At 44.2% G+C, this 426,332-nt stretch overlaps 1 protein-coding gene and 1 long non-coding RNA gene across 8 annotated transcripts; both read right to left on the bottom strand.

The window, feature by feature from the left end:
- Positions 1 to 41,567: 41,567 nt before the first annotated feature.
- On the bottom strand, positions 41,568 to 76,342 carry LOC115096265. Of its 2 annotated transcripts, XR_003858008.1 has the most exons (4): positions 76,225 to 76,342; positions 49,529 to 49,651; positions 43,109 to 43,209; positions 41,568 to 42,097 (listed from the first exon to the last, which is right to left on the bottom strand). It is a non-coding gene; the product is annotated as an uncharacterized LOC115096265 (long non-coding RNA). The 2 variants fall into 2 exon arrangements; XR_003858007.1 differs by lacking the exon at positions 76,225 to 76,342 and having other exon boundaries at positions 49,529 to 50,231.
- Positions 76,343 to 104,504: 28,162 nt separating this feature from the next.
- On the bottom strand, positions 104,505 to 399,613 carry PCGF5 (polycomb group ring finger 5). Of its 6 annotated transcripts, XM_029609855.1 has the most exons (12): positions 399,447 to 399,613; positions 366,859 to 366,962; positions 342,807 to 342,956; positions 326,260 to 326,580; positions 298,049 to 298,145; positions 207,059 to 207,114; positions 206,767 to 206,826; positions 171,168 to 171,313; positions 162,827 to 162,925; positions 139,277 to 139,366; positions 122,472 to 122,561; positions 104,505 to 110,528 (listed from the first exon to the last, which is right to left on the bottom strand). In XM_029609855.1, exons 4-12 carry the CDS (start codon positions 326,369 to 326,371, stop codon positions 110,481 to 110,483), a joined length of 798 nt encoding a protein of 265 aa, XP_029465715.1. In that variant the 5' UTR covers positions 326,372 to 326,580; positions 342,807 to 342,956; positions 366,859 to 366,962; positions 399,447 to 399,613; the 3' UTR covers positions 104,505 to 110,480. The 6 variants fall into 6 exon arrangements, with proteins under 6 accessions (XP_029465715.1, XP_029465714.1, XP_029465716.1 ...); XM_029609854.1 differs by lacking the exon at positions 366,859 to 366,962; XM_029609856.1 differs by lacking the exons at positions 366,859 to 366,962; positions 399,447 to 399,613 and adding an exon at positions 399,218 to 399,238.
- Between the last annotated feature and the right edge of the window lie 26,719 nt (positions 399,614 to 426,332).

The following is a 426,332-nucleotide window of genomic DNA, read 5'->3' as shown; positions in this document are numbered from 1 at the left end:
TAAGTAAATGAAATTATATGCAGTAAAAATAAATAAAACGAACTTAATCACAAAACAGACATATGTCATTCAAACATGGTCTAAAGTTTTGTGTATAATGATTATTATATGTCCCCATATAAAACCATGCTTAAAAAAATGTGCAGTCTATCAAAAACATTGGTGCAATCTATAGGATCAACAAATTTTTACCTATTCATTCTATTGCTGATAATTTGTGTCCATACGTCTGGTGACCTCAGTGTACTGAAAAGCCAGACATAATTAAACATAAGACACATTCCACTTGTATAGAAACAAAGTAACAAGTCATTTAACAAAATAGCAATTCATGGTCTGATTGAAACAGTATCTGCTCTGATCTAAGAGACAATTTTACAAAAGTTATGACTTCTCTTAGCTGGAAAAAGAGAGCCCTGGATGCACAAATCACAATATCAGCACTACTCAAAGGAATCACAATTAAGAACGTGTCTGCTTGGTTTAAAGAAAAATTGTTTTTATTGCTGCGGACCGGCTGATTATTAATTTGACAGCCCATGCATATCAAAGGAAGGAAAAACGTTTTTTCAAAACTTGCCGCCATGACTAAGTCAGCATTCCGCATTGGCTGATGGCTCAGTCAAATCACAATAGGTGGTGCTGCACTGTGCTCTAGTATATACTCAAAAATTTTGCCAAACATTTAAAAATGAATCAAAAGAGTAAAACAAATTTTTAAAACTTACCGCCACGACTAAGTCAGCGTTTCGCATCGGCTGATGGCTCAAACAAAAATAAATCACCAACCACCGTGCCGACCATAACAACAATTTACAGTCAGTCAGCGTTCCACCGGAAATGCTGGGCTGCGCATCATCCCATCATCTTATTCCTTCCTTTTCGCGCCATTTAAAAAATTAAAAAATGTTTAAAATTTGGTATTAAATGAATTGAAAGTATGCCACTGTGTTATAATCATAATTATGCTTCTTATACATGCTTTTTTATGAAAAAATGACAATCCAAATAAAAAACTGAAATTCGGTCCTCCATAGTAAGTATGGAACATAGCACCAATTATATTACCTTTACATGCTGTTTTTTTTATTATGTTCTGTGCTCAATAAAGATCTCCTGGTGTTCATTGATCCTGTTTTTTCTTTGGTTGCTACTGCAATATTGGATCAATTTCCGAGCTGTTTCTTTGGACCTTCCCTGGAAGGTACTTTACAGGTAAAAAATCTAATTTCCTGTGTTTTATTATTACCTTCGTTGTGTGCTAAATTTGTTAAAATATTGTAATACACATTTTTGAGAATATTGCTGTGTGCCATGCTCTTCTGTTTATTCCAGTATATTTTCTATTCTCTGGTCTCTTTATAAAAGGCTTGTTTAAAAAGCTATGGGGCTGATTTTAAAAGCCCTGCACGCGTAAATCCTTCCGGATTTACGCACGCAGGGCACTCGCGTGCTGGCGCACCTATTTTGCATAGGCTGCCGGCGCGCATAAGTCCCGGGGCTTCGTAAAAGGGGTGGGAGGGGCATGTCCGGGGGCGTGTCCTGGGGGTGTGCCCAGGGTCAGGGGGCAGTCCGAGGCAGGTCCGGGGGCGTGGCAAGGCTTCAAGGGCGGGCAGGGAGGGCAGATCCAAGTCCCCCGACACTGCGGCCTGTACCGGGAGCTGACGAGGCGGCACACACAAGTTCCGCCTGCTTCAAGCAGGCGTAACTTGTACAGCAAAGGTAGGGGGGGATTTAGGTGGGGCTGGGAGTGGGTTAGATAGGGGAAGGGAGGAGAAGGTGGGGGGATGCGGAAAGAAAGTTCCCTCCGAGGCCGCTCCGATTTCGGAGCGGCCTCAGAGGGAACAGCGGCAGGCTGTGTGGCTCGGCGTGCGCAGGCTGCCAATTTTGCGCAGCCTTGCGCGCGCCGACCCCGGATTTTAAAAGATACGTGCGGCAACGTGCGTATCTTTTAAAATCTGGCTTACTTTTGTTCGCGCTGGTTGCGCGAACAAAAGTACGCGCGCATGTATTTTTTTAAGATCTACCCCTATGTCTTTAGACTTCTCTTGAATGTTTTGGGGTCTCTCTGTAATCTGGTCTCTAAGGGCATTGTGTTCCAGAGTGTGGGTCCTGCTAAAGATAATGCCCTTTCTCTTACCTGGGTTAGTCATGCTGTCTTGTCTGAGGGAATGGTTAAGAGAGCTTTGTTTGCTGAACGAAGGTTCCTGTGTGGTACGTGTACCCATAGTGCAGTGTTTAGCCAGTCTGCTTTTTCATCATGTATTAGTTTATGTATGGTGCATAGTGCTTTGTATTGTATCCTTTGTTCTATGGGTTGCCAGTGAAGTTCGGCCAGAGTTTCAGTTATATGGTCTCTTCTTCTTTTTCCAGTTAGTATTCTAGCTGCTGTGTTTTGTAGAATTTGAAGTGGTCTTATTGTTGTATTTGGGAGTCCTAGTAAAAGTGCATTACAGTAATCTGTACTAATGAAAACTAGCTCCTGAAGCACTGTTCTGAAATCTGCAGGAGTTAGTAGTGGTTTAAGTTTTCTGAGGATCATGAGTTTAGCGTAGCATTCTTTTACTCTTAGCAATATGTGTTTTAGATTAATTTCAGGGTCCATTATTATTCCAAGGTTCCGTACTTTTTTCACTAGTTCTATTTTCTGGTTGTTTTTGAGTATTATTGGGGTTTGAATGATTTCGATATTTTTTCTAAGTGTAGAAATTCTGTTTTTTCAATGTTAATCATGAGTTCCATTCGGTTTAATAGTTGTTTTATGATGTCTAGGTACATGTTAGCTAGGTTTAATGTTTTTTTCTATTGTGTCATCGATTGGTAGAATTAATTGAATATCATCTGCATAGATGTAATATATGATTCCTAATCCTGCTATAGATGGCATAATGGTAGCATGTATATGTTAAAAAGGGTTGCGGACAAGGCTGATCCCTGCGGTACTCCTGTTTCAAGATTGAATTTGTCTGACAGTGTGCTGTTGATCTGAACTTGAAAGAACCTATTATTTAGATATGAGCTGAACCAGTTTATTGTTTCGTTGTGTAGTCTAATTTCTTCTAGTCTTTTTAGTAGAATTTTATATTTTACTGTGTCAAAAGCTGCAGATAGGTCTAACATTATTAGAATGTATTGTTTTCCACTGTTAAAACCTCTTAGGATGTTGTCTGTAAGTGAGAGGAGTAGTGTCTCGGTACTATAGTGTTTGCGAAATCCATCTTGTGACAGATATAGTATGTTATTGTTATCAAGGTGTTTCGCTAGTTGTTTCTGCACAGTTTTTTCTATTAAATTGGCTAATAAGGGAAGATTTGAGACTGGGCGGTAGTTATTCAGGATCAGGGGGTCACTGTTTTTTTCTTCTTTATGATTGGTTTTATAATTGCTCCTTTTAGTATGTCTGGAATTGTTCCTTCCTTTAGGGATAGGTTTATAATCTTAGCTAAGGTTGGGGAGACTGTGTTGGCTGCCTTTTTTTTTTTTATGTCAAATGTTGGTATTGTATCGATTTTGTGTGGAGCCAGGTTTAGATTTTTTAGTATGGATTCTACTTCTAGCTCTGATATTTCAATGAATGAAGACCATTGAGTAACATCTCTTTTTTGCAATTTAATTTCTTGTTTGGTGTTGTTTGGATCTTAAGTTTGTAATTTTGTCACTGAAGAATTTAGCTATTTTGTTGCATATTGATTCTGGTAGACTTTGGGGTGATTCTTGTTTGTCATTGATGAGATTTGTTACTATGGAGAATAAGGTTCTTGGGTTGTTAGTGAACTTTTCAATTTTGTTGCTGTCGTATTCTTTTTTAATGGTCAGGATTAAATGTTTGTAAAAGGCAAGATGTTTTCTGAATTTGGTTAGGGTTTCGGTTGTTTTGAGCTTTCTCCAATTTTTCTCTATTTTCCTGAGTTCTTTTTGCATCTTTTACTTTTTCGTTGTGCCAGGGATTATCTTATTTTGCTTCTTTTTTACACATTAGTTTGATGAGGTTTATTTCATCTGCTATCTTTTTGGTTGAGTCGAACCATGCTTCCGTTGCAGAGGTGCAGTTTTTGTAGTCAATATTTGTAAGATTTTCCTCTAGTTTGTCTTTTAGTTTTTCAATATTATATGGTGGACGGTACTTGAATTCTATCGGTTTATGATTTAGTTTCATTTGTGGTTTAAGGCATTTAACTTTGGAATGAATCAAAAAATGGTCTGACCAAGATATTTGAGTGTAATCAGTTACCATGTTCTAAACATTTGTGGTTTAGCCTTCCTTCTTCTGGAGTGTTAGATTAAATATATATATATATCATATGAACAATTCCTTTTATTTCATATATAGCTGACCAACTGGATCTTTTGAAAAGGAAAACATTTTTTTTCCAATCTGTCACTGCTAGGGTTAAATTTTATTTAAATATTTTGTCTGGAAAAATTGTATGAGATGCTCCCTCTTCAAATGCACATTCTATTCAATTTGGATATTCCTTAAAATTAAAAAAAAAAGTTATTTAAATAATCTACATATCACCTGTCCTAGCATACTGAGATCTGAAATAATGCATGGTTACCCCAAAATTTAAACTATCTACAGGACAAAGTATTGTGCAATTAAATTTAATCATGCAAAGTGTTCTGAAAGAGCAATATAAGATTTTTGCTCAAGACTTAAATCTGGCTTTACACATGCTTTTTTCTGCCAACACAAATCTTTTTTCTAGGATTCAGCTCTCTCTTAGTACTTTCCTATTGGGTTACAGCTGGCAAAACATCATTTCCCTGTAACATTCAGTAATTAGAAGCTATCTTCAGCAAAACTGCTATTTGAGTCAGCCCAGCCTTATTTCCTGTATTGTCCTGGTTCAGAATGTCCTCTAGAGGGAGTTTGGAGCCTTTCTAGCACAAGCTGCTCATACTTACAGTTTTGACTATAGAAGCACAAATCGGCTCTAATAGCACTTCCTTTATTATTTACAGACCTAGCAATCTTTCTAGGACACTAACATTTTTAGATTGAACTGCAGAATGCATAACAGTTAAATATTTCTGTAATGAGCAGCAAATCCAAGCCTTGGTACTGGCACTTTTAGGCATCTATTTACTAAGCTGCATTAACAAGTTTGTGTGTGGTAAATCTATGGTAAAACCCAGTCGTGCAGCAAAAATGGAAACATGGAATTTGCAAGTTCAATGAGTTATTTACTGGTCCCTAAACTGGGCACAACTCAGATATGCAAATGAGCTGCATCACATGCAAACAGAATAATGCAGCTTGCAAACTTCATAAACCATACTATTCTTGGAAAGTTAATTACACCTCAAGAGATATAGTTAACTTTTCCCTGGGAACATTGCCAGGTTTATACACCTGGCAATGCTTCCTGTATTGGCATTTAAAGGGGCCAAATGCCCCAAGAAACTATCCCCTTGTCCAAAAATATCTGGGAGTCTCGTGCAACACCTTCCCCCCAGCTCAGGGCTTAAATGTAAAAATGAAGTACCCGCTGTGTTTAAGGCCTGTCTCTATTTTACTAAACATCCCTCATTCTCCAGACTCCCAGGCTTACCAAAACATGCTTCCAGAAGCATCCTTTTTTAATGTGACTAAAAGTACATCTGTGGTGAGCCCAGCATGTAATTTGTAGCTGCTCTGAGAACGACAATTTTCAGATAAGCAAGTGATCTAGGCAACTGGCTTTGAATAATGGCCTCCCAGGACGCAGGGCAGCACTGGAAGTTGTTTCTTTGAGTAAAATCCTCAATTCCTTCATTTGGAACAGTCTGCTTCTTCCATTAAAGAAGCAGAGCAATAGGCCTTATGATTTGTAAAGACTGATTTACTGATACTTTGATGCAAACATTTTATTTTCTTACTACTGTTTCATGTATCTTTTTTTTACCTTTATTGTTTAATGGAAAACTGTTACCTCCGAAGCAGCAAATAAAACCCATTGGAAACCACACTGCATTTAGGACAAAACAGTTGTTTAACTTAAGTGTGTCAGATCTGCTCCCAGAGGTTCTGTTATATGGTTCTGGAAAGAGCACAAAATTCAGGACCAGCTTAACTTTTAGATGAACTAGGCTGTTGTCCAGAGTAATAACGTGGGGGGAAACTCTGTGTACATGTGAGGGGGGGGGGGGGGAGTGTGAGTGTGTGTGTGTGTTGATAGCCAGCTCCTGTGTTGTGTTATGAACACGATCCAAGAGTGCCATGAGTCCAAGTCCGTATAGGGAGATAGTGACAGACTGTGCCCCAAAAGATTATCACTGGATCACTTGCTACCTTTAAGACCTTCACCTGGTGCAATGATATCCCAAAAGAGAGCAAGAGAAATGCAAGATACAGCCAATACTCACACCAGAGTCCACCCATTCAACCACAACACTGGGAGTAACAGGCAAAAATCTAACTAGTGTTCAGTACTTGCAATTAATCCACTTTGAAGCACTTGAAAAGCGGAATATAACATCAATCTTTACTGCAATTTAAATAAAATAATCCAAGCCAGTATTCAAAAAATCAGAAACATAAAAAAAATGATAGCAATAAAAATAATAGATAGTTCGTCCATACTCCCTTCTAAGCTCTCTTGCACCATTATCCATGTGGAAAATCTCCTCTGCTTGGAAGTCTAGGTGTCTAGCATGGGGATCTAGCATGTAGCAAAGGAAAAGATCAAAAAAGATCCCCAAGCACAAAAATTGGAGGGAAACAATTCCCAAGTACAAAAACATCAGAAAAATCCCAACATGGGTCAAACAAATCTCAGTTTGTAATCCAAATGCAAAATCTTTAAGTCTCTTGAGTTCTTGACTCAAAAGTCTTAGTCCTTCTCTTCATCCACGCTGATCACCTGGGCAAAAAGATCTTTGGATACTGGGGGGTATATGCCCTTCCCTTTGGCACTGGCTAATTAATCCAAAAATCTTCTCAAATCTCTTTCCTCAAAAACCCTGCTTAAATATTTGAATTGCCTTTTTGAGATGCTGGGGGAATCTCCAGCTACTCTGCTTCTCTAAAGTCTCTCTCTCTCTCTCTCTCTAACCCGCTTGCTTGAGATCCAGGGATGACCTTTAGCTGCCTTCCTCCTTAGCTCCTATCCCATTAAAATACTGAGCATGCTCCAAGGGATGCTCCCCTAGAAGCCTTTTCCCCAAAAAAGTGGGATTTGGGTTATGGTAGGGTTCAAAAATCTGCAAACCTTTAACCACTACCTTCATGATGGAAAATTATAGGGGCCGATTTTAAAAGCCCGGCACACGCATGGCCAGGCCACGCGCACACCGAGCACATTTTCAGAGCGGCCTGGCCACGTGCATATCTCCTGGTACACGTGGAAGTGCCAGGTTGTTTAAAAGGGGCAGGGCAGTGCCATTTTGCGCTGTCCTGGTGAATCGCGCTCTGGCAGCCGACCGGTACGCGCAACTTACTCCACCTCCGAAGAGGAAGTAAGTTTAAAAACAAAAACAAAAAATTAGAATAGGTGGAAATTAAGAGTTGGGGCAAAAGGGGAAAAGGGAGGAATGGTAGTTAAGGGGTTAGGGAAGTTCCCTCCCAGTCCATTTCTTTATTGGAGCAGACTGGGCAAAGGCCCGATTGTGTCACTGCGTGATATCATTCTTCTCCACCAAGCAGTACCACTCTCTCTCCCCTGCCCCCCTCCAAGCCAGATGCCACCACTCTCTCTCTTCCTCCCCCCCAAACCAGACCACCATTTTCTCTCTCCATCTACAAGCTGGATGTTACCACTCTCATTCTCACTGCCCTCAAACTGAATCCTACAGATCTCTATCTCCAGCCTCCTCCGAGCCATTTTTCCCTCTCCTCACTCCAAACAAAATCCAATTTTTCTCTCTCCCCCCACAAGCCAAATCCTACCACTTTCTGCTTTTTAACACACCCCCTAGACCACAGTCCACCATGCGCTGTCTCTCTGTCCCCTTTCCATCTCCCCCACATCTTTAACCTTCCCACCGGCCTTGGCTCCAGAATGTTCCTTTCTCCTTCCCACTGAAGTAGGCTGCTGCTTCCACGTTCAACTGAATCTATGCAGGCTGTCAACAATTATTGCTTCTGACCCAGCTTGTTGAGGTCACCTCCTGTTTCTGACCCCAAGAACCACTGCTACCTCTTCTCCATCCAGCCATCAGAAGCCAACACTGCTTCCCTCTAGCTATACACGTAAGCTGATGCTTCCTTCTCCTTACCACCTGCACGCTGGGGATTTATGCAAATTAGCATGATTATGCATCCTATGATCAATACATAATTATTTGGACACATGATTGTACAATTAACAGGGGTACATTAACTCAGTGGTTACTTAAGAGATTATTCTGATAGTAAAAATTATTTGTTCCTAAGAGCCAGCTTTAATTGTTGAAGTATCTAATTTGAAATTAATAAAAAAAAGAATTCTTTAAGAAGTTAGTTAACTTTATGTCAGAAGATTAAGAGATAAAGTGTCACAGTCAGGCGGACTGGGTCTGGGATTTCTCCCAGCAGGAGCAGGACCAGACTCTGGTGCAAGGTTGGACTGGATCTTCTGCCTGACCATCCACCTCTCCCCCTCAGGTTGAACCCTGGGGGCAGATTTTCAAAAAGTACGCGCGCTACCTGGTGTGCACACATGGATGCGCGATTTTATAACATACACACTGGCACGCACATGTTAAAAAATTTTGGGTCGGTGCACGCAAGCCAGGGGGGGGGGTCTAATTTTGCAAAATCGCACAGCAATACATTGGGGCCTTCCCCAGTTTCCTCCCAGTCCGCTCCAATTATAACGTGGACTGGGAGGGAACTTTCCAACCCCCTACCCTAACCTTCCTTCTCCTACCCTCCCCCTATCCTAACTACCCCAATTGTTTTTGTTTTACCTTTTGCTCCTGCAAAGGAGCAGGTTGCCGGTGCGCGATTCCCTGGCACAGCAGCAAATAGCCGCTGTGCCGGGCACCTGTAGCTCTGCCCCCTTTTAAAGCCCCGGCACTTACACGCGTCCTGGGGTTTATGCGCACGGCTGGGCCCGTTTAAAAATTGGCTCGGTGCGCGTAAACCCCGGGATTTACGCGGGCCGGGGTTTTAAAATCTACCCCTTAGGCTCTGGTAACTGGCAGGACTTAGCTGGAAAAGGAGATTTGGCCTGAAACTGGAAAAACAGCTGATACTGGAGGCACCGCCTGGAGCTGGAGACATGGCTGGTACTGAAGGCAGGCAGGGCTGGAAACAGGCAGGGACTGGAGGCAAAGCCTAGAGCAGGAGACAAGGTGGATACTGAAGGGAGACAAAGGCTAGAACTGAAGACAGGGCTATAACTGGAGACAAGGCCTGGGACAAAAAAAAGGTCTGGACAAGATAAGACTGGACTACAGGAACAGAGCAAGGAACACAAACACATGCAACAAGGAACTAAAGCACAGTAAGTAACATAAGATAAAACAAGGTAGCACGGAGTAGAGACCAAAGCAGGCCACAAAGCAGGGCAATGTAATACTAGAAGGCACAAAGGTCACAAGAAAGGGCAAGATGGCCAAAGAGGCTGTAGGACCAAAGAAGAAGGCTGAAGAGGCCACAAGGCAAGGCAGGGTCAAGAAGGCCACACAGTAGCAAGGTGACTCAGTGAAGAGGCACGGAGTTCTGGGAGAGGCTGGACTAAATAGAGAAAGTCCCACTGTGTCATGGGAGAGGCTAGAGCATGGCTCTATGAGGACCTCTGCTGGCAGGAAAGCTGCCTAACAGGCAGAATTGTGACAAAGAAAAACATGTCAGTCATTTCAGAGTAAGTCCTTTTGTTGCCTGTTACAAGGCTATTATTTGTATTTTATTAGAAATATTTTATTAAGGATATATTTTGTTTTAATTTTATGTATATTTATTTATTATTTTTATATATAGACATTCGATCTGAGATATCACATCGGCTTACGTTCAGGTACTGTAGGTATTTCCCTATCCCCAGAGGGCTTACAATCTAAGGGGGTCATTTATCAAAATGCGATAAGGTGTTTTCGTATGCGTTAAGGGCTTATTGCATGCGAAAAGCCCCATTAACGCATGCGAAAACGTGTTTAATGCATGCGATCGCACCATATTGTATGGTGCGATGCAAATTCAGAAAATAGGAGGAGTTAAGGGCGGAGAGTGGGCTGGGTTAGCCTGTCTGCGAAGAGCTATCGCACAGCTGTAACGCCAATTTTAACTACACCTCTTTGAATTGTATTAGGCTGTGTGATAGCTGCCGTGACCGTGCGGTAAGGTTTCATCGCCCTTTGCGATGTCTCCCATAAGGCCTATTTCAGGTGAATTGAAGTGTCTCTCTCTCTCTCGGGGTTAGGAGCCACTTTGACATTGTACATGACACCTACGAACAGAACAGTGGTCTCATGAAGATTTGATGACCTTTGGAGTGAGGAAACTCAAGATGAGATTTGGGCAAGGTTCTCTCAACCTAGCTTGATGGACACATCAAGCTAGGTTGAGAGAACCTTGCCCAAATCTCATCTTGGAGTGAGTTTCCTCACTCCGAAGGCCATCAAATATTCACAAGAGACCACTGTTCTGTTCGTAGGTGTCACGTAGAATGTCAAAATGGCCCCTAACCCCCTACACTCTTACCCTGTTTCCCCGAAAATAAGACAGTGTCTTATATTAATTTTTGCTACCAAAGATGCACTAGGCCTTATTTTCAGGGGATGTCTTATTTTTCCATGAAGAAGAATTCACATATATTGTTGAACAAAAAAATGAACATTTATTATATTCTGAATAGTTGTCTGGTTATGCTGGTTTGTGATGACAACTGTGAATCCTGCAGGGTAAAAAAAATCACAGCTGCATGCTCTGGTGTTCTGTGCGACGGGCATGCTCCCAAATAAAAACTTTGCTAGGTCTTACTTTCGGGGGAGGTCTTATATTTAGCAATTCAGCAAAACCTCTACTAGGTCTTATTTTCGGGGAAACAGGGTACCTAAACCCCACCTCGAGTTACTAGGTGGGCCTACAATAGGGATACAAATACCTACCTATGGGCAATGACATTATGGCCAGTCAGTCTCTCTCTCTCTCATCTGGGACCATTAACAATGGTCCCCCAGTGGTTGAATACAGGAAAAACAACAGGTCGGCACTTATTGCAGCATCTGAATAGGGTATCACAATTTGCGCTAACTTAGCTCTTCGCACAGGTAATTAGTGCAAATTGCGATAAATGCTATATTAGCATAAAATACGCCCCTTTGCTATCGCATGCGGTACTTACCGCATTTTGATAAATCCAGGCCTAATTTTTGTACCTGAGGCAATGGAGGGTAAAGTGACTTGCCCAAGGTCACTTTATATTGGAATGTGGTTACTTGTTGTTATTTATATTTATATAAGATTGGTAATTTTTTTTAACATTGTACCATACTCAGATCTGGATAATAGCATGTAGAAAATACCTTAATTTTATGTTCATTCTGTTTTTAATATAGTGTCTTTAGTAAACTTTCTCATATTTAAATTAAACTCAATAACTTTAGAATTTAACTGAAGCAGAGACATGAACACCAGAGGATCAGAATTCATAATTTAATTTGGGTGGAATGCTATAACACTGTGGTGAGGTAAGTCCTAGAAAAAAAATGAAGTTCAAAATGTTATTTCTAGAAAAATCAAATTCAGGTTGTTATAAAAATTAGAGCATAAATTAAAGATCTGAAATAATTTCAGTGCCTATAAGTACAATTGAGGAAGGACAGAAAAGGGGTAGGGACTGGGAGTAGCTCTTTATGTCAAATATAATATCCAAGTAATTAAAATGTAGGATACATGGAGAAAGGAGAAAGCTCTGTGGGCTGTCTTTTTTTTTTTTTAAGACAATGGCACTTCCATTTACACTGGTGTGGTCTACAGGCCTCTGACTCAGACAGAAGAACTGGACAGAGATCTGGCTGAAGACATCTGAAGGAAGGGAAAAGTTTTGCTTTTTGGAGGGGTTTTGTTTTTTGTTTTTTACTTTTCATTTATAAGAATTATTTATATGAATTTCAAAATAAATCAAGATAAAACTTGAAGAAAAGTTTTATACATAGAAAGCAATACTATGAAGAATTAACATCTCAAAAGAATAATACATCCAGTGCAACACTCCAGTCCACTATGTTTGGTGGGGCCCTCAAATGTCCAGGAAATAAAACAGAAAGCAAAGAATATTAGTAAGAAACAGAGTTGTAGATACACTCTAACTAATGCATGAAAGGAGACTTAATTAACAGGGGAAGTCACCTCCAGCGAAGAGAGCAAAAGAGGTCAAGACAAATCTTGATGAACCTGGCCAGTTGAGCAGGATCATAAGCTTACTTCACTCCCACTAATTTAACGATTCACTTACATGGAAAATGTAGACTACCTATTTACTCAGCTAATTTTAGTTGTGTTTTGAAGTGGTTATATTGGAGTTCCCCAGGGAATGCCTAAAAGAACATCAGAGCACCATGGCAAAGCCTCGATTCAGTGATGCCAAGATGTCGACAAAACATGAAGGGTTGATTTTTTATTTAATAGATGAACTTGTGAAATATCCTGCAGTGTTTTGGCAGTGCTCAATAAAATAAAGGAAGGCATCAAGAAGCATGTATTTCAGACATGGATCAGAGAATATTAGCACAAGAAATGGTGTCCGACCAATTTTCTATCAAGCTGCAGTCCCTAAAGAAAGAAAATGCAGTGCTGATAGAATGGATTGAAGACCAAGAAAACAGAAACTGCCGGAACAATGTAAGGCTTATCGGATTACCTGAATACATCAAGAAGCAGGAACCACTGTAAATAGTACAGGTGTGACTTCCAGAGACTATGCCTCTCTTTAGAAACAAAACCTATTGCAGTCAAATGAGTACATTGGGTGGACCCTGTGGAGAAGTTAGGAGCCAAATCGAGACCATTGGTGGCATGAATCCTTAATTATACAGATAAAGAAAAGATTATGACTGCATACAGGAAAATACATTCTTTATTTTATAATAATCACATTTTGTTATTTAATGATTTCTCAGTAAAAGTGATGGAAAGCAAATGGGCTTTGACTCTGATGTGTTCAGAGCTGCACTGGAGAGGCATAAACTTTGCTTTTAAAGTTAAAAATATTCCATGGTGGGATGGACATTATAGTCCAGATATGTGAGTGAGCAGGCTGATTGCTTTTTAGAATTCCTGCTTCATGAGTGAAAGTTGGCTTCAATGTTGTTCTGATTATTGCGATGGTGGGATTTTACTAAGGAATATTTTATAGTTTGTGTTATTCCCAATCTGCAAAAAGAAAAAAAAGCCAAGATTAGGCACAACTGCTATTAGGAATGTTTTTCTATTTTAATGACATCATCTGTAGGAAGGAGCTCTATGAAAAGCCTGAACTGAAATGTTTTATTATTTTGATTAAGGGGGGAGGGGGGGTCAGTTCTCTGAACTGTGTTTTTCCACAGTGGTTATTTTGACATGTGCTGTTTTATCTTGTTGGGCATTGACAGTTTTTTCTGAATGCAAATTGGCTTCTTGGGCCACAAAGGCTTGGCTTGTGGATGCCTACTATTTACTTACTGGGATGGGCAAAATGACCACATTTAGAAAGCAGAGGGTTTTTTTGTTTTTTTATTTTTTTATTTTTCCAAGGCATTTTGCTATGTTCAGTATGATTACAAAGTATGGCTTTTCAGTTGGAGTTATACATGACTCACTAAGTTTCCAGGCCATTTTCAACATTTTAAGCAGAATTGGCTTCTTTTTTTTTTTATAACTGCTCTGCGCCAGCATCTATGACTAAATCATGTGCTTTGTTGGTTACCACGATGTTAGACATTCATTAAGTAGTAACTATATTTTTTAGTTTGCCGTTCGTGAAGGTTATTAGGGTTACACAAGATTGTTCTCAGATTTATCTGCAAGTTATAGCAAGATACTGTTTGGAAGAGAGAGCTTCTTTAAATAAATATATGGACTTCGGCCAACATTCAGTTTTTCCACTTTACTAATGTAATCTTCACAAGTGGTGTCTTCCATATGTTCTGCTGATAGTAAGCCCTCTCAGGACTTCAACTGAATTGCCAAAAGGATCAGGAACTTGTTGTCCATTAATGGTGAATGATGACACGCTCGAGTTCCAAAACTATTCGATTTTTACCATCAGGAGAATCTGTTACATTTTCTTTTGCTTAGGCCTATGGCTTTTTAGTTGGCATTGTTTACTACTTATTGATTTCTACTTTTTCAGTCTATATACTGTTTAGCTAGATATAAATGCTGTATGCCAATGTGCTTGACTTTTTTTTTTTATTTTGGCCTCTGGGTGCATCTTAAAGAAGAGAAGATAATAATATGAAGATGCAGTCCCTAGGAGTTTACAGGAGTATTTGTGGTTGTTTTTTTGGCTTTGGCTATTTTTGTATTGAATGAATGGTGTGTGAATGGTTTGGTGAGAATTAATGCCAGAGTAAGTAACTGGAAGATTGTCTTTCTTTCGATTGGCTTGAGATGTTCAGGATGGGGGACATCTAATGGCTTTCAAAAATATAATTTTGTAGATTAGTATATAGATTGGATATTATGGCTGACATAAAATTGCTTTCCCTTAATATGGATGGTATTCACTTTTCCATTAAGAGAATAAAATTGATTATATTTAAGTACTCTATGGTGCAAATAGTGTTTCTTCAGGAAACACATCTCACTGAAGCTGAACATAAAAATTAAAACAAGATTGGATATTCAAGTAAGCAATGTGAACAGCTATTCTGCTGCATAAAAATCTACCTTTTGTTATGGACAACAAATTGCAGAGAGTGTTGCTATTTAATTAGTGGTACTGTTTGTCATCAGAACTTTTTTTTTTTTTATTACTTACTTATTTCACCTTTTCTATTTTCTAAGAGAAGAGATGCAACGATTGGAACTTTTACCATATCAGATCATGCAGCACCCATTTCTATCACCTTGAAATTAGGGGTATTGCAATCATTTAGTGCATTTAAATGGTATTTCCATCCCTCTCTTTATCATGATAATGACTTTCAAGCTTATTTTAAACTTAAATGGAAATAATATACCGAGTTAAATAAATCACAGGAAATTTCTCCTGATATTCTCTGGGCTGCTGGAAAAACGAAATTATGAAGTGATATAATTCTAATGTTTCTCACAAGGCTAAAGGGATGCTGAAATTTTAAAGTTATATACAAAATTGAAGAGTCTAAAAACAACTCACATGCATCCTGATGGAAAGTTAGAGATGGCTAGCATTAGAAGTACTCTTAAACAACTTTTATGTCAAAGAGAGGTTCATCAGATTTTAAATTTTCATAGCCATCTTTTTTGATTTGTTAAAGCAAGTAAACTACTAGCGAGACTGGCCAGAAATGCTAAGCCCAAACACTTTGGGGTGGATTTTAAGAGCGCTGCTCGCGTAAATACGCCCGGATTTACGCAAGCAGGGCCTTGCGCGCTGGTGCGCCTATTTTACATAGGCCTACCGGCGCGCGCAGAGCCCCGGGACTCGCGTAAGTCCCGGGGTTTTTCGAGGAGGGCGTGTCGGGGGCGGGGCCGATCGGCGCGGTGTTTTCGGGGCGGGACGCGGCGTTTCGGGGGCGGGCCTGGGGGCATGGTTTCGGGCCGGGGCAGTCCGGGGGCGTGGCCGCACCCTCCGGAACCGCCCCCAGGTCCCGTCTCAGCGCGCTAGAGGCCCGCTGGCATGCGGGGATTTACTTCTCCCTCCGGGAGGCGTAAATCCCCCGACAACGGTAAGGGGGGGGGTCTAGATAGGGCCGGGGGGGTGGGTTAGATAGAGGAAGGGAGGGGAAGGTGAGGGGAGGGCGAAAGCAAGTTCCCTCCGAGGCCGCTCCGATTTCGGAGTGGCCTCGGAGGGAACGGCGGCAGGCTGCACGGCTCGGCGCACGCCGGCTACTCGAAATCGGCAGCCTTGCGCGCGCCGATCCAGGATTTTAGCGGCTACGCGCGTATCTACTAAAATCCAGCGTACTTTTGTTTGCGCCTGATGCGCCAACAAAAGTACGCTAAGGCGCGCTTTTTGAAAATCTACCCCAATAAGTATTAATTATGAAAGATGAACAAGAAATTATACATCATACAAAGATTAAAAATATTCTATCAGATATGTATCAGAAAAGGACTTTGATAATTTTTTTCAAGCTATTTATACATTTTCTAACATACAATGTATGTAATACATGTAATGTATACAAAACATTACAAAACATTTTGGGATTCTGCATAAGGTAAAAAATGGTCAATAACGATCCAGCAACATACAATTTATGTATGGTAGATCCCACACACTGTATCATACTTAAAATTTTCATTTTTCAAAGAGTATCGCAAGCATTCAATGTCCATTGATTCTCTAACTTGAGCATGCAAATAGTCCAACCACAGATTGCATTTCCATAATTTGGCAATGGTAAATCTGGCAGCCAACAAAAACTGGGCCATTAATGCTCTATGTTTCATAGGAACTAGGAAACCCTTCTATCTGCCAAGCAACCCTGTTAATGGCATAAGATGTATAGGTACACTTAAAATATCAGCAATTTCCTGTGTAATCTGGGACCAAAATTATCAGACTCCTGGCAGTGCCACCACATATGTATGTAAGTGCCTGTATCACTTCTCCTCCAACAAGTAATATTAGATTCAGGAAATAAATTAAAAATTGGTACATGATAAGTCCTGTGTAATAATTTTACCATGAGCTCAAGCTGTCTTAATATATATTGAAATGTGATGGGTGTCAGTCCAGATTTTTTTCCACGTTTTATTGTCCAAGTTGTACCTAAGTCCGCATTCCATGCATCTATTGACAGTCATCCCAAATTTACTAAGCAATATACCCCAGTGTATAGCAGAAGGTCCAATCCCTGGATCTTGCCCCTGTCATGTGATAGGAGCAAGGTCATGTTAACATCATTTTTCAAAATGGTGCTGATGGGCCCTGAGCTAGGGGGCACTCTGGGTTCCCACTGAGCTACCAATGCTTGTGATTTGAGGAACAGGGGGGTTTGGGGGTGGGGATCTGGAAGTCCCCCCAGACCACCATGTATCTATTTTTGGATTGGGGGAATCCCTAGACACCAAGGCAGAGACGGCATGGTTTGAGGGGGTGGGGGAGGTCATTTATTGTAATTAGGGGGGGCTTTTCCCATTGAAAAGGGGAGGCGGCTGTCGCCGCCTGGTTGGAATCGCTAAAATTTAATTTAAGAAGGGCCAGTGCCTCCTCAAAGGCGGTGGAGGGGGTCTCTGAAGACCCCCAGGAAGACTATTGGTGCCTGTGAGAGGGAGGTGTATCGGGCACCTTGGCCCTTTAATTATCCTGCAGGGGGCCTCAGGGACCTGCATTTGCAGCCCGATACTCCCTCAGGAAAATAACTACAGCTCCCTCAAACACACTAAAATAATAGGGCTGGCTTTTTCCAAAGTTAGCTGTTTATTTTTTTTTTTCCATAGGATTGCCTGTGCATAAGCTGTTTTGCATTTATTAGGCAATTTTATGCATACAAATGCATGCAAAGCAGCTTATTTCTGTAGAGGGAAGAAATCTGCTATATCATGCAATATCAAGTTAGTGATGTGATATGATGATATAGCATGATGAACAGCATTTAACATGCATTACATGCTGTTTAACTTACGATATTGCCTTTTCACAGCTTAGTGAATCGAGGCCTAAGTTTGTAGCTGAGGAAATGGAGGATGAAGTGACTTGCCCAAGAGTATGTCAAATTTACTAGAATAGCCATCTTTTTTTTATTTTAACTCTATATTTTCCATTTTACAAATTTAAGTCAAACTGATAATATATCGGACAACAAATAGGAAAAAAAATAAATATATTCCTTTAAATATAATAAGAAAGTATTAAGACAAAATTTGTCATCCATATGAGACCTCAATAAGGAGACTGAATACATTTAACAATGAAAAGATAATAAAGAAAAAGTGAGCTCTCAAGTAATAATATAATCTGCTGTACCATAGCCCCAATGCTGATCTATGAAGGTACAGGCAAGGGTCTCTCTCTATTCCATAAGAATCCTTCCAACTAGTCAGGATTGAAGAACAAATATCTAAGTGAACCTAATTTAACAATACATTTACAAGGAAATTGAAAACGAAATGTTGCACCTATGTCAATTGCACATTGCTTTTTAATCAAAAAGGCTTTCCATCTCGGGTCGCCTTAGCAACATCAGGAAATAATGCCAAGAAAACTTATCAAGAGCACAGAAAAACATTTTCATAGTCCATATATGATCAAGCTCTAAAGCATATATGACAAGCAAAAGTAGCAGAACCTTGTATTTCAGTTTGAGCATCTTGAAGCATAGCTGTTAAATTAGACTACTAGTTGATGGATCAGTCTGTCTTGATGGTATATAAAAGGCCTTAGTAATTGGTGGAATTGAAGCCTGAGGTACTACTTTAAGAATCTCTACATAGAATTTTCTAAGCTATTCAATTGAGGAAACACTAACAGACTTAGGAAAATTAAGTATTCTCAAATTTAATTTCCTAGAACTATTTTCTAAAGCTTCTAATCTTCGTTGAACAATTCTGACCCTTAATCAAAGCCACATCGCATTTCCCCAATGACTCACACTGCTTCTCCATAACATTAATACATTCTGTATTCCCTTTTATTACTTGATCCTGTCCCGTAACCTGGTTTTGAATTTGCCCAACAACAGTGCTCACATTTTTAAATTTGGACTCTAAAGATTGTTCCAGTCCCTGAATAGCAGTTCATAGTGTCTCCAATGTAATCTGTGCCGGCCTCTCAGGAAAATTGGCTGATGGAACATTGCTTAGAGCTGCAGCCAGCAAAGACTCATTAGTGATCCCAGCAAGTACCTAAGACTCTATCAAAGCAGGCTCCCCCACCAGAGAAGAAACATTCGGAACACCTTGAGGCTGCGACAGAATCTCCTGAGAACGTGCTGAAAGCACAGAGTCCAACCCAGGTGGTGAGCAAGAATCAAGGGTTAGAGAGATGGCATTCCCAGAGGTAGCGGCAAGGGAACCCATGCCAAGCTGAATCAGCCCTGATGGAGTACCAGAGCTCAATGGTTGCATTAACCCCTCTATGGACAGTTGTGACGAAGGAGGAACTGGAAGATTTAGAGGGGGGAAAAAACAGTTCTCTTTCTCTTCTTCTCCATAAGACCTAAAAGGAGGGTGCAAACAAGAAAAGTTCCAGAGAAAGAGAGGCGCTTACTTCCCAAGATCTTCTATAGACAAACAACAAAGAAACATCAAGAAATTCCACAGCTGCATGCAGATTCGGCTGCGCACCACTGCAGGTCAGATCTTATAGGCCCCTCCTGGCGTCCCAGGTTGATGACGTCAGACATCAGAGTCAGCCAGAGATCAAGGAATCACCATGGGGCAAGAAGGAGAAAAACTCCCCGGCAGTTCAGGGATCTCCCAATAGGCAAGTCAGCTGGCTCTCTTCTCTACAGTTCCCTGTTCAGCCTTCTCATCCTTCCTCGATGCTCTGGTTTCAACAAATGGCAGATTGGAGGCAGTGGAATGGTTGGATATTAAATTTACTCAAAGATATGTACCTATGTATTATGTTAAAACTTGGGAAGCTTTTTACCATGTTCTGCCACTGCCAATTTAAAGAGAAATTAAAGACAGTAGGGTTTTCTTATTCTCATAATGGTGTGAATGTTGGTATGAATGGATGGTAATTATGCATGACAAGCTAGTAACTGCTTCGGCAACGTTTTGCTTCTTGTTTAAAAATTGTAATGTGATACAATTTATGTGACGTTATATAGTCTTGTTTAACTATTATGGTTATCTATCATTGATTGTATTGGCTTATAGCTAATAAACAGGCTGATACAGTAAAGTCCGCGGGATTCAGTATTTAAATTAGGCCCGGTGGTAAAAACGGGCAAAAGGAGCGGCGGCTGTCAGCGGGTTTGACACCCGACACTCAATTTTGCTGGCGTTGGTTCTTGAGCCCGCTGACAGCCACAGGCTCGGAAACCGGACGCTGGCAAAATTGAGCGTCCGGTTTTTGGCCCGACCGCCATGGGCCGAATTTACATTTTTTTTTTTTAACTTTTTTTTTACTCTTCGGGACCTCTGACTTAATATCGCCATGATATTAAGTTGGAGGGTGCACAGAAAAGCAGTTTTTACTGCTTTTCTGTGCACTTTCCCAGTGCCGGAAGAAATTAGCGCCGATCTTTCGGTCGGCGCTAATTTCTGAAAGTAAAATGTGCGGCTTGGCTGCACATTTTACTTTCTGTATCCCACGCGCATGCCTAATAGGGCCATCAGCATGCATTTGCATGTTGAGGGCGCTATTAGATGCCGCTGGTTGGACGTGCGTTTTCCTCCCCTTACTGAATAAGGGGTAAGGGAAAACGTGCATCCAAGAGCAGGCTAACAGTGCGCTCAGTCAGAGCTGTATAGGCCTGTTAATTTGGCTTTGTATCACATTATCAATAAATAATATTTAAAAAAAATAGAATGTTGTGATATAATACAATGAGAAACCACTGGAACCTGAAGTTTGTGTATTAATGCAGCTCCGGTGTTCTCAGACTCTGCTCCACACCATCCTCTTTGTCTTCCTGGATAGCATAAACCACAAAACAAGATTCTTACCCTCACATGAAAGATGGCTAGAAACAAATTGTCATATATTGCTGACATATCTGGTTATTAAGGTGTGTATGTGGGCAAACTGTGCTAAATCACCATATATGGTGTTGCTGAGTAGGGATGTGAATCGTTTTTGAATGATTAAAATTATCGTCAGATAATTTTAAAATCGTTCTAAATCATTAGAGTGCACGATACAATACAAATGCCCCCGATTTATTGTCAAGGGCATTTGTATTGTATCGTTAAATAGGGCACGGGAATTATTTGGGGGAGGGCGGGAAAACCGGCACACCAAAACAACCCCTAAACCCACCCCGACCCTTTAAAACCAATTCCTTACCCTCCCCCACCCTCCTGAACCCCCCCAAAATGTGAAGTTACCTGGTGGTCCAGTGGGGGGGGGGGGGGGGGGTCCCGGTGCGATCTCCCGCTCTCGGGCCATCAACGCCATTTTGGCTGCCACTAATTAAAATGGCGCCGATGGCCCGATAAAAAAAAAAAAACAAAACCCCACCCGACCCTTTAAATCGACCCCCTCCTTAGCCTCCCCCACCCTCCTGACCCTTTTTTTTTTTTAGGGAGGCCCTTTTTTTTTTTAGGGAGGCCCTATAATAGGGGCTGATGAGTAAAGATGGCCGGCGCCATCTTTAAAGATGGCGCCGGCCATCCAGTGCTCCTACCATGTGACAGGGGCCGGCCAATGGCACGGATACCCTGTCACATGGTAGGAGCAAAGGGGCATCGGCGCCATTTTGTTTTAGAACAGCTGATGCCTGGGAATGGGAAATCTTTCCCCGAGGCCCCCTGGATCTCTCCTCTCCCCGAGGCCCCCCGAGGCCCCCCTGCACCACCAGGTAATTTTAAAAGGTTTTGGGGGGGGTCGGGAGGGAGGGTCGATTTAAAGGGTTGGGTGGGTTGTTTTTTTTTTTTAGCGGCGCGGGCCTCCCTAAAAAAAAAAAAATTAGCGATGTGAATTGGAATCGGAAATGATTCCAATTCACATATCTTAACGATCAGATTCCCCACCCCCCAGCCGAATCTGATCGTTAAGACGATCTGGCACACGATTCACATCTCTATTGCTGAGACCTGCACCTCTACACCTCTCTTCACCAGAATCAATCAGTGTGAACCTTCCAAAGATCTGCAGGATCAGATACTGATCACCTGCAGTCAGGGCCGGTGCAAGGGTATTAGGCACCCTAGGCAAACCTTAGTCTGGCGCCCCCTCCCCATACACAATTTTAAATTATGCATTTATAACATTTTACATGAAAAATGACATTCTGAGGTAAAATTAATATACAAGTTATTGTGATAATTTCATGTACTGTTGTGATGCCAACAAGAAAACTTTGCATCTTGGAATTCATATGGCATCATACCTATTGTGATATATTTTGGCGTGGTCCTCCCGTATCAACACAGTACTATTTGCCAACACTCAAAGAATAACAACCCCATCTATGAAAAAGAATACCACAAATATTACACCAGAATCTAAAATATCAATATACCTCTTATCAGGAAAACAGAAAAGGCCAAGCTATTACAGATCCCTACAGAGAAACCACATGCTAAAAGAATGCTTCATCTCAGTCTTTGCATGCAGAACACAAACCCTCACCAAATACAGAATAAAGCCACATAAAGTATAAATAGAAATGTGCAGACAAAAACTGAACTGTAAAACACATCACGCCAGACTCTATACAGTGTAACAATGGAAAAACTAAAATTTCACCATTCCTCATGAAACAAATCCATAAAATCAAGATATATAAATAATTAATCATAATTATAAAATCATACAAATAAAATAATTTCAAAACAGCTGATGAATAGAATATCCAAAAATTAAAGACTCGTGCAAATTTTGAAAGCTTTACCAAACACCAATGCAATATTTCAAACAGCAGACACATCACATACTACCCAATAATTAGAATGGTAGTCAGTCAAGAAAAATGAATTTAAAAAGTCACTTTTACTTACCCTCGCCAGTAGTTCTCCTATTCCTTTCCCTTGCAAGCCATACCAGAAGCAGCAGTAGCTGCTGAAGCTGTCCTCACAGTCCTCTTCCTTAGGGACCACAACCAGTCTCTTCTCTCTCTCTCTCACACACACACACGTCACACCCTCAGGACCAGTTTCTGTCTCTCACACACCAATCATCTCCCCAACCAGTCTCTCTCTCTCTCTCAAACACACAAGCACACACATACCAGTCATCTCCCTGATCAGTCTCTCACACATACACATGTCACCTCTCTGGCCAGTCTCTCTCAATCACACAATGCTCTCGCTCTCTCTTACTTACACACAGGCTTTCAATCACACACATGTCCTCTCTCACAGCCACAAGCCAGCCAAAAACATGCTCCATCTCTCTCACACACACACAAGTACCCTCCCTGACTCACATATACACCACACACATACAGAAGCACTCTCCCTGTCTCAGATACACACAACACACATACAGAAGCACCCTCCCTGTCTCAGATACACATTACACTCTCACAGAAGCACCTTGCTTTCAGACTTGCATGATTTTTCACTTTTACTAAAAGTGAAAGTGATGCTCCCAACCCTTAAATAAGAAATCCACATTCCTATTAGAAGGTGAAATGACACCTTTCCTTCAGGTTCTGTCCTCCCAAGGGACAGCCACACACACTGTATAGCTTCTCTTGTTTTATGCTTTCAGGCAATAAAGCAAGTGTCTTTCTTCAAACTATCAGTCGTATGATTATTCATATGGGAGATATGGAACAGAAAGACATCCTTAGTCAGCCTCCCTTTTAAATGGGAAGATTCCAATCTTAGTAATTTAAAAATAAACATTTTCTAAAGGCTTAAAAAAAAAAAAAAAAAAAAAAAAGGCAAAACCGTTTCAGATTGGAACTATTCTAGTCTTCATGCTTAAATTATGCTTCAAAAATAAAAAAAAACAAACCCCGCCTGGCATCAGTATCTTAAATTTGTGATTTTGCTGAGATGAACATTTTAAATACTTTAATTTTTTTTTTTTTTTTGCTTTAGTATTTGTTTCTACCCACTTTAAGTTAAATTTTATTTTTCAGAAGAGGGATGCTTAAAATTCAGTAATTTCATCTTTCATCCAACTTTTCAAAAGTTGCGCTACCAGCACAAAAGTTGAAGTACATGTATTATCACATTTCATGTTTTTAAACTGGCAGATTCCTTTCTCACGTACACACAGAAGCTCCATTCCTTTCTCACATCACATACACACCACATAAACCCACACAGAAATGCACACACAGAGAAGGAAGATCGGCGCAGCCGAAGACTTCGGCCACGTGATCAGCTAGACCAGCCCACCGGGGGAAGCCCGATCCCCCGACCGACCAATCCGCCCCTGGCGCCAGTGGGCTTCAGCCCCTACCATGTGACAGAGGCACCAGTGCCATTGGTTGGCCCCTGTCACATGGTAGGGGCTAAAGGTCACCGGCGCCATTTTGGTTAGTGGCAGCCGAGGCCCCGAGAGCGGCAGATCACTCCTGGGCCCTCTGCTGGACCACCAGGGGGTCGTCAGGAGGGTGGCACTGGGGGAGGGGGGGGGGAGGCAGGGCGAGTTGGGGGCTGACAGAATTTTGAAAGGGCACTTTTTGCCTTTTCAAAATTCTGCCGCCTGCCACGGTGCCCCCTAAGTCTCGGCGCCCTAGGTACAGAACTAGCTCACCTAGTGGCTCCTCCGGCCCTGCCTGCAGTGTGAGTTGAAACATCTAGCTTTAATCAGTCTCCAGAGGTAAAATCTTAACTCCAGACTATGCTTATCCTGAGAGAGCCAGTAAACTGAGTGCTGGAAATATTACTTTATTGAACGAACATTTTAGAGTTCATTTTGATTTAGCTCAAATTTATTGTGGAAATGCACCCAATCGGAGGGTGAGCCCAATCCTTAGAATTAAGGGATCAGAGAGAGCAAGAGCTATTTATTCTTTGGCATATCTAGCACCAAGGAGAAAAAGTGACCTACTGAGCCTTTCACCTTTAGTCCTAATATGCCATCTAGTGAACATTGGATAACTAGCACCGGCTTGCTTCTAAATACCAGAGGTACAGGGTGGCTACTCTTTAAGATAGCAGCTTCATTAGTATTATTTGGTTTGCATTGCAGCTGACCTCTAGTGCTCAGAATAAAATATTGCAATTTCTATTTTTTTTGTCATAAATGGAAAGTGAAACTGATTTGCCTACTTGTGTATATTACTACTTACATGTTTTTTATATACTGTAAATATTTTGGTTTACCTTTACATTGCATAATATTGTATTCACATCTGTGGTCTGCAGGTAACAAATCTGTGTAACTTTGTCAAATATTCAGGGGGTTATATATCTAATACATTTTCCTCCAGTACTCTTGTTGGGAAGGAGAGAGAGGTGTGGAGATATTGTTGGCACTAATTATGAAGAACAGACATTATCCTCGGTTGCGAAACAGAACCCAGGACCTGCTGCACTACCGAGAGAATTGGGGGGGAGTGTAGTAAGAGAAAGCAGGAGTGCCCTGGGGCTATACATAATATACGTGTACTGTTCAACATTTCAAAGCCATGAATAACAGGTGGTACCAAAAATCTAAATATTCACAATTCATCAAAAAAAAAAAAAAATCAATTAACAAAAGATTTTTATTGATTTCACTTAAAATGAAATAAATTAGACACTAAGAGGTCGATATTCAGTGCCATTGAGCTGGATAAGTAAGGACTTATCCTGTTAAGGCAGTGGCTGTATATGTGGCTACGTTTAGTGGTGGCCACTTATTTGAATAAGTGGTAAGCAGGAAATGGGTGTTTCGGGGGGGGGGGGGGGGGGGAGTTACTTGTCAGGCTAACTTAGCCAGATAACCCCCGTTATTCAGACTTACCCAGTTGAGTAAACCAGATAAGTTAGATCTGCTTAAAATATTAGGTCTAAAGTTAGTCGGATGTAACTTATCTGGATAACTAGTGATTTTTTTTCAGCGGTATTGAGCAGCAAAGCCGTGCTGCTGAATATCCCTTGCAAGTTAGCCAGATAAATCTTATCCTGCTAACTTACCTAAATGTTCATCTTTGACTTTCTCCCTCATGGAGGTTGATATTCAGTGTCACTTAGCTGGATAAGTTTGGACTTTTTCCAGTTAAGTGGCACTATTTAAATATCTAGCTGCATTAAGCAGCCACCATTTATCCTAATAACTATCTGACTAAATAATTACCTGGCTAAATGGGGGGCAGGATGGGGGCCATTCCAAGGTAGGGCTACTATTCAGCCAACTTAGGGCCTGATTTTCAAAAGCATTTACACTCTTAAAACTAAGTTTTACACATGTAAATGGGCTTTTGAAAATTGCTAAAATATATGCCATTGAATTGTCCACACATTTTACTCATATTAAATGCATTTAGCATGGGTAAATGTTTTATAAAAACTGCTCAGAGGAAGAGTGGAGTGATATAATCAGACATAAATACAATGTATCCGGAAAGAAATGTGTGACAAAATGTGTGACAAAATTGAGAGCAATGTTCAGTGTAGAAGTTTCCAAAAAGCTGCTTATTCATAAAGCTTCATAAGAAAGAGAGGCAGTTCATCAAATAGTACAGTTCTCCGACACAAGTCATGTTTCACTGAAGGGAATGCATCTGGATAGACAAAAAGGTACCATTTTGATTAGTGACAGCCGACGGCCCGGGAGCGGGAGGACGGCCCGGAGCAGGAGATCGCTCCCGGGACCCCCCACTGGACCACCAGGTACCTGTAAAACGTTTTTTTTTTGGGGGGGGGGGGTCAGGAGGGTGGGGGAAGCTAAGAGGTTACTTTTAAAGGGTCAGGGTGGGTTTTTTGTTTATCAGCTCGGGCGCAGCCGATAAACAAAACCACGATCGGGCCTGATTGAAAAAACCCCACATGTGAATCGGAACCGGAATCCGAACCGATTCTGGTTCCGATTCACATCTCTACTTTTCCATCGATTCTGCGAACACTCAAAACTATTCATAAAGTTCTCAAGGATCCAGCCAATAGCTCCCATATGGCCCAGACAGGTTTAGTGTTAGTCCACAAATCTGATACAGATATATAGCAAGCCTCTAATTTTTCTGGGATTGGATCCATCCTTATTAACTCAAGAAGGAAGTCTATTTCATCCAAATCTATCATCCTTCAATTTAACAGCTCGGATGTCAGATGCTCAATAATTGCCAGATTCACTCCACTTACACAGACTGGAAATTTTCTACTCTCCACTAGAAAACCATAAACTGAAATAGCCTATTTTGAATATAAAAGATTTCTCAACATGATGTTCTGATGACCATACCTTAGATTTGTTCATATGCAAACTCATGGAGTTAATAAACTTCTTACTCACTCTTTCTGCTTCGGGTCTTGCTACCTTAACTATGGGAGTGCATATTAGTGTTATAGCAACTCACCATACCAAATTAAATATAAATCAATCTCTCTACTTATCTCTTAGTATCCAAGCTCATAAAATATTTATATATCCTAAATCTCCAGTTCTAAACCACCTGTACTGAGGCACCTAAACATGATTTTCGCACAACTTATCAAGCTGCCATTAGAACCATGAGAGTCAGCTTCACTAAGGTTTTTCTAATTTGGAAAGTTATATTCTTTCTACCTGTCTTGTCAACCAGAAGTCTCAGTGAACTTCAGACTTTGGTTCATTATCCTCCTTATATGCAATTCTTCCACAACAGGGTCATATAGTTTTTCCTATTAAATACGTCGTCCTGTTATCTATACTCTTCCCGTGGCCACACACTCATGAAGGTAAAAAAGCCATTCATGCTTAGATCATAAAAGGACACTGAACCTCATTATCAGTTCTTTATTTCCTATGAATCTGACAGACTAGACATAGCAGTAGCCAAATGTGCATTGCATACTGTTATGTTCTAGCAGACTTACAGATCCTCAAAGCACACAATGTCAACCAGGGCTGTTTCAGTAGCTCTTTTATGGGGACTTGAAGATATCTGCAAAGCTACAACATGGTTGTCAATGCACACCTATACTGTCTACTGTGCGTTCCGTTATGGTCTACTGTCTTGCAGAGTAAATGAGGACAAGCAGTTTAATGTAGGTAGTCTACTCTTCACCATAGGGTCTGGGTTGCTTACTCAGTAAATGCTCTGCTGCAACCCTCAGCTTGGAACTCTTCACATGTCATGGCTGATTCAGCCCTGATTATCAATGAATAAATCAAGTTTGCATACTGTAAACAGTGTTTTCTGTAAATAGTACAATGGATTAGCCATGTTAAATACCCACCCACCTCCATGAAGAATCAACTATCTAGCTATATTAGCTCTGAAATCAATTGAGGATGTTCAGGAGGTAAAACCCATGCAGGTATTCCTGCACATGCTCAGTAGAGCAAAAAGCTCTACTAGCTGAGAGAGGGGGCTGTTCAATGCCACCGAATAGCATCACCCAGATGTCATAGCTAATTAATCCTGCTACCTAGGGAAAACACTGTTTATGGTAAGCAAATATGCTAACAAAAAAACCACATTATTTTGTAGAGATGTGAATCGTGTCCTCGATCGTCTTAACGATCGATTTCGGCTGGGAGGGGGAGGGAATCGTATCGTTGCCGTTTGGGTGTTTAGAATATCGTGAAAATCGTTAAAATCGTGAACCGAACCGGCAGACTAAAACCCCCTAAAACCCACCCCCGACCCTTTAAATTAAATCCCCCACCCCCAAATGCCTTAAATTACCCTGGGATCCAGCGGCGGTCCATAGCTAAATTGGGGGAAGGGGGAGGGCAGGAAAACCAGCACACTAAATCCCCCTAAAACCCACCCCCGACCCTTTAAATTAAATCCCCCCCTCCCGAACCCCCCCCCCAATGCCTTAAAGTACTCTGGGGTCCAGCGGCGGTCCGAAACGGGCTCCTGCTGTTGAAGCGTGTTGTCTTCAGCCGGCGCCATTTTGCAAAATGGCCGCCGCAAAATGGTGGCAGCCATAGACCAACATGATTCGACCGCAGGAGGTCGCTTCCGGACCCCCGCTGGACTTTTGGCAAGTCTTGTGGGGGTCAGGAGGCCCCCCCAAGCTGGCCAAACGTCTCTGGGGGTCCAGCGGGCGTCCGGGAGTGATCTCCTGCCGCGAATCGTTTTCCGTACGGAAAATGGCACCGGCAGGAGATCGACTGCAGGAGGTCGTTCAGCGAGGGTTCCGGACCTCCGCTGAACGACCTCCTGCAGTCGATCTCCTGCCGGCGCCATTTTCCGTACGGAAAATGGCGCCGGCCATACGCGTATGGCCGGCGCCATTATCCGTACGGAAAACGATTCGCGGCAGGAGATCGCTCCCGGACGCCCGCTGGACCCCCAGAGACTTTTGGCCAGCTTGGGAGGGCCTTCTGACCCCCACAAGACTTGCCAAAAGTCCAGCGGGAGTCCGGAAGCGACCTCCTGCGGTCGAATCATGTTGGTCTATGGCTGCCACCATTTTGCGGCGGCCATTTTGCAAAATGGCGCCGGCTGAAGACAACACGCTTCAACAGCAGGAGCCCGTTTCGGACCGCCGCTGGACCCCAGGGTACTTTAAGGCATTTGGGGGGATTTAATTTAAAGGGTCGGGGGTGGGTTTTAGGGGGATTTAGTGTGTCGGTTTTCCTGCCCTCCCCCTTCCCCCGATTTCATTTAAAGGGTCGGGGGTGGGTTTTAGGGGGATTTAGTGTGCCGGTTTTCCTGCCCTCCCCCTTCCCCCGATTTAGCTATGGACCGCTGCTGGACCCCAGGGTAATTTAAGGCATTTGGGGGGGGGGGTTCGGGAGGGTGGGGGATTTAATTTAAAGGGTCGGGGGTGGGTTTTAGGGGGTTTTAGTGTGCCGGTTTTCCTGCCCTCCCCCTTCCCCCGATTTACGATTTTTTGACGATAAATCGGGGGAATTGGTATTGTATCGTGGCCCTAACGATTTTTGATGATTTAAAATATATCGGACGATATTTTAAATCGTCAAAAAACGATTCACATCCCTATTATTTTGTTCAATTTGTGGTCCTTTATTGCAATGACTCATCAATGCAATACTGTGCAGATGAGATGTATATATATTGCACAGTTTTCAGAGATTCTACTAAAGATCATTTGTATAACAGACAAAAAAATATAATTTTGTTGGATTTAGTAAAAAATACTGGTTAAAACTAGAAGTAGGGATTCTACTTAAACAGCAGTAATCAAGTTACAGCCAAAAATCTTTTATTTTTGTACTAAAGTAGAAATGACTATGTCTCCTTTGGTAATGTGACTATTAAAATGATCTTTTCTGTGATTTTTTTTCCCCACTATTTTGCTACTCTGGAATATATCTCAAAGAAAGGAGACCAGCCAAAATTCACTAAAATCAGGAAATTCATTTTAACTGGATTTTACTGCATCTGCAGATGTGCTTATACAGCTGATCTAGTAGCTTTGTTAGGAGCAATGAAAGTTAACAATGGCAAAAAATATCATGGATAGAAAAATCCATTAACTGATTCCAGCTGTACTGCAGAATTCGGGTAGCTATGTTAGCTCTGGAGAAAACTGGGATCTTTATTGGTTGTGATAATTTTTATTGGTCCAAACATTTAAGGCATCCTAACCTACAATAACTTCTGATTCCAGCTGGAATCAGTGGTTAGTTTCTGTTAATTATACCTGGGCTTTTAAGCAAGCGCCTGAAGACAGTTTGTCGCAGTGCAAACGAACAAATCAATATGAATGATAAGGTAAGACACTATTTTTATCTCCTACAGCACAGAAGAAACTGACGTAAGTCTTGGCAGATGGTGCACCGGAAAACACAGAGTAATTAGCACCTATTTTATATACCATCAGGTTACTTTAAAAGCCAGTGCCTCCTGAACAAAACCAATCCAGAGAGAAATAATGTGAATGAATTCCTGAATTCCATGCCAGCACTGATATCTGTTTACGTTGCTCTGCCTTAGAGTAAATTTGTTCTATAAACTTAAATTATCATGAGTGGTGCTGAGCTGCATAGTCAGACTGCTCAAATAGGAGTAGGTCTATTTAGAAGCAAGTAAGTGGACCTCTTAAGCATCCCTGAACAAAAGTGCCCATAGGCCTTAACCATTTACGCCTCTTAATTTTTAGGTAGTTCACATGAGCACCATACATTCAATACAATGCTGTACATCAGCATTCATAAAGGTCTTGAATAGTGTAAATATCAAAATCAAGCAAGCCAGGTTTAAGTGACTTAGAATCATTTGGTTTCCTATGGTAGTATTGGGGTGGGGTTCTCATTCTCACATAAATTGGTATAAACGCCAACAAAGTTTTTAAAATGCAGAAATCATTTTGGGACAATTGGATATCCACAGATGTGTGAGAGGCTCGGGTGGCCAGTTTGCCGTTCTGAGGACTTGCTGGAAATTTATCTTTACATTTTATTTGGTTTATTTCAGAAAAAGAAAATAATTTGTAGATGAAATGCTTAAGCACAAAAGTCAAAACAAAAACAGAAAGTAAACTAAAGCATAGCTCAGTGGCAGTCAAACTTACCAGAAAACTGATTAAGTTAGAAAGTAGAACACATTGTTCCCCAAAAGAAAATATTTTGTGTTCTCTTTCCTGGGAGTCAGAGACATGGAATGACCTCTCCCAAATCTGAAATCAAACTGATTTGCCCAGGCTTTAAACTTCTTTCTTTTCAAAGTAGACTCAGATGGTCCTTGTTCCCGCCTAATTAATTCTTTGGACAATTTGAAATCCTGTCTCACCAACGATTGAGAACTTCACCCCAGGGACTCTGTTACATTGTTGCTGTTACAGAAACATGGTTTACAGAGTCACATGACTGGGATATAGCCATCCTGGGCTATAACTTATTACGGAAGAACAGAGAGGACAGGAAAGGGGGAGGAGTAGCGCTTTATGTCAAAAGCAATATCCAAGCAATTGAAACGCATGGAACATGGGGTAGGGAAGAAGCATTATGGGCTAGCCTAAAAAAAAAGATGTTGAAATTTCTGTCTACATTGGTGTGGTCTAAAGGTCTCCAATTCAGACAGAAGAGCTGGACAGAGATCTGATCAAAGACATCGAAAAGATGGGAAAGAAGGGAGAAGTGGTGTTCAATGGAGATTTTAATCTGCTGGTTGTGGACTGGTCTATCCCTTCTGTAGAATCTACGAGAAGTAGAGAGATAGTGGATGCACTCCAAGGGGTTATACTCAAACAAATGTTAATGGATCCCACGAGGGACGGTGTAATCCTGGACCTAGTGCTCACAAATGGGGAAAATGTCTCTAATGTCCAGACAGGTGCCCACCTGAGTACAAGTGATCATCAGACGGTATGGTTTGATATTGTGAATAAGATATCAAGTCATCACATGAAGACCTGAGTTTTGAATTTCAAATATGCGGACTTTGACAAAATGGGGATGTACCTAGAGAAAGGACTAGAAGACTGGGAGAAAATGGATGAGGTGGAACAACAGTGGGCTAAATTAAAAGGAGCTAGTACAAAGGCAACAAAGCTATATGTTAGAAAAGTAAGTAAAAGTTAAAGGAAAAAGAAACCAATTTGGTTCTCAAAGGAGGTGGCTGCAAAAATAAAGGCAAAAACATCAACGTTCAGGAAGTATAAAGGATCCCAAAAAGAGGAACATAGGGAAGAATACCTGGTGAAACTGAGGGAGACGAAGAAAGAAATCAAAAAGGCAAAAAGTCAAGTGTAAGTAAGAATTGCCAAAGAGGTAAAGCAAGGTCACAAAACATTTTTCAGAATATATCAGAGAAAGAAGGAAAGCCCAAAGTGGTATAGTGAAATTGAAAGGGGACAAGGAGCAATGTGTGGAGAGAGATGAAGAAATATTAAACAAATACTTCAGTTCAGTGTTCACTAAAGAAGGACCGTTGCTGGTTGACAAGACCATAGAAGGGAATGGGCTTGACACAACTCCCTTTACAGAACAATATGTCTGGGAAGAGTTAAGAAAACTGAATTTGGACAAGTCCATAAGGCCAGATGAGGTACATCCCAGGATACTTCGAGAACTCGGAGATGTCCTGGCGGGTACGCTGAGAGACCGGATAATAGATCCCTGGAAACAGGAGTGGTGCTGCGAGATTGAAGAAGAGCGGTGGTGGTCCCGCTTCATAAGAGTGGTAGCAGAGAGGAGGCTGGAAACTACAGGCTGCTTAGCCTCACATTCAGGCCGATTCAGTAAAGTCCGCGGGAGAGCGGGTGAACGCCCGCTCTCCCAGCGCGCACACAGGCCACTCGCCTGTGCATGCGATGTAGTATTTAAATTAGGTCCGGCGGTAGATACACTAGGAGGTCCCTAGCGCCTCCTTTTGGCCCGGAGCGGGGGCTGTCAGTGGGTTTGACAGCAGACGCTTAATTTTGCCGGCGTCGGTTCTCGAGCCCACTGACAGCTACAGGCTGTCAGTGGGCTTGAGACGCCGGCAAAATTGAGCGTCCGGTTTTCGACCCGACAGCCGCTGGCAGACTTCAAATTTTTTTTTCACCCTTCGGGACGTTCGACTTAATATCACCATGATATTAAGTCAGAGAGTGCACAGAAAAGCAGTTTTTACTGCTTTTCTGTGCACTTTCCCGGTACCCGAAGAAATTAAGGTAGGCGCTAATTTCTGAAAGTAAAATGTGCGGCTTGGCTGCACATTTTACTTACTGAATCGCGCGGGCATACCTAATAGGGCCATCAACATGCATTTGCATGTTGAGGGCACTATTAGGTTCGGTGGGTTGGACACGCGTTTTCTGCCCCTTACTGAATAAGGGGTAAGGAAAAATGGGCATCCAATGACAGGATAACAGTGCGCTCCATCGGCGCGCACTGTACTGTATCGGCCTGAGTAGTAGTGGGAAAATTAACAAAGAAGCTATTGAAAGAAAAGATATTGAACTATCTACAATCCGGTAAATTGCTGGACCCAAGGCAGCATGGATTCACCAGAGGAAGGTTCTGTCAGACAAACCTGATTTTTTTTTGATTGGGTGACTAGAGAATTGGATCGAGGAAGAGCGCTCAGTGTCATCTATTTGGATTTCAGCAAAGCTTTTGATACTGTCCCACATATGAGGCTTGTGAACAAATTGAGAAGCTTCGGAGTGAGCGCCAAGGTGGTGGAGTGGATTACAAACTGGTTGACTGAAAGGAGACAGCGTGTAATGGTAAATGGATCCTACTCTGAAGAGAGTGCCATGATATGTGGCGTGCCATAGGGATTGATATTGGGACAAGTTCTGTTCAATATCTTTGTCAGCGATATTGCAGAAGAGTTAGTAGGTAAAATTTGTCTATTTGCGAATGATACCAAGATCTGCAACAGAGTGGACATGCTGGAAGGAGTAGAGAGAATGAAAAGTGACTTATGAAGGCTTGAAGAGTGGTCTAAGGTTTGGCAGCTGGGATTCCATGCCAAAAAGTGCAGAGTCATGCATCTGGGACACAATAATCCATAAGAGCGGTATGAGATTGGGGGGGGGGGGGGGGGTGGGAGGAGGCTGATGTGCATGGACCAAAAGTGGGATCTTGGGATGATAGTTTCTGGTGATCTGAAAATGGCGATGCAATCTGACAAGGTGATAGCTAAAGCCAGAAGAATGTTGGGCTGCATAGAAAGAGGATTAACCAGTAAGAAAAGGGAGGTGGTAATGCCCTTCTACAGGTCCTTGGTGAGGCCTTACCTGAAGTACTGTGTTCAATTCTGGAGCCCTTATTTCAAAAAGGTTAGAGACAGGATGGAGGTGGTCCAGAGAAGGGCTACCAAAATGGTATGAGGTCAGAATCAGAAAACCTTTGAGGAGAGACGAAGGATATGAATATATATATACACTAGAAGAGAGGAGGCACAGGGGTGATGTGCAAACATCAAACCTTTCCCATTGGAATGAAATTAGTAGAACTAGGGGTCACAAAATTAAACTCCAAGGACGCTGCCTCAAACCAACGTAAGAAAATATTTCTTCATGGAGAGGGTGGTGAATACTTGGAATGCCCTTCCGGAGCAAGTGGTGAAAACCAAAACAGTGAAGGAATTCAAAAGGGCATGGGTTAAATACTGTGGAACCCTAAAGGCTAAAGGATGGAATTGAAGAAAAGAGTGAATGGAGTAACTTGTAGGGATGTGCAGACGGAAAGTATCCGTTGGATTCGGTATTCGTTGGGACCCAAATATGTTGCATTCGATCAATGGGGGGGAAAACCCGATCCATCCATTAGTTGAATTCGGTATTCATTTCCTATTAAAGTTGTAAAAACAACAAAAAAAAACAAACCCCACCCCAACCCTTTAAATTTAATTAACTTCAACCCCCCACCCTCCTGACCCCCCAAGACTTGCCAAAAGTCCCTGGTGGTCCAGCGGGGGTCCTGGAGCGATCTCCTGCACTCGGGCCGTCGGCTGCTGGTATTCATAATGGCGCCAATAGCCTTTGCCCTTACTATGTCAAAGGGGCTACTGGTGCCATTATTTGGCCCCTGTCACATGGTAGGAGCACAAGATGGCACCAGCCGTCCATTGCTCCTACAATGTGACAGGGGCCGACCAATGGCATAGGTAGCCCCTGTGACATAGTAAGGGCAAAGGCTATCGGTGCCATTTTGAATACCGGCAGCGCGAGTGCAGGAGATCGCGCCAGGACCCCCACTGGACCAACAGGGACTTTTGGCAAGTCTTGGGGGGGGGGGGGGTGTCAGGCGGGTGGGGTTTTAGTTAGTTTTGTTTAAATTCGCTCCTTAAGACGGGAAAAAATTTGGTAATGATACCTTGCATTCGTGGGGGTTCGCCATGCATTTTACGGACCCACGAATGCGATGAATAGGGACCTATACTTTGCGGAATGCGCATTCGTTCAAAACGAATGCACACCCCTAGTAATGTGATGGTGCAGCAGTTATTACCCTTAACCAATAAGCCTTGATACTGTTGATGCAACTACATCATTGTTCTGCTTCAATGGCAGGGGGAAAAGGGGAATTGGATTAGTTCAGTAACCAAAGGCCCGACTTTATGGACTGGGGAAACAAGTATGGGAGAAATTTGCTGATGCAGCAGTACAACCATTAAATAAGACTGTTACTGTGATGCAACTCAAACATTGCTCTCTACTTCAACAGCAAGGCATAACAGGGAATTGGATTCAACAGGAATCAACAAGGGCTAGTGTGGGAAACTGATAAGCACGGGGGAGGGAGGGTAACAGGGAACTGGATTCAAATAGCAACCAAGAGGGCCTTGACTTTTATGGTCTGGGAAACATATATCATGGGGTAACTTACACAGCACAGGCTTACTGGGCAGACCGGATGGGCCATTTCTGCTGTCATTTCTATGTTTAATGTGAACTACTGGCAGAGGGACTGATGTAATATGGCTCGCGGCAAAACAGGCATTAGTTATGAGTGCGGGCTTTCATCACCATGCGCGGCTGAAGATGCTGCTTCTAATCTGTGGGATATAAAAAACAAATTATGCAAATGATTTGTGCACAGAAATCTGTGCACATACGGAGAAATGCATGTACCTAAGCGTGGTAAGGGCTTATGTAAAGTATTTTTAATATTTCAAATAACTGTGCTGCAGAAAACATGGCAAATATTTTCATGGATGCTAATTCACACTGGCATAGCAGCAAGATAGGTGCTCAGTTGGATGCTTGGGAGCCGACATAGGCACTCAGCCGTGAGCGAATATGGAAGCTCTGGTGCCCAGAAAGGCGCCTAGCTAATCTTGCCATTCAGGCGCTGAGCTCGGCACTTACTTAGTCGCGAATCTATACTATCATGCACCCAGAAAAGCACCTCAGTAATCACGAATCTGGACACGAACACGTCTCTCTGTTCACTAAAAGTATTTCCCTGTAACTTATTTCTATTAATGTGACTAAGTGTGTTTTACAGAAAATTTGGCAAGTTATTTTCATAGGTTATAATTCATACCGCATGACAGCTATAATGGTGGGTCTTTTAAGAGTGGGAAAAGCAGTGCTGCTCTATTGGCCGCATCGGTAAGAGCAGGAAATGTAGCATTGGCTGTACAGAGGAGAGCGGGAAATTATAGCACATGTTTTATTGGTTCTGTACAGTGGCATGATCTTCAATGAATTATGATTGGTATACATACATATCACTAGTTACAGGATATGCCTCTTTCCTTCTAAAAAGCACATCCTTACATTAGCCTAGCGTGGGTGTAGTTTGAAGTTGGTGGGAGTAGGAAGTGTTCAGGTTAGGAGTTACTTTTGCAATTGCTGTGTTTATTGAGCCAATTGTTTATTCATTGTTCTTTCCTTTGCCATCATCTATTGTCTGTGATTGCAGTTTGGCAGAACATTGTTTTGTTATTTTCTTGCTATCTGTGTTTTTGTCCTTTAGGCAAGAAAGAGCAGAGTGGGATTTTTTGAGAATGTAGTGTGACAGAGGGAGGCTTGTCTGAGGACGAAGATGTGCACGACAGGCAGAAGAATGGGGGAAGGATGGATAGGAGGAGTGTGTGGAGTCTGTCTCAAGTGAGTGTACTGAGGGAGGGCAGATGGGGCAGGAGAAGAGGGGTGTGCAAGTATTTGAAGGTGCAGCTGGGGGTGGGAGTGCAGGGAAAAGAAGGCAGGTGGAGGATATAGAGTACGGGGTGAGGGAGGGGGGGGAGGGGGGGAGCCACAGCAGTTTGTCCCAGTAATGTGGAGGAGAAAAGGCGGCAGAGGGAGGCATGCTTCACAGAGGAAGGAAAGGATCTGCTTGCCAGGAAGGTCTGTGACAACTACCATGCACACTCTGGACAGAAAACTTCCACCAGGGCAAAGAGAAAAATATGGGAGAGTATAGCCAAAGACGTCAGCAGCCTGTCTGTAGCAAACAGGTCAATGGAACAATTAAAGCATTGCTGGCGTGACACCAGATTAGCTGTAAAAGCCAAGGTGGCCCAGATAGAAAGGTCACAGTGCCAGATAGGAGGTGGGCTACCATGCGAACCATGCGAACTTCACCTTATGGAAGCAGAACATCTGATAAAGTCTCTTTGTAGAGGGGCCCTTATCAGAGGGGTCCATACAGGAGGGACAGACACAGACGCTGCAGATTGAGGCTGTGGACGTAGCACAGAGGTTGAGGAGACTGCTGTAGAGGACACTGGAGCAGAGCAAGAAAATAACACCATTGCATCAGAGGGGTTTGCAGGAGGAATCTATAATGTTATTTAGCGAGCCCATGGGTTACTTGCAAGAGGACAATGAGAATGTGCAGCTAAATTTAACATTTATTGAGACATCATCCAATTCTGGGGGTGGAGGGTCCCTATAGTTGAAGAGACTTCTGCTGCCAATCAGGAGGGGTCATCATGTGAACCTCCAGGGACATCCATGGATGCCTTTGCTGAGAACCTGGCAGCTGAACTTATCACTAGGCAGGAACAAATTCATGCCAAAATGACATCAAGATGGAAGACTATCCTTTCAGAATGAACTTCAGCACTTGAGCAAACAAATTAAAAAATTGCGAAAGCAGGCTAGACATTCAACACAGAATCTGTGTGATGCAATCAGGGAGTTGAATGCAACTTTACAAGCTCAGCAAAACCCTGCATGTGAATGTTCAGCCACCCAAAGTACTACCTCTCCCAGAGGTAGAGGTGGGGTTCAGGATAGCACAAAGTAAGAAAAGAGTGCATGGTAAAAAAAATCAAAGAGAATACCATAAAGAACGTTCATTTCATTGCTCATCCATGCTGTACATGGAAAAGGACAAACGGCTTCTGCACTTCCTTCTGGTTCTGACGGATCTCACGCCAGCAATAATCATCTCTTTGCTGACAGCTCTCCCTCCATGCCTCTGCCTTTCTCTGGCCTGTCTTCACTCATCACTGCTGTACACTGTTTTGGACACTGAGCTACTGCACATCCAGCTGGTGGAAATGCTTCTCTCACATGCAATTCTAGTCTCCTCTCACATGCCTCCATCCTTATGAATCTTCGTATATTTGAACATCTCTCCTATATCGCTCATCACTTCTAAACATGCAAGTAGTGTCACTTTAAAAATTACAGTTGCATCATCACCTCTTGGGTTCCTAGAGCTGTAAGTATATTGTGCAGAAGGTTGTGACTAATATTTTTTCTCTCTCTCTTTTTTTTTTTTTTTTTTTTTATGTTGTAGGTTATAAGAAACCTCATTGCTTATCCATGCTATACACGGAAAGGGACAAACAGCTTCTGCACTTTCTTCTGTTGCTGACAGATTTCACGCCTGCAAGAATCATCTCTTTGCTGACAGCTCTCCCTCCATCCCTCTGCTCTGTCTTTGCTCATCACTGCTGTACACGGTTTTGGACACTGTGTTACTGTACATCCAGCCGGTGCAAATGCTTCTCTCACACTCAAGTGCCTGGTCTGTCTTTGTTCATCACTGCTGCATGAGTAGTAGTAGTAACAAACCTCCTCCCACCCCTCCCTTTTCTCTTAATGTTCATTCTCCCATCCACCCTTCTTTTGACTCCTCCCTCTTCCCCCCCCCCCCCCCCCCCTCACTTTTCTCTTGTGCAAGACTTGCTCAGGACAATTTTTAAATTTTTTCATTTTTTTATTAACCTTTTTTCAGGTGGATTTCATTGTCTCTGCTCATCGCTTTTTAACGTGTAGATGGCAATTTTGGCTCCTTCACTTTCTTCTGGTGCCAATGCTTCTGATTATTGCAAGCCTCGTCTGTTTGCAGAGACCTCGCCATCCACATATGAATTTGCTGTATTGTGTCAGACCGAGGTTCCATCAAGCCCAGCATCCTGTTTCTAACAGTGGCTAAACTAGGTTATATGTACCTGGCAAGTACCCAAACATTAAATCCATCCCATACTACTTGACCATCATCATTAGGGATGTGAATCGTTTTTGAACGATTAAAATTATCGTCAGATAATTTTAAAATCGTCCAAAATCGTTAGAGTGCACGATACAATACAAATGCCCACGATTTATCGTCAGGGGCATTTGTATTGTATCGTTAAACAGGGGGCGGGAAAACCGGCACACCAAAAAAACCCTAACACCCACCCCGAACCTTTAAAACAAACCCCCACCCTCCCGAACCCCCCAAAATGTTTTAAATGACCTGGGGTCCCGGCGCGATGATCCCGGCGCGATGTCCCGCTCTCTGCCCACGGCTGCTGTGAAGAGAAATGGCGCCGGTGGCCCTTTGCCCTTATCATGTGACAGGGCAAAGGTAGCGCCGGCGCCATTTTGATTCCAAGCTCTCGACGTCACGCGTCCAGGAGATCGCTCCCGGACCCCCGCTGGACCCCCAGGGACTTTTGGCCAGCTTGGGGGGGCCTCCTGACCCCCACAAGACTTGCCAAAAGTCCAGCGGGGGTCCAGGAATTACCTCTTGCACTCGAGCCATATTGCAAAATGGCGCCGGCCGTATGGCCGTATTGCAAAATGGCGCCGGACCCCCAGGGACGTTTGGCCAGCTTGGGGGGGGCCTCCTGACCCCCACAAGACTTGCCAAAAGTCCAGCGGGGGTCCGGGAACGACCTCTTGCACTCGAGCCATATTGCAAAATGGCGCCGGCCGTATAACCGTATTGCTGTATTGCAAAATGGCGCCGGCCATATGGCCGGCGCCATTTTGCAATACGGCTCGAGTGCAAGAGGTCATTCCCGGACCCCCGCTGGACTTTTGGCAAGTCTTGTGGGGGTCAGGAGGCCCCCCCAAGCTGGCCAAAAGTCCCTGGGGGTTCGGGAGCGATCTCCTGTACGCGTGACGTCGGGAGCTTGGAATCAAAATGGTGCCGGCGCTACCTTTGCCCTGTCACATGATAAGGGCAAAGAGCCACCGGCGCCATTTCTCTTCACAGCAGTCGTGGCCAGAGAGTGGGACATCGCGCCGGGATCATCACACCGGGACCCCAGGTCATTTAAAACATTTTGGGGGGTTCGGGAGGGTTAGGGTTTGTTTTAAAGGTTTGGGGTGGGTGTTAGGGGGTTTTTTTTTGTTGTGGCCAGAGTGTGGGACATCGCGCCGGGATCGCGCCGGGACCCTCCCACTGGACCCTAGGTCATTTAAAACATTTTGGGGGGGTTCGGGGGTGGGGGTTTGTTTTAAAGGTTCGGGTGGGTGTTAGGGTTTTTTTGGTGTGGCCAGAGAGCGGGACATCATGCCGGGATCGCGCCGGGACCCTCCCACTGGACCCCAGGTCATTTAAAACATTTTGGGGGGGTTCGGGAGGGTGGGGGTTTGTTTTAAAGGTTTGGGGTGGGCGTTAGGGTTTTTTTGGTGTGCCGGTTTTCCCACCCTCCCCCGATTTACGATTTTTAACGATTTCAAAACAAAACAAAACACGACGATCCGATTTCCCTCCCCCCCAGCCAAAATCGATCGTTAAGACGACACGATTCACACCTCTAATCATCATTGTATTTTTATGTTAAATAAACCATTTGAACAGAAAGCACTTTGTTTAATGTATTTAAAGGTAGTGACCTTCTCAACATTCTAATAGCTGAAGTCTAAGAAAATGAAGGATACACTCACCATTTCTATTAAAATTTTTATTTATTTATTTACCGACATTTGATCTGAGATATCACACTGGTTTACATTCAGGTACTGTAGGTATTTCCCTATCCCCAGAAGGCTTACAATCTAAGTTTTGTACCTGAGGCAATGGAGGGTAAAATGACTTGCCCAAGGTCATAAGGAGCAACAGCAGGAATCAAACCCTGGTCTCCTGGTTCATAGCCCACTGCTCTAACCCACTAGGCTATTCCTCCTCCTTGGCTATTATCAAAATTTTTTTAAAGTCTTTACAATATTTATTTAAAATAAATAAACAAAAGGGTGGGTTAATCGAAGGAGAAAAAATATTTACATTAAAAAAAAAAAAAGAGGCTGGGACAGTAGGGAGAGAAGAGGCAACAGATTTATGGGTTTTGCCGAGGCGGAAACATATCCATGCGCCTAGCCAAGGCCAGCAGAAGTCTGCTGTGATTCTCCTGGACCTCAACTAGGCACATGACAGCCTCAGCAACAACCCCAAGGGCTGCCTGATTCGTCTTCATCTCCTCCCCCAATCTCTGGACGGCTCATGCAAATTGCTGCTGAGATACCTGCCACAGTTGCTCCAGGTGATGAGCCGGCTCCTCCAGCCGAGCCATTAGAGGTTGAGGGAGGAGTTGCCTGGTGAGAAGGGCTTTCCTTGGGCAGCAAAGACTGCCCAGTCTGTGTCCCTGCCTCCCTACTGCCCCGGTGAGAATGGGGAGGAGGTCCCTGAGGGTGGGGGAGAAGGCGCTCTCTGATGGAGGAGAAATTTCTTGCTCCTCCCCAGGAGCGGATGCAGCTACTTGGGGAAGGGCCTGGTTCGTCGCCGGCCTCCATCTCTATCTTCCTCCTCTTCCGGCAATGAGATGTTATCACCTGTGAAGGCAGAACAATATTGTGTCATGTAATGTTCACTCATTGTTTATGGGCAAAGTTTTACCAGTTGAGATGTAGGGAAAGGGTCATGAGTATGTGAGTGAGAGTGTGAGTACTCAAACAAAAAAAAGACAGAAAAATATTTACATAAATAGTCCCCACCCAATACAGGAATATATATTACTACTAATGAGGGAACAAATATAACAAAAATTCTATTATAAAAGAAAATGATTTTTTATTATAACAAATTAAAATCATTTCAAATCAAAAAAGAACTAACATGGAGGCCTCCATGTCAGTTCTTTTTGCCATCTTAAGAATAAGGAAGGCTTGAATATATGAATTGATTTGAATTTTGATAAAGATCATTAAAAATGTAAATGTTTCATTGAGCGACTAATGGTGCAGTCATAATCATTTGAACCGTTACTATTCTCCCTCTGATGAAGCCGCTATGCAGTGAAACATCAAGGCCTTTGTGTCGGGGATAGAAGCTAAAGCTGAAGGTCCTTTGCTACTACAAAATTTATTTCATGAACGCCAATACAATTCTTCAATCAATAAAAAGACTGATGTGCATGGAAGCACTATTTGTCACTGATCATGTACAGGAGTACATTTTGTCATTGACATACGTGAAAGGACACTGTCACTGACTCTATGATCTTATGAGATTTATAAGGACATTAACTTTGTGAGAAGCTTTGTATTAAGGGATTTTTGTACGTATATTTTAGAATGCAAATATTGATTTTATCAATTTTGTGAAATTTGTTATAATAAAAACATTTTCCTTTATAATAGAATTTGTGTTCCCTCATGCACACACATACATACGTTCAATAATGGCATGCAACAAGTAATATTTGAAAAAACATACTATGGGATTTATAGGATAATGCAGAGTTAAAATGATTTTTTTTTAGCAGCGAGCCGATGTGTGAATTCCTTTGGAAACAGGATATATACAGATAAATGATGACCTACATGGCTAGACATAAAACTTACCACCGGTCCTGGCCTGCTGAGCTTGCATCCACTCCAGCTAACTCCTCTTTTTTTTTTTTTATTAATCAAAGCCATCTGACCTTCTTCTTGAGGTCCTCAATCTATTAAATGAAAATGCACAAACCTAAATTTAACACTGCTTCACAATTTATGCATGGATAATTTAATAGAAATAAACCTATGGGTTTTTTTTTTTTTTACATAAAGTTCACAACTGAAACTAATGGCCCACCCCATGTATAATATTCCAACTCACACCCCATGTAGTATAAATCAAATACCGGCCCCTAGAACCTCACTCAAGGCAGTAAGTACCCACCCCATGCACAGCATTCAAACTCCCAACCCCTAGACATCCCATCCCAGACATTAAGCACCCAGTCCAAGCACCTGTAATCCCTAACCCTTCCTACTGGAAGGGTTAGGGATTACAGGTGCTTGGACTGGGTGCTTAATGTCTGGTTTAATACAGGTGTAATCCCTAACCCTTCCTACTGTAATCCCTAAGCCTTCCTACTGATCCTACTGGACCTTTCGTCAGCCTTTGACACCGTTAACCATTCCCTGCTCATCAACCAGCTAGCCTCCTTGGGTATCACAGGCACAGCACTCTCCTGGTTCATATCATTTCTCAGCAACAGAAGATACAAGGTCAAATTACAGAACAAAGAATCCTCACAACACACTTCATCAGTAGGAGTCCCACAGGGCTCTTCCCTGTCTCCTACTCTATTCAATATTTACCTCATACCATTATGCCAACTTCTTACCGACCTCAACCTCAAACATTTCCTGTACGCTGATGATATCCAGGTCCTGATCCCCATTAAGGATTCCCTTGCAAAAACGCTGACTTTCTGGAACACATGCCTTCAAAAAATTCAACTCCTCCTCACCAGCCTAAACCTGGTACTAAATTCCGGCAAAACTGAACTCCTGCTCATCACCTCTGAGAACAGCACCTTTTCACCAACACAAGACACACCAACAATCACACAAGTGAGAGACCTAGGAGTCCTAATTGACAATCGCCTGAATTTCAAAGCCACCATTAACAAAACAACCAAAGACTGTTTCTACCAACTACAGGTGCTGAAAAGAATTAGACCTCTTTTCCATGCCCAAGATTTCAGAACCATCCTGCAAGCAATCATTTTTTCAAAATTAGACTATTGTAACACCATCCTACTTGGTCTTCCCGCTTCTTATACTAAACCGCTTCAGATGGTACAAAATACAGCTGCACGAATACTGACAAACTCCAGGAGAAGGGATCACATAACCCCCATCCTAAAGAGCCTCCATTGGTTACCTATACACTTTAGAATTATTTACAAGGCCATCCTTACCACATACAAAAATATCCACCTACTGGCTCCCATCGACATACAGATCCCTCTCCAACTACATAATTCAACAAGACCAACAAGAGATGCATACAAAGGATCGCTACAGGTACCACCGTCCAAATCTACCAGACACATCACACTAAGAGATCGGGCATTCTCTACAGCCATTCCACCGTTATGGAACTCTATCCCTTCAAGCCTCAGACTTGAAACATGCATCTCAACCTTCAAAAAAAGACTAAAGACATGGATATTCACACAAGCATTCCCGGACTCAAACTGATCTACCTTCCACGCCAATCCTTACCTTCACATACACCATGACAAACCTTCTTGTTTGAATTTTATATTATTTTACACTATCGTTACATGTTTGAATTAAAAACCTGTCCTTTCTCTTCTCTCTCTGCCAAGTTCTAATCTCCCTGTTATTTGTAACTGCCTTTTTCCGCACCATTGTTTTAGTTTTGTTTACGATGCACACTTGTTTTAATGTGAACCAGCATGATGGGACTGCGTTCTCGAATGCCGGTATATAAAAACCCTAAATAAATAAATAAATAAATATAACCCAGGCACAACTTACTCCACATGGGTGTGAGGATCCTCTATTAAACTCAATCTTGAGTTCTTCCCAGGCTCTAGACATCCTCTTCAGGTTGCACCTCTCACCAGCACACCTATAAAAATTGGCTTCATTAGCCACCACCAGGGACCCCAAAAGGGAGATGTTGCTGGTAGTAAAATTTGACTGGTGCGCTGGTGGAGGCATTGTGGCGACACCTCAAAAAACAGGAAGTTCCACCCTCGCAGAAGTTAGTAATACTATGCGCATTCAACCTGAAAAGCGCCTAGCTGAGCACCTATCTCGGCCTCAGAGTGGCCACTTTAACTGTGCGCTTTTCTGTGCGACCAAGCACCTAAACGCACCTAGCTGAGTGCCTATCTTGGTTCCCGACCAGCCAGCTTAGCTAGATGCTTTTCTGGGTGCCCGAGTGCCCTGAAAATCATTTAGCTGAGCACCTTTCTTGGCATCCGAGTGCCCAGAAAGATGCCTAGCTAAGCTGGCTACTCAGATGCCGAGATAGGCGCTCAGTTAGGTGCTTTTTGGGGTGATCGGGCACCCAGAAAAGCATCTAGCTAAGCTGGCTGGTCGGGAACCAAGATAGGCACTCAGCTAGGTGCCTTTAGGTGCTCGGTCGCACAGAAAAGTGCACAGTTAAAGTGGCTGCTCTGAAGCAAAGATAGGTGCTCATCTAGGCACTTTTCTTGGCACCCGAGTGCCCTGAAGAGCACCTAACTTAGTATCCAAGAGAGAGAGAGAGAGAGAGAGAGAGAGAGAGAGCACCTCTGGGGAGGGGCCTCACAGTGTGCAACTATTTATATCACTATAGGAGGGCCATCTAATAGGTCAAGGTGAGGTGTGGTGGTGATGGTTTAGGGGTCAGTTTCTCATGCAGAGTGAGACGTACGAACAGCACAGTGCATCTTGGTGAAGATTTGATGTAATTTGGAGCGAAGAAAGTCTCACAAAGATGAAATTTTGTACTATGTTCTCTCACCCTAGCTTGATAGTGCCCTGTTATAGAGTTTGAAAAAGCGCCTAGCTAAGCTGGCCACTCGGATGCAGAGATAGGTGCTCAGCTAGGTGCTTTTTCAGGGTGCTTGGATGCCAACATAGGCACCCCTGCCCCCCCCCCCCCAAGTCGGCGCTGACACATAACTCGTTTTCTGACCATAGCTTTAAAAACCCGCATTAAAAAAAACCCTGACTAGTATTAGAATGGCTCCCTGCATTGCCTATAATTAGCTAATCGCCTCCTTTGCCTGCCGTTAGCATGCATTCGTGCAGGAAACACCGTGGGTCTGTAAGCACGTTTGTAATAACACACACATTGTATAACCTTAGCTGTTATGGAATGTTTTATGATCAATGAGTCCTTGTGGTAAAAAGCCCAATTGGAAAATAGGATGGTGGGCAATGTGTGCGTACCACAGGCAGCAGACATTCACTCTGGCACTTTTCACCCTTTCTAGCACAAATTCAAAGACTCTGAGATAATGTATATAATGTAATTCATTGCTGATTTGTATAGGTAAATATGTATTTTATTATATGCTCAATTCCCCATATGGTATGATATGCAAATAGTGCTTTCTATCTACCCAATTTCCTCCTCCTTACCACTCCGAAGTGAAGTGTCTTGTAACAATGCCAGAAGTGCATGATGCTTCTGCATGTCTAGTCTGCCTGAACCCTGAAGGATGGCCAAAAGAATACCAATTTTTAAAATGTGTTCAATGGATGAGCTAGGAAACTATATATCAGTGAGCTCGATTATTGGGCTGGACAAAATAATAGGAGCTATTCTTAAGAAAGAATTATCATATGGATAGATATGAGAATGGGGAAGAGTCAACCAAGATTCAGCAAAGGTAAATCTTGCCTTACCAATGTATATGGATCTTTGTGTTCAGTTGGCATTGTGTTTTTCATTGGAATTTATCAGAGTTTATTAAATTAATAAAAACAGAAGAAAAATCTGTGAAATAAAATGACTTTTTCCACTGACGTTCTCCTGTTTTTGTTCGTGATAATGAACACTAATAAATTCCAAGGACAAATAAAATTAAAACTGAAAATGAAGGTCCCTACAAATGTATTAGAATTTTTGAAGGTGTAAACACATATGTAGATAAGGGCAAGTCAGTCCATATAGTGAATATACATTTTCAGAAGGCACTTGAGAAAGTCCATCCTGAGAAACTCAGCAAATTAAAAAAACAAAAACAAGGGACAGGAGATAATGTCATACTGAGGAATTGGTTAATAGATAGGCATCAAATAGTTGGACTTTATGGTCAATTTCCCCACTGAAGAGAGGTGAATAATAGAGAGCCCCAGGGATCTGTACCAGGAGCGCTGCTGTTTAACATTCACATAAATGATCTGGAAAAGGGAACTGTGAGTGAGGTGGTCCAATTTTCAGATGATACAAAATTATTCAAAGTTGTTAAAACATGAGCAGAGTGTGAGGGACTGCAGAAAGACCTTGTCAGACTGGGGAACTGGGCATCTAAGTGTCAAAAGGAAATTTAGTGTGGACAAGTGATGCACATAGGGAAATATAATACTAAATATACTTAAGTTACACCATGCTGGTTTCTGGATTTGGAGTGAGCACCCATGAAAAGGATCTTTGAATTATTGTGGACAATACATCGAAAGCCTTAGAACAGTGTGCGGCAGCGGGCAAATAGAATGTTAGGAATTATATGGAAAGGAATGAAGAATAAAACTGGGAATATCATTTTCAGGGCCTGTGCTAGCTTTTTTACTGCCCTGTGCAAACAATTACTGTGCTGCCTCCACCCTCATCTCCCCCCCCCCCCCCAGTTCATTTATCCCCCTTCAGTAATCTCAATTTGAAAATCTGACATTCCTCCCTACCTGGGTTCACCTCCACTCACCTGGTCCCCCTGCCCATTGCAAAGAGTATTAGATACCCTAGGCAAACTTTAAAGCCCCCTCCCCCCCGGCTCTCTAAACACACAGACACACAATTAAAAGCTATTAATTTTTAATTATAGATTTTACATTAAAAATCATTCAGAGTACAGTCTTCTGAGGTAAAATTATCACTTACAACCTGTATATTATATTTACATGCATTGCTGTGGTACCAACCAGAAAGCCCAAATGGTATTAGATCTATGCATGTTGGATGTAGGCTTGCCCCTCAAAAAGCCATCAGTAAACAATTACAATATAGTAAATCTCCCATACTAAAACAGCACTAACTGCCAGCTCTCAACAACAATCTTATCTATGAAAAAAGTAACACTGCAAATATAACACCAGTTCCTAAAATACCAATACACCTCCTATTAGGAAAACAGAACAAGCATCACCAAGCACAAAATAAAAAAAGACCATAAAGTATAAATAGAAATGTGCAGACAAAAACTGCAAACTCTGTATATAGTGCAACAATGGAAAAATAGAATCACCACCATTCAACATAAAACAAGAAATCAAGAAATATCAAACATCATAATAGTAAAATTGTAGTAATAACACAAATAAATATTACAAGACAGCTTAAGAATAAACATTCAATAATTAAAAACTCAAATTGTTTTAAATTTCCCAAAGATCAGTAAAATATTTCAAAACAGCAGACATCAAATAAAACCCATTAATTCAAACTAATAAGGATTACAAAAAAATAATCTCACTTTCCATATCTGGGTATTTGTGAATTTCTGATTTCCAGTCATCCTGAGATTGTTGCAGATTAGTGGGTGTGGAGGGCATATAAACTTTCTCCTCTCTCTCTCTCATATATGCACACACACTTTCTTTCTCTTATATATACTCATGCTCACACACTCATGCTTCCTCTCTCAGATGCACAACAGTTCCTCTCTTCCACATGCACATGTTCTCTCTCTCTCTCTTACATATATGCTCACACACAGACACACACTCTCTCTCACACTCCCACATACTCATGCTACCTCTCTCACATGTTCCTTCTGTCTGTTTGTCTCTCTCTCTGTCACACATATACACACACAAACCCACATGTTCCCTCTCTGATACACACACACGTGCTCTCTCACATACATGGACTTCACTTTTTTTTTTTTTCTCCACTTGCTTCCCCAGCAGTCCTGGGCCTATAAGGATTTATAAGAGTATACTGTCAGATACTGCCCATTTCCCCCTCCCACATAGGGACTGGTAGTGCTACAGAAAATTACCACTTATTTTACCTTTATATACAATCTGAGAAGCCCAGGAATTCACAACCATTTATCTCAGAAAAAAAAAGTTGTTATTGTAAGGCATTCAGATTTACCATTAGGAATAATACAAATTACTTTAGCACTCAAGAAAAAATGTATACTATAATCCTTAACACAGCATGCATTTATAATGGTTAAAGCTTGGCAAATTAAGGATGAACACAGAGAAATACACATCATAATAGCCTGGACTTGCTTAGAATGTTACTAAGAAGTTTAGCTAATACCCCAACACACTCAGGAGATTACTCTGTCTCACCACTGAAGATGGTTTCTGGCGCTGAGCCATGACAGAAGCTGGAGCTCATGAAGGTTGTCTGTTGTGGGAAGCACATGTTGGTATCTTGGCTCACCTGCTGAGCTGAGAAGACTTGTCTAATCCCTGAAGAGGAAAGAGATAAGAGTCTGGACATTAGTAGCAGGCAAGAGATTTGTCTTACATATAGTGCCCTCCAGAATGCTGGATCCCGGCTGTCAGCCTGGTGGAAGGGAGGGGCAGATTGACACTGTGTCATGTTCTTAGTCTGTTAATTGATCTCCATTGCCGCTACCTCCTGAGTTCCTCTCCCATGCTGTTTTTAAGAGAAAGGATATGCATATTCAGGAGCTCATGCATATTAAAACATGGACATGAAATTGGGTTTCTTCTTCACTTTGAACTACTGGAACCCCCAGCTTAGACACCCCCTCCCCCCCTTTGGAGGGTCATCCATCTACTGCGTGACAGAGTTGACAAGTGATTGGCTTTCATCGGGTCAGGATTCAAAGTGGCTTCCACACCACGTCAGCTGCTGGCAGCATGAGGTCCCACTGGCAGTCCACAGCCTCTTCTCTACTTAGGCCACTTATGGATGGGATCTACTGGGCAGCCCATGGCCTCACTATCTCAGCTCTTTTCCTCCCTTCTCATCCTCTTCTCTCACTATCTCAGCTCTTTCTCTCCTTTCCCTCACTATCTTGGTTCTTTCCCCACTTTTTAGCCCTTTCCCTCAAGAGATGCTTCCCTCCCTCCCTCTAAATATTCCCTCCTTTTCATACTTCAGTTCTTCCCCATCCCTTCTCACTCCTTTCTGAATTACTATCTCAGCTTTTTTTTCCCTTTCCCCCTCTCCTTTCCATTAGAGGCTCTTCTCACCCTCTCCTGCTCTTTCCTCCCCTCTTCTTACCCCTTCCTTTTCTTTCCCCACTTTCTTCCTTCCCCCACCTTATCACGCTCTTCCCTCTCCCCAGGCTCTTCCTCCTCCCATTCCAAATGTTGGAACTTTTTGGGTACAGCTTATTAGAGTTGGGATTCTCCCTCCCCATGCAAGCCAGCACAGGAGCAACATTTGACTGAAGTTATCTCCTAACTAATATGGGGCCAGTCTTGCAGTAGGCGCTGCAAATTCTCTGCACTTATTGCAAAGTCTGTCTCCATGACAGCTGGAGATAATGTCACTCAAATGCTGATGCCGCCACCACCACCACCACAAGGACCAGCTCGCATAAGGAATCTATATGTTGCTACATCAGATCAGGCAAGAGTTTGGGTTGACCCTGCCCAATTTGATACCTAAATCTGAGATGGTATGTCTCCTTTAGCAACTCCTATGTCTCGGGTAGCTTGCTGCCTTTTTTTTTTACTTTGGCTGGTGGCAGGGTGGAGTCTGCTGGGCAGCCCTGCAGCCTCAATTCCATTTTGGCCACTGGCAGCCCCAGCCCACTGCCCTCAGAGCTTCTGCCCTGTGCAAGTACATGGCTTATACAGTGGGTTGCGCCGGCCCTGACCATAATACCTCTAATGATCCATGGTGTGAGTGCACCTTGAGTATTGTGTGCAGTTTTGGCTGCTCCATCTCAAAAAATAGTGGAACCAGAACAGGTACAGAGAAAGACAACAAGAATGATAAAGGGGATGGAATGGCTTCCTGGAGAAGAAATGACAGAAGGGTTATAGAAATTAATAAAATCATGAGTGGGGGTGAAACAGGTAAATAGGGAATTGTTTACCCTTTCAATACTAAGACCTGTGAAACTATCAATTAACAAATTTAAAACAAATTGGAAGTAGTAGTATATTTTCACTCAATGAGCAATCAAGCTGTGGAATTTATTGCGAGAGAACGTAGTTAGGACATCCAGCATAGCTGGTTTTAAAAGGGGTTTGGACAAGTTCCTATAGAATAAGTCCATAAACAATTATTAACCAAACAGACTTTGGAAAGTCAACGCTTATCCCTGGGGTGAGCAACAAGGAATGGATCTGCTCTTTGGATTTGCCAGGTATTTCCAAGTAACCCAGATTAGCCACTATTTGAAAAAGGATACGGAACTCGATAGACCTTTGGTCTGATGCAACATGGCACTTCTTATGTTATTTTGTAATTTGATGAGAAGGAAAAAATGACTAAAAATGTGGGATTGTCATTTCATTTTTCCTAAATATGTCCAGAGTTTGGCTGTTACAAAATTAATGGAGATTTTTTGTAACTTTTTGGAAAAAGTAATATAAAATCAATGAATCATTAATACCTTTATTTGAATTTAGCCCAAAACTTAAGATGAAAAGTGATATTTAAAGCTAGTAAATTTGGAGACGTGAAAATTCTAGTTTCTGCAAATTTTTCTGAGCACAAAAAAATCATCACATATCTCTAAATAAGAAAAACTAAAAAGGCATAGCTTTCTTCAGAAAATTTCAGGATGCATATACATTAGGGAATATTATGAAATTCATAACATTTAATATTCAGCTGCTAATGTTTTCATTATAATGGAATGCATGTACTACTGAGCCAGAATGGAAAAGAGCTAAAAGACCTTCTCTTCAGCCACCAGATTGCCGTTGCCAAGAGCAGTACATTCGTTATAGCTAGCACTTCTTGTAAGAGGATGATGACATTGCTACAGTGTCAACTGTTTTGGTTTCTTAATTTTACATATGTATTTGGTCTCCAAATTCTAAACCTGTGGTGCTACCATGACAGCATGATGAATACGACTTTTGCTGATACTGATCGCTATTTCATATATTGTTAGATCATCTAGATATTGTACTACCTGTATTGCCTTACTATATGTCAGATCTAATGCAAAACATCAACATATAGCTGAGAATAAGTAAATGTATACACTGCAACAATGTAGCCTTATATCATTTTAATAGTGCAATAGAGAGAACTAGGAGCCCTAAGAGTACGAACTTTGGAAGATGGAGCAGCATCACTGAAATCTAACAAAGCAAATAATTCAGCTGAAAATCCAAACTGCTATTTAATTATTATTTTGAAGTTTACACAGTGCTTAACAATTAATTAAATACAATTAAAATGAGTCCCTGCCCTGGCTGTCTAGAAGCAGGATTTGAATCCAGAGCTCCTGATTCCCACTCTATTTTTCAAAAAACTAAGCTACCCACTCTCAGTTAAATCCACTCAAATCACCACTTTAAAGGATTTGCAACCTGAAACCACGATGGTTAAAAAAAAAAGTTTATGCCATACATTTCAATCATCACTTAACCGGGATATTTTCCAACTGATGATCTCACTTACTCTAAATAACCCTCTGTTCTACATTTTTGGCCATGAGAAACTCAGAAACACCCAGAGTGCATAGTTATTTTATTGCTAAATTAGCAAGATTTATGGATTCCACAAAAAAAAGGGAAACATAAAAAGATAATGATTGAAACAAAACTGAAGAAAAACAATCCTTTGTGTAAAAAACATTATTCTACCAGGAAATCCATTAGACTACAATATCTCTCTTTGTATTATTAGTACAATTTAAATTCAGTCTGAGTAAGAAAAAAAAAAAATAAGCTGGATAAAGGAGCATTCTATTGCATAAAGACATTTGGTTGTTACAATAACATAAACCATATCTACAGTATTGACCAGTACTGGCTGCAAGCAGAAGAAAGCCTTGTGCCTTTGTTTTTCCTAACAGTTTTATTTTATACCAAAAAAAGTAAACTTGGTTCTTACCTGCTAATTTTCGTTCCTGTAATACCACAGATCAGTCCAGACAAGTGGGTTTTATTCATCCCTACCAGCAGATGGAGGTAGAGAACAAAATGTTTGGCACTAACACATATATGAGAGTGCCACCTGCAGTCGCTCAGTATTAATTGATACCCAAGCCAAGATAAGTAAAATAAAGAGCGAATGAGGCTTCCAACATGGATACCCCTGACCAACTAGATAACAATGCAGAAAACATTAAACTGAGAAATCAAAGCCAAAAATGGCAAATCTGCTTTGCAAATAAATACAGTAGTAGACCAAGCAGTCTTTCGGCAGAGATCCTCAGGGCAGGCCTCTCGACTGATCTGTGGTATTACAGGAATGAAAATTAGCAGGTAAGAACCAATTTTCCTTTCCTGAACATACCCAGATCAGTCCAGACAAGCGGGATGTATCAAAACCCTCATACTGGGCGGGAACCCGAAAGACCCACTCTAAGAACACTCTCCCCCCAAAAGGAGCCCCCTCTGGGGCCCGCACATCCAAACATGCTTGGTAAAAGTGTGCAATGAGGATCACACTGCAGCTCTATAGATCTCCTGTGGAGACACCAGCTGACACTCAGCCCAAGACGTTGCCTGAGCTCGAGTCGAATGTGCTCTAAGCCCCACTGGAACCGTTCTTCCTTCGAATACATAAGCTGCAGAGATAGTCTCTTTCAACCAACGAGACAAAGACACCATAGACGACTTTTCGCCCTTCTTTGCTCCCCCGAGCAGGACGAACAAATGATCCGAACTACGGAAAGCGTTAGTGACTTTCAAGTAACGCAATACCACTCGTCTCACATCCAAAAAATGAAGCTCCCGACCCATCGAGGGATCCCTGTCCCAATCCGGAAACCCGGGCAACTCCACTGATTGGTTCACATGAAAAACCAATACCACCTTAGGTAAAAACGAAGGCACCGTTCACAAGGACACCTTATCCGACAATATCCGGAGAAACGGATCACGGCACGAAAGTGCCTGCAATTCCGAAATCCTTCTAGCTGAACAGATAGCTACCAAAAAGACCATCGTCAGAGTAAGGATCTTCAAAGATGTCCAGCTCAGAGGCTCAAAAGGCTCCTCACAAAGGGCCCACAACATGAGTTTGTGGTTCCATTCTGGACAAATGCGATGCAGAGGTGGACGGAGATGTTTGACTCCCCGTAGAAAATGCACCACATCCAGATGGGAAGCCAAGGCCTTCTCCTGTATTCTCCCTCTGAGACAGCCCAAACGGAAACCTGGCCTCGAAGGGAACTATGGGCTAATCCTTTGGATAAACCCTCCTGCAAAAAGGACAAAATATGGGACACCGAAACTTGAAGAGGGTCCAATCCCTGTTGTCCACACCAGGCCTCAAACACCTTCCATACCCTGGAGTAGGCTAATGAGGTAGAAGGGCGTCGTGCTAGGAGAAGCGTGGCAATTACAGGTTCCGAATACCCTCTCACATGCAATCGCCTCCTCTCAAAAGCCAAGCCACGAGACAGAAGTGATCCTCCCGATCGGAAAATATAAGACCCTGACGAAGGAGATCCGGTAGGTGGGTCAGGCGTAGCGGACCGTCCACTGCCACAGGCCTACAGGTCTCCCTGAGCTGCTTGTCCATCATAGCAAGCACAAAAAAATAAATAAATGCAAAAAGAAAAAACCAACAGGCAAATCATATGCTTGCCATGCTTCCATGCAGCAGCTGTCAAACCCTGAAGAGGGCGTACTGCCCCAAGAATTTCCCGCCAGCACACTGAACAGGCCGCTGCCATGTGGCTCAATCGGGAGTGCAGCCAGCCCCCACCGGGACCACTCTCCTCCTAATAATCCCCTGATCTGCCCACTTACTGCCCGGCCTGCACCAGATGATCCTGCCGAGGTGTCTGCTTGCTAGGCCGCTCAGACTGCTCACTCGTATCTGCTGTTTCAAAAGCAGACAGCTGCCGGTAACTTTTTAAAATTTTTTTTATTTAAAACAAAAATGTAAAACTTAAAGGCCCAAATATATAGGAAAGCACAAAACAAAAGGAAGGGTACTTCCCTGCTCCTGTGTCGGCAGAGGGGATTCGGGCCCACCAAGGGAACCAGAATACTGGCTTTCAGTGGTCCCGGAGTCACGGGCTGAAGTTGACCAGGGGCTCAACCCGAGGGACGACCCTTCTGCAGGAGCCTGTCACCTCGGGGAGCAATTTTCCTTAATATATCCAGTCAGTCAGGACTGCAGGGTTAGCACCTCTACCATCTGCTGGAGGTAGAGAAATACTGAGGGACTGCAGGTGGCACTCTCGTATATGTGGCAATGCCCAAAGTTTTGTTCTCTACCTCCATCTGCTGGTAGGGATGAATAAAAGCTGCTTGTCTGGACTGATCTGGATATGTTCAGGAAATATATATATATATATATATATATATATATATATACCCTGCAATGGGTTACTGTAATTTGTTAGGGATGAACTTTCATTTGAAATGGCAGATAATGTCAACGACATTTTTAATAAAACGATAAAAACCAACATTTTGTTTTTTGTATTTTCTATTTTTTTAGTGCGTACTATTTGCTGAAATAAAATAAATGGAAAAAAAACCCCAACAAAATGAAATTTGGGTGATAACTTCTAGCCCCCCCCCCCCCCCCCCCGATGCAAAATGAAACAAAATAATATTTTTTGGCTTGCACCCGCCTATAATTTATTAAGTGGTCCCATTCACCCATTTAGAAGCCAGAAAGGAGACAAATATCTTATACACTGTTCTGAGTTTGAAACTAAGCTTCTTAAGAGCTCAAACATTGAATAGGTCAATAAAGAGTATATAATGAGAGATTTTAGGCAAACCACCTTCCACGCTGCAAAGAGCATCATCTGCCTCATTACAATATGCATAATAGTCATTATCTCTTTTTGGACATGCAAATCATGACAGCAATTTCTGGAATTGGGTAGAGGACATGCGGAGAACACGTTTAAGCAAGGCAGCCATGCGATCTTAGATTAAGAAGCCAAAAACCTTTGCCCATACTTCAGTCACAACTTGGCCTCATTGACATATATTCTGAAACATTTGTGCACCCTGGCACCACAGCAAGTAATGAAATAAAAAACAGTGACCAGACACTTAGAAAGTGTCTTGTTAGAGTCCATACAAACATCTACAACCACTTAGCAAAGTACAAAACATCAGGAACTGCTGGGCATGGAACATCAACAAGTATCAAAATAGTACAAAAAAATGTTTTCAAAATTTATAATTTATTTATTAAAATTTTATATACCACTTGTAAATCATGTTAACCAAGCATTGATACATTAAAAACAAAAAAGGATTAAATAGATATAAAACAAACCAGGGGAATATAATAAAACCAAATTAAAATCGCAATCAAAAAACAGTTCTAATAATACAATTACCAATTACAGATTCCAAGATAAAAGCTATGGTATCATATATATGCACTTTCATACAGAGTATTGCATATTAGAGTATAATCAGATATATAAAAAAAATGTAAAACTATATTAAAAAAAATAAAATTGTTGTCTCAAAGCTCGTTAACCACCAAAAAGGGAATTCAATGTAGTATAAATCATTTGACATACTGCTTGTAAAACAAAGTTTTAATATAGCATTAATTGTGCACATCAGACTCCATAAGGACTTCACATTTATAACGGAGAAGTATATGTATATTTGATTGTAAACACTTGGATTTGTTCTTTACAAAGGTTATACTAAATCTAATAAATAATAATAATAATAATAAATGCATCCTTTATTAAGAATGTAAACCCAACACTAATGTTTAATCGATAAATGCCTGCTTTGGGTATATTCTTGTCAAGTTTGGCGTTCCACAGGCTAACCCTGCGAACCGCCGCCCTCACCTCTCAGCCGGGCCCTCGCTGGCTTCAGATGCCACTGACGTCACCCTCCAACGAGATGGAATGCCGCCAGTCTGATCAGCTATGCCTGTACGGACACCGTCAGCACATGCAGCTGGATGCTGCCAGCTTTAAGCGTCGCACCTCTTGTCACTAATTAAAGGGAACCCGGCCGGAAACACCCACCCCCCCCCATGGCCCCTATTGATGATGTCAGCCTAAGGCCTTAGAAAAGGGCAGTGCTATAGTCACAACTCACCTCTGCAACAGATCCATCTACTCTTCAGTAGTGCAAGTTGCTCCTGCAGATGTCTTCAGTTCCGGCGTCTCCATTATTTCAGCCCGGCTCTGTCTTCAGTGTCACCCTCGTTGTTCACCTGATCTTCTCGTCTTCTTGCCCTCCCTGTGTGTCCCACCTTCCTTTCAAATAGATACCTTATTTGAACACGGCCTGATATCGGACATGCTTGACCTTTGCCTGCCACTGATACTGCCTAACGTCTGGATACTCTTGACCGCTGTCTGCCACTGCCTTCCTGCCTCAGGAGATTCTTGACTGCCGCCTACTACTGACCACAGCTTGCCTCCGGATACCCCTGGCCTCCATCTAGGTCGACCCAGCTATCCTCGACAAATCTCTCCGCCATCAGCAGAGGCCACACCTAAGACCTGCCAGCCCCAGTACCCAAAGGCTCGACATGAGGGGAACGTGGGCTGGTAAAGGCGAAGCTCCAGCTGGGCCTCTGCTTCGTCTGGGTCTGCCTGCCAACGCTAGGGACATGCAGGGCCCCTCCCTGCAGGTTGCGTCAACCCTGCCTTAGCACAAGGGTCCATGAATGCAACAATACGCATTTGAAAAATGCTGCGACATCAGCTCAGATTTCCAGCTGCCTGCTACATGTATTTCTTCCACATTGACTATCATCTCCAAAATACTATTTAAATATTGGGAACATACTCTGAAGTTACCAATCATATGTAATACTGTACTATAATGCTGAGTGTTGATTTGAAGGCAGAAGGAAGCAAGAACCAATTGCATCCTTTTGCACCTGTAGGTATACATATTCAGTAATAAACATCGTGTACAATCATTTCTTGGAAAAGCTGTAAGCCAATAGGTCTATTAAAAAAATATAAAACGCCTATAAGAACGTTTGATATAAAAATTATAAACTAGGTTCAATGTCATAATCTGAGATTTCTGGCTCTCTCCACCTTCCAATGTTCTCAGTGATAAGTCAAATAAAGCCTGCACACTTAAGCTAATTCAATTCAAATGTGTTTGTTACAAATCAAAGGAGTGAATTTACAAAGCAATTACATGTATAAAAGTAGTATATATCATAGCAATTTTCAAAAGCCCATTTTACAAACATAAAACCTTTTGAGAATTAAGCCCTATGGACTGAATTTTCAAAGGAGTTAGGCACATAAAAGTAGCAATTTTCAAAAGCCCATTTACACTCACATACATTTTTGAAAATTACCTCCAAAGTATTTACCCTTAGATCCAGTGGCATATAACATTCCAAACAGAATGATTTTTAAACTTGATGCAGACAAAATACAACTTTTGGAGGTAATTTTCAAAAGGATTTATACATGTAAAACTCAGTTTTACACATTTGAATCGATTTGAAAATTACTACTTTTACGCACGCAACGCCTTTGAAAATTTACTCCATAGGACTGAATTTTCAGAAGACTGTACTCATATAAATGGGCTTTTGAAAATTGCAATGATATATGCTATTTTTACACAATATCGCCTTTGAACATTCACTCATTTGTTATTATTTATCAGTTTATTCATTCTAGGTGAGCGTGGGATAACAATATAAACAATTATATTTTCCAGTCAAAATTATCCTACGCTCACCTAGGACAAAAGGAGTTACAGCATGATTCCTGTAACTCTTTGAGGTTGCTGGTTAGGTGAGAGACCAACAGCTTGCCTGGCTCCTGCTCTGAGATCTGCTACCTCTACTTTCAGGGTCTCAACAGGACTGAAGTAACCCCCATCTCTTAACCAAGCATGTGCAATGCCCTTTAGCATAGCTTCCACAACTTTATATTGAATAAGTATTTTACCCCTCAAGTTTGTTTCTCTTAAAGAGGAATTCACTACCACTGACAAGTCGACAGGCATTACAAAGCACCAAGGAAAATTACACTACAGTTGGTGGAAGATTACAATTCAATTCATTCAAGGCATGGCCAACCTTATCCAGTGTATAAATGCAATCATACCAAGCCAGGCATACCCTCAACCTCATGTTTCTGCTCTCAACCTCCCTCCTCCTCTACACCAATGATAATCCCCACATCACCAGTATCATGGTCAGACTACTACATAGCAATGCTAATCCATTGTAGCACCACTGTCCACCTTCAGCCACTATAAAAACCCACATCATCAAGAAGGTTACCCTGGAACTCCTCTTACAGAACCTCCACCTCAAACTCGCTACATCACAACCCACATTAGATGACATGGTGTATCATTAGAACATAGAATTATCGAGAGCTAGCCCCAAGAAGAACCCGTGTTCCCAAGCAACACAAATCTCTGCCCTAGTTCACCATTGATCTACATAACCTATGACAAGAAAGACAACTTCTAGAAAGACTCTGGCTGAAAACTGGTTCCACATCTAACAAACTGAAATGTTATGAACAAAGATTTGTTGTTCTTGCATTAAAAAGACATAATGAGGCCAAGATTCAGTAGGTTATTTAATGGACATGTTATCCAGCTAAAGTTATCCAGATAACTTATCTGGGATTTTCAATGAGATAAACATCTCACTGAATATTCCCATTTAAAGTTATCTTTCTCACCCACACAAACTCAACCAAGGCACGCTTCCATTCTCACACACAGATACACAATCTAGGTCAGTTCCTTCTTTTTACTAGTAGCCCCACAGGGGCCTGTCTTACTCCTTCGCCATTGCTGCTGCTGCTTGTAATTCATTGGGAAAGATGCAGGAGCCTATTCTTCTCTTCTGCCTCGTGTGCTGGTCCCTCAGTATTCAAAACTCATGGGGCTGGCACTACTTCTATTCTGATCTCGTGAATTTGTGAGATCAGCATAGAGGAAGTGCCAGCACACGAGAAGGAGCAGAACAGTGTCCGTGGTCTTATGCACCTGGTGGTGTTCAATAGCAGGAAATTGTTGACATTTTGTACACCACAGTTAGTTCCATCTACTCACCATCAATTTTGGACCTTGGGCATTTTCATGTGGATGGCTGTCATGTTTATTAAGCTAAGTACCATCTGTTGGTTTGGACCATTTAATGAAGTTTTTAAATGCATTTAAAAAACCCTTTAAGAATCATATAGTGAAACTAGAGGAGATATTTTATGTACCAGTCTGATTTGATGGTTGGCTGCTCTCTCATCGGTAGATGATTAGAGCATCATGCCCAAGTTTATATGAACTAAAGGTGACTTGAGCAACTCTTATGATAACAATGGGTCAGTGAGATATTGAGTGAGCAGCTCTTTTGTCTTTGGCTCTATCTAGAAGAAAGGTAGGAAAGGAGTGGTATAATACAAATATTCAAAAACTCAAAGTATGAGAAAGAAGTATTTTGCATAGAATAAAAAGCTTAAGGACAAGGCATCATCATATGCTCATAAGGAATGTGAATGTAGCCCCTCTTATGGTTTTATCCATGAAAGCAGGTCACACTTGGTTGTGGGCTACATCCTTTCATACAGTCACAGTCCATTCAGCCCCTGGGCATGAATTCTCCAAAAGAGAGGATGGATAGACCTCCAAGGCCCAAGGCACAGAATGGATAGTTCTCTGGCTATAGTTAAGTATGTGTGAGAGCAGAATAACCAAGTTGGACACACTGGCTGGGTGCTCCAAACAAACTTTTCTGCAGATCATCCAATTTAATTAATTGGCACCAGACAACCTTGGTTACATCCATGGCCAACCATTATACTGATCCTCTGTCTGTGAATGTGTCCCTCAGAACTGCTTCATTAGATGTTGGAATGATAAATATCCCAGATGGGTGGGTATATAGTAGGTGTGGTGGGATCCCTTCCCAAGAATACCTTGAAATTCTCTAAAAAAACCAATTCATTTCTTTTCTCAGAGTGGAGACTCCAATTGAGGTCTCCAGATCACACCAAAATTCTTACTTCTGGTTCTCCTCTCAAAATGGCAACTTTAGACCTTTCAAACTGAAAGGTTTTGCAGCCAAGAAATAAAGGTCAGCTCTTCGCCTTTTCTCAACTACTGGGCAGGAAGGGTGATGTCAAAACTGAAACAAAAGGCAAAATCTTCAAAATACCATAACCCAGGCTGTGATGAGTCACCCCTATCCCTCCACGGGTTGTGAGAAGGGAACAGTTCTTCTCTACCCTTGTCCTTCCCAAGGCAGGGCTTCTCCCTCCTTGAGCCAGAATCAGAGATTCACAAAAGAAAACTACAAAAATTAATCTTCATAAAGAATGACTTGTTTACTCAGAACTTGAGACAAATCCTACCAGACAGGTTGTGTCCTGGAAAGAGATATGTTTCTCTGTTCACTATATCTCCAGCCACATGGCTTGGTAAAAAGACAAGGGAATGTAAAAATAACAGATCCTACTCCTTCAAAATCTAACTCAAACTATCAAACTGTTCTCTATTCCTGTCTGCTGTTATGCAAACAGGAGCTCACCATTCCAGCAGTTTCGCAGGAGGTGCTAGGTCTTTACGTACAAAATTGGGGCCATCCTGCAGTGAGGCACCATGATATATCCACAGGGTATGAGATGGGGGTCAGCCATACCTGGGAACCTTTGAGTTGTATTCACCCTGAGATAAATGGAATAATATGTATCTGCATTCTCTCTTCTACAACCTCCCAATTAATCCATACTTTCTCTCTTTCTCTCACCCATCACATCATCTGTCCCTCCTCCAGAGATGACCCCCAGCACACTTCCCCTTCTCTCTCTGACCCCAGCACACTTCCCTAAGCTAAGTCCCAGAATCCCAGCTGCACACTGTATTGCAGCCCCTCCCCAGTTTCTTCCCACATACTGCTTGCAGTGTCTGTTCCATTCTCCCCCCCACTGCTCCATTCTCTGCAGGCTTACTGAGGAAAGGGACTGGCTGAGCTGTGTAGAGAGAGGCCCTGAGATTTCTAGTGTTTCCCCTGAGACTCTGCAATGGATGCAAATTCCCTGAGTCTCAGGGTGAAATCCTGAGAGTTCCCAGGTATGGGGTCAGCAGGCTTTTTCTACTCCTGTCCTTCCCAAGGTAGGGCCTTCTCTTTCCCTGAGCCAAGACTTAAGGATTCAGAAGAAAACTTTACAAATGAATTCCAAAAATCTCTTAACTCAAAAACGGAGACAAGCCTACCAAATTGGTTATGTTTTGGAAAGGTATCTGTTCCCTTCCCATTCTGTGTTACCAGGACAGTGAGGCTTAGCCCCCAGAAATAGGAAACACACAGAAAAAGAATAGCTGCTTCTGCTCCAAACTCTAATTCAGAATGCCACATTGATCTCGATCCTACCATTTCAGCCAACATACAAGAGGTGTGGAGGTAAAGTGGGATGCTCCCTTCCTACACTCTTTACCCAAGTTCTTGACTAGGACTGAAAATCCCAAAGGGTCGCTACATATACACAGGGAGGGTAATTTTAAAAGGCATTATCTCAGATAAAGCAGTGCTTTACATGTGGAAAGATCCTTTTATAAAATTGTCCCCCTGATACGCAGGTAAAGGGTGTGCATAAGACCTAGATGTGCACACTTTTACCCATATTCAGAAGAGGCATTCCTAGGGAGCAGGGTTTTCATTTACACACATATATGTTTATTTCAAAATACATGTGCTTAAATGTTCCTGGCAAAACTGCATGCACCAAAATAGGTGTAATTAGCTTGAGGATAGTTTTGCCAGAGTAATTTTCAAAGTGAATTTACATGTGTAAGTTTGGTTAGAAAATTGGTGTAACTTGCATATGCAACAGCCCACAAATCTATGTGAACTGTTCTAAAACTGCCCCCTGGTGCAGAAGTACTTTCTTCTGATTATGTTCAGCCTGACACCCAATAGTTTCATGGGATGCCTCCTATTTCTTGTATTATCATATAGGAAGCTCATTTCACCTCTGGAAGTTTGGGCCTCCTGTTGGTGAACAGCAGTCCAATATCAGGTGTTTCTCAAAATGTCTACTCTTATAAAAGGGTTTATTCTAGGGGAAATTTGAGGTTATTCGGGATTAAACAAAATGCATTGAGGAAAAAAGAATGTTGTGGTCCCCAGGAGGCAGAGCCATCACATATGACCCACTAATGCCCTCTGCTCCATCTCTAACCTGGTCCACCAGGGGAGTTATTCACCCACATACTTAAGCAGCACTTAATCACCTCCCAGTTTCCTTTGCCATAAGAATATTTACTCCTCATTAGGACAAGCGTAACTTTATGTGACTCCCTTTTCCATGCATAGCTTCTATGATTTACTATAGGAAAAATCATCAACTTTTTGTTTCCATATTTTCTCATGCAAAATCCTAGAAGCCATGCCATCTTGCTTCCTAGGTATGCGAACTGGTAAATCATTCTTAAGACAAGGCTAAATTAAGGAGAGAGCCAGAGAGAAATCGGGCAATTATCCTGGGGCACTGAGACTCCATCAATATTGCCTCATCAGTATGACCATTTTTAAAGATATCATTATCATCTTCCTAGCCACACTAGTTTGAACTCATTTCGATTCAAATGTATTCATCTGGGCCTGTTGAAAGAAGTAATTTCTATCTTATTTCCTTGATTTTTGTTCTTTAATAAGGATTAAAAGGCTGTTGTGGTGGTAGAATAGGGGACATTTGTTTAAAGATACATTTGCCAAAAAGAAACAAAAGCATAGGGCCGGATTTTAAAAGGGTTACGCGCATAAGTTATGCGTGTAACCCTCTTAAAAGGCCCCTGCGCACGCCAAGCCTATTTTGCATAGGCTCGGCGGCGCGCGCAAGCCCCGGGGCTTTGCAAGGGGGGCGTGTCGGGTGGGCGGCGCAAATTTTGGGGCGGGGCGGGAGGTGTGTCGTGGGCATGACACCGGCCCAGGGGCGTGGTCGAGGCCTCCGGTCCAGCCCCTGGGGTCGGGTGATGGCGTGCGCACATTTACGCCTGCCAGAGGCAGGCGTAAATCTGCCAACAATGGTAGGGGGGGGGTGGGTTAGGTAGGGGAAGGTGAAGGGAGGCGGAGGGAACAGGCAGCGCGCACCGCGCTCAGCGCGCGCAGGTTGCACAAATGTGCACCTCCTTGCGCGTGCCGACCCCAGATTTTATAAGATACGCAGGGCTACGCGCGTATCTTATAAAATCCAGCGTACTTTTGTTTGCGTGCGTGCTTGTTTTTGAAAATGTACCCCAGCGATTCTAAGCTCCAAGGAGTAGGGACTGTCCATTACAGGCAGAATTTAAAAAATAAAAAAGTCCTGTATCAAGAAAGAAGAATTATACTACCAAAAAAGAAAGAATTCCTTTTTATAGTACTTCAAGTAACAATCAAGGCCACATAAACCCAATTATGGGCGTGAAATGAACCATTAAACAATAATATATAACAATTTTACTACATAGACTTTAGAACTATCAATAGTTATAGCAGTGAGGGTCCCTGTGTGATGGTCTGCCTATCGACATTCTGTCTCAGTTGCAACTGTCGTCCAATATAATCATCTGGTCTCTATAGTGATTTTTTTTTTTTTTTTAACATACCTTTGCTCAAATTTGAAGAACTTCACAAACCCAAAGGGGCAGATTTTTAAAAAGTACACGCACGTACCTTTGTTCGCGCAACCGGCGCAAATAAAACTATGCCAGATTTTAAAAGATACCCGCGTAACCACACAGCCTGCGTCCATTCTCTCCGAGGCCAAAATCTAAGCGGCCTTGGAGGTAACTTTCTTTCCAGCGCCCCCCACCTTCCCTTTCCTTCCCCTAACTAACCCACCCCCCGGCCCTAACTAATTCCCCCCCCCCCCCCCACATACACACCTTTATTTCAAAAGTTACACCTGCCCGAGGCAGGCGTAACTTGCGCACGCCGGCGTGCCATGTTCCGGTCCGGGAGCTGGTCCAGAGGCCATGTCCACGCCCCCGGAAAGCCCCCGATGACATGCCCCCAACACGCCCCTCCCCCCCGGGAAAGCCCCGGGGCATGCGCAAGGGGTGGAAGGGGCAGCTTTTCGGGGGTTATGCACATATCTTACACGCATACCCCTTTGAAAATCTGCCCCAAAGTGTAGAAAAACTACTAATCAGCAAGATGAATGTGCATATAGATGGTCACCCAAAATTAAAGTTCAGACTGACATTGTACTGTATTTCGAGCAGTTCTCTGCCTCAGGGAAGATTTCTGTCACTTCGGTGCAACATTACTGAACTCATTTCAATTCAAATATGTTGGACCCAAGTGACGGAAAATTTCCCCGAGGCAGAGAATTACTCAAAACATGGTATACTGGTGGGTTGAACGTAATGAGGCCATCTATATTCATGCTCATCCTGGAGATAAGTAATTTTTCTGCACTTTTGGGTTTGTAAAGTTCATCAAGTTTGAACAAAGATATATTAGTAAAAAGGCACTGTAGAGACCAGATGATAATATTGGAGGACAGTTAAAACTGAAACAGAACACTGATATAGCAACTAGGGTCCCTGTATGATGATCTAACTGTTGATGGCTATAAAGTCAGTATAGTATAATTGATTTATATATACTGTAAACTGCATTTGTTGTAATTTTGCTATTTGGCTCCAACTTACATGGTTATTGTACTCACAGAACGATCATATGATGAACTATAGACACTTTAATAATGGTTTCTTCTTTTAATCATCAGTCCATAAGGATGTCACTGCACTGGCAGAGTTCAGTGTTAATCCTGCTTTTTTTTTTTTTTTTTTTTTTAAATAAGTTTTTTTGTGAAAATAAAATACCACTTAAATAATCTTTATCCTGTTACGACTGTGTTTTGATTAAATCTTTATCAGGGGGTACATAGCACACATTCATGCTCTGTAGCAAGTCGGTATTCATTTTGTGCTTTATTATATGCAGGGATTCACTGAACAAAAGGAAGAGACAACATGCAACGTTTTAACAAAAATTAGCCACAAACTCCTCACGAGATCTTTTCATTGGACAAGAGCAGTGTCAGTACTTGCTACATGAGGTGACTCCTATAGAAACAGAAGTGTGTATATATCCTCCATTTTGAGGGCTGTAGTGCGGCTCAATTTCCATTTTTAAACTTATGGATTCAACAGCACAGAATGAAAATCTGAAATTGTTCATAGTGCTTAAGGAAGACTATGATGACCCCCTACTCCTCCAGGATGGCATCATTAAGTATGCCATTCAGTTTCTTCAGTTAAACCTGAAGGCTGAATGGCACCAAGCGTGAAAATCCAGAATTGTTCCTGACAGTTAAGACTGGTCACGACATCCCCACCTCTACAAGAGGGTGTGATTTAAGTACTGTCCATCTGAGTTCTTGAGAACCGTGTCCTTGAACAATATGGAGGGAAATCATAGGAGCCTGATGTTTTTAAGTGCCTAGACAACTAGATTTTTAAACTCATTTACATGCATAAAACATGATATTATGCGCATAAATAGAAGTTATAAATTGCCTGGGGGTTCAGTGCACATAAAAGAATACGTATAACACAATTTCATGCATACTTTTGTTTTTATTTGCACTGGGGAGAGGCATTCTAGGGGCAGAGTTCAGACTTTCATGCATAATTTTATATTCTTTTTTAGGGTTAAAAGTGCTGCAAGCAGTCTTGAACTGGGTTCTGTTTAGTTTGGGTCTGGTGCACTGTATGTACAGCCACAGAAAAGCTCTGAGAAATCCAAGATCAGACTACTGATAACTTAGTCTATGATCCAAATTGGCCCTCAGAGGAGTCACAAGGTATGCTGGGATACCAGGCAGGTGCTCCCAGCATTTAAAAGGCTCAGAGAATGTGAGATCCGAGTGAAAGACCCGTGAGCTCTTTTACCTGTGTGTATACTGATATTCTGTGTTGTGAAGGTATTAGTCTTGTAAATTGAAGTTTAGACTCAAGTAGTCACGGTGTTTGTCCATGGAAAGGAATTACTGTGGGAACTGACCTCTACTGGATAAGTGGGCTGGATTTAAGCTTTGCCCAACTGTGAGCGTTTGCACTCTCAAAGTTACCTTCTTATTTATACCTGCAGTTCATTATAAGTCATGGAAAGCTTATGTCATCAGCTTATCTATTAATAAACCAGCACTGTGATACTATCCCCAGGGTGGTTTGTACAGCAGGAGCTTTCAGCCTGACAATATTTTAAAAGCATGCACGTAAGTGAACCCATAAGCTGTGCCTTTGGTAGAGCAGGTATGGGTGATTTTAAGTACATACCAACCCATTTATACAGAAATTATTAAAACAAACCTGTGCACATAAATTCACTTTGAAAAATACCTACAGTTATAAAATTACCCTCCTTTTGTCTCAGTACAGCACTGAAAGCATCCGGTATGCGTTATACTTTTATTTTTATTTATTTATTTAGCATTTTTTATATACCGAGGTATAGCAGAGTTGCCTTCACTCCGGTTTATACAAGACATGATCATGATAATACTACTAATAAAAGCAGAATGAATACTTCAGATTGGTTGAAAGGAATTAGGCAGTAAGCACCTACAAGCAGGTCTCTCCTTTATGCCATAGTGGCTGATCCTATTTATCTGTGCAGGAATCAAAACTGAATGGGTAATTTTCAAAAGCATTTCTGCTTGTAAAACAGCTTTTTGAAAATGACCTCGAAGTCTGTACGCATAAAAGTACACACAGAAGCAATTTGGTACGAACATTTAAGCATACTGAAAAGAAGCGTTCCAGGGGTGGAGATGAGGGAGGGGGAAGTCATTTATGTGCATACTCTCAACATTCAGAGGTATGCAAAGTAAATGTTCACCTGGACATTTATACCTTCTTTAGCACCTTTACTGCTCTCTAGGGGTGTGCATCCGTTTTCGACGTATTGGCGATCCGCAACGTATTTTGTCCTATCCGTTAAATACGTGGGGAGGTGAAACGCATCACATCTCCTCACATATTTAACTTATTATCCGTGTAATTCAGTGCACCCCGCGGCGCGCGCTTTTCTTCGCCCCCATTAGCTACTAGCTACCTATGATTTTCACAAAATGGCAGCGCCCATGCCCTACATTCCGGTATCCATGCCGACCTGTCTGACCCTTTCCTGTGAGTCACAGTGACTCACAGGAAAGGGTCAGACAGGTCAGCATGGATACCGGTATGCAGCGTATCCGCGCTGACATTTTGTGACCTGCACTGAATGCAGCCAATCGCGCTGTCATTCAGTGCTTTCTGTCGATTTTACTGATGAGCCAGCACTATATAAATATCAGCACGAGGAGCCTTGCACTTATTTCCAGGGATGCTGTGGGGAGGTGGGCTGGGTGTAAGAGAAGGCTGCACTGAGAGATAGGCTGACGAATCTTCAGTAGGATCAGTTAGTCCTGTCTTAACCTCCACAAATGTGCAGCAGGGGAGAGATGAAAGTGATAAGGAGGAGGAGGAAGAGCAGTCAGCACAGCACAGAGGGTGACTGAGGCCCCCCCCCCCCCCCCCGGCATTGCTTCTCAGGGTGCACCCACTACCTCAGCTCCAGTGCCAGCATCCACCCCCAAGGTGTTAGAGAGGGGAGGATCACAAAAGACATCTGCGATCTGGAGACACTTTAAAGTGACGGAAGACCCGCGTTATGCTCGATGTAATTACTGTGCCAGGGATATTAGCAGAGGCAAGCAAATGGGACATCTATCTAATTTTGGCATGAACCATCATATGAAGAGGCAACACCCAACAAGATTACTGCCATCTGGGGATGGTGGCAGTACCAGTCGGGGGACCCCTTCCAACCAGTGTGCAGTGGTAGAAAAGCAGCAGAGTCAGCCCACACCCTCATCCCCTTCTAGCAGTCAGGTGGGCAGGCCAGCAACCCCCTGACATTTGGCAGAAGTGACAATCCACCATGGAGGAAATGGGGTGGAGTACGGTAACGCTATCCTGGGGTAGGAGGCAGGCAGCCTCAAAAGTTGTAACCAGGACCATTGGGGAAATGATAGGCTAGTTAAGCTAGTTAAGGAAAGAAAAAGCTAATTATTCTTTGTTTTGCTGCAGTGCCAGGACCAGCTAGTCCTGTTTCTTTCAAGCTGTTTATTTTGGTGATCTCTGACTGAGAAGAGACGCTGTGCTAGGTCAGCTAGCACTGTCCACCATTTAGGGTGTTGGGCTGGCTTGAAGAGATATATTATTTTCAATTTCATCCATTTTTCTGGAGTGACAAAAATTCCAGCTTTTTTAAACTGATTTTTTTTAATTCAAATTACTTAGACTCACTGTGCACTGGGCTTCACTGGGCAGTTTAACAGACTGAACCTAACTATTGGGTGGGTCTGTGCAGTCAAGTTCCCAGGAGTGTGCCTCTTTTGTGCTTACAAGCAAGCAGCGTCTCTGTGTACACACCACACACATTAGTGCACAGCCAGGCACCTTGATCGTGGACAGTGGGCATTTTTAACAGACTGAACCTAACTATTGAGTGGGTCTGTGCAGTCAAGTGCCCAGGGAGTGTGCCTCTTTTGTGCTTACAAGCAAGCAGCGTCTGTGTGCACACCACACACATTAGTGCATAGCCAGGTACCGTGACAGTGGGCAGTGTTACTACTCAGTGACATTAAATCCATGATGTCAGGGAAAGAGAGATGTAGTCAAGTGATTGGGACTGGCAGAGGAGGCACCTCAAAAGACACTAGTGCAACACCACCAGTACAGCTAAAAAGGCAACTGTCACAATCTAAACTTTTTGTAGGGGATGGCAGTTCCATGCCGAAAAAAATGAAATCTGACCATGATGCATCAGCACCACTTGTTTCTGGCCCTGTAGTTTTGGAGGTGAGGGAAGGGGAGGCAGAGTCATGCCAGACAAAATGTAGACACCCAAATGCAGCAGGGGGACAGAAGTCTCTACTAACACTTAGCGTTGACAAGGTAGCGCAGTCACAGTTTGCTTCTGATTCAGATGAAGAATCTTCTTATGTGGGATTCTCATCAGAAATGGAAGAAGTAATAGCTGACGAATCTTCTGATTTGGATATGCCTCACAAGTGTCCCATTCAAGACATTGCCACCCAGTGGAATTCCACCTTTATGATGCTGGAGAGGTTACTGGAGCTGCAGAGACCCCCTTCATGAACTTTCTGGTACAATGGACACAGGTGTGCAGAATCCCCTAGGGCATCATGATTGGTTAGTCATGAGTCAGCTGGTAAAAATCCTGCAGCCCTTCAAGGATGTCACGGAGCAGCTGAGTTCCAGAAGTGCCACCTTGGCTGACATCATCCCTATAGTTAATTTCCTGGATGAACATTTGGAGGCCTTTAAATGGGAAGAAGGAATGACAGTTGAGGTGCTGAAGTGTCTGGACGTTTTACAGCAGCAGGTGAAAGACAGATTAAGGCCTTTAACAGACGACCGCACATACATGCTCGCCTCAGTCTGTGATCCCCTTGTGAAAGGGAAACTCGCCCTACAGTCCAATTGTCTGTCATTTGCGAAGGAGCTGCCGTTAGCAAAAGTCCGTGAACAGGAGCGCCATAGGCGGAGACAGATTAGGCTTGAAACAGAGGTGGAAACAGCAGGCACTTCAGAGAGTTGTGCTGCTAGCCCAAGCAGGAGCAGCACTGTATCAGCAACAGATAGTACTTCCTCCTCCACGTCAGAACGCCCAAGGCATGTCACCCATAAAGATTCATCAATTGTGCAACGGGCGAGAGAGAAAGCAGCTGGCATGAGTGACTCCGAGCCCGCCCAAGCAAAGGAGGCACCAGCATAGCTGTCAGTGACATGATATCTCTCAGAGTCAATAGAGAACATGCAGACAGATCCGCTGGCATATTGGGCACACAAGTCCACTGTCTGGCCACACCTAGCCAAAGTGGCTCAGCGATATCTGTCATGTTCACCAACCAGTGTGCTCAGTGAACGTGTCTTTTCAATGACAGGGGATATCATGAGCCCTCACCACTCAAGGCTGGCTCCAGAGTTGATGGAACTGCTAGTGTTTTTGAAAGTAAACATACCTTTGCTTGGTTTTCCAAATTTTCCCTGTGAATGGCAAGATGAATAAAAGCAATTCAAAGCCTTGCAGCACCTTTAACTGCCTCCTATGCTCCAGATAATATAAGCACTGCAGCACATTTACCTGACCTCAAACACTGTGCCTGACCATCCACTGCCCAGTCCGTACGTCCCTACAAGGGCCTGACCTCAAACACTGTGCCTGACCGTCAACTGTCCAGGCCTTATGTTCCTACAAATGTTTGACCTCGATTGCTGTGCCTATCAGTCCAGGCCTTATGTCCCTAAGTGGGATTGACTTCTGTCCTCGACTGCTTTGCCTGTCAGTCCAGGCCTTGTGTCCCTAGGTGGGATTAACTTCTGTCCTTGACTGCTTTGCCTGTCAGTCCAGGCCTTATGTTCCTACAAGTGTTTGACCTTGATTGCTGTGCCTGTCAGTCCAGACCTTATGTCCCTAGGTGGGATTGACTTCTGTCCTTGACTGCTTTGCCTGTCAGTCCAGGCCTTATGTCCCTAGGTGGGATTGACTTCTGTCCTCGACTGCTTTGCCTGTCAGTCCAGGCCTTATGCTCCTACAAGTGTTTGACCTCGATTACTGTGCCTGACCGTCCAGACCTTATGTTCCTACAAGTGTTTGACCTCAATTGCTGTGCCTGTCAGTCCAGGCCTTATGTTCCTACAAGTGTTTGACCTCAATTGCTGTGCCTGTCAGTCCAGACCTTATGTCCCTAGGTGGGATTGACTTCTGTCCTCGACTGCTTTGCCTGTCAGTCCAGGCCTTATGTTCCTACAAGTTTTTGACCTTGATTGCTCTGCCTGTCAGTCCAGGCCTTATGTCCCTAGGTGGGATTAACTTCTGTCCTCGACTGCTATGCCTGTTCGTCCAGGCCTTATGTCCAGTCCTAATGGCTGAACCCTCGTTGCAAAGGGAAACCTCAGTCTCTGGCAATTAAAACTAGTTCTCCTTCACAGCATTGATCCTTAAATAAAACAAAGAGTTTTCTTTAGTTTCAGGGCAGAGAAGATAACTTCTTTCATCTTGCTTATGAAGTCATGATCTGTTTGCAAATGATTAAATCCAAACAATTTGTACCATTATACACTCTAGTAGCCAATCCATTCCAAGGAAGCCCTTTCCTGCTCTTAGGAAAGGTAACTCTCCCCGGTGTTGCAGCCTCTCTCTTAGGACCTGTTGACCCATGTTTAACCACTGTTCACATGGCATCCTGCTCCCTGTCGCCACACTTTGAAGGCTCGTGCTCCACTCCAGGGCCCAACCCATTCCAAGGAAGTCCTTTCCTGCTCTTAGGAAAGGGAACTCTCCACGGTGTTGCAGCCCATCTCTTAGGACCTGTTGACCCATGTTGAACTGCTGTTTAGGGGCAAACCCATTCTAGGGAGACCTTTCCTGCTCATAGGAAAGGGAACTCTCCCCGGGTGTAGCCTGCCTGTTTCTACCCTCTGACCCATGTTGAACCGCTGTTTGTTTACATGGTAACCTCCTCCGCCTCGGCATTGACAATTGTCATATGTATATTCAAGTTTCATAAGACCAAAATGCCAGGAAGAGTGCAGATGATAGCACATATCAAATCTTGATTCTTCTAAAGTATACTTCATCTGTATGTACTCTGCTCTCTTCTATCTGTGTTGCTAGGTGCCAAGCACACTTTACTATTCTGAAGCTAAGAAGAAGTACTAATAAAGTTCTTCAAAGCCTCTGTTTCTACTAAAACAACAGCTGGCATTTGGGATTTTACTTCACTTGATGAAGTCCTTTTTATTAGTTTTTTACCTCCAGTCATTTCTTCCATTTTGAAATCAACCTCTTTCTATGCCAAGTTGTAATCTGACTGCTTTCTAGCCTACCTGTCTTTTGTCAAGGATATTCTCACACTACAGTCCCTCGGGGTCCCGTGTGTAGCCTGCCTGTATCTGCCCTCTGTCCCATGTTGAACCGTTGTTTAGGGGTGAACCCATTCTAGGGAGCCCTTTCCTGCTCATAGGAAAGGGAACTCTCCCCGGGTGTAGCCTGCCTGTTTCTCCCCTCGGACCCATGTTGAACCGCTGTTTAGGGGCGAACCCATTCTAGGGAGCCCTTTCCTGCTCGTAGGCAAGGAAACTCTCCCCGGGTGTAGCCTGGCTGTTTCTACCCTCTGACCCATGTTCAACCGCTGTTCCATTTTGAAATCAGCCTCTTTCTTTGCCAAGCTGTACTCTGACTGCTTTCCGGCCTACCTGTCTTTTGTCAAGGATATTCTCACACTACAGTCCCTGGGAATCCCGGGTGCAGCCAGCCTGATTTTAAAAGACCAGCGAGAGCCCACTGGACCCCAATGGAAACCCCCCATTTTAGGGGTGAACCCATTCTAGGGAGCCCTTTCCTGCTCATAGGAAAGGGAACTTTCCCCGGGTGTAGCCTGCCTGTTTCTACCCTCTGACCCATGTTGCACCACTGTTCACATTCACCCTCCTCTGTCTCGGCCTTGAAAACTCTCGTTTGTATATCAGCTACATCCACCGGATTTTAAAAGACCAGCGAGAGCTCACTGGACATCAATGGAAACACCCCACTCTAGGGGCGAACCCATTCTAGGGAGCCCTTTCCTGCTCATAGGAAAGGGAACTCTCCCCAGGGCTCTTGTTTGAATATTTGCTACTACCACCAAAATCGGCACCCGCAGATGCTCCACTCCACCCAGGCATAGTTCATCATGTTTCAGGTCCTAGAACTCGTGTTAGACTCCCTAGTCCCTGTTTCAAGACGGGTTGGGTGCACTGTATGCACAGTTGACAGTCCCACCACATGCTGAGCCTCGTCTGTCTTGCCTCCTTGTCTTTCCCTTATCAAACCACAGGGAACTGACTACCTCGGCTCTGCCAGCCTGTCTTGCCCCTATCAACTTTCTGCCACTCTGCCTTGCTGCCAATCACCAGATGACTCACTCAACTCCTTGTGGTGTTATTGCCACTATCATGGTTCCTCAGTGTGTTGGTGCTAGTCTTTCTGCTGCTTTGTCACTTTATCAGCACGTTGTGGTTTTTTCTTATACCCATTCTGCTTGCTGTGTTCCCCCTTCATTGTGCTGTAGGATGTCAATGCCACTTGTTTTACCGCTTTGCCTGTCATGCTGCCTTCGAGGGTTCATGCATCTGTTATCGGTGCTCTCTATTGAAGCTGTGGTGTGTTTTTGACACTCTTGCTGCACTCTTGCCACTTCTGGTACCCCTTTGCACCTTTACAGTGCCTTAGGCTATTCATGCCACTTTGGTGCCACTTTGCCACAGTCTAAGTACCTTGGAGCTCTTTTGTTGTTGTGATGATTGCTCCCCAGAAGTTTCATCAAAATTGATAATAAAACCCCAATTCTGCAGCCAAAAATAGGCTGGAAATCCTTCCCCCATTGCCTTTAATGGGAACCGGAAAACGAATTCATATATCAACGTATCGGGGGCGCCATACGTCCGAATGCAACGGAAATGACCCCCGAATACGTATCACGAATGCAACGAAAATCTTTTGGCTGCACATCTCTACTGCTCTCTAAGGTATGCGTGGTCCTGCTAATTTTCAAAATGACACGTGTAAGTACATTTTGAAAGTTAGGCTTGAAGTCTACTTGCATTTTGTACATAGGAATTTCAGCCCTTCACAAGCTGCTACAAAATTAGCCTCCGAGTTAATACCCAGATGGCTATGAATATACATTAATTTTTCCAAATCAAAGATAACTATTATATACTCTAGTAACTGGTACTGAATATCACAATGAAATGGATAAGCACAGCAATAATAAAACCAGCAGGATAATCTGATCTTGGTTTGGAATGCTAATCATCCATTAGCCCCACAGCAACATGTTCAGATGCATTCTCCATGAAAAGGATACAGTTTTCTCCTAATAAGGCAGAGTTGCTGGCTAGCATAGCACGAATGCCATATATATGAACTAATACACATCAGAGGGAGAACTACTTCACTGTAGCTGAGGAAGCAGATCATGTGTCTACCAGCAGGGAAGAACTACTATCTTTGTGTGACGCTTCATGCTGAATCATACACAAAATCTTTAGCACACAGCTCATAGCGATATAAACATCAGCCAGCACGTGTGTTCATCTACAACACTCAGAGTCTGTCTGCAGGGCTAAAAGTTGCCATTTTTTTTTTAATAATAATCAGGTTTTGCAGCACTAATACTTAGTTGTAATAATTGCATTATAAAGAGGCAGCAAAAACATGATTTCTTGCTCATAAGGAATGTAAAATTAACAAAAAATACATGGAGTGTTCCACTATTCTTGGCATGGGATTCTCAGCATCTAACTATGCAGACTGAAGAAAAGTGTGATGCCCTTACAAACTCTTATCTTTGTGTTATTGTACCTTCTAATAGGAAACTTTTTTGCACCAGATAGTATAAGCACTAACATCAGTCAGGAGATCTTTTTACTAATTAAATTAAAATTTATTCAAATATTGCCATAATTGATAGGTAAGTTATGACTATTTGTTTTTTGATTATAATGAAAATATATAGAAATAAATTCAGGAAAATAAATACTAGGTAGTAGGTACAGGCAATCCATTCCCTAATAGCCTACCCCAGTCCAAATGCAGTGGAGACTGGTCAGTGTATATCCAGCTGTTCTGTCAGCTGTATGCAAACTTTTAAGTTTTTTAACCACTCCTTTTAGTGTTATTCTAATGTCCTCATTTTATCATAGACTCCCCTTTTAAAGCTTAGTGCTACTGTAGTAATTTTCCTTAATTTTTTTCCTTTTATAGTTAAATTTGATTACATTTATGATCATTATTCCCAAGTTATCCTGTCACTGTAACCTCTTACACCAAATCTTGTGTTGCAGTTAGGATTAGATCTAGATTAGTGTTCCCCTACCTTCAGTTTCTGTGGTCTGCTGACGTTGTCTCCGTTCCTTCTGCCCATGTAGGCTGCTCATTCGACCTCCTTCTCTTTGGACCACGTAGGCTGTTGACACTGTTGCCGCTGCCACCTCCTTTTGGCCTGCACATGAAAACTGCAAACTTGGCAACAAATTTCAACAGTGTCTCACAGCCAAAAATGTTCCAGATTGGTAACCAGGCACAAAATCATCATTAAATGGTGTTGCTGAAGGAAGCAAACTAAAGTGCTGCAGTAGCATCAGTTTCATTGAGTTTCCAGGTCCTGTCAGACAATTTTGGGTCCCGGGTCATCAGTGATGCTCAGGAACACCAGTGATAATTAAAAGAAAAAAAAAAAAAAAAAAGGTACCAAATCAGCAGCAATAGAGAAATGGAAGCAATTTAAAAAAAATATTCCTACAGGGGAAGTAAGATGGTCACGTGATTGGAGACGCTGAAAACTGCTCCCCCGTACATTTTATCTTTCTTATGGTTTCTTCAATCGCATGGTGCCTTAACGCAAAGGAAAGGTTAGGGTTTATCCCCCTGAAACCCTATACCTTGAAGGGCAGCAGCTAATTACCTCATTTGCCTAATGTTCCAGGTAGCTTAGTCCCCCATTAACGGGCCGATACAATAAAAATCACGGGAGAGCGGGCGTGCGCCCGATTCAGTAAGTTAAATTATTTTTTTTTAACTTTTGGGACCTCCGACTTAATATCGCCATGATATTAAGTCAGAGGGTGCACAGAAAAGCAGTTTTTACTGCTTTTCTGTGCACTTCCCCGGCGCCTGCAGAAATTAACGCCTACCTTTGGGTAGGCGCTAATTTCTTAAAGTAAAATGTGCGGCTTGGCTGCACATTTTACTTACTGTATCGCGCAGGAATGTCTAATAAGGCCATCAACATGCATTTGCATGTTGCGGGCGCTATTAGTCTCAGGGGGTTTGGATGCATGTTTTCGACGTGCTAGTACCCCTTACTGAATAAGGGGTAAAGCTAGTGCGTCGAAAACGCGCGTCCAAATGCCGGTTAACAGTGTGCTCCACCGGAGCGCACTGTACTGTATCGGCCTGTAAGAGTGCCAGTCTCTCCGGGGGAAGAGGTTTCTCTCAGCCCCTGTGCTCAAGCCTTCCTGCCGGCACTCAGACACGACTCTTCCTTGTCGATCGTAGCGGCACACAGTGATGATCTGTTTGCCGCATGGGAGGGGGCCGGCAAGGAGTCGGCGTAAGCTATACCATCAGTGAAGGGGCCGATTTTGTCTCCCCCAGCGGCTACTTCCTCGGATGACCCTACTCTGGATTCGAGAGCAGGGACAATTTCTTCAGTCCTTGATTTGGGTTTTCCTGTTTTATCAGCATCGGGCGAGTCTTTGAAACCCCACATGACACTGACAGAAGTAACACTGGACTCAATAAGGAAGCTTATTTCTGGTTTTGGTCAGGATTTGACTACAGTTTCTCAAAAGTTGGATTCCTTTGCTTCCAAATTGGACCCACTGGTCTCTTTTCATGAACTTAAGGTATGTGAGCATGACACAATTGTTTTCTTTTCAGCAGGATTTGGATAAAATGGTTGCAATTCAATCCAATTTGCTTCAAGAACACAGAATGCTTTCTAGAAAGGTTGAATTCTTAGAAAATTCATGATGTCTGAATTTACATTTCCTGAATTTTCCCAAAATTATGGATGAACTTCCTAATATGACTTTAAAGAGAAATTTTTTGGACTTCTTGAAATTTCCAGCTGTTTTACCATCTAAGTATTAATTTTAGGCAGTTTTTACGCCTGTTTCTCCTCGTTCTAACCCGTCTTCTTTTAATGTATCTCAATTTCTTACAACATCTGGATATGAAATAATTGAGGTAGCTACTCTGCTTGTTTCTTTTGCTACAGATTGTGATTTAAGTAAGATCATGTCTCTTTGCTTTCGTAATTCTGAATTTCATGGCCAGAAAGTCCATATTTTTCCGAATTTATCTAGAATTACTCAGGAAGGAGGAGAGCGGTTTTTTGTGCTTAGACTGGAGGTACTAGCATTAGGGGCTTCCTTCATGCTACGATATCCTTGTAAATGTCATATTAAATTTCATTCTGATAATTATATCTTCTTCTCTCCTGAGCAGCTCAGATCATTTATTGATGCTAGGAATAATTTGCCATCATCTCTGGTTCCCTCAGTAGCACAACAGGCTTCATTTGTTATTTACAGGGGTGAATTGATCACTGCTATTGTCCTTACATCATTTCTCTTCTTTTAGGAATACTCCTCTGTTTTCTTTGCTTCCCCTTTAATTTCCTTTGTTAAAAATGGTATTAGTATCAATAAGATGTCGCTATATATAAATGCTTAATAAATAAAAAGTAAAAAAAAAAAAAAAATCCTACATCAGTGATCTGGTAGAAAATTACCACTTGCTGAATAAACCAACATTCCAAAACGCCAGGGCTAGTGCTTCAATTAGGCAAACTAGGCAGTCATTTAGAGCACCAAAATTTTGGGGGCAGCAAAATCTCACCAGCAAAAGACCCAGAGAGGGAAAGCCAGTGCTGGACCTATCAATAGGTAAGTTGGGGGTGTGGGATGCATGACCGAAAGTTCACCTAAGGTGCCAAACACTCTTGCACCGGCCCTGTAAAACACAATAATCTGTTCACAAAATGTTAGAAAAGGAAAGGGGTATATTTCATACTTGATAGCCTCCTAATATATATTTATAAAGTGCCTAAATATAATCATTAAAACCGCCTTATGCTCCTGATAGTTCCATTTTTTTTAAAAATTTTGTTTATGCATCTGCAATTTAAAAACACTTAGCTGTAAGAACTGCAGCCGTGAATCCACCTGATATTCACATTTTCAAAGGCCCAACCTGGCCTTGTTTCAAAGGCATTTCTTCCTCAGGGGTTGGGTGAAAACTGTATGGCTGCTAGACTCAAGCAGAACCCGCTGACATGGTTTCACGCTACCATCTTGATCTTGCATTATAAACTTGTGGCACGCAAACTGGGAAGTAAAAAAGAAAAAAAAAAAGGGACGGGTGTGGGCATTCCGGGACCGTAATCCGAAGTTTGCGCATAAGTATTTACACACACAAGTGCGCGCCAGGATCCCCCACTACAAAACTTTACTTCTCCTACAGATGGTGTGCAAGTTTTATAATTAAAAAATCAGGGCCAGTCAGCGTGGTTTGAAGGGTCGGGGCTAATAGGATAAAAGGGAAAAAGGTTCATTAGGGGAGTTAGGAAGTCAAAGCCTTTGGGCGAACTGGGAACCGACTGGGAGAAACTGGTAATTGTGGCGGCGTGCATATCTAAAAAAATTCCCCCACTTACACGGTAAAGCCGGCATTTGCTCGCGCAAGTATGCATCCATACAATATTACACGCACATGTAGAGATTATATATCATACACGCATATATGCGCAAATGTTATAAAACGGGCGTGCCCATTCATACGAGCCACCATACGCGTGTACATGTACGTTCATGCGACTGTTTAGAAGTTACAGTCATGGGAAATAGCAAATAGAGAAGAAAAAAAGGAAATACATCAAGAAAGAAAGACAGCTTTCACATGATTCCAATCCTGCAAATGTTTTATTAGTCATTCTTATTAACTGACAGTGTTAAGGGACTTGAAACCATAATAGCTTTACTAAAATGTACAACAATACCCATAGCACTTATGGGCTAGTGTGAAACAATTATTGATTTTAAAAAAAGTGATTGTTTTACATTTTCAAAAGTTTAGTTTTAGGCTAGTTTTGAAGAGATTTTGGACTATAAAATTAGCTGACACCCGGCAATAATGAAACCCAGGAAAGATCGGCATCCAGCTAATTTATCAATTGGTCTCTTAGTTTATGGGTGAAAAATTTCAAAGCTAATGTGCATTTTAAGTGATTTTATTTAGTATATTAAATTTTGTAAATGTTTATATCCTATTAATGTTAAACTGTAATCTATATTGAACAAGCTCATTTTAAATAAATGCCAGCAAGTACCTACTTGATTTATTAGTGCTCTATGAACATGGAAAGTGCCCTGGACCAGTGGCGTAGCCAGAATTGATTTTTTGGGTGGGCACAAGGTTAACATGGGTGGGCTGTAGGCATGCAGGTCTACTAGTTGTTTTTTTACTGATAAATAATGCCAAATTATGCAGCATAGCATTCACATCTACGCCTAAGTATGAGGTTTACTTAATGATACAAACATAATTCACGGTGATTTGTGGTACTTTAGCCTTCTTATTATTACGATTTTATACACGGCTCCTACCTGTCCATAAATTTTGAGAGAGCGGTTGTGTTGCTTATATTTAAATTGCTAACATCTCAAAATATAGATATATATTTTTACCTTTGTTGTCTGATCTTTGTATTTTTCTAATCAGTTGGTCCTGGTCTCTTTTTCCCATTTTTTCCCTTATAGCTCATTTCCTAATTCCTTTTCAGTGTCTTTCTTCTATTACTGTCTTCTTCCCTTCCACACACACACACACACATACACGCTTTCTCTCACAGACTCCCTCTCACACACTCAAGCTCTCACTCTCATATGCTCTCTCCCCCCCCCCCCCACAAGCTCACATTCAAGTTCTCACTTTCTCACCCCTCCCCAGGCTTATATTCTTATGCACACATAGACGCACATCCAGGCACCCATTCTCACCCACACACATAAACCCAGACTCCCATTCTCACCCACAAACCCATGCTCCCAGTCTCACCCACACATATTCAAGCTCCCATTCTCATCCATACATATACACATTTAAAGTACTATTCTCACCCACACATACACACATTCAAGCACCCATTCTTATCCACATATTCAAGCTTCCATTCTCACCCACCCACACAAACCCAGGCTCTCATTCTCACCCATATATACACACATTCAAGCTCCCATTCTCACCCACCCACAAACCCAGGCTCCCATTCTCAACCACACATACACACATTCGAGCTCCCATTCACCCACATATTCAAGCTTCCATTCTCACCCACATACACACCCAGGCTCCAGTTTTCACCTACACACACTCCCATTCTCATCCACACATACACATTCAAGCACGTGCACAGCTTCCGCTTTCTCCCCCAGAGCAGGAAGATCAGCTGCCTCTCCTGCTGCCACCGGACTCCTGCTATCTTCGGGCCCGCCGAACTTCCTGTTTGGGGGTGGGGAGTGGAAGCGCAGCGCACAACGTCCGCTTCCTCCCTCCCCCCCCCCCCCCCCCAAGCAGGAAGATCGGCGGGCAGTACGGCCCGACGCCCGAAGATAGCAGGAGGCCGGTGGCAGCAGGAGAGGCAGCTGATCTTCCTGCTTTGGGGGAGAAAGCGGAAGCTGTGCGCGGCGCTTCCGCTCCCCCAAACAGGAAGTTCGGCGGGCCGTTTGGTCCGAAGATAGCAGGAGAACGGGTGGCAGCAGGAGAAGCAGCTGATCTTCCTGCATTGGGGGAGGAAGCGGAAGCTGCGCGCGGCGCTTCCGCCCCCCCCCCCCCCCCCCCCGAACAGGAAGACCAGTTGGCCATACGGCCGCAGCAGCGCTTCCCCATGTGTGCCGTGATGGCGCGCGAGGCGTGGGTTCTCTTGTTCGCTGTCGCGGGGATGGGATCCCGCGACAGCCTTGCAGTTCCGGTGCCAGTTGGGTGGGCCTGGGTCTAAGTTGGGTGGGCACCTGCCCACCTAGGCCCACCCGTGGCTACGCCACTGCCCTGGACATTCACAATAGGCCCTTTTGACTGTTTCAATGTAGCGGTTGCTAAATTGATGATTATGTGGCACACAGCTTTTAGTCTTTTTGCACCAACCTTATGGAATGTCAGTCCCTCAGAGATAAGTTGGAGTCTAAATATATTATCTTTTATTAAAAAAAAAAAAAAAAAAAAGCTGAAATCTTGGGTATTCAGCATCAGCGTGATTTTTTTTTTTAATGAGTAATTATTTATTGAACCAGAATTCTGTTCAAGCTATCATATTATTGTGTGTTATTTATCAATATTTATATCTAAAAGGCTTCTGTTGGTCACAGTTTCGGCAAAGCCCTTGTCTCTCACATTTCCACAAACAGGAACAAGCAGGAATAGGTACCAACACATTAGGGGGTAGATTTTAAAATCCCTGCGCGCGTAAATCCTCCTGGATTTACGCACGCCAGTGCGCCTATTTTGCAAAGGTACGCACGCGCGTATGTTTTGAAGATCTACCTCTAGGTGTACGCAAGCTCGCAGAAGCACACACAAGCAAAAGCACACCTAGGATCCCACAAGCATATAAACATACACACAGGAATACGCATACACAAACAGGCTCCCCCAAACACACACACAGATGCAGTCACAGGCACCTCCACACACAGGCTGTTATAAGACCAGATTACCCAAGCAATGCTGGGCCTTTTTTGCTAGTACTGTATCTATTTGATTTTTAATTGTAACCCACTTTGGGTTTTGTTATATAAAGGCAGAATATAAAGCATAATAAATAAATATACAGATGAGTGCAAAATGCTCCCCAGAAAAAAAAAAAATCATGGAAGTAAGTCACCTTGGAATACTTCTCTGAACGTGTTCAATTTTAAGTTCGACAGTACATTCTCTACAAGATTTTGCTGGCATATTTTTTTCTGTGATATTTTGGCTTTTCAGAAGTTGCCAGAAATTAAATCCTTGGGCAAAAGTTGCATTATGTCAAAACTGCACAAGCAAACGGATTTGCAGACTTTCATGCAGTTTCTTTGCCTTCTTGTTGTTCAATTTTTAAATCTAGTTCCGAGCGTTTTGTTTCCTGGTCAATAACTACCATCAACTCTTCCAAACTGGTTAGTCAACATTTTTTTAAAAAATGTACCTTTTTTCTTTTTTTTTTTTTCAAACATATGATGTAAATTTACATGTCTTCACCCTTGGTTATATCTTGTAGATGTTCAGCAATATTGATAGAGGATTGGGCAATAATAAAAGTTTCTACATCAGATCTTAGGATCACCATATCAATTTCTCTCTTACTTCACACAGACTTACAAAATAGCAAGAAATGGTAGGATTTCCTTTTGAAAATGTATACCTTTGAAGGATCTTATTATGCAGAAGACAATAATTCTATTCTCATCATTCAAATTAAGTTGCAACTGATCAAATGGAATGGATGGAACAGCTCCCTTATGAGGAAAGGCTGAAGAGGTTAGGGCTGTTCAGTTTGGAGAAGAGACGGCTGAGAGGGGATATGATAGAGGTCTTTAAGATCATGAGAGGTCTTGAACGAGTAGATGTGATTCGGTTATTTACACTTTCGAATAATAGAAGGACTAGGGGGCATTCCATGAAGTTAGCAAGTAGCACATTTAAGACTAATCGGAGAAAATTATTTTTCACTCAATGCACAATAAAGCTCTGGAATTTGTTGCCAGCGGATGTGGTTAGTGCAGTTAGAGAGCTGGGTTCAAAAAAGGTTTGGATAAGTTCTTGGAGGAGAAGTCCATTAACTGCTATTAATCAAGTTTACTTAGGGAATAACCATTAGGGATGTGAATCGTGTGCCCGATCGTCTTAACGATCGAAATTGTCTGGCAGGAGAAGAAAATCGTGTTTGGCACGATTTTTTAGTTAAAAAATCGTTTTTTCCGATTAGTGCGCACTAACGGGAGTTAGTGCGCGCTAACAGAAAATGATACAATTTGACACTTTTCAGGTCAGTTAAGGTCAGTTTAGGAATGAATATGTATTCCTATTGGCTGCCCTCTTATTTATTCATGTTTCCAAGGTTCCCACTGACAATATATGGGGGATGGGAAATGGAAACAGTTGGTAGCTTGACAAAAAAAGTAATGTGATCAGTCAATGTGACTAGAACTTGTGCCCTATCCCTGATACCGGGAGTGTTGTGATCTTCCTGCATGCAGTGCCGTATCCCTGATACTGGGAGTGTTGTGATCTTCCTGCACGCAGTGCCCTATCCCTGATACCAGGGGTGTTGTGATCTTCCTGCACACAGTGCCCTATCCCTGATACCGGGAGTGTTGTGATCTTCCTGCACTCAGTGCCATATCCCTGATACTGGGAGTGTTGTGATCTTCCTGCACACAGTCCCCTATCCCTGATACTGGGAGTGTTGTGATCTTCCTGCATGCAGGAACTGGAGAAAAATCTTTCACTCAATGCTCAATTAATCTCTAAAATTCATTGCCAGAGGATTTGATTAAGGCAGTTATGTCAGCTGGATTTAAAAAAGGACAAGTTCCTAAAGGAGAAATTCATAAATTGCTATAATGCAAGTTGACTTAGGGAATTCCTGGCGATGTGAACGGAGGAGATGTCCTGGAGATTCGCTTCCGCCCAAGTCATCAGGGGGGCTATTTCTAGGGATACCTGTTGGCTTCTGGTTCCGCCCTGTCGGTTGATGTATGCCAATGTGGTGGCGTTGTCTGACATCACTCTGACCGCTCTGTTGCGAAGTCTGTGGGCAAATCGCAGGCATGCTAGCCTGACTGCCCGTGCCTCTAGTCGGTTGATGTTCCACCTTGACTCTTCTCTATTCCACCGCCCTTGGGCGGTGAGTTCTTCGCAGTGTGCTCCCCATCCGTTCAGGCTGGCATCTGTAGTGAGCAGGGTCCAGATTGGGGAGGACATTCTTGGCCACTGGCTCATGTGGCCGGGCTGCAACCACCACCGTAGCTGATTCCACACTCTGGCTGGTAGAGGTAGGTATACGGTGTAGTTCTGTGATTGTGGGCTCCACCGGGATAGGAGGGCGCGTTGTAATGGTCTCATATGAGCCCGCGCCCATGGTACCACCTCCAGAGTGGATGCCATGAGGCCGAGGACCTGTAGATAATCCCGAGCTGTGGGCCGGCTGGTGCTCAGCAGGGCCTGCAGATGATTCCGGAGTTTCGACTTCCTTTTGGAGGTCAGGCTGACCTCGTCTTCCTGGGTGTCGAATTGAACCCCTAGGTATTCCAGCGACTGGGACGGCTGTAGGGAACTCTTGTTTATGTTGACTACCCATCCTAGGCTTTCCAGAAGAGCTATAACTCGGTTGGTTGCCCGGTGGCTCTCCTCCGGTGACTTTGCCCTGATCAGCCAATCGTCCAGGTAGGGATGGACGAGAACTCCTTCCTTCCTGAGTGCTGCCGCCACTACTACTATGACCTTGGTAAAGATCTGCGGCGCGGTAGCTAACCCGAAGGGTAAAGCTCGGAACTGGAAGTGCTGATTCAGGACTTTGAAGCGTAAATAGAGCTGGTGATCGCGATGGATTGGGATATGCAAATAGGCTTCTGACAGATCTAGGGAGGTGAGAAACTCCCCTGGCTGTACTGCATTCTTGACAGACCGTAGAGTTTCCATACGAAAGCTGGGGACCCGTAGGTGTCGGTTGACTGACTTGAGGTCCAGGACGGACCTGAAAGTGCCCTCCTTCTTGGGTACTATGAAATAAATGGAATAATGCCCAGAATTTATCTCCCCTGCAGGTACTGGGATTATGGCTTTTAGGGTTGAAGCGCTGAGAGTTTCTACCTCTGGATGGTCTAGAAAAATAACGCTGGCTCCTCCTCGACCTGTCTCCTGGTAGACGGGGTAATGGAGAGGCACCCCATTTATTAGCCAATTTCTCGAGATCGCTGCCGAACAGTAGGGATCCCATAAAGGGCATTCTTGTGAGGCGTGTCTTGGAGGAAGAGTCGGCAGCCCAATTACGTAGCCAGAGCTGTCTCCTGGCTGCCACTGAGGATGACACTCCCTTGGCTGCCGTACGGACGAGGTCGGAGGCTGCGTCAGTGAGAAATGTGAGAGCTGATTCCATGTCTTCTCCCGGGGTGTTGTTTCTAGCTTGCGATAAACAGGAACGCATCACCACGGTGCAGCAGGTCACGATTCGTAGGGACATGGCTGCTACCTCAAAGGCTTGTTTCAGAATGGTGTCCATGCGCCGGTCATGTGCATCCTTGAGGGCCACTCCCCCCTCAACCGGAATGGTGGTGCGCTTCACAATTGCGTTAACTATGGCGTCTACCTTGGGGCACGCCAGCAGCTCCTTGGACGCCGGGTCCAGAGGGTACATGCCTGACAAGGCCAGACCCCCTTTGAATGAGGCCTCCGGCGCAGTCCATTCCAGATCTATTAGCTGCTGTGCTGCTTGTAGGAGGGGAAAATGGTGAGCCGTTTGACGCAGGCCCTCTAACAGGGGGTTCATTTTAGGGTCCCCTGAGGTGTCCTGGCCCAGAATAGCCAGTTCTGATAGGCATTGTGAGACCAGGCCTGGAAGATCCTCTTTCCGAAAGAAGCGTCTCATGGTCCGATAGGGTTCTATCTCCGAGGGAAGTTCTCCCTCCTCGGGGGGCTCCTCATCTTCATCGGAGCAATCCGAATCCCCATAAGTGGAGCTTCTGGGTGGCGAATGGCCGTGCCTAGGTCTCGAGGGTCCAGGGGCCGGATCATCCGGAACAGAAAAGCCCATACGAGGAGCAGACTGCATCTGGACAAAGGTGTGGATCCCCTTGAATAATTCCACCCAGGAGAGTGAAGCCGGATCTGGCCTTAGGGGCACCAGGTCCCTCGGGTTCCCTGGCTGCGCACCGCGGCCTACTAAGTCCGGAGTGTTCCCTGAGGAACCGCTGGGCTGGGACCGGTCCTGTCCTGGAACTCCCATGGCCTCCTCACATTGGGCACAGTGAGTCTGCTTCCTCACTCTGAGTGGCTCTGAGGTTGCATGCTGAGCAGAGGCTTAGAGCTCTTATGCCTGATTCTGGAGGTGCCGGCTCTGCGGACGTATGGGCTCTCTTATGCTCCATACGCTTTGCAATATGTATCGCCTACTAATATGCGCTTATGAGTGTGCACTTATCAACCTGCGCTTAGCTGTATGTGCCTATGAACGGGCGTCTTATGAACATGCGCCTACCAACAGGCGTCTTATGAGCGTGCGCCTATAAACGTGCACCTACCAACAGCGTCTTATGAACGTGCGCCTATGAACGTGCGCCGACCAACGGCGTCTTATGAACGTGCGCCTATGAGCGTGTGCCTACCAACGGCGTCTTATGAACGTGCGCCTACCAACGGCGTCTTATGGACGTGCGGCTATGAACATGCGCCTACCAACGGCGTTTTATGAACGTGCGCCTATGAACGTGCGCCTATGAACGGGCGTCTTATGAACGTGCGCCTATGAATGTGCGCCTATTAGCGCGCCTATCCGCATGCGCTTAGCAACGGGCGCCTAACTCAGCGTGCGTACAGCAACGTGTGTCTAGGTGGCAAAGGCGAGTAGGCAGTAAAAATGGCGACCTCCTTGGTGGGCCACCCCGTAGGCAGGCCCCGCAAATCCTCACTTCCTCGGAGACCACAGTAAAGATGTACGCCTTACCTGGTCTCCGGCTGCGGGGGGGAGAGGGTGAGTACCTTCACCACCGCGCTCAAGGAAGTGCACCCGCTGCCTCTAGGCCGCGCCCGAACTAGTCTCGCTCGGGGGCCAAGTCCTCGCCAGGACCGAGGCTGCCTCTATGCCGCGCTCGAGCCCTTCTCACTCGGGGGCTAGGTCCCTGCCGCGAGTCGGCCATGGGACCGAGGCTCTTACCTCCGAGGGACCACGGAAGTCAGCTCTGGAAACTCAACTGGGGGAGGGACCGAATGGTATCACGCAGGAGTGCGGGGCTCGTCTTCAGTAGGTTTCTTCTAGGAATTTAGTCGTTGTAGAATTTGGAAACACGCTCAGCGAGCGTGAGGTAGCTCCAAACTGCTTTGGAGACGGAAATTACTGAATTGTTACACTTCCTGTGTGGGTATATGTACCCGTGCTGACATCAGATCCGTCTCCAACTGCTAGCACGAGCACACTATACCCACTTTTTTTGAGTCCATCTGCTACACGCTAGGAAAATAGAGTTGGATCTTTGTGAAGGACAGGCCTCTGCTGCAACAGATTCTTGTGTGGGGTCTCTACCATGAGTCTTCACAGATCCACATACCACGGTCTTCTGGGCCAATCTGGTGCCACTAGGAGCACCATCCTCCTCTAGCCTTCGAACCTGCGAACTATTTTGCCCAATAGGGGCCATGGGGGAAAGACATACAGCAGCTTCTTTCAGCCAGATTTGTATGAGAGCATCGATACCCAAGGATTTCGAATCTCTTCTGCGACTGAAGAAGCGAGGAACTTTCGCATTGCGAGAAACTACCAACAGATCTAGGAATGGAAGGCCCCAGTGATCCACTATCAGCTAAAACGCCTGGTCCAACACCACCCATTCTCCTGGGTCCAGATTATTCCACTGAGAAAGTCTGTCTTTACGTTGTCTTTTCCTGCAATGTGAGAGGTCGCGATCACCTGAGATGCCCTTCCACCCATTCCATTAGTTGGTCTATTTCCAGCAAAACTTGATGGCTCTTGGTTCCTCCCTGTTGATTGATGCAAGCCACTGTTGTTGCGTTGTATGACATTATTCAGATTGCTTGACCCTGCAGTCTATCGCTGAACTGCAAGCATGCCAACCGAACTGCCCAGGCTTCCAGGCAATTGATGTTCCAGAAAGACTCTTCTGCATTCTAGTGCCTTTAGCTCCTGACAGTGAGCTCCCCAACCCTGGAAACTTGCACCTTTTGTGAGTATCAATCAGTCCGGCGTCGTCAAAGGAACTCCTTTTCTCAGATGATCCTCCTGCAACCACCACTGCAGGTAAGAGCAGATTTCCATCGGCCAGTGGAGCCAAACCAAATAGCCCTGAGACTTTGGTTTCCAATGAGACAGCATGGAGCATTGAAGAGACATATATGCGCTCTTGCTCACGGCACCACTTCCAGGGTTGCCTCCCTCAAGCCGAGTACTTGGAAGATAGGACCACACTGTCGGACGTATAGTGCTCACCAAAAGACACACCTGCGACATCAACTTCTGAATCTGAGCTGCTGGCAGGAAAACTTTGCCTTGCCTCGTGTCGAAGCAAACACCCAGGTAACTCCAATGACTGAGAAGGCCAAAGACTGCACTTGGCCAGGTTCATTACACAACCAAACTCCTGCAACAAGGAGATTAACTTGCGGGTCACCAGGCAGCTCTTTTCCAGAGATTTGGCTCGAAGCAGCCAGTCATTCAAACACAGGTGTACTAGGATCCCATCCTCTCTCAACTCTGTCACCACCACCACCATAACCTTGGAAAAAGTTCTGGGACCAAAAGGCATCACCCAAAAGTGATAATGGCAAAATGCAGAAAACGTGGGTGCTCCAACCAGATGGGAACATGGATGTAGACCTCAGACAGATCCAGAGAGGTCAGACATTCCCCCGACTGCACGGCCATTATCCCTGAGTGCAAGGTTTCCATTTGAAAATGTGTCACCTGCAAATGATGTTTGACTCCTTTGAGATCCAAGATGGGACGAAAGGAGCCCTCCTTCTTGGGCACAAGAAAATAAATGGAATATCGCCCCATACTTTTCTGAGATGTAGGCACTGGAATCACAGCCCTCAGACTGAGCAGCTTTGACAAGGTAGATTCCACTGCCTGCTTGTGCTGCGGGGAGTGGCAAGAAGACACCATGAACATGGCCTGATGAACACTGTGAAATTACAACACATATCCTTCTCGTATCACCTCCAAGACCCACTGATCCAATGTGATCTCGACCCACCTCTGATAAAAGAGAGAGAGAGGTACCCCCCTATCTCTTCTCACGGGTGGGCTGGCAAACCTTCCTTGTAAGGCTCAGGAGGATCCGCCACTTGAGCCCGCACCTCTCTTATTTATTTAAAAATTTTGTATACCGTCATTCGCAAGAAACATCACAACGGTTCACATCATAGAATCATAAAATCATAAAAACAACAATAATTATGGGGGTTAAAATACAGTAAGATATTCAATATAAAATAAAATTATTAATAAAAGGACAGGTAAAAAAAAACCCATGATAATAATCGCTTTTTCATTCTAGCTACTTCTTTACACTAAATGGTCTGGGTTGTTTTTATGAAGAGACTGAGGCTTGCCGAAAGCAGAGTCCTCTGAAAGGTCAACCCTCTGTAAGGATGAAACTGCTTGGAACCCCTCATACCAAAGGGGAACTGCAACAGCTTCTTAGCCTACAGCAACTGAGGGACCAGGAATTCGCCCCACTTACTGGCCAGTTTCTCCAAGTTGCTCCCAAAAAAGAGGCAACCTTTAAAGGGCAACTTCATAAGGTTAATTTTGGAGGTTGTGTTGACCGACCAAGTATGCAACCATAATTGACATTTGGCTGCTATTACAGAAGCCACTCCCCTAGACGAGATACAGACCAAATCACAGCCCACAGCTGCTAAAAAGGCAGCAGCGGGTTCCATAACTGCTCTGGAATTCACCCCAGAATCATCAACCTCCTGAGAGAGAAGCAGACAAGAGCAAGTCACCAAGGCACAACAGGAAACTTTCTGCAATATCATTGCCACTGCTTCAAATGCTTGTTTGAAGATGGCCTCAATCCTATCATCATGCACATTCTTCAAGGCTGGCTGAATACAGAGATGGTCTCTGGCTGCAGGGTGGAGGGCATCTGCCATCACCACCACACTCAGTTTCCTGAACCCGCTGCCTTTAAGCTGTATAATCAGCTAAGTCTACGCTGGGTAAACCAGCGACAGGACCAAGGCACACATCTGTGGGACAATGGAAATCACCTCATTAATTCTCAACCTGGGGGAGGGACCATCTGGTATCATCACAGGAAAGCAGGGCTTTTTTTTTTTTTTTTTTTTAATAAAATTCTCCTTCTAAAATCTGAAGCAGTCCCCACAAGGACATGCACATCCATCTGCTGGAGACTGTTGGTGTTTGAGGCAGTTGTGGGTGGATCCTTGGGCAGGTGGCAGATGACCACCCCCCAGGGAAAGATCCCGAGAGGGACCACCGGTCAGGCTCAGACACACACTAGTTCTTTTATTAGACAGTATATGGAACCACCAGGGGTGGCAGTAGTGAGCTGCAATGCCTGGCTGGGCTGTAGTCCCTCAGATACTGGAACAGCGATCCTGGATGACTGATCTGTAGAGAAACTGAACATAGTGAGTAGGCAGGGTATGCAGAGTTCAGGAACAGAACCTTGATGGTAACACTCACACAATAGTCTCTTAGAAGCAGCCCAGGAGCTGGAAAGAAGTAGGCCCTCGAGGGAACGCTCTGAGAGAGAGATGGCAACTCACTGGTAACTCACTGGTGTAGTAGACAGCGATGACTTCCTGGCAGAAGTGGAATTCAGTAGCAAGTTCGGGTACGTGGGCCCTCAAGGAGCGAGTACCAGTTCCAGACTGCGATCTGAAAAGCAAAGAGAAACGAGGCCCCCCGAGGAGCAGGTACTCCTGGTAAGTCCGAGGAGGCAGAGTAGCTAGGAGTGTAAGAAAACCATTCCGATCCAACTCCAATCCGTTGGAATCCAACTCCTTGCTAACTCCATTAGTTAGCGATTTCAGAGACCTTAAATATCCGGTGGAGATGATGTCACCTCAGGGGGACGCCCCTGAGGTTCACGCCACTGCTGGTACTTAGGCTGCTGGGCAACATGGCGGAGTGCGGCATCTAGCCGGTCCGAGGACGCCGGAGAACGGCACGATGATGCCACAGCAGCCAAACTTCCAACAGGCAAAGAGGGGATCACCAAAGAGGTAAGGTGGGCGTAGTGGAGCCGTCAGGCAGCGACAGTCGCAACAGAGACTGAGAATTCTGGTGAGCTGATGTTGCTGCAGGAGTATACTACTATACATTCTAACTCTTCCATCTTACTTTAGACTTCTGGTATTAGCATACAAACATTTCAAAGTGTGTTTTTTGTTTGTATTAACATTCTGCTTTTCTGTTGACAGGGATAAATTGTACAGAGTCCCGAACTGCTATGGAGACGGAGAAATACTGAAGTGCAGAGCTTCCTGCACGGGTATATGCACTAGTGCTGATGTCAGATTGAAATCTGACTCAGTCTCCAACTGCTATCAGGTGCACACTATATCCATTGGTCCTGAGTCCATCTGCTACATGCTAGGAAATTGGAATCTTTTAGCTCAGGTGAGTAATTATAGGTACTTGGACTACTTTTCTTATTATTGGAACCTCTCTATTAGGATGCCATAACTCTAATGCTTCACTAGTATCCTTTGAAGATACCTCCCTCCGAACCATACGCTGCTGAGCGACTGTCTGCTTTCCCCTTTGCTCTAGTTTAAAAGCTGCTCTATCTCCTTTTTAAAGGTTAGTGCCAGCAGCCTGGTTCTACCCTAGTTATGGTGGAGCCCATGCCTTCAGAAAAGACTCCCCCTTCCACAAAAGGTTCCTCAGTTCCTTACAAAACTGAATCCCTCTTCCTTTGACCATCATTTCATCCACGCATTGAGACTCCAGAGCTCTGCCTGCCTCTGAGGACATGTGCATGGAACAGGGAACATTTCAGAGAATGCTACCCTGGAGGTTCTGGATTTCAGCTTTCTACTTAAGAGCCTAAATTTGGCTTTCAGAACCTCCCTCCTGTCGTTGGTGCCCACAGCTGGCTCCTCCCCAGAACTGTCTAAAATCCTATCTAGGCGATGTGTGAAGTCTGCCACCTTTGCACCAGGTAGGCATGTTACCAGGCAATCCTCACACCCACCAGCCACCCAGCTGTCTTCATTCCTAATAATCGAATCACCAACTATGACAGCCAACCTAACCTTTCCCTCCACGGCAGTAGCCCTGGGAGAGACATCCTCGGTGCAAGAGGACAATGCACCACCTGGAGAGCAGGTCCTTGCTACAGGATCTTTTTCTTGCTGCACCAGATTGATGATTTCCAATCAAGAGAACTTCCTCCTCCAAGGCAACACCAGGGCTGCTAGACTGGTCTTAGGACTTGGCTACTATGTCCCTGAAGGTCTCATTTATATACTTCTGTCTGCCTTAGCTCCTCCAGGTCTGCCACTCTAGCCTCCAGGGATTGGACTCTGTCTCTGAGACAGGAGCTCTTTGCTCCGGGTGCACACGTATTTCTCACCAGTGGGTAAAAATGTCATACATGTGACACTCGATGCAAAAGTCTGGGAGGCCCCCATCTTGCTGTTGGGACTACTGCCTTCTTAAATTTGTTCAGTTCCTAGTTAAGTTTAGGTTGCTATGGGAGTAGGATTGCATATAGGTAGGATCCTTTAAATGTATTCATGTATTCACTATTTATCTGGTAGTGACCTACAAGGGAATGATTAAACTTTTGATAAAGCATGGGGAATTTCTGAATCTAAGTTAAAAGGCTGATTTTTTTTTTTTAGTGTGAAAGTGTCACCTGCCTGTAGACTAAAGGATGAGATTGGGGGGGGGGGGGAGCAGCGATGGGAGAGAGGGAAAGATAAATACACAAGCTTCTGTTTTTTGTTTGCCTTCTAACTAGCTTTTTAATACAAACACGCAAAACTTCCAGTTATTTTGCTTGCTTTCTGACTAGCTATTTAATACAGACACACTAAAGAATATACACCAATAGTTTACTTCTCCCCAAAACTTTTAAGTTCTAAAATTTCCCCAAGCAGTACTTACAGATTCTTTTCAGTCACTAGCAAGGTGATTCCCACTGGATAATACCTTCAAAAAAATTATTATAGATTAGTAAAGCAAGAACTCCTTTGCTGAATCTTAGCTCTTCCTTAATAAGCCATGTCTAGCCATATAACCAATAGTTTTAAGAATAGCATCTACTAGTTTACCTGGCACAGACATCAGGTTCACTGATCTACAGATTTGATTTCAGGTTACCATTGGAGCCCTTTTTGAAAATTGGCATTACTTTGGCCACTCTCTCCCTAGCTCTCTTAAGCTCTTATCCCATCATCCTATTTCCTAGTTTTTGCCTCCATTCCCCAGCCATTTTTGCTCCAATTTCTTCCTACCAATTTTTTCAGCGGTTGGGAGATGTAACTTTGTGCTGCAGGAGTTGCAATATTTTTTTAAGACTATAAAGTAGTAAAAAAGTGGCATACACCAACATAAAGCTGTACACACCATGGACTGAAAAACCAGGTGTAACCTCTATGCCTAAATTTCTAGGTTCAGCAATTCACCAATACACCATCTCTGTCCCTGTAAAGACATTTCAGCTTTCTGTGAGAAAATGATTGAATATATGGAAAATGCAGAGATTAAATATTGAGAAATTCATATTTAGTTTAATACTAAACTTAAAAACAAAATATTCCTTGGTTTTTGTTTGTAAATAAATGCATTCTACTCAAAAGGATGAAAATATAGTTGACTTTAGATCTATATCTATATATAAAAAAGGCTTGTGTCAGTTGGTCTGTGGCCACCAAGTGGTGCACTGAACAGTGGAAAGTGCACTGTGCAAAGGAAATATACCCTGCAAAGCCCTGTCACACACATACAGGCTTCCAAACACACATGCACCAGAACACAGGCATAACCTGCCATGCACAGACCCTGGCATAGAGCCATGCACAGACACAAACAGGCTGTTATAGATTAGAAGCCCCAAGCAACACTGAGAATTACTACTTATCTAATAATTTCTTTTTCTTTAGGACAGTCAGATGAATCCAGAACAAGTAGGTTATGCACCTCTACCAGCATATAGAGACAGAGCAAACTGATGTCATAGTATATATGTACACTGTTAATAGCTCTTTGTAAATATTGTATATAGCCCTTTGTAATTAATTTCCCTGTTTACCTCTCTCAAAGTTGTTTACCTCAAAGTTGATGTTCCCTTTCATTTCATCTTACTGCGTAAGACGGAGGGAGTAAATACTGTGTATTTACTCCCTCCGTCTTCCCCTCCCTGTTAATTGTATTTTCTATCTTTCAGTTACAATGTAAACCGGTATGTTGTTTGCATACTAATACCGGTATATAAAAGCTTTAAATAAATAAAAATAAATATATACCCCTGAAGTGAAATTAGCTTACTAGTATTCTCTTCAAAAGCAACTTTGGACAGACTAGCAAAACTTGATTAAACAGATAACCATTTCAATACTCAACCAACAGGAAACACTGAGCTCAGACAAGAATGAACACTAATTAGGGACTGGACAAACACTTACCAGTAATCTCTGTAAAACACAGTTTGGAGGAGGATCATAATACAACCATTCAGCAGCCAAGGGAGGGAAGCTGGATTCATCTGACTGTCCTAAAGAAAAGGAAATTATCAGTTAAGTAGAAATTTCTCATTTCTTAGTGTCCAGTCAGATGAATCCAGAACAATTGGGATGTACCCAAGCTACTCCCGAATAGGGTGGGAGGCTGCCCACAATCCAGTCAAAACGGCACGTGCAAAAGACTGCATCCTACCGGGCTTGCACATCCAGACGATAATACCTGGGAAAACCACGTTGCAGCTCTGCAAATGTCGATGGGAGACAACAATTTCACTTCTGCCCATGACATTCCCTGAGCTCTAGTGGAGTAAACCGTGACTTGACTACCGTATTTCCACGACAATAACCCGCCCACGTATATAACCCGCCCACACACATAACCCGCAGGTTTTCAAGATTTATGAAAAAAAGTTTTAATATACCCCGCCTCCTCATATAACCCGCAATTCAAAAAAAAAATAAATTTTTAAATACCTGTCGGAGGGCCGCGTGGGTCCAGGCGGGCGGCGGGAGCCGGGTGGTCGCGTGTTAAATCTAGGCCGCGGGCGGGTGGGCGCTTGTTCCAGGCGGCGGCGGCGGGGGCGGGTGGACGCGCGTTAGTTCGAGACGGCCGGCGGGTGGTCGCGTGTTAAATCTAGGCCGGGTCGCACAGGCGCGCATTCATTCACTGCCGGTGGGGGCAGCCCCCACCGGCAGTGAATGAATGCGCGCCGAAAGCAGCTTGTTCCAGGCGGCGGTGGCGGGTGGACGCGCGTTAGTTCGAGGCGGGTGGTCGCGTGTTAAATCTAGGCCGGGTCGCTCAAGGCAATCTAGGCCGGGTCGCTCAAGGCAGTCACATGCCGTGACGTCACGGCATGTGACTGCCTTGAGCATCGAATCGCAGGGGTCGCATTCATTCATCCAGGCGGAGGAGCCGGCTGCTTTCGCCGCTACTGCCTTGAGCGCCGAAAGCAGCCGGCAGCGGCAGCTGAAAGCAGCCGGCTCCTCCGCCTGGATGAATGAATTCATTCACTGCCGGTGGGGGCTGCCCCAGCCCCCACCGGCAGTGAATGAATGCGACCCCTGCGATTCGATGCTCAAGGCAGTCACATGCCGTGACGTCACGGCATGTGACTGCCTTGAGCGACCCGGCCTAGATTGCCTTGAGCGACCCGGCCTAGATTTAACACGCGACCACCCGCCTCGAACTAACGCGCGTCCACCCGCCACCGCCGCCTGGAACAAGCTGCTTTCGGCGCGCATTCATTCACTGCCGGTGGGGGCTGCCCCCACCGGCAGTGAATGAATGCGCGCCTGTGCGACCCGGCCTAGATTTAACACGCGACCACCCGCCGGCCGTCTCGAACTAACGCGCGTCCACCCGCCCCCGCCGCCGCCGCCTGGAACAAGCGCCCACCCGCCTGCGGCCTAGATTTAACACGCGACCAATCAGGAAGCGGCCGGGCGCAGGGATAGGACGGACTCCTCTCAGCTGCAGCCTATTCAGAGTCGGGAAACTTTATTGGTTGTAAAATTTTTTCTGGATAACCCGCCCACGTTTATACCCCGCGGGGGGCATGCGGGGTAGGTAAAAACGCACATTACCCGCGGGTTATATGCGTGGAAATACGGTAGGTATCGGTTTCCCAGCATCAATGTATGCAGCCATGACTATCTCCCTAATCCAGCGAGCTATGGTAGCCCGCAAGGCCGCTCTCCCTGCCTAGTACCACCGTGAAGGACCAACAGGCGATCCGTCTTCCGTAAAGGCTTAGTAACCTCCAGATACTGGACAATGTGTCTCTTGACATCCAAGGGTTGCAACAGACGATACTCCTCTTTCTTGGTTCAGAGATGGCAGGGAGAAGGATTGATTCAAGTAAAAGTTAGTGACTATCTTCGGTAGAAAAGAAGGAACAGTATGCAACTGCACTGCCCCTCGAGTCACCCAGAGGAATGGCTCCTGGCAAGACAAGGCCTGCAGTTTGGAAACCCTACACACAGAACAAATTGCCACAAGAAACACTGTTTTCAAGGTTAGTAACCACAAGGTCAGGTTACGCATCGGTCTAAACCTAGGGCCCGCTAAGAAATCCAATACCAAATTAAGATTCCATAAGGGCACTGGAAACTGCAAAGGATGACGAAGATGTTTCACTCCTTTCAGGAAACGGGCCACATCAAGATGAGATGACAAAGATCTAACACTCACCTAACTTCTGAAACAGGCGAGAGTTGCTACTTATACCTTTAAGGAATTAAGTGCCAAGCCTTTACTCAAGAAATCCTGCAAAAATTCCAAAATGAGCGGTATCTTGACTGAATAAGGAAATGCACCTCAATCCTCACACCAGGTCTCAAACACTCATCAAACCCGCACATATGCCAAGGAAGTGGAGAACGTTCTAGCTCTTAGCAAGGTGGAAATCACTGCCACAGAGTATTCACGTTTCAGCAAGTGAGCCCTTTCAAGGGCCATACCATAAGACAAAATCAAGTCGGATCTTCGTGAAGAATAGGACTCTGCCGCAAAAGATCCCTAAGCGCAGTAAGTCAAAGGGGGGATTCTTCTAGGAGCTACTGCAGATCCGCATATCATTGTCTCCTGGGCCAATCTGGAGCAACCAAGAGCACCATCCCTCTGTGGCGCTTGATCCTTTGGACTAATCTGCCCAACATGGGCCATGGAGGAAAGGCTTAAAGCAACTTGTCTTCCGGCCACTCCTGCACTAAGGCATCGATCCCCAATAACTTCAGATCTTTCCTGCGACTGAAGAATTGCGGAGCTTTTGCACTGCAAGAAGTTTCTAGAAAGTCTAGAAACGGGAGAACCCAGGAATCCAGAATCAGCTGAAATGCTTCGTTTGATAGCACCCATTCTCCTGGTTCCAGACTCTCCTTGCTGAGAAAATCTGCTCTTACATTGTCCTTTCCTGCTTATGCAAGGCTGAGATCATCTGCAGATATAGTTCGGCCCATTCCATAAATTGATCTATCTCCTGCGACACTCGTTGGCTCTTGGCTCCTCCCTGCCAATTTATGTAAGCAACAGTCATTGCGTTGTCTGACCTTATCCAGACTGCTCGACCCTGCAGCCTATTGTCAAACTGCAAACATGCCAGTCGGACAGCCCTGGCTTCCAAATGATTGATGTTCCAGACTCTTTTGCATCCCAGCACCTTTGCGCTGTCAGCTCCTGACAGCGAGCTTCCCAACCCTGTAGGCTCGCATCTGTTGTCAGTACTAGCAAGTTCGGTGGTGCTAGGGAATTTCCCTTCCTTAGATGATCCAGCTGCAGCCACCACTGCAATCCAGAGGAGACCTCAATTGGCAGGTGAGTCCGAATCGAATAGTCAATAGACTGTGGATTCCACTGAGATAACAGGGAACGCTGAGGAGGACGCATAGGCGCTCTCACCCACGGTACCAGGGTTGCCTCCATTAAACCAAGTACCTGCAGGTAGGACCATATGGTCAAGCGCAGAGTGTTCATCAATAGACGTATCCGTGCCATCAACTTCTGAATACGAGCTTCCGGCAAGAAAACCTTGCCCTGCTTTGTATCGAACTGAACCCCAAGGTACTCCAATGACTGAGTAGGCTGAAGACTGCTTTTGACCAGGTTCACCACCCAGCCGAGCTCCTGCAACAGAGAGATCACCTTGTGGGTCACCAGATGGCTCTCTTCCAGCGACTTGTCTTGAATCAGTCAGTCATTCAAATATGGTGTACTAGGAACCCATCCTCTCTCAGTTCTGCTGCAATTACCACCATTACTTCGGAAAAGGTCCTGGGAGCAGTGGCCAGATCAAAAGGCAGTGCCCAAAACTGATAATGGCATCCCAGAACAGTGAACCTCAGAAAGCGTTGATGCTCTAGTTGAATGAGAATGTGAAGATACACTTTAGACAGGTTCAAAGAGGTCAGAAATTCCGACTGCATGGCCATTATCACCGAGCGCAAGGTCTTCATGTGAAAATGCGTCACCCACAAATGACGGTTGAGATCTTTGAGGTCCAGGATGGGACAAAAGGATTCCACTTTCTTGGGCACAATGAAATAAACTGATTATCGCCCCATATTTTCTTGAGATGCGGGCAACGGAATCACAGCCCTCAGACTGAGGAGTCTTGGCAATGTATCCTCCACTGCCAGCTTCTTCTGCGGGGAGTGGCAGGGAGAGACTATAAACATGTCCCAAGGAATACTGTGAAACTCCAGCGCATAGCCTTCTCATATCACCTACAGGACCCATTGATGCAATGTGATCTCAACCCACCTCTGATAGAAGAGAGGCGTCCCCCTATCTCCTGTTCCTAGGGTAGGTCAGCAAACCTTCATTGGGAGGCTCCACTACCTGAGCCTGTGCCCCCTTCTGGGCTTCCTGGGATGAAAGGACTGAGACCTACCAAAAGATAAGTCTTCTGAAAGGTTGTTCCTCTATAGGGTCGAAAATGCTTGGATCCCCTAGCATGACCTTTCATGCTAAAGGAGCGTAGTATCTGCTTATCATCCTCCGGTAATTAAGGAGCCAGTAATTCACCCCACTTACTGGGCAGTTTCTCCAACTTGCTCCCAAACAAGAGTGAACCTTTAAAAGGCAATTTCATGACGTTAGCCTTGGAGGTTGCATTGGCCGACCAATTTCTTAGCCATAACTGACACCTGGACGCTATTACCGAAGCCACCCCTCTGATTGAAGTGCGGATCAAATCGCAGCCTGCATCTGTCAAGAAGGCTGTCGCTGGCTCCATAACTGCCCTGGAATTCACCCTAGAGTCATCAACCTCTTGAGAGAGAAGTAAACAAGAGCGAGCTACCAGGGAACATCAAGAAGCTATTTGCAAAATCATTGCCACTGCTTCAAATGCCTGCTTAAGGATAGTTTCAATCTTCCTATCGTGTACATCTTTCAAGGCAGCTTCTCCCTCTATGGGGATAGTCGTCCATTTGGAGACTGCACATACAAGTGCATCCACCTTCAGAAAACATAAACACTCTCTCACCACCAGATCCAGAGGGTACAGGCCTTCCAAAACCCGACCTTCTTTGAAATTAGCCTCTGGGGCTAATCAAGACAATCAAGTCTTGAATGGCCTCCATCACAGGGAAAAGACAAGAGGCATTACGCAGAGAAACCAAAAGGGGATTTTTCTTTGGCTCAGACATGGAATCTGCCTCAGGTACTCCCAGCATTTTCAAGATCTGGGAAATCAGGGCCGGCAGTTCATCTCTATGGAAGAACTGTAGTATAGTCCTATACGGTTCTAATTCTGGAGTAATTTCACCATCCTCAAGAGTCAGGATCAGTCATCATCTGTGCCATCTGGATCTCTATCGGGCGTCCTGCTGCCACTCTAGGAGTATCCCAGCACTTAACAGTAGGTCCAGGCAAGGTTTGTACCTGCGACTCTGCCCTAAGAGCATTGGACAGGGCTGAGGACTGTGTCTGAAGAAAGGATTGAAACCCCTGGAAAATTCTACCCATGAAAATGTAGAAGTATCCAGACCAGGAGGTACCTTAGGTGTATTCATCTGAGCTCAGCCTTACCTGGCTGAGTACAGAGATGGTCTCCGGCTGCAGGGGGAGAGGGCATATGCCATCACCGCTGTGCTCGGCTTCCTGCACCCGTTGTTTTTCAGCTGCTTAGCAGCTAAGTCCACACCAGCTTAAAAACCAGCTACTGGACCAAGGCACTCATTTGAGGGACCAAGAAAATCCCCTCAGGAATTCTCAACTGGGAGAGAGACCTTTTGTTTCACTGCAGGAAAGTGGGGCAAATTTATTTTCCTTAACTCTCCTTTTTCAAATCAAAGCAATCCCCAGTAAGGAGATGCTCGTCCATCATCTGCTGGAGAAGGAGAATAACGACAGGCAGTCACTGCAGGGGTATACACACACACACACACACACACATACTGTAACATCAGTTTGCTCCATCTCCATCTGCCTGTAGAGGTGCATAACCCACTTGTTCTGAATTCATCTGACTGGATGCTAAGAAATGGGCACTTTTCACAATTGGTTCTATAATATTAAAATGAGAGATGGAGTATGACTACTGGAGAGAGTTTATTAAGTCAGCAGGGAGACAGGAACGCTATAAGGGTAGTGTTCACAACTCCTAATGGTGAGGAAGGAGTAGGTCCATGCCATAGAGAAAAAAGAGTTACATTTTGTATGCCAATTTTCTGGGTGGCATTAATGCAGGAATGAAAAAACTAAAGGAATGAATGCATTTATATACTCTTTATGCAAGTTTGCCTACAAGAAGTCTTGTGAGTTGAACTCCCATGTAGGCTGTCTGTATCTAAATGATCTCCTAGGCAGATGACATACATACATGTGCATATTATATATATATATATATATTTTTTTTTTTTTTTAAAGCCATCACCAAAGGTATGGTTTGAGCCCATCATATTTAACACTGTAGGATCTAATTACTCTTAATTATAATACTCTAGCATAACAACCATGTGCCACTATCAAAATTAAACCACAATATCAAAACATGCAATGAAAACGCTGGGAAAAAATAAAAATTTAGCATTAGAAGAAAACGTCTATTTTATTGCACAAAATAAATTATATAAAAAAACAAAAAGCACAAAAATATTTATAACTGTGGGCTGAATAACAAATGTTACTATATTATTACATTTATTGCTTTCAAAAAGGAAGAATTCAGTGCTAATAAAGAGATTATTAGTTTTATTTCTTGCTTATTTAAATCTGCAACAGGGTTAATCCAACTGGGCTAAATGCATCTTGCAGCATATGGACCATACTAATTGTAACTTACAGTCTTGCAGGTATGACAATGCTGTGAACATTCATGACATTACCATGAATCATTGATTTCAAATTGTTGGCACAAAAGCATAAATATAGAAAACTAATCAGAAATAAAATTTACACAATAAAGACTTTCAGTATAAAATAAGCTATTAAAAGGTCCCTGTGCAAAACCTGTGTAAATTGTTCAAATAAAATCATGCTGCTCTATATCAGGAAGAGAAGTTAATATCTGGCACCCTATATCTCCACCCTAAGATACAAATAGGTCCATTCTGCCTTTGCCATACCTATTCTGAACACAGGGCCTAAAATTTCCAGATAGGTTTAATTACTTTTTTCTAAAGGAGGTCTTTTTATTTTTTTTAAAGTGTAACACAAAGCAAACCTAGGACCAGGTGTACTAAAGTGTTTTTGCCATTTTTTGTCTATAGAAAAAATGCTTAATATCTAGGCCCTTAAAGGTAAATTTTAAAAGTCCTGCATGTGCCAAAACCAGGAGATTTGCACACAAGTCAGGCTGGCATGCGCCAAAATGTTAAAAGGCGCCCGCATACGCGTGTGTTTGCTGGTACGCACACAAATACATTTTCCTGAAAAAGGAGCAGGGCACTCCTGGATTTCACAATGAAACTAGCATGTACATATGCGCACTGGGGTCCCCTGCTGCGTAGCTTTACTTCTGCTATGGTCAGCGTGTAAGTCAGAAAACAAAAGAAAAGGTGAGCGGGGTTTTAAAGGTCAGGGTTAACAGGATAAAAGGGAGGCTATTAAACTAGGGGATTTGGAAGTCCTATCCCCTGCCTGGGTGAACTGGTAATTGCATTAGTGTGCATCTCTACTAAAATCCCCCCCACTTACAGTAGAAGCAGCATTTGTGCACATAGGTGTGTGCCTACTTCAAACTGTGCTTATTTTATACCATGTGCGCATTTGTGAGCTTATGTTATAAAATAGCTGTGTCCTTGGGTGTGAGCTGGCAAATGGGCGTATGTGTGCCTGCGCGGCTGTTTAAAAGTTACCACTATAACGTGCTAATATTAAAAAGATAGCAATGTCTAATATTTGTTTTTTAACCAGTCAATACTATATGAATAGATTTTGTAAGTAAACATACTCTAAAACATCCAAAAGGGACAGTGCTACGTGCTGACACAGGAAATGGGTTTGATTCTCAAATTCAGCTTCTGCTCATGAAGGCAGCCAGTGCTGGGGCTGCGGCAGGGTCAGTGGCCCCAGATCAAAGGGTGAGAGACTGTTCCAGTCATTAACAGCGACACCTACTGGTCAAACTCAAGATACATGCATACCAGCTTCTTGACAGTGCTAAAATCTGTAGCCTTGGCCAAAGTCGTATGGGCTAGATGGAAAGAGGGGGAAAAAATGGGTTACAGCAAATGATGATCCATGGTGTCATTTCCTCAGTAGGAGCCGTTTCTGATTCAGATGTAAGCCTAAAAGAGAATGAAATTGCCAGCCAAAGAACATTTTTTTAAAAACTAAGTTGTAAGATTGTGACTTTTATAATAAACTTCTGAAAGCTATGAATAGGCAAAGCTGTGTCCAAAATGAAATATAAGATAGGAGGCTGCCTACTATAAAAAATGAAAGACAGCACCATCATAAAAATATGAAAATGTTTTCTAGCATAGATATTATCCTGCAGTGTTGTTAGCTACATTTGAGTAGGTCTAGATATTAAATGCATTTAGCCCAGTTGTAACAACTAAATAACTGTTTACAAAATAGACATTCAATAAAAACAGATGAAGCCTTCACACAAAGAAATAAAATATTTAAGTGACTCTCTAAGCAGCAATTTGTTTTTGCAAAACCAAATACAGATATGTACATATATACATATACACATCTTAGATTAAGTATCTACAAGTGCTCTTCCTTTACAAAAATACATATATTCCTTGGAGTGGGATAAACTAAGTCTCTAACAATGACTTGGTATTTTTCACTTCAATTTGAATGATTTATAAGGTACACCTGACAACCACAAAACAGGTTTTCTGCAATAAATGTCACCACTTTTGACAAAAAGCTTAAATATTTATATTTTAACAAAAAAATAAGCAACAAAAATTACCACATATTCTGAAGTCAATTTTTTTTTTCTTTTTAGAGATGTTACAGTATATCAAAAATTGGCTGACAATTACTACAGCTGAAAGGAAGCATTAGAACACTGCTACTACCACTGCAAGTCTTATCATTAGTTTGATTACATCTTATTTAAGGACACTTGGACCACCTAACCTCTCCATCAAAATTAAAAGGAATGTCAAATTGAATGTTAATCGCATTTTTATGAGGTCTGAATACAATGTTTCAATATTCACTAATTTATGATACATAAAAAATAATCAAAGTAATGGTTGTATTATATTTATTGGATAAAACATGAAGGATCACATAAATAAGACGATCAAATTCTCCTATCAAATCCACAGTGAGTGGAAGATAAATAAACACTTTTACTGTATTCAAGGTCAAATTTCCAATACTTATTTTGCACTATGCATCCTTCTTAAAGAACTTTGGCAGTACATTTAAATTTAAAATTCCCTTTTTAAAATATTTTTAAAATTGTTTTATTAAAAACTCATTTTCTGGATTTATTTTAGGTTCTTTTCTGTGCAATTTTTTGGCAGCCACTTGTTTTATGTGTTTTTCATGTCAGTAAAAATACAATGCCCATATGCCACAAACTGGGCATTTGAATATAACCATTCAGTGCTCAATCAGTCTTGGAGTACACAGAAATGCTACCTGAAGTTGTCTATTCCTTCATGTATACAGATGATCTAAACAAATTTAATATTGTTGAAATTATAAATCTGAGCAAATTGGCCAGCTACATGTGCAACTTGGGCCATACTTTTCAAACAGGTCCTGAAATCTTTTAATTTGCATTTGTTTGTTTTTATCAGAGGGTAATGCACTGTTTCCACACACTTGAGAAAAGACTTCATTTTTATATATCAATCAAAATTTAAAAAGTCAGTTTTATCAAATATATGAAACCCTGGAAATAATTAGCATCATAGTGCCTGATTTCTTGTGGTAATCTGTTCTTATATGCAATATAAGAAACATACAGCACTGCATATGTCATGTAGTGCTATTGAAATGCTAAGTGGTATAAATAAAATTTGTGTAATTTTGCTAAACAATTTTAAAATTTGGTATCAGACAATAGTTTTTCAATTACTAAAATAAAAGATAACACAAAAATACTATGCAATAGTTTCATAATTTCAAATGTCAAGTTAGAAAAGTAAATGAATTATGCCACACCAAACAAAGTGGAATGGTAAATACTTTATGCTGCTAAAGAATTAAAAGTGATAACATACTAATGTATTTTTGATGATCACAGGCTAGGTATAGCGCAAACACAACTACTGCAGACTCGGTTACTTAGATTTCAATAACTTCAGCCCTTGACTTAGAAGGGTAGCTCAAGCGATAACCAGTATCATTAATCCTGTAGCTAGCTATGGGTGTGTGCAGACCCCTGTACATCATACGTGCACACATTTATATCTGTTCCTTATCAAATGTAAATGCGTGCTTGTAGATTTACATGTATACTTTTGAAAATCTGGTTTCTCTGCCCTTGGAACACTTCTTTGCTTTTGCACACATTTTTATGGTTACAACTCCCAGGCAATTTTCAAAAGCCAATTTACATGCATAAAACCAGATTTTATACATGTAAATCCTTTTGAAAATTCAGCCCATATGTTCTGATACAGCAAGGTCAAATCTGTGCACAAACATAGTACTGTACCAGTATGTAATCTGTGCTTTCTTCCTTTACAGTTTCATATCTGTTAAATACTATTTGCCATATCTAAAACAATACATATACAATCTGCTAAATTGGAATTAGTCATTTTTAATTAATCAAAAAATCTTGCACAATTTATAGAAACAAAACCATTTAATTAAGAACAATCTTTTTGGTGCAGGCATTTCAGTCACTAATCAAGTTTATTGCTAGGGAAGAAAAACAGCTATTATTTTTAGTCTGGTTTCTAGTAGTAAAATTATTAAAGTTTTCTCTATTAGCTAATATTTTATTAATTGAAAAGTCTTTGGTAATAAATGTTTTCCATTTTTTTAAATTAAATAATGGACTTCTGACAATGTATTGATTACAAAAATGGAAAAAATTGTGATTCTAAAATAAATACCAATTGCCTTTGCAGTGAGGCATTAACATTTTGAACAAAGCAATCAGTAAAAATATAATGAAATATAAAGTTTTGGCTTTCCTTTTTAGGAAAAAGGAGAAAGTATGTGCACTATCTTTAACAATTTGTTAAAGATAGTGCACATACTATCTTTTCATGAACATTAAATTACACTATGTTGGTCAACAATGGGTCTAGAATTGAGGTGCATATATGCTATTTTATATTTGCACTCATTCTCTTTAATGGCTATATATGTTGCACATAAGTACACTCACCATTAATCAATAAACTACGCCAATTTGTGTCTTTAGAAAAAGTGAGCCCAAAAGCGCAGAAAAGGAGAACATTTTGATATATCAGTTCCATTGTTTTTTAAGACATAAAACCAATTTGAAATAATTTACTGACTAATGGTGAATACACTGGACCACAACAGAACATATATACTGCACATGGGAAGGCTCTGTATATAAACTGCTGTACATTGTTTCAATTCCACAGAACCTCCTAAAATTCCTCTTAATTTGTATTTTTCCAGAGATAGGGATAGAGGGTCATGTATGTGCGTGCATATGATCACTGTATCTATTTAAGACTGTTGGTTTTCCCTTCAATATGTGACCTTGCTACACAAAAGGAAGGACAGGAAGGAGGCAGGCATCTACAGACTAGTTGGCCTAACATCAGCAGTGGGCAAAACCATGGAAACACTACTAAACAAAAAGAATGTGTAGCCCCTTGAAGCAAGTATTGGAAACCAGGCCACATGGTTTCATAAGTGCCAAAATTGAGTTTATGAACCAACATGAATCATGAAATGGATCATGAAATATAGTAGATAGTTTAGACTATGGGAATTTATATATTCATCTACTATCCAAAGTGGTGGAAAACCAGAGAAATAGTTTCAATCTGGCAGACTGGATAGGCCAATTGGTCTAACTGCCATCATTTTACTATGTACTATCTGGAATTTTAATAATCTAGCACTGTAATCAAATAAAACATCTTTAAGATTATGAATTTTCAGCCTATCTGTAATTTTCTAGTCAACTATATTAAAATAAACTAATGCAGCTAGTTCGAACTAACTGTAGTTGTCAGAAAGCCTTTGCCATTTTTATCAGCCTCTAGGAAAGCAGTTGACTGAGAAAAATCAGACTAGATGAGACAATCTGAAGTGTAACTACATTAGAGCTGTAGAACAGGGTAATGTTCTATAATAACGAAATCTATGTAATGCTTCCTGGAAGTTTAAATTATACCTGATATGGCAACTTCAATGACAGAGTAAATAATTCCAAATTCCCTAGAATGGTTTCAATATTTTTATTCATGATGACCAGTTTAGAACACTGAAGTGTCTCTTGGGGAACAACGCTTGCTGTTCAAAAACAAGTTCAGCGATTGGCCTGTCTCTGCTTGTTTCAAAATCACCTCTTTTGGCTTCCCCATTTTTTCCTTCCTTCACCGTCTCTCCAACCCAGCCTTTATACCCAGAAGACAAGTACTCTTGTTGGTAAGGAGGACAGTCTCCTTTGACACTAATCTTTAGTTTTGCTTCTTAAGTCAGCAGGGGTTCCAGCAGCCATTTTCTCTCCCCTCAGTGGGAGGCACATCACTAGTATGGGAGTGCCTGACAGGAACTCAAACTCAAGTCTCCTGTACTGCAGTGTGTGCAGTCTGAGTCAAAGGACCACCTCATTAAAATCATCTTTGAACACATTGTTCAGAGAGATCTCAACACAAAGCTCAGGATGCACAATGAGAAAGGAATCGGAGGCATAGATAATAGGAGACCAAATATCTATTTATGTCAGGTAATATTTGATGGTGTCAGTTCCAGGAAGAACACATTCTGGGCTTTGAATTCTAATTTCTCTGTGCAGCCAACATTATGTGTAAAAAATGATTTTAACTAAAATAACGAGAAGAGATAAGCTGGAGATAAACAGCAGTCATACATGGGCTATATTTTTCTTCAGCAAGTTATAATTAGAGAAACTAAGCCCTATTAAATAAATGAGGAAATTAGCATATTTCACATATGTAAAAATCTAATTTATAACTTCTCAGTGAACATCAGAGTGGTTATATCACAAGAATATTGTATATACAATATATTGCATGAAATTTATTACACTACTTAAACACCATATATATAAAGATATTTTATATAAATTACCTATATGGGATAAACAAACCAACCCCTGGATTCATCATTCCGCTATAAATATAGCGGAATGACAAGCCATGGCCAGAAAGGGGCAGGGGGGTGATAGTGAACAGCCAGCCACATCACAGATGTGCATTTTTTGCCCGCCGTGGTTGCAGTCGTGCTGCACACTATCGCCCTCGTAGTGCCAATGAAATAGCTATAAGCTATTTCCGGCACTACTGCGGGCGATAATGACAAAATAATTATCACCCACAGCGCTACAACCCCCTACTTTTCCTAAATCTCGCCCAAACTTGTCCCTGTTCCCTAATTTGAATTTTTAAATCTCGATAACAGCCCATCGCGATTTGATGAATGACAGTTAGGGAGTTAAACAGGAGAACTTACAGCTACAGGATGACTATATCTGGTAATAGGGAACAAAACCACTGTGACTATTAAGTTTCTTTGTGGTTGTTTCAAATAGGTTTTATCCCCCTTCTCTCACCCTTTTGCAAAGGCATCACCCTTTTTCCCTTCCTCCCTCAACCTTTTATTTTACAACTGTAAACAGCTCTGAAAACAAAGACCAGCATTGCAATGCAACAATTTACTATTATATTCAGGCAACATCATCTGTGGTTCAATCTATACAGATCTTAAAAGCTAGTCACAAATGTATTAATTTAGTCCAATAAAAATGTATTGCCCACATTTGTAAGTTTGTTGACCTTTATTTCTAGAATTAAATGCATAATGTATTAATATGAATATATATCTATATAAATGTATAGATATCTACATAGCTAGATATTTATATCTATATATATACACATATATACACACAGACACAGACTAAATCTTCACCAGCTTTTCTGAAAAACTCTCAGTAGATGGAGTCCTAAACAAAAAAACCTTCTTTGCCTGCCTCTTGAAAGGTTTTACTCCATCACTATTAGTCTTGATCTGCACCAATGTATATTTTATTTTATTTTTACTTTAATTATTCAGGCAGAAAACTCCATTCAAGTGTTGAAGCGGATGTACAGGACTGTTTTTCCAGGTATTAAACTCTTTATCTGCTTCTGCAATAGGAGGAAGAGCTCAAAAGTTATTCAGTTCTCCAGCGGAAACATCAGGTAGAAAGAAAAGATGGCGACATCTGTTCATTGGTCAATTGATTCCTGATTTCCCTTTAAAGGAAATACATCCTATATTACTGCAGCAGTTCATTCTCGAATTTATACAAACTTTAGCAAAATAAAAGAAATTTGGTAAGTTAGAAATCTGGTAAGTAACCATTACCAATTGTAAGTTTGGCATCCACTAAAAATCTTTATCACAGAAACTAGATGACCTTTTAAAGTTACTGTGGAATTTCATATAGACAATTAAGATTATTTTATATAATACTGCATTCTAGCATACCAGCATCAGACATACAGTGTTAACCAACTTGTGTGTTTTCATGAATGAGCTATACCTGGGCATATGAGATCTTTAAATGTTGTCAGTGTGGCACAATAATAATTTTTCTACATAAAATATTTTAAAAGTCTGATATCTATGATTTAACACAGCACCCATGTTAAACAGTACTCAACAAATAAATATGAAAAACTACAATACCACAAGAAATAAGTCACTCTGTCATTTTGCTTATGTAATCAACATCAAGAAAAAGAAATTCTTGTAATAAGCAATAAAATTATTCAGTAGATTATAAATCAACAGTTTGTCAGGATTTTGGCATGTTTATAATTTAGCAAAATATTGAATGCAGATGTTTCAGTAGCAGAGTGGCACTTTAATTGCTATAGCAGAAACAAAGATGTGGTTAACAGTTATTAGAAAGAATGTCCTTATTTGCATGCTGAAAATCTGGTTGTGTCCCTTTTGTCTAGGCACATTCATTCACTGTGCAATCTGTCGATGGGTAAAGAAATAGTGCAGGATTCATCTCAGTGGGATCCAGGCCCTTTGGTCTAACCGAAATCAATTCTTGGTCGATATTGCAGTACCATAGGGTAGGACTAAAAAAACAAAACAAAACAAATAGAAAAGCATAAGCAAAGACATGGCTTATCTGGAATATTTAGAAAAAAAAAATTAAAAACAAAAACATATGTTTGCATACAACATCACAACTGTGGGGTAAAATATTGAGACTTATGACATAGCTTATGTACATAAGAACATAAGAATAGTCATACTGTGTCAGACAAAGGGTCCATCAAGCCCAGTATCCCGTTTCCAACAGTGACCAATCCAGTTCACAAGTATATGGCAAAATCCCAAACAGAAACTAGATCTCTTGCTGCGATTGCACAATGATAAGTAGTAGCTATTCCCTAAGTCTAATTGGTTAATAATGGCTTATGGACTTCTTCTCCAGGATCTTGTCCAAAGCGTTTTTAAATTCATCTGCGTTAACTGCCTTAACTATATCCTCCAGCAATGAATTTCAGAGTTTAACTGTGTATTGAGTGAAAAGAATCTTCTCCTATTTCTTTTGAATGTGCTCCTTACTAACTTCATGGAGTGTCCCCTAATCTTTGCATTTTTTGAAACACAAACAGAAAGGAGGGCAGAAAAGGACCAATGGTCCATCCAGTCTGCCCAGCAAGCTTCCCTTGGTAGTATCTGCCACGCTGTGCAGGTTACCCCCATTTATCAGTCAGTTTTGCTTGAGGTGTTTTACTTATGGACTTGGCCATAGAAGCAGTCTTGTATTTTTTCCTTAATGTCTGAGCATCAGTACCCCAGACTGTAAAAAAAAAAAAAAAAAAGTCATGGCTCAAGATGGTTGTCTCTGAATCCAAATTTCTCTTTCCTTTCAGCCCCCAGCCCCCTCCTTCGAAGCAGAGAGTAATGTTGAAGTTGCATCAAAAGCTTCAAGGCTTATTGGTTAAGAGTAGTAATCCCATGCCATCTGTTAAGGGTAGTAACTGTGCAGGTTACCCCCATGCTCATCAGTTCCACAGACTGTAAAGGTCGTGGCCCTCGGTTGCTGACTAAATCCAATTCTCCTTTTCCCCTGCCGCTGAACCAAAGAGCAATGTTGGAGTTGCATCAAAAGTATCAAGGCATATTAGTTAAGGGTATTAACCACCGCACCAGCAAGTTACCCCTATGCACGCTTTCCTTGTTTCCTTTAGGACTTGGCCATAGAAACAGTCCTGTGCTTTTTCCTTTATGTCCACGTAACAGAATCTCAGACCATGGAAGTTGGGACCCTTTGTTGTCATCTGAATCCAATTCCTCTTATCCCCGTATAGTCTAAGAGGGGAGCAATGTTGTAGTAGCATTAAAAGCATCAAAGCATTTTTTTTTTTTTTTTAAGGGTGGTAATTTTCATGCCTTCTGCTAAGGGTAATAACTGCTGAACCAGCAAGATATACCCCTGCATGCTTCTCTCATTTCTTTCATTTTAAAGAGTAAATAACAGATTCACATTTATCCATTCTATTCTACTCAATTTTATAGTCACCTATCATATCCTCCCTCAGCCGTCTCTTCTCCAGCTGTACTTTTTTTTTTAATTTATAGTTTATTATAATTTCCTCATCATTTTACAGAAAAGAAATAAGACATATTGTTTCACATCAACATAATACTAACATAAATACCTAAGTATTCAACCACAATATAATTATGTGAAAACAATAACAATCCCACATAAAGGGGAGCCTCAACTGAACAGTATAAACATAGGAACATTTTCATAATTATTTATGATACTTAGGAGTACACCTACTTTAATAACCAGTATTCTTCCCCAAATTTAGGAGGGTGTTCCTAGCTTATCCACCCTTATCCAAAAGAAAAGATTCCAAATGAGAAGGATCCAGAAACACAAATTTATTTCTTTGAAAAGTAATTAGGCATTTGCACGGAAATTTAAGATAGAAGGTGGTCCCAAGGGATAACACCCTCTGTCTCAATTCTAAAAACTGTTTCCTTCTCAATTGGGTATCCTTGGAAACATCAGGAAATACTTGTATTTTCTGACCACAATACATAATCTCCTTGTTCCTAAAATAATTCTGAAGAACCACATTTTTATCACTTTCCAAACTAAACGTTACTAATAATGTAGCTCTAGTTTGAATATCATCATTAGACGATTCTAGAAAATCAGTTAGATTGGGGCTAGTTGGTACCAATCTATCAATCCCACCCTCAGAACTTGCTACCTCTCTTTTTTTTACTGGTAGATAGTACATCTTTGATATTGTCAATTCTTTAACTATTCCCAAAATTTCTGTTACATATCTCTTAAATAACTCTTGGGCTGACATTAGCCTAATACAGGGAAAATTCAGGAATCTTAGATTGTTTTTCCTTGTAGTGTTTTCCAGACCCTCCAATTTTTTAAAAATCATTAGAGAGTCTTTCATAAATACAGTACTTGTAGTTTGTAGGGTAGACATCTGAGCATTACTTGATTCTCTAGAATTTTCCAATTGTTGAATTCTCTTATTATGGTCCTCCAAGCACTTCCTAGTTTCCAATTCCAAACTGGTGGAATGAGCCATGGAAAGAGAAAGCATTCTTTCCATTTTAGTGACCACCCTCCATACATCAACCAGAGTAATATTGTCCGGTGGTTCTGCATCACTTTCAATCTCAACCATATTACCTATCGGTAACAATCCCCTCTCATTAAGAGCAGAAGCCCCTTCCTGCATACCTGGTGATGTCCCTCTAGCATCTGGCGATTTTAAGGCCATATTTGGGGAATCAGAATTATTGCTGATCCCCTCCTTGCTGGGGGGCATATTGGGGAACTGGTCTATGGCGGGACTAAGAGATGTCCCTGAGGAGAAGGAGATGTCCGGAATATCCTCCCTGGTGGGTTGACTTACCCTCCTCGTTAGATGTTGATCCATTGGTCCGGATACAGCTCCTCGCACTGGAGTAGAGGCTGCCGTCTTCACCTTCCTTTTCTTTCCCATTCAATCAGCACAATATATAACTCGATTCAAGAGCCAGGAAAGCAGGAAACGAAAAATGCTCCCAGGGGTGCGCCCCTTTGGCGCGCCGGCGGCTGCGCGCCGCTGTCCTCAGGTTTAAATTGAGGCTGCGGATGATGTCATCAGGTGAGCAGGGGCTGTTCGGGGAACCTCCGATACTCGTCCCTCTAAGCCGTTTCAGCTGCAGACGCGCTAGTTCTTGTTTCGCGTCCCTCCTCGTACTGGCTCCCAGCTTACCACCGCCGTCCTCAGGTTTAAATTGAGGCTGCGGATGATGTCATCAGGTGAGCAGGGGCTGTTCGGGGAACCTCCGATACTCGTCCCTCTAAGCTGTTTCAGCTGCAGACACGCTAGTTCTTGTTTCGCGTCCCTCCTCGTACTGGCTCCCAGCTTACCACCGCCGTCCTCAGGTTTAAATTGAGGCTGCGGATGATGTCATCAGGTGAGCAGGGGCTGTTCGGGGAACCTCCGATACTCGTCCCTCTAAGCCGTTTCAGCTGCAGACGCGCTAGTTCTTGTTTCGCGTCCCTCCTCGTACTGGCTCCCCCGTCCCTCCTCGTACTGGCTCCCCCTCCAGCTGTACTTTGCTGAGTATCTATATATCCCTGCTATGGAGTGCATAAAGGGACTATACATAGAAAAAGTATGTGCAGAAGCAATTTCATGCATACTTGAAAGAGGCATTCCTAGGTACTGAGTTAGGGCAGGGAAACATTTACGCACTTACTTTCTAAGACTAAAAGTAAAGGGTGTGTGTGTCAAGATGGCGCCCTGAGCAGATGTGGTGCTCTAGCTCCTGAGATTTCCTGGCTATTTCTTCTTAATTTGCTTATTCACCTTTCTTTGTGGCTATGGACAAGAGGAAAGGTGCGGTGAGAAGTTTTCCTTTTGTGGCAACAGCCCGGCAAATCACCATACCGGAGTACTCACCCATTCTGCTTCTGCCGGTATCCGAGTTCGACTTGGCTGGCTCTGGGGCTGCTGATCTGTCAACGGCTGAAGTTTCACTAAGCCCCGAAGACTACTTGATGTTGTGGCCCCCAGGTGCTGCTGCACGTGTAGTGGTTGAGATGCCAGAATGTAAACGAGGTTCTAGCGATGTCACTGCATTATTGGTCGGTGCCTGCCTGTCCCCTGCTGTGAGTGAAATAAAGCGAGATGCAGTGGAGATTTGTCATCGACCCTGGGGGCCAGTGAGACATGCTAGCGGTGCGGATGTTGAGATCTTGGCATTGGGTGATGTTCCTCTGCTGCATGGGTCCTTGGGTGCTGGATCACAGGAGGTCCAAGAAGTTATCTCCTCCCTCCAAGTTAGAACTACATTGTCTAAACCTTCTACAGTGATGATGGATAGCCTTTGGTCTGCAATGGCTACCATTGAGCAATCTGTTTCCTCATTGGTTACTATAACTCTTGACATTCATTCCAAATTCCAAAATCAAGACCAGCATTTATCATCTTGCAAAAATAGTGTTTCTAATTTGAAGGCCTGTGTTTCCCAGATTAACGAGATGGTCCCAAGAAACAAAGCGGAAGCCGATCCAAGATGGCTAGCAGCAATGAACACGAAGAAAAGGATCAGTAAAAAATACTTTATTGGATCTTGCCAGATTCTGGCCAAGTTTCGCTCTTCTAGGAGCTGCCTCAGGGGCTTGTCAGCCACGTCTATTGGCTCTTCTACAATCACACTATTTTCTGTATGATTCACAAGGTATTGTGTATTGAGAATACATTCATTGCTAGGTTAAGTTGCAAGAAAGTCTTTTTTAATTTCTAGCAGTAATATCACTTCAGCATTGGTGTTTATTATCGACAGCAGGACTGCAGTGTGTCGTGGAGTCTGGAAACGAATGTATTCTCAATACACAATATCTTGTGAATCATACAGAAAATAGTGTGATTGTGGAAGAGCCAACAGACGTGGCTGGCAAGCCCCTGAGGCAGCTCCTAGAAGAGCGAAACTCGGCCAGAGTCGGGCAAGATCCAATAAAGTCTTTTTTACCGATCCTTTTCTTTGTGTTCATTGCTGCTAGCCAGATTAATGAGATACAGGTTAAACAAATTACAGATTTAACATCGGTTTCACGAAGGGTTGAATTTACATGTTTTAAATTTTCCTCACACGCCAATGATTTCTCCTATTGAGATGTGCAAATCATATATGAAGGATGTGTTGCAAGTTTCAGAACCAGCGCTGCCTCCTAGCCAAAAAATTTTGTATTTACCATCTGTTAAGAAGAATTTGGATAGAGAAGTACAGAACACTCCTCTTGATTTAACTGATTTTTTGGAAAATTCAGGAACAAAGGCCTTTTTCCAGAGCTAATTTGTTGGTTTCTTTTGTATTTTTCCAGGATAGAAACCATATTCTTCATCTTTTTTCATTATTGTGAGGTCTTATTTAAAGAGGAAAAAATGTAGATGTTTCCTGATCTAGCAAAGGCACTGCAGGAGTGAAGGAAGAAATTTTTGGCCTTGAGATCAGAGGTCACTTCTTTGGGAGCCACCTGTATAGTCCGACAGCTTTGTGAAATGTTTTGTGGTCTTGAATGCTATTAGATATATGTTTTAATCCTAGTGCATTAGGCTTGTTATGAAATGGCAGTTTCTGCTCTGGGTTTTGCCATGATTTGCTGTGCATGCTTTTTTTTTTTTTTTTTTTTTTTAGGTCTTTGCCCTAATGATCTTTTTCTTTCCCCCATTATTTGAGGTCTTTTTGTGGTTCTACAAATTAGTCTTTTCTTCTGTTTTAAACTTTTTCTGTATGTAATTACTAAGTTTGTATAACCTATTTTGCTTTCAAATATGTATATATATATATTTGATTAAATTCAAATAAAAATAATGTTAAAAATCAAATCAAAAGTAAGAACATAAAATGTATGTGTGAACATTTATTTACACCTGCACCAATGGAGGTCTGTGTGTCATGCAGGAGTTTGCACATATCTGTTAATTTTCAAAGCTGGCTTGCGTGTGTTAAGTCCACTTTGCATATTATGGCTGAAGTCCATGTGCACTTTTGTACATATGGGGGTAGATTTTATAAATTTACGCAAGCACGTACTTTTGTTTGCGCACCAGGCGCGAACAAAAGTATGCTGGATTTTATAAGATACGCATGTAGCCGCGCGTATCTTATAAAATCCGGAGTCGGCGTGCGCAAGAGGGTGCACATTTGTGCAACTTGCGCGCGCCGAGTCCGGCGCACGCTGCCTGTTCCCTCCGAGGCCGCTCCGAAATCGGAGCAGCCTCGGAGGGAACTTTCTTTCCATGCCCCCGCACCTTCCCCTCCCTTCCCCTACCTAACCCATCCCCTCCGGCCCTATCTAAACCCCCCCCCCCCCCCCACCTTTGTTGGCAGATTTACGCCTGCTTTCAGCAGGCGTAAATCTGCGCGCGCCAGTGGGCTGCTGACGCGCCATCACCCGACCCGGGGGCTGGTCCGGAGGCCTCGACCACGCCCCCGGTGCCGCACCTGACTTTGTAGCTTGACCACTCGTTCCTTGGTGAGAAATACCTTGCCCTGCCTCGTGCCGAACAGCGCTCCCAGAAAAATCCAGGAACTGGGTCGGAGCCAAACGACTCTTGGCAAGGTTGACCACCCATCCGAGAGATCACAAGAGCTGGAGGACTCTGGTGACCGCCGTCTGACACTGCATCTCGGACTTCGCCTGAATCATCCAATCGTCCAAGTAGGGATGCACCAGGAAGCCCTCTTGTCGGAGCTGTGCCGCCACCACCACCATGGTGAACGTGCGAGGAGCTGTGGTGAGGCCGAAAGGGAGAGCTCGGAACTGATAGTGCTTGCCCAGAATGCAGAACCTGAGGAACCTCTGGTAAAATGGTTGGATGCCGATATGGAGATATGCTTCCGTGAGATCCAGAGAGGCCAGAAACTCGCCTGGCCGAACCGAGGCGACCACCGACCGAATCGTCTCCATTTTGAAGTGCGGTATCCGAAGGCACCGGTTGACACTCTTCAAGTCCAATATTGGTCTGAATGTCCCCTCCTTTTTGGGGACTATGAAGTAAATGGAGTATCGGCCCTGGCGCTGTTGTTCTGGAGGAACCGAAATTATTGCCCCCAAGTCCTGCAGACATTGCAGCGTTCCCTGCACCGCCACTCGCTTCTCCCGGTAATCGCAGGGCGAGACGAGGAACTTGTCTGCAGGAGTCTGTACAAAATCTAAAGCGTAACCTTGACTTATCACGGAGAGGACCCACTGGTCCGACATTATTCTGGTCCATTCCTCGAAGAACAGGGCCAATCTGGCTCCCACGTTTGGCACTGGGAGAGGAACCTGTCGAGAGGAATGGACCGAACAAATTTCATTGTGAACTCTTAGCCCCCGTCCCCGCTGGAGGGCCACCTTGTTTCCCGAATCTTCTGCCACGAAAAGACTGAGACCAAGACGGCTGTCGGGACGAGCTTGGACGGTAAGAAGACCCAGAAGACCTCGCTGGCAGAGACTTCCTGTTCCCCCGAAACCTAGACGTATTGGAAAACGAACCCCGAGGCCGAGGCCTGTCCTCCAGAAGTTTATAAGCCTTATTCTCTCCGAGGGATTGCATCATATCATTCAACTCCTTGCCAAACAATAACTTCCCTTTGAACGGAAATGAGCCAAGATGGGCCTTGGAAGAACCATCCCCCGCCCAGTTGCGAAGCCAAAGGAGCCGGTGCACGGAGACCACGGATCTGGCTGATGTGCGTAAAAGGTCATACAGCGCGTCAGCGCTGTAAGCGATCACCGCCTCCAGGCGACCCGCTTGAGCAGCTTCTTCTTCTGAAAGGCCGGCATTGGCCTGGAGTTGCTGAGCCCAGCAAAGGCCCGCCCGCAGGGCAAAATTACTACATATCGCTGTCCGGACACCCAGAGTCGAAACCTCAAAGACCTTCTTCAGCTGAAGCTCCAGCTTCCTATCCTGTAAGTCCTTAAGGGCTGTAGCTCCTGTCACTGGAATCGTGGACCTCTTTGTCATGGCCGACACCACTGCATCCACCTTAGCTAGTCGGAGAAGCTCCAAGGCGTCCTCTGGAAGGGGATATAGCTTGTCCATGGCCTTGCTAACCTTCAGGCCCAAATCCGGATTGTCCCATTCCCGGAAGAGCAGATCCGTCGCCGAGAAGTGGAATGGAAAAGCCACCATGGGCCCCCTGAGGCCCAACAAAACCGGATCCATTTTGGCTCCCAGACGGGACTCCACCGGCGGGCCGTCTATGCCGAGCTCCTAAAAGAATGGCCGGGATAAGCGGTGCCAATTCATCCTTCTTAAAAAGATGCACCACCTTCGGGTCGTCCCCTTCCACCGCTGGAGCTCCTTTGCTGGTACCTGGCTGAGCTGGTACCTCCACATCCCCGTCATCGGCCCCCCCCCCCCCCAGGGGCCTCACCTGGGGATCCGTCTCATCCTGAGACGTGGACTCCGTGTCCGACTCTTGAGGGGCGGACCGCAACTGTCGCTTATCTTTTGGCGGGTCCGAGTCCCTCCAGGACCTGTTCCTTCTCTGGCACTTCTGGGCCTTTCGCTGCAGCCCCAGTCCCCCCAGAGTCAACTTCTTCCCTGCCTTCTTAGCTTTAAACACTTTGTGCATCAGCAGCACAAAGTCGGAAGAAAAGGAGGAATCCAAAGAAGAGGAAGCCTCCCCCGGGCTATCCTCCTGCAAGGGAGAGGCAGCTCCCCCCCGGGGCACCCCCCCCTCCCGGGCGGCAGCTGCTGTGGAGAGAGCGCGGGAGGCAGCGGTCCATCCCCCAGCGCCGACCGCGTGGCCTCCCTGACGGAGCCTAAAATGGCCGCCATTCCCGCGCTGAGCGGGAACGGGTCCACACTCGGTCTGGCGCGTGACTGCGACTGCGGCACCCGAATCCGCCCCCCCCGACCGGGATCGGATGTCCCTTCACCGCCCAGCGCACAACCTGAACACAGCCTGTCGCACGAGAGCCGCACGCGCGGCACGAAGACCCCCGAGGCATCTCTTCTCTTTCGCCGGCTACAACCAAGAGGCACGGAAAGAAAATACAGGCAACAGACAAAAAAAGAACCGCGAACGAGGCAGCAGAGAGTCGGCGTGCACAAACAAAAACTTTTTTTTTTACACTTGCCGGCTGCTGTCCCTGGTACTGGACTCCTGCACCAGTGAGGGGTGAGTGAACCGGGCTCCCCGGTGTCACCCCCGACACTACTAACCAGAAGGGGCCGGGTCCTCAACCCTTAGCAGTGGCCTCGACCAGGGGGGGGGATGGTCCCCTCAGAACCTTCCACCCCCCTGGGAGGCTCTCTTGATGAGGGACTGTCTTCTTCGGTTTTTTTTTTTTTTTTTTTTTTTAAAGAAAATAACACCAAGAAACAAGATCCTGCTGAAAACTAAACTAACTACAAAACTTCCCCACAAGGGATCCCAGAGGCTGTGGACTTTGCACCTGTACCATCTGCTGGAGACAGAGTAAGACTGAGAGGCTGTGGGTGGCACCCTGCTATATGTGGCAGAGCCCATCAAATCTTGCTCTGTCTCCATCTGCTGGTGCGGAGGCAAAACCCAGGTGTCTGGACTGATCTGGGTACATACAGGGAATTATGAATTAGAACCCAAGGTGCTCTAGTACATTAGAAACTGGTTCCAAATAAGCTGGATGTCCAAAGGAGCAGGAGGAAACTACAAACTGACACCAGAGTAGGAAGAAGCAGTGCCTACCACAAGACTTTTTCTCCCAGCTCCCGCAGCAGATTAACTCATTCTGTTCACAAGAAACAATCAGCTGTGAGAGGCAGAGAAGCAGCTCAGCAGGGCTTCCTCTCCATCTCCCATGGCCAATATGAGCCAGAGAAAACAAGAAAGGCAGCAGCAAAGGAGGGAATCTGATGCTGCTCTTTCTGCCTGCTCCTCTCATCTGCCAGGGACTCTGCATATAAACTAGCTTTGGCTGCAGAGGCCTGTATGCACTGCCCTCCCTACTTCAAGTACCTCTACTCCTGCTTTGGCATCAGAACCATTTTCTCTTCCTGCCTTTCCTGCTGGCACCAGCACCATATTCCCTTCCCTTTCCTCTCACCCCGTCGTGGTATCAACACCTCTTTCTTCCCAGCACTTTTGGTATCACATTCCTCTCGGCATGGCCTCCAGCTGGCAAGATGAATACAGTAAGGAGTGAATCTTACCTGTTGTTGCTGACACTGTCTTCTATGACAAATCCCCTCTAAAGTTGAAACTACATGGGACCAATGGGTCTTGCAAGACTATGGGGCTCTGTGCAATTCTGACTTCAGAAGGAAGCCAGAAAAAGAACAGGCAACAGCAGTAGGTAAGAAGTACTGCTCACTGACTCCCCCTGCTGATGGTAGGCAATGGTGAGTCAAGGGTAGAGCAGGAGCGAACAAGACATTGCTGCTGGCAGTGGTGGCTGTAACCTGCCCCCATCTTTCCTCTGCAGATGGCCAAAGATTTTGCAGAATGCCAGTTTCCTCCGTGGAACACTAGTATGCCATGGCACAACAGTTGGGAATCCCTGGACTACCTCCATACTGTCAAAGTTCTTTCGCAGTACATTTTATGCCTGGTGGAACACATTCTGCTCAGCAGGAAATTTAAATAGTTCGTAAGAAAAATATTTAACAAAATAATATCTTCTACTTCAGTAAACTACATTTAATATTTCTCATGGAAAACAACTGTGACAAACTTATCAAATAATAACACATTTTGATGTTCAACCCCACAAAATTCAGTATGTTTAAATATCATTGGGCACCCACTGCAAGGTTTGTCGGCATTTAGTAAGTATGATAGGAAGAATCAGCTCTGACATGACAGATTTAATATCTTATGCAACTTTTATGATATTAAAAGCGCATCACCCATGAGATCAGTCTAACAATAGCAATTCAGACAATATTTTCTGATAGCACAATGAAGGTGATGTGCATTCTAGTCAAAATAAGTTCAAATTTATACACAAACAAACATTTCGTGCCTTGCTAAACCTGTTTAACCTTTTATATCCGTAAAAATTAAAATATTAAATTAAAACAATGGTCTGCTACCAGTTCGAATCCCGAATCATGCTTTCTGTTCTTTCAGCTAACAGGAGCTGGGGCTGGGATGATGCAGAGTCGGTGTTCACAGCCTCCAAAGGGGAGAGAGACAGTAAGTCCTGCAGGGAGATACCTGGTGGCTGCACACAAGACCCATGATTGTAAGGCTCCAGAAGGAGGCCCTGGCCAAAGATCATCACTGCAATGACCAAACTAGGCAGGTTATTTTTTTAGGGTGGGGAAAGAGAGGAAAACAAAGGGGGAAAAAATTTCCTGGGTAGCTGTGAATGAAGGCTTATAGCACCTGATCCCAGCCCTGGTTCTGATAGAGATGGAGGCCCAAAGGAGCAAAAAGAAACTACTGGGTCAACACAAAAAACCCCCACAATGATCTGCTAAATTCACAACATGTAAATATTACTTGTGCCCACTTCTTCACTTATCTCATACCACCATTCCCTTCTCTCCTTTCTAGGTTTCCCAGGTATTCTCTTCCCCCCCCCACCCCAGGATAATTGTCGGTGCCCCAGGCAAGTGTGATTGGTGCCCCCTGCCCTCTCTCCCTGTGGCACTTACCCTCTCTCTCCAGCTGGTTGCATGTATCCTATTGCCTGCCAACACACTGAGCAGCTTGGACCGCTTTTGACCAGCTTGGGGGAGGCAAAGGCATGTCTAGGGGGAGGAGGGTGATACAGAAGGGGGCCTGGCATTGTATAGCTCACCTCTCTTTCCTCTGGCACAACTCCTACCCACCCCCCAGGCCTGGTGGCCTGAGCTACAACCTGTCTTTGCCAGCCCTGCCCACCCCCATCATCAATTTGGTCTACCCCTACACTCTCCTCACCCAAAACTTTTCTTGAGACAGCAGTATATACTCTCACTAAAGTTTCTTGAAACAAAAGGGAATAATTGTTACAAAGATTAAATTTCAAAATGTCTTTTAGGGTGTTATGTATTTATACGTACGGTTGTGGGTGACTCTGATAAGAGTTTTGTCTTGAGAGCAGTTTGGGTGAGAGACATGTGGAGTGAAGCCAAGTTGTTCTGACACTGAAACTGTGAAGTAGACAAAGCTCTGATCAGAAAAATAACAAACACAACTGCATATATAAATGATAGAGATCTACAAAATCATGAAAGGACTCGAGCGGGCAAATGTGAAACTTATTTACGCTTTCGGATAATACAAGGACTAGGAGGCACTCCATGAAATTAGAAAGTAGCACATTTAAAACAAATAAAAAAAAATTCTTTTTCACTCAAAGCACAATTAAGCTCTGGAATTCATTGCTAGAGGATGTGGTTAAGGCAGCTAGTGTAGCTGGGTTTAAAAAAAGGTTAGGATAAGTTCCTGAAGAAGCAGCCCATAAACTGCTATTAATTTATAGGAAATAACCACTGCTTGTTGCTGGCATTAGTAACATGGGATCTATTTAATGTTTGGGTACTTGCCAGGAACTTTTGACTTGGATTGGCCACTGCTGGAGACAGGATGCTGGGTTTGATGGACTCTTGGTCGACCCAATATGGCATTTATTTAATCTTATGTTCTTGACTGAAAAACGGAAAATGTTTTAAAATTGGTAAAATGAACAACCCATAATTTCTGGTTTTATTTTTTGTAATATGAAGGCTCCCCATCCACTCCCACATATAGTTAAGCTTTTTCTCACCTACAAATGCCTTCACTCTGCAGCTCCTCACTCTTATCTCTCTCTACACCCTTCCTCGTGCACTCCGCTTATTGAATAAGTCACTCCTATCTGTGCCCTTCTCCTCTACTACCAATTCCAGACTCTGTGCTTTCCACCTGGCTACACTGTGTGCTTGGAACAGTCTTCCTGAACTGGTGCATCACGCTCCTTTTCTTGCCATGTTTAAATCCCATTTAAAGACCCACCTTTTTGAAACCGCTTTTAAATCTTGACTAACTTTCTTTTCTTTTAACCAAGTCTCTTGTCCTGTATGTTTGTCTTATTAGACTGAAAGCTCTATTGAGCAGGGACTGTCTTTTTTGTACAATGCTGCTTTTGTTGTGTAGTGCTATAGAAATGTTTAGTAGTAGTAGTAATTTATAAACTTGGAGGGATTTGTGGCATGGATATAATTAGCTGATGACTAGTTTAGAAAATAATGTACATTCAACTATTACATGTACAGAACTACTGCCTTAATCACTCAAAAGCATTAGGGACTGTAGATCAATTACCAGTGTTTTATGCACCTATTGATGCATATTCTTCTTAAAATTACAAATGAAATAGAGAAGTAATTTAATTTATTCTGAAAATTATATGCAGAGTTTAAACAGAACATAGAAAAGAATGAATCCAGCCTTGAAACTTCACAAATACAGGTGGCCCCAGAGATTTTGACTCTTCTCCAGCAGTAGTAGAAAGAATGCTTGCCTTGAACCTTACTTCCATTTACAGAAGTGATCTCCAAGTATCAGATACCTCATGATAATTCTCTAGCAACACTTTGACCAATCTTCTACTATTACAGAAAGGATACTACATCAAGATATATTTGGGTCATTAACACTTATGACATTTAAACGAACATTAAAAGAAAATTATTCCTTACCTGCTAATTTTCGTTCCTGTAGTACCATGGATCAGTCCAGACAGTGGGTTATATCCCCCGACCAGCAGATGGAGTCAGAACAGAGTTTGAGAGCGTCAGCATATAGAGTAGTGCACCCTCTGCTGGAGCTCAGTATTACGTATAGCAAAGCCCAAAAGCAAAACACAACATTTTGGATCCAGATCCGTCCCCAAAAAGGAACAGAGAAAGATATAAGTAAACAAACGGTCAATGGGACCACCAACAGTCAACTTGTGAGGAGCTGTGAACAGTAACAATAATCAGAGACAAACAGAATGAAAGTTACCTGGAAGAATCCGAGCAGGACCTAATGAAACCCCTAGTGGCGGGCGTCTGGACTGATCCATGGTACTACAGGAACGAAAATTAGCAGGTAAGGAATAATTTTCTTTTCCCTGTACGTACCTGGATCAGTCCAGACAGTGGGATGTACCCAAGCTTCCCTAAACCGGGTGGGGTCCTGAGAGACTTGCTCGGAGAACTTGATCGCCAAAAGAACCCGTGTACTGAGGCGCCAGGTGTAGTCTGTAATGTCTGGAAAAAGTGTGCAACGACTTCCACGTCGCCGCACGGCAGATTTCCTGGGAGGAAACGGAGCGAGATTCCGCCCAGGACGCCGCTTGGGATCGCGTGGAATGAGCCGACATGCTGCGAGGCGGCACCTGCCCCGCCGCAATGTAAGCCGATGAGATGGCGTCCTTTATCCAGCGCGCAATAGTCGTCTTGGATGCCTGAGAACCTCTCCTCGGTCCTGACCAGAGGACAAACAAATGATCGGATACCCGGAAGTCATTGGTAACCTCCAGGTAACGGAGCAGCACACGCTTGACGTCCAGGAGCCGGAGAGACCGGGGTTCCTCTGGAGCGAACGCTGGAAGCTCCACCGTTTGATTGACGTGGAAGACCGAGACCACCTTTGGTAGGAAGGATGGCACCGTACGAAGGGAAACCCCGGAGTCGGAGAAACGCAGATAAGGTTCCCGGCAGGACAAGGCTTGGAGCTCTGAGATCCAGCGAGCAGAAGAGATGGCTACCAGGAAAACCGTCTTGAGGGTCAGGGTCCTTGAGGGAGGACCCCCTCAGGGGTTCAAAAGGAGGGCCCGACAGCGTTCGCAGCACCAAGTTGAGGCTCCAAGAAGGGAAAGGATCCCTGACCGGTGGCCGTAGGTGTTTGGCACCCTTCAGAAAACGTGCGATATCCGGCTGAAGGGGTAGAGAGCAGTCCTTCTGTACCAAGACATTCAAGGCCGCCACCTGAACCCGGAGCGAATTATAGGCGAGACCTTTATCCAGACCATCCTGTAGGAAATGAAGGATCAGCGGGACAGTCGCCTCCATGGTTTAGACCCCGCGGTCGGAGCACCAGGCTTCGAAGACCTTCCAAACTCGAACGTAAGCGACGGAGGTCGAAGGCTTGCGGGAACGAAGCATCGTTGAGATCACTGTCTCCGGGTAGCCTCTGTGGCGGAGACGGCGTCGTTCAAAAGCCAGGCCGCAAGACAGAAGAGTTCTGCCTGCTCAAAAAATACCGGCCCCTGACGCAGAAGATGAGGAAGATGGGACAGGCGAAGTGGGCCGTCCACCGTCATCTGAAGTAGATCTGAGAACCATGGCCGACGGGGCCATTCCGGGGTGACGAGAATTACAGTCCCTCGATGATGTTGCAACCTGCGGAGAACCTTGCCGACCAGAGGCCAAGGAGGAAACACATAGAGCAGTTGATCCGACGGCCACGGAAGGGCGAGGACATCCACCCCCTCCGCGCTGCGCTCTCTTCTGCGGCTGAAGAAGCGTGGAGCCTTGGCGTTGAGAAAGGTCGCCATTAGATCGAGGCGTGGAGTCCCCCAACGACGGACGATGAGATGCATTGCCTCGTCGGAGAGAGCCCACTCGCCGGGGTCTAGCTGTTGACGACTCAGGAAGTCCGCCTGAACGTTGTCCACCCCGGCGATGTGAGAGGCCGCTATCCGGACGAGATTGCTCTCTGCCCACTCCATCAGGGGAGTTGACTCGAGGGAGACATGCTTGCTTCTTGTCCCCCCTTGATGATTGATGTAGGCCATGGTGGTGGCGGCGTTGTCCGAGAGGATCCTCACCTCTCTGTGTCGCACCAGGGGAAGAAAACGCTGGAGAGCGAAACGCACGGCTCTCGTTTCCAGGCGATTGATCGGCCACTTTGCCTCCTCTGGCGTCCAAGTCCCCTGTGTGGCGCTTCTGTCGCAGACGGCGCCCCATCCCGCGAGGCTGGCATCGGTGGTCACCACCACCCAATTGGGAACCTCGAGCGAGACTCCCCGAGCCAGATGCGAGGGGACAAGCCACCAATCCAGGCTTTTCCTGGCTAATGGTGGAAGCGGCAGGATCGCCTGATACTCCTGGGAGACTGGTTTCCAACGGGATAGCAGGGACGCCTGCAGTGGACGCAGGTGTGCAAACGCCCAGGGTACCATGTCGATGGTGGAGGCCATTACTCCCAGGAGCTACAGATAATTCCAGGCAGTTGGTTCTTCCAAAGCCGAAAACCAAGACACGTGCTCCCTCAGGGCTTGCGCCTTGTCCTGGCGCAGGAACACCATACCCCGCCGGGTATCGAAGCTCGCTCCTAAGAAATCCAGGTGTTGCGAGGGCACAAGGGAACTCTTTGGAAGGTTCACCACCCAGCCCAGAGAGCGTAGGAATTGTACTACTCTGGCCACTGAGGTCTGACCATGTGAGAAGGACTTTGCTCGAATCAGCCAGTCGTCTAGGTACGGATGTACTAGGATACCCTCCTTGCGGAGGGCCACCGCCACCACTACCATGATCTTTGTGAAGGTCCGAGGTGCGGTCGCCAAACCGAAGGGAAGTGCCTTGAACTGAAAGTGTTGACCGAGAATCTTGAAGCGAAGATACCGCCGGTGAGCCGGCAGGATGGGAATGTGCAAGTATGCTTCAGAGAAATCCAGTGAAGCGAGGAATTCTCCCTTGTGCACTGCGGCAATCACTGATCGAAGAGTCTCCATGCGGAATCGGCTGACCCTGAGGGCCTTGTTTACCTCCTTCAAGTCCAGGATGGGCCGAAAGGAACCGTCCTTTTGGGAACGATGAAGTAAATGGAATAGTGGCCCAAGCCCACCTCGAAGGGGACGGGAACGATGGCCCCTATTTCCTGCAGTCGGTTTAGTGTTTGTTGAACCGCTATCCTCTTGAGATCCGAACCGCAGGGGGAGAAGATGAACCGGTCCCTCGGGGGGGCGGACAAACTCCAAGGCGTAACCGTCTCTTATGGTGTCCAGCACCCACTGGTCCATGGAGATAACTGCCCACTCCTCGTAGAAGTCCATGAGGCGTCCTCCGATTCGGGGAGGTGAGAAGTGGGCTCCTTTGGCATCATTGGGAGGACTTTGTGGGCGGATTTCCCTGCCCTGGACCCTCTCTCGCGGGCTTCCGCCCACGAAAGGAACGAGACCAAGGCTGGGAACTTGTCGGCTGTGTCCGGGAACCGGACTGCCGGTAAGACCTATAACGTCGCTGTGCCCTGGCCCTGGTTCTACCAGAAGAAAAAGACCTGAAGGAACGCTGTCTATCCTCCGGCAGCCGATGCACCGAATTTTCCCCCAGTGACTTGATGATCTGATCCTGGTCCTCTCCAAATAAAAACTTTCCCCGAAAGGGGAGGGAGCCAAGGCTCGACTTGGAGGAAGCATCTGCCACCCAGTTGCGAAGCCACAAGAGCCGTCGGGCTGCTACAACCGAAACCATGGACCACGCCATTACGAGAAAGAGATCATACAAGGCGTCCGCCCCGTATGCTATGGCAGATTCCAGACGGTCCGCCTGGGCGGCCTCTTCGGGGGCAACTCCTGAGAGGTGAGAAGCTGCTGTACCCAGAGTAAGCTGGCCCTTTGCGCAAGCGAACTGCACATCACGGCCCACATACCTAGGGCAGAGACTTCGAAGACCCTCTTGAGGAAGGTTTCTAGTTTACGGTCCTGCGTATCCCGCAGGGCCGTTCCACCCGTGACCGGGATGGTTGTCCTCTTGGTCACTGCCGACACCGCTGAGTCCACTTTGGGCACCTTGATAAGATCCAAAAAATCCTCAGGGAGCGGGTATAGCTTTTCCATGGCGCGTGTGACTTTCAAGGACGCCTCGGGAGTGTCCCACTCCCTGGTGAGAAGCTGTAGGAAGGACTCATGGATAGGGAAAGCCCTTGCCCTAGGACGGAGGGTGGAAAGTACTGGATCCCCTTTGCGAGAAGAGATGGCGACAGCAGGAGCCACAGGGATCGGCGGATCTGGAGGTGGGTCGAGGTCCAGCTCCTGAATAATATGGTGGATGAGTTCATCCAGCTCTTCTTTTTGAAAAATCCGTAGGGCTCGAGGGTAGTCCCCCTCCATATGTCCATCCGGATGCGCCTCCGGGGGTTCCGGGGAGTCGTCTCTCACCGGCGAAGCCGCCCCCGTGGTACGCCGGGGTGGCACGGGAGAGGGACCCGGCAGGGATCCAGGCGTAACGGGCGAGGCGGTGAGACCAACAGCAAGTTTAGGAACCTTGGGGGGGGAGGGGCCCCCAGGGGATTCGGCGCCTGCGCTCCCATACCCTGCAAATAAGCCATGTGGCATTGCCAGAATAAAATCAGGTGAGAAAAACGGGGAGCTGATTGGAATCCCTGGGGGGGGGGACAGTCCTGGGAGCCCCGGTCGGGCAAACCCCCCCGCCGGGGGGCAAAGCCTGTTGAGAGCCAGTGCAACCAATCCTGTCTGCATCTGGGAGTGAGTCCGTCTCACGCTGTCCCCCTAAAATGGCCGCCGTTCCCGCCAAAGGCGGCGTCGTGGCTGGCCCGAGCCGCCCGGGCTGAGGGGGAGGCAGGTCCGAAATCGCACCGGAGGACTGCAGGGTGCCTTCCCCGTCGGGGAAGCACCGCTCACAAAGCCCCTCCCTCAGAAATTGATTCCCCGGTTCGCCGCAGGCCTCACACCTCGAGGACCGCGGCTTGTCAGCACCGGGAAAAAAGCCTTGGGGGGGGGGGGGGCCCAAAAACGAGCTAGTGCCGCGGGGGGGCCTGGAATGGCCCTAACAACCCGCCGAAGGGGTCCAGGAACTGCGGGGGAAAAACCCCCGTTTCAGTTGAGCACACACCCGCGGGCGGAGCTTGCGAACCACGGGACCCACAAACGACACGTGGAGCGGCCGGAACCACCGGCATCCACGGGGCACCACCAAAAAGAAGCAAACCTGTGGAGAAAGAAACTCAAAAAACTTCCACTTACCCCAACGGAAGAGGAAAGGAGTACAGAATAGAGAAGGCAGAGCCACAGACACATGCCTCCTCAAAAATTGAAAAGTCTTTTTTTTTTTTTTTTTTTAAATTTTAAGGATCCAAAATGAAGAGAAACATAAGACAGGGAAATACTGTGGAGAAAAAGAAAGAAATAACCAAAAATGAAGAAACCCTGTCAATCTGGGGGAGCTAGTGGATCCCCCTGCTCACATCTGCTGGAGTCAGAAGAATACTGAGCTCCAGCAGAGGGTGCACTACTCTATATGCTGACGCTCTCAAACTCTGTTCTGACTCCATCTGCTGGTCGGGGGATATAACCCACTGTCTGGACTGATCCAGGTACATACAGGGAAAAAATGATTTCTCAGTAAACACACAATATTTCTTTAAAGCAGTTAATGAGGGTAATTTTAAAACTGCCTGCATTGGTGCAAAGTCTGCAGGTACTTTTTACCCAACTTTACATTTTACCCAGAGACTTTACACTTATTTTCAAAGTGAACATACACGCATGCTTTCCCTTTGAAAACTACTACTGAAAAACTATCCACCTTCTAATTTTTCCAAGAAATAGTATGAGCATACTTTTGAAAATTCAAAATATACCTAAGTGCAAACCTCCCCAACCCTGCCCATGGGAATGCCTCCAAGTACTGCATGTAAAAATATGCACATACAGGCCCTGAACGCATACTTTCACCTGCATCTAGGGTTGGCAATTTTTAAAAAGCCCATTTCTGCAGATAAAGCACTATTTTACCTGCAGAAATGGCTTGGAAAGCTACCCTCTTTTTATATTTGGGAAAAACCCCTCAAGACACTTTGGAAAAATATTTTCCCAGAACCTATATTACTCAAAACTACCAAGCTCCATTTCTAGATCTTAAAAAGTTCAGCAGCAGCGTCCAATAATCTCTTGTCCATTCAAAGGGCAATTTTTGAAGGGATTTGCTTAGGAAAGCAAGCAGTTATCCAGGTAAGTTGCCCAGACTGAAAATTGCCCTTCCCTCAATGACCAAAAGCATGTGGACATACTCTTGGCAGTGGAAGACTGGGGTGGGGACCAGGTACAGTATTACATGGGGATTTCATCTTGAAATCGCCGCACATACCTAACTGTGTGTACTCTGAACTAGCTATAAAGCAGCTGAAATGTTCATGGGTACAAATCCCTACCAGCCCTGAATTTTTAAAGGGAACTCTGCAGGGTTTCTCTTTGAAAATCAGCTTACATGTCTGTGGTTACAAATTGCCCCCTGAAAATTATGTGAGGTTAAATGATGCTATTCTGTTTGCTGTCCATTATGGGCTCTTACTGCTGCTTTCTTTCACACATTCCTACACAACAGTCATATATCCTTAGCGATCAATGAGCTCTAATGCCCGATACCAGGGGGGACTTAGTTTAACCTCAGAAAACAATGCTGAATTTATCTCTGATTCGCCGATGAAAAAAGTCATATGAAGACAAATATTTTGGTTTGACATTGGGGTTGAAGCACTCCCTGCATTTTGACTCTCCATTTTGTAAACAGCAATAGATATATCAACTATTATAAAGGGATTTATTTGGGGGGTATTCAGCATGGTTAAAAAAAATTATTGATGTTCAAGTGGCAGAATTATGACAATGTTCTAATAATGCCCTCCCACTAACGCGTAGTCACCTCATCCCCCTCGTCATCATTAATTATGTAACTTATTTACCTCCTGGAACTCTGTACTCCAAATAATCAAGATTTTGTGTAAATATTATAACTGTTTTTGGTTTTATGATTAAGGGCCAAGATTCCAGTTGTTGGCCAAGTTTGCTTTTTTCGTCTTACAGTGATTTTTTCTTTTAAGACTGTATTTTTTGCATTTCTGATGTTATTACATATTTATATTTGTGTTTTTAACTTTTTTTTGTTTTTTATTTTCTTGTATATGGCCTTGTTTAGGTTGGGAGATTTTATAAATGTAAGTCACATAAAAATGTGTTATAAAATAAATATATTTACTCCTGCCTAGGGCCTCCCTTTTGTCCATGTATTTTATTTTTCTCCCATGGAAAACCCCAGCTGCCTTCTTTCCTTTTACTCTAATGTATTCCATTCATACTGGCAATGAAAACATTGTCAGCAAAGTCATCTAAAAAGGGACAGTTTCAGACCCTTTTCTTGCTGCTTTTAAAGAGACAAAACTGATTTCTCTGCAGTAAGTATCCAGATATTGAACAGAGGGGACCAGCTGGATGAATGGAGGTGAGCTACTTGTATTTGTGGTACTGGCCTGATCATTCTCATCATCAATGGTCCTGGATCCTTCTTGTTGCCATGGAAGTCAGATAATGAGCAGCAGCAGCAGCTGAAGCTAACAGTTTTATAGTGGATGGTACATTAAAGCTAAATAAATGGCCACATAAACCTTTTAACTTGAAATAGCTGAAACACATCTTGTGTTTCACACCTATCGGCAGCTATTATAAAAATAGGAAGAATATGGTTTGCGATTTTGTTTCCACTTGGGTTAGCTAAGATGAATATGCACTGAGCGCTATCAGTGATGCTAAGAAAGCATCTACTCTTATGCAGATTGGAGAATATTCATAGTTTCCGACAGCAGGATCTTTCAACCAAGGCAGAGAAACTGACAGAGGTCCCACTAGATTTCAGGCTGACCAGAACTTTCATCATCCAATTCTGTGATAAACCTTGTGGATGCCTGACCTCCTGCATCTACCACCCTCACAGCTTGTTTGATGAAGTGAAAGTGATGAGACCTTTTTATGGCTTCCAGCTACTTCCAGATGGTAGGAGGACATATGATTGGCATCAACCATTCCTTTGATTTCATATATATTCACTCTTTTCAAGAGTGAGACCATGTTTGCCTACATGCTCCGTACTGAGCAGGAGAGGTCAGAACAAGAGATGAGCTTTTACAAGATAAACATTGATTAAACTCTTCCCAAAGAAACTAGATTAATTCCTAAACTAAAGAGTAGCAAACCAAAGAGTAGCAAATCACCTGGACCAGATGGTATGCATCCTAGGGTACTGAAGGAACTAAAAAATGAAATTTCTGATCTATTAGTTAAAATTTTTAACCTATCATTAAAATCATCCATTGTACCTGAAGACTGGAGGGTGGCCAATGTAACCTCAATATCTAAAAAAGGCTCCAGGGGCGATCCGGGTAACTATAGACCAGTGAGCCTAACTTCCGTGCCGGGAAAAATAGTGGAAACTATTCTCATGATCAAAATCACAGAGCATATAAGAAAGACATGATTTAATGGAACACAGTCAACACGGATTTACCCAAGGAAAGTCTTGCCTAACAAATCTGCTTCATTTTTTTGACGGGATTAATAAACATGTGGATAAAGGTGAACCGGTAGATATAGTGTATTTGGATTTTCAGAAGGCGTTTGACAAAGTCCCTCATGAGAGGCTTCTACGAAAACTAAAAAGTCATGGGATAGGAGGCAATGTCCTTTCGTGGATTACAAACTGGTTAAAAGACAGGAAACAGAGAGTAGGATTAAATGGTCAATTTTCTCAGTGGAAAAGGGTAAACAGTGGAGTGCCTCAGGGATTTGTACTTAGACCGGTGCTTTTCAATATATATATATAAATGATCTGGAAAGGAATACGAGTGAGGTTATCAAATTTGCGGATGATACAAAATTATTCAGAGTAGTTAAATCACAAGCAGACTGTGATACATTACAGGAGCACCTTTCAAAACTGGAAGATTGGGCATCCAAATGGCAGATGAAATGTAATATGGACAAGTGCAAGGTGTTGCATATAGGGAAAAATAACCCTTGCTGTAGTTACACGATGTTAGATTCTATATTAGGAGCAACCACCCAGGAAAAAGATCTAGGCATCATAGTGGATAATACTTTAAAATTGTCGGCTCAGTATGCTGCAGCAGTCAAAAAAGCCAAACAGAATGTTAGGAATTATTAGGAAGGGAATGGTTAATAAAACGAAAAATGTCATAATGCCTCTATAATCGCTCCATGGTGAGACCACGTCTTGAATACTGTGTACAATTCTGGTCGCCATATCTCAAAAAAGATATAGTTGCGATGGAGAAGGTACAGAGAAGTGCAACCAAAATGATAAAGGGGGATGGAACAGCTCCCCTATGAGGAAAGGCTGAAGAGGTTAGGGCTGTTCAGCTTGGAGAAGAGACGGCTGAGGGGGGATACGATAGAGGTCTTTAAGATCATGAGAGGTCTTGAACGAGTAGATGTGACTTGGTTATTTACACTTTCGAATAATAGAAGGACTAGGGGGCATTCCATGAAGTTAGCAAGTAGCACATTTAAGACTAATGGGAGAAAATTATTTTTCATTCAACGCACAATAAAGCTCTGGAATTTGTTGCCAGAGGATGTGGTTAGTGCAGTTAGTGTAGCTGGGTTCAAAAAAGGTTTGGATAAGTTCTTTGAGGAGAAGTCCATTAATGGCTATTAATCAAGTTTACTTAGGGAATAGCTACTGCTATTAATTGCATCAGTAGCATGGGATTTTCTTAGTGTTTGGATAATTGCCAGGTTTGGCCTCTGTTGGAAACAGGATGCTGGGCTTGATGGACCCTTGGTCTGACCCAGCATGGCAATTTCTTATGTTCTATGGGAACATTAGTTTTCGCAGCCTGAACATATCAGTACTGAGACCATTACTTGCTGGTGAAAGATATGATGACCAAGTATCCTGCCATAATGCCTATATATTAAAGCATAACCTGTATAAGTTCATGTGCACTTGGATTCCTGTAGAATGAATTCCACTGTGTAAATGCTGGAACCAATAAACGCTTCAGTGGTACTAGAGATGACTTCAATGAAGCCAATATTTAAGAAAAGCTTAGCACCTAAGACAGGAACATATTTTCAGCCAAACTTAGGAGACTAAGAGGTCTATACTAAAAAGGGTTTATCCAGGTAAATTTTAAGCTACCCAGACAAACACCAAGATTTAAATTTCCCAACCCACCAAAAATTTTATCCATGCTACTTTTTATCCAGTTAAATAGCTAGATAAAAAGAGGCAGGGCAGGGGGCATTCTGGGGATGTAGCCTAAATTTATCTGGGTAGCTCCAATGTAAAGTTATCTGGATACGGCAGAAGACAGTTTGCTCAGGTATTTATTTAGGAATTTTATATAAATCAGAACCCTAAAGTCATCCTGGTAACTTTAGGGAGATATATTCAGTGGCAGACTTACCTGAGCAAGTCCTGCTGAATATCCTGGCTAGTTACCCATGTAACTTCCCACTCACTGCACCACTCGATAGTCTCTCTAAGTTTTCAGCTGAAATTTTACCTACATTTAAGGAGCTAATTTTCAGATTGCTATTCATTTAACTGATTTAGGTCCCTAAGTTAGATACTTAGTGCTGAAAATTTTCTACCAAAGCCACCCATTGTTTAGGATCCTAAATTTAGCAGTGAAACTATAACCTTAGAATTATGTACTCGGGTCTTCTACATTTTCAAAAAGAACATTTAGGATCCTAACTCCCAAAGATATTAATCTAGACACTTTAATCTCATAGCTTAGAAATTCACAATGTGCCATTTTATTTCTGTGGTTATAGGCAAACACAGTTAACCACTTCAAGTCAGAATCTCCATCCCTACTCCAATTCAGAAGAATGGGAAAACTGTATACATTGCTCTACTAGGATCCTTACTAAGTTAATCACTGGCCTACTGAAAAGCCAGTTTTTCTGACTGGACCACACAAGAAGCCTGGCAACTAGCATTTTGTTGCTACACATGTGTCCTGAACAAAGGAAGAAGTTGTGACAGCAGGATAGAGGGATAAGAGTAAAGTAGAGGGTGTTGAAAGATATGGTCCTGGAGCAGCATTCCAAAGAGCTGATGCAATAAGACAATATTTTACCTAATCTGAAAGGCATTAAGTTATGTATGTGTGATGCCATGACATAGCAAGTGAAGGATGTTAGATATAGAATGTGTTTGCATCCTAATGTGCTTGTATTTCCTTTTCTCAGGAGCTGTTCTGTTGAGGGTGCTCCTTGACATGGCAGGTATAGATCAAGCACCTTCTCACTCTGCCCTTATATTTCAAATGCTACTTTGACCTAGCTTAAGCCTATTTGAGCTGTTAGACCAGAGCTTTCCAAACTTTTCATGTTGGCGACACACTTTTTAGACAAACATAATTTCACGACACGGTAATTCAGTCTACTAGTAAACCAGAGGTTAAAGGTTAAACGAACGAAACATATTTCGACAATTTATGTATGTTTCCTTAAATATATACATAAATAAAATGTTTCACGACACAACCTATCTCATGAAAACCTTAAATTTATATTAAAAATATATATTCCAAGATTCATGTTATTGTTATAATTTATGAGAAACAATAATAAAACAAATTGTCTGTCCCCCACACACTCATCTCTCTCCTCCCCCCAGCACATGTCTGTCCCCCCAGCACGTTTGCCCCCCACTCACTCATCTCTCTCCCCCCAGCACATGTCTGGCCCCCACACTCATGTACCTCGTCTTTTTGATTGTTGCCAGTTAAGTGCTTCACTCCCTTCCATGATCACCAGACACTGCTGCTTGCAGTCAGTACTCCTCATGGCCAGGCCTCATCGGCAGCAGCAGCCAATGCAAGGATGGCTGGGCTCGTTCCACCCACCAAGCCCCCCAAAAAAACGCGATTGACAGCAAAAATCACCCAATAATAAGCAACCCATAAACTGAAAAAAAAAAAGTGAATCTCTAGAAAAAAAAAAGCACAAACTCGCATCAGAGTTGACCGGGCTTGCGCGACACACCTGCACACTGCAGGCGACACACTAACGTGTCCCGACACACAGTTTGGAAAGCTCTGTGTTAGACCATCCAAGCACTGAGAAAGTGGAGGATAGTTTCTTTAAAGTACGAGAAAAGTGTATTTTGCCATCTAAAGAGTCAGAGTTTCAACTTTATGGGCACAGAGATATTCATCAATTAAGGAGAAGGCAGACTGCATACATAGAAGAGGTTTTACTTTGTGGTGCTTGATAATATTTCCAGTTCAAGACTGCAGTTCTTCATGCTTTAAACTTTGCTGATATTTTTGAACTGCAAAAATTATTTTCATATACAGTGTTTTGTTGCTGTTTCTTTCTCCATTATATCCTACAGAGCCAAATCAAATGTGTTTGAGACAGTATGTAAATAGGGTTGTGGATTGACTGAAATATGGACAAGCATTTTTATGCTTTTGCATTCAATAGTTGACATCACTCAGCATGTTTGCTGAGCTCCTATCCTCTTTTCTATAGATCCTGGAAAAGTATCATAGTAATGACCAGAGAAAAAGACCAAAATGGTCCATCCAGTAAGCTTCCCAGGGTAACTGCCTTTTCATTCATTCCCATCCTCTAGCCTTTAGGGATCCACAGTGTTTATCCCATGCCCCATTGAAATCTTTCACAGTTTTAGTTTTCACCACTTCCTCCAGAAGGACATTTCAGTCATCCAGCACCCTCTCTATGAAGAAATATTTCCTGACATTCCTGACAAGTGAGTATTTTATTTATTTATTTATTTTATTTATTTAGCATTTTTTATATACCGAGGTATAGCAGAGTTGCCTTCACTCCGGTTTACATACAGAAACAACATGTTACATAGAACGATGTATGAAGATTACAATTTAAAATTAACGATAGTAAATACAACAGGAGAATGTATAACAAGATAACACAGGATAGAACCCTGAATAGATGTACATATATCTCATGAAGCATTGAAGGGCATCTGTATCATTGTAACAGGGAGATTGAAAAATGGCAGAATATATAAAAGAATTTTAGAGTCATTGAGTGCTATCTTTAAAAGATTGGCTGAGAAGCCAGGGTTTTAAGCCTTTTTTGAAGGATTTTAAGTTATCTTGATTGGTGAGGCAATGAGGAAGCGAGTTCCAGAGCTTAGGGCCGATGATGGAAAAGGCTCTGTTTCTGATGGAGGATAATTTAGCCTGTGGAAGAGAGGGAATCACTAGATTAATTTTGCTGGCGGTTCGTGTAGTACGTTGGGAGCAATGGATGTGAATGATGTCATCAAAGGCGGAATAGTCGGCATTGTATATTGCTTTGTGGAGTATGGTGAGGACTTTGAATTCTGCTCTTTTTTCAATAGGGAGCCACTGTAATTGGTTGAGAACAGGTGTAATGTGATCAGCTTTTCTTGTACCTGTTAGAACTCTGGCTGCAGCATTCTGAAGGAGCTGCAAGGGTCTCAAGGAAGATTTTGGAAGGATTTGAAAGATTTTGTTTTCCCCCTCTTCTCTGAAGACCTGGGAAAATGTTGTATACCTGCCCTCTGGGTATATCAGACACTCTGAACTAAGCACTCCGCAAGGAAACAGGCTCTTCAGTAATCAGACCCCTCAAGGGAACCAGACATGGATGATTGGATGGCAATGAAAATCTTTAGGCACTTAAATGGAAAAGAAGGCAGTACGATCTGATCTCTCAATCCTCTTAGAGACAATGTTTAGATTGTTGCACTGTTAGTTTTCAAGGTCTCCGTGTCTGTCAAGAAGGCAGTCTTCCTTTTCAGGGCCTCCACCTTGCTTGAAATGGTGGCAAGTGAGTTCACCAGTTCCCCTATGTGAGTTTAAGCATTGTCAAGTCAGGTAATATGTAGGGATGTTTAATATTAAATAGTTAAATGGTAAGTAAAGTTATCACTTAGACTTCATTTAACCATTTAATAGAATTTGTCTTTTTGTGTTGCAATGACAAATGGGAGTGAATTGGGTTGGGTTGATTTCAGCGCTTCCTGTTGGCACAAAACGAGGTTTTGAACGTACTATCTAATATCATGCCTCCTTCCTAGCAGGGCTCCCTACTGGCAAAAAAAGAACCATTGTCCTTCGCTTTCCCTTATTTAAATGGTTGTTTTAATTTAGTCTAACTTTTTAAATGATAGTTACATTCTTAGTAGCATGCTCCTGAGTTGTTTCAGTGAGCTGGCTGATAGCACTCAGCACAAAATCCAATTCAGAGTTTAGAATATTAGTATTCTGAGGTCTTAGCCTCAGATGAAGAGGAGGGTCACACCAGAGCAATCATATGGGTTCACAATTTTTAGGACTAAGTAAAGGTAAGGCGGTCATTTTTTCCCCACTGACTTTTCTCCCACTTCTATTTGTTATAATTAAAACTATGCTATATTCCCAGGAAAAAAATAAAAGCTGAAAACAAAGGTCCCTATACATTAAGGGTATTTTTCTCTTGTATTTGTATTCTCATACACTTTTTCAGTTCTCTTTTCTTTGTAATACTCCTTGCATTCTGCCATGTCTAACTGAATAAACAGTTTACAAAAAATATTGAGCTCCTAACCTTACTTGTTTAGTCAAGGCATAATTGCAATTTGCATGAAAATAATTTAATTCTTTAGGTTTTCAATATTAAACACTAAATATATTTTAGCATTATTGAAATCTGTATTCTAATATACTTTTAAATATTATTTATGTGTATAGATAGCACGTTAGGCTGGAGCAATTTACAGAGTATAAAATTATTTTAAGTTGGTACTTATGCTGCCTAGACAATGGAGCTGTGTTTGTGATACATTAGTGACAACATACCTACCAGTGCTTGCACCAGGCAAGTCATCACAATAGTTTAAAAATCAAATAAATAATAAAAATGAACAGCAGCTAAACAGTACAAATAAAGCTCATAGTGCTATTTTGAATTTTTCTTAATTTTCCATTACTTTACCTATACACTCTGTTTATGAGCGTCACAGAATTTTAATTCTATTATGTACAGATGAATGTACATAGCAAAATCAGCTTTCATATTTTCACACATACAAGTGTACATAAAACAGTGTAAAATTAGATGTATATTTACAGTTTCACTTCTAAGTCTCCATCTTGTCATATAGATGAATTCCATAGTATGATCCTTGCCCATGATTTCACCATTGCATAGCACATCCAGCTTTAAAATAAGAATCATACAAATTAGTTTGGCAAACATGATAGGTTTACAAGACTAACATAATGGGTTCGTAAGGACCTAGTCCCAGTCAACTACACTAGTTTCCCCTGTCTAAGTTCCATTTAAAATCAACTTTATTTTTAAAGTCCTCCATATATTTGCTTCTGACTACCCCTGCCAATTTTTTTTTTTTTTTTTACTTATCCCCTGGTTTGCTCCACTGCCTTCTCCATCCAAATATATGATCATAGTTAACAGCAAATTCTTCCCCTACTGCTAAGATGACCTACCTGCATTTCTTTCACTTAACCAACAATTCTCTTATTCAGATCCTTTCTCAAAGCTCAGTTTTTCAAATGGAACTATAATAGATAAAATTATCTTGCACTGTTAAAGTATGGTGATACATTGTAATGTCTGTTTAATATGTAAACTATAGCTGACTGCAGAGTGTTCCCATAGGGGAACAAGTTTCAAACTGTTCGTACTGGAACAAATTCATGGGTTTTTTTACCCATAGACTTTCCACAAATTTTCAAAGCAAAGATCTATATGGACACTTGTACCTGCTTTTTCTTGAGTACCTTTTTCATTGAAAATGCTATCTATGCATGATTTTTCCTCCCCCCCCCCAACCTAGATATGTCCCAAGAAACACCTCTTCTCAGTGCACCTTAAAGTATGTACATTGCAGAACAATGTTTAAACTTAGCTGTATTGAAGATGGGCAATTTTCAGTCAGCCAATTAATGCAGGAAAAACATCTTTTACCCACTTAAATCGGTTTGAAAATTGTCCTCTGAATGTCTAAGTGGAATTCGCAACACTTTGATTGCTTATTCGTATCGCATCACACATTGAACTTGTGCATCTCATAACTGTACATGCTAGGTGTTAGTCCTTACATACAGCAAAATTGCTTACCTTGTAATAGGTGTTATCCCAGGACAGTAGGATGTAGTCCTCACATATGGGTGACATCGGTAATGGAGCCCTACACGGAAAAACTTTTATCAAAGTTTCTATGAAACTTTTGACTGGCACCAGAGTGCCTACTGAGCATGCCCAGCATGCCATGATATTCCCTGCCACAGGAGTCTCCCTTCAGTCTGTTTTGTAGCAATTAGCGTTAGCCAAAAATAAAATAATAAAACATATCGGACCCAACTCCGCGGGGTGGCGGGTGGGTTTCGTGAGGACTACATCCTGCTGTCCTGGGATAACACCTATTACAAGGTAAGCAATTTTGCTTTATCCCAGGACAAGCAGGATGCTAGTCCTCACATATGGGTGATTAGCAAGCTAGAGGCTGAGTCATTTGGGATTGAGGCAACAGTGAAGTATTGTTGTTGAAATGAATCAGCCGAAGATCACAGCAGGTTGGATGTAGAAGGAGTTGGGATTACACTGGAAACAAGTTCTTTAAGACGGATTGTCCATAGGCTGAATCTTGTCTTCCTTCTTTGTCTAAACAATAGTGAGCTGCAAAGGTGTGAAGAGAACTCAATGTTGCTGCTTTACAAATGTCCAGAATAGGTACAGAGCGAAGGTGTGCTACCGAGGCTGACACTGCTCTGACTGAATGTGCTTTTACTCGCCCTTGAAGAGTAAGACCTGCTTTCTCATAACAAAACTGTACGCAATCTGCTAGCCAGTTTGACAAAGTATGTTTTCCCACTGCTTTACCTGGTTTGTTTGGATCATAAGATACAAATAGTTGACTGGATTTCCTTTGGACTGTAGTGCGGTTTAAGTAGAAGGATAGCGCATGTTTACAGTCCAAGGTATGTAAGGCTCTTTCTCCCTGGTGAGAGTGAGGCCTTGGAAAGAATGTTGGTAAAACTATAGATTGGTTCAAGTGGAATTCCGTGACTACTTTTGGAAGGAATTTGGGATGAGTACGGAGGACCACCCTGTCATGTAGGAACTTTGTAAAAGGTTCGTATGTGACAAGTGCTTGTAGTTCACTGACTCTTCTAGCTGATGTAATGGCTATGAGGAAGACAGTTTTCCATGTAAGAAATTTAAGGTCACAGGTGTCTATGGGTTTGAATGGGGAACGCATGAGCCTGGTTAATACTACGTTTAGGTCCCATTGTATGCTTGGGGATGAACTGGAGGTTTAAGGTGAGTTAAACCTTTCATAAATTTACTGACGAGAGGCTGTGTAGAGATAGGTGCGTCTCCCAGCTTGTTATGGTAAGCTGAGATTGCACTCAAATGTACTCTTACAGATGAAGTCCGAAGACCAGAGTCTGAAAGATGGTATAGGTAATCTAGTAGTGAGGTAGTGGGACAAGTGAAAGGATCTATAGATTTCTGAGTGCACCACAAAGTAAACAGTTTCCATTTGTAGGAATAATTCTTTCTAGTGGAAGGTTTACTTGAAGCTATCAGCACTTGAGATATAGTGGTTGGAAGGTTGAGTGGTTGTAAGATCAAGCTTTCAACATCCATGCTGTCAGGGATAGGGATTGAAGGTTGGGATGGCGCAACCGACCCTGATCCTGAGTTATGAGATTGGGAGCTACTCCCAGCCGAATGGGATTCCTGACTGAGAGGTCTAGCAGTATAGGAAACCATACTTGTCAAGGCCAGTATGGGGCTATGAGTATCATGGTCCCTTTGTCCTGTTGCAGCTTCACTAGAGTTTTGGTTATGAGCGGTATCGGTGGATACGCATATAACAGGCCTGAGTTCCAATGGCGAGCAAAGGCATCCTTTGGTAGGCTGTTCTGTCGTAGCAGGGAGCAGTAATTGTTCACTTTGTAGTTCAGATGGGACGCAAAGAGATCTATCGTTGGTTGACCCCAGCGTTGAAAGATCTTGGTTGCTGTCGCTGGATCCAAGGACCATTCGTGTGGTTGGAACTGACGACTGAGGCGATCGGCTATTATGTTGTGGATGCCTGCTAGGTAAGTGGCCCGTAGAAGAACTGAGTGTGCTAGGGCCCAGACCCAAATCTGTGCTGCTTCTTGGCAAAGGAGGTAGGAACCTGTTCTCCATTGTTTGTTGATGTACCACATGGCTACTGTGTTGTCTGTCTGAATCAGAACAGTCTTGTGTGAAAGGCAGTCCTTGAACGCATGTAGCGCATAACGTATAGCTCGAAGCTCTAGGAAGTTTATTTGAAAAGAGGCTTTGGTTTTTGTCCACGTCCCCTGGGTCTTCAGATGACCAATGTGTGCTCCCCAACCTAAAGTGGACGCATCTGTAGTTGGCGTTACTTGTGGAACTGGTTGCTGGAAAGGTAGACCTTTTAGCAAATTGTTCATTGATGTCCACCAGAGGAGGGAAGAACGCAGTTCCTGAGTTATCTGAATTTGAGAGGACAACGGTTGAATGGCTTGAATCCACTGTGTTCTGAGTGTCCATTGCATTAGTCGCATGGTCAATCTGGCCATGGGAGTGACGTGAACTGTGGAGGCCATGTGACCGAGTAGGGTGAGGCACTGATGAGCTGTAACTTGAGATTGATTTCGGAGAGAGTGTGCCAGGAGAGCGAGTGTTTGCGCACGGTCTCTTGGAAGAAAAGCTTTTGCTATGAGGTGTTTAAATCTGCACCGATGAATTGTAGTAGGTGAGATGGTGTCAAATGGGATTTCTGGCAATTGATGAGAAACCCCAAGGAGTGAAGCAAGTTGACTGTGAGCTTGAGGGAATTGAGAGCTCCTTCTTGCGTCTGACTCCTGATGAGCCAATCGTCTAGATAAGGAAATACATGTACCTTTTGTTTGTGGAGGTGTGCTACCGCCACTGCTAGACACTTTGTGAACACTCGAGGTGCTAAGGCTAGGCTGAATGGGAGCACTCGGTATTGAAAATGTTGTCCTTCGACCAGAAATCGCAGGTACTGGCGATGAGGAGGAAAGATGGGAATGTGAGCGTAGGCGTCTTGAAGATCCAGAGAGCAGAGCCAATCCCCTTTTTGAAGAAGAGGTAGCATGGTGCCTAATGATACCATCCTGAATTTTTCTTTTTTGAGAAATTTGTTGAGATTTCTGAGGTCTAGGATAGGACGTAGGCCTCCGGTTTTCTTTGGAATGAGGAAATAGCGGGAGTAGAATCCTCTGCCCTGCTGAGGCCTGGGAACTGGTTCTATGGCCCTGGCTCTCAGTAGGGTGGATAATTCTGCTTTTAGAAGCTTGGAATGGTGGTTCACTGTCCAAGAGGAGATTGGTGGAGTTTCTTTTGGTACAGTGAGAAAATCCAATCGGTACCCGTGAGCTGTAATGGAAAGTACCCATTGGTCTGTGGTCATGGAGGTCCAGGTGTGATGGAAAAAGGCTATGTGACCTCCTACTGGTAGGTGTGGGAGTGGATTGTCGGATGGGCTGCTGCTCTCTGATTGTATTTCAAAACCCCGACGTTGATGCAGTCTGAGGAGGAGGTTGAGGCCTGGCAGGCCTTTGCCTAGACTGGGGACGCTGAGCTGGGCGCGATGGCCTTGCACGGCTGGTTGGGGGATAGTAGCATCATTGGCGGTAGTAAGGACGCCTGGTATCCCTTCTAGGAAGTCTCCTGGCAGGGGGTTGTGACTCTTGAGGTAGTAATGAGAGTTGTTTGAGAGTCTCAGTGTGGTCTTTTATCATGCCAACTTGTAGATCGGACGCTTTAAGCCAGGCCCATCTACGAGCAGTTATTCCTGAAGCCGAGAGACGAGATGCAGTTTCAAAACTGTCGTTCGCCCTAACCTCATGCTTGCCTGCTTCTAGGCCTTTATGTACCACTTGATGAAAGGGTTCCTGATATTGATCAGGCAGTGTGTGAACGAGCTCTTGGACTTGTTTCCAAAGATTTCATTGGTACTGGTTCATGAAAAGTTGATAAGCTGCAATCCGAGATACCAACATAGATCCCTGGAAAACTTTACGTCCTAAATTATCCAGGAATCTGTTGTCCTTTCCTGGCGGTGTTGAGGAGTGAGTTTTTAACCTTTTTGCCTTTTTCTGGGCCGACTCCACTACCACAGATTGGTGAGGTAGTTGGGTCTTTTGGAATCCAGGAATTGGTTGGACTAAGTAGGTTGCATCTGACCTTTTGTTTACCGATGCAAGTGATCCAGGATGTTCCCATATTCGGTACATGAGTTCTTGTAGTACCTCATGCACTGGCACCGCCAAAATCTCTTTTGGAGGATCTACAAATTGTAGAACTTCCAGTGTTTTTTGCCTGGAATCCATTTCTGACTGCAACTGGAAAGGAATAGTTTCCGCCATTTCCTTTACAAAGTTGGAGAAGGATAAGTCTTCCGGAGGAGATTTCCTACAGTCCTCAGGAGGTGATGATTCAGACAGCATGTCCTCTTCTGAAGAGAAATCTGTATCGGTATCTGTGCCTGTATCTCTTGGGGACCTCACTGGTTGTGGCCTAGTAGGTATCAACGGTGTCACCTTTGGTATTGGTGGAAGTAAAGGACACCGTGGCTGATGAGGCCTAGGTACTCCTGAGGGTCCTGGAATAGGCTCTTCATCGATGTCTTGTGGTTTTGTCGATATGGCATCGATTAACGTGTCCAATTTATTCATCAGAGGTTGAAAAATAGAAAACTCTGAGGGTAGCACCGATGGAGTCAACGGTGGAATCGATGCCGGAATCGAACGTGGTACAGATGGCATCGGTGGCGGAATCGATGGAGGTATCGGCATCGATGGTAATGGATCCGATGGCATCGAAGCTGGTGTCGATGGCGACATCAGTGTCGATGGCTGGACTGACACTGTATCAAGGAGTGCTTGTCGAACCGCTTGACGGATATATCCATCAAGTTCCGCCCGCATAGCTGATGGTATCAGAGCAGCTATGGGGGGGGAGGCGGTGATGGCGATACCGATACCTCCTCAGGGCCTTGAGGAGGTATGGTGCCCTGCACCGGTATCGGTGGGGATCGCCCTGGTACAGTAGGCCTCGGAGACTCCGCGCTCATCCGAGCTTTCTTAGCGGAGGAGGCCGACTCAGTTGATGGTTCAGCGGGCACCGGTTCGATGGCATGCTGGCGTCGATGCTTTTCTTTTTGCTTTTCACTGCCGAGGTGGACGCCTTCGACGATGGCGAGGGAGAGGGAGTAGAAGCATCTCCAGCCTCACCTGGAAGTCGTCTTTTCAGAACTACTTGCCATATCGATCCCGAAGGCGATGACTGGGCTGACGTCGATGCTGTTGGGAGCAGTTGAATTTTGAAGAGATGCTCCATTTTCTCCATACGGAGCCGACGTCCTTTCGATGTCATCTTGACGCATAAATTACAGGATCTGACGTCGTGTTTTTCGCCGAGGCAAAGGATACATTCCTGGTGCGGGTCCGTTATGGACATATTTCTCGCACAATTTGGGCATTTTTTAAAACCCGAGGCCATTTTAGTCGGACAGCCGTCGACGACTATGGCTCGAAAAACCGGTGTGGAACTGACGAAAATAAAGGGAGAAAAAGTTACCGCGATGGTATGGAAGGGAGACTCTTGCGGTGGAAAGTTTTTCTTAACTTTTTTCTAAAGTTTTGCGTGTAGTGAAAAATCACCCAGGACTCCAGATTAACCGCGAGGCTAACAGCTCCGCAGAAAAAAAGAAGACTGAAGGGAGACCCCTGTGGCAGGGAATATCATGGCATGCTGGGCATGCTCAGTAGGCACTCTGGTGCCAGTCAAAAGTTTCAAAGAAACTTTGATAAAAGTTTTTCCGTATAGGGCTCCATTACCGATGTCACCCATATGTGAGGACTAGCATCCTGCTTGTCCTGGGATAAAATGCAAAGGAGAAAGTACAAATTATGTGGCTAAAATAAGGTACTTTTATGATGATTCTTTCTCTATGATGGCAATTTTCAAAGGGATTGCCACAGGTAAAAATCATTTCACCCCTGTACATCAGCTGTCTGAAAACTACCCACTCTGTATAGGAGGAAATGTACACACAACATGCATACTTTTACTCACACTGTAGTGGAGGCATGCCCAGGTGGGGCTTGGTTGAAGGAGAAAGCAGAGTTGCTTACCTGTAACAGGTGTTCTCCAAGGACAGCTGGATGTTAGCCCTCACACAAGGGTGACATCAGATGCAGCCCGGCACGGGAAACTTTGACTGGCACACTGAACATGCCCAGCATGCCACTATCCATGCGGTGTCCCTCTTCAGTCTTATATCATAGAATTCGTGAAAAATAAAATAAACCCAAAGAAACTTAAAGAAACCCAACTCCGCAGGGTGGCGGGTGAGTTTCGTGAGAATTAACATCCTGCCGTCCTTGGAGAACACCTGCTACAGGTAAGCAACTCTGCTTTCCCCAAGAACTAGCAGGATGGTAGTCCTCGCACATGGGTGAATATGTAGCCACAGGCTGCTCCCAAACATATGGCGCCAGGCTACTATTACACTGGGAGAAAGCCTGCACCCGAACCAGGGCCCAAGGTAGGAAGAGTTGGGTTTATGGTTGGAAAAGATTACGGAGTACTGACTGACTGACTGAAACGACTGTTACTTTGACCATCCTTGTCCAGAAACTAATAAGAGGCGTAGGTGTGAAGAGAACTCCAAGTTGCCGCCCTGCAGATCTCATGCACGGGAACTGCACGCAAGAGAGCTACCGAAACACCGAATAAGCTTTGACACGGCCCTCAAGTTGTAACCCTGCTTGAGTGTAGCAGAAAGCAGTACAGTCCGCTAGCCAGTTGGATAAGGTCTGTTTGGATACTGCGACTCCCAACTGTTCTTGTCAAATGAGACAAAATTTCGTGGATTGACAGTGAGACGCTGTCCGGTCCAGGTAAAAGCCCAGAGCCCTTTTACAGTCTAGAGTGAACAGGACACTCTCACCTTGGTGTGAGTGAGGTCTTGGAAAAAAGGTGGGTAGGATAATGGATTGATTGAGATGGAACTCCATGACCACCTTTGGAAGAAACTTCGGATGCATACACAAAACCACCTTATCATGGAAAAATTTTGTATAAGGTATGTATGACACCAAAGTCTGAAGTTTGCTGATCCTGCGTGCTGAGGTGAAGGCTACCAGGAGGAAGACCTTCCAGGATAGATACTTCAGGTCGCAAAACCTCAGGAGCTCAAACGGTGCCCTCATGAGATGAGTCAAGACCACATTGAGGTCCCAGGAGACCGCTGGGGGTCGAATCGGAGACTTAAGCTGCAGTAAACCTTGCATAAAACACCCCACAAGCGGATGGGTGGAGATGGATCCACCATCTATCCTCGGATGATATCCCCTTATGAACCTAAGGTGAACTCTGACAGAGGTGGACTTCAAGACAGCCTTTGAAAGGTGTAACAGGCAGTCCAAGACTCTCAGTGAGGAGCAGGAGAATGGGTCCAGTATGTTCCCTTCACACCAAACCGAGAATTGGTTCCACTTGAGGTTGTAAGGTCTCCTTGTGGAAGGCCTCCTGGGCTCCACCAGGACTCGAGACATGCCGTCTGAAAGGCCCAGGGTCTGTAGGGTCACCTGGTTAACATCCATGCTGAAAGGGACAAAGCTCAAAGGTTGGGGAGATACAGGCTGTCCTGAACCTGCGTGATTAGGTCTGGAGCAGTCCCCAACCAGATTGGAGGATGTGCAGCCAGATCTTGCAGGAGCAGGAACCAGATCTGATGTGGCCAAAAAGGCGTGAATAGGATCATGGTGCCTTGGTCCTGCTGGAGTTTTTGGAGTGTTTTAGAGACTAGCAGCAATGGGGGATACGTGTACAGGAGGCCGATGCCCCAGTGATGTGAGAAGGCATCCGACCCCCGACCAGGGAGCAGAACTGATCCACTTTCTTGTTGTCCAGGGAAGTGAACAGATCTATGTCTGGGTTTCACCACAGGCAGAAGATGCGGTCCGCCACCTCCTGTTTCAGGGACCATTTGTAGGACCAAAGGTCTGACAACGAATCCGCCAGGACTTTGTCTATCCCTGCGAGAGAGCCCAGGACCAGATCTGTACTGCTTCCTGGCAGAGGAGGAACAAACCTGTCCCTCCCTGCTTGTTCAAGTACCACATTGCCACTTGACCGTCTGTCTGAATCAGGACTACCTTGTTGGTCATGTGGTCCCGGAATGCCCAAAGGACATACTGGACCGCCCAGAACTCCAGGAAGTTGATCTGAAGATGTTGTTCCTGCAAGGGCCAGTGGCCCTGGATGCTGAGGTCCACCACATGGGCCCCCCAACCTGTGTGAGAAGCATCTGAGGTAAGAAAAATTTGAGGCTGAGTGACCTGGAAAGGTATCACCCTCTCCATATTGAACAGGGTCTGCTACCACACAAGGGACTGATGAAGTGGTGTGGTGACTAAAATGCAAGCCTGAAGGTCCTGGTTGGCCTGGCACCTCTGAGAGCGCAATGTTGACTGTGCATGTGTAGCTGAGCAAAAGGCATGACATGGACTGTTGCTGCCATTAGCCCCAAAAGACACAGGATCTGGTGTGCCGAGACATGATGGCAGCAAGAGATCACTCCCACTAGGGAAACAAGGTTCAATGCTCAGTCCCGGAGTAAGAAGGCCTTTGCCTGGACCATATCGAACCTGATGAAGTCCAACTGCAGTGACAGAAGATGATGGGATTTCGGGTAGTTGATTAGTAATCCAAGGTCCTCCAGTGCCTATATGGAGGAGTGCAGGGACTGCAATGACCCTGTCTGGAGTCACCCTAGATAAGCCAATCGTCGAGGTAGGGGAAGACATGTACTAATCTCCTGAGATAAGCCCCCCACCACTGCCAAGCAATTTGTGAAGCCACTGGGTGCCGATGTGAGGCCGAAAGGCAGCACCCCAAAGTGATCCAAAGACAATGATAATGATCCAAAGACAACGACAAACCTTTTCCATTGGAAAAAAAAAATCAGCAGAACCAGGGGTCACAATTTGAAGCTCCAGGGAGGAAGATTCAGAACCAATGTCAGAAAGTATTTCTTCATGGAGAGGGTGGGGGATGCCTGGAATGCCCTTCCGGAGGAAGTGGTGAAGACCAGAACTGTGAAGGACTTCAAAGGGGCATGGGATAAACACTGTGGATCCATAAAGTCTAGAGGACGTGAATGAAGAGTGGGTGGCTCGCGAGAATGACGGCTACTACCTGGAGATAATACCCTTATTCAATAAACATACACACGGTTAATGCGACTCCAACATTGCTCTAAGCTTCAACGGCAAGAGGAAATGTAAAAAAATGGATTTGCATTCACAAAAAAGCGGGGAGTAGCTTGCTTGTTACGGCGGTTACTACCCCAAACCAAATAATCCTGATACTTCACTTTCAATGCTTCAACGGCAGGGGGAGAAAGTCTGATACTTCACGCATATCCAACATAGTTCTCTGCTTCAACGGCAGGGAGAATGAAGAAAAGTGGATCTATATACAGACAACCAACAAGGACTGAATTATTTAGTCTGGGTAAACAAATAAGCATGGGTGTAGCTTGCTTATTGCGGCGATTACTACCCCTAACTAATTAAGCTAGATATTTCACTTAGATGCAGTTCCAATACTGCTCTCTACATTAATGGTGGGGGTGGAAGGGAAATAGAACCAAAAGGTTACTAATAGCCAAGAGTAACAGATAATGTATGAGAAAAAAAAATGCGAAACTTGCTGGGCAGACTGGATGGGACATTTGGTCTTCTTCTGCTGTCACTTCTATGTTTCTATGGTAGTGTTCCCCTCCCACCAGGAAGTGGAGATACTTCTGATCTCTGGGAGAAATGGGAATACGGGCATATGCGTCTCAGATCGAGGGAGCAGAGCCAGTCTCCAGTCGAGGGATCAGAGTTCCCAACGAGACCATTTTGAATTTTTCTCTGACAAGAAAACTGTTCCACGCCCTTAGATCTAGTATGGGGCGAAGCCCACCGGTTTTCTTGGGAATCAGGAAATACCTGGAATAGAACCTGTTGCCTTGTTGACAAGGAGGCACCGGTTCAACCGCATGAGCCATTAAGAGGGTGGAGAGATCTAACCAAAGTATTTGCTGAATCTCTGTAGATCTCCACCAGGGGCACGGAAGAGACTGTCAAGGAGTTCGTTGGAAACGCAATCTGTATCCCTGCTGAACAATGGACAGGACCCACTGGTCCAAGGTGACAAACCCACCGGTTGGCACAAAGCTGCAAGTGGCCCCCCACTGGAGGGTTGGTGCCCTGGGGTAGGGATCGCTTGCTCAAATTCCCCCGCCTCCAGTCAAAACCTCATGGCAGGGTTTTGTTGTGGGGTTGGGGCCAGTCAAGGGACATGTGGCTGCTCTTGCTCTTGTTGGCACCCGTTGGGAGTCTCATTCTAGATGCCGGTGGATACCACCTCCGTGGCTGGTAGAACAGGCATCTTGTGTACTGTCAGGGAGGCTTTCCGCCTGAGGACTGAGGGTCCAAGCTGCTGGCTGACAACTGCTAAAGGGTTTCATGATAGCCCTTCAGCTGTGCTACCGCTTCCTTGATTTTGTCTCCGAACAGATTCTCCCTGATACAGGGTAGGTCTGCCAGACTAACCTCTACTTCGGGTCTGAGATCAGAAGCATGAAGCCAGGCCATACGCTGGGCTCCAATGCCAGCTGCCGCAACTCTTGTTGCTGTTTCAAACACATCACACGCAGAGCGGACTTCCTATTTGTCACATTCAAGGCCCTGTTGTATTACTTCCTGGAAATCACCCTGAAACTGCTGTGGGAGGCGTTCCACCATATCCTAGACTTGTTTCCAGAGGTTTCTGGAGTATTAGCTCATATACAGCGGATAGCAGGCAATTCTGGCTGCAACATGGAGTCTTGGAAGACCCTCCTTCCTAAATTGTCCAGGGCTCTGTGCTCACGACCCAGAGGAGCCGAAGCATGAGTACGGAACCTCTTTGCTTTTTTTTTTTTCTTTATGCCAATTCCACCATCACCAACTGGTGTGGTTGATGGCATTCAAAGCCTGTAGTGGGTTTAACTAGATAGATAGCATCAGTCCTCAGAGTCCTCAGTCAAGGAAAAGGATCCCTCCCAAGGAATGTAGGGGGCATCGTCCTCACTCTGTGCATCTGGAGACCCTTGAGACGGAGCCCCCTGTGGGATTTTGTGCCAAGAGCCAGATGGCCTCTGTGGCACAGGAGCACCAGTAGGACCTGGGGGTGCACCGGCATGGAAGGTCCCATAGGCATCAGGAGCGCCATGGGAATCATTGGCTCCAAAGGCATAGACTCCAAAGGTCCTGAGAGGGCTAGCACTGGTTGGGGTGCCTTACACAGCAGTGGCACCATTAACTCTGATGGTCCATCCTCATCCAAGGAGTCACTCATTGGGATAGCTACTGGTGGGAGCCGCATCGATGCTTCCTTCGATAAAGGGGCTCGGGGCAGGCTGCATCGGTAAGACACCAAGCAGTATGTCCAGTTGCTCCAACAAAGGCGCAAGCATCGATGGAAACTGCTCCTGTGGCGGTGGTGGTCCCAGTGGCTCGATGCCCTGCAGGGCCCGGCCGACCGCCAGCTGCACACGTCTCTCCAACTCCTCTTCAAAGGCTGCTGAGGAAAGGACAACTGGAGGAAAAGGAGGCGGTGAAATTAGATCGACCCCGGAACTGGGGCGGGGGATCCGTACCCTTCACCGGTATTGTGGGGATTGCCGTGGTCCTTTGGGCTGTTCGGTAAGCAAGACATCCTCGGCCCAGGATCATACTGTTAAATGTAAACCGCGGTGATGTATATCTATACGTACTGCGGTATATAAAAATCTATAAATAAATAAATAAATAAATAAATAAAATGTCAAGGGTGGCATGGATGATGCAGACGCCTTCCCGTGGTCCAAAGTCTGCAACGATGAGGACCTGTGGCGATGTTTCTTGGATTTTTCCTGATGCTCGGTCCATTCCTTCCTGGGAGCCGAGGGAGATGGTGAGGAACCCAACCTGGAACGCAAGGACACTGATCTTGGATGGTCCCCCGTACCTATTTCTAAGCCATGGATTGGCAGCGGAGGGGACACAGAGGGGGTAGTGCTCGAGATCTCCTTACCCTTTGGCATCGAGGTGCCTGACACCAACAGTTCCAATTTCTTAGTGCCAATTTCTCCATTTTATCGAGACATGCCCAATGGCCGTTGGGGGTCATCTGAACACAAAGATCGCAGCCACGGACATCATGCAATGCCCCCAGGCACAAGATAGACCTCATGGGGGTCTGTGATGGACATAGTCCAGAGGCAGTGGGGGCAACGGCGGAAGCTGGATGATGCCATGGGAAAAAAGGACATGGCATGCGGTTGGTGCCTGTGGCCACTGGGACGTGGCACCGTCTGTAACTGAACGCAAACTGTGAGAAAACTTACTGAAGCGGTCAAGAAAAATCCCCAAAACACACAGAGGGACCAGACGGGACTCAAGATGAAAAAGGAAGATAACGTTCCACATAAATAGAGCACGAACTCCACAGCCACAAGGCTTCAGCTTTGAGTAAAAAGATAGACTGAAGAGGGACTCCGCGAGGATGCGTGGGTAGCGACATGCTCAGTATATCAGTCAAAGTTTCTAGAAACTTTGACAAAAGTTTTCCATGCCGGGCTCCATCTGATGATGTCACCCCTGTGTGAGAACTACCATCCCGTGGAGAAAAATTATATGCATTGTTTTGTATTTTCAAAACTATGGAACTAATTTTCAAAATGTTTTACATGCATAACTAGACTGTGTGTGTGTAAATGAGCTTTGAAAACTGCTACTTTTACCTGCGTAACTCCTTTGAAAATTCAAATTCACGCCATATGGACTGAATTTTCCAAAGAATTTACGTGTATAAATGGGCTATCGAAAATATCTATGACATATGCTACTTTTACACTTTGAAACTTCACTCCTATGTATGTAGTTATGGTTGGAAAATCATTCACAGAAAGTGCAAATCTCTGCAGTTTCTTTTTCCTTGGCAAATCTTCAAAGTAAAGCTGCTACTGTTGAAGAGTGGGGGGAGCCAAAGGGTGCTGAAAAAAGCAGAAGGGACATATTTGGAAAAATAAATGCTTGTAGGACAAGAATTCGTGTACTTTTACTTTGTAAACCGGTGCAAAGAACACAGGTAAAAAGTACTGACGAACAATGCAGCTATACAGATAGTATAAAATTTGCTCCCTATTAGCATCTGCTGTAGATAGAGTAATTCTTGACCAATAGTAGAAAGCACAGTGAAATTTGTGTATGCTGTGAGACATTTACTAATTATACTGACGTCAATATTCAAAATGGCTTGTCTGGCTAAATCTGGGACTTAGGAAGACAAATCTGAGGGTTTGTACCTGCTGTTTGGATAAATTTTATCCTTAGTAATTACCCGGCTAAAACTTATCCAGATAAAAAAAGATGCTCTGGGAGTGGGGCATAAACTTAGTGTGATAGCACTGAAATCTGTGCTGTCTGGCTAAGTATCTGATTCACTAAGGGTTTTTCCCATAGGCACAAAATGGGAGAAAAGCCTTAAAGATTCTGGCTATAAGTTTAGTAAATAAGTCTGTCCATCCTCAGATCGAGTTTAACATTATCTGGTACATGTATCTGGATAACTTTAGCCTTAACTGGTTACATTCAATAAACAGCCTGTTAAGTAACTGCAAAAGCAATCTTATCAGTTTTGATTTATGTCCATCCCATTGCAGCCTACATGAAACACGGTCTATGTCAGGAGATCTCTAGCAGTCTTTGCTGTGATTTGTGAAAGCCTTGTTTGGATCTTGACATATCAATAAATGCTCTTTATTTTTAAAAGAAAAGTGGATAATAAGTTTATTCTACACCTTTTCCTTGTCCTTCATATTTTGGAGCTGTGCCTGACCACTCAATTAACTCTTTGTTATAAATACTATTGAGCATGTCTAGCATTAGCTGGATAAACTTATCCAGTTAACTATTAGATATTTAGGTATATTTAGTGGCGCAGCCGCATTACCTGGTTAATTTGCTCAGCCAGACAGTGGCTGAATGTGGACTTCTTTAATTTTAATTTACAAAAAAAAAAAAAAAATCAAGGTGTTTATAAAATGCTTCACAGCTGGTCAGCACCATGCTCCGGACAGCTCCTTTGACAGAGAGATAAATGGCTCAATTCAAATTTTTGAAACATGCTAAGGAAAAAAAAATAGCCCTAACATGGGAATTTTTTTTTTGAACATTGGGATAATTTTCAACATAATGCAGACAGTTAAAAAGTCTTCAGGTACTTTGATCTTCAGATTTTGCACCAATTCTCAAAGGTAAAGTTTTGAGTATATGTTCCTTTTGAAAATTTGCAGAGGAAAAAAGTACCTGCAAAGATTTGCACCTCCTTTTTATGATCAAAACACAATACATAATTTTTAGAGAAATGTAGTCTTATCTGTTAATTTCCTTTCTTTGAATTCTGCTACACTAGCCAGATGCATGGGTTTATACCACCCTGCCAGCAAATGGTGACAGAGAACCACAAAATTTTCAGCAACATCTTCACTGCTAAAGAGAGTGCAGCAGGTTAGGTACTTGTTAGTATCTTTATGCCAAAGCAATGGAATAGGAAAACCCCCCAGCTATTTAGCAACTATAAAATCATTATAAATAACTTTGGAAAAAAATAGGACCCTACTGGTCCATTATCCTCCAGAAGGTTTCCTGGCTAAACTCTCACTTCCCGGGGTCCAATGTATGCCTGCTGAAGAAGTCAGCCTAGTCGTTCACTATTCCTGCAATAGAGGGTGACATTGAAAATGCGGAATTGCTTCACAAATTTCTATTCGGTGTTCACGGAGGAAGGATCAGGAGTATGACCAAAGAAAACAGACACATAAGAATGTGCGGTAAACCTCAAATGATTTACAGACAAGTGTGTTTGTGAAGAGCTAGCTAAACAAAAGTAGATAAATTGATAGCGCCGGCTGGGAAACATACAAAGGTTTTAAGAGAACTTTGAGAAGTTTTGGCAGCTCCGTTGGCTGACCTTTTTAATACTTCTTTAGAGTCAGGAGTAGTTCTGGATGACTGAAGATAAGTGGTGTGGCTCCTCTTTACAGAAGTGGGAGGCTGGTAACTACAGGCCATTTGGTCTGACCTCAGTACTGAGTAAATAAATTGAATCATTGCTAAAACAGGAGTGTGTGAAGTTTCTGGAATTCAATGTATTACAAGATCAGAGGCAGCAGTTTTACAGAAGTAGATCTTGTCAGACAAATCTGATTAATTTCTTTGCCTGGGTGACCAGAGATCAGGGCATAGCATGTATTTAGATTTCAGTAAGGCCTTAGATATGGTTCCACATAGGCAACTTATAAACTTGGGGCCCTTAAGAAGGGGTGACCAGGTTTCAAGATATCTATAATGAATATGCATGAGATAGATTTGCATATAATGGAGACAATGCATGCAAATTTATCTCATGCACATTCATTGTGGATTTCCTGAAAAGACTTTTTCATTTAACTTTTTTTTTTTTTTTTTTTTTTTTTTTTAAACTAGAGCACATACAGATCCAAAATTAGATGGAAGAACACACGATAGTAAACAAAAGATATAAACACATTATGTAACTGAAAATACAAAAGTGATGTTGGTATCAGACTCTCTCCTCTTGCCATTTCCAATACAACGCCTAAATAGTATTATATCTGTCAGACTGCACATGTAGAGAGTATATCATACGTTCTAAGATTGCAATATCTGCCACCTTACTCTCCCAACAGGATAACAGAGTGGGCAGTTTCCATATATGAGCAATAGTAAGGTAGGAGGAATGTAATAACTGATTACTCAACTTTTGAAACCCTGCCATGCATATGCAATCCTTCTAGAAACCCAATAGACAAATTGAAGGATCTAGAGACAAATGTCCACACGTTTGATGAATGGCATCCAAAATTTTCACCCAAAAACTGTAAACCACCCCACATTTGAAAATGCCTTTTTGTGACTCTTAAGAACATAAGATTTGCCATACTGGGTCAGACCAAAGGTCCATCAGGCCCAGTTTCCTGTTTCCAACAGTGGCCAAGCCAGGTCACAAGTACCTGGCAGGATCCCAAGGGGTAGACAGATTCCAAGCTGCTTATCCCAAGAATAAGCCGTGGATTTCTGCAACTCTACCTTCATAATGGTTAATGGACTTTTCCTCCACAAACTTGTCCATACCTTTTTTGTAAATGCAGCTACACTAATAGCTTTCACCACATCCTCTGGCAATGAATTCCAGAGCTTAATTATGCGTTGAATAAAAAAGCATTTTTTCTTATTAGTTTTAAATGTATTACCTAGTAACTTCATTGTGTGCCCCCTGGTCTTTGTACTTTTCAAAAGAGTAAACAATTGATTAACATTTACTCGTTCCATTCCACTCATTTTATAGACTTTTATCATATCTCCCCTCAGGACTTTTCAAAGCTGAAGAGTCCTAACCTCTTTAGTCTTTCTTCACAGGGAAATTATTCCATCCCCTTTATCGTTTTGGTCACCTTTCTCTGTACTTTTTCTAATTCTGCATATCTTTTTTTGAGATGTGGCGACCAGAACTGCACACAAAATTCAAGATAAGGTCGTACCATGGAGCAATACAGAGGCATTATGATATTCTGTTTTACTCTCCCATTCCTTTTCTAATAATCCCTAGCATTCTATTTGCTTTCTTGCCACTGCTGTACACCGAGCAGAAGATTTCAACGTATTTTCAACAACACCTAGATCTGTTTGCTGAGTTGTGACTCCTGCCCTAAAGTGATTGACTGTGCTAGAAACTGGTTAAGTGGGAGGCAACACAGGGCAGTGGCAAATGGACTTCATGCAGAGGAAAAGGGTATTAGTGATGTGCTGTGGGGATTGGTCTTTAGACTAGTTCTCTTCAACACTTTCATAAGCAATACTGCAGAAGAATTATCAGAAGAGGTTTGTCTTTTTGTGGATTTTATCAAAATCTGCAACAGGGTAGACACCTAGAAAGATGTGGAAAAGCTAAGGAGGGATCCAGCAAAACTTGAGAGATCGTCTAGAACCTGGCAGCTAAGATTTAAGGTTAAAATATGCAGTCATGCATTTGGGCTGCAAAATGCCCAAGGGAGTGGTATGGTTCATTAGATTAAGAGCCATGTGAGGAGGCTATTCAGCTTGTCATTGTCCGGTTTCTTTTTTAAAAACTTTTTATGAGTGTTATGTTATACCCTGCATTGAACCTTCTGACTAGTGTGGGTTATATGTCTTAAATAGAAAATAAGTATTATATGGCATGAATTTCTTCTATGTATGAATCAAGAGCAAGATCTGGGGGCGATCATATCTGATGATCTCAAGATGGCCAAACAGGTGGAGAAGGTGAAGGCAAAAGAGAGAAAGATGCCTGGGTGTGTAGGAAAAGAAATGGTTAGTAAAAAGAGGTGAAACTGCCCTTGTAAAACTCCATTTGAAATACTGTGTACAATTTGGGAGACTGTAGGGTAGGCAACTCCAGTCCTAAAGTACCTAGGAGGCAGGCCTCTTTCAATGGAAAAAAGAGGGTCTGGAACAAGGGGGTCAAGTGATAAGGGTGACAGGAAGTTGACTCAGGAGTAAGCTAAGGAAATATTTCTTTACAGAACGGGTGGTAAATGCATGGAATAGCCTTCCAGTGGAGATAATGGAGACAAGGACAGTATCTACCTTCAAGAAAGCATGGAACAAGCTTTCTTGAAGGCAGATGGGGATCGGGGAAGAAAAGGTACAGATTATAGAGGAGAGCACTTGGTGTGGATGGTTGGCCTAGATAGACCGTATGGTCTTTTTCTGCCTTCATGCTTCTATGTTTCTAATGTGAACTATTGAGATTTCTAGGAGAATATGTTCTGCCCAGCAGAACAGCATGCTTGTTCCTTGGGCCACAAACAGGCCTGAGCACCCCTCTTGTACAAATAAACTATCACTGAAGCACTGACTGAGATCACAGAAACTACTTTCACTAATGGCAGAATGGGCAAGAGAGCCAAACTGAAGGTCTTAGCTTCCAGTCCATCTATGATCCACAAGACCTCCTTCTGCACCAAAGTCTCTGGGTTAGCTGGTTTTGCCAGTGAAGTCCACCGGTCTACTGGGTTTGATTCAGACATGAACACAATCAAAAGGGGGCTCTAGATACAATTTTTTTTTTTTTATAGATTCATGGGAATAGTCCATCAAGTCATGCTTTCCCTTATGGAGATCAGAAGAGGAAGGTGAAATTCAAAGTCCTGTGATGGGGGCGGGGACACGACGCGCCAACAATTCAATAGAAAAAACTGAAGAAACAAGAAGTGAGATTTGGTCCAAGGGAACCCAGAAACTGAAAATAATCCCAAACCTTGGGAACCCTTAAGCGAAAAAGATTACACTAGAGCCAATAATTTGACTACTCTTTCCATGAAGATTTGGCTGCTCCCCCACCCTCCCTCTGGAATCAAAGCAAGTCTCCAGAAACTATAGAGAGTGGGAAAGAATCAGATTGCTTATGGTTTCATTCACTATCCAGTCCAAACTTTCTAGAACTTGAACCACCCCAGAGGTTGCTTGTCTCTCCTGAATGACTTGGTCCTTAATCAATCAAGTACAAATGAACCAGATACCTGCTCTGTAAAAGGCGGCCATGACCATCACCAGCAACTTGTAAAAAGCCTTTAGAGCTGTAGCGAGCCCAAAAGGAACAGCTCTGAACTGGAAATGGTTTCCTGAAAGCAAAACTGAAGAAACGTTTGGTGGTGTTCCCAGATGGGAACAATGAAGTAAACTGTTGAGAGATCCAAGGATATGAGGTACTCCCCTTGTCTCACAGCCATAATGATGGCATAAAGATTTTCCATATGGAAATATGGAAATGGAATATCCAAAGACATCTGTTGACTCCTCTGAGTCTTTGAATGGGCTGGAAGAAACCAGCCTCTCTCAAAACTGCAAAATAGGATTATCAACTTTGGCCCTGAGGTTTGAGTGAATCCATTACCATCGCTTCCTGACACTGGAGCCTGTCCAAAGTAGCTTTAGCCCCCTGAAGTGGAACCCACAAGACGACACCCTAAAGGTGCCAAAAACAAGAATAGTGAAAACCGGAGAATACCTTCTCTATACTATGTCTAGGACCCAATGTACCGATGAGGAATCGGTCCACTCCTGGTAAACATCTCCAGAGGTGACAGTCTGTAGGGATCATCTGGGAAGAGACTTTCTGCATCCACTTAAGCCTGAAGCGGACAGCTCCTGAAAATCCAGCATTGTCACTCATGGACTTCCTAGGTCCATGAAGGGGCAGAATCCCTCCTCAAAACCTGCCCAACAAGGGAAAAGACTGCATCCCCATCTTTAAACTCCTGATATCCCTGAAATAACCGTGACTCATACCAGTCCGGGATGCCAAACTGACTCTCTCATTTAGGAGATGCTGGCTTAGACTATCAGGACCTTAACTAACTTCTCCAAATGTTGTCCAAAAAATAACTTCACCTTAAAGGGAAGCCTGCCAAATGAGCCTTAGACACTGTTTCAGGCACCCAGTTATGAACCCCTAACAGTCTCCATGCCATACCAAAGTCAGAGATCAAATATAAAACCTAATAAGATCATACACAACATCCACCATAAAAGGAGCCCCAGATTCTAACCGGGCCACCTATGGACTCTCCAGGAGCTGTTGGTCCTAGCACAAAAAGCCCAAACTAGATACCCTTAACAACTGGAAGGCTGAACTACCAAGTTTGCAGTGAAGAAAATTTGGCTTAAAGGTATTCAACCCTGAGAATCCTTAAAAGCCATGCCACCTTTTACTGGTAAAGCCATCTTCCGGCTCATGCAGAACCCAAGGGACCCACAATTACTCTCCCCATCCTCTGCCAGAAGAGGAAACAGCTTTCTAAATGTCTTGCCCCACTGAGACCCCTCACAGGAGATTCTCATTCAGACAAGACCAATGGCTTGACTGCTTTATGGAGGAAGATAGCTGGAAAATTTCTGACCCCCCTCCAAGAATGGGTCTCCCTCAGGAATCTCATAAGAACATGCCATACCGGGTCAGACCAAGGGTCCATCAAGCCCAACATCCTGTCTCCAACAGTGGCCAATCTAGGCCATAAGAAACTGGCAAGTTCCCAAAAACTAAGTCTATCCCATGTTCCTGTTGCTAGTAATAGCAGTGGCTCTTTTGGTGTGAATAAAAACCTGAAATAAAAAAAAGAAAACTTTTGCTAGCTTCCCAGTGTAAAGAATAGCAAGTCTCAAATCAGCAACCCTTGGAGCTTGGGGTGTAGACCCTCATGATTAGCCACAGGGCTGGCTGATCTCAAAACAGCTTAGTAATTACATAGTCTAACTGGAGGGGCAGTCTACACCCCTGGAAACAGGATCAATCTTGGCTGTCTCCTTGATTGGAAGCTGTATATAAGGAGACCCTGCTTGATCACCTTTGCTGGTTCAAAGAGTCTTCTGAGGTCTTACCTGTGGAAAAACTGTACAAATGGCCCCTGACTTCTGATCCATACCAGATTCCTGATCTACACTTAAGCCCAAAGCCTTGACCTACCTGCACCCTGAGATATTCCTCAGACCAAGTCCCAGCCATGGGCTGTACCTGTGGGATCAATCTGTGGAGAATGGCTGCAGTGCTAGGTAATGACACCATCAAAATGCTGTGCATGGTGTGCTTACTTTCAGAGCCCAGATTTGCTACTCTCTAAGAGACGTGACCTCCTCTAGACTCCATCCTTCTCCTCTGGAAGGAAGCCCCCACAACACCTGAAACTCAGATGCTAAACACACTCCTCTCCTAACTCCTCCACTGATCCCAGGAGGCAACACTTTGAAGAGGGAAGGTGGGGGGGGGGGGGGGGGCAGACACTCCAAGTCCAGACCCTTCTAGACAGCTGAGGGCTCATGGACACAGAGCCCCCATGCAGAGGAAGCTGGAAAAGTCCAAACCAGGTTCCTGGAAGGCACAGAGGTCTGGTGCATAACAAAACAAAAAAACAAAATCTGGAGCAAACTAGGGATGAGAAGAATTGTGTTCCCCCAACCCCCGATGATCCAAGGGCCCTTCCCCTTTGGGGGAACACTCTGCAGGACCAAAAGACCCAGAATGAGAAAGGTATGGGTCCTCAGATAAAAGGAGACCAGCTATGCACCAAATTCAAATGGCAGTTGTTCCCACCAGTGTGCAAACTACTGCAGTAGCAGAAGCTAACTGGGCCCACCCTTCCAATCCTGCAGCTTTCTCCATGAGTGAGAGCTGGGACTAGCAGTGTTGGTTCCTCTACCACAGGCCCACCACATAAAGAACCAAAAAAGCCAGCCAAACAGCCAATATACCAGCTCTTGCACACTTTTCACCAACAGCCCTCAAAGACATGCTCCTGACAGAAAAAAACAAGTGGCTGTGGTAATTTCCGACGAAGACCCAGCAAGCACCCTTCTCTTCCTTAGGGCCAGGGCAAAGACCATCCAGTCTTCACCCCTTCTCTGCAGCTAGTGGTGCATAAGCTCCAGTCAGTCGCTCCTGCCTTAATACCTTTACAGCTTGGCTTTTTTTTTAAATCAGCTTTATGAATGCTGTACAAGCTGGTGAGCCAAGTCAGAAGCAGGGAGAAGGGAAGGTGTGGGGCAGGGGAAAGGAGGACAACAGATCCTAGGGAAGAACAGAATCTGCTTAGGAGATCCTCTTCTGATCCAACTGACACCTCCTGGCTCAACCAGGTCCAAACGGAGTCCTTGGAGCCACTTACTCTGTCATGCTCTAGTAGAGAACTGGGAGCCTGAATTGGTAGCTCCACTCAACCAAGAGCCCAAGCTCAAGAGGCTGTTGCTCTGGATAAGCAGCCCAAAGAGTGCTGCCCTAGGAGCTGAGTCAGTGTCCTGTTCAACCAGGGCAAAGGCCCAAAAAACAAAGACCTGGAAGACTAGCAATACTGCCACAGCAGCCCAGTAAGAGTCAACCATCTGCTGGAGACAGAATACAGGCAAGCGCTTACCCTGTGCTACTCCTTATATGTAGTGATAATGTCACTGAAAATACTGTGGTTCTCAAGGTTTCAACTGTTGGCAGGGTAGTATAAATCCATGCATCTGGACTGGTCTAGGACGATAAAGAAATAAACATTTCTCCCCTTGACCTTACCTAACCCAACCCCACCTCAAGAACACCTCCACTACAATGTGGGTAAATGCAGATGCACTGTGGCACAACATATGTACTTTTACTCACATACAGAGTGGGAAGTTTTCAAAACGCTTTTTTACTCTGGTAAATGGGCTCTTTGAAAATTGTCTTCCTTAATGTTAAAACATAGTAGGAAATTCTATGGTTCATCTAAATATTTTAACAGCTTTTCAAGAATACTTAAGGTATTCTGCACAAAAGAGCCATCTTAGTTCTCTAATTGCAAATGATTAATTCCTTGTTAACCACTCCAAGTATTACTCAGTGTTATTCCTACAACTGTTTTTTGTTTTTTTTTTTCAGTAAGAAAACCCCAATAATTATTCTATCCTGAAGGAAAAGAGATTAAGAATCTTTCAAACTTACCTCATAGGTACTTGGAAGCTTTAACTTTAAGCTTAAAAATTTCTTAATGGTTCCAACTGTAACACGTGTAGAACATCGAATGAATTTCTTCATTAAGCCCTAAAAGCCCAGAATTCAATTAATAAGAAAATTTTCAAACATTACATAAAAGTAATAAACATATGCTTACATTCACAATGCATTACTTTATTCTACAAAGAACCATTTCTTTTGAAACAAAAAATGCATCATTTGGAATGCAGCTGAGTACAAGGACCTTTATTATTCTACAGAACACACTTAAAGCTGATTTTCTCACTTTGTTTTCTCACTTATTTTCACAATGTTTTAATCAGCAGGTGCTAATTAGTACCAGGTTGCCTGTAAATTAGTGAAACTCTTTGTACTATGCCAAGCAAGCAGGTGAATAGGCAAAGGCACAGCTGCTTCAAGTACCCATGCTCAATTTTTGAATCTGCAATGTATACCTAGATTGGTGGCACGGGCAAGAAAATGAAAAGGAAATAAACAGTAACAAAAGTATTGAACAGGATTTACTGTCAATATAAATGCTGATGCAATTCAGGTCACAGCAAGTAAGGCATAACATATACTTGCATAATAAAATGAATTACATGTAGAGATTAAGCTGTTATCCTGCAGTTCTACAAGGTCCAAATGATACTGAACCTACACAGTAAGTTGTACAGTGTGTCTAAAAAAGGGATATAACAGTGCTAAAAATAGTTATGGGTCAAGGACATCAATGATTTATTGCATAAAATCAGAGAGAACTAAGAGGTAACAAAAGTTATTACCCCATCGTAGAAACAGAAAATCACAGCAGAAAAGGACCATTTGGCCCACCCAGTTTACCCATTTGTATCTGGCCTCTTTGCTGTCAGAAGTCAAGGTCTTTCTCCTCCCTCAGCTAGTAAGGTTTCTTGGAGGCTGATATTCCAGCCTGCAGTGCACAAAGTTATCCCAGGACAAGCAGTATGCTAGTCCTCACATATGGGTGATGCATTGACGGAGCCCTATTGCGGAAAACTTTCTGTCAAAGTTTCTAGAAACTTTTGACTGGCACTCTGAGCCCACTGAGCATGCCATGATTTTCTCAGCCACAGGGGTCTCCCTTCAGTCTTCATTTTTCCACGCTGCTTTTGGCATCATGGAGCAGGAGCCTGTGTGAGATTCTCACACAATTCTGACTAAAAATCAGATCAAAAAAAGTTGATAAATTCTCTCCCACATCGGGTCTCTTCGTTACCACCGGCCGGTGAGTAAAATATTCTCATTCCGACTCATTTGAGTAAAATGTTTCGTCACATATACATCGATGGCTGTCGACGGTATTCATGGCCACGGGATTCAAAAAATGTCCCAAATGTAATCTGACCGTGTCAATCACGGACCCACATCTCGAGTGTGTACTTTGCTTGGGCTAATCTCATGATGTATCATCTTGTCCAAAATGTGCAGAAATGGCCGCTAAAGGTCGGAAGGCGCGACAAGAAAAGATGGAACACTTGTTCCATCTTCAACTTTTACCTTCCCCATCGACGTCCACTCAGTCATCTCCGGCTGGAGTTTCAAAAAGACAGAAACATCGAAAAAACGTCGTCTGGAAGGTTCAGGGGACCGTTTATCACAGACCCCATCCGTGGCATCAACCAAATCAGCATCCGAGCATCGATCGAGACATCCCTCGATTCCAGAACCTCTACTATCCCCGGAGAAGTCGACAGACAAGCGGCCTCGCCTGCAGGAAACACCGAGGCCTTCGACACCGAGGCGTTCACCTTCTGTCAAGGTGCCAGCCATCGAACCTCCACATGGCCCTGTGGTAGGACCGATAACGCCCCCACCACCACCTCGTGTAGCTGCTCTGCCTGCATCAGCTATCACGGAGGAATTGAGCGGATTTATCTGCCAAGCGGTGCTACAAGCACTCCAAGAGCATCGACCATCAACGCAGACACTGATGCCCTCGCCGACACCATTGTCGATGCCGGTGCCCGCACCGAAGCCGGTGCCTGCACAGATGCTGGTGCCCTCTCCAAGAACACCGATGCCACTACCTGGGGCTCCAGGTCAACCGGAATTGGCTTTATTCCAAATGTTAATGGATAGATTTGACGCCCTCGTCTGTGCTATTCCACCGAAGTCTATCCCAACTAAACCTATCGGGGATGTTCCTGGACAGAAACCCGTCTATGATCCTCAGCTAGGGCCTTCAGGACTCTTTCGACCACTGATTCCATCTCTTCCACCAAGATCTTATCCCACTTCTCCTTCCAGGGAAGTGCCATATGACTCATGGGAAGACAAGCAAACTGATTCTTTGTCAGAAAGCTTCATGTCTGACTCTTCTCCTCCAGAAGGCAGGAAGAAATCTCCACCAGAGGACTTGTCCTTCACGAATTTTATAAAGGACATGGCAGACACAATACCTTTCAACTTAGTGTCTGAGGAAGACACGAGACAGCAGACTTTAGAAGTCTTACAGTTCGTGGATCCTCCAAAAGAGGTCCTGGGCAATCCTGTCCATAGACTCTGGGAACATCCATGTTCAGTTCCACCTATTAATAAAAGAGTGGACACCACCTAACTTGTCCAACATGTTCCTGGTTACCAGAAGTCACAGTTACCGCACCAATCTGTTGTGGTTGAGTCGGCTCAAAAGAAGTCCAAAAGAGTACGACCCCACTCCTCCACTCCACCTGGAAAAGACCATAGATTCCTAGACTCCTTGGGGAGAAAAGTATTCCAAGGAGCTATACTCAACTCAAGGATCGCGTCCTATCAACTTTATATGACACAATACCAAAGGAATCTATGGAAGCAGATGCAGGAGCTTTCCAACTCCCTACCTCTGCAGTACCAGGAGGCAGCTCAGGCTATAATACACAAGGGACTTGAAGCTGGCAAGCATGAAGTCCGGGCCGCCTACGACAACTTCGAAACAGCTTCAAGGGTGGCAGCTTCAGGAATCAGTGCACATCGCTGGGCATGGTTAAAAGCCTCTGACCTTAGGTCTGAGGTACAAGAGAAGCTGGTGGATCTGCCCTGCGTAGGTGACAACCTCTTTGGGTCAAAAGTTCAAGATGCAGTGGCCCAACTAAAAGAATACACGGAGACATTGCGCCAACTGTCGTCAGTTCCGCAAGACTCTTCTCATCAATGTCTCGTCATCCACCAAGGAAAGAAACTAGAAAACCTTTCTACAGGCAGAGACGATATTATCCACCAGCATCCAGGGGAAGATCTTCTCGTCCACAACAAAGATATCAACCCAGACAGCCTAGAGCAGCTAGGCCTCAACTGCCACCACAGACGGGACCGGCTGCAGGTTTTTGAGGCCACCACCAGAGACCAAAGCCATCTCCACAATCCAAAACCAAACCTGCCAGTAGGAGGTCGAGTTTCCTCCTTCTACAACCATTGGTTACAGATAACAACAGACCAATGGGTACTCTCAGTAATATCTCGAGGTTACCAACTCAATTTTCTCTCAACTCCAAGAGACTCTCCTCCCAAAGCCTATTACACGAAATTCACATAATTCATCTACAATCAGAATTATCCACCCTTCTGAGAGCCAGAGCTGTAGAACCGGTGCCCCGGACTCAGCAGGGCAGAGGATTCTACTCCCGTTATTTCCTCATTCCAAAGAAAACCGGAGGCCTATGTCCCATCCTAGACCTCAGGAATCTCAACAAATTTCTAAAGAAAGAAAAGTTCAGGATGGTTTCTCTGGGCACCATGCTGCCTCTTCTTCAAACAGGAGATTGGCTTTGTTCGCTCACATTCCAATATTCCCATCTAATCGCAAGTATCTGCACTTCCTGGTAGGTCATCAACATTTCCAGTACAGAGTCTTACCATTCGGACTAGCCTCAGCTCCCAGAGTATTCACAAAATGCCTGGCAGTAATAGCAGCACACGTTTTCCCCTATCTAGACGACTGGCTCATCAGAAGTCAATCTCAACAAGGAGCTCTAACTTCTCTCAACCGAACAATTACTCTACTTCACTCGATGGGGTTTCTCATCAGTTATCAAAAGTCCCATCTCATTCCATCTCACCTGCTTCAATTCATCGGAGCAGAATTGAACACCATCCTCTCGAGAGCCTTTCTACCCGAGGATCGGGCAGATACACTCTCCCTATTAGCAAACTCGCTACACTCGAGGAAACAAGCGACAGCTCATCAATTTCTAACTTTACTGGGCCACATGGCCTCCACAGTTCATGTCACACGCCTATCGCGAGATTAGCCATGAGAATAACCCAAATGGACATTAAGATCACAATGGATCCAAGCCATTCAATCACTGTCCTCTCCAATTCATGTAACCCACCAGCTACGTTCATCTCTACTGTGGTGGGCGAACAAGGACAACTTGCGCAAGGGCCTGCCCTTCCAACAACCAGTCCCGTAGATAACTAACTACAGATGCATCTTAGGTTGGGGAGCTCACATAGACAATCTCCAAACCCAGGGTACTTGGACAAAACTCGAAGCAACATTTCAAATCAATTTCCTGGAACTTCGAGCTATACGTTATGCTCTGCATGCGTTCAAGGACTGCCTTTCACACAAGACTGTTCTGATTCAAACGGACAATACAGTAGCCATATGGTACCTGAACAAACAGGAAGGTACAGGCTCGTATCTTTTGATCCAAACAAACCGGGTAATCCAGTGGGCAAACACACTCTCTCCAACTGGCTAGCAGATTGCATAGAATTTTGTTATGAAAAAGCAGGCCTTCCTCTCCAAGGGCGAGTAAAGGTACATTCAGTAAGAGCAATGTCAACCTCAGTAGCACACTTATCGTTCAGTGCCAATTCTTGACATATGTAAAGCAGCAACATGGAGTTCTCTTCACACCTTTGCAGCTCATTACTGTTTGGACAAAGGACGACAAGATTCAGCCTACGGACAATCTGTCTTAAAGAACTTGTTTCCAGTATAACCCCAACTCCTTCTACATCCAACCTGCTGTGATCTTCAGCTGCCTCATTTTCACCAATACTTCAGTGTTGCTTCACTACAAAATGATTCAGCCTCTAGCTTGCTAATCACCCATATGTGAGGACTAGCATCCTGCTTGTCCTGGGATAAAGCAAAATTGCTTACCTTATAATAGGTGTTATCCCAGGACAGCAGGATGTAGTCCTCACGAAACCCACCCGCCACCCCGCGGAGTTGGGTCAGATACGTTTTATTATTTTATTTTTTGCTAAAGCTTATTGCTACATATGAGACTGAAGGGAGACCCCTGTGGCTGAGAATATCATGGCATGCTGGGCATGCTCAGTGGGCTCAGAGTGCCAGTCAAAAGTTTCTAGAAACTTTGACAGAAAGTTTTCTGCAATAGGGCTCCATCAATGACGTCACCCATATGTGAGGACTACATCCTGCTGTCCTGGGATAACACCTATTACAAGGTAAGCAATTTTGCTTTATTGGACAAGGAACATCCAGTCTGACAAACTGAACATTCAGTCTAAAATTAACAGGCAAAGCTCTCCAGTTAACTTTGTCTTATTTGGCTAACTAGGTTAACCAGGTAACTGGCAAGCCAAAGCTGACCAGCCAAAGTTTAATTGTACCCCAGGAATGCTCCCAGGTAAATTTTGTAGGGCTACAATTTGACCAGACAAAATTTAGCCAGTCAGGAAGGGGTGGTGGTGAGGAATTGAAATAGAAAACGTTTGTCTGGATAACTTCTGACTTTAGTCAGACAAAACCTATGAATATAGACCTTTTTTCTGACTATCCTATCATGCTTGAATTTTGCCACTGTTTTGGCTCCTATAATCTGTGCCGGAAATTTGTTCCAGGTATCTACCACCTTCTCAGCATAAAACTATTTTTGAACATTCTTTCTAAGTTTTCCATCCTTTTAATTTTATATCACGACCGTTTGTCCATGGAAAATGCTTCCTTCTGGCATTTTATATTTCTCCTTTCCCTTCTTTTTCTACAGAGTACTTTTTTAGCACCTTCAGTCTCTGTGTATAGTTTATACTGCAGACCATGCACCATTGTGACAGCCCTACTTTGAATTGCCTCTTCTCAATGCTCTTTAAAAGATGTGGGGTTAAATTAGAGACCTGTAGTGAGAGTAATATTACTCACATCTTTCTACTTGGGCAGTGGTTCTCAACAGATGTGTCAGGATACACTGGTGTGTCACAAGTTTCTGGGAGATGTGTCATGCAGCCAGCAAAAGACTGCTCTTCTCATCAGCCCAGGCAGAAGTTGGCCACCTTCTTTATTAGGCATGACAAGAGGTTTTTCTCACTTTCTTCTCCTCTTCCTGGCCCAGTGGGAGGCTATTCCCTCCTCCTTCACCCAGGATAAGAGAGAGATATCAATTCCTTCTCTTCTGGATCTCGTAGGACTCCAATTTTATCTTCCCCCTCTGGGCCCAGCAGTGATGCTGCTACTGATCTCTTCACCTTGAGGGGCCCAGAAGTGACAGATAGCAGGCGTATGAGGGAGAGAAGTGCATGCTCTACACACAGATCCTCTGCCAACTTTTCCTCTCTGCAGTGCTTCTTGCTCTCATCTGTTCTCAGGAGGGAGATTCTGGTCTGGACTGGAGGCTTTTCTGCTGGCTGGGAGCCAGCAGAAGGGAGACATTTGAATGCTGTGAGGCAGGGATATGTGGGAAAGAGGGTTGGGTACTGCTAGACAGGGAGGGGTGGAGAAAAGAGGGGATGTGGATGTTGCTAGACAGGGAGTGTTATGGAAGAAAGGGGATCAGGAGTTTGCTGAGTGGAGTGGGGAAAGAGGAGGTGTGGATGATAGATATGTTGGTGCTATTGGGGTGGGGTGGGGAGGGGTGGAGAAGAGATGCTATCGGGCAGAGAGATGTGGTAACAGAGGCTCAGGAATCTAGTGGGTAGGAAGGCATAGTGAAAGGAAGTTGGGGTTGCTGGACAGGGAGAGGTGGATAAGAGGGAGTGTGGGGGTTGCTGGGTGGGGGGGACGCTTAACAAGAAGGGGTGGGAAAGAGGTGATCAGGAATCAGCTAGGCAGGGAAGATAGGAAGCATGAGGAAGGGGATGTGGGGGAAGGGACGTTGGGAATGCTGTGCAGAGGTATGTGTGTGTAAGGGGAGGATTAAAAAAAAGTAGTTGGGAGACATAAGATGATGGGGCATGGAGGGGGGTGTTACAGGGCGCAATGTGTCACTTTTGGAAATGTGCATTTCTTTTATCTTTGCACTTTGCTTAGTATAGGAGGAAATGTTTCTGTTTCTAGTTCTCCAGTTTTGCCCTGCATGCAGAGGGGCTTTTTAGGGTTTCCATTCCAAGTTTTGTCTTCACATTTGTAATTTTTGCTCTTTTATTCTGTATTTGGTGATGTGTGTCTGTGACTAAGGTGAGATATTTTACTAGCATGTAAGGCTTTGTATCAGTCGTCTTTGTTGTGTTTTCTCAATAGGATAATCATTGGTGGTGAACCGCAGGCTTTTCATTCGTAGGGCTGTTTCTATTTGAGTCCTTAGAGTTAGTGCTGCTATTAGTTTGCAATACATGTGCCAAGTTTTGGGCTTTTTTTCCCACATTTGTACCATTTTACAATACGCCTGGTAGTGGAGGGAATTTGTTGCTGGTTTGAGATGACACCAAAATCAGAGCATCTTTTTTTTTTTTTTGTGTGTGTGGTGAGTCATATGGGGAAATGCACCCTCTGCACAACTCTGCACCCATTGCTGGAAGACAAGGATTCCTGTGGATGCAGAGTATATGTTTACATTAGCTCCATGACACTCGTGTTCAATGTGTCACGTATGTGAGCATCTGTCAGGTGCATCCTGACAGAAAAAAGGTCAAGAACCTGAACTAGTAATACCTCTCTTTATGCACTCAAATATGTTATTAGCTTTTGCAACTGCTTTATCACCCTGAGATCAGAGATGACCCCTAGATCTCTTTCCTGTTTGGTGACTGCTGGTTCATTATCTCCAAAAAGGAAATTGGCTATTGGATTTCTGCATCCAAAAAATACATGATTCTACATTTTTTTGGTTTAAAGCAGAGTTGCGATACAATTGACCATTTTTCCAATGGATTCTACAGTGTCTTTATAAGTGGAGAAGAGCTAGAAGGGAAAATGTGCCTGTCTGCAACTGATATGAACATTTAGAACAGAGTAGATTTGCATGAAAGGGTTAACGAGATGAAAGATGTTTTTAAAAACTTGGGATAATGGTCAAATGTATAAGCAACTTTGCTATAATTCAAATTAAATTTTGTAAATAAGAAAAGAAATGTATTATTTTGCAGATTCTATCTGCTAATTCAGAAAAGAATTCATCCTTTCCAGAAATACACTTACCTTTACTATGTTATCCCCTGACTGTCCATTATTCCGTAAACAATCTAAGCAGATAGCAATCTGTGGGTCACTTCTGTGATAGTCTTTATTGTCCTCATTTTCATCCTGTTCATCTGTTCTAGGCCTTTTAGCTTTAGGACTTCCATCTATAAAATTAAAATTAGATTAACTTTTAAGTACAAAACATTCCTACAGATTTTGTATATATACTATGGCACCAAACCAGTGCCTTAAAAAAATCACTACATAAAGTAAGATGTGTTATCTGATTCAGGCCAAAGGTCCATAAAGTCCAGCATCCTGTTGCAGACAATGGCCAATCAATACCCGGAAGATCTCAAAGAGTAGATCCATTTCTTACTGCTAACTTCCAGGGATAAGTTGTGGCTTTCCCAAATCTACCTCACAAATAATGGTTTATGGACATTTCCTTCGAGGAACTTGTCCAAACCCCTTTTAAAACACAGCTGTGCTAGATGCCTTGACCATGTCCTTCAGCAACAAATTCCAAAGCTCAATTGTGAATTCACTGAAAAAATACTCTCTCTGATTTGTTTTAAAAGGTGGAATATAAATACGATCAATCAATAAATGTACTACCTATTAGCTTTATGGACTCCTAATCCTAATACTATTTGAAAGGGTAAATAACTGTTCTCTGCTTACCCATTCCACTCCACTCATTTTATAAACTTCTTCCAAATCTCTTCTCAGTGGTGTTCTCCAAGCTGAAGAGTCCTAACCTGTTTATACTCAGAGAATCGTTCATACTTTTTATCTTTTTGGTCACCCTTCTTGGTAACTTTTCTAACTCTGCTATAACTTTTTTAAGATGGTGCAATCAGAACTGCACACAATATTGTTTGTTGTTTTGACCGCCACTGTGCACTGGACTGAGGATTTCAAAGGATTGGCCACAATGATTCCAAGATTCTTTCCTGGGTGGGGATGCCTAATATGGAGCCCAGCATTGTGTACCTATAACTTATTGTTCCCTATATGCATCACTTTGCACTTGTCCACATTAAACTTCACCTGCCATTAGATGCTCAGTCCTCTGGTTTTGCAAGGTCCTCTTGCAATTCCTCACAATTGGCTAGAGATTTAACAACTTTTAACAATTTTGCATCATCTGCAAATTTGATCAAATAACTCATCACTCCTTTTTCCAGATCATTTATAAATATATTAAAAAAGCACTGGTACCAGTATAGATCCCTGGGGCACTGCACACTATTTACCTTTCTCAATTGAAAGAAATGACCATTCAGTCCTAGCCTCTGCTTCCCATCTTTTAACCAGATTGCAATCCACAATAGGATGTCCCTCTTATCTCATGATTCTTTAATTTCCTGATTCTTTATTTATTTATTGAGTTTTATATACCGTCGTTCGGTTTCGCCATCACAACGGTTTACAAAGTTTCGATGTTTAACAGTGTGTTCAAAAGTTCATATGCTTGTTAACATTGTTATCTTAATCATTATAAACATAGATTGGTTGTTAAATTGTACAGGTTATATTACAAGCTTTAGTTTGGTTCTGCAAGTTTATATGGGCCAGTGGGGAGGGAAGTTGTAGCATAGGGTGTTTTGGTAGGCTTCGGAGAGCATCCAAGTTTTTAGTTCTTTTTTGAAGGTTTTTAAATTTTGTTGTGTTCTCAGATCGGTTGGGTGGGAGTTCCTCTGAAAATCCAGATAACAATGCCAACAGACTCGCTCTCTTCCCCATTACACATGGAGTTTTTAATCCACAGAGATTCCACATTAATGTTAAAGTATTTCACTAGCTAATCCAAGAGTGTCAGATATCTTTAGGAGTGGAAGATTGATGAGGCAAGTTAGGTTAGGGATCGTATGGAGTTCCCATACAATTCTCTTTGGGGGAAAATGCTTAGCCATGATCCAGATGTTGAAGATGGCAAGAGGGACAGTGACCACCATTGTCACAGAGGGGAACCTTCAGGAATGAAGCATGACTGGTCTGAAACCCCTTCTTTATTCTCTGACACTTGATGGCATCCTCCAGGGAGTTGAAAAATTTGCTGCAGGCTCAAGCCTATGGCTGGCAACTCTTGTGGTTAGGCACATACTGGTGCCAAACTGGGTGGGAATCCACTATGTGGAAACACTTCATCTTGGACAGGAGAGGCTCCAACCTCCCACTTCTGTTTTCAGATGTTAATGAGGCAAAGAAGGTAACCTCATCTCATGGACCAACTTTTAACTGGTCCATGGGGTGAGGTGACCTTAGGGCCAGGGTTGGAGGAAAAATATCCTCTTCCAAGACCCATATGGTTTCTTTTTCACTCTGCTGCAACACTGCTGAAGAACTTGTATCTAAAGATGGTGCCACTGTCAGCTCAGAGACACTCCACGATGATAGAATTGGACTCCAGACCATCTTCCTTACTGGGGAAATCCGAGATCTTCTGTGCTGGCTGAGATCAGACTGGCAGCTTCCCTGATGGTGCTCTAGCTTCTTACAATGATGGTTCCAAATGCAGCACTATTGTAGGTCTCCGCACAATTGATGGTGCCTTGAAGTGGGTGTTCCATGCCAATGCAACAGACAGAACTCTCATGGGGCTGGGGACCAGGTAGAAGATGCGTCAGCCATGGGAACTTTCCCTGCACTATGGCCCAGTATTTGAGACCTGCCTGGGTGCAGACTTAAGCTTCTTCGGCTTCAATGGGAGCTGTCCTGGGGTTCAGACTTTGCTTAGGCACCTTGCTTTATGCTGCTTCTGGTGCCAGAGGACTTTTAGCCTTGCTCAACCCCTGGTCTGAAATAGATCTGGTAACCAGTGTCACAGTGGAGCTGCAGGGAGCTCTCCCAACTTAGCAGGCAGTAAGGGGATGAGAAACCCTGGCCCATGAGCCTGAAGAAGTACCGCTCTGAGAGAAAGAGTAGCTCTGATGCTTGGACTACTTACCCTTCAATGCCCTTCTAAAGTCCCACATCTTCTAGGCCTGAGACTACTTTGCCCTAGGAAACATGCCACAGTTGGCAGACATTATCTTACCGCACTGGCAAAATTTAAAGCCAGGCGGTCTCTGCGGCATGCTTCTTCTTAAGAACATAAGAACATAAGAAAATGCCATACTGGGTCAGACCAAGGGTCCATCAAGCCCAGCATCCTGTTTCCAACAGTGGCCAATCCAGGTCATAAGAACCTGGCAAGTACTCAAAAACTAAGTCTATTCCATGTAACCATTGCTAATGGCAGTGGCTATTCTCTAAGTGAACTTAATAGCAGGTAATGGACTTCTCCTCCAAGAACTTATCCAATCCTTTTTTAAACACAGCTATACTAACTGCACGAACCACATTCTCTGGCAACAAATTCCAGAGTTTAATTGTGCGTTGAGTAAAAAAGAACTTTCTCCGATTAGTTTTAAATGTGCCCCATGCTAACTTCATGGAGTGTCCCCTAGTCTTTCTACTATCCGAAAGAGTAAATAACCGATTCACATCTACGCGTTCTAGACCTCTCATTATTTTAAACACCTCTATCATATCCCCCCTCAGTCGTCTCTTCTCCAAGCTGAAAAGTCCTAACCTCTTTAGTCTTTCCTCATAGGGGAGTTGTTCCATTCCCCTTATCATTTTGGTAGCCCTTCTCTGTACCTTCTCCATCGCAATTATATCTTTTTTGAGATGCGGCGACCAGAATTGTACACAGTATTCAAGGTGCGGTCTCACCATGGAGCGATACAGAGGCATTATGACATTTTCCGTTTTATTCATCATTCCTTTTCTAATAATTCCCAACATTCTGTTTGCTTTTTTGACTGCCGCAGCACACTGAACCGACGATTTCAATGTGTTATCCACTATGACACCTAGATCTCTTTCTTGGGTTGTAGCACCTAATATGGAACCCAACATCGTGTAATTATAGCATGGGTTATTTTTCCCTATATGCATCACCTTGCACTTATCCACATTAAATTTCATCTGCCATTTGGATGCCCAATTTTCCAGTCTCACAAGGTCTTCCTGCAATTTATCACAATCTGCTTGTGATTTAACTACTCTGAACAATTTTGTGTCATCTGCAAATTTGATTATCTCACTCGTCGTATTTCTTTCCAGATCATTTATAAATATATTGAACAGTAAGGGTCCCAATACAGATCCCTGAGGCACTCCACTGTCCACTCCCTTCCACTGAGAAAATTGCCTATTTAATCCTACTCTCTGTTTCCTGTCTTTTAGCCAGTTTGCAATCCACGAAAGGACATCGCCACCTATCCCATGACTTTTTACTTTTCCTAGAAGCCTCTCATGAGGAACTTTGTCAAACGCCTTCTGAAAATCCAAGTATACTATATCTACCGGTTCACCTTTATCCACATGTTTATTAACTCCTTCAAAAAAAGTGAAGCAGATTTGTGAGGCAAGACTTGCCCTGGGTAAAGCCATGCTGACTTTGTTCCATTAAACCATGTCCTTTCTATATGTTCTGTGATTTTGATGTTTAGAACACTTTCCACTATTTTTCCTGGCACTGAAGTCAGGCTAACCGGTCTGTAGTTTCCCGGATCGCCCCTGGAGCCCTTTTTAAATATTGGGGTTACATTTGCTATCCTCCAGTCTTCAGGTACAATGGATGATTTTAATGATAAGTTACAAATTTTTACTAATAGGTCTGAAATTTCATTTTTAGTTCCTTCAGAACTCTGGGGTGTATACCATCCGGTCCAGGTGATTTACTACTCTTCAGTTTGTCAATCAGGCCTACCACATCTTCTAGGTTCACCGTGATTTGATTCAGTCCATCTGAATCATTACCCATGAAAACCTTCTCCATTACGGGTACCTCCCCAACATCCTCTTCAGTAAACACCGAAGCAAAGAAATCATTTAATCTTTCCGCGATGGCCTTATCTTCTCTAAGTGCCCCTTTAACCCCTCGATCATCTAACGGTCCAACTGACTCCCTCACAGGCTTTCTGCTTCGGATATATTTTAAAAAGTTTTTACTGTGAGTTTTTGCCTCTACAGCCAACTTCTTTTCAAATTTCTCTTAGCCTGTCTTATCAATGTCTTACATTTAACTTGCCAATGTTTATGCTTTATCCTATTTTCTTCTGTTGGATCCTTCTTCCAATTTTTGAATGAAGATCTTTTGGCTAAAATAGCTTCTTTCACCTCCCCTTTTAACCATGCCGGTAATCATTTTGCCTTCTTTCCACCTTTCTTAATGTGTGGAATACATCTGGACTGTGCTTCTAGAATGGTATTTTTTAACAATGACCACGCCTCTTGGACATTTTTTACTTTTGTAGCTGCTCCTTTTAGTTTTTTTCTAACAATTTTTCTCATTTTATCAAAGTTTCCCTTTTGAAAGTTTAGCACGAGAGCCTTGGATTTGCACACTGTTCCTTTTCCAGTCATTAAATCAAATTTGATCATATTATGATCACTATTGCCAAGTGGCCCCACCACCGTTACCTCTCTCACCAAGTCCTGTGCTCCACTGAGAATTAGATCTAAAATTGCTCCCTCTCTCGTCGGTTCCTGAACCAATTGCTCCATAAAGCTATCATTTATTCCATCCAGGAACGTTATCTCTCTAGCGTGACCCGATGATACATTTACCCAGTCTATATTGGGGTAATTGAAGTCTCCCATTATTACTGCACTACCAATTTGGTTAGCTTCCCTAATTTCTCTTAGCATTTCACTGTCCATCTCACCATCTTGACCAGGTGGACGGTAGTATACCCCTATCACTGTAGTCTTCCCTGATACACAAGGGATTTCTACCCATAAAGATTCAATTTTGTATTTAGTCTCATGCAGGATGTTTATCCTGTTGGACTCTATGCCATCCCGGACATAAAGCGCCACACCTCCTCCCGACTGCTCCTCTCTGTCATTGCGATATAATTTGTACCCCGGTATAGCACTGTCCCATTGGTTATCCTCTTTCCACCATGTCTCTGAGATGCCAATTAAGTCTATGTCATCATTTACTGCTATACATTCTAATTCTCCCATCTTACTTCTTAGACTTCTGGCATTAGCATACAAACATTTCAAAGTTTGTTTTTTGTTTGTATTTTTATTCTGCTTTTTAATTGATAGGGATAAGTTAGAATTTTTTTAGCTCAGGTGAGTTTTTAGTTACAGGCACTTGGACTACTTTTCTAATTATTGGAACCTCACTGTCGGGATGCCCTAATTCTAATGCATCATTAGTATCCTTTAAAGATACATCTCTCCGAACCATGTGCTGCTGAGTGACTGTCGGCTTTCCCCTTTGTTCTAGTTTAAAAGCTGCTCTATCTCCTTTTTAAAGGTTAGCGCCAGCAGTCTGGTTCCACCCTGGTTAAGGTGGAGCCCATCCCTTCGGAACAGACTCCCCCTTCCCCAAAAGGTTCCCCAGTTCCTAACAAAACTGAATCCCTCTTCCTTGCACCATCGTCTCATCCACGCATTGAGACTCCGGAGCTCTGCCTGCCTCTGGTGACCTGTGCGTGGAACAGGGAGCATTTCAGAGAATGCTACCCTGGAGGTTCTGGATTTAATCTTTCTACCTAAGAGCCTAAATTTGGCTTCCAGAACCTCCCTCCCACATTTTCCTATGTCGTTGGTGCCCACGACATAGGACATAGGACATTTTTGTTTGTTTGCTTTCGGCAACCATGCTCTCTGAGGAGAGAGGAAAAAACTCTGTGTGCAGCCTGCAGCGCAGAAAGAACACACTGAGGAGAAAATGGAGCCACGCAGGAAAGGACTCGCAGCTGCACACAGAGCAAAAGCTCTGTCATCTTTGACAAGCTCCGCCTAACGCCCCAGAGGGACGTCCCAGACAGCATGACTAATTCAGCCTGCTTATCTGCGGGAAAACAAAGAAGTTACATTGAATATTCAAATGTTGGGAGGCAATGAGTTAGGCTAGAGGTTGAAGGCTGGAATTTTTGGAGTCAGGGGAGGACTGAAAGAGGTAAGTGGGCTGGAAATTTGGGGTTGGGGGTTAATGTGATACAGGGACTTCAAGCTGTTTTGTTTTATATGGGTCATCTGGATAGTATAGAGGGTCTAGACTGGGGGACAACATTATTGTACTCATTGATGTGATGTTGCATTTGTGATCTGGTGCGAATATAATCTAGGAATAAGAATACAATACAATGTGTGATTTGGAACATAATAGGGAGCAGATCTCCAATTAAGCAGAACAAAATTTTGCAAGCTTTCTTACTATAATCATGCTGTGACAACGCTCTACAAGACATCTGAGTGAATTAGAATATCTGAAATCAAAGATGACTTGCATAGGGGAAGTATCCTTTGCTTCTATGGGAACTTGTAAGGCAGGGCTTACAAATTTAATTCATCATATTTTTCCATTTGAGATAAAACGTAATTAAGGATTCAGTTGGTTGATATTTAAGGCCTGCAATATGGGAAACCACAATTATTAGGGGCATATATATATTGCAACTACTGAGTATACCTTTTTTACCTCACTAATATCAAAACTGAGGAAGCATATGGGATCCATGATATCAGGGGAGACTTCAACTGTGTATTTGATCTCCAATTATATAAATCTTTAAATTTCTAATGAAAAATTGAACTTTTACAGAGGAGTACCTTTTGTATGTAAATCTTTGAACTTAATAAATAGGAGAATCTTACATCCTCAAGAATATAATTTTACTCATGTCTATAGGGCTCCTGGAAATCAATCCCGATTATCCTCGTGTAGCATATATTTCAGACATAAAGGTTTATGTAACTGCCTTTCTAATTTTAAAGGGTATAACAAAAATCATAAAGTCAATTCACTAAATGTCAAATGTTACAAGCCGGATTGTAGATTTTTTTAAAAATCCTACTGACTTCAATTTCCAAATTAAGGTAAATAATAGCCAATAAAAGCATGGCAATTTGTGTGCCATAAATTGTAATGTAATCACAGAGAGTCTTCATTGCTCCTCCTCAAGGGAAATAAAGACTTCCAGCAATGTACAATAAAACATTTATTCATTCCTTAGCATAAATAGAACAAAATGATGGGACAATTAAATCTTTTCAAGAACTGCAGATGCAATTTGATCTTCTACAAGGCAATGTCTTTCCATATTCAGGTGAAACATTTAACTTTTAATAAGATAAAGCTACAAGAATTGAAGATCTACTCTACTGGGGACTTTTTAGCTCCAGATGAGCATAGTAGATCATCTATATGTAAGGAGTCTTTGTTTTTCCTTACCAGAAGGAGTGTACTAACTTGGGGAGGTTTCAGAGAGATTAATGAGTAAGCAGAGTTTGGGAAACATCAGATGATGTGCTCTAGCAGTATACAAACCTATGCTATCATCTTAGGCATGGATTCTTAGTTTCATTTTCTTGAGTTACCCTGCTGCACGACAGCCCTGCTTGTATAGCTCCACTTTTAATTATTTTCTTGGGAAAATAATTCTGAGGGTCTTCTTCACAGAAACCTGGGTAGACAGAGTTGGAAACAGTGTGTCTTAGCCCTATTTTGGTCCAGAGGTTTGGAGAATTGTTTCTGGCAAAGGAACTTTTTTCCACCCTTCCTTTCTCTCTTTTGGTTCCCCTTTTCTCATTAAGAGTTTTGTCTATGTCTTGGGTGTGTGTCCATGCTGTTTGCCTGATTGCATGCTTTCAGCTCTCACCCCCTAGGAGCCGGCAGGGTTCCTCTAAATAACCTGCTCCCAAACCGCCACAACCCGCATTTTTCAAGGGAAGAGGAAACCCTGAGCCACCCCGCAGCACTTTGAACCCTCTGAATCGCAATGTAAAGTCGCCCTAAGCGTACGGGGCTGGAGAGACCGATTGGGTCAGAAGACAATATGGTGGCAGAGGGCCCACTCGTGGAAGGCCTCTCAGAAGCGGTAATCAAGGACCTTGCTCGAGTTGTGTCTGCTGCTCTTGCAGACAAGCTGCAGCGCATTCAATCTTCCGTCGATGAGCTCAGAGATAAAGTGGAGGAATATGCATCAGCAGTAAATGGGGTGCACATTAAATTAACTGAGCATGAGGAGCATATGGCGGCCCTGGAATTGAGAGCATTTGCAATCAAGAGGCGGCATAGGTCATAAGAACATAAGAAAATGCCATACTGGGTCAGACCAAGGGTCCATCAAGCCCAGCATCCTGTTTCCAACAGTGGCCAATTCAGGCCACAAGAACCTGGCAAGTACCCAAAAACTAAGTCTATTCCATGTTACCATTGCTAATGGCAGTGGCTATTCTCTAAGTGAACTTAATAGGAGGTAATGGACTTCTCCTCCAAGAACTTATCCAATCTTTTTTTAAACTGCACTAACCACATCCTCTGGCAACAAATTCCAGGTCCCTGGAAGAAAAACTAGAGGACCTAGAAAAACGTAGCCGCAGGAATAACTTATGCATTGTAGGGGTCCCTGAAGTGGTGCACGGGGAAGAACTGCTGCGGTTCTACGAGACCTAGATCCCCGAACAGCTGCAGCTAGCTCAAACAGGCCAGTCCTAGTTGAATGAGCTCACCGGCTGGGGGCCGGATTAGAAGTGGCCACGACAGGTGATTGTGCACTATTTGAACCACATCGATAAAGCAAAATTTTTGCAAGCCTATCAGAGCAAAACGGAACTGATATTCCAGAATGCCAAATTGCTGCTCTTCTGATTTTTCCAGTAAAGTCCAGACTGCGTGAAAATAGCTCACCCCATATAGCACATAATTATACCAATGTGGGATTAAATTCTCCTTGCAGTACTTCACCAGGCTGAGAGTTTTTTTTTTTTTTTTTTTTTTTTGAGTGGAGCACCTACGCTGATTACTTCTGCCCAGGAGGCGAAAGCATTCATAGATCAACTTATAAAAGAATGACACGGCTCCTAAAGAATGTCTTTTCATTCTTTCTACACTCTTATTAATGGCATTTGAGGTCACTTGCTGTTTTTTGGCCTGTATGGATGCAAAATGACAGTCTCTGGCTCTGCCATTACCTGCTCATTACAGGGAACTTCTGGATTTGTGTTCATTTATGCTCCCACATCTGTTTTTGTTTTTTTCAGACTTCTCTGCTGTAGGGAGGGATATGTACTGTCTCATCTTTAGGTCTCCTGTGCCGTTTGCAGCACTGCTTGTGTCGCTGAGCTCCTAGTTCATTCCTGGACACATGGCTGGAATAACAGCTGGGGACCTATCCAGCTCTGGGAGGCTTTGGGTGCAGAGTGGGGCCCTCTTGCTAGTGAGGAAGAAAGAATCAACTCCCCTTGCTGGTGTTTGGGAGATGCACTCTGGGGCTGGGGATTCAGGAGAGTGGGATGGGAAATCTGTTGGGGACTTGGATGGAGGTGTGGATGGGATTATTATCAGCCCAAGGAATTATCAGCCCAAGGAACGAGATAATTACTAATCTCATAACCCGTTTTATATTATTTATTTGTTGCAAATTCCGCTCTACCTTTCTTCCTGGCTACTTTAGCCCCTAAGTTCTATGCCCTTGTTTTATGTAACTTTGCTTGTTTCAGCCTTCTTGTTTGGTTACACTTGTTAATCTCCTAAGTTCCATGTAAACCGGCCTGATGTGAATTCCATTCGTGAAGTCCGGTATAGAAATATATATTAAATAAATAAATAATGTTTGTGTGTGAATGGGATCGTATGGAAGAACTTCCACTTGAGTATAGTTCTTTATGTATATTTGGATACCTGTGTCTTCTTGAGGGAAGAGTAGATTTGAGCTGGAGGATCTCTCCTTTTTCGATGAGATATATTCATTTTTGGTTGTATGCTGATGAAGACTTAGATGTCTAGTTATATCTTCTCTTCTCTCAACACTGATGGACTACACGCCCCGATCAAATAAAAAACTATTTGGTGATCTGTGAAAACAAGGGATGCATGTTGCTTTTCTTCAGGAAACTCACTTAGACAACGAGGAGCACCATAACCTCCAGCAAGAGTGGCTGGTCATTGCTATTTTTCCTCGTTTACTTCAAGACAGGGGGGGGGGGGTGGCTATTTTAATTAATAAAAAGTTGATTTTACTAAAGACAAATGTTACTCAGACCCTAATGATAATTATATTGTTATATCATTAAGATGGTAGTTCTCCCTAAGTTTCTTTACCCTATGCAAATGCTTCCATTGTGGCTTAAAGCTTTGAATATTCGGATATACTGCTCTATGGTGAGCTCCTTTATATAGCAGAATAGAAGAGCGCGGGTGAGCTTTGATGTACTGTGGTTAGATTGGAAGTTTGGTGGGGTCACTCTCCCAGATCTACAACTTTATAATGCTGCTTGTCTCCTCTGCCACTTGCAGGAATGGATATCCCAGCATTGTAAATTCAATATGGAAGGCTTAATGACTGATTGGGCTACCCCTTACTCTTTAATATATCTAGTCCATTTAAGCCGTGGTAAATTAGCTTATTTAAGGGTTTCTTTTTGGCTCACAGCCCTATGCAAAGCTTGGTTCTGGTGGTAGGGGATGACTGTCTCACCCTTTTTGACATTGACTGGCAACCCATATTTTATACCTGGCTGAGTGGTCCTATCTTTCGGGGGTGGGCTTCAAAGGGGATTCGTAATCTGGCCCATTTGGTTGATTCTGATTCTTCCTGCTTGCATTCCTTTGAGCAGTTGCAGAAGGATCAGGAAATACCGAAACTTTTTTTGCTCATCTACAAGCTCGGCATTATTGCCTTAGGATCTCTAAGAATAATAAGAACATAAGAAAATGCCATACTGGGTCAGACCAAGGGTCCATCAAGCCCAGCATCCTGTTTCCAACAGTGGCCAATCCAGGCCATAAGAACCTGGCAAGTACCCAAAAACTAAGTCTATTCCATGTTACCACTGCTAATGGCAGTGGCTATTCTCTAAGTGAATTTAATAGCAGGTAATGGACTTCTCCTCCGAGAACTTATCCAATCCTTTTATAAACACAGCTATACTAACTGCACTAACCACATCCTCTGGCAACAAATTCCAGAGTTTAATTGTGCGTTGAGTAAAAAAGAACTTTCTCCGATTAGTTTTAAATGTGCCCCATGTTAACTTCATGGAGTGTCCCCTAGTCTTTCTACTATCCGAAAGAGTAAATAACCGATTCACATCTACCCGTTCTAGACCTCTCATGATTTTAAACACCTCTATCATATCCCCCCTCAGTCGTCTCTTCTCCAAGCTGAAAAGTCCTAACCTCTTTAGTCTTTCCTCATAGGGGAGCTGCTCCATTCCCCTTGTCATTTTGGTAGCCCTTCTCTGTAACTTCTCCATCGCAATTATATCTTTTTTGAGATGTGGCGACCAGAATTGTACACAGTATTCAAGGTGCGGTCTCACCATGGAGCGACACAGAGGCATTATGACATTTTCTGTTTTATTCACCATTCCCTTTCTAATAATTCCCAACATTCTGTTTGCTTTTTTGACTGCCGCAGCACACTGAACCGACGATTTCAATGTGCTATCCACTATGACACCTAGATCTCTTTTCTTGGGTTGTAGCACCTAATATGGAACCCAACATTGTGTAATTATAGCATGGGTTATTTTTCCCTATATGCATCATCTTGCACTTATCCACATTAAATTTCATCTGCCATTTGGATGCCCAATTTTCCAGTCTCATAAGGTCTTCCTGCAATTTATCACAATCTGCTTGTGATTTAACTACTCTGAACAATTTTGTGTCATCTGCAAATTTGATTATCTCACTCGTCATATTTCTTTCCAGATCATTTATAAATATATTGAAAAGTAAGGGTCCCAATACAGATCCCTGAGGCACTCCACTGTCCACTCCCTTCCACTGAGAATATTGTCCATTTAATCCTACTCTCTGTTTCCTGTCTTTCCACCTTTCTACCCACGGATGATAAAAAGGTTTTTTTTGGAGATTCCACCCAAATTTAATAAAATAGCTATTTGGTCAAGACAACTCACCTCAGCTCTACCTATTCTCCATATGATCTGTTTAGCTGAAAAATGGAGTGTGGATTTGGGCACTGAAGTCTCCTTGGATTTCTTATCCCATGCTTTCCTGGTGATTTCTAGACATCTTGCTGCCACTATGAGGGAAATTCAGTTTTAAGATTCTTCACAGAACGAATATTACCCAGGCAAAGGGCTGTGCTGATTAAATTATGGGATTCTGATGTATGTTTGAAGTGCAAAGTGGCCCCAGGAGACTTTTGTCATATGTTCACGGGATGCTCTAAACTCCAGCCTTTTTGGGGTCAGACTACGGATTATCTAGATAAGCTGTTGGGATGTTCAGTCACTTGGTAAGGGTTTTCAGTATAATTCTGTTTTTGAGATAAAGGATGCCCTATACCACAAGGGGGGAGGAAATTTCTTGCTGTCGCCACTCTTCTTACCATAAAGGCTATCTTAATGTGTTGGAAAATGGAGGAGGCGTCCTCGTTTGCTCAGTGGAAAGAACTGATGCTTCATATGGCACAGCTGGAATTACTACAGAAAAGGGATGTAGCTGACCAGAGGTCAATATTTTCTTGAAGGGATATTTTTCCCTCTGGGATAAAGTGCTTCTGGTCCAATGATTTTATATTCGGGCTTGGGTAATTTTGGTGCTCTGTCACATTGTGAACTGTACTCGGTGGGAGTGCAACTGTATGGTCTTATGGTTGTGTGTGTCTGAATGCGTGAGTGTGAGTGAGGATGATTGTAGAGAGAGTGTTTGTGATGGACTGGGAATAATGTTGAAGAATTGGGTCATATTGTTTGCACTGTTTATTTGACGGATTGTCATACTTGTTTCTTTTTTTACTATTGTATCTGGTCTTCCACTCAATGACCTAATAAAGACGAATTTAAAAAAAGAGTTGTCTATGTCTTTATGGACTTAGAACCCTAGGGCACAGGGACTCAGATTTCTGTTTATTCTGAGGAAAAGATGTCTTTCACATACAAAGAACCTGGAAAGAAGCTGTGTCATTGCAGAGGAATGGATTCACATTCATTGCCAGAGAGGAGACGCCATTAAGGTATTCAGGAGTATTTTCATTACTAAACTAGGTATGCCACACTTGGAAAGTACCAACTTGGCACTACCAGGAAGACTAAAGAAAGGTATGATAATTGGGACTTTTCTTTCTGATAGGTAAATTGGGACTAAATTTCTCTTCATTACACAGTGGAAACAATTGTCAAGTAAATTTAAGAAATTTGAAGAACGTTTACATTTTCTGCAATTTGATTCATTGGAAAGGCAAGGAGTTAGGTCATTAAGGAATTGTCTATTGCGAATTCTAAAGACTTACTGGAAGAATAAGGTCACACATTTATTAATTTCAACCTGTAAATCAACTGGATTTAAAATCAACAAGCTGTAAAGATCTTTTCATTCATCTTAACAACTATCAGCAAAGTTAAGTTGGAAACCACATATCTTTTAGCCTGATTATTGCTGCAGATTGCCTGGGCTGTTACAAAGGACTTAAGGGGCAGTTAATTATTTAACCTAAAAGGATCTTGATGCTAAGCTTCGCTCCACAAGGAACCTTAGAGCCTTGGATTTATTGAACTCCTTGGAGAGTTTTGCAAATTGGGACTGATCTTTTATTGTGTGCTTTTGGGTCCATTAGGATTTAGGAAATTACTAGACTTAGGGGGAGAAAACACTAGAATGTCTTGAGTCCATAAATAAATGGAAACAAGAGTTCATTTTCACACACTAATAGAAGACTTATTAGCAGTTTTAAATAGCTTGTAGTGTATGACCTTAAGAGAATACATTTATACATTTTGGAAGAGGGTATATTATTCTCATAGGAGAGAATTCTTGGCTCAAACACTACTATTAAATATATGTAATTAGATATATGTAATCAGGTAGTAGGTACTTTAAATAATTTATTTTGGAATTGTATTGAGAAAAAGGGATATGGGAAAGAAACTGCATGTTTTCTAGCTTCGGTTGTGTGAGTACAAATACCTCTGGCCCCAGAACAGGTTTTGTTAATATTTTTACCCGAAAGCTTGTTAAGAAAATTTTGAGGAAAGCATTTCTAATGACACAAAAATGTATCTTGGCTAAATGGCGTAAGATGAATATGTTGCGTCCGTCTGTCTCAGATGGCTTCGACCTCTGTGCCTCACCTTTCTTCCTTCTCTCTCCTCAAGCCTTGGGAAGATGGCTGCTGCCGCGTCTTCATGCCGCTCTCTCCAGTGTCCCCGGATCGGCAACGGCGACTGTGTTCGCCTTGATTTTCCTGAGGGCCTCCCAGGATGCGCGTGCGCATGCCACCCACATCCCCTCCGAGTGACGTCATCACATCCTGGTATTTAGCCTGCCCTTCGTTTGCTAACAAACTGAGTTAGCAAGGATTGGATTGCCTCCGGTCTAAGCTGCTCTGCCGCTTCCCAGCTGCCGCAGGAAGCTCTCTCTGCCCTTCGAGGTATTTCTTCACTAACCTGGGTACCCGTTCCTCGGGGGCCCTTCTGCTCTATTTCAGGTACCTATCTTGGGATACCAGGTACTCGCTCTAAGGGCCTGCTCTCCCTAATCTGGTGCCCGCCACTAAACAACTTCTGCCTGCCAAGACCTTCAACAATACAGCTTTCTGCTTCAGTGAGTACTAACCCTTTCAATCTGTCTCACCTTCAGCTTCAGCGCGCTGTGTCTACATCCGGGACCTGTCCCTCCTACGCTGCACTGCCTATCATTGACTCGAGTGCGAGACTGGTCTCCTCTGCTGAGGACCCCTGGACTACTTCTCTGGGTTACCTTCACTGCTGCCCGCTCCCCAGGCAGTACCATCGAGCTGTACAATAAATACAACTTCTCTGTGTCTGCGTGTATAGAATCTAGCCTAGTACTACGGTTCCTCATGGGGCTCCTCCCCATGGGAGTGACCATCACCGCAGTACCCAAGAATCCACTCCAACACCTCATAACCATAACAGATTGCTAACTCCATGGATTCAGCTCAGCTCACCGCTTTGCAGGCCATTCTGGGCCTGGCCCAGCGAATCTCCGAACAACAGAATTCATTAGACAACTTGACTGTTGCCTTTAATTAGCTACACGCACAGATGAATGCACCGGCTGCCGCAGGTAAAGAAGTTACACAACCAGAAGTGACGGTCAAGTCTACAGTGCCTCTCAATGTTGCATGCACTTTTCTCTGCAACCTAACCATTTACCTACAGTGTATGCCAAGACCACCCTACATCCTTTCGTATCTGGACGGAAGAGCGCTGGCTTGGGCCTCACTGCTGTGGGAGTGCAATGACCCTATCCTGAATGATCTTGCCGGGTTTCTTGAACTATTTAGGTCAGTATTTGATGACCCTGCCCAGTACTTGATAGCAGGATCAGCTTTGGTTCATCTAAAACAAGGTAACAAACCTTTACCAGACTTCGCCATTGAATTCAAGACGTTGGCTTCTGAATTACATTGGGACCCTAGGTGCCTGAAAACCCTATTTTTTGAAGGTCTGAACTCCCGGTTGAAAGATGAATTGGTGACTCGTGAGATGCCCGAGACCTTAGCGGAACTTATGCAGTTGGCAGCAAAGATTGATCGCCGAATTTGTGAAAAAGTTCAAGAGGTCAAGAATCCCAGAAGATCATTCCAGGGAGAGATTCGTGTCAAGTCTGTACCCAGACCTACACTCCCAGGGCCTGCTGTTGGCAAAGAAGAACCAATGCAATTGGGCAGCAGTCATTTGACTTCTAAAGAGAGTCGATTCAGAGACCTGAGTCCTGTGGGAAGATTCTTCTTAGGTCTAACTGTATCCTCTCCTCCATTCTCTTCCAGTGTCTTTAATCTGCGGGCCTTTGGAATATCAGACCCTTGCCTTAGTAGACTCTAGGGCAGGGGGAAATTTCATTTTGAAACGTCTAGTGGAACATTTGCGGATCCCTACCACTATTATGATGCCTCCATTACTACTGTCCTCTATTCATGGAGTGCCCTTACCGGGTGAAGTAACTGCTTACAGAACCAGTGAGCTTGCGTACCGGTGCTCTTCATACAGAGGATAATACTTTAAAACAGTTGGCTCAGTGTGCTGCAGCAGTCAAAAAAGCAAACAGAATGCTAGGAATTAATAGGAAGGGAATGGTTAATAAAACGGAAAATGTCATAATGCCTCTATATCGCTCCATGGTGAGACCGCACCTTGAATACTGTGTACAATTCTGGTCGCCGCATCTCAAAAAAGATATAGTTGCGATGGAGAAGGTACAGAGAAGGGCAACCAAAATGATAAAGGGGGTGGAACAGCTCCTCTATGAGGAACGGCTGAAGAGGTTAGGGCTGTTCAGCTTGGAGAAGAGAAGGCTGAGGGGGGATATGATAGAGGTCTTTAAGATGATGGGAGAGAAGCAAACAAGCGTGCTCCACCAAGGAACAAGAAGCTATCTACAAGGTAAATGCCACTGCTTCAAATGCTCGCTTAAGGATAGTCTCAATCATTTTAGCGTGAGCATCCTCCAAGGCCTCGTCTCCCTTCTATGGGAATACTAATGCATTTGGAGACTGCACACACAAGTACATCTATTTTGGGAAAAACGTAAGCGCTCTCTTACCACTGGATCCAGAGGGTACAGGCCTTCCAAAATCCGACCCCTTTTGAAAATAGCCTCTGGGGCATCCCACTCAAGATCAATTAATTCTTGAATGGCCTCCATCACGGGGAAAAAACAAGAGGCTTTACGCAAGGAAACCAAAATGTGATTTCTCTTTGGCTCAGATACTAAATCTGCCTAGGAACTCCAAGCAATTTTCGAGGTCTGGAAAATCAGAGCTGGCAGTTCATCTCTATGAAAGAACCGCAACATACCGTACTTCTATCCAGAGGAATTTCATTATCTTCAAGAGAGGCAGGATGGGCGTCATCATCTGTGCTGTCCGATCTCCATCCAGAGGACCCGCTACTGCTCCAGAAGTACTCCGGTGCCCAACAAAAAATCTAGGCAAGTTTTCCCCCTGTGCCTCTGCTCTAAGAGTATGGGACAGAGCAGAGGACTGCGCCTGAAGAAAGGACTGCAACCCCTGGAAAAATTCTACCCATGAAAAATTAGAAGCATCCAGACCGGAAGGTATCTGAGGTATACTCACTGAGCTACCTTCCCCTGCTGAGGAACCAGTTAGGGGAGTTCCAAAATCAGGCGCCCCACCTGAATAATCTTTACCTAAATCCACATCCGACTGGGAAGAACAAAGCTTAGTTAAACACTGGTAAACAAATTTCTCCCAACCTTTTGTTTCCTCCACAACCTTCGGTGAAACAAGTAGATTTTAACAAACTGATCACAAATATGCATTTATTATGTCTGTATCACGTACCATTTGCCAGAAAAGTGCGATATACATTAAGCATTGTTAAGTGTCTGTAGTGGCATAAGCTATAATGGCAATGTTGGCACCAGAAAACAAAACTAAAAATGTTTTACCGCAGATTTTTGTTTGTAACCACTGTCTGACGCTTCAGGGATGAGAGTCCAACCACAGTCACCCAGCATGGAGGGGTTTCACTTGACTTGAGACCATTTCTCCATTTTGACAATGTCTTGATGAAACCTTTCACCATGTTCGTCACTCACAGCGCCAAGGTTGTCTGGGAAGAAGTCCAAGTGGCAATGAAGAAAATATATCTTAGTGGGCTACGAACCAGGAGACCAGGGTTCGAGTCCCACTGTCGCTCATTGTGACCTTAGGCAAGTCACTTTACCCTCCATTGACTCAGGTACAAACTTAGATTGTAAGCCCTCTGGGGATAGGGAAATACCTACAGTACCTGAATGTAATCCACTTTGAAGTGCTGAAAAATAAAAGTGTGAAAAGTGGAATATAAATCTAAATTAAAAAAAAAAAAATGTTCACTTCATCAATTTGTATGCCTGAAGCAGATTTCACTGGGCAACAATGAAACTGTTACTGACCTAAAAAGGTCCTACTCTGTAGTATCTTGATGTGCTGAACACGAATATGACCATGAAAAGTTTTTATTGGCTCTCATTTAATATAGTTCACTTTCTATGTTTAGTCATGTAAATTTATCCAGTAGGACTGTAAATAAGCCTAGAATGATGTAATATTGCATCATATTGCATAATACCATCATGCACACATCATCCAGAGTTTATTACATCATTTTCTGATGCAATGCAGTTCTACTGCCATGCTGCTGCTGAGTAAGCGGACGTCAGCAGTGTACTATATGAAGCCCAGTCAGAAAGGGTGAGCATTTGAAATATTCATGCTGGCTGACTACTGCTGGACACTCCGCAGAGATGCTCCCGAACAGGTGTACAAGAGTCAAGCAAAGAAATCTAAGACGTAGTCTATGACTTCATTTTTCAAACGGTATTAACCGTAGGTCTCTTACTATTGGCATACAATTCAAGATGTAATTATATTATTGCATATTACAAAAAAACTAGAGCCAATTTTGCATTTTCACAGTCACATTCATGTTTAGCATATGGAAATTTATAAGAATTGACTAATTTCATTTCAGTAACATGACTTTTGTGAAAATTTGTTGCCCGGTGTTTTCAACCTGTTCGACAGTCTGCTGCCTTATATGCCTAGAAAGTTACAAACGACATTCTTGAAGGCTGTCCACACAACACGTTCTGTACCTTGCAGAAGACCATCAAAGTGGCTGTCCTTCATCACAGCTTGGATTTGTAGGCCAACGAAAACACCTTCTTTTATTTTGGTATCACTTATGCATGGAAACATTTGCACAAATAATCAAAGGCTTTACTTTGCTTATTCATTGCCTTAACAAAGTTTTTCAACATCCCAAGTTTGATGTGCCAAGGTGGAAGAAATATCTTATTTGGATCCACAATTGGGTCGTGAAAACATTCTTCTGCCCTGGAACAAACTTCTTGCAGACAGGCTAGACTTTTCTGATGTAATGTGAATCTCTTGCTCGACTGTCTCACTCACAAAGGAAGCAACAATACTTGGCATAACCAAGCTGCAGACCCAGTAGAATTGCAACTACCTTGAGATCACCACACAAATTTCAGTTGTACCTCGAGTACTCAATGTGGTTCAGCAGTAGCTGCATGTTCTCATACATTTCTTTCATATGAACAGCATGTCTGACAGGTATTGAAGGGTAGATATTGCCGTTGTGCAGCAAAACAGCCTTCAAACTTAAGATTGATAAATCAATAAACAGTCGCCATTCTGTTGGATCGTGGTCACATCAGAGAGCACAAAACAATCCATTGATGTCACAGCAAAAATTTCAGACTGTCTACTTGGTTGAAACATTTTGTCAAATCTTCTTAACGCTGCGAAATACTGAAAGTTTTGTATCAGATGACAAAAGATTCCATCCCTGCAGCCTTGACCCAAGCAGCTCCGCCTGACTCTTTGATAAAGCCAAATCTCTGACTAAATTATTCAGCTCTTACAGATATTAAATGAGGATCGCTGGATGTTGATGGCAGAAAGTCAGGATCAGCCGCAGCTTCCATCTCTGACGGCTCGCCATCATCGTCTACCTCCTCATCCTAGTCATCAAGTGTCCACACCTCTGGCGTTTTTGGAACAGAAGACTGTCGTCATTGCTGATGCAAGGTTAGGGTACTCAAACTTCCTGTTTTTTGATGAGTATCCTGTCACATTCGTCATGCAGAAGTAACAGTCAGTTATATGATCTTTCTGTTCCCTCCATACCATGCAAACGGCATGGATGGTCGCACACATTTCAGCAAAGCTCGCAGACTACTGACGCAAGATGCGCAACATATATGAGGAGCGCTCATGCTCTGTCCTGATCACCAATTTTGCACCCAAAGTATAACTCGTATGCCTTCTTAATGAGTGCAGTCATACTCCTTTTCTGTGCTTTCAGAGTAAACTCACCACAGATGTAACAAAACGTGTCATGGCTATTACAACATTGGCGAGACATTTCATAAAGTATATGAAATTAAATCCACAAGCTTTAAACTCAGTTTTAGCGATACAATTCGCTCATTCACACAGACGTTGCATAGGAGACTACTCATTGCTGCTACTTATATAAGGCTGGGTCGTCATGAAAACAAGTTGGAATCTTGTAGCCGAGCTGGGGCTTGCCCGAGCAAGTTCTGGCATGATCAGGCAGAGTTTCTTAGTGTATTTTTTTAAAAAGTTAGTCTGTTACATGTTACGTTGCTTATGGCCGTCAAAAATATGACATGAATTTTAAAAATCATAAAAACTACTGTCCAGCAAGAAAATATATGTACGCGAGATTATGTTTTAAAATTTGACAATTACTGTAACACAAAATTGGCCGTTTCTCAAAAACCTTACGTGATGTACAAATTTCGAAGTAATATCTGTAATCAGCATCAAAAAATCTATTTGGAACACCAAAAAGCCTGAAGGAAACAAAAACTTTGTTACCAGTGAAATCAGAGGAAGACAATTCACCCTGAGCCTCCAAACAGCACGGATACAAATCTGTGGGCACTCCTGGCTGAGATGCCAATATATATAACAAGCAGTGCAAAGAGAAAGACGTTTAGTCTTCTTAGGCATAGGTGCCATGATGGCAGACAATGCGCTGAATGATGGCCAGAGGCATGGTCTAGCTGGATTTTTTTTTTGTTTGTTTTTTTTTTAATCTTTGAGATAGGCGCTTAAATAGGCGCCTAGAAATCAGGCATCCAACACTTAGGTGCACACACCTAGGCACTTATCTACGTGGGCAAAAATTGTGCGCATAGTTAGGCATGCGACCACGTGTCGCTTAATGTGCATCTGGGTTGTGCGCCCAAAATATGGGCGCACAACCCAGATGCACAGTGAGACGCATGTGCCAGACCGACAATCCTGAAGAGAGCAGCCTTAGAAAGCAAGCGAAAAGCCGTTGCGGCCTACCACATGACACAGAGTGAAAGCCTTGGAGCAGGGCCTAGCTTAAGGAGGCTACTCAACCTGCCACTCCCCAAGTCCCTCAACCTCCCACAGAGTAGAAGGAACGTTGAACCAGCGTGCCGAGCACAGATACTGGGGGAGGAGGAAACCCTGGTCAACAAAAACTTCCTGCTGAGTCTCTATTTTTTTTTTTTTTTAAATTACCGGAGTTCAGCTGTACCTGGCTGAGCACAGAGACAGTCTCTGGCTGCGGGGGCAGAGGGCATGTGCCGTCACCACCGCACTCAGCTTCCTGCACCCACTGCCTTTCAACTGCTCAAGCAGCTAAGACCACGCCAGCAAAACCAGCTACTGGACAAAGGCACACATCTGAGGGACCATGGAAATCACCTCAGGAATTCTCAACTGGGGGGAGGGACTATTTGGTATCACTGCAGGAGAGCAGGGCGAATTTTATTCCGAATTCTCCTTTATTTTAAAATAAAGCAATACCCAGTGGGGAGATGCATGTCCACCATCTGCTGGAGATGGACAATACTGGGAGGCTGATGCAACTGCAGGGGTATATATACTGTGATGTTGGTTTACTCTGTTTCCATCTGCTGGTAGGAATACATAACCCACTTGTTCTGGATTCATCTGACTGGATGCTAAGAAAATAAAATTGAGACTAACTAAATAATTAGCTGAACAACAATGCATTTGTTTATTTAAAAAAAAAAACCCTACATCTTACTAAAGCTCTCCTGTCATGGCATTTCTGAGTATAGAAGTATAACTAAAGCTTTACACTTTGTTCCCACCAATTTTACTGCTGTTAAATTCAGCATATATAGCAACAATTTCAATCTATATGCTTTAATTTTGTAGTGCTTTTGAACAAAACAGTTTTGATACCACCTGTCATAATTAATTTTGACACCCTCTCTCTGAACAGCATGTCAGACATAACACAATATAATCCACCCAAAAACTTCAAGTAACTGTGTTGTCACAAACTAGATTCCAATAAGAATCCAACTACCATAAACTTACGCACATCATTACCTGCGGAGTTTTATCATATTATTATCATTCACTACTGTGTCATATTTATTCTCTTGGTTACTTATTTTACCGTTTCATATTTATGTACTGTCCCATTTATTCACATAGGCTTATTTATTCACTCCGCTATACTACTACACTAATTGGCTGAAATGTAAATATTGCATTGTTCAATCTCTCCCCTCTTCCAGCTCCAAGTTAATTTTCCCTGTTTTATTGTAACTTTCTCACCCTTCAATTGATTCTCTGTATTTAAAGTTCACAGTTCTATTGGGAATATTGTTATCACGTTACCTTATGCTTTTCACACATTGTTAATTGTAAACCGGGTTGATGTGATGCCAGTCATGAAACTCGGTATAACAAAAACAATAAATAAATAAATAAATAAATAAATAAATAGTCAATATCAACATGACATAAGTTTTGTCTGACTACCTTTCATTAAATATCAAAGCGGTTTACAATAAAAACAATATACAATCAAATATAAAAGCATAAATATATAATACAGTTAACATAAAATCCTAACATTTCCACTACACTAATTCATACAATCTATCTACCTATCTATAAGCTTGTGTGGTCGGTCACATTGTCATGTCTGCGGCCACTAGGTGGCGCCCTGAACAGTGGAAGGCGCACTCTACAAAGACAATATGATCCATCTGTAAAGTCCTGTCACATACACACACACACAGACATACACACAAACACACACAGGCAGAGACAAATTCTCCATCCCCACCCTACACTTACACACACGCAGTTATAGACGAGACACCTCGAACAAAGTGGGCACTTTTTGCTAGTTTTGTAAGGAAATGGGGAAACTTTTGGGGAAGGGGGAAGTCTTTTCCAAAAGGATGGGTTCCACCTTAACCAAGAGTGGAACCAAGCTGCTGGCACTAACTTTCAAAAAGGAGATAGAGCAGCTTTTAAACTAGAACAAGGAGGAAAGCAGTCAATCAGCAATGTATGGTTCAGAGGAATGTATCCTTGAAAGATACTAATGAAACAGGAGAGTTAGGGCATCCCAACAGAGAGGCTCCAATAATAGCAAAAGAAGTCTATTGCCTATTTGTAAAAAATCACCTGATCTAAATATTTCCAAATTATCCCTATCAACTGAAAAGCAGGTTGTTACACAAACAAAAAAAAACAAAAAAAACCACACTTTGAAATGTCTGTATGCCAATGCCAGAAGTCTAAGAAGTAAGATGGGAGAGTTAGAGTGTATAGCAGTAAATGATGAGATTGACATAACTGGCATCACAGAGGCTTGGTGGAAGGAGGATAACCAATGGGACAATGCTATATCAGGGTACAAATTATATCGCAACGATAGGAAGGATCAACTTGGTAGAAGTGTGGCACTTTATGTCCGGGAAGGTATAGAGTCCAACAGGCTAAAGATCATACAAGAGACTAAATGCTCAGTAGAATCTATATGGGTAGAAATCCCATGTGTGTTGGGTAAGAGTAGAGCGATAGGAGTATACTACCATCCACCTGGACAAAATGGTCAGACAGATGATGAAATGCTAAAAGGCAAACTAACCAATTTGGCAGTGCAGTAATAATGGGAGATTTCAATTACCCCAAAATGAACGTGCAAAGAAGAAACTAATAGTTCCACCAAAGATTCAAGTGTATCAAGTCAATGTTTATTTCACAGCTGTAGTAAATGGCAACTCCACATTCATTTAAATCAATAGGTATAAGTCCCCCGACACGGTCCCGTGTTTCGCTGGTGGCTGCATCGGGAGGGACCACAATATCAGTATAATCTACAATACAAAAGTATAATGTAGGTGAAGCTAACATATGTGCGGCTACTTATTCTTAATGACAATCATTCATTCTGTACATACCTTCTGTGTAAGTCATGGAGCGCAACTGCCCTCACCACCGTCAACTTTTTGAAGAAGAGGATTGGCGCCAAAACAGATTCCATCGCGAGAGCCCCGGACCAATCCCCGCCCCCAACCACTCACCCAAACAGGTGCCATTCGATTTCTTTATTCAGGCCTCTAGGATGAACCGTGTCTAGCGTGAAAATCCACCTTTGCTCCCTTCTACCCAGCAATTCAGCGTAGTCTCCTCCCCTAAAAGGGGGCGGGACTATCTCTAATACTGAAAACATCAGTTCTGCAAAGGTATGGCGGGATTGAGCCCAATGCGATACCAAAGGTTCATCGGTTCTCAAAAGTCGAATATTCGAACAATGTTCGATTATACGGGTTTTCACCATTCTGGAGGTTTTCCCTACATATAGCAAAGAACAAGGGCATTGTATCACATATACAACACCCTTGGTAGTACAGTCAGATACCCCTCGTAATTGGAAATGACGACCAGTGTTCGGATGGGTAAAAGAGGAGGACACAGAGGTGTGGCTGCACATAGTACAGTGGCCACACGGACTGTGGCGCCCAACCCCCCTAGTATCTGACTCATTCTTGAAAAACCTAGCGTGTACCAGCTGGTCTCGGAGGTTCCTAACTCTCCGAAACGTAAAACGTACGGAGCCATGAAACAGGGAGGATAACGATAAATTCTGCCAATGTCTGCGTATCATCAACACAATGGATTTACTGACTGTTGAAAAAGGTAGAATACAGTTATAAAAACTTTCATCATTCTCCGAAGAGAGGAGAAAGAGCCAATCACGACTGGTATATAACGCCCGTTTAAAGGCTTTTCTCACCACCCGGGAGGGATAACCTCTATCTAAAAACCTCTGAGACATTAACTGGGCTTGATGTAAAAAATCCATGCAGGATGAACACAGCCGCCTCAACCTTAGAAATTGTCCGGTAGGAATATTGTCCCTAAGAGGTTTTGGGTGACAGCTGGAATAAGATAGCAGTGTGTTCCGGTTGGTATCTTTCCTAAAAAGTGTCGTGACAAATTGATCATGTTCCACTGAAATTAAGATATCAAGAAAAGCAATTTGGGTTGAATGAATACAAAAATTAAACTGTATGTTTAAACTGGTCGTCATTTCCAATTATGAGGGGTATCTGACTGTACTACCAAGGGTGTTGTATATGTGATACAATGCCCTTGTTCTTTGCTATATGTAGGGAAAACCTCCAGAATGGTGAAAACCCATATAATCTAACATTGTTCGAATATTCGACTTTTGAGAACCGATGAACCTTTGGTATCACATTGGGCTCAATCCCGCCATACCATTGCAGAACTGATGTTTTCAGTATTAGAGATAGTCCCGCCCCCTTTTAGGGGAGGAGACTACGCTGAATTGCTGGGTAGAAGGGAGCAAAGGTGGATTTTCACGCTAGACTCTGTTCATCCTAGAGGCCTGAATAAAGAAATCGAATGGCACCTGTTTGGGTGAGTGGTTGGGGGCGGGGATTGGTCCGGGGCTCTCGCGATGGAATCTGTTTGGGCGCCAATCCTCTTCTTCAAAAAGTTGACAGTGGTGAGGGCAGTTGTGCTCCATGACTTACACAGAAGGTATGTACAGAATGAATGATTGTCATTAAGAATAAGTAGCCGCACATATGTTAGCTTCACCTACATTATACTTTTGTATTGTAGATTATACTGATATTGTGGTCCCTCCCGATGCAGCCACCAGCGAAACCCGGGACCGTGTCGGGGGACTTATACCTATTGATTTAAATGAATGTGGAGTTGCCATTTACTACAACTGTGAAATAAACATTGACTTGATACACTTGAATCTTTGGTGGAACTATTAGTTTCTTCCTTGCACGTTCATTTTGGGTTACTTGCTAAGTGCAAGGGTTTGCTTCATGTTTTGTTGGGTTTGATGACCAGTTGTGGAAGCATTAAATGGCTACTGATGAAGCAACATTTAGTTACTCTGAAGAAGCGGTGAACGCGGTACTTACAGATGTTCCGTTCTTCTCTGAGCCCTCTACAGACACCGTCCCCACAGCCTCATGGTCTGAGGTTATAAATGTTCAGAAACGCCTGACCAGGGCTGAGTTGCAGTCTTCTACACTCATTGAATATTGCCGGGTGCGCCGCATTCCCAGAGGCCTCCGGATACAAAAAGAACCGAGGTTACATACGGAGAATACAGCTTTTATAACCCGTTGGAATCAAATCTTAAACAAATGCTCCCTTGATCTCATGGTACTGATCATCGAGACAAATAAGGAGTTACAAGTCACCTTACAGGAGGAACTTTCATATAAATTGGACCTCATAAAACATACTTCGTCTCTGGATTCTTTTCAACAACATCTTGAAAATTTTCAAGATAATTTGACTAAATTCCGGAATGATTTGAAAGCTGTAAAATTCAGCAAGTTTCAGTGTGACGAGACTGATTATAACACAGGCTACGTGTACAAATGGATGGCAAAAAAACCTCAGAAGGTGGTCACTTTTGCACAAGGATCTTCTACCTCTTCATCAGAGGAATCTTCAGACGAGGACCTGCCTCGCGGTCATGGGCAAGGACGCTGGGCCCGCGGAGCTTTAACTACTGTACAAGGAACGTCAACTTCTTCATTAGCTCCTGCTTCCTCGCGCTACTCCTCTATAGCAGCCTCTTTTTTAGACTCCGGCCATGCACCCAGAGAAACACGCAGTACACGGTCCCGTCCAACCAACACTACGTCTCAAATGGGGCAGAAACCCTCCCGAACACCTCGACCTCCTCCGGATCCGTGGCAGTAACTTCGGATACCATTTTCAACCTATCTTCACGGGACTTGACTAATGTTGAAAAGGGGGCGTTGCATAAGGGTTTATCATTTGTGCCAACTATCAAATGTGATTCATTCGACTTACAGGTTCACCTACACCGTTTTTTCCGTGTATTAAAACTTAAATTATTTTTTGCAGATTCTCCTCCCACAGTAGATATCTCAGTAGCATCTAAGAAATCCAGGTGGACCCCCCCTGGCCCTGTTAATCCCCTTTTGGGGGCTTTTGAACGGCTGGTAAGTGAGGATGCCCTTACTATTGCTTCTCGAAAACAATATATACAGTTTAACCTTACTAAACAGGAGGCAGCTGCAGTTAGAACATTATCGAAAGATGCATAAATTGTGATAAAACCTGCTGATAAGGGTGGGGGCATTGTGGTGCTGGGAAAAACCGAATATGAGGCTGAGGTGTTGCGACAGTTAGGTGACACCTCTTTTTATAAATTACTCTCAGAAGACCCCACTATCAAATCTTTAGTTCAAACGGCTTCTGACTGTAATATGATCACGAGTCGGGAGGCTAAGTTTCTTGTGAATACAGCTCCAGTGATGCCTCTATTTTATACCCTGCCCAAGATCCATAAGACGCTCACATGCCCTCCGGGCCGTCCTATTGTTTCTGGCATTAACTCTTTGCTGGAGCCCTTATCAAAATTCGTTGATGTGTTTTTAAAACTGTTTGTAGCACGGATCCGCTCTTATGTAAGAGACTCCTCCCACTTAATCTCTATACTCTCGGACCTATCTGTTCCCCCTGGAGATTTTTTCTTTGTCATGCTTGATGTGATTTCACTGTACTCCAACATTCCCCAGCTGGAGGTGTTACAAGTGATAGAAGATACCTTAAATTTGCGGCCCGCCCCCCATCGTGTGTCTACCTCATTCTTGACACAGTTATCAGAATTGGCATTGACAAAAAAATTTTTCTTATTCGACCAAACTTATTACCAACAGACTAAAGGCACGGCGATGGGGGCCACCATGGCCCCCTCTTTAGCCTACTTATACATGGACCGATTTGAATCCTCCTATGTATATCCCTCAGAGTGGTTTTCATGTGTGCCTCTGTGGCTTCGGTATATAGATGATATACTTATTATTTGGACAGGATCAGATATTCAATTCTTTTTGTTTTTTGATTGGTTAAACTCTTTAAATCCCCACATACAGTTTAATTTTTGTATTCATTCATCCCAAATTACTTTTCTTGATATCTTAATTTCAGTGGAACATGATCAATTTGTCACGACACTTTTTAGGAAAGATACCGACCGGAACACGCTGCTATCTTATTCCAGCTGTCACCCAAAACCTCTTAGGGACAATATTCCTACCGGACAATTTCTAAGGTTGAGGCAGCTGTGTTCATCCCGCATGGATTTTTTACATCAAGCCCAGTTAATGTCTCAGAGGTTTTTTAGATAGAGGTTATCCCTCCCAGGTGGTGAGAAAAGCCTTTAAACGGGCGTTATATACCAATTGTGATTGGCTCTTTCTCCCCTCTTCGGGGGATGATGAAAGTTTTTATAACTGTATTCTACCTTTTTCAACAGTCAGTAAATCCATTGCGTCGATGATACGCAGACATTGGCAGAATTTATAGTTATCCTCCCTGTTTCATGGCTCCCTACGTTTTACGTTTCGGAGAGGTAGGAACCTCCGAGACCAGCTGGTACACGCTAGGTTTTTCAAGAATGAGTCAGACACTAGGGGGGTTGGGCGCCACAGTCCGTGTGGCCACTGTACTATGTGCAGCCACACCTCTGTGTCCTCCTCTTTTACCCATCCGAACACTGGTCGTCATTTCCAATTACGAGGGGTATCAGACTGTACTACCAAGGGTGTTGTATATGTGATACAATGCCCTTGTTCTTTGCTATATGTAGGGAAAACCTCCAGAATGGTGAAAACCCGAATAATCGAATATTGTTCAAATATTCGACTTTTGAGAACCGATGAACCTTTGGTATCTCATTGGGCTCAATCCCGCCATACCATTGCAGAACTGATGTTTTCAGTATTAGAGATAGTCCTGCCCCCTTTTAGGGGAGGAGACTACGCTGAATTGCTGGGTAGAAAGGAGCAAAGGTGGATTTTCACGCTAGACACGGTTCATCCTAGAGGCCTGAATAAAGAAATCGAATGGCAACTGTTTGGGTGAGTGGTTGGGGGCGGGGATTGGTCCGGGGCTCTCGCGATGGAATCTGTTTGGGCACCAATCCTCTTCTTCAAAAAGTTGACAGTGGTGAGGGCAGTTGCGCTCCATGACTTACACAGAAGGTATGTACAGAATGAATGATTGTCATTAAGAATAAGTAGCCGCACATATGTTAGCTTCACCTACATTATACTTTTGTATTGTAGATTATACTGATATTGTGGTCCCTCCCGATGCAGCCACCAGCGAAATATGGGACCGTGTCGGGGGACTTATACCTAGTGATTTAAATGAATGTGGAGCTGCCATTTACTACAGCTGTGAAATAAACATTGACTTGATACACTTGAATCTTTGGTGGAACTATTAGTTTCTTCCTTGCACGTTCATTTTGGGTTACGTGCTAAGTGCAAGGGTTTGCTTCATGTTTTGTTAGATTTCAATTACCCCAATATTAACTGGGTAAATGTAACATCAGGACATGATAGAGACAAAGGGACTGATGCAATAAAGGTGCGTAGAAAGCGGGCACTTAACAGTCAGCACCCGCTCTCTTAATGCGCGCATTAAGCCCCAAAGGGGAGGGGGGGGCACCATGCAATATTTAAATTAGGGGGTTGGGCTAGGAAGGAGGCGCTAGGGTCGCTTGTGCGACCTTAGCGCCTCCTTCCTAGCGCGACCCGCCGTGGCTGCCGGTTTTTCAAAGTAAAAAATAAAAACTCGGCAGACCAGAGTTTAAAGCGGCGGCCATTTTTATTACTGGAAGACGGCCGGTTATGAAAACCGATGCCGAGTTTACTGGTTTCGCTCTTCATAACTCGGCAGTCTGACTAGTTTTTTTTTTTTGTTTTTTTAACTTTAAAAAAAGTACAGAAAAGCAGTGTTTTCTGCTTTTCTGTACTTCTTTTCAATGCGCTCAGCTATTAACGGCTGCTCCAGGCATGCGTTAATATTTGAGCGATAAATCAGCGTCTGAAATGCACATTTATCTTTTTGCATTCGGAGTGAATGCCTAATAGCCTCATTCACATGCATTTGCATGTGAAGAGCGTTATTGCATTCACTCCGCGTTAATTAGGCGCTATCTCCTTATTGCATTAGGGGATTGATTAGCGCCTATTTTACCTGCGTCTAACTGCTTGTTAAGAGTGCATGGGCTTATTGCATCGGCCCCAAAGTTCCTGGATGGAATAAATGACTGCTTCATAGAGCAATTGGTTCAGGAACCAAACGAGAGAGGGAGCTATTTTAGATTTAATTCTTAGTGGAACGCAGGATTTGGTGAGAGAGGCACCGGTGGTGGAGCCACTTGGCAACAGTGATCATAACCTGATCAAATTTAAACTAATAACGGGAAGGGGGACAATAAGTAAATCTACAGCTCTAACACTAAATTTTCAAAAGGGAAACTTTGATAAAATGAGGAAAATAGTTAGAAAAAACTGAAAGTGCAGTGCAAAGGTTAAAAGTGTTCAACAGGCATGGACATTGTTTAAAAATACAATCCTAGATGCACAGTCCAGATGTATTCCACGCATTAAGAAAGGTGGAAGGAAGGCAAAACGATTACCGACATGGTTAAAAGGTGAGGTGAAAGAGGCTGTTTTTGCCAAAAAAAATACCCTTCAAAAATTGGAAGAAGGATCCATCTGAAGAAAATAGGAAAAAGCATAAGCATTGTCAAGTTAAGTGTAAAACATTGATAAAACAGGTGAAGAGAGAATTTGAAATGAAGTTGGCTGTAGAGGCAAAAACTCATAATAAAATTTTTTTTAAATATACTTGAAGCAAGAATCCTGTGAGGGAGTTGGCTGGACCATTAGATGACCGAGGGGTTAAAGGGGCTCTTAGGGAAGATAAGGCCATTGCAGAAAGATTAAATGAATTGCTTGCTTCTGTGTTTCCTAATGCGGATGTTGAGGAGATACCAGTTCAAGGGTTTTCAAGGGTGATGCTTCAGATGAACTGAACCAAATATCACTGTGAACCTGGAAGATGTAGTAGGCCAGATTGACAAACTAAAGAGTAGCAAATCACCTGGACTGGATGGTATGCATCCTAGGGTTCTGAAGGAATAAAAAATGAAATTTCAGATATATTAGTTAAAATTTGTAAACTATCATTAAAATCATCCATTGTACCTGAAGACTGGAGGGTGCCCAATGTAACACCAATATTTAAAAGGGCTCCAGGGGCGTTCCAGAAAACTATAGAACAGTGAGCCTGATTTTCAGTGCCGGGAAAAACAGTGGAAACTATTCTAAAGATCAAAATCACAGAGCATATAGAAAGACATGGTTTAATGGAACACAGTCAACATGGATTTACCCAAGAGAAGTCTTGCCTCACAAATCTGCTTAATTTTTCTTTTGAAGGGGTTAATAAATATGTTGATAAAGGTAAACCAGTAGATGTAGTGTATTTGGATTTTCAGAAGGCATTTGACAAAGTTTCTCATTAGAGGCTTCTAAGAAAACTAAAAAGTTATGGGATAGGAGGTGATGTCCTTTCATGGATTATAAATTGGTTAAAAGACAGGAAATAGAGAGTAGCATTAAATGGTCAATTTTCTCAGTGGAAAAGGGTAAACAGTGGAGTGTCTCAGGGATCTGTACTTGGACCGGTGCTTTTCAATATATTTATAAGTGATCTAGAAAGGAATACGACGAGTGAAGTTATTAAATTTGCAGATGATAGAAAATTATTCAGAGTAGTTAAATCACAAGCGGACTGTGATACATTGCAGGAGGACCTTGCAAGATTGGAAGATTGGGCATCCAAATAGCAGATGAAATTTAAGATGGACAAGTGCAAGGTGATGCATATTGGGAAAAATAACCCTTGCTGTAGTTACATGATGTTAAGTTCCACATTAGGAGCTACCACCTAGGAAAAAGATCTAAGCATCATAGTGGATAATTCTTTGAAATCTTCGGCTCAGTGTGCTACAGCAGTCAAAAAAAGCAAACAATGTTAGGAATTATTAAAAAGGAAATGGTTGCAAAATGTCATAATGCCTCTTTTTGCTCCATGGTGAGACTGCATCTTGAATACTGTGTACAATTCTGGTCATCACATCTCAAAAAAGATATAGTTGCGATGGAAAAGGTACAGAAAAGAGCGATCAAAATGATAAAGGGGATGGAATAGCTCCCCTATGAAGAAAGGCTGAAGAGGTTACGGCTGTTCAGCTTGGAGAAGAGATGGCTGAGGGGGGATATTATAGAGGTCTTTTGAAAATATTGAGAGGTCTTGAACGAGTAGATGTGAATTGGTTATTTACACTTTCGGATAATAGGACTAGGGGGCACTCCATGAAGTTAGCAAGTAGCACATTGAAGACTAATCGGAGAAAATTATTTTTCACTCAATACACAATCAAGCTCTGGAATTTGTTGCCAGAGGATGTGGTTAGTGCAGTTAGTATAGCTAGTTTTAAAAAAGATTTGGATAAGTTCTTGGAGGTGAAGTCCATTAACTGCTATTAATCTAGCTGATTTAGGGAATAGCCTCTGCTATTACTGGCATCAGTAGTATGGGATCTTCTTAGTGTTTGGGTACTTGCCAGGTTCTAGTGGCCTGGCTTAGACTCTGTTGGAAATAGGATGCTGGGCTTGATGGACCCTTGGTCTGACCCAGCTTGGCAATTTCTTATGTAATATAAAGTCCTGACATTTGAAATGAAATACAAGATATTCATAATCTAAAAAAGTTTGTTACAAAAAAACCAAACAAAAACAAAGAACATCTAAACAGCTTTCTGAAATTCTACATAATTCTTTTCCCTATGCCTTTCCACAGTCAAAGCATTCCAAAGGATGTGACTTTGACAGCTAAAAGCAGCCTATCTAGTGCCTTCTATCCTCATCCTATTTGGTCCTGGCAAATTCAATACATCTAACTGCACTCTCTCAAAGCTCTAGCAAGACAGTACAGAATTACTGCCAAATAGCCAGGTGAATCCTTAGGAATGGCCATAAAGACCAAGCAAGGATTTTTAAAGTGGATTTGATATGCAATTGGAAGACAATGTAACTTGATCAAACAAGGTGTTATATTATCATATCCTATAAATCCAAAAATAATCTTATTAGTGGTGTTTTGAACAATGTGAAGCCTTCTAATGGCCACTGCTGGTAATCTAGCTAAAAGCCAATTACAATAATCTAGCCAATTAAGGATTAAAGAATGAACTATAGGGGAGGGTTTTAAAAGCCCTGCTCGCGTAAATCCGCCCGGATTTACGCGAGCAGGGCCTTGCGCGCCGGCGCGCCTATTTTCCATAGGCCTGCCGGCGCGCACAGAGCCCTGGGACTCGCGTAAGTCCAGGGGTTTTTTGTCAGGGGCGTGTCGGGGCCGATCGACGCAGCGTTTTGGGGCGGGATGCGGCGTGGTTTCGGCCCGGGGGCATGGCCGCGCCCTCCGGAACCGCCCCTGGGTCGCGTCTCGGCGCGCCAGCAGCCCGCTGGCGCGCGGGGATTTACTTCTCCCTCCGGGAGGCGTAAATCCCCGGACAAAGGTAGGAGGGGGTTTTAGATAGGACCGGGGGGGTGGGTTAGGTAGAGGAAGGGAACGGAGGCAGGCTGCGCGGCTCGGCGCACGCCGGCTGCCCAAAATCGGCAGCCTTGCACGCGCCGATCCTGGATTTTAGCGGCTACGCGCGTATCTACTAAAATCCAGCGTACTTTTGTTTGCGCCTGGAGCGCAAACAAAAGTACACGAACGCGCCGTTTTTAAAAATCTACCCCATAATTTGTAAGTCATTTTCCTTCAGGTAAGTATGTAAATTTCTGAGAATGTAAATAATAAAAAGATATCCATACTAATGCTACTATACATAGTCAATGTATTGTCAATTATAAACACGAAAATGTTGACCTCTTCCCTCAAAAGAACCTTGGCACCCATCTTTTGTGGGCTAGCATTAAGCATGCTACTTCCCCTCGAGATCCATAATGCGTCAGATTTAAAGAGTTAAATTTACGAGTCAAAAGTGTTCCTGCTACTTGGTCCAAACACTGATTAACCAAACTAGATTCCCCTGTACATCAGGTTCTACATATGCAGCAATCTGAATATCTCAGCATACATATGGCAACAAAGTTTGAAAAAGTATCGCCAATGGAGCAGAAATACATTTAAAAGAATTGGACCCAATATTGATCCCAGAGGCACTCCACAGAATACATTTTTAATATTTGATAATTCTTAATTGCATTTCACTTGAAAGATAGGATTGCTCAAATATGAATCAAACCATCTCAACGCAGTATCAGTCAAACCAATTTCTGTTAACCTAGAAATTAATAACTGATGATCACTTGTATTGAAGGCAAAGCTCATATCAATAAATAAGAGAATAACATCAATACCTCCATCTGTTTTACCTTAATTTCATTAAAAAGAACAACCAAGGTAGTTTCTATGCTAAAACTCCTTTTAAAACCTGATTGCTTAGGTTGGAACATGTTAGTGTCTTCCAAAATCTAGACAATTGCACCTTTTCAATAACTTTAGAAATAAATGGGAGGTTGGATATTGGATGAAAATTAACAACATTGCTTGAATCAAGGTTTATCTTTTTTTTTTTTTTTTTAAATTGGCATGTTTTAAAACTAGGGCTACATACCCCTGTGATAAACAGGTGTAAATGTTTGCTAATACTTTTGTTAGAACTTTTGCTGTTAAGAACCTCACATAAATGGGCACTGGATGTCAAATGAATACATATTTGATATATTGTATATAAAATAATACTTCTAGCTTGTTGCTGGACCTAGAAATGAAATAAACAAATTAAATACCAAACAAATGTATATACGCAGATACATAATCACCTGTTCCATTTTCTTGAGGTTTGTTTCTTTTCCAGAATTCTGCTTCACGCCGTTGTTCCTCTAATTAATAAAAAAAAACAAAAAAACAACCAAAAACTTTTGGTGACAGTTGACAACATATGTGAAAAATGTTAAGTACTTATTTTATAATTTACAAAGCTTTTTTTGTCAGAAACAAAATGGGAAAAAACTTTTAGTACACTTCACCAATGGTAAGTAAAAATTACCTATTTATTTATTTAAAAATATTGTATTCTGCAATCTTCTATAAAGCTATATATATTCAGCTTACCTTCTCGAAGCCCAGGTACCAGCTTAAATATGATTTCTTCCAATGTATTGTCTAATCTTTAAAAAAAAAAAAGTTAACATTAGAATCCCCAAAATTAGAAGATTAAACACAGCAACAAAAGCAGTATTCATGTGAAACATTTTTATCAGAATTAAATGAAAAAAATACTACAAAAAGCAAAAATCATATTTCTGAATATCAAGATTCAGTTCAACACCATTTCTGTAACTGGCAAAGTATGCACTACTAATAAAATAGTGTGTGCCCACCGGTTAATTATGCCAAAGGCATTCTTTACTAAAGCAAACCCTGTCCTAACCCTGCCCTGGAACTGCTCTTTTTCTCTTTTTTTCTCTTCTGATTCTAAGTCACAAACAAACAGACAGAGCCAGCCTACCCATAAGGCATCCTTTCTAAAACACCTAAGAAAAATAGGAACATTTGTTTCATTTTCTACTGGACACATAAATGTCCAAAATTAAGCCAACAGTTAAATCCAACAGACTCCTAGGTTAACTGAATCAAATTTACAAGACATTTCAAACTTTTAGACCAGGGGTGGGCAAATCCGGTACTCAAAAGCCCCTAACCAGTCAGGTTTATAGTAACACAGAAAATGTTGGCGAAAAATGACTTAAGCAGTCTATCCAGTTTGCCCAGCAAGGTTTTTTATCTTTTAGGATAGTATCTACTGCTCCGTGCAGCTTACCTCCAAGATCTCAGTTTCAGGATATCCCAAATGAATTTGCAAGAGATGAGGCAGTGTGCATGCAACTCTCATGCATATTCATTAAGAGTATCCTGAAAACCTGACCAGTTGGGGCCCTCAAATAACTGCGTTGCCCACTCCTGGTCTAGATAACAGAGCAAACTCCAAGCATTTCCTGAGAGTAACATACAAATGCTTACCACCAAACATGACAAACCAGATATGTTTATTACATTCACTCAATGTAGCTATTTTGTAGCTGTATAAAAGAGTGACCATCCAATACAGGGGTTCAAGATGTTTTCTGTAGTCCAAGGGTGCTCAAACTGGTCCTATGGGCCCCCCCCCCCCCCCCCCCCAGCCAGTCGGTTTTTCAGGACATCCCCCCAATGAATATACATGAGATTTATTTGCAGGCACTTTCTCCTGTGTATGCAAAATTTTCTCATGGATATTCATTAGGGATATCCTGAAAACCCAAATGGCTGGGGGGGGGGGGCGCGTAGGACTGGTTTGAGCACCCCTGCTTTAGTCGATCTGAACCCCTTGATTCTTATCACCCATCCCATTCAGGGATCTCTCCATTCTCTCTGAATCTGTTGTTTCACAGACCAGCCCAATTTTTCTATCTTTAGTAGAAGACATCTATTCTCTGAAATCCTAGCAGGATTTTACCAATGGATGAAAGTGGTTGCGGGCCAGATTTTAGGCCTAAGATTGCAGTTCCAGAATCTTTGCAAGCTTCAATGCAGTCCCCAGTGTCATAAACACTTGCTGCAGCTCGTCAAACAACTGCCAGGTGCACTCTGGGAACCTTGGCTAATCCAACATAGAGTACACAGGTTTGAAGAATGAGGGTCTGTCTTTTGCATTCCAGACTAACGAACACTAGGGGACTAGAAGCAGCAGAAGGGATCCAGGGAGGAAACAGGCATCATGGGACTTTGTTTTATGATATAAGGTGTTGGTTTGCAGAGATGGCAAGTCCAAATCAGCAGAAACATAACAGAACTTAAAAGCTGACATTTTTTAAATATAGCTAGTATTGAGAAATTACTACTTCCCTGATAATTTCCTTTTCTTTAGGACAGTCAGATGAATCCAGAACAAGTAGGTAATGCACCTCTACCAGCAGATGGAGATGGAGCAAACTGCCATCATAATATATAAACTAGGGGTGTGCATTCGGTCCCTACATATTGGCAATCCGCAATGGATGTGGCCATATTCATTGTATTCGTGGGGAAGCGAAACGTATCGCGATTCCCCATGAATACACGAATCTTCGCCAAATTATTCGGCCGCCTAAAAAAGCCAATTTAAACAAACCCCCCACCCTCCTGACCCCCCCAAGACTTACCAAAACTCCCTGGTGGTCCAGCGGGGGGGCCGGGAGCCATCCCCTGCACTCACACCCTGGGCTGCCGGTTTCAAAATGGCGCCGATAGCCTTTGACCTACCATGTCACAGGGGCTACCGGTGCCATTGGTCAGCCCCTGTCACATGGATGGCCAGTGCCATCTTGTGCTGCTACCATGTGACAGGGGCTGACCAATGGCACCAGTAGCCCCTGTGACATAGTAAGGGCAAAGACTATCGGCGCCATTTTGATTACTGGCAGCCGACGGCCCAAGTGCAGGAGATCGCTCCCGGACCCCCGCTGGACTTTTGGCAAGTCTTGTGGGGTCAGCAGGGTCCCCCAAGACTTGCCAAAAGTCCTTGGTGGTCCAGCGGGGGTCCAGGAGCGATCTCCTGCACTTGGGCCATCGGCTGCCAGTAATCAAAATGGCGCCGATAGCCTTTGCCCTTACTATGTCACAGGGGCTACTGGTGCCATTGGTCAGCCCCTGTCACATGGTAGCAGCACAAGATGGCGCCGATGGCCATGTGACAGGGGCTGACTAATGGCACCGGTAGCCCCTGTGACATAGTAGGTCAAAGGCTATCGGCACCATTTTGAAACCAGCAGCCGAGTGTGTGAGTGCAGGGGATGGCACCCGGACCCCCCACTGGACCACCAGGGAGTTTTGGTAAGTCTTGGGGGGGTCAGGAGGGTGGGGGGGGGGTTTGTAGTTTATTTAATTTTAGCAGGGAAACGAATAGAAATCGACATATTAACGTATCGGGGCGCCATACGGCCGAATGCAACGTATCTGCCCCCGACGAATCCGAATCACGAATGCAACGTATGGCGTCCCTCTGCACATCCCTAATATAAACCCTGCAGTGATATCGGCCTGCCAGTATTTTCTTCAAAGCAACTTGGACAGACTAGCAAAAAACCTGATTAAAAACAGATAACCATTGCAATTCTCAGCCAATAAGAAACATTGAGCTCAGACAAGAATGTAATAACACTAGTCTAGGGACTGGAGAAACACCAATAATCCCTAGGCACATAGGAGGATCATTGTACAATCATTTAACAACCAAAAGAAGGAAGCTGGAGTCATCTGACTGCCCTATAGAAAAGGAAATTATCAGGCAAGTAGTAATTTCTCATTTCTTAGCATCCAGTCAGATGAATCCAGAACAAGTGGGATGTATGCAAGCTACTCCCAAATAGGGCAGGAGGTTGCCCGCGGTCCAGTCAAAACCGCATGTGCAAAGGCTGCGCTCGTCCTCCCGGGCCTGAACATCCAAATAGTATTACCTGGAAAAGGTGTGCAAGGAGGACCACGATGCAGCTCGGCAAATGTCGATGGGAGACAACAATCTAACTGCTGCTCATGACACTGCCTAAACCCTAGTGGAATGAGCCCTAACCTGACTAGGTAACGGCTTCCCAGCATCCACGAATGCAGCCGTGACTACCTCTTTAATCCAATGAGCTACTGTAGTCCACGAAGCTGGCTTTCCCTGTCTAGGACCGCAGTGAAGGACAAACAGGTGGTCCGACTTCCGCAAAGGCTCAGTAACCTCTAGATACCTGAAAATATGTCTCTTGACATCCAAGGATTGCAACAGATGATACTCCTTTTCATCTCTTTCTCTGTCCAGAGACGGCTGGGAAATGGACTGATTCAAGTGAAATTCAGTGACCACCATCAGTAAAAAGGAACAGTACGCAGCTATACCGCCCCTGGAGTCACCTGGAAAAATGGCTCTCAGCAAGACAAGGCCTGCAGTTCGTAAACCCTATGCACAGAACAGATTGCCACAAGGAACACCATTTTCAAGGTCAGCAACCGCAAGGACAGAGTACTAATTGTCTAAACGTAGAGCGTGCCAAAAAAATTCAAAACCAAAAGACTCCATAGGGGCACCGGAAACCGCAAAGGAGAATGAAGATGTTTCACTCCTTTCAGAAAAGGGCCACATCAGGATGAGCAGACAGAGATTCACCATTACCTGACCCCCTGAAACAAGCGAGAGCTGCTACTTGCATCTTTAAGGAATTGAGAGCCAAGGCTTTATTCAAGCTATCCTGCAAAAATTCCAAAATGAGAGGATTCTTGACCTAGGAAGGAAGAATACCTCAATCCTCACACCAGGCCTCAAACACTCTAAAAACCTGCACATAGGCCAAGGAAGTGGAGAACTTTATAGCTCTTAGCAAGGTGGAAATCATTGCTGCAGAGTATCCACGTTTCAGCAAGTGAGCCCTATCAAGGGCCATACTGTAAGACAAAATTGATTCGCTTCGTGTAGAACAGGTCCCTGCTGCAACAGGTTCTTGTGCGCCGGAAGTCAAAGAGGCGAATCCACCAGGATTCTCCACAGATCTGCATACCACAATCTCCTGGGCCAGCCTGGAGCTACCATTCTGTGGCATTTGATCTTTTGAATCAGTCTGCCCAACATGGGTCATGGAGGAAAGGCATACAGCAATGTGTCTTTTGGCCACTCCTGCACTTGGGCATCGATCCCCAAGTGAGTTCCTCCTGTGAATGAAGAAACATGGAACTTCTGCATTGCTTACAGTTGTCAACAGGTCTAAGAATAGGAGATCCCAGTGATCCAGAATCAGCTGAAACTCCTAGTCTGACAACACCCACTCTCTTGGGTCCAGACTCTCTCTGCTGAGAAAGTCTGCTCTTACATTGTCTTTGCTTGCAATGTGTGAGGTTGAGATCATCTGGAGATGCACCTCTGCCCATTCCATAAGTTGATCTATTTCCTGTGACACTTATTTCTTGGTACCTCCCTGCCGAATAATGTAAGCCACAATCATTGGATTGTCCGACATTATTCAGACTAGTTGACCCTGCAGCCTGGTGCTGAAATGAAAATACGCCAATCGGACCACATCAGCTTCAAGCCAATTCTTGTTCCAGAGAGACACTTCTGTATTCCAGCACCCTTGTACTGTCAGCTCCCGACAGTGAGCTCCCCAACTAAGGAGGCTCACATTCATTGACAGTCTGGTGGGGGTTAGGGAAACTCCCTTCCATAGATGATCCGCCAGCAGCTACTATTGCAGTTGGGAGGAGACCTCCATAGACAGGTGGAGCCAAATCGAATAATCCTGAGACTGCAGGGAGTGTTGAAGAGGATGCATATGCGCCTTCGCCCACGGTACCACTTTCAGGGTAACCACCATGAAGCCAAGTACCTGTAGGTAAGACCATATGGTCGGGCCCAGAGAGTGTTCAACAGATGGGGTTGAGCTAGCAACGTTTGAATTTGAGCTTCCAGCAGGAACACCCTGCCCTACTTTGTGTCGAACTGAACCCCGAGGTATTCCAGCAACTGAGTAGGCTGAAGACTGCTCTTGGCTAGGTTCACCACCCAGCCGAGCTTCTGCAACAAGGAAATCACCTTTTTATTTGTGTTTAGAAAGCAAAATTGCTTACCTTGTAATAGGTGTTATCCCAGGACAGCAGGATGTAGTCCTCACATATGGGTGACATCATCAGATGGAGCCCCGATATGGAAAACTTCTGTCAAAAGTTTCTAGAAACTTTTGGCTGGCACACTGAGCCTACTGAGCATGCCATGATATTCTCAGCCACAGGGGTCTCCCTTCAGTCTCGTTTGTAGCAGTATGCGTGAGCTAAAAAAATAAAATAATAAAACATATCAGACCCAACTCTGCGGGGTGGCGAGTGGGTTCTGTGAGGACTACATCCTGCTGTCCTAGGATAACACCTATTACAAGGCAAGCAATTTTGCTTTATCCCAGGACAAGCAGGATGATAGTCCTCACATATGGGTGATTAGCAAGCTACAGGCGGAGTCATTCTTACATTATACCAACAGCATACAACTTGTGCAACAAGCACAACAACTGGTGTACTGCTGGAAAAAAATGAGGCAGCCTGAAATCACAGCAGGATGGATGTAGAAGGAGTTGGTGTTATACTGGAAATAAGTTCTTTAAGACAGATTGTCCAAAGGATGAATCTTGTCGTCCTTCTTTGTCCAAACAATAATGAGCTGCAAAGGTGTGAAGGAAACTCCATGATGCAGCTTTACATATGTCAAGAATGGGCACTGAACGATAGTGTGCTACTGATGTAGACATAGCCCTTACTGAATGTGCTTTTACTCGCCCCTGGAGAGGAATGTTTGCTTTTTCATAACAGAATTCGATACAGTCTGCTAGCCAGTTGGAGAGAGTCTGTTTTCCTACCGCAACTCCTGGTTTATTTTTGTCAAAAGAAACAAAGACTTGGGTGGATTTCCTCTGGACCGCCGTGCGGTTCAGGTAAAAAGCTAGCGCATGTTTACAGTCTAAGGTGTGTAAGACTCTCTCTCCCTGGTGAGAGTGAGGTCTTGGAAAGAAAGGAGGCAAGACTATTTTGAATGATTGCTGTGAAAATCTGTTACCACTTTTGGTAGGAATCTGGGGTGAGTGCGAAGGACTACTCTGTCATGCAGGAACCTTGTGTATGTGACGAGAGCTTGTAGCTCACTGACCCTCCTAGCCGATGTAATGGCTACTAAGAAAAATACTTTCCATGTAAGAAATTTTTCATCACAGGAATGTAGAGGCTCGAACGGTGACTGCATGAGTCTCGTCAGTACTATATTTAGGTCCCATTCAGTGACCAGTGGTTGAATGGGAGGCTTAAGGTGAAGTAAGCCTCTCATAAACCGACTTACTAGGGGTTGCGCTGTTAATGGCGCATCCCCTATGCCCTTGTGATATGCCGCTATGGCACTTAGGTGTACCCTTACCGAGGATGTCTGGAGACCAGAATCCAAAAGGTGGCATAGGTAATCTAATAAAGAAGGAGTGGGGCAAGAGAAAGGGTCAAAACCTTTTTGTGTGCACCACTTGGTAAATCTAGTCCACTTAAAGTGGTTAGATTTACGTGTGGAAGGCTTTCATGAAGCTACGAGAACTTTAGAGAGACTTTTTGAAAGATTAAGTGGTTGCAGAATTAAGCTTTCAATATCCAAGCTGTCAGGGCAAGAGTTGTCAGGTTGGGATGACGCAACTTGCCCTGATTCTGAGTTACGAGAGTGGGCGCTGTGCCCAGGCGAATTGGCTCTCTGATTGAGAGGTCAAGGAGTATGGGAAACCATACTTGTCGAGGCCAGTACGGGGCTATGAGGATCATTGTTCCTCTGTCCTGTTGTAGCTTCACAAGAGTTTTGGCTATGAGCGGGATTGGAGGTAACAGCATATAGAAGACCTGTGTTCCAGGGGTGAGCAAAGGCGCCCCTGGGGAATGCTTGCCGATGGTCGTGGAGGGAGCAGAACCTTTCCACTTTGTGGTTCAGTTTGGACGCAAAGAGGTCTATGGTTGGGCGACCCCAGCATTGAAAGATTTTGCTTGCTACACGTGGATCCAGAGACCATTCGTGGGGATGGAAATGTCAACTGAGGTCATCAGCTAGGACGTTTTGTATGCCCGCCAGATAAGTTGCTCGGAGATGCACGGAGTGCTCTACAGCCCAAGCCCAAATCTGCACTGCTTCCTGGCAGAGCAGATATGAGCCTGTGCCTCCCTGTTTGTTTATGTACCACATTGCTACTGTGTTGTCCATTTGTATCAGCATAGTCTTGTTTGAGAGGCAGTCTTTGAAGGCATAAAGGGCATATCGCATCGCTTGAAGTTCTAAGAAGTTTATCTGACACTTCATTTCGAGCGTAGTCCACGTCCCTTGTGTTTGAAGGTTATTGATATGAGTCCTCATCCCAAGTTGGAGGCATCTGTGGTCAGGATGACTTGCGGAGTTGACTGTTGGAATGGGAGACCAGCTTTCAATGCTGTTTGATTTGTCCACCAGTGGAGCGAATTTGAACTGTGTATGACAGTGGTTGGAAATCTTGTAGCCATTGAGATTTCAAAGTCCATTGAGTTCTTCTCATGGCTAATTTTGCCATAGGAATAACATGTACTGTCGAGGCCATTGTCCTAGTAGCACTAGAAGTTGATGGGCAGATGCGAACTGGTATTGGGTTATAGAGTTCGCCAAACGTGCTAGATTGTTGGCACGGTTGTTTGGAAGAAAAGCTTTCGCCATTGTGGTGTCGAGGTCTGCTCCGATGAATGTGAGGAGTTGAGACGGGTCGATGTGGGATTTTTGATAGTTGATGAGAAATCCCAGGGAGTGTAATAGTATTATTGTGCTTTTTAAGGCAGACAGAGCTCCCTGCCTGGATGGACTTCTGATTAGCCAATCGTCTAGGTATGGAAAAACATGAATGCTGTTTTTTCTTAGATGTGCAGCAACCACTGCTAGACATTTTGTGAATACTCGAGGAGTAGAGGCAAGTCCGAATGGTAGGACTCGATACTGGTAATGATTTCTTCCCACTACGAATCGTAGATACTTGCGTTGTTGTGTGGAAATTGGTATGTGTGCATAAGCGTCTTGAAGATCTAGAGAACAGAGCCAATCTCCCCGTTGAAGCAATGGAAGGATGGTTCCCAGAGATACCATTCGAAGTTTTTCTTTGAGAATAAATTTGTTGAGATTGCAAAGGTCTAAGATAGGGCGAAGGCCGCTTGCTTTCTTTGGAATTAGGAAATAGCGGGAATAGAACCCTTTTCCTTGTTGAGACCGGGAACTGGTTTGATAGCCCTGGCAGTCAGCAAAGTAGAGAGTTCTACTTGGAGTTGAGGTGTGATGACTATGCTTGTCCAAAGTGGAATGGGTGGAGAATGCGGGGGTATTGTTTTGAACTTTAGACGGTATCCCCGATTTAGTATGGCTAATACCCACTGGTCCTTCGTAATAAGACTCCACTGGTGTTTGAAATGATGGAGTTGACCTCTTACTGGTAAGTGGGGCATAGGGTTGATGGAAAGACCTCCGTTCTCTTGATTGACTTAAAAAACCCGCTGCTGGACCAGTTTGTGGTGGTGGTTGGGTTTTTTGCTTTTTTGTTAGCATGCACGTCCCCTTTGTGGTGGACGGTATGAACGCGCTGAAGAAGCAGGTGGGTAATATCTTCTAGGTCTATAGAAGGGTCTCCTGGTGTCTCTTTTAGTTGATTTTCTTAGGGAGGAAGGCTGATCCGATGGTAGTTTGGAGAGTTGGCGGAGTGTCTCGTGGTGATCTTTTAACTGAGAGACGGTAGCCTGAATCTTTTCTCCGAAGAGATTCTCTCCAGTACAAGGGAAATCTGCCAGTCTTTCCTGGACTTCTTGTCTGAGGCCTTAAGTCAAGCCCACCTCCTTGCATCAATTGCTGATGCTGATAGGCGAGTAGATGTTTCAAAAGAATCATTAGCTGCCCATACCTCGTGTTTGCCAGATTCAAGCCCCATTGCAATTAGTGTGTTCAAAGCCAGTTGTTGTTGCTGAGAGAGATCATCGGCAATACCTTAAACTTGCTTCCACAAGTTTCTTTGGTACTGTGTCATATAAAGCTGGTTTGCCGCAATACGAGATACCAACATGGATCCCCAAAAAGCCTTTTTTCCTAAGGTATCTAAGAACTTCTGTTCTTTTCCTGGTGGGACAGAAGAGTGTGGCTTCTGTTTCCTGGCTTTTTTCTGAGCCGATTCAACGACTACAGAGTGATGAGGCAGTTGGGGCTTTTGGAAACCTGGAGCATGTTGCACCAGGTATGTGGCATCTGTTCTTCTATTTACAGCTTGTACTGAACATGGATGTTCCCACATCCTTTGCTGGGGTTCTAACAGGACTTCATGGATTGGTATTGCCATTACCTCCTTTGGTGCATCAACGAATTGAAGGACTTCTAGGGCCTTGTGTCTTGTGTCCTCCTCCATCAGTAATTTGAAAGGAATTGTGTCCACCATTTCTTTAATGAAGTTTGTAAAGGACAAGTCTTCAGGAGGGGACTTTCTTCTCTCTTCTGGTGGAGAAGGCTCAGACTGTAATTCTTCCGACTCAGTATCAGTATCCACATCCTTCCAGGGAGTATACTGAGGATGATAAGGTGATTCAGGATCATCTGGTTGTAGATGATGCTTTGTCTTAAAAGCAGATTTTGATGGAATCTGCTTTGGCAGCATAGGAGGTAATGAAGGCATCGATGGCAACCGATGTCGGGTATCACCCAATGGACGGGGACGCATTGGCATAGAGGGATCTTTTACTGGCATCGATGGTTTTGCCGGTATTCGATGATGGTGAAGGCCCGATGGCCCTGGGACGGAATCCGAGTCCCTGTCATCTTCCTCCAATGAACTTGGGATCGGAATGGAAGGAGTCACTGGTGGATGCGCCGGCATCGATGGAGTCAATTGTTGCACCGGAGGTACCGGCATAGTTGGTACCGGCATCGTCAGTACCGGTCGAGGAAATATACCGATCAAGGCGTCGATTTTGTTCAGCAAAGGCTGAAATATCAATGGATCCGATGTCGGTGGTACGGAAGGAGGCTGGAAGTTTCGAAAAGCCTCGACAATGGCATGCTGGACCATGGTAGTCACCTCTTCCCTGGAAACTGGGACTGGGTCCACTGTCACTGGGGAAGGTAAGACTGGCGCTACTTGCACTTCCACGACTGAGCAGGGTGGCACAGTCTCTAACACAGAGCCCGGTGGAGAGCGCCTCGGTTCCTCGGGTACGGTAGGGCAGGTTGGTTCCAGTACCCGGACTCGCTTGGGTATCGGCTCGATGTCCTTCGATGTCTATGGCTGTGCCGTTCCATCCGATGGGTCAGTGGAACGATGTCGATGGCGTCTTTTTTTCTCGATGTTCCTTAGATGCCGAGGAAGACACTATGGAGGACACCGATGGAGTCTGTGAAGGATGGTCACCGGTTCTCTATTCTCCTCAATGTTTTGCGACCGAGGGAGATATTCTCCTTGGAGACGACGATGACGATGGGGTTTTCTTAAACAACTCCTCCATCTTGTCCAATCGGGCACACCTGCCCTTTGGTGTCATCTGGGCACAAGTTGAACAAATCCACAGGACCCATTGCCCTACTTGCACCAAAACCTCCCCATATATTCCTGCCACATACCCCCTTCTTTCCCCTCTCCAAGCGTCTCCCAAATCAGACTCATCCTCCAAACTCATCAACTACTCCTATTGCCTAGAGTGCCGTCCCCCTTTCACATCTCACCATCTATTTATCCCCTTTTCTCTCCCAATCTAAAGAAAAATAGAAGGCATATCAAATGCACATATGTGAACAAATGAACAAGTAAACAAGTTCCAACATGTAATAACAGTAAAGACCCACATCTGAGCATGCTTTCAAAAAACAACAGCATGAACCAACACCACTCCCCACACAAATAGCTAAACAAAAACAAAAATAATCCAAGAAATAAACAGTCCAGCTTATATGCTGTAGGTCAAATACACTGAAGGGTCAGGGACATTCTATGGAAATCTCCTCAAAAAAGAATCCCATTCGAAGCAATAAACAGGAAAAAATTTCAGGAAATTTCTTCCTCTCTCCTCCACCTACGAACAGAAGACAAGCTGCCTGTTGTACAAGTCAATGTGAAAATTATTATAGATGCCAATGTAAATATGCAAACAGTACAAAAACAAAGCCATCAGTCTGCAGTTAATTATTCAGGACTTGCCCCACATGTAGCCAAATATCAAATGACAGGAAGAGAAGGTACAGGATCTACCAAAAGCAGCAACAAAAACAATCTGTCACTGAGCAACCACACACTTCTAATAAGTTCAGGTTGATGTGTCCAACGTGGTCAGGAACTCTTGCGCTGCTGCGAGAGTGTTAAACCACAATGTTTCCCCCTTTTGAAAACATGGAGCCTTGCAGGGTAGAAAAGCATGTTTTTCACTTTCAGCTCATATATCTTGGAACACACCAGTGCAAACTCCTGCTGTTTAGCATATGTCTGCTGTTTGAAATATTTGGTGTTTGGGAAATATTATAAAAAATGTCATTTTAATTGCTGGATGTTTGCTGGCTGTTGCCTGCTTGACATTTATTCTTTTTATTAGTATATTTTTAATATTATGAATGATTTATATTTCTTGACTTTATTGCTTAATGTTTTATGAGGAATGATGTTTGGTTTTTTTCATTGTTGCACTGCATAATTCAGTTAGGCATGCTATAGTTATCTAGAGCATGTGTGTGAGCAAGAGTGAGTGACCCAGTAAGCATGTATGTGGATGAGAGAATGAGTAAGCCAATGAGTATATGTGTGAGCAAGAAGAATATTTAAACCAGTGAGCATGTGTGTGAGAGAATATAAGGAAGTTTTTGTAAGAATAAACATGTATGTTACAGAGTGTGTATATATATGAGAGAGAGAGAGACAGAGGAGAAAGTGTGTGCACACATCCTATCCCTGGCTGATCCATGACAATCTTAGGATGACTGGAATCTAAAAGTTCCCAGGTATGGAGAGTAGGGATTTTTTTAAGCCTTAGTTTTAAATTGGTGTTATTTGATGTGTCTATTTGTTTTTTAATTTTCAAAACATCAATAAAATATTTCAAAACAGCAAACAAAAAAACCTCCAATGTTATATGTTTTTAATCACTGTATGTTCTATTCACCAGCTGTTTTGAAATATTTATTCATTTTATGAGTATGGTTTTCTATTATGATTGATTTTATTGTTTGATGTTTAATGAAGAATGGTGGTGTTTGTTTTTCCACTGTTGCACTGTATACAAAGTCTGTTTTATTATAGTTTCCAATTCAGTTTTTGTCTACAGGTTTCTAGTTATACTTTATCGTCTCTATTTTGAATTTGATGAGGGTCTGTCTGTGTTCTGCATGTGTGACTGAAGTGAGGTATTCTGCTAACATGTAGTTTCTGTGTAGGGATCTTAAGCTTGGCTTGTTCTGTTTCCCTAATATCATCCGTATTGGTGTTTTAGGGCCTGGTGTAATATTTGCAGTGTTGCCCTTTCATAGGCAGGGTTGTTACTGTTTGAGTGCCAGTAGTTTGTGCTGTTTCATTCGGGAGGTTTACATATTGTAATTCGGTTTACATAAAGCTTTCTGAGGGCCAACATGCTTTACAATAGTGAACATGGCTGCAGGTGGTTTTTTTGCAGAGTTTTCTAGTTGGTACATAGCAGTACTGTTGCGACCGTCACTTCCCGACGGCTTCACTCTGCCTACCTTTCCTTTTTTGCGGCTCCTCCTGCTCTTCAGGGATGCCTGGCTGCTGCGGTGTCCGCCTGCCGTCCTCTCCGGACCGGCTTGGGCACTGCCTCCTGCCATGTTCTACAGGTACCTTAGGGCGCGCGCGCCCCTTATTCTTATTTCCTCATTGGCGCGTTCCTCAGGGGCGTCCCCCTGTGATGATGTCATGCTGCCCGGATATTTAAGCCTACGGTTTATTGTTAGCCGTTGAGTTAGCAAAGGGATTCTTACAGATGGGATTCGCTCTCTGTACCCAGCTACTATGCCTTTCCAACTTCCACTGGACTCTTTCTGCTAACTGGGTACCCGCTCCTCGGGGGCCTCTTTGCTTCTTTCAGGTCGCTATCAGGTAACCGGTACTCGCTCCTCGAGGGCCCATGTTCCCTGACCCGCTGCCTGCATCTATCTCCTATTCTACTTGGAAGAATTTGCTACAGACACCATCAGTGAGTGCTACTATCATCCACTCCTCAGAACTGTCTCCCTGGAACCAGGTACTCGCTCCTCGAGGGCCTGCCTCCGATCCAGCACCAGTGCCATCTTCTACATGGAACCGCTGTGTGAGTACTTTGCCAACGAGTCTCTCTGCTCCCAGGGGATCTGATACTCGCTCTTCGAGGGCCAGCTCTCCCTATCTCAGGGCTTTTCCATACTTGGGATTCTGTGAATGTTCTATTGTACTCATTTTCTCAGTTCTCTCCACTACAGCACTGCTACCGGAGAAACCGCTGTTCCAGCACCCTGGGGAATACTAGCCCAGCCGGGCTACATCTTCTACTCACTACTGCCACCTCTGATGGCTTCTCAAACAGTCTAAATAAAGAAATATCTGTGTTTGTGTGTCCAGAGCAGAGTCTGACCTGTGGCTCCTCACGGGTCTTACCCCCGTGGGAGTGGTCAGCTGCCTCAGTGTCCAAGGGTCCACCCAAACCTCACTAATTATAACAAGTACATGTAAATAATACATGTTATAAGTGATATTTTTACCTTAGAACACTGAATATTCTTTTTCCTGTAAAATTTGTTACTATAAATGCATATTTTAAAATAAATTTTTGGAAGGGTGGGACCAGGAGTGTGTGCAAGGCTGTAAGGTTCGCCTATGACACCTACACCCTTGCACCAACTCTGGCTGCACAAGAGAAAGCAGGACTCCATCTGGAGCTGTGCTACTTTGGGTTAGTGGCTCTCCCCAGTCTCAGGCAGGGCTTGATTTTCTCTTTTTATAAGCCCAGGAAACACTAATGGTCACTTCTGGGCCCCCTTCCCTTGGAGTTGGTAGGCGGAGCAGAGCCTGGGGAACCATAAACGCAGCAGACTGTGTAGCCTGCAGTCAATGAGAATACACTAGAGTGTGCGGAGAAGTGGAGACAGGCACAAGGAGGAAGGGGGTCAGCCAGAAGGAAGTGCCTATGCAGCGCTGGGGAGGCTTCTGAGATGGCTATACTGAGTTCTGAGAGAAGCAGCTGGCTATGGAACCAGCAAGTCTCCTAAAGAATATGAATGGAAAGGGAGGGGGCCTGCTGCAGAATGGGAGTACTCACTGTGTAAGCACATAAGCAGCAATATAACAGCAGCAAGTCAGAAAGAATGTGAGTCTGTGTGAGAGAGATAGTGAGACAGACAGACAGACAAACACACACCAGTACGCACTTTGTCTGTGAAAGAGTGTGCTTGTAGGAATCTCTCTCTCTCTGATAGACACACACCCACACTCTGTGTGGGTGTGTGTTTGTATCTGAGAGAGTATGTTTGTGGGTGTCAGTGTGTATGTGCCAATAACGTTTCTGCAATCTAAAAATCTGTTTGTGACATAGAAACATAGAAATGACAGCAGAAGACAACCAATAGGCCCATCCAGTCTGCCCAGCAAGCTTTCACACTTATTTTCTCATACTTATCTGTTACTCCGAGTGTGTGTGTGAGAGTGTGTGTGAGAGTGTGTGTGTGTGAGTGTGTGTGTGAGTGTGACACTGGCTGGCAGTGTTATTACTTGCAACTAGTTCAAGAGCCAGACTGGGAATTCAGGATATAACTCTAAGAGATATAAGCAGATGTGTAGGGGGCCCAACCAATTCACATGGATGCAACAGAGGCTGCACCTCTGCTCACCCCTGGTCTAGAATGTGCTTGACTTCTTAGTTATTTAGGAAAGGTGAGGTTTATTTTGGAGATATTTTGGCTCAATTCTGCCAGGTTCCAGGGTTGACTTGGTGAACTTTTGGGAGCTGTTGACACATATGCTGCAGAGAAAGTGCATGAGGGCATCAGATACCCCATGGGCCGGTTTTGAAAAAAAATCCCCCGGGCCGATATTTTCCTACAATCCGCCCCTGCAGGTAAGTACTCCATTTTCACATGTATAATTTTAAAATAGGAAAAATAAGTGCGTTTATTGCCCCATATACACATTCAAGAGATTCAGTACCACTTAGCTGGACTAGTTCTGACTTATCCAGCTAACAATTATATATTTGCTTTTATCTATACATATGCACAAATGTTGCAAGGTAGATTTACATGTATTTTATAACCTATACATATGAGACATGCTGGTTATTTAATACTGAAAAAGGTGAACCCGTGGATACAGCTGAAAAACTGAATCAAATCACAACAAAAGACTGGTCAGTCTTTTGGATGGTAAGCTGGCAGGAGTTATTTGCACCGCACAGATAATCGCCGCTACAATTATATATATACTGACCAAGAAACCGCTGAAAGAACATAGAAGGCTCGTTTCTTCCTGAAGGTCCCTGATGAAGGAGTAACAGACTCCGAAACACCAAGGTGTCGGAGGGAGCACTTCAGGACCATTTTGCCTTTTTCCTGCGTTTGAATAAGATAAGTGTACACACACTAGTGATTTCAATTACACAGTGGTTGTGACACATCTTCAGCACCTGTTGGTGCTATAAAAAGCGTTTATGCAACCTATGATTATACCAGCTCAGAATATTACAGGCTTCACTAAATAAGCCACAAATGTACTGAGGCTATTTATGAAGGTTGCTCAGCGCATTCTAAACAAGAGTTCCTCTACAGCTGAATATTTTTGTGGTTATTTAATACTAGCATAGATCTGCATATGACTATCTTTGCATGTAAATGGGGCCACATGCAGTTCTGTGAACATTATCCTCTTACTGTTTATTCCTTTAACTGTTTAATATTGTCTTGAGCTACTACTAGTAATAGAATGGACTGACATTTGCCATTACTACAGTAATAAGGCAGCAGACCTCACTCTCCTCTCCCCCACTCATTCTCTCTTCTGCTCTTTAAACACGCCACTCTACAAGTCTTCTCACTCTCAAATTCTCTTCCCCCAACCCTGCTGCAGCCCTCTCACTCTCCTCACAATTGTCCTGCTGCTACTTTCCAGGGCTTGATAGGGGTCAAAGACACATCCTCTTGTTCTAGGCCTTAACTAGGGCCAACAATGTCTTTTGCCTTTTATAGTGAAAGACAGCAGATAAAATGGGCCATCTAGTCTGCTCAGCAAGTTTTGTTTTTGGTAGTAGCAACTGTCACTCCATGCAGAATACACCTAAGCCTTCTGTTAAGGGAAGTAGCAACTCTGTTCTGTTCAGGCTTCCCCCAAGTAGAAATAAGCTTTAGGTATAATAGAAAAAAAGTTACCCCATTTCTTCATTTTTATTCTCTAGCCAGCAGGAATCCTCTGAGTTTATCCCACATCCTTTTGAACTCCACTACCATTCTTGTCTTCACACCTCTTCCGGGACAGTATTCCAAGCATCCACTATCCTTTTTGTGAAAAAATATTTCCTGACATTGTTCCTGAATCTTTCCCCTTGGAGTTTCATATTGTATTAGACAGTGACAGCAAATGTGCAAATATTTCGGTGTCACGGTTTGAGGATCAATTAGATAGCCTTTGGAGAATTGACCGTCTTAGCTGTGAACATATAGGCCCTCTGGCTTTTCTGAAAAACTATATCACTGAATTATATATTAATGGAGAGTCTGCGAGGCCCTCAGCAAGCCTGCATTATTGAGTTACCTATAGATTAAATTCTGCTGACCTTTTACAGCCAGAAACAATGCTATAACCACAATTTCACAGTCTCATGCTCAGCTCAGGAAGACCTCATAAAAAGCACAAACTGCACCATCAGACTCAGTGTCTCATGTCTTTAAACAAGGAGTGCCAAGATGTTTATAATCGTTCTCGCAGGACCCAGTCATTTTTTGAACTTGTGACCCTCTACTGTGGATGATATGACTTTAATGGAGCTTCAATAACCAAGTAAGCATTATTTATTTCCACTGCCACATGATAAACTGACCCCTGACGAAGATAAGAAATTTTGAAATGCTGTAGCATCAGGTGTTATGTGACAAAGCATTCCATCTGCAATCAGCTTTTATGGATTTAAAGATCATTTTTGTCATGCCTACATAGAATTTACCAATCTGAAGTTGGATGATTAAGTGTTAGCTCCTTGCTTGGCTTTGCCTTAATCCAATAAGAAAATTTCTATTTGCATATAAAAAATAGTTTCAAAAAAATTGACTGGGTCCTCACAGACATATGATTATAAACATCTTGGCACTCCTTGTTTAAAAACATGAGACACAGAGTATGATGGTGCAGTTTATGTGCCTTTTTATAGAAGGTCTTCCTGAACAGAGCACAAGACTGTGAAATTGTGGGTATAGCATTGTTTGAGTGAAATTTGTAGTAAATTTTTTTTTTCACGCCACGGGTTCCTATTAAGTTTGTACTGTGACCTTTTACAGCCAATATTTGGCAAAGGTCTGTCTATCCTAGAACTGGAATGTATAGCAAAGAACACAGGAACAAAATTATTGATGGCTGGGTGAAGGAGGAAGAGAGTCCCAGTTAGTTGAAACACAGAAAGAGAAATCATATATAAGCCACACTGCAAGACCACTACTTCAGTACAGGAAGTAATGTGAGACGTTCAATGTATGCCTTACTCCAACGCTGTGTTTCCCCGAAGATGATTACATCGATTTTACTGTAGCAGCTGGACTGTTGGGGGACCAGTTGAGGGAAGTTACAAATTTTGAATAAAATTGTAAATACCATATATATACTGTATGTGTGTGTATTAGGGATGTGCAGACAAAAAGTTTATGTTCATAAGTCCATAAGTCGAAAAGGGGGGTCAATTTCGGTCAATATGGACATATGGAGAATTCCATAAGTTGAGTCTACGTCCATACGTGCACCGGTTCCCTAAATAAAAATTTAAACCCCTCACCCTCCTTAATCCCCCCCCAAGACTTACCAAAATTCCCTGGTGGTCCAGCGGGGAGTCAGGAAGCCATTCCTCTATTCCTTTGCGAGGAGCACGTGACGTCCGCGTCACGTCGGAGTGACGCGGCCGTCACGTGGTCCACCGCGGTTCCGCTCCCGGACCCCTCGTTGGACACAAACGGAACTTTTGGCCAGCTTGGGGGGGCCTCCTGACCGCGGTGGACCACGTGACGGCCGCGTCACTCCGACGTGACGTGGCCATCACGTGCTCCTCGCAAAGGAATAAAGGAATGGCTTCCTGACTCCCCGCTGGACCACCAGGGAGTTTTGGTAAGTCTTGGGGGGGATTAAGGAGGGTGAGGGGTTTAAATTTTTATTTAGGATCAACGATCGCGATTTCCAACGTATTCAACATAGCTATGTTGAATAAGTTGGAAATCCGATCGTTTTCGCCTCATCACTTTTTTTAAGTTAAAAAAAAAAAAAAAAGTAGCGTTTTACATATAAGTTCAAAACGAATGCACACCCCTAGTGTGTATATAGATGTATATCTCATCTATATCGCTATTGATCTATATGTAGTAATATGTAGTTGGTACTAGACAACTCACTTAAGATCTGGTACCCTATTATATAGATAATTACTGATGAAGCCCGATGATGGGTGAAACAAAGGTCTTTGTTGGTTTGGGAGTGGATGCAACACAAATTGAAAATGAAATAAATGTTTGACAAATGAACTTAACATCTAAATCTGTGTGATATACTGCATAGGAGGATTGCTTAAATCTGCGAACTGATTTATGTATAACACTGATACTGATGTGGAAATTTAGGCAACTGAATACTTCTCTGCAAAGTTTAAATCTTATAAATTTTAGTACACTACAAATATGCTAATGTGTGTGGATGTGTTGAATGAATGTGTATAAATGTAGATCTGGGTTTTAATGTAACCATATCAAGGTGATATCTGTTGTAATAAAATTTAGATTTTATAGATTTTTAAGTTGCAATAAAAGTGTATGACATTTTCTTGAAAAGATATGTACCTTTTGAAATGTTAAGTGTACTTAATTTTTTCTTAATCTATATAAATAAAAATGTTAAATAGTTTGGACAAAATCGCTAATCTTAGAAACCACTGAACCGATTGTTTCAAATTTGGAAACAACCTTCATTTCGCATACAGGAAGGTTCTTGTGTACTTACATTACAGATATGTATTTATTTAACAGTTTTTTATACCGACCTTCATAGTAAATAACCTTATCGGTTTACAATTTAACAAGGGAATAACTGGAGTAACAATTCAAGTAAATGAAAGATAACAATAAGAAGGAATAAGTCAAAGTTACAATCATGTCACACCTGTGACAGGTAAAATAGGTTTAAAATTTTTTTCGAGAAAACAGCGACATCTGTTACACCTTAGACTAACACACGCTACACTAATCATTTCGCCAGTCCAGGTCCACGTTTCACTTCCATTTTAACACATTCGCGCACTTTTTTCGCCGGAAGATAACTATTTCCTTTACAGATGAAATACACCCACTACCCTCCTCACACCCCTCACATACTTGCCAAATTTATTTACTTCCCAGGCCCTCACAACACACACAAAACCTGACAGAAGTCCGGGAGGCTCCAGCGGGGAGCCAGGACCAGTCCGGGACACATCTCCTGCACTACAGCTGTCGGCTGCCAGCAATCAACATGGCACCGACGGCCCTTTCCCTTACTATGCCACTCGGGAACACCAATGGCGGCAGTAGCCCATGTGACATAGTAAGGGCGAGGGCTCCTCTGCGCCATTTTCAGGACTGGCAGCCGGCGGACCTTTGCCCTTACTATGTCAGAGGACCTACCACTGCCATAGTAAGGGCAAAGTGCCGTCTGAACCCATTTCAGTGCTTGCAGCCGATGGACCAACACCAATACATCGCTCCCGGACCGCTCCTGAACGCCCGCTCCACCGACCGACATTTTTATCAGGTCTCGGGGGGTCTGGAGGGTGGGGGGCAGGTTTCATTCATTCAGCAACTCTGGGGGTGGGGGGCTACTGTTTTTCGCAGGGCTGGGGGAGGTGGGGGGCAGGAGAGTGTGGGTTTGGTTAGTTTAAGAGAACTTCTCATAGGGTTGTTTTTTGGGGGAAGGGGGAGGTTCACACACAAATACATACACTAAACTTGCACGATATCGGGAACGCACCAAAAGAGCCCTCCCCAGACCACAAAACAAATTTGGAAATGCAAATTTGGTTAGGCACTCCCCTATTTGGCTACATAACGCGCACAGATGCCCAGGGACAGACCACATGTAGAACCAACAATTTTAATTTCCCAGGTCTTGGGAGGGGGCAGGAGGGTGGGGGGTTATTTGATTTAAAGGGTTGGTATTGGGGGGGGGGGGGGGGTTTGGGGTTCCCACAGAAATAGAAAGACAAAGGTTTTCTGATCTGAAGGGTAGGCAGTAGGCAGGGGGGGGGGGGAAGGTGAGTGTCAGGGGAGGGAGAATGAGGGGAGAGGTGAGTGTGAGGGGAGAGAGTTGGAGTGGGGACAGGGGAGGGAAGAGGGGGGTGAGTGACCAAGGGGGAGGAGGATGAGTGACTGAGGTAAATGAGCAAGGGGAAGGGGGAGGGAGGGTAAAGAACCTGACTCTGCCACTGCAATGCGTGGCCGGGTACCGCTAGTAGTTATATATATTCTCTTATATTTACTTTAATTTTTTTTTATTTTTATTTTTTTTTAATTATTCTGTGCTTATTCTTATCCTTATTAAATTTTTGTTCTCATTACGCAGTGTTTATTTTGTTGGGTTTCATTTTCTGTTTATAGCAGTGAAATCAGAATAAATGTTACTTTTCCAATACTGTTATATGTATGTAATATGTCTGTGTGTGGGAATTGCAAAGAGAAAGAGCTCCACCAAAAGGCCATTACCGCTCGCCCATTACAGATATCATGACCCCTAGTTTTACAGCTTCCTTTCCTCTCACCAAGATTTGATTTTTGTGTATCAATAATTTCTTTCAGGTATCCTATCTCCCTTGTCGCTTCTCTCTTCCAGAGTATAAATATTAAGATCCTTCATTCTCCTCTCATATTATGGCTTTCCATACAGACACCACACCATTTTGGTTGCCTTTCTCTGGACCGCTTCCATCCTGTTCTTATCCTTTTTCAGATAATATCTCCACAACTGAACACTGTATTTCAAGAGAGACCTCATTAGCAAGTGGCACTATCACTTCCCTTTCCTGCTGGTTATGCCTTTTTCAATGCAGCCCAGCATCCCTCTGGCCTTAGCAATCGCTTTGTCACATTGCTTCACCATCTTCAAATTAACAAACACTAACACACCAAGGTATCTCTCCCAGTCCGTGTACATCAGTCTTTTAACCTCAAACACATATAACTCCTTTAGACTGCTGCACCCCAAATGCATAACTCTGCACTTCTTGGCATTGAATCCCAACTGCAAAATCTTCGACCAGTTTGAGCTTTCCTAGGTCATTTCTTATTCTGTCTACTCTCTCAGGTGGTCCACTCTGTTGCAGATCTTAGTGTCATTTGCAAAAAGTCAAAATTTTACCTTCTACTCACAAAGATATTGACAGAACCAGTCCTAGAACCGATCCTTGAGAAACTCCATTTATCATTCTTCTTGCTTCAAAATAGGTTCCATTTACCACCACTCGCTTACATATGTTAATCAGCCAATCTATAATGCATTGCAATACCTTGGGATTCACTCCCAAGCTTCTCAGTTTATTTATGAACCTGTGTGGGACTGAGTCAAAAGCCTTGCTGAAATCCAAGTAAACCACATCAAGCTCTATTCTTTAATCCAATTCTCAAGTCACCCAATCAAAACAAAACAAAACCCCAAACAATCTGATTCAGTTGACAGGAACTTCTTCTTGTAAAACCATGCTATCTCGGATCCTGTAACCCTTTTGTTTGTAGATAGTTCCATTACCCTCTCTTTTAGCAGTCTCTCCAGTACTTTTCCCAATACAGAGGTAAGGCTAACAGGCCTGTAGTTTCCAGCCTCTTCTCTGCTACTGCTTTTGTGAAGAGGAACCACAACTGTCCTTCTCCAGTCCTGCAGCACTACTCCCGTCTACAAAGATCTATTAAACAGATCCTTCAGCGGACCTGCCAGCATTTCAGATCTCCTAAGTATTCTGGAATGTATCCTATCCAGCCCTATGGTCCTGTCCACTCTCAGTTTTCCTAGTTCCACCCAAATACTCTTCTATAAATGGAGATGTATCTACCTCATTCTCATCTCTACTTTTGCTGGCCAGCAATGGTCCTTCTCTAATGTCTTCCTTAGTGAAAAGCAAACTGAAGTGTTTGTTTAATATTTCTGCTATTTCTTCACCTTTCGACACACCTTGCTCCTTGTCTCCTTTCAATCTTACAATGCCACCACTGGTCCTCCTCCTTTGATATATCTGAAAAATGTTTTACCATGCTTTATTCTCTATCTATTATTATCTATTATTCCATTCAAGCTTTCAAAATCCTGATTTCTTTCATTTCCTTCAGATTCACCAGATGTTCTTCCCTACGTTCCTCTTTTTTAGTTCCTTTGTACCTTCTGAATGACAATCTTTTTTTCTTTATTTTCTCAGCCACCAGCTTGGAAAACCATATCAGTTTCTACACCCTGGCCTAGCTACTGCCTCCCCTCCTGGGGCCCCAATTCATGGCCAAAGACACTGCTGCCTCCAGTTCCAGAAGCCATCTTGTAAGCCAACAAAATAGATACATCCCAGAACTTTGCTACTTATTCTCCAACTTCCAGGGGTTTCAAAAGAGTGATTCAGTAAACCCTTCTCAGATAAATATTCATAATATGAACATGATTTGTGATTATGGAATATGATTTTTAGGGTCACCTCTGTATAAAAAACGTTGCTAACCAATTTTCAGACAATGATTATTGTGTCTTCTCCAGGAAGTTATGCATATGATGATACAAGTGTGGTGGCAACATCAGAGAAGATACATATTTTAAATTATTTTCAACTATCCTGCTTAGCTTACTGATCTATGGGGTTTTTTTTTTGGTTTTTTTTGGGTTTTTTTTTTTTTGTTTTTTTTAACTGAAACTGCAGTAAATATCAAACTACTCTGCACATTTTTTTGTCACCTTAGCAAAAGGGAATTTGGTAAACTTGTATTTCTCTCATAAGCTGTTCCGGTTTAGTGTTGCCTTGTGGTCATGGTTTTTTTCTCTTAAATTTTCTATGTTATTTCCTGCTTTCAGAGTAAACTATTTTTATAATTCATACTAACACGCTCATGTACTTAAAAACACAAAGCCTACATTACATTAAGCCAGTAGTATTCATGCTCAATTATGCAAAAATGAAAGTATTTATTATATACCCAACAGATCAGCATTTCAGTCCATACCACAGACTATCATTGGGCTACTGACGAAAACAGTCAGTTGGGTATGCAATGATTTATAATTTTTACACAATTATTTATCTGACAAATTCTAAAACTCAGCTTCTGCATCTGAAGCACTGAATATTTATAGACAACACTTTTTCTTTTTTGACATTAGGATTATTTACATGTATAAGAAGTGCAGTTCACACTCTATTAAGCTGGTAATATTGCCGAAATTGTAAATCATTTTGAGCTAACAATGACACTTTGTTAATTTTTAATTCTAGAGTCAAAACTTTCTAATAGCACATTTTCTTAGTCGTTTTCTTTTGGTAATTCAAAATGCTGCCATATTGATCATTATAAACATTCTACTATTCAGATACATCCAAAACATGAACATAGAAAAAACAGATGAAGTATGAGTCTTAAGCAAGTAAACTTTTTGAAAAGGTATATAAGTTTAAAAAAACCTAAGTCACAGAGAAACAAAAATAATCCTCCTGCACAAAGACAGAGATCCTAATAAAAATCAGAATGTGAAAGATAGACTGACAGTTTGATACTTTGATTAATCAAAGTAGTGGTCCATTTCAACAATCAGACAGAAAAGACAAATGTATTATTTATTCTCTCCTTTTAATTTTTAGGGATGTGCATGGGAAAAACTGTTTCATTGGAGAAATTACTTCGTTTTCCTTAGTGTAGACAGATGGACTCAGGACCAATGGATATACTGTGCTCTCGATAGCAGTTGGAGACAGAGTAGGATTTCAAAGCTGACATCAGCCTACATATACCCGTGCAGGAAGCTCAGCTCTTCAGTATTCTCCTCGAAAAGCTATTGTGGATATATGTGTTGCTTAAAAAACTTGATTAACTTGATTAACTAGGACTGGTTCAACTGATTTCCAAACTGGAGACCGCCAGTGCACTCAATCGGATAATGCCAACATCCGGCAACAATGGGTATCTTGAACTAGAGGTAATACCTGGCTTACCCGTGCTTGTCTTGTTCTCAGGGTTTGTTATCCGAGGTTCCTGGATTCTAGGGCAGCCATGGGAGGGATGCTGAGCTCATCTGTCTACACTAAGGAAAACGAAATTATCAGGCAAGTAATTTCTCCATTTCCTAGCATGTAGCCAGATGGACTCAGGACCAATGGGATGTACAAAAGCTACTCCCAAACCAGGCGGGAGGCTGCCCGTGGTCCAGTTAGTATTGCCCTCGCAAAGGTTGTGTCCTCTTGGGCCTGGACATCTAGGCGGTAGAATCTGGAGAAGGTGTGTATGGAAGACCACGTCGCCGCTCAACAGATCTCGGCGGGCGACAGCATCTTGGTTTCTGCCCAGGACACTGCCTGTCTCTTGTTGAATGCGCTTTGACTTGTAAAGGTGGAGGCTTCCCTGCCTCTATGTAGGCAGGCTTGATTATGTCTTTGATCCAGCAGGCTATGGTTGCCCACGAGGCTGCTACCCCCTGTTTCTCCCCGCTGTGAAGGGTGAATAGGTGATCCATCCTTCATACGGATTCCGATCTTTCCAGGTATCGGACTAGGAGTCTGCCGACATTAAGATGGCGAAGAACGTGTGAGTCAGAGTCCTTGTGTTCGTCTGTAGATGGTAGTGAGATGGTTTGGTTTAGATGAAACTGAGAAACCACTTTCGGTAGGAAGGAGGGGACAGTGCGTAGCTGTATGGTTCCCGGTGTGAACCTGAGGAACGGTTCCTGACAGGATAGCGCTTGAAGTTCGGAGATGCAACGGGCTGAACATATTGCCACTAGGAATGCTGTCTTCAAGGTCAGGAAACGTAGTGACAGGGCACATGTTGGTCTGAAGGAAGTTCCCGCTAGGAAGTCTAGGATTAGGTTGAGGTTCCATAGGGGCACCGGCCACTTTAAGGGTGATCTGATTTGTCTAACCCCTCTCAGGAAGCGGGAAACGTCTGGATGGGATGATAGACTGATGCCATCCACCTTGGCTCTGAAACAGGCCAACGCAGCCACCTGAACTTTGAGGGAATTGAGAGACAACCCCTTCTTCAAGCCGTCCTGCTGGAAATTCCAGGATCATCGGAATTTTAACTGTCTTCGGAAGAATCTCGCAGTCCTCGCACCAGGCTTCGAATACTCTCCATATTCGTATGTAAACTAGTAATGTGGAGAACTTGCGTGATCGAAGCAAGGTGTCAATCATTGCCTTCGAGTATCCGCTCTTCTTCAGCAGAGTTCTCTCAAGGGCCAGACCGTAAGAGAGAACAGAGTCGGGTCTTCGTGAAGGATCGGTCCCTGTGTGGAGGTAGATACAGAGGGTTCCCTGCAAGGAGTCTTCGCATGTCTGCGAACCTTAGCTTTCTTGACCAGTCTGGGGCCACTAGAAGCACTAGTCCCCTGTGGTGTTCTATCTTGCGGATTGTCCTGCCCAGCAGTGGCCATGGAGGAAAGGCATACAGCAGGTCTTCCTTTGGCCAGGTCTGGACGAGGGCGTCAACTCCCCGGGATTGTGTTTCTCGCCTGCGGCTGAAGAACTTGGGAACTTGGGCGTTGGACCGGGTTGCCATTAAATCCATGGCTGGGGTCCCCCAGTGGTTTACTATCAGCTGGAAGGATGTGGTCGACAGTGTCCATTCCCCCGGATCTAGGCTCTCTCTGCTGAGATAGTCAGCGGAGATGTTGTCTTTTCCTGCAATGTGGGAGGCTGAGATCCCTTGCAGGTTTATTTCCGCCCACGCCATGAGGGGGTCTACCTCCAGGGACACCCGTTTGCTTCTGGTTCCTCCCTGGTGGTTGATGTATGCCACGGTTGTGGCATTGTCCGAAAAGACTGACGGTCTGTCCCCGGAGTCTGTGACAGGAACGCAGGCAGGCTAGTCTGACTGCTCGGGCTTCCAGGCGGTTTATATTCCATCCCGTCTCTTCCTTGTCCCATTGTCCCTGGACCATCAGCTCCTGACAGTGGGCTCCCCCACCCTCTCAGGCTCACATCCATTGTGAGCAAAATCCAATTCGTTGGGGATAGGTTTACTCCTTTGCTCAAGTGGTCTTCCTGTAGCCACCATTGGAGCTGGGTCCGAACCTCTGCTGGTAGCTGGAGGTGGATGAAGTAGTTCTGGGACGTCGGGTTCCATCGTGACAGTAGGGAACGTTGTAGTGGGTGCATGTGGGCCCTTGTCCATAGTACGACTTCCAGGGTTGAAGTCATGAGGCCGAGGACTTGGAGGTAGTCCCATATCTTGGGGCGAGCATAGCTCAACAGTTTTGGCAGCCGACCCATCAGTTTCCTTCTCCTTGAAGGGGGGGGAGGAAAACCTTGCCTTGTTTGATGTTGAACCGTACTCCCAGGTACTCTAGTGATTGGGAGGGCTGCAGGCAGCTCCTGGCTGTGTTGACGACCCACCTGAGTTTTTGCAGCAAATTCTTGACTCTGGTGGTTGCCTGGTGGCTCTCCTCTGGAGATTTTGCCCTGATCAGCCAATTGTCCAGATAAAGATGTACGAGGATACCTTCTTTCCTCAAGTGTTGCCGCCACTACCACCATGATTTTGGTGAAGGTCCGAGAGGTGGTAGCTAGGCCGAAAGGTAGCACCCAGAACTGGTAATGATGGTCCAGTACCGCAAAGTGTAGGAAGTGGTCGTGGTGGACCGGGATGTGGAGATAGGCTTCGGATAGATCCAGTGAGGTCAGGAATTCTCCCGGCTGTACTGCCCTTATGACGGTGTGTAGGGTTTCCATGCGAAAGTGTGGTACCTTCAGGTAATGATTGACTGTCTTGAGGTCCAGGATGGGCCGGAAGTTCCTTCCTTCTTCGGAACGATAAAATAGATGGAATAGTGACCAGTATTTTGTTGGTGCGTGGGCACCGGGGTTATCGCTTTTAGGCTGAGTAGTCTTGTCAGTGTGGTTTCCACTGCCGTCCTCTTGGAGAGGGAGAGGCATGGGGTTTCACAAATTTGTCTGGGGGGATACTGTGGAAGTCCAAATAGTATCCCTCTCGAATGATGGTTAGGTCCCACTTGTCCGATATTATCTCGACCCATCTTTGGTACAAGAGGGTAAGTCTGCCCCCGATGGCTTCTTCCTGTGGATGGATCTGCTGATTCTCATTGTGGGGTGCGACTGGGGCCTGTACCTGAGCTTGCTGCCCTCTTGTTGTGTCTGTTCCGAAATGACTGAGCCCTGCGTGGTGCTTGGTAGCGTGTGTTCTTGTACGGTCTAAAACGCTGAACTCCTCTGCCCTTATTCCTTTGGGGAGAGGAGTTTGTTCCTGTCCTCCGGTAGTCGAGGTACTGGAGATTCGCCCCATTTGTTGGCTAGCTTCTACAATTCGCCTCCGAACAGGAGAGATCATTTAAAAGGCATTCTTATGAGGTTCGCCTTGGAGGTCCCGTCGGCTGACCAATTTCGGAGCCATAATTGTCTTCTGGCTGCCACTGCCGAGGCGTCGTTCCTGGTAGAGGTGCGCACAAGGTCAGAGGTTGCATTCGTGAGGAAGGATACCGCCGGTTCCATCATCTCACTGAGCATGGTTGCGTCTCTGGAGAGCAGCAGACAAGAGCATGCCACTGCGGCGCAGCATGAAGCGATCTGCAGGGTCATTGCTGCTACGAAGAACTGTTTGAGGATGGACTCCAGACGTCTGTCCTGGGCATCCTTTACTGCCGCTCCTCCCTCGACAAGGAAGGTCGTGCGCTTGGAGATTGCGCAGACCATGGCATCCCCCTTTGGGAACCGCAGGCATTCTTTAGCCATGGGTTCCAGGGGGTATAAGGCTTCTAGGGCCCGTCCTCCTTTGAAGCTGGCCTCTGGGGCCTTCCATTCCAGATCAATCAGTTGCTGTACAGCCTGCAACATTGGAAAGCAGCATGAGGCTTGGCGAAGGGAGACCAAGATAGGATTCATCTTTGGTTCTGTTGTAGTGTCCGTGCCTGGGATGTCCAGAGTCTTCAGGTTCTGAGACACTAAACCTGGTAACTCATCTTTGGAAAAGAAACGCAGCATGGTTCGGTATGGTTCCATCCCGGGGGGGGATTTCTCCCTCTTCCAGGGAGTCAGTCTCATCCTCCGAGGTGTCTGTATCCCTGGTAGGGAGGTTCCTACTTAGGAAGGACCCACCTCGATGGCCACAAGAGGTTCTTGGAAGGTCTTGCGTTTCTGGTGGGGACTGGGACTGAGTCGCAGCCGGTACTGAGTGCGCTTGGACAAAGGTTTGCACCTGCTGCCTCTCAGCCACCCAGGGGGCTAAGTCCGCGCCGGGAACCGGCTACCGGACCGAGGCTTACCTCTGAGGGATCCTGGAAATCACCTCACGAATTCTCGACTGGGGGAGGGACGCTTAGGTATCACTGCAGGAGAGCGGGGCTCGTCTTTTGGAGGGAAATTTTCTTTCTTCTTTGTTTTAAATTTGTTCACACTGTTGTAGAGTGTATAGAGTCCCAAACTGCTTAGGAGACGGAGTAATACTGAAGAGCTGAGCTTCCTGCATGGGTATATGTAGGCTGGCGTCAGCTTTGAAATCTGACTCAAGTCTCAAACTGCTATCAGGAGCACACTATACCCATTGGTCCTGAGTCCATCTGGCTACTCGCAAGGAAATTCATTTTTTTCCTTTATGTTTTTCTTTTTTAGTTTTGGATATTTACATGCATTAGGAGAAATTTTATTACCTGTTAATTTTCTTTCCATGAATCCTACTACACCAGTCCAAACAAGTGGGTTATGTCCCCCTACCAGCAAATGGATGGAGACAAAGCACACAGTTTTCCTTGTGACATCATCACCACTACTACTTAGAGGTGGTGCAGGACAGAGAAAAATCAGTACTCCTATAAAATAGCATTAAACAGTAGGGATGTGAATCGTGTCCTCGATCGTCTTAACGATCGATTTCGGCTGGGAGGGGGAGGGAATCGTATTGTTGCCGTTTGGGGGGGTAAAATATCGTGAAAAATCGTTAAAAATCGTTAAAAATCGAAAAATCGAAAAACCGGCACATTAAAACCCCCTAAAACCTACCCCCGACCCTTTAAATTAAATCCCCCACCCTCCCAAACCCCCCCCCAATAACTTAAATAACCTGCGGGTCCAGCGGCGGTCCGGAACGGCAGCGGTCCGGAACGGGCTCCTGCTCCTGAATCTTGTCGTCTTCAGCCGGCGCCATTTTCCAAAATGGCGCCGAAAAATGGCGGCGGCCATAGACGAAAAAGATTGGACGGCAGGAGGTCCTTCCGGACCCCCGCTGGACTTTTGGCAAGTCTCGTGGGGGTCAGGAGGCCCCCCACAAGCTGGCCAAAAGTTCCTGGAGGTCCAGCGGGGGTCAGGGAGCGATTTCCCGCCGCAAATCGTTTTCGTACGGAAAATGGCGCCGGCAGGAGATCGACTGCAGGAGGTCGTTCAGCGAGGGTTCCGGCGCCTCGCTGAACGACCTCCTGCAGTCGATCTCCTGCCGGCGCCATTTTCCATACGAAAACGATTCCCTGGGAAACCGGAGGATAGAATTTTCTTGGCTTGTAGGCCGATCACTTTGAGTCTCGTCTAAATGTCCTCTTGGTGGTGGACGAGAACTCAACAGGCATAGAGGAAAGTTGACGTAGCGTTTCATGGTGGTCCGCTGGTGAAGAAAGCAGAGAGCGGCTGCCCTTCACCCTGGCCGAGGAAATATCACTCAGCCCCGGCGAGCCAACAACTCCTTCTATGCCCGGTAGACCCCCGAATGAAGGGGGGGGGTGGAACATCAGATGCTGGAGATGCCGACACTGCTGGTAGAAAAATGTTTGCCTTTGCTAGTGGAGTTCTGCTATCGCGAATGCTTCAAGACGCAACATAAGAGATCATACAGCTCTTTATATGATCACATTATATTCTTAGTCGATATATAACTAATGAATTCAAGAAGATTATTGTAAGCCCCTGAGGCAGCCGTTTTGAAACGACGAAACTCGGCCAGAGTCGGGCTACCCTTGTGTCTCCACTGCAATAAAGGATTGTTTTAAGACTACAGGCATCTATTTCTTTTCTTTCATCCAGCAGGATGTTAGTCCTCACATATGGGTGACATCACAGGATGAAGCCCAATCACGGAACACTTTTGTCAAAGTTTCTAGAACTTTGACTGGCACCTACTGGGCATGCCCAGCATAGCATCAACCCTGCATCCAGCAGGAGTCCCCGTTCAGTCTCGTCTTATAGTAAAAAGTACGTGCGAAAAATAGAATAAGAAAACGTAAATGAATCCAACACCACGGGGTGGCGGGTGGGTTTCGTGAGGACTAACATCCTAACATCCTGCTGTCCTGTGAGAACACCTGTTACAGGTAAGCAACTCTGCTTTCTCACAGGACAAGAAGGATGGTAGTCCTCACATATGGGTGAGTACCGAGCTGAGGATGCCAGAGGAATGCACCAAATGCACCCAAAGACGTGCAACAGGCACAACAATGGGGTGGAAATTTGGTTAGAAAGGGCATCCTGAACCCTAACGGGTCAGTGGAAGGATGTTGGGAAGTTTAACTAAAAATAAGTTGCGTAGAACAGACTGGCCGAAGATGGAATCTTGTTTGCCAGCCTTGTCTAAGCAATAATTTCCCTATCCCTCTGGGGATAGGGAAAAACCTCCAGTACCTAAATGTAATTCACTTTGAAGCACTGAAAAAAGTGCAAAAAGCAGAATATAAATCCAAAATTTAAAAAAATAAATAAATAAATGATGGGCTGCAAAGGTATGGAGAGAGCTCCAGGTAGCAGCCTTACATATATATGCAAGCAGCACCGAGCGAAGGTGCGCTACTGATGTCGCCATGGCCCTGATAGAGTATGCGTTTACACGGTCTTGCAGTGGAATACCTGCCTGCTGATAGCAGAAGGAGATATAGCCCGCTAACCAAGAGGAGAGGATCTGTTTCCCCACTGGAGTTCCCAATTTGATAACATCGAAAGATACAAATAATTGAGTGGATTTCCTGTGGGTTGATGTGCGGTCTAGGCAGAAAGCTAGGGCAAGTTTACCGTCCAAGGAACGCAGAGCCTACTCGCCTGGGTTTGAATGGGGCCTAGGAAAGAAGGTAGGTAGGATGATGGATTGATTAATGTGAAATTCTGACACTACCTTAGGTAAAAATTTAGGGTGAGTGCAGAGCACTACCTTGTCATGCAGAATCTTAGTGTAAGGTGGGTAGGTGACTAATGCCTGCAACTCCCTAACTCTGCGAGCGGATGTGATAGCGAGAAGAAAATCTGCTTTCCAGGTTAAGTAGCGAAGATCATAGGAGTGGAGAGGCTCAAACGGAGGTTTCATGAGCCGACCCAAAACCACGTTAAGGTCCCAAGTAGGGGCAGGAGGGTGCAGCGGAGGTTTTAAATGGAGCAAGCTTCTCATGAAGAGTGTTACTAAGGGTTGTGTTGAAATAGAAACCTCCCCCACGCCCTGATGGAACGCGGCTACCGCGCTGACATGGACCCTGATAGAAGACGTTTTCAGGCCTGACTGACAGGTGCCAGAGATAGTCCAGAAACTTCGCAGTGGGACAGGTGAAAGGGTCTACGGCCATGGAAGTGCACCAGACCTTAAACCACTTCCATTTAGACTGATAAGATCTTCTGGTGGAAGGCTTTTCTGAAGCTACCAGGACTCGGGACACCGATTCTGAAAAAGGTTAAGAGGTTGGAGTATTAACCTTTCAACATCCAGGCAGTCAGAGACAGGGCCTGGAGGTTGGGATGGCACAGGTATCCATTGTTCTGAGTTATCAGAAGCAGATCCTTCCCCAGAGGAATGTGCTGGCATACTGATAGGTCCTGGAGGATTGGAAACCAGACCTGGCGTGGCCAGTAAGGGGCTAGAATCATTAAGCCTTTGTCCCTTCGTAACTTCACAAGAGTCTTTGATATAAGTGGAAGTGAAAGGTACTCATAGAGGAGACTGCTGGCCCATGAGAGGGCGAAAGCGTCCCTCTGTCGCAAGTGCGCGAGCAGAAGTTGTCTACTTTGTGGTTGTAGTGGGACGCAAAGAGGTCTATGTAAGGGTAACCCCAACGTTGGAATATTGAGTCTGCTATTGTGGGGTTGAGGGACCACTCGTGCGGATGAAACGTGCGACTCAAGCTGTCTGCCAACACATTGTCCACGCCCGGCAAGTAAGTGGCTCTGAGGAACATCGAATGGGAAAGGGCCCATGCCCATATCTGAGCAGCTTCCTGACACAGAAGTTAGGAGCCCGTTTCCCCTTGCTTGCTGATGTACCACATCGTCACCTGACTGTTGTTTTGAATCAGGATGACCTTGTTTGAAAGGCAATCCTGAAAGACCTTGAGGGCATATCTGATCGCCCAAAGCTCCAGGAAATTTATTTGATGTTTGGCTTCCTCTGGAGACCAGGTTCCCGGAGTCTGCAGGTCGCCTACATGAACACCCCACTCTAGGTTGGAGACATCTGTAGTCAAGGTAATTGAGGTTCTGGAGCCTGAAATGGAAGGCCTTGAAGCAGATTGGTGTGTTGGATCCACCAAGCTAGTGAAAGGCGGAGTTGCATGGTAACTTGGACAATGCTGGACATTGGCTGACAAACCTGAATCCACTGGGATTTTATGGTCCACTGCATTACTCTCATGGCTAGGTGGGCATTCGGAGTAACGTGTACCACGGACGCCATGTGACCCAGCAAGATAAGGAAGTGACGAGCAGTTGAGCATACTTGAGTCTGTAGGCGATAGGTGAGGGTGAAAGCCCGATCCTGAGGAAGGAAGGCTTTTGCCTGTATAGTGTGTCTAGGTCGGCCCCTATAAAGGATAGGGTTTGGGATGGAACTATATTGATTTGGGATAGTTGATCAGAAACCCTAGGGAGATCAGGGTATGTAAAGTGAGACGCAAGGACACCAAAGCGTCTTGCTGAGTCGGGGCCCTTATCAGCCAGTCGTCAAGATAAGGGTAGACATGAACCCCCTAACTCCTGAGGAAGGTTGCGACTACCACAAGGCATTTGGTGAATACTCGTGTAGCAGACGCTAGACTGAATGGCAGTACCCGGTACTGAAAATGATGAGAGCCGACCAGGAATCGTAGAAATCTGCGATGAGATGGAATGATTGAAATGTGTGTATATGCGTCCTGGAAATCCAGAGAGCACAGCCAATCTCCTCTATGTAGAAGAGGTAGTAGGGAACCCAAGGTTACCATCTTGAACTTCTCCCTTTGTAGATACTTGTTTAGGGCATGAAGGTCCAGAATTGGGCGAATGCCACCTGACTTTTTTGGTATGAGGAAATACCAGGAATAGAACCCCTGCCCCTGCTGGGAGAGGATCACTGGTTCTATTGCCTGGGACTGGAGGAGGGTTGAAACCTCCTGCTCCAGAAGCAGAGAGTGGTCAGATGTTCCCCACATCAGCCGAGGTGGGGAGACTGCTGGCACAGTCAGGAAGTTGAGGTGGTAACCTTATTTATTTAGCAACTTTTTTATACCGACATTCGTGGGTACATCATTTATTTATTTATTTATTTAACATTTTTATATACCGATAACCGTTTGCACATCGTATCGGTTTACAGTTAACATAGAACTGATAGGCAAAAGGGCCTTTACATGGAACAGTAACTGAAATAAGAAAAGGGGAAACTAGAAGATTAATAAACAAGGGAATAGTAACTGGGATTAATAAATGGGAGCAGGAAACAGTAGACAGATCAAATAAAAAATTTTGTACTAGTGTACAAAAATTAAAATATACATTAATTTACAGGTATGAGTCGGTGGCAAAACGGTTTACAGTTAACATAGAACTGATAGGCAAAAGAGCCTTTACATGGAACAGTAACTGAAATAAGAAAAGGGGAAAATAGAAGATTAATAAACAAGGGAATAGTAACTGGGATTAATAAATGGGAGCAGGAAACAGTAGACAGATCAATTAAAAATTTTTGTACTAGTGTACAAAAATTAAAATATACATAAAATATACATAAATTTACAGGTATGAGTCGGTGGCAAAACTCCAGAAGTTATGATCCAGGAGCTGGATCATATCGGTTTACATTGAACTAAGAGAGAAAATTGCATGGAACAGGGAAGGGGGGAGCCACAGAACGAGGAAGAAAACAGGGAAAAGGCAGTGGGAGCGATGAAACTTGGGGGTGGCAATAACAAGGGGAATAACATTATGTGAGTATATAGCAGAGAATAGAAAAATAGTTAACAATATAACATTATAATATTAGTTAAAGTAGTGTGAACTAGGATAAAGTAGGAGTGCTTGGGTGACTACTGCAAGTGCTTGGGTGACTACTGCAAGCACCCACTGATCTGAGGTGATTGTGTGCCAAATGTTGGTGAAATGGCACAACTGACCCCCGACTGGTACGGACGGAAGAGGAGGATGGCATATGCTCTCTAGGGAGGAGTCAAAATCCTGACGCTGGCCCTGGCTGGGTCTTCTGAGGCCTAGATTGCCTGGATTGACCTTTCTGGTAAGGTCTGGAAGGACGTCCCTGGGAAACCGGAGGATAGAATTTTCTTGGCTTGTAGGCCGATCACTTTGAGTCTCGTCTAAATGTCCTCTTGGTGGTGGACGAGAACTCAACAGGCATAGAGGAAAGTTGACGTAGCGTTTCATGGTGGTCCGCTGGTGAAGAAAGCAGAGAGCGGCTGCCCTTCACCCTGGCCGAGGAAATATCACTCAGCCCCGGCGAGCCAACAACTCCTTCTATGCCCGGTAGACCCCCGAATGAAGGGGGGGGGTGGAACATCAGATGCTGGAGATGCCGACACTGCTGGTAGAAAAATCAGAAGACCCCCAGAGAAGAGGTATGGAATCCAGGCCTACTTCGGTGAGTTCTGTTAATTCAGACTCCAGGGAGGGAGAAGCAGAATCTGGGCTGGATGAACCGGGCATTAAAGGCCTACTAGACAAAGGAGACAAGGGGAAAAGTATACAAGTAACGTTGAATTATCCCTTAAGAGTGCCTGAAAAAATAACGATTGAAGAAATTTGGAAAGCCCTGACCACAATAAATATGGCTATAACTGACTTGACGAATGTTGTTAAAGAAAACATGGGAAAGAATAATTCTTTAGAGGAAAAAATTTCTACTGTTGAAAAAACCCTGGTAGAAAATGAAAAAGAAATTAAACAGATTAAAGAAGTACAAACTAATCTCATAAAATCAGAATCCTTTGTTGAAAGGAAGATGGATGCTATGGAAAATTTAATGAGAAGAAATAATCTCAGAATATTAAATTTCCCGAGAACAAAATGGATGCCATTGAAAGAACTGATAAAGAGTTACTTTATTAATATATTGGCTTATTCAGAAACAATGGTACCTGTTTTATCCCAGGACAAGCAGGATGCTAGTCCTCACATATGGGTGACGTCATCCACGGAGCCCTTAAGCGGGAAAAACTTCTGGCAAGTTTCTAGAAGCTTTTAACTGGCTGCCTGAGGCTACTGAGCATGCCCAGCATGCCATGATATTCCTTGCCACAGGGGTCTCACTCCAGTCTTCTTTTTTCCGCGCTGCTAGCTGCATCGCGGTTTCCAGGAGCCCCGTGAGTTACCTCACAACGATTAACTTAAATTCTCAACTTTTTACCCTTTACGGGTCTCGCTCGGTTTGTCACCGGCTGGTGACAAACACCATACTCTTTTTTCGAAAAAAGGAATCCGAATTCATCGACGGATGTCGACGGAGAAAACTTCCGGATTCAAAAAATGTCCGGCCTGCAACCGCACTATGTCGATCACAGACCCGCACGTCGAGTGCGTACGCTGTTTGGGTGGAGACCATGACATCGCCTCTTGTGCCCAGTGTCAAGAAATGACGGCGAAAGGTAGGAAACTTCGCCATGAAAAGATGGCTCAGATTTTTCAAATCCGAGCATCGCCGTCGCCTTCGTCATCGACTAAATCTTCACCGGTAGGCTTATCGAAGAAAATACTTCTCAAAACAAGAACCCCAGAAGGTTCGGGAGACGCTTCATCGCCAACACCATCCGTGGCATCGTCAAAGTCCGTAACTGAACTTCGCACAAAGCATAAGCACCGTAGACATCACTCGATTCCTCCATTGCCACCGCCGGAGGAACCGGTATCCAAACAGCGGAAATTGTCATCGACCTCCGTTACACCTACAGAGGAACCGATACCAACGACTTCGGTGACAGACTTAACAGCATTGATTAAGAAAATTGTCACTGATGCCCTAAAGGAAAGCATTCCGGCAACACTGCCGATGCCGACCTCCGGGTCGATGCCGACTTCTCAGTCGATGCCGGCCATCGGGCCGATGCCGATAATTCCATCGATGCCGACTATCGAGTCGATGCCCTCCTCGATATCGATGCCGGTGCCACCATCGGTGCCACCGTCGATCTCCATGCCGATATCGATGTCGGTGCCACCATCGGTGCCACCATCGATACCGATGCCGGTGCCATCGTCCATCTCGATGGCGAGGACGACTGCAGCGTCTCCGCCAACAACGCTCTCTATGCCGATGGAGGCGGCCTGCTGTTCTTCAGTGATACCGACTGATCCAACGATACAGCTGTCACAGCCATCGATGGAATCGACTATTTTACAAACCTCGATCTCCACGATGGCTTCCAGGCCTATCTCCTCATTGATTCCCATTTCAATGTTCTCTTTTCTAACCACAGCACTTCCTACTGCTGCACAAACAACACCACATTACACCCTAGCTCCATCCAGAGCTCCAGGACAGGGAAAGAAGGCATCAAGAAAGTCTAAGCACACATCTTTGCAGGCTCCAGAAGTTTCTTCTGAGAGAAGACTACATGCAATGCTAACAAAAAGATATCAGGATCTTTTAGCTTCTTTGCCTTCACAACCTGAGGAGGAAAGTGATGCCAGTGAGAATGAACAAGACACCCAAGATCCCTTACAAGGGCCATCTGGGATATCACCATCGCAAGGGCTGGACCATCATGCATACCAGCCACCTACTGATACTTGGTCGGATACACAATCGGAGCATTCTTCAGAGGATTTTTTATCAGAAGGTACTCCACCTCAGGCCAAGAAACAATCCCCTCCTGAGGATTTATCCTTTGCTTCTTTCATTCAAGAGATGTCAGAATCCATCCCTTTTCAGCTCCAAGCGGAGAAGGATGAAAGGCAGCAGACATTAGAGATACTACAGTTCGTAGATCCCCCAAAACATAACCTAGCTATCCCAGTGCATGAAGTGCTACTACAACTTCAACAAAGGATTTGGGAGCACCCGTGTACAACTCCTGCAGTAAATCGTAGAGTGGACTCCACTTATTTAGTCCAAGCAGCCCCAGGGTTCGAGAAACCACAACTACCACACACCTCGTTAGTAGTGGAATCTGCACAAAAGAAGTCACGTAGGTCTAGAACGCATGCCTCTATCCCTCCAGGGAAAGATAACAGATTTCTAGACCTTATGGGACGGAAGATTTATCAGGGAGCGATGCTGAATTCTAAAATAGCAGCTTACCAGCTGTATATGACACAGCATCAAAGAAATCTGTGGAAGCAGATTGAGGAGTTCCTCCCATCTCTACCTCAACAACAACAGGAGGCAGCTCAACAGATTGTGCAGAAAGGTCTGGATTCGGGAAAACATGAGGTGCGAGCGGCATATGATGCGTTTGAGACTTCCTCCAGAACGGCAGCATCTGGCATCAGTGCCCGTAGATGGGCCTGGTTGAAGGCTTCGGACTTACGTCCAGAAATTCAAGATAAACTGGTGGACTTGCCTTGCCAAGGTGACAACTTGTTCGGAACAAAGGTGCAGGATGCTGTAACGCAACTTAGAGAGCACTCTGAAACATTAAAACAGCTCTCCACTCTGTCCCATGACCCTTCAACTCACCCTGCTCGCAGGCCGCCGCGTAGAGACACCAGACGACCTTTCTACCGGCCGAGGAGATATTACCCTCAAACCTCTAGACCACGCCCTACAAGGCCTCAACAACGGCCTCAACAGAGACAGCAGAGAGCTGCAAGGCCGCAGCCTCCGCCCCAAACAGCTTCCACCTCTGGCTTTTGAAAGCAGTCCCGGAGAACAAAGACCAAACCCCTTTCCAGAGTTACCAGTAGGGGGAAGGATTTCCCAGTTTTACAACGAATGGGAAAGTATCACCACAGATCAATGGGTATTATCCATAGTTCAACAAGGTTACCACTTGGACTTCACAGCTTCCCCGCAGGAGTTCCCTCCACAAAACTCCTATCTCGAACACATTCCTCAATTACAGATGGAATTATCTACTCTTCTGAAAGCAAAAGCTGTGGAACACGTACCACACTCCCAGAAGGGAAGAGGATTCTATTCCCGGTATTTCCTCATTCCAAAGAAAACAGGAGGACTTCGTCCCATTCTAGATCTCAGAAATCTCAACAAATTTCTAAAGAAAGAAAAATTCAGAATGGTATCATTAGGCACCATGCTTCCTCTCATACAAAGGGGGGATTGGCTTTGTTCTCTGGATCTCCAAGATGCTTATACTCACATACCTATTTTCCCACCTCATCGCAAGTACCTAAGATTCAAGGTGGGACACCAGCATTTTCAATACAGAGTTCTACCATTCGGCCTCGCTTCAGCTCCCAGAGTATTCACCAAATGCCTAGCAGTAATAGCAGGACATTTGCACAAACAAGGGGTTCATGTCTTCCCTTACCAAGACGATTGGCTAATAAAAAGCCATTCGCACCAAGGAGCACTAACTTCTCTACGTTACACAATACAGTTACTTCACAAGCTGGGGTTTCTCATAAACTATCAAAAATCCCACCTTCAACCGTCTCATCTGCTACAATACATAGGAGCAGAATTAGACACAAACCTAGCACAGGCTTTTCTTCCAGAAGATCGTGCTCAAACACTGTCCCGGTTGGCGTACTCCATGTCCATACAACCACAAGTGACAGCTCATCAGTTTCTCATCTTACTAGGCCACATGGCGTCAACGGTTCACGTCACTCCTATGGCAAGACTTGCCATGCGACTAACCCAATGGACTCTTCGATCACAATGGATCCAAGCAATTCAACCACTTCACTCTCGCATCCAAGTAACCCACCAACTACGCTCATCACTACAATGGTGGATACTCAAGGACAATTTGCGCAAGGGCCTACCCTTCCAAAAACCGGTCCCTCAGATAACATTAACTACAGATGCATCCACCTTGGGCTGGGGAGCTCATGTGAACTCTTTCCAAACGCAAGGAACTTGGACAAAACTCGAAGCCACTTATCAAATCAATTTTTTGGAACTTCGAGCTATACGTTATGCGCTGCATGCGTTCAAGGACTGCCTTTCACACAAGACTGTGCTAATCCAGACAGACAATACTGTAGCCATGTGGTACATCAACAAACAGGGAGGTACGGGCTCGTATCTCCTTTGTCAGGAAGCGGCACAAATTTGGGACTGGGCCTTAAACCACTCAATGTTCCTACAGGCCACTTATCTAGCAGGGATTCACAATGTACTAGCAGACCGACTCAGTCGCCAGTTCCAACCTCACGAGTGGTCTCTGAATCCCTCGATAGCGACAAAGATATTCCAACGTTGGGGACAACCTACAACAGACCTCTTTGCGTCGCAGCTGAACCACAAAGTGGACAACTTCTGTTCTCTGCACAAACAGAAGAACCAGCCAGCCAAGGACGCCTTTGCTCGCCCTTGGAATTCAGGCCTACTATACGCATATCCTCCAATACCGCTTATCACCAAGACGCTGGTGAAACTACAGCAGGACAAGGGGTCCATGATTCTCATAGCCCCCTATTGGCCTCGACAAGTATGGTTTCCCACACTGCTAGACCTGTCAATCAAGGATCCAATACGCCTGGGAGTGGCTCCCACTCTCATCACTCAGGATCAGGGCCGGTTGCGCCATCCCAACCTTCAATCCCTATCCTTGACAGCATGGATGTTGAAAGCTTGATCTTGCAATCACTTAATCTCTCATCTAATGTTTCTCAAGTGCTTATAGCTTCCCGCAAACCGTCCACAAGAAAGAATTATTCTTTCAAATGGAAACGATTTACTTCCTGGTGCAAGCAAAACAATACAGATCCTTTCACTTGCCCCACAACTACTCTTCTAGATTATCTGTACTATCTCTCAGACTCTGGTCTTCAGACATCATCAATCAGAGTACATTTGAGTGCAATCTCAGCTTATCATAACAAGATAGGAGACGCTCCTATCTCCACACAACCTCTCGTCAGTAGATTCATGAGAGGTCTAACTCAACTTAAACCACCAATTCGGGCCCCAGCTCCACAATGGGACCTAAATCTGGTCTTAACAGGTTTAATGCGTTCTCCCTTTGAACCTATAGATACCTGTGAACTTAAATTTCTCACATGGAAAACTATTTTCCTCATAGCCATTACATCAGCTAGGAGGGTTAGTGAATTACAAGCACTTGTCACATATGAACCTTATACAAAGTTTCTCCATGACAGAGTGGTTCTCCGAACACATCCAAAATTCCTTCCTAAGGTAGTTACGGAATTCCACTTAAATCAAACTATAGTTCTACCCACATTCTTCCCAAAGCCTCACTCTCATCAAGGCGAAAGAGCTTTACACACTTTGGACTGTAAACGTGCGTTGTCCTATTACTTAAATCGCACTACGTCCCTCAGAAAATCCAATCAGCTTTTTGTCTCTTATGACCCTAATAAGCCAGGTAAAGCAGTGGGAAAGCATACTCTATCAAATTGGCTAGCAGACTGCATACAATTTTGCTATACAAAAGCAGGCCTTCCTCTCCAAGGGCGAGTAAAAGCACATTCAGTAAGAGCAATGTCAACCTCAGTAGCACATTTTCGTTCAGTGCCACTCATTGACATTTGTAAAGCAGCAACATGGAGTTCCCTTCACACCTTCGCAGCTCATTACTGTTTGGACAAGGAAGGGCGACAGGATTCAGCCTATGGACAATCTGTCTTAAAGAACTTGTTCCAGTTTAATCCCAACTCCTTCTACATCCAACCTGCTGTGATCCTCGGCTGACTCATTCAACAGAAACATTGCACTACACAATGACTCAGCCTCTAGCTTGCTAATCACCCATATGTGAGGACTAGCATCCTGCTTGTCCTGGGATAAAGCAAAATTGCTTACCTTGTAATAGGTGTTATCCCAGGACAGCAGGATGTAGTCCTCACGAAACCCACCCGCCACCCCGCGGAGTTGGGCATCAGACTTTATTATATCATTTTTAGCTAACGCTTATTGCTACATACAAGACTGGAGTGAGACCCCTGTGGCAAGGAATATCATGGCATGCCGGGCATGCTCAGTAGCCTCAGGCAGCCAGTTAAAAGCTTCTAGAAACTTGCCAGAAGTTTTTCCCGCTTAAGGGCTCCGTGGATGACGTCACCCATATGTGAGGACTACATCCTGCTGTCCTGGGATAACACCTATTACAAGGTAAGCAATTTTGCTATTTCTAAATTATACTATCTACCAGGTAGACAGGAAAAAGAAAAAACACAGCAGCGTGATGAATCTATGGGAAATATTACCCCTAAAGATTATCTAACAGAATTTTTGGAGAAGTCTTTTGAAGCAATAATTGAAGACAGAGCAACAGTTTTTATTACTTTTCTCCAAACATCAGAAAGAGATGAAGTGCTAAAAAGAGCCTTTAAAAAGCAAACAGAGCTTTTTTATGGTTTTCAAATACGTGTCTTCCCAGACATAACAAAGAAGGTCCAAGAGAAAAGAAAAGATTTCCTGAAAATGAGAAATGAGATTGTGTCCAGGGGAGCCAAATTCTATCTAAGATATCCTTGCCGCTGCGTGCTGATTTACCAAGATAATAAGTACAATTTTACAGAAATAGAACAACTACGTGTATACTTGGACTCTCACTCCATATAGTTCTAGTAGAATAGGCTAAACGTAAATGTTAACTGCACTCTCACATGTGTTAGCATAACTTATTTTTTGAAATTTATACCTATTAACGCGTTCTGAATTGGGTCTCCCCCCTTTTTCTTATAATGGTTGGAATGTGTTATACTGATGTTGTTTCCTGATTTATTAGATTTGAGAATTGGAGTTCTGTATAACAACCAAGTTTTTCTTATATATGCTTCAATGTAATTTGAAAATTCAATAAATAAAAAAAAAAAAAAAAATTGATGTTGTGGACAAAACTATTGAGAAGTGAAAACTATTGAGAAGTGTCACTTGATCAATGCAAGAGTGAAGAAGTGAAATTCAACAGTTGTTGTTTTGATACCAACGATAATAAAATAAAGGACAATCTCACCAAAGCTGAAAAATTAAGAAACAGCTATGTTTGTTCAATATTAACAATATAGAAGGACAATTTCATCAAAATTGAAAAATTATGAAACATTTATGTTTTGAAGAAACAAATGTTTCATAATTTAACATAAGATAACAGCAATTCATTAACATTAAATCATAGTGACACTATAACTAAAAAACAGACAAAAAATAGTTATTTTGGACAATTTTTATTAAAATAAAAATAAGAGAATATAAGACCGGTGACTGAAACAATTGGCTTTCAAGTGGTTTCCAGTCCTTCGGATATCCCGCCAACATTTCTCTACTATAAAAATAATTTAGTTACATTAAGACTAATAAAGTTTAAAGTTTTTAAGTAGGGATAATATAATTTAGTTTACTCCTAGCAACAAACATATAGCTAGTTATTCTCTATACTTTACTGTATATTAGTTATTCCCTAATAACAATTCTTGTTTCAGGAATTTAAGAACATGCCATACTGGGTCAGACCAAGGGTCCATCAAGCCCAGCATCCTGTTTCCAACAGTGGCCAATCCAGGCCATAAGAACCTGGCAAGTACCCAAAAACTAAGTCTATTCCATGTTACCGTTGCTAGTAATAACAGTGGCTATTTTCTAAGTCAACTTAATTCGTGTGGCTACTGCTGCGCAGAAAAAAGAAGGCTGAAGGGGGAACCCTGCTGGATGCAGGGTTGGTGCTATGCTGGGCATGCCCAGTAGGTGCCAGTCAAAGTTCTAGAAACTTTGACAAAGTGTTCCGTGATTGGGCTCCATCCTGTGATGTCACCCATATATGAGGACTACCATCCCTGCTTGTCCTGTGAGAAATACCAGAACCCCAGTCATACATTTTTCCTAAAATACATAAATTATTAATAACCCAGCAGGCAGATCAATAGTGTCTGCCAACGAATCAGTACTTGAATCAATGTCAATTTTCCTGGATACGATTTTACAACCATTTGTTCCGTTGGCTCCATCTTTTGTTAAAGACAGCTCGACTATGCTACAATTTTTACAAACCGTGACCACTGAACAGAACTGGCTTTTGGTAACAATGAATATCGAATCATTGTACACTATCATCCTACACACCCCTTTGTGCAACCCTTGTGCTTCTAAAAAAAAAAATAAAATTATATTTTTCTGTAATTTAACCTTTATTCCAATTCTTTACCTTTTCTTTTTGCTTGTTAACAATTTTAATTAGAAATGTTCATTGTATTAGACTATGGAAATTTATTTCCTGCTATTCTGTTTAATGTAAACCGGTATGATTTACATCGGATGTAAGAATGTCGGTATATAAAAATTATAAATAAATAAATAAATAAGATCAGGTGTTAGCAGCCATTACTGATTTATTATCCACTTGTCCATCCACTCAGAAAATCCCCACGCAGTACATCATTCAATTGCTTTCACTAGCCTTGAGCAGAAATTACTTTGCATTTGAAGCTAAATATTATTTACAGATCCGTGGTACTGCAATGGGGGCGGCCATGGTTCTTCACATTGCCAATATTTTTATTGCAGCATTCGAGTCTACACCCACATGTTTACCAGTATATGGAAACATTATATAGATATTTTCATCATATGGAGAGGCTCTGTAACTGCCCTGCAAGAATTTCATAATTGGCTTAATTCCCTGGATTCCTGCCTTAAATTCACTATGAATTTTCATCATCAGGCCATTGCCTACTTGGACATTTACATTCAGAAATACCAAAATTTTTTATAAACAAGTATCCACCAGAAGCCACATGAACGTAACAATTTGTTGCAGTATGATAGCTTCCATCCCACTCGCTTTAAGAGAAGTCTCCCTATCGGACAATTTTTAAGGCTAAGTTGATTATGCTCCAATCATGAAGATTTCAAGATCCAATCGAAAATTATGGCACAATGATTTTTGAATAGAGGATACCCTTCATCACGCGTTAAATCTGCATATAGGTAGGCCTTATTCAGCAACCGAGATTATCTGTTTTAAAAACAGACCATGTGAGGATTCAAACCAGCAGAGTTTGGTCCTCAGACACTCTACGGCCTCTGCTTCTATCTGCAGAGCCATTAGGAAACATTGGCATGTTTTACAGAAGGTATGTTTGAAGCTGGTCTCAGATTTGCATTTTCAAAGGGCCGTAACATTAGAGATGAGGTTGTGCATTCTAATCAATATATTTCACGAGTTCCCTAATGAAACTGATATCTGCCAAAAATGTAGCCTCTGCTCTTTGAAATTTCAGTCTTCTCTTCTGACAGACGTAAGTTTTCACTGCCAGAGTTTTCATGCAAGTCTACATTTGTAGTGTATATAATTTCATGTCCCTGCGATTTGAAATACATAGGTATGACTAAACATTTGTTTTTTAATTTTATTTAGATTTATATTCCGCTTTTCACACTTTTTCAGCGATTCAAAGTGGATTACATTCAGGTACTATAGGTATTTCCCTATCCCCAGAGGGCTTACAATCTAAGTTTATACCTGAGGCAATAGACTCGCCTTATAGGACACAAAAGTTGTCTCAAGACGCAAGACAGAAGCTCCTTTGGTGTCCCTCTTTATGGGATTTGAACATACATTTGAAGACATTAAGGGGTAGATTTTATAAGGTGTGCGCGCTTCCCGGTGCACACACATGGACCACTGATTTTATAACATGCACATGTTATAAAATCCGTGGGCCACGCGTGGTGCGCACAGGGGGGCCTAATTTTGTAAAAGTACATAAAGCGATGAAACGGGGCCTTCCCCTGTTCCCTACCCCCCCCCCCACCTAAACCCCTTCCCTCTTCCCCTCCCCTTTAACCCATCCTAAATACTTACCATATTTTTGTTGCACTTCTTACTGCTCCCCTGGAGCACAAGTAGTTTGAGCGTGCTGGCCGACAGCTGGCGTGCGCTTCCCCAAGACAGCAGCTAATGGCCTCCATCCCACCCCGCCCAGATCACGTCCCTTTTCAGGGCCTGGCAATTATGCTCAAAGTGTCACTTACGCGCGTGGCTGTGACCTTTTGAAGATGTGCACAGCATGCAGGGCCCAGCCACATGAATGACAATATTTGCACGCGTTACAGATTTAAAATTTGTCCGTAAGTGGACAGTTTTGGGATCAGTTCCTTCACATTGGCAGGGTGGTGATCAGACTAAAAAGCTCTTACAAGAGCAGAGGTGAATTTACCGCATGGGAATGGTGTCTCAACCTGGCTTAAACAAAGAAATTGAGTGGGCAGTTTTATTTTGATTCTATCCCTGTGTTATTTATGTAATCGCTGATGTTTTTTCACATGAACAGGTGATATGCCCGGCAGAAGTGAATAAAAAAGGCAGAGTAATGACACTCTGTCTTTAAGATGGGTGATGTGCACAAAAGCTGGCGATACTTAGTATTTCCTGCCAAAATCAGTACTACCCCACTTGTGATACAATGCATCTAACCTTTCAATTTTAATTTTTTAGAGAAACCTATATTGCCACAAATGTGAGATTCTGGGATTTACACTTTATGGAAATACCGCTCCTGTTATTTAAACCACGAACTGGAAGCCCCTGAAGCAGATATCTGAAACATGATGATATGTCAGGCGTGATGAGCACTTACTTGGGGAAATATTTTCTCTCTTTTTAAACGCATTTAAATACATACATATAAAAATTGCTTTTGCTTCAAAGAACTTGTCTTTTCTGGACCAATTATTATCTATAACCCTTAGCGGTGAAAATACTGAATAAAGTATGTGCAGCATCCGCGAGGTATTAGGATGGTCCAATTTCATTAAATTTCAAGGTTTCTCACCTTAAGATTTTTTTGTATGATTATATGACATTTTATAGATCTGACTTGTAATTTCTTTCTTTTTGAATAATTCACTTCGTTTGCATTTTTTGGATTTTTTTCCTGCTTGATTGAAATCAATATTATGTTCATAAAAACTTTATTCATGTACAAAAAACAAAGCTACACATCCTATTAATTTTCAGCTGCAAAATGCACAATTATAATTAGTTTATCCATTAAAAAAGCACACTGTCCACCTAGACATATTTAAGTTTCAAATGTATATACCGTATTTTTCGCTCCATAAGACGCACCTGACCATAAGACGCACCTAGGATTCAGAGGGGTAAAATTTAAAAAAATAAATAAATTGTGCTAAACCGGCTCTGCGTCTGGGCGTCTTATGGAGCAAATTAGGGGAGTGCATAGCTTTTTTTTTCCTCCCCATTTTGTTTTCGGGTCTGGGGAGGGCCATTTCAGTCCACTCCCCAGATCAGAAAACTTTTCTTTCTCTGGGAACCCCTCCCCCCCCAAAAAAAAACCCCCCATCCCAACCCTTTAAATTAACAACCCCCCACCCTCCTGACCCCCCCCCCCAAGACCTGCCGACTTAATTTACTCCAACCCCCCACTCTCCTGACTCCCCCAAGACCTGCCAAATGTCCCTGATGGTCCAGGAGCGGTCCGGGAACGATCTCCAGGGCGTGGGCCGTCGGCTGCCAGTAATCAAAATGGCGCCGAGGGCCCTTTGCCCTCACTATGTCACTGGGACCGACCGCGGTCCCAGTGACATAGTGAGGGCAAAGGGCCGTCGGCGCCATTTTGATTACTGGCAGCCGACGGCCCACGCCCTGGAGATCATTCCCGGACCGCTCCTGGACCCCCGCTGGACCACCAGGGACGTTTGGCAGGTCTTGGGGGGGGTCAGGAGGGTGTGGGGTTGTGGTAAATTAAGTCGGCAGGTCTTGGGGGGGGGTCAGGAGGGTAGGGGGTTGCGGTAAATTAAGTCGGCAGGTCTTGGGGGGGTCAGGAGGGTGGGGGGTTGTTAGATTTTTGTTTGTTTTTTTTTTATATTCGCTCCATAAGACGCACATACATTTTCCCCCCACTTTTGGGGGAAAAAAAGTGCGTCTTATGGAGCGAAAAATACGGTAATTTATGACTATTCGAAAATAGCTGACTGTATATGAAAACCTTTGACCATTTAAAAGTGCACAACTTCTAAACTGGACAGAACAGCCTAGAATATCATGATAGCATTCAGTGATCTGCTTATGCCCAATATTCTATTTACTTCTCACCGATACAGATCTCTAAAGTAAATATGAGTTACTGTTCATGGTTAGACTCAAACACCTAAGTTAAAATAAGAATTTGATTAAGCTGTATCTAAATTTTTCTAGTAAGAAGATTAAAAAAAACCCCCAAGATAAGAGCAACTAGAAGAAACCTAGAATGTAAAAAAGAAATCGGGTCAGAATGAGGCCAGTAATCATAAAAGACTCTAGAGAGAAAAGAAGAATGCTCATAGTGTTGTAAACTAAAGACAGATAAAGTACATTCAGAGTTAAATCAAGAGATGGGTGTTCAAGTAGTGACAGCTATACATATGCAGATTAGTGGATTAAGTATGGTGAGTAGGGAGAAAACCAGATTGTAGTAGTTGGGTAGTGAATATTCAGAATAAACAAAAAGCAGAAGATAATTTAAAGGTAGCTTTCTTTTCAAGAACTTTTCAGAGATAGGGTAGGAAAGAAATTCCTCAGAACAAAGAGCTATTATTGATGATGAAAGTAAAGAAGGAGTAGTAAAGGATTTGCAATGGGAAAGAAACAAGATAACATTACAACTTGAAGCTTGGGCTACAGATATCTAAATCAGAAGCATGATAAAGGATGTATGAGCAGCTGACAAGGGCATCTAGAGGCAATGTATTTCATTTTTCTGTGGAAATAAGAGGCAAGTTATGCTGCTAAAGAACAGCATCAATGAGAAAGATGAGGATTAATTAGAATGAGAACAAACAAAAATTTGTAAGCATTAAAGAACCAGTATGGGTTAGAGGACAATGGAGAGAAAAGAAGGTTGTTGGAGGCAGGGAGGTTCAAGGAAAAGAAGGAAAAAGATCTGTTCAAATGTGATGTACAATTTGGAAGTATAAGGAAGAGAATTCAAGTCAATTTAAGGGCTGTGGAAAGGAAGTGTTAAATCTGTTGTTAAAGCACTAATTAGAACAAAAGCAGCAGAGTTAGGTTCAAGAATTAGAATGGGATACGGATATAAATAAACCTATGTAATATACATATTACATGCATATAAGAACATAAGAAATGCCATGCTGGGTCAGACTAAAGCCCAGCATCCTGTCTCTGACAGTGGCCAATCCAGGTCACAAGTACCTGGGCAGATCTCATAAAGTAGATCTAATTCCTACTTACTATTCCCAGGGATAGCAATAGCTTTCTTCAGTCTACCTGGCTAATAATGTGCTATGGACATTTCCTCCAGGAATTTGTCCAAACCTTTTTTATACCCTGCTATGCTAGTAATTTTGATCACTTCCTCTGCAACAGACTCCACATCTTGACAGTAGGGTGAAAAAGTACTTTCTATGATCTGGGTTTTTTTGTTTTTTTTTAATAATATTTTTATTGGTTTTTAGTTTTTCAAACACTGAACATACAAAAAAAAAAAAAAAAAAAAAAAGAAGTAAAGAGCAAAGATATAGCCATGGCATAAGTACATAAATCAGATATGGATAAAGAAAAAAAACATAGCTTGGTGGGAGAACATAATATTATAGCGAGGAATACACCCAAAAAAGGTAAACATTCAACTTGCTGTTATAGGAGAAAGAACATGAAATTGCAATTAACACAAGTTGGAATCCCTTGAAACTGGGTACATGTTCAACTTGTAGGTTATGTAGCCATGGTCTCACATCTAAGGCTATAAGACTCTTAACCTTATAAATTCATCAAATCTGAACTCTTAAACCCACAAACCCATACCCTTCCTTCCCTCCCCTTGGCTTTCTTGGATTCTTGTTTGAGCAGCACTTGCAGCTTATCTTTAGGTAGCTGTTATCTTTCGCCTATTATCTATTAGCTAACAGCTATTACCTGTCCAGCAGGATTACCTCCACTAATAGGGGCATCTAGTGTATCTTGTCATCTTGTGTAAAAAAAAGTAGGCTTATTTGTATCATCAAGCTTATTCCTTGGTAGTAGCATCGACATGTACTAAGGTGCAATATGTGAAAAAGCATAGTAGAGTTTTTGATGTAGTTAAGCGTCGACACCTGGAAAGGGAACAGGACCTCAGAGTGCATGCTGGTATCCCATAATTGGCCAATAGTCTACGCCTTTTATTCCCACTTATGTAGAGATACAGCCGCCCACACACTCTGGTGAAGTTTGTGCTTTTTGTGAGATGTGCTTTGTGCTACTACAAATTCCAGTGTGAATAAGCGGAGCATGCTTTGAAACCATTGTTCACTGTCTGGGCTTTGATCAGATAACCAATGTGATAAAATAGTTCTCCAACCCACCAGTCCTGCTTTGTTAAGGAATAATATGACTGTTGGTTTTAATTTTCATTCGAGCCCGCTAGAGAGTCCAAAAAGCCATAGGCTAGGGAGCATGGGTAAGGGAATTCACAGTAGTGTCTCACATTTCCGTTTGACTGCTTCCCAAAAGGACAGTATTATGTGACACTCGCAAAAACAATGAAAGAAGGTGCCCTTCAGCAACCCACACTTTGGACATATGTTAGAATTCGCAATTTTCATCTGGTAAGCTCGGGTTGGAGGGATGTATATCTGCCATAGACATTTATAATGAGATTCCTTTAAAGTAACATTGTAAGAGATAGCTGGAAGGCTAGTAAATACCTTTTTGAAATCAGGGAATGATAAGCTAAACAGGGGCCATTCCGTCCATTTTGTGTACGGTTCCCTAAGCATTGCTTTTCCGTGATTTTTATAATAGTTTTGCTTAATGCGGAGATAGAAGGGCATTGAGTCATTTCTTCTCATAATACTTCTCTGAGTAGGCGAGACGCGGGAGAGTTTTTTTTTAACTGAAGAGCTTTTCTTCTAATGAAATATTGTACTTGTAACCAAGCATAAGCATCTGAGCTAGGAATGTGATATTTTTATTATAAAATAGAGAACGCCAGTGCGTCCTCAGTGGATGGGTCACATAATTGTTATACATATGAAAGGCCCTTCTTCTGCCAATTCTGAAATTCACTGGCAGCTAGGCCTGGAGGAAAAAGACTATTATGCGCTATGGTTATCAGGGAGGACAGACGAGCTAGGTGTTGGCAGTAGGAACATAGCTGCCACTAAGCTCTTCTACATGAGTGAAGCAGTAGCTGGGGTTTCAAATGTGCAGGTAACAGCTGGGTGTCTATTTGGAGAAGATAATTCAGTGAAGAAACTCCATATCACTCCAACAGGAATCTATATGGGGGACGACGACATGTGTTTGAGAGAATATCCAATCCCGCACATAACGCAGGCAGCATGCTAAATTATAGAATTGGTGATTGGGTAAACCCAGACCTCCCTCCTCTAGAGGTCTTATCAGAATTTCTTGTGACACCCTAGCCCGTTTGCCCTGCCATAAATACCATCTCAGGGCCTGGAAAAATAGTTTGTGATCCCTTTTTGTCAAGCAAAGTGGAAGCATTTGTAAAATATATAACCATTTAGGGAGAAATATCATTTTGAAAAATTGTATCCGACCTATCAAGGATAGAGGTAGTGAGCTCCAGCGAGTTAAAGTTGTTGTGGAATGTTTTAACAGCGGTTGTATATTGGCTTTGTATATATCGTGTATTTTTAATGGAATTTTGATTCCTAAATATTTAAGTTCCTTAGTCACCCATTTCAAAGGGAAAACTCCCTGCCATAGCTTCTGTACTATGCCTGTCCTGGTTTATTCTGAGACCCGCAAATCGCCCAAATTGATCTTGTAACGAGAACAGCTGGTAGGGATTTAAGGGGGTCTGTTAGGAAAACCATCACATCATCTGCAAATGCTGCCACAGTAAACATATTAGGTGGAGTGCCAAAATCTCTCACATCAGGAGAGGTCTCTAGTAGACAAAGTAGTGGGTCGATTGAGCGTATGTAAAGTAGGGGTGATAATGGGTAACCTTGCCTGACTCCTCTCTGTATAGCTATGTCACCAGATAAGACTCCATTGGTGATATTACGAGAAACTGGTTTATCGTAAAGGAGAAAGATATATTGCAGAAATTCATTGAGAAATCCGAATCGGCGGAGTACCAAAAACAAGTACTGTATTTTTCGCTCCATAAGACGCACCTGACCATAAGACGCACCTAGGATTCAGATGGGGAAAATAAAAAAAAAAAAAAATTGTGCTAAACCGGCTCTGCGTCTGGGCGTCTTATGGAGCAAATTAGGGGAGTGCATAGCTTTTTTTTTTCTCCCCATTTTGTTTTCGGGTCTGGGGAGGGCCATTTCGGTCCACTCCCCAGATCAGAAAACTTTTCTTTCTCTGGGAACCCCTCCCCCCCAAAAAAAACCCCCATCCCAACCCTTTAAATTAACAACCCCCACCCTCCTGACCCCCCCAAGACCTGCCAAACATCCCTGGTGGTCCAGCGGGGGTCCAGGAGCGGTGTCCTGGGCTTGGGCCGTCGGCTGCCAGTAATCAAAATGGCGCCGACAGCCCTTTGCCCTCACTATGTCACTGAGACCGACCAATAGCAGCGGTCGGTCCCAGTGACATAGTGAGGGCAAAGGGCCGTCGGCGCCATTTTGTTTACTGGCAGCCGACAGCTCACGCCCAGGAGATCGTTCCCGGTCCGCTCCTGGACCCCCGCTGGACCACCAGGGACGTTTGGCAGGTCTTGGGGGGGTCAGGAGGGTGGGGGGTTGTAGGAAATTAAGTCGGCAGGTGAGGAGGGTGGGGGGTTGTAGGAAATTAAGTCAGCAGGTCTTGGGGGAGTCAGGAGGGTGGGGGTTGTAGGAAATTAAGTCGGCAGGTCTTGGGGGAGGGTTTGTTAGATTTTTGTTTGGTTTTTTTTTTATATTCGCTCCATAAGACGCACATACATTTTCCCCCCACTTTTGGGGGAAAAAAAGTGCGTCTTATGGAGCGAAAAATACGGTAAGTCCAGGACACCCTATCAAACGCTTTTCTCCGAGTCAAAGCCAATAGCTAAGGCTGGTATATTTTGAGATTGCCAAATTGTGTATGTTTTTATGAGTTTGACAATATTGGTGTTGGCCTTTCGGCTTTTCACGAAACCGACCTGGGTAGTAGAAATGAGTGAAGGGAGTACAATATTTAGCCGCTCAGCTAATACTTTGGCTAAAATTTTTAAAGCACAATTTAGCAAGGAGATTGGTCTATATGAAGCAGACAGTAAAGGGTCTTTGCCTAACTTGTGCAACACCGTGATATGTGCTACATTGAAATTGGTAGGAAATAGTTGTTGTAAGCCATCAATATAGAAGTTAGTCAGAGGCGTCACTAGATGAGCGCTTAAGATTTTATAGAAGTCGTATGAAAATCCATCAGGTCCTGGGGATTTCCCTGCTTGCACTGAGGTGATTGCCTGAATTGGCCTATTGAGGAAATCAGCCTGGGCCCTGGAAAGAATAGGAAGAGTCACATTCTGGAAAAATGTCCCATCTGCAGCAGGCTCCCCTTATATGTTTCATAAAAGCGTCTAAATGTTTCACTTATGTCTGTTTGTTTGGTGGTTATATCCCCTTGAAATGTTTTCATACGTAGTACGTGTGGCTTGTCGTACATATGCATTACGACCCACGTCGTAATGCATATTGAGCCCGGAAATGTAACAGTGTTAAGTCGGCTTAATTTTTGAAAAAATATTGTTCTATTAGACACGGAGGGGTTCTGGCTGAGATCAATTTTGACTTCTTTTAGTTCAGCTTCTAATTTAATAATATCCTTGTTCAAAGCTTTAATACGGGAGTATACATAAAGCAAATGTTGCTTACCTGTAACAGGTGTTCTTACAGGACAAGCAGGATGGTAGTCCTCACATATGAGTGACATCACAGGATGGAGCCCTGTACGGAAAACTTTTCTGTCAAAGTTTCTATAAAGCTTTGACTGACACTGGCACACTGAGTGCACTGAGCATGCTCAGCCTGCAATTATCCCTGTGACCACAGGTGTCTCCCTCAGTATAGTCTTATAGCAAAAAGTGCAAGCGAAACTAAATAAAAGTAAAAACGTATACAGACCCAACTCCGCGGGGTGGTGGGTGGGTTTCGTGAGGACTAACATCCTGCTGTCCTGTGAGAACACCTGTTACAGGTAAGCAACATTTGCTTTCTCACAGGACAAGCAGGATAGTAGTCCTCACATATGGGTGAGTACCGAGCTGAGGATGCCCGAGTGTGCACCAAATGCACCCAAGACGCGCAAAAGGCGCAATGACGGGGGTGGAATTTGGAACGGAGGGCATCCTGAAACCCTTAACGGGTTGGTGGAAGGATGTTGGGTAGTTAAACCGAAAAGAATAGGAGTAGACCGACTGGCCAAACATGAAGCATGCCAGCTAGTCGTATCTAAGCAATAATGGCTGTGAAGGTATGGCAAGAGCTCCAGGTCGCAGCCAGATAAATATGTACAAGCAGCACCGGCCGAAGGTACGCTATGGAGGCTGGGACGGACGGACCAGAGTGTGGTTACACACAGTGTTGTAGTGAAATGCCTGCTTGTTGTTAGGAAAAAGAGATACAGACCGTCAATTAAGAGGAATAGGTCTGTTTGCCCAGTGGAACTCGCAGCTTGGCTCTTGCCACAGAAGGAAAGAGGTGGAATTCCTATGCAGTGTAGTGCGATCTAGATAGAATGCAAGTGCACTATTACAGTCCAAGGAGTGGAAAAACCCTCTCGCTTTAGTGAGAGAGGTGTTGGGAAAGTGGGCAGAGCATATTCTGAGTAAGGTGAGATGCAACGTCTAACTTAAGAAGGATATGAAGTTGAAAATGTAAAGCCACTCGGTCACGGAGGAATGCAGGGTCGGGTGAGTATGTAACAAGGTGTGTAACTCACTGACCCTGTTGGTAGAAGTGATGTCTATGAGGGAAAGAGTTCCCCATGGCAGACTGTTAAGTGAGAGGAATGGAAAGGCTCGAACGGAGAACGTATGAGTCTTGTAAGCACGAATTACATGTCCCATTCCGTGACTAGTGAAAACGGAGGCGGCTTGATCAGTGGATAATTCATGGTAAGCTGACTCAGAAGGGTTGACAGTTAAACGGGTATCCCCACTCCCAAGTGGTACGTCAATTGGAACAGAGGTGTACCCATGTGAAGGATGTCTGGGGAGCAGAATCCAAGGGAGTAAGTAAAAAGAGTGGTGTAGAAAAAAGAAAAAGGGTAAAACCCTTTTGTAAGCGTCATGTGGTAAATCATGCCATTTTGAATGGCAGGATTTGGGTGTGGAAGGGTTTTTGTGATGCTACCAGTACCTGAGAACATCAGTGAGTCTATGATATGAGACTGACTTGTGAGAAGGCGAATTGGTTACTGGTGTGATAGACCGAGAAGTATGGGAAGCATACCGGTCTCGGCCAAGACGTGGGTCTGAGGAACAGTGAACCCCGTCCGGTTTCAGCATTAGAAGAATGCTGGCTATGAGAGGCAGCGGAAGAGACACATATAATAGGGAACAAGGGAACAAGGCACCTATGGGAACGCATTGGAAACATATGTAGGGAGGAGAATTTGTGCACCGTATGGTCTGATGCGGACGCAGAGGGCAAATTAGGTTGACCTCGGCGCTAGAAGATTTCTCTCGCTACACATGTAGTCCGAGACCATTCAAGAGGATGGAAACCTATATGAAGAAGATCTGTTAGTGCGTTCAGTAAGTCTGTCAGATAAGTGGCCCGAGGATGCATGGAGCGAGCAAGGGCCAAGGGTAGAGCTGCGGAGATTCCTAGCAAAGCAGCTAAGAGGTTATGCGTGCTTGTGTGTTAGCATAGAGACAATGTGCTTTTCCATCTGTCTGAATGCACAAAGATTTGTTGCAGAGGCAGTATTGGAAGGCATAAGGGTATAACTCATGGCTACAAACTCCAGGAAGTTCATGTGAAACTGTGGCTGAAGCGGAATAGACGCATATTGGATTGAGAAGATGTTAGGTCAAACTTTACAAACCTGAGTAAATGCGAGCATTAGCAGGAGCAGACTATGTTTTGGTTCTAGATCTGCAATATGGATGAGGGATGAAAGTGGTTGAACAGCTTAGACCCACTGATAATAAAATTTCACTGAACCTAACCCAGAGCAATTTTGGATCTATGAGGAAAGTGCATAGTGAAAAAACCCCATGGCCCGACAATGAAGGAATTGAGGGGCTGAAGTTATGGAATATGCGCGTAGGGACATATAGGAATTTGTTAGAATGTCTGCGCGGTTGCTGGACAGGAAGGTCATTGTGACTGTGGTATCCAGAAGTGTTCTATAAGGAATTTATGGCAGTGACAGCAATCCCAGGTAGTAGATTTATAGTGAGTCATGAAGAAGTTAGAGCTCCTTGCTTGGATTAACTGTGGTTATTAAGCTGTCCATGCAAGGAAAAGTGTGAATGATGATGTACTCCGTACAGAAACAGCAGTCACCGATAGTGATTTAATGAAATACCCCAGTTGCTGGAGCTGGTGCAACCGGCAGAGCTTGGGATTGTAATATTGTTGACTCACCATGAAGCACATAGAAAGATTAGAGGCAATCTACTTACTGCAATATGGAAGCATGGTGACGAGAGATACCATTTTACCTGTACCTTCTGAAGAAAGTTGGTATTTCTGAGGTCCAGGATGGGTGGAGAGTAACTACTTTCTGCTGAAAGAAAGAATAGTGAAATTAAAACTCCCCAACCTCCCCCCCCCCCTCCTTCCTGCGCTTTATAGCGTCCGGGGGAGTGTACCGTGAATCTTGGTACAGAGTGGGGTGGCCGCTCTGACATCCGGCAAGTTGAATGACCCGGGAGGTGTCCAACTGGCGAGGCTGATGTAACCTGGATATCATGTAACCTCCCAAGGGAGCGTGAGCGGTAAAGTCTTACCCGAATTTCTGCGTGCAGTACAAGAAAACGTCGAGACCTGTCACCAGGTTTCGAGGTGGACTTCCCCTTGAGGCAGTATTTGCTGGATCTCATGTTTAGCAGATCAGCGAATCCATCTGGAACTTCAGTCCTGAATTAGGAACCAGAAGCCAGAGTATTAATCAGTACAGGGTCCCATTGTTGACAATGGGAGGATGTCCTGATGCAATCCCAAATAAATGGTATAGAGGTTCTCTTGGTATGGTGTCTGACATAGCTGGCAATAGCGATATGTGACACTAATACAGTTCTTGGAAGACAGGTGACCTAGAACCTTTCGAACCATGTGGCCCGAATTAAAGAACAGATCTCAATGGGAATGCCGCTGAAGCGGGATTAGACTACTTACCATCCGACGTGGATCGCCGAAGGACGAGCCGGTGAAGATTGATGGCTCCATGGATTTCAGGAGTCATTGAGGGGTAACCTGTCGGACGTAACGTCCGTCTCAACTCTGAAACCTGGTATGGAAGCGCAGGTATAGAGGAGACAGGCTGAGCGTGGCTGGCGCTACCACAGTAATTTATGGAGGGCCACAATCCCGTACCGATATCGGTGGGGCATGCCTGGGGTACAGGGGAGCCATTACGACTCATGAACCCGGCCCTCATTGCAGTGGCTCGATGTGTTGTGACGCCAATCCAGAATTCTTCGGAACTCGTTCCGGTGTTTCTGGAGCACCAAGGATTGCCAGCACTGTGCGGAACAGTGGTGATGGCAGTGATGATGTTGCTCGGCCCGGGCATTCTCCAGCACCGAGAAGGATAGCACCGATGTGCTGGATGGCGTCGGTGGCGGACGGTCACAATGAGTGCCACAGTGCTCGGCCAAGTCTTTCCCCAGCGCCGAGGTAGATGCTCTCGCTATCTTGGATGGCGAATGTTGACGGACTGTCAGCATGACTGCACTGCTCCTGGCACTATGTAGTGTCGTAGGCTAATACGGGACTTTAATAAGAACCCAAAGCATGGAGCACTATGTTTAGGCGAGGGCATTACGTGGAGGTGCTGTGTCTGTATTGACGGTGTCGATGGCGGCCTCAGCGGCCTCAAGGACATCGTCAAAATATATATATGAAAAACATCGATGTCCCGGGCAGAGCAAGGATAACAGTGACGAAAGCACTGATGGCATTGGCGTAGGTATCTATGGAAACGTGGCATCGAGAATTGAAAAACATCGTTGGCATCGGAAAAAATGATGCCGGCATCGACGGAGACAATGACCGCATCGATAGGAACATCAACGGCATCGGTGGCATGGCCGCGGGCGTCTGCCATCGACATTGGCATCGATGGAATCTATGATGGCATTGATGGAAGTGTCCTGGGCATCGATGGCACCGAAGGCACAAGGGTGTGCATCGATGGCATCCATCCGAGCAATGATGGCATCGATGAAACCCAGAGAAAAATCAGTGCCTTGGATGAAAAACATGGATGGCACTGATAGAATTGATGCAGGGAACGATGGCATCAATGTACCGCGGGGGAAGGATACCGATGGCATCGAAAAATGCAGGATGGTCCGGAAGAGGGTACCCACGGTGACATCGACTGCGCGAGGGTACCGAGGAAATCGAAGGACCTGGATTCGACAGAGGCCCTGGTGGCAACGGAAACCGTGGAAGTCCCTGTCCTACTAGTACTAATAACCAGGCAGAGTGTCACAGAGGGATACTCGCAGGCTATGTGTGGCTATGAAACATAGGGAAAGGGAAGGCTGCAGTCGGTTGGCAGGCCAGGGAGGTGATAGGAACCGACCGAAAAACAGGGCATAGTACTCACCGAGCGTCGAATAAATGTACACGAAGGGAGACCCGTGCAGTAAAAGTTTAAGTGTTTCTGTGTGGAAAAAGTGTTAGAATTTCTCACAGAGCTCCTAACCGCTATGCTTACTGCAGAGCAGAAAAAAGAAGACTGAACGAGACACCTGTGGTCACATGGATAATTGCAGGCTGAGCAGACTCAGTACACTCAGTGTGCCAGTGTCAGTCAAAGCTTTATAGAAACTTTGACAGAAAAGTTTTCTGTACAGGGCTCCATCCTGTGATGTCACCCATATGTGAGGACTACCATCCTGCTTGTCCTATGAGAAGCTATGATTTCTCCTCTTAAAACTGCTTTCCCAGTTTCCCAAAATAATTGGGGCTCTATGATATGTTGCTGGTTGTTGGTGAAAAAGTCATGCCATTTATCTTTGAGGAATTTTTGAAATTTAAGGTCATCTTTGAGATAAAAGCAAGTTTGCTTACCGTAAACGGTGTTTCTGTAGATAGCAGGATGAATTAGCCATGTTGTCATGGGAACTGCCCGGGGGGCGGAGCTTTAACAAGCAGAGATCAAAGTTTTAGTCTCTGCGGCTGCGCGTGTGTTCCCGCGACGGAAAGTAAGATTCTCCTCAGTCTGTAATAAAGTCGACTACCAGGAAGGAGGGTGGGGACGCATGGCTAATTCATCCTGCTATCTACGGAAACACCGTTTATGGTAAGCAAACTTGCTTTTTCCCCCGTTGATAGCAGGGCTGAATTAGCCATGCTGTCATGGGAGTCCAAAGCTCCCGATCACGCATGTTTATGTGGGGTTTTTTTTTTGTTTTTTTGCGTGATCAAATAATGTGGTAGTCGATAAATTTAAGGTAATACAGTTTGTAACACTGCTTGTCCCAACTTCGCATCTGTTGTGGACTGTTTGTCCAGACAGTAGTGGGACGTGAAGGTATGAAGAGAGGACCATGTTGCCGCCTTACAAATGTCCATTGGTTGTACATTTCGAAGATGAGCAATAGAAGTTGCTGTTGTTCTGACTTGATGGGCTCGAGGAATCGAAGTTAGCAACAACTTTCGTTTCTCATAACAGAAATGGATACATTGAGCGATCTAGCTGGAAATGGTGCGCTTAGCTACTGGTTTACCAGGGGTGTTTGGATTAAAAGATACAAATAGCTGCGATGCACGAGATTCCGTTTGTGTTCTTCTTTTGTAGTATGCTAACGCTCGTTTGCAGTCCAGTGTGTGTGTAGTAAGCGCTCTCTGTCATTAGAATGAGGCTTTGAAACAAAGTCGGTAATTCTATGGATTGGTTGAGGTGGAAATATGAAACTACCTTTGGAAGAAAGGCTGGGTTAGTCCTGAACTACCTTATCATGGAAAAATTGTAGGTATGGATCATAGTGAACTAAGGCTTGCAGTTCACTAACTCGTCGTGCAGACGTTATTGCTATCAGAAACACAACTTTCCATGTTAGGTATTTCATATGAGCTGAGTTGAACGGTTCAAACGGCGGAAGCATAAGTTTTTTTATGTTTCTGCGGAGATTAAGCAGGATGGTTGGAGCGGGCCCCTGGAGCCGAGAAGAAATACGTCCTCCCAGCTCACCATATCATGTGCCCTCCATGATATGTTTTAATAAAACTGGTTGTTAAGTTTCATGGAGTGTTCATGAAACCCTTGTTTTAGCATTATTTGAAAGGGTAAATAACAGTCTGCTTCACTCATGATTTTTATAAACTTCTATCATATATCTTAGCTGTCTTTGCCAAGCTGAAAAGCCCTAGCCTGCATAGCCTCTCATCATAGGAAAGATGTTCCATCCTCTATCATTTATGTCACACTCCTCTGCATCTTTTCTAGGGCCTATGAGGTAAGGAGGTACCACTGATGGTTAATCTGGAAAGAGGGAATGGAACATGTTTATATTGGTGTAATATTATAGACCTCCAATCAGACAGAAGAAATGGATAGAAATGTAATGCAAGATATTCACAAAATTGCTATGAAATGGGAGAAACTACTACTAGCAGATTTCAATCTGCTGGATGTCGATTGGAACATCCTTACTGTGGTATCTTCTAAATGCAGAGAGATCCTGGATTCTCTGAAGAGAGAACTGTTCTTTCAACGGTGACAGAATCCATACGGGTGAGGGCAATACTGGACTTAGTTCTTACCAATGGGGACAGTATCTATGATGTCGTAGAGCAGTGGTTTTCAACCAGTGTGTCGCCAAGAACACGCAGGTGTGTCGCCACACTTCCCGGTCCCCTGCTGACCCAGCTGCTCCCCTGTCCTCCTCCGCCCAGGCTTAAAATGCTGTCAGCCCGGGCGGAACACGGCAGAACAGCTGGAGTCAGCGGCACCGGCAATCTCTCTTCTTCCCGCCCCCCCCCGCGGCCCAGAAGAGGACGTGGTGAGCAGCGGGTGCGTGCGTGGGAAGAAGAGACCATGCTAGTGTGGTGAGAATCGGCCCAAAGAACAGAAGAGAGGCGCGGTCTGAAAAATGTGCAGCGTGGCTTGGAGGAAAATAAAGAAGAGCGTCAACCCCCGCAGCCAATGGGACTCCTTCTCTGCGAGGGATGAAAATGGAGGAGGTTAGGGTTGGGAGGAGGCCGCTGCTGCTACTAGTTCCGCGGGGAGGGGGGGGGGGGAGAGAGAGTAAATGAGCAAGCAAGCATGTGTGTTTGAGATCCTGTGTGTATGAGTGAAATAGCAAGCAAGCATGTGTGTTTGAGATCCTGTGTGTATGAGTGAAATAGCATGTATGTGAATGATTGAGAGCCTGTATATGTGAAAGAGAGTATGTCTGTGATTGCGAGCCTGCCTGTGAGAGAGAGAGCATAAATGTAAGTTTACGATTGGGAACCTGTATGTGTAAGTTTGTGATTGAAAACCTGTTTGTGTGAAAGATTATGTGTGTGATTGAGATCCTTTGTGTGTGATTGAGATCATGTGTATGCATGATTAAGAGCCTGTGTGTATAAGTAAGAGAGAGCATGTGTGTCTGTGTGTGATTGAGAGATGGTTTAGGTGAGGGAGCATATGAGTATGTGATTGAGAGCCTGTATGTAAATGAGAGAAAGAGAGAGAGCATGTTTGTAAGCATGTGAATGAGAGTCTGTGTGTGAGAGAAAAAGACAGCATGTATTTATGTGATTGAAAGCCTGTGTGTGTGTAAGCGTGAAAAGATAGATAGCATGTGTGTAAGTGTGTAATTAAGAGCCTATATAAGTGAGAGAAAAAGCATTTATTTATTTATTTTATTTTTAGATTTTTATATACCGGTGTTCCTATATGAAATAAAGATCACATCGGTTTACATTGAAACAGAACATGAAAATTGCCAAAAGGCATTACATAGAACAAGGTTATGAAACTTGGAACAGAGTACATAAGTTCAAAATTTAACAATAACGTTCTGTGTGTGTGAATGCTCGAATCCTCTTGGGGGGCATAAAAGTGCTCTAAGTGGAATAGAAATGTTATTACTAAATAAACAAAGCAGCCCAATGAGTTGAGGGGAGGACCCGGGAAGGGGTCATGGGGTGGAGTTAGGCAGGAGAGGAGCTGGGAAGGAGTGGCAAGGAGTAATGGTAGGGGGTCAGGAGCAGGGGCACTGTTAGACATTGGAAAAAAAAAAAGTGGCCCATTCCCCGATTCTATGAGACAGTACCCTGAACGTTGCTATCCTCGTGCCATTCTGGGACCTCCGGAGCTTATAAAGGGGGGGTCAAATGTGATTAGCCTGCTCTAGCTCCAAGTACTATGGAGAAAACCTGGATCTTCAAAGCGAGACCACTCCCCAGGAAGGAGCCATGGGCATCCCCTCTCCGAAATTTTCACTTGGGGGCCTGGAATTACTTACCCCCAATGCACGTCTACAGACAGGAAAGCAGGCCCACTTTGTACTGATGAATTATGTCCATTAAGCCTAAAAAGGAAGGGGCTTATGTATAGGGCTTATGTATAAGCATGTGTATATGTGAGTGACTGACAGCATGTGTGTATAGGTGTGTAATTGAGAGCTAGTGTGAGAGAGAGCGCTGGTATGTGACAGAGAGAGGAGAAAGTTCCAAGCAAACCACCCCTCCTCCTGCTAATTCAAAACAATCTCAGGACACCTGGATATCAAAAGTTTCCAGGTATGCAGAGCAAAAACATTTTTGTATCCTTATTTTTCATTGCTGGGTCTTTGTGTCTGCTATTTTGAAATATTTTATTGGTATCTAGAAATTTTTTATATGAGTTTTTAATTATTGGATATTCCACTCATCAGCTGTTTCAAAATCTATTCTTTTTGTTAGTATGGTTTTACTGCTACTGATTTTATATTTCTTGATTTGTTTTATAAGGATGGGTGATGTTTCATTTTTCCTTTATTACACTGCATACAGAGACTCTGGCTTGTTGCAGTTTCCAATTCAGTTTTTTCTGCATGCTTCTAGTTATGCGTTTTGGTCTCTTTATTCTTTGTTAGGGGAGGGTCAGCACATGTGATTCAGGTGAGGTTTTCTGCTGACGTGTAATTTCTGTGTAGGGCTCTATAGCAGCCTGACTTGTTCCGTTTTCCTATTAGGAGATGTATTGGTGTCTTAAGGCCTGGTGTAATATTTCAGTGTTGCCTTTTCTTAGGTAAGGTGGTTACTGTTTAAGTGCTGGAAATTGGTGCTGTTTTGGTGTGGGATGTTTACTATTTATGCAATTTCTGTTCAAACAGAATATGTATCTTTTCCTCGTGTCATTTTAAATAAAAATAATTACCGGACCTTTACTTTTTATTTCCGCCGTAAACTGTAATGAGCAGTGTGTCACACATGTGAGCGTGGCCTGTCAGGTGTGTCACGATGGGAAAAAGGTTGAGAACCACTGTTGTAGAGGATGATAACCTGAGATCCAATGATCACTGGATGGTATAGTTCAGAATGAGAGCAAGAGATAAAGGCTCATTCCAAGGCAAGGGTCCTAGATTTCAGGAAAACTAATTTTGTTAAAATGAGGGAGTACCTCAAGGAGTTGTTAGCTGGATGGGAAAAATCAATATAAGAATCACCATATTGGGTCAGAAAGAGTGTCCAAGCCCAGTATCCTATTTCCAACAGTGGCCAATCCCAAACAGTTAATAGAGCTCATGCTGCTAACACCCAGGGATAAATAGTAGCTTTTCCCAGTTTATGGACTTCTCCTCTAAGAACTTGTCCAAAACTATTTTAAATCCATTAGGTTAGCTGCCTTTATCATATCCTCCAGCATAAATCCCAGAGATTAACTGTGCAATGAGTGAAAAGGTATTGTTGGGAACCTGGTAGTGGAACCAATGTAGAAGGTCGCCTTACCTTGCCCTTGTAATATGTTCAGATATCCGAGAGACAGTCCAGATGGGAGCAGGCAGCAAACAACAGAACCAGGCAACAATATCCAGAGGCAGGCAGCGGTAGCAGATCCAAGGGGCAGTCCGAGTCAGGGCAGGCAGCAAACAGAACCAGGCAACAATATCCAAAGGCAGGCAGCGGGTAGCAGATCCAAGAGACAGTCCAAATCGAGGCAAGCAGCAAACAGAAACAGGCGACGATATTCAGAGGCAGGCAGTGGGTAGCAGATCCAAGCAGTCCGGGTCAAGGTACAAGGCAGAAAGGAAGTCAGGAATCCAGCAGAGCTCCAGCATAAGCAAGCTGTAGCCGAGGCACTGCTGTGCTGGAGAGCTCCCTTGAAATAGAGCTTTTTCCCGTGCTCCGCAGGAATTTCCGCAGGCAGGAGAGGTCAAAAGGGAATGTGGTCGATGCGTGAGTCGTGCGGTGAGCGCTGAATCGGGTGCAGCAGTCGGCCCAAGGCACGGAAGCCTGCCAGAGTCTTACAAGAGGTAATAGGTATTTTCTCTCATTTGTTGTGAATGTGTTACTAACTTCATGGGGGTGTCACCTAGTTTTTGCGTTATTTGAAAGAGTAAATTACCAGTTCATATTTACCTGTTCTGTTCTACTCATGATTTTATAGACCTTTATCATAACCCTCCCTCTGCTGTCTTCTCCAAGCTGAACATTCCTAACCTTTTTAGCTTTTTCTAATAGAGGAGATGTTCTATTCCCTTTATCATTGTGGTTGCCCCCTTCTCTGTAACTTTTCTAGCACAGCTATATCTTTTTTGAAATGCAGCAACCAGAACTGCACACAGTACTTTAGGTGTGGTCTCACCATGGAGCGATAGAGGTATTATGATATTCTTTTTTTATTCTCCATACCTTTCCTAATAATTCCTAATATTCTGTTAGCTTTAATTTTTTTAAAACATACAACAAAGAGCAAAAAAAAAAAAAAGGAGTCACGCATGACTCATCTATATAACTGATCCACCTAATACACACAACCCTTCCCGCCAATAACTGTCAACAGTGAATGCACATAGTTACAGATATGTTCAGTTTTGTATAGTAACGTTTGTTGTAATATAAAGCAAATGTAGTCACTCTTAATAACTTCAATATTCTCCAATATCCTATTCATAAGGGTGAAAGTAAGGAGGAGGCTGGGAACTACAGACTAGTTAATCTGACCTCTCTGGTGAGCAAATTAATGGAATCGCTGCTAAAACAGAGGATAGTGCAGTTTGTGGAATCCAATGGATTAAATGATCCAAGGCAGCAAGGTTTTACCAGAGATAGATCTTGTCAGATGAATCTGATTATTCTTTGACTGAGTGACCAGAGAGTTGGATCAAGGGAGAATGCAAGATGTAGTATATTTGGATTTCATCAGTAAGGCCTGACATGATTCCGTATAGGTGACAAATAAATTGAGTGTCCTTGCTATGGGCCCTCGAAGACTGAATGGGCTAGAAACTGGTTGATTAGAAGGCAACAAAGGGTAGTGGTAAAGCACAGTTGCTTATCTGTAACAGGTGTTCTCCTAGGACAGCAAGATGTTAGTCCTCACATGTAGGTGACATCATCCGATAGAGCCCGGAACATGCCCAGCATGCCACTATCCGTGCGTCCATGCGACATCCCCCCTTCAGTCTCGAAACATAGAGAAAAAATATGAGAGAAAAAAATAAAGCAACAAACCGAAGGAGAACCCAACTCCTTGGGGTGGCGGGTGGGATTCCTGAGGACTAACATCCTGCTGGCTTGGAGAACACCTGTTACAGGGAAGCAACTGAGCTTTCTCCTAAAACAAGCAGAATGGTAGTCCTCACATGTGGGTGAATATCAAGCTCCAGGCTGTTCCTGGCAGCAGGTAAGATCAACAGTTGATGGGCAGAGGACTGCCTGGTCCCAAACAGGGGTACTAGGCAGGAAGAGTTGGGTTCAGGTCTGGAAGAGGTTGCGTAGGATGGAATGGCCGAAGGCACTGTCCTGTCAACCATCTTTGTCTAAGCAGTAGTGGGCCGCGAACGTGTGGCGGGAACGCCATGTTGCTGCGCAGCAAATGTCGATGACGGGAATCGCTTGCAGATGAGCCACCGACGTCGCCATGGCCCACACAGAGTGAGCTTTGATGCGGCCTGTCAGCTGAAGGCCCGCTTGTGCATAGCAGAGGGCAATGCAATCCGCCAGCCAACTGGATAAAGTCTGTTCACCCACCGCCACTCCCAGCTTATTGGTTTTGAAGGACACAAAGAGCTGAGTGGACTGCCTGTGACCAGCTGTATGCTCTAAACAGAAAGTCAAGGCCCTCTTGCAGTCCAAACTATGAAGAGCTCGTTCCCCTGGGTAGGAATGAGGCCTGGGAAAGAAGGTGGGTAAAACAATGGACTGATCGATGTGGAAATCAGTCACCACTTTAGGTAGGAACTTAGGATGTGTCCGCAAGACCATACGATCATGAAAAGACCTCGTATATGGTGGGTACACAACCAAGGGCTGAAGCTCACTGACTCTACGAGCCAAAGTAATCGCCACAAGGAATATAACTTTCCAGGTGAGGAACTTCGGGTCACAGGAACATAACGGCTCAAAGGGAGGATGCATGAGCCACACCAGGACAATGTTGAAGTCCCAGGATGCAACAGGAGGCCGAAGAGAGGGCTTCAACTGAAGCAGGCCACTCATAAAACGACCCACTAAAGGTTGCACAGATATGAGTGTGCCAGCAACACCTTGATGATATGCACTAACAGCACTAAGATGGACCCTGACTGAGCTGATTTGAAGCCCAGACTCGAAAAGGTACCACAAGTAGTCTAACAGCTTGGGAAGGGGGCATGTGAATGGATGCAAGCCATACCCTGCACATTAGGTGGAGAATCTCCTCCATTTCAAAACTATAAGACTTCATGGTGGAAGGCTTTCTAGAAGCCACCAGTACCTGGGAGTCACTGTCTGAGAGGTCCAGGGGCTAAAGAACTAGGTGCTCAGCAGCCATACCATTAGGGCTAACACCCAGTGGTTTGGATGGCACAGGACGCCCTGGTTCTGAGTTATCAGATAGGGCGCGGTTCCCAGACGAATGAGGTCCCTGATCGACAGATCCCAAAGGAGAGCGAACCAGATCTGCCAGGACCAATAAAGCGCTGTGAGGATCATGGTCCTCTGTCCTGATGAAGCTTCAGCAGGGTCTTCAAGAGGTGAGGGAGAGGAGGGTATGCGTACAGCAGACCCTCTGCCCCAATGAAGGGCGAAGGTGTCGCAGGCCAGATGTTCCCCCCCCCCGGCAACAGGGAGCAGAAACTGCTCATCTTGACCTTGTAATTGAATGGGGAGCCAAAGAGGTCCACATCCGGAGTTCCCCACCGATGAAAGATTCTGGCTGCCACCTCTAGATTTAGGGACCACTCATGTGGCTGAAAGGAGCAGCTCAGCCGGTCCACCAGTACAGTCAGAGTCCCAAGCAGGTACGTCGCTCATAGCAATATCCCCTGAGACAGGGCCCAGGACCACACCTGCAATGCCTTGTGACAGAGAAGGAACGATCCCATGCCTCCCTGTTTGTTTTCATACCACATTGCAACTTGGTTGTAAGCCTTCCCCACCACAAAGCAAAGATACTTTCGGTGTTTGGGGAAGATGGCAATGTGAGCATAAGCTTCCTTGAGATAGAGGGAGCAGAGCCAGTCTCCTCTTTTGAGGAAGGGTACCAATCTTGAACTTTTCTTTTAAGAGAAATTTGTTCAACGCTGTGAGGTCGAGAATGGGGTGCAAGCCTCCGTTCCTCTTTGGAATTAGGAAATACCTCGAATAAAACCCTCGGCCCTGCTGAGAGAAGGATGGAGAGTTCTGTCCAAAGTATGACCTGCTTGGCAGACGAACCCCATGACGGACATGGGAGAGAGTTCTCTGGAAACCATCTGAAATTGAGTTGGTACCCCTGATGGACTATGCGAAGGACCCACTGGTCCAAAGTGATAGTCCTTCAGTGGTGGGCTAAGCTGATCATTCTGCATTCTATTGGACAATCCAGAGCCGGGGGTACGTTTGGCTGACTCGTACTCCCTCACCGCCAGTCAAAAGCCCGTAGCCGGGGCTTCCTGGGGCACTGGGTGCTTGCTGTTGATAGGAGCAGCCCCTGGAGCTAGTGCATGGCATGCAAGCTCGAGAGGTGGGGGGATAATATTTCCTCTGCCTGTAAAAGGACTTCCTGGAACTTGGCCTGGAAGACTTCCTGACAGAGGAAGGGGCGTCCGAAGCACTAACGGAGAGCTGTTGGAGGGTTTTGTGGTGGTCCTTCAACTGAGCCACCGCATTCCAGACCTCATCCCCAAAGAGGTTGTCACCTGTGCATGGGAGGTCAGCCAGCTTCTCCTGCAGCTCTGGACGGAGGTCAGAAGCTTGGAGCCAGGCCATTCTATGGGCGCCTATGCCCACATTGGCTACTCAGGCTGCAGTCTCAAAGACATCGTAGGTGGCCCTCACCTCATGTTTGCCACCCTCTAGACCCTGCAGGATGATAGCAGTGTGACTCCTGTTGCTGCTGCGGCAAGCTCTCTGCGAGGTCCTGGACTCATTTACACAGGTTCCGGTTATATTGGGTCATATACAACTTGTAGTTGGTGATACGGGGAATGAGCATAGCTCCCTGAAAGACCTTTCTGCCCAGGGCATTGGGCTCCCTATGTTCTCGCCCTGGAAGGGCAGAGGCATGGGTGTGGGAGCGTTTGGCACAAAGGGCCCCACAGGAATTGACGTTTCCCCCGGCAACGGGGAGACCGAGGGCTGTGGAAGGCCAGAGGGCCCGGGCAAAGGATTGGGGAACCGAGGCCTCAGGAATGCCTCACCGGCTGTGTCTCCCTCCTCAGAGGATCCAATGATAGGGATCACTCCTGAGGGGGGCAAACAGTGGCCGCTGGGGAACCAAATGTCACTTGGGCACTGGCTGCGACACAAGGGTGCTGAGAAGGATGTCCAGATGCTCAAGCAGGGGGTGCCAAGATAGGAGGTGCAGGCTCCAGCACCGGTATGGGGGCCGGTGGCAGGGGCGGCTCTTCCCTCCACAGAGCTCAGAGCATTGCACTCTGCATCCTGCAGTCCAACTCCTCCTGAAAGTCTGGTGAATACAGGAATGAGGGAGGGGGACGAGGCATGGTGCCCGGCATTCCCAGGTACATCAGAGGACAGGGCCTCCGGACCATGGGGTCGCTTCGGTGGCAGTATGGCAGCCTCCGTTACCACACTGGAACCGGAGCTGCGCGCCGACAGCGACCAGTGTCTATGCTTACGGAATCTCCCACGGTGCTTGGCCCGGTCTTTCCCCAGCGCCAAGGAAGCGGAGGATCCAGATGTCCTAGACACCAGTGAGATCATAGAAGACTGTTCACCGTTCCCTCAGTCCTTTGAAGATGCAGCGGGAGGAGTAGCAAGGGGAATCATGTCAAGAGGCTCCCCTCAACCCCCGGGTGTTGAGAACGCCAATGTGGGTGTGGATGGAGTGGACTTTTTGGCACCGAAAAGTTTCTCCATTTTATCCAGATATGCACAATGGCCTTTGGGGGTCATCTGGTCACCCAGCTGGCACCCTCTGACGTCGTGCGAGGCCCCCAAGCAGAGAATGTAAATTTCATGCGGCTCCATGAGGGACAAGGTGCATGGGCATTGGGGGCACTGGCGAAAACCGAATGACGCCATGAAAAAATAACCGGCGTGCAGTTGGTGACCAGGGTCCACCGAGAGTGGGGTACCGGGAATCGACCGCGAAAGGGGGACCCAGTGATGGGACTGAGCAAAAACATGATTTTAAAAGAAAAAAAAAACGAAGTAGAATCGGAGCTCCAGAACCGCAAAGCAACTGCACCATGGAAAGAGAGTCTGAAGGAGGACCTCGCACGGACACGCGGATAGTGGTATGCTGGGGCATGCTCAGTGTGCTAGTCAAAGCTTCTAGAAACTTTGACAAAAGATTTCCATGCTGGGCTCCATCGGATGATGTCACCACATCCTGCTTGTTCTAGGAGAACTGAATCTATTTCCTTATCCCCACAGGTTGATACCATCTTCATTGCCGATGCTGTTGGCGCCAACAGCGCCGATGATGCAGGTACACTGTGCTTAGAATGTTTATGCTTCTTCGATGCAAATTGCGAAGGCTCCAGGAATTGATGCTGCCATCATTGGGTTAATTTACTGGGAGATATTTGGTTAGGTTGGAAGTGATGGTTGCCTGAAAGGTTTTTTGTTTTTTTCTAAAATAGTTAAAAGATGAATAAGATGATCATTAAATAGTAGCTGTTGATATGGCAGTTGAATATGAAGTTCATGTGTGCAGCAGTTTTTGTGGAAACTGTGTTGGTATTCTGTCTATAGAAGTTCATCCCCTAAAGAAGCTCGGTATGGGTGAAACAAGGGTCCCTTCGTTGGGAATTATAAGTAATCAAGTGAGAGTTATAAGAAAGAAAAGAACATTTAGTATTTAACAAGGGAGTTGCAAGAAAAGATGAGTGAACTGAATATCACAAGAAGGAAGGCATTGTGGAATTATGGAAACCATGTTTGGGGTTTTATAATTAATGATGTATGTCTGTGTGTTATGAATGGAGTAATGTATGAATGATGGTATTTTAGAGATACAAACAGTATTTTTTAATGTTTTTCATTATATATTGTACTTGATAGAAATTGCTACATATAATCTCTTTACATATTGCACATGTAACATTAACCATGCAATTAGTCCTGTTTGGAATAAATTCAACAAAATAGATTTTTTGAGAGATTTGTTTAAATGTGCAGATTATTTCTGATAATTGTGTGGGTTCCTTACTGGATTGACATTCTTAATTATACTAAATCTATAGCTTTTCCTCTAGATGATACTTTGCTTGGTAAATGGCTTAATATTTTTCCTTTTTCATAGAAGACTGAGAAATTTGTCTACCTTAGAATAATATTGGCCAGAGTTTATGAGAAAATTTATGATTTGAATATTAGGGAGACTTGTCAATGTAAAGAAGCTGCTAGTCAAGTGGCAGGATTTACTGTTATCTTTATTTGGCCTGTGTGCATTGATGCAAATAATTGCATTGCCAAAAATGTAATAACTTCTGCACATAGTCCCTTGTTGGGTTAAATAAAGTGATATCAGTGTTTTAAAATCTGCAATTATATTGTTTATTTGGAAGGGGAAGCCAGCTAGAATAAGATATACCATATTGCTAAATGATAGACAGATGGGAGGCCTACGTTTACCAGACTTACAATGGTACAATGTGGATTGCCAGATAACGTTAATTGTTGATTTGTTACAGGGTTGTAATAAGTATGATACTGTTCCTTTATTGACTGCCGAGGATGAATAATGTGCAATTTCCTCCAGGTCAGGACTTTGGTCTCATTTATGGAAAAATAAAGGATTGATTATGGTCTGGGATTTTCCTCATACTGGAATGTCGGATGTGCCCTCATTTCAAGAAGTTCAAGAAAAATGTGATATTCCTCATGCTCAATTTTATGACTATTTAAAGGTAAAGCATTTCATAGTGGTATGCTGCGGGTGCCTTAGGGGGAAATCTAGATTTTTGTATGAAGAGTACCCCAACCAAACTCAATAAGATTGCCTGGTGGTATAAACTTTTACGAGATAACACAGAAGTGCTAAATTCGAGGGGATTTGTTGATAAGTGAACTGGAAATCAACTTGACAAATGATGATTTATATGGTTATTTTTCTTCTCTTTTTCAACTAACTTTAGATGCATATGCTAGGGAAACAATTTAAACTACTTCACAGGGCTTTCCTTGATAAAGTCAGATGATTTTAAGTTTGGGGGGTTTTTTTGCCAGTAGGGTGTTGGTATTTATCTACCCTTATTTGTATGGCGTGGGAAGTTGAAATCTTTCTGGCAGGGAAATCAAAATAGAAGGGGTAAGGTATTAGATAAGCCAGAAAACTTTCATAGTCATTTTCCTCTATTAGGGACAGATACTGATGATGCTTGTTATAGTGTTGTGGAGAAAATGTTTTTGTACCTGGTGATATTGCTAAGTAAAAAAGCTATTTTAAACACATTGTGTAAATGACTCTGCGATGTCTTTCCTTTTGGGAGCAATTAATGGTAACACTTTTACGATGATTTTCTATATTTAAAGAGAGGGATCTCTACAAAGAAGGATACTCTCCAGTTGTGGACCAGGATTTGTACTACTTTGCCAGCAGAATCTTCTATTGCAACGTTTGTAGCACTTCACACTTAATAAATGTTGTGTGAGTGGGTGTAACTGTGACTACATGTGTATGAGCACTGAACTATGTTTTTTTATGAAGTGACTGTGGGGAATGTTCAGGATGAAAATACATAAATGACAAGAAACATGCCAGACTTAACAGATTTTCTTTTTCATGTACATTTTATTTTATTTTATTTATTTATTTAAATTTCTTATATACCGGCATTCGCGATGGGAGTCGCATCATGCCGGTTTACAAATAACAAGGTGTGACAACAGAATAAATACTTAATAACTTAAAAACATTAACATGTGATAGAAGAATAAGGTAGCAGTTACAATAAAACAGGGATAAAATGCAACTTGGAATGTAGAGGAGGCAAAAGAGAGATTAACAATGAGATAACAAAAGAATGACCAAGCTAAATAAAACCTGCCAAATTAAAAAAGAAAGAACATTATTGAGTTGTCAAAGGTTGTTGATTACCCTGACGGGAGTTCTTAGTTGCTTGAGTTGAGAGTGGGTTCAGTTGGTATCAGGAAAGGCTTTCAAGAATAGCCAGGTTTTAAGTCTTTTTCTGAAAGTGGGGAGGCAAGGTTCCTGTCTCAGTTCTGGTGGGATGGAATTCCACAAGGTAGGTCCTGCTGTAGAGAAAGCCCTGTCTCTGAGAGTCCTATGGTTAAAGGTTTTTGCAGGAGGCACCTGTAATGAGTTTCTGTAGGACTCTCTGATAGGTCTGATGGAGGTATGTTTTTTAAATGGGATTTGGAGGTTAAGCGGAGATAGTTGATGGAATGCTTTGTAGATGGTAGTAATGGATTTATATAAGATTCTATAGTGCACTGGCAGCCAATGTAAGTCTTTGAGAATCGGAGATATGTGGTCTCTTCTTCTTGTGTTTGTCAAAATTCTGGCCGCCATGTTCTGAACCATCTGAAGAGGTTTAGTATGAGAAGACGGGAGACCTAATAGAATAGAATTGCAATAATCTAACTTAGAGAAGATTATTGATTGCAAAACTGTTCTGTAATCGTGGAAATGAAAAAGTGGCTTGATTCTTTTTAAAGACGTGTAATTTATAAAAGCAGTCCTTCGTGGTTTGATTAATAAAAGATTTTAGATTTAGCCGCTTGTCGATAATGGCTCCTAGGTCTCTTACATGTGAAGTTTGAAAGCCGGTTGGTGGATTTGAGGTAAGGATACTGTTTTCAGGGGAAATTATGAGGACTTCGGTTTTAGCGGAATTTAAAATTAGATTTAGGCTGGAGAGGAGGTTGTCAATATTTTGAAGACAGTTTTCCCAGATTTTGATAGTTTTTGTAAGGGATTCTTTGATAGGGATGACAATCTGGACGTCATCTGCGTATAGAAAGTATTTGAGGTTCAGATTGGTTAATAGTTGACATAGGGGTAGGAGGTAAATGTTAAAGAGCGTGGGGGAGAGAGAGGAGCCCTGTGGAACACCTAGCGAGGAAGGGTAAAACTGTGATTCTTTGTTATGTATTTTGACTTTATATCCTCTGTTTCCCAAGAATGATTTGAACCAGGCAAGAGCAGAGCCTGTAATTCCGATGTTCGCTAGTTGATTTAGGAGAAGGGAGTGATTCACGGTGTCAAAGGCCGCCGATAGGTCGAGGAGTATCAGCAAGTAGGCGTGACCTTTATCGAGGCCCATGATGAGGTAATCTGTCAGAGATATGAGAAGTGATTCTGTACTTAAAGATTTTCGGAAGCCGTATTGAGTGGGGAATAATATGTTGTTGTCTTCGAGGTATTCTGATAATCTGGTGTTGACTAATTTTTCTGTAACCTTGGCTATAAAAGGAAGGTTGGATATTGGGCGGAAGTTGGATGGATCTTTAGGATTAAGGTTCGGTTTTTTTAATAGGGGTTTGATAGAAGCAACTTTCAGGTCGTCAGGATAAATTCCTTGGGCTAAGGAACAATTGATGATGTCAGTTAGGGTTTTGGAGATGGTATCTGGTATTAGCAGCAGTAGTTTGGGAGGGATCTGGTCAAATGGGTGGGATGATGGTTTCATTCTCTTCAATACTAACTTGGTTTCTGATATTGCAATGGGTTTGAAGGCTTGTATAGCAATGTCGTTGCAGTGATGGCGGAATGTGCTGGGTGGAGCGAGGGTATTCGTTTTTAGTTGAGATTGCAGGTTGGAAATTTTGTTACTGAAGAAGATGGCCAGCTCCTCAGCTTTTTCGTGCGCTTGGTTGAGTGGGATGTCCGGAGAATTGGGTTGAGTTAAGTTCGAAACGTAAGTAAAGAGGGCTTTTGAATCGAAGATGAGGTGATGTTTCTTGTGAGCGTAGTAGTCCCTTTTTGTTTTTAGTGTGGAGCTCTTGTAAATGTGAAGAGCGAGTTTGTAAGCTGAGAGGGAGGTCGGTGATGGTGCTTTACGCCATTTATTTTCTTTTTGTCTCAGTGAAAGCTTGAGTTTTTGTAGTTGGTCATTAAACCAGGGTTGTCTTTTGGCGGCATTATGTTTAGGTTTTTTTGTTGCCAGTGGGCAGAGTTTATTAGCTGCCGATTCTGTGATGTTGGACCATGAGTGGAGAGCCGTGTTGGGAGTGGAGATGTCTATGTGGGGGAGTTCTAGGACAAGGTGTTCGTGAAGTTCATCGGATGAACATAGGTTTCTGTAAGTAAATTGAGGTTGAAGATCTTGTTTGATGTTAGATTGTGCCAGCGAAAAAGTGGTAGAAATTAAAGCATGGTCTGACCAGGGACTAATTTGCATATGGGGGGTGCTGAGTACGAGATGCCTGAGTTTACAAAAATGAGATCCAAAGTGTGTCCTGCTCTGTGAGTAGGGTTGTTGATTATCTGCTTGAATCCCATGGCGGTCATTGCATTTAGGAAAGTTTCACAGTTTGTAGATGGAGCGGGGTCATCAACATGTAAGTTGAAGTCTCCCAAAATGATGGCTGGAACCGCAAGATTTAGGTTAGTAGCTATTATTTCTAGAATGGGGGAGGCATCTGATTCCAGAAGTCCTGGAGGGGCGTAGACTAGAATGATTTGTAGCCGGTCAGATTTGAAAAATCCGGCTTCAATTTTTGTGGGAGAGTGAATTGGGAATTGAGTAAGTCTCAGCTCTTTTTTGGCTGCAAGGAGAATACCCCCACCCTTTCTTTTCTGTCTGGGAATAGAGAAGAAATCATGGGATTCCGTAGGAAGTTGGTTTATTAGTGCGGTGTCCGTCTGTTTAAGCCATGTTTCCGTAATTGCACAGAGGTCGGGTTTGGTGTCCAGTAGAAGGTCATTAAGTATTAGTGTTTTTTTGGTAAGGGATTGAGCGTTGAATAAAATCAGAGAGAAAAGAGCTAGGCCTAGTGTCTGTGTAAGGGGGGAAATCATGATAGGAATGAGTGATTTATAGGTAGTTGGCCGTGAAAACACTGATGGGTTTCTAATGAGAAATGACCTTTGTTGGAGAATTGGAATAGGGAGACCAGTATGCATTGAGGCTTGGAGGGGTGGGCGCTGGATGCTTGCTGGAGTGGAAGGGTGAGCGCTGGATGATTGCTGGAGTGGAAGGATGAGCGCTGGATGATTGCTGGAGTGGAAGGATGAGCGCTGGATGCTTGCTGGAGTGGAAGGATGAGCGCTGGATGCTTGCTGGAGTGGAAGGATGAGCGCTGGATGCTTGCTGGAGTGGAAGGATGAGCGCTGGATGCTTGCTGGAGTGGAAGGATGAGCACTGGATGGAAGGGTGAGCGCTGGATGATTGCTGGAGTGGAAGGATGAGCGCTGGATGATTGCTGGAGTGGAAGGAAGAGCGCTGGATGATTGCTGGAGTGGAAGGGTGAGCGCTGGATGCTTGCTGGAGTGGAAGGGTGAGCGCTGGATGATTGCTGGAGTGGAAGGAAGAGCGCTGGATGCTTGCTGGAGTGGAAGGGTGAGCACTGGGTGGAAGGATGAGCGCTGGATGCTTGCTGGAGTGGAAGGGTGAGCGCTGGATGCTTGCTGGAGTGGAAGGATGAGCGCTGGAAGATTGCTGGAGTGGAAGTATGAGCACAGGGTGGTTGACTGTCTGGTATAGGAGTGCTAGGCTTTGGAAGGAGTGGCGAGGCTGAGTATTAATGGCAAGGGTTATTCTTGTGGTCTAACCCTGACCTCACCTCACCGGAGTCTCACAAAGGGGCTCACTAAGGGGCAGGCCCCTTAGGTCGTGCCCCTTCGGACGCGCGACGCCCGGCGCGCGACGCCGGAAGGGTGTGCCGAGATTTAAAGTCCTTTTTTGGCGCCCTCTGATAGGCCTAGGGCCTCCGGGGGGCGCGGCTGACTCACCGCGTGTGTCCTGCGATTTCCTGCGCTTCCGTCTGGTCTTAGGTAGGGATTTTTCTGTTTTCCCTTTTAGGTCTTAGCTGTTCTGGTTTCCTCCTCTGTGCGGCTCACGTGATCGTGAGCGGGCTCAAGCCCCGATTGGGCTTAGGGAGCCCCGGCAGAGGAGGAGGCGAAAGGCGTCCGAAGCCGGGAGCGGTGCGGGCGCTGTTCATGTGCTGTTCATTGGTTTGCTCTTATTGTTGTATTTTGTCATTGCAGTCTCTAGAATAAAGATTAAAAAAAAAGAAGAAAGACAGGATGGGGGAGATATTACAGGGACCTTTAAAATCTCCAAGGTATCAAGACACAGGAGGCAAGTCTTCAAAAGAAAAGGAACTCTGGAATGAGGGCTCATGGAAAGAGAGTGGAAGGGGATAGATTCAGGAGAAATCTAAGGAAATATCCTACCTAATAAACGAAGCTTGACCGACGTGCCGCAAATGCGCAGTAGAGAGCAGCTCTACTGCGCATGTGCGGGCGAGCACGTCGTTCTTAGGCAGCGTCAAAAAAAAAACAAAACATGGCGGCGGCGGCGGCAGCGGGCGGCGGCGGCACCTGCGGTAGCGGCGGCGGCGGTAGCGATAGCGGGCGGCGGCAGCAGCGATAGCGGCAGCGGGCGGCGGTAGCGTCAGCGGGCGGTAGCGGCGGCGGGCGGCAGTAGCGGTAGCGGCAGGTAGCGGCAGCGGCCAGGAGAGAGGGAGGGACGGACTGAGAGGGAGGGACTGAGTGAGAGGGAGGGGCTGGGAGGGAGGGGCTGAGTGAGGGGAGAGTGAGAATGAGGGAGAAGTGAGAGTCAGGGCCGCAGCGGCGAAGACGGGCGGCAGCAGTGAGGGAGGAGAGAGAGAGGGAGGGACTGAGGGAGAGGGGAGGAGAGAGAGGGAGAGGGAGTGGGGACTGAGTGAGAGGGAGGGAGTGGGAGTGTGAGAGGGGGGGAGGGAGGGAGTGGGACTGAGTGAGAGGGAGAGGGGGGACTGAGTGGTGGGGGGAGGGAGTGAGTGGGACTGAGGGAGGGAGTGGGACTGAGAGGGAGGGAGGGAGTGGGACTGAGTGAGAGGGATAGAGGAGGGAGGGAGAGAGGGGGGTGGGAGTGAGTGAGACTGAGTGGAAGGGAGGGACTGAGTGGGAGGAGAGGGAGGGTGGGGAGGAGTGGGTGAGTGTGAGGGAGGGAGGTAGGGGGTGGTGAAGAGTGAGGGGAGAGAGAATGAGGGGGAGGTGAGAGACAGAGGGATGTAGCCCGTTTTAACGGGCTTAACGGCTTGTTTCTTTATAAAAGAGGGTGATAAGTGTATGGAATAGCCTTCCAGTTGTGGTGGTGGAGACAATGACAATATGAATTCAAGAAGGCTTGGGACAAGTATAGGGGATCTCTGAGGGAATGGTAAGGATTGCAGAGCTGAGCAGTTAACATACATGGGCAGACTAGATTGGCCATATGGTCTTTTTCTGCCATCATGTTTTTCTGTTTCTACATTTCATGCAAAAGAGGATTTCAACAAGGTATGAATGACTGGGTTAAGGATGAGGTGAACAGGGAAAGAGCTATGGAGAAAAGACGATATAAGATTTTTTTATTTTAACTTGCTTATGTTTACTAAAGTTTTATACTGAGTTTTGTTCAAGTTCCTCTTAGCATGTTACTGTAAACTGTATTAGTCATATCACATTTTATGTTTTATTATGTATATTTAAAATTGTAAATCATTTAGAGCCTCAGCAGTAAGTAATTAAATACAGATAATTAAGTAGGATGGGCAAGAACAGAGGTGAGCAAATCTTTTGGTAAGGGGCTGCACTACAAGCTATCGAGTGCAACGAGGGCTGGAGCGTGGGGGCATGGTGGATCCTTGACACAGCAATCAAATCTCTACCACTTGCTGCAGGCATTTCAGTATCCAGCAGGCTCCTCTATCAAAATCAGAAGAGCAACCAAGGTACAGAGGTACAGAGAAGGGCGACCAAAATGATAAAGGGAATGGAACAGCTCCCCCTATGAGGAAAGACGAAAGAGGTTAGGACTTTTCAGCTTGGAAAAGAGATGGCTGAGGGGGGATATGATAGAGGTGTTTAAAATTATGAGAGGTCTAGAACGGATAATTGTGAATTGGTTATTTACTCTTTTGGATAATAGAAAGACTAGGGGGGCACTCCATGAAGTTAGCATGTGGCACATTTAAAACTAATCAGAGAAAGTTCTTTTTCACTCAACGCACAGAGGATGTGGCTAGTGCAGTTAGTGTAGCTGTGTTTAAAAAAGGATTGGATAAGTTCTTGGAGGAGAAGTCCATTACCTGCTATTAATTAAGTTGACTTAGAAAATAGTCACCGCTATTACTAGCAACAGTAACATGGCATAGACTTAGTTTTGGGGTTCTTGCCAGTTCTTATGGCCTTGATTGGCCACTGTTGGAAACAGGATGCTGGGCTTGATGGACCCTTGGTCCGACCCAATATGGCATGTTTTTAAAAATGAGAAAAACCTTCAACCTAACGGGTACAACTAGCAGACCTCATCTCAGACACAAATGCAGGCCATAAAGTATAAATAGTATGGTGTAGACAAAAAAATGGACTGGAAATCTCTAAAAGCCAGACTCATATGCAGTGCAATAAGTCAAAACACAAAAATATCACCATTCCTCATAAAACAAAGTCAAGAAATATAAATCAATCATAACAGTAAGTAAACCATACTAATAAAAACCATATTTCAAAACAGATGACAGAACATTTAATAAAGAAGAACAATGATAAAAACTTTAAACATTTCCCTAAAGATTGATGAAATATTTCAAAACAGACATATCAAACACCCAATAATTAAAACTAATAAGGGGGGAGGGGAAACCCCCACACAACCCTGTCTAGAAACTTTTCTTTTTCAGTCACCTTGAGATTGTAGACTTGGATTAGCAGTGGGAGGGAGATGAGGGTTCATACAAACTTCCTCCTTACACACACACACACACACTTCCTCCTTTTTCCCTTCCATCTCATTCACCTTCAGTCATTCACCCTCCTTCCCTCTCACAACCCCCACACCCTCCTTTTCCCTTCCCTCTGTCATTCACCCTTTTCTCACCTCATTACCCCTCCCATTCACTCCCTTCATTTCCTTCCCTCTCAGTCACTCATCCTCTCCTTCCCACTCATTTATGTCCCTTCCATTTCACTTTTCACCACTTTTCCTTCCTTCCCTCTCTCACCACTCACAGCAGTGCCAGGCCTCTCCTCATTGGCAGGGGATGGGAACAGACGCATGGGGGCTATCCTCTCCTTTCCCCGTATAAATGTAAGAGCCAATCGCAACACTTATATGGGGGAAAGGTGGGCAGGCAGGTGAATGTCTGCACTGTGTGGCACAAATGCTCACCTGCCCTTGTGGAATTAGCTGCATGCTTACCTCCTCCCCCTCTTCGGGTGCTGAAGTCATTAGCAAAGGCCAGGACCCAGCGTCGTGCGATTCAGTACATCATTCAAAAGGGACTGCAAGAACCTTTGCGGATGACGCTGGCACTTGGCGAACATCGCGGGTTGCACCTGTTAATTTTTTAAAGTTTAGTGGGCCAGAAAGAAGTCAATGACATGCCTGATTTGGCCCGTGGGCTGTAGTTTGCCCACCCCTGGGATAGAGGACCCTGAATTAGGAGAAAAAGAAGTGGTGGCAGGGAAAAAGTTATTGTTCTTGTTCCTGAACCAAGTCCTGTTTAATTCACAGGCTGGCTCAAAGAGATCATTTATAAATGTGTTAAGCAGAACAAAGACTAGTATTGATCCCTGAATTGCTCCAATAATGACCGATCTCCAATTGGAAAATTGACCATTTAGTCCTTCACTCTGTTTCTACCCTTTTAAACCAGTTACCAATTCATAACAGAACATTGCATCCTATCCCAAACTATCTTGAGAAGTCTTTTAAGGGGGACTTTAACAAATTGTCTTCTAAAAATCCAAATATCTTATATCATCTGGCTCAACTATCTGCATTTTATTTACACCTTCAAAAAATTCTAAAAGATTGGTAAAACAAGGCTTCCCCCTTGCTACAATCATGTTGACCCTTATCCATTAAGCCATGTCTACCTATATAGCAGTGATTTTGTTTTTAAGAATGGCTCCTACCATTTGGCCGGCATGGATGTCAAGCTCACTGGTCTCTAGCTTCACAGGTCATTGCTGGAGCACTTTTTAAAAATCATTATCACATTAGGGGAGAGGGGGAAGTTAAAATAGGGATTATAGCAAGGTGTGCTAAACTTACCACACCACGTGGTACTACCGATGTGAAGCAGTAAGTTGCTGCGTGGTGCAATAAATCAAAACATTCCATGAAAATGTCCCCTTTTCTTAATCTGGGCGTTATCAATGTGTTATTAACACTTATTGATGAATCTAGGAGTTAGATTGGTTATTTAACTTTTGATTTTTGGTTTTGTATGTTTTGCTTTCATGTCTTTTAATAAGACTATGTTACAGTCTGCTTTGTGTGTTCACTTGACTATTAAGTTATGGGAATTTATTTCGATATTAGTGTGTTGATGATAGGCATATATATATGGATTTGATAATATTTTTAGACTTCATTGTAACTTGGTTAGAGCGACTTGTCATCAGGTGAATAATAAATTGAATAAATAACAAAACTCAGAAGTTGGAAAGAGCAAGGCAGTGAAAGATTAAAAGTTTTATTAGACACTGTTTGTTAGTCAAAAACTGTTCAATAAAAAGATCAGTTCTGAATCATAGCTTTGATTTAGATGCATTAGAGTCAGTTTAAAGCACCAAGTTAAATAATTTAAATACAATAGACTATCATAAAATCAGTAAAGGTAAATCAAGTAATTTCATGTGAAAGTCTTAATTTTTCTAGTATAGACCACTGAATAAAAACAGAAGTAGTTATGGTTTAATTTACATAATAAAACTACAAATTCACCAAATGAACATATTTGCGAAACTAATTTAGGAGCCTATTTACTAAGCTGTTAAAATGGAGAAATTACTTACCTGATCATTTATTTTCCTTAGTGTCGACAATGGACTCATGACCAAGGGTTTTATGCTCCCTTGCCAGCAGAGGGAGACAGATCAAGCTGACATCACAGTATATATAGCCCTGCAGTGACCCCAGCCAGCCTGTCAGTATTCTTTTCAAAAGCAACTGTGGACAGACTAGCAAAAAACATAATTAAAAACAAGCAACCGTATCAGTACTCAACCAACAAGAAACACTGAACTCACAAGGTTCTAGGCACCCCAAGCTAGGGACTGGATGAACACTTACCAGTAAGCCCTTGGGATCCTTATCCCCACAGGAAGACTATTGACACACTCATGGGGCAGCCAAGGGTGGGAAGTTGAGTCCATCTGTCTACACAAAGGAAACCAAAATTATCAGGTAAGTAATTTCTCCATTTCCTAGCATGTAGACAGATAGACTCAGTACAATGGGATGTACCAAAGCTACTCCCCAACAGGGTGGTTGGCTGCTCATGGTCCAGTCAACACTGCATGTGCAAAGGCTGCATTCTCCCGGGCCTGCACATCCAGACGATAAAACCTGGAAAAAATGTGAAAGGAAGACAATGTTGCAGCTCAGCGGATATCGATGGGAGACAACAGACTAAGCTCCGCCCATGACACTGCCTGAGCCCTAGTGGAATGAGCCTTAATCTGAGTAGGCAACAGCTTTTCAGAATCCACATATGCAGCCATGACTACCTCCTTAATCCAGCGAGCTATGGTTGCCTGCGAAGCCGGGGGTCCTGCTTACTCCCGCCATGGAGAACAAACAGGTGATCCATCTTTTGAAAAGGTTCAGAAACCTCCAGATACCGCACGACAAGTCTCTTGACATCCAAGGAGGGCAAGAAGCGATACTCCTCCGTATCCTTGACCTTATCCAGGGATGGCAAGGAAATGGACTGATTCAAATGAAAGTCCGAGAGTATCTTGGCAAGAAAGACTGAACAGTACGCAGCTGTAATGCCCCCAGAGACACCCAAAGGAACAGCTCCCAGCAAGACAAAGCCTGCAGTTCAGAAATTTGATGCGCTGAACATATAGACACCAGGAACACAGTCTTCAAGGTCAACAACTGCAAGGAAAGGCTATGCAGCAGTCAGAAAGTAGGGCCCGCCAAAAAATCCAGCACCAAGACTCCACAAAGGGAACCAGTAACCTCAAGGGAGGCTTAAGATGCTTCATGCCCTTCAAAAAGTGGGCCGCATCAGAGTGAGATGACAATGAACCACCATTCACCTGGCCCCTGAAACAGGTAAGAGCCGTAACCTGCACCTTCAAGGAATTAAGGACCAATCCTTTATTCAACCCATCCTACAAAAATAGTCCAGAATGAGTTGGTTCGTAACTTAACAAGGAAGAACACCATGATCCACACACCAGACCTCAAGAGCTCTCCAAACTCACACATAAGCCAAGGAAGGGGAGAACTAGCGAGCGCGGAGTAAGATGGCAATCATTGTACAGGAATAACCATGCTTCAACAGGATAGCCCTCTCAAGGGCCAAACCGAAAGAACCAAGTCGGATCCTCGTAAAGAACTGGCCCCTGCTGTAACAGATCAATGTGTGGCGGAAGGTGAAAGGGGGGTGGGGGTCTCCACCAGGAGTCTTCGCAAATCTGCATACCTCAGATGCCTGGGCCAGTCTGGTGCCACCAGACGTACTAGGCCCCTGTGGCCTTCGATCTTGCGAATTATCCTACCCAGCAAGGACCACGGAGGAAGGGCATAAAGCAATTTGTCTTCCAGCCAGACCTGTACAATAGCATCTATTACCAGGGATTATGGATCTCTCCTGCAACTGTAGAATCGAGGAACCTTTGCATTGCGAGAAGTCGCCAGCAGGTCTAGGAACGGAAGATCCCAGTGAGCCACAATCAGCTGAAACACCTCTGCTGACAACCTAATCTCCTGGGTCCAGACTCTCCCTGCTAGAAAGTCCGCTCCCAAATTGTCTTTTCCTGCAATGTGAGAGGCAGATATCATCTGTAGATGACCTTCCGCCCATACCATAAGTTGGTCTATTTCCTGCGACACTGGCTGGTTCTTAGTTTCTCCCTGGCGATTGAAGTAGGCCACCATCATTGCATTGTCTGACATCATGCAAACTGCTTTATCCCGCAGCCTGTGGCTGAACTGCAGGCATGCCAGCCGTACCGCACGGGCTTCCAGGTGACTGATGTTCCAGTGGGTCTCTGACACTCCAAAGCTCTTGGGCCGTCAACTCCAGACAGTGAGCCCCCAAACCTGGAGTCTCGCATCTGTCGTGAGTACCAACCAGGTCGAAGAGGACAAGAGGAGATCTCCATTCCTCAGATGATCCTCCTGCAACCACCCCTGAAAGCGGAGGCAAATTTCCATCGGCACGTGGAGCAGAGCCACATAGCCCTGAGACTGTGAGTTCCAACAAGACAGCAGAGAGCACTGAAGTGAACGCATATGCACCCTCACCCAGGACACCACTTCCAGCATTGCCGCCATCAAGCCGAGTACCTGTAGGTAGGACCACACTATCGGGTGCATGGTGTTCACCAACTGACGCACTTGTGACATCAATTTCTGAATCCAAACTTCAGTAGGAAAACTTTGTCCTGCCCCATGCTGAATCGGATCCCCAGACACTCCAACGACTGGAATGGCTGAAAATTGCTCTTGGTCAGGTTCACCACTCAACCGAGCTCCTGCAATAAGATCACCTTGTGCATCACCAGGCGGCTCTCATCAGCCAGTCGTCCAAATAAGAATGCATCAGGATCCCTTCTCATCAGAAGGCGACTGCTACGACCACCATAATCTTGGAAAATGTTCTGGGAGTGGTGACCAGACCAAAGGGCAGCACCCAAAACAGATAATGGTGCCCCAACACTGCAAAGCATAGAATGCGTTGGCACACCAATTAGATGGGAATACGAAGATATGCCTCTGACAGATCCAGGGCGGTCAGAAATTCCCCCGACTGCAGCGCCATTATCACAGAGTGTAAGGTTTCCATGCAAAAGTGAGTCACCTTCAAAATGACGGTTGACCCTCCTGAGATCCAGGATGGGACAAAAGGAGAACAAAATAAATAGAATGGGGTGCTATTCCTTCTTGAGACGTGGGCATCGGAACCACAGCCCTAAGTCTGAGAAGCCCTTGAAGCATGAACTACACTGCCTGCTTCTACGATGGGAAGTGGCAAGGCGACACCATGAACACGTCCCAAGGAATACCATGAAATTCTAGCACATATCCTTCTCATATCACCTCCAGGACCCACTGGTCAGGGGAGAGAGGAGATATCCCCATCTCATGTTCCCGAAGGTGGGTCAGCAAGCCTGCATTGGGAGGTATAGGAGGGTCCACAACCCAAGTCTGCGCCTCGTCTTTCACAAACGTCTGGATCCTGCAGCACGACCTCTCATAAGGAGGCGCTGTGCCTGTCTCTTATCCCTCGGCAAATGAGGAACTGGAGATTCACTCCACTTACCAGCCAGGTTCTCCAACTCGTTGTCAAGCAAAAGCAAGCCATTAAAAGGCAACTTGGTGAGATTAGTATTGGAGGTCGCATTGGCCAACCAATTTTGCAACCATAACTGGCAACTGGCTGCCACAATCAAAGTCACCTCTCTGGATAAAGTGTGGACCAAGGCACTGCCCGCATCAGCCAAAAAGGCAGCAGCTAGTACCATAACAGTGCTAGGATTTATGCCAGAGATAGAAAACTCCTGGGAGAGTAGCAAACAAGAGCGAGCCACCAAGGAACAACATGAAGCGATGCAAGGTCACTGCCACAGCTTCACACGCCTGCTCAAGGATAGTCTCAATCTTGCTAACATGAGCATCCTTCAAGGCCTTGCCCCCTTTCATGGGAATAGTAGTCCACTTGGAGACTGCACACACAAGTGCATCTACCTTCGGAAAACAGAAGTGCTCTCTCACCACGGAATACTGAGGGTACAGGCCTTCCAAAAATCAGACCCCTTTGGATATAGCCTCTGGGATACCGAAGTCAAGCTTAATCATTTCTAGAATGGCTTCCATCATGGGGAAAAAACAAGAGGCTTTACACAAGGAAACCAAACTGGAATTTCTCCTTGGCTCAGAAAGGAATCTGCCCAGGAACTCCAAGCATCATCAAGGTCTGGGAAAAACAGAGCTGACAGTTCATCTTTACGAAAGAATCATCACATAGTTCTATACAGCTCCAATCTGGGGGGGAAGGGGGGTTCCCAACCTCAAAAGAGGCAGGACCGGCACCATCCTCCAAGCCAGTCTGAGCTCCATCCAGAGTAGCTGCTGCAGCTCAAGGGGCACTGCGACACTGAAAGAAAGGTAGAAGCATCCAGACTGCAAGACATTTGAGGACTACTTACAGAGCCACCTTCCCCTGCTGAGGAATGCTTAGGGGAGAACGAAGATAAGGCGCCCTACCTGAGACGCCTTTAACCAGACTACATCTGGTTGGGAGAACCAGGCTTAGCCAAAAACAGAGCAAGACAAGGCAGTCTAAGCCTCCAAGCAGCGGGCACTCAAAAAGACGACTCTCGAAAAGAAGAGGCAGTGCAAAGACAAGGCACAGGCGCTATCATGGCAGACAATGCGCTGAGCGGCAGCTGAAGGCATGCGTTTAGCCGTTTGGGGTTTTTTGGTTTTTTCCCCCCCGATATATGTACTCAACTAGGCGCCCGATATGTACGCATCCAAGACTTAAGCGCGCTCACCCAGGCAACCAAAATGAATGCGCACAAAAACACTTGAGCGCTGACAGAAGCACGGGGCCACTAGGCGGAGGTCTAAAGGCTTTACTGTGCGCCCAAAATCTGGGTGCATACGCCAGACCAACAAGTCTGTAGAAGGCAGACTTGGAAAGCATGCAAAAAGCCGTTGTGGCCTACCATGCTGCGTGCAATGAAAAGCCTTTGGCATTCCAAAGCCCTTGGGCCATCAACTCCAGACAGTGCTCAACCCACCTGGCAGCCCACAGCCCTCGACCTCCCATGGAGCAGAACGAATGTTGGACAGCGCACTGAGCTCTGAGACCTGGCGGGAGGAGGTAGCCCTTTTTTTTTTTTTTTTTTAACTTTCCGGAGCTCCACCTTACCTGGCTGAGTACAGAGACGGTCTCCGGCTGTGGGAGGGAGAGAACAACTGCAGTCACCGCCATGATCGGCTTCCTGCACCCGCTGTCTTTCAGCTGTTCAAGAAGCTAAGTCAACACCGGCAAAACCAACTACCAGACCAAGGCACATCTCTGAGGGACCACAGAAATTACCTCAGGAATTCTCAACTGTAGGAGGGACCTTTAGGTATCACTGCAAGAGAGCAGGATTTTCTTTTCCTTAATTTAGATTTCAAGTTTCTCCTTCCAAAAACCTCGAAGCAATCCCCATAGGGAGATTCACATATACCATCTGCTGGAGCTGGAGAACACTGGCAGGCTGGGGTCACTGCAGGGCTATATAATACTGTGACATCAGCTTGCTCCATCTCCTGGAAGGGGTGCCTAAGCCTACTGGTCCTGAGTCCATCTGTCTACATGCTAGGAAATGCCACATTAATTCCTGACCTGTGGTACATCAGTACTGCAGTTTAGAAAATCTTGTACAGCCCCATGATTACGTGTTGCAGTAGTTGGGAAAGTATGTGAGTTTGGGCCTTCCCCCAACACTAAAATCCCCATCCCCAAATAGAAGGCCCTACCTCACCCACCCTGAAATAGCATCCCTGAGCCTTCCTTCACTCAACAGGGTTATGCTGAAACCCTAGTTCTGCCATAAAATCCCCCCCCCCCCCCAACTTGTTTACCACAGGACTGGCCAAGAGCAGGAACCATGTCCACTTGCTCCTGTGTTGGCTGTAACGGTGTGCATTCTCCCTTTTTTCATTTCGGTTTCATTTCTTTTTTCATTTCATTTTTTGAAATAACACACTATTTACAAATAGCATGCAATAAAACAATAGCATGGGCTATTTGCAAACAGTACATGCTATTTCAAAGAAACAAAAATGAGAAAAAATGTTTCAGAAACAAAACCAAACTACCTAAGAAATTATTTCTTATGTTGTTTTAAATGACTGCACATTCCTAGCCAGCTCACCTGTAGCGCCCCCTCTGCCTATCGGTTGTGGCAATATTTTGAATTTTGGAGGGAGTTTGCACCTATAAATTCTGTAGGTACTTATGTATCCACATTCCCCAATGAGCAAGAAATTACCGGAAGCTTGAAGACTGCAGGGGGACTGAAAATCACCCTCTTAGATCTTAGTGAATTTTTTGAGTAATTTTTTTCACAAGTGTTTTACAAATCTTACTCACAGGGCATAGCATGTATATTACAATGGGAGGTGTCTAATTTTACTGACGCTAATATTATGATACAAATCATAATACTAATAATATAATCCAGGCACCTAAAACTGAATAAATTTTATTTTGCAATTTTAATTTAAATAGCTACAATCCATCAACAACAAACAAATCAAAGGATTATTCCTTCGCTATGTATGTTTGAACTCTGTTGATGCATGACTACAGAGCTAACACTCTCAAAGCCAAAGGCGACCACTATGCCACCAAAATTCACAACTTTCAATTCAACCCGAGAGTTCTCTTCTCTCTAACCTCACCAGGACTTCTCCCAAGACATCACCATGCGAAGACCCCAACACAAAATGCAACCAGCTTGCCAAATATTTCCACAATAAGATCGCCACTCACGCCTTCCGCTTTCCCCCTGCTCCTTCACCTACCAAATTTAACCCTAAAGTCACAGACTCCAAAATGGACACTTTCGAAAGCACCTCCCCCGCTGAAATGTCTGCTATACTTAAGAAAATGCAACCCGCTACCCACCCCTCTGACATCAACCCCTCCAAAATGCTGTTAACAATCCCAGACAGCATTTCCCAACCACTAGCTGACATTATCAACACCTCCATATCCACTGGAGATGTTCCCACCGAGCTTAAATTAGCTATAATAAAACCCATCCTTAAGAAACCGAAATTTGACCCTGCCGACTTATCCAACTACCGACCTATCTCCAACCTCCCCTTCGTCGCCAAAGTCCTTGAAAAAACTGTCAACATGCAATTGTCAAACTACCTAGACCAGCACCAGATACTCTATCCATCACAACATGGCTTTAGAAAGCGCTTCAGTACTGAAACACTACTACTCTCCCTCACCGACCTCGTCATCAGAGGCTTTGACAAAGGTCACACGTTCATTCTAGCCCTATTAGACATCTCCGCAGCCTTCGACACTATCAATCACTCTATATTACTCGACAGGCTAGCTGATATTGGCATCTCTGGGACTCCACTTCGCTGGTTCAAATCATACATCAGTGACAGACACTTCAAGGTAAAAATTGAAAACCATGAATCTGAGCCAATCGATATCACAAGGGGCGTACCCCAAGGCTACTCCTTATCATCCACACTCTTTTAACATATACCTCCTCCCCCTCTGCCATCTACTCTCAAATCTCGATCTCCCACACTTTGTCTACGCAGACGATGTGCAAGTTCTTATACCCATCACCGTCTCCAACGCCCTAAAAAGATGGGATAGTGCCCTCTTATCCAACTGTCTACTCATCCAACTCAACGTAGCCCTAAATCCTAACAAAACTGAACTTATGATCATTACACCTCAACCCATCAATCCCTTACCCACCTCCACAGCCAGCTCTCCCCTCGCCCCCCTAGTCCTCTCGCAAATCATAAGAGACCTAGGTGTCACACTTGACCCTCAATTCAGCCTACAGAAATGTATCTCCTCCACCATCAAGGACTGTTACCATAAATTACACACCCTCAAAAAACTTAAACCTATCCTGCACCTCAACGACTTTAGAACAGTCTTACAAGCTTTCATTTTATCTAAAATAGACTACTCAAACGCTCTAGTCCTAGGTCTCCCGAAGAACAGACTTGCCCCCCTACAGCTGCTTCAAAATGCAGCTGCACGAATATTAACAGGCACCTGCAGAAAGAAACACATCACACCTATTCTCAAACAACTTCATTGGCTCCCCATCACAGCCAGAATTCAATTTAAAACCCTCACCCTTATATACAAAGCCATCCACAACCCAGACATGCTCTGGTTCTCAGACTTTTTACACAACCGTTCCTCTTCCAGACCTACCAGAACGCCCTACACCGCAACCATTCACACACCCTCTCCCAAACTCTTCCATCTAACAGCCACCAAACAACGTGCGCTATCCCTAGCTGGACCCTCTTTATGGAACTCTATGCCCACCCACCTACGCCTTGAGACCTGCACTAAGAAATTCAGACAGAACCTCAAGACCTGGCTGTTCACACGAGCCTACGCATGAGCCCCCTCTTCTTATCACTCCTATACTCCTTCACCTTTCCGCCCCCTCTCCGCCCCTCCCTTCGCCCTCCAGGTCTATGACCGAAAACTCCCCTTCTTAAATCACTCCCTCTTGTATTTTATTGTACATAATCTATACTGTTGTATTTAACTATGTTTTGTGTTTACCTATTTGTACAGCAAAAACCTTTGTTTCCCTCCTCCAACCCTCTTCCCCTCCCCCCCAGTTCTTTTATCAGTTTCATTGTAAAGCCCTGTTGGCTACTTTTTTGTTCCATGGAAACAGATGTGATGTTTTCTTAACGAATGTCGGTATACAAAAAACTTAAAATAAATAAAATAAATAAATAAGGAGGAGGAGGATGATTTGCACAAATACATTCTTTGTATCAAACCTTTTTACATTTTTTTAAACCAAAGTAAAAAAGATATACACTTGTTTATACCAAACCTAGAAAAATGTTTCTCAAAAGTCTTAAATTATATTTTAATTTCTTAAATATTTCAAAACAAAAACACACAAAGGAGATTGAATTAGCATTCGTTTGAAATTTGTGAGTTATAAAGTTGGCCATAAAAGCTTCAACCCAAATATAAACAAAATCATGACACTCAAATATACTCAAACCACTTCCTAATATATAACCATATCTAAAAAGAATAAATGAGTCCAATATTTATGGCACAGTTTCTGTACAACTATGGAATTTTTCCATACAATGCCTATATTACCCACAAATAACTGCTTCATTAGCCTCTTAAAAATCCATATAATGTTGGTTGGCAGAGGCTGCAAAAAATCTTTAAACAGTGCTCATGGGCTTTGCATCATCACTTAACTTGAAAATTAAAAACAAATTTAATTCAGCAATTTAAGTCTGGCTTACCTTAACATTTCTAGTGGATTTGTCTCATGTACTTGATTTCCACATTTAGGGCAGTCGTTGCTCTCTTCAAAGTGCTGAACAATGCAACTCTTGCAAACTGAAAAAAATAAAGCCTTTAATTTAGCTAAATAAATTCACAAAGGCTTCAATTTGGCAAATTTAAAGGGCTGTGTAAAGCAAGTCTGCTCATCTGTAAAGAAGATTCTCAGTAGACAACAGGATGAATGAGCCATTTTACACGTGAGTGACATCATCCAATATGGCCCCAGCTTATGAGCCCCTGTGTCTCATTCAGATCTTAATCTTTAGCGAGGTAGTCCACTCTCCAGGGAGATGAGAATTAAGAATGGCCAAATCATTCTGCTATGAAGAACTATATTCTCAGGTAAACAAACTTGCTTTCTCCATTGACAAGTAGGCATGAATTAATCATAATGCACTGGGAATCCCCAAGCTGAGGGTAGCAGTGCAGAAGCATTTACTTAAAGACAATCTGGCCTCACCCAATGGAAAGTGAAAAGGCTACGCAGAACTGCTTGCCCAAAGTTAGTCTCATCAGGATATGCTGTCCAGACAGTGGTGGGTCATGAAGGTGTGCATAGACCAAGTTGTAGCTTTACAAATATCTTTAATGGAATTGGCCCTGAGATGAGCCACCAAAGTCACCATGGCTCTCACCTGATGAGCCTTGACAGAGTCTGTAATTTGAAAGCCAACAAACTGTAACAGTGTACTATACAATCCACTAGCCAATTAGAGTTTGTTGGCAACTGTCCTTCTCAATCTGTTGGGATCAAAGAACATGGACAATTGAGATGATCAAAGATGAGGCTGAGTCCTCTTCAAATAATAATATGCAAGAGCTATTTCAGTGCAAGGAGTGAAGAGCCTGGTCTTCTTTGTATACATGGTCTTGAAAATAACTTAATCCCTGATTCACTAAGGGTTTTTCCTGTAGACTCAAAATGGGAGAAAAGCCTTAATGAATCTGGCCTTTAGGTAGCACAATAGCTTAATTAATGTGGAATGCAGATTCCATTTCAGAAGGAACCAGGGGTGAATTAATAAATCACCCTATTTTAAAAAAAACTGAAGATATAGGGAACATGAAATCAAAGCCAGTGGTTCACTTACTCCCTATGCTGAAGTGAAAGCCTCAAGAAACAATGCTTTCCAGGTGAGAAACTTCAAGATCACCAACTTACAAGGTTTGAAAGGTTTCATGAGTTGAGCAAAGAGTATACAGAGGTCCCAAGGTACTGGAGATTTACTGGCTGGAGGTATGTAATGCCACAAACCCTTCAAGAACTTGGATACCAAAGGATTGAGTGAAATCAGAGCTCCTGCCACTTGCTGGCGATATGCCACAATGGCACAGAGATGAACTTTGATTGAAGAGATGCTAGTGTCTGATGATAAACAGGAAGACTAGATCCTGAAGGAAGTCACTTGGGCCATACGAGAAGGAATCCAGATGGCTGGGCCCACACCATACTGAGAACCTCTTCCATTTGAAACTGTAGGTTTTTCTGGTTGAAGGCTTTCTAGCTGATTTTAGCATGCCCTCCATCTCCTTCAGAAAGAGCAAGGAGGAAGCTACCGTACATTCATATCCATGCTGCGAAGAAGTGACAGCAAAGCCTGCTGCCTTCCTATACAATAAGCATCAGAGATTGAACTGATAGATGGATGACATAGGGAAACCACCTTCTTGTAGCCAGGCTGATGCAATGATAATTATAATTGCCTTGTCGCAAAGGACCTTCTGAACAGTCCTAGTGATTAAAGGAATTGGTGGGGGGAGAAAGAGTAGAACATGCCAATCTGGGGGAAAAGCTTAGGAAGCTGATTTGTAGCTACTCTAATGCATGGAGCAGAATTTTCTGATCATCCTGTTGACTTGTTAGATGACCAGGTCAATCACAGGCTTTTCCCAGTGACTGAACAAATCATCCGCATCTCTTTGATGCAAGGCACCACTTGTACAGTTGTAAAACTCTGCTGAGATCTGCCAACATATTCTGAATTGATAGCAGGTCACTTGACAATGGGTATTGTGATGACCTGCCCATGATCACATTTAGACAGCCTCCTTACAGAAAGCTTAAGAGCCTGCACTTCCCTGCCTGCTCATGTAGAACATGGCCACCTGGTTGTCCATTAGGATTAAGATTCTCTTTTCTAAGGAAGTGATAGAAAGTGCTCAAGAGCATAATGAATAGCTCATAGCTCCAGGTGGTTGTTTTGCAGATGACTCTCCATTGGGGACCACAATCCTAGGGTCCACAATGCACCAGTGTGTGTGATCCCACCCCTTGGAGGCATTGGTAGACAGAGTGGTACAGTAGGAGATGTGACAAGATCCACCTTTAGAACTTCTGGATTGAAGGGATGATCTCACCCTCTAGGTCAAGATAACCAATGGGACAGTGCTATATCAGGGTACAAATTATATCGCAATGATAGGGAGGATCAACTTGGTGGGAGTGTGGCACTTTATGTCCGGGAGGGTATAGAGTCCAACAGGATAAAGATAATATAAGAGACTAAATGCTCAGAAGAATCTATATGGGTAGAAATCCCATGTGTGTTGGGTAAGAGTATAGTGATAGGAGTATACTACCGTCCACCTGGACAAAATGGTCAGATGATGAAATGCTAAGAGAAATCAGGAAAGCAAACCAATTTGGCAGTGCAATAATAATGGGAGATTTCAATTACCAAAACAAGTCCCGAAGCAAAATCCTTGCACATCAGCAAGTATCACACAACAATGGTGCAGGAACAAATCTTCAATTCCACAACGTTCTCAATGATTATTATCTTTATTATTTTCAAAAGATTATATATGGCAACTCCAGAAGTAGATCATGATTAATTTATAAAAGTCCCTCGACACGGTCCCGTGTTTCGCGGCGGCTGCATCGGGAGGAACCACAAGTGTTCTAATAATCTGTGACATTCCACTAGTTGCTTATGTTTTTATTCACAGATTATTAGAACACTTGTGGTCCCTCCCGATGCAGCCGCCGCGAAACACGGGACCGTGTCGAGGGACTTTTATAAATTAATCATGATCTACTTCTGGAGTTGCCATATATAATCTTTTGAAAATAATAAAGATAATAATCATTGAGAACGTTGTGGAATTGAAGATTTGTTCCTGCACCATTGTTGTGTGAGATTTCAATTACCCCAATATTGACTGGGTAAATGTAACATCAGGACTTGCTAGAGACATAAAATTCCTGGATGTAATAAATGATTGCTTCATGGAGCAATTGGTTCAGGAACCAACAAGAAAGGGAGCTATTTTAGATTTAATTCTTAGTGGAAATCAAGATTTGGTGAGAGAAGTAACGGTGGTGGGGCCACTTGGCAACAGTGATCATAACATGATCAAATTTAAACTAATAACTGGAAGGGGTACAATAAGTAAATCTGCAGCTCTAACACTAAATTTTAAAAAGGGAAACTTTGATAAAATAAGGAAAATGGTTAGAAAAAAAATTTAAAGTTGCAGCTGCAAAGGTTAAAAGTGTTAAACAGGCATGGACATTGTTTAAAAATACAATCCTAGAGGCGCAGTCCATATGTATTCCACGCATTAAGAAAGGTGGAAGGAAGACAAAACGATTACCGTCATGGTTAAAAGGTGAGGTGAAAGAGGCTATTTTAGCCAAAAAAACATCCTTCAAAAATTGGAAGAAGGATCCATCTGAAGAAAATAGGATAAAACATAAGCATTGTCAAGCTAAGTGTAAAACATTGATAAGACAGGCGAAGAGAGAATTTGAAATGAAATTGGCCATAGAGGCAAAAACTCATAATAAAAACTTCTTTAAATATATCCAAAGCAAGAAACCTGTGAGGGAGTCGGTTGGACCATTAGATGACAGAGGGGTTAAAGGGGCTCTTAGGGAAGATAAGGCCATTGCAGAAAGACTAAATGAATTCTTTGCCTCCGTGTTTACTAATGAGGATGTTGGGGAGATACCAGTTCCAGAGATGGTTTTCAGGGGTGATGACTCAGACGAACTGAACGAAATTACTGTGAACCTGGAAGATGTAGTAGGCCAGACTGACAAACTAAAGAGTAGCAAATCACCTGGACCGGATGGTATGCATCCTAGGGTTCTGAAGGAACTAAAAAATGAAATTTCTGATCTAATAGTTAAAATTTGTAACCTATCATTAAAATCATCCATTGTACCTGAAGACTGGAGGGTGGCCAGTGTAACCCCAATATTTAAAAAAGGCTCCAGGGGCGATCCGGGTAACTATAGACCAGTGAGCCTGACTTCAGTGCCGGGAAAAATAGTGGAAACTATTCTCAAGATCAAAATCGTAGAGCATATAGAAAGACATGATTTAATGGGACACAGTCAACATGGATTTACCCAAGGGAAGTCTTGCCTAACAAATCTGCTTCATTTTTTTGAAGGGGTTAATAAACATGTGGATAAAGGTGAACCGGTAGATGTAGTGTATTTGGATTTTCAGAAGGCATTTGACAAAGTCCTTCATGAGCGGCTTCTACGAAAACTAAAAAGTCATGGGATAGGAGGCGATGTCCTTTCGTGGATTACAAACTGGTTAAAAGACAGGAAACAGAGTAGGATTAAATGGTCAATTTTCTCAGTGGAAAAAAGGGTAAACAGTGGAGTGCCTCAGGGATCTGTACTTGGACCGGTGCTTTTCAATATATATATAAATGATCTGGAAAGGAATACGACGAGTGAGGTTATCAAATTTGCACATAATACAAAATTATTCAGAGTAGTTAAATCAGAAGCAGACTGTGATACATTACAGGAGGACCTTGCAGGACTGGAAGATTGGGCATCCAAATGGCAGATGAAATTTAATGTGGACAAGTGCAAGGTGTTGCATATAGGGAAAAATAACCCTTGCTGTAGTTACATGATGTTAGGTTCCATATTAGGAGCTACCATCCAGGAAAAAGGATCTAGGCATCATAGTGGATAATACGTTAAAATAGTCGGCTCAGTGTGCTGCAGCAGTCAAAAAAGCAAATAGAATGTTAGGAATTATTAGGAAGGGAATGGTTAATAGAACGGAAAATGTCATAATGCCTCTGTATCGCTCCATGGTGAGACCGCACCTTGAATACTGTGTACAATTCTGGTCGCCACATCTCAAAAAAGATATAGTTGCGATGGAGAAGGTACAGAGAAGGGCAACCAAAATGATAAAAGGGATGGAACAGCTCCCCTATGAGGAAAGGCTGAAGAGGTTAGAGCTGTTCAGCTTGGAGAAGACACGGCTGAGGGGGGATAGGATAGAGGTCTTTAAGATCATGAGAGGTCTTGAATGAGTAGATGTTACTCAGTTATTTACACTTTCGAATAATAGAAGGACTAGGGGGCATTCCATGAAGTTAGCAAGTAGCACATTTAAGACTAATCAGAGAAAATTCTTTTTCACTCAATGCACAACAAAGCTCTGGAATTTGTTGCCAGAGGAGGTGGTTAGTGCAGTTAGTGTAGCTGGGTTCAAAAAAGGTTTGGATAAGTTCTTGGAGGAGAAGTCCATTAATGGCTATTAATCAATTATACTTAGGGAATAGCCACTATTAATTGCATCAGTAGCATGGGTTCTTCTTAGTGTTTGGGTAATTGCCAGGTTCTTGTGGCCTGGTTTTGGCCTCTGTTGGAAACAGGATGCTGGGCTTGATGGATCCTTGGTCTGACCCAGCATGGCAATTTCTTATGTTCTTTAGAAGACTTAGGATAAAAGTTGAGCAGATCCCATTGGCTTCGGAGACCCCCATCGAAGGCCTTGCATGTGTAGACAAGTCAGAAGAAGCACATGCACTATAGCAGCCATGTGTCCAAGAAGGACCAGGACAGATTTTGCTGATGCTCGGTCCTGTTGAAGGAAAGCCCTTTACTAGCCTCATCAGCACTGCATCACTTTTTCCTGCAAGTCTATCCAAGCTTGTATGAATTGAATTCTTAGAGCCAGAATCAGGTTTTTCTTGGCAAAGCTGACTAGGAAGCCAAAGGACTGGAAAAGCTGTACGGACTTTGAGAGACTTCAGAACCAACCATTTGTTCAGGTATGCCAACAAATTGTGCCACCACTACCTCAGGGCCACTGATAATACAAGGTACCCACTTTGGCCTAACAATGAGCATCCTTCACCACACACCTGAAAATAAAACTTTAGATGGGCATGGGAACGTGTGCATACATATGCATACTGGAAATAATTATTTTAATTGAAATCCTTAGTAGGCAGTGACATTAAATCCATATCAGGGAAAGCTAGACGTGGTCGAGTGATTGGGACTGGGAGAGGAGGCACCTCAAAAGGCAGTGCCAGTCCCCCATTAAAGTTAAAAAAGGACCTGTTCCAATCTAAAATCTCTGAAGGGGCAGGCAGTTCCATCCGGAAAAAAAATGAAATTTAAAGATGATGCATCACCACCACCTGTTTCTGACCCTATAGTTTTGGAGGTGAGGGAAGGGGAGACAGAGTCATGCCAGACAAAATGGTGACACCTAAAAGCAGCAGTGCGAGAGCAGACTTGACTTAGCGTTGACAATGTAGCGCAGGCACTGTTTGCTTCTGATTCCGATGAAGAATCATCTTGTGTGGGATTCTCATCATCTTATGTGGGATTCTCATCATCAGAAATGGAAGAAGTAATAGCTGAAGAAGGTTTAGGAGGATTCGTTAGTCCTATCTTAGCCTCCACTTCAGTGATGCAGGGGAGAGATGAAACTGATGAGGAGGAGGAAGAGCAGTCAGTGCAGGAACAGAGTGTGACTGATGCCCCTGGCATTGCTTCTCAGGGTGCACCCACTACTTCAGCTCCAGTGCCAGCATCCACCCCAAAGGCTATAGAGAAGGGATCACGAAAGAAATCTGCAATCTGGAGCCACTTTAAAGTGACGGAGGACCCGCGTTTTGCTCAGTATAATTACTGTGCCAGGGCTATTGGCAGAGGCAAGCAAATGAGACATCTATCTAATTTTGGCATGACGCATCATATGAAGAGGCAACACCCAACAACAGTACTGCTATCTGGGGATGGTGGCAGTACCAGTCAGGGGACCCCTTTTTCCAGGCAGCGTAAAGTGGTTGAAAAGGAGCAGTCACCCTATGCCCTCCTCCCCTTCTAGCAGTCAAGTGGCAGGCCAGCAGCCCCCTGCCATGTGGCAGAAGCAACAACCCACCATGGATGAAATGGGGTGGTGTGTGGTAACTCTATCCCAGGGTAGGAGGCAGGCAGCTTCAAAAGTTGTAACAGCATTGGAGAAATGATTGCCCTTGATGACCAACCCTTGCAGATAGTGGAGAATGTGGGTTTCAAGCATTTGCTGAAGGTCTTAGTTCCAAATTACAAAGTCCCCTCCAGAACCACATTTAGCAGAAAGGTCATCCCCAGCCTGTACAAGCAGTGTCATAGTCGCATCCAAGCGCTGCTAGCTAAGGCACAGGGGAGTGTGCATTTCACCTGCGATATCTGGACCACCATGAATGCTGCACACTCTTACCTCTCCCTGACAGCACACTGGTGGGACCTGGCTGAGGCAGGGGCAGGCAGCAGCTCTATAAGTGAACAAGTATCAGGGTGGAGGTGGGCTTTACTGCACACCCACCAGACGGATGAGGCCCATACCTCAGCCAATATTCTAGCATGCATCAGAGAGATGCTGGCGGGCTGGCATCTACTCCAGCAAGACAGGAATCCTCAGGCAGGATTCTTTGTCACAGACAATGGTGCAAACATGGTTAAGGCAACATAAGACGGGCGCTTTCAGAACATCCAATGTTTTGCACACACTCTGCGCACCTGGTAGTGAAGTCAGCTCTGGGGTTGGATTCCAATCACCAAGAGAATGAATACCTGCATACATTAATACACAAGTGCAGGAACATAGCAGCGCACTTCCACAGAAGTGTGAAGGCGGGGCAGGTTCTCTGACAAATGCAGACTGATTTGGAGATACCTCACAAGCATCTCATTCCACCCAGTGGAATTCCACCTTTATGATGCTGTAGAGGTTAGTGGAGCTGCACACACCCCTTCATGAACTTTCTGGTTCAATGGACATAGGTGTGCAGAATCCCCTAGGGCATCATGATTGGTTAGTCATGAGTCAGCTGGTAAACATCCTGCAGCCCTTCAAGGATGTCACAGAGGAGCTGAGTTCCAGACATGCCACTTTGGCTGACATCATCCTTATAGTTAAATTTCCTGGATGAAAATTTGGAGGGCTTTAAACAGGAAGAGGGAATGACAGCTGAGGTGCTGCATTGTCTGGACTTTTTGCAGCAGCAGGTGCAAGAGAGATTAAGGCCTTTAACAGAAGACCACACATACATGCTTGCCACAGTCTGTGATCTCCATGTGAAAGGGAAATTCGTCCTACAGTCCAATTGTCTCTCATTTGTGAAGGACCTGCTGTTAGCAAAAGTCCGTGATCAGAAGCGCCATAAGCAGAGACAGATTAGGCATGAAGCAGAGGAGGAAACAGCAGCGGCACTTCAGAGAGTTGTGCTAGCCCAAGCAGGAGCAGCACTCTGTCAGCGACAGCTAGTATCGCCTCCTCCTCTACTTCAGTACACCAAAGGTATGCTGCCCATAAAGATTCATCTGTTCTGCTACGGGCAAGAGAGAAAGCAGCTGGCATGAGTGACTCTCAGCCCACCCAAGCAAAGGAGACACCAGCACAACTGTCAGTGATCGGTATCTCTCAGATCCCACAGAGGACATGCAGACAGATCCGCTGGAAAATTGGGCACACAAGTCCACCGTCTGGCCACACCTAGCCAAAGTGGCTCAGCGATATCTGTCATGTCCACCAACCAGTGTGCCCAGTGGACACGTATTTTCAATGACAGGGGATAACATAAGCCCTCACCGCTCAAGGCTGGCACAAGAGTTGATGGAAATGCTAGTGTTTTTGAAAATAAATCTGCCTTTGCTTGGGTTTCCAAATTTTCCCTGTGAATGGCAAGATGAATAAAACGCTGTGCCTGTCCGTCCAGGCCTTACGTCCCTGCAAGGGCTTGACCTCTATCCTCAAATGCTATGCCTGTCCGTCCAGGCCTTACGTCCCTGCAAGGGCTTGACCTCTATCCTCAAATGCTGTGCCTGTCCGTCCAGGCTTTACGTCTCTACAAGGGTTTGACCTCTATCCTCGAATGCTATGCCTGTCCGTCCAGGCCTTACGTCCCTGCAAGGGCTTGACCTCTATCCTCGAATGCTGTGCCTACCTGTCTGTCCAGGCCTTACATCCCTGCAAGGGCTTGACCTCTATCCTCGAATGCTGTGCCTGCCTGTCCTTCCAGGCCTTACGTCCCTGCAAGGGCTTGACCTCTATCCTCGAATGCTGTGCCTACCTGTCCGTCCAGGCCTTACATCCCTGCAAGGGCTTGACCTCTATCCTCAAATGCTGTGCCTGTCCGTCAAGGTTTTACGTCTCTACAAGGGTTTGACCTCTAATGCTTGCCTGTCCGTCCAGGCATTACGTCTCTACAAGGGTTTGACCTCTAATGCTGTGCCTGTCTGGCCAGGCCTTATGTCCCTACGAGGGCTTGATCTCTATCCTCAAATTCTGTGCCTGCTTGTCCGTTCAGGCCTTATGTCCCTACAAAGGCTTGACCTCTATCCTTGAATGCTGCGCCTGCCTGTCCATCCAGGCTTTATGTCCCTACGAGGGCTTGACTTGTAATGCTTTGCCTGTCCGTCCAGGAGCTCTTTCCTGCGCAAAGGAAAGGGAACTCTCCCCGGTTGTAGCCAGCCTCTCTCTTAGTACCTGTTGACCCATGTTGAACCGCTGTTCACATGGCACCCTCCTACACATCGCCACACTTTAAAGGCTCGTGCTCCACTCTAGGGGTCAACCCATTGCGGGGAGCCCTTCCCTGCTCAAAGGAAAGGGAACTCTCCCTGGGGGTAGCCAGCCTGCATCTACCCTCTGACCCATGTTGAACCGCTGTTCACACGCACCCTCCTCCGCCTTGAAAATTCTCGTTTGTATATCTGCTACGTCCACCAGATTTTAAAAGACCAGCGAGAGCTCACTAGACACCAATGGAAACACCCCACCCTAGGGGTGAACCCATTCTAGGGAGCCCTTACCTGCTCAAAGGAAAGGGAACTCTCCCCAGGGCCAGCCTGTCTTGCCCCTATCAAAACCACAGGGATCTGACTACTTCAGCTCTGCCAGGCTGTCTTGCCCTTATCAATTTTCTGCCATACACCAGATGACTCACTCAACTCCTTGTGGTGTTCTTGCCACTATCATGGTTCCTCAGTGTGCTGGTGCTAGTCTTTCTGCTTGCTATGTTCCCCCTTCATTTTGCTGTAGGATGTTGATGCCACTTGTCTTGCCACTTTGCCTGTCGTGCTGCCTTCGAGGGTTCATGCATCTGTTATCAGTGCTCTCTTTTGAAGTTGTGGTGTGTTTTTGACACTGTCACTGCTGCTTTGCGCCTCTTTTAAAGCACTCTTTCCACTCCTAGTACCCTTTTGCCCCTTTAAAGTGCCTTAGGCTATTCATGCCACTTTGGTGACACTTTGCCACAGTCTAAGTACCTTGGAGCTCTTTTCTCGTTCTTATGATTGCTCTCCAGAAGTTTCATCAGAATTGATAAGAAAATTCCAATTCTGCAGCCAAATTAGGCTGCAAATACTTCCCCCATTGACTTTAATGTGAAATTGGAAAACGAATAAAACTAATCAACGAATTGGTTTTCCCCCCTATGAAACAAAAGCAACAAATTTGGGTCCTGGCAAAACGGAAACCAAATCGCAACAATTTTTTTCCTTCTGCACATCCCTATTAGGCATCCCCCAGAGCATGCTCTAAAATAGTGATTCTCAATCAAGACCTCAGGACACAGTCAGACACATTTTCAAGATATTCACAATGAATATGCATGCAATTAAGTTCTTCATACACTGCGCCTTCATTTTATGCAAACCTATTATGCATATTCATTGTGAATATCCTGAAAACCTAACTAGCTAGATGGGTACAGAAGACTGGATTGAGAACTACTACATAAGAACATAAGATATGCCATTCTGGATCAGACCAAAGGTCCATCAAGCCCAGTATCCTATTTCCAACTGTGGCCAATCCAAGTCACAAGTACCTTGCAAGTACCCAAACATTAAATAAATCTCAAGCTACTATTGCTCATTAATTAATAGCAGTTTATGGATTTTTCCCCTAGAAACTTATCCAAACCTTTTTTAAGCCCAGTTACACTAACTGCCATTACCACATCCTCTGGCAATGAATTCCAGAGCTTAACTATGCGCTGAGTTAAAAAGAATTGTCTTCGATTAGTTTTAAATGACTTACTTGCTAACTTCATGGAGTGCCCCCTAGTCCTATTATCTGAGAGGGTAAACAACCAATTTACATTAACTTGTTCAAGACCTTTCATGATTTTGTAGACTATCATATCCCCTCCCTCAGTCGTCTTTTCTTCAAACTGAACAGCCCTAACTTCCTTAGCCTTTCCATCCCCTTTATCATTTTGGTCGCCCTTCTCTGCACGTTCTCCAGTACAACTATATCTTTTTTGAGATGCGGCGACCAGAACTGTACACAGTGCTCAAGGTGCAGTCTCACCATGAAGCAATATAGAGGCATTATGACATCCATGGTTTTATTTGCTATTCCCTTCCTAATAATTCCTAACATACTATTTGCTTTTTTGATCGCCACAGCACACTGACCTGTTTCCTGGGTGGTAACTTCTAAGATTGAACTTAACATTGTGTAACTACAGCAAGGGTTATTTTTCCCTATATGCATCACTTTCCACATGCCCACATTAAATCTTTTCTGCCACTTGGAAGCCCAGTCTTCCAGTGTCCTCCGGCAGTTTATCACAATCCGCTTGAGATTTAACTACTCTGCATAATTGTGTTATCCGCAAATCTGATCACCTCACTTATCGTACCACTTTCCAGATCATTTATAAATATATTAAAACGCACCAGTGCAAGTACAGATCCCTGAGGAAATCCACAGTTTACCTTTTTCCACTGTGAAAACTGACCATTTAATCCTCTTTATTTCCTGTCTTTTAACCAGCTTGCAATCCACAAAAATGACAACACCTCCTAGGACTTTTAGTTTTCTTAGAAGCCTCTCATGTGGGACTTTGTCAAATGCCTTCTGAAAATCCAGATACACCATATCTACTGATTCACCTTTGTCCACTTTTATTCACCCCTTCAAAAAAAATGTAGATTTGTGAAGCAAGATTCCTTTGGGTAAATCCATGATGGCTCTGTCCCATTAAACCATGTCTATCTAAATGTTTTGTGATTTTATTTCCACGATTTTTCCTCACACTGAAGTCAGGCTCTATAGTTTCCTGGATTACCCCTGCAGCCCTATTTAAATATCGGGGTTACACTGGCCATCTTCCAGTCTTTATGTACAACAAATTGTTTTCTTCCCAACTTTATTAAATTTTCACAATTTTACAACATAAGTTATTACCATATTGCTAAATAGACATAAGTATAGCATTACATATAAAATGTAAAACCCCTCCTGCCACCCCCCCCCCCCCACAACAGCCCACCCCTGACAACTATCAAATTACAAAGCAAGAAATAGGATAATAGCTGGCTCATGAATACATAGTTAATCCACTCGTCAGATAAATCATACTGTGGGGTCGTCGTCCCCCCGGAAAGGAAGCAAGGTCTATCACAATTTAAGGGCCTGGTTTATAGGTTATGAATTACACCCTTAGTCGAAGGGGGTACTGTATTTAGAAATGGTAGCCAAATTTCCATCATTATTATTATTTATATACCGTCAATCTGTATGATCCATCTTGGCGGTTTACAGTACATTGAACAACATAAAATGTCAGCATACACAATTCTAAATTCAATAAAATTATAACCTAATTTATAGAGCTTTAAATAAACAAATAACCAGCTTAAAATGCTCAATCACTGTTGTTTTTTGGATATGTGATGTTAAATAGACATGTTATTCAGAGCTTTATTTATTTTTTAAAGATCTTGCTGTTGGATTCCAATCTTAACTCACTCGGCAAGATGTTCCAAAGTTTAAGGCCAGCTATTGAGATTGCTCTGTCTCTGACCTCACTTAAATGTGTGCCACAAATAGTAGGGACCTGTAAGAGACCTTTGTTTGGAGAATGTTTTAGCAGAAAAATGTTTCATAGTAAGCAACCTTAATATCCTAGATTCCCAAGAAGATAAACTGGACCCACCCAATGGGCTAGAGCTGTCTTTTTAGCAATGACCACTACTCTATCCAGAAACAGTTTGGTGTTTGGTAAGTTTCAAAGTGACAGAGCTGTATAAGCCAAATAGCCAGAAATGTAACTCATTAGGAAGGGGGATACCCAAAATACTAGAACAAATATTAGGCACGTTGGTCCAGAAGAAGTGAATTTTTTGACAACTCCAAAAGCTATGCAAATAATCATTACATGCAGCATTACATTTATCACATACGGGACATTGACACGCTTTAACCGAAAATGCCTTGTATTGTGATAACTATAGTTGCCAAATAAACTTGAATTGCGTCTCTCACATCATCACATTTTTTTTGAGAGCTTTGGAATGCACTTAAAGTAGTAAGAGAGATCTTGATTTGTCAGCTTTACTTCTGGCCAACGGGACCAAAGTTTGATCACCTCAGAGAAATCTAAACTATTAAGTAGAAGAAGCAAGCCCTTAGAAAGTTTGGCACATGAGGGTTTCTTCACCGTATCTTCCTGAAATATTGTATATATTTTGCTTGGCAATCCTAAATTAGGATTTTTACTTAAAGAAATGATGTAGTGACAAAGTTGTGGAAAAGCAAAGAAATCGCTGTGCGGTAAAAGGTAAGCTGCAAATCTTGAAAGTTACATACGTTACCCATATTTGACAATTATTTATGGAAAAAGAAAGTAAGCCCTTTTGGTCTCCGGGCCTTGAACACCCCTTGTTCCATTCCTGTAGGTATACATTTTGGGAGAAGAAAGAGGAACCAAAAAGCCAATCCGAAATAAGTCGTAGCATACAGGCAAGGTTATAATGCTGTAACAGGCCGATACAGTACAGTGCGCTCCGACGGAGTGCACTGTTAACCTCCCATTGGACGCGCGTTTTCCCTTACCCCTTATTCAGTAAGGGGCGGAAAACGCGCATCCAACCTGCCGAACCTGGGATGGGACCCTCTGACTTAATATCATGGCGATATTAAATTGGAGGTCCCGAAGAGTAAAAAATGTTAAAAAAAAAAAAAAGAAGAGAAAAAATTTCGGCCGGCAGCTGTCAGGTCGAAATCCGGATGCTCAATTTTGCCGGCGTCTGGTTTCCGAGCCCATGGCTGTCAGCATGCTCAAGAACAGACGCCGGCAAAATTGAGCGTCGGCTGTCAAACCCGCTGACAGTCGCCGCTCCTGTGAAAAAGGAGGCGCTAGGGACGCGCTAGTGTCCCTAGTGCCTCCTTTCGCCCGTTTCTACCACCGTGCCTCATTTAAATACTGTATCGCGTGCACAGGCCCGCTCTCCCACAGACTTTACTGAATTGGCCTGTAAGTTAGGACAATTCAACCCTCCCTGTATCAATGGTAATTGTAAAAGTTGGAGAGGTGTGGGAAATATGCGCTTGCCAGCAAGCCATTTCATCAGGGTTAAACACTAACTTCCCTTCTCCCTGACATTTGCCTGAATAAAAGCATCACTTGTGCTTAGGCCTCTCTGCCTAAGAAAGGATACCTGACTTCATGTATTTCTCTGGCTTGTGCTTAGCCCTGAATTCCTGGGGGAGGGGCTGGGTGTTCCCTAGTCAGAGGCAGGACAAAGTCAGGAGGTATAGATTTCAGCAGCCAATGAAATGATCCGTGCACACCCCCTGAGCCAAAGCCAATAGTGTAGGGACTCGTCTGTTGCTATGGGAAAGTAGCCAATCATGTAATGATACATCATCTGCCTTTGTATGAATGTACAATAAAAGAGAGCGCCGAAGTGTGCTCCAGTCCTTTTTTGCTGCCTGCGATGAAAGCTGCCTCAAGTGTCTTCTTTGCCTCCATACTCTACAGAGAGGGAGCCTGGTCTTCTTTTCCTGCCTGAAAAATCCTTTAAGAAATGTTTATATCTCCCATAAATTTCTCTGAAGTAGCCTAATAGATAACATCTGCATCAAGTATAACCATTTCGGAACCTCAATCATTTTTAACAGGTGGATCCTACCAGTAAGCAAAAGGAGAGAGAGAGAGAGAGAGAAAGAGAGAAAGAGAGAGAGTCCCAGAGTCTGGGCCTTTTCAAATGCAGCAGATTCCAAATCTGCAAGGTGATCCTGGCACTTCTGATGTCATGAAGACTCTTCTTTTTAGTGTGTCGAACTACATCCTTAAGTTTTCCAATCACTTGGTTAGAAGAGGCTTGCCTTTGGGAAAATTATCATCCAATCCATCTTCTGTAGCAGCTGTACTATTCTGGCATTTGAGTGCTGACATTCCTCCTTTGACTTTGCTTGATTCAGCCAACTGTCGAAATATGAATGAACCAGGACTCCTCACTTACGTAGGTGGCAGCCGCTGCCATCATCATCTTGCAGAACATTCTTGGTGTAACGGCCAATTCAAACAAATTGCCTGAAACTGGAAGTATTCTGAGAATTGCAAATCTGAGAAACCTCTAATGAGCCCACTAAATGGCATTATGCATGTATGCCTCCTAGAGAGCCTAGGAAAAAACTCTCCTTTTCTCAAAGCTACTATAACCAACCAAAGAGTTTCCATGCAGAAATGAGGCACCTGAAGGGCCTTGTTCACCTGCTTCAGATCTAAAATCAGCCTGAAGGAGCCATCCTTCTTGGGGACAACAAAGTGGATGGAATACCTTCCTGGTCTTCTTGCCTCTGAGCACTGGCACAATCACCAACTACAGACAATGATCTAACATGGCCTTTACTGCCTCCTTTTCTGGAGAGTGATGAGGGAAAAATTGTTTTCTCCCCAGGTGGCGAGCACCAAACTGCATGTCTCTTATAACCAAATGATTTGTGCCCATGCACCGCACAGTGGGCTAACATACCCCCCAAGCCCAACACCATCACCACTAACCTTTGAAAACTCCTGTGTTGCCCATGCCTCCATTCTTCCCTTTCTTTCCTCCTCAAAAGGAAGAAGACTTGCTCATCAGCTGCATCACAAAGTGAGAAGTTTTTCAACGAATTTCATGGACATCGAAGCATGAACCAAAAATGGCATCAACAACTCCATCATCAAAAAAGGGGAAAAGTCCCTTCAAAGTATGTAAAAAAATGCCATCACAAAATGGTAATAGCGGACCAACATGATTGTTTATCTGATTTCTAGGATAACAGTTCAACATGTGGTCCCTGCAGCAGAATGTCCCGCATGGGTTCTTATATACAGAGATTTAAAGCTCCAATACGAGTTAAAAGGCTTGATGGCGTGGAAAAAGTCTAAACATTACAAAAAAAGATTTCCTTTTTCAACACCTCGAGGAAAAAAATGGAGGTAGGTCTCCAGCACAATGACCAGTATGAAAGCTCCTGACATAAGAATAGCCAAACTCTGTACAGAGGAATGCTGGTACAGATACAAATGTAGGAGATACCAGAAGTTTTACTATTCTGCAACAAATAAGAATTCGGATCACAAAATGGACATTGAATGATGAACTTTGGCCAAAATAGCATTACATGATTGAGTTATTTGCTTTGCCAGCACAGCTGTTTAACTAGGGCTCTCTGAAGTATAACAACTTTGCTCCAAAAACAAAGGTCCTGAGACATATCTAGGTGTGAATACAATGTCGTAAGACAAGAGCAGCCAATCCAAAAACACAGGCTTATCTGACAGGTCAGCTCACAGGTGAGCTCTACCACAGCAGGGTCAGCTCATTGGTCAAGATGCACAAGACAGATCATGTGTCCTGGTCAGGAGTTGTCATGCAGCAGGAGCTGGCACACGCCAAAGGGGAGGGGTCTAAGTCTGAAATGGAGACGAGACCCCATTTTTGTGCTCCTGTTAAACTATGTTTGGGCTCTTACATATGCATGTCCTGGCTTAGAAAAGCAGCAGGGGAGAGGGATTTAGGGAAGCAGCTAGCAAAGACACCACCTGAGCCATCACTCCCTGCCCAGTGCTCCAGCCCGGCTTCAGTATACTGAGGTCTCTGAACCTAAGAAAGTCTCCCACCTGCTGCACTGCAGCTCAAGACAATGGAGACTTAACATGTGCTGCCGTTCCTGGGACATCCTCTGCGAGTCACAGCATCCCCCATGGATCTGCAAACCAGACATCTATAATGGTGAGACTGATGGTAATCTTCTAAAGTTATGGGGCTAGTGAATTAATATCAAAGCAAGTCAAAGTTATCTGATGTGTTCCGCTCCAAGTTTACCTATAAGGTGCTAAGCTGTAGTCATGCCTTTTCAGAAGTGTTACCTGTTCATGGAAAAGAGAAAGAGAGGCTAAGCCATATTGATAAATTCAATGTATGGCTCAACTCCTGGTGTAAGGAACAAGGTTTTGGATATATTGGGGGCGGGGGCCATGTGTGGAACAGTAAACAATATCCAAACATCTGAGCTGCAAGGAAGATGGGACAAAGAAGAAGCATTATGGGCCGTCCTAAAAAAAAAATAAAAAAAAATGATGGGGCATCCATTTCTATTGGAGTGGTTTACAGGCCTCCAAATCAAAAGGAAGAACTTGACAGAGATCTGGTTGAAGACATCCAATAGATAGGAAAGAAGGGAGAAGTGGTAGTGTTGGAGATTTTAATCTGAAGATGTAGACTGGAAAATCCCTTCTACAGAACTAACAGTAGTATAGAGATAGTGGATGCCCTGCAAGGGGCTCTGTTCAAACAAATGGTAATGGAACCCACAAGGGAGGGAGCTATACTCGATTTAGTGCTCACTAACAGAGATAATGTCTCTAATGTCCGGGTGGGTGCCCACCTCAACACCAGTGATCAAACGGTATGGCTTCATATCACAAATAGGATACGGAGAAGTCGCACGAAGACCCGAGTTTTGCAGTACAAAAACACAGATTTTGTTGAAATGGGGAAGTACCTGGAGGAAGAACTAGAAGGCTGGGAGAAAATGAGATGTGGAACAACAGTGGGCCAAACTAAAAGGATCAATTACCAAGGCAACTAATCTATATGTTAGAAAAGTAAAGAAAAGCAAGAGAAAAATGAAACCTATCTGGTTCTCAAAGGAGGTGGCTGATAAAATAAAAGCTAAAAGAACAGTGTTTAAGAAATATAAAGGATCCCAAAGGGAGGATGACAAGGAAGAATATCTGGTAGAACTGAGGGAGACGAAGGAAGTATTCAAGAAAGCAAAAAGTCAAGCGGAAGAAAGGATTGCCAAAGAGGTAAAGTGAGGTGACAAAACATTTTTCAGATACATCAGAGAAAGGAGAAAAGTCAAAGTGGTATAGTGAAATTGAAAGGTGAAGAGGATCAATGTGTGGAGAGAGACGAAGAAATGGCAGAAATTAAAAGAATACTTCAGTTCGGTGTTAAAGACGACCCTGGAGAAGGACTGTCGCTACTTAACAAGAAACTGGAGGGGAGTAGAGTAGATGAAACTCCATTTACAGAACAGAATGTATGGGAAGAGCTAAGAAAACTGAAAGGGCACATAGCCATGGGGCCTGATGAGGTTCATCCCAGGATACTGAGGGAGCTCAGAGATGTGCTGGCGGGTCCGCTGCGTGACCTGTCCAACAGATCCCTAGAAACGGGAGTGGTGCCGAGTGATTGAAGAAGAGCGGTGGTGGTCCCGCTTGACAAGAGAGAGCAGAGAGGAGGCTGGAAACTACAGGCCGGTTAGCCTGACCTCTGTGGTGGGAAAAGTAATGGAGTCGCTGCTGAAAGAAAGAATGGTGAACTATCTACAGTCAGAAGAATTGCTGGACCAGAGGCAGCATGGATTCACCAGGGGAAAGTCCTGTCAGACAAATCTGATTGACTTTTTTGATTGGGTGACTAGGTAATTGGATCGAGGAAGAGCGCTCGATGTCATCCACTTGGATTTCAGCAAAGCTTTTGATACGGTCCCACACAGGAGGCTTGTGAATTAAATGAGAAGCTTAGGAGTGAGTGCCAAGCTGGTGGCCTTGATTGCAAACTGGTTGATGGACAGAAGACAATGTGTGATGGTAAATGGAACTTACTCTGAAGGGACAGCGGTGTTAAGCGGAGTGCCGCAAGGATCGGTGTTGGGACCGGTCCTGGTCAATATCTTTGTGAACGACATTGCAGACAGTATAGAACGTAAGGCTTGTCTTTTTGCGGATGATATTAAGATCTGCAACAGAGTGGACAAGCCAGAAGGAGTGGAGAGAAAGACGGGATTTAAGGAAGCTGGAAGCGTGGTCAAAGATATGGCAGCTGAGATTCAATGAAAAGAAGTGCAGAGTCATGCATATGGGGTGTGGAAATCCGAAAGAACTGTATTTGATGGGGGGTGAAGGGCTGATGTGCACGGAGCAGGAGAGAGACCTTGGGGTGATTGTTTCGCCGACTTCAGATAGACACTATGTGACAAGGTGATAGCTAAAGCCAGAAGAATGCTGGGCTACATAGAGAGAGGAATATCTAGTAAGAGAAAGGAAGTGATGATCCCCTTGTACAGGGCCTTGGTGAGGCCTCACCTGGAGTACCATGTTCAGTTCTGGAGACCGTATCTCCAAAAGGACAGAGACAGGATGGAGGTGGTCCAGAGAAGGGCGACCAAAAAAGGTGGATGGTCTTCATAAAATGACTTATGAGGAGAGATTGAAGAACCTAAATATGTATACCCTGGAGGAGAGGAGGAGCAGGGGTGATATGATACACTTTCAGATACTTGAAAGGTTTTAATGATCCATGGTCAACAAATCTTTTCCGTTGGGGAAAAAAAAAAAAAAATCAGTAGAACTAGGGGGTCAAGATTTGAAACTCCAGGGAGGAAGACTCAGAACCAATGTCAGGAAGTATTTCTTCACGGAGAGTGTGGTGGATGCTTGGAATGCCCTTCCAGAGGAAGTGGTGAAGTCTAAAACAAAGATTTCAAAGGGGCATGGGATAAACACTGTGGATCCATAATGGCTAGAGGATGGGAATGAAGAGAAGAGCCATGGTGGTGGCTTACTGGAATGGTGGCTACTACTTGGTGATTACTACCCTTACTCAATAAGCTTTCACATGGTTAATGCAACTCCAACATTGCTCTCTGCTTCATCGGCAAAAGGAAACGTGGAAAAGAGGATTTGCATTCAGACAACAACCAACAAGGACTGAACTACACAGTCTGGGTAAACGAATAAGCATGGGGGTAGCTTGCTTATTGCAGCGGTTATTACCCTAAACCAATTAAGCCTGATACTTCACTTTGAATGCATATACAGCGTTGCTCTCTGCTTCAAAGGCAGGGAGAAATGTGGAAGAGAGGATTTACATTCAGACCACATCCAACAAGGCATTGATCTGTGCAGTCTGGGTAAACAAGCATTGGGGTAATTTGCTTGTTGCGGCGATTACTACCCTTATCCATTAAGCCTTATGCTCACCTTTGTTTCAAATCCAACATTACTCTGCATCAATGGCAGGGGGTGGCAGGAAAATCGAATCAAACACTTACCAACAAGAACCCTGAACTTGGTGGTCAGTGAAACAGATAAGTAAGGGAAAATAAGTGTGGGAGCTTGCTGGGCAGACTGGATGGGCTGATTGGTCTTTTTCTGCAGTCATTTCTATGTTATGTATATGCTGTCTTAAGGATTGTAGTATGAGTGTCTTCTCTAAAATTCCTAAGTTGCTTTGTTTTATTCTAGCTGGTTCGCCTGAAATGTTTGATAAATGTCTAATTCTAATGAACTAGTGACCTTTCCTGGATTGCTTCTATCACATAGAAGGTAAATGGTAATCTTCAGTAGCACTGTCCCTCCCCAGAGAGACAGGGCGAGACAATGTGGGATGAAAGCAGGCTGTCCCCCCACAGGCTACAGAATACCCTTATTTTTCTTACACTTTGGCACGAAAAACCCAGAGCTCTGCTTCATTGGCACAAATGGGGTCCACATTGGCACATACGACTCCCGAAGCCACATTAGTGCAGAGAGAAATCGGCGCAGAAGAATTTCCAAACAAGAGATCAAATAAAATTTTAAAAAATCTTATCAAATTCATCTCTTTCCCCAATGCTGCTAGAGCCACATGCATTGCAGACTTCCTTAATAAAGGGTCTGAAGCTTCCCTTTCCACAATACCCAGATTGCCACTCGTTTGTGCAAAAATTATGGATGGATTTTGTCAGCACTAACGCAGATGAACTGCCAAATAAAGAGAATTATAAAGGATCCAATATTAAAAAGCTTAAAGAGAACTGGAATCCAAGGTCAAATCAACTCTAATAAACCAGAGCTAGGATATTTCAGTAGAACAGCCAATTGAAATATCATCAGACGAAGGTATACTTTCTTGAAACACTAATCACTGAGTGAATGATTGATCAGAACTGTTACCACACCACAAACCTAAGGGCATAGGAGAGAGTTCTACCACCCTGTTCGGAATGAACCCAGAGTGGTACAGGGTTGTGATGGATCCCAAAAGCTCAAAAGTGACCCATTTAATTGGTGCAGAGATGAAGAAGGGGGGGGACAGATACATACAAAGTAAACTATTTAAATTGACAGAGCAAGCTTAGTCCTCTAACAGTGTGCAGGATATATTTTTTTTTAACTTTGACTTTTTTCATGACCCTCCTGTGCATGCCTCCAGCCACTCCTCTAACATGGTCCTGTAGCAGCAACTTTTTCATCCAGCCACAGCCTCCAACACAAAATCCTCAGTGCCAGACTACTCAGGTATCTAGCAAAGAGCATGGAATTCCACAGACAAAACGTAATTATTATTCAGGGTAACAGATGCCTATTTATTTTTATTTAAATAGATAACACAATGTCTATGGAAGTAATTTTTATACCAATTATTATTATTAGAGCTATTTAACTGTTAATGCAAATGGTTTGTATTTTTTGGTAACTATTTCACAAGTCTTGGAGTCCACAGAGAGCACCAACCTAGCTAGTCAGCACCTACTTTCTGCTGCTGCTGGTAAGTGAAACAACACAGCAGCTTTCAAGATATATTTAGAATGTTAAAAAAAAATCATATCATTAGATCTTCTTTAAATGTAATCCTGTAAGATTGCTTAACATACTAATTAAATACAAATCTCCACTAAGAGCAGACTGTCTTGAACTACCCCATTCACTTGATAATAGTTCATTACTAATTCTGAATACACATATCAGAACAATAGTGTCACAGTGTGTGAGCCCTTGGCTGTGGCGTGATTGACGCAGCCTAACAGGTGAACCAGCTAGATCCACACTGACAGCAGGTGACACACTTTAAGAGGAACGAGGTCTGGGCTTCACTTGTACCAGCCCTGTCCCCCTGCAGATTAAGCTCTTGGGATCCAGAGGACAGCAGGGTTTAGGCAAGAGTCCCATACGGGCCGATACAGTAAAATCGCGGGAGAGCGGGCGAGTGCCCGCTCTCCCGGCGCGCGCACAGGCCACTCTCCTGTGCACGCGATACAATATTTTAATTTATTAAAATTAGGGCCGGCGGTAAAAAGAGGTGCTAGGGACACGCTAGTGTCCCTAGCGCCTCTTTTTTTTTTGACAGGAGCGGCGGATGTCAGTGGGTTTGACAGCTGACGCTCAATTTTGCAGGCATCGTTCTCAAACCCGCTGACAGCCACGGGTTCAGAAACCGGACGCCGGCAAAATTGAGCATCCGGTTTTTGACCCACGGGCCTATTTCAAATTTTTTTTTTTAAACTTTTTTTTAAACTTTCGGGACCTCCGACTTAATATTGCCATGATATTAAGTCAGAGGGTGCACAGAAAAGCAGTTTTTACTTTCCCGGTGCTCGGAGAAATTAGCTCCTACCTTTGGATAGGCGCTAATTTCTGAAAGTAAAATGTGCGGAGCGCACTGTATTGTATCGGCCTGATAGTGAGCAGTCAAGCAAAGTCAGGTAGCAGGCCAATGTCAGGGCAAGAGGAGATCAAGAAGCATAGTCAGAATTCAAGTCGAGATCAGAACCTGGAGACAGACCGAAGATGTACAAGACAGACATACAAGAGATAGACAGGAACAAGGCAGGCTGGAATAAGGCACGAGACGAGGCAAGAATGAGCCTAGACTGGAGCAAGAACGAGATGAGGCAGGAACACAGAGCAACATGGCTCAGCAAAAGGTCCTCCTGCATCTGACTGCAGTGCATCAGATCGTAGCATGGCTGGGGTTTAAATTCCCAGCTACTTGAGGTCATCACTGGGTGCCAACCATGTGTTTCCTGCCGTGGTCCCTTTATTATGTGCCATGGTGTACATGTGTACCTAAGGACAACATGTAAGCAGAAAGATGGTGGCCTCTCAGCGGACAATGCAGTGTCCTGGAATGAGTAGGCTAGTCGCGGGATGGCTCCTGGTCAGCCTGTCATTACAAATCGTGAATTTGAAATATTTCTCTTCATTTACTTTTTTCAGGTACTTGATGCACTAATTTGGATACTCTGGTTTGATTTTTGCAATTCATTACGATGATCCTGATTAATCTGAGTGCTCTCCAGGCTGTAAGAGTGTGCCTCTTGTTTTTTGCAAATATAGAGCTTTTGATTTCGAACCCTTAAGTAATTTCTTTTCACTCATTTATACACTGATGTAATAAGCTAAGCATTAAAACCTGTGTGCTAAAACTCAAGAGTACAGTTTAACTCACACATTAAATGTTTTAAACTCTTGATGCAGTAAGCCAATAGTATACTAACACATCAGTAGTTTAAAAAAAAAAAACAAAACTGGAAAATATGCGTAATTAGCACGAATGCCTTTCCAGAGGAGGTGGTGAAGACGAAAACAAAGAATTCAAAGGGACATGGGATAAACACTGTGGATCTCTAAAGGCTAGAGGAGGGAAATGAAAAAAAAGTGTGCAGGGGGTAACTTGCTGGTGCGGTGGTTACTACCCTTAACCAAATCTTTATGTTTTTAATACAACTGCAACATTGCTCCTAGCTTCGACATCAGGAAGAAAAGAGAAATTGGATTCAGACAACAACCAAGAAGGCCCCACCTTCTATGGTTTGGGGTACTAATACACAGAAATAAGGGGGGAGAAAAAAAAATTCTATGGCCAAAGTCCATAAGCAAAGCACATCCAGCAGTACTGCCTGAATTTTCAAGAAAGCTCATCACCCAGTAAAAAGTGTTGCTAGCTGTAGTTCTTATGGGTTATCATAAGGCTTGCGCATAACTGCACAGAGTGGCAGTTACTACTTTAAGAAGCTTGCTGGGCAGACTGGATAGACCACTTGGTTCTTTTCTGTCGTCATTACTCTGTTACTACGCAAAGAAGCCACATTTTGTGCATAGAAAACATGGTTTAAGTGCATAAATCATGTTTTCTGCACATAATATATGACTTGTGCACATAAACCATTTTTCTGTGCATAAAATCCTACTATAAGTCCCTGCACCCAAACTCCAGCTGCCACCCATAGAGTAACATTAGCCATGAAAGTTTCACTCCACCTCAGACTAGGAGCTGAGCTTCCGGCGCTAAGAAAACACAAAGGGGCCCATGCAATAAACCTTGCGTTAAAACATGCATCCAACTGAGCGCCACCCCCCCCCCCCTTTTTTTTTTAAATGCGTACAGCCAGGTCTCTTGGGTGCCTGATGCAGTAAAAAGAAGGACACGCTAGGGATCAATTGTGCATCTTTAGCACATACCTGGCATTGGGTGCCCAGGAGACATGGCTGTGCACACATCCATGTGTTAGGAAAATGGACACTCAATTTACGAGCATCCATTTACCTAACCCACACACATCCAGGGGTTAGAAAAACAGACACTGGCAAATTGAGCATCCATTTTCCTGAGCTGGCTGCCATCAAGACTTTTTTTCCCTTGTTACTGCTACTTAATATCCAGATGATACTAAAAGTAGGAACATAAGAAATGCCATACTGTGTCAGACCAAGGGTCCATCAAGCCCAGTATTCTGTTTCCAACAGTGGCCAATCCAAATCACAAGTGCCCAAACATTAGATAGATCACAAGCTACTATTGCTTATTAACTACCGTCGTAGCAGTTTTTGGATTTATCCTCTAGGAACTTATCCAAACAGTTTGTAAACTCAGTAACACTAACTGCTGAAACCACATCCCCTGGCAATGAATTCCAGAGTTTAACTATGTGCTGAGGAATCACAGAAAGCAGGATTTTTTGCTGTTTAGTGAGCCCCTGCCGCTGGCAAGACTTAACTCCGGGGCTGGCGTTAAATTTGCCGTGTTAAAATGTGCACGTCGGGCGCATGGCAATTTTTTGCATTGGGGTACATGGTATTTACATGTGGTGAGCACCATTAGCTACACACATTTTGGATGCACTAATCCCCTTATTGCATCAGGTGTTAGCCTAGAGCGGGCAAAATGTGCGTCCAATCACTGGTTAAGCTGTGCACTAGCCTAAGCGCACCATATTGCATCAGCCCCAAGGTAAGTCAGCACACCTCTCTGCATTGGGGACTAGAAGCTTATTTCACTATTTCTCATCTACACTATTAACTTTTTTAGGTAGATCACGATAAACATACATAAAAAGCTATAACAAACATCATAACAACAAAAGCTAAAATCCAAGTCAGAGAGACAATAACTATTAAAACAATACAGACTAATTCTAAAACATACAATATAAGTGGCTCCAGATGACCAGATACTTTAAAAGTCCTATTGAACAGGTAAGCCTTCACCAGCTTCCTAAACCTAATAAGTGACTTTTCAGCTTTAACCTCACCCGATAAAGTACTCCATAAATTAGACCCCTCTATGCAAAAGAGATGTTCCTGAAAGTCAGAAAGCCTGATCTGCCTGATTGATGGAACATCTAAGATCTGCCTCTCAAAAGTCTTAAAACAGCAAATAGGCTAGTATATCTTCACATCAGAATGGACAGAGATTGGCACAAGGCCCTGAATGGCCTTAAAAACTAAAAGCAAAATCTTAAAAATGTAACTTTCCAACGGAGTGGCAACCAATGCAAATTATACAGAATGGGAGAAGTATAGTCACAAATCGCTGTCCCTGACAATTTGTGCCAAGGTATTCTGTACAAGTTGCAATGCGTGAAGGACAGATTGAGGAAGACCCACATATAATTCATTGCAATAGTCCAACGAAGCTATTATAATAGCATGCAAACCTGCTATAAATTCAAACTCACACAAAAATGGTCTTTATTGTCAGAATATCTGAGATTTGTAAAAAGCATTTACCACATTCCTAACTTGAGGTCGCAAAGAAAAGGTATCATGTTCCTTTTTGGCTAAGGTTTTGGAGACTGTGGTCTTGAAACAGCTGCACATTTATGGAACAGCAATTCCTTTTAGACAAGGGCTTCCCAAACCTGTCTTGGGGACCTCACAGGTAATCTGGTTTTCAGGATATCCAGAATGAATATGCATGCGCTAAATTTGCATACGATATGTATGCAAATTCATCTCATGCATATTCATTCTGGATTCTGTGAAAACCAGACTGATTGTGGGATCCCAGGACAGATTTGAGAAGTCCTGTTTTAGATGCATTCCAATCTGGTTTTAAGGCTGCCCACAATACAGAAATGTTGTACTTAAGTAGATTTAATGTCTTTGGCAAGGCTTTGATTCTAGCAAAAGCTTTTGGTCATTCCATTACCTGCATGGGATTTGCACGAAAGGATTGTGTGTACACACATACAGGCCAATACAGTAAAACCTGCGGGAGAGCCGGCGCTCCGAGGCGAGCGCCCGCTCCCCAACACGCACCCAGGCCACTCTTCTGGGCGCGCGATCAAGTATTTAAATGAGGGCCCGCGGTAAAAGGAGGTGCTAGGGACACTAACGCATCCCTAGCGCCTCCTTTTTGACAGAAGCGGCGGCTATCAGCGGGTTTGACAGCCGACGCTCAATTTTACCAGCCTCGGTTCTCAAACCCGCTGACAGCCATGGGTCCGGAAAACGGACACTGGATAAATTGAGCGTCCGTCTTACGACCCGTGGGCCGATTTTTTTTTTTTAATTTTTTTTAAATTTTGGGGGCCTCCGATTTAATATCGCTATGATATGAATTTGGAGGGTGTACAGAAAAGCAGTTTTTTCTGCTTTTGTGTACACTTTCCCGGTGCCGGCAGGCGTTAATTTCTGAAAGTAAAATGTGCGGCTTGGCTGCACATGTTACTTTCTGTATGGCGAGGGAATAACTAATAGGCCCATCAACATGCATTTGCATGTTGCGGGCGCTATTAGTTTTGGGGGGGGGGCACACGTTTTCGACGCACTATTACCCCTTACCGGTGGAACACACTGTACTGTATCGGCCTGATTGTTATGCACACATTGTTTGTCCACAAAACTCCTTGTTGCACTAGCAATTTGCATACAAAAAAAAGTATGCTCAACTGCACTCAAATGTGCACTCTGCCAAGCGCACCATATTACATTGGCCCCCTTAGTAATGTAAAAATAGTAGGAGTTCTGCTTCAGGAAGCACAGAAAGCATTTATATTTACTAATCTTAGCATGTGTTTTAATCAACTTTTAGCATATTTTTTTTCTATGTAAAAAAACTATTAATACCAGGATTAATGTATGGGAAAATACAGGCTAAAACATGGGTTAAAATCCATGCTAAAGTCAGTATGCTTTATTAAATCAACCCCTACAGGTGGTAATTCATGTAACTCCCCTAGCTAATATGCCATCCCCTTCCTTCATATTTCAAGCACATACATAGAAGAAAACAAATTATTTAAATTACAAAATGCAAGAGAAAGTGTGTCATCAACTGGTTTTCAGTTTAGTACCACTTACAACCTGAAACTGGTAGATGCTTTTAATTTAGTTTTTCTTGCATATACACAAGAGTTTACCTCATGTAATTCTGGACCAAAAACCTCACTTGATTCTTGGACTTGTCCAAGTCTGCATTAATCAGTCTCACACCTTAAAAAGTACAACACAGCTATTAATTCATTTTACAACTATTATTTAGTAGATAGATGACAATGATGCAGAACTTTTACAGTAAATTTTTATAAAGGAAAGCTCGTTTGACAAGTGTTCCACTTACATGTGTGCAGGCACTCAGTCACCGTAGTAGGTTTGATCAGGTATCCTTTGCAGATGTAACAGTTGATATACGGATTGAACTCTTTCACAAAATGCTTCCTCTGGGTGGCCATTGGAGGGACAGCAGATGCTGGCACAGCACTATGCAGGAGGCAGCTTCCAGTTGTGGAGAAGGGACAAGGTCACAGGAACTGCTGCCCTGCCCAACCCAGCAACATTTCTCCATGCAGCTCAACTAAGTCCAAAAACAGGCACTGTTCAACAGACATAACTCCAAATCCACGCCCCCACTTTCTCCTTTATTGGTCCGGTCTTCTCATACCTATAGAACATATGAAAAAAAAAGTGCAAGTCTCCCACAGCCATAATTTCGGAGCGGCGCGGGCTTGTCCCACGCCGCGTAACGTAAGAGAGAGAAAGGTGCGCGGCGGCAAAGGGCGCAAGGGGGAGGGGGGAGGGAAATAGGAGGGAGAGGGAGGGCCTGGGGGTTGAAGTCTGAGCCAATAGCGAGACGCCAGCGATTTGAATCGCAGCGGTGCTATTGGTTAGGGCTGGCAGGGAACGGTTAGCTGGATGTGCCTGCCTGCCAGACTATAGCAGGAGCGAGAGGAGAGAGCTGCGGGGTGATTCTGGCTTTAGGTTCGCGCCGTTTTTTTTTTGTGAGGCAGTTGTTTAAAAAAAAAAAAAAAAGTGATAGACATCCTAATCCGGAGTTCTGAGCTATTTAATCGGATTTCCAGTTACCTGAGTGTCTTGAAGGCCACCCAGGGGGCGGTTAGTCCAGCCTACCCCCCCCCCCCCCGTTGGAGTCGTGTTGTTGCAATGTATAAGAAAAACAAAGAGAGAGTGTCTGTGGGTGCCGGCCAGCAGAAAGCAGGGGGGAGGAAGGCGGTGGCGGGGAGGAGCTCTGATTACGTGAGGGACATCCAGCAGGCAAGTTCGTTTGTTCCTTCCCCTCCTGCCATCCCCCCCTTCCCCAGCGTCTGGTGCGAGCTGGCCGGAGGCAGCCCCTCCCCTCTTTCAGCCTGCCAGCAGTGAGGATTTGGATCTCGCTGGGTATATGTACAACCCCCCCCCCCCCCCAAAGCTGTTCCTGCTCATGTTGGGCCTGTAGTTCAAAGGGGGCTAGAATTGCCTGGGTTTGGGTCAGGCAGCAACCTTAGGGCTACCTCTGCCCAGGGTGGGAGTGCTAATAAAGTTCCTGCTGTACGTCTGGGAGTGCAGGGACCTGGTTTGGCTGATAGAGAAAGGCAAGTGAGCTTCCGGGTACAAGAAGAGCTACAGTTTACTGGTCACGGTGTACCAGTTAAGAAAAGCGTCAGCAAACCCCCCTCCAATGGGTAAAGACAAGCTGGTGCCTGATGATGGGGGGGCACCAACCAGGGGAGGTTTAAGTTTCAGAAGAGTTAGAGGTGCAGTGCTGCAAGGCACCTTTAGGGAGAGGGTGAGATCATACAAGAGCGGCCAAAATTTGCTCCTAGGGTTAGGAGGAGTGTGAGGGGACGGGGTGGGAGTGGGTGCAATGAAGGGGTGGTTAGAGCAAGAGATGAGTTTGAGGCCTAGCTGGGGGACATTGGGGTCAGAGCTCCTCAGAACACAGGGAGGAGCACTAGGACCACTCCTGGGGGAGAAGAATGGTTAGGGAATTCAAGAGTTTTGGTGCATGGGTTCTGCTGGTTTCTCTGCAGATGAAGATTCAGGAGAGTTTCCAGGCACTTCGCAGAGTGAAGCTTGGAGGAATAGAGCCTTTGTGTGCCCAGAGGTGGGACAAGAGAGAGGAAATTGGACATCAAGAACCCAGGAAGCAGCAGGGCAGGAAATACAGGGTCGTAGTGGGGATTCGGGTGAGTTAAAATTTGTAGGAACTAAGTTGAGGAAGAAAAAAAGAACGCAGAAAGAGGGTCAAAACATCCAGTTCAGACACGGACAGCAGTTCCTCAGTCATCGACCATCTTCTAGCAAGTCTGACACGGTAGGGAGGCTGGGAGTCAGTGTGGGGCCTAGGCAGGATATGGGTCACCCAGCGCTAGCTTCTTTAATGGAATTGTGGGAGGAAGTGCCAAAAAGAACGCGATGGAGGATTAAAAAGCATAAATAGGTAAATGGTTTTCCCTGTGTGTACCCGGATCAGTCCAGACTTCTGGGTTTGGCCCCCCGCAGATGGAGACAAGTTTACCAAACAAACTCTGCCTCATATAGGCTGCTGCCACCTACAGTCTGGTAGTATTCTTCTGTCTCCAGCAGGTGGAGGAGGTGCCAAACCTACAGTCTTTGCTAGGGTCTAATTAGAGACAGGAATGTGAGGTATTTAAAAAATAAATAAATAGAAATTTAAATCTCCTGCTGCTTCTCCTCAGGAGTGTAAGAGACTGCTGTGGGTGCCTGTAGGTCCCAGTCTTTGCCGGCTCACTCCCCCCAGTGGATTCAGGACCTGGAGGCAATTAACCAGGTAAAAAAATAAATATTTTTTGTTCTGTTTGCTGGGCTCGACTCTCCCTTCCCTCCGATCGCGTTGAGGGGTGGTTGCGCTCCGTTTCGCCGTGGAGAGAGATTTTGTTGTCGGCTTGCAGTCGTGCCACGTGTAGGACCTGCGGCGTGTGATAGTTTATGTACCACTTGTCTCTCCAGGGGAGAGGGAGCCTCCACGACCCCAGGAAGGGTCTTAGTAAGGGTCCAAACTATAACTGGTGCTATTGGGGAGCTGCAGTCGGGTCCCAAGCCGTTCCCACAGAGCACGGGAACGGGTGCCATTTTGAGTGCGCTGGGGTCAGCATCGGAGGCGGTGGGCGCCATTTTGGCTCCGCTCACTCCGGCAGCCTCCGCGGCGCACGAAATAGCGGGGGAGGCTCCCCACCGCACTTGTCCCCGCAGTGTAGGTTCCCTGAGGGGGACAGACCTGCGAGGCCTGATTTAGCTAATGCTGCGGAGGTCCCTGAGGGGTATAGAGATGATTTCTTTTCTGACTCTGTTTTCTTCGGACTTTGTCTTGCTAATGTTTAAGGCCCGGAAGGTGGGCAGAGAAAGGCCTCACAGTCAGGACCCTCTGACCGGACCCCGCAAGTGAGCCAGGGCTGCTCCAGAGCCGGGCCTACAGGGGGGTCAGAGTCCATCCAGCGTCCAGGCTCCTCAGCCAGATCCTGATACCTCTTCGGCCACGGATGACCAGGATGACCTGGATATATCTTCCCTGCCCCCAAGGGGGGTTGAGGGAGAGACCAATCTCCAGCAGGGGGGTCTCATGGGACGGATGGCGACGAGCCGAAGGTCTTCAGTCTGTTTAGGAGAGATGAGCTGGGTTCCCTCATTCAGGCTATCTTAAAGGAATTGGGGATACAGTTGCCCCAAGAAGAGTCTAGATTGGGGGCTACGGACCCGGTGGTGTTAGGCCTTAGGGGGCCGCCTTTGGCTTTTCCTTTCCATTTTTCGGCAATGGACTTGCTATTCAAGGAATGGGATACTCCGGATTTGGGGCTTAAAGTCGTGAAGGCAATGGATAAGCTCTATCCCCTGCCAGAAGAGGCCTTGGAACTGTTAAGGGTACCCAAGGTGATTGCTGCGGTGGCAGTGGTCACAAAGAAGACTACCATCCCGGTTACCGGGGGGACAGCCCTTAAGGACCTGCAAAATCGTAAGCTGGAGCTTCAGCTTAAGAACTTCGAGGTTTCCGCCCTGGGAATCTGTGCGGCCATGTGTAGTAATTTTTCCGTAAGCGCAGGTTTTCGCTGGGTCCAACAGCTGCTAGCCAATGATTCTCTCTCCCCGGAGGAAGTGAGTCAGGCGGGTAGGCTTGAGGCCATGATTGCCTACAGTGCAGATGCCTTCTATAATTTGCTTCGCATATCAGCTAGATCCATGGTGTTGGCTGTGTCAGCACGGCCCTTGTTCTGGCTCCGTAACTGGGCAGCGGATGTGTCATCAAAATCTCAGCTGGGATCTTTACCGTTTAAGGGTAAGCTGCTGTTTGGCAAGGAGCTGGAAGATCTGATTCAGTCTTTAGGAGAAAATAAGGTACATCGGTTGCCAGAAGATAGACCAAAGTCGAGAGGGTCCTTTGCTTCCAGATCTCGATTTCGTGGCGGTCTGAGACCTCGGACCTCCCGGGGTCCGTTTCTTCATTTCAGCACAATGGCAGCAGACAGTAGACATACTCTGTCCTTTCGTGGGTGCCGTTTCGGTAGGCCGGGCGGTAAGCCCTCACAATGATGTGCAACCGGTCCATTCCTCTGTTCCAGTAGTGGGAAGCAGTCTGTCCCTATTTTACGAGGAATGAGCCAAAATCACATCGGATCAGTGGGTCCTCGCAGTGATAAGACATAGTTATGCGTTAGATTTTGCACACCAACCCTGCCGACTGTTCCTGGTTTCACCCTGTGGTCTGGCAGCAAAACGCCAGGCGGTCAAGGAGACTTTACAGCGTCTCCTCGACCTTGGCGCCATCGTCCCGGTGCCCTCCGCGGAGCTTCGAAGAGGCCGTTACTCCATTTACTTCGTAGTACCCAAAAGAGAGGGAACCTTCCGACCCATCCTCAATTTGAAAAAGGTCAACAGATGTCTGCAGATCCCTCAGTTCCGTATGGAGACGTTACACTCAGTAATTGCGACGGTCCGACCAGGGGAGTTCCTTGTGTCCCTAGATCTAACCGAAGCATATTTACACATCTGGATACGGGCAGCTCATCAACTGTTCTAAGATTCTCCGTGCTGGGGCAGCATTATCAGTTTCAGGCGCTGCCATTGGGACTAGCCACTGCTCCCAGGAGTTTCACCAAGATTATGGTGGTGTTAGCTGTTCAGTTGCGCAGGGAAGGATTGTTAGTTCATCCTTACCTGGACGATTAGCTGATTCGCGCGAAAGTGATCTGCCAGGAGGCGATTCGCCAGGTACTTCAGTTGTTGAGATCGCTAGGCTGGGTAAATGAGGCCAAGAGCCATCTGGTACCTTCTCAGTCACTGGAGTTTTTGGGAGCTTTGTTCAACACAAGTCAAGGGACCGTGTTCCACCCGGAGGATCGTATGCTCAAACTCCAAGGCCAAATCTAAGCCTTGTTATCCAAACCTGTTCTGACGGTCTGGGATTACCTTCAGGTCCTGGGCTTCATGACTTGGACGCTGGAAATGGTTCCGTGGGCTTTCGCTCATATGCGCCTTTACAATCAGCATTGCTGTCCCATTGAAATCCGATTTCGGAACAGTTCCATCTCGCTCTGCCGCTAACTGAGAAGGCTCGGTCCAGCCTGGGTTGGTGGTTATCCCCAGTCCATTTGCGGCAGGGAGTTCCCTTGGTAGTTCCGATCTGGACGGTGATCACTACGGATGCCAGCTTGTCCGGTTGGGGAGCAGTGTGTTTGAGAAAATCGGTACAGGGGCTTTGGTCCCTGGAGGAAGCTCGTTGGTCCATCAATTGTCTGGAGACCAGAGCAGTCCAATTGGGGCTACAGGCATTCTTTCAGCTTCTCAACGGCAAGGCGGTCAGTCCTTTCCGACAATGCAACCACGGTGGCTTATATCAACCGTCAAAGCGGAACCAGAAGTCATCCAGTAGCTCTGGAAGCTCGTCCCTTGATTCAGTGGGCAGAACAAAACCTGGCCTGCATAGCGGCTGGTCACATTGCCAGGGTGGAGAATGTTCAGGCATACTTCCTCAGTCGCCATCTTCTCGACCCAGGAGAATGGGAATTGATGGACAATGTCTTTCAGTTCATTTGTGCCCAGTGGGACACTCCAGGGATGGATCTCATGGTGACGTTCAAGAATGCCAAGGCTCCTCGTTTCTTTGCTTGTTGCAGGAATATGGGTGCAGAGGGCGTGGACGCCCTGATCCTTCCCTGGCCAACAGATGTTCTGCTTTGTGTTCCCGCCTTGGCCTCTCATAGGCAGGGTCCTTCGCCAAATAGTTACATCAGTCTGAGGTGATTCTAATAGCTCCCGCGTGGCCAAGGCGCCCCTGGTTTGCGGATCTGTTGAATCTGGCGGTAGCGTCTCCGTTGTGGTTTCCTGGACAGGCCGCATCTGCTTCATGAGGGACCCGTCTTAACTTTTGAGAGGAAGCGGCCGAAGTGCCAGGGATACTCTGATGCGGTGGTGACTACGTTGTTGCGCTCCCATAAAGCCTCTATGTCCCTATCTTATGTTAGGGTCTGGAAGGTCTTTGAGGCCTGGTGTCTCGACAGAGCTATTGTTCTTACCCGAGCGACCGTTCCGGAAATTTTGAACTTTCTTCAGGCTGGTTTAGCGAAGGGATTGTCGTGTAGTTCCTTGTGTGTACAGGTTGCAGCCCGCTGTTCCTTAAGCGGTAACATCCAGGGAGCATCCTTGGCGAATCACCCTGTCTCGCATTTGCGTCCTCCAGTGCGCCAGCCCTGCCTCTCTTGGAATTTGATTTAGTTCATAAGGCTTTGTGTCGGGCGCCTTTTGAACCACTGCGTAGGGCAATCTTTAAGGACTTTACTTTGAAGGTGGTGTTCTTGGTGGCTATTGCGTCGGCACGCCGACTGTCTGAGTTTCAGGCTGTGCCTTGTAGAGAGCCCTTTTTGCGAATCTGAGTTTGGGGTTTCTCTGCGTACGGTTCCCTCATTCCTACCTAAGGTGGTGTCTTCCTTCCATTTAAATCAGTCAGAGCTACCGTCATTTTTGGATTTGGATAGGTCTGACCCCTTCTCTAAGGATCTCCGGAAGCTCGCTGTTCGTAGAGAATTACTGTGCTACCTGGAGGTAACTAATGCATTTCAAGTATCGGATCACCTTTTTATGCTCTGGAGTGGACCTCGAAGGGGCAATATGGCTTCCAAGACTACCATCACTCGGTGGATAAAGGAGTCCATCAATTCTTCATATTTGTTGGATGGTAGATCTTCGCCCGTAGGTCTGTGGGCTCATTCCACTCGTTCTCAGGCCACATCCTGGGCGGAATGTCAACAGATTTCTCCGGAGATTTGTAGGGCGGCTATGTGGAAGTCCTTGCATACTTTCACTAGACACTATCGCTTGGATGTTCGGGGGCCAGGTTCCGGCAGATTTGGAGAGGGAGTGCTTAGAGTGGGCCTCTCTGGATCCCATCCCGAATAAGTAAGCTCTGGTACATCCCAGGAGTCTGGACTGATCCGGGTACGTACAGGGAAAGGAAAATTGGTTCTTACCTGATTTTTCGTTCCTGTAGTACCATGGATCAGTCCAGAATCCCACTCCTTTTTCTCCTTGGAAGGGAATGGAAAGTCCGCTCTCTTTACTGATATTTCTCGGCAGATTGAATTCACATTGTTCTTTTTTTCTTGGCACGGGTTCTGTATCCATTTGGAGGTGGTTCTGCCAGTTTGCGGTTGTTAGTTTACTATATATAGTTTGGGTTTTGTTTGATCCATTCTGCTTTGACATTGCATAATACTGCCAGACTGTAGGTGGCACCAGACTATATGAGGCGGAGTTTGGTAAACTTCTGTCTCTATCTGCTAGAGGGGGGGGGCCAAACCCAGGAGTCTGGACTGACCCGTGGTATTACAGGAACGAAAATGATCAGGTAAGAACCAATTTTCCTTTGTTGTTAGAAGGGAGACAGGGAGGGAGACAGGTCCTTTTTCTCTCTCCTTATCCTACTCTTCTTCCTGTTCTAAGTTTGCCAAGAATATTTTGAATTGGGTAAGGGGATTTCTCCGTTTGGCCAGCGTAGTAGGTCATTTTGAGCCTCATCAATATGGGCCTCTGGCATACGCCGACAGTATTCTGGGGGTGTTCAGGGATTATGAAGGTTGGGCTTGGCTCAAATATGATGAGCGGTTCTGGGACAAGATGGAGGGTAACAAGTACAGGTCATGGGGCACACAGGATATTAACTTGTGGCTAACTCAGATGACGAATAAAAGTACAGGTGCCCTAAAAAGCGTAGGTAGTGGAGGAGGGGTGGGCAGCATGGGTTCGGGATCTAATTCCTTTCGGAGTTTTGGAAATACACCAAAGGGAGGGGCAACAATTAAATCCAGAGGAGTCGGTACAGACGTGTGCTGGCGTTGTAATAAAACTACCTGTATGTTCCCGGATTGCAAGTTCAGGCACACTTGCTCAGCCTGCAATGGCGCCCACCCAGCTAGTAAATGCCCCATTAGTCAGGGGGGTTGCCCCTAGGAGAGGTGGAAAGCAATGAAGTGAGGTTTGCAAAGGCATTTTCGCCGATAGCGTTAGGGGAGGTGCTTAAGGGGTTAAGAACATATCCTAACAGGAAGGCAGCAGTGTTTTTAGGTAGGGGTTTTTCAGAAGGATTTATAATACCTTATATGGGGGGGGGGGGGGGTTAAAGCTAGGAATGCTAGGTCAGTAGCGAGGTTGAGGGAGATGGCTGTTAAGAAATTACAAGAGGAGATAGAGCTTGGGTGCATAGCAGGACCCTTCAGTCAACCTCAGTTTAAAAAAAAATGCATTTATCCCGTTTAGTGGTTATACCTAAAAAGGTTCCGGGAAAGTTTAGGTTGATCCTGAACTTGTACACAAAAGGCGAAATCCGTTAATGATTTTATTCCCAGGAGCGAGTGTACAGTACGCTGTACGTCCTTTGATTATGTGTTTGAGTTAGTTCAAACCGTGGGAAAAGAGGCTCTCTTAGCCAAAGCGGACATTGAGTCCACGTTTAGACTACTTCCAATCCACCCAGAGAGCTTGCCGTTGTTGGGGTTTTCCTTTGAAGGGAAGGTTTTTGTGGATAGGTGTTTGCCAATGGGGTGTGCTATATCTTGCGCATTTTTTTTGAGGCTTTCAGTACCTACTTACAATGGGAAGTGGAGAATAAGACAGGGGATAGTAGTATGTTACACTGCTCCGACAAACAAATCATCTAAATAGTGTAAGTTACTGCTCGAAGGGTTTTTGGCTGCAGCGCACAATCTGGGAGTGCCCATAGCCCAGGATAAAACAGAAGGGCAGACCACAAAGTTAACTTTTCTGGGAATCGAATTGGACACAGGAGTTAGTGTCCAGGCTGCCTCAGGATGAGATTAGTAATTTAAGGACGTTAGTGTGCGAAGTGGGGCAGGCAAAGAAGATTATGCTGAAGAAAATGCATCTTTGATAAGTGCTTTAAACTTTGCGTGTAGAGTTATTCCGATGGGTAGGACATTCATTAGGAGGCTGTCCACGGCCACAGCTGGAGTCAAAGCGGCCTATCATATCAGAGTAACGCGGGCAATCGAGGAGTTAAAGGTGTGGGAAGTATTCTTGGAGGACTTTAATGGGGTACGAATTATGCCCGATAAAGCAGTGAGCAATAGAGAATTGGAATTATTCTTGGATGCAGCAGGGTCGTCAGGTTTTGGGGCGTACTTTCAAGGAAAAAGGTGCATGGAGCCATGACTGGAGGATTGGGTGGTAACAGGCATTACAAAGAATATCGCATTCCTAGAGTTATTCCCAATAGTTGTGGCACTGGAGATTTGGGGTGCAGAGCTGAGCAATAAGAAAGTCGTGTTTTGGTGCGACAACCTGGGAGTGGTACAGGTGATAAATAGGTTGTCAGCAAAATGTTTAATGGTTTCTGCCTTGCTACATCAATTAGGTTTGTGTTTAAAGTTGAACGTACAGATTACAGCTAAGCATGTTCCAGGAGTGGAGAATGTTATAGCTGATGCCCTTTCTCATTTTATTTATTTAAAAACTTTTCTATACCGTCGTATAGTGGAGCACCATCACAACGGTTTACAGTTAGGCACAAATATGTGGTTTCTAATTTATCCAAAGGGTGCCATTATAATACGGTAACATAGTTCGATAATATACTCTAAATGGGAAAGGGTGTGATTACCATTTACTATTAACTGTCTTTATAATTTATACTTAAATTGTGAGAAAATAACAAAAGTAAGCAATACTGCTTTTTCTTGGTGAATTCCTGCTTTGAGTATGTGTTATTCTGTTACCTCACTGTGAAATGCTTTTTTGAAGAGTTTTATTTCTTTCATTAGTCTTAATTCTAGTGGTAATGTGTTCCATAATAATGGTCCTGCCAAAGATAGTGCTCTCTCTCTAACTTGGGTTAACTTTGCTGTTCTGACTGAGGGTATGGTTAGTAGAGCTTTATTGGCTGATCTGAGGTTTTTTTGGGGGACATGTAGTCGTAATGCGGTGTTTAGCCAGTCCGAGTTTTCGTCGTTTATTAGCTTATGAACTGTGCATAGTGCTTTAAATTGAATTCTCTGTTCTATTGGGAGCCAGTGCAAATCTGCAAGAGTTTGGGTGATATGATCTCTTCTGCCTTTACCAGTAAGTATTCTGGCAGCCGAGTTCTGTAGTATTTGCAGCGTTCTGATAGTGGTGTATGGTAATCCTAAGAAAAGTGTGTTGCAGTAGTCCGTGCTGGCAAATATTAAAGCTTGTAGTACTGTACGAAAGTGTTCCTGATTTAATAAGGGTTTTAGTCTTCTAAGGATCATTAGTTTGGCGTAGCCTTCTCTTGTTTTTATTGATATGTGTTGCTTAAGGCTCAGTTCAGTGTCTATAATTACTCCTAGGTTTCTAGCTTTATCAGTTAAGTCTATTGATTTGTCATTTTTAAGTCGAATGGGATTTTGAATTCTTTCAATGTTTTTTCGTTCAAGATGTATGAATTCTGTTTTTTCAATGTTGATTACTAGTTCCATTTGGTTTAATAGTTGTTTTATTATGTCTAGGTATAGCATTGCGAAGTTTAGAGTTTTTTCAATTGATTCTTCAATTGGTAGAATCAATTGAATGTCGTCAGCATAAATGTAGTGTATGACACCTAGACCAGCCAGTAGGTGGCAGAGGGGGAGCATGTAAATGTTAAATAGAGTTGCTGAAAGTGCTGAGCCCTGGGGGACTCCTGTCTTTAGTGTGATTTTGTCTGATATTGAGTTTTTTATCTGTACCTGATAGGATCTATTGTTAGGGTAGGAAACGAACCATTTAATTGTTTTGTTTTGTAATCCAATTTCTTCCAGTCTGTTCAATAGTATGTCGTGGTTTACTGTGTCAAATGCTGCGGACAGATCTAGTAGTATCATGATGTGTTTTTCACTGTCGAATCCACGCAGTACGGTATCTGATAGTGAGATTAGTAATGTTTCAGTGCTATAGTGTTTTTTTAAGTGGAAAGTCTTCAGATCGCTGGCACCAGGAACCCAGGAAAACTGAGAAGTGTCCAGTACCTGTGGACTATAGGGAAGAAGAGGAATGGGAAATGATAAAATAAAAAAGTCAGTCGCAGCGAATACCTGGGCGGCTTATATTGCAGGCAATCGGGCGATGACAAGGTTTCTGTGGAAAAGGGGATGGAATGGAGGCACGGTGAAAGAAGAGTATGTGGTGCAATATATTTTATGGGCTAAGTTCAGGGACCATTCATTGTCGACGGTAAAGTCACATTTAGCGGGATTTGCCTTCTTTCGGAAGATTAAAGGAAGGCGGAACCTTGCATTAAGCTTTTGGGTCAAACGAGTATTAAAGGGTGGCAATGGGAGAGGGCTTGGTGCTGAGATAAGAGGCGTCCTATCCGGTACCATGATTTGGTAAGCATGGCAAAGTGTTTGGAAGATGTGTGTTGGTCCGCGTATGAGGTATTGTTTAGGGTGGCCTTTTCTGGAGGCATGTGACTTCGCAAGTTAGTGGCTAGCTTGCAAGCTGCAGCAGGGTTCATGTTGAACCATGTGTGGGTTCAATGGGATAGTGCAGGTGTATATTTTAAAAAGTCTAAAACGGATCAATTAGGTAAAGGGTGTTGGATTAGAATGGGTAGAGCGGTGCATGAATTAGTATCTCCGGTTCGAAACCTGCAGGGATATGAGCAGGCGATGCCTAAGGTGGGAGGTTCTTACTTAGTACATGAGAATGGTTCGCCGCTTATGAGTTTCTAAAACTGGTAGTGGAAACACTAGGGGGAGCTTATACAGTTCACATTCCTTTCTAATAGGGGCGGTTACAACAAGTGGTGGAAATCGGTTTGGAGGAAGGAGAGATTAAGGCAATGGAAGTCTGAGACTTTCAGGCGTTACATTAGGAATTTTAAAAAAAGTGTAAAAAAATAGTATAGTGGTATTAACGGGGGTTTCTTCTTTTACAGAATCAGTAGTGGTTCAGTCGTGGGCCACTCTTTCATTCATTGGGCAGAGCAGCGGGCATACGGAGTGAACTTGCAGCTGGAGAAACTTCATTGGAGAATGCGATGGTTGGGGAAATGGGGTATGACCTGGAACGATCTCTTACCCTTCTTGCAGGAGCAGGTTTTATTGGGCAGTGTCCCAAAAATGTTGTTGATCCATTTGCGGGGGGGGGATGATATTGGCAAAAGATCGTGTAGGGAATTGATTGCAGCCATGAGAGAGGACCTGGCGATGGTAATTATAAAATGGCCAGGAGTTCAGGTGGGATGGTCTGATATTATCGTTCGTTTTAAGTTTAAGGAGCCAATTTGGAAGAAGGGTGTCAAAAAAAAAAGTTAACAGGCAGATGGGAAGGTGGGTAGTAGCGCAAGGGGGCTTTTGATTGCACCATGGCTGGTCGGCTGATGTGTTAGTGTTTTTTCAGAAACGACTGGGTGTATCCTTCGGACATCGGGTTAGACTTATTTAATAATGCCTTGCAAGAAGGATTTGAGGAGGTAATCACCAGCAGATAAAGGGGCGCAGTGGGGGAACAAAGAAATTGTTACTTCCTTGTTTTGTGGCAGAAACCCGAGCCCAAGTTCAATGTTGTAAAGAGTTTTTGATGTTTAAAGGGGGTGGGGGGAGCTGCTGCACGAGAAGGCCGGAATGAGCTAGGGGGCTAAAGCTCAAAGGCCATGGCTGGGACGAGGTGGGGACAAGTCAGTACGGGGGGGGGCAGCGGCGCAATATCTCACTTACCGCTGGGAAGTGATGGTGAGCGAGGGTCTAAGCTAAAAGGGAGGGTGGGGAATTTTTCCAGCTGACATGTCAGCATGATGTTTGTTGTGAGGGCTCAGGTATGTTCAATAAACTGCGGCCTTTTATAACGCCAATGATTGTGTATGGTTTTATTGTGGGGGAATAGCAAGAGCCAAGCTCAGATCTTGACTCCTCATGTTATACAAGATAGTTAAAAGTACAGTACTGTACACTGCCAGAACCACACAGCATTCAAAATTCAAGTAAAGTATAATATCTGATGACTTAAGAATACAGCTCCAGAGCAGAAGAAGCCACATTTCTCCTAGCCGGGGAATCCCTCACAAGGGCATAGAGTTACAAATCTTGCCATTTTTCTTCTTTAGAAGCTGAACAGGGATGAAGACTCTTAAGTTACCTACCACTCCAGCTGTGCTTCCCAGATGCCATTAGTATCCTGAAACGCGTCCTACTGAATTACTGCTTCCTGGCCGCAGAGTGAAACAGAAACCGCTCACCACCAGTTCAAAATTACAACCCAGGTGGCTTGTGGCACCAGCAGCCGCGCGCTCCTCTGACGTCAGCCCGCCCGCACAGCCCACCTCTTGGCGGCCTTGTGTGCGCACTAGCGCCAGAGGGAAGACAGAAGTGGAGACTGTTTCCAGTAGCATTGGAGGTGGTGTTTGGTTCTGGGAAACACGCAGATGGGGGCAGGGAAGGAAAAGGGGAAAAATGAAAAGCTAATGCATCTACTGTAAATGAAGCACGCTATAGAAAAAGCTGTTCATCCCAGGATAAGCAGGATGATAGTCCTCACATATGGGTGACATCATCAGATGGAGCCCTGATACGGAAAACTTCTGCCAAGTTTCTAGAGCCTTTTGGCTGGCACACTGAGCATGCCATGATATTCTCAGCCACAGGGGTCTCCCTTCAGTCTCTTTTTTTCCGCCTTGCTGTAAGCAAAGCAGATTAGGAGCTCTGGGAAATTTTCCCTCACTTTTTTTTCCTTAGGGAAGAAAACTTTTTCAGTCACAAATTAATTGTCATCGGGTCTCCCTTCGACAGTTTCGGTGGGCACAATTTTTGAATCATTTTTCGGTCAATTCCAGTCACCCTCACAATCTGTATCCGCCGGTCATCGACCGTTACTCGGCCTAACTTTTTATAATGGCTTCCGGATTCAAGAAATGTCCTGATTGTAACCGGACTATGTCAATTACCGACCCCCACAATGTTTGTGTGTTGTGCCTGGGATCAGGCCACGATGTCCGGGCTTGTACAACCTGTGCGCAGATGACACCAAAGGGGAGGTGGGCCCGTTTGGACAAGATGGAAGAATTGTTTAAGAAAACCCCATCATCATTGTAGACATCGTCTCCAAGAATAACACCTCCTTCGGTCGCAAAGCATCGAGGAGAAAAAAAGGACTGGTGACCGTCCGTCACAACTCCATCGGCGTCCTCCATAGCATCTTCCTCTGCATCGAAGGAACATAGAGAGAAAAGACGCCATCGACATCTTTCCATCGGATGGAAAGACACAGTTGTCGACGTCAAAGGACATCGAACCGATGCCCAAACGAGTCCGGGTACTGGAACCAACTTGCCCTACCATACCCAAGGAACAGAGGCGCACTCCACAGGGCTCTGTGTTAGAATGTGCCACCACGCTCAGTCGTGGAAATGCCAGTAGCGCCAGTCTTACCTTCTCCAGTGACAGTGGACACAGTCCCAATTTCCAGGGAAGAGGTGACTACCATGGTCCAGCAGGCCATCGTCAAGGCTTTTCGAAACTTCTAACCACCTTCTGTACCATCGGTACCGGCATCAATATCTGATCCATCTATTTCAGCCTTTGCTGAACAAAATCGACGCCTTGATTGGAATAATTCCTCCGGCACCGATGACACCAGTACCACCGATGCAACCATCGACGCCGACTCATCTACCGGTGACTCCTTCCATTCCGATCCCTGGGTCATCGGAGGAAAATGATAGGGACTCTGATTCCATCCCAGGGCCATCGGGCCTTCATCGTCATCTAATACCGGAAAAACCATCGATGCCAGCAAAAGATCCCTCGATGCCAATGCATCCCGGTCCATCGGGTGACACCAGACATCGAGGCCCATCGATTTCTCCATCAATGCCTTCATTACCTCCTATGTTGCCAAAGCAGATTCTATCAAAATCTGCTTTTAAGACAAAGCATCATATTCATCCAGTGGATCCTGAATTGCTTTATCCTCAGTATACTCCCTGGAAGGATGTAGATTCTGATACTGAGTCAGAAGAATTACAATCTGAGCCTTCTCCACCAGAAGAGAAGAGAGAGTCCTCCTCCTGAAGAATTGTCCTTTACAAATTTCATTAAGGAAATGGTGGACACAATTCCTTTTGAATTAATGACTGAGGAGGACACAAGGCCCTAGAAGTCCTTCAATTCATGGATGCACCAAAGGCGGTAATGGCAATCCCAATCCATGAAGTCCTTTTATAACTCCAAAGGATGTGAGAATATCCATGTTCAGTACAAGCGGTGAATTGAAGAACAGATGCCACATATGTGGTGCAACATGCCCCAGGTTTCCAGAAGCCCCCAACTGCCTCATCACTCGGTAGTCATTGAATTGGCTCAGAAAAAAGCCAGGAAACAGAAACCTCACTCTTCTGTCCCACCAAGAAAGGAGCAACGGTTCCTAGATACCTTAGGAAGAGAGGTTTTTCAGGGATCCATGCTGGTATCTCGTATTGCGGCGTACCAGCTTTATATGACACAGTGCCAAAGAAACTTGTGGAAGCAAGTTCAAGGTATTGCCGATGATCTCCCTCAGCAACAACTGGCTTTGAACACACTCATTGCAAAGGGGCTGGAATCTGGTAAACACGAGGTACGGGCAGCTTTTGAAACATCTACTCGCCTCTGACCTAAGACAAGAAGTTCAGGAAAGATTGGCAGATCTCCCTTGTACTGGAGAGAATCTTTTCGGAGAAAAGATTCAGGCTACCGTCTCTCAGTTAAAGGATCACCACGAGACACTCCGCCAACTCTCCAAACTACCATCGGATCAGCCATCCTCCCTAAGAAAATCAACTAGAAGGGACACCAGGAGACCCTTCTATAGACCTAGAAGATATTACCCACCTGCTTCTTCAGCATGTCCATACCGTCCACCTCAAAGGGGACATGCATGCCAGCCAAAACAACAAAAAACCCAACCACCATCACAAATTGGTCCAGCAGTGGATTTTTGAAGTCAATCAACAGAACAGAGGTCTTTCCATCAACCCTATGCCCCACTTCCCAGCAGGAGGTTGACTCCATCATTTCAAACACCACTGGAGTCTTATTACAAGGGACCAGTGGGTATTAGCCACAGAACCCGCCACCCCGCGGAGTTGGGTCTGATACATTTTATTATTTTAATTTTTTTAGCTCACACATAATGCTACAAATGAGATTGAAGGGAGACTCCTGTGGCTGAGAATATCATGGCATGCTGGGCATGGTCAGTATGCCAGCCCAAAGTTTCTAGAAACTTTTGATAGACGTTTTCCGTATCATCTAATGATGTCACCCATATGTGAGAACTACATCCTGCTGTCCTGGGATAACATCTATTACAAGGTAAGCAATTTTGCTTTATCTTTTAGTGTTTGGACTGGTTTAGGAAGGGAAAAGCAACTTTGAGGGAGTGTTTCCTACTTACCATTAGTAGTCAGCCAGTGGGGGTTGTAATTCATTAGCTATAATTTGTAAAGCTGACATTCATCAAGAAGATTTTCTGCTGGCGTAGAAAGACAGTCAGCGTATTTGTCAGCAATGAATTGATTGGTAAAGTCCTTACGCCAGGCCTAATCTATAAGAGAGGGCAAGATAATTGAGAACGTGGGTTCTACATTGTTGAAGCAAGGCTCAGGGTTTACTTTTACAATATTCACTTAGTGACTTTGGGCCTGATTTTGCAAGGTATTTTCCTATAGTCCACAGAATGAGAGAAAAGCCTTAGTGCTGAGCTTCCCAAACCTTTAGTCAATGCGACCCCGTTTTAGCACTTAAATTTGCATGGCTGTAGAGAATGACTAAAAACAATCACTCCGCACCCTCCCTGCACTCCAGTTAATTCCTTCTCTATCACTTCATTCCCCCCTCCCCAACCTCCACTCCTTTTACCTCTCTAACCCATCCATCCTTTTTCACATCCTCCTCAGCTGCCCCTCACCCCTCTCACATTCTATCCAGTTTATCCCTTTTCTTCATACATCCTCAAGGTGACCTGTCATCCCCCCCTACGTCCTCTTCCACAGTCAATCCTTCATTTTATTCAACCCTCAAACCTATCCTGCTTCTCATGCATTCCTGAAAACAGCTCCTTCTCTAAACATCCCCCTAGTCGGTGGCAACACTTTTCTTTGGATCCTGGGTCAAAGGTGAATAACCACCTCTAGGAACAGAGGGCAAGCAACATTCAGTGGTGGCTGAGGGGAGAGAAATTAGCAAGTTCCTCTTCTCTCATGGCTGGGCCCAAGCCCTACTAATGTGCAAGTAACAACAGATTTACTAATAAAAGTCAGCATGGAACCTGTGAGCTAATGCAACATTTCCAACTGGTGTGCTATAGCTGACCTCCAGCTTTGCCACGAGAAGAGCCAGATATGAAAAGTTGAGTAGTAAACAGTCTTGTTCCTTTCCTTTTTGCCTGCAAAATTGCTCCAACCAGAGGAGGATGTCAGACAGCAGTGCCTATGCGCTGGCTGCTGCTGGCCTTGTGCTGTTCTCATTGCAGAAGCAAGCTGAAAGCAGAGGAAGAAACAGTACCAGGTATATGCAGCTCCGGGTAGCGAAGGGGGAGGAAGAAGCAACAGCTGAATGTGCCATGGGTGGAAGGAAATATGAATGTGCCCCAGAGTGTGTGAGGGGTAGGGACGAGAAGATGATGCCAGAGGGTGTAAAAGACAAGGGGGGGGGGGGGGGGGGGGGAGCAGAGTTGCTGACCTGTAACCTGTTCTAGGACAGTAGGATGTTAGTCTTCACATGTAGGTGACATCATCAGATAGAGCCTGGCTCAGAAAACGTCTGTCAAAGTTTCTAGATCTTTGACTAGGTGCACTTAGCATGCCCAACATGCCACTATCTGCATGGGGTCAGTCTTCAGTTTCATAACAGAACTACTGAAAAAATAAACTATTAGAAACCTATCTCTGTGGGGTGGCAGATGTGTTTGAAGACTAACATCCTGCTGTCCTAGGATAACACCTGTTACAGGTAAGCAACTCTTGCTTTCTCCTAGGACAAGCAGGATGGTAGTCCTCACGAGGGTGAATACCAAACTATAGGCTGCTCCTGTATGAACAAGAACACGCAGCACTTGACTAGGGCCTCGACAAAGGTCAATCATACCTTCTAGCTCTTCTAGACATCTCTGCAGCGTTCGACACAATGAACCACACAATCCTCATCGACCGTCTCATGGAAATAGGTATCTCAGGTGCGGCTCTCCTCTGGCTAAAATCCTTTCTAAGCGATAAATACTACAAAGTAAAAATAACCAACAAGGAGTCGCACCCGGTAGCTGCCAAACAAGGAGTTCCCCAGGGTTCCTCGCTCTCGCCGACCCTATTCAACATATATCTTCTTCCCCTTTGCCAACTCCTCGATAACCTCAACCTCACATACTTCATCTATGCGGACGACGTACAGATCCTAATCCCCATCAAGGAACCTGTCTCAGACACGCTAAACTACTGGAATAGCTGCCTTCACGCCATCAACCTCCTTCTCACAAGTCTCTGCCTCGTTCTCAATACGTCCAAGACCGAACTGCTAATCATTTCCCCTAATGATAACATTCTAGCCAACAATACTAACATACCGCTAGTAAATCAAGTGAGAGACCTTGGAGCCTTCCTAGACTCCAGAATGAATTTTAAAAAATTCATCAACACCACCACCAAAGAAGGCTTTTACAAACTACAGGTATTAAAACAACTTAGACCTCTCCTTCACTTTCATGACTACCGTTCGGTCCTTCAAGCCATACTATTCTCAAAGATAGACTATTGTAATGCGCTGTTACTTGGTCTCCCGGCCTCTTCTACCAAACCTCTTCAAATGCTGCAAAACGCAGCAGCCAGGATCCTCACAAACTCCCGCCGCATGGATCACATCACCCAGATTCTAAAAATACTTCACTGGCTACCCATTCGCCACAGAATTCTCTTCAAGACACTTACCATTATCCACAAAACCTTATTTCAAGAATCCTCGATCCAACTTACCATACCCCTCAGACATCACTCCTCTGCAAGACCCACCAGATCTGCATATAGAGATTCCCTCCAAGTAATCTATTTGTCACAACTCTATAGAAAAACGGGCACTATCAACTGCTGGACCTCTTCACTGGAACTCCCTCCCGCCAGATCTCCGCCAGGAACATTACCATATCACGTTCAGAAAAAAATTAAAAACTTGGCTGTTCGCCCAAGCCTACCCCTAAAAAAAAAAAGCCTCTGGGTCACCCACACAGTCTCTTACCTCACAGATGCGTCCATTACCGCAACTCAAAGGAACTGTTGCCCAACCAATTGCACTATCTTATAATTTGCTTAAGTTCATATTCTTTATGTACATTTGTAAATATGCTTAATTTTGCACATATACTAGATAAAATCGTACATAATTTTTGCACATATACTAGATAAAATCGTACATAATTCTTATCCTGTAAGCACCCCCTCCTCCTGTTGCCTTTCCCTCCAGTTAGAATTTGTTTAACTTAATTTTTAAAATTTGTTAGAATTTGTTTAACCTATTTTTTCTCTAACAGCCTAGTTCTACATTCCCTGTTATAATGTAACTTTTGTTGTTGTTTGCTCTGTTAACTGGTTACCCCTTGTTTACTGTAAACCGGTACGATAAGACCTGGTCTTGAGCATCGGTATATTAAAAGAATATAAATAAATAAATAAATAGGTGCCAACGGGCACAACAAACTAATGCTGGTGACAACAAAGGGAGCCAGCCTGAACAAGGGGCATCAGGGCGGGAGAGTTGGGTTCAATTACTGAAAAGGTTCTGCAAGACCAACTGACTGAAATGGCTGTCATGTCTACCTCTGTCCAAGCAGCAGTGTGAAGCAAAGGTATGCAGGGAACTCCAGGTTACCGCTTTGCAAATTTCATCCATGTAGACCGCACATAAGTGGGCCACTGAAGTCGCCATGGCTTGAATGGAATGAGCCTTGACATGCCCTATCCCCCCCACCCCACCCGTAGACCCACCTGCACGTAGCAGAAAGAGATGGGAGCCAGTTAGACGAGGTCTACTTGGATATAGCGATTCCCAATCTATGTTGAAGGAAATGAAGAGTTGTGTGGATTGTCTGTGGCCTGCTGTTTGTTCCAGGTGGAATGCAAAGGTCCTCTTGCAATCTAGGCTGTGCAGAGTTTGCACTGCCTGGTGCGAGTGAGGCCTAGGAAAGAAGGTTGATGGAAATCAGTTACCACCTTCGGTAGGAACTTAGGGTGCATGTGGGGAACCACCTGATCATGGAAGAACTTTGTGTAGGGTGGATATGATACTAGTGCCTGATGTTCGCTGACCATGTATGAGGTGATGCCACCAAGAAAGTGACCTTCCAGGTCAGGTACTTTAGGTCACAAGAGCTCAAAGGGAGCCTTCAGCCAGTGGGCCAAGACCACGTTGAGGTCCCAGGAAACCACAAGGTGCCTGAGGAGGAAGGTTTCAGCTGGAGTAGGCACTGCATGAAATGACCCACTATAGGCTGCACTGAGATAGGTGATCCATCCACTGCTTAGTGGTAGGCTCCAGGTGCACTGAGATGCACTCTGACGGAGGAGGTCTTCAAGTCAGCATCTGAAAGAAGCAGCAGGTAATCTAACAGCTTGGCGGTAGAACACAAGAACGGATTCAACCCCTGGCTGTCACACCACACCGAAAATCTCTTCCACTTTAGGCTGTAAGACTTCCTAGTGGAAGGTGTCCTAGACTCCAGTAGAACCCGAGATTCATCCTTTAAGAGATTTAGAGGCTATAAGATCACCCCTTTCAACATCCAAGCAATGAGGGATAAGACTTGGAGGTTGGGATGGCACAGCCTTCCCTGATCCTGTGTTAGGGCTGGGGACGTTCCTAGACAGATCGGGTCTCACAGGGATCCTGCAGAAGCGGGAACGAGATCTGCTGAAGTCAATAAGGCACAATGAGAATTATGGTCCCCCAGTCCTGCTAGAGCTTCAGGAGCGTGGAGATCAGAGGGTGCGGAGGATACCCCCCTGTCACACGGTAGGAGCACAAGATGGCACCGGCCGACCATTGCTCCTACCATGTGACGGGCTGACCAATGGCACCGGTAGCCCCTGTGCCATTGGCGCCATTTTGATTCGTAGCAGGCCTGACGGCATGGAGGGAGAGATCGCTCACAGGACCCCGCTGGAGCAGCAGGGCTAATTTTAGTAAGTCTTGGGGAGGGATCGGGTTGGTGGGGGGATTGTAAAATTGAAGGGTTGGGTTTTTTTTGTTTTTTTTTTTTTAAAGGTCCCCCCCCGCACTAACCCAAAAAATGAATTTTCCCCGAAGTTTGGGGAAAATCAGTTTAATGGTTCAGGTCCCCCGAACCCCTATGAATGAGGCAATTTTGTTGAAATTGCCTAATTCGTGATAAACGAATGCACATCTCTACAAAGGAGGAATGAACCCTTCCCTCCCTGCTTGTTAAGGTACCTCATGGCTACCTGATTGTCGGTCTGGCCTAGCATGACCTTGCCATCCAGTTGATCCCAAAATGCCCACAGGGCATAGCGGATCGCTTGTAGCTCCATGAAATTGATCTGGTACCTCAGCTCTTGAGCCGACCAGTAACCCTGGGTGTGCAAGTCCCCCATGTGTGCTCCCCAACCCAAGTGGGAGGCATCCGTGGTGAACACAACTTTATTAGGGGAAGCTTGGAAAGGAACCCCCCATCCCCCCCCCCCCCCCATCTCCAGATTGGGAAGGGACACCCACCACAACAGTTTCAGAATGATGTGGTGACCTGAATGCGCCCTGTACATATGTAGGCAAGCAAAGGGTTTTACATGGATGGTGGCTGCCATGTGTCCCAGCAAGCGTAACATGGTGCGTGCTGAGAGCTGGCGACTTTACGAGATTGTCCCTGCCAGAGAAGCCATGCTGATCGCTCGATCCCTGAGCAAAAATGCCTGGGGCTTGAGTTGTCTAACCTAGCACCTATAAAGCTCAGGTGTGGGGATGGTACCAGCTTGCACTTGGGGGTAATTGATTAAAAACACCAAGGTCTGCAAGATCCACATAGTAATTTGCAAGGACTGCAGCACTCCCTGCTGTTACGGAAGCACTAGGGAGCGATCCCGATTCTGGGGAGAGTTGTGTGCCCCTGGACCACGGTGCGACTGCAGAGAGCTCCGTAGAAGCGTGGAGGCAGGTGAGACATGTCTGCGGACAGGCTGAAGACCAGGGACTCTGACCTCTGCCAAACCTGATGCATCAGAAGAAACCCAACAATGCAATGCTGGTCTCTGGGGTAGCCCTCCGGCTACTCGATAGCCCTTTCAGACCTGCTGTACGGGAACGGCAAATCTGTCAGGATGGACAGAGATAGAGGACAGAAGATGGTACTGGAATAAGATAGGAACTCAAAGACTTGGACAAGAGTTGAAGACTGGAGACTAGGTCAGATGACGATACTTGAAGACATGATCGGACGAAGGTACTTAGCAAGGCGGAGGAGAACATCAGGAACATTGATGAAGACGTGATGAGTGGAAAGATGACAGAAGAGTTAAAATTCAGCATGAATAGGAATCCAGCCATGACTCGTGGCAGCAGCCATCCTGGACAGAGCTTCGGTGCCCCGGGGTGATCGATGCACCTGACAGGCCAACCCGAAGAAGCGAAGGCTTCAGACCCGGCCTGGAAGACGTACCAGAAGGTCATCCCAAAGTTGAACAGAGGATGGCAGCACGCTAGGAGGTAAATCCGGAACCTGGACATTCGAGAAGAAGGCTACCCTGAAAAAGGAGCCAAAAGGTGTGAACGCTTAAAAGCGAAGGATCTGAAGACAAGGACATCAGGCGAATCAGAGGATATCTGGACCCGAAGACGTCTGGATGTCAGGACTTCAAGCCACAGGACACTCTGTCAAGAGCATCAAGGAGGTGTCGAGAGAGCTGGTGAACAAGACATCTGGAACATCTGGACTTCGGGCCCCCAGGTCACTCAACCAAGTACATCGAGGAGGCACCGAGAGGCAGAATAACTGGATGACTGACTTTAGGAGAGACAGGACAGCAGAAGGAGAGGACTTCAGGAAGATCAGAAGGAGAGGACATCAGTAAGGTTGGATGACGAAGACATCTGAAAATAAGGCCATGGGATCAGACGAGAGACCAGGACATGGAACGAAGATGCAGACAAAGGATCAGGAACCACAAAGGAAGACAAGGGAATTGTTCGTCGTGAGAGAGTGCCTTGACGAAGCGGAGGTGGAAATCGGAGACTCCTGGAACAAAGAGCTGGAAGGGAGGATCCAGGAGCAGTCCAGCTCCATGACTGACTCCTTGCAAAGGCCCCTGAAGGACTGAAGGCAAAGCCCTTTTATAGGGCTGAAGAGGAAAACCCAGGATGACATCACTAGGAGGAGCCAGGAAGACTGCCCACAGCTGGCCCTTTAAAAGACAGAAGGAAGCACAGCCGCACACCTAAGAGGCAGGACCAGGGACATCAGCAGCCATACCTCAGAGAGGAAGCAGGCCCGAGGGATTGGAGGCAGCTCCACGCCACACAGAAGGATGGATGTCGGCGGCCTCCGGGCCGCATGGGAAGGAGCAAATAAGGCCCCCTGCCGCCGCGCAGAAGGGAAGATACCGGCGGCCTCCAGGCCACGAAGAAATACCGGCGGCAGCCTAACCCTAAAAAGTAGCAACGATAGCGGCACTCCCTGCCGTGAGAAGGTCCCATGATGGCGGCTCTATCCGCTGCATGAGAGGCAGCTTCGGCGGCGGCCTCCTGGCCACAAGGGCAGAAGACAGCGGCTTCAGCCATGCGGAAAGCATGGTGATGAGGCAGGCAGACTGAGAAGCAAGGAGGTGAGAGGCTGCTCCCGGCCTAGCTGCAAGCAGAAATCGCAACACCTACCTGAAGGGGCTCTTGATGAGCCAGTCGTCCAGATAGGGAAACACCTGCACTCGCTGCCTTTGCAGATGCACAGCCACCGCCACAAGGCATTTTGTGAAAATGCGGGGCACGGATGCTAGCCCAAAGGACAGTACCCTGTACTGAAAATGATGCTCACCCACTACAAACCGGAGGTTCCACCAGTGGGCATGGTCAATCCCTATGTGAGCATAGGCATTCTGTACTCGAGATAGAAAAGCCAGTCTCCTCGGCGTAGGATGGGAATAAGGGCACCCAGCAAGACCATTTTGAACTTTTCTTGCATGAGGAATTTGTTCAAAGCCCTCGAGTCCAAAATCGGGCAAAGACCACCTGTTCTCTTTGGTATGAGGAAATACCTTGAGTAGAAGCCGCTTTCCCATTGATCGGGAGGAACGGGCTCAACCACTCTGGCCAGTGTGAGGGCGGAGAGCTCTTTGAGAAGTATTTCCCGATCCCTGGAAGAATTCCAAGAGGGGCATGGTGGAGAGTCCAGCAGGATCTCAGTGGATGATGAACATCCACCAATCAGAGGTGATAGCTCTCAGTCTGCAAAGGCCATGAGTCTACCTCTGACCAGAAGGCTCCCCATTGACTGTATTGTTGACTGGCTTAAATCCCCTCGCAGCCAGTCAAAAACCATTGCAGGGGTCTATTGCAGGGGTGCTTGAGTTCTGGGAACACACTGTTGCCTAGGATGGGACCTTGGTGTGGCTGTGTCCTCTTTGCCAGAGGATAGTACTTCCTCAGCTGGTAAAATGGTCATCAAGGTCCCTGCCTCGATGGCTTTTTGCCTGAGGACTGGGGGTCCTAGGTGCTAGCCGAGAGATGCTGCAAGGTCTCATGATGGTCTTAGAGTTGCGCTACTGCCTCCTTGATTTTGTCACCAAAGAGATTTGCAATATGGTCTTGTACTTTGGGCCGGAGATGGGATGCCCTTAGCCATGCCATATGAGACCCAATGCTTGCTGCGGCTACCCTTGCTGCTGTCTCAAAGCCAGATGTGGACCAAACTTTATGCTTATCGCATTCCAATCCCTGCTGCACAACTTTCAGGAAGCCCTCCTAGAGTTGTTGAGGGATGCGGTCCACCAACTCCTCCTTCCAGAGGTTCCTGAAATACTGGCCCATATATAGTTGGTAACAAGCAATACAGGCTACCAACATAGACCCCTAGAAGCCCTTACGGTCCAGGGCATCAAGGGCCTTGTGCTCAGGGCCTGGGGGAGCGGAGGCATGGGTGCGAGACCTTTTTGCTTTTTTTAAAAGCAGATTCCACCACCACAGACTGGTGTGGAAGGTGGCACCTGTCAAAACCTGTAGATGATTGAACTAGGTATGCCGCAACTGTCTTCCTGTTTACCAGAAGGATCGAGATGGGATGTTCCCAGAGCCTGCTGTACAAGTCCTTGAAGATAGCAGGGACTGGAACGCAACTACTTCCTTTGGAGCATCCACAAACTGAAGGATCTCCAGCATCTTGTGCCTAGAGTCTTCCTCAGTGAGGAACTGGAAGGGGACGACTCTGCCATCGCCCTCAAAACCTGCAAATGTCAGGTCCTCTGGAGGGGAGAGTTCCGAAAGCAATTCCTCAGAGGAAAAGACAGAAGGCTCTCATAAGGGGCGTTAGCCTCACTCCCTGGTGATACCGGTGGGGAGCCTGGGGCATGATCCTGGGCACGGATAACCCTGCAAGCACAGATAGCACTGTAGGCACAGGGGGCGTCGAGGGTCCCAGTAATCTGAGGCCCGGTGGCCATAGGACCAGTCGGGAGGGGATTCACCACAGGGGTCGACAGCCCTTCCTCATCAGAAGAATCTGCAATGGGGATGGTCTCAGACCATGGCCTCACCGGTGCATCTCGTGAGGGTTTCCGGGGCATCGGCATGGGTTGCATCAGCAGAGCACTGAGGAGCAGATCCAGGCACTCTAGCACTGGTGCTAGCATGGATGATGCCAGCTCCGGCAAGCGGGGGAGGACACTGAAGGGGGCTGGTGGCTCGAGACCCTGGAGGGCTTATCCCACCGCTAGGCGCACATTGCGCTTCAACTCCTTGACTGCTGTTGATGGTACAGCTTAAGGAGGCGGCAGCATAACCTGGTTCTCTTCGGAGCCCCAAGGGGAGCCAGTAGCTTGCACCATTATCAGTAGGGTTTGCCTTGGGCCTTTGGTGTCAACGGGTATCAATGCCTCATAAGTACGGAGCCACTTCGGGGGTGTCGCGGACAAAGCTGGTACATTCCAGAGCTTGGAGCCATGAGAGGAAGTTGACCAATGCTGGTTGCTTCCTGGGTTACCCCCAGTGCCAAGGACATTCACGACGATCCAGACCTAGGGAGGGAAAGAAATCAATACGGCACCATCCCCTCTTATCTAAATCATACTATTGCCACCAGCCCTTAAGAGTTTAATCATCCCCTGGTAGGTCACTACCAGATTAATTAGTAAATACACCTATACATTTAAAGGAATTTTAATTGTACACATTCCAACTCCCATAGCAACCTAAACGTAACTAGGAACTCAACAAAAGTAAGATGAAAGCAGCAAGAGGGGGCTTTCCAATCTTTTGCATCAAGTGTCACATGTATGATTTTTTTACCCACCAGTGAGAGGTTGTATGTGTGCACCCTGTGCAAAGAGCTCTTGCCTTTCAGAGAACAAGTCCGATCTCTGGAGGCCAGAATGACAGACCTTGAGGAACAGAGGCAGACAGAGAGGTATATTGATGAGACTTTCAGGACACCTAATCAAGGACCCATCCTCTTCTTTCTCGAGCTACAACTGCTTCTCTAAAAATGATTCTAATGAATACGCCAATCATTTGTTAGAAAAAATAACCAGACTAAAAACTCAATTCCCTGTCTGCCCACCAACCAGAGAACAAGAAGAAAAACATGAACCTGCTAAATGGACCACTTTCGGCACGGCCTCTAAACTGTAAATCATTTTTAAAATAAAACCCGCAAATCACCCTCTCGACACCATTCCAGCTAGCTCCTTAAAACAAATACAGAGCATTATCACTTCAACAATCACATCATTTATCAATCAATCTCTCGTGGAAGGTCTAGTCCCAGACAGGGTGAAACAAGTAGTGATAAAACCTATCCTAAAAAATAAAGCCAGCAGTTCTGACAATTGGGAAAATTATCGACCCATGTCTAACCTGCCCTTTTTATCTAAAATTCTTGAAAAAGCTGTTTTATCACAGCTGGAAGACTGTCATGATGACCATCACATTCTACCATCAAACCAATTCAGATTCAGAAAAAAAATTGCTCGACCGAGACTTTACTTGTATCCTTAATGGACCCCATATTACAGGGATTTAACAATGATGAATCTTATTTTCTGGTACTAATTGACCTAACAGCAGCCTTTAAAACTGTTGCCCATACCCTTCTATGCCATCAGCTGAGAAGAATCAGAACTGACTAATGTATTAAAGTGGTTCTCCTTCCTATCAAAAAGAACATTCCAAGTCAAACTGGGCAACCATATGTCTGACACCTTCCCAATCGAGGCAGGTGTCCTCCAGGGTTTAGCACTATCCGTAATTCTATTCAATATCTACATGTTTCCACTATATAAATTGCTATCTGATCTAGGAATCACCTACCTTTATGCCGATGACATTCCATTCTACATACCATGCACCTTCTCCGTTGAAAATACAATACCGATTCTTGCAACACACATGAAGGCTATACAACATGAACTATTCAAGCTCAAACCAACTAAAAACTGAAATTCTGTTAAGAAGAAACCCACCTATAACAACTCTGCAGACTCTAGACCTGGGCAACTTCAAGATTACTCCCTCAGACCAAGTGCGGGACTTAGGAATACAGATTGACGAGAACCTATCAATGGAAAAGCACATAAATAAATTAATCAAATCAGGCTTGCTAAACCGCGCGTACCATATAGACTGAAACAGTTGCTGACTCACGCAGTCTTCGAGATGGTCCTGCAAACCCTCATTTTTTCAAACCTAGACTACTGCAACTCACTTCTACTCGGAGCAGCTAACTATCTTCTAGAAAAAAAAAAAAAAACAACTACACAGCTAGACTCTTAACAGGATCCAGGAAATTCAATCACATCTCACAATCACTGCTAGGGCTTCATTGGCTACCTGTGCAATCCCAAATCCATTACAAGGTTTTAACACTAAACATACCACCCTCCACTCTAACTACATTGGTCTGGTTGGGGTAGTGTTACAACCATACAAGCCTCAGAGATCATTAAGATCTCAAAACAAAGGATTACTAGCTGTGCCATCATTACAGAATACACATCTATCAAAAATAACAGACCGTATGTTCTTTATTTCAGGCCCGAGACTATGGAACTCTCTACCTGAGACTGACTCTAGAAACAAAGAAATTTAAACGGGACCTAAAAACATGGTTATTTCAAAATGCCTATAACCCTCTCTCTCTCTCTGCTCTTTATTTCTTTGTTTAATATTTCCTTGAAATAATGCCTCACACCAAAAGGAAAGCTAAGATTAGGGAGAACTTAGTTTCTTCTCCCTTGTCGGAAGATCACCAGCTTCGGATTGATAGTTTCTTCGCAGCCCCACCGACAACTCTGTTGGAAGGAGCAACCGCTGCAAACAGCAGAGGTAGAGCATAAGAACATAAGAAAATGCCATACTGGGTCAGACCAAGGGTCCATCAAGCCCAGCATCCTGTTTCCAACAGTGGCCAATCCAGGCCATAAGAACCTGGCAAGTACCCAAAAACTAAGTCTATTCCATGTAACCATTGCTAATGGCAGTGGCTATTCTCTAAGTGAACTTAATAGCAGACTTCAGAGTTGCTGGCTAAAGGACTATCGCTGAGTCCTAGTGCACCTATAACGCCTTCTCCACTATTTAATATTCTATCGGATGGATTGATGATTCAACCTAGTAAGCCTGACTAGAGGGTTACTGTAAAGTCTGGGTAAGAGCTTGGGCTAATGGGCTCCGTAGGAGCAGGGGGGAAGCCCCCAGCCATGTTACTTGAGAGCCCTGGCCAGGCCTCAGGTTTAACCGACTTAACGGGTCCCTCTGGAGTTGGAGGCAGCGTTTTTACCCTTATGGGATCAGGAGATGGCGCCCCGAAGGTATGCTCAGTTTCCCGTGTATCTTTGGTTAAACCTTGGTGATTACTATGGAATCCTTATGGACTACTTTGGTCTCTCTAGAGTCAGCTATTTCAACATTAACGAATATTACTTTGGACATTAAACAACGGATACCAATTATGGATGAAACTGTCAATTCTCTTGACAGGAAGGTGGGACAAATAGACACTTGATTAACAACTATGGAGAGTCTTCAGCATGATTTAGTACAATTGAAAACAATCCATACAAAGAAGATTGAGAATATTGAAAATACTTTGAAAATTTTAAATCTTTGTATACTCTATTTTCCTTGTGTTAATTTAGTACCTCCTATGGATTTGTTTAAATCATACCTAACTAAGATATTGGGATTTCCATTAGATAACATACCTATTTCTAAAATGTACCTGTCTAAAGATCAACAGAATCAAGAATTATTAGTTGATCAACAATTGTCTGAGCAATCTATGAATCTGTCTGTTTTAGAGATGTCTTTAGATACAATGGTAACAAATCGTGCTACATTATTTGTGTCATTTACCTTTATTTCTGAGAAAAATGCTGTATTAAGATTCTTCCTACGAAAATGTCCTTTATAGTTCTATGGCCAAAATATTTGGATCTATCCTGATCTAGCAAGGGCTACGCAGTTAAGGAGGAAAACGTTTTTAGAAATGAGAGCTGAAGCTTTATCTTGTGGAGCTAAATTTACACTGAGATATCCATATAAATGTTTGATACATTATTCCAGTTTGAAATATGTTTTTCTATCCTACACAATTATGAGCATTTCTGGATGCGCATTCCTGAAGAAATCCTATATATATATATGCCAGTGGGTGCTAGAATTAATATAGTGGGGTATTCTCGGGGTAATTTCTTTTTTCTTTCTTTGTTTCATCATAGGAAAAATAGCTGGTCTCTCCTTTGTTTCTTTAATTTTGGAGAACTTGTGTTTGTTTGTTTTTTCCTTGAAAATGAAGGTAATGGATTTGAAGATATTTTCTTAACATAATATTATCCATATTGCTGTACAAGAGGATTCTTGTGATTATTTATTGAAAATTTATAAAAAAAAAAAAAATGCCTATATCCCAACTTAAACTTTTCTGATCTCAATACTTACCCCTATGTGGGAAAATTCATTAAGAACCTAACTAGTGAACTCAATACCACAGAACTTTTCAATCCTCATTATCACATCGCTTTCCAACCCCTCCCAAATAAACCTGAAACTGAAACCGAAACCTTTTTCTTTTGCATCACCCTCATATCCCACCGATACACTGAGTTAAAAATGCTAGCTCATCCCTACATATCTTCTCACCCCCAATAACACTAATCAACGTATGTGCCCCTGAGAATTTTAGACATAGTATGTGTCTATCTTTAAACTGTTATATGAACACATTAAGTGATTGTATTTGTCAATTCATGTATTGTATCTCATGATGTAAACAGTTGTGATCTTCATTTAGAATGATATATAAAATGGCTAAATAAATAAATAAACCCTATCAAAAAAAGAAGCAGATTTGTGAGGCATGACTTCCCTTGGGTAAATCCATGCTGACTGAGTTCCATTAAACCATGTTTTTCTATATTCACCTGTTAAGTCCTTTCATCATTTTGTAGACCTCTATCATATCCCCCCTCAGCCATGTCTTCTCCAAGCTGAACAGCCCTAACCTCTTTAGCCTTTCCTCATAAGGGAGCTTGCTCCATACCCATTATCATTTTGGTTGCCCTTCTTTGTACTTTCTCTAGTGCAACTATATATTTTTTGAGATGCACCCACCAGAATTGCACACAGGATTCAAGGTATGATCTAACCAGTGAGCGATACAGAGGCATTTATGACATCCTCCATTTTATTTGCCATTCCCTTTCTAACAATTCCTAACATACTGTTTGCTTTTTTGACCACTGCAGAACACTGAACTGACAATTTCAATGTAATATCAACTATGACACCAGAGTGGTAAGTCCTAAAATGGAACCTACATCTTGTAGCTACAGCATGGATTATTTTTTCCTATATACATCATCTTGCACTTCTCCACATCAGCCTCACAAGGTCTTCCTGCAATTTAATTACTCTGAAGAATTTTGTGTCTTCTGCAAATTTGATCACCTCACTCATCTTACCTCTTTCCAGATCATTTATAAATATATTAAAAAGCACCAGTCCAAGTACAGATTCTTAAAGCAGTACACCTTTTTCCACTGTGAAAACAGACAGTTTAATCCTACTCTTTGTTTTCCCACAGATAAGCAGGCTGAATTGGCCATGCTGTCTGTGATGTCTTTCTGAGGTTGCCAAGGTGGAGCTTCTTAAAAATGACAGAGCTTTGCTCTGTGTGTGGCTGCGCATCCTTTCCTTCACAGCTCTATCTTTCTCAGTCTCTTTTTTCCCCGTTGCCAGCTGCACACAGAGCTTTTTTCTCCTCAAAGATTGTGTTTGTTTACAGAGTCGGAATGCCTCCCAGACCGCCTGGTCTTAAATTCTGCCAGTGCGGAAAAATCATGTCTGTCACAGACGGACACAACTATTGCTACATATGCCTGGGCCTGGAGCACGATGAGGCCTCTTGCAGGACTGCGGCTGCATGTCCCCCAGGGCCCAGCAACTACGTGCCGCCAAAATAGCCCGGCTGTGAGAGGAGGAATCAGGGTCCTATGCCCCCCCTTCAGAGCACCTGTCGGGCTATTCCTCATATGGACCGCGCTCCAGTCGCCCTGAAAAATTGAAGAGGGCCTCATTGGGATCACTGGACAAGCAGCCTGAACAGGTAAGCCAGTTCCCTTCCGTGCCTCTGCGCCCCCCATGCCTCCCAGATGCATGGAGTGCGCCGCCACAACCCGCAGGAAAATCTGCGGCATCCAGCATCAAAGCTTCAACATGGCGGGCGAAGCTGACGCTCTCAGTCGACGCAAAGCAAAGACCAAGGCACAGCGCATGAGATGTGCCGTTGACACATACCTTGAAGCTGAAGCCCCTACCCAGAGAGGCGGTTGCTACCTAGCGCACCAACGCACCATCGCCTTGCAACATCTGGTTTGACACGGGATGACCCCTTAACATAAAGGCCGATGCAAGGGTACGTAGCGTCAATGTCCTTGATGCAAAAAGCGTCGAGTCACCGAGAGCAACCTGACTTGGGTTCCTCGACCGGGAAGCCTTCCAAGAAGACTCGTCAGGCTGAGGACCCCCAGGTGGTCTTTATCCCTGAAGAGTTGGCAGAGCGGGGTTTTACTGATGTGGAGCCTGCTTCTGAGTGCATGTCCACTGGCTCCTCAGAGTCCTCAAGACGGGTCTATTCCAATCTGTCCTCAGTATCCAAGAGGAAGAGGTCTTCACTGCAGTTGCAGGAATCCCTCCAAAAGAGACAGAAGACGACTTCCAAGACAGAGCGGTCACAGCTTCCACCTAAAGATCCGGTCTCTGACATCCTACTGGTGGCCTTGCCCCCAAGGGATTTCGTGGGGGGGGGGGGGTGTTCTACAGCCGAGGAGACTTAGCCCCACTAGCCTTTCCTCAGTGAGTGGACAGCAGCCGAGTCCCTCCGTACCACCCACAGCTAGACATCTCTCCGCAGCTGTCATCACCTACTTCGCCGGGTTCCTCGATAGGGTACCCATCTGATCCGCCGGAGGAACAGCCTAAGCCTAACTCACCACCGGAAGACCATTCCTATTCAAAATTTGTGGAGAAGGTGGGCGCTCAGCTTAACATAGAAACATGGAAAGTGCTGAACCTGTGGGCTGAAGTACTGGGGATCCTGAAGATCTTCGAGGCGCCGTCCGAACAGACCACTTTACCATCCCATGTGGTGTTGGACTCAGTCATGACGTAGGTTTGGGAATCCCCCTTTTTCGGTCAAGCTACCTCACGGAAAACGGACCTCTGTACTACAGCATGGTCCAACTTCCACATGCCTCGGTGGTGGTCGAATTGGCCATGAAAAGAGCCAAGAAATCCCACCTCCATTCAAATACCCCTCCCAGTTGGGACTGCAAGTACTTAGCTTTGGCAGGAGAGCATTCCAGGTAGGAATGCTAAATGCAAAAATACAACAGCACCAATTCTACATTACACAATACCTGTACAAGGCCTGCAGTCATTGACCACTTTGCGACTGCATCGCAGATTAAGGCCCACCACAGCAATTTCATGACCTTGAGGAGGGGCTGCGGCACCTGTTAACAATATATGAAGCCTTCAAGATGTCTGCCTGAACTATAGCGGGGGCCATAGCAGCCTGCAGGATTGCATGGCTCTCAGCCAGTGCCGTTCGGGACAACGTTCCGAACGGCACTGGCTGAGAGCCATGCAATCCTGATCTTCCGTGCAATTTACTGATCTTCCGTGACTCCCAGACAACCTGTTTGGCAACAAGTTACAGTAAACCGTGGCTTAGTTGAAAGAGCAGAATATAGCAGTTTTATTGCTTGCGTCTCCTACTGACCAGCAGTCCTCGAGCAGGAAGTACTATTCGAGCTTCAAGAAAGCGTACTACTAGCGACAGCCTTACAGGCCATATCCAGCCTATCGCCCGCCGGTTTATCCACAAGCCTGACCACAGTTGCGACAGCAAGGTCGCAGCAGGCAATGGAATAAGTGGCAACAGCACAAGGAAGGGGGCAGAGTGTCCTCCTCCTACCAGTCTTGGGCAGTGATCACCTCTGATCGTTTGGTGCTGAACATTGTCAGAGAAGGGTACTCGAACTTCAAGAACAACCCAGGTCTTCCCCAACTGGTCCAATCTCATTAGCCCAGCTTACAGAACCTGCCAGAGGAAGTCACCAATTTGCTCCACCAGCAATCCATTCAGCATATCCCCCACAACCAGCTGAACAAGGGATTCTGTTCCCAATACTTCCTCATCCCCAAAAAGTCAGGTGGGCTCTACCCGATCCTGGACTTAAGGGCTCTCAACAAATTCCTATTATGAGAGAAGTTCAAGATGACATCGCTCAAGTCCATTCTCCCCTTTCTGCAACCCAATGATTGGATGTGCTTGCTGGTCCTCAAGGATGGATATTCACACATCCCAATTCACTGCTCGTCTTGGCGCTACCTTTGTTTCCAAGTCAACAGGCGCCATTATCAATACAAGGTGCTGCCCTTTGGTCTATCATCTGCCCCGAGAGTTTTCAAGAAGTGTTTCATGGTAGCAGTTGCCCACCTCAGAAAGCAGGAAATATAACTGTTCCCCTACCTGGACGAGTGGTTGATAGTGGCACTGCAACCGGCAACGCTACAGAGCAACTTGGAATTAACCATCCATTGCCTGGAGGGTCTCTGTTTCATTATCAAACTGAGAAGTCTAATCTGCAACCCACACAGAATCTACAATTCACTAGAACTTGAATAATTACCACATTCGGAAGGGCGTTCCTGCCAGCGGACAAGGACCATACAGTGCGCATTTTGGCCATCCAACTATTTATTTTATTTATTTAGTCGGTTTTGTATACCGATGTTTGGTGTTGATCTTCACAATGGTTTACAATTACACACAATACAATGCACAATTTAAAAATTTAAAATACAGTCCTAAAATAAAACTATCAAAATACATACTTAATAAAATACAAATAAAATAAAATCTTAAAATTACAAATCAAATAAATCAAACATCAAATAATCACTGGCTTGTATATGTTCCACATGCTTGATTGAAAAGCCATTTTTAATGCCTTTTTAAACGTTTTCAAATTCCTTTGCAATCTTAACTCAACCGGTAGAGCATTCCAAACTAAACTAATGTGCTCACACCTCAGCCCATCAGATCCTGACCCTGCTGGGCCACATGGTGGAAGCCATTCATGTGGTGCCACGTACCTGCTTGCACAGTCGATGTTTGTAATAGGGGTTGAAAGTACAGTGGACTCAGTTCTCACAACCGCTGTGAAGGTGAGTGACTCTGACCCCAGTCATGAAAGGTTAGTTGGACTGGTAGTTGTGCCCTGCAGCTCTTACCACTGGAGCGCCATTTTGCTCCCCGGCTCATCAAATAGTCCTCACTACGGATGTCTCCAGAAAAGGATGGGGTGCCCACCTGGGAAGGGTACGGATGCAAGGGCTCTAGTCCAGCTGGGAGAGAGGCCAGCAGATAAATCTGGAGCTCAGGGCAATAGGGAATGCCGTCCGCATGTTCAAGAAATTCTTACAGGGCAGAGAGTCATGATCCACTCAGACAATCAGGTCACAATGTTCTACATAAACAAGGAAGGAGGGTCATGTTCCTTGATGTTGTGCAGGGAAGCGGTGTGCATCCTGGAATGGGCGAAGGACTGCTCCATCACTCTTCAAGCGACCTATCTGGGGGGAGGGGGGGGGTTTGGAAACACCACAGCCGAAAGACTAAGCAGAATCTTCCCACACAAATGGGATCTCCACCAGGACGTGATGAATGAGCTCTTCGTGAAATAGGGCATTCCATGCATGGACCTCTTCACTATTTACGCTTACACCCCAATCCCACTCATCTCAAAAACTGTACGTCTCCATCACTCTGCCTATTCCCCTGGGCCACAGTGCGAATCTCCTGATGCAAGACAATGGCACTCTGCTTCACCCCATGCACTCCTCATTACATCTCACTGCATGGAGGTTGAAAAGACGGTACTAAGCCACTTGCTGACTGAGATACAGGAAGTTCTGGTGTCATCCCGGAAATCTTCAACCAGGAGAAATTATCAGGGCAAGTAGCACCAGTACTCGACCTGGTGCAACAGCAAGGGCACAGACCCTTTTTCCTGCTCCCCGGATCTCTTGCTTGAATATCTCCATTGCCTGTATCTAGCGGGACTGGCGACAGCTTCGGTGAGAGTCCACGTAAGTGCTGCCATTGTGACCTATCGTTGTCCATGCAATGCCGTACCAATATCTAACCCACCCGTTAGTCTCCCAGTTCATGAAGGGCATCCTGCGATTGAAAGCACTTGTGCCGTGGGACCTCAACTTTATGGTGGAGCAACTCATGCTCCCCTCCTTCGAACCTCTGGAGGGTAGCCATATGAGGTATCCCACATGAAAGGTGCTTTTCCTGGAACCCCAAACCTCGGCAAGAAAGGTCTGCGAGTTGAAGGTTTTGGTTCACTATTCACCATACCTGCAATTTCACCATGACAAAGTGTTACCAAATGGTAGTGATGTGGACTCCAGTGATGGAATAACAGCCTACCTTGAGTAGAACTGCTCCAAGGGTCAGTCAAGGCGATCAGAACGCAATCCAAGAGGCAGTCTGGGTCAGATGCAGGCAGTGAGCAGCAACCCAAAGGACAGTCCGGGTCAGAGGCAGGCAGCAAGGCAATAATCCAAAAAGGCAATCCGCGTCAGGGGCAGGCAGCGAGCAGCAATCCAAAGGAGACAGTCCAGGTCAGAGGTAGGCAGCAAGGCAACAATCCGAGAGAGCAATCCAAATAAACGAAAAACCAGCAATCCAACAAAAACATACCGGCAAAGCAAGCCTGAAGCCAAGGCACTTGCTGGTGCTGAGGAGCAGGTTTAAATGGCGATTTTTCCCGTGCTTAGCACAGGGCCCATCGGGGACGTCAGCATGGGGGGCGGAGCCTGAACGAACTAATTTGAGTGTTGCGATGCAGCGCATAGCCATGCCAGCAGCAGGAAGGGAGCGCACGATGTCGGGAGGGCTTCCCCAAAATAGAGGTACAGGATCATACTGTGACAGTAACCCCTCCACAAGGTCCTCTCCTCTGCCCTTTAGGCTTGGGTTTGAGGGGAAATCGCCGATGAAAGTCATGTATTAATTGAGGTGCTTGAATGTTCTTGACTGGTTCCCACGAGTTCTCCTCTGGACCTTAATTTTTCCAAGATATCAAGTATTGAAATGACAGACCTTTTTGTCTACAGTCCAGAATCTCCTCTACCTCATATTGCGTGTCCTTCTCCACAACATCAGTTGAGACTTGTATAAGCCTTTTGGAAGGCCAGGACAAGATTGCTGGTTTAAGGAGGGAAATATGAAATATGTTGTGCAGGTGATAGTCGCAACATATGTGACCTTTCCAATCCGTTTCTTGACTAGAAATGGACCCATGAAATGAGAGGCGAATTTCAAGGAGGGCATGCGTAGTCTAAGGTTCCGGGTACTTAACCAGAATAGGTCTCCTTGTCGAAGTTGCGGGGATGGTCTTCGCTTCTTGTCTGCCTGTTTTTTTGCCTTGGTTGCAGCCTGTTGTAAGAGGATGCGAGTGTCCCTCCATAAGTCCTTCAGATTTTGGGTGACTAGTTCAACCGCAGGGCAAAATGAAGGGGTGGCAATCGGTAGCGGTATCCGGGGATGTCGATCGAAAACCAAATAGAAAGGTGATGTCCTGGTGGCCTGTGTGCAGTGATTGTGACACATCTCTGCCCTAGGGAGTAACGAAGACTAGTTGTCCTGGCGTTGATTTGCATAACAGCGCAGGAAAGTCTTGAGTGATTGACTGGTTCGTTCTGCCAATCCATTAGTTTGCAGGTGATACGCTGATGAGAAGTCGAGTTGAATTCCTTATTTTTTGCATAAATGTCTCCAGTAACATGCTGTAAACTGCACTCCTCTGTCCGAAAGGATGTGTTGGGGAAGTCCGTGGATTCGGAAGATGTGCTGAATAAATAAACGAGCCAAATCTGATGCTGAGGGTAAACCAGGGTGGAGAACAAAGTAGGCCATCTTAGAGAAACGGTCTACCACGACTCAGATGGGATTGTTCCCTTCAGATGAGGGTAAGTCTGTGATGAAATCCATAGCATGTGGGACCAAGGTCTGTCAGGTATCGCTAAGGGTTGTAGTAAACCCCATGGTCGAGTCCGGGAGGGCTTATGCGTGGCACAAGTAGGACAAGTTTCAACGAATTTCTTAGTGTCTTCCTTCCACTGTGGCCACCAATAATGGTGGGAGAGAAGCTCTCTGGTGCACCGAAAACCCAGATGACCAGCCACGTGGGATTCATGGGCCCACCATAGGATTCTCTCCCTCAAGCGTTTGGGAACTACTATTTTCCCTATAGGAATCGTAAGTGTAGCGGCGATCATATTGCGGGCAGGGTCAATTATGTGTTGAGGTGGTTCTAGAATGTCGTCCGGAAGAAAACTTCTTGATAAAGCATCAGCTTGCTGATTCTTCTTGGCTGGACGAAAGAGTAGCTTAAAATTAAAAAAAACTAAAGAATAGGGCACAACGGGCCTGCCGCGGATTCAGATTTTGTGCATGTGATAAATATGCCAAATTTTTGTGGTCCGTATAGATAGGGATGACGTGCTTTTCCCCCTCCAGCAAGTGTCGCCATTCCTCCAATGCTAGCTTAATAGCTAGAAGTTCTCGATCTCAGATTGTGTAGTTCTTTTCTGTTACAGAAAAGTTTTTGGAAAAATAGGCGCAAGTGACTCCTCTTTCGATGGTTGTAGTAGGTTAGCCCCTATCCTTTAGCAAACACTTAGAGAAAAAAAAAAAGACTTAGTGGAGTCTGGACATTGTAAACATGAGTCTTTAGTAAATTCTTAATAGTTGGAAGGCTCTGACGGCTTCTGGGGATCAACTATGGATGTCGGCCCCCTTCTTGGTCATAGCTGTGAGAGGTGTGACCAAAGTTGAATAGGCAGGAATGAGTTGTCGATAATAATTAGAAAATCCTAAGAACAGTTGTAATGTTTTAAGACCTACTGGTTTAGGCCAGTCCAGGATTTCCCTAAGTTTTTCTGGGTCCATCTGCAGACCGGTTTGAGAAATGATGTAGCCCAGAAAAGGTAATTCCTTCTTGTGGAACACGCACGTCTCTATCTTGGCAAAGAGCTTGTTTTCAAGGAGGCGCTGGAGGACTTATCGCACGTGGGTGACACGTTGGTCTATGGATTTGAAAAAATGAGGATATCGTCCAAGTAAATCAGGACATGTAAATAAAGGAGATCGCGGAAAATATCATTGACCATGGCTTGAAACACTGCTGGTGCGTTACATAGACCAAAAGGCATAACAAGATATTCATAATGTCCATCACGAGTATTGAAAGCTATTTTCCATTCATTCCCCTCACGAATTCGCACCAGGTTATACGCGCCCCGAAGATCCAATTTTATGAAAATCTGTGCTCCCTTGAATTGGTTGAATAATTCCGTGATGAAGAGGATGGGATACTGGTTCTTTCGTGTGATGGCATTCAGGTCTCGATAATCGATACAAAGTCACAGCAAGCCGTCTTTTTTCTTGACAAAGAAGGACCTAAGAACATGCCATACTGGGTCAGACCAAGGGTCCATCAAGCCCAGCATCCTGTTTCCAACAGTGGCCAATCCAGGCCATAAGAACCTGGCAAATACCCAAAAACTAAGTCTATTCCATGTTACAGTTGCTAGTAATAGCAGTGGCTATTTTCTAAGTCAACTTAATTAATAGCAGCATCTTGAATATAACAACATTCTTTTTCCCACACAACATGGGTTCCGAAAAAACCATAATACCGAGTCTTTACTGCTATCGTTAAATGATACCATACTGAGGGGTTTTGATAGTGGTACAAGATATATATTGGTGCTTCTAGACATGTCGGCCGCTTCTGATACGGTGGACCACGAATTACTGCTCACGAGACTGAGATTGGCCTAGTTGAGGCAACTATAAGATGGTTTAGGTCCTTTTTAACAAATAGAACTTTTTCAGTAAAAATATAAGATACATTTTCAGACACTATTAATTTAAATACAGGCGTTCCACAGGGTTCTGCGTTGTCGGCGACATTGTTTAATATATATTTACTTCCCCTATGTCATTTGTTAACTGGACTTGACTTAACGTATTTTGTGTATGCTGATGATATTCAGATTTTGTTTCCGATCAAGACTGACATAGGTGAGACTTTTTAATTGATAAAAATGTATTTAGAAATAATTAAACAAGTTTTAACGCAATTAAAATGAATTTTAAATCTAGACAAAACTGTTTTTATGCTTTTAGATAGGAAAATAAGATATGAACCAATTTTAAGTTTAGATACTGTTAATAAGGTTGATCTAGTAAATGTTGCAAGAAATCTAGGTTTTTATATGGATACGGAATTTAATGGTCAAGCTCATATCTCGAAGAAAGATAGAGAAGGATATTGCAAATTAATGATGTTGAAACGTCTCAAACCACTTATCTTATGAAAATTTTAGAACAGTTTTACAAGCATTGATTTTAAAAGGACTTGACTATTGTAACGCAATGTTGATAGGTTTGCCAAAAAGTACCTTACGGCCATTACAGATTTTACAAAATACTGCGGCATGGATATTGACTAACACAAGAAAGGGAGATCACATTACCCCAATTCTGAAAGACCTTCATTGGCTGCCAATCGAGTAAAGGATAATTTTTAAAGTTTTATGTATTATACATAAGATTTTATATGGAGACATGACAGATTGGTTAAATACAGCAATAAGAATACACGTACCACAACGTAATTTAAGATCATCAAATAAAGGGTTACGCTCAATCCCGAATATTAGATCAGCTCATCTTTGCGAAGTCTGAGATAGAGCGTTATCAATCGCGGGCCTGAAATATTGGAACAAAATGCCAACAGAATTGAGACTACAGCAGGATAAGAAGATATTTAAGAAAGAACTAAAAACATGGTTATTTAGGCAAGCATTCATAGTCGAGTAATATGCAAATGGAAAGTTTGTCACCAGGCAATTAGTTCCTTTCAGCAGGCTTTAAATTTTCTAACTTTTAGCAAGGTTTTAAATTTTCTAATTTTTTACTATTGATATGGATAATGTTGTATTGAATTTTCTTTTATAATTTGATTTTGATGTTTTATTTATAGTGATTGTATCTTTTTATCCGGTTTTAATGTTTTAATGTGAACCGTAAAGATGGACTTTGTCTAGATAACGGTATATAAAAACTGTTTAAATAAAATAAATAAATAGCTAGCAGGTAATGGACTTCTCCAAGAACTTATCCAATCCTTTTTTAAACACAGCTACAATAACTGCACTAACCACATCCTCTGGCAACAAATTCCAGAGTTTAATTGTGTGTTGAGTGAAAAAGAACTTTCTCCGATTAGTTTTAAATGTGCCACATCCTAACTTCATAGAGTGCCCCCTAGTCTGTTATCTGAAAGAGTAAATAACAGATTCACATTTACCCATTCTAGACCTCTCATGATTTTAAACACCTCTATCATATCTCCCCTCAGCCATCTCTTCTCCAAGCTGAAAAGTCCTAACCTCTTTAGTCTTTCCTCATAGGGGAGCTGTTCCATTCCCTTTATCATTTTGGTCACCCTTTTCTGTACCTTCTCCATCGCAACTATATCTTTTTTGAGATACGGCGATCAGAATTGTACACAGTATTCAAGGTGCGGTCTTACCATGGAGCGATACAGAGGCATTATGACATTTTCCATTTTATTCACCATTCCTTTTCTAATAATTCCCAACAGTTTGCTTTTTTGACTGCCGCAGCACACTGTACCCATGATTTCAATGTGTTATCCACTATGACGCCTAGATCTCTTTCTTGACTGCTAGCTCCTAATATGGAACCTAACATTATGTAACTATAGCAAAGGTTATTTTTCCCTATATGCATCACCTTGCATTTATCCACATTAAATTTCATCTGCCATTTTGATGCCCAATTTTCCAGCCTCACAAGGTTTTCCTGCAATTTATCACAATCTGCTTGTGATTTAACTACTCTGAACAATTTTGTATCATCTGCAAATTTGATTAACTCACTCGTCGTATTTCTTTCCAGATCATTTATAAATATATTGAAAAGTAGGGATGTGCAGACAAAAAGTTTATGTTCATAAGTCCATAAGTCGAAAAGGGGGGTCAATTTCGGTCAATATGGACATATGGAGAATTCCATAAGTTGAGTCTATGTCCATACGTGCACCGGTTCCCTAAATAAAAATTTAAACCCCTCACCCTCCTTAATCCCCCCCAAGACTTACCAAAATTCCCTGGTGGTCCAGCGGGGAGTCAGGAAGCCATTCCTCTATTCCTTTGCGAGGAGCACGTGACGTCTGCGTCACGTCGGAGTGACGCGGATGTCACGTGCTCCTCGCAAAGGAATAGAGGAATGGCTTCCTGACTCCCCGCTGGACCACCAGGGAGTTTTGGTAAGTCTTGGGGGGATTAAGGAGGGTGAGGGGTTTAAATTTTTATTTAGGATCAACGATCGCGATTTCCAACGTATTCAACATAGCGATGTTGAATAAGTTGGAAATCCGATCGTTTTCGCCTCATCACTTTTTTAAGTTAAAAAAAAAAAAAAGTAGCGTTTTACATACAAGTTCAAAACGAATGCACACCCCTATTGAAAAGTAAGGGTCCCAATACAGATCCCTGAGACACTCCACTGCCTTCTCCCTTCCACTGAGAAAATTGACCATTTAATCCTACTCTGTTTCCTGTCTTTTAGCCAGTTTGTAATCCACGAAAGGACATCGCCACCTATCCCATCACTTTTTACTTTTCCTAGAAGCCTCTCATGAGGAACTTTGTCAAATGCCTTCTGAAAATCCAAACACACTACATCTACCGGTTCACCTTTATCTACATGTTTATTAACTCCTTCAAAAAAGTGACGCAGATTTGTGAGGCAAGACTTGCCTTGGGTAAAGCCATGCTGACTTGGTTCCATTAAACCATGTCTTTCTATATGTTCTATGATTTTGATATTTAGAACACTTTCCACTATTTTTCCTGGCACTGAAGTCAGGCTAACTGGTCTGTATTTTCCCAGATCGCCCCTGGTGCCCTTTTTAAATATTGGGGTTACATTAGCCACCCTCCAGTGTTCAGGTACAATGGATGATTTTAATGATAGCAAAAATTTGTAACCTAATAGGTCTGAAATTTCATTTTTTAGTTCCTTCAGAACCCTGGGGTGTATACCATCCAGTCCAGGTGATTTACTACCCTTCAGTTTGTCAATCAGGCCTACCACATCTTCTAGGTTCACTGTTATTTGGTTCAGTCCATCTGAATCATTACCCATGAAAACTTCTGGTACCTCCCCAACATTTTCTTCAGTAAACACCTCTTGGATATAGAGGTTCATGTCCTCTGTCTCTGGTTATGAGAGTGCATTGACTCTTCCTCAAGGGGGAATGTTTTCTGGAAGGAGCTCAATTCCACAATCATAATCACGATGAGGAGGCAGTGTCTCAGCTTGCTGTTTACTGAAGACATCAGAAAAATCAGAGTATTGATGTGGTAGATCAGGAAGAGTGGGTTCAATGAGGGGTGAATTATGTAAGAGAGGCTTAACAGAGTTCAAACAGTCATGGTGACACTTGGAACTGCAAGCCGCTAATTACAAAGTCTCCCAGCCGCTAATTACAAAGTCTCCCAGTCTAATTTGGGTTGGTGTAATCTCAACCAAGGCAAACCTAGGATGATCTGATTAACTGAGGAGGGTAGAACGTAAAGATGAATAGAGGGGGATTCTGCTCCATTTCTCAAAGTCTTTATCTATAGTATGCATCAGAGGGATATAATTTAAAGCAAACAGGTCAGATACATTTGGTCCCAAAAAACCCCAGATATTTAATTGCGGATTTAGCCCATCGAAAGTGGAAATGGTCTTTAAGATAATATTAACCTCCCAGCTACTGAGGTTAATTAAGAATCTCCAATTTCTCTGCATTTACTTTAAAGCCCGATACCCTACTGAAGCTAGCCAATTCTGAGACGACCCCCTCCAAAGAAGTAGCCGGGTCAGATAGAACAAGCATTATGTCATCTGCAAACAGCAAAATTTTAAATGCAACCTGTCCTATCTGTAACCCCTTAATACTTGGGAAGGATCAGATTTTTGCAGCTAAGGGCTCTAAGAATAAGGCAAATAATAGCGGGGGAGAGAGGGCATCCCTGACGAGTACCGTGGCCAATACAAAATTCCTGGCTGTCCCCCCCCATTGACTTTTACTTTGGCTTTAGAAGAGCAATACATTTGCCTCAACTGTTGTAAAAAAATGTTCTCCAAATTATAGCTTTTTTAATACCGCAATCAAGAATGGCAAGTGTACAAGGTCAAAGGCCTTCTCTGCGTCAATCAACAGAAGGACTGCGGGAATACCAGCTTTCTTCGCCCACCATATCAAGTTGACAATTTTGCAGACATTATTAGCTGCTAAGCGGTGTGGGACAAACCCAACCTGATCATTTATTTATTTATTTTCTAGATTTTTCTATACCGACATTCATTTAGTGAAAAACATCACATCGGTTTACATTCAACAAGAAAGATAGCAATAGTGCTTTACAAGTGCAATTTTAGAGAATACAAGATGATATTAAACAAACTGGTAATTAAAGTACTCAAGGGTATTAAATAAACTAATATTGTAGTAATCCAAGGGTATGATAGTTATAGTAATCAAGGATATTAAACATACAAGTAATCAAAGTAGGTTAAGCAAACTTAGTTAGCTGGGAGAGATAGTTAAGCAGGAGGAAAAGGCAAGGTATCATAGCAAGAGATAATTATAAAATAGGATGCAAGGGCTGAAAAGTAAGTGTTAAGAGGGTGTCCAAATAGTTGGCGATTACTTCGTTGTGCAAATATTGGTAATTCAGGGAACCAGTTGGGGCAGAAATAGATTCATTTGTAGGGCTAAGATTCTGGCCAGTATTTTAAAATCTAAATTGATTAGTGATATGGGTCTGTGTGAGCCACACAGAGACGGGTCCCTGCCAGGCTTTGCTAAAATTGTTATACCAGCTGTATTGGAGTGAGGATGGATGGCTCCCCCCACACGGAGGTCATTGAGAAAGGCTGCCATTGGCTCAGCTAAAGTGTTGGATAATTTATGGTAATATGCACTGGAAAATCTGTCGAGGTCCGGTGCTTTGTTAGTCTTAAGCAATTTGATTACGTGCACTACTTCAGAGGTAGAAATAGGGGAATCCAGAAATTGCCTCTGGGTTGTGGTCAGGGCTGGCAGAGACATAGACTGTAAGTAAGGCTCTATATTGTGATCCTACATGGCTGTATCTCTGCTATAAAGTTTGGAATAAAAATCTGAAAAGCACTGCCAAATTTCATTAGTCTTCATACTGATATTACCAAAGGTGTTTTTAATCTTAGAGACAATATAGTCTGAACCATTCTGGATTTAAGTTGGTAAGCGAAGAGACATCCCGTTTTATTCCCGCCCTCAAAATGGGCTTGCTTATTAAGTGCTAGAGAATGTGATAGCTTATTATCTAACTGGCGCAGATCGGCTTTATCCGCCAGGAGTTTGATATAAAGGGGATGGGACTGAGAGCGCTCATGACAAAGTGCTAGTTGCTCAATTTTGCTAATTAGCACCAGTCGATGAGCTTCACGTTCCTTTTTACAGGCGATGGCTTGGAGATGAGGAGACCCCTGGCCACAGCTTTTGAGCATCCCCAGATTGTACCCCAAGGGAGAGAGGACAAACAGTTTAGAGCAAAATATTCCTGCATTTTCTTACTTAAGGACTGAACAAATCCCTCCTCATCCAGAAGGGATTCATTCAGGCGCCAACAGGACTGGCCCGCCTCCCGCCCCGGAGAGCGTATATCAATCCAGACTGGACCATGATTGACCATGAGATTGGACCAATATCTGTAGCTAGAGTCCTCGTGAGCAATGTTTTGTCTACTAAGAGTAGATCTATGAGAATAAGTATTGTGAGGAGAATAAAAGGTATTTCTCACAGGACAAGCAGGATGGTAGTCCTCACCTATGGGTGACATCACAGGATTGAGCCCAATCACGGAATACTTTTGTCAAAGTTTCTAGAACTTTGACTGGCACCTACAGGGCATGCCCAGCATGGCACTAAACCTGCAGCCAGCAGAGGTCCCCCTTCAGTCTTCTTTTTTCCACGCAGCAGTAGCCACACAGGTTAAAGAGCTCCACAGAGATTCCTGACAGGAATTTTCCTCACGGAATTACTAAAAACTTTTATACCCCACGGTTCCCCCTTTCGAATTTTTGCTTCCGCAGTACTCCGGTAAGTCCCTTACCCGTTTTCGGTCGATTCCCATTGAGTTTGGCCCTTGTGGCCTACTGGCCGTCGACCGCACCGCGGCTCAATTTTTCAAAGGCCATGGCGTCGGGGTTCCATCGGTGCCCTGACTGTACTCGCACCATGTCCATAACAGACCCCCATAAGGTCTGTGTAATGTGCCTCGGGTGTGAGCATGATGTCCTGACTCGCACCAAATGTGCCTTAATGACACCAAAAGGTCACAAAGCCAGAATGGAGAAAATGGAACTTCTCTTCTGTTCTCAAACTCAGACGCTGTCTATTGCTTCGACGTCATCCGAACCAGTGCCGTCCACTTTGCACCAGTATTGGGCACCGGCCGGTGACCGTCCGGCGTCGATGACTTCTCGGCCATAGACTACCTCTACTCCCCCTCAGGATCAAGAGGATCATAGAGAGAAGCATCGGCATCAACACCGAAAGCCTTGGACCATCGATGAAGGAAAATCAACTTCGCCATAGCCTGAGCCGCCATCGAAGAAACCCCGTCCAGAAAAGGCAGCGACCCTTTCTGGGACCGGGTCACCGAGGCAACCCTCACCCGGACGGGTATTGGGAGCCGCGACGCCACATTTAATGGTGGTCCCTCCGGCTATGCCTCTGCCTCCTTCTCCCCTTCCGGAGCTGGGGCTGCTTGCTCAAGGTCTCCGTGAAGAGCTGGACCGGATGGTTCAGGAGGCCATTGATAAGGTGATGCACAGATTCCAAGTTCCTTTGACGCCGAAACCGGTGCCGGTTGTGGAACCGACCACCGATCCCATTCCAGCAGCATTGGCACCGCTGCTCTCAAAGATGGAAGCGCTTATAGCCGCTTTTCCACCGATGGATCCTGGGTCACCGATGGCTCCGGTGCCTTCTCCACTTACTCTGTCATCGGGAGGAGAAACACTGTTCCGCCTTCCTCCATCAGGAGTCCTGCCGATGCCTCAGCCATCGATGCCGATATGGCCATCGGCACCACAGATCCATCCATCGATGCCTGCATCAGTGCCCTCAATGCCTTCAGAGCCTAGACCAGGACCTTCAGGAATACCTTAGTCCCGTCCTTCTCAGGTTCCTAGAGGGACAGGAGCTGATCCCTATGACACCTGGACTGAAGATTCGTCCCCAGACACTGATGATTTACCATCACCACCTTCTCCTGCTGAAAGCAGGAAGCATTCTCCTCCAGAGGACTTGTCCTTCATAAATTTTGTGAAGGAAATGTCTGAGTTGGTACCCTTCCAATTACAGACTGAGCAAGATGATAGACACCAAATGATGGAGCTGTTACAATTACTGGATGCTCCCAAGGAAATAACCTCCATCCCTATCCATCAGGTTCTTTTGGATCTTCTCAAAATGGCAGATACCATTTACTTGGTCCAGTCAGCCCCAGGGTTCCAAAAACCTCAGCTGGATCACCAATCTGTGGTTGGAAAATCTGCTCAAAAGAGGGCACGACCCTCAAAACCCCACTCTTCCTTCCCCCCAGGTAAGGAACAGCAATTCCTGGGTGCCATTGGCTGGCATGTCTTCCAGGGATCAATGCTCATATCTTGGATCACCTCTTACCAGCTCTATATGACCCAGTATAATAGGGTCTTATTCAAGCAGATACAGGACTTTGCAAAGTCCCTGCCTCAGCAATTCCAGGAACAGCTAAAAACCCTGGTTCACAAAGGTTTTGAAGCGGGGAAACATGAAATAAGGTCCTCTTACGATATCTTCAACACCGCTTCCAGGGTATCTGCAGCTGCTATTTCTGCAAGAAGATGGCCCTGGCTTAAGTCTTCGGACTTGCGCCCTGAAGTACAAGATAGATTGTCCGATCTGCCTTGCATAGGAGACAATCTGTTTGGTGAACAGATCCAGCGGACGGTGGCGGAACTCAAAGAGCATCATGAGACCCTTCACCAACTCTCTCTGATGCCTCCTGAGTATTCCTCTAAACAACCATTCAGAAAGGACACCAAAAAGTCATTCTTCTGTCCAAAGAAGTCCTATCTACCACTGTCTAGAAGTCGTTCTATGAGACCTTTCCAGAAGGCCCAGTCTCGTCAACCTCGTAAGCAAAAGCTGCAAGCAGCTCCTCAGCCGGGCCCTGCTTCCGGTTTTTGACTCCTACAGAGAGCAGCAGCCAGCTTCCACTGCCACAGATACCAGTGGGAGGTCGATTGTGCCATTTCATCAATATGTGGTGCACAATCACCTCGGACCAGTGGGTCCTTGCCATAATCTCTCAAGGTTATCACCTGAACTTTCTCTCTATCCCATCGGATTTCCCACTTCGGCAGACGTGGGGAACATCTGACCACTCACCACTCCTGGAGCAGGAGGTCTCCCTCTTTCTCCAGTCCAAAGCAATAGAACCAGTGCCCTACTCCGAACAGGGTTTAGGATTCTATTCCCGGTACTTTCTAATCCCCAAAAAATCTGGCGGCGTTCATCCAATTCTGGACCTGCGTACCCTCAACAAGTACCTCCAATGAGAAAAGTTCAAGATGGTGACCCTGGGTTCCCTCCTTCCTCTTCTGCAAAGAGGAGACTGGCTCTGCTCTCTAGACCTCCAGGACGCATACACACACATTGTGATAAGTCCATCTCATCACAGATTTCTGGTAGGCCCCAGGCACTATCAGTATCGAGTGCTACCATTCGGCCTGGCATCTGCACCACGAGTCTTCACCAAGTGCCTCGTAGTAGTAGCAGCCTTCCTCAGGACCCAAGGTGTTCACATCTACCCCTATCTAGATGATTGGTTAATCAGGGCTCCTACTCAGCAAGCTGCTCTGTCGTCCCTACAACTTTATTTATTTAACGTTTTTTATATACCGATAACCATTTGCACATCGTATCGGTGTACATTTAACTCAAAAACATGGTAGGCAGAGCCTTTACATAGAACAGTAACTATAACAATTGAAGTTGTGAGGCATTACAAGAGCTAAGGTATTGCGAAAGAGAAAGTAAACAATGATTATAATAGTTGTGAACTAATATACAGTATATTTACAAGAAAGCATATTTACAAGAGAGTCAAACAGTCATCTGGAAAAATGGATTTCATACATTACATGGAGGGAGTAGAGGGAGGGTAGGCTTGTTGAAAGAGCAGAGTTTTTAGTTTCTTTTTGAATTTTGGTGTGGATGTTTCTGTGCGGAGATCTGGGGGGAGAGAGTTCCAAAGAGTGGGGGCGGCGAGGGAGAAAGCTCTATTCATTGTATATTTTAGCTTGTAGGGTTTGATGGAAGGGGAGCGGAGGGTTCCTTGGAGGGCAGGACGTGTGGATCTAGTGGAGGTGCAAGGAAGAAGAGGGGGGTAGAGCCAATTGAAGTTTATATTAGTGATACTTTTGTATCACTAATGAAACCTTATATACTCTGATTTTGCTAGGATTTCTCGTCAATTAAGCAAAATCATGCTTAGTCCCATCTCAAACTTTGTCCTTCATAAGGGCAGACTTGGAAACCTTTCAAGCAAAGGCTTTTCTGCCTCGACAGCGCGCTCTCACTCATTTCTCTCACGCACCAGCTACAGTCTCAACACCGCTCGACTGCACGTCATTCCTCATCCTGCTGGGACACATGGCGTCCTCGGTACAGGTTACCCCGATGGCCCGCTTAGCCATGAGAGTCATGCAGTGGACTCTAAGGTCACAATGGACTCAATCCGTCCAACCACTATCGACCATTGTCCACATCACCGACTCACTCCGCCAGTCTCTGGTTTGGTGGAAAAATCAGATCAATCTCCTCCAAGGCCTGCCCTTCCAGGCTCCAAATCCTCAAATAACTCTCACCACTGATGCTTCCAACCTCGGTTGGGGAGCACATGTTGCCAATTTGCAAATCCAAGGAGCTTGGTCTCCAGAGGAAGCCAAACACCAAACCAATTTCCTGGAACTATGAGCAATCAGATATGCTCTCAGGGTGTTTTGGATTGCCTGTCCAACCAAGTCATCCTGATACAGACGGACAACCAGGTGGCCATGTGGTACATCAACAAACAAGGAGGAACGGGCTCCTACCTACTGTGTCAGGAAGCAGCACAGATATGGGCGGAGGCCCTCTCCCACTCGATGTACCTCAGGGCCACCTACTTGCCAGGAATGGACAATGTGTTGGCAGAAAAGCTGAGTCGCACCTTTAAACCACACGAGTGGTCCCTCAACCCCACAGTGGCAGACTCAATATTTCAACGCTGGGGTTATCCTCGCATAGACCTCTTTGCGTCACCTCAAAATTGCAAAGTAGAGAACTTTTGCTCTCTCACAACCAAGAGATGCGTTCTCCCTCTCATGGGCGACCGGTCTCCTATATGCATTCCCTCCACTTTCACTTCTCTCGAAGACTCTCGTGAAGCAACATCAGGACAAGGGATGCAGGATCCTGATAGCACCTCGCTGGCCGCGCCAAGTGTGGTTTCCGATCCTTTGGGACCTCTCCATTCGCAGGCACATTCCCTTGGGAAAGGACCCGCTTCTGATCCCTCAGAACGACGGGTGCCTACGCCAATCTTCACGAATTCGAACTAAGAACTGTGTAGATTATGATGTATTGCAAGATAAATCTTTCATACGAACATCATAAATATAAGCTGAAATATGAATAGATGTTGGGAATGTGATACCTCATATACCAAGTGAGCCTCTCGATATTTGTTAGAGAGTACTCATAGCAGTTGTATCGAATATACACAATGTTAACCACTATCCTATCAAATTGGTTTAACGTGATTGACTTCCTTTATAATCATTGGTATCTACATTCCATTTTTTCATTTTTTTCTATTTCATTTTTGCATTCTATTAAATAGATATAAAGACAGAACACTTATCCTTTGTGTAGCGTAGAGTGGTGACAGCTTTTTTTCAAACACCAGCCGAGACCCGACACGATCTGTGTTTCGTGAGCTTCTTCAGGGGTACGGTGTTAAGCGGTGCTGCGATGGAGATCAAACGAGATTGTTCTTACTTATCCAATGCTGCAATGTCAATAGTGAAACACCAACTACTTTATGCATACATTTTTAAAGTCTGTCCCATTACATGACGCTATAGCATGATCTCAGCTTTGGATAAAGCAGGATCCACCATGAGTTAACCGTGCTTTATTTAAAGGAATGATTGAGTTATCAGCTAGCCAATCAGAGCACAGAGGACAACTAAATGTACCAATGGGGAGCTAAAGCAATGATGACCATTCAATGCTATCGTTCAGTCCCGCTGGAGCCTCTGTTGCGAGAGTGAAAATCCACCATTGCTCGCGATAGTTGAGGTGGCTGATGACATCACCACCTCTTTCACTCACTGTAACTTGTTCCAATACTGTCCACTGGAGTTGGTCAAATGTGTGCGAAAATTGAAGGCAATGCTTGACGATGGGGGCTTCAATGTTAGCAGTGTTGATCCGACTCACTGCCTAACAATTTTGATAAATACAAAATCGATCTTCAGGATCCAAGATATATGTTAATAACTCGAAGATAAAATTAACAGAAATGAGTATAGTAATTCCTGAATATCAATTCTTATTGCCATTAGAAGCCATGTATTTATGGGGGAATTCTCGAATGGTGTTATGATTTCGAGGTGTTGAGTGGATTCTTGGGTACTGTGGGAGATTACCATGCCCACAGGGAGGAACCCCGTGGGGAGCCACAGACACAGAGTTTTGTCTTTTATTGTACAGCTGATATATACCACCAGAGGTGGCAGTAGTGAGTTGATCCAGAGGTAGCAGACCAGGGACCCTCGGCAGAGGGAACCTCCTGAGAGAGAGGCAAACAAGAGCGAGCCACCAAGGAATAACATGAAGCGATGCAAGCTCACTGTCACAGCTTCAAATGCCTGCTCAAGGATAATCTCAATCTTGCTAACATGAGCATCCTTCAAGGCCTTTCCCCCTTCCACGGGAATAGTGGTCCACTTGGAGACTACACACACAAGTGCATCTATCTTCGGAAAATGGAAGCACTCTCTCACCACTGGATCCAGAGGGTACAGGCCTTCCAAAATAGCCTCTGGGGCACCGCACTCAAGCTCAATAGATTCTTGAATGGCTTTCATCACAGGGGAAAACAAACTGATGTTTTAATGTAAATCGTTGTTATACATGTAAACTGGAGTGAAGGCTGACACCAAACTTCAGTATAAAAAAACATTCAAATAAAAATAAACGGATTTCTCTTTGGCTCAGAAATGGAATCTGCCCCAGGAACTCCAAGCATCGTCAAAGTCTGGGAAAACATTGCTGGCAGTTCATCTCTATGAAAACCGTCACATAGTTCTTACGGCTCCAGTCCGGGGGAAGGAAGGAGTCCCCCCACCCTCAGGAGAGGCAGGGCCAGCATCATCATCTGAGCCAGCCTGAGTTCCATCCAGAGGACACGCTGCCGCTCGAAGGGCACTGCGGTGATGAAAAAAAGCAGAACGATCCAGACCGTGAGGCATCTGAGGACTACTTACTGAGCCCCTGCTGAGGAATGGTTAGGGGAGGGCCAAGGTCAGGCGCCCCACCTGAGACATCTTCAACCAGACCACATCCGGTTGGGAAGAACCAGGCTAGCCAAAAACAGAGGAAGACAAGGCACTCTGAGCCTCCAAGCAGTGGGCATTCTAGGAGAAAGCGCCCAAAAAGAACAGGCAGTACAAAAATAAGGTGCTTAGGCTTCTGAGGCATAGGAGCTATCATAGCCGACAATGGGCTAAGCAGCAGCCGGAGGCATGCATCTAGCTGCTTTTTGCCTCTTTTTTTTTTTTTTTTTATCTGCGCTCAACTAGGCGCCCAAAAATTAAGCATTCAAGACTTATGTGCGTACACCTAGGCACCTACCCAGGCAACCAGAATGAGAGCACACAAAAAACTCATGCGCACAGTGCTACTTGAGTACTGACGAAAGGTGTAGCCACTAGGCGGCACTTAACGTGGGTGCTCAGAATTCAAGGCTTTACTGTGTGCACAACTGGACGCACAGCGAGACACACACATACCAGACTGACAAGCCAGTAGAGGGCAGCCTCCGAAAGCACGTGAAAAGTCGTTGCAGTCTACCACACTGCACCCAGTGAAAAGCCTTGCAGCGGGGCCTAGTCTACAGAGGCTGCTCAACCCACCAGGCTGCCCACGTCCCGCAACCTCCTACAGAGCGGGATGAACGTCGGAACGGCATGTTGAGCTTGGAGACAGAGCGGGAGAAGGAAGCCCTACACAGTAAAACCTCCTGCTAAGTCTCTGTATATATGTTCTCTTTTTTTTTTCTTAAGTTTACCGGAGCTCAGTCTTACCTGGCTGAGCACAGAGAGACTGTCTCCGGCTGCAGGTGGAGAGGGCAATTGCCTTCACTGCCACGCTCGGCTTCCTACACCTGCTGCCGTTCAGCCACTCAAGCAGCTAAATCCATGCCGACAAAACCAGGTACTAGACCAAGGCGCACCTCTGAGGGACCATGGAAATCACCTAAGGTATTCTCAACTAGGGGAGGGACCAACTGGTATCACCACAGGAGAGTGGGGCATTAAATTTCTTTCCTTAATTCTCCTTCTTAAAATTGAAGCAATCCCCAGAGGGGAGATGCATGTCCACCATCTGCTGGAGACTGAGAATACTGGCAGGCTGCCGTCACTGCAAGGGTATATGTACTGTGACATCAGTTTGCTCCATCTCCTGGTAGGAGTGCATAAACCCACTGGTTCTGGATTCATCTGACTGGATGCTAAGAAATGATTGTTATTTATGCCTGGAGCCTGACCATGATCAATCTGCTGTGACTGCAGGCGGATGTCCCCATGGGCACAGAGGCAATGGGTAGCAAAGATGGTGAAATTACGAGAAGACGACCAAGCCTCATCGGGAACCAGGTAGTGATGCTCCATCCCTTCCACCCACCGACAGTCGCTTGCCTCAGTCATCCTCGGGACCAAAAATCAATCATACGAGCCTGATGAAAAGGGCTTTTGTCGATAGGCTCAATGGAAAGTACCTCAATCTGAGAAGTCAAAAAGAACCAGATGGGTAAAAAAAATAGAGTATGATCCTGTCAAAATCGAGTGTTGCATCAAAGCCGGTAACCACACGCAAAGTCTGCACAAAAGCCGGACCAAATTGCGTCATAGTCTAAACACAAGGATGAGACATGCGACACATAGGAAACAAAGCAATAGCCAATGAAGCATCGATGCACCTGAAGCATATCATGCATTGGATACACGAAGTATCAGATCGACGCATCATCCACATGATGCAAACAACTGCACTCGGCGCATAAAAAGCCAAAATCACACAGTTCATTAACGATGCACTCTATGCATGCAAAGTTTAGTAACAACAAAAAGAAGAAGCCATCAAAATCTACAGCTGATCCTCCTAGGAGATGACACTCAAGACTCCTAAAGAGAAGGACAAAGGGGCATCATCAGCTACACCGCATAAAATCCCTTCAAAATTGCAGACAGTGGCGGTATCAGAGGACTTGCAAAACTTCAATTCCTTAGAAAAGGAAGAATTTGCTGTATCGCATATTCCACTTCACTCTAGAGCTTCTTCTGCTTTCTTGCAATGTAGTAAAAAAAAAATTTACTCTGATCTCTCTTTCTTCTCACATAGGCAACAGTATTCTACCTTTCTGCAAGAACGGTTAGTAAAAAGAACCAAAAGTTCAATTCCTGAACTACCTCCTTCAAAGCATCACAAATTTCCAGGTTCATCTATTTTACTAACAGCGATAGCACCTCCAAAGAGGTACCACAAGAGATCTCATTCTCCTCGAGTGCCTGTACAGAACCAGGAGCTGATTCCAATTGAAAGGGAACATTCTAGAGAAAAGAGCAAAGCAGCTTCGCAAGTGATGGATCAAATAACCTCCAACTTAAAAAAAAAACAAAACAAAAAAACCCCTTCTCCTTCTCTCTTGACACTTGGGAACATTCCAGGCCACATAAACCTGTGAGCCCCGCATATGAGGAACTCTCCTCTCTCTCTCCAGTGGAAGATGAGAGTAATCTAGATCTGGCAGAACTGCCTATTCCGCAGTTCTCGCTAGATCATGACCAACATCCAGAAGAGTCACCACCAAGTTCTTCTGGTAGCTCCACAATTATTTCGTTGGATCTTCCTGAAGATCCACTGGAGCATTCTTCACCACCTGAAGATTTGACAAATTAATAAGTTGTGGAAAAGGTGGGTACAGTACTGAAGGTTGAAACACGCAAGATATCAGACCCCAGAACTGATGTACTTGGTATCTTGAAGATTTTGGACATACCGGCAAAACCTACTGCCTACCTGTCACACTCAGTGACAGACACCATTATGGATAAAACATGGGAGTTCCCTTTTTCAGGATTGCCAGTTTCCTGTAAAGTAAACTTAAAGTTTTGTATGTGAATGTCTTCTCACTACAGTACGGTACAACTGCCACATGCCTCTGTGTTGGTAGAGTCTGCAATGAAAAAAAAATCAAAGAAATAGAGACTCCACTCCAACACGCCTCCAGGAAAAGACCATAAAATCCTTGACAATTTTAGTGCAAGGTTTTTCAGAGCTCCATGCTCAACTCAAGAATACTGCAACATCGATTTTACATAACCCAGTACTTGTACAATGTGTACAAAATCTCAAACCATTCATAAGATCAGATGCTGGTGACCAGATAACACCTGAACCTCTTACTGACATGGAGGAGGGATTAAGACACCTACTTCTTACAATCTACGAGGCCTTTGAGACCTCAACACAGTTCTGCAGCTTCTATTGTGGCTCGTAGAATGGCCTGGCTCTGGGCCAGTGCTATCAAAGAAGGTGTCCATGAAAAACTAGTTGACCAACCCTGCAAAGGAGACAATCTCTTTGATGAACAAACTTAGGAAAATAGTTTGTCAAATAAAGGAGAAAAGCATAGTGGTGTAATCACTTACCTCTCCTGTAGATCAGAAGAGTACCACCAAAAAGATATTACAATATAGAAAGACTTTTTTTTTATCAAAGAGGACCTCACAAGTAGTATCATACCAATTGATGAACATCATATCAACCATCAAGACAGCAGATCCAGCAGTCTCAGAGAAATCAATGTTCATGGAAACAGCAACTACCACTCCAAAAACTGAACCCAAGCCAGCCACAGCTACCAATACAAGTAGGAGAGAGATTTAAATATTTTCACCAAGCCTGATCTACTATCACTTCAGACTGGTGTGTACTGAACATAATTCACCAGGGATAGAAGCTAGATTTCAAGCAGAACCCACCAACCTTGCATCTCGTAACACCAACATGGGAGCCCTCACAGATTCCTCTCTTACATCAGGAGGCACAATCTTTGCTTCTGCAGGAGGCGATACGCACATTACCACAGTCTCATCTCAACAGAGGTTATTACTCCCAATACTTCCTCATCTCGAAGAAAAATGGAGGACTACGTCTGATTCTGGACCTTAGTTCTCTCAACAAGTTTCTCAACAAGAGCAAATTCAGAATGAACCCGTTTTTGGATATGTTCCCTAGACCTGATGGATGCTTACCACACACGTTCCCATCCACAAATCTTGTTGGTGTTACCTGTGCTTCCAAATAGAATCTCATCAATATTAATACAAGATTTTCCCATTTGGTCTCTCATCTGCCCCAAGGGTTCTTACAAAATGTCTAGGGGTAGCTGTGGCTCATTAATGGAAAAAAAGGGATACGAATATTCTCATATCTGGACAACTGGCTGATAATCTCCCCAAGCTTGGAAAATCTTTGGGCACACCTCAGATACAATGCACTGCCTCAAAAACATAGGGTTTCTAATAAATTTAAAAAGTTCAGCCGTGTTCCAACTCAAATTTTCCACTTCATTGGAGCAAGGAATAATACAACCCTTTGCAAACCATTCCTGCCCGATGATAGAGCCCAAGTACTGCACTCTCTCTGCCTCAAATTTCAGCAGCAGACTCACCCTATAATACGCTGAGTTCTCATGTTGCTAGATCAAATGGCAGCAGCAATTCATGTAGTTCCACACACTAGTTTGAAGACCCAATGGGTGCAGTACAAACAGCCCATGTCAAAAAGAGTAAAAAAAACTCCATGAAAGCAGACATATCTTGGTGGCTAAAACCCTTTCAGATTCCACTTCATCAAATAATCCTCACAATGGATGCCTCAACACGTGGATGGGGGGGCCCATTTGCTCCACTACAAAATGCAGGGCTTGTGGTCTCTGAAAGAAAGAGATTTCCAAATCAATTTGCTAGAATTGAAAAAAATAAAAACGCGATTCACACCTTCAGAGCTTGTTGCCGGCATTAGTAGCATGGCATTTATTTAATGTTTGGGTACTTGCCGGGTACTTGTGACTTGGATTGGCCACTGTTGAACCTTGGTCTGACCCAGTATGTTATATTCATGGGAAATGTGTGATCATTCACACAGTCAATCAAATAGCCCTGTTTTATATAAAAAAGGAAGGATGGTCTGGTTCCAGGATATTGTGCAAGGAGGCGGAACAAATCTTTGAATGGGCAGAAACACACTATCACCCTACAAGCAACTTACCTGCCAGGGATTGCAAATATAAAGGCTGATAGACTCAGCAGGAATTTTCATCCTCACGAATGGTCTCTCAACCAATTGGTGGCAAGCAATCTATTCAGACAATGGGATCTGCCTTGGATAGACCTGTTTGCAACGGTGCACAACAGGAAAGTAGACAGGTTTTGTTCTATTCACCCGAGTCCAAGGAGGGAATCCCAGGACCCCCCAATATCTCTGATAGCTCATACAATCCAGAAATGCTTTAACGACAGAGCAAACATCGTTGCTCCAGCATGGTCGTTGCTCCAGCATGGCAGAGACAACCCTGGTATGCCTATCTAGTACATCCCCCAATATCCCTGGGAGACAGTACAAATCTGATAACACAAGAAAGTGCAACTCTACTCCATCCAATGCATTCCTCCCTCCAAGTGACTGCATGGAGATTGAACGGAAGGTACTAGAATACTTTAGTTTCCCGATTATGTTCAGGATGCTAGTGTCTGCCAGGAAATCTTCAACACATAAAAACTGTCTTCAAATGGTGAAGATACTCCGAGTGGTGTCTTGCCAACAACACTGACCCATTCAGCTGTACTCCAGAATACCTGTTAGAATACCTTCACAGGCTATCAATCAAACTCACGTTTAGCCACATCATCCATAAGAGTGCATCTAAAACGCAATAGCAATTCATCATACTGCAAAAAAATGGACCTTCCATTTCTACTTCAGTTTTACAGCTAGAGATGTCTAACCTTCACCCAATTTCAAATTTATCTACTAGCAGGAAGATTTTGGAAACATGGATTGCTTTGTAATTGGATGATTATTTAGAGAATTATAAAATTTTAGATGGGGGTTTTGTAAATATGGTAGGACAGAACCTCTGTTATTTGTATTTTATTTTCTATATGGAGAAATGGATAGAGGAAATTCAGTATTTTTAGTACAACTGGATATATCAGCAGCTTTTGACAACTGAATCATGAGTTATTACAGAACCAACTGCAAGGGATAGGGATATCTGATACAGTATTAACATGGTTTACATCCTTTTTGTGTAACAGAACCCAAAGCATAAGAATAGGAAACAAGGTTTCATCTTGGCGAATAATAAAATCAGGGGTGCCGCAAGGATCTTGTCTTTCTTTGTATTTAATATTTATTTGAGCCCTATTGGTAAACTTTTTCAGAAGTTACATGTGTGATATTTTATATACATAGATTTGCAATTTTATCATCTGGTTCAGATGAAGAGCTCCCTGCGGAAATGTTTGAAGAGTGATTAGTAGAGATATAAAAGTGGTTATGCATTCTGAGATTAGTACTGAATGTCAAAAAAAAAAAAAGTGGTCTTAAAAGTAGAAACTATAGTAAGGATGTACAACAAGAAATTTGAATTGAAGGAATAACCATACCAATAGTGGATGAGGCCTGTAATTTAGGGGTGGATCTGATTTCAAGGTTAAATATGAAGCCACAAATGCAGAAAGTAACTAAATCTACATTTTTAAGGTTATGTTTGATCCAACAGTTGAATCCTTTTTTGTGTATACCTGATTTCAGAATGGTGGTACAGTCTCTAGTGATAAGTACAATTGATATTACAATGCTTTGTATATAGGATTACCACAGAAGTTAGTAAGGGTACTACAACTGGTAATGAATGGTGCCGCAAGAGTGATTATGGGAATCCGCCCCCATGAGCTTATAACTCCAATCCTGCATAAATTACATTGGTTGCCAGTGAATGGATCTAAAGGATCTGCACTGGCTTCCCATCCCTTTCAATACAAAACTCTCACCATCCTACACAACACGCTTCACAAAGACAACTCTCCCTGGCTCAAAGAACTGCCACGTTTCCGATCCTCTAACCGCCCCACCAGAACCTCCCTTGCAGGCACCCTTCACACCCTATCCCTCAAAACTGCACACCTTACCCTCACTAGAGAAAGAGCCTTCTCCATTGCTGGCCCCTCCCTCTGGAACTCCCTTCCCACTGATCTCCGTCTAGAACCATCCTTATGCAATTTTAAAAAAGGCATCAAGACATGGCTTTTCAAACAGGCCTACCCAGACACTAACCAAACCTAGACAAGGCCCACCCTGCCTCGCAGAACTCGCCTTACAATATATTTATGTATATAGCTAGTCCAGTTACTATATTTACATCATTGGGAGAGTACATAAAGTAAGTTTCTATAGCTATTTTGATTCTTCTCCACTCTTTACTTCGTTTCAGTTCTCTACTCTTAGTCCCTCTCGTTCCCAGCCCTTCTCTTCTCCCCTCGCCCGACCCCCTATTAAATGTAATTTTCCTTTCTTTGAGTTAATTGTAAACCGGAGTGATGTGTTCTACGAATGTTGGTATATTAAAAGTTCATAAATAAATAAATGGTATAATTTTAAAATGTTGGTACTATTGTTTAAGGCTTTGCATATTGAAGATTATTCATTATTTATTTATTTATTTGCTTTTTTATACCGAAATTTAGCTATAAGCCTTCATTCCGGTTTACAGATATAACAACTTATTACAATATGGTAACATGTGAACAATAACATTGAATAACAGAGAACGTATTTGGTTACATTTAACAGTTTGACTTAACTAGCAGTAAATTAACAAATTAATGTTTTTAAACTGATAAAATCCTAGGAAATAGTGTTTTAGTCATATGTTGAGCGGCGAGAATGTGTATGAGAGCTAGTTTTATAAAGCTAATGGAAAATCATGTCTGTGTTCTGTGAGTTAACTGGTTTCATCACATTGTCTTGGTGTAGTCCTCTCATAACCGAGGGTGGTTATGCAAATATTTACGCGGTATTTTGGTTATCCAATGCCATTTTTGAAGGTTTGGGAGAAGATCCATGTTTTGAGTTCTTTTTTGAATGTTTTGCTGTTGCTTTGTGAACTTAGGTAATCTGGGAGTGAGTTCCATAATTTTGGTCCAGCAATCGAAATAGCTCTGTTCCTTGTGTTTGATAGTTTGGCAAGTGGAAGTGGTGGGATAACTAGTTGTATTTTACTTGAGGTTCTTGTTGAGCGCTGTGATCTGTGTATTTGTATGATGTTGTTGAGGGCAGTGTTATCTGTCTTGTATATTGCATTGTGTAGAATTGTCAAGATTTTAAATTCAATTCGTTTCTCAATCGGTAGCCAATGTAGACTGTTAAGGACTGGGGTGATGTGGTCTGATCTTTTTTTGCCGGTTAGGACTCTAGCTGCAGCGTTCTGTATTAATTGTAGCGGTTTTAAGGTTGTCTTTGGGAGTCCTATCAAGAGAGAGTTACAATAGTCGAGGCCAGTGAGAATGAGTGATTGTAGTACAGTTCTGAAATCTTGGTGGTGAAGTATCGGTTTTAAGTGTTTAAGTATTTGAAGCTTGTGGAAGCCTTCTTTAGTTTTTGTTGCAATGTGTTTTATCTAAATTAGTTCAACCTGAGCCGACAATTTCAATGTATTATCTACTATGACGCCTAAATTGTTTTCCTAGGTGGTAGCTCCTAATATGGAACCTAACATTGTGTAACTACAACACGGATTATTTTTCCCTATATGCATCATCTTGCACTTGTCCACATTAAAATTTAATCTCCATTTGGATGCCCAATCTTCCAGTCTTGCAAGGTCCTCCTGCAATTTATCACAATCTGCTTGTGATTTAACTACTCTGAATGATTTTGTATCATCTGCAAATCTGATTACCTCACTCGTCATATTCCTTTCCAGATCATTTATAAATATTGAAAAGCACCGGTCCAAGTACAGATATCTGAAGCACACCACTGTTTACCCTTTTCCACTGAGAAAACTGACCATTTAATCCTACTCTCTGTTTTCTGTCTTTTAACCAGTTTGTAATCCATGAAAGGACACCGCCTCCTATCCCGTGACTTTTTAGTTTCCTTAGAAGCCTCTCATGAGGGACTTTGTCAAATGCCTTCTGAAAATCCAAATACACTACATCTACTGGCTCACCTTAATCCACATGTTCATTACCCCCTTCAAAAAAACAAAGCAGATTTGTGAGGCAAGACTTGCCTTGGGTAAATCTATGCTGTCTGTGTTCCATTAAACCATGTCTTTCTATATGCTCTTTGATTTTGATCTTTAGAATAGTTTCCACTATTGTTCCTAGCACTGAAGTCAGGCTCACTGGTCTATAGTTTCCTGGATCGCCCCTGGAGCCCTTTTTAAATTTTGGGGTTACATTGGCCACCCTCCTGTCTTCAGGTACAATGGATGATTTTTAATGATAATTTACAAATTTTAACTAATAGATCTGAAATTTCATTTTTGAGTTCCTTCAGAACACTGGGGTGCATACCATCCGGTCCAGGTGATTTGCTACTCTTTAGTTTGTCAATCTGGCCTACTACATCTTCCAGTTTCACAGTGATTTGGTTCAGTTCATCTGAATTGTCACCCTTGACAATGAATTGAAAACCCATCTCCAGAACCGGTATCTTTCCAACATCCTCATTAGTAAACACAGAAGCAAAGAATTAAATTTCGTCTTTCTGCAATGGCCTTATCTTCCCGAAGAGCCCCTTTAACCCCTCGGTCATCTAATGGTCCAATCAACTCCCTCACAGGTTTCCTGATTCAAATATATTTTTTAAAGTTTTTATTATAAGTTTTTGCCTCTACGGCCAACTTCATTTCAAATTCTCTCTTAGCCTGCCTTATCAATATTTTACACTTAACTTCACAGTGCTTATGCTTTTTCCTATTTTCTTCAGATGGATCCTTCTTCCAATTTTTGAAGGACCTTTCTTTGGCTAAAATAGTATCTTTCACCTCACCTTTTAACCATGCCGGTAATCGTTTTGCCTTTCTCCCACCTTTCTTAATGCATGGAATACATCTGGACTGCGCTTCTAACATGGTTTAAAAATACAATGTCCACACCTGTTGTACACTATTAACCTTTGCAGCTGCACTTTTCAGTTTTTTCCTATTTTCCTCATTTTATCAAAGTTTCCCTTTTGAAAATTTAGTGTTAGAGCTGTAGATTTACATATTGTCCCCCTTCAGGTTATTAGTTCAAATGTGATCATGTTATGATCACTATTACCAAGTGGCCCCATCACCGCTACCTCTCTCACCAAATCCTGCATTCCACTAAGAATTAAATCTAAAAAAACTCCCTCTCTCATTGGTTCCTGAACCAACTGCTCCATGAAGTAGTCATTTATTCCATCTATAAATTTTATGTCTCTAGCATGTCCTGATTTTAGTGTTACCCAGTCAATATTGGGTAATTGAAATCTCCTATTCTCACAGGACAAACAGGATGGTAGTCCTCACATATGGGTAACATCATCAGGATGGAGCCCAATCACGGAACACTTTTCAAAGTTTCCAGAACTTTGACTGGCACCTACTGGGCATGCCCAGCATAGCATCAACCCTGCAGCCAGCAGGGGTTCCCCTTAAGTCTTCTTTTTTCCGCTCAGCAGTAGCCACGCAGGTTAAGGAGCTCTTCAGAGATTCCTGACAGGAATATTCCTCACGAAACTTTGTTTGAAAAATTTCAAAAAAAAAAAAAAAGTACCCCACAGGGGTCCCCATATCAATTTCTTTGGTCTGCGGTCAAATGGTAAGATTTTTGCCCGTTTGCGGTCGATTCCCGTCGAGTTTTTCCCTCGCGGCCTACCGGCCTTCGACTGCACCACGACTAAATTTTGTCGAAGCCATGGCATCGGGTTTCCGTCCGTGCCCCGACTGCACTAGAACAATGTCCATCACTGACCCTCACACAGTCTGTGTGATGTGCTTAGGGTCCGGCCACGATGTCCTTACTTGCACCAAATGTGCTCAAATGACACCAAAAAGTCGCAAGGCTCGACTCAATAAGATGGGTCTTTTCTTTCAGCCAAAAACCCCGATTTCATCGATAGCTTCGACGTCGTCTGAACCAGTGCCATCTATGTCACACCAGCACCGGGAATCCGCTGCTGTCCGACCGGCCTAGACGACTCCACGGGTGTAGACACCCTCTGTTCCTCCTCTGGAAAAACACCGGGCCGGGGGGGGGGGGGGGGGGGGGGGGGGGGAACCAAGAAAAACAATAGACACCATCATCGTAAAGCTCAAGCCATTGATGCTGCTAAACCCTCGACATCGACGAGCCTCCGACAAAGAAGCCCCATACAGAAAAGGCTCCATCCTCTTCTGTCTCTGGATCACAGAGGTGTTCCCCACCTGGACAGGGAGATCCGCGATTCCACCTTCACCAGTGGACCCTCCGGCTACGCCAGTGCTTCCTTCCACTCCGGAACCGGGTATTCATGCCACAAGTTTCCGTGAAGAATTGGATCAGATGATCCAAGAGGCCATCGGCAAAGCACTCCAGGGCTTCCAACTTCCCTAGATACCGGTTCCGGTTCCTCCTCCGGTCACAGATTCGATGCACATGGCGCTAGCACCGTTATTGGCTAAAATGGACAAGATAATCGGTGCCCTTCCACCGGTGGAACAGAGGGACCCGACTCCTCCTTCGTCAATTCCCTGGAGGAAGATGAAGAAGCACCGCTCTTCATTCCACCATTGGGAGTGCCGCCACTGACACATCCATCGATGTCACAGATTCCATCGGTGCCTCCATTGATGCTCCCTCGATGCCAGCCATACCGCCATCGATGCCTTCAATTCCTTCTTCGGGACCATCGATGCCCAGGTCAGGGCCTTCAGGAATAACCCTGTTACTTCCTTCTGAAGAACATTTGGGAGCTGGTGATGACCTTTATAATCCTTGGACAGACGATTCGTCCCAGGATTCTGATGATCTACCTTCCCAGCCCTCCCCTCCTAGAGAACCTGTCCTTTATTAATTTTGTAAAGGAGATGGCAATCCCATTCCAGCTTCAGACAGAGTAGGACATTAACACATACTTGACATGCATTAAGTATAACATTTGGCATTTAACTTGTGTTAATATATGCAGTATATGCACCTTATTAAAAGATCCCTGTGTGCAGCTGCATTAAATAGTCTCAATAAACTGCAAATAACTATTTTCAATGAGGTCACTGTCTGCGGTATGCCTTGCAGTCTGCTTTAACTGTCTTAGAGAAATGTGTCTGTTTAGCACAGACAGAAGTAGACCCAGCATAGGGAGGAGAGGATAGCCACCAAAGTCTTTCATACATGTGGTTGAAAGTGTAAAGTGGCAAAAGAGCCATTGGAAGCTGGACTGGCAAAGTGGCAGGATGCAGATAGGCTGTTCTCCTCCTGATGCTTCCTTGGTCCGGGTGCAGGACATACACTTTGAGTTAAGGGGGTGAGGAGAATGCTGGGGCCTGGGAGAAGCACATTTCTTTGGGAGACGGCATGCCTGAGCTTCACAGGGATTTGGTCTTCATCGGCTGGCAGGCTGGCACAGGACATTGCCTCCTTCCATTTACCTTTTGGTGTGCCAACCCATTCAGCATCTTAACAAGTAACAAGCAACTCATAATGTAGTTACATTTATCCTGGAAACCTGTGTGCCTGATCATGATATTTATATATTTTAAATATATGGACGTGTTAAAATTTAGTGCAAATGTATTTTTAAAGTGATCTTATTCAGAGTACTAATGCCATGTTCACAGTGTTAGTACATCTACTTTAGCTATCACATATGTTAAACGCATGTCTTATGGCTAATACAGTTAAGTATGTTGATCTCTTTGATTCCATTAAGGTTGTTTGTTTGTTTGTTTATTTATTTATTTATAAAATATATAACCCGCTGATCCACAAATCTCAGCAGGGCACAAAATGCATGCACACTTGTAGAATCCAATAGCTCCATACAATGACATAATACAAAATCAAACCAAACATAAAACCTAAAATGACAATCTCAAAATACAAAATTTTTATAACACCTAACATAAAACTTAAGTCTTAAAAGAAAAAGTCAGGGATAATATGGAATATTATAAAGTTCTTGACTAGTATCTCTAGGAGTGCATGATGAAATAGAGCATACAAGATAAAAAAATGTCTCCTATTTGGCAGACTGTATTGGTATTGGCAACAAGTACATAAACTATCATAGGAGTCTAGTCACCACCTAAGCTCACGTGTCCAGAACTCCCTCTGAATCCTCCATTGCTGGAAAATTCTCAGTGTTAATAAACATAGCTAACAATTCAACCTCATAATAAGGCCTAGATGTTTTACAGTTTTAAAAAGTATTTTATTGACATTTTAAAAATCTCTAGATAGGCTATTCTACTTGTCAGTAACTCTTATTTTTTCCATCAACTAATAAGACTCACAGGGAGTGAAGAGATGGCCATAGATATTCAAGTATCTCTTGTGATAGTTTGGACTTAACAATCTGTGCATAGTGAATTGACTAGGTCTACTCTCCTAGTATCCTTCATCCTTGAGCAAGACAAGGTGATGATTCTTTTTGGGCCAGAGGATCTCGGATTTCCCAGAACCTTTGCTAAATAACTCAGGACAAGAGAAAACATTTTTCTTTTCACTGAGCTGTGAGGCTGGGGCCATAGGCACAGAAATGTGTTAATTTCCATTGCAAATGTCTTGATAAATATGAAAATCCAATGGAGTAGGCTCAGGAATGTCAGGAAATATTTTTTTCATGGAAATGGTTATGGATACCTGGAATGCCCTCCTGGAAGAGGTGCTGGAAATAAAAATAGTAACAGACTTCATAAAAGCATGGGATAAATACAAAGGTTCCCTAATGGCAAGAGAATGTTAATGAAGCACTTAGTAACCTGCACAGAGTTACAGTTAGAACCCCAAAACAGCAATGGTATGAATGCATTGTGCATCTTATAAGACATGGGAGCACCCTGGCTCAGTGGCACCTGTTAACCGAAAAGCAGATGCCACCTACTTAGTTCAGTCAGCCCCTGGCTTCCAAAGAACTCAATTGGATCATCACTCGGTGGTTGTAGAGTCAGCCCAGAAGAGGGCCAGTACTCCAAACCTCATTCATCCATTCCCCCAGGGAAAGATCAGAAGTTCCTGGATGCATTTGGAAGACTGGTATTCCATGGATCAATGCTCATCTCTCGCATTGCATCCTACCAACTCTACATGACCCAATATAATAGGGCCTTGTTCACGAAGATTCAAGACTTTGCTGAGGCCTTACCTCAGCAGTTCCAGGACCAACTTCATGTCCTAGCACAAAAGGGCTTAGATGCTAGCAAGCATGAAGTACGTTCAGCGTATGACATCTTTGACACCGCTTCCAGGGTGTCGGCAGCCGGTATCAGTGCAAGGAGATGGGCCTGGCTGAAATCTTCAGACCTCAGACCAGAGGTACAAGATAGATTGGCTGATTTGCCCTGTGCCGGGGATAATCTTTTCGGTAAAAAGATTCAAGAAGCAGTGGCGTAGCTCATGGACCACCAATAGACTCTGCGCCAGCTCTCCTTACTGCCTTCTGATCCCTCTTCTTCATCCAAAAGATCTTTTAAGAGGGATTCTAAGAGACAATTCTACCGGCAAAGGAGATACTATCCCCCAGCGTCCAGGGGTCGACCTTCTAAGCCTTACCAAAAAGGCCAACTTAGGCAGTCACAGCCAGCAACTCAACCAGGTCCAGTGGCAGGTTTTTGACTCCTTTCTAGAGAGCATTACCCAGCTTCCACTTCTGACCATGCCGGTCAGCGGCCGGTTGTGCCACTTTTCCAGCCTATGGCACACAGCCACCACAGATCAGTGGGTACTTGCAGTAGTGTCCAAAGGTTATCTCTCTGTCCCACCGGATTCCCCGCCTCGGCTGACGTGGGGAACATAATATCATTCACCACTCTTGGAGCAGGAGGTCTCCCTCCTCCTCCAGTCCCCCTCTCAGAACAGGGGCAAGAGTTCTATTCCAGGTATTTCCTGATACCAAAAAAGTCAGGTGGGGTGTGCCCAATATTGGATCTTTGCACTCTGAACAAGTACCTACAAAGAGAAAAGTTCAAGATGGTGACCTTGGGTTCTCTACTTCCCCTTCTTCAAAGGGGAGACTGGCTCTATTCTCTAGACCTTCAGGACACCTACATGCACATTTCAATTACTCCATCACATCACAGATTCCTGCGATTCCTAGTAGGCCCAAAACACTTCCAATATAGAGTATTACCTTTCGGCCTAGCATCTGCCCACACGTCTTCACCAAGTGCCTCGTGTGGTAGCGGCCTACCTCAGGAGTCAAAGTGTCCACGACTACCCCTATCTGGACGATTGGTTGATCAGGGCTCCCTCTGATGTCCTTCGCCTCACTTTACATTCCCTGATCTCCCTGGGTTTTCTCAAACTATCAAAAATCCAGACTAGTTCCTTCGCAAACTATCGTTCATAGGGGCCGACTTGGACACTCTAAGAGTGAAAGCTTTCCTACCTCAGGATCGAGCTCTCACTCTCGCTTCTCTGGCTTTTCAACTGCAGTCTTGACAACATTCAACTGCACGTCATTTCCTGATAGTATTGGGGCATATGGCCTCCACATTGCATGTCACTCCCATGGCTCGCCTCGCCATGAGAGTAATGCAGTGGACTCAAAGATCGCAGTGGACTCAGTCTTCTCAGCCAATGTCCTCCACAATCCGCACCACCAAACAGCTCCGTCTATCGCTAGCTTGGTGGGCAAACCAATCCAATCTGGTACAAGGCCTCCCATTTCAGATTCCAGAACCTCAAATAACCTTGACAACAGATGCCCCTCCCTCTCGACTGCCCCTTTCCCTGGGCCCGGCACTTATTCGCGTATTAGGGTTTACACGCATGGTCGGGCCCATTTGAAAATTGGCCAGGCGCGCATAAGGCCCAGCCATGCGTGTTAACCTTGGGATTTACGCACGCCGGGTTTTTAAAATCCACCCGTTAGTTTCAGAGCTCTAGATTTACATATTGTTCCCCTTCCAGTCATTAGTTCAAATTTGATCATGTTAGGATTACTATTGCCAAGTGGGCCCACTAATGTTACCTGTCTCACCAAATCCTGCATTCCACTAAGAATTAGATCTAAAATAGATCCCTCTCTTGTTGGTTCCTGAATCAATTGCTCCATTAAGCAATCGTTTATTCTATCCAGGAACTTTACATCTCTAGGATATCCTGATGTTACATTTACCCAGTCAGTATTGGGGTAATTGAAATCTCCCATTATTACTGCACTCCAAATTTGTTAGCTTCCCTGATTTCATCATCCATCTGATCATTTTGGCCAGGTGGACAGTAGTATACTCCTATCACTATACTCTTTACTCAACACACATGGAATTTCTACCCATATATTCTACTGAACATTTAGTCTCTTGTATGATGTTTATCTTGAGGAATTCAATGCTCTCCCAGGCATAAAGTACCATACCCCCACCAAGTTGATCCTCCCTATCATTGCAATACAATTTATACCCTGATATAGCACTGTCCCATTGGTTATCCTCCTTCCACCAGGTCACTGATATGCCAGTTATGTCTCTCTCATAATTCACTGCTATACATTCTAACTCTCCCATCTTCTTAGACATCTGGCATTGGCATACAGACATTTCAAAGTGCATTTTTGTTTGTATTAACAACCTTATTTTCAGTTGATAGGGATAATTTGGAATTCTTTAGCTTAGGTGATTCTTTACTTATAGGCACATGGGCTACTTTTGCATTTATTGGAGCCTCTCTGTTGAGATGTCCTAACTGTCCTGTTTCATTAGTATCCTTCAAAGATACATTCCTCTGAACCATTCATTGAGTAACTGTTGACTTTCCCCCTTGTTCTAGTTTAAAAGCTGCTCTATGTCCTTTTTGAAAGTTAGTGCTAGCAGCCTGGTTTCATTTTGGTTAAGGTGGAGCCGGTCCTTTTGGAAAAAAAAGTCTCCCCCTTCCCCAAAAGGTTGCCCAGTTCCTTACAAAACTGAATCCCTCTTTTCCTTGCACCATTGTCTCATCCACGCATTGAGACTCCACAGCTCTGCCTGTCTCTGGGGACCTGCATGTGGAGCAGGGAGCATTTCACAGAATGCCACCCTAGAGGTTCTGGATTTCAGTTTTCTACCTAAAATCCTAAATTTGGCTTCCAGAACCTCCCTCCCACATTTTCCTATGGCATTGGCACCCACATGTACCACAACAGCTAGCTCCTCACCAGCACAGTCTATAATCCTATTTAGGTGACGCGTGAGGTCTGCCACCTTCACACCAGACAGGCAAGTTACCAGGTAGTCCTCAAATCCACCAGCCACCCAGCTATTTACATTTCTAATAATCAAATCACCAACTATGATGGCTGACCTAACTCTTCCCTCCTAGGCAGTAGCCCTGGGAGACTTGTCCTCAGTGCGAGAGGACAATGCATCACCTGGAGAGCAGGTCCTTGCTACAGCAAGGTAATGCTCTCCAACTGGGAGATCTTTCTGATCCAAGACAGCACCGGGGCTGCCAGACTGGATCTGGGACTTGGCTATGTCCCTGAAGATCTCATGAAAATACCTCTGTCTGCCTCAGCTCCTCCACATCTGCCATTCTCGCCTCCAGAAATCTGACTTGTTCTCTGAGAGTCAAGAGCTCTTTGCACTGGGTGCACATATACGATCTCTCACCGGCAGGTAGAAAAAAAAAATCACTCACCACTGTGTCGGTGGTGAGTGGCATTTTTGCAAGGTTTTGTGTTACTTCATAGTGTCTGGTAAGAGGGCATTTGTGTCAATGTTATTGAGATGAAAACAGAATTTGAATTTTTTTTTCCTATGGTAAGTAGTCAGGGTAAACATCCTTTTTCAGTCCAACCAGCCATTTCAAAGATGGCCTCAGCCAATACAGAATGGATGTCTTTTAATGAATAAAATTTAGATATTTTTTGTTTGTGTAATCTGCCCCCCAAAATCACAAATGACACTAATCACACACTGTGACATGATTCCTGAAAAATATTTGTACTAGGGGTGTGTATGTGAATATCTCTAATATACACATGAAATAAAAAGTTTGTTAAAAAGTATGACATCCAGTTGTGAACAGGATTGCTCTAGAAGGGTTGATGGTGGTGGGATCATGATGACTTTTGAGTTACGTTATCCAAATCTCAAGAGAGGAACCTTTAGGCCTGAAAGTTAATGGGGAGGGGGAAGGGGCAGGCACGAGGCTCACCCAAGGCAGTGGCTCCCAAATGTGACTTAGGGGACCCCTTGTCAGTCAGATTTTTAGAATATCTGCAACAAACATGCAATAGAAACAGTGCATCCAGATCTATCTTATATACATTCATTGTGTATATGCTGAAAACCTGATTAGTTGGTGGCCCTCCAAGACAAGTTTCAGAATATTTGACCCAAGCGCCTAATACATTTGCACTGACTCTGCTGCCAGTGCAAAGCCATACCTCACACCTCAGTTGCAAGAGACCACATTGGCCAAAAGAATGTAGAGCTGTGCTTATGTTGGCTCAAATGAGCCACAAAAGAGCAGTATCCTGCGCTTGACATTCAGTGTAGGCCACCTGCCAAGTTCTTCATATTCCTGCACTCTTTGCTGATGATTATTGAGAGGCATGGGAGTAGAGGAACAACAGGGCTCAAAGTGACTGACAGCCACACAGATCTATGAGTCAGCAATATAAGCAGAGCCAGAAAAGCATGTGCAGACATTGAGCAAATGGAGGTGGAGGAAGGGGTTTGTATGCAAGAGTCAACAATGGGGGTTAGGGCAGTGTTTCCCAACCCTCTCCAGGAGGCATACCTAACCAGTCAGGTTTTCAGGATATCCATGACTATACATGAGGTACATTTGCATGTATCAGAGACCCAGTGTATGCAAATCTCTCATGCATATTGGGGCAATCCTGAAAACCTGAGTGGTTAGGTGTGCTGCCAGGAGAGGGTTGGGTAAGACTGGGCTAGAGCACAGTAAGATAAGTACTGTGGCCTACTGGGGTGGAATGAGAAAGTGAAAGAACAGACTTGAAATTTAGGTTAGAAGAAGATCAGAAGAGGCCCCTCACATTAAATGGCGCTATATATATATATATATATTTTTTTTTTAACTATATTTATACTGTTTTTTTAAGTGGTTAACATGTCTAATTTTAGTTATTTGAAGTAAGTGATTAAAGCTTGCAATTGTTTTCCATCTTTATGAAAATGGACATAGGAAAATATTCTCTGGGTCCACGAAGAGGTGATTTTCTTCCACCAGGTCATGAAGAAAAAGTTTGAAAACTAACCCGATTCGTGGAATACATGACTCGGCTGAACATTTCTGGTAATAAAATAAGGTTTATGCTATTTGCAGGTACATACTGAAATGGAAATAAACATTTGTTTTCCAGTTGAAGCATTCAATTTATTCAGTTATTGTACATTCAGGAAATGTTTAAAGAGCTAATAGATATAATTTTTAAAATAATTGGTTAACTGACTTTCACTATGGCATCAACAGCCCTCATTTGTATTAACTATATCCAAACTCCTACAGATCACAGCCTAGCACTCGCTACCTCCTCTCATGAAATATAGGTGACAATCAGCGAGCAGTACACCAAAAATCCCCAATGCAAATTTTACTGTTTTCATTACACATCACACACTAACGTTCTGATCTTTTAACTATTAACAAAGAGGAACAGTGTGCGATTGCACCTGATGATTCGCCCGCGTTTATTCCATTCTGATGATTCATCCGCTCCCTTAGGGGAAAAAAAAAAACCTACGTAATACAGGAGGTTTAAAAAAACTGCATGTCTTTAACTTCTGTTTTAGATGTATAGCGAGCAGCAGCAAAAACGTAAAGAATAAGAGAAACAAACGCCTAAGAACAGTCACCAAGTACGCTGGGTATACTACAGATCCACGCGTTTGGAAACACCCACATAACGTGTGAAATAGCGTCAGTTTCACTTCCTTGTGCACACAGGTGTATCTAGCAGCGCAACACTGACCGTACAAGATTTGCCATTGCCTTCCCACAACAGCTGGAGTTTGCAACATTCTGCTCTGACATCTTATGTGTTATCTAAGCTTTAAAAATGGAAGCGAATTGAGCTGACATGTAACATTAAGCGAAGATTACCTTAGAACAAATGCTCTGCACTGAAACCCGATTACTCAATGACTATAATACTGCCTGCTAGAAAAAGCCTCAGTTTAAGAACTACGCAGCAAACAAATGTAAAGCTTCTCCCACTGCCTAATCAGGAAACACGGGCGTCACAAACTGTACCAGCTTCTTATAAAGAAATTTCACAGCCAGATTTCTCTCCAAAACCACCAAGAAGAAATCATTTTCTTTATCACCTGTTTTCATTCTTGATAGAATTGCCCAATTCGCGATACTAAATTATCCTGATCTCGCTGATAATACCCTCAAACCTGCAGCAAAACATTTCTACTTTATCCTTTAGCCCAGCTAATACCCTTCTCAGCAAAACGATTTAATACTAGTGTCGTGTTAGCAACTTATGTCACATGACCACCAGAAAGAAAACAAAAAACTTCACCTTTTTTGGCAAATAATAGACCTTACCTTATTTTTTTTTCTCAAGAGGCCATTAACAGAGGGGGTGTGTGTAGATAATCAGTAGGATTAATATACAGATCGGAGAAGTTTGGAGGTAGGAGGAGGATGTGTAGTAGTGAAGGGAGAATATATGAAAGGCAGAGAGAGTGAGCTCCAGTGCTAGGGGGCGGAGGACTTTCCCATGGCTTGTTTACGCATTTCAGCTTAGTTCATTCCTCAGAATTCACTCTCTGATTGGACACAAAGTGGGGCACAGCCTTTCACATACTGACTGGCCTGAAAGCAGCAGTACAGCTTTTTTTTTTTTTTTAAATAAACTTTATTGAGTTTTATGAATAACAAAAAATACAGACCTTTTACCAGCTGGAGGACTAAAGAATATTTTTGAAAACCAAGTTAAAAAATCCAGTTTAATAAAAAAAGGTTAAACGGCCTTGGGGAAGTGTTCATAATAAGATAGTAGGTATTTTAATTAACTTTTTTAAATTCCAGTTTCAATATATTCTATCTCCTTTTACACAAAATAAGGTTTCTTGTCTCAGGACTGCCAGTTTGTGAATGAAATTTTCCTGAAATTAGGAATACCTTAAGAATATAAAGACCTGCATTTTTTCAACAAAGTAAAAGGAGTATATTACTGATATTACATTTATTATGCTACTTTAATCTTTACTAAGCAAATCACTATGTACATCTTTCCAAAACAGTTTATAAGTTAAGTACAGTGCTTTGTTTCTAGAAAAAAACATACTTCTACTCAGATATAGAGCCATACTTGGGGAAAGAGAGAGGTGAATCGAGATGAGAGCCCTGGGTCCTGCCCTTTCACAGAGCCTATGAAAAGACAATATTGCAAATATTATACTGGTTCCTAGAATGCCAAAACACCTCCTACTGGAAAAAGAAAAGCCCAATGTAATAAGACGTGAATAAAAATTGTGCACTATATTTCAGTGCACATTTATTTAAAGCACTTGCTAAAAAGAAAGTTAACTCCTGATACAGTAGTATCTGATGAGAAGAGAGAGATCCCACTCATGCTCCCAAGAAGCTCTTCCACCCTTTCTCTTCAACCCACAACTGCTTCTCTGGATGGGAATGGGGCGGTCTGACCCCGCCCCTGTCATCCCAGGCAACGGCCCCTTAAAACATGAAGCAAAAGCAGATCCAGGGGCAGAATCAGAAGATGTTCTTCCAACTCCAGAACAGCTCTCCCTCAACATAGGGAAGTAGTAAGAGTAAATCCTCCAGCACCAGCAACTCCAGGAGCTGAGACCAGGACTGCAAGAACAGGGCGACCTCGAAGCAGCATCGAGGTGCGTCGGAGAAAATGGCCAGGATACCCCCTAAATCAAAGCACAGGGAGGACTTGACACATGCAGCATGTACCCGTAAAAAGCCCAATCGTTGACGAACATCAACCCAAAGACCCCTCAATGCACTCAGTGTCGAGCTACCCAACACACTCGACATTGAAATGACCCAGGCAGGAGATGCCAGGAGTTGGCGCATGGAGGCACTCCGGAACATCTCCTGGGCTTCATCGAAGTTGATATCCTTCACACATTCTCCGATTCCAAAAAACTCCACTTGAAGCACCTAGCTATTAAGGCCATGGCATATCCCAAGCCAACTGCAACATTGTCAGCTCATCCCACTCTAGCGGATGACAATGAGCTGGCTCCTCAACCACAACCCTTGGAGCCCGCTTTGGTTATCTCTACCAGGTATTTACCTTCCATCGCTATGCTTCACAGCATCGAGGGGATCACGGCAACAGGACATACACTATCCAGTGCCCATGGAGCATTCTGGAGTAGAGGCAGCCAGGGATTTTTTGTGGGCTGCACTGCCCATGCAGAGATATACAGATCCATCTCTTCCATGGGGCGACCCATCATTGCACCTGCCACCACCTATCACCAGAGCACTCCTAGTATGACATGTATTATCTCAGAGCTTCCGTCTTCAGACTCCAGAATCCCTGTGTTTTCCCATTACCATTTCTGGAGAGAGAATCCATACTGGTTTCAGAGGAGGATGCCCCTCCATTGACCCCTGGGCAACATTCTTAGCAGGCAATGGATCAGATTACAGACATTATCCATTCCTTCTTTTCCTCGCTATTCCTAGTGCTGGAGCCTCCGACGTTTCCTCCAGCCTACCGGATCATACCAGCCTCTCTGGAAAAAGTCAGGCCAGGAACACCATTTTGGTCTCCCCTCTCCCTGCTTTGAGTCTTGCTCCTCAAAGTCTGGGGGACAAAAGCTTCCTACACCTCTGTTTCCATATCTGTGGAGTCCATGCAGACAACCTTCACCTACTTGTTTGGTGCCTGTTTCACCTGGTGAGTCCCCAAGAAGCTTGACGGGCATCCCTTCGGACCCAGCCCTGGAGAATCTGACATGCTCCCATTTTGTGGAAAAGTGTTGCGGGAACACTAGGGAGTGGTCCCAATTCCGGGGAGGTTAGTGTATCCTTGGACAATGGTGCAACTGCAGAGGAGCTCCGAGGAAACACCGAGGCAGGCAAGGCGGGTCCAAGCACAGGCAGACAGGCTGAAGACCAGGAAGCCCAGACCTCTGCTGAACCTGAACGCACCGGAAGAGACCCAACAACACAATGCTGGTCTCTGGGGTAGCCCTCTGGCCACTTCATAGCCCTTTCGGACCTGCCGCCTGGAAATGGCAGATGCGACAGGATGGACAGAACTCGAGGACAGGCGATGGTACTGGAACAAGACAAAGACACTTGAAGATATGGTCAAGATGAAGGTACTTGAAGACATGGTCAGGCAAAGACACTAGGTGCGTACACTTGAAAAGTGAACAAAGGAGAGCAGGGTTAAAACTCAGCAAGAAGAGGAATCCAGGCAACACTCAAAGCAGGCTCCAACCTGGACAGAGCTTGAGAGACCCAGCATGATCGACACACCTGACAGGTCAACCAGAAGAAGCTGCAACTTCAGACCCAGTGTGGAAAATGCACCAGAAGGTGATCTCGAAGCTAAACAGAGGACGGCAGGCAGCTAGGAGTCAAATCTGGAACCAGGACATCCGAGGACAAGGCTTCCAAGGAGAGTAGCTGGAAGGAATAAACGCCTGAAGGCGGAACATCAGAAGACGAAGACATCAGGAACATCTGAAGATAAGCACATGTGGAACATCTGACTTTGAGGACATCTGAAGGCAGGATCATCTGGAACTTCTAAAGATGAGGACATCAGGAACATCTGAAGGCAAAGGCATCAAGGACATCTGAAGACGAAGACACGGGATCCGACGAGAGACCAGGAACACAGAAGAAGACACTGAGGGAATTCCCATGAAGAATGGAGTGCCTTGAAGAAGCTGGAATTGACGAGAAGTCCAGAAGCGGACTGGCTCATTGCGAAGACACTGAAGAACTGGCAAAGGGCCCTTTTATAGGGCTGAAGAGGAAATACCTGGATGACATCATCAAGAGGGGCCGCGAGGCTACTCCACCGCGGGCCCCTTAAGAGAGCAGGAGAGGCGCAGCTGTGCACCTAGAGAAGGCAGGACCAGGGACAGCGGCAGCCGTGCCGCAGAGAAGGAGTAGGAGTGGCACTAGGCCACAATGCAGGACCCGGCATTGCCGGCTCCCAGGCCACAGGATGAATGACAGCGGCGGCCACCGGGCCACGCAGGAGAAAGCTGACATCAGCGGCCTCTGGGCTGCAAAGGCAGGAACAGCGACAGCAGATGACCTGTTGCAGAGCAGGATGATGACTGCGGCCTCCAGGCTGCGAGGAAGCATGGTGGTGGCCTCGGCTGCCGAGGCTGAACAGTGGCAACTCCGACCGCCGCCAAACACAGAAGATGGCATGGACGGCATCCTGGCCGAGAGAGACGGCGTCGGGAGACTGGCGGCAGAGAAGGTGAGAGGCTGCTCGCGGCTAGGCCCACGAGCAGAATCGTAACAAAAAGATCGGGGCTGCACTTAAAGTGGAGGTTCAGAAAGATCCAGACACGAGGTCAGAGGTCTGGATCTTTCCATAAGAACTTATGTTCTTATGTTCTTATAACCTGTTGGAATCTACTATTTTACTCATGCATAAGTTATTAGATACTGTTCTATTAAAGATATGGGAAACCCCCTTTTCGGTACCAATGGTGCCCGAAAACTGGATCTGAAGTTCCGCATGAAGAAATCCCCCAGGTATGGGGTCATCCAGATGCCCCACAACTCAGTGGTCATGGAATCGGCTATGAAGAGGGTGAAGAAGTCCCGTCTCCATTCAAACACCTTGCTGGGGTAGGATAATTGGCTGCTGGATGAGTTTTGGAAAAATGTAATTTAGGGATCCATGCTCATGTCCCAGATAACCCAACACCAATTCTACATGGTCCAGTAAATCTATGCCTGTGTCCAGAACTTGAAACCATTTCTTAGGGGAGAGTTTGAAGATCCTATCTCTCCCATACCTTTGCATGACCACTTGCTGTGTTCTGTTTATGAGGCCTTCGACATCTCCGATGGCACATCAACAGCCTCCATAAGTGCCAACCGTATGGCCTGGCTGTGGGCTAGCACCATTCAGGAAAACGTACAATTAAAACTGGCTGATTTTCCCTAGCTGGGGACAACCTTTTTGGAGAAAAGCTCTGAGAAACTGTATCTCAAATTAAGGAGCAAAATGTGGCATGCAGGCCCTTTCAACCTCTCGGGACACACCACCTAACCCCAGGTGGCCATAGTTCTCCTATAAGAAGATCATACTATCCCAGGAAGTCTTACAGACCCTGCCACCAAAACAGACTTCCCCCTCTACCACAGGCCAGACAAATTTCTCAGGGTCTCATCTCCTGACCTCACCCCAGACAATGTCGCCAACAGAAACAGCCACAGCAAAAATAGTCTTCTAAGCAGGCCCCCAATTTTTGACCTCCTCACTCCTGGCTCTGACTTTTTGAGTGGGAGGGAGGATCCTTCTCTTCCTTACAGCCTGGCAACTGATCCCAGGCAACCAGTGGGTGTTGAGCAATGTGGAGCATGGATATTGCCTAAACTTCATCTCATGACCGCTGGCTCCACACAAGGCCATCCCCCAAGCCAATCCATCCCAAACTCCTCTTATGGATCTTGAGGTTCAGCAACTCCTTTAACAAAATGCAGTCTGGGAGATGCCCCTCCCCAATGGCCCAAAAGGGTTCTATTCATAGTACTTCATCTCCAAGAATACGGGCTGGGGGGGGGGGGTCTACGGCCCATATTAGATCTCCGCAACCTCAATCAATACAACCGCCGAGAGAAGTTCCGGATGCTCTCCCTGGGGATCATCCTTTCTTTTCTTCAGCCCAATGACTGGATTTGCTCACTGGACTTGAAAGATGCTTATAGTCACATTCCTATCCACCCATCTTACTGGAACTTTCTCTATTTCAAAGTGGCCGACCATTACTACCAGACAAGATACTGCCATTTGGCCTCTCCTCTGCCTCAAGAGTCTTCATGAAGTGTTTGGCAGTGGTTGCCACGTGCCTCAGATGTCAGGGGATCCAAATCTACCCTTATCTTGATGACTGGCTCATAGTGGCCCCCTTTCAAGATACCTTGTGCAATCATACACACCCCACTATTGGCTTTCTTCAGTCACTAGACTTAATAGTCAACTTCCAGAAGTCGGTCCTAATCCCTACACAGAGATTGCAATTTATATGGGCACTCATAGACACGACTGGCGAGAGGGTTCCTGCCCCCAGACAAGATGGTGAACCATTGACAGGTGGCTGCTTCACTCTTCTCATTCAACGGCTCGCCACGTTCTCAAATTTCTGGATCATCTTACAATAGCTATACACATCGTGCCATTCACATGTTTGCAACAGATTCAATGGGGTTGCCGATGCAATGAAACCAATGTCTCCAACCCCACAACACCAAAATTACGGTGACCACCAAGATGGCACAGGAGATTTGCTGGTGGCTCAATTCATGGAGCAATAAGACTGGAGTCCCATTTCACCCACCACCTCATCAAACAATCCTAAGCACGGACGCCTTGACTACGGGTTGGGGGGCTTTCACGAGACCCTTTAAGACACAAGGTCTTTGGTCAGGGTGGGAGAGTCAGCTGCAGATTAATCTGCTGGAACTGCAAGCTATTTGCCATGCCCTTCATGCCTTCGGCCATGTACTTGGCGAAAAGAGTATCATGGTCCAGAGGCATAAAGAACATCATGGTCCAGACAGACAATCAAGTTGCAATGTACTATGAGAGAAAGCAGGGAGGCAAAGGCTTTTGGAGTCTCTGCCAAGAGACCTTACAGATCTGGCAGTGAGCGGTGTCACACAGGGCCTCACTGTAAATGACATACATTCCTGGCATCAACAACACAGAGGCGAACAGACTTAGCAGGGCATTCTGCCCCTACAAATGCTTTCTGGACCAGGCAATAGTCAACAATCTGTTCCATCACTGAGAAACACCATGGATATATCTAGTCATCACCAAGGACAACAAAAAGCTGGATCACTTCTGCTCATTATTTCACAGCCGCTAGAAGGAAGCCCCAGCCACCTTCCTTCTGTCCTGGGGAGTGAGCATAGTTTCTCACAGGACAAGCAGGACGGTAGTCCTCACATCATCAGGATGGAGCCCAATCACGGAAAACTTCTGTCAAAGTTTCCAGAACTTTGACTGGCCCCTACTGGGCATGCCCAGCATGGTACTAACCCTGCAGCCAGCAGGGGTCCCCCTTCAGTCTTCCTTTTTTCCGCGTAGCAGTAGCCTCGCGGTTTAAGAGCTCTGAAGAGATCGCTGACAGGAATTTTCCTCACGGAATTAATTAAAATTAAATTGTCCCACAGGGGTCCCTCCTCTAACTTTTCTCAGGCCGCGATACTCCGGTAAGTTTTTCACCGTTTTTCGTCGATTACCGTCGAGTTTGGCCCTCGCGGCCTACAGGCCATCGACCGTACCGCGGCTCGATTTTTCTATTGCCATGGCGTCAGGGTTTCGTCGGTGCCCGGACTGTACTCGCACCATGTCTATCACAGACCCTCATGGAGTCTGTGTAATGTGTTTAGGCCGTGAGCATGATGTCCTGACTTGCACCAAATGTGCCCTTATGACACCAAAAGGTCGCAAAGCCAGAATGGAGAAGATGTGACTCCTTTTCTGTGCTCACACCCCAACGCCATCCATCGCATCGATGTCATCGGAACCTGCACTGTCAAAGTCACACAAGCATCGACAACCGTCCGGTGACCGCCCGCCATCGACGTCTTCACGGCCATCGACTCCCGTTTCTCCCCCTCAAGACTCCCGAGGGTCTTATTAACGGTCGCTCCCTCAACGGTCCGGCACCGACCACACCTGCGGACCGTCGAGGGAGCGAAATCATCGACCTCGCCACCGTCCGAGCCACCATCGAAGAAGCCCCATCCAGGAACGGCACCGACCACACCTGCGACCGGGACATCGAGGCCACCCTCACCCAATCGGAGTTTGGGAATCGCGATTCTGCCTGTAAAGGTGGTCCCTCCGACTGTGCCTCAGCCTCCCTCTTCCGTCACAGAGCCGGGGCTGATTGCCCCAGGAGGCCACCGACAAGGCGATGCAACGACTCCAGGTTCCTCCGACACCGGCACCGAGAGTGGAACCGGTCACCGACCCGATTCCAGCAGCGCTGGCACCACTGCTCTCCCGGATGGAGGCGCTCATGACTGCCCTTCCACCGGTGATTCCGTGGTCTCTGATGGCTCCGGTGCATTCCCCGATGACAGCTTCATCATGAGGAGAAACACCGTTCCGCATTCCTCCTTCGGGGGTATTGCCTCAGCCATCGATGCCATGTCATCCCTCGCCACCGATTCATTCATTGGGGGCGATACGCCCATTGGCGCCATCAATGCCTTCGATGCCAGCACCGATACCCCCCAGGGTATCCACGGTGCCCCCGGTGATTCCTTCGATTTTCTCGGAGCCTCAGCTGGGCCCTTCAGGTATCCAACCCCCTTCTCATCCTACAGGCCCAAAGCACTATCAATACCGGGTGCTTCCATTCGGCCTAGCATCGGCACCACGAGTCTTTACCAAATGTCTCGTGGTTGTCACAGCCTTTCTCAGGAAAGAAGGTGTTCACGTCTACCCCTATCTAGACGACTGGTTAATCAGGGCCCCAACCCAGCAAGCCGCTCGATCGTCCCTGGATTTGACCCTACACACTCTAATTTCTCTAGGATTTCTCGTCAATTACGAGAAATCCTATTTAGTCCCATCTCAAACCTTGTCGTTCATTGGGGCAGACTTGGACACCTTACAGGCAAAAGCCTTTCTACCTCAACAACGAGTGCAAACTCTCGTGTCCCTCGCTCACCAGTTGCAGTCTTAGTATACAGCAACAGCTAGGCAATTCCTTGTCCTTCTCGGACACATGGCGTCCTCAGTCCATCTCACACCAATGGCCCGCCTGGCCATGAGAGTCATGCATTGGACTCTGAGATCACAATGGATTCAAGCGGCTCAGCCTCTGTCAACCATTGTCCACATCACCGACGCACTCCGTCTGTCTCTCGCCTGGTGGAAAGATCAGAACAATCTCCTCCAGGGACTGCCCTTTCAAGTGCCAGATCCTCAACTCATTCTCACCACCGACACTTCCAACCTCGGATGGGGACTCATGTGAACGATCTACAGTCACAAGGATTTTGGTCTTCAGAGGAAGCCAAACACCAGATAAATTTCCTAGAGCTTCGAGCAATGCGACATGCTCTCAGAGCTTTTCAGGATTGCCTATCAAATCACGTCATCCTGATTCAGATGGACAACCAGGTGGCCATGTGGTACATCAACAAGCAGGGAGACACAGGCTCCTTCCTTCTGTGTCAGGAAGCTGCGCAGATTTGGGCGGAAGCGCTCTCCTACTCGATGTACCTCAGGGCCACCTATTTGCCGGGAGTGCACAATGTCTTGGCAGACAAACTGAGTCGTGTCTTCCAACCGCACTAGTGGTCTTTCAATCCCTCGGTAGCGACCTCTCTCTTCCAGCAATGGGGTCATCCCCAAATAGACCTCTTTGCGTCCCCTCAGAACCACAAAGTGGACAACTACTGCTCCCTCATTCGGAGTGAGCGCTCTCAGCCCAGAGATGCATTCTCCCTCTCGTGGGCAACCGGTCTGCTTTATGCATTCCCTCCACTTCCTCTTCTCTCGAAGACTCTCGTGAAGCTCCGTCAGGACAAGGGAACCATGATCCTGATAGCACCTCACTGGCCACGCCAAGTGTGGTTTCCCATACTCCAGGATCTCTCCATCCGCAGGCACATTCCCTTGGGAACACACCCGCTTCTGATCACTCAGAACGACGGATGTCTACGCCATCCCAATATTCAGGCCTTGTCTCTGATGGCATGGATGTTGAAAGGTTAATCCTTCAACCACTTAACCTTTCAGATTCGGTTTCTCATGTCCTGATTGCTTCACGGAAGCCTTCCATGAGAAAATCTTATTGCTATAAATGGAAAAGGTATACATCATGGTGTTCTTCGCAATCCTTTGATCCCTTTTCCTGTCCAATCCCAAGGTTTTTGGACTATCTCTGGCACTTATCAGAATCAGGTCTAAAGACCTCTTCCATTAGAATGCATGTCAGTGCGGTAGCCGCCTTCCATAAAGGTGTCGGGGATGTCCCTATATCGGTACAACCCCTCGTAACACGTTTTCTTAAAGGCTTGCTCCATATCAAGCCACCTTTACATCCTCTGGCCCCTTCTTGGTGTTATGCTCCGGCTTGTGGACCCTTTGGCCGACAAGAGGATGGTATACCTTTTGGAAGGTCCGTAGGCTCTCTTGTCGGGTGGCGAGGCAGAACAGGAGGCGGGACCAGCTGACCCTTGGCACTGGAGGCTGAGGCGAATACGGAGGCAATGAAGAGACAAGATGAGGCGCTGAGTCTTCACCACTGGTGGTCTGCGGTCCCCCCAGGAGGAGCCCGTAGGGACCCGACCGCTGGGACTTAGGCGGACCTAGGGAGGTCAGAGCAACGGTGCAAAGGCCAACTGGAGCTTCGCCCTGGAAGCCCGCGGTCCCCCCAGGAGGAGCCCGTAGGGACCCGGGCTGCTGGGACTTAGGTGGGCCCTTGGAGACGGAGTCTTGGAGGAGTCCTAGGTCGAGTGCCAGAGGGTCGTCGCTCACCAGTCCGAAGTCGTGCACCAGAGAATCACCGCTTGCCAATCCGGTCAGGAACCAGAGAATCACCGTAAGCCAATCCGAAGTCAAGAACCAGAGAATCACCGTAAGCCAATCCGAAGTCAGGAACCAGGAACACCAAGACGTAACAGGAGCAAGAAGCAGGAACTCACCGAGGCAAGCAGACTCAAACAACACTCGCAAGAGACGTTGCCAAGTCGAGGAATGAGCAGAGGAAGCCTCCCTATATACTTCCTCTGCTCTGGATCATTGGAAGCAGGTGAGTCTAGTTAAAGGGATCAGGTCCCTTTAAATGCAAATGAGTTGACGGCAGCCATCTTGGATCCCATGGCGGCGGCCATCTTTGATCTCCCCGGTGGAGGAGAGACGCCGCTGGAGGAAGCAGGACGGCTTCCCCTGCAGCGGGCAGCACGGGCCCGAGTCGGAGTCCTCCCCCGGGGCTTTCATGGCGCTGAGAGTCAGGTAGGGGGATGCGGTAGTGGGGCGCCACGGCCGTGGAGCACAACACTTGGGACCTTAATCTGGTTCTCGGGTGGCTCATGAAACCACCATTCGAACCTCTTCACTCCTGTGACCTAAAATATCTCACATGGAAAGTGATTTTCCTTTTGGCTATCACTTCAGCTCGCAGGGTTAGTGAGTTACAGGCCCTAGTTACCTATCCGCCTTACACTAAACTCCTGCAGGATCGGGCGGTACTCCACACTCACCCTAAGTTTTTGTCTAAGGTAGTTTCGGAGTTTCACATTAATCAATCCATAATACTACCTATCTTCTTTCCCAGGCCCCACTCCAACCCAGGGGAACAGGCTCTGCATACCCTTGACTGTAAATGGGCTTTAGCGTTCTACCTAGACCGTACAGTTGCCCACAGGAAGAGCACTCAGTTATTCGTCTCTTTCCATCCTAACAAATTAGGGCAACCTGTGGGTAAGCAGACTCTCTTCTCCTGGTTGGCGGACTGCACATCTTTTTGCTATCAGCAAGCAGGCATTCCTTTCCAAGACCGTGTTAAAGCACACTCTATAAGGGCCATGGCGACTTCAGTAGCTCACCTAAGATCGGTGCCGCTTCCTGACATTTGCAGGGCTGCCACCTGGAGTTCTCTCCACACTTTCGCAGCCCACTATTGCTTGGACAAAGCCGGAAGACAGGATTCCATCTTCGGCCAATCTGTCCTTCGTAACCTATTTCCAACGTGACGTACCAACACCCTTCTGCCTGCCCGGTGGGGTTCAGGATGCCCTTTACCGTTGCACACCGTTGGGTATCTTTGGTGCATGTTCGGACATCCTCAGCTCGGTACTCACCCATATGTGAAGACTACCATCCTGCTTGTCCTGTGAGAAAGCAAGTGTTGATTACCTGTAACAGGTGTTCTCACAGGACAGCAGGATGTTAGTCCTCACGAAACCCGCCCGCCGCCCCGCGGTGTTGGGTTCATAACGTTTTGTTGTTTTATTTTTTTGGCACTGCCTGTAGCTATCAAATAAGACTGAAGGGGGACCCCTGCTGGCTGCAGGGTTAGTGCCATGCTGGGCATGCCCAGTAGGGGCCAGTCAAAGTTCTGGAAACTTTGACAGAAGTTTTCCGTGATTGGGCTCCATCCTGATGATGTCACCCATATGTGAGGACTAACATCCTGCTGTCCTGTGAGAACACCTGTTACAGGTAAGCAACACTTGCTATACGCTTTCCCCTACTCCCATTCATCGCTCACACCATTCAAAACCTCATCTGAAATCAAACCAAGATGATACTGATAGTGTTAGCCCCTGCTTTGTCAGAGTCCACCTGAGCACCATAGTGGCATATCATATAGAAGATGTTGGATGCCCCATCTCTCTTCACCCTCTGGTATCCAAGTTCATAAAGGGGTTTTGCAATTTTGTCCACCAGTCATGAAGCCCCTGGTGCCCTGGGACATCAATGTGGTCCTCACTACTCTCATGAAGGCCCCTTTTGAACCACTCAAGTCTGCCTTTCTCAAATACCTGACCTGGAAAGAACACTTCCTGATTATGGTCATGTTTGCTTACCGTAAACAGTGTTTTCTGTAGATAGCAGGATGAATTAGCTATGAGATGCCCACCCTTCTTCATGGATAGCAGACTCTTCATCATGTTGCTTGGAAAGGACTGAGGAGTTACACTGATGACACCTGTGCGGGAACTCCCATGCCTGCCAGTAGAGCTGAAAGCTCTATTGGCTTAGAGAGACAGTTCTATTCAATGCTGTCAGGGGCACACTACCACAGATCATGGCCAATTCATCCTGCTATCTACAGAAAACACTGTTTATGGTAAGCAAACTTGCTTTTTTCTTTCTATAAGCAGGGCTGAATTAGCCATAATCTGTGAGGAGTCCCATAGCTGAGGGTTACAGTAAGAAGCATTACCAATTAAATTTCAAGTATATAGACAATTTTAATGAGAGGTTACAAATTAATAGTAATATAATCTGCAATTTCATTTTTTAGTTCTTTCAGAAGTCTGAGGTGTAAACCATCTGGTCCAGGTGATTTGGTACTCTTTAGTTGTCAGTCTTCCCTATTATATCATCCAGGTTCATCGTGATTTATTTCAGTTCTTCCAAATCATCACCATACACACTGTTTTCGGCATGGGCATTTCCCCAATATCCTCTTCTGTAAACTTCCACCTCATATTAACTGTTTTAATGTATTGGTTCCCAGTTGTTTTCATACTGTTTTATGTACAACGCAATTGCGTATTTTTTCGTTCTCTGTACACCGACGTGATATCTCTGATGAGCGGCGGTATATAAAAACCAATAAATAAATAAATAAATAAATATTAGGACTTACCACTTAGGAAAAAGATCTAGGCATCATAGTGGACAATACATTGAAATCATCAGATCCATGTACTGCGACAGTCAAGAAAGCAAACAATGCTAGAAATTATTAGGAAGGGAATGGTAAATAAAACAGAGAATATCATAATTCCTCTGTTTCGCTCCATGGTAAGGCCACACCTTGAGTACTGTGTTCAGTTCTGGTTCCTGCATCTCAAAAAAGATATAGAAACACTTGAGAAGGCTCAGAGTAGGGCAACCAAAATGATAAAGGGGATGGAATGGCTCCCCTATGAGGAAAAGCTAAAAAGGTTAAGGCTGTTCATTTTGGAGAAGAGATGGTTGAGAGGGGATAAGATGGATGTCTACAAAATCATGAGAAGACCAGAACGGGTAATTGTGAATCAGTTGTTTACTCTTTCAGATAATAGAAGGACTAGGGGGCACTCCATGAAGTTAGCAAGTAGCACATTTAAAACAAATCAGAGAAAATTATGTTTCATTCAATGGACAACCAAACTCTGGAATTTGTTGTCAAAGGATGTGGTTAAGGAAGTTAGATTAGCTAGGTTTAAAAAAGGTTTGGACAAGTTCTTGGAGGAGATGTCCATAAGCTGATATTAGTCAAGTTGACTTAGATAATAGCCACTGCTTATTATTGGCATTAGTAGCATGGGATCTATTTATGGTTTGGGTACATGCAAGGTACTTATAGCCTGGATTAGCCACTGTTGGAAACAGCATGCTGGGATTGATAGACTCTCAGTCTGACCCAGTATGGCAACTTCTTATGTTCTTAAGTAAAGAATTCATTCATTCATCATTCACAATAATACTTTGGTAGAAAAAACACAGAAAACCATAATCAGCATTCTAAAGAAATATGTCAAATTACCCCTAGTGTTAATTGCTATCTGAGTCACACCACACTGTACTATGGGGTTCTCCCCATTTGAGATGATGACAGGAAGAGAAATGACCTTACCTATGCAAATAAAAAAACAAACCTGAAATATCACATTAAGATAATTCAGACCCTTTGCTATGACATTCAAAGTTGAGCTCCGGTGCATCCTGTTTCTTTTGCTTATCTTTGCGATGTTTCTCCCACTTGCCTGTAATCCACATATGGTAAATTCAATTGATTGGACATGATTTGGAAAGACTCACAGCTGTCTTTATAAGATCCCCCAGTTGATAGTGCATGTCAAAGCAAAATCAAAATTAATCACAAACAAAAAAGTCCAAGGGTGCCACAAAAGAAATAATTCCAAAAATAAGGATGTATTGCTAGGCCAAATCAATCATATTATAAAACACAATGATTATTATAAACGGACCATCATACCACCCCAGGTTTATGAACAATATTTTGTGTTCTTAACAACCAAGTGGGTCTTATATAATCATCGGTCCAAGCATAAGCAAAGTATTTTTCTTCAAAAAATGCAATTCTAAGAATGTTAGTGCAAACTTTTAATAATAAAGTATACTTCCCCTTTTTTTTTTTCTTTTTTTTATTCAGCGTTGTTAAGCCCGTGGTCAAGCCCAACACGATATGTTTCGCTGTTGCTGCTTTAGGGACTATAAACAGAGTTTTCAAAGAAGCTTAAACAAGCATAGATTGCATAAAGTTCCCCTAAGGGATTTATGTGGTGACTTTTTCTAAAAAATAAAACAAAAAACAAAAATAAATGCCACTTCACATGGGAAATTGTTTTGTTACAGGATCAACAAAGAGTGCTTACAAGACGCCGGAAAATCTGTCAAGCACGCCAAAACGTTATTGATGAGCCCCGGTATGTGAACATTTTTTAACCATCAATGTTAATTTAATGGGCATGACTTACGTAAGTGATGTCCGAATTAGATTGTGAAATCAATTGTGAAAAAATTGTAAATAAAATTATAGAAATACATTCCACTCAATTTCTGTATTCAGTCCCAATGGAATGACTGTAACTGAAAAATCCATCTTTGTTCCTGCTGGATTAATCTTCTGACTCTCTCCCTCTTGCCAATGTGCCAAAATCTTTTCCAAGAAAGTTCAACAGCACTCACTGAAATCATGATTGCTCTGGAGGAAATGGTCAACCAGGGGAGCATCTTTTTGGTTTTTAAGGCGGCTTCTATGTTCAATCAGCCACATCTTGATTTTCCTTTAGTAATACCAATGTATCTGAGGTTACATGGGCAAGTGATTAAATAAATGACAAATGATGATGTGCACATTATGTCCAATGGTAAGTTGACGCGCTTGCCTGAAGGTAGTGAAATGTATGTACAAGATGATTTCATTTTACAAATATCACAATTGCACATGTTGGGTTCAACTGGCATTTGTTTAGGTGAATAATCCGAAGCTTGTATGAGACAGTCTCTGATATCAAAGCCATGATGTTGAAGGAATTGTCTGTAAACCTCTGGGATAGGATTGTTTTGAGGCACAGATCTGGGGAAGGGTACAAAAAAATTGCTGCAGTATTGAAGGTCCTAAAGAAGACTGTGTCCTCCATCCTTAAATGGAAGAAGTTTGGAACCATCAGGACTCTTCCTGGAGCCAGCCGCCCGCCCGCCCGCCTAAACTTAGCCATTGGGGAAGAAGGGCCTTGGTCAGGGAGGTGACTAAGTTCCCAATGGTCACTCTAACAGAGCTCCAGCGTTCTGCTGTGGAGATGGGAGAACCTTCCAGAAGGACAACCATCTCTGCAGAATTTCACTAATCAGGCTTTTATGCCTCTGTATCGCTTTATGGTGAGACCGCACTTGGAGTAGTGTTCTGGTCGTTGCATCTCAAAAAAGATATAGTTATGATGGAGAAGGTACATAGAAGGCGACCCAAATGATAAAGGGGATGGAATAGCTCCCCTATGAGGAAAGACTAAAGAGGTTAGGGCTTTCAGCTTGGAGAAGAGACGGCTGAGGGGGAATATGATAGAGGTCTTTAAAATCATGAGAGGTCTAGAATGGGTAAATGTGAATCGGTTATTTACTCTTTCGGATAATAGACTAGGGAGCACTCCATGAAGTTAGCAAGTAGCACATTTAAGACTAATCGGAGAAAATTCTTTTTCACTCAACGCATAGTTAAACTCTGGAATTTGTTGCCAGGGGATGTGATTAGTGCAATTAGTGTAGCTGGGTTTAAAAAGGTTTGGATAAGTTCTTGGAGGAAAAGTCCATTACCTGCTATTAATCAAGTTGACATAGAAAATAGCCACTGCTATTACTAGCATCAGTACCATGGGATATACTTAGTTTTTGGGTACTTGCCAGGTACTTGTAGCCTGGATTGGCCACTGTTGGAAACAGGATGCTGGGCTTGATGTACCCTTGGTCTGACCCAGTATGGCAATTTCTTATGTTCTTATGTTCTTAGGACGCAGGATACTAATTTGGCTAGTGCTAAAACTGCACATGAATATGTTACTCATCTGTGGGAACATTTGCAAAACTCTTTTGCCTTTGCCCAAAAGAATTTGGAGATTAATGTCAGAGGTATAAAAGCCTACTATGACTTAAAAGCTACCTCTAAAGAGTATAAAATTGGAGACAAGTTCTTTTACTATAATTATAGTAAAAACAAAGCCAAAGAAAGCACATTTTTGCCTAGCTGTAAAGGACCTTTTGCAATTGTGGATAAAGTCTTGCTAATCATGTATCTTATTCAAATTAAGACAAATCCTGATGGTAAAGATGTCCTTAAATGGGCCCATATTAATCAGCTCAGACCTTGTCACCCTCGTAAATTTGTGGATCAAAATGCTATGCCCAGTGACACTGATATTAAAAATAAAGCAGAAGAGTAGGTTTCTACTGTTTTTCAGATAAAAAGCCAATCCCTGAGGGCAATCATCCTAGTGCTGCTGGTGACAGGAGCAGAAGCTGCCAAGCTGGTTGTTCTTATGTTCTTATATGTCCTTCCTCCGGCATCGTGATGCAAGACACCCCTGGCTTCCCATCATCCAGTTCCAGATTGTCACCCAAAAAGCCTTTGTGTCACTGGACCCCCAATATGTGATCCAGAAACAATTTAACCTCACAAACACGCATTTGCCTACAACTAAAGCTTGGTTCATGGATCATCTGAAATATTATACCCAGAACGTTCAGAATATTCTTAGCCAAATGGACAAAAATTATGAAGCAGCTGGTTAGAAAAGACTTAGACCGACCCAAAAGGTTTATTGGACTAATTGCTGAATCCATTATCTTTTCTGTCCTGGTTTCCCTCTTTGGTGCATCCCTGTCCATTGCAAATGAAGTTTCCATTTAAAAAATTTGCAGAAAACTGTTAAAGAGTTGTAGGATGATATGAAAAGTATCTCTAAACAGATACAACACCAACAAGAACAATTAATTTCTCAAGGTAAAACCCTAAATAACACTGTCATCTTAGTTATCCTACATTCTCAAACAATTGAGCATAACCAAGAGGATATTACCACCATTAAAACCCTGCTGAGCGAGGGCTGCACTTTTATCCAGCCCATTCAAGCGCTCACCAATGACTTGTTTAGAGACCTGGACAACAGCATGAGTAACTTAAGGACAGATTCCAACCTATTTAGTCTCTCCAGATGTCATTACAGATGCTTTCGCTAAAATTACATGAAGTAACATCAAGCCCATCCAGGTTCAGATTGCTTATCATATGTGTATTGGTATACCTCTATATGTGGACATTGAGAATATGGAGGTTGCATATGTTTTAAATTTGCCTTTCATTTTACCTTAGAATGTTTACCAATTGAAACACGTAATTAATGTCAGTACTTGGACAAACAATGTAAACCTGTGTGTAGACATCCTTGCCCTTCTAGCCTATCAGAGCGACAACACACAGCAATATTTAGTTCCTAATTAGGACTGTACCAGCAAACAAAGGACTTTGGTTATGTCCCAGTAAGCCTTTCCTAAAGGATTTATTTATTTGTGGCTTTTTTATAACGATGTTCGAAGGTGGAAGGTCTTCATCAAATGACTTATGAGGAGAGATTGAAGAATCTAAATATGTACACCCTGGAGGAAAGGAGGAGCAGAGGCAATATGATACAGACTTTCAGGTACTTGAAAGGTTTTAATGATCCAAAGACAACGACAAACCTTTTCTGTCGGAAAAAAATCAGCAGAACCAGGGGTCACGATTTGAAGCTCCAGGGAGGAAGACTCAGAACCAATGTCAGGAAGTATTTCTTCACGGAGAGGGTGGTGGATGCCTGGAATGCCCTTCCGGAGGAAGTGAAGACCAGAAGTGTGAAAAGACTTCAAAGGGGCGTGGGATAAACACTATGGATCCATAAAGTCTAGAGGACATAAATGAATGTAGAAAAAAGGATTTGCATGCAGAAAAAAGCGGGGAGTAGCTTGCTTGTTACGGCAATTACTACACCAAACCAAATAAGCCTGATACTTCACCTTCAATGCATATCTAGCATAACTCTCTGCTTCAACGGCAGGGGAGAAAGACTGATACTTCTTGCATATCCAGGATAGCTGTCTGCTTCAACAGTAGGGGAGAAATTCTGATACTTCACGCATATCCAGCATAGCTCTCTGCTTCAACGGCAGGGGAGAAAGTCTGATACTTCACGCATATCCAGCATAGCTCTCTGCTTCAACGGCAGGGGAGAAAGTCTGATACTTCACTTTCAATGCATAACCAGCATAACTCTCTGCTTCAACAGCAGGGGGAATGAAGAAAAGTGGATCTATATACAGACAACCAACAAGGACTGAATTACATAGTCTGGGTAAACAAGCATGGGTGTAGCTTGCTTATTGCGGCGGTTACTACCCCTAACTAATTAAGCTAGATATTTCACTTAAATGCAGCTCCAACACTGCTCTCTAGATTAATGGTGGGGGTGGAAGGGAAATAGAACCAAAAGGTTACCGAGAGCCAAGAGTAACAGATAAGTATGAGAAAAAAAAAAGTGCAAAACTTGCTGGGCATACTGGATGGGCCATTTGGTCTTCTTCTGCTGTCATTTCTATGTTTCTATGGACATCACATCAGTTTACATGTAACAGGTGTAGAAGCAAAACATAAAACAGAAACTGTGCAGTACATAAAACGGAGTGTAAGGCAAAACTAACAAGGTAGAATTGGATAAGGATAAAATAGATAAATAACATTATAACATTATAAACCTATACTACAGATACTGCAGAAGCTCTGTGTGGTTTGTCCTCGGACAACATTTGAGAGAAATGTATGATTACAATGACAAAGTATGATGAATACTCCAAAATCAAGGTTGGTGTTGTAAATAATGTTTGATTAGTTAGCACCCCTGTGAAAGAACATGCTATTTCTTTTTTTTGTAAGTTATTGTTTATTCGACAATCATACCTTCTAGCCCCATCCATGCATAGAGTCACCCAGAGATTAGATCATATTTATCATTAAATATTAAACAGAAACAACTGCCTAAGCTTAAGAAGTTGTGGCAGCCCTATATGATAGAACTTGCTATTTCTAACAAGCATGATGTTACTAGTAAGGTTCCCTTACCCAGTAATGTTTCTTTAGTCACAATACCTAAAACCTCAATAGTTACTGTAAGAGGTGTGTCCTTATACTACCTAGAACTATATCCGGTTCCCACAGAGGTAGAAATCCTGGATGTGTTTCAGGGTCATGAACTCAACTTTGATGAAAACCTGGTATATCTTTTAGGCTATAAAGACTCTTATACTGTGGAACTATTTGTAGAACAAGACACAGCAGAAATTGCTGACCTCAACTATGATTCCAGAGAAGATATTTTACAAACTGACTATATTCTGTCTTATGCCCCACCTGCCCTAGCCATGATGAATGTAGCTCACCTGTTATTTTCAATCACCCTCTTTAAAATAGTAAGGGCCCTGATGAGACACACATGGGAAAGGTCTCGCCGTAAAGCTATGCACTTGCAAAACCTCCCACAGCCTCCATCTCTGGAACTGTATGAGGCACCAGACAATCAGTGATCACACTTCTTCAATTTACAGACTAGGGTGTGGAGGGTTCCACACACATATATTCTACCTCAAGTCTGAAATAGTGTCCCTACCTCATATTTCTACAGTGTGCACCACATGCAAATTACATTATCTCCTTATTTCTCATCATCCTTATATATATTTCCTGTTGCTATTCTCCATTTATTTTCCTTCATTATACTTTTTGCCTTTCCTTATTATAATGATAATTTTATTCACTATTATTCTATCTATTACATTATTACATTACTCCCATTCTATTATGATTCCTTATAAGCACTGTAACTATTATTGTTGCATTATTCCTACCTCATGTTAATGAAGTCATCATTGGTGGTCATACATGTCATACAGCTGAAGCCTGCATAGTAGACTGATAGGCTTAAGCAAGATAAGCTTCATTGCTCGCTCATCCCTCTTAAGAAGGGGGAAATGTAGGGAGGTATCCCATGTTTTACTACTAAAAGCACCTAATATGATTCATAATAGCCAAAGAGGCAGGCAAGCATGCACACAGGCCCCCAAAACACTAGCACAGCTCAAGAAAAGAAACTTTGGCCAGATGAGAACTGTAAACAAGCAGTGAAGGATATTTATCAAGATCTGCCTGTTTGTAAGTGCCTGTATGAATAAAACCAAGGCAGAGGGACAATGCAGCCACTTAAGCTCTTAAGCAGGAGTTACGGACCAGCCAAGACAAGTCCAGGGGTCAGAGGACTCGCTTGGAAAGGGAGGGGGGCAGTCTGAGATGGAGAAAATGCTGACTCTGGCATACAGCTTCGCATACGTGGCAGGACCCCCCTCCGAAGAAAAGGGGAGTGGGGAAAAGACCTGCAATGCAGCAAAGGCTCTCCACCCACTATGATTATGCATGAGCTTATGCATATTTATCAGCTGAAAAGTATAAGGCAGGAGACAAATTAGGTGAAGGGAGCGACCCTGAAAGAAAGAGCTGACCCGAAGCAGCCCAGCATCCCCTGCTATCGAAATGGGAGAAGACTAAGGTATGGCCAGGAGACCAAAGAGAGGAGACACCATGCTGGGGTCAGAGTGACAGGCAGTCTGAGGCAGTGAGGAGCGGAGAGCAGCCTAGTAGCTCTGCCAGTACCAAATCCAGAAGCCAGCCTTCTCCCCTGCCCACATTCTCCAGACCTCCAGCTAAAGCTGCTTCAGAGGTGAACAGAGGGATATCACCTGAAGTTGGGACCAGGAAGTGAGTAAGTTAGCCATAAGTATTAATATATTAAGCAGGCTAAGGTTTACAGCAGATTTGAAAGCATCCATGGAACAGAACTTTCTTAGGGTAAATTGGTGCTTAGTGGCCAAAATGTTAGAGACAGAAATTTTTGTTATCTTCTAAATGCTAAATCCTGTCAAATCTGATAAATAAAGTCTATGTCTGAGGAGAACACATTGGGGGTAATTTTCAAAAGGAGTTATGCGCATAAATGTAACTACTATTGTAGCAATTTTCAAATGCTATTTACTCACATAAAGTGCATTTATGTGAGTAAATCCTATGGACAATTCAATGGCATATATTGTAGCAATTTTCAAAAACCCTGTTTTACTCGAGTAAATGCTTTTTAAAATCAGGCCCATAATCTTTTTCCTGAACTTAGGATTGTGAAGTAAAGTGGGAGGGCAACTGGAAGTGTCTCATAGCAGACAGGTTCCAGCACCCCTAAACTCACAGAATGGCCACATTGTTGAATATCCCAGCTAACAGATCGATACTCTAAGGCCGCGGTAGAAACAGTGCGGCAGTGTCAGGCGCACCCTCGTTCCCCGCACGCACAGTTCTCTTCACCTACCGCTCTATACTCTCTTCTAATTGCATGCAAATGCATGCCGCGGCTGCGAAGCCTTAGGCAAGCGTTAGGCCCGCGCAACCCATTTTACTGTATAGAGCACCTATACAGTATCCTGGGTTCGCGGGCCTAACGCTTCACGGCTGCGCTGGTATCTGTCATTTCAAATGTCATTTCAAATGACATTTGAAATGACAGGTACCAGGAAGTGGACAGTTATGTTCCCCGATGATCGGCAAACTATCCCCCAGCCCCCGCTCACCTGCCCTGGCCCCGTCCGGTCTCCGGTGCAGCCCCAGTCCTGTCTCCTCCTCCCGAAGCAAAAAAAAAAAACAAAACTGCTCAAGGCGGCCGGGTGGGCGTGCATTCATCCAGGCAGAGGGAGCCGGCGGCGAAAGCGGCCTCCGGCTCCCTCTGCCTGGATGAATGCACGGCCCCCGCCGGCAGTGAATGAATGCCCGTGCGATTTCGGCGCTCAAGGCGTGACGTCACGTCATGTGACTGCCTTGAGCGCCGAAATCGCACGGGCATTCATTCACTGCCGGCGGGGGCCGCTGGATGAATGCACGGCCCCCGCCGGCAGTGAATGAATGCCCGTGAGATTTCGGCACTCATGCCTTGAGCGCCGAAATCGCACGGGCATTCATTCGCGGCCGGCGGGGGCCGGGCATTCATCCAGGCAGACGGAGCCGGAGGCCGCTTTCGCCGCCGGCTCCCTCTGCCTGGATGAATGCATGCCCACCCGGCTGCCTTGAGCGCCGAAATCGGGAGGAGAGGAGAAGGGAGAAGGGGACTACCGTAGCAGGCCCGAGCCTTGCTACTTTTTCGGGGGTTTTTTTTTTTTTTTTGCTTCGGGAGGAGGGGACAGGACTGGGGCTGCACCGGAGACCAGACGGGGCCAGGGCAGGTAAGCAATGTTTTTACACTTTTTTTACACCATTTTTTACACTTTATTCCCGTTTTAATTTTCGAACACCACACTAACACCACACTAACACCAAGTAGAGGGTGGCGGTAAACTAACAGGTTAAGGACGCGGCAAAATAGCGGGTTACAAAGGAGATAATCTGAGCGCGCGTCACAGTATCGGAGGGGAATAGCTAATTCCTTCATTATACAGCTAATTCGTTCATTTACATAGCATATACATGCTGCGTGCGGAAAGGGTTATGTGTCTGTTTTAAAAAGCGCTAAGGACGCGAGAAACTGGAGACTGTATCGCTGAATCGCCTTACGCATCCGAATCGTGCGCTCCCAGCACGTTACAGACGGGAAATCTTCGACCGCACGTTACAGTATCGATGCCACTGTCAAATAGGGGCACTGGAGACTGACTGTTGTCAATCTCCTCCGGGCCAAGGATGCCGGGTTCGTTGTCTTCAATCTCGTCACTGGGGAAAGACCGGGTCGAACATTGAGGGAAGCCTAAGAAGCATCGGCACCGATGTATGGTGTCAGGCACATGGGTACACCGGATTTTGCCGCGATACCCCCGAAGTGACCCTATGGCGAGGAGACCCCATCCTCTATCGGTGACGGGGTCCGAGATGGCTTCCAATGGTCCTGGTGCCAATCGCCGATCTCTCTCGGGGGTCCAAAGAAGATCTGGCCACCTCTCCTTCTCCTCAGTCAGTGTTGGCATCAGCAACATTTGAGGAGGAGCTGAAGCGCCGAGTCCAGCTGGCTGTGGAGCAGGCACTGCAGGGCCTCAGTCCTGTGTAACCGAGGCACTGGACCAGGTGCTGCCCGTCTTCGTACCGCTTCTGGAGAAGCTAAACGTGCTCATCAGTGTGTTACCAACCCAGCTGGTACAGGTTCCCTGGACAGCATTGGTGCCCGAAGTGGCACCGAGATCTCTCCCTACCGATACGGTGGTTGTTGCCAGTTCCGAGGAGGAGGAAACTCCACCAAGGCTGGCAAAGATGCCGAGTTCTGTACCCCCCCATCCACTTCTCCCAGTAGCTGCATGTCTGGACAAAGGCCAAACACCTAGGGCCCAATCCCTTGTAGCATACAGTGAAGATGAGGGTCCCTATGACCTCTAAGGGGATGATACGACCGAGTCCTCCTCCAAGGATTCAGATGGTCTCCTGTCAGCCCTCCTCCTCCAGATGAATGAAGTCCCCACCTGAGGACTTCACCTTTGCAGGGTTTGTGAGGGTGATGGCAGAGGCCATCCCATGTCAACTTATGACAGAGGAGGATGCCAGGCACAAAATGCTTGAGATCCTTCAGTTTGTGGAGCCTCTTAAGAAGATTATGGTGGTCCTGGAACATGAAATCCTTAAGGAGTTGCTGCTGAGAACACCCCCTCACAGTACTTCTCTTTAAGCAGGTAGATAGGGTCTACATCGTCCAGAAGGCTGCCAGATTCGATAAGTGTCAGCTGCCTTACCAGTCAGTGGTGGTCAAATCCACTCTCAAGAGGGCCAAGTGCTCTTAGATCCATTCCTCGGCATCCCCAGGGAAGGACCACAGAGTGATGCAAACTCTTAGGAGGATGGTGCTTCAAGGTGCCATGCTTATTGCCCGCATCACTGCCTATCAGCTCTACATGAGCCAGTATTCACGGGATATCTGGAAGCAGTTGCAGGAGGTGGCTGAGTAGCTGCCTCAACAGCAGCAAGATACCCTCATGTCGCTGGTGCACAAGGGTCTGAAGTACAGAATACACAAGGTCCGTGTGATTTATGATGTTTTCATATTGGCAACGAGAGTTTCTGCAGCAGGAATCCATGCCCACAGAATGGCATGGCTATGGGCCTTGGATCTCTGACCGAATGTACAGGAACGACTCCTGACATGCTGAGTACTGATGATAATCTCTTCGGAGATAGGGTGAGAGATGCTGTGGCCCAACTTCGGGACCACCATGAGAGCCTCCAACAACTCTCCACTAGTACTCTGGATCCATCCTCCTCATCCAGGAGGTCATCGGGACCAGGGCTAAGGAAGTCTTTCTTTCACCAGAGGAAATACTGTCCTCTGCCTCCTCACTCCTGTGAACACCATCAGGGATCCGGTGGCCATCCAGGCAGCAGAAAGCCCCCAAACCCCAGCCAGTTCCTCAGTCAAGTCCAGGTACGGGGTTTTGATTAGGCTGTAGGGAGCGTAAGCCAGTTGCCAGTATGGATAATGGACCCTCTGTGTGGCTGTGGCTCTTTGTGAACCAGTGGTCCAGTATAACCTCAGAGCAGTGGGTTCTCTTCATCGTCTGCCAAGGGTACCAATTGAATCTATTGGATATCCTGTCAAATTACCTTCCATGCCCACATTGGGGGCCAGTAACGCATCAGGAGGTACTACAAGTGGAGCTCTCCTCCCTCTTAATGCCCAAAGCGGTCAAGCCCATACCACCAGGGCAAAGAGGACGGGGATTCTACTTCAGATACTTCCTGATTCCAAAGAAAATCAGACCTAAGGGCCTTAAGCAAGTTTCTAAAAAGAGAAAAGTTCAAGATTGTTTCCCTGGGCACCTTGATCCCCCTTTGGCAAAAAGGGGGCTAGCTATGCTTCTTTGACCTAAAGGATGCATACACTCATGTTGAGATCTTTCCAGGTCACAGGAAGTATCTCCGATTTGTGGTGGAAACACAGCAGTTTCAGTGCTAAGTGTTGCTGTTCGGGCTGGCGTCCACCCCATGGGTCTTCACAAAATGCCTGACCCTGGTCGTGGCAGACCTCTGCAGACTGAGAGTGCATGTCTTCCTGTATATGGACAATTAGCTGGTCAAGAGCACATCTCAGGCAGGGGCCATCAGGTCCCTGCGCTTGACCATTCAGGAGTTGGAGTCACTAGGGTTCATTCTCAACTACCCAAAGTTCCATCAGCCCATCACCTCAATTGGACTTCATAGGCCAAGGTCTTTCTGCCCTGCCAGAGGGCCATCACCATGGCCAACACTGCAGTAGAGATTCAACAGAGCCAGCAGGTGTTGGCCTGGCACATGTTGAGGCTGTTGGGCCATGTTATTCCCTTGGCACATTTACACATGTGCACAGCCCAATGACCCTGAGGTCATAATGGCGCAAAGCCACTCAGAGCCTCCAGGATTCCATCCGAGTCATACCATCTTTCTAGGACTCATTGTCCTGGTGGTTGGTAGGGAGCTCATGTAGATTGGCTCATTGCCCAGGTCTTTGGTCCGCTCAGGAACGTTCTTCTCAAATCAACTTCCTGGAGCTTCAGGCAATCAGGTAGCTTCCAGACCAACAACCAGGTAGCCATGTGGTATGTCATCAAGCAGGGAGGCATTGGATCATACCTCCTGTCTCAGGAAGTGGTCCAGATCTGGTCATAGGCCCTGTCCCATGGGTTGGTGCTCAGGGCCATGTAGCTGGCCGGGACAGAGAATATGATAGCGGACAGGCTGAGTTGAGCTTTCAGATCCCATGAGTGATCCCTGGACCAGGGAGTAGCGAATCGGATATTCTGCCTCTGGGGGAGCCCAGTCGTAGATCTGTTCACGTCCCCCTGCAACAGGAAGGTGCCTTAGTTTTGCTTCTTGTACAGGTCATATGGAAAACCAGCCTTGGATGCCTTTGGCTGTCATTGGGCAAGGGTCTTCTATATGTGTATCCTTCGATTCTCTTAGTGGCAAATACTGTCTTGAAGCTTCGCAAGGACAGAGGGACTGTGATTCTCATAGCGCCTCCTTGGCCGAGACAGGTCTTGTTTCCACTCCTGTGGGAGTTGTCAATCTGGAAACCAATCAGTGTGGGGATTTCCCTGGATCTCATCACGCAAGGTCAGGGCAGGCTGCAGCATCCCATTGTTAGGTTTTAGGTATGGATGTGAACTCTGGGCCGAGATGAGTGATGACTCCGTCCACAGGGAGGAGCCCTGAGAGCCTCACCATCGGTAGGCTTGGTCTCAGGTGTAGGACACAGCTGTAATGAGCCTTTATTGAGGAAGAATGAGAGGATAGCCCGCGGGGCGGGAGAAAACAATAGCCACAGTTCTGAGTCAAGGAGGACGTCCCAATAGTACCGCAGGTGTTGTAGCTCTGGTAGTGGCCCACGAAGCGGGGTACACCAGAGGACTCCTTCAGGCAGTAGAATACCTCAGGGTTGAAACTCCGGTAGTGGCCCGTGGTGCGG

Source organism: Rhinatrema bivittatum, chromosome 7 (assembly GCF_901001135.1).
Source record: "Rhinatrema bivittatum chromosome 7, aRhiBiv1.1, whole genome shotgun sequence".
NCBI lineage: Eukaryota > Metazoa > Chordata > Amphibia > Gymnophiona > Rhinatrematidae > Rhinatrema > Rhinatrema bivittatum.
Note: the sequence above shows the minus strand (reverse complement) of the source record. Positions and strands in the feature narration are given on the sequence as shown.

What these genes read in the sequence shown, in the direction of transcription:
- PCGF5 (XM_029609855.1), bottom strand. Translation starts at nt 326,371, where the DNA reads ATGGCCACCCAGAGGAAGCATTTTGTGAAAGAGTTCAATCCGTATATC. An exon ending in ACCTCAAGAAAATGGAACAG is followed by an intron (nt 171,314 to 206,766) that starts GTGATTATGTAT and finishes TTAATTTTATAG; the next exon opens with ATGGAAGTCCTAAAGCTAAA. An exon ending in AGCTTCCAAGTACCTATGAG is followed by an intron (nt 139,367 to 162,826) that starts GTAAGTTTGAAA and finishes CTTATTTTAAAG; the next exon opens with CTGGATGTGCTATGCAATGG.